At 43.8% G+C, this 576,716-nt stretch overlaps 6 protein-coding genes and 4 long non-coding RNA genes across 26 annotated transcripts; 5 read left to right on the forward strand and 5 right to left on the reverse strand.

Moving 5' to 3' along the window:
- Positions 1-379: 379 nt before the first annotated feature.
- Positions 380-72,296, reverse strand: RALGPS2 (Ral GEF with PH domain and SH3 binding motif 2). Of its 2 annotated transcripts, XM_079981439.1 has the most exons (19): positions 72,165-72,296; positions 71,670-71,777; positions 70,262-70,312; positions 65,314-65,397; positions 58,131-58,220; positions 57,424-57,516; positions 54,771-54,897; positions 29,987-30,124; positions 28,906-28,996; positions 28,295-28,362; positions 26,044-26,179; positions 24,658-24,809; positions 21,277-21,331; positions 15,470-15,547; positions 14,003-14,108; positions 12,289-12,381; positions 11,118-11,223; positions 9,717-9,808; positions 380-6,584 (listed from the first exon to the last, which is right to left on the reverse strand). In XM_079981439.1, the coding sequence occupies exons 1-19, from the start codon at positions 72,219-72,221 to the stop codon at positions 6,555-6,557; spliced, it is 1,755 nt and encodes a 584-aa protein (XP_079837565.1). In that variant the 5' UTR covers positions 72,222-72,296; the 3' UTR covers positions 380-6,554. The 2 variants fall into 2 exon arrangements, with proteins under 2 accessions (XP_079837565.1, XP_079837566.1); XM_079981440.1 differs by lacking the exon at positions 15,470-15,547.
- Positions 33,081-50,617, forward strand: ANGPTL1 (angiopoietin like 1). Its single transcript, XM_079981540.1, has 5 exons — positions 33,081-33,433; positions 39,165-39,998; positions 44,576-44,769; positions 46,913-47,183; positions 49,799-50,617. The coding sequence occupies exons 1-5, from the start codon at positions 33,403-33,405 to the stop codon at positions 49,984-49,986; spliced, it is 1,518 nt and encodes a 505-aa protein (XP_079837666.1). The 5' UTR covers positions 33,081-33,402; the 3' UTR covers positions 49,987-50,617.
- Positions 72,297-89,551: 17,255 nt separating the features above from the next.
- On the forward strand, positions 89,552-90,436 carry LOC307219023. Its single transcript, XR_013840268.1, has 2 exons — positions 89,552-89,681; positions 90,047-90,436. It is a non-coding gene; the product is annotated as an uncharacterized lncRNA (long non-coding RNA).
- Positions 90,437-104,486: 14,050 nt separating this feature from the next.
- Positions 104,487-125,514, forward strand: LOC307218868 (uncharacterized protein). 3 transcript variants are annotated; one of them, XM_079981813.1, is made up of 5 exons: positions 104,487-104,753; positions 117,706-117,834; positions 121,670-121,855; positions 123,078-123,163; positions 125,234-125,514. In XM_079981813.1, exons 2-5 carry the CDS (start codon positions 117,756-117,758, stop codon positions 125,306-125,308), a joined length of 426 nt encoding a protein of 141 aa, XP_079837939.1. In that variant the 5' UTR covers positions 104,487-104,753; positions 117,706-117,755; the 3' UTR covers positions 125,309-125,514. The 3 variants fall into 3 exon arrangements, with proteins under 3 accessions (XP_079837939.1, XP_079837941.1, XP_079837940.1); XM_079981815.1 differs by lacking the exons at positions 104,487-104,753; positions 117,706-117,834 and adding an exon at positions 118,433-119,757; XM_079981814.1 differs by lacking the exons at positions 104,487-104,753; positions 117,706-117,834 and adding an exon at positions 119,777-119,980.
- Positions 125,515-128,376: 2,862 nt separating this feature from the next.
- Positions 128,377-368,141, reverse strand: RASAL2 (RAS protein activator like 2). Of its 13 annotated transcripts, XR_013840015.1 has the most exons (19): positions 291,822-292,736; positions 265,985-266,112; positions 253,131-253,257; positions 207,651-207,757; positions 194,050-194,159; positions 166,227-166,380; positions 161,522-161,620; positions 159,974-160,525; positions 157,386-157,530; positions 152,072-152,216; positions 149,452-149,688; positions 147,155-147,356; positions 143,946-144,139; positions 141,357-142,194; positions 136,817-136,951; positions 135,429-135,631; positions 134,785-134,872; positions 131,788-132,496; positions 129,871-131,566 (listed from the first exon to the last, which is right to left on the reverse strand). XR_013840015.1 is itself a non-coding variant. In XM_079981082.1 (18 exons), exons 1-18 carry the CDS (start codon positions 368,124-368,126, stop codon positions 129,669-129,671), a joined length of 3,759 nt encoding a protein of 1,252 aa, XP_079837208.1. In that variant the 5' UTR covers positions 368,127-368,141; the 3' UTR covers positions 128,377-129,668. The 13 variants fall into 13 exon arrangements, 12 of the variants coding, with proteins under 12 accessions (XP_079837208.1, XP_079837207.1, XP_079837203.1 ...); XM_079981082.1 differs by lacking the exons at positions 129,871-131,566; positions 131,788-132,496; positions 291,822-292,736 and adding exons at positions 128,377-129,833; positions 367,976-368,141 and having other exon boundaries at positions 143,946-144,118; XM_079981081.1 differs by lacking the exons at positions 129,871-131,566; positions 131,788-132,496; positions 291,822-292,736 and adding exons at positions 128,377-129,833; positions 367,976-368,141.
- LOC307218928 lies at positions 281,880-285,784 on the reverse strand. The gene is made up of 3 exons (XR_013840149.1): positions 285,738-285,784; positions 282,921-284,477; positions 281,880-282,544 (listed from the first exon to the last, which is right to left on the reverse strand). It is a non-coding gene; the product is annotated as an uncharacterized lncRNA (long non-coding RNA).
- Positions 368,142-387,591: 19,450 nt separating the features above from the next.
- On the forward strand, positions 387,592-406,231 carry LOC307219184 (quinone oxidoreductase-like protein 2; the record flags this gene model as incomplete). Its single annotated transcript, XM_079982188.1, has 7 exons — positions 387,592-387,717; positions 397,353-397,449; positions 399,749-399,807; positions 400,382-400,428; positions 404,643-404,741; positions 405,394-405,437; positions 405,987-406,231. The coding sequence occupies 7 exons, from the start codon at positions 387,592-387,594 to the stop codon at positions 406,127-406,129; spliced, it is 615 nt and encodes a 204-aa protein (XP_079838314.1). The 3' UTR covers positions 406,130-406,231.
- Positions 400,680-402,470, reverse strand: LOC307218930. Its single transcript, XR_013840151.1, has 2 exons — positions 401,937-402,470; positions 400,680-401,054 (listed from the first exon to the last, which is right to left on the reverse strand). It is a non-coding gene; the product is annotated as an uncharacterized lncRNA (long non-coding RNA).
- Positions 406,232-415,114: 8,883 nt separating the features above from the next.
- On the forward strand, positions 415,115-466,165 carry SEC16B (SEC16 homolog B, endoplasmic reticulum export factor). 2 transcript variants are annotated; one of them, XM_079981221.1, is made up of 27 exons: positions 415,125-415,200; positions 417,219-417,482; positions 418,373-418,729; positions 420,201-420,292; positions 422,217-422,337; positions 422,826-422,976; positions 423,183-423,330; positions 425,084-425,241; positions 426,521-426,582; positions 427,560-427,695; positions 428,790-429,020; positions 431,839-431,936; positions 432,320-432,401; positions 434,766-434,883; positions 435,955-436,066; positions 445,329-445,434; positions 448,305-448,445; positions 451,790-451,903; positions 452,947-453,016; positions 455,839-456,093; positions 456,901-456,968; positions 459,318-459,464; positions 460,040-460,138; positions 463,231-463,354; positions 463,962-464,026; positions 464,621-464,695; positions 465,727-466,165. In XM_079981221.1, the coding sequence occupies exons 3-27, from the start codon at positions 418,434-418,436 to the stop codon at positions 465,796-465,798; spliced, it is 3,141 nt and encodes a 1,046-aa protein (XP_079837347.1). In that variant the 5' UTR covers positions 415,125-415,200; positions 417,219-417,482; positions 418,373-418,433; the 3' UTR covers positions 465,799-466,165. The 2 variants fall into 2 exon arrangements, with proteins under 2 accessions (XP_079837348.1, XP_079837347.1); XM_079981222.1 differs by lacking the exon at positions 417,219-417,482 and having other exon boundaries at positions 415,115-415,200.
- A 15,247-nt stretch (positions 466,166-481,412) lies between these two features.
- LOC307218990 lies at positions 481,413-482,418 on the reverse strand. The gene is made up of 2 exons (XR_013840230.1): positions 482,174-482,418; positions 481,413-481,739 (listed from the first exon to the last, which is right to left on the reverse strand). It is a non-coding gene; the product is annotated as an uncharacterized lncRNA (long non-coding RNA).
- Positions 482,419-576,716: the final 94,298 nt, after the last annotated feature.

The following is a 576,716-nucleotide window of genomic DNA, read 5'->3' on the forward strand; positions in this document are numbered from 1 at the left end:
GAGGGATCGCTGTGCACTGAAAGCAGCAATCCCTCTTGCTGTTCTGGCTTCTGGGATAGCTGCGCAGCCTGCATTCGCTCCATAAGATGCACACACATTTCCCCTTACTTTTTAGGAGGGAAAAAGTGAGTCTTATAGAGCAAAAAATACGGTAGATGCTACATGCTTTTCTGCTATGCTGTTTAACACCCCAACCAATTTGCTCATTTTAGTTATTGGCAATAGTATATTGCCATTTTGCCTCAACTCTTCTGAAAGCCAGCTTGTTACTGCCAAATTTCAGTTGATCCAAAGTGTCACTCCATTTAGAGAAAGCTGGCTCCACACTCAAGACTTGCTGCAATAGACGTGTGAGTATGTAAAACGACAATACACGTGGTTGAAATTTTAAGTTATTTATTTCAGTAGGAAAATTCTATTTTTAAGTCCATACTTGTAGCCATGTTGAAATAGCTAATGCAAACACGCAGTTCAAAATGCACGCACGCACACACACACACGTATTAAAAATCGGGAGGAAAAGGACAAGGAACAGCGAAACTGCACATCACTCATTGAGATCATAGTGCATTCAACCTCAATCAAAATGGTGCTTCAGGTCAACAGGGAAGAATATTCATTAAAAATGGCTTGTGTTTTGCATAATGTGGACTTTGCATCTCTTTCTTTCTCCCCCTCCCATAAATTAACTTGTAGTAGGTTATGAGCAGCATAAGCAATAAATTAATTTGTAATTCAGGATTCCAGGAATAGTAGTAGTTATTGAATTTGGACATTGCTGAACAATCCAGAAGGAAAGCATATTTCTCCTTATTTCTACATTGCACAAAAGAAATATTTTTGGCTTCTTGGTTGTTCAACAAGGCCAAGATTCAAGAACTATCCCAATATGGACAGTAGCTTCCTTCATCTATACACAACCTTTCACAATGAGTCTCTTATGATATTGCAATATCCATTTCTAGATGTGAACATTTACTTTTCACAACCTGCAGCTGTCAACCGCTTGCACTATCATATCTGAGGTTTAGACTTAAAAATATATTCGGTTATGATTCACATGAGTGTGGGGGGAATATAGCAGTTTCCTCAATATCTGAAGAAATAACAATTGTTTCATGAACATAGCCTTCAGATTTATTTATTAAGTTAATTTTACTCAAGTTTAATTTTGTTTCTCAAAACCCCAGCTTAAAGACAAATGTGTTACGTTACTTACCAAGTTTTGCATAGGATTTTTTCCTGATGACTTCCATACATTGATATACTTTTTAAAAAGGAAACATGCTTTCTGTATGAGTGAGTTCAAATAATAAACCAAATGGGGGGGGGGCATGTTCCAATTTCTTTATGAGTGCCAATAGGTGACTGAAAAAACCCAATGAAAATATTGAAATGCTTTAGAGATTATTTATATTTAGGTAGCAGGAGTTCAGATGTGACCTGGTCTACCTTAAAACCTTAGGTTGCTAGTATGACAGAGACATTTCAAACACACAGCCTCATGGAGTGCTCAGTTCGTAATTAGGTTGAACTAGCTTTAAAAGTCCATATTGTGTGATATCCAGAGCTGCTCTTTTAAATGACTCAAGGGCTCACTCACTCCAATGGTGCTGATGAGAGTTGGGTTGGGCCTGGGTGCCCTGAAGTGCCCAGCTTACCATAGGACCTTACCCCCAGCAAAGGTCTGAATTGTCATCCAAATCAGCTCTATACTATTGTTCAAAAAACTTGAGAATGGAATGAATCAAAACCACCGGGTCCACTACTATACTAATACCGAACTTCAAAGCAAAAGGAAGGCAAGAACAACTGAATTATTATACTGACTATTCAAAGCTTCAAGGAGGCTTACATGGGGCTCCTTCAAGAAACAAAACACAATTTGCATGAATGGGGCAATGCATAGGAATAGTGATGGTTGGCTAGCCCAGTTGGTCTTCAAACAGGTAATTAAGGCACTGGCAAACATCTTATGCAGATACGTTGTGCCCATCATGCAATGATGGGCAGGAAATGGCATTCTGCTTTGAAGGGACATTTTGTATTTGCTTATCGTTTTAATTGCAGCGTTTAACCTTAGACACAAGCCATTTTTAATGGAAGAAAGGGAGCAACTTGCAAACAGCAAACTATTAAAAAGGGTAATTTTTCAGGGAAAGGAAAACTGGCTATTTAGTACCAGTTTTAGTGTTTTTCATAGCGGCCAGCATACCAAGTGAGAAAAGTAGATCAGGATTAATAACACTTAGGAATGAAAGAGAAATATGTACAAAATAATGAGAAAAAAAGATGCAACTGGAAAGATCACCTCATGACTGAGCTTCATTTGAAACAGATTTGTGTATCCCTGACTATTACACAGGGTTATAGGAATGTGTTTCAAAATTAGCAAGTAAACTATGAGTTTTGCTTCACAATATTCTTTACACCAGTCTTTATAACTGGTGGTGGTGTGTCTCTAATAGCAACATTCGCAACAGGCATTTACAGTTCAGGTGTAACCCGCAAACTATTTATGCAAGCAATTTCAGGGTCATTTTTCTTACAATCTCCATGTAGGGAAAAAATGTGTGAATCAAGATGCAGGTACAGTGCTTGCATCAATTTCCCCTTAAGCCACAGATTTTCCCATGTACATTGACGTAATTTCCATGAAGGAAAAAATCATGTGTGAAGTTGTCCTCACCTGTGGTTTCATTACATGGAATTTATTTTGCTGAAATATGCCAGGAAAGGAATCTGATGACATTAAACAACTTACATACTGCTGCCCAATTGCAAATGAGCAGGACAAGAACAAAATTATCCGGGATGGTAGAATGAGTGAAAAACTAAGTGAAACACCCTGTGAAACAACTGATCCCTAAAGTTTATTGCATGGAAAGTGAAGAAATCTGATATATTTGAAGTTAAGCTTGATAAATTCATTTAAGGAGTGCTATAGAGATTCTCTAATCAAGGTGTTGATAACAGCAGTGTGAAAAACAGGCAAGTAGGAGGAAGGTATTCTGTATTTGCTGTATGTTTTCAACCTTAATAAGGGTGGTTTTTTAGATTTTAACAGGAGAATTTTACTCTTTTGAATTAAACATTCCTTGTAGGAAACTTCAAAACATCTTATTAAACATCTTACCAAATTGTAAACTAAATTACTGTAGCACAATCAATTTCATTTTTACAAAGTGCTCACAGAAATCGGCACATAACTCAGAGAGTGTGAACTATAGTGTGAATCGTTTTGTTAAAATCAAAACATCACTTATTCAAGATGCTAAGACTACTTGACTGGTTTAAGGTGTAATAATAAAAACATAGAAATATATATATATATTTAGCAACCAGTATCTGAGGTCATAGGAAAAACCTGAAGTGTTTTCAATTTATCACTGTCAAATAAATTTGACAAAGAATTCCTGCTACTGTTAAAATTCACACAGGTAGCATAACATTTTAAAAGTTACTTGTGATAACAAGCGATTAAAATGCCTCATTCAGACACAGATTGGTTTAATATTTTTTGGATGCCTTGTTTTAAAAGCCATTTGTTTCAAAGTAAATAAATTTAATGGAATTCATAGCACTGTGGTGTGAAATTTTACATCACAGGATTTAACACAATGCCTTTTGAATCATACTATAGTAATTAAATAGTTCTTTTTACTGATATTATATTTAAGACTATTCATTTACAAAAGAAACTATAAAAGAAATATTATAAATCAAGCCTCCTTTTACCTCAAATTTTTGGTAAACGGGGGGAGGGGTGTAGTAACATGTGGCTATATGTAAAAAGATGTAAAAAGCTTATTTTTGACAATCTAACCACCTCATAAAACTGGAATGGCTCAGTAGTTGTGCGTAATATTAAGACAATCTAAGTTCATGTAATGTATCAATTGTGTTAGTTGAAACCTATGAAATTGTCACAACTCTCTCTGCTAATTCTCATAAACCAGAGAAAGCAGTTTCATTTTCAATCAAAGCTTTCTGATAAATATATTATATTTGAAGCTGGATAAAAGCATTGGCAAAAGGTAGTCAGGACTGTTTGCCAGCTTTTAATACTGTCTTTCCTATCCCGGTTTGGTTTTGAGTCAGTCAATTTGGGGGATCATTGTGTGTGTGCTGCAGTCACAAAAACAATAATGTCCATTTAATGTAGATTTTGATGTGATGAATTGGTCTCATGAATACTACAAAAGGTTGTCTAGATTGTAGCTAACCATATCCTTAAAAGACTTCAAAACTAATTGAAAAGGGATGTACTGTGCTATAGACAGAATATTGAAAAATTTCACAAAGACCCATTTAGTGTGCCAAAAACCTAATGAAGTACCACGGGGGGGGGGGGGAATGTAATGTGAATTGGCCCTCTGCTTTTTGCAAACCTGCATCATATAAAGGGGTTCCCAGTTGCATCTCTCTACTCATAAAAACATGAAGAACAATATGGTTAGCCTGCAATGTATCTACACAATTGTTTTCTCTCTTTCTCTTAAAAAAATAAAAATTCCACAGGATTACCTTCCATAATACTAAGTACATACATTTATAGTGTTGTGTTGAAGTTGTTTTCCATTTTTTTTTTTAAAAAAGCTTATTCTGAAAAGAAACATGTAGTAATTTTAAAAAGGAAAGTTGTGCAAATTCTGTACAGTAATACTGCTGGCTATGAAGATGTCTCTCTCTCTCTTTTTTTTAATGAAACACCCAACATGGGTTATTGTGGGAGACATGTAAACTAAGTGACACAGAACAAGCAAGTGACATAACACCACTACAAGGTCAGAACTGAACATTCATTCCTCATGGGGCAAATATTCAAAACCTGTTAATGTTATTATGGGAAGAAAAAAGGAGCAGATTCAAACGTCAATCACTTAGAAATATGAACTTATATTTGCAGCTTCAGACCATCTTTCATGTCGTTATTATTCTTTTCCTTTGCAGACGGCTGCCACTCTCTGCCCTATTCTAACTAATTGGGGGGAAGCTCTTTGGAAAATTTGGGCTCTGGAAGTATGAGCCAGCAAAATTCTACTCTGAAGCAGATAAAAATTAAAAGATTGTTACTCATCTGTGAATAAACTTAAGAGCTAACGCATGATAATCTGCAGAATGACTACAATCTTTTCTCTTATTAACTAGGACTGCAGTGCTGTGGTATATTCCTACTTGCCTTGTTTTCATTTGATTACCATCATCGGAAGGTTCTGAAGAAGCCTCAAAGCATTTCAGAAAAGAACCACATGCAAAAAAGAAGAGAAGAGAAGAGACGCATCTTTGAAATGCAATTATTTTCCACAAATGTGGTCAAAAAGTGTAGTTACACATTTAATTTTCATGCAGGAAATAATCCACTCTTTAAATTTTTATTCTATCAAGGCTTTCTCTCATGTCAAGTTCTTACTTTTCTTGGTTATGCTGAGAGTTGCATTTTGTGAGCTTTTGCTACGGAGATCTGATTTCTATATCTGATAGAGAAGAGTTCAGTGTAACTCAGAATTCCAAACTACAAATACAGGCATTGTGCGTCTCAATCTGCAAGAAGAGATGTGAAGTAAGACTGTCACTTGTAAAATGTTATCAATGCAACAAAAGATGGGGCTTTAAACGGTAAACAGGCCTGTTGAAAAGCTGTACAATGCATTGTTGGGGAAATAAAAGAGTGTCACCCATTTGAAAATACACTGAGGAATAAAGGCTCAGTTCTGACCTGATGATATTTCCCAGAGCTTGCTTTACCAAATCCTGCAGACTATTTCTATCAGGAAATTTACAACCAAGAACTCTGAAAAAGGAGGGTGTGGTGTTTTAATGTTCAGCTGTTGTGCCACTTGTTGGAAAGAAAATCCCCATATACAGTACTAGATTCCACAAAGACAGTGCTTTGAGAAAAGAGAATAAACTTGCATATATTACATTTATCACATTCTAAGCATAAACAAATAAAACAGTGATGCCAATTATCTGAGCCCCCAAAGAACTGATATGGAGGGATACAAGCATAGTAACTGCACATTCTTCAAGAACACACAAGCTGTGGCCTTGCAAACCTGCCCATTAACACAACCCTTAAGCAGTACGAGGTTTCCTTTTACAAAGAAACAAAGGTGGACTTTTAAATTCAAAGATAACAAAGTTAACACAAATGCGAATGAGCTACATCTGATTTAACCTAAGCACGGCACCGCCAGAGGTTTCTTTCTATCTTACACACACACACACACACACACACACACACACACAGAGTATTTGGTGTTTCATGTTGGGTTTCCTGTCATTCTTTAAGGCAGTGGTTTCCACAGGTCGGTTCAGAAAATATTAAGCAGCAACATGGTCCATGGCAGTTCCTCTTGCACTTCCATCCCCTGAATTCTTAGTACGTTTTTTTGTTCAGTACTTCAGAGATTTGAAACTCTGTTTACCATCTTTGTTCTGGCACAGAAGTATAACTGGGCATGTTTCCGCCAGAACCTCCATCCTCAAACTGGGAGACAGGCAGACAGCATTCAAAAGTGTCATCTTCGTTCATGTTTTGAAGAAGTTTGTCACTCAAAAGTCATCAAGTTGGCAGGAACCTAAAAACATATGCAATGGTTTTGTAAGGAAAATTAGATTTCTAGATTATAGCTCAGCTCTGGTGCAAAAAGCAAACAATGGCTTCCTGTGAGGAATGGCGAAATCTGTCAATCTTGGTTTTGCTCCGTTTCTCATCTTTTAAAATCTTAATTCAGTTTCTCATATTTTCATATCAGTATGTGGTGTTTAGTTTTAAAAGCTCTCATTAAAATGCATCAGCATTTTTAGTGTGTATTTCTTCTATTTTCGGCTAATATAATTTCTGTAAATTATTTTCACTAATAGATGCCTTTCAATCTATATTTTCCCCAATATATATATATTTAAAAACACATTTTTGTTAGATAACTGCATCACAAAATTCAGAGAAGTACAAATTTCAAACTCCATGTATTGTTTTGGGAAAAGCAAATTAGGTAGGTTTGCATTAAAATGTGAATCAGGCCCGTCTCCATGCCTACTTCCTGATGTGAAAATAAACCTTAAAGTATCTTATATTTTGGGTATCATCTCCAAAGGCATGTGAGCTGGAGATTGCCCACTACTGTACAAGTTGGCTTGATTGTGAGGAAAAACATAAACAAATGTCTATTTTGTTTTCTTGCTTGCTAGTAGAATTTGTGGCCTGAATTAGGCAGAATATAATGGGGCAGTCTCTCCCCTTGCTCAATCTGGAGTTGGAGTCAATCTATGACTATCCCTGAAGAGCACCTATGACTCTTGATAAGATAGCAACAATAAATATTATTGGACTGGGTGTTGTTGTTTTGCAGTTAAATAGTGATCTTATTCAGAAGGCAATTTATTAGCCTTGCTGAGAATATCACTCAGCCATTCACCACACCACGAAAAAAGAAAGGATGCGCCTCTTCATATTCCGAACTATAATGTACTATAAGAGCATATATTCAATGATAGACCGTCCTGGACAAAGGAAGAAATAACAGATGTTCTCTAGGCAATCAAAAAGTTGTTTTCTTTACCACTGGAGAGCTACACATTTCCATAAGGTCAAAACAGAAGTGACTGTAGGAATCCATTATTAGATTGCTCTTCCTAGTGAGATCCAAAGTTGAGGCGCAACCAGTTGCAACCTTCCTAATTTCTTTGAATTCGAATAATTTTTCCTTCTACAGAGAGTTTGAAGGCTGGTCAGAAGTTATAACAAGCCTCTGGCGCACCCAGAGCCAATCAGCTGACTGGTACTGAATGCATGACTTCAAGGAGATTGCAGTAAATCAGTTGATTGGCAGTTATAGCAACCTCCTTTAAGCTTTGACATATGTCAATCATTTAACATCACTATGATAGCAGATGATTCATGTGGGTGGCCCCACCTACCAGTCAAAGTTGGCCTGAGGGGGAAGGGGGTTTAGGAATCTGGCCCACTGATTGGATGTAGTTCCCCACTCACAATGTAATCTAATGCCTAATATTTGTGTAGGTCTGTTTATTTTTTAAAAGTTTGTTTCTAAATTGAGCAAAGCCACTTCTTATGTATTTTATACAGATATTGGGAAAAGATATAATAAAATAATAATAATAATAATAATAATAATAATAATAATAATAATAATTTTTATTTATACCCCGCCCTCCCCAGCCAAGGCCGGGCTCAGGGCGGCTTACAAGCAATAATAAAAACAAGTTGAATGATTACAACTTAAAAACAAAATTAAAACACAACATTAAAATATTGAAACATTAAAATATTAAAATGTAGCCTCATCGCAGGAGGAGAAAGGAAAAGAAAAAAGAAAGAGAGGGAGGGAGGGAATCAAATTGGCTCCAAGCCAAAGGCCAGGCGGAACAACTCTTGTCTTACAGGCCCTGCGGAAAGAAATCAGATCCTGCAGGGCCCTGGTCTCATGAGGCAGAGCGTTCCACCAGGCCGGAGCCAGAGTTGAAAATTTAACATGGCATAGTAACTTTTAAATTTCACAATAGGGGCAGAAGGGTAAAGGTTATCCGCTCTGGCTGTCTTGGCCTTGGTTTACATCTCATTCCTATGAATGCTGGAGAGGTATGTAGTAAGGAGTGACGTCTGCTAGCAAAAAATATTGATATTGTGCTCATGGAAAATAACTATACTACTACATTTTTCAGCCGTACTAAGTCTAGAGATATGTTTGTCTGCAAGTGGAATAGACTTGTGCAAATGCAATGGGACCCCTTCCTCATTTCCTCCTCCCTGCAGCCTCAAAATCTGAAACAAGTGGGTTGGGGGTCCCAGGGTATAGTATGAAAGCACATGAGGCCAGTACCTTGCTGAAACTGAACAGGTCTGGGAATGGTTAGGGCTTGTATGGGGGACTGCCTTGGAGTCAAAAGTTTGCTGCTTTGGTTACATGGTGGAAGAAAGGCACCATATAAATGTAAGAAAACTAAAATTAAATAACCATGTAAGTGGAGCACATTTTGACAACATAAACATATATAAAGCAAAGCATGATTTCTAGAATTGTATGCTACAGAACGGAATCAGGATTCAATAGCAAAATAGTTATACAATGGTGAGCTTTAAAAGATAAATCATGGAGGGCATTAAGAGTGGGTAAGAAGGGAGAGTTTCACAGGGCATAAAATCTGAAAAAAGTTGAATATAATAATCTGACAATTATGAACGATATATATTTATATACCTATCCATTCCTATGAATTACTTCTTAATTTTCCTTGGAAAATGGCGATTCATGTAAATCTTTAACTTTGTTTTCATAATCTTGCTCAAGGCCCTCAAAGCAGACTTTATTTTTATTTTTATTTTTTAAAAAACTCCTCTAATGCAATCAATGGGAGCCATTTATTTCTTGGACTGTATGAGGAAATGTGACACATTGCCCTAATGCTGCATTTTTGATTGCTTGTGTATTTAAATGTGTCCCATGGGAAATAAATGCAGACCAGGAACTCATTTTTACATGCACTTAACATGCACTCATTGTTTTAAGCTGCTAATTAGAGATATATGAAGCTACCTATCTTCAGTAACACCAGGAGCTATTTGAAGAGACCTTTGTGAGAACTGAACAATGGTTATTCAGAGCAAGACTGAAGACTGACTTTTGTACAGAATTGTTTAATATTTAGCACTCACTGCTAGTTGCCAAAGCAGGCCGTAATTCCCTCACCTGTTGTCTGTTGCTTTGGCAGGCAGCACTCAGATGCTTAAACCACAGCATTGCATTCATTCTGTTACCAGCTTGAAACTTGTATGAGTTCCCTAAATTACAAAAAGAGGGAGAATTTTCTATCATGAATAACAGACTTCAAGTTAAACTCTTAAAAATGAATAAAAGAATGGAAGAAATGGGAAATAGAAAAATGGGTATTAATGTATAATCGTAATCTGAAAGATACCACATATTTTAAAAGAATCCCACCAAACACGGCCCTGAGTGGTATATGGTACTTGAAAGGCAGGACAGAAATTTTTATTTAAATTGATATGATCACAAAAATGAAAATATCTACCTGCCAAGTAAGGGGTGCTGTAATCACGTCTAATATTTCACTTCATGCAATAGAACCCTTGAAAATGTTAGATCTCTGCTCAAAAGAGGAGGGGAAAGCTATCCACTGAGCAGTCAAGGCTCAGGCAAGGAGGGGAAAGCTATCCACTGAGGCTCAAATTCCTGGCATACAAACCAGGAGTTCTTGAGCTGATTAGGTAATTCCCGTCCAGTCTAGCTTTCCACATCCTGGATTCTGACAATATGGGGTTGAGAGCTTAATGGGCAAAGCAGTACCTGTTACATCTGCCCTGACTTATCCTACACGGTGTAGAACTCAAACTCATAACCCCAGTTCTGTCCAAGGCTTTAATGCGTAAATCACATTGGTATATAAGGCAAGTTAAAGGTTGCAGGATTCAGCACTGAAACCACTAGTATGGAAGGCTCAGGAACTCTAGCTTTTGGATCATTTGCAGTCAGAATTTCCCCTGCTACTTCTCAAAAGCAAGGGGAATAGATTTTTTCCCCCCTTCAAATAAGGTAATTCCTTGAGACATTCCTTGAGGAGATAAGAGAGCCATCAATCGTTTTAGTAATTAGAATTTAAATTCTTTTCAGCTACAATGCTATCCTGAAGAAATACTTCATATAAAGTTTAACTTTAAAAATAGCAATGCCAACAGGCCCTGGAAAGCAGACTGGAAAAGTCACACAAATATTTGGGAACAGTTCTGAGCTAATTTATTTAATGTGGTTGTTTCTGTTTCTATAATATTTTTCCTGAATCGTTTAACTATATGCAAGCCACCCTAAAATCCAATCTTGGACTGTAACATTAGATATTACATTTTAAAATATGAAAAAATTCCCTCAAAACATTTCAAAGTGTCCAAACAGACAATAAAATATTCCTATAGTACACATTTTCTTTTGCTGACCAGTGTTTATATGCATTTTATTCTCCTGAGGTTCATTTGCTTCCATAATTAGTGACAAAAAGGCAATAATCCCATTGTCCCAAAATCACCCAGTGTCCACAATCATACGGGAATCTACCTAGGATATTCAGTCACTGACCTTTCTCAGAATCTGTGAGCAGGAAGAGATCTGGATGTTCTGGGTCATCAGCCATCATCACCATCCATCCCACAACAGATACAGTCTTACTTGGTGTAGATTTGAACTGGAGGAAAGCAGGAAGCAACGAACAAAACCACGTTAATGGAAAGAGGAAAAAACAAACAAACCACAAGATATGCATTAAATGCTGCAACACAGAACAAACAGCACTGGCTTTTTACATCATTAATGCAAAATAGATGTTAAAAGCTGAACAGAGATGTTACATGTTACATTTAAAAAGTTTGCCTCTCCAATCCAAACATAATGTAGAATTCTGATTTTGCATGAGTGAAAAACAGATGACAGAAAGGATGTATACAGCTACTACCAGAATTGGCAATAGGAATTGGCTTTTCGATTTGTCTGAAATCAATTGAAGACTTCTTTCTTACAATGCTCTGCTTCAAATAAAAGTTATTGGCCATTTGAAATCAGAGACGAACAGGACTCAATTTAAGGAAATCAGTTTGTGTAAACATTTTGGGATGAGTGTGACTTTAGTACCCATGCTTTAGAGACCTGAAGAATTTAAATGCCAAGGAAATGTACCACTGCAGAATCATCAGACTGGAGATTATCACAATGGCTGTTTTACATTGTTTAATAGCTACAGTATACATTGTGCATGGTATGCAAGCTTTGTATACTAAGAGAGATCCAGCTGAACTCAGAAGGCTGCTTCCAGAGCATTTCAAGTAGGAAGATTTACAGAGTTTGGAATTGTTTTTCAAGACTGCTGTTGAGCTGAGTTGGCAGCAGAAAATCAAGATGGAGAGGCTAAGAGAGGGAACTAATGGAGAAAAGCAGGCAGAGCAGCAAGTATCCAGACAGCAGTAATGGGTAACCAGAAAGCAGCAGTGAAAACGTTTGCAGTTGCAATGTTCCCAATGAAAGGAGAGAAGAAAAAATGTTAATCCTGCTGTCGGGGAAAAAAAGACAAAATACTGTCCTGGAAAAAGCAAGGTAGCTAAACTATCATCTTTAGCAGTGAATAAAGAGCAGGAAAAGGTAATTAAGAGAATGCATGTTGCCCATTAAATATCTATAATATCTGTTTGATTCTATCTATCCCTCTGGATGAAGATCACATATATCAATGGGAGATGTAGTACAATGCATTGCATACATGTTTTCTTTCTGTCGCCTTCAAGGACTTTGCGGCATAGTAGAAAAGCTGAGTTCCAGACAGCGCTGCCCAGTATTTTGTCCAAGATGCTACCTGCAAAAGCAAAGTGTCATCAGATTAATACCTTTAAGAGACTAAGGCAGTTTCATTTTCATTTTATTTCTTCAGATTTTTTCGCCCCAGGCCATTTCAAAGGGGTCTTGAGCAGGGCAACACTTTCAAAACAAAGACATTCCAAGAAATAAAACAAAATACAACAATATCTTATAGATTGAAATGACGTTCAAGTTTTTAGCCTAGATCACTAAAGCCTAGATCACTAAAGAAATGGGTCTGGCAACTGTTGCAAAAACAAATGCTTCGTATAAATTGATCTCTTCTGAACTGTGCTGCAGTGAGCCTCCTCGAGGGCAACTCAGCATAGCAGGACAGACCCCTTGGTAAGTAACCTGCATTTTGTGGTAATCCACATTTCTTCTCAGTCTAGGAACGAGAAAACTATGAGGAAAATAGGGAGAGCACTGTGATGTGGGGCAAACACATAAAGAAGAGAACTTCCTTTCTAAAAGCTGGGTTTCCACACGAATGCCCGGCAGAAGCACCAAGATTTATGGAGGGAAACACAAGCCACCATGCTCTTTTTCAGCAAGTCCCCTCATGCTTCCTTTTTATCCTTACTGTCACGTACAATCCATACAATGTTCTAATCAAGTGAAACTGGCCTGGAGGCAAAATGTACTTATGCATTTCCTTAAAAAATTGTTACTTAATTTGAGAAGCACAGATGCAACCAAATACTGACCGCCCAAATAGCACCACCATGCTAGTAAAAAGACAAAAGGGAAAAAAAGGTAAAGGTATGCAAGAATCATTAAGCACAAAAGAAACCTATTCTTTATCTAAATTGAGAGCAAGTATAGATATAAATGTTTTGGTGATTTCAAAGGTTGTCACAGTAGCCTCCATGGTAACATGTTTGAAATTCTAAGAATTTTGCTTTTGCACTCCTATTTAAAAAGACTAAAACAGTTATATTTATTATTGCCAGCTTTGGTTTTCAGTAATGAGAGCTGATTCAATAAATGTGGAGATGTTTTTCTCCATAGTAGCGGCTTCTCCTAAGACCTGTAACATGCAACAACCGGACCTGATGGAATGGGGGGTCCCTAGGGTGGTGGTAACTGCTACTACAACAGGGGCGGGCATCCCTCAGCCTAATATCAAAAGCTCTCCCCTCTGCAAGTGAACAGCTCAGGAGTCTTGCAAGAGGGACCCTCCCTCTTAAGGCAGGGAGAAAGAGCAAGAGAATAAGAGAGGAAAAAAGAAAGAAGAGATAACATAACCTCACCCAGTTTTGACTTTGGCCATGTCCACATGTGATCCCTGACAGATTACCTCTAAATGAATGCAGCCCAAAGCAAGAAAATGGGGTAAAGAGACCCTGTTCTGTGCTCAGTAACTCCTTGCCTAGACAAAGGATGTGTGCAAATGAGTTCATAACTGCTCATTATGGGTTGTCTAGCCCTGCGCTACTTCAAGATTGCAGCAGTGGCAAGGGCAAGGCAACATCTACAGGGGCGATCCAGGAATCATTTGACTTGGCTGTCAGTTGCGATGCCACAATTTTATTTGATTTATTTCTATCCTGTCTTTCAACCAACTGACTGCTGAAAGGACCTGAGAAACATTTTAAACAATTCATTCAATGTCTTACTGTAGGTTTTTTGCCTTCTTTCAACAAAGTCTTCCTTCTGAGAACGCCTTGAATAGTAACAGCTCCTGGATACAAATGAACAGCTAAATCCTCAGACTCTGCAGAACTATAAAGAAGAATGAGTAAAAGATGGGAATACACAAAATATCCCAATAGCAGTTCTCCAAGCATGATTTAACTTGAAATTAACATCTGCGTTAATGTTGCCATTGTCATTTATTGGATTTCACTGTGGAAAAAGTCATTGGCTATGACTTTTGGCTGCTTCAATGGATGTTTCTCCCAGAAGCACAAGTAACATGCCCTCCAGTTCAGCAAACTAATCTTAAATAAAAATAACTTTCAACATTACAGATAGACATAATACAACTATAATAAATCCTAAACAGCAACATGTTCAGATTCAATTTCATTTAAAAAAACCAAACCCCACTCATCTCAAACGTGTGATTTTTAATTATTCAGACCTGGTAGAAAGACGATTTGTTAAGATTTCGAGTTGCAGAAACTGAAAAAAGCAAGAGCTAAATACATGCACAATACCACATCAATGTGTTTGAAACCAGTGACAGAAGAAGCATGGAAGCAGAAAGCTTGACCCAGAGCAGTTAATTTAATCTGTTTCTACATGGCTTGTAGTGAACAGCTGACCAGCTTTCAAGAGGACAAATGTGACTGATGCAACTGTGTGTGTCTCAGTGCATGCCAAGCAGCTTATGTGGGCACAGCCATCCGCTCTCTAGAGGCAGTCTGAGAATTTCTCAAGCATCTTGGAAAAATTCTTCCATTCACTCTTCATCTGTTTGTCAAGTGTAAACTTGACAGATCTAACAACCTGAACCTGTCAAGAGTCCACCAGTTTTGGCAAGGCATCCAGTGCGTATCTTAACTCCAAGTGAAGCTGGATTTTTATGGTTGTTTGAACTAGGTTTCTTGGACGGCCACAGTGTTACAGAGAATGAAGTTTAATTAGGAATGTAAAACAGCTGGACGTGTATGGAAGCTTCCAAGCAGTTTTGCATAAAATGCCATTCAGAATGGGTTTAAGCCAATAACTGATGTTCCTGCAATTTATTAAAATATATGACTCAGATGGGGGAAGGGCACCAATGCAAAAAATTTAAGAAAGTATTTGGAATATTAAGGCGCTCAGGTACCAACATCATTCTTGCCACCCCAATTACTTTCAACATAATACTTTAATAAGCACATTTAGGCTTTTCCAGATAACAGTGCAATACTTTTAAGAAATGAAATTTGCAGATCAGAACAAGCCAGCCACATTCGATAAAGATATGATTAAGACACAAAAGAGGGAAGACCTATTTTTAAAGGGAAAGTTCATTGACATGATTTGCCAAAGGAAGCCAGAAAGATCAGGAGTGTCAGATTGCACCCACTTCAATATCAACCAAGTCACCAACACCAGAGGAAAAAGTCTGACCCCTGAACACAAGGGGCTGGTACCTGCTGCCCTTCATGGGGCCTCGATAGCCATTTCGTGCCATTCTTGTCACCGGACCAAGAGAATGGTATAATCTGTTCCTGTTGAATTCCATTATAAATTGTATGTATTACACATTTTTAAATTCACAGTCATTATCATTTGTCAGAACACTGCAAACAGGCTTCCTTTCTGCCACATTGCTACTACATCTCAGCATACTTCATTGAGAAAAAAATAACTTTCTTATTTGGACATGTGTTCTTAATATGAGCACCCACTGTATTTTGGCATTTTTCCTGGCATCCCCATGAACGGTTTGAGAATCAGAAAAGCTGCTTTAAAACTTATCTTTTTAAAAAGGCAGAACAGAACTCTACATTGCTAAACACTTAAAACATATTATGAGAAGCCATTACTACACTTTTGCAGAAAAATAACAGAATAATACCTCAAGTTTTGCCTAGTTCTGGCAAGGAAAGTATGTGCTAACTGAGGGTTTGTGCAGGGAAACCTCAGGGGCAAACACACACACACACACACACACACACACACTCAGACACAGAGCTTTTAAGCATGGCAAGTGTGGATAAATTAGCGTTATTTTTATGTGTAATTATTAGTTTATTTCCTAAATGTTTATACTTATTTACATAATTGCTTGTATCACAAGATGCAGTATTTTCAATGAGTATCAAAGGCAAGGCTGCGCTTACATCGTTTCAAGTAATGAAAGAACTTTTACTTTTAAACAACTTCAGAGCTTAAAAAGAAAAGCACAATTCCCAAGAGCAATACAGCTGATTAAAATGATAAAAATACAACCAGATCCATAAATTTCATTTGGATACAACTTCAATACTTGCTATCTTAAATATTCACTAATTATTTTACAACCTTTGGTTAAGAAACAGTATTTATCAACGACTGAAATTGTTGACGATTTAACACCACATCCATTTCTGTAATGTATAAATCGCTTAATATTCAAGTTTCCAGGTGGTGTACAATTGGGATACGGCATAAAATCATTTAAAAATAAGAAAAACTCACTTGAAATGCCTGCTTAAATGAATAAATAAAAAGTATTCACGAAGTGTGAAGAGTTCAGCAGGGAGGGGGCCTGAGTAATCTGAGTGGGAGAGATTTCCACAGAATTGGACCGACAATTCTGAATGCCTGGTTCCTGATTGATATGAGCTATGCATCTATCTGAGCCATTTGGGAACTACTAATAGGGACTCCCCCAAATACTTCAATGACTGGGCAAGCGTATTAGGAGTCAAGTGGACTCAAGTTGCTAAGGGTCTTGTAAATTAATACAAGAGTCTAGAGATGGTAGCATAAGGCAGCATATTTTATTAATAATATTTATATACCACTAGATCATAAAAACATCAAAGCAGTTTACAATAAAAACTATGGATAATAAAAACACATAAAAATAAAATAAAACTGGAGACCATCTACTAACAATTATGGAAAGATGTATTCTTAATTGCCTATGTAAGGATGCTAGAATAGAAAGGTTTTCAGCAGTCATTTAAAGGTTGAAACAGAAGGCACCTGCTCAATCTCTACCAATGGAGTATTCCACAGGATTGGGCTGATGACACTGAAAGCTCTATTTTTGTAAACCACTTTGAGGTTTGTTTGTTTTTTTACAATCAAGTGGTGTATACATTTTATGAAATAAAATAAATAAATATTCCAAATTATGCCAGCAGTTTTTGTAATAGCACTTTGCAAAGAAATATGAGCAGAATTGAATATACAAATTAGGGAGAAATTTTATTTAATAAGAAGAGATGAGAGTATTCTGAGAGAAATTTTGTAACCCACAGAGAGAGGCTGCAGAGAGGATGCTAAATCCTCAGAAGTTAAAATGAAGTGATTACATTTGGAAAACTGGTGAGTAAAGTTCCTAACACTGAAACAATTTATTTACTGTTTTGGCTAAATATATATATATACTGTTTCACACATTTCAGAAGCCAGAGTGAATTGTTTACCCCCCCCCCCCGACAAAAATAAATCTACCTTCAAGAACTCTTCCAATCTTGGAACACTGAAAACAAATGGGTCTATTCTGAGTAATATTTAATACCTTAGCTAGCACAACTGCAACACCTCTTCATTTAGACATTTAGACATTCCCACAGCAGCATAATATGATCCAAATATGCAACAAGCATATTCAAAAGGACCCACTTTTAACTCAGAATGATGGTCTGATCTACTTTGCTTAGAATGGGATGTTCCTGTAATAGTTTCTTTATCAAAACATCTGGGTTATTATTGTCCATTGTAGTGGAAAAGGAAGAAACATAAAAATTACTAATTATCAAAATAAAATTTAGTAAAATTAAATAAAAATGCACATACACTTTCACAACCACACCATGATATGGCCTGCCTGTTGGTTACTCTCAAAGCATTCAAATTTTAATTCAAATTATTTATTTTAATTAAAACTGGGGGGGGGGGAGAGGATGGGATGGGACGGGACGGGACGTCAATAATAGTTTTGACACAGATATACTGTACTTCCAATGTCCTCCACAAAGCAAAGAACCACACACAGTCTCACCCTTTAAGCAAAGAGCTACTATTGTGTGGTTCTTTAGTTCTTGCTAGATCTGTACACCAATACCAATACTCCAAGACTTTGGCTACCTCATGAGAAGAGAAGACTCCCTGGAAAAGACCCTGATGTTGGGAAAGATTGAGGGCACAAGGAGAAGGGGACGACAGGGGACGAGATGGTGGGACAGTGTTATAGAAGCTGCTAACATGAGTTTGACCAAACTGCGGGAGGCAGTGGAAAACAGAAGTGCCTGGCGTGCTCTCGTTCAGGGGGTCATGAAGAGTCGGACATGACTAAACGACTAAACAACAACAAAGATCTGTAGTACTGTATTTTTCGCCCGATAGGGCGCACTGGCCCATAGGGCGCACCTAATTTTTTTTTGGGGGGGGGAAATAAAGACCCCCCCCCCAGGTGCGGGGCTGGGGCAGGGGAAGCCCGAGCTTCCCCTGACCCCAAGCTTCTGGGTGCAGGCAAGCTCTCTGCAAGCCATGGGAGAGCTGCTCCCACGGCTAGCGGAGAGCTGCGTGAAGCCCGAAGCCTGGGGCGTGCTGAGCTCCCACGGATTGCGGATAGCTTCCTGAAGCCTGGAGAGCGAGAGGGGTCGGTGCGCACCGATCCCCCTCGCTCTCCAGGCTTCAGCGAAAGCCTGCATTCGCCCCATAGGACGCACACACATTTTCCCTTCATTTTTGGAGTGGAAAATGTGGGTCCTATAGAGCGAAAAATACGATATTTTACAGGCTCTGCCCTTGAGCTTGTGCCTCTGGCAAGGTACCTGCTTTATATATACCTGGGTGTGGCAGAGCACAAGGCAAACTTCACACTTTTGCACATTTTAAAATATATGTTGAGTGCAAGGGAATGTCACTAAAATAAAGCAATGTGCCTTAGTCACACTGCAATTTCACAAATAATAACTGTTATGTGCTGTGTTTCAAATATTTTTAATTTCAATTATTCAATTCTAAATTTCAAATATTTTGTACTGCTTTCCAACAAAAAATCTTCCAAGTGTTTCATGTGTTTCACTAGTTTCATGTGCACTTTCCCATGGGTCTCATAGGTCTCATAAAGCAGGTGTTCTCAATGACTCCTAGCTTTCAGAAGAGATGTTGATGACCAGTGATATAAGAAGTCCATTCCTCGAACCTTTTTTTGTTTTGCCAGGCTCTCAGTGGCTTCAGGGGGAAAGCCATCCTGGCCTAAGTATGTTACACGAAGCATCAGTCACAGTGTCAAAAAAGAGGAAATGGCCTCTTTTCACCTTGGTAGATGCTATCAATTGCTCCTGTCTAAGATGTCACTTGGTGGGACTGCAACACCATGATATAAATACTGTATCATTTCCATAGGCAAGGTAGAATTGTGCAAATAGAGCATAACATTTTGGAAAGATCACATTGACAAGACTTGCAGATACCTTTGAAGCACTTCCAACTTAGAAGCAGCTTTTGATAATAAAGGACTTAATACAGGCCAATTCTTCAGTGCAACGTTCAGAAATGGTCAGAAAGTCCCTTAGCTGCAAGAATGGCCAGGCAACAGATAGATACGTAGGGTATTACTTGGGCAAAAATGTTTCCCATGAAATAGGGAGTTTATTTCAATATGAGAAATGTGAAGGGCACAAAGCATCGTGATCTTATAGGATCATAGAGCTGGGTCATCTAGTCCAAATCTCAACTAGACCATACATAACAGATGGCCATCCAACCTCTGCTTAAAAACCTCCAAGGAAGGAGACATCACCACCTCTTGTGGGAGTCTGTTGCACTGTCAAATAGCTCTTACTGACAGAATGTTTTTCCTGATGTTTAGATGGGATTTCATAAATCAACTGCTGGCAGTAAGTAACCATGCAGAAATATTAACTATCAAGGTTGGTGGCCTGAATGCAATTATGTGGTTCAGAGGAGAAAGGCAGTCTATGAACAGGCCAGTTTTTTGGGGCCAGAAGTTATTGATTGGCTGCTTGTGAATAGCACTACCACCTCCCGGACATCCACAATAGCAGTATTGCAGTACAGCTAAGACTAGTAAGAGCAGTTCCCTTAGGAGCTGCCACAGTGGCACATAGAATGAAAGCCTCCAAGATTCTGGTGCCTGTTGGACCTTGTATTTTCCAACTTACTAGCTTCCTGACCATGCTTGCACCACCCTCTCTGAACTCCCAAGTCTAAGTTATGTTGAAGCTATGCAATAAAATGTGAAGAGTTACAGAAGGTTCTTGTAGAAGAGGACAATGTACATCCAAGGGGCAGACAACACTCAACATGTGATATTGGGCTTGAAATCCCATTTGCCATTCCAGGAAGCACTGCAGGGCTGCTAGCGCTCTAGGGGACGACTCTAGGCTTCAGGCTATGAAGGAATTGGGAGCTGTCTCTCCTCAGTTCTGGATGTTGTTTTTGGCATGAACCAGCAATGATCTAGACACAGGATTGGAGGCTGCAGGGGCACCAGATGGGGAGCTGGGTCTGGGTGAGTGTTTAGAGCTGACTGCAGAAGATAGGAAGAGCACTTCATCTGAGGTATTGGCCAAGAACTCATAGAGGAACCTCTCAGACCACCAGAGCCATTAGGACCAGAGTCAGGATCTCAGCTGAGACCCTTCCCTGAGCCAGAAGAACCAGATACCTCATACTGCACACCACCAATCTGGCAGCATAAAAAGAAGGCTATGGAACAAAGAAGGAATGCCCACTTTCATGCCAGAGGGCTGGCCTTTTAAGGTTTTCTCAAAGGGGGGGGGACACCTGGAGGTGGCAGTCTGCAGATAAGAGACATAAAAGGTCTTGGATAGGTTGCTCACTTGGAGCTGTCTGTGGTCCAGTAGCCTTCAACTAGCTTGCCTTGCCTCCAGCCTTGCTGTTTTACCCATGGGTTCCAGCACTGAACCATAACACAATAGATGTTAACAGTTTTCCAACTGGGAATGGTAGCTAGCCTGACCAGGCACAGACGTTAGACAGAATTCCCTTGAAGCAAAAGTCCAGTGACAACATACCACTGAAATATATTGTCGTGTGATATAGTTAGGATTGCTTCACATGCTATTCTGTTCTATTTCACGTAGGAAAAGCATGGAACCTCAAAAGAGCTCCCTGACTAAAAAACAACTACTTAGGGATGAGCACACATTCCATGCATATTTTGCACATATTCTTCTACATGGAAACGCAGAAGAACTGTGATCTGTGAAGCATTTGAACAAAACAGAGATATAGTGGCTTCTCTTACCTTTCAAATGCTGGCCATGAAGTCTCTTCACTCAGCTCAGAACCATCACTGCTACCTAAAATCAGAACAACAGTTTAAACTAAATAATCCTCTCATTCTATGATTTATTTGCCAATCATAATGGAATTGTCCATAATGAAGTGCTATTAAATATATATATATATTATTTGAGTCGATTTGTGTGTTAGAAGATAAAGATAAATAGTATAAAGCAGCTTTTATAAGAGGAAATGGAAGATGCAGGTTCATAACACTTGGGAAAAGGAGTACAGTTGTGTATTCTTGCTGCTGCTCTTCTAATATAGTTCATTTTTACAAAATGCTGCTGTCAATGTTGTTAGAAATCGAAGCACTAAAGGCAAAATAAAGTGAGTGCCCCTTGCTGGATTATTCTGATTATGCTTTATTAAAATAAAACCTACCCAGTCTTTTATTTCAAAATCAGCAATGGGGGGGGGGGGACATCACTTATGGCTAAAGCTTCTTGCCCCTTCCAGAGGAAAAAATTGGATGCTCGGCAGAGCAAATGATATAATGGTTGTTATGTTATGGTATTATACAATTGTTAAAATTTGAAAATCAATAAAATTATATTTGAAAAAGAGAGGAAAAATTTGGATTCTTTTAATTCTTGTACAAAGGGGGGAAGAGATAGTAGTAAAAAGAATTAAATGGATTACTTTCAGGTACATGCATATTGAAAATGCATGCCCTATGGTTCCAATGCCAGGTGAATACCACAAAAGTTCAATTAATGAATTTTAATATGATTTTTAAACCAAGCCAAATTTCTATTGCACAGAAAGGAAAACATGTGTGTGTGTGTTTTAATAAATGTGTATCTTGCACTTTCACCACTCAGAACCCCACTAAGGGCTTTGAAGCCATGTTCAAATATATAAAAGGATGTCACATAGAGGAGGGAGAAAGGTTGTTTTCTGCTGCTCCAGAGAAGCGGACACGGAGCAATGGTTCCAAACTACAAGAAAGAAGATTCCACCTAAACATTAGGAAGAAATCTGTCTGAATCATTCAGCTTGCACTCAAAACAACTCGTATCTTCCAGCCCAGACAGAACCTGCATTTTTCATGCAATTTCTAACACATCTCAGGGATTTGTGCATTCAAAAACTATAAATGAAGTCTTTGTTACAAAGGGGTAAAAATGGTGATACATGCAGATTCTTACTCATGACGCTTCTAAAAAGCTTCAAGTTAGAGAGAACAAAAAAAATCAGATTATTTTTCTAAAAACATTGTGACCAGTAGAGTACATATGAGTGCAGATTGTGGTTTGGCCGTCAAATGGTCTGGGCAAGGTTACAACAGAAATAGAAATGCGTGCGATGACAGGGAGGATGTGAACAAAGGGTGAAATGGTTATGATAAATGATGGTTAACCCCCAATTAATTTAAGGCAACATACATATTGTTTATGAATGTTTACAAGTACCACATTTATTTAGTGCCAAACAACGTATGATTTCTGATAATAGAAAAAATGGTGAAATAATTATATCCAAAGCAATTAAACATAAAATATTTCTGTGATATGTTCATGACGCCAAAAGGAGCTACACTGTAGTGGAGCCTGAATTGCAAAGTTAAAATAAAAAGAAGGCCTACTTAGGTTACAACTGTGCTTTTCTCAAAGAGATATTACATAGAGGACTTCTTCTGCAACAGATAAGCAAGGGCTTGCCCACACTTCTGTTTGTTCCGTGCCTAGAAAGCATGAGTCCGAGTGGTCTTCTGTTTGACCTGTGTTTTCTAGGCACAGTTCCAAGTGGTTTTACCCTTGCCCTGCTCCTTTCTCAGGAAAAACCCAAATTACTATTTGCTCCAATTGAGCGCTAAAGAGCAGCTTTTCATGGGGGGAAGTAGCAGGACGAAAGGGAGTGTGAATAAGCCCCCAGTTGTATTTTCCTTTGAAAACATAAAAAATAGTAACTAGCTATTAGTGTCATTAGCAACCTGGAGCAGAATTCTGAAACAGCTGCCACATATTCTCTAAAACCAGAAGAGGGAAGGTCCTTGGCAGAACAACAGGTACTGGCTGGGTAGGGAGGCATTCAGGAGACGAGAAAGTTTTAAGTCTCTTATTCTATACTCTTCTTCAGTTCAGCAAGGAAGGATGAAGGCAACCATTTAGATCTTATTTTCTTTGGTTGGAACCTTATGTCCAGGGTCTTTCCTGATACTAATGGAACCCTGAGAACAGCATGGAACACCACAGACACCGTCAAACTTATCAGTACAGAGGTAAAAGGTAAGGGACTCCTGGACAGTTAAGTCCAGTCAAAAGCAACTATGGGGTTGCGACGCTCATCTTGCTTTCAGGCCGAGGGAGCCGGCGTTTGTCCAGTGTTTTCTGGGTCATGTAGCCAGCATGACTAAACCGCTACTGGTGCACGAAGGACCGCGACGAGTGCCAGAGCGCATGGAAATGCCGTTTACCTTCCCGCTGCAGCGGTACCTATTTATCTACTTACACTGGGATGCTTTCGAATTGCTAGGTTGGCAGGAGCTGGGACAGAGCAATGGGAGCTCACCCCATCACGGGGATTCAAATCACCGAAGTTCCAACTGGGAAGCTCAAGAGGCTCAGTGGTTTAAACCACAGCGCCAGCAGCAGTATCAATGCTTCGTACTGAATTTGGCGCTGAGGATAGATCAACTGACACACACAGCAATGTTATGACTATTATAGAGCCAGCTGTTATTAATTACATGGACAGAACTGAAGAGATGCAAATTTGCAAAGCCTGTGACAGCAACCATGGGGACCTCTGACTCATATGCAAAATCAAGCCCAACAGGGGTGTGAATTGGGCCCACAATGCAGTTTTTCCCAAACTATGACCAGTGGCTCCACAACTGACATCATATGTAACATCACATATGGGACAGGTAACAATTGGCTGCAAAGTAAAATTGGGGGTGCATTCATCAAGGGTCATCAAGCATGCCATCTACCCATAAGAGGGGCAGTCTAGAGAAGACCAAGACCAAACAGGATGCATGCATGGCCAGAGCTGCTGCCTTGTGAGCAAAGCAAAATTCAGAAATCTCTCAGGAGCACTTTCACTTGGGTATTTCCACCTTTGGGCAGGAGGGAGTTGGTCACTACACCAGATATTGGCGAGTCAGTTGGTGGGGGTTTGCGGAGAGCCATGAACTCAGACTCCAGATTATAAAATTTATTAGTAAGAAACACATTATTAACATTTTATATTGAAGTTTTTTCAGAGTTTATCCTTTTCTTAGGGTAAAAAAAGCCTTATGTGGAACTGTTCCAGGACCATAAAAAATGATCCCTCTAATACTTTTGGATACAAGCCTAGAAATACCTTTCACTGCTCAGTAGGCTTAACATCTTACCTATTGAAATTCCACTAGAAAGAGTGGAGCTCTCTGCCTGTCCCCTGGATGGGGCATGTGGTTCCATGACACTGTCATCTAACAGATGCCTTGGTCCTGCATTGGGGAATGTTGCACTTTTGAACTCTGCTGTGTTTGTTTTATGAATAAAACTATAAAAGGAACGAAGGAGATAAAAACAAAACATACAACTACTTTAGGACATAATATGTTTTACGTATCAAGGTAATACATTTTCTAGTACTCAAGTTTATATTTTCTCCATGATAAGAAGAAGAGGAGGAGGAGTTTGGATTTGATATCCCGCTTTATCACTACCCTAAGGAGTCTCAAAGCGGCCAACAATCTCCTTTCCCTTCCTCCCCCACAACAACGACTCTGTGAGGTGAGTGGGGCTGAGAGACTTCAGCGAAGTGTGACTGGCCCAAGGTCACCCAGCAGCTGCATGTGGAGGAGCAGGGAATCGAACCCGGTTCACCAGATTACAAGTCTACCACTCTTAACCACTTCACCACACAGCATGGCAAGCATATAAACAAAAAAGTACGCCAAGTGTGTACGACAGGGATCTATTGCAGAGAGGATTCACGCATTTTGAACATGGGCACAAAAAGTATGAATGTTTAAGTGGCAAAATAACCACACAGTGATTACCACACCTTCTTTTTTAAATGACTGCATTTTCCCTGCAACAACACTAGCAATAAAGGATTGGCTCCCTGGTACATACACCATTCACAATTCATGGTGCTATGTGTAGATTTTGCCATTAACACTAGAAAATTTGGGAGCAGTTTCAAAAGTAAATGTAAAGAAACCCTCCCTGTGTTTTAAACTTTCTAATGGTGTCTTCATGAGTTTTTGAGGTGATTAATAAATAAGTGCTAATTTGCATTAGATCAGCTCAGGAGGCACAAAGGGATATTTCAAATGGCAGCAGGATTCCTACAGAGAACATGCACAAACTGTGGTCCAACTGGCCAAGCACAGCCACCAGTTATGTACTGTGGCTGCCAGGAATCTGATACGACACCAGGCTTCTGCAGGCCCACACAGGTTGCAAAAGCGGGAGACTTCATGAATCCCTGGTAGCCTTCCATATGTGGCTGGTGGCGAGCTAGCTCCACCTTAATGAACCTAAAACAGGCCTGTGAAAATAATTCAACTGCACACTGCTCATTCATGGTGTCCTGGCTTATTTTACACCATGGCTTTAATGATACATGCAAAGCAGGCCACTAGATGCTAAAACAAAACGGCAAAAGGTACCAAGACAAATTATTCTTTAAGTAATAAGATTGGGGGTCATGGGATAAAAGGGCTAACATATGGGGATTATGTCAACAACACACAGCATCTAAGCTGAATTTCAAATCAAATGCTAACTTGTATCCTAAACTGTGACATTTTCTATGCCCGTGTGGCATCAGATTCCTTGGGGATGGAGGAGTCGGTGGTAGCAATGCTCCTTCAGCTGCAGCATTTTTTCGAACACTTTGCGGCGAAACTCCCACTTCAGGACCTGGAAAAAAAGAGAGAGCAAATTTTAGGTGAACACGACAAATACTTATCACACTTATGACTCCCCAATTTCAAACTAGAGTTGATAATTTAAAAAATACATGAATGGATTCTTATATAACAAGTATTTATTTAAAAAACGTCCAGTAGCACCTTAGAGACCAACTAAGTTTGTTCTTGGTATGAGCTTTCGTGTGCATGCACACTTCTTCAGATACACTGAAACAGAAGTCACCAGACCCTTATATATAGTGGGAGGGTGGGGTGGGGTTTTTCTCAGGAGGGTGGTAGGAGATGGGTGATTGATTTAATGGGCATAGTAAACCTGTGGGCGACTGTTAACGACTGCAATTAGTCCTACAGGAAACTACAGTCCTACAGATGACCAAAAATAGCTTTAGCATATGTAATGAGACAAGAATCCAATATCTCTATTAAGATCAGGTCTCTCCATGGTTTTCAGTTTAGTGATAAGTTGTAATTCAGCAACTTCTCTTTCGAGTCTGTTTCTGAGATTCTTTTGTAATAAGACAGCTGCTTTGAGATCCTGAACTGAATGTCCTGGGAGATTAAAGTGTTCTCCTACTGGCTCCTACTGGTATTCATTTATTTATTTTAAAAACACACTAAATGTTGTTGAAATATCAAAACAGACTTTTGGCCCTGGCATGAACATAGTAAGACTTTGGTAACTAGAATCCTCAAACTGAAGTCAGACAAGGAAATAGGTTTGTGAAAACGAGAGAACTAACGCATGTGAAAATTGGCATGCTTAACACATTCTTTCAGCTGATACTATGGAGATGTAAGAGATATTTCAGTAATTGGCCAATGTCATTTGTCTGTATGGTATGTGGACATCCTTAATAGTAATATTGGGAGATATTCCTGCAATCTGAAGATTCTCCAAATATGGAGAATGTCTCCTGAAATGTACTAAATGCCTTATTCTCCAGACACAGAAAATGCACACACTATTAGGTATAGATATTTTATGTTATTACTGACTCACTTCTAGAGAAAGAATATTCAAATGGAGGGATTTGTAAAAAGTTGGAAATGAATTCCTAGAAAAATTCTCTCCTAAGCTCTAGAAACAGCAGCTCTCTATCCCTAAATCTGTTTCCTGACTACCTCAACTCCATTTTTTAAAAAGAACACAGCAAGAGCTCCTTAGAATGCTCATCGCTTTTTACCAAATAATGGAAGTCCACAAGAACATCCTTCTCAAAATACACACAAATGTAAAGCAGCCACTGATGTCACCTTTAATATAGCAGCGTTCAAGTAATTTGTCGGCATTTGTTAAATGTTGAAAACATGTTTTTAGTGTTTGGTTAGTATGTAGTTTTTAATCACAGTTCATAGTATACACGGGTGGCACTGTGGTCTAAACCACTGAGCCTTGGGCTTGCTGATTGGAAGGTCGGTGGTTCGAATCGCTGTGACAGGGTGAGCTCGTTGTTGCTCGGTTCCAGCTCCTGCCAACCTAGCAGTTCGAAAGCACGTCAAGTGCAAGTAGATAAATAGGTACCACTATGGCGGGAAGGTAAACAGCGTTTCTGTGCGCTGCTCTGGTTCGCCAGAAGCAGCTTAGTCATGCTGGCCACATGACCCGGAAGCTGTACGCCCGCTCTCTCGGCCAGTAAAGCGAGATGAGCGCCGCAACCCCAGAGTCGTCCGCGACTGGACCTAACGGTCAGGGGTCCCTTTTCCTTTTACCATAGTATTATAGAGCTGGAAGGGACCATGATGGTCATCTAGTCCAACTCCCTGCAATGCAGGAACATTTTACCCAACATGGGGCTCAAACCCACAACCTTGAGATTAAGAGTCTCATGCTCTACCAACTGAGCTATCCCAGATAAGTTTCAATTTTAAGTTTTATTCTTATTAAGAAACAAGAAGTACCTCCAGTGTTTAAGTTATCACTGAACAGCTGAAACCGGCTACTACTGTATAATAGTTGCAAGACTTTAAAAGCACTGGGCCAGTGTATATTCTTCAGGACATCTTTGATACTGACTCTCTGTTTTTACACCTTTAACAGACAAGTTTAGAAACAAAGAAATGTTAAAAAATATTTAAACTTTATTGTTGTCTGATAAACATTTACCTACTAAATCTTCACGAGATGCAGCAGAACGTGGGGTACTTGTTCCGGGTTCTATCTTTAATGACAGCCTGCATTTAGAAACAACCAAAAAAAGGTTTGCTTATAACGCAATATAGGTGGGAACTGGTAGGCAATGCTTTTTTATGTATTCATATGCTATACATCACCCTGGAGTCTATTTAGAGGGGAAATGGGTTAGAAATACTTTTATTAAACAACTGAAACCTGTAAGTTAGTCAGGACTAAATTAAGTCATTTTCCCATGGATAATTATTTGAAGACTTTGGTTGCTACCTATGGCTTATCTTTAAATTACAATCAAGGGAGATGCAAGGCAGACAACAATTTAAGGAGCTCCCAAAAATTCCAAATGGTTCTTTATGAAATAGCAAAAGCGGCTTAGTCATGCTGCCCACATGACCTGGGAAAACTGTCTGCGGACAAACGCCAGCTCCCTCGGCCAGTAAAGCGAGATGAGCGCCGCAACCCCAGAGTCGTCTGCGACTGGACTTACCGGTAACTGTCAGGGGTCCTTTACCTTTACGAAATATTACTTAGCTTTAAAAGCAAAAACAATTGTTATATTCTAATTTACTCGATTTTATACTTACTTATAATTGTCATCTTCCACAAACTTCTGAAGTTCTTCTATATACTGAACAGAATTCAAGTATTTTTGAACATGAGGCAACACAGGAATATCTAGACAGCAAGCAAAATGTAATCAGCATTTTGGTATCCTTCACCAAGAGCTGACTTTTGCACATGTATTTTTTTTTTTAATTGCTTATCCCATCCCATAGATGCACTACATCTTATTACTTCCTTAAAATACGCAATTAACACCTCATGCTTCTCACACCCCATTAATTTCTGGGTGACAAAATACGTTATGCCATCCTTCAAAAAGATAAAACAAATGCAAACAAAAGCAGGGAACTGTTGATTAACCGCACAAATGTATGGAAAAACACACTATAATGGACAATGGATGTTATTCTGTTGTGGTACTAACTCCTAGAGGGGTAGCCAGATTAGTCTACTGCAGCAAAACAAAGGGTGGAATTCAAACATTCTGTCCCAAAGGTCCGCATAAACAGATTTTCAAACATCACTTAAGTATATAATATACTTGATAAACTACTATTACTAAGGAAGCATGCCTAACACCTGATCTGTGATCTAGGTGTCCTTTCACCTGCTTCTACTTTTCTCCACTACCATGGAAGCCCCTGCTCCACCCACAGAAGGCTCAGGTTACTTTGGAGATTCTGTGCCACCAGCAGTAAAGAAGTGCAAGGCTTTGAAATGGGACATTGTGAGGGTGAGGTGGAGTGAGGTCAGCCAAGGATCCATTGGACAAGTGAGGGTCCTGATCCGGGTCCTTCTCTTGCACCACCCTAGAACTGCCATGGGAAAGGGGGAAAAAAGACTATTCCTCTCTCCACATTCTGCTGTAATTAACCAGAGCCAGTAGGGCTTTGGAAGAGGTGTTGGCTCTGCCACTCCAAATGTCCCCAGAGTTGGGTAAAACTTGCCTTATGAGTGTTATACTCCGTTAGGAGGGAACTCTTGCATTTGATGGGTAGCTGTCCCCAGAACACAGGTGATTAGAATTAATGGATTTTATATTCAGAGAATCTTATTCAGTGATTAATTACAATGCTGTAGTATGAATGCATAGCAACTTACCATATTCACATGACTGCTGTAAATCTGAAATTATTCTGAGTATGTTATTCATTAAGTTTGATCTTTGCTCATTTTCCAAAATACTCCCTGTCGATGGGTATGCCGAGTCAATGTATGTCAAATCTGAGAGATAAATACCTGGACAACATAAGATCACACAGAAAAAAAGATTTTTTTGGTCTTGGTCAACAAAATCCAAAACATTTAGCATTGTATCCAATGCTGCTGTTTCAGAGGCACAGCTGATTTTCCGTTGCACAACAGAACTTTCCTCTTCTCCACCGCTTGTGCTGGAGGACCCTCCAGAGCAGATTTTAAGGGTGTGCAAGGAAAAGAGAGGGAAAGTCCCATTGCGTAAACACAACTCTGTGTGTCCAGTGTTGGGCAGAATCCATAATCAGAAACATATCCTTTCAGTTGTGCTTTAAGCTGGAGAAAAGTGACAAGGCACTGAAGATATGAGGAAGATGTAGCTTTGCCATATCTGAAAACTGAATGCTGTTACAAGGTTATAAGGTTTCACATACTTAAAAGCATGTTTACAAATCAACAGGTTAAAAGTATTTGGTTAATGGGCATTTCTTTTCCCTTCAACCTTATTTTTAAATCAATAGTATTTGCTACATCCAGGTTTTGTTTTTTTTAACTTTCTAGATAAACCACAGTCACGTTTTTAGGTCTTGTTATGTAGTCATGGAGTAAAAATTTAAGTTGTCATATTTAGAGGAAGCTGAGTTCTTACAAATAATAGCACATGGTCAAGAAATCACAGAACTGAGTAAAATACTTTATATCTTAGTCTATAATAACATTCTGAAATGTTTTATAATATTCTGAAATTGCCACGAGCAATTGTACATGGACTTTAAAAATCCTATGTAAGACGTTTTTGAAGGACAATTTGGCAAAAACAGCCCTACTGTAGCACAGAGTTAATTCAATGAATTAGATAATGTTAGAGTCATACCTCGGGCTGAAGTAGCTCCAAGTTAAGTATTTTCGGGTTGCGCTCCGCGGCGACCCACAAATAACAGAGTGAGTTACTTCCTGGTTTTGCCGCTTGCGCATGTGCAGACGCTCAAAATGATGTCACGTGCATGCATGGAAGCGGCGAAACGCGACCTGCACACGCGCAGACGCGTCTTACGTTTACTTCAGGATGCGAACGGGGCTCTGGAATGGATCCCATTCGTATCCAGAGGTACCACTGTATTAAGTTTGTCTCTAAGTGATGCCAGAGAGAGAGGAAAGAATGTCACATACTTAACCCCAACCTACAAGGGATGTCAGTAATACTCTGAATTTCAGAGAATGAGCTGAATATTTACTCCTTCCATGATTATCAAGTAGTAAAGAACTGGGTTTGATGTAGTTCGGTTTGCATTTTAAAGCAAAGCTATCTAATTTGCACTTCTCTGAATTTTACAATGAAGTTCTCAAACAAACAAAAATGTGATTAGGGGAAAGTGTAAATAAAATGCAAATTTTAGTGAAAATAACAAAAAATGCATATTAGAAAAAATGTCTATAAAACTATGTATTATTAGGCAAAACTGCAAACAAATATGTGCATATTAGGATAATTGTGCACTATATGCTTGAGAGGTTTTGTGAATACTTTAAAAAAAATCACAAAGTGATGCAGAAATGTAATGAACTGATTGGAAAAATGAGAAAGGGAAAGATCCAAAACTGACAGATTTGAACGCAGCTTGATCTTGCCAGAAGTGATCCTCTTGAACTGACCCTTTGCCCTGAAATATTCTTCCAAGGCTTCAATGTTACAATAAGGTTCTTCCAAAGCGCTAACCTTATATCAAAAGGTCTCCTAGGGAAATTTCAAACTAGATTGGTTGGATAAACAAAGCATCACCAGTCCTCACTGCCTGACTGACTACAATGCTGCAATTGTATACTGCCAGTCCAACATGAAGTCAGGCTTTAGTTTTACTCTCTGAATTAAAGTAATTATTCTTAGAAATGCATCTATGGTGACTTGGCGAGTTTGCTTACATCTAAGTTAACTTGGGGAACTAAAGTACTTAAAAATAAGGTTTGCTCTGCTCTTCTACATTCTGAGAGTTATTATATGCCATACTGTAAAAATAAATGCTTGCTACAGAAAATGAAAAACTGCTCTGATTTGCATTGATTCTAAATAACCACGATCTTCATAAATTGTACTTGCAGAACTTTAAGCTTTTGAAGTATTCAAGTACTGTAGTTAAACAGAAAACGATGTAGAAGGTGGGCACCTTTGAGACATGGTGGGGTGCCTTGAATTTGTTCATTATCTCTGTCTGGTTGTTGAGTTTAAAGATTTGGCAGAATGATGGCAGCCAATTTAGGTAAGCTCAATGGTAAAATTAATTTAAATTACAAGTAAGATTTGCAGGTTTCTAGCATGAAGTTCATGCAATTGTTTGCCTTGCCTACATAGATATTTATAATAAAACACTAAAATAGTTGCTATTAACCAAAATTAAGACTTACCGGTAAGTGTTTTATTTTCCTCTCAAAATACTGTAAAACTGTTAACTTATAGTACTAATGAAAAGTCCAACTCTCTCCCTTCCAACATATTTCTCCATGTATGCAACACTCACAAAAAGAATTAACATCATCTTCTATTTTATTGATTTATTGATTACTGCTGCAGTGAAGAACTGATTAAATAAACTTAAAGAATTGAAGATGACATTCTGGTCTGCATTCTTCAGGACTATAACTGCTTCATTTTACTGTTAAATTCACTCAGCCTATTTCTTTCATTTCTGGGAACACAAAAGTGAGTTTACTAGCCTGACAATCTCCAGTCATAACTAAGCCTACTACTGCAACAACTCGACAGGCATCCTTAGGCTGCAGAGCGAAATATTTTGCAATCGCCTAAACTTTTCTTATTGTTTCTCCATCTGCTGCCCTCCCTTTAAACTAGCAGACAATCTCTCCTTGTTCATACTGTGGTTCTCCCCCTCCCTCTCCCCCTCCTCCCCCCCTGCCAGTTTTCTCCTTTTTCCAAAGGTTGTGGGTAGGAAATCCTTCGGAGTCTTCCCCCGCCTCCTCTTCTCCAGTGACATCATACATGGGCTGACTGCTTTAAGTCTAGGCATGCATTTGTTTAAGAAACACACCCAAGTGTGCAGTATATGGAAGCAAGGTCTACTGTTGCTGGCTAGGGCATTTCAGCATGCAAAGGCAAGGCAAAGCAGCTTCAAAATATCTCCATCTTTCCTGGAGCAGAAGAAAATGACTTTGATATGTGGTTCTCTTATTAAACCAAATGGGGTGATACGTACTCGGATGTAATATATGGCAAGAGAAAGCAGCCGTTCTCCCTAGAACGACGCAGATTGCCAGACAATTGTTCTGGCACCAGGAGGAGAATCTACGCAAAAGGGGGTCTGTGGATTTTTATGCTCCTTCAGAAGAAAAAGCCATTACAAGGTTGGTGTCTATACATTTTGTTTGTTGTCAAACGGCACACAACTTTTCTGTAGTTGTTTCAGATTGTAGATTACATATGGATGCTGCTACATTTTATGTGCCACCAAAATTCATACATGCTAATGCACACAGTTTAGTTTTTTCTTTTATTGAATCCAATAAATTTTGAGGGTGCTCCATTACAAGTATAAGGTGTAATATCCTTGACTGTATTGTTTCATGTTTATACAAGAGGGAAGAAAATCCCCCACCCACCAACTTTCAGAAAAGTTGGCTGATGGTGACCATGAAAAACAATTGTACTGCTTGATCTGCACAACAAAAAGGATTTTCTTAGCATTCCTTACTAAAACATTGACAGTCCTCCTAAAAGAAAATGAAACTAATCAAGAAGTACCCCTGAAATAGTGTCACAGGCTTCTCCCCAAATATATTACTAGGAGAATCTACAATTAAAGCCTTAACTTGCACTTTTCCTATTGATAAATCACTATTCCTGCTGTACACCCAAATGGACATTTTGATCAGGGGCTTTCATTAAAACTTGGATTTTCCATTGCCATTTAACACTTTCTTATTCATGGAATAGCATTATGGCAGTGTTAACCTGAAGGAATTTACTGCTTGAAAAACTAAAAAATTGCATGACCAGTCCTGAATGGGAAGAAGTAAACCCAGCGTAAGTTGTTAGTGATGCAGCTACAAGTATTAATTTTGAAAGCGTATAGCTGAAGATTACCCAAAAGCTGTAATCTACACTGAACATCACAAAGAGCAACAGCTGACTATGAACCCTGGATTCACAGTAACAGTGATGTTCCATGTTACAGTGGGGTAGATTAATAACACGATTTGCACATGAAAGTAGCAGCCTGGCTTCAATAACTAGCTCTTAAAATGATTGCATTTTAGAATCTATCATAGTACATAAAACTAATACATGTAGTAGACAGTAGCTCAAATTATTATCAAATGTTTATTCAGACAAATGCAGCATAGTTCCTAAATTCATTAGGACACCTAGCTGGGGAACAAGGTTGTCTCAGGGTCTAGGGTCACCAATTTTCACACAGTCAGCACTGATGGTAATAAATGGACAACAGTTTACTTCTACATTTCGTATATGAAAAGCAATTTCGGAGCCTTAAGCAACTACTAATGACTCCAAGAATTACTATGAAGTCATTTCAGGAGTTTTTTATTAGCCATACTTTAAAATGTGGGTTCCTGTGTTATTTAAACTCCATAACATTTAAGTACTTTAATAGTGGTTTTAAAGGTGATTTAAAAGAATATATTATTTAAAATATGCTGATTAAGTCTGGAATATGCTAATACAAGAGCACACATTTTTGCTGTTAGTAAAAATGAGCTTTCAACATTAGTTTCCTTGAAGCTACTGCTATTTAGTTGCAGTAGATGCTCATTCCAACTTTGACACTGGCTGTGATTCAGGGACTTTCCTCACTGTAATCTTTGAAAGATAAAGAAATCCAAGTACTGGCTATTTCATAGCTGACAATGGGAAACCTATGTTTGTACTTGCGGTAACTCATTTGTTGGATAGCTGCCATCATGTGGAAAGAAGCCCAGTTCATTTCAGCAGAATGTACTTTCGCATAACCAACACAAAACAACAAAACAAATAATCAATGTAGGACATAGACTGGGTCTTCCCAAACATTTCCTCTTGAACATGAAACTGCACCTAGCTATGAACAGCTTTCCTAAACTCCACCTGATAGTGTAGGATTAAGAACAGCAGTTGCTGGAAAAGGAATGCAAGAAGAAAATGCATGTGTCCATGGATTGCAGCCTATGAATTTTAGGATCAATTTAGTTCCAGTACTCTGAAAGTGAGATGAACCATTTCTGCCCAAGAAGACTTAGAAATCAACACTCTTAACCAAACTTTGATGTCAACACACATGTGATTAACACAATTTAACATGGCACTACTGAGATTAGGATTCTGTACTTCAATGTCTGCAATTGACAGTTTATTTTGGACTACAATATTCTGGCAGGGATTGGGATGTTCAACATATTCAAAATGTTTGCCAGATTCAGTGGTGCACAAAGATATGAGAAATTGAAATGGTTCTGTGTATAGCAGACCGAATAAGAAACATACATTGCAACTTAGGGTCCACACCTAAGATTTTTGTATGTTAATATGAAAACCACCATTCAAGTAACAAATGACCTTTTTGTACACATGTCAAAATATGCTAAAATAACATTCCCTTGCAACCCATTTATGAAAGGTCCAGTTTCAACAATACAGTACTGTGAAAATTAATCAATCTTGAGCAGATGCCTTTGTTCCACTATGTCAATTCAGCTAGGCTGGCTTTGCTTTAAAAAGAAAACTTTACTTGTTACTAATTAATGTATAGAAAGTTCAGTGAGAAAAAGCAAGTTTCCTCAATTGCCTTTAAAGAAGTAGTTATGTTGCTTTAAGTAAAGTGTTGCTCACAATACCCATCTGAACTCATCTAGAAAATTGAGAAAGTAATAAATATAAATACACTGGCTTCTTTTGTTTCCATAATAACACAATGTGTTACTGAACAATTCACATTCGGTAGGTTAACTTCAGGACATAAAGACTCAGTTGCCTTGGTAGGTGGTGGAGGTTTTTAAGCAAAGGCTGGGTGGTGCAGCAGAGGTTTTTTTCTATATTGGAGCAGAGAACCTTTGGAGGTCACACAATGATAACATACAGTGGTGCCCCGCAAGACGAACGCCTCGCAAGACGGAAAACCCGCTAGACGAAAGGGTTTCCCGTTTTGGAGGCGCTTCGCAAAACGAATTTCCCTATGGGCTTGCTTTGCAAGACGAAAATGTCTTGTGAGTTCCTAGGGTTTTTCCCCCCCTTTTCCCCCCCCTTTTCCTAAGCCGCTAAGCCGCTTATCAGCTGATCCGCTGATAAGCCGCTTAACAGCTGATCGCTAAAAGCCGCTAATCCGCTAAGCTGTCAATGGGCTTGCTTTGCAAGACAAAAAAACCGCTAGACGAAGAGAATCGTGGAACGGATTCTTTTCATCTTGCGAGGCACCACTGTACATTATACACTAATAAATTAAGCACATGGTAGAAAACAGGGTTACAGAATGGATTTCCTCACACTGACAAGGCACTTGAGGAATGAAGCCACACAGCAGCACTGTGTCCATTATATAAGCACTAAGAGCAATCTTAATTCTTTGAGTACCAGTTGAACCAAAATGGTGCCAGTCATACGGAGGCATGGGGGAACCCCCAAAGTTTATAAAAGAATAAAAAATATGGTGGGGGAAATCCCACAGGACTCCCCCCTGCAACCAACTTTCCAATGAGGACTGATCATCTTATATTGGCCACAGAATACTGATTGACTGTTGGAAGGGAGACAAAAAAATCTGTCAGGAGGGGAAATGGAACCGAGCATTCTGAACAGGAGCACTTCAACATTTTGATGCAGGTTCCACTTATCTGAGAACAGAGAAGGGAAATAAACGTAAGGAAAATTTCAGAGATTTTATGTGGGGGAAATGAGGGAGTTCTCTTACGATGGAATGTTTAGGGGTTCATAAGCAATAGCTTCCTTGAAGTCACCAATGCCTAAAGCCATGAAAAACACTATGCATTGTCCCCATGGGTTCTTATTTGATGCATACATCAAAGTACTTTCATGTCTGAATACAGTATGTATAATGTACACCCATGGGCAAATAGATCTGTCCAATAGCTGCTACTGTAAGTAATAGGTTGTAGCCAAAACTGGTTTTTGCTTGACCCAGACCCTTAGTCTTCGAAAAGTCTAGAAATTATCTTCCAAGTACCCAGAAGGGAACATCTTAACAAATACCTATGGTAGTAGTATCTCATAAACCCATTAAGTATTGAAGACAGCCTCAGCTGGAAGCAAACTAGATATGTTTGTTGAAACACTCAAAAAACTCTAAGAATGCTTGCAGAAGCTATGCTGGTTCTGCTTTAGCAAGACTTCTTATTCTATTATATGCTTGGTCATTCTATCTTTAACAGTACTTTCCACTTTTCCCAGAATAGATGTTAAGTTAACCAGCCTGTAATTACCAGGAAACTCCATGGATCTCTTTTTAAAAACTGGTGTTACACTGGCCACTTTGCAAACCTCAGGTATGGAGGCTGGTCTGAGGTACTATTTATATATTTTTACTGGAAGACCAGCAATTCTACATTTAAGTTGCTTAAGGACTCTCAGGTGGATGTCATCTGGACCCAGTGAATTTGTCATTTTTAAAAGGTGTAATAAGGCCTAGAACTTTGTCTCTTGTCAGCACTATCTGTCTCAGTTCCTCAGGCTCTCTTCTGTGATAATTAGTTCCAGCACAGGGATCTGTTGTTAGCAATGTGCTCCTCAAATTCATTTTTTAGCATCCATTATGGTCCACCTATATTTATTTGCCAAAGTTTGTGTTCAGTTTTGTTCTTCTCATTTCGACAAGACTTTCATTTTTAAAGGAAACTGGTCTTTAATAGCTTCTTTTGACTCTGCTTGTTAATCATGCAATCATACTCTTGGCAAGGTGGTACATTCTTGATCCGTGGTATACATTCTTGCTGAGCTACTATTGTGGCTCTAAATAACTCCCAATTATTCTACATTTTGACCCTCTTGCCCTCCTTCCCAATCTCATCATTTGGGGGAAGACTGTGAAAATTGAATTTGATAGCATTATAGCTATGGTTCCATGGCCAACTGCCCTTACACACACACACACACACACACACACACACACCCTCTGCCATTACAATTAAAAAAGCCTAATTAAACAAGAAATAGTAGAAGAGAAAAAGAGCTATCAGAATACTGAGTCCTCTCTCATAGATATATCCTAACTTTTTATCCCATACATAGAAGGCTGAACCCTCCCATCTCTCACCTGGCAGCATTTGCCTCTTCCTCCAAGCCTCTCATCCTGGGAGATCTCTGCTTCCCTGCCTGGAAGTGGCTAGTCATGCTGGGCTTGCAAACAGGTCCCCCAAAGTGATTAACCCACAAACAATTTACTATACTCTCCTGCCCATCTACACATACCTATGTTAGCCAGAACTACTTCAGTGCATTGACATCACATACTGCAAATATGAAGCAAAATGGTTGGAAGCAATTGCCTTCGTCTATCCCACAGAAGTGCCTCAAGATCATGCTACTTGCCTGTTTGGCCCTGAAGTGCTAGATTATTTGATGCTGAAGCAACTCCAATGCAACACTGCCAAATACAGTAGTGATGCAAATGGTCTTAGTGCTTTGAATAATGGGGGAAATCTACAGAGCCACCATATAGCAACCATTAGACTGAAGGAGAGGCTGCTGAATCCAGGAAGGAATTACTGCAAGGTCGCCTTTAGATTCACCTTCATAGAATCCTAGAAGCCTATTGCTAGTATTATCTCTAAATAGTTGTCAATCTATTAGAATTCTCCTGCATTTTAAAGCCTTTCCAAGTCACGTTTTATAGCATTACTACTGCCCAATAGCTCATATTTTAGTTGACTGATCTATTTGTGGTGCAAATATATTAACATGATTTCCTTCCCCCCTTATTTTCTTTTACTGGGAATACAGTATGACCCAGTTTGGAGGGGTAACACCCTACAGAAATCTTAGTTCTCTATCCTTGGTGACTGATGGATTTGATAGTATTTTTAACAAAAGGACCTTAACAATAATTTTTTAATTTTGTTTTTTTCCATTTAGCTTACTTGAAAATGAAGGCATTCTCATGGACTTTGAGTTTGCTGTTACTTCTGTTACTACCAAATGGACACTACACAAAACAGCTGAAACTCAAAAGCACTCTCAGACGAAACCCACGTTCTGCAGAAGGGGGAGAGGAAGGGAAAAAGTGTGGCTATACATTTATTGTCCCTGAACAAAAAATAACCGGACCAATTTGTGTCAATACCAAAGGGCCAGGGCCAGAGAGCAGAAAAGATGAAATTACTAGAATGGACATCGAGAATCTGAAGGATGTATTATCCAAACAAAAGAGAGAGATTGATCTCTTGCAGCTAGTGGTGGATGTGGATGGGAATATAGTAAATGAAGTAAAACTGTTGAGAAAAGAGAGCCGCAACATGAATTCCAGGGTTACTCAGCTGTACATGCAACTTCTGCATGAGATAATCCGCAAACGGGACAATTCACTTGAGCTTTCCCAGCTGGAAAACAAAATCCTCAATGTCACAACTGAAATGCTGAAGATGACTACAAGGTACAGAGAACTGGAAGTGAAATATGCAACACTAACTGATCTTGTAAATAATCAATCAGTGGTCATCTCACTGCTGGAAGAGCAATGTCTGCGGATATTCTCTCGCCAGGACACACATGGCTCTCCTCCTTTAGTTCAAGTGGTGCCTCACCACATTCCTAACAGTCAACAATACACTCCTGGGCTCCTGGGAAGTAATGAAATTCAAAGAGATCCAGGCTATCCTAGAGACAGAGATGTAAGGCCACCCCCTGATCCTGCTACTTCTCCTACAAAAAGCCCTTTCAGGATCCCACCGTTAACTTTAATCAATGAAGGTAAGACATTTACTGCTATTTCTAGAACTATTATCTATGAACCTTTGGGATGGGGGCTTCTCAGACAATCTGAAGACTTCTGGTTGGTGACTGTGAAGAAAACACAAACCAAAGCCAAAAATCACTGCAGAATGCTCTTACACTCAGATGGCCCGTTTTCACCCAAAAGCCTTTGTCCCACAAACCTGCTTCTTTCAGCTAGGAATGACCAAATGAAACCTTTTCAAAAGGGTGCCGACCAACTTATGGAACTGTATGAAGAGTGTTCTGATCTAAGAGACTGTAGTTTTGTCATGCTCTTTGTTAAAGAAAGTAGCATGGGCCATTTTCTCGCCCCCTTCACCTACTTCATATTTTCTAGCAGCTTTAAGCAGTTACATTCCAGCAACACACTGTAGGCAATGTAGGTCTCTGTCCAGTGTCTGAGACCATTTACTCACAGCAAAAGGTTTGTTTGTATAACATCTTTATGTATACAGGCAATGACTGCAAGTTTCTACCCTGGTAAAATCTACAAAATATTGTTGAGGGTGTGCTATGTAATCAAGCTTTCAAGTTATTTTTTTCTAAAAACAAAAGGCTAAATTATTTCAGTGGTGACAAATTATTCAGACAATTGTAAGCTACAGGACTAAAACTATCATCCATTTGTAGAGGCCTGACATTTCTGCAACTGATATAGATTATATGGACAACAAAGTTAGAAACTGAAACAGAGATCAATATTACTGTCCTCTAAAGGTAACTAGCTGCTATAATGTTTTAAGGAGTAATGGAAGATTATGGTTCAATATTTTTTAATATAATGACACCTGTTGTTACTGATAAGGTAAAGGTAAAGGTACCCCTGCCCGTACGGGCCAGTCTTGCCAGACTCTGGGGTTGGTGCGCCCATCTCACTCAAGAGGCCGGGGGCCAGCGCTGTCCGGAGACACTTCCGGGTCACGTGGCCAGCGTGACATCGCTGCTCTGGCCAGAGCCAGAGCCAGAGCCGCACACGGAAACGCCGTTTACCTTCCCGCTAGTAAGCGGTCCCTATTTATCTACTTGCACCCAGGGGTGCTTTCGAACTGCTAGGTTGGCAGGCGCTGGGACCGAACGACGGGAGCGCACCCCGCCGCAGGGATTCGAACCGCCGACCTTTCGATCGGCAAGCCCTAGGTGCTGAGGCTTTTACCCACAGCGCCACCTGCGTCCCTGTTGTTACTGATATATATATATATATATATATATATATATATATATATATATATACTATTTATTTCTGGAAGGGTAGAAGAAGAGAATATTGTAGCTAACAATCTGCTTCATTCAGCACATTCTTGATGATAATTTACTAGCAAACTGTGAAAAATAACCTGGGGATTACAAGAGCTGTAGAAAGTATCCATGAATGATATGATTTATGATACATCTGGAAGAAATTTCATTTCTGCAACAGCCAGGGTTCTAAACTCTACATTTTAAAATCTCCCATTCTTCTATCTGTGAAATCATTCCTTCTTGCATATTATATTCTTCCACAGAGAAATGCCTAGCTTTGTCTTCTGTCACAGCTGGCCATTTTGACCAGCATTCAAAGAAAAACCACATACTGAATGAAATATTGAATGAACAGCTGCTGATACAAAGAGGGATACAGTGCAAATGAAATACTAGATGTAAATAGTACTTAATTATTTGCATAATATGTAACACATTGGGAACAGAGCTAATTATTAATCAAGGTATAAGGTTGCCTAATCATACAGCAACAAAGCAACACTTTTGCCATGTGCCCCCATAGTGCTGGAGGACACTTGCCCTTTCACATTTTAACATGGCAAACATCTTAGAATCTGGCTGCTGCATAAGTGTGAATAAATGAAATTGGGTACAAAAAGGCAGATCTCAAAAACGAATCTGTGCACAGTGTCTTGTAAATAAGGCCCACTAAATTATACATCGCTTACTTGCAGGTTGGTGTGGGCTGAACTGTAACCAAAGTAACACAACTACCTATTTCTCTGGCATTATTGGGAAAGGAAATCTAACAAACAATACCATTTTGGGTCCCCTAAAATGAAAAGAGAGGGTAGAAATGGGACTCAGTGCAGGAATACCAAACATTTACTATATATACTTCTGTAAATATATTTACTGAATATTCATTATAATAAATATTGTTAGAAAAGTGTTCATTATAATGAATATTGTTAGAAAAGTGTGCCAGTGGTGCATGTGTATATCCATTTGCCCATTAGCGAAACTTGTTAGCACTCAGTATTTCCCTCAGAAAGGCAACCTTTGAGGCCTAAGCTGGCAAGAAGAGCCTATTTCAGCTGACATACAGCACTGCTGGTGGGGTTCAGCATTAGGGCTAATTTAGGGTCAAAAACTATGCCTGGAACCTCACCATCCTGAGAAAAAATTCCTAAAGAGTTAAAGCTTAAGATAGATCTTTACTTCTATCTGGAACCAGAAAAATGGAATGAGGAAAACACAGGAACGAGACCAGTGTGACCACCGTAAATGATATATGTCACAATGAATTTGGCAAAGGCATTTATTTAAGGATAGAAGGATATATTTACAAGCTATGAATAGCTTTTGCAAAACTATTTATAATTTACTTCTCCATAAATTGATCAATAAAAAAAATCCTTCAACAAGAGATGAATTTCCATACTCTCAGAGTTTTACCCATATAGAAAATTTACAATGAGGTGGAAGACATTTGTGCAGAGCTGTTCACCCCATTGTTTTATGAAGTTCTTATTCTGAAATGCAAAAAACTGGCTACAAAATAATCTGACATGGGCTCATAAGAACTGAAAAGAAGTTAAGTCTGACTTCCTTGTTTCTTTGTTTTCATTGCTTGAATCTGTTAATATAATAGTCTGCAATTGAAATAATATATAGAATTATATTCATAAGATCTGGAAACGTCCTTCAAATGAATTGAGAGCTTAACAGACAGGAGGCAACACGAAACTATTTTAGACATTGCTTAGCTTTCCCCCCTCTCATATTTCCCAGTGGAAAGGCATGTGCAACAGGAGAGGGGAAATTTGAGGCTTGAAACCACTAGTGAAACAATCTTCTTGTGCATTCGTTTGAGACATTCTCTTCCCTGGACTTTGAAAGATGGAAAATGTTCTACCTAAGCTGGGAAACATTGGGGAAGTAGGGGGGAAACTTGTCTATAGCTCAGTGGCAGGAGCACATGCTTTACTTTTCTTTATTAACTCCCAGGGTGGTTTCCAATAAAATTATGAAACTATAATAGAACATATCAAGATACACATAGGATAAAACCCAATGTAAAATTATTACAAAGGAAGAGCAGTAAATCTGGAGACCCTAACACCAGATTGAAATCAAACAACTCAAATCACTCATAGACCTAAAAGAAGAGGTATGCGTCCATCAAACATCAGAAGCTCATTAATGTTGTTGCAGCACAATAGAGAAGGTCCTGCTCCATGTCATTGCATAGTGAGCCTTGTTCAACAGTGGGACATTAAATAGACTTTCCTTCTAATCGCAGGCCCAGGCCACTCAGTAAAGGGAAAGGAAGAATAAGAGGTACCTTGGTCCTGGGTCATTCCGACTTTACAAATCAAACCATACTTTGGGCCTAGTAATATATAGGTAGCCAATGAAGATCCTTGGATCATCCAGTTCAGTACAACAGCATCTGACATATATAGGATGTAGCGACAGAGATGGGTGTCATTTGTATATTGGTGACACCAAGCCCCACCGCAATGAGCACCTCCAACGGCTTCATAATCATCATTGGGAGCAGAATTGAACCTTGAGGAATCCCACAGCACAAGTGCTAAGGGATTAAGCAGGAGCTTCCCAATATCATTCTCTGTAGCTTGTGTGGCAGGAAGCAGCAGAATCATTGCATCACTGTGCCTCCAACTCCCAACCCACTTCAGCAGTACGCCACGGGCAATGGTATCAAAAAGTCACAATGAAATCTAAGAAACTCAAAAGGGTTGCACTCCCCCTGTCTCCCTCCAATTAAAGGTCATCAACCAAAGTGATCACCTCTGGGCCTGAAGCCAGACTGAAATAGTTCAAGAATTTGCATGCAGAAATTGCAGGTTCAACACCTGGCAACACAAGCTGAAAAAGGAATCAAGTGTCAGGACTGAGAAAGGCCGCTATTCTAGAACATGGAAACAATTACTAGTCAAAGTAGACACCACTGAACTCCCATGTGTTTAAACAATGATTTTCCACACCTGCAAGCCACTATGCTATAGCAACTTTTAGTATATCCTTCCTCTCTACCTCTCTACCCTAGGCATGTGAAATAAATGATACCTTCTGATTAGGAAAATCTGTAATGATTTAGAACAGTTTGCAAGTTTGGTCCTGCAACTGTTAGTTTTAGGCAAATGAGCATTAAGAAAAATAAGTCGTAGTTACTGTCGTCAAAGTGAAAGCATAACAATATCTTATGCTGGATCGTTTTATGCATGTCAGCTTAATAGCTTGAACGAAATATTTTACTATCAATGTAAGTAAGCACCATTACAGAACTCTGACGTATTTGTAAACTCTCAAATTGTTTTCAAAAGGTCCATTCAAAGATTGTCAAGAAGCAAAACAAGCTGGCTACTCCAGCAGTGGGATTTATATGATCAAGCCTGAAAACAGCCATGGACCTGTGCAATTATGGTGTGAGAACAGCCTTGATCCTGGGGGCTGGACAGTTATACAAAAAAGAACAGATGGTTCTGTGAACTTCTTCACAAACTGGGACAATTACAAGGTAATCTTTTTTAAAAAAGACTCAGTTATGGTGCACTGTAAAACAGAAATTATATGTTCCTTCCTCAGAATTACTTAAAGCATGTGTGCATTGGAGGTATCTCTGTACCTGCTTCAGAATTCTTATGTCAAAGCTGTTAACAATGGCCCCCTCTATGTGCAATGTTAAGCCACACCATGGGCTTAGTGCAAATGAACAAGCATTTGGGCTCCCAAAGGAGAGACTGTGGCCACTTTGCTCTGCCCTGGTAGTTTTGCTGTTGCGCTGAGCAAAGTCTTGGTTTAGCTTAGCATGTCATCCAAACCCAGGGAGGCTTGTGGCTGAGCTCTCTCCAGACAAACTACAAGCTTTAACTAAGCTTTGTCCTGTGATTTACAGCTCATGGTCTGCCCAGGAGAGCTGAACTACAAGGTTTGGACATCAGGCTAAGCCAAACCATGGCTTAAAAGGTAAAGGTAAAGGGACCCCTGACCGTTAGGTCCAGTCGTGGTAGACTCTGGGGTTGCGGCACTCATCTCGCTTTACTGGCCGAGGGAGCCGACGTACAGCTTCCGGGTCATATGGCCAGCATGACTAAGCCGCTTCTGGCGAACCAGAGCAGCGCATGGAAACGCCATTTACCTTCCCGCCAGAGCGGTACCTATTTATCTACTTGCACTTTGAGTGCTTTCAAACTGCTAGGTTGGCAGGAGCTGGGACTGAAAAACGGGAGCTCACCATACCGTGGGGATTCAAACCGCCGACCTCCTGATTGGCAAGTCCTAGGCTCTGTGGTTTAACCCACAGCACCACCCGCATCCCTCTAAACCATGGCTTAGCACAGTGCAATAGAAAAGTGACCAGCAAAGAGTCTGCCTTTAGTGCAATCCTCTACATGTGTACTCATAATTAAGCCTCACTGAGTTCAGTGGGACATACTCTGAGATAACCATGTATAGGTTTGCAGCCATAATCTCACTTTATGTCCATCCCTTTCCTTTCCATTTTGTCCTGTCAATATTTAAGATTATGATATTTTAATTCCTTATTAAGCATTTAATGTTATACAAATATGAGAGTCATCCAATTAAAAAACTCTTAGTCTGCAATCCTAGACATACTAAGAAGTTCCACTGAACAAACTTATTTCTAAATAAGTAAGCATAGAATTGTGCTGTTAGTTAGCTGCTAGTCTTAGTTCATTAAAAAATTAAATCTATGTATTAGCAAAAAGCAGAAATACTGAATCAAAACATGAATTTTTAGATGATAAAGGAGGTATTTCACCCCTTAGTCTCTAAAAAAGTAAGAAGTGACTCTTCTAAGATGGAATTTGCTATCTGCAGTTTTTAAAAACGCATGGATTCAAATAAATTGTTTAAAAGCTGCTTCCTGATTAACTGGAGTGCCATTTAAATTGATTAATAATAATGTATTAACCAAACTGCAGCCATAAATATTGCAGCCATATGAATAAGTAACAATCTTTACCATCACAAAAAAATAACTGAAAGCAGATAAGCAGTCTGAGAATGAAGATGCAGGGGGGCAAACCTGTACCCATATGACACCCTGGCTGGTTCAGAAGGAGTATCTTATATGGGTTCTGTTTTCATCCCTGCATAGGGAAGGAACCATTATGAACTCAGCCTAGAATCATGTGTGGTGTTCAGGAATTGGATGTAGTGAATAAGCATAGCCAAAATCTATGGAGGTGGGTAGAATTCTGTGGCAGGTCTGCTCTAATGGCAGAACAAAGACCACCCTCTTCTGAAAATGGCAGTCCATGTTGAGCCACCTCTCCCCATAGTATTTTGTACAATATAATGAATGTTGTGAGTTGAGCCATCTCTCCCCATAGTATTTGGTACAACATAATGTATGTTGTGAGCATCTTACCAGCCAAAGATGCTGGAGGTGGTACAAGGAAACATACAGCAAGACATGAGGCGAATTGTGCTAGATACTACAAAGCAAAAGGGAAGAAGATGAACAATACACATCTTTCTTTGAACTCTCCCATCGATTAGGGTTCAGTATTGATTGGAAATTTCTCCCAGTGTTTAAAGACACCACTTATAGTTATGTGATATATTAACTGTAAATAAGTAACTTTCTAATTGAACTACAAGGCAATCTAATCAGAATTGTTTTGTTTTAACAGAAAGGATTTGGAAATGTTGCTGGAGAATACTGGCTGGGACTGGAAAATATTTACTTACTTTCCAATCAGGACAATTACAGACTTCTGATTGAGTTAGAAGACTGGAGTAATAAGAAAGTCTATGCAGAATACAGCAGTTTCCGACTGGAACCAGAAAATGAATTCTATCGATTGCGTCTAGGCACTTATCAAGGGAATGCTGGTGACTCCATGATATGGCACAATGGGAAACAATTTACAACACTGGACCGAGACAGAGATATGTACACAGGTAGGAAATACAACAGTGTATAACTCTACTGTTTCTTATTACAAGAAAGAATTGAGGAAATAATTCTGATCAAGTGAAGCAAAATTTAGAAAACAAACAAAACTATCCTCTAATGTTCAAGCTCATACACAAAGTATCTTCATGTAAGATGACTCAAACATGCACAACTGGCACATTACTTTTGGCAATGGTAAAACCACGTTAATTTCACACAGCAAATGTTCAAACGCACCTTCATATCCTGAGAACTACTATTTACCATGCCAGAATAAATATGGGGCCAGCAAACCTTGCTCTGCCATCAGAAATTACCCATTCACACTATGTAAGGGCACATTCAAAGCTAGAAATACATAAAACTACATGCATTCAACATGTAGGGACTTGCCTTTGTCCAAATCTAGTGAAAGATTTGGGGCTTAAAGAAGACCGCAAAGTACAGGTTCATAGTAACTTCTAAAGAATGAATAGTGACAAGACACAGAATATAAGGAAGGTACTGTATTATATTCAATGTATCCAAAACAAATTACACCAAATCAGACACTGGGTTTTGACAGCTTATTCTTTTTCACTTCAGTCAATTTTTCCTTGGAAGGAGTGGTAACAGCCAAGCTCCATCCTTTTGTTGGTCACAAAAGGATAAGAAGAACTAAGGTAGCAAAAAACAAAGGATAAAGTAAAGATAGGAAGGAGGAGTTCCCCAAGACTCAAACTAAAAAAAAAAAGAAGAAGAAGAAAAAAAAAAGGTAAAGGACCCCTGACAGTTAAGTCCAGTCACAGACGACTGTGGGGTTGCGGCGCTTATCTCGCTTTACTGGTCGAGGGAGCCGGTGTTTGTCCACAGACAGTTTTTCTGGGTCATGTGGCCAGCATGACTAAACTGCTTCGCTTATGGCGAACCAGAGCAGTACATGGAAACGTCGTTTACCTTCCCGCACTTTTGGGTGTGCTTTCGAATTGCTAGGTTGGCAGGAGCTGGGACCAAGCAACAGGAGCTCAACCTGTCGCAGGGATTTGAACTGCCGACCTTCTGATTGGCAAGCCCAAGTGGCTCAGTGGTTTAGACCACATAGCCACCCGCATCCCTTAAGACTCAAACTAGAGCTAAAACTCAGAGGGACAAAAAGGGGTGAATGAAACCTAACCCCTCCGTATCTTATCCTTTAAGCAGGAAAGCATGGCAATGGTTAAGGCAGGATTCTATCCTTCTTACTGTTGCCCACCTAGCAGTTTGAAAGCACGTCAAAGTGCAAGTAGATAAATAGGTACCACTCCGGAGGGAAGGTAAATGGCATTTCCGTGTGCTGCTCTGGTTCGCCAGAAGCGGCTTAGTCATGCTGGCCACATGACCCAGAAAAACTGTCTGCGGACAAACGTCGGCTCCCTCGGCCAGTAAAGCGAGATGAGCGCCGCATCCCTGAGTTGTCCGTAACTGGACCTAACGGTCAGGGGTCCCTTTACCTTTACCTTTACAGGATCAAAGAAACCTGTTGCAAGTGACTTTATGAAATTTCCACTGAAGCAAAGGGTATAAAGGTAGAAAGGTATTCTCAAGACAAGAGTAGTTTCAGAGTGAGATATAATTCCTTCTAGAGTAAGGACCAATAGGGAAGTACAACACATCCCCATACTTAATATGCTTTTGGGCAAAAGCACAAATATTGTGACAGGGTTCTTAGTTCTGAAACACTCATAAATAATTGTAAGTAGGAAAAGCTCTATGAACACTAGACATATTAGCAAGTACATACAGATCCTCACTTACTCCCCACAAAGAAGGAGCACACACATCATTGAGCTCTATTAGGGAAGCTTGTACACAACAGTACTATTCTCTTAGAAACTGAAGTGAGAATATTGAGGTAGGAATGCGTCTCCTAGGTCTTAAGAATGACTGCCAGAACAGTCAATTGTCTCTTGAAGGTGTTAGGACAATGACCTTGTTCTAGAAGATCAACATGCAAAAAGGCACAATTTCCTTAACAGAGACCCTTACATTCCTTAGCAAGACCCTTACATTTTATTTGCATGGTGAAAGCCCTTTCAAGCAACCTCATAGACCTGATTTGGGACACCTAGAAGTCTACAGCTTCTTCAGAATGCCAAGACCTTAGGAAGGAGCACCACTCAACCACTATGTGGGCACAAAGAACCATTGTAGGTTTGGCTAACACAGGACTCTATATCAGCAATTCCTGTTCTGCTGTAAGTTGCAAAGTGAGAGGTATGGGCAGTGCCACCAGGTCTAGAGACTTTGCAGCTAAGGAAACCACACAAAATATCTCCACTTTCTCTTATCTTACTTTAGAGAGTGAGAGGAGTGGGAGGGAAAGCGCAAAGTTAACCAATGAAGACAGAACCATTTCTTCACCAAAAGACATGGGACCATTTTTAAAATTAGCCCTGACTCTGATTTCCAATGGGAGAAGAAGCTACTTGCTCAGTGATGCTCTACTAAATTGGGGTTGAGGTCGGGGGAATGTTGCAAGATCACAGCTAGGAGAGAAATATGCTTGCAAGCTTAAGCTTGCTATTGGTTCAAAATACAAAGACTATTAAAGTAAGTTATTTCTGCTGTGAAATTTCACTTAACGTTTCATTTCTTCACACAGGAAACTGTGCCCATTTTCACAAAGGTGGCTGGTGGTACAATGCCTGTGCTCATTCTAACCTCAATGGCGTATGGTACAGAGGAGGACATTATAGAAGCAAGCACCAGGATGGGATTTTTTGGGCTGAGTACAGAGGCGGATCATACTCGCTAAAAGCCGTTCAGATGATGATCAGACCCATTGATTGAGATGCTCAAAAACATTTCCAAAATCTTCTCTTGAACTTCAAACTGATGTTACATTTTGAGTTGTTTGCAAGCCCTACAAAGTATTATTTTAAACATTTCTTACTGTGATATTGTATATGATAATTATGCAAGTTCTAATTGCTCACAAAGGAAGCAGGATTCTGCATTTAAAATAAATTTATGTTAATACAAGGTGTATGGGATTTAGTGGCAGTAATTAAACCTAACAATTTTGCAGGCTACAAGAAAACATCACGGATGCAGAATAGTTGAACTTTGAAACTGAAGGACAAGATGCTGCTGCTGTGTGAAGCATGCAACTCAATTCATTTTCATAGATTTAACTCTATTTAAGTTTTATTTCAAGGATTACTTCCAGTAGAAATCTAATTTTGAGATGTGGGCACACAAGTCACAAAACAGACAATGAACTAGAGAGCAACTCTGGTTTTGCAGGCGCATTTTGCATCAATAAAAGTATTCTTATTTTAAAACAGTAATGGTAACTATCATTAAGTATAGCTTTTACAGGACATGTGAACTTTGCTGCCCTTCGGATAGGAGGGCATCATGCCTAAACCTTAATCCTAAATATGAATAAAATAATAATAAAACAAGTATTTATATAGCATTTCCCCTAAGTGTTCAATATCCTTCACGTAGGTTCTGAGTAACCCATTCATGATACTGTGAGACAAGCTAATATTAGGCCTGTGTTGCAGATTGGGATTCAGTCCAAAAGATAAGGCCATGCACTGAGTTTAAGGCTAAAACGACTGAGGGACTTTCCAAATATCAGTAATTTGTTCATGTTATTAACGCTATAGAGTGTACCAAACATGTGACTTGGGAATAACTTGGTGGTCCAGCAGTACTTCTAACTGAGTAATGCATTTAGCACAGAGGTCGTCAAACTAAGGCCCGCGAGCCAGATATGGCCCACCGGGCTCGTTAATCTGGCCCGCAAACCTTGCAGACCCTGCCGCCTGCTCAGTCAGTCCCTATGCTAAACAGGCGCAGTGCAGAGGCCTCGCTGCACAGAGAATGACTTCCGTGACACGGCACGGCTTCTGATTGGCTGCAGGAAGCTCCTGCAGCCAATCAGAAGCCACGGATGCTTCTGGGCGCTGCCCCTTCCTTCCCGCTGAGGTGGCCGAGCAGGAGGAAGCGGCTAAGCGGGAAGGAAGTGGCAGTGGTGCGGAGGCTGCCTCCGCCGCCCAGGCCAGTGGCATGGGCTCTGTGCCCTGCTGAGACAGAGGACGCCGGTGCTGCCGAAGACGAGGCAGCATCGGTGGCTGCGGTGCCTTTTGGGAGGGAGGGTGCTTTCGGGAGGCGGTGGGTCCGGCCCCCCACAAGATCTGAGGGGCAGTGGACCCGCCCCCTCCTGAAAAAAGTTTGCTGACCCCTGATTTAGCATCTTGGCATAACTTCTAGAACTGACTGGGAAGTGTGAGGAAGGAAGGGAAAGGGAAGCTATTGTGTGTTTCTTGGTGTAACACTGGATCTCACCCAGTGAAATTCATGGAGTAGCAACTGTTTTATTTGTCCGGTTTCTTAAAATTCTGACATTTACCCAATTTAAACATCCTACTCTGTTTAAGCTATAACTGGTAACTGGACAGGCTACAGTGGGGAACCTTCCTTCCTATAATCTCTTAATAAATGCTCTGTCTGCCATAAAATAATTAGATAGTACTGGATTTGGTACTTTAGGGTTGCCAAAATGGCAGGGAAGTGGTTCTTATTCATTTAATTCCTTCGTGTTAGGGAAACACTTGCAACAGCTGCTTTCCCCCTCCACAACAGAGAGTAGACAAGAAGGCGCTGGACTGGAGAGAGGTCTGGAGATCACAGCCTATTAATCTGAATTTTTGAAGCTTGAACAGTTACAGGTTACTGAAAAGGCCAAAATGTATCTGAACTACATTTTTAACACTTGGGTGTTCTCCCCTCATTAAACCTTACTTCCAGCAATCAGGAGCAGCAGAAAAGTATTTCAAGCAGCCAGATGAATGTGGATTTTGTTTTTGCATTATTTTGACAGTGCCACATACCATTCTGAGTTTTTAGAAACTAGTTTTAAAAACAGCAGCTGGGTTGTCAAGAGCACAGTGTGAAATACCCTCAGTAATTTCCGCTTGGTTCAACTCTGAAAACCTCATTCTTTTTTAAAAACTTAAATCTCTTTTTAGAATACATTACTATTAAACATTTGGCTAAAAGTTATTCCAATAAGCTCATGTGAGTGGTTGACAGATACTGCTCACATTCCTAAAACTGTATCTACAAGCATGCAAAACGACTGTATATTATGATTTTTTAAGAACTGTTTTAATGAAGCAGCGCAAGACCCTAGCTATATTCAACTTCAAAACTTTTGGTTCACGTCTTCGAATTAAAGAAGAAGGAACGTACCCAAATGGCTTATTGAATGGGACTTTTCAACCATAGTACTCTCACCTCAGTTCCATAAAATAACTTGTTTGCTTACCAGAAATAAGAACCCCTGGCCTTCTGATATGACTAGCACAAACAGTTCAGCACTACAAAGAGAAATATAGTTCTCCACGGATAATTTGGGGGGAGGCAAAAAGGGGTGGTTTTTGTGTTTGTGCAAGGATATGAGCAAAAGATACTCATCCAAGGAACGGTCAGTGCTTATCAAAGACCTTGACAGCCTAACAAGTGAAACCAATATTGGTGGGCCAAGACCCCAGTAGCATCTCAGGTTGCATTCCATAAAGCATAATGGGCTGCCACAAGAAGGAGAAAGCCAGCATGAAAACATGCACACTGCATGCACAGAGTAACTGTCCACATGCAGACGGTCCCCCTCTTTAGATATTGACCAATGCAAGAAATATGAAAGTTGCCAGATTACTACAAAATTAACTTTCAGTGGGCGACTACACAGCAAGAAGATGTAAAAGTATGTAGGTAAAGGTAAAGGTACCCCTGCCCGTACGGGCCAGTCGTGACCGACTCTGGGCTTGCGCACCCATCTCGCTTAAGAGGCCGGGGGCCAGCGCTGTCCGGAAACACTTCCGGGTCATGTGGCCAGCGTGATGAAGCTGCTCTGGTGAGCCTGCACCAGCACAGCACACGGAAATACTATAAAGCGGTCCCTATTTATCTACTGTGCTTTCGAACTGCTAGGTGGGCAGGAGCTGGGACCGAACGACGAGAGCTCACCCCGCCGCGGGGATTCGAACCACCGACCATACGATCGGCAAGTCCTAGGCGCTGAGGTTTTACCCACAGCACCATCCGCGTCCCAAAAAAAGTATGTAGGACTTTCATATAAAAATAATATTTGCCCCAGGAAAAAACATACATATTAAGCACTAAATAAAAATGCAGCATTTTAGAAGTGAAATTATTTTTCTTCGTTATATCAGCGTCTTGATTTTCAGCTGTGCTGCCTTATGGTTTATGAGCAAAACAGGGTGAGAAAGCAACACATGGAGTGATTTTTGTTGGGTTCTAAATCAATGTTGTATTTTTCTCTGTTCTAAAGGATACGCATATGGAACAAAGCATATGGTGATAAAAAAATGGGTGCAATCCAATAATGACGACCTGTTCATGCATTTGAGTTCTCTTCCCTTTCCTCCCCTGCAGTTACTTATGCGCCCCCACAATCTGGGGATTGGGGACCTTCTCTGCACACAAAGCTGCAGGGAAGGGAAGGAAAGAAATCTTGTCCCATTGTGTGACGCTGCATCTTACACAGTATCAGTAAGACTGGACAAACTTCCTGTATGCTGGAGCTTTGTAAGAGCATCTCATGCCACACTGAGGTAACTGTCAATGAATTTAAACATTAAAAACTCCCCTCCTGCTCTGTTCTATGCTCTTAACAAACAGGAAGCCACAAATGTGGCTGCCAAGGTAAACTGGATGCAGTTCCAACAAAATGAGGCACAGCCCCCAATCCAAAGAAATAATTGTATTCTGCATGGTTGTTGTTTTTTAAAAAAGGAAGAGCCAGCATTTTCCCCATTCAGTAACATAGCAATGTGGACAGACAAGCCTCTGCTAGATCAATAATGCTGCCACAACCACAAATCTTTAAGATGAGAAGAGACTTTAAAATCCCTCAGTCATATTCACATCCCTCTCACATCTGTATATGCCTTCCTTGACAGCTGCATTTAGCCCCTCCACTGTGACCTCTCTCTTCTCCTGGCTGTGCTCTTTGAAACAGAGTATACTTGAAAAGCCATTAAAAATGCTGCCTCCATCATTTCCCCCCACCCCTTTCCCTATGGTCGGTGGAAGGAAGGAAGGAAGGAAGGAGTTGCCCCAATGTAGGGTCCACACAGGCAGGGGCGTCTGAAGTGGGGGGCGGGCTGCCCAGGGTGCAACTCGGGGGGGAGTGACAAGATGGCCCCTGCCTCCCCCCCAGCTGTAGAGCGGCTGAAGGCACGTGCAGTCAGTATGGATGCCATGCATGCGCACTCTGTACAGGATGCCGCACATGCGCAGTCTGTACAGGATGCTGCTTGCGCAGCAGCCCATATGGACACCATGCGAGTGGCAACCCGTAAGGACTGCGCACGTGCGGCATCCCGTACGGACTGCGCACGTGCGGCACCCCGTATGGAGTGCGCACACGCAGCAGCCCATACGGTCGCAGCACATGCACAGTCCGTACAGACGTAGCGCGTGCATCACTGGGCGGTTCGTCCCGCCCCAGGTGCTGGAGAGGGTTCCTTCTCCACTGCAAACAGGTACTAATATTTTTATGATACCAGTAAACAAAGTTAAAACGTTCATCTTACCTAAATAAGGAATGCAAGGAGTCATCTTCAAGCTGTTTATATAGTTTCTAAGTCTCTTATAATTTTCTTCTTTACTCATTACATATTCCAGCTTCTCAAAAGTAGTTTTGTCCTTTCGGCTCAGTAGCTTTAGGGAGAGGGGAAGAACCAAAATATAGTTATTAGGAAACCAATGGCTCCCCCCCCCCAACAAGTTAACAATTATTTTGTACTATGCATAAGGAAATACTGTACAGAAAAGTTACAACTGTTTTATCATATACAATTTGAAAGCATTTTAACTGTGAAAAGCTCTGAGCCGTGCTATATTGTATAGTACTATAGTAGTTTGATGACGCAGGATTAGTACTTTGACAATACAGGGTTTCTTTTAAGTCTAAATAGTAGCCAGAGGTGGGGGAAAGAATGTTTTGTGCCTTCAGCTAATTGAATTAATTAAAGGATTAATTATCAAGCCTCAATATGAATTGCTCTAAGCAGCTAACAATACAGTCAAAGCAGTGTGAGTTATTAAGAAAAAATAATCAGAAAATAGATGCACTGGTAAATTGATATATTGTTGAGCTATCATAGTGGAACTTCATAGATGGCTAGTAAAAGCTAACACTACCAAATCCAGTCACAATTTGTGGGCCTATGGTACAAAAATAATTTTTGGAACAACTATGCGGTTCCATTTAAAGAGTGGTATTAATGTCTGAGATTAGAAGGGAAACGGTCAGCAAGGAAGGAAAAAGTATTTGACAACCCCCCCTCCCTCTGACAGCACTCATTCTCCAGAGGCTTGGGGGAACCCACCAGAGCAGATTTAGGAAGACATGGACCATGGGTAGGCAAACTAAGGCCCGGGGGCCAGATCCGGCCCAATCACCTTCTAAATCTGGCCCCCAGATGGTCTGGGAATCAGCATGCTTTTACATGAGTAGAATGTGTCCTTTTATTTAAAATGCATCTCTGGGTTATTTGTGGGGCATAGGAATTCATTCATCCCCCCCAAAAAAATATAGTCTGGCCCCCCACAAGGTCTGAGGGAGAGTGGACCGGCCCCTTGCTGAAAAAGTTTGCTGACCCTTGACATGGACGATGCTGAAAAGTGGAGATGGAAGATTGTCAGAAATGCTTTCCCTCTCCTGTCAGTAGGCAGTACCACTGGGCGTCACCCAATAATATTACCGTTTCAAACTATCCTGAAAGCACAAACTGCTGTAGCAAGGGGTAGACTCCATGAGAGTGAAAGAGTAACACACACACACACCTCAAAAAGAATTCTTATGTCGTACACACAGCCACTGAGTCAGTTATAGTTCTCACCTGGGATGATAAATTAATGTTTACAGAAGGATGCCAAATTACAGAACGGTTGAATGAATATTAACAGAAGGGGCACTGAATCACTCGCTAGGAGTCTATTTAACAGAGAACCAAAACAGACAAACACGAAGGAAGGGCGTTGATAATATAAGCTTTCTGAGAGAGCAGAAGATCTGTGCTTTCTGATCAGACTGTCAGGAATAAGTGAAGATGAACGGTCACTCATAAGCATAGACTTCAAAGGGAACTGAAGGGATTTAGGTAAGTTTATATTATGTGCAACACCAGGGCGCCAACTTGAATAAAATATTGTGGGGGCCCAGGTAAGCCTCACCCCACATAATCGACCATATGATGCCGTGCGCGCGCACACACACACCATTTGAATGGGAATGCCCACCAACTTTGTGGAGGCCCAGCCCCCTCAAATATTTTATTGTGGGGGTGGCCGAAGTCCCCATGGCCCCTAGGAGTTGGCTCCTATGGTGAAACAAGTACCCTATGTGAAATCAACTATAGGCAGGCCCCATTTATGCGGGGTTTACATTCCAAGGCCCCGGACATGTGTCTGTATAATTGAAACCCCCTTAAAAAGCTACAGACACCCCATCCTGCTCTTTTAGTGACATTTCAGTGACGTCTTTATGACGTTTTCAGGTCCCTTCCAGATTCGGTGCCATGCCCGTATACACAGTTGCACACATACTGGACACCTGTAAATGGGGAGCTGCCTGTAAACAGCCTCTCCTGGTATGCCCCACGGAGGACCTTACGGTCTGCAAATAACAACATCCTAAAGATTCTGGGCCCCAGAGAGATCAGACTGGCCTCGACCAGAGCCAGGGCCTTTTCAGCCGTGGCCCCGGCCTGGTGGAACACTCTCTCACAAGAGACTAGGACCCTGCAGGATTTGACATCTTTCCGTAGGGCCTGCAAGACGGAGCTGTTCCGCCAGGCCTTTGGTCTGAGTTCAGTCTGACTCATTTTCTCCTTGTATAACAACAAGCACAAAGGAGGTTCCCAGCCCGCTCACAGGTGCTTATACTATCAGTGGAAACAGTTGGTAACTGCCTTCAATTTTAACCTGAAGATTGCCACTTGTCCAGTTTTAATTTTAATTTGTTTGAATTAATTGTGGGGTGTATCTTAATTTATTGATCACTTGTTTTTATGCATTGTCTTACTTGTATGATGTTTGTCGCTCTGAAGCCGGCTTTGGCCGAGGAGGGTGGGATATAAATAAATTATTATTATTATTATTATTATTATTATTATTATTATTAATCATTCCGCTTCCACTGCACAAAACCCTAACTCAGTGTTAACACCCAAGTTCACTCACCGCCCAAGTTTTGGTCAACCTGAAGATGGGGGCACTTTGTAATCCAGACACCACAGCCATAAGCGCATGTAGATTATTCAACTCATAGAGTTTCTGAGAACAGAACAAAACAGAAGTTTAATGTCTAGTACTTTAATGTATTGAGTTTGCCACAACTTAAATTATCAGCCTATTTTACAAAACAGCATCATGAACAAAAAACTGAAAAATGGAGGAAAATTATACCTCTTCAAACAATTATGATAAAGGTGTAATTGAAAAGCATACCTTCATGACTACGACCTAATAGATAAGCTTTGTGTGTGACCTTGGTCTAAAATAGACTAAACACTGGCCAATAAACCATAGTTAAGTCACCAATCCAAACATCCATGGGCCACTGCGGCATTCCTGACTTAGTCATATACTAGCCACTGGATGGAAAATAATCATTTATCTGCATCGTGTCCCAGAAAGTCTTCTTGCCACACCATACCCCAAACAAATGAATTAGCAATATTAACACCTTTTGATTGCTCTTTCAAAGTATAATCAGGAATCATCATCATTGAATATTGTTCAACTATTCCAGGTTAGAGTTCATATAACTAACAAGGCCACACATTTCCTCTAGTCATATGTTAATGGAGCCAAATATTTACTGAGCGTACTTGTAAACCTAGGTCTCTATCAACCCTGATAAAGGCTCCAGAACAAAAGATTCTTACCTTAGCTGTTTTAATATAGTGGCTCAGAACTTCAGCTCGTATTTTTAATGTCTGTGCATGAAGAATCTCTCTAACTACCCAAAAACTTACCTAAAAAAAAAGAAGAAGTAATAATACATATAAAAACAGAAAATAAAAAGTGATATTGTTAGACTGGGGATTTTGGCATTCTCATGTGTTTTCACATTATGAAAATTGATTTTCGTTAGCAGCCTAATTAGTTACCAGAAACATGCAAATTCATTCACTACTATGAGCATTTCTAAAGTTTTGCTGTTTAATCTAATTATATTAACAGGCTATATTTAACAAGAATTGCATAGTGAACCTACTAAGAAGATAAAATGTGTAACATGTATACATAGTACCAACACTTAAAAATATTAAATACTATAACTAATTCAAACTTACTACTACCACGCCATGAAATTGATATTGATATCAATTTCAACCCCAATACAAATTTAAGTTTCAATAAATTCCTCCCCAAATGCCTGTCATCAACAATGGGAGGAAAGCTGCTCTTTGCATTCTGAAATAGCAGCTGTGTTGGGTGTGCCCGATTCTGCACAGGACTGCGGCTCGATCAAAGGGCTAACCCTACTCTGCTGTGCTAACTACAACGAACAGATGGCCTATCCTTATTCACAATACATAACCTATCTACATATAACAGATTAAATAAAGTAGTAAGTATTATTAATCAGCAGCCTGTATTATATAATCTGTAGGCTGACAAGGCTACACGGAATGTACAGGTAATATACCTCCATAAACTGAAAATGATCCTAACCTGTGAATGCTAATCCATTCTTCCCCCCTTTCCCTTGTTTTGTTTTACTTTTCTTTTTATTGTTAGCTATATAAACACAACACCCCCAATTCAATAAAGCAGTGCTTTTCCAGGGGGGCAGGGGTACGCATATCCCTAAACATTTTGTGAATCTCTTTGGTCTCATTGAGGGGCAGTATTTCAATATGAGTACCCCTAAACATTTTTTTTTAGAAAAAAGCACTGCAACAAAGTATTGCTATTAATAATAAAAATGGCACAAAGGCAAACTATATGGTGAGCATCACATCTAATTTGGCATTGACTTTTAGCCTTTACTGCAGGCACTGTGAATTTAAGGGAGAGAGAGGAATCAAGAACCTAGGAGGTTCTAAAACTCACATGCTGATTTGAGCAACAGGGAATTATTTGGACATGTATTTCAGGTACACAGCATGTGGTGAGAAATAGTCTCAACATTGAAGTCTGCATCTTTTAGAGAATTGTAAAGTTTAGTTTCCAAAAAAAGTAGGAATGTGTTTCTTGAGAAATTTAGCTGGATTTGTCACTCCAATCAAGTGTTTACCTAGTTTATCTCATAATGAAGTTGTAGAGCCTCACATTTGTTTATATATAATACAGTCATGGAATTCACCTCTCTTTAGTTCTGCATTGCTGTTGATGCCACAGAGACTCTGGAATTCCAAACCAAAACCCAAAGATTATCACTAGAATAATCTAAAGCTGGAAAGCTTTTCCAAAGCGTAAAAATTTATATAAGGGAGGCGTTTGTGCTTTAATGTACTCTTGGAAAGGAAAAAATGACAAGAGAGAAATGTGTCTCTTATAGCTTTGGAACAGCAGTGAGACTCCAGTGACTAATGTAACAAAGACACATGCACAATGGGACTCTGAACTTGCAATCATGCAATAACTGCTGCCTCCTTGCACCCCTATCACCTCAAGTGATTTGAAGGGCCTTTCTGAATAAATTGGTGATGTGTCATTGTTCTGAGTGGGTGGGAGTCATCCTGGGTGTGCACAGGCTCTTGAGAATGCCTAGAGGAAATCTCAATGTCCAGGCCAGTACAGTGGCAGTAGTAAGCAGGGCTGATAAGTCCTTCTGAGCACTGGAATCCCTGAACAAATAGACACTCCTGCTCACACATATTTTCTCAGCAGATATGTTCTATGTATTCTACAATTTTGATTTTGGATTTAATATAAAGAGTCAAGAATTTCAGAATTCTGCATTAATTCCTAAAAAAAATGAGATTCAGGGTGTTGTGAGAAGTCAGGCAATGGTACTTACATACGGAGCAACCCTGCTCAATTTCTGTCAGCAGAATCATAGGGGGCAACACAGCCCACCCTAAACAGTCCACACTTTTCTAATTAGTAAAAGAATTGCATCTCCCTGCTACTCAAGCAGAAATATGGTCTGCACTTGGGACACTCTGCCCTGATTAGGTATTGACCATCACCTTTCCCCCATAGGACTGTCCAATCAGTCTGTGACAGGAAACTTGTATTTTTTTTAATGTGCAGTGACAACCACACATAAAACTATTATTTTGGAGTACTCCTTCCATCCAGCCTAATCTTCAGTCCAATCACCTTTCATCTCGGGTATCCCCTACCCTGGAAACCAAATATTTAATTATCTTCCACCATGAAACAACACTGTTCTGCCTTCCTCAAGCCAGCTGTTCTATGGTTCCATCTGTTCCACCCAGCCAGCCAATAGTTCAGCCTGCTGCTAGACCTCCATGGGATACTTCAAGACAGGCTGCACAGGCTGTTCCACCTTTAAATAGACTGTTTCCATGCTTTCTTCCCCTTGTGTCTTTCCTGTGTTTGTTATTTTCCACAGCTGGAATTAGGAATCTTGAGGGAATACAATCCCTTAAGAAAAATTCTCTATTCCAGCAACATATGAGTTGAGTTCTATGGAACCCAGGTTACTTGTTTGGGAACCACACAGAATTGACCTCAATTGTGACAAATGAAGCTTGGTGGGCCTTTGGGGCTCCCACTACATTGCTGGGCTATCTATGAATATCCTGGAAAACATTTTGTTATCTAGAACACCAGATCCCCCTGGAACCGCCCCTTAAATCTGCTGATTCCAGATTCCTAATATCACTCCCCTGGAATAACACCCACCAGCCCTGTAATGCTCCGACTCATTAAGTATAAGCAAACAAGTTAAGTATATGCCATTGGTCCAGGAAACATATGTAGCCTGTGCAAATGAGCTAACTCACTGCATTGGACAATTTTACACTGCAAAGCCATTTTACTCGTCGACTGCCATTTTGACTTTGTACCTAAATGGACCATTTTAGTTGACACCAAAATTGGGATTTGGTAGCTCTTGCTATTTACCTCATTAGTTAAGTACAGTGCAATATCCTCCATAGCATGCTATCACCCTAGAGCAAAGATTTTTTTAAAAAAATATCATGCCCCTATACGTTTTATGCATCCTACATTGATTTGAAAACTTAACTGTGCAATGTGGCATGAAAACTGAGAGGAACCAAATAAATGCTGCTGCCCATGATGCCAAATAGTAGTTATACGACAGAATTCAAATTGTATACAAAAATCAAACAGCACCTAGCACAGCTGCTATAAGCAAGACCTGCTGCCTCCCTCCCTTGGAAACAACTTGCTTGCCTTGTTATATGTTAGTCCCCACTAATACGTATTACTTATTATCATTATCATTTATTAAATTTGTATACCACCCTTCATCCACAGATCTCAATTCGCAACATAAAAATTCAAGATAAAAAACACAAAATACAGAATAATAACAAGAACGAAAGCAAACCAATTACCCCCACACCCCGTCAAAACTTCCTCTGTGTGCACCTGATTTTCAGAGGTAAGGTATACTCTGCTTCAGTGCCTGTATATCATGAAAACATTCTGTAATAAAAAAGTTTAATCTGTTCGTCTCTGAAACTTCCTCATATAGTCACTGCATGCAGCCCCTCAGGAGCCATCCAGGAAGGCAGGAGCCCCCTCTTGAGGGTCCAGGTGGACAGATCTCCAGAACACTAGTCCATCTCTCCAAAGTTTTAAAACAATGTCTATGTGGCCACAGAATCCAACCATAGCTGTTAAGTAAGCAGCCTGTTCTTTCTGTAAAAAGGTGTGAATTCCACTTGAATATACAGCAATTGCTAATGCGTAAAATCATTTATTTTCTACTTTTTGTTCACTTTTTTCTACTGGAATCACTCTCCTTCAAGACTATTTCTGAATATAAACAGTACAATGAATAGCATCTTCCAATTTTCTTCCACTCTTCCGAAAAGTGTAACAGTATTCACATTTGGCAAGGATGGTAGTAGTAAATGGCTTACAGATGGCTTTTAGTAAGAGCATTCTGAATTTTAAAACTAGCAGGGGTATTGTGCAGTAGACTGTAGTATGTCAAGAGGGTTCTAGTATTTCCATGGCTAATTAGTTAACTGCTTTCACATCTGTAGAAGCTGTGCTAAAGTGCATGAGTAACCTCTAAACTCAGATTTTGAAGTAGGGGAAGTAGGTGATGCAAAGTGCAGTTTCTACATATATTGCACCTTTCACCTCCAGTTTGTGAAGAAAAGCCCCATTGTCTGGAATTAACTATGTTGTGTGAGAACTGCTGCTACACTGGTGTCAATTATTTGTCTGAAAATCTATGTCTCATGGAATGTGCATATTCCAGTACCCGACCTTGACTGTCTTTGCAGTGAGATGTAACTATGAGAAGCTGTTCATACCATTTTATTTTTAATAGATATTAAAAATAGAATGCATTTAGAATGAAGGCACTAATTCATCAGCTCTAATAGACATAAAAAAGTCAGACCACTCTTGCAATAGATATGTTAACAATGAGCAACACAGAATATCTCTGAATGGCTTTAATTAATGAACACACACACACACACACACACACACACACACACACACACACCCAGAGCTTCTGCGGCAGATATTTTTCTAATTCGGTATTGTCTGCTAAAGTCAGCATCTTAATTGTAATATTTTATTGTAATTCAGTAAAATTAGGAGCACTTCTGGCTCCTAATCCTCTCTCTACCTCTTTCAAGTTGCTTCCTCCTGTCACTTCCATCCCAGAACAGTCACTGCTGCCATTGTTCACAACCCCTGCTCCTGTTCTTAAAAGACAAACCACCTGAAATAAGGTTGTAGGCCACTATTAGGGAACCCTTATTAAGTAATGGCCCTCTGAGCCCTCCGTGCAAGGAGGAGAATGTAGTTCCTTATGGGACTGGCTACAGAGGGATACAGTCCTTGCTTCTCTGGCTATACCTTGTGAAGAGGCCCTGTCCACAAGGCCCCCTTTGATGTAGTCGTCATAGTATATGCTGCCAATAGTTCCTTGACTGGGTTTGAAACCACAGCAATTTTAGCAAAGATCCCGGCCCTGCCTCGAGCTGTAGAGGGAAACTTTGTATGAAGTACCATATATTTTCTGCAAAATGTCTTGTGTTTGTAGTCACCATGGTACATCTTGGTGAGTCCAGCATCACTAGCATGACGTCCATAGCATACACTAGTATGAAGGTGTGGCTGTGTGCAACAAAAACATGTGCCATGCAAACTGTCACTGAAGATGTAGTTAGCACATGGAGCGTTTATATTCTAGATAGTGTTGTGCTGTAATTGGATGCTGAGACTTGCTATATCCCAGAGACTCCTGTGCCACCAAAGCATGGCCAGTGAAGCACGGGATAAACCAAACTGTGGATGAGCCCTTTGTTAGTTACGGTACCATATTTTTCGCTCTTTAAGACGCACCAGACCACAAGATGCACCTAGTTTTTGGAGGAGGAAAACAAGAAAAAAAATATTCTGAATCTCAGAAGCCAGGACAGCAAGAGGGATCGCTGCATAGTGAAAGCAGCAATCCCTCTTGCTGTTCTGGCTTCTGGGATAGCTGCGCAGCCTGCATTCACGCCATAAGACGCAGACACATTTCCCCTTACTTTTTAGGAGGGAAAAAGTGAGTCTTATAGAGCAAAAAAATACGGTAATTAAAACATCAGCCTAGAGTAATAAAGGCACCATGTGCTAGTAGCTAAATCCTGTAATGACTTATAGATCAGGTGCTAAAACCTAGGGGTGGTAAACTTGTAGAACTTCATTCTCAGCTCTACCTAATAGGGAAGCTTGAGAGGCCATGGTAAATGAAAAAACTAGACTATACTCCAACTTTGGGAAAGTGTTAAAAATAAAAGCCCACTATTCTACCCCAGGAAGGTAACCCCCAGTTAACTCACCATCCTTTGCCCACTTCCCATTTAATCAACACCCTGGGTGTATAATGGGCATGCAGACCAAATGGTGAATTGCTTGCCTGGTGCAAAGGTTGCAGGTGTCACCTGTCATCTAGATAGCCTAGCAGAAGGGTCAGTGGTCATGATGCACGTTGACATGAATGACATGGGGAAATGTTGGTCTTGGAAATGAAACTTAGGTTGCTAGGTAGGATGCTGAAAGCAAAGACCTTCAATGTAGCTTTCTCCAAAATGCTACCAATTCCATGCACAAGGCCAGCTTGACAGGCAAAGCTGTGTAGTCTCAATGCATGGATGAGACAGCGGAGCAGGGAGGAGGGGTTTGGCACTGCAGAACATTTTGGAACAACCTGGGCTTATAGTAAAGGGACAGAACCAGACTGGAACCAGACTGTTGGCACTGAAAATTAAAAAAGGTAGCAGAGCAGCTTCTAAACTAATTTTAAGGATAGGGACACAGGAGCTGAAGAAGGTCTGTTTTGGAACAAACCTACCACTGGAGATGAAGATGAAAAAATAATAATGATAATTTAAATGGGTGGGGGAAAGAACCTCGCAATGGGAGTGCAGGGATACAGGACAGTATTTTGGAGAGCTCAAAACATAGTAGGCTGAAAAGCTATGGCGCTCCATGAACCATACAGTAGGGTGACCTGCATATACAAGTCCATACCTACACCCGAGTCTACTGTTCAGGAATCCTAACAGTCTAGTTTATAGAAATGAAATGAAAAGGTCTTCATGTTTCTGGTATTGTCAAACAGTTAGGAGTCAGAAATTCTTGCTGATCTAATATAAAATGCTAGATCCCAATGCATCTTCTGCCCATTCCTTCAGCACACTCTCCAAACACAGTCAATTCAGGGATGAAAATAACAAGCTAGCTTAATAAGAATAAAGTTTCAAAACAGTTTTAAAACAGCTAATTATCATACATGCAGCCAGAGAGGAAATCCAAAACACTATTTAGTCAAACACACACAGCAACATTTAACAAAAGAAGTAAGTTGCGTCTTTTTAAAGCTTCATGTAAATGGAATGATTTGACGTACACAGCAAAGGTGCCACATGTAAACTGAAAACTTACATGGTTGAATCTTCTTGTAAAGGCAACTGCATTTGGTGCGGAACTGTATTTTTCTTTTTTATTCCAACCGCAGCTTGACAGTTCCTGGGTTAACAGTGAGAAATAGTTTAAGGCTGATGTAACTGTTTACCCACATTTTGAAACAAGGTAGGAATTTCTTATTTTATCATCAGTGCAGTTAACACAGTGCATCGAATAAAACACAGAACAACACTTTCCCTAACGGTTGCCAATAAGACTACAATTCTGATATATAAATGTGAGTTCTTTCCTCTTAATTCTATGAGCTCCAACTGAACTTTTTAATAAGTTACAACGGCAGTATAAGACCCTTCAAGCTTGCAAGGTAAAATAACATGGAGCATGATTTGGCTTGACACTTGCTCCTACAATTTTTTAATGGGCTATTTAATGGGGAAGTGCACCATTAAGTACAGAACTGACCACCTGGGACAGGAATAGCTACTGAGCTGTCACCTGGTCATGAATATTTAAATTTGCCCAACTGTGTCCTTTAGCACTGCCCACTGATTTTTCCAGCTGTGAAATGCCAGAATTGATAACTGCATCTATTATGTCCAGTTGATGCATAACAGGAAAACAGTATTGTCAACAGCTTGATTCATACAAAACGGTGAAGTTTAGTTTGTGCTGAAACCTCAGAATCACACAACCCTCCCCCTTCCTGATTTGATCAAACAATACTTTTCAGTTGCATCTACTGTAGATTGTGCTAACTATGGTCTTTGCAAGCTGTCTACAGGCCATAACTAGAAACCCACTTCAAACAAGTAAATGAAGGAGAGGATCCAAGCATGCAAAAGTGGGAGGAGGAGGAGGAGGAGAAGAAGAAGAAGAAGAGGAAGAAGAGGAAGAAGAGTTTGGATTTGATATCCCGCCTTTCACTCCCTTTAAGGAGTCTCAAAGCGGCTCACATTCCCCTTTCCCTTCCTCCCCCGCAACAAACACTCTGTGAGGTCAGTGGGGCTGAGAGACTTCAGAGAAGTGTGACTGGCCCAAGGTCACCCAGCAGCTGCATGTGGAGGAGCGGAGACACGAACCCGGTTCCCCAGATTACGAGACTACTGCTCTTAACTACTACACCACACTGGCTCTCTGGAGGTATACAAGCCCAAAGCTTCGGTAGAAGTGGCCAAAGTATGGGGAGCTATTATATGTGAATTGAGCCACTGAGCTACAACCTATGGACTACCAAGACAGGACACTTGATCACAATGGCATCATTTATACTTCCTTGCTATCTATCCCCCCCCCGAAGAGATGTGTGTTTCAAAAAAAAAGGGGGGGAGGGAGGAGAAAAAAATATTCTATAACGCAAAGTGTGTCTAAAACACTACAAGAAAAGCCAAGAAAACTGATCACAATATCTCTACATCTCTGCCTTCCAGGTTGTGAAATGATCTAAAGAACACTGTGAAGATGGATCTAGCACACAACAAGACTTAGTGACCAGCACTGTGAATAATCACGCCCACTTTTACTCTCAACTGCATATTCCATATTTGTTATCCACAGCAGGGTATCAAACCAGTCAAACTGACTGGTCAAATATTGTTAAATAATTAAGCATTTCAATAATTAAAAAAGCTAATGCTAATCACCGAAATGTTTATTATGAAACAAAACATTTAAATTACAAATAAGGTTTTTCTTTTAGTTTTTCACAGGGATGGTCAACTGGGAGTCTGTGGAAGTCCTGGACAGTTGTAGGAGAGCTTGTCGTCCTTGCTATGGCATTAAATCAAGCCTGCGTTTCTGTTTCCCTCCAGCACCATACTCAGTTTTAAAAACCAGCAAGAAATTAATTGCAAATTACTTTAGAACAACACCCAGACATTGCTTTTTCAGCAGTGAACAGAATATGGCTGAAGTCCCTTCAGTCGAAAGATCCAATCAATTTAATAAAGGATGCCCCATGAATTTATTAATGCTTAGCATGGTTGGGAATGAATGTTACATTAACAGAAGCTGAAATATGGCTGCTGATTCTTGGTATTTGTTGGTACTTGACAATACTTTCTTAATGTGTCAGATTTTCAACAAATGGGCAGCTAACCCAAAACACAAAAAGTGCTTAAAAGAAAATTGTCATATGGGCCATGTTTTCAATCACAAGTAAAATAAAACTTGCCTAAAAAGGTAAAGGTACCCCTGCCCGTACGGGCCAGTCTTGACAGACTCTGGGGTTGTGCGCCCATCTCACTCAAGAGGCCAGGGGCCAGCGCTGTCCGGAGACACTTCCGGGTCACGTGGCCAGCGTGACAAAGCTGCATCTGGCGAGCCAGAGCCGCACACGGAAACGCCGTTTACCTTCCCGCTGGTCCTAGGCGCTGAGGCTTTAACCCACAGCGCCACCTGCGTCCCAAAACTTGCCTAGACCTACCCAATTCATTGATGTTGTAAACCCAAAGCTACCTATCAGACTGGATATTGGCATGCACTGTTACTGTGAAACTGATTGAATTATATTCCATCCCAAGATATTAATGGGGACATGAAGTGCTTGCACATTAAGTTAATAATCTCTTTCATATCTTACACTTCTAACATTTATTTTTAAAAATCCTTCTAAGCTTTGAATGTGATTCAAAATCAGCATCAAGTTAATAATTTTCAACATGCTAGCTTTAGCAGGCTTAAATTCCTTCAACACCTTATGGCTTACAAGTCAAAGATGCAACATGTCCCCACAGAATAGAGGGTGTGGACTTCACCTGTAAAGACATTTCAAGAGTATAGGCTTGGTCTGACTCAGGAGCTCCTAAGTATCAAAAAAATACTTGCTAGGGAAGCGAAGCACTCTCCTTACCACTGGACTAGCCCAGGCATAGGCAACCTTCGGCCCTCCAGATGTTTTGGACTACAATTCCCATCATCCCTGACCACTGGTCCTGTTAGCTAGGGATCATGGGAGTTGTAGGCCAAAACATCTGGAGGGCCAAAGGCTGCCTATGCCTGGTCTAGCCACTGCAAGTTCTGCGCCAAGATCTAATTGCTGGCACTACCTGCAAGGAATCTACCAGCTTGGGGAGTGGGGGTTCTATGTGGAAGCTCCCTTGGGACAGCAGCCAAGATGTACAGACAAGATAAAAGCAGTCACTCACACACTTTTTCTGGTTACTGCAAGTGCATTCTGCTTCCCTCCAGGTCCTACCTGCTGTTCCACATTTCCTGCTCTATATCCCTACAACTGCTTTTTAACACTATCCATTATCTGGTCATTTTTTGTGTCTGCAATGCCAGACTGAACACAGGATTACAGCACCTCACAGATTGTCCAATGCTAACTGTAAGATAATGTTAATGCATATGTATTTCAAGTTTATTTCTCAAAAGCAGATTTTATTAGTAAAAATGCTTTGGATGCCAAATTCTGCTGATTTGATAGGTATGTTCTAAAATAAGGAAGTGATTAAGTATTTAGACAGTGCAACAATAATTCCAAGATAAACAATTTTGCTCAGAACTAATTTTGTTCTTAGTGTTCATTAATTTCAATGATAAAACATTAACAATTATTTTAAACCACCTCTATGATGTATTTTATATCTGCCAGGCTGTTACAATAACCCTTCTGTAATCTAGTGTGAAAGCAGTATTTACCAAACTGAGGTACAGTGTTAGCTCCTATAAGAAACTCCTTTTGGATGATGTTAATTTGATTTGGAGTGTGCTTAAAAAGGTACACACAATTAAGTATACCACAAATATTGCAAATCCTTAAAGTAAGGCAAGTTAAGGACATATTCAGGGAAAACAAAACAGCCTAGGCTGGATTTGTTATGTTAAGCAACTGCTCATTTCACAGCAGCTTGAAGGCCATCATTAAAGGATGCTTACGAAAGAACTGCATTTTCATCTTTAAACAGAATAGTTATTCATGCAGGACTAGCTTTATCAAATTGGACACCCCAAAACAAACATATTTATTTAACCCACTTGTGCATGATTTCATTTGAGAAAGAGAGCAGAAGTCATTTTAAAATAAAACATGCATGCTAGTGAATGCAGTTTTATTTTTAAAAAAATAGTTTATAATTTTAGGAAATGCAACAAAATGGTTTAGAAATTCTTGCAAGACGACTGTACTTTGCTCTGATTCACAAGTATTTCTCATTTAGAAACAACTACCTTCATGTCAGTGCTATTTTGCAGTCAGGACAGAAAATGTGCCTGTAAAAACAGTCCACAGAAAATGGAAGATGAAACTTGAGCGGAGTTCCACAAAGTGAATATATGGCTTTTTTCTCAATGAAAATGTGTGTGATTGTGGGTCTGACCATACCTACATTTGTTTGAGCACCACCTGCTAATGGAGTGTGGCCGCTGAGAAGTTTTCCACCAGGATAATTCAGCCATCAGCCCAAAAAAGCTCCCCACTCCATCATAATCAAAAGTTCGGCCAAATATCCAATACTTTCCTACCCTGCTCCAAGCTTTCTTGCAGGCAGAGATGACTTGGGGGAGCATAATAATTAGTGGTCACCACAAATGATGGCTGGCTAATAACTTCAGTGTCCTTGTATCTGTAATCTTCCACGTTGTTATCACGGAATGTTTGGAACATGAATTAAATATTTCCTCAACATTCAAACTCACTCAGGAAAACTACAAAAACTAAAAAAAAAAATTCTACCTGTCTCCGTAGAGGTTCAGTTCTATACAATCTATAAGAAGAATAACTGAATAGCAAAAGTATACTTCAATGTATCATTTTCTTCCTTTGCCTACCAACCACTGGTCAACCAAATTACTTCAAATGACACCAATAGGTACCATTTAAAAATTATGTAACATGAAACACAAATTATTTGTACATGCATACACACACTGGCACACATATTTAGTTCCAGAATACATGCATGGGTTGACATCTGGCTTGGATTTACAGTATTTAAAATCAAAAGGTTGTATAAGGAAAACTTACCTCGGGCTGAATAGCTTTAAATACAGGAATATCCATTAGTGTTATCTGGCCCTTTGAAAAAAAGTGATAAGGAAAGTAAGTGTTGTGTCCTTTTGAAATGAATGTTTCAAGATTGGGCCAGCTTTTTATTATTAAATACTAGAAAAATGGCCATCATAAAATGGTGTGCCCTCCCATTGTTCCTCGACCCTACAATGAGCCATCTCTGCTTCCTGTAAAAGAGAAAATCTACAGTGGCAGAGGCTTAGATCATGGGTAGGCAAACTAAGGCCCTGGGGCTGGATCAGGCCCAACTGCCTTCTAAATCTGTAGTCCCAAAACATCTGGAGGGCCAAGTTTGCCCAGGCCTGATCTAGGAGCAGGTACAGTGGTGCCTCGCAAGACGAAAAGAATCCGTTCCGCGATTCTCTTCGTCTAGCGGTTTTTTTCGTCTTGCGAAGCAAGCCCATTGACGGCTTAGTGGATTAGCGCTATTAGCGGCTTAGCGGCTTTTAGTGGCTTATCGGCTTATCGGATCAGCTGATAAGCAGCTTAGCGGCTTAGAAAAAGGGGGGGAGGAAGAAAAACCACAGGAACTCGCAAGACATTTTCGTCTTGCGAAGCAAGCCCATAGGGAAATTCGTTTTGCGAAGCGCCTCCAAAACGGAAAACCCTTTCATCTAGCGGGTTTTCCGTCTTGCCGGGCGTTCGTCTTGCGGGGCACCACTGTATCATCCCTATCAGGCGTGTCCTCCAGCAGAATCTGGCAAATAATGTGATCATGCTATTTATCAAGAAAAGAGGTGCCGGAACTGAGTTCAGGTAGGTAAAGGTAAAGGTAAAGGTACCCCTGCCCGTACGGGCCAGTCTTGACAGACTCTGGGGTTGTGCGCCCATCTCACTTAAGAGGCCAGGGGCCAGCGCTGTCCGGAGACACTTCCGGGTCACGTGGCCAGCGTGACATCGCTGCTCTGGCCAGAGCCAGAGCCAGAGCCGCACACGGAAACGCCGTTTACCTTCCCGCTGGTAAGCGGTCCCTATTTATCTACTTGCACCCGGAGGTGCTTTCGAACTGCTAGGTTGGCAGGCGCTGGGACCGAGCAGCGGGAGCGCACCCCGCCGCAGGGATTCGAACCGCCGACCTTTCGATCGGCAAGCCCTAGGCGCTGAGGCTTTAACCCACAGCGCCACCTGCGTCCCTACGAGTTCAGGTAAGTTCCAGCTAAAAAAAAAGCCCTGTATTTAATAAACATTAGGAGAGGAGAAGGTAGGTGTAGACAGGCGGAGAGAAAATTAAATAAGGCTGGACTCTTCTACAGTTACCTGGGAGTGACTCCTACTAAGCTTAATGGGGCTTCTGAGGAAACATTTAAAGGACTGGACTGCAAGACTATTAAACTAGCAAAACATTTACTTATTAATTACTTACCGCATATTCCTCGGGTGTAACCTTCAGAACATCAAATACCACTGCATCAAAACTTTTCTTCAGTTCAGCAGAACCTTTGTCACTTAATGACTCCGAGCTGCTACTCTTCTGAGAAAACAAAAATACAAAATTGAAAATGTGAATGCATACCTGCTCAAAAGCCGAAAGAGAGGCCGTGGTAAATAAAAACACCTCAGCCTGGTGACTAAAGACTGACAGTGATGGCGCCAAGCATTTTTTTCCTGGGGAGAGCATTCCACAAAGGGGGAGCACCACTAAAACATCCCATTTACCTAGACTGTACCAAATTTCAGAGGCACCCTTTCCAAGTTTAAAAAAAACAGTTTTAAAAGTTTCATGGTCCCTGCTTAAAATACTCCAGCAAAGAACAAGAACTGATTGCCTATCAAAATACATTCTTCTTTCAAACTACACTGTTATGTACATGTATTATGCTCCTGCATTTTTTTGAGTTGACTGTTGCTGACTCCTTACCTCTGAAGCAGTAGCTGCAATATTAACATTGCTGGGCTGCCCATTCATTAGGTCCATACTGTCCACACCATTGATTTACTGCCCTACATTTGCAGCGATGTCTTTACTGATTCATCTTCAGAGTCATTACTCCTGAAAGAAAATTTAAAAAGCAGCTTATGGTTCCATAAATAAGTCAGACAGATCATCCAAAGTGTAACATGGGACAGGAATGTTTGGCCAACTATGGGACTACAGAAGACTTCAATCAAGTAAATATACCATATTATGCAACTGATATTGTGATTCCCTTGCAATCCAGTTGACCCTTCAGAAGATTGTGGCAAGATACAGTGGTGCCCCGCAAGACGAATGCCTCGCAAGACGAAAAACCCGCTAGACGAAAGGGTTTTCCGTTTTTCGAGGCGCTTCGCAAGACGAATTTCCCTATGGGCTTGCTTCGCAAGACGAAAACGTCTTGCGAGCCTTGCGATTTTTTTCGCTTTTTTCTCCCTTTTTCTAAGCCGCTAAGAGCCGCTTAGCCGCTAATAGCCGCTAATAGCGCTAATCCGCTAATAGGGTTGCTTCGCAAGACGAAAAAACCGCAAGATGAAGAGACTCACGGAACGGATTCTTTTCGTCTTGCGAGGCACCACTATATATGGATGATACACAACAGCAAATTGGTTATTTCATGAGACAAAGTTCAATTCTGAGTGCACTATCAAATAGTGAAGTATTTGTGCCAAAATAGTCGAGGACCTGAATTCCATCTGTATAAATACTACATGTGCTTTTTTAATTTAAGACAGAAAATCTTAAAAGTCTCTGATGGTTCAGAAGAATTGCTACAGAGAAAGGGATAAGGGGGTAAGCTCTTGTTCCTGCTTCTTGGTCTTTCTGCTCCCCTTCCTGCCTCATCCATGGAAAAGAGAGATTCTCTGCTCAATGATAGCATGCAGCTGCCAGAGGGTTGGCCAAGAGGGAATGCAGCCTTTAGGCCTAAAAAAGGTTCCTCACCCCTGAATTAAATTAAACAAAACCTGAAGGTTCAATAACATATACATGCTTATAAAATTGGTTTGATAAAAGTTGTCATTCTTAAATTGCTTTGGGATGTTTTATGGAAAGAGATTCAAAAATAATTCTTGCAACTCTAATGTCATTCCAACTGTGAACGAATGGTTACCCTGTGGACTGGTTCGCTTTTGTCTTATTTTTCCAGTTTTATATTAAATGCATATAGTCTCCAGTTTACATTCTGAAAAATAGGGGTTGTGAACCAGTGGAGATGGCCAATCCTCGGTGGATCACTTTGATAGGTGGACAGAGCCAGCCACCTAACAGTCATGATACTAGGTGACTGCAATTTCAAAGAAAAAAAAATCAGGAGCCAGCTGCACTCCAGATTCTTCCTTTGACGTTTCAAAAATTATTCCATTGCAGCACCAGCTTTAATTTGGAAGCAGTACTACACCAAATCCAAACAGTGACAAATTTAACTTGTGGCTGCAAAAACCAACAACATCCCTTTGCAACTATAGCTTGAATCTGGCACTTGAAGCCACAATTATACTTATCCCATATGCCTGATGTCGTACGACATTAGGTGTTGAACAAGTAGGTGTGTTTTCCACCAAATAGTCTTGTGGCCAAATGGAGAGGCCTGGCATGCCTAACTAGCTATGGTGGTCACAGGTTTCCCACCGCTGTTGAAAATAATCGTTTTAATGCACACACAATCAGCATTCTCCCATGATACAGCTCTTGCTAGACTACCGTTTTAGTCTGAAGATGTGGGAACATCTGAGTGCTCCCCATATAACAAAATTTCTGATGAGGAACACCATCATCCAAGGGGAGGCCTTATTTTATTATTTAACAAAATTTATATACTGCTTCATTTATATACTGCTTCACCTCTAACAGACTGTGGTTAATTTTAACTATGGTTTGTTTGAAATAAGAAAACTTGGAGCCCACAGGTGTTCATAAGATTCTATCTTAAATTATGTATGTTTTGTTGCTGCTTGAAACAGTGTATCTTAGACTGCAATGCTACAATTATGGCATGGCCCTTCCCAAAAAATGGCTGCCAAACTTCTTCTGTTCTCAAATGGGGAAATTAGTAAAATAAATAAATAAATCATATATTCCGACAGACATTTGGCAGCTGCTGACTCTCATTTTATGTGCACAATTAAACTGTATTTAAGCACATGTATGATATATTATGTTGTAGTCTCATTACAATGCTGGTTGTTGCTTTGAATAGGATTTTCTTTGGCAGGAAAGCAGTTTGTGATGTAAATAAATAGCTTTAAAGAGATTGAAATAAAGGAATACATTAGCTTGATTATCACCAATTGCTTAGCTAATCGGAGACTATTAATGCATTAAGCTGTTTATTTTAAGAGTGCTGCTTGTTTTCATCAGTTTACCGAATGCATATTCATGCTGCTGTTTAGCCAGCATCATTTTAAAATGAGAATGTGAGCCTTTGATAACTGCAGATTTACAAAAATATTTGGTCTGCCTTCTACTTGATGCATTGCTGCCACCTTGTGCTGAGAACAAATCCCAACAAACTTATATTGGTCCTATTTCATAGAGATTTTCTGTGTAATTATTTTTAATCAGATATTGGTCACATTCATATTATTAAATTTGATCTCATTATGCTGAGATTTGTATGCAGCCCTTTGTTTCTTCCTTCATGGAATGAAGCAATCAAAGCAAGTAATCTCTAATTAAACAGCTTCCCATTTCATTCAAACAAGGAAACTATGGCTGCCACATTCAGAACAAGCTAGGATATTTAACTACCTTCAGACTCTATGGTTTAATATACTGACTTGTTGCAAAACCAATAAGCAAAGTTTCCTTGTTTAGAGGAAATGGGGGGGATGCCTCAATCTAAGCATGTTTAAGGAGATTCACATTAGGGCGGACAAACAAAACTCACTTCACTTATATTGGTGGGGTCTGAACTGACAATGGCAGTGACAGACCAAGAAGGAGATCCTGTGGACACTGTTCTCCAAACCCTCTGGAGCAGATTTTGAGGCTGTGCGGGGGGTTGCAGGGAGCAGGGGGGACGGTTACGCTGTGCAAGGGCAAGACTCTTGGGCACACAGAACAGCAGCATTCTGGGCCAGAGGAGCTAGGACAGCAGTCGCCAACCTCAGAAGACACCAAGGTGGCTGTGAAAGGTACAGTGCACAGAATGATTCCTGCCACTCCCCAGAGGAGAAAGAGATGGACTTGGAGGAGTCTTCTCCCGTTCTCGACCTAACCCCTTCAAGATCCAAGGCCTGAATAAGTATGCTGATAACCCACTTGCTACCTTCCATGGAGATGATATCAGAGAAAGGGAATGCACTCTGGAGAAGGCAAGCTGAAAGGAAGGAGTAGGAACTATTCAAGCCATAAGTTTCCTGCCTTTGTAACCTATCCCAACAATATCCAGATAGGCTCCAATACGCAAGGGGGAGATTCCAAGAGGATTTGGAAAGGACAGTGGATAGAAAGATTCCTGCCACTCCCCAGAGGAAGAGGCATGTGGTGGTTAAGTAGGTGACTCTCTGCTGAATGGGACAGAAGCAGTAGTTCAACAGCAGCAAGAATACTTATTGCAAAGTACTGGAAGACACAAGATCTACCCACCGGGGAAGAATGGCAGATGAAGGTGATGGACTATATGGAACTGGCGGAAATGACTGGCAGAATCCGAGACCAGGGAGAAGAGTCGGTGGAGGAAGATTGGAGGAAATTTAAACACTATTTACAGAAACACTGTAAAATTAATATCTGTTAGAAGGATGTTGGAATAATATTATATGATTTGAGCAGGAATGATATAAAGGATTTGGGAATAACTGACTGTTAATTGGTGAAAGGAGGAAAAGTAAAATTACATTATATTAAGACAATTTACAGGACAAAAATTTTAAAAGAGGGAAAGGATTTGCTGAAATAGACAATCGACCTAGAACACAAAAAAGGGAGGTGTGAGGAGGTCAAGGAAACAAGCTAATGAAAGAATAGAAAGGAGATCTGATGCTTTTTCTTTTTTCCAATTTTGTTTTTGTTTAATGGGTTTTATTTTTCTGTGTGTTTTTTTTCTTCTTTTTTATATTGTGGTATGTTGCTTGGTTTTTGTTTAACGTGGTATGTTAATTTTTTTTTTGTAATTGTTGAAACTTTAATAAATATCATTTAAAAAAAGAAGAAGAAGCAGTAGTGAGCAGAGGAAACAGAATGTCCTGGGTGGTGTACTGTCTTTTCCCATATTATACTATATTATACACTACACAGAAATGTTTAAATGTTTCTTTGATTGTCCTTGAATCTCCCCACCGCACTTGCTATCCTCTCCTGTCACATCAGTGTGGTGTGCCATGCCCTTTGAGAACCTCTGATCTAGAGTGGGGTGTCCTACTTTCACAACTTCCTGAAAGCAGGCTATCCAACACACATGTGCCCAAGTGGTGATATTCCTTCCTGAATGCCTCATTTGTGATGTGCTTGAATAAAAACAAAAAACAAGATTTCCCTCTTAGGGTGGATCTACACAGAGGAAAACCCCCGCTATAAATAAGTCAGAAATTAAATTGTTGTAACAAAAGAAAGCTTGCTTCACTAGGATAATGACAACTCCTCCTGATTCATCAATGTACCATTTGCTGTATAGTGCTTCCTGTATTGGGGATGTTTAACTACCTTTCATCTGATTTTTTACGACATGCCAACTGCAAAATAATTAAAAATAGTCTTACTTGATTTAATTCTCTGAAATCCTACACAACTGGACATCAAAAACCCTCAACATTTGCAAAGATGAGAACTCTGTGACCCTCCAGGTGCTGCTGGATGCCAACTCCTGTGAGTCCTAGCCAGTATGGCCAATAGTGAGGGATAATCTTAATAAACTAGGAATAGTTAATACAATAACTAAAAGGGTTAAATGAACCAAGGATCATGCAACCATCCAAACTAACTATAATTAAGGACAATACCATATATTACACTTTAGCCCACAATGTTTCTAGCCTAAAAGTTTGCTTTGCACTTTCAGTCATAAAGGTAAAGGTAAAGGTACCCCTGCCCGTACGGGCCAGTCTTGACAGACTCTGGGGTTGTGCGCCCATCTCACTTAAGAGGCCAGGGGCCAGCGCTGTCCGGAGACACTTCCGGGTCACATGGCCAGCGTGACATCGCTGCTCTGGTGAGCCAGAGCCGCACACAGAAACGCCGTTTACCTTCCCGCTGGTAAGCGGTCCCTATTTATCTACTTGCACCCGGAGGTGCTTTCGAACTGCTAGGTTGGCAGGCGCTGGGACCGAGCAGCGGGAGCGCACCCCGCCGCAGGGATTCGAACCGCCGACCTTTCGATCGGCAAGTCCTAGGCGCTGAGGCTTTAACCCACAGCGCCACCTGCGTCCCCTTACTTTCAGTCATAGTACTTCTCAAACTTAAAATTTATAAACACTGTATTCGCAAAGCCTTTCAAGTTATACATATAGATTCACTTTACCCCATTTCATATTGCACTTTCAGTCACACTGTAATCTGGGGGAAGGTAGTTGCACAAGTATTTTCTCCAAGGGCTCTCATATCATTTAAACCAGGTACAGGTGGCAGTTTAACCCTTCTACTCTTAATTATTGGCTCCGTCTAAATCTAAATCCTCCCGGTCTACTGCCCTTAGTGACACAAGACCCCCATAAAAGTGTGTGGTCCAAAATTGTGCACCAAAAATTCCTCTCCTGCGGACTCCACCCACATCAGCTTCTCACGATGGGCTTTATTAAAGCAAAAAGGCTAATTGGACAGTGTCTGAAGGACTTAGAGCAACAGAACAATCTGGCCATTATAAAGAAACTCTGTCCTTGGTATGCCTTTTTTTCCTCCTCTCAAGTTTGATTCCCTGGCACCATATTTGTATAAATTAACTATCCCAAAATACAGATGTGCCTTCACACTGGCCAGATTGGATGTAACGCCCTCCGCCGTACTTGAGGGCAAGTACCAAAAGATTCCAACTGAGAAACGACTCTGCCCCTGTGGAGATGGCAATCTGGAAACAGTGGCTCATGTTCTCCTGTCCTGTCCCCTTTATAAAGATCTGAGGAATGAGATCATCACCCCAGTCCTACTTACCATCCCAGGCCGCCCTTCTGAGGCCACATTGTTCTTTCTGTTATCAGGTCAAAGTGATCAGACAACAGCAAAGGTTGCTAGGTTTATCGAGGGTGCAATGAGATTAAGGGCCGGTATCTGAACGATAAACTTGATCATCTGATTGTCCTTTTTACCCATTGTTGTCTTTTTAATTGCATATATTGCTTGTTTTATGTTGCTATGGCCATTGGCTAATGCAAATAAAGTTTATCTATCTATCTTCTGCTCTGAGCCATTTGTTCAATAAAAAAAAGCTGTCAGTACCTTCTCTCAAATGTATTTTTGTTTACCTAAAATTCAGTATTTTGTCACTCTTAACCCCCTTTCCTTCCACTTTGTAACTTTGATGACCACAGGTCAATGATCAACAAGACATGACATCAGTCACTGCAAGATCTTAAAATGGAGGGGAACCACCACAAATCTCCCTTCAGAACAAAAGAAGCGATAGGACAGCTCATGTTGTTGTTAGCAGCTAAGCTCAAATACCTGCATCAGAAACCAGATTTTCACACCAGCCTCCAAACATGTTTAAACAGCACCAAACCTAAGTTAGTATTTTCAAAAACATTCTGCAGGGTCAGTCATTCTTCAGAGATTACATGATTCAGAAACTCTGTAGCAGGGCAGTTTACAATAAGTAACTCAAAACCTCAGGTTCAACACCAATGAGAACTCTGGAACCCTTCACAATACTAATCACCATTTGCTTACTCTATAAATACATGCACCAGACTTGCACAGTTTGAATTGTTCAACATGATTGTTTTTGTGCTCAGCAGCCAAAAGTTCTCTAACATTTAAATAATGCAAGCAAAGTATCAACTGGCCAGTGATGCTCAGCACTATGTACACAAATGTGGCTATATACTGGATAATGAACAATCTACAAATCCAAAATTTATGCCTAAATAAACTGTGGCACTTCAAGTACAAACACTTGCACCGTCCCTTAATGTGTAGGTGGGTTTTGTCTAGAAGTCTCTTGGATTTGATCATCAAAAATTTGAGGCTTCTTCACAAAACAACACACCCGATATTTTTCAAGTACTGCTGGCAGTGAAAAAGTGAAAAAGTCTGTCATCTAACACAGGAACAAAAAACCCCTATGATAATTCATATAGAATGCCAATGGTTGCCAACTAAATCATGAACATGTCTAGCAGAAAGAGGGGTCAGAGTGGTGAACCCATAAGTCAAAGGACAGCACTCTCTATAGAAAAACGCCTGGTTTCTTACTCCCAGATCCTATATTCCCATCATCAAATTGTACAACATAAATGAAGCAAGCAAATTTACACCACGGGTAAAAAGTTAAACAGCATGCCTAGAAAATATCTGAAATTTTTAAATGCCCAAGCACATGTTAAGTTGGTGACTTTACAGGGCTTGACTGGTAATATTCTGCAGGTGAAGAAATGTACATTTCACCAGCTGCGGGTCCCACCGGGTCACCTCAAATTCATCTATCGAGTAGCGGCCCCATCACACATCCATCATTGTGTGCATCCATCACACATCCTCATTGTCTGCAGGGACCCCCAGAACAGCCCACACAAAGGTGGCCAGACTGCATAGTGGGCATCCAGAACACAGGCTGACCAAAATCAGTAGGCTCCCCTATGCCATGCCAAACCCTGGGATAGCTGCATCCAATAAAGTTAGCACCATTTCCAACCCAGACCTGGACTGTTTCATTTCAAGGGGGGGCTCCTGAACAGCATCCCAGGAGGCAAGTGGGCAACATACCCATTCTCTTCAGTCCTTTGAGACTGGGAGAGAGCATAAGAGAATGCTAACTGGGCTGTCACAGTTTTGACACCCTTAATATGACCAGCTTCTCCATTATTTCTAGTAGGAAAAGTAATTAAATATCTCATTTCACACAGAAACTCATGCTTCCAAAACAGCCAAATTAAGCTGTGCTGTAACTTATTTCCAAGACAAACTGAACACTTTGTTTCAGAGGTGCATGTATTTCTAGATTTCTCCTACGTTAGAAAAAAAGTTGTTATAAATTACACTCTCAAAAATAGCAAAGAACCTGTGATTAAGCTATTTTGAGTGGGGGCGGCTCCAATAGGTGTCAAGAACCAGAAGTGGAGTAATACCACTAAGAAAGCATAAAGCAGTTTACGGTGTGAGAAATGAGACTGACTTAATCTTGGATGTAAAATAGCCAGTACTTTATGTTTATATACTGTATAAACATAAAATTATGTTGGTGTTTCAAAATGAATGTCACATTACGCTTGAGTAACAAAACACCTAGTAAAATAAATAAAACCACAAAGAGAGAAAAATTGTGATGGTCTAGCAGAGAAGCTTTCACAGTTCTGAAATAGAGACAGCAATCCATCAAGGAAGCATAAGTACTGCAAAAGCCAATAGGGTGGATCCAATCTATTTCCTAATGTGAGTGGTTCAATTTAATATCCACATCCCAGTTTGGCAGAGAAACCTCAGTTCTGGAAGATGAAAACCACATACAGTGGTGCCTCGCAAGACGAAATTAATCCGTTCCGTGAGGCTCTTCGTATAGCGGTTTTTTCGTCTTGCGAAGCAAGCCCATTGACAGCTTAGCGGATTAGCGCTATTAGCGGTTTAGCGGCTTTTAGCGATCAGCTGTTAAGCGGCTTATCAGCGGATCAGCTGATAAGCGGCTTAGGGCTTAGGAAAAGGGGGGGGAGGGGGAAAAACCCGCAGGAACTCGCAAGACATTTTCGTCTTGCGAAGCAAGCCCATAGGGAAATTCGTTTTGCGAAGCGCCTCCAAAACGGAAAACCCTTTCGTCTAGCGGGTTTTCCGTCTTGCGAGGCGTTCGTCTTGCAGGGCACCACTGTACAATTGTTATCTTTAGCAAAGATAACAAATACCAACTCATAAATAACAAATCCAAAACAGAAATCTGAAATCAAATTGCGTGTTTGCACAATGTTGCACAATGTTGTACAAAAATGTTGTACGTTTAAAAACACAATACAAAGAGATTTCTCAAGTTCTATGAATATATTTTCTGGTTAAAATCCAGAAAAGCCGATGAGTGTACACACTGAGGTGTGCTATCCCCTTGCACTTCATAAAATGCTGTTCCAGAAGACATTTGTGGGGCAGCATCCAGAAGAGGAAACCATGAAGTGTCCCAATATGCATGCAGAACATCATGCATAACACCGTTGGGACTTTCCTCCGACCACATCCTTCATCAGCCTTACATCACGTTTTTCTTGGGGGTGGGTGTGAGAAGGGAACTCTGATAAGGACTCTAGTTGGCATGGATGGGGGTTAAAGAGGAGTGCAATTGGGGGTAGAAGTCAAGCCTACTATACAAAAGTAAAATTTATATTGACTACGCCTACCGCTTTGACTCTGGCCCTGCCCACCACTGGCGTGCGGCCCCTGGAAGGTTGCCTATGTGACCACGAGGCTGGAAAAGGTTCTTGACTTTTTTTACAACCAAAGTCTGAACCAGACACAACAAAATTTAACATAGTTTCAACCCTGCACAGCAGAAGCTGAACAAACTGAAAATCTGGTATACTGTATATTTAAATGCAAGAGGAAGGCTATGAAAATATTTTATGCTAAGGCCATGTTAAATAATTTGTTTGCTAACAGCAGCCTAAAATCAGCCAAAATTCATTACAATTGGTGAATTTAATGCTTCTTGCAAGAGACTTTAGGTGTATTTCTTTGATAAGGCAGAGAACAGGCAGGAACTGTTCCAGCTTAGAGAAGAAAAGATGAATTTTACAGTCAAGCATGTTTAAAAACAAAAACCAAAAGGCAATAACACTACCTCAACATACAATTTTATACTGATTTTTTTCTTTTTAGCAGTTGATTGAGCCCCAACGGTACTGAGATTTCATAATTTCATGCACTGTACTTAAAACTTTTATTTGAGTAATGAGGGACGTGGGTGGTGGTGTGGGTTAAACCACAGAGCCTAGGACTTGCTGATCAGAAGGTCGGCGGTTCGAATCCCCGCGACGGGGTGAGCTCCCGTTGCTCGGTCCCTGCTCCTGCCAACCTAGCAATTTGAAAGCATGTCAAAGTGCAAGTAGATAAATAGGTACCGCTCAGGCGGGAAGGTAAACGGCGTTTCCGTGCGCTGCTCTGGTTCGCCTGAAGCGGCTTAGTCATGCTGGCCACATGACCCGGAAGCTGTACGCCGCAACCCCAGAGTCGGCCACGACTGGACCTAATGGTCAGGGGTCCCTTTACCTTTTACATATGATTGAGCATCCTCGTTCCTGAGTTTCCTGCATCCCCCTGCTATGTGTTCAGGACAGGTGTTTGTGTTTTTTTGAGAGGGGGATGAGGGAGAAGTACATAGGGAGGCAAAATTCTGTTGCACAAGTGGAGCTTGTTTTGCCTGTGTAATGTCTTCACTGAATACAACCCACCGAATTATATTTATTTTATATTATCTTGATCAAGTTAATATGGCTACTCATATATTGTAGGCTAAGAGATATGCCCCTGGGACTTTATTACTAAACACGTGTATCTGTGAGTAGGCATGTGTAGTATTACACTGTTAGGCAGCAATCCAATACTTAATTATCTGGGAGCAAGTCCCACTCAATGAGACATATAAAGGAGACATGCAAAGGATTGCAGTGAATTATGTATTTTCTCAAGTCATTCTACCTTACCAGACAGACGTGCAAGGATATCACTTCCTGATAACTGACAATCTACCTCAAGTAAGAAACTTTTGTTGTTGTTCAGAAATGTAGCCAGATGTTTTGATTGGGCTTTTCAATTCTTATACAGTGGTACCTCGGGTTACATACGCTTCAGGTTACAAATTCCGCTAGCCCAGAAATATTACCTTGGGTTAAGAACTTTGCTTTAGGATGAGAACAGAAATTGTGCAGCAGTGGCGCAGCGGCAGCGGGAGGCCCCATTAGCTAAACTGGTCTTCAGGTTAAGAACAGTTTCAGGTTGAGAACAGAACTCCAGAACGAATTAAGTTCTTAACCTGAGGTACCACAGTATAAAAAGCAGGATGGTAAGGTCATTGGGGTTGCAATTCTAACGCTACTTACGTGCGAGTAAGCCCCACTGAATTCAATAGGACTTACTTCTGGTTCTGCTGTATGATACTTGCCAGTAGATTTTCCTCCATTAACAGGATTGTGATTTTCCTTAGAAACAATGTTAATAAACTGTATAATACTCTTACCTAGCATAATGCATCTTTTCCTCTCACTGGATACAGTGGTACCTCTGTTTGAGGATGGAATCTGCTTCTGCGCATGTGCGCGGAGCAAAACCCGGAAAAATACTTCCAGGTTCATTGCGTTTGCATCCTGAAGGATGCACAGTCAGAGGTGTGCATATCCAGAGGTACCACTGTATACACTTTCTCCAGAGGTTGTATTCAACTGAGCGTAACCAATTACTGTCATATTTTTAGTTTTCTACACAATAAACAATGTAGGTTTAGATATATCATAGAAACGTAGAATTAGAGGGTCATCTAGTCCAGGGGTTGTCAACCTGGTTCCTACCGCCCACTAGTGGGCATTTCAGGATTCTAGGTGGGCGGTAGAGGGTTCTACAGCACAAGCCGACTCCTCCTTCCATCGAGCACTGGTGGGCGGTAAGGAAATTTTACCATCAAGAAAGATACATTAGTGGGCGGTAGGTATAAAAAGGTTGACTACCCATGATCTAGTCCAGCCCCCTGCAAGAATCTCAACAATTTGAGCAAACTCAAGCATGTCCGCCTCCCTCCTCTGTGTTCCAGTTCCCTCCCCAGCTGTCAGTTTTTAGGCAAACCCTGGTTTGCATTTGTTCTCCCAATCAAAATTGATAACCCTAGTTTGAACAGGGTTTAAATTGAACCAGCAAAACACTACCATAAACAAATGCTGTCAGCTCTTTTTCTTACTGATGTCTTTTTATCCGTATGTTTGAGAGGTTGAATAGTTCGTAAATACGCCTAAAGAAACAGGCCTACAGTCTCCAAAGAAAACATAGGTCCAACATAATAAAAATGTAAATACACGGGAAAGCTGGCATTTTTAACATTTCAAACCTACTAAAAAATCCCAGGTTGGGGTACAGTAAAACCCATAAAAACACATCATAGTTTCATCAAGACCAAATTCACAGGGCAAGCACAGACAAACCACCCTGAACAGATAAAACCGTAATTAAAACAGAATCAAACAATAGCCACCTAACTGACAAATGCCTAAGCAAACAAATATATTTTGAGCTGGCAATGAAAACTCAGAGGGAAGGGAATTCTACAACCAGGGCACGAACCAAGAGAAAACCCTTTCCCTAGTGGCTATGTAGCAGATCTCATTCAATTGCAGTAAGCTCAACAGGACTTCCCTCTAAGATCTTAACTCAAGGGCAGGTTGACAGTTTTAAACTGATATTCATCAGAGAGGTTCAGTCATCTGTTTATCCATCTCCTATAGCGCAAACAGTGCTTTTAGTTGCACTAGGAACTGCAAAAAAAAAAAAAGGTTCCTTAGTTTGATCAACTTAGATTTTATAGTAAATTTCTGCTTTTTATTTAGCACAGCTCCCAGTGTTGATGAAACTCCTTCTTATACATACACGACACAAAACATGGGTGTATATACACGCAGGTCCTGCTTAAATTTGTTAGGTGAGTGTTTGCATAACGACGCCACAATTTCCACTGTTTCCTATGGAAACATTTCTACTGTAGGATTGTCTGCTTTCTTTCACCCTTCTCTCGATGGTTTCTTCCTGAAATTGTTGCAGCCAATCAGCAAAAGAGAGGCAAAGGGGAGTGGGGGCTGAAAAGCTAAAGTTTCTGCCTGGAAGGGAAACTAGGGCCTCTAAATGCTTGTTCTGACATTACATTTAAGGAGGGAAAGAAGTGAAAGGAATTTGCAACTCCTTTTCCATCTCTCCACCACAGAGGTCACCATAAGAAAGATCCAAGAGCCCCCTTTTCACAAGGATTCTCATACTTTTGCTTTTCCCAATTCTGTGTAAGTATGAGTTGGCCCTTTGAACTTAATAACTTGAATACCAAAGAAATACAACTTCCTAATGCCAGCATCTGATGTTGTTGAAAGAGATCTTTTCACTGAACTTTCAAAGCATATGAATTGCTACTGGGGAAGTTAGAGAATTTGATTCACTGGAGTTTTTATCCTGTGCTATGCTGTTATTTTATTGCTTTATTATACAATTATTATTTCCCCCCTCTTTCATAAACAATTCTCGGAATGCCAAAGACAAATATTAACTACCCCATCCCCAAAGGTTACAGTAACGAAACAAGGCATAATCAGCACATTTAAAATGCTGTGTGATTCTGTACAAAAAGAGACAGTGACATTTTAAAAAAACAATGCAACAGAAAATCAATCTAAAACAAGTACAGGGTTGAGGAACCTCAGCAAAACTATCCTAGAGTGTTTTTGCCTTGCTGGAATGTGTCCTTGAACTTTGATCATGCATTTTGCTTGCCTGGATGGAGGATAGATAGATAGTGAGTGAGTGTGTCGGTGCAGAAACTAGCTTACTGTGCAAAGAAAAATGTACAGTCATAATAACAATAACAACCATCTGTCTGGTTTTCCCCAGCCACTCTGGGCAGCTTACAACATATCCAAAAACATAATAAAAACATCAAGCCTTAAAAACCTCCTGATACTCTGTCCTCTTTTGTCTCCAGCCCACAAAGGCTGAAAAGGGTTCCCCATCCCTGGTCTAGTATAAAGAAAACCTAGCTCTGGACTATTTCCTAACTCAGAGTCATAACTAAATATGGAGCATTAATATGAAGCAGAGAAGCAAAATGCCTCCCAAAGAAAATGTTCAAAATATTAATAAAATTAAAGTAACTAGATAGTTGGTAAAGTTCTTACCAAGGCGAATGAAAATAGAATTTTGCAACATCAGACTATAGCAGTGGCGTAGCATGGGGGGTTCAGAGGGGGCCGGCCGCACCGGGTGCAACATCTGGGTGGGGGGGCGCGTTCGCACTCGCAGCTCTCTGCCCTCTGCTAAAATCCACGGGTTAGGGGGCACAAATTACTTGCCTTGCCCCGGGTGCTGACAACCCACGCTACGCCACTGGACTATAGCAATCACTCTGCTGGGCAAGCTGAAATGCTTGTGGATGAGCAACCCCCCGTCTCTTCCCCGCTCATGCTACTCTTGAGTTCTCCACCCCAAGCCAATTTAATGGGGTGTTGTGGCTGTGGGGAGTAAAAAAGCCCTGTTCAATAAGCAGAAGTCCTTCTGCACAGCAGATGGGTCGCTTTAGGTCAGAGGTGTCCAAACTTTTTTCAAAGAGGGCCAGATTTGATGAAGTGAAGGGCCACATTACCCCGGGAAATAAACTGCCACAGGTGCCAGATTAAACCGACCAGCAGGCCGGATTAGGCCCCCAAAACGGACTTTGGACATGGCTGCTTTAGATTAATTCTGCTCTGGTTGAACTTAGACCAGTCATCTTTTAGCCTAACCCACTTCACAATATTGTTTATGAGGATAAAATGGGTAGGGAGCATGCATACCATCTTCAGCTTCTTGGAGGAAATGCTGGATATAAATGTAATAATAAAGATGGAAATAGACGTGGGCTATAGCTCCAATGGCACTGTGGTCTAAACCAGTGAGCCTTGGGCTCGCCAATCAGAAGGTCGGCAGTTCGAATCCCCACGACGGGGTGAGCTCCGTTGCTCGGTCCCTGCTCCTGCCAACCTAGCAGTTCGAAAGCACGTCAAGTCCTTGCTGTACCCACTCCCAATCTGATCCAGAGTCCCTGGACCTAAGGTGGTATTTAACACCCAGATTAATCCAAATATACCCAGGTGATGGTGTAGGAGAGGCATAAACACAAGAGGAGATACTGCACATATTCTGGGGACTGTGTGAAAAATCAAAGAGGTACTGGGAAGTAATTTTAGAGTATTAGAGAAATGACAGGAAACAGTGGCATCTGGAACAATAGTTGTGCGATTTGGCAATATAATACATGAGATGCTGAAGGATGATTATCCATCTACAAGCAACAGCTAAAATGCCAATTAGCTACTAAACAGAGACAGAGTTTCATCATGGAGGTTTAGATGTTTAGGGTGTGGGACTGGTACTGTACCTGGGAGACCAGAGTTTGAATCCACACACAGCAAGGAAGCTCACTGGGTCACTTGAACCAGTCACTGCCTCACAGCCTAACCTTGCGGCGATTAAATGAAGAGGGGGATAACTGTATGACACCATGAGTTCCTTGGAGAAAAGTTAGGATATAAATGCAATAAATAAATAATCTGCAATGAGGTGCATATACTTAAGCTTATAGATATTGCTAAGAAAAGAGAGAGCAGATGGAGTAATAAAAGCTTTATTGCATAATAGTATATGTTCATTATATACTGGAATGATAAAGAACAGAATCACGCTCAGCCCTACAGTTTATTAGTTTTGTAAAATTAAGAACACTGCCTATATTCTTATTTTTCTCAAGCAATGTACTATATCAAATGATATTTATTGTTTTATTTGCTTAATGGATTATTTGAGGATCATTTTTCTGTGGATCAATTCATCCTTTTCCATAACAATAAAAAAATTCTGAGAAATGAACTAATCCTCAACATCTTTGGAGATCCACCTCACTTTTGTTTTTCTGTCTAGAACTGTCACTGCACCCTGGTGAGTCAAAGAAGATGACGCGTTGACAGATCAGGTGGAGCAAAATACTTCTTACAGAGCCAATAATCCATTCCAACTTGAATCAAGATGTATATACAAAGCAAACACTAACTCCCACCTGGATACAAATTAATGGTGAATTTGCACATGCACTTGGACTGCCTCAACTGCGTTTGAAGAGAAGTGCATAAACACATACAACAACATACATTGCTGGATAAAAATAGCAAGCCACCAGAACACAGGGTGATTTCTGATGCCATGTTGTCACGCAACAATATGCAGTTATGTTGGGATAGCATTCTTGGACTCCATCTTCATTTTCTCTTTAAACATTACCCATTTAGACCAGTAATTTACTTCTCAATTAGAAGTAAATTACTGGTCTAAATCTTTGCTTTAGGGGTATACCAGGGTATTGGGACAGCTTCAGATCCAAGCTGCTTCCAGGTCATCCCCGGGATGCTCTTTTTGGCTTGTGATGTCAGAGCTCAGGTGTCAGGTCAGGGCTTCAGGGGTTTCTGTGACAGTGGAGATCCCTTAGGCATTCCATATATATATATATATATATATATATATATATATATATATATCCTGTTGTTTGTTTGTTGAGCTGGTTCAGGATACAGTGGTGCCTCGCAAGACGAAAAGAATCCGTTCCGCGATTCTCTTCGTCTAGCGGTTTTTTCGTCTTGCGAAGCAAGCCCATTGACAGCTTAGCGGATTAGCGCTATTAGCGGTCTAGCGGCTTTTAGCAATCAGCTGTTAAGCAGCTTATCAGCGGAACAGCTGATAAGCGGCTTAGCGGCTTAGGAAAGGGGGGAGCGGGAAAAAACCGTGGGAACTCGCAAGATTTTTTCATCTTGCGAAGCAACCCCATAGAGAAATTCGTTTAGCGAAGTGCCTCCAAAACGGAAAACCCTTTCGTCTAGCGGGTTTTCCGTCTTGCGAGGCGTTCGTCTTGCGGGGCACCACTGTAGTTACAGCTAGACCTAGATACTGGCTACTTGATTCAGGGCAAAAATAGGACAGTTCCCCCTTTAGGTCAGCAAGGCTAGAATCTTAGATCTAATGAGTACTTCTATAATCTCTCGATTCTTATGAGGCACTAACAAATTCTAATTAATTTCCTGCACAATCATGATATAGAAGTCATTACTTTCATAAAGTCTGTGGAAAACCAATGCTTCCCAATGAGGTGAAGAACTAAGAAAACAAATAAGAACTAAGAAAACAAATACTCCAAAGAAATAAAGATTATACAAACCACACTGGACAAGGCAGAACAGGAAAAGATGTGACCATTCAAACACATATTGCCTTTTCTATGTCAGGAAATGCATTGTGGTAACAAAGACTAGGTTGCAAAGGGGACCTACTACATTCCGTCTTACAACCAGCAATAAATTAAAAGGTTAATGGGGAAGAAGAAAAAATCCTCCCTCTGCCTCTGAAAACTATGGAGGCAGTTGAAATCTTATAGTCTGCACTGGTATCCATGAAAACAAATATTAGCTTATGTACTGTCTCCATCTTTCATAATTATACCTTTGGCATCACAGAAATGTCTCCTTCCAAAAAGTACACATACATGAATACTCATCTCCTCAGAGTCTCTCCAATTTTTTTCTGGATTTGTTGTTTTGGAAGTGAAACAATAAAAAGCAGTCAATGACATTATAGGTAAAGGTAAAGGGACCCCTGACCATTAGGTCCAGTCGAGACCAACTCTGGGGTTGCGGCGCTCATCTCGCTTTATTGGCCGAGGGAGCTGGCGTACAGCTTCCGGGTCATGTGGCCAGCATGACTAAGCCGCTTCTGGCGAACCAGAGCAGCGCACGCAAATGCCGTTTACCTTCCCGCCGGAGCAGTACCTATTTATCTACTTGCACTTTGATGTGCTTTCGAACTGCTAGGTGGGCAGGAGCAGGGACCGAGCAACAGGAGCTCACTCTGTCGTGGGGATTCGAACCGCCGACCTTCTGATCAGCAAGTCCTAGGCTCTGTGCTTTAACCCACAGCGCCACCCGCGTCCAATGACATTATAGGAAGTTATTAATTTCAATTACAGTATCACAGCTCAGTGAGCACTCAAGGCTTGACATACTTTTCCTTAGAAAATCAACTTACTCTCTCAGACCAATAAGAAGTGTTTAGAAAGTGAAAGTACACATTACAAAAAGCTCCTCCATGGGAACATTGCCCTACAGCAACTTATCAGCTATTAAATTAACACAGCATTTATTTCTTATGGTCTGGATATTTGTTAACCCTGACTTTGTACTTTCACTTTAAGTGGAAATTAAATCCCCTGATATTCTGATTAGAATGGGCTAAATCAAGGACATTGTCTGTTCAAATGTACCTCCTATCTCCCAAAAGCAAACCTTATTTACACGTAGAATGGCAATTTTAAACATTAAAGAGCAAAGGTTGTATCCAAGTGTCAATCACCACTTTGTCCTAGAAAGCAGTGCCCCCCAGAGGTAAATGTTTATCATCATTTAGCCCTATTAGGTTTCTGCAGATTGTAAACCTCTTCGCTTCCTGTCCAATTCAATGTGCCGTGTGCTGGCTGAGGCTTATGGAAGTTCTAGTCCAAAACATCTGAATGGCACCAGGTCGACTCATGCCATAAAATACTGTTTAAATTTGGGGTATAAATAACCTTTTTTCCAACATTGCTAACACCTTAAATTGTCAGGCTAGCTTACACTGACAATTTATATTTGATGGAGTAACCATACAAACCAATTACCGTATTTTTTGCTCTATAAGACTCTCTTTTTCCCTCCTTAAAAAGTAAGGGGAAATGTGTGTGCGTCTTATGGAGCGAATGCAGGCTGCGCAGCTATCCCAGAAGCCAGAACAGCAAGAGGGATTGCTGCTTTCACTGTGCAGTGATCCCTCTTGCTGTTCTGGCTTCTGAGATTCAGAATATTTTTTTTCTTGTTTTCCTCCTCCAAAAACTAGGCGCATCTTGTGGTCTGGTGTGTCTTATAGAGCGAAAAATACGGTATATATTTTGAACCATAATCCTACTTTAGGGCAGGAGTGGGAAACCTGTGGCTCTCAATATGTTGCGGGTCTCCCAACTCCCATCATCTCTGACCCAGATTGGCTTGGGATGATGGGAGTCCAGTGCTTTAGGAGGCCATGCCTCTTGATAATCCATTCTTGTGTTGACACAACTTTATACAGTCACATACACACATACTCACAGAGCTCATCCCTTCTGTACAAACTTTTCAGAGCTACGTTAAGAACAATGTAAATCCTATAGATCCCTTTCCAACGGTGGTTGGTTATTGCAACCAAACTAGAATACTCTACTATTATGGTGTAGCATCAATCAGTTTCATACTGTACAGTCCTCTTTCAACATCATATTCTCCAAATAGTCACATCTTATTTATACCTCCCAATTTGAACCATGAAACCCACTTCAGAATCAAGGGTGAAGTTCTGTGAAATGGTTTTTTTAAAGCTGCTAATAGGAGAATGGGGAGAAACTCATTTCCGTATTTATTATATTAGAACTGGAACTGCAGATTTAGTACCAAAATGTTAAGAATTCAAATACCCCAGTTCAGCTTAATATTTACACACACTCCACCACCCTGCTAGTTCTTAAAATGCACCATTCTCAGCCTCCTGTGATCTGTGGGGTTTGCAAGACTGGCTGGTTGTGCTGGTGTAGACAGACTAAGAGTTAGGAGACAACAGGAAGACTGAACCAAAACAAAAGGGGAATGTAGACCAAGAGGCCATGGAAGAGAGCATGGGAGGAGAGTTTTGAAGCAGTAGTGATCATGGGAAGCTCTGGTGCAATGATGCCATTACATAGCATTGTCAGTGAAGACAATTCAACATGATGCCCTTTGCAGAAGAATGCCTTTCCTGAGACAGCAGCAATGAATGGCAGATTTGGGGGTCATGCCCAAAGGCACTACTCCAATGAATGTTTCTTTGCCCACTATGCAAGCTGTTTGCTGCTTCTAGTGGAAACACAGTGATCCAAATTCCCCAGTAGTAGCCTTCAAAGTAGCCTTTCCCCCTTTTGATGATGCACAGGCATTTATTTGCACAACTTCAATTCTCTCAAACCTGGCTGACCTCTGCTTTTCAAAAGCGCTAGGTAACAGCTCCTCAGCATCTTTTCCTAGTCCCAGCATGGGAAGGGGTGGATGATGACACTGAAACTGGTGCCGAGCTCCAGTTTCCATTCTCATTCATGCTTTTATCTTTGCTGTCAGAACTATAACCCCGGTGCACCTGCTTCATGACCCAGAAAGCTGTCTGCAGACAAATGCCGGCTCCCTTGGTCCAAAAGTGAGATGAGCACCGCAACCCCATAGCCGCCTTTGACAGGACTTAACAGTCCAGGGGTCCTTTACCTTACCAGTCTGAACAGAAAGAGAAGGTTCTGTTGTCTACCTTTGCCAATATGTAGGTGGGTGGCAATTCCTGGTGCCTTTCCCACAGAGGGAGGGAGCTGCACCAGCTTCTCAAATAAGGATACTTTAATCCAAACCCAGATATATTTTGCATGTACCTCATGATCCAGTCACAAAAGCACAAGCCCCAATAATCCCACACAAAGATGCAAGTTCCACTGATGCAAGTTTCAATTGATGCAGTTTTCCCTATAGTGATATGTTCAAACCTGTTCATTTACCTCAGGCACCCAATACATACATATAAACATCATTGAAAGCACACATCACCAGTTCTCATCCATGCTGAATTTTGCTTTCTATCCTGTAAGTACAGTAATGGATTTCTCACTCTATACTGGGAGAAGGAGTTCTGTTAAAAACACTTCCACTGCTGTGGGTAGAATTTTTACATCCTTGCCGCTATTCACACACAATAACACAATCGCCAAGTGAGAAAGAAGAAAATATAAACAGCACCTAAACAGAACCACATTCCATTATTCTGTATTATTTAATATGGAATAACTATTATTTTATGGTTCTGTATTCAATCACTAAAAGTAATGTCACTCTGGGAATATTTTACTGAAAGCAGTACAGCATACAGTGGTGCCCCGCAAGACAAATGCCTCGCAAGACGAAAAACCCGCTAGACGAAAGGGTTTTCCGTTTTTTGAGGCGCTTCGCAAGACGAATTTCCCTTGCGAGTCTTGCGATTTTTTTTGCTTTTTTCTCCCTTTTTCTAAGCTGCTAAGCCGCTAATAGCCACTTAGCCACTAATAGCACTAATCCGCTAATAGGGTTGCTTCGCAAGACGAAAAAACCGCTAGGCGAAGAGAATCGCGGAACGGATTCTTTTCGTTTTGCGAGGCACCACTGTATTTTTTAAAAAATGACACATGCACTGAAATTCAGGAAATTCATGCTTATCACTCTGGTGCATTAAAGAGCACATGCTTGAGGAGAAGCCACTGCCCTCCCATACTTCACACATCCTGCTTATTGTGTGAAAGATAGAGGTCTAGAGGGCTAATCTTCAGCCTCCAGAACAACTACTGCTAATGTCTCAAGAGCCTCCATTATCTCCATTGCTCCCTGTAGCTGCTCAGCTCCACTACATTTCATTTATTAGACTTATTAGTTCCTTGTCACCCAGAGGTCTCCAAGCATCTGACAGAAAAAGAAAAAATATATATACAATACCAGGGGAGGGGGGAATCATATAATACATTAATATTTCATATAAATTCCATTAAAAAATACCAAAATAATAAAGCAATACTCATGGGAACTGGGTGTGCAAAAACCCACTAATAGTTAGTTGCCCTGTATTTTGAGAGTGCTCATTTTCATGCTGTGCTGCCTGTATAACCAACCAGACAACCCACACACCAAAAGTGCAGAACCAAACATGGCTTCTGTTCCAACAGGCCCTCTTGCTCTTTTACTGTGCAGTTATGCAGAGAAAAAACAAAATGGTGATACTTTTGGTGGCGAAGCAAGGTGTTCTATGAGGTATTTTGGGGTCTCTCCAGTACCAGTTAAGGACAACTGACCTAAAAAGCTGTTTGGTAGCCAGAGTGAAAAAGGCTCCACCAGGTAATCTACTTGGCAAAACGAGGTGAATCAAAATTAAGTGGAGGCAATTTCTTCAGGATAGGTATGTGCCAAATCAAGTGCAACATATTGTTTTCACCTGGTGTTTTGTGTCCTACACTTCAAAAGCGGGGTGTCAAGGCACCAAATCAAGGTCATAGGAAGCTCCTGTGGGAAATTCGTTTAGAATTCCCTATTGCAAAACATAACTCCAAAACGTATTAAACAATCAGAAGCTAGTTCAAAAAATATATAATTGTTATAATATAATTGCACCGAATATACTACATTTTTATATTATATATAAAAAATATATAATTGTTATTATATAATTGCACCGAATATACTACAAGTGCACTTTGACAAGACAGCAACTGAGCAGGGATTGACCATTCGCCACTTCTTATTCAAAATTATCCTCTAGTAAAAATAGCTACCGCACAGCAAATAGCTTAGAGAAATTGGAATGGCTTCTAAATCCCACTAGTTCCTCTGCCTTTGAAAGGCATGGCAATACTCTTTTGGTCAATTTTTCCATGGCAGGTTGGGATGGAGGCTGCACTCCTATCATGACATATCCAAACCCCTCACCTCCTACATAGTTAACACGGATGATAGAGTTGTGACTCACCTCAAGCTCAGGAATAGGAATGACAATGTCTCATGGTAAGGAGAGGGGAGGACTAGCAAGCCTGCTAGTCCATGCAGAATAGAGAAAGCTCCAGGCATGCACATGTATGCTTTAATTAAACACAAATTAAGGGAAGGCAAGTTCCAACCCTGCTCCAAAACAGAGCAAGGAAAACAGCAACACAGTATGGGTAAGAGATTCCTCTGGCATCTTAAAGGCGAATCAATTCATTCTGGCCTAAGATTTCATAGGCCAGAGTCCAGTTTAACAGATGCATGACAAGGCACCTAAGCGAGTGGGTGGGTGAGTAGGTAGAATGCACAAGTGTGTTTATTTTATACATGCATCCTCAGTACATAGAAAAGAAGAATGTTGGTTGTGTTAGGTTTTTGGCCAAACTCAGCATGGCCAACAACCCACCCAACGTGACGGTACATAGAGTAGAAAAGCACACAGAACTGAACCAAGAATTTGTCAGTATAACCCTAAATTGGAGTTTGGCGAGTCCCAAGCCCTACTAGGCAGTGACCATTTTAGCTTTGATCAGGCTTCACACAGGCGTGCAAGGTAAGCGACTCAACACTCGCTCCGGACTCGTATCTGTGCACCTTGGCTCCCCTTTGCAGCTGATGGGAGAGAGAGAGAGCTGGAATAAACTTGGCAATGTGGTCAAGTCGGGGAAGAAACACAAGATCCCAAGCAAGGCGGGGAAAGTTCCTCAAAGAGCCCCCCCAACCACCCTCTTCTTCGCCGCCCCCCCCGCCCCCCGAGGCGTTGCAAGAAGAGCATGCGCTCGCTGGGCAAATAATGGGTGGGTGGGGGACAGTGAGGCGCTCAATGGAGCCGGAGGGAGGGGGGCGCGACGCAGGAAAGGGAGTTGAATGGAGCCCAATGGAGGAGGAGTTCAATGGAGGCTTCCCGGGCTGGGCGGGAAGGAGACCCCCGCCCGGCAGGGAGGCGAAAGGGGACGGAGAGGAGGAGGAGGAGGAGGGCGTCGGCAGCAGCAGCAGCCGCCTGGCCATCCCTGCGGGCCTGGGCGAGCCGGCTGAGGGAAGGCGCTGCTCGCTCGCTCGCCCACACGCCGCCGGTGCCCCGGCAGCCGCCTCCGCCGCCGCCCTCGACTCACCTGGTGAGGAGACGCCAGAACGCGGCGAGGAAGCCGAGCTGCCCCGGCCCGCCGCCGCCGCCGCCGCCGCCTCCCTCCTTTCCTCGCCCGCCTCAGCCCGCTCGCTTCAGCCGCTCTCATTCAGCACCGGCGGCCGCTTATCCTCTGAGGGGAGGGAGGGAGGGGGAGGAGGAGGAGGCGTCTCCCGGCGCACGCGCGCACGCGCGCACGCACGCGCACGCTCCCCCCCCCCCCCCCGCGGAAAAGGGAGAGAGAGAGGGACGCATGCGCGCGCGTCTTTCCCTCCTGGAATTCTGCGGGATGGGAAAGAGGGAGGGAGGAAGGGAAGGAAGCGCGCAGGCGCGATCCGCCCGGCCCGTGTTGTTAAGGCCCCTTTAAGAGGCTTGTGTAACGGCGGCGTTAGGGGAAAGCGGGCTCCGATTGGTCGCTCCCGCGAGAGAGCTCCCGCCCACCGCGAGGAGTTAACGGTCACAATGGCGGCCGCCAACGGCCCCGGAGAGAGAGAGAGAGAGAAGCAGCGGAGGCCGGGCGGGCGCTCGCTTCTCCCGGAGGAGGATGGAGAAAGGTAGGTGAGATGGGGGCGGAGGAGGAGGCCCCCAATGTGTCCGGGTTTATAAACTCCCTTTGTGTAAAAGACAAGTACCGTGGTACCTCGGGTTAAGTACTTAATTCGTTCCGGAGGTCCGTTCTTAACCTGAAACTGTTCTTAACCTGAAGCGCCACTTTAGCTAATGGGGCCTCCTGCTTTTGCCGGGCCGCTGGGGGACAATTTCTGAAGCAAAGTTCTTAACCTGAAGCACTATTTCTGGGTTAGCGGAGTCTGTAACCTGAAGCGTATGTAACCCGAGGTACCGCTGTACTTCTGACAAGACAGAAGTACTGTTTTTGGGGGACAGGAGGCGGGCAGGTGTGGAGGATTCCCTGGTCCTGAATGGGGTAACTGTGCCCCTGAAGGACCAGGTGCGCAGCCTGGGAGTCATTTTGGACTCACAGCTGTCCATGGAGGCGCAGGTCAAATCTGTATCCAGGGCAGCTGTCTACCAACTCCACCTGGTACGCAGGATGAGACCCTACCTGCCCGCAGAGTGTCTCGCCAGAGTGGTGCATGCTCTAGTTATCTCCCGCTTGGACTACTGCAATGCGCTCTACGTGGGGCTACCTTTGAAGGTGACCCGGAAACTGCAATTAATCCAGAATGCGGCAGCTAGACTGGTGACTGGGAGCGGCCGCCAGGACCACATAACACCGGTCTTGAAAGACCTACATTGGCTCTCAGTACGTTTCCGAGCACAATTCAAAGTGCTGGTGCTGACCTTTAAAGCCCTAAACGGCCTCGGACCCAGTATGCCTGAAGGAGCGTCTCCTCCGCCATCGTTCTGCCCGGACACTGAGGTCCAGCTCCGAGGGCCTCCTGGCGGTTCCCTCATTGCGAGAAGCAAAGCTACAGGGAACCAGGCAGAGGGCCTTCTCGGTAGTGGCGCCCGCCCTGTGGAACGCCCTTCCAGCAGATGTCAAAGAGATAAACAACTACCAGACTTTTAGAAGACATCTAAAGGCAGCCCTGTTTAGGGAAGTTTTTAATGTTTAATAGGTTATTGTATTTTAGTGTTTTGTTGGAAGCCACCCAGAGTGGCTGGGGAAACCCAGCCAGATGCGTGGGGTATAAATAAATTATTATTATTATTATTATTATTATTATTATAGTATAAAAACCGTTTATTTTAATTTTTGTGTGTGTTCCAGACCTTGTTGGGGTCTTTCTCAGCTAAGCTGCGAGCTCGCCCTTCGCCTTGTTTCTTACATCTTTCTTTGAAACTGAGCTTCACTTTTCTCCCTGCAGATGTTGGGCTCGCATTTAAGGAAGCTGCGGAGAGAAACAGGAGGAGGAGGCCCCGAGTTCCGTCTTGTGGGAAGGATGCTAAGCGAGCCTTGACCTGGATGGATGGACCTTGTCTTCCCTTTACTGGGCGTGGGCTGATGGGGTACCTTGGCTCTGCCAGTGCTCTGAAGAATGTGCACTAAAGCACAGGCCATCTCCTCTTTGTTCTGGACACTGATGACTGGCTCCAGAACAGAGCATAACATTGTGTAGTTGTTGGTCACAAACTCTGCAAACTCTTTGTATTGCTCCATGGGGACGATGGTTATAGTCTGGTAACGGCATTTTATCCGTATGGATGGGCCTGTTTTCCCTTTATTGGGCGTGGGAGTACTGATGGGGTACCACTTCTCCACGAATTGCCGACCAGTCACAGCAGCTATGGGGATGTTGACCAGACCCACATAGTTGTTCTTGTCCTTTTTCTTCTTCTTTTCAACATCTTTATAGATGTGGACGGTGATGCTATGGGCAGGTGGAAGGCCAAAGAATTCAAAGTGCTCTCCCTAGAAGATGTTGCCGTTTTTCATTTTGCTGGTTGTGTGGGCAAATGAGGTATCGTCCATGCACAACAGCCCCGGGTGTCATCGCTGAGAGGGGTGACCTTTGGCGCGCCACCTGCCCGCGGCTCCCATGCCTCCCCGAGCTGTCAAAATGAAGGGGAAAGGCTGCCAGCAAAGCAGCGCTGGCAGTGTGGCACCACACTGCCGGCGCTGCTTTGCCGGCGGCCTTCCTCTTTCGTTTTGACAGCTCGGGGGAGGCTTGGGAGTCGCGGGCAGGTGGCGCACCCAGGGGTGACATTCTTTGGAAGGCTGGCCCTGGCCTTCCAGAAGGCAGTACCTGGCTTGCAGCGCCCAGAGTGGCGCTCCACTTCTCCCAACGTTCCCAGAGGGCTATGGAGGATGATGACTGGAGAATGGTAGGTTAGATGGGAGTGGGGCAAGTGAGGAAGTGTTGGTGACAGGGAGGGGGCGGGAGGCGGAGATGTGGGATGGTGGGTAGGGGTGCCCTGAATGTGTCTGGGTTTTTGTAACCTGGAGTATGGCAACCCTAAACTGCATTTACTTCGCATTACCCTCAAGATAACAAGTTGTTTTAAATTGTGCCTCATGATTCACTGCTCCCCTTGTGAAGTGCTAATAAAATTAGCAGGCTCAGCTTACATCGTATTTTGTGTGTGTTTGTGTGTGTTTTTGTGTGTGTGTGTGTACAGTCCATAAATAGTGTTTTCCTAGGACCTTTAATAAAGCTTAAAAATAATGAGGCTAAAATACAGAACTATATACTTTTCTTGTTTTTAAGATTTAGAAATCACAATAGTGTATGATGAGACTGAAACACTTTCCTTGTTTTAATGAAATGTCTTAGTAGATTCTACTTATTAAAAAATGACAGACATTTTGGACAGACGTTAGCAGTAATTATATCCATGGCATGCTATTAGGAAAATATACTGCCCCACCAGTGTTTTGGCTTTTAAAAAAATTACAGGATATTGCCATAATCAGTCTTTTTAAAAATATATTGAGGTGAGGGATAATTGTAACAATTCAAAACAGGTTTATTTAGAAGTGGTCTATGTTTACTTTCATTTAGATTTAGTCTGCCTTTTAGCCCAAGAAGGCTGAGTACCCTACACAGATCAGAATGCTAAAATTTGATCTCATGTTGCCCCTCTTTAATTTTAAAATACCCTTTTTTGAGTCTCTCCTTGTATTACCATATGTTTTGTATGTCTTGTGACATTTAAACACTTAATAAAAGCAATGCAGGGATGCGGGTGGCACTGTGGGTTAAACCACAGAGCCTAGGACTTGCCGATCAGAAGGTCGGCAGTTCGAATCCCCGCGACGGGGTGAGCTCCCATTGCTCGGTCCCTGCTCCTGCCAACCTAGCAGTTCAAAAGCACGTCAAAGTGCAAGTAGAAAAATAGGTACTGCTCTGGTGGGAAGGTAAACAGCATATCCGTGCGCTGCTCTGGTTCACCAGAAGCAGCTTAGTCGTGCTGGCCACATGACCCGGAAGCTGTACGCCGACTCCCTTGGCCAATAAAGCGAGATGAGCGCCACAACCCCAGAGTCGGTCACGACTGGATCTAATGGTCAGGGGTCCCTTTACCTTTACTAAAAGCAATGCAATAGTATATATAAATGGATGGAAATTTTCTCAACGCCTGGTAAAAAAGACTTTGGAAACTACAAAGATTGGTCAAATAAAAATTGGCCATTCTGTGTCAAAAATATGTACATAGCCCTTTCAAATGTAGATGTATTTTCACTGAGGTGGGGAAATTGTAATTAAGCATCTCATTTTGGGCACATTTTGTCCAATTTTCAGCCTGGCCTGTCTCCTGCTGAAATCAGTGTTTCATTTTGCTTGGAAGTAAATCCTGCTGATTCTTCCCAACATATGGACACAATGTTTCCCCAGATTAGCATCTCAGCTCTGAGCTCTTTCAATTGCTCATCCAATAGTTGCCAGATTATACCAACAATCAGTGAGGTGTTCAACAGCGTCCTTTTCATATTGGGTTCTTTTTGTCTCCCCCTTAACACTGCCTTGAAAACTTGTGTCTGTCTCTTTAAACAGTGCATTCTGTTCTCACACCAATGGATTCAGTTTCACTTTTCTAACTAGCACCACACAGATAGACAGTTAAAAGTAATATAAGATGAAGGTATTTGACAAACCAGAGCATCCTTATCCATTTGTAAACTTTCTTAATCACCAGTAATTAAGCTAAGCTTTTTGCTTTGTTTTTCAGCCTGTTAATTAATGCTGCTTATTATGCCAGCAGCCAAATTGCCTTCTGGGTAATAATTAATTGGCAGATAGATCACCCAAGTTGTAATTGCTTCCCATCTCAAAAACAGTTAAAATAAGGAAGGTTTTTTGCTGATCTGATGCCCTGAAGGCTAACACTGAGAACTATTGTGTTGTGTCTGGGTACAATGGGGGTTCCTCTAAGACCCTCCTCCGCATCTGAAAACTTATTGTCTCAGGTGTGAGAATGGCTTCCATCAGGTCATGTAAGGTTATCCCTTATCTCCCTATCTTCAAAGAGGGAGTGGGACACCAAGATCTTCATCTTGGCTATCATAATTTTTTCTGCTCACAGAAAAAAAAAGCGCTGACCGCCAAAAACTAGTCAGCCATCTCTGCTCCCCAAAAGTCAACTCCATACTCCTAATATATGTGTAATATTTGCACACTTTTTGTTTGAGAACTGCACTGCAAAATCTGGAGAATACAGAGAAAAGTTGTGTTTAGTTTCCCATATGGTTTGGGGGAATGCAAATTAGGCTTGAATTAAAAGGTGGGCTGAGTCAGATTTCTCCCCCATCTTTAGCTGCAACTGATGAATACACATGCATGAATCAGCTATCAGCTCAGTAATGAGTTCACTGCCATCAAGTGTATGTCTAATCAACATATTTTCACATGACACCCATGAGGGCTGTTTGTGCCCAGAATGTATAACAAATTGGCCTTGTGTTATTTTTGTGAATAATGCCCCACAGAAAAATAGTTGTCAAACAAACTTGCAGAGAGAGGCATCTCTGAAGGCATACGCTGTATACATAATGGACTAACGGAATTATGTAAAATAGGATTTATGAACTATCTGTAAAGGCAAGATTCCAAAGACAACTGTTCTTGCCAATTGTACATAGCAATGGATCGCCATTTTAAGTAAACAAAGTAAAGATTGTGTCTGCCACAAGAATTCTAGAGATTTATCCTCCAAGCTCTTCAATATAAATGCATCTGTCCTTTTGCTTAAATCCTTACCATCTGTTCTCCTATACTGTTACAGTCTCAAGCAGTGATTAACCAGCTACTGTGGAAAAACACCTGTTCCTTTAATTCATGGTCATGGCTAGTTATTAATTTAAAGTAAGCTATGACTTGCTTAGAATTTTGAAAATCAGTATGAAAACCCAATTTATATAATACATCAGACAACAGAACTGCAGGTTATACAGGTTGCAGAACTGCGGTTGAGTGGTATAATTAATTCGAGACAGACAGTCTCTGGCAAGAACTTTCACCCTTCGCTCTTCAATGTGTGTGGCATAGTATTATCATTTGGGTCCATGATATCAACTCCATTCCACTTTTTCAGAGCTCTTCCTTTCCACTCTCCCACTGTGTTTTTGCTTAATTTCCTCCCTCCCTTCCTGAAATCATTCAGTTGATTCAGCTGCAATGAAACCAAGTGCTTGTAACTTGATTTGGACTTGGGACGTAGCATTGTAATTGTCACAGCTGTCTCCTACAATCAATTGTATGGACCCCAAATAGGAAAATAATCAACTGTTATAAGAATCCAGTTCTCTTAGCTTCCATTCCCTAAAGTTAGACAACGTACTTTGCACACAAGCTGATGAAAGGTTGTGATCTAATGCTCTGATCAGAGGTGCCAACTTGAATAAAATATGGGGGGGGGGCAGGCAGTTTGCTTTTTTCAGGGGGTACTCATGGGTATGCATTACCGGCACCTCTTTTTTGTTGTCAAAAGTGTGGCACTTACTGTAACAACTTAATAAAGAGGACTGGCAACTATTTTTCTATTTAAAGAAGTACTGGGGGCAAGTAATGCCCCGCCCTTCATAATCGATCACAAGATGTGGCACATGCACACCGTTTGAATGGCAATGTCCATCAGCTTTGTGGAGGGGCAGCCCCCTCGAATATTTCATTGGGGTGGGGCGAAGGGACCTGATAATAGTAATAGTAATAGTAATAGTAATAATAATAATTTATTATTTCTACTCCGCCCATCTGGCTGGGTTTCCCCAGCCACTCTGGGCGGCTTTCAGCAGAACATTAAAAGCAGAATAAAACTTCAAACATTAAAAACTTCCCTAAACAGGGTTGCCTTCAGATGCCTTCTAAAAGTCAGATAGTTGTTTATTTCCTTGATATTTGATGGGAGGGTATTCCACAGGGCGGGCGCCACTACCAAGAAGGCCCTCTGCCTGATTCCCTATAACCTCACTTTTTGCAGTGAGGGAACTGCCAGAAGCTGGACCTCAGTGTCCAGGCTGAATGATGGGGGTGGAGGTAGGTATCCGTGATGGTCTGCCGTATCTGAAGAAGTGTGCATGCACTCGAAAGCTCATACCAATAACAAACTTAAAGGTAAAGGTACCCCTGCCCGTACGGGCCAGTCGTGACCGACTCTAGGGTTGTGCACTCATCTCACTTAAGAGGCCGGGAGCCGGCGCCGTCCGAAGACACTTCTGGGTCACGTGGCCAGCGTGACGAAGCTGCACTGGTGAGCCAGCACCAGTGCCACACACGGAAACGCCGTTTACCTTCCTGCTATAAAGCGGTACCTATTTATCTACTTGCACTTAGGGGTGCTTTCAAACTGCTAGGTTGGCAGGTGCTGGGACCGAACGACGGGAGCTCACCCCGCCGCGGGGATTCGAACCGCCGACCATACGATCAGCAAGTCCTAGGCACTGAGGTTTTACCCACAGCGCCACCTGCATCCCTATATAACAAACGTAGTTGGTCTTTAAGGTGCTACTGGAAGGAGTTTTTTTATTTTGTCTCGGTGGGGGTGGAGACGCTCCTTCAGGTATACTGGGCCAAGGCTGTTTGGGATCTTGGCCTCTAGGAATGGCTCCTATGACTCTGGTAGTCTCCCATCTCCTTGTCACTGTCACTCGGGTTTCTTCCTCCTCTAGTCTCCCAAACGTGTTACGCCCACTTTCTGGGCTATGTGCAACTCTTGTGATTGGCTGCTCAGAGTGACCTGTCAATCAGTGCCCACCCAGGTCAAGAGCCCTTAAAAACAGAATGTTGCCAACAACCCTTTATCTTTAATCCCTTGTTGTGCAACCAATGCCAGAGACTACAGGGTCAGAAGTGACCTTAAGAGGAAGTTTTGCTGTTATATTTTCTAGCATAGGGTGACACTGACTAATATTCTGGGTTAGTTGTTTACTACTCATTAATACTACTCCACTTAAATAAACTGCTTAATTAGGCTTCTCAGGCTGGACTGATTTCTGAACGTGCTTAAGGGCCGTTTGTCCTCTCCTGTTGGTTGAACTGCACTGGTTTAAAGTGCCCTGGAGGTCAAAAAGGGGTGATGGGTGGAAGCTGCCAGGCAGGAGGCATGGAGTTTGGCTGGTTGTCCCCCTACTCCCAAGTAGAACACCGTAAAGCAGTGGGAATCCTGCACACCTTGCCCTAGGTGACAGAGGGTAGATAGCAAGAAGAGAGAGTAGGACGCATCATCCGCTGCTAGTGAACTACTCTGCTGGGTTGGCATTGGAGTGGAGGGACACCATCCATAACAGCATTCAAATCAAAGACTGCCCAAAGACTTCAGTCATTCAGCTGTGATGTTATACTAGCTCTTATGAACCAAAGGCTGGAATCCAGGGAGTGTGTGTACCCCAACTGGAGAGTGATAGCAAGGTGAACATTATAAGAGCTTTTGAAAGTAGCAAATGTGATATATTCAAGGGCATGAGCATGGTTGCACAAGGAAAGAAAAAATCCACAGGGGGAAAAAAACATTTTTCTGCATTATAGAGAAAAACTTTTCTTACTTTCTGCATCCATTCCCCTATTTGGAATGCCAGGATCCAAAACAGTCATAAACTGCATTTAAGGCTTAATCATGAGCATGACTGGAGCTATTGTTGTTGTTATGCCTGCTTTTTTAAAATTCCATGCTATGATTCTTCATTTACTGCCCCAGTTTTGCTCTGTAGCATCAAAGATTTAAGAGCTTCGGGGAAAGGCAGATTCTGCAATAAAAACACTTTTTAAGTGTACCATTAGCATTCATACAGTCATGCTTCCACAGAGTCTTCTTAAATGGCTTAGATGCAAACAAAAGGCTTCTCTGTTTTCTTTTATAGCCCCAGCATCTTCTGATCCATTCATTTTTAGCGCAATTGGATTCCAGCAGACATTATCCTTCAAGACGTCTTCATTCTGAATGACGCTTGCTCTTCCAGCAACTCCCCTCCCCACCCAGCTCTATGAGGCAACTGGCTACTCATGATTTAAAGCAATGCTGCCCAAAGAGGCGGAGAGGCCTGTGACAAGGAAGCAGGTTAGACAGATGCTCTAGAGACCAGAGCCTTTGATGAGCTGGCATCCATTAAATGATTCAGTGTGGCGAAGCGACGCAGTTGTTATCTGTCAACAGCAGCAGACTGCAACCTGAACCCAGGAAAACATGTGCTCAAATGCGCCACTGACCCACAACAATGCAGATACGTACAAATGCCAACATAGAATACAGTGAAACAGTCCCAGCAGGGATATTAGGAAAACTTCCGTCTCTTCCCTCTATTGTCTTCTTGGTAGAGGAAAAAAAATGAAAATCTCATCATCCAAAGAGGCAGGGGCAAGAAATTGTCAGGTCATGGGGAAGGAATTTGCATAAAACCTGCTGACACTCTCAGAGCTGATGAGGCAAGGTGAGGTGGCTGCCTCAGGCATGTGATTTGGGGCGGGGGGGGGGGCATTAAGGACAGCAGATTGGGAGGCAGCCTGATCTGGCCCTTAGTTCTGCATAAGTCTCATGGAAATGGACAGGCATCGCACAAGGCTTCGTATCCACTATGCAGCTCCGTTCCAGGAATAAAAGGAGCAGTGGCGTAGCGTGGGTTGTCAGCACCCAGGGCAAGGCAAGTAATTTGCGCCCCCTAACCCGTGGATTTGCGCCCCCTAACCCTAACCCCCAGATGTTGCGCCCGGTGCGGCCGGCCCCCCCTGCACCCCCCCACGCTACGCCACTGAAAAGGAGATTTGTTCAGGCTGTCACATATAGCTGCTGGTTATGAACTGCATATGAAGTAATAGTGCTTGCTGCCTTTTAAAGAGCAGAGACCCATCTGAGCCCTGTGGGACTGCCGAGCTGTGATTGGAGCTCAATCTGTGCCTGCTCCTGCAGGAAGAACTTCAGATCATCTGCCGTCATATGACACCACGTGATGGACCCTGTACATCTGTCAACAAAGGCCATCACACCAGGTCTACTTCCTCACCCTAGACCTAGGCAGCGTGAACCATCCTGGGATATAGTTTAATGAATGGTGGTATAGAAATGCGTTAAATGCATTCCTGTGGGGCACTATTGGGCTTCACCATGGAGAATTGGGCTTCAAGAGAGAAGATCGGCAATGGTGGGGAATCTGTTTGGCACTAATGGCCTTATCATTTAATAACTCCTGTAAGCTTTAAAAGAATCTAGGACTTTCTGACCAGAAAGCAGTTTAAAAACCAATAGTGTAACACATAGAGGTATTGCCCTAATATGGATTTTGGAATTTTTCTTATGGGCCAACAAAACTGCCTTTAATATTTGGTCAATATATAAAACAACATTTTTAAAATCTAACAGCATCTGATATACAGTGTGCAGTGGGAAAGTCACCCTAAATTTTGAATATTTACGGATATTTTGTTTGTCTCTAATAAAATAGATATTTCTTGGGGGTTTTTCTCAGTAGGCTCTAAGGAAAGTTGAAAAACATTTACAGTGAAATTCACATTTAATTAATTTATTGCAGTGTTCAAGTCTAAATTACATTGATAAGAGGGAGTTGCAAGATGTCTAAGCTATATTCTTACCCTTCAAAAGTAGCAGTAATGGAAATTGGTTCTTACTGACAAAACAATTTGCTTGGAACATGATGAAGTTAAAATTCCACTAGTTAATTTATTGTGGTTTCAAGAACAAGCACAAACAAAGTGTTCTTTGGGGATAAAAATCAGTAGAACACTTGATGTTTGGCACAGACTAAAAACCAGATGATCCCAGGTGTGCCACCACTTTCTTGCAGTTCCTTTTTGCAATAATTCATTTCCCTTACCTGATCTTTTAGAAGAGGTTTCCTTATGGCAGGTGTGGGAAAGGAAGTCCCATTACATGTGCACACATAAGTTCTACTTACTGCTACGTGTACACAGAAGTTAAGAGCCTTAATAAAGTGCAATCCCTTAGCAAAAGTTGGCCCAACACACTATTAAATGTTCTCATTAAAACAAAAAACTACTGCAATTTGTTCAGATCTACAAGTTCACATACATTTCCCCCCTTTTCTGTTGTGACTGTTTGTTCCCATTCCATCCACATACTGTATAATTTCCCCCAGTTTGCAAATAATCCTCTGCTCTGCACTTTATGGAAGCAGTAGTTATTTCATACAGCACCTCTCAACAAAGAATAAAGGAATGAGGATGCAGGAATTACAGGTTCTTAAAGAACTGCCTCATTGATTGAATGAAAATCCCATCTAGTACAGCATTCTGTTTGCAACACCAGCCAGAGAGATGCCTTTAGGAAGCTCATAAAAAGGTAAGAATGTCTCTTGCTTATTGTCTCTCTCCAGCATCTGGTTACAGATATACAGTATACTGCCTCTGTATAAAGAGGTTCCATTTCGCTGTTAATAATTGATAAGCTAATAATAATTGATAAGCATGATTATCAGTTCATGAATAGTTTTACTCCATTAATTTATCCAATATTTTAAAACAGCCATCTGAGCCAAGAACTGGAGGGCTGAATCTTCCAGCGACAAATTAGGTGCCAAACGTATCGCTGTGGAAGTGCGACCGCTTCAGTGACAAAGTGCTGTTGCAACCACAGAGGGCAAATCTAATTTAAAGTTGTTGTTTAAAAGGAAAGCAACTTGATTTGCAAGTTCGTGGGTTTGCAAGTTCTGCCCATTCTTGAATACAGATTCCTACATCAACCGGAGAATTTGGGCAGCTGTACTTGAGGCTTAAAGACTGGCAAGCCACATGCTAAAACTAGAAACTAAGAGTTACATGCTGACAGAGGCCTGAAGGGCCGTATTCAATGTCGACACCTGTTTTCCCTCCCCTGCCACAAGGGAGAACAATAATAATCTCACTTAAGGACTAAGTAGAGAGCTAAGACCATGCGGCAGCTTCTTGGTCTGAGGGTCTGAAGTCAACAACAGAAGCCCTGTCCTCCTTTGCATCTGGACCCTTGACCTCTCACAGAAGCTAGACTTCTGTCTCAACACACCTGGGAGATTAATAAACTGAAGAGTAGCCATGCAGGAGAAATCCATTCAGCTGCCACTTGAAGCCTTATCTATCAAATCTGCACTTCCCCAAACAATACAGTGGTGCCTCGCAAGACGAAAAGAATCCGTTCCGCGAGTCTCTTCGTCTAGCGTTTTTTCATCTTGCGAAGCAAGCCCATTGGCGGCTTAGCGGATTAGCGCTATTAGCGGTCTAGCGGCTTTTAGCGGCTTATCGGCTTAGCGGATAAGCGGCTTAGCGGCTTAGAAAAAGGCTTAGAACCCGCAGGAACTCGCAAGACATTTTCGTCTTGCGAAACAAGCCCATAGGAAATTCGTTTTGCGAAGCACCTCCAAAACGGAAAACTCTTTCGTCTAGCGGGTTTTCTGTCTTGCGAGGCGTTCGTCTTGCGGGGCACCACTGTACACCGACTGGCTGGCTAAAGCAGGTGAGAGTAGCCTGTGGGTCTCAAACCCCTCGGTAAGTTAGGGAATTCCCCTGTGTGTAAAGACAAGCTCCAGCAAACTGAATTCACACTAAATTCTGATGAATTTTCACTGCAGAAATGCAGAGAACTGTAGTAGTAGTAGTAGTAGTAGTAATAATAATAATTTTTTATTTATACCCCGCCCTTCCCAATTCAAAAACCAGGCTCAAGGTGGCTAGCAACAAATTTAAAACACTTAATTGTAAAAGCAGCATAAAATACAGTATAAAAACATGAATAACAATAAAATTCAAAGTTCAGAAATCAGTTTAGGGGAAATCCATCTAATAAGCATTAGATAATCACCAGGGCTAGCTGGCTGAATTAGTCCTACTTGGGCCAGTGAGGAGGCCAGGGGAGAATTAGCGGTGGGGTCTCAGAGCAGGTAATCTTCATAAAAGGGGAGGGGGAGGGAAGAGAAGGGAAAGGAAAGGAAATAAAAGATCAGGCTGAAATCAAATTAAAGGCCCGGTGGAATAGCTCTGTCTTACAGGCCCGACGGAAGGAGGTTAAATCCTGCAGGGCCTTGGTCTCCTGGGACAGAGCATTCCACCAGGTCGGAGCCATCACTGAGAAGGCCCTGGCCCTGGTGGAGGATAGTCTGACTTCCTTAGGGCCTGGGACCTCTAAACTATGATTATTCATGGACCTTAAGGTCCTCTCCGGGGCATACCAGGAGAGGCGGTCCCGTAAATGAGGATTGGAAAATGACAAGAGGAGTGAACCCCAAGGGACAGGTCCTTCCATCCTTACTGAAGAGAAATATATAGCTGAGCTCCTCTTTGGTTAGCAGCTTTTGGCACGGTAATGTAAGAATTATCCACCTATTCCTAGTTGTGTCTTGTGCAAAAGTGCAAGTAATATGTCTGCTAAAGACATGTGAAATTAATAGAGCTGTGTGTGTCCCAAGAGGCAGTGTGTAAATCCTGATGTTAATTACTTGTCCCAGACTAGCTGGGGCCACAAATGCACCAAACTAAGGCCTGAATGTGTTTGCCAAATAATAAACTTAATCTTCTAGAGGTTCCTGTGGATACAGACACAATCCATGAACACTGCAGCATCTTATAAACACAAGAAAGCTCTTATTACGTGCCATCATGTTGCTGCTTGCCTGATGCTCACTGCCATGGAAGGCTTAGAGGACACATCAGAACTGTCATTGTCTCTCAAACAAAACAGAAGAGTTACAGGAAATTCTTGATTAATAATAATAATAATAATTTATTTGTACCCCACCCATCTGGCTGGGTTTCCCCAGCCACTCTGGGCGGCTTCCAACAAAGATGAAAGATACACTAAAATGTCACATATTAAAAACTTCCCTGAACAGGGCTGCCTTCAGATGTCTTCTGAATGTCAGGTAGATGTTTATTGCTTTGACATCTGATGGGAGGGCGTTCCACAGGGAGGGCGCCACCACCGAGAAGGCCCTCTGCCTGGTTCCCTGTAACTTGGCCTCTTGCAGTGAGGGAACCGCCAGGAGGCCCTCGGAGCTGGACCTCAGTGTCCGGGCAGAACGATGGCGGAGGAGACGCTCCTTCAGATATACTGGACCGAGGCCGTTTAGGGCTTTAAAGGTCAGCACCAACACTTTGAATTGTGCTCGGAAACGAACTGGGAGCCAATGTAGGTCTTTCAAGACCGGTGTTATATGGTCTCGGCGGCCGCTCCCAGTCACCAGTCTAGCTGCCGCATTCTGGATTAGTTGTAGTTTCCGGGTCACCTTCAAAGGTAGCCCCACGTAGAGCGCATTGCAGTAGTCCAAGCGGGAGATAACCAGAGCATGCACCACTCTGGCGAGACAGTCCGTGGGCAGGTAGGGTCTCAGCCTGTGTACCAGGTGGAGTTGGTAGACAGCTGCCCTGGACACAGAATGGACCTGCGCCTCCATGGACAGCTGTGAGTCCAAAATGACTCCCAGGCTGCGCACCTGGTCCTTCAGGGGCACAGTTACCCCATTCAGGACCAGGGAATCCCATGCACACGTCTAGTGCCATCTAGGAACTTTGAGTCTGTCATGACACAAGCCACATACTTTCAGCCTGGAGAGCTTTTGCTCACTTCCTAAATGACATTTTGGTTGGTCTTTATAAAGATTTTGCCTGGCTATGGTATGGATGGTACGGTTTTTTCTTATGGCCCAACATAATGTTTGTGAGTCTTAGAGAATACTGTAGGTTAACTTCTTCAAACATGAAAATCAGGGATATCTTTCTTCCCAATCTGATGACAGCAGTCCTTTCAGTTTCCTGGTACAAGTCCAACCTCTGCAACATGCAATTGCACTCACTTTCCTCACTTTGCCCAGGCTACACTTTTCAGAGAATTTGCTCTACTGTATTGTGGCCCCATGCCATATGTAGGCGTAATATATTTTGTAGTTGCTCAGAGACATCTGACATCTTTGCATCCCCCCCAACATGACATGCCTCAGAAATGATAATGAAGTAGTTCTTCACATATGGCGTAAATTGAATGCTCTTGTGAAAAACAGCTCAATTGTCGTGAAGGGTTTTTGCATGCAAGAAAAATATTGTATCAAACATCTGTGCACGGGCATCTTTTTTGTGTCCAACATTTCTTAAAATCGCAGTTGTATGATGGCTCAAACCTCCTGGCAAATAGAAGGGGGAGAAATGGAGGGGAGAGATTTTACTTTCTTGGGTTCCATGATCACTGCAGATGGGGACAGCAGTCACAAAATTAAAAGACGCCTGCTTCTTGGGAGAAAAGCAATGACAAACCTAGACAGCATCTTAAAAAGCAGAGACATCACCTTACCAACAAAGGTCTGTATAGTTAAAGCCATGGTTTTCCCAGTAGTGATGTATAGAAGTGAGAGCTGGACCATAAAGAAGGCTGATCGCCGAAGAATTGATGCTTTTGAATTCTGGTGCTGGAGTTGACTCTTGAGAGTCCCATGGACTGCAAGAAGATCAAACCTCTCCATTCTGAAGGAACAGTTACAGATAGGTAGCCTGTTGGTCTGCCATAGTCAAAACAAAATAAAAAAATTCCTTCCAGTAGCACCTTAAAGACCAACTAAGTTAGTTCTTGGTATGGGCTTTCGTGTGCATGCACACTTCTTCAGATACACTGAAACAGAAGTCACCAGACCCTTCTATATAGTGAGAAGGTGGGGAGGGGTATTACTCAGAAGGGTGGTGGGACTGGGTGATTGGCAGATAGCTGTGATGAGCCTGTTGACGACTCTTAACGACTGCAATAGGTCTTACAGGAAAAAGCAAGGGGTGAGAAGGTGAAAAATGGCTTTGTCATGTATAATGAGATAAGAATCCAATGTCTTTGTTCAGACCAGGTCTCTCCATGGTTTTAAGTTTGGTAATAATTCTGAAGGAAATCAGCCCTGAGTGCTCACTGGAAGGACAGATCGTGAAGCTGAGGCTCCAATACTTTGGCCACCTCATGAGAAGAGAAGACTCCCTGGAAAAGACCCTGATGTTGGGAAAGACGGAGGGCACAAGGAGAAGGGGCCGACAGAGGCATAGTGGTCAACTTTTCCCTTTTCTTGCAGGAATCCTATTTGGAATAAGGGAATTTCCCTTTAAAAAAGGGAAACATTGACAGCTATGGACAGAGGACGAGATGGCTGGACAGTGTTCTCGAAGCTACTGACATGAGTTTGAATAAAGTAAAGGAGGCAGTGGAAGACAGGAGTGCCTGGAGTGCTCTGGTTCATGGCGTCACAGAGAGTCAGACACGACTAAACGACTAAACAACAACGACTTTATGAACCACATTCATTTCATTTTGAGTCATGTATGAGCCCTGCCATGCTGTTAAAAACACTGCAATGTCATGTCACAATATATTTAAATGGTCCTTATGTATTCATCCACATATAGTAAATTTAGTGTTTTCATTTATGACAAAGTACCTAATTGTGAAGGGACGCGGGTGGGACGCGGGTGGGACGCGGGTAGTGCTGTGGGTTAAACCACAGAACCTAAGACTTGCCGATCAGAAGGTCGGCAGTTCGAATCGCCGTGACGGGGTGAGCTCCCGTTGCTCGGTCCCTGCTCCTGCCAACCTAGCAGTTCAAAAGCACGTCAAAGTGCAAGTAGATAAATAGGCACCGCTCTGGCAGGAAGGTAAATGGCGTTTCTGGGTGCTGCTCTGGTTCTCCAGAAGTGGCTTAGTCGTGCTGGCCACATGACCCGGAAGCTGTACGCCGGCTCCCTCGGCCAATAAAGCGAGATGAGCGCTGCAACCCCAGAGTGGTCCGCAATTGAACCTAATGGTCAGGGGTCCTTTACCTTTACCTTACCTAATTGTGAGAAATTCTATACCAATGCTCTAAAACCAGACAGTGACAAAACTGACGTAGGAGTTCTTTCATCAGAGCAACAAAACCCAGTCCAATAAACCCTGCATCTTTGGTACTTAATTTTGCCATGGCTCAGGTCCTCCTGGAAGCCAATTCTCAGGCTCTTAAGCATTTTGCTTTCCTCCCAGGCACATGAAGGTCAGCAGGGCTCATGCTCAAGCTCTTTACTGTTTTGCATATCCAGAGGCAGAACCCTAGGATTCATAGCTAGTCTACAAAGTGCAAGGGTCTGTTAGCAGGCTGAGAGAGCCGCTAAATGAAACATTGCACCTAAAAGTTGGTTAACAACTGTTTGGATAAAGTCAAGCACTTAGTCACATCACTGCAGTTTGCTGCACTGTCAAACAACAGTTTTTGGCTCGCATTTAGAACTGTGAACTCCAAGCGGCAGGGCCGGGGCTATTTTTAGCAGAGCACTTAGTTTAATGAAGTTGAACTTGCCTCAAGAGGTTTCCATGAAAAGTCAAAATGCTTTCAGAAGTCTGGAATCCGGAGCTTTTGATTTCGTGTGTTTGCTCAGAGCAAACTTTGTTTCCCTTCACTCTGCAGTTTCATAAAGCTTTGACAATATTCAAAATCATCTGCCTAGACCACAATGAGACCTATGTCAAATTATATTTTTAAAGTAGGTTCCTGTTTAATTACGGGCCGGGCCGCTGATCTACAGTACTTGTAAGATGTATATGCTCATTATCTTTCCTTATGGAACATGGAACATGTACTATTGTACGGGAAGGTCAGGAGGAAAATAGTGCGGTAGAAGAAAGGGTTAAGAACTGGTAGCCACTGGTAGCTACTGGTAGCCTTCTGACCCCTGGCTTTGCCTACTCCTTTTTTAAAACCATCCAAGTTGGAAATGGGAATTACAACCACAAATTACAGTACACATATGCGAACACAGAGGTGACCTGTGGGTTTATGATGGTTTCTGAGGAGAAGCCTTGGCAAAATAACCAAATCTATGGTTCGCTTCCGTCCGATCTGCCACTATAAGCTGCAATGTGACGATAGCTTTTGGGAACGCCATGTGAAAAACTGCAAATTCAGGGATATCTATTTTAATTCTAATGGACCCAAATTTTACGTGGACCCTGAAGAAATGCAAAGAACCTCTCTTCCCCACTCCGTTTTCTTCCTTTCTGCTGGTGTGTGTGTGTGTGTGGAGAAACAGCCGGAGCCTGTGGCGTCCGCACGGCCACCCAGATTCCAAAAAGTTGAGCAAGACCTTGAGAACAACCACTTGCCACACAACCACAGCTTTCAGCATTCAGAAACCATGGCAGGAATAGCGTTCAGGTGGGCTGCAAGTTCACTGGATGGAAAACAAGTTTTTCCTATGATGAAATTGTGCTTGAATGCTGGGGAAATTAATATTCCAACCAAAGCACTCACCACTCACTCCAGGAAGGAAATGGATTTGTACAACAAATGAGTAACAACTGACTGGGCAACAACAGCAGCAAAAAAATCAATATGTTTGAAATAAATACATCTGAAATCAATATACCATCTCAAAAATCACCTTCCCTTTTCCTACACTGCCTTGGTCACATCTTGATTTTCCTGGCGCTCAGACCTGCTTTTTGCCTAACTGGCTTCTGCTGGGTCTGCCCACCTTCAGGACCACCCCCCCCATCTTGGGTGGCGCCCACAGCCCGTCCCAGAGGGCGCCCCCCTCCCCTGTGCACCAAGGAGGCAGCGGAGGCAAGTGAGCCGGCACAGGCAGGCAGCCACACAGGCAAGTGAGCCGGCACAGGCAAGCAGCAACACGGGCAAGTGAGCCGGCACAGGCAGGCGGCCACACAGGCAAGTGAGGCGGCACAGGCAAGCAGCAACACAGGCAAGTGAGCCAGCACAGGCAGGCAGCCACACAGGTAAGTGAGCCGGCACAGGCAAGCAGCAACACGGGCAAGTGAGGCGGCACAGGCAGGCAGCCACATAGGCAAGTGAGGCGGCACAGGCAAGCAGCAACACAGGCAAGTGAGCCAGCACAGGCAGGCAGCCACACAGGCAAGTGAGCCGGCACAGGCAAGCAGCAACACGGGCAAGTGAGCCGGTACAGGCAGGCAGCCACACAAGCAAGTGAGTTGGCACAGGCAGGCGGCCACACAGGCAAGTGAGCCGGCACAGGCAGGCAGCGACACAGGCAAGTGAGCCGGCACAGGCAAGCAGCCACACAAGCAAGTGAGCCAGCACAGGCAGGCAGCCACACAGGCAAGTGAGCCGGCACAGGCAGGCAGCCACACAAGCAAGTGAGCCGGCACAGGCAGGCAGCCACACAGGCAAGTGAGGCGGCACAGGCAGGCAGCCACACAAGCAAGTGAGCCGGCACAGGCAGGCAGCCACACAGGCAAGTGAGCCGGCACAGGCAGGCAGCCACACAAGCAAGTGAGTTGGCACAGGCAGGCAGCCACACAGGCAAGTGAGCCGGCACAGGCAGGCAGCCACACAGGCAAGTGAGCCGGCACAGGCAGGCAGCCACACAGGCAAGTAAGCCGGCACAGGCAGGCAGCCACACAGGCAAGTGAGCCAGCACAGGCAGGCAGCCACACCCTCACGCGGGAGGAAGTCTCTTGGCACTTACTCAGGCTTACTTCTGAGTAGGAGGCCGAGTTCTTGGCTGTGTCTCGTCGCTTCTCCCTTTATTCACCTCGGGGGCTGTTGTGACGCCCATCGACCCACCCACAATGTGCTATTCCCCCTGCCCTGAGAATGTACTCAGAGCAAATATAGCACTGATAGCAAGGTGATGCAGACGGCTGGAACACATTCTTGTTTGGTAGTCACTAAAATGAAGTTTAGTCTGTAGCAGCAAGTGAGCAAGACCCCCAAGGGAAGCAAGCAGAGCACATGCATTTCCCCGGCTTCTGCCGTCAGAGGGTTTTCCGGGTCTGTGACAAAGGCTCCCTTCATAAGTTACTTTATTACTGTTATTTTTTATTTACACGAACTTGATCTGAAATACAAATGTGTGGCCCTGGTTCAACGGAAAGTGAGAAGAGTGAACAACCAGCATTGGTAGGGAACCACGAAGGGTCTCAACTAATGAGCAAAACAGATTGGGGGAAAGTGTGGTGCGAAAGAGCTGTAACAAGAAAAAAAGAAATGTTGAACAGAGCAGTAAGAAATGCTCTGGCTCCATCTGGTGGGAGGAGCGAGGAAATGTCATGCTACCATCTGCACCCCATCCCATTTTCTTTTGAGAAGTTGCAGATCATTGGAACATCTCTGAACTCTAGTAAGCTCAAGGACCTCGAAGAAGCTCAAAGCTACAAATGTTTAAAAGCTACCAAGGTACAGCCTGTGAAATCAAACTGCCATGATCCGAAGGGTGTTGTTTGTTCCTCTGTCGTGTCAACCAGTAGTTTTGAGCATCTTATGCTTCTGAAGTAGACCTTGGTTCTGCCAACTTGGGTGAGATGGTTTGCCTGTGCTGAGCTGTAAATATCCAAACAAGCACAGGCTGACAAAAGGGAACTCAAAATCCCAGTGTGCTGTTTCCAGTCCCTTTCCACTCCATATAAAGAGAATACTCACCATTGATAGAGCTAAGTACTTTGAAAGCATAAGATGCTACCTCCAGGTCTTTCACCCTGGCAGAAACAACCTGCTGCTCTCAGGCTGTTGGGCTCCACTGCCCTATCGGCATCAAAATTAATTTCAGTGTTCCATATTTCACACTAGAGCATGATCGGAGCAATATTGACCCCAATCAGTTTTCTAGCAAATCAGCAAAGTTTGCCACTAAGAGTAAGCCTCCAGGCTGGCCCATTTATCTAATTTGTTTTTAAACAGAGCAGATGGAGTTTCTTTGCTTAGCGTTGCCTCTCCTGCCTTGGAGCTGTGTACCCAAGTCCAGATCTGGGGCCATGCCAACGGAAGCAAACAACTTGCTTTGAATACCTTTCTTGTTCAAAGCTGCAGATGTTCTCCCTTGGGCCACTGGGCCTCACAAGCCATGGACATTCTAGAGGTGTTCCCTTTCTGCTGTCTGCAAAGCTATGTTTGCAGATGCAAACTGCAGCTGAAGAGGCTGTGTTTGGCTTTTGCTTGGCTCATGGCATCCTCTGGTTATTTTCCCTATTTGAAAAAACAACAACATGTTCCACAAACATTTCCACCCATGAGAGAGCAAGGGTTTAGAACAGGAGTCAGTTTTCCATAACAAATGCAGGAAGTCTTTTTCATCCACAGGTGAGGATGGGTGGACATCCTCTATCTGGTTTCTTTAAAAAAAAAGTAGAGAAAAAAGCAACACTGTGGTATATTTTAGCTTCCACTAGTGTAAAAGGTAAAGGTACCCCTGACCATTAGGTCCAGTCACGGACGACTCTGGGGTTGCGCGCTCATCTCACTCTATAGGCCAAGGGAGCCGGCGTTTGTCCGCAGACAGCTTCCATGTCATATGGCCAGCATGATTAAGCTGCTTCTGGTGAAGCCAGAGCAGCGCATGGAAATGCCGTTTACCTTTCTGCCGGAGCGGTACCTATTTATCTACTTGCACTGGTGTGCTTTAGGTGGGCAGGAGCTGGGACCGAGCAACAGGAGCTCACCCCGCTGCGAGGATTCGAGCCACTGACCTTCTGATTGGCAAGCCCTAGCTCAGTGGTTTAGACCACAGCGCCACACGTGTCCACTAGTGTAGGAAACTGCTTAAAAGATGGGGTTTCTAGGACAAACTTATAATACTGGCTGGATATACCAGAAGACACGGCAAAAAAGGAGCATCTGGTAAGGGCATGAGCTGTGCTTGCTTTCAATCCTTCTTCGTAACTAAGCCCATGGTAGGCTGGTTGGTCAGGAAAACAGCCACTTTAAACAATTAAAACAATTCTCCTATTTTGAAATTAACATTTTTAAAAGCAACCCTAACCAACTATAACCTCTCAGAAGCTTTGGATACACTAAGCCATGCTATACTAATGGAGTGGCTGTCCGAGATGCAGGTGGACCTAGTCCTGCTTGGATGGCTGCTCCCAGAGGGTGATGCTTTGAGAGTGCTCCTCAGCCCCATGAGGCATTCAGTGACACAGGGTTTGATTTTAGCCTCCATGCTGATGAACACCTACATGAAACCGCTAAGTGGGGTCATCCAGAGGTTTGGAGTACGCTGTCAGCAATATGCAGATGACACTCAGCTCTACTTCTCCTTCACATCTGCAGGTGAGGCAGTGGAAGTGCTGGACCAGTGTTTTGCCTTGGTAAAGGACTGGATGAGAGCCAACAAACTGAAGCTAAGTGCAGAACAGACTACTAGACCAGATGGGTGGGAAATTGCCTCTGAAGGAGCAGGTACGTAGCTTTGGGTTACTTCCGAATCCTTTGCTGTCACGAGGTTCAGGGGGCTTCAGTGGTGCAGAATGAAATAGATAAAATATAGCCGACACAAGATACTGGTTTGCAACTAAACTTTTTAAGGCTGAGATAATGCAAAATGCATGGTTCTCTACATAAGCAAGGATAGAACACTCTGTCACTTATCCACTCTCCACCTTAGAGCAGATTTATGCCACAAGGTGCCATAGGAAGGCACTGGACATAGTAAAAGATCCATCGCATCCTGGTCACTGTCTCTTCGAGCTCCTGCCGTCAGGACGGAGATACAGGACGATGAAGACAAGAACGAGCCGTCTCAAGAACAGCTTCTTCTCCAGAGCGATCTCGGCCCTGAATGGGAAACCTGGACTTTGAAAGTCATCTAATCTCCCTTGCTGTATTATACTGTATTGTTTTAATTAGTGTTTTTATAGCTGTTCTGATTTTGTGTGGAGTGCCCTACCTGGGTGGATGGAGCAGCCAAGTAATTTTCGTTGTCCCCGAGAGGGGGCAATGACAATAAATATATTATTATTATTATTATTATTATTATTATTATTATTATTATTATGTGTCCAGAACTTCCCATTAACAAGGGCCGACAATTTCTCAATAAGAGGAAAAGTAAACAACAAGGCTGTGTTAGATTAGCAGAGTTATAAATATTCATGACTGAAGAGTATAGACTGTGGGAGGGAATAAATAGGAGCCAAATACCAGCCGTATAGGAGCCTAGGGAACTGCCTTCTATTGAGTCAATCAAGCAGTCCATTTACCTCAGTACTGTTTGCACTGACTGGCAGTGGCTGTCCAGGGGTTCAGGCAGGGGGCCTTCCAAGCTGCTCCTTGAGATCCAGAGGGTTCAACTAGAGACCTTCTGCAAGCAAAGCGGATGCTATGACCCTTCCCTGATACAATCTTGTAGTGAGATAAAAGGATGGTTTCTAGTGACTATGATTACTTGCTAGATGCTGGCTCCAAGTGGCAGCCCTAAATAATACATATCAGAGTTCATACAGCACCTAACATATGCTAGGCACTATATGGAGAATTAGTAATGTACGGAAGTGAGAGCTGGACCATAAAGAAGGCTGATCGCCAAAGAATTGATGCTTTTGAATTTTGGTGCTGGAGGAGACTCTTGAGAGTCCCATGGACTGCAAGAAGATCAAACCTCTCCATTCTTAAGGAAATCAGCCCTGAGTGCTCACTGGAAGGACAGATCCTGAAACTGAGGCTCCAAGACTTTGGCCACCTCATGAGAAGAGAAGACTCCCTGGAAAAGACCCTGATGTTGGGAAAGATGGAGGGCACAAGGAGAAGGGGGCGACAGAGGACGAGATGGTTGGACAGTGTTCTGGAAGTTACCAGCATGAGTTTGACCAAACTGTGGGAGGCAGTGGAAGACAGGAGTGCCTGGCGTGCTCTGGTCCAGGGGGTCACGAAGAGTTGGACACGACTAAACAACTAAACAACAACAACAATACAGAGAATTAAAAACAAGACAGTCTCTGCCCTCACAGTCTAGTGGACAAAAGCAAAAAGATGGGAAGGGATGTTGTGCAGTTGTCATTGCTTTCCTCTTTTCGATGCTGCTCCCAGAGAGACGGAACCGAGTGCCCAGAAGGGAACTAACTGCCCATATACATTTCTGAGTGGGGAGAAGGGAACAAGTTATCAGACTCCAAACCTATGAGTCAGACTTTGGGAGAGTCGTCTTGGAACAGCCCACCCACTACCCCAAGCTGTTCGCCATCCTTCAAGGAAGCAGCAATCACCGTTTAAAGCATTCAGCGATGCTGCACTGCGTGGCTCCTTCAAGCCACAATGCCCCTCCTTGAAATGCTTGTTTAAAGCATTGCCAACCACCAGCCTTGCTTGAGGAACAGGACAGCTCAGGTGAGTTGTGGAGGAGATGCAAAGAATGGGCTGGTGGTGGTGGCACTTGCCAGGGAGAGCCCCGGGCAGTCGTCTGTTGGCATGGCTCCAGTAGTCAAATCACACACGTTCTATTTAATGCATCTACCCAGCCTTCCTGTCTCCTGTCTTTCCCTCTGACTGAACTGGGAGATGGACATGATGAGGTTTTGGGAGCTGCTGGTCATCTTGCTGTTTCTGGCAGGTACAATTGTTTAGTGGGAACAAGTTCTGGGACTGGAATGGGACCGAGTTTGAAGCTGCATCTTAAGCAGGATACATCATTGATTATGCCTAGGGTAGGAGACATCCCTGCCTCCCCCCCCCCTTTTTTTAATGTCCATACTTTGGCCAATAGATTTAGATGTTTGCTTAGAAAAGTCCAGGCTCAAGGTTTTGCAGGTTCTCTCATTACTCCTTCGGTATTCTAAAAGGGGCTGAAAATGCATTTGTTACATTTCTCTGATACCTGAAGTTTGCACAGGTAATACAAAAAAAAGTCTACCTGCAAGATCAGAATATTATCAGCACCAAGCACTAATATTTCCCCCAGAAATTGAATTTGTGGGGGTGGGATGTTTGAATTTTCAGGGGGCCACAGGCTCAGACCCTTTCTCTTTGGCAAGTTTGGTCTCAGAGTGGATAGCATCACAGTAGAAGAATTTAAACTGTTTTAGAATCATGACCACTTCATTAGATTTAACCTAAATTCTAACTAAAACTAGCTACAATTCCTTGTTTTCTGTTGTAATTTTGCACAACTCTTAAGTGATTGAATGCAATGTGTTCATTTGCAGCCACCTCATTCATTCAGTAGTTTTAGTCCTTCAGTTGATGCTTTATATAACCACAAAGAACACAACTTTTTTCAAAGTATAAATTCTGTTCAGGGATAAGAAAACACACTGCACAGTGTTCAAGCTGTTGTATTTGAAAGTAGATAGCAATTTCTACTTCATTAATTCCAGGAAAACAAGAGTGGGTGGAAATAATATCCTCCCCCCCCTAGTTAGAAAACAGCAGCGTCTGACAAGTGGATCCCTGGTGGCGTGTGTTCAGAGACCTCAAGAATATGTGTCCATAGAGATTTCCCTGTCTCACTCCTTGCTTTATAAAATTCCCCATGAGCATTTCAGAGGGTGGCAGCAGTTAATGTCCTGGCATCCATCTTTTTTTGGTGACAAGTAAACCCTTCCTCTTCCCCAGATGTTGGATGGAATATGATGAGCCAGTTGCTGTCTTCAGTTGACTCACACGCTGGCGACACTTTTGAGTTCCCTTTTGAGAATGGTGCTGTTTTTTATACTGTTATGTTCAACTATTGATGGTTGATAGGTTTTCCATTTTGTGTATGTTTTTAACTGTTGTGCTGTGAAAGGCAATTAAGAAGCTGAACAAATCATTGTCCTTTGCACAATCAAAAGCAGCAGGGATGACAAGAGCTTCCCAAGATACTGTAACTGGCTTAGAACATGAGCTCCGAGGGTCTCATCCTGCGCTTGTCCTGGGCCTACAAGACATGCGTCAAAGCTCTCTAGGCATGAGTCTGGGCGCTTTTTTGTTCGTCCCTCCTCTTTGCCCAGGAAAACCCACTCTTTAGCACTGAATCAAAGCAAATGTTAATCTCCAGAAAACCCAACAGACATTTCCTCCAGTTCAGTGGTCAAGACTGGGTTTCCCCATGGAAAGCGGCAGGACTTTCAGGAGTCTGGATGAGCCCTAACAATGGGCAGCCAAATACTTTTGAGAAGCTTCCAAAAACACTCTGAGCACTCAGGATAGTACCTTGTGTGTGGGTGTGCATGCATGCACAAAGTATGTTTCTTTTCGTCAACACCTAAAACCATGCGGCAAGTTACCTTGGTTCCATTTGCTCAATGTCTTTCTGGGCCAGGTGCTGGAAGAGGAATGAGACGCATCCCTGGCAGTGAGGCCGGATCCAAAAGCAGAGCCAGCTTTGCCGATAGCATTGGAGGCGCAGCAAGTGGGATGGGCTCTGTCATTGGTGGCTTTTTTGGAGGCAGTTCTGGGAATTCTGCACAGCCTGAGGGGGATTCTGGGACCACCAACTCCCAGCCAGGTACCATATTTTTCCATGTATAAGATGACCCCTATTTTTTTTAACCCCAAATTAAGAAATTAAGTTGTTTAGCTTTTTTTTGGGTGGGGGGAGGTCACTTCTGCCAATTTCTCACCTGCCTGCCCACCACTGCCGATCGCTTGCCACAGCCACTGCCGATCGCGCACCTCGCCGCAGTTGCCAATTACCGTATTTTCCGCTCCATAAGACGCACCTGACCATAAGACGCACCTAGTTTTTAGAGGGGGAATGCAAGAAAAGAAATATTCTTTAAAGGGAGCGCTGAGCAGAGCCTGTATGCATCCCAGGCTCTGCTCAGCGCTCCCTTTCATGAGATGCGTGGAGCGTGTGTGCGGCGCTTGCAGGCTTTTCCCCGAGGAGGGAGAAGGACAGCCCATCACTGACAGGCTGCCCTTCTCCCTCCTCAGCGAAAAGCCCCCAAGAACCACACACACACCCCGCGCGGCTCTTTAAAGGGAGCGCGGCTCTTGGGGGCTTTTGTGGGAGGTGGGGAAAGGGACAGAGTGCACGGCTCTGTCCCTTCCCCCACCTCCCGCAAAGGCCGGGGATAGCCCCGCGAAGCCTTTGCAAGGCACTGGGATGAAGGCTCCCCGTGCCCTATGGAGGCTTCCCACGGCTAAGCCAGAAGCTAGAACAGCAAGAAGGAGCACTGTGCAGCGCTCCCTCTAGCTGTTCTGGCTTCTGGGATAGCCGCGCAGCCTGCATTCGCTCCATAAGATGCACACACATTTCCCCTTACTTTTTAGGAGGGAAAAAGTGTGTCTTATAGAGCGAAAAATATGGTATCTGCCCACTCGCCGCCACCAACAGCCCATCCACCCACTTGCTGCAGCCGCCAATCGCCTGCCCAATTGCCGCAGCCAATCGCCAGCAGGCCTTGCTGCAGCCACCAATCACCCGCCCAATCGCCGCTGCCAATCTCCAGTTTGCTGCTGCCATTAATCGCATGTGTCCCCCCCCCCGCATTCACTATCCGTGTATAAGACTACGCCCAATTTTTGCCTCACTTTTTTTAAAGCAAAGAGCATCGTCTTATACATGGAAAAATACGGTATTTGGGACGGCTTTCTTTATTCAAATAACCCCACATTAAAGAATCTCAGGGGTGTATGAACAACATACACCTAGCTTTATGAAAGCTGGTGAAAGTCATCCCATTTGGCAACTAATCTCCATTTTCTTGCTGATGCTCTCCATACAGATGCCATGTACCTTATTGTGAAAGTGGACGTGGTTTCATCGGGCCCAGTAAACATTTCTACTCTGAATCAGCCACTTCTGAAGGAGGTGAGGCGCGAGAGAAACCGCTGGTAGTAATTGATCACAAATTTTGCTTTATGAAAGCATCCTTCTCCCATGCCAATAATCGGCCAGGTATGTAATAATGAAGAACTGGGTGCTATATAGCCCATAAGGAGGTTTCCGCCACCCCAATTTATACCATATTCTGAAAAAAATCAAGAATGTCTGTGCCCCCTGGGATGGCATTAAGACCTATTAAATATGGTGTCTCCACGCCAGTGCAGTAAGATAGCTCATCTATTTAATATATATATAAGTGAATAAAGTAAAAACTAAGTTTTGGATCACCTCAAAGGAAAGCCCCTCACTCCCTGAACAGTGTCCTCTTTAAAATGCTCAAGCATCATATCCAGTTAGGGCAGACAACCTAGACCCTTACTCATTTCTATAAAAGCTGGTCTGAGCCCAGCCCAGGAAAATACACAAAACACTCTATTGTGCCAAAATGAAGTTTGGGGCTGTGACGGAAAAGTTTGTTTTTGCTGTGCAGGTTGGGTCAACAAGTGTTTTCTTTTTCTTTTTCCCTGCCGGCAAACGGTTAACGAACGGCAGCATCTGATTGGCCGGGGTTCCAGGAGAGGGGTTTGAAAAAGAGAGGATTTGGAGAGACAGTTCTGTAGGTTGGGAGAGGAGAGAGAGATGGTTCTGGGTAGAAACATCCCCTCACAAGCTAGAGAAAGGAGTCTCTGAGCTTAGTGTGAAGGACAGTGTGTGGTGTCTGACTCCTGTAAGAGTACAGTGGTGCCCCGCAAGACAAACGCCTCGCAAGACGGAAAACCCGCTAGACGAAAGGGTTTTCCGTTTTGGAGGCGCTTCGCAAAACGAATTTCCTATGGGCTTGCTTCGCAAGACGAAAATGTCTTGCGAGTTCCTGCGGGGTTTTTCTCCTTTCCCCCCCCCTTTTCCTAAGCCGCTGAGCCGGTTATCAGCTGATTCGCTGATAAGCCGCTTATCAGCTGATCCGCTAAAAGCCGCTAATAGCGCTAATCCGCTAAGCTGTCAATGGGCTTGCTTCGCAAGACGAAAAAACCGCTAGACGAAGAGCCTCACGGAACGGATTAATTTCGTCTTGCGAGGCACCACTGTAATAGGCCAGGAATTAGCTGGGAGGCTGAGGCTGAGCCAGGAGAAGGAGAAGCTGTGAGAATACAGTCTACTTAGGTCTCATTCCAGTCAGGAGGAGAAGAGATTCTGCTCCAAAAAGAGGAGAATAATAATAATAATAATAATTCATACCCCACCCATCTGGCTGGGTTTCCCCAGCCACTCTGGGCGGCTTCCCAACAAAACACTAAAGTACAATAAGAAGACTCCCAATCCAGTTAAGAGGGGCTTGGAGACCCCTTGGGTCTGTTACTTGGAGGACCTCAGGAGCAGGGTTGTCCAAGGGGTGTGTAACTGGCAGAAAATACCACTTTGTTTAAGAACCAAAGTATTAAGCGGCAAGCAACAACTGAGACAGAACTGAAGTGAAACAGCATTATATTCTGAAGTATCCTATGATTTACCCACTTGTGTCATAAACTTCCTTTGCTTAATAAAATCTTTCTTGTTTATTTGATCAAATCCTGCCTGAGAATCCAAATTATTAAGTTTTCCCTCACACAAGTCCCCCACAAGATAATCTGGGGTAGTTTGTAGGAATTCGTGGAACTGGTGTTCTGTGAGGGGGGTGCACTATATTTAAGCGAGGGCAGACCCAATGGCGCCAGGGGGGAAAGTGCCGTTGCGCCGTCGCAGGGGCTAGACAGTATGCTCTGATGGAGAGGTGGACTATAAATTGTGGTGGCCCAAATCTCCATTTCCTTATCAATTTCTGCACAGACTGGCAATTGTTGACATACCTTGTCTATCAAAACTATCTTTACTGGAATTTGAGGTGGGGGGAACCTTCTATTACACATAAAAGGATGGGCTAATTAGCGAGGACATTTCCTTTGCGATAGCTTTGTATACTGGAAAAGCATAAACAACTATGTGAATTTCTCACAGAAAAGTTCACTTTAGGTTAAACTCCATTCTTGGAATACTTCACCTTCTTTTTTAATGTGCCAGGTGCAACAGATGTTGGCAGGTTTTCTCAAAGGCACCTTCCACTTGACATGGGTCACCTATAAAGAGAACAAGTAGACCTAGGAAAGGCCTTTGCTCAGATGTCACCTGGACCCAGAGGAGAGAAAGTGCATTGTCATTTTGAACCATGGACTGATGCATTTCCAGATCACTGGGACAGAGATCAAGAGGGCGTTAGCAATCAGAATTATTTACCTGCTTTAACCTGACTATCCTACTTTCTTGTACTGGTGAAACTTGTTATTATTACCATATCCTCTCGAGATCTTTAACTTTTATATTCTGTTTTATTTTCCTTATACACAACAAAATGATTTTGTAAGCGACTTTGTATATTTTGGATTAATAGAAAGCCATTGCAAATTTAATTCAAAATAGGGGGAGGGGAAGAAATGAGCAACAAGCACATGCCATGCCAAATAATTAACCTGTAAGAAAGGTTGCAAAGCCAAACTCTAACCCAACCTCATTTATGTCCAAGACGTTCCAGACATGGGCTTGTCATCATCAAAACTGTATTTCAGAAAGTATACCAACAGTTCTCTATTGTTAAATCTGTAAAATAACTTAAAATGTAATAAAATGGTAAGAGAAATAAAATGCTAAGACTTTAAAGACAAATCAGTTTTTATTAGAAGTGGGATCCATGGACCAATTCATATCACAATTTGAGCATGTTCATCTTATATGTTGTGGCCAATTCAAACTTTTCAATATCCCTTCTTGGAAAGAAAGCACTTACAAGTGTAGAAATTGTGATGTAACACACAACACAAGAGCAGATTGCGTGAATGTTGCTGTATGGGCACAAGGTATAGAATGGATGGCAAATCTGTGGCTCTCCAGGTCTTGTCAGGCTGCAACTCCCACCATCCCTGGCCACGGGCTTGCTAGTCAGGGTTGTAAAGCTCTATACAATATACCCCTTTTTTCATTTTTTAAAATTTTAATAATTTTTAAAATGAAAAAAAGTGAGGAAATCAAAGTGCATTTCATCTAGATTGCCACAAGGTGTCACCACATCTTTTTAGACCCTGGAGCTGTGCAATTTCAGGCAACCTCAAAGCCAGGGGTCAGCAACCTTTTTCACTGTCCCTCAGACCATGTGGTGGGCCGGACAATATTTTTTGGGGAAAAATGAACCAATTCCTATGCATTTTAAATAAAAGGACACATTCTAGTCATGTAAAAACATGCTGATTCCTGGACCGTCCATGGGCCAGATCGAGAAGGCGATTGGGCCGCATTCGGCTCATGGGCCTTTGGTTGCCTTACCCCTAGGATGAAAAATAAAGGACAAAACTAGGCATGGTATAGCTGCATCAGTGCCCGTTCTCCATCTCTTTCTTTTCTTTTTCCAAACAGGCATGGGGGGGCCCAATCACAACCAGGATATTGAAGGGAAAGAAGGGGGGGGGGGTCCTACTCTGAGTAAAGCTCCTGATAAAATTCCTCCCCTACCAGTTGCTTAAAGGGAGAGTGTGCAACCCTGTTCAAAACAGGCTGCATACCTCGTCCCGGACCAGTTGACACCCCCCCCGACCAACACTATGACCTTTCAGCATGGCCAGGCCTTTTCATGCTGTATTTTTAATTGTGACATTCTCAGGGTTGTGGGTTTGAGCTCCACACTGGGCAAAAGATTCCTGCACTGCAGGGGGTTGGACTAGATGACCCTCGGGGTCCCTTCCAACGTTGTAATTCTGATTTTATGTTTTGTCTTGTGCTGGATGTTGTGAACATGCCCAGTCATTCCGATCAGTCTCGGAGGCCCTGCTCAGTGTCCCCTGTCTACTGAAGGAAGGCAGATGGAGACTGGAAATAGGGCTCTCTCTTCATTGAATACCTTTCCTGACGCTAGCATTTTGACAGAACCAGCTGATCTTCTTTCTTGCCCAGGGCTTCCCATTGTATGCTTTTCCTATGCTGAGTTTTAACAACTCCTTAGATCTTGAGGTCTTGTACTCTGCTTTTACTGGCAGCTATTTATTATACTGGGGACGCAGGTGGCGCTGTGGGTTAAAGCCTCAGCGCCTAGGACTTGCCGATCGAAAGGTCGGCGGTTCGAATCCCTGCGGCGGGGTGCGCTCCCGCTGCTCGGTCCCAGCGCCTGCCAACCTAGCAGTTCGAAAGCACCTCCGGGTGCAAGTAGATAAATACGGACCGCTTACCAGCGGGAAGGTAAACGGCAGCGATGTCACGCTGGCCATGTGACCCAGAAGTGTCTCCGGACAGCGCTGGCCCCAGGCCTCTTAAGTGAGATGGGCGCACAACCCCAGAGTCTGTCAAGACTGGCCCGTACGGGCAGGGGTACCTTTACCTTTACCTTTATTTATTATACTGGTTTTATGCAAACCACTCTTGCAGCCATAACAAAATATTAAATATGGTCACCCACATTCTTTCCACTTACACAGTGGTTCGTATCATCCATAGGCTCCCTGGGTCCTAATGAAAAGGGAGACAGCCTACATGTAATGTGACTAAGCCCACATTTCCAAGTAACCACACCCAGTGTGGTTTAATGTACATATTAAAACAGTATGGGAGACAAAGTGGATCATTTTGGCGCCTCATAAGCGAGAATCACCTAAATAAATCCAGCCCCATACTAGCAATGCATTGCAGGACACCATGAATAGCTGAAGGATGCTGAGAGGGTCCAAGGCCTGTCCATCTTTCAACATAAGTTGCCAAGGTGACTTGAGACTGAAACCACGTGGGAAGCTGAACTGAACCTCCTCCAGGAAAACATGGAACTGCTTTGCCATAAACTGCCATGAATCTATCTTGAGCAGGGCTGAGCCAAGATATTTTGGCACCCAAGGCAAACCCCCTCATGGCAGGGTCTAACAGAATTTGAGCTGTGCACCAGCTCCATTGAAAACTCAGATCTGCTGCTTCGGATGATGCACCAAACCTGCCACTTTCTCTCATGGGCCCTGTAATCCTGAGGTCATAAAAGTGCAAGGCTTCATCAGTGGTTTGTTCGACAACTCAGCATTTCAATTTCTAGACTGGATGAGCAGCTAAAGTTTCCTTCTGAGATTTCTTAGGACATTTCCATTCACCCCAACTTACATGGCTCCATCTTTCATCAGTGCAGACACAGGCTGAGTCCAAAGTGTTTAAAGTTAAAGTTTATTTTGTAATTCTTTGTAGGAATATCAATAAAAGACCTCAAATGTATCTATATCTGTACATATACAAGAAACTGTTCAAAAATATTCACAGAACAAAAATAAATCTTCTTTAGAACAAACCCAGACAATGAAATGCAGAAGTGGTCCAGCATTACTGGCATAAAAATACAGGCTTAGAGAGGGGAACGGGGAAACAAGGTATTGTGTTAAGGGGGAAACCATATCAAAATAAATTATTCAAAGCTAACATTGCAAACAAAACGAAACAAAACGAAACAAAGGAAAGGGGAGGAAACAGTCCTTTAAGATGACCTTCTTGTTAAGGCCCAGGAGGCAGCAGAAAGATTGTGAAAGGACTTGTGGAAGAAGGTCACACCAAAACATGCTGTCTCCTCTCTTTCCTCCCAGCTCTTTGGGGATCTAAGTTATTGGAAGAATAGAGATTTCTCTGTACCAAGATCAGAATGGTTTGGGGAAGGGGCTTGACCAAGATCAGCACAAAGCTGCCTCAATGGTCCCCAAGCCTGCCTGCCTGCCACTGGCGGACGAAGGTGGGGGCGGGGGGCCGCCCTGGGTGCCATCCCGGGGATGCGTGACATCATGGCCGTCCCTGCCCCTGGGGCGCTCATCGCTCGCTGTGCACCCCAAGATGCTTGGCGCTCGCCGGCCATACCGCCGCTTGCCGTGCACCCCCCTGACGCGGGCAGGGTGCCACGCCCCCTGGGACGCACACCAGTCACACCCCCGGATGTACGCCGTTCCTGGTGTCGCCACTGCTGCCTGCCTCAGAGAAGAGGTGGGATCGGCTGTGCAGCTTCCTTTGATGGGGGGAGGGAGGGAGGCAGGATGGCAATCCTACCTCCCCCCTCCCCCCATCAAAGGGAACGGTCAGCCAATGCAGATCCCGCCTTCCCCCTCCATCCCCCCCCATCAAAGGGAGCCACAGGCAGCGCAGTTGGTGATGGCTGCCCTTAGGGGCTCCGTGCTGCCGTGGCTCCCGCCATCTTGCCTCGCCGAAAGACATTCTGATCTTGGTACAGAGAAATCTCTCTTCTTCATCCCCAAAGAGAAGGCAGAAGAGAAGAGCAGGGAGGAAAGAGAGGAGAGAGCCTGTTTTGGTGTGACCTTCTTCCACAAGCTCAAGTTGTGCAGTATTTCTGCTGCCTCCTGGGCAGGCAGGCAGTCTGGGGGAACATTGAGGCTGTGGTGTGGACAGGCTTGGAGTGGGTGGGAGAAATGAGGAGCTGGCAACTGGTAGGTGGGAGAAGTTGCAGTTAGCAGCTGCTGTTTTTAAATTCACCGTTCTCCGTGATGGAAAGCCTGGTGGGGTTGGTGGGGGAGATGCCGTTCCGAGCCTGCATGCTGTAGTGTTCCTTCACTTGCGTTAGGGCACTCATGAGCCGCGTGTTGGCGGAGTCCAGAGACAGAATTCTTTTTTCCTGCAACAAAACACACTGATTCAGATCAGAGCTGCCTGGCTTCACTGCAGCAAGGCCTTAATGACTTCACAACCTGCAACATCTGGGTCTCAAGGTGAGCAGCAGTTCTCTAAAGGAGGGCTGTTGCTTTTTCGCCATGGGCTGATCCAGCCTGGCCAGGGCTCTGCAGCAGAACAGAACGAGCCTGCCTCTTTCTGCTGCCCAGTATCTGTCCTGTGGAAGCTGCCAATTAGCCATGTTTAAAAGCAGATTTAGTGGTGGATCATGTAAGATCACAGAGGCAGAAGTCAGCAGGGAGATTCCTGGAGATTTAATGGGTTAGTTTTTGAACAGAGGAAAACAGAAAAAAGGCAGCAGGAGGATATGAGAAAGAGGATTCTAGAGTGGAGGTGGAGTATGGATTGGGACCCCTCAGAGACGCCCTCCTACTGAGAGAGGGCTTGCAATACACCCCAGGGACACTGAAAATTATAAATGCAGATAGATTCCAGCAGTGTGAGGGTGCAGCAGCAAGACAGGGGCAGCAGGGGGCGGGACGGGGGGCGGGACAGAAAGCAGCCCAAAGCTGGAGGGAAGGAAGTATGCATGACAGGAAGGAGAAGGAGAAGGGGGAAGTTTGTGCGAAGGGTGGCAGTGATGAGAGGGTGATGGGGAAGATGGCACTGATAAGACACAAAAACCAAACAGGGCGCCTGGCTTCTTAGACCCATTCCAGCTCAGTTACTCCAGGACTCTGCAGAATCAAAAAGCCCTTTCTGGTTTTGATTCAGAAACGAGGGGCTTTGCTTTAAAGAGACAAGAGAAGGCCGGGCACGTGATTGGCGGACATGTAAATCTCTGGTACTATGTGGCAGGGGAGAACCAAATCAAAGAGGCACAAGGATTTGCTTTGGTTTAACCTTAACTTCCAACAAAAACTGGAAAAACCACGAGATGTGCTTGGGCATTCCTGTTTCAGCAGGAACTGATGCAACATGCAAGGGCTCTGTAGGGCTGAACACAAATGAGGGAAGGTAGAACAATGTACAGAGGGCACAAACATGAAGGAATGAACACGTCACTTCCCTCTGGAGACAAAAGGCAGGAGACACACTGAGTGCTGCAGTTGCTGCACAAACTCTGCTGGTGGGTGGGGCACAAGCCCTATGGCAATGGAGAGAGGGGACACAGCAGGAGTGGCAAGGTCACTTCCAAAAGCACTACCTTAGCCAAAGGGGTAGGTTTTCCAGCACTTCCTCCCAGATGGGGCTGCTCTGTGTAATCTGAGGCCTGAAATTCTGAGAAAAGTAGCCTGCGCTGGAGGACAAAGGGTTCGATATGCAAGTCTGCTGCTGATGTCTGCTTCTGGGCTTCAGGAGAAGCAACTCACAGTTACAAATATTCATGCGAGAGCTTCCACATTTCTTGCTAAATTCAGAACCCTTCGTGGGCTGGGTAGTTTGGGCTGCTGGGAGCCTTTCACTCATTTACTTCCCCATGTCCAAAACAGCTCTCAGTCATGGGAAAGCACTGCGATCCATAAGGAGTATGTGCAGCACACATAAGTGATGCATTTGCGAAGACACTATCCCACTTTTTAAGGCACTACTGCACAGGGGTAATACTTTTAGAGGGAGCAATCTGTCTATACATCGAGGAAGCCTGTCTAAGATCAGCTCTCTTCCTGACTGAGGTCCTTCTCCCTGCCAAAATCTATCAGTTCATTCTCGATAAAAGGAATAATTCCAAAATATCTACCACAAAACAGTACAGTGGTACCTCGGGTTACATACGCTTCAGGTTACAGACTCCGCTAACCCAGAAATATTACCTCGGGTTAAGAACTTTGCTTCAGGATGAGAACAGAAATTGTGCTCCGGTGGCGCGGCAGCAGCTCTATTAGCTAAAGTGGTGCTTCAGGTTAAGAACAGTTTCAGGTTAAGAACGGACCACCGGAATGAATTAAGTACTTAACCCAAGGTACCACTGTACTTTGAAAGGTGCCAAGCCAAAGACTCTGACACCAAATGAGAATGCCCAACACTAGAGATGCTAGAATTTCAGAATCCGGGTTCCACCAACTGGATTTGGGGGGGGGGGGTTTCTGATTATCTTAAGCCACATTTTAGTGTCTGGCTCAAAAAGCCCTAAACGTGTGTGCAAAGGGGAATCAATCTGGGGAAAACAACTTCCAGTTGCCTCATGACCATCCTTATAATTAATCTAGTTCATTTTTCTGAATCAGTTTTAAATTATATTAAGAGGAGCTCCCTACATACACCATACTTGACTCAGAAAGAATGACTGCAAAGTTGCAGATGAAAAGCTCTCACTGCTGCTGAAATAATCCAGCAAGATCTCTTATTTAAGGTTGACCCTGCTTCCGCTGGCATATGAACATGGGTGCATTTGTCCCTTCTGTGGCGATTCAAATTCAAAAACAAAGGCGTGAGCTTGGGAGTTGAAGGGGAGGGGGCGCTGACGACACCCCCTCCGTCCGTCCAAAAGCAAGCATGGGGCAAGCCAAGCTTATTCCAAACTGTCTCTGGATGAGGCGCAGGGAGTGGCAGGAGCTGGAATGTGTAGGGGGAGGTGAGTGTGCCAGGCCAGGGCAGGGGGGTGCTCAGCTAGAGAACTGATTGGGTGTACTTGCCTGCTTGAATTATCTCATCCCCATTTAAGACCTGTAATTTAACACAGCAGTGATGTCACTTGCAATCACAAATGGAAGCTCAGTGCACAGTGAAGCTCTGTGAGTTCATGGAGGTGCGGGGGGTGGGGGTGGGTAAAGAAGTGACATCCAGGGTCCCCCTTCTCCGTCCAGCAAAAAGAGATTGACTAAAGAAACAAGAACTGCCGGGGGGGGTGAAATTTGGGGCAAATCATCCTAAAAGCTGATGCTACGAGGATGAGGGCTCCTTGCTTCAGAGCACATGGGAGGGAGGGTAAACCAATGGCCACATGCACTTCAGCAAACCAGCAGCGACCTAGTTCAGGGCTTTTGCTTCCTACCACTCTCACAATGGCCTCTCATACAGTCATGGTGGCTTCAGCCAGGTTCTTGGTTGGTGTGGGAAACTGAGGCAGCTCTGATGCATTCCTATACCCCTTAGCCATCTTCTGGAGAATAACCCATGAAATGATTAAGTACTGGGGAGTTGCGTCCAGAGCTTTAACCAATAGCATGTTTCTGTCACAAATCATTTGGGAGTGGTGCCCTCCACATAGAAACAGACCTCATTCAGCCCAAAACACTCTGTTTGATTCCTCAAGTTAGACAAGCGGCTCTGATCGAGCTGCTGTGTAATTAACTCAGTCTTGCAACGAAGTACTTAGAAAGTACTAGCCCTTCTGCCTGTACAGATTGTGGCCCAAGAGCAAAAACAAAAAAACCCCCTTGTTTCTGGAAAAGTTTCCTGCAGAAGATTTACACTCATGACAGGAGATCAGGCAATACAGTCATACCTCGGGTTGAATACGCTTTGAGTTGAGCGCATTCGAGTTGTGCTCCTCGGCAACCCGGAAGTAATGGAGCGCATTACTTCCGGGTTTCGCTGCTTGCGCATGCGCAGACGCTCAAAATGACGTCACGCGCGTGTGCAGAAGCGGCGAAAAGCGACGCGTGCGTGCACAGATGTGCCGTCGCTACTTACGTTTACTTCTACATGTGAACGGGGCTCCGAAACAGATCCCGTTCGTATCTAGAGGTACCACTGTAACTTGTTCAAAAGCATAAGTTATAGCAAGGCATTTCTGCTTAGATCTGAACTGAGAAATCATCATGGAACAGCTGGGAAAAGTAGCCAATAGGCAAGCTGCATACTCGAGGGCAGGTGTAAAGGGGGCTGGTTAGCCCTTCGCAATAAATCCCTCGGCTTGACCAGAGTTTGTATTTGTAAACTTTTATTTGTAAACTATTTACAAAGTACAGCGTCCGAATCGTCTGTAACAGATCCCAGGCAATCCCAGACGTCGGCGCTGTTCTCTACGCTTTAACCCTCTCCTGTCCTGGGTGGATAGAACTGGTTCCCCCTCTCCCTCTGTGCCGGAGCTGGTGGAGTGGTGCTGGGGCCCTCTAACCTCAGGAAGCTGTGCCTCCACCTCCCCTTGCTCTCTGCCTCTTCTACTGGCCCCTCTCTCTCCTCTTCCTCCTCCAACTCCAGAGCTGTCCCAGCTGGCTCCGTGACAGAAGGGGTGGGGAACCTTAGTCCTGGGGGGCCAAATGTGGCCTTTGGACTCTCTCTAAACCACACCCTTCTCCAGGCCACCAACATCTACCTTGAATGCTTCTGCGCACTATGACCTTTTCATGCTGGGTAAAGCAGAGGTCTATGGCTGATGATGAAAGACACAAAGACAAAGATTATCCAGCAATGATAAATACTATATGGGGAAATAACTTTGTGCTCCGAGGGCAAGGGGGATTCCACACAAGCACAGCACACAAGAAGAGATCAAAGTGATTTCTTTTCCTGTGTGGCTTAATCCTCTTTTCTCTTTGCTGAGCAGAGAGCCAACAGAAGCCCAGGAAAAACTCCCAAACTCACTCCAGGAAAAGCAAGACGGGCGAAAATACATGCGCTCACATGCAGCTCCATTTCTCCCAACGCCAACCAAGGCAGGTGCCAAAGGAGGATGTTTCTCAACAGGTACCATTCCAAGCTGCAGTCACCCAAGGTCACAAGCCAAAGCTTTGTCTGCATCTCCAACAGCACTCAAGAGCAGTCGCTCGGCCCTTGGCTGTGACCTAATGATGCTTTGAGTGTCAGGGGGGTACATGCTTTGACCCTACATAATCCAGGGAGCCTAAAGCAACAGCAAGCCTGTTCTGTACAAGGGAATAGTCCTTGCCTGCCCCACGGAGATGCTGCCATAGGCATTTTCCAGAAGTTGCTTCAGTGCATCAGTCACTGGTCACAGGAAGTGGAATAGTGGGAGCAATGTCTGTAAGCAAGGATACTTCGAGACTTACCTGTGCATCAATTATTTTCTGCTTAGTGTCAATAACCGCCTGCATCTCGGCATGGTCTTTCTTCAATTCCTCCTCAACAGCCATCAACCTACGGTAGAGGCAAATGATATAAGAAAGGGATCTGGCTGTGCCTTTGGGGCATCACAGAAAAACAACTCTCAACCCAGCAACTGACTTAAAAGACAAAAAACCCAACACATTGTGTTCCTCAGCCAACAAGCTTCAAGTCTTTCGATGAGCTATTTGAAGGAAAGAGGAAGGTCTGAACTCAAAGGCAACACCCTCACACATGTGAGAAGATGAGCTGGCATTTGAACTCAGGTCCCCCTGTCTGCTTTATGCAGTGGGCTCTAGCTAAAGAACACAGTAGATAATGGAGAACTGACTTCCTGGCTCACCCCCCCCCCAATCTGCTGCAGGTTCTTTGCACGATCCTTAGCTGAGTGATTCATCTCCCTTATGTCTCTGGTTCCTATGTGCCAAATAAAGGTAATTTCCTCTTCTGCAAGCTGCTGTTACATTTCACAAGGGAGCTGCCCACATGTGAAGATGGAAAGCTCAGATTGCAATTCAGAGAAGTCTTTTTGCTCCTTCCTTCAAACTTTCCAGCCTCTTCCACTCATGACAAGACCGTTTCACCTTACCTGCTAATAATGCTCTTCATTTGACTATCCTTCTCCTCCTGCTGCCTTCGCAACCTCTCCTCACTGTCTTCCAACCTGGCCTTATATTCCATCAGCAACTTTTGCATTTGCTGCTCCTGCACCAGGAGCCGCTGCTCGTACTCCTCCAAGCGCTGGCTCGACACCTTCAGGCGATCTTTGAGTTTGGTTATCTCCTGTTCATACTGCAGGTTGGGGGCAAGGATCGACATTGTTTAGTTAAAGCATTTATTAGCTCCCTTTCCAGTATTCAAGGTGGTGTTCAATTAAAGTAAAGTAAAAACAGCCAGAAATCTGCAAAAAAGACCAAAAACAAAACCCACAGCAACCCCCAAATAAACGCCAGAAGAGACCAGCTATAGAGCTGAGTCAAAGGCCAAACGGAAGAGATATATTTTGCAGGGCTGACAGAGGGCAAATGTTGGACACCAGGGGGAATTTCTTCCCAGAGCTCCTGTGACATTTCTCACTCTGCATGGGTGTTGGTACTTGAAGCAGGGCCTGAGAAGATGATGCGGGAGATGACATAAGGAGATGCTCTTTGAGATAAAATAGGACCCAGGCTGTTTGCATACAGGCAAACCACAGTGCCCTGAACTGGACTGCACTGGAAACATCTTGACAGCCAGTGCAGGTGCAACAAAACCAGCTGGATGCATCTGCAATGCCTCATATCATAAGGAGATGTATAGCAATATACTGCACTAGCTGAAACTTCCAAGTTGACTTCAAGGGCAGCCCTATGCAGAGCATGATACAGTAGTCAAGCCCGGAGGTTCCAAAAGCATGGATTTTCATTGCCAGGCTCTCTGTGCTCAAGAAGGGATGAGCCTGAAAAGCATGTGAAACCAATAACTTGTTAGCAAGAAAGCAGGGCTGGATCAAAAACAACTGCCAGATTCTGAAGCTGTCCAGCTGAGGGAAATTATAATTCTGTAAATAGTGGCATTGCTAGGTATTTGAAGGTCTGAGAGAACATGTTCATGTCCAATTTGCGTATGTATGGATGGGAATTAAGGGATGGTTTCAGTGCACACTGTAAAAAAAAACCCCCACCAGTAACTGAAAAACAGAGGAAGGAGCCCTTAAGTCCCCAGGGCAATTCCCCCAATAATGCCCTTGCTCTGCCCAAGACTTGAAGAGACCCTGTTCACCTGTCTGGATTCAGCCTCTATTGGCTACCCCACATCTGCCTGACTTCAGCTTCCAGACACTGATACTATATAACAACAACAGTATCCAGTTGTTTAATAACTGAAATACAGAGCTGGGTGTCGTCAGCACCTTGATGACACCTCACTTGGGAATTTCAGGTGTTTCCCTCTTCTTGCAGACCCGTTTGGGACCCAGAGCTGGCACGCAGCCACTACCTTTTCTGCGTGCTTTGCTTCATCTTGGTTTTGATCGGCATCTTCCTCCTCTTCTTCATACTGCCCATTGTTGAGGACCCAAGCAGCAGTCCTTTCCACAGGCGACATTGTGGCAGAGTCTACAGGTGAATGAATCTGCAAGCAGAGCATGGGAGTGTGAGAGACTCCCTATCTCGCTGTTTGCCAGAAGGAGAGCTATCCTAGCCACAGGTTACACTCAACGACACCTGGAGCCAAGACACACACTTTGGCAGTGGCACGAGAGAGCCTGTTCTCCAGAGTGTGCTTGTGCCCCACTCCACTAATGTCCATGAAGGAATCACATGGAGCCCATTCTAATGTCCATGAAGGAATCACAGAGCCCATTCTGTTTCTCCTCCCATGTGAAGGGAGTAAAGGAAAGTATTTTTATTAATTCCATGGACAGATGCATGCAACATTATCAGTTAATAATGTTTTTGCTATAATCTGAAATGCAACACTGTGGGGTGGGTTTTGTAGTGCTGCTTCCATTTTAATGTATCACAATGTGGAGGAGTTCAACCCTACGTTTCAACATCTGTTCAGGCTGGACCTGGCCAGGCTTGGGGCATCTTGCTCAAGGTCTCTAGTTTTCATTGGACTTTACTTCACTTAAAGCTGGTTTGCAGTGACAGTCTCCTGGCCTCTCCTTCAATCCAGGCAAATCACAATTTATAGCAATTCTAGCTTACTAGAAGAGAAGAGTTTTGGACTGCCTGATTGCCGGAAGACAGACTGTGGTATAAATAGGATCCACATATTCCATCACAGTGAAGCACCCTGCTCAGAGGACGCTTTGGGGTCTCTCAGCTGCTGACAAGACATATCACACTCTGCTTCAGGAAAGCATGGAACAGGAGCACAATACAAAGCAATCAAGAAAAGACAGTCATTTTTCTGTGAAAGACAAGATGCAGATGGCAAAAAGCTCTTTCTTAACACCACAGCTGACTGCTTTAACTGCAACCCTATACACCAAGCAGGCGCTACTGTTTGAGACTGTGCTCCACTGTCCCGCAGGGAGCATTGTACAAGGAAGAGAGGCTGTGCAGCATGAGTTCCCTTGCTGCCCAGGAAAAAGAATGACTGCTGCAGTTAATATGCCTTGTGTAGAAAAGCTGCCAGGAATTTTTTTAAGTTAGTTCTTGGTATGAGCTTTCGTGTGCATGCACACTTCTTCAGATACACTGCACACGAAAAGCTCATACCAAGAACTAACTTAGTTGGTCTTTAAGGTGCTACTGGAAGGAATTTTTTTTGTTTTGACTATGGCAGACCAACACGGCTACCTATCTGTAACAGGAATTTTTTTATCATGGAAGATCATTGGCCATTCTTCCAAGGAAGATGAGAGTGCAGAAGGGAACAGATTAGACTGCATTAGTTATGCAACCGCAGCCATCCCATTTATGATTAAGACAACAGCTGTGGCACTCTTCCCACCTTTGGTATGAATCTACTTTCCCCCTTTCTTAGATGAGCTCTGGAAAACCAGTTCAGAATTTCCCCCCAATGTGGCTGTTTGCAGAAAGGAAAAGCTGGCGGTAGAGGATGTCAGTTGGCTAGCGAGTGTGACACCAACCTCCCTCCATGCATTCTGCAATCTCTGAAGCAGTCAGTTGTGCATGGTTTTGAAAATTGTTTACACCTTTCAAAAAATAATCTGAAACCTGAACGTTTAAAATAAATGTACGTGTGCTGATTTAACATGGCCGGGCAATCTACTTTAAGACACTTTTATGAAGGCAGAGGGAGGAGCTACACTACAATGAAGGGCTGATCAAGTATTAAATACTATTTGATTTTCTGATATTGTTTCATTTGTAATAAAAACAGTTATGTGAAAGAAACCGCTGAGATTATTCTTAAAATAGCATGCCTGTCTCCACGTTAACTTTCAAGTTTCAGAATACAACATTGCAAAGGGACCAAGAAGCAGCAGCAAACAGATGAAACAGGTCCACTCCATCAGCAGAAACCTAATTCCATGAAGTTGCCCAATTCACTTACTTCATCATGAGAACCCATCCTAATAAGAGTAACTATAGCATTATAAAACATCTATTTTTCATATGTATGTTTTATATAAACTCATTTAAAGTGCATAGGCTGCATGCAAGCCAGTCCTCATGTTAAATGATGAAACGTGTGGGTGGGTGGGGGGGAGAAAGTTTACTAAAACCCCCATTCCTCACATAAAATTAATCGCTTTCTTTGCTACTATAAGGGTTATAATGCTTCTCTCTACTTCTGCTCTCTGCCTTTCAAGGGACCCATGAGTTCCAATTAGTGCAAGAGGTAGATTTGAATAATTGCTGGCTTTTGTATTTTAAAAGAAACAGCAGCCATTGCGTCTTTGTTCTAGTATGCTTTCATGATTCAGTGCTGACCTGTGATCTGCTTGCATTGGTTACATCAAAACAATTAAGTTAATCTGCAAAGAGCTTCCTCAACCTCATCTCCAGGCTTTTGCATAGTGCAGACAGGGCTTCCACCCTTGCCAGCGATGTTATTTTCTCCCTGCCCCCTTTTTTTTGCTTAACGTCCAGCCCGAAAGCGTTTTGTGAAACTCAAAGGCTCACTACTCTGCTAGGACTCTTGCTTTGTCCTAATGAAGGCATTTTGCTCTGCTGCTTGTTTGCATTTGTTCCCCACCTACTCACTCAAGAGAACACACAGGGGACTCTTCAAGTCCAACAAAGGGCTCCCTTCTCTTGTTGGGAACAAACAACCATTAATAAGAAAAGGGGAATCAGACAATCAAACTTGCCCACAAAGAGACTGGCCACATTTGGGGGAGAATTCCATGGCATAAACTACCAATATCTGCTGGCATTAAACGATCTCCCCTTCCGCCTAGAGATACTCATTACTTCTGCAGGCACTGAACAAACTACAAATGGATTAAAATCTACAAGACTTAAAGTGGAAAAGGGAGAAACAAGAAGTGGAAATGTGAGCAGGCATTTGCAAGGTCAGGCTAATGCTACAGGCTGTAGCGAAAGTGATGTCACGAAAGGGAAAGGGGTCTCAGGACCACTCTCAACACCATTTTCTAAGCAAGCATCACTCACTTAGACTGTGTACACACCATACATTTAAAGGACATGGCTCTCTCCCCAAGAATCCTGGGAACTGTAGTTTACCCCTCACAGAGCTACAATTCCCAGCACCCTTCACAAACTACAGTTTTCAGGATTTCTTTTGCTGGGGGTGGGGGGTGGGGGTCATGTACTCAAAACACATGGTGTCTACAGAGCCCAGGAAGTCAAAAGCAAATCCTGAAACATACATGCGCCTGGGGAGCAGTAGAAGGAGTAAGACTAGGAAAAGTTTGTTTTAAATGCTCTGGGCTTATGTGCTTTCCATATGTAAGCCATCCTATGACAGCATGACATCATATGCATGATAGAAGCATCACTGACAGTAAGACATTGCTCCTGAAAAACCCAACAAGCATATTTTCCTCCTCCCTCTTCTGTCTTCAAGTAAGTGCTTGTTTATTTTCCAGCTATTTCCAGTAACTTACCCCCCAAGGAGACAAACGCACCTCTGGAGGGTGTTATGGCAAGGTAGGGCTTTTCCCAGCAAGAACTGCATTGGTGTGTGAACAAAAACACACATTCATGACGATCCCTTTAAGATCCATGAATTGGGCAAGCGATTGCTGGATTTTCAAATGGGAAATTCTTATTTTGTGGCTCTACACACCACTCACCTGCACTTTCTTGGCCAAAATCAACCAACTGTATCCTAATGACTAACTAAGAGTCAGACGTAAGTCAAAACGGCTGCACAAGCAATGCTTGGATTTTTTTAATTGTATAAACAAGAATGCCTAGAAAATCTGACCTTGACAAAAGATATCAGTCAGTACTTTACATTTATATATTGCACTGGAACATTCAAAATATATTTTCATCAGTAATCCTTACAACAACCTTGTATCAGAGCAATTATCACGCCCCACAAACCCAATTTCTGAGGGGTTTGTTTGTTTAGGAAAAGATTTTCTCTCAGTGGCTTGCATTTCCTTCTCTTTATAGATATTTCACACATGCACTTTAAATAACTGTGTGCCCATTTTTATTTAAAGTGTTAGTAGTGTTTTAAGTTGTTTACTTCTATGCACTGCAAATCGCATCCCCTGCTCTCTATCACTGGGAGCCGACCTTTTTGTTAATCATTCCACAAGCCAGGACCAAAAACGAGGCAGTGCCCATCTTATGAGGACCACGGCACAGAGGCGTCCCCACCCACATACCTTGGAGTCACTTTCTTGCAGTCTAGCAGCTTGGCACTGAAGAAGCAGGCCAGCCTATGTCCTCCCTAGGACTGCAGGCCAGCCTGTTCCTCTCCAGGTGTGCCACAAACTACTGCTCCTGAGCCTTTCATGGTCCCCGAGTTGTAGGCTGCCCACTTATGCAAACTGATCCCTGTTCCTTCTATCATGCACAACACACACACACACATGAACTAGCCTCAAATTCAGAGGTACCAGCACAGATTATGGTCCTACCTGCTGCGTTTGCTGCCTCTGGATGGCCCGCACTTTGGGAACTGGGCTCTCCCGGGAGGACGAGGATTGTTGCCGGGACCGGTTGCCGTTCTGAAGAGGCTCCGCTGCCATTGTGGCAGATGTTACAGACACGCTCCCGGTGCTTCGCAGAGAAGCGCTGTGCGGAAGGGACTGGGGCGCCTTGGCTCTGGCACCCAGTCCCGCTTGGTCCACTTTGCGGATCTGGGCCTGCCCAGTGCTGTTCTGGCGAGGTAACACCATGGGCACGTGCTTGTCCAGTGCTGTGCCCCGCCGGGGAAAGTCCTCGCTCTGTGTGCTGCGTTTGGTGAAGTCCTCCATGCTGCTGTTGCTCGGCCCGCTGAGTTTAAGGTCTTCGCTATTCTGGCTCCGGGAACTGGTGACACTCAGATTCTCCAAGCTGGAGTCCATGGACACCTTTGGCATGGCCTGGGCGGGGTTGTTCATATGGTAAACAGGGTTCTGGAAGGAAAGGGCCTGCAGAGGGCCCGGCTGGCTGAGTGGTGTGTGCAGAGGCCTCCTGACCTGAGGGGTGCTCTGCGGTGTGCTGTGGAGCTGCTTGATGTTCGCCACCTGGATGACAGAAAGCTGGCTGCCGGATAAACGTACAGGAGCATCGTGCATCACGGACCCGGAATCACACTGCACAACATTGGGATCTTGGAGATCCATCAGCGATATGCTTCGGACATTGGGCATGTTAGTCTCGTCACTCTTGTCGGAGTAAGTCACACTTCGTGACGATGACTGTTGAATCAGCAACAACTTGCTTTTGAAGTACCCTTCATTTTCCTGGGGTGGCGACTTCAATTTGACCTCACTGTGAAGTTGAACAGAAACAGTACCAATGTCTGGTGAGAACAGAAGCTGTGCCCCACAAAAATGCAGCTCTTTTCTTAAAAACAACAACAAACGAAACAAAACCCACACATTCACTGGAACAGTATCGCCTAGGCCAGGCTCAGAAAACCACCTAAGCCATTGTTTAGGTTATCATAAATGAGTTGCTGCAAGCCTCTGGGCTCATATGCTCCCCACTCTCCTGCTCCTTTGTACATGGGAAGAGAACATGGAACGCCCTCGATTTCAGTTTTGAATAAAGAACAGTTTTGCATTACTTGTGGCTTGTTCTAACTAAAGTTAGCTTATACAAATCAGGCTCAAACTGTGGAACTGGAAGCCTCCACTGCCCTCCTTTCCTGTATAGTAGGCAGGGAGGGAAAGGGAATTCACAAGCCTGAGACTTGTTTTGATCCCCTAAACCTAAAGACCTGAGCTGGCCCTAAAACACACTGAGCTCCTGTTTGCTAGCTAACAGCTTAAGTTTTAAGTGAAACTGATAGAACGTTTACATGAGGTTTCACTTTCCCAAATACCCTCTCCTTTCAGCTACAAAGAGATTGTTTTGACTGTATTTATCTCATAACTTGATAATGAATCCAATTTCGGATTCCAGAGCTAAAGCTCTACCCTCATACTGCGAGCTAAGCCCAGGAAATATCCTTGACATTCCTAGGGTGACTTGCCACCAGAATGGAAACCTTGGGCACCCACATTGTTAGACTCCACTCTTTTGCGCTTCGTTCCTGCCTACTCAGAATACCATTGCCCACAATCATGTATTAAACAGTGATGGTGGGAGAAAAGCTTTCTAACCTTACTGGTGACATAGAGAAAAGGGTAAAGTTTGTTAAGGAATAATAAACAAACCCTTGCAAATAAATCATGCCTATCCATACATATCTGACTCATTTGAGGCCTAAAAAGCATGATAAACAGAACTCTCTGGCACAACTTGCCTGCTTGTTTGCTGGAAGACAGGTCTTATCTGCCACAGGCAATTGGCTATTTACAACTATGCATTAAAACGAGTTTGAGAAAATGTGGAAACGCACCGTTTACTCATTGCTATGGCACAGGAACTATTATAGAACGAGAGCTAATGTAGCACGGTGACTTTCACATCTGGGTGGGGATGATCAGACTGGCTTACCTTACAGGGCTGTAGTCAGCACCGCTGAGATAATAACGGTGAGCACTGTTCAGCAGTATATGCGTGCTAAGTGTTAATATAATATGGGAAACCCAGTCCTTGAGATACCAGCTTGACCAAGGTCTACTCTGGGTCAAACAGTTTGGTCACAAGCTGCAGCTCAGTGGTAGAGTGCGTCCTTCCAGCATCCATTGCTGCCGCCTTCACTTAGAAAGGATATCAGATAGCAGGGCTGGGAATGTTTGATTTGGAGATGTGCTGCTGGTCACAGTAGAACACAACAGGCTACATGGACCAGGGGTTTAGCATAAGGCTTCTCAGTCTATGCAATGATCACTTTAAGCCAGGGATGGGGAACCTATGGCTTTCCAGATGTTTCTGCATTATGGCTTCCATCATCCCTATCTGTGAGCCATGCTGGCTAGGGAAAATGGGAACTGGAGTTCAACAATTGGAGGTCTACAGGCTCCCTCATTCCAGGTATAAGCACAGCCAAGACCTCCCCCCTATTTCCCTGGGCAATGCCATATTCCTTCCTGACAGCCATATAACCCCAGGGATAGCTCGGTGCTGCGTACCTGTCAATAGGGTCCTCAAAGATTTTTTGCAGCCCTGAGGAGAGGCTGACGTTGGGGCTTGAGTTGTGATCTGCCAGGCGTCTCAATTGTTGCTGGATCGGCGTGGGGTTTGTTGTGGCCTTCGCAATATCTGCGAGGATGCGTGGCAAAGGTCCCAATTTTTCTACCGTTGCCTGTAGGAAGGAATTTTCACCCTGATTCGACAATAAGCACCGTGGCACCCGCCATTTGAGTATTTGTTTTGTTTTGAATGTGGTTTTTTTTTTAATAAAAAAAATAAAACAATGATGAACATGGGTGGAAGAGTGGAAGTTGGAAGGAAAGAAGGTGGCATTTGTGTGTGGGTGTGGGCAGGACCACAATGCATTGTTATGGAGCAGCGGAACCACGGCGACCAGACGGATGGAGGAGACGAAACAGGGTGCGGCAGACATTGAGGAAAGAAAAGGAAATAGAAATTAAAAACTGACCCCCCAAAATAAAAAGGTCATGCTCAACAGAACAAAACTAATTGCCATTCCAACACAAAACTGTCATGCAAAGCAAACTGCATTCAAAGGGAAGGGTAGTAGAAACGGGACTGGGGGGGACAACTGCAATTGCTATCAACTGAAACGGGATTTAGAAAACTAGAGAATAATTCAACTGCAAAGAAGTTTCCAGCCCCCCCACCCCCAAAAGTGTCCTGTGGTCAGGGAAATGCATGCTGACATACAGGGAGATTTGCATTCAGGAGGTTTGCAAGAGCACTAAAAGAATATGTGCGGAAGTACAGTATTCGTGTTTAAAGATATCCATTTAATTAGTCTTTGCCTTTAACCTCTTTATGAATTTGCTGTTTGTAATCATTAATAGGTAGAATTCACCTGTTCTGATGTTTAGTTTAACTGGAATAGACCAGGTTAATTTTATGCACGCTCCATGAGCTCTATACCATTTATTGTTAAAAAAATGGGATGTTGTGTACAAGCGTGAGGGTGAGGGCTCCATGTGGGTTCTGTCCTGTCTATAACAGGTAGGGCATTTTTGCTACCTGGCTATCATGGTGGAGGCAACTGGAAGGTGTGGATGGCCTGATCCTGGGCAAGGTAAAACCTGCTGGGAAGCTGCTGTGTTGTGCAATGGATTCAGAACCTCTCTGCACACAGGAACTATACTTCCAATGATGACAAGTAACTCATCAGTGTGCAATAATATCTATAGCCTAAGAGCAAGCTGCATCTTTGTGCCAGAGCTTAGAGGCCTCTGAGTGGACTCTGGTTTGGATATAAATTCATTTCTGTCCACAGCAGAGTCCAGGAAGTCCCATCTGAAATCCATATAGAACAGTAATTCCGAAACGGCAATCTAGGGCACACCACTGTGCCAGGAGACAACTGCCAGTGTGTCATGAGAAGCCAGTCAAGGTTCTGATGAATCTCAAGCTCCAACTCACAGAGGAGGTTGCTGCTGTGCCTCTGTGTGAGTTCCTGCTCTGAGCATGCCTCTTTCCAATTAGCTGGCCCTGGGAGCATGCTGTGGTTACCTCTTCTACTACAGCAGTTAATTAACATAAGATAATTGCATTATTGCAAATGGCAGCTGTTGTGAACGGCCATTGTGCTTATCTTTAAATTTAAAAACCAACAACTAGACTGAAAGAAATATAATTAAACACTTCCTTTATTGAATCCCAAGTGGTCCCCAACTTTATGGCCTTATCCTCTTGCCTGATCATCACTACTTATGGTGAAGAAATAAAGCAAAAAGCCATTTAAGCTGGACTACCATCCCATTATAGGGACGCAGGTGGCGCTGTGGGTTAAAGCCTCAGCGCCTAGGGCTTGCCGATCGAAAGGTCGGCGGTTCGAATCCCTGCGGCGGGGTGCGCTCCCGCTGCTCGGTCCCAGCGCCTGCCAACCTAGCAGTTCGAAAGCACCTCCGGGTGCAAGTAGATAAATAGGGACCGCTTACCAGCGGGAAGGTAAACGGCGTTTCCGTGTGTGGCTCTGGCTCACCAGATGCAGCTTTGTCACGCTGGCCACGTGACCCGGAGAGTGTCTCCGGACAGCGCTGGCCCTCGGCCTCTTAAGTGAGATGGGCGCACAACCCCAGAGTCTGTCAAGACTGGCCCGTACGGGCAGGGGTACCTTTACCTTTACCTTTACCATCCCATTAGTCCATAGTATCACTGTACTGGAAAGGAAGAGCACACCTGTCTCTAATGTTAGGCTTTGGATAATTTGTATTTGCCTCCTTTTTCATTAACAACTGAGACAAATGCTTTGCTTTTAAGGGTCCTCATACCCCTTAATATTATGTTAAGACATGAAGTCATTCCAGTGGCCTGGGAGGAATAACCTACCTAAGGAAAATTTGTCCAGAAATATGTGGGTTTCATGAATGCAAAATATGGATGTGTGGAAGAATGGAGAAAGGAAAAGAGGCAGGGAACTCCACAATTGGACAAAAACACAAGATGCAGACGTAATGTACAGGAGTACAAAATACTTGTGCACAGTGCCAACAGGAAATTCAATTAACAGTAATTTTTCAGTTCTTCAAAGAGTAATAACCCACCATCACCACCGAAACAATTCCCTGACAATCTGTTCCTTCAAAGGAAAAGTCTAGCTGGAGTAGTTTAATTATATAGAATTATGGACAGCAAAAACTTGCAAGAGTGATGGGCAGTAGCTACTGAACACAGCTAAACCATGTACCAATGTGAACAGCATCTCTTTGCTGTGTTTTTGGTCCAGGGCAATCATGACTGGTGCACTCCCTTCCCCACCTGCCATCCTCTTTATGTTCTCCCCACCCCTGGCTTTCCCTTTTCAACATTACGCATGGTGTGTTGCATCGTCTAAGGTGAAACCCCATGATTATGTTTGTGAGAGGCCAAATTTGTTTTAAAATGTAAAGGCCAAACAAAGAACAGCTTAAGCTGTTCAACTGGAATTAGTGGAGGATTTTAAAAAAAACGTAAACAGCTTAATAAAACGACACTTGAGGCTCTACAAAATTCATGCAGTTGACTCAAGCTCCTTATTGACTGTTCTCACCATCTCAAACCTTTAGTCATGTGTGGAATAAAGGCTGGTCAATTACTTTTCTTTATTTTAAAGTTAACTTCTCATGAAGTATTGGCTCCTATAGAGTAAGAATTATTGTAACCAGGAGACGATCACGGATCCGGCCAGCCCTCCCCAACCTCCAGCCTAGATTACCTTGTCCAGCTGACATACAACTTCCCACAGCAAGGAATGCAAGACAGCGATCTCCCGTCCCAAATCTATGAAGCCTTCAAATCCTGGAGTGCCGGAGATGGTGTCCGCATTAGAAATTTCTATCAGGAAGCGTTTCATGCCGCCCCACTCATGCTCGAGAAAGTCATTCATAAATGTAATATATTCTTCTTTGTTCCCAAATCTCAATTTTCATAAGGAGGAAAGAGAAAAAGAAATAGAGAGAGAATTAACCTTTTTTCTGGGGATGAATGGGAACAGTTTCAAGGGAATCTGTGATTTGCTTAACTTATTAAAGGACTGTAATTACTACTTTTTCTCTGACCAAACCACAGGTTCCATATCAATACTCCTTTTAGTTATGGCTGCTGACAATAATTCATTTTAGAAAAAGTTGAAGATAGCACGAGAAAGTCAGTGTTACCTGTGCTAACTCTGGTTTCTTTTCAGATCGTCCCTGCGGTATGTATGCTTCTTTATTTGTGTTCTGCTATTATCTCTGGCCAAGCAGGCTTTATAGGCTTCAAAAAATGATCAGAGATTACCGTATTTTTTGCACCATAACACTCACTTTTTTCCTCCTAGAAAGTAAGGGGAAATGTCTGTGCGTGTTATGGAGGAAATGCCTACGGGTGGCATGCCTACGGATTTTCCTCTTCTAAAAACTACGTGCGTGTTATGGTCGGGTGCGTGTTATAGAGCGAAAAATACGGTATATCTGGAGAAACTACATAATGAACAGGCAAGCAACCTTCAGCCGCCCAGAGTGGCTGGGGAAACCCAGCCAGATGGGCAGGGTGTAAATAATTTGTTGTTGTTGTTGTTATTGTCAAACTCTCTACAAGTTACTGCATCTTAGTACTTTTGCTCCATTTCAATCTGTATGCGTGGAAATTCAGAGCCAAAGCTTTGACATTAACTTGAAGAGTTGTTTGTTTAATGCAGATGGCATCAGGTGAAGGAAGGCTGAAAATGGGATCAAAGCAAGCAAGGAAAGCCCTCTTTGGAGTTAATGGGAGATTCCCCCACAATGCAAATACTTTTATTTATTTATATACTGCTTGACTGTGAAAAAACCCTCAAAGAGGTTTGCAAAATATCATCTTCAGATGGGGCCTATGGGGTGATCTCCATTGCTGCTCTGAATGTATTAATAATCAGAACAGCCCCAGGGAATGCAATTTGCATTTAAAACAAGAACAAAAGGGGGGGAAACATCTGAAATGCAGAGACGCATTTAACATCAGATGTAGCTGTGGGCTTTCAGAAAGAAGGATCTGCATGTTCAAAAACCACCTCAGAACTCAATGAAGCTGAAATAGGTGGGTTTTAATTATCTTCTCACTGATGTCGGAGAAACCAAAGTAGTATCTTGTTTATCGGTTAATTGATACAAAATGTGGTAGTTTGATACTCCCGAAAAACTTCATAGAAGCGGATTAAGGTGTAGATTCTCACGTCCATTTCTGCTACATAAGGAAGTTGCTTCCTAGAAAACTATGTCCTGTGTGGGACTCTGACTCTTCCTTGCCCAGCCCCATAGGGCTACTAGCACCAGTGCGTGGGACCATCAAACCATACTGGAAAACAGGAAACTCCAATGCCTGAGGCAGTTCAGTGTGCTTTCCCCTTTGCAGAATTTATGTCTGCTGAGTTGTGTTAAGATTGCCCTTTTAAAACAAGCTAAATATCAGTTATAACAATGTGTGGGGTGCATGCAGCAAGGGCGGCATTGAAGTTAGCCCTACGGTGATGTTTTGTGTACTACAATGGGACGCACTGCACATCTCTGCAGGGACCTGTCAGTGGTGCCAGACAAATCAATGTGTGTGTTGCCCTTAGGGGAGCGCCATCTCCAATTACTGGGGGGGGGGGGGGGAGTAAAGCAGTCAAGGGCACATTGGGGTAGGAGCTGGATTAGTTTTGTGACACCAACATCTAGGACAAGACTGGGGATGAGTCATCTGTAAACCGTAACCCAGAATGCAACCAAACTATTTTGCCATCGCAAAAGTAACAGGGCTAGTGAGATTCTTCTATCTGTAGAGCCGAATCCTAGGTCCCATGTCCACTTTTTCGTAGCACAGTGAGCTGAAATTGGTGTGTCCTTCAAGCCAGTACAATTTCAAGCATGTTATTTCGATATGAAAACAGATTCCAATATACTTTGATAGAGCCAAGGCAAGTCAGCAGCTGTCGCCATCGGAGCATTCATAAGTAATGACACAACCCACAATGATGTGCCCTAGTTGCTCTTTTTTTGCTCTAATATCACTTACCTTGTGAAATTTGCCAGATTTTGAATAACCTTTGCAATTAGCGTGAGCGTCCGAGAGGTGCGGTCATCAGGGTACTCTTGCATGAGGTTGAAGAGACTCGGAGACATGATGGCTGGGCAGAGGAAACGGAGGAAAAGCGAGGCACTGATCAAGCGTTCACTGATATCTTGTTTCCCCCTGTTGAGGCACTGCTGCTTCCATGATGCAAACACCTCCTTCAGCTCCCGGGGAAAGACACTGGAAATGAATGAAACCGCACAAGGACATTAAGTATGCAAGCTGAACAGCAAAGCCCTAGGTGCCACTGGGCTTGGTACAGGGTCATTCAGTAAGAGGAAGGAGAGGGGCGCTGGCAGAAATGAAGACATTTGCCTATGTAATTTCATCATTCAGTGCTCTCCCATCATTTAGTAAGAAGGGCGACGCAAACCAGCCAGCTCCCACCTTGCGAGACGATGTGTGTATGCCATGCTAATTTGCATGATCTACAAACGTACTTACGGTATGACATACTTATTGGGAGAGATCCTGTCCTAGAGTGTACAATTCTGACAAATGAAGGCAGGGATTGCGCCACCAGCCCTTGTGACATTATGGGCTGGTATTCCACATGCAGGAAATGCCGCTAAGTTTTTAAGCTATAGCTTTCACATTGTTCATTGTAATTAAAGCACAAATTTAGGCTGGATCTCTCCTTAGGAGGTTCTTCCCAGCTTACAGCCCATTTCTGAGCATGATTTGATTCCACAAATAGGAAGCTGCCTTATATCTGTGCATGGCACAGTCAGGCAAGCTATGGAGCATGTGGGCTCCCAGAGGTGGACATGTAGTCACTTTGCTCTTCCCTGTACTTGTCCATTTCTTTCAATGGGCCTACTCTGAGTATAACTAGTGCTGGCTATTTCCCCAAATCTCAGATCCACAAAGCTTCTTCTCTTCCACAACGATTCTAGGAGATTCAGAATTTCATTCAATATTAGCTTGAATGTCTGGGGCTAAAAGTGAGTCTCTTCTACTTCCACTTATCCTGGTTCCAGCAGGAAACAGTGTTTTAGAAGAATCGTGTGGATAATTTCCTTGGTGAATTCAGCAAGGCTATCTGTTTCTGACTTGTCCAGTGATGAAACCAGGACATTTAAAATTTTAAAACTTATTTTTTTGGTAATACCCTTAAGTAGCATCTATAAATTGAAGAAAAAACAAAACTAAATAACAGAAAACAGATGCTTTATGTTCTAAATAGAGGAACAAAGAGAAACTAAAGATACAGTTTATCTATCAAGAAGAAATATTTCCCCTTCTAACTTGCATAAGCACAGGACACTGATTTTCTATTATTCAGAGCAAAAAACAACAACAAAGATTGTTTTTCTGGTTATGAATGGTTTGGTTTTGTATTTGGGGAGATTCAGATACCATTTTCCTTGTATTGGGGAGGCTTAAAAGATATTTGACTGAAGCTGACCTCAACTATGTCCCCAGCAGTCTTTATTTTATCTTTTAGAAACTGCCATTCACACTAAGAGAAGGTAAAGATGTGTCCTCGGGGAAACTGTTGGGGTGGGGGGTAAATGCACCCCATGGACCTTAGGCCTGTTTCTTGCAGTATTCTTGCCAGTTCATGTCTATTTAGCCTCTCAATAAGTCCTGTGAAACAAATACTGCCTAGAACTATGGGCAGTGCTGGGGGGGTGGCGGGGGGGGACACAACCCCCCTCCCAATAGGGAGCTCACTCCTCACTTGCCCCCTCACATTTCACATTGCTGGACTCCTGTCCTTAACATATACTGCTATTTTTCTTTCAGATATCTTAACATGTGGGTCACAGGTTGCTCACCTAGAAATATAGTTTGCCCCTTTTGTGCCCCCCACAGATTATTATTTTTTTGGTCTGGTGTTGTTTGGCTAAAACCATATATTGATCTGCATAGCTCTGCCTTAGTTTTTGTTTGTTTGGTTTTTATTGTTACTGAGTGTGACAAAGATAAGGTTACCAGATTTTTTTCAATGAATCCAGGGACACTTCTCAACTTCAATGGATTTTGTATGGGGACTGATACGTAAATCCGGGGACTGTCTCCGGGAAACGGGGACGTCTGGTAACCTTAGACAAAGACAGATATGGCCTCTGTATGTATTTGATTGGCTAGCCTTATTAGAACCTTAATGGAACAGTAGCTGCTGAGTTATCCTTTTCAGTGTATTAGTGTATTTGTATTCTTCCTTTGAACTGCCAAAGACCCCTAGCAGTCAGCTCAGCTTTAAGGAAGCTCACTTTACCCATCACAAACCTATCAAAAATCCAGCTGCATAGTCACAGTTCCACTTGACCTCTAAAGCTAATTCATCTCAATTAAGCTGCCTTGTGCGGATAAATGGGACCAGGAAGAACCCACTGAAGCCCACTCCTGGTAAGCTCAATTCGCTTCAGTGGGACATGCAGTTCCTGGTTGACCGTGTCTGCGGAGTCCTTTTTGCTTACTTGGCTCACAGAATGCAATCCCTGGTGAAATCATTCCTGTCGATCTTTAAAGGAGGAGAGCAGGCTGTGTTTACTTTCCTTAAGGTGAACCACCCCAATAAGCAAATCCCCATGGGAGAAGCGCCCCCTGAACTCACCAGTAGGAGTTGATGATCTTGCAGAAGGCTAGCTCACAACACATTTTAAGATTGGCCTGGTGATCGGCTAGCTCGCTCGGTGAACTTTTGCTGGGATCCACTTCACAGTTCTCGTCCGACTCATACAATGCCTTGATAAATTCACCTAGGAGTCGGGTGGCAAGACACAGCAAATCAGGAAACCGTCTTATTGAAATGTTACCTACAAAATTTCTGCTGATAGTTCCACAGATGATGACACCACACACTCCCCCACCCTGATTTGAAGCGTAAGGTTGGCCAAAGTGTGTCAAATCACTGATGTTTGGCCAAATTCCGCAAAGGATGCAGAAACTTCATTCCTCTTCCCTGATTCATAATGAAGCCAACATTCTCCCTGAAGGTGGGGTACAGAAACCTCTTTGTCCCTTCCAGCAATCAGCTTATCTTCTAAAGAATGATATTAAACTAACCTTATGTCATATGACCTAGACACAGATTAGTAGTGATCGGAAGATTATTTATCCCCTTTGGAATTAAAACCATGCCACTTATGTCTCTCAACTGCTTTGGCTTATGGGTTTTGCCAAAAAACCTAAACATTCCTTTGCTGCCCTTTAATTTCAGAGGCACATAATTTGATTCTCTCATTACAGAAAAGGATAAACAATGATTAAGTCAGCGTTCACCTTGCCCTTCATGTATAATAACTTCACTTATTTAAACTAGGTCAAACAGCTTGGGCCACTCTGCCCTCACTATATCTGTGTCTGTGATTTTTGCAACTAGCCCATTAGTTTTAAGGATGAATAATGAACATGAAAGTCAATACTTTCAGGAATGAAGTTAGCAGAAGCAAGAAGGCAAGGCCAGTAGTTTCTTCTTATGACTCAGTGACAACTGTAATGTTGTAGGACTTTGTTAGTGTGCAAGGTTAGCTCTGGGCACTGATTATCCTACCAAAATTGGGAATCACTCTCTTTATCGCATTCTGTTCTCTGCTGCTCATTGGAGCATGGCAGTAACTGTGCAGATCCAATGGGACTTGTGGCAGCACAGTCTCTCTGCTCTGTCAGTAAGTGGTAGTACAAAAATCTTCTGGGAGTCCCAAAAACATAAGCAAGTTTCTGGACCTCACTGTTGCACAGAAAATAGGAGTAAGTCTTGCAGTTTCTACTGAACAGAAGGGCATACATGGAGATTTTGGTAACAAGAAAATGGCTTTTTCTCTCCTTACAGGTTATCTCAACTGCCTTTAATCACACGCTGATTCTCTATTTTATTTAAAATCCAAGGCTACTGCGAACTGAAAATTGCACATTCTGCAGAACACACAAATTACGGTTTGAGCGAAGTAACCATTTGAATATATTATCTGAAGGATGTATATTTCAGATTTTTAGTGAATTCTAAATTCTTTGCTTTGAGAGTTCAAAAGAAAAGGGAGGCTACTGCTACAACAGATGCATCTGAGCCCCAGGCAATAATCCTTAATTCCTTAAAGGTAAAGGTAAAGGGACCCCTGACTGTTAAGTCCAGTCGCGGACGACTCTGGGGTTGCGATGTTCATCTCGCTTTACTGGCCAAGGGAGCCGGCATTTGTCTGCAGACAGCTTCTGGGTCATGTGGCCAGCATGACTGAGCCGCTTCTGGTGAACCAGAGCAGCACACGGAAACGCCGTTTACCTTCCCGCCAGAGCGGTACCTATTTATCTACTTGCACTTTGACGTGCTTTTGAACTGCTAGGTTGGCAGGAGCTGGGACCAAGCAATGGGAGCTCACTCCGTCACGGGGATTCGAACCGCCGACCTTCTGATCGGCAAGCCCTAGGCTCTGTGGCGCCACAGCACCACCTGTGTCCCTAATTCCTTACTGGACCCCTTTTATTTTGACCTTTCCCAACTTTCTATCTGGACCCAGTCCCATCTCTGTAAACTGAACCCACCCATTACGTTATTTTAGAGAGGCTAAGACTTCTTCAAGGTGGTTTTTCTGAGAGGTGATAGCAGCACTGGAAACCAGAAACATTGCAGCAGCTACTGAAAAACACCCCCATGGGCCCAATGTTGTTTTCATCTGCAATTCTCTACACAGGTATTCTTGAACTGGGTAAAAACAACAACCCCGAACTATTTTTTGAAACGCAAGCAAACACATTTTGAGCAGCCAAGAGAAATGAACGTTTATGTGTTCAACAGAGCACATTGCCACCAGCAGCTGAAATTGGGTAACTAAAGAAACAGGGGGACATTCTGAGAGCATGAAATAGAGCAATTGGGAGCATTGCTGGAATAACTACTAACAGAAAGATCCAGTTAACGTTCAAAAGAAGCATTCAAGGAAAACACAGGTGATTCAACACAGCAGATAATGAACTATGGTATAGGAGAAATGGGAAAAAGACACATGGCACAATAGGTTCCCCCCCTCTCCCCAAGCCTCAATATGCTGCAGTACTTATTCAATTTGTTAACAGGCTGACATGCCCCGTATGTGAGGTCTCTGCTTGGAAGTGCCATGTGGAAAGCTTCAGAGTAGTGGGTATATTTGCATACCATAGCATCTATGGAGTGCACATTTTGGGATTAAATAGAGAATGTTATAGTCAGGTGTTTTGTGAGGGTACTGGGATATTTTGTCAGGTGTTTTGTGAGAGGTGTTGGAGACGAGACAAGGAAACAGGCCTGTTTGCAGAAGAAGAGGAAAATGGGGAACGTGGCCTGGGAAGCGCCTGACAGTGGCAAGATTTACCACCAGTCACTTCTCTGAAGCAAGGGTGCCAACTTTAATAAAATATTGGGGGGGGGGGGCCAGGTAGGCCCCACCCCACATAACTGATCACATGATGTGGCACACGAACACCATTTGAATGGCAATGTCTATAAACTTTGGGGGGCCTTGCTCTCTCAAATATTTTATTGGGGGGCAAAGGGACCTTGGCCCCTAAGAGTTGACTCCTAAGCTCTAAAGATTCAGCTCTACACCAGCCTGTGTTCTGTGTGTTTGGCCAGTCTTGCCAATACATTTCTCTGTGACAATGAGGGATGTAAACTGTGTATGTGTGTGTTTATGGAGGAAACAAAATATTCTCAGGACTCGAGAGTCCGCATTAGATAAGCCTATCTTCCGTAGAACGATTACTGTCAATCTGTTTCCAAGAGCTCCTTTCAGACTGGACTAACCTCAAGGAACCTGTCAGCCCGACGCAGGATATCATTGATGCTATTATGCCACCAGCAATGTGACTTTAATACTTTGACTTTAATACCTCACTTTCTTTAATGGCCTTATAATAGGCTTGTTAAAAAAGGCCATGAATGCAAACATGCTTTACCCCCTGTGAAAATATAGTGAACCACATAACAGTTTATAGTGTAAAAACGCCTAAAACTAACATAGTGCTATCCTATATATGTTTATTCAAAAATAACTCCCATCACATGTCAGTGAAAACAGGATGTATTATTCTGCCTGCAAGATGGCGTCGTTAGAGGAAGGCAGCCTTAAAGATTTATTTTCAATAGTCAAGATAAATTAGGTGCTCTTAAAACACACACTAATCAAATTGTTATTATACTGTGAGATCTAAGTGAAAAGGACTCTAGAAAGAATTACAATGGAAGCAGTCTTGGCTTTTGGAAAAGAAAAGCTGCAGAATCCTAATTAGCATTTCTGATCGCTGATGTCTATGATTTAAAATCTTATCTCTCCCAGTGGTATCTTGAATCACATATTAAAAACTGTTAATTTTAAAATAACTTCATATAATTACTAGACATTAAAGGCTTATAGCCAAAGGATGCAATCCAGAAGGAATCTATTTTACGCAATCTCCATTTGAATGAATGGGAGCTGGATGAGAGCACTATATGCTCTTCCAGAGTCGCCAATCCCGCACTACCAAGCTGTTGTGCAAATCCCATTTATTTCAGTGGGTTTGGTCAGGAGAGACTCCCATCAGATTGTGCCTCTAAAACCTGGATTGAAATGAATTACAGATTTTTAATTTGCTTGGAAATTCATTATTACCACAATGAGAAACGTACACAGTAAGTACAGTTGGTAACTGGAAAATGAGGAAAAGACTTAAAAAATGTGTACGTAGGGGAAAACAGGGATGCACTTACTTGAAATTTTGTTTAATGAATAGTTTTCTGTGCAGTTTCATACTGGGGAACTTTACATATGTAGTTGCCCAATGTGGAACTGCGCAGGAACAATGAAGTATAATTGTTTGCCTAATTTCAGCATATGTCCCATATGTCTGGATCCTTAAAAGTTTGATCTGGACCCAAGAGTTGTAATTCCCACCTACCCCAAATTCACTCTGAAGAGTACGAAATATTCCCCAGGTCAGGCCTTCTGGATTGCTTCTAAGGTGTGGTTTTAACAACTTGGGAGTTATTTCACTGCGTGTCTTCCCACGCTGTTTTGGTAGTATCAGCTACCTCATGCCACATGGGTGGAGCTGTTGTCCTGGTTTTGTAAGAAGGCAACTGTGGGAAGGGAACCACGCTGTGGGTGGGCTCCATTCACTAGAGGAGTCTGATGTTACTGAAGCAGTACTGTGAGAACATTGGCACCCCCATGCCACTTAATCAACATCAGAAAGTTTCCTTATATAAGTACACCAAAGGAGATGATAACCAGATGCATGTATGCGCGCACACACACAGTCAACACCGACAACCAAATTTGAATCAAATACAGTGGTACCTCTGGTTACGAACTTAATTTGTTCTGGAGGTCCGTTCTTAACCTGAAACCATTCTTAACCTGAGGTAAAGGTAAAGGGACCCCTGACCATTAGGTCCACTCATGGCCGACTCTGGGGTTGCGGTGCTCATCTCGCTTTATTGGCCGAGGGAGCCGACGTACAGCTTCTGGGTCATGTGGCCAGCATGACTAAGCTGCTTCTGGCGAACCACAGCAGCGCATGGAAACGCCGCTTACCTTCCTGCTGGAGCAGCACCTATTTATCTACTTGCACTTTGATGTGCTTTCAAACTGCTAGGTTGGCAGGAGCAGGGACTGAGCAATGGGAGCTCACCCTGTCGCGGGGATTTGAACCGCCGACCTTCTGATCGGCAAGTCCTAGGCTCTGTAGTTTAACCCACAGCGCCACCTGCATCCCTGAGGTACCACTTTCGCTAATGGGGGATCCCACGGCTGCCACTGGCGATTTCTGTTCTCATCCTGGGGCAAAGTTCTTAACCCGAGGTACTACTTCCAGGTTAGTGGAGTCTGTAACCCGAAGTGTTTGTAACCTGAGGTGTTTGTAACCTGAGGTACCACTGTAGAAACATTTTAACCCACAGAATGTTTTTCCTTTACCGAGAGCATCTTGCAGATACTTCTGTCCCACTAGCTTGAGGTATTCTTCAATGGCTTTAGTGGCAAGTGTATTCTCCCTGAAGATCAACACATCATGCTCCCCACAACGATCAACCTCGGACATCACCAAGTCAGTCAAGAAATCCTGAAGGAGAAGCGGTTGGACAACAGAAAGGTGTTTTAACCCAAGGTAAAATGTGCAGCAGGGGTGGGTAGGATGGACTAGATAAGAAGGATAAGAGAATTGCTAAATTCAGTGGGGAGAGAAAGAGAAGTGGGGGCTGATTAGGCCAATAGGTTGGAGGTTCCCCACCACAGGTTCATAAAATGCCAGTGTGTTGAGCCTGCAAGCTTGTCAGAAACGTAAGTACCACTGAGGAATACGGAGGAGGAGCAATTCCTCCCACCCTGTGCCTTCTGTAAACGGTTACCCAGGGCCACACTGGAAAATGGTTGCCAGGTTCAGATCTCAGAGAAAGGGCTGCAGCCAGGTGAAAAGCCAAGGCAATGGGTGAGAGAGTATTCCAAGGTTTCTAAAGCCTGAGCGAGAAGGCCAGAGCACAACCCTGACATGCCATTCGCTGCTCCCCAAAGGCCAGAGGAATACTCAGATATTGTTTTATCAAGCTCTCTCTCCCCCCCCCCTCCTTATTTAAATGCATATCCTGCGTTTAATTCATCTTGGAATACAAGGCTTTGCATATGGAATACTCGGGCAGTCTCCCATCCAGGCCCTGGCCCGGTTCAAACGTCACAATAAACCAGAGTTAAACACCAATTAGGAGACTGTGAGCGTGCAGCGTACAAAACTACTTTAAGGCCCCCAGTTGTTCCTTTCACTCCCCTCCTCCTCATGCCATGCCTGTCTGGCATGCTGTGATATGTGAACACAAGCACATGGTTTGCTGCTTCTATGCAAACAAACCACAAGCCGTATTATTTTCATTAAAATAACTTATCTACTGCCTTTCATTTCAAGAGGAAATGGTCAGTTTCTAGACAAACAAACCACAAGCCTGGGTTCAGACATCACAACAAGCAATACTTTGGCTTGTATCCTGGTAGTACAGTAGGAGGAGGATTAGGGGAGGAATAGAGCAAGAACTGTTCAGCAGTGTGCACCAGCAACAACTACAGGTTTTAGTTTAAACCATAAAAAATATGGTTTAACGTGACATGCAAACCAGGCCATTAACTGGTCTCAGACCTGCTTTGCTTCAGCAAGGTTGAAACATCATGCATCTTCAAGACCATGTCCTGGGGAATGGGAATCATCATTGATTATGTTGTAAAAGTCTTGACTTTTCTGGGAGCTTAACATGCCAGTTATCTCAAAGAAAGCATTGATTAGCCTTCAGGATTAGATCTATACATCTCCCTGGGTCTGGGGAGACATATCTGCTTATAACATCTTGTCAGAGCCCAACAATAATGCAATGGAGGCCTCTTAAACATTCAGTAAAAACGAGTCACCTCTGACTTTGAGGGGATGCTGCAGTTTGGCCTAAGATTTAATGCAAAGCATATTTTCAATTGCTAAATATATTCAAGGATGTCACTTTATACTATGGAGCTTAATATAATTTTTGGTAACTTTAGTAATATGAACAAAAATTTACTTTGCTTTATCCAAGTTATTAACAATTATTGGTGCTCAGTGGAATGCAAAGAGAGGAAGAGCACAGTTAACAATTAAATCATAAAATCCGCACATGTTCTTTCTCTTCTTAAACCTGAGTCTTTAAAATCTGAATTCTAATCATTCTGTAGTGTAACAATGTTAAGAAGGCAGAGCAACAATATGCTGATATACCCAGTGTACAGTTTGTACCAAAGAAATCTGAGGTCACTTTTCTTCATCACTTCGGGGGAATATTATGGAAGCAATGATAGCTATGAATCATGGTGGTTCAGCAAATAGTTCCTGTAACTCTCACACTAATTGGTCAGACGGAAGAAAAATGAGTTTGATTGATAGAATGCTCAAATAGTAAAGACTGGATATACAGGAGGAATTCAATGCTTCACTATGTTGAATGTTCAGACGTCCTTGTGCAAAGCTTTTATTGACAGGGTGCATTAGGTGATTCCTGCGCTATGTTTCTGGTGCCTGGTATGAAAAAGTATGTAAAACAGCAACTTCACTGTAGTGCCTGAATGGGGCAGACCCACACATTTCATCTTAAGTCCCATGCAGGAAGGAGGGATATAAAGTGCAAAACACACATTTTTAATGTCAGTGTGTTTATTTTTAAAGCAGATGTCTTTGTATATAGACCTTTTCTTCTTAAAATAATACTTTTGCTGCACAATCCAATATGTGTCTAGAAGTCAGACTTCTTGAGTTCAATAGGCTTTATTCCCAGGAAAGTATGTATAGGACAACAGCCTTAATTATTCTTTAAAACACTGACCACTGTCTTTGCGTTATGCTCCGTTTCAAGACAACTATAGGTAGAGACAAATTTTGCTTTCAGGATCATAACAACAAAGAATCAGTTTAATTACTTGGCAGAACCCAATCTGCCACCATCTTTCAATAGCACTAAAAATGACACAGAGGGGGCAAGAGCTTTGCATGTTCTTACCTTGGCTCTGCCAGTGCTCTGAAGAATGTGCACTAAAGCACAGGCCATCTCCTCTTTGTTCCGGACACTGATGACTGGCTCCAGAACAGAGCATAACATTGTGTAGTTGTTGGTCACAAACTCTGCAAACTCTTTGTATTGCTCCATGGGGAGGATGGTAATTGTCTGGTAACGGCATTTTATCCGTATGGATGGGCCTGTTTTCCCTTTATTGGGCGTGGGAGTGCTGATGGGGTACCACTTCTCCACGAATTGCCGACCAGTCACAGCAGCTATGGGGATGTTGACCAGACCCACATAGTTGTTCTTGTCCTTTTTCTTCTTCTTTTCAACATCTTTATAGATGTGGATGGTGATGCTATGGGCAGGTGGAAGGCCAGAGAACTCAAAGTGCTCTCCCCAGAAGATATTATCATTTTTCATTTTGCTGGTTGTGCGGGCAAATAAGGTATCGTCCACGCACAACTCACAAAAGTACCTCTTCTTGGGGGCCAGGTCTTTTGCCTCGATGATCCAAAGGCGGAGCACGTTTTCGGCTCGTCGGCAGTTGTCCTGGAGAGAAAAAGGCTTATTTAGTTTTCCCGAGGCCAACCTCATTGCAAGGGTCAAATACCTAACGTGTGGATGACTTCTTGTTCTATGCTGCTCTTAACTTTTATTATCACTGGTTTTATATTTAAATGCTGCGAAGTTTAGAAACTGTTCTCAAGTTTGCATAAAACACTAAAGACATATAAGATAAAACAATTAATCAACCATGCTCTGGGCTACAATGGCGATGGCAAGCATGGCGAAAGGTCAGGGTGTTTGTAGCCTTTATCACTCTAGGAAGGGTACAGTACTAAAAACACCTGCAAAAAAAAAAAAAAAAAATAGCCCTCCAGAAGAACCCACTATGAATAATTTTATGGGAGAGGATGCTTTTTTTCTACAGTGTTCTGGACTCAAGCTGTTTGGGACTTAATAAAGCATAATTGGGAGCTTGAACTTATATCCAAGAGAAACTGGCAGCACTGCAGCTCAAGAAGAAATTTGACAGAAACAAATAAGGCCGTTTATCTCACAAGCCCTAGCTGGAAGCCAGATTTAAATGGATCTCTATAGTGGATAGTACCATTATTCATCTTGTAAAAGAGGGATTGGAAAGAAGGACCAGCAATCTAGCAGCCGATGACAGATTCTGTCAGTGGATACATTCTATTTTTAATGCAAACACCAAAATTCAAAATTCTTAGCCTGTGTCTCACTTTGCTAAAGAAAGAGCTCACAGGCATTTTTTCAATAAGACAAACCGTGACAAGTCTCCTGGAAAACAGAAGCATTAATGAGGGTGATAGAAGACCATGTGTATCTATTAGACATTTGTGCAAAGTGGAATCGAGTATCATTTTGTGTTATTGAAGAGTTTTCCTCTGGGACATTGATGGCATTGCTGCCATCAACTTAATTAAATGGGTGTGCTTGTTTGGGGAAGAATGGGAGAGATATATCACTTGGCCCAGAAAGAAATTACCCCGGGTGCATTAAACCACTGGATTTCCCTTATACCTTGTTTGGTTGGATTGCCCTCCGCAGGTTTTCCATCCACTTGTCTCTTTCTCCCGCTGAGGAACAGCTGAAACATTTACTGCCACAGGAATAAGTGACCTAAAACATTTTTTTTTTAAAAAAAAAATTAAAATCAGCTAAGCTCATAATTGCAGCTTATGTAAAATAAGGAAGGGCATGAAAATCTTGAATACCCTACAACAAACAATTCTAGAATACTTGCCAATACTAAATTAAGAAAGCAGAGGAAGCGTGCACATGTATAAACACGCATATATGCACATACAGAAATGTACTCATTATTTAATTCGCCTTCACATATAAAGCTTTCAGGAAAAAATGGATTTGAAATGTAGGGGGATCAAAGGAGTGCATGGAGATCAGGAGGGAGCAGGGTTCACACCTGAAATATGGTAAACTGGGTGCAGTCTCCCGCCCCCCCCCCACATCCAGTTCACAAGACAAGGTCCCTCTAAACTTATCTCCAAAAGAGAAACAACTAGAAACATGATTTCAAAAAACAAACAAACACAGAATGCTGATATTCCCAGGTTGCCAAGTTTCGCACTAGACATCTGATTGGATTATTAAATGACAAGGAAGCAACTAAATGATAGAAATTAAAAGTTAAAATAGGGTTAAAACAACACAAGGAAAACAACAGGAAAGAAAACAAACAAATTGGGAAGGGAAACAGAAAAGCTCAGGGTTGGATTACCTGTTCTGCTCAAATATATTACACAAAACTGCAAGATGGTTACTTGAGTACTGTTCCCGCCATGGTGTAGGTTCTTTTTTTGTTGTAATTTCAAGAATTTGTTTTTATGCATTGGGTGCTATTTTACTACACCAGCTGCCAATATCACTTTGTGTAAAAAGCTGCTAAATGAAATAAATAAAATAAAAAGTAAAAATGGCCAAATAATTATTTTGGACCATGACGGTTTCCTTATCGTGTAATAGGGGAGCAACTTTTATGATCCTAGTTGCTCTGAAATTAGTTTGAAGTATTGTACCATATTAAAGGAGGAAAGCAAAGTGCCCATGCTAACTGAACTGCTATACAAGTCGAGACGTCAGCAGGACTGCTTGCTCTTTCTGCAAGAATTACTTCACTCAGCAGACAAACCCAGGTTTCTCATAGGTATTTACATTAAATCAAAGCCTGAAGCAAACTAAAACATGTTCCCCTCTAATGAGATACCAATGCAAAGTATGTTGTAATAATTCTTGAGAGTTTCCGCCAACAAAACAAAGTTGCCAGGACAACCAGAAAGAGAAGCAAGAACAGACCAACGTTTGTGCACAAGTTTTTACATTACATTATCTTAATTTATGTCTATGGGACTGCACATGCACACACTTGCACACAGAAGGCTAACAATATGCCAGTATATAATGTACTGAATCATTTTGCCTGACAAAAGATTATCATTATGTTCCAACATTTGCACAGATTGTTAGCAGATGACGTTATGCCAGGTTAATACAGCACTTCTAAATCCATTCATTGCAACTCAGAGAAACACAACACTATGGACTTCTCAATAGCTTATGGGTGCTTGAAATAATGCTGTCTCTTTAAAGGTAACATACATTATGTGCTGGAATAGTAACAGACAGTAATTTACAGAATTACTGAATCACAAAAGGATCAAGCAGGAACAAGGGTGCGGGGGGGAAAGCCAAATTCCCTAGCTTTTCGATGCTAGAGAGGCCCACCTACCAGATTTTTCATAGTCCTCCTTCCAGCGTTATCAATTTTTACCTTTACTGCCTTTTAAGATTATCATTCTAAGGCAGTCTTCCTGCAGGAACTTTCTCCCTAAGTAGCTAGACTGGTGACTGGGAGCAGCCGCTGAGACCATATAACACCGGTCTTGAAAGACCTACACTGACTCCCAGTACTTTCTGAGCACAATTCAAAGTGTTGGCGCTGACCTTGAAAGCCCTAAACGGCCTCGGTCCAGTATACCTGAAGGAGCGTCTCCACCCCCATCGTTCTGCCCAGATACTGAGGTCCAGCGCCGAGGGCCTTGTGGCAGTTCCCTCGCCAGGAGAAGCCAAGTTACAGGGAACCAGGCAGAGGGCCTTCTTGGTAGTGGCACCCACCCTGTGGAACGCCCTCCCACCAGATGTCAAAGAGAAAAATAACTTTTTAGAAGACATCTGAAGGCAGCCCTGTTTAGGGAAGCTTTTAATGTTTAATAGGTTATTATATTTTAGTGTTTTGTTGGAAGCCGCCCTGAGTGGCTGGGGAAACCCAGCCAGATGAGTGGGGTATAAATAATAAATTATTATTATTATTATTCCTATGTGAGACATGGACTTTTTGTAGGAGTTGCACAATGGTGGAATGGACTATGGAGACTGGCCGGCTGCTGCTTTAGGAACACTTTGGAAGCTAAATACGTTCAAGTCAATTTGTATTAGTTCAGACTGCTGCTGTTTTAGTTATATATTCTGATTAACTGGTTTTTACAAATTTCCACCAAATCTTTGGTTTATGTGATTTGTAAGTACGCAGGTGCTGTTTGGATCTGAAAGGTATGGCATAGGTATGGCATGTCTCTCAGTCTAACCTACCTCAAGGGGTTGTTGTGAGGCTATAATGGGAAGTGGGGAACAACCTTGTAACATCCCCCTGATCTCCTTGGAGGGCAGGTGGGATAGAAATGTGATCAATGTAATATTATAAACATATATTATCAAATAGATGAAATGTGCCTGCAGAAGACATCCGTGCAGTTACCAAAATATTCAGATTTGAGTAGGCAAATTGTAACAATTGATGGAGTATAAATTGGGTGGAAATTGGAATATAAATAGGGTTGCCATCTTTTGGAAATGACCTTCCCGGACAGACCTACCCTTGAGGTGGAAGCCAAACGGAAGTTTTTTCTCCCGTTGTTGCCCCACTCCTTTCCAGCGCCTGCTCTGGCCTGCGCCTAGGATCGGGCCCAGACAGGGAGGCTCGTTAATCTGTGCCTCTCCAGTCCAGCCTGGGCCTTCCCATCCATCGCAGCTTGAGCAGCTGTTGGGGGCCGCCGCTGCTGCTGGGGAAGGCTCAGACAGGACCGGAGAGGTCATGGAGCCACCGGCGCAGCTGCTGCTGCCGCCTGCATCCCCTCCAACGCGGCTTGAGCAGCCATATGGCTGGATTTTCCCAGATATTCCACTGATTTCCACCTGGACACTGGTTCTGACAGCCGGATCCCAGCAACGTCTGGGATATTCTGGTCATATGGCAGGCATAGGCAAAATTGGCCCTCCAGATGTTTTGGGACTACAACTCCCATCATCCCTAGTTAACAGGACCAGTGGTCAGGGATGATGGGAGTTGTAGTCCCAAAACATCTGGAGGGCTGAGTTTGCCTATGCCTGACGTATGGCAACCTTAAATATAAAACTACGCCAGTTCAAAATATCTCACTACAGGACAAAGGCCGAATCACTGTAAATTTGGTCCTGGGCTTCTGTGCTGCCTGTCAGAAGCTGTCTCTTCACCCTCCTTCCCTTCTTCCAAACTAAGTACTGGTGGAAAAGGTGGAGTTGTGCCAGGGGCCGCGTCTCTCCTCCCTTCTTTTTAGTTTCTAGAGTGTATCTGGGATGTTGCTGTTGCAACCTTCTGGGTGCCAGAAAGAGAAGGGGAGAAAGTGACACACAGGAGGGGGTGGAGAAGGAAGGAAGTGGCACTGCCGGAATTGCCCTGTCTCTAAGTAAGTTTGAGTTAAGAAAAGGGGGACAGTGGCTAGCAAAGGCTGCTTGTTATCAGCTGCTCTGATCTACTGCGCCACACATACTGTACATGCCTCCCATTTCTCAGGACACTCACCAGGAAATATTGCAAAAAAGCAAGTGGAAAGCGGGACTACCCCAAGCACAATTTGCCCCTTACTAATAATGGGACGCAGGTGGCGCTGTGGGTTAAACCACAGAGCCTAGGACTTGCCGATCAGAAGGTTGGCGGTTCGAATCCCCGTGACGGGGAGAGCTCCCGTTGCTCGGTCCCTGCTCCTGCCAACCTAGCAGTTCGAAAGCACATCAAAGTGCAAGTAGATTAATAGGTACCGCTCCGGTGGGAAGGTAAACGGCGTTTCCGTGCGCTGCTCTGGTTCTCCAGAAGCAGCGTAGTCATGCTGGCCACATGACCCGGAAGCTGTACGCCGACTCCCTCGGTCAATAAAGCGAGATGAGAGCCACAACCCCATTGTCGGTCATGACTGGACCTAATGGTCAGGGGTCCCTCTACCTTTAACCATGACCCATACAGTCAAAACATGCAAAATAGTTCCTGATCTGGAACGATAATGCTAATTCAGTCCTCGCAGGTGAAAAGACTGCTCAACTGTGGGGCAATGCTACATATGTCAGCTCAAAATGGCCCAGGAAGTGGTAACGCCTTTCTAAGTCCCCACTCTTACACAGCCCAGCAACTGAAAGTATTTCTTTCTGTTGAAGGATTGAAGGCAGTAGCTCCAAGAACTTGAGAGTCATCTGATGATTAGATAGTCCACGCCCTTCCCACGGTAAATCCCAAGCAGACACCAATTTCCTCATCCAGTTATGAAATTACAAGGAGTGAGATAAGCAACCAAACCAAGTCAGTTAAACAATCAAATGTTCCTTCCCCCTTTCTTACTCTTAGTTCTCTCCCCCCCCCCGAAACAAAGGAATACATTTGCTTTTTACTTTTCTTTTTTACCTCAAAGCAGAAGTCGTGTCCCAGTATACTGCTATGAAGTGGCTTGACGAAGACTCTCTCTTCTGCCCCAAGATCTAATGTCTCCACAGCACTGCCTGGACTCAGCAAAGATTCATGAGAACGAGATTCTTTCAGCTTTGGTAAACCACGAGACCTGTGCAAAGACCAAAAGGGGGTGGAAATAAGACACCACACAAAAAAAGAAGGCGGTTCATAAAACAAAGTTTTCTTTAAAGCGGCTTTTAAGGTACCTCACTCCAATTGTTGGTTTTAGAAATAAGATACCCCTGACAAATGCCAGACAAGATTTGGCAGATCTAGAAACTCAGAAATATTTGGCCTGTTGGCAAAATAAAACTAGACAACTAAACACAACCATAACATGTACACACCCCACTTTCTCCAGCTACTGGCTAAGTACTCGGGACCTACAAGTGGATTTATAATGCTAACAAAAATAAATAATATATACTAGCATCTCAAACAAACATTGCTTATTTTTACAGGACCCAGAGAATTCTGCTAGTAACAATGCTGTTGATATGATTTAGCATATCTCCCTGGGAACTGCATATATTTCAGCTATAATGTGAAAATGATACATCTTAAACTGCCCCCAATTCATTTATACATCCTATAAAGCAGGGATGGCCAACTCCCAAGAGATCTGTGATCTACCCCCTTTTGGGGGGGTTCAGGTCAAAGTTGTTGAGCTTATTTTAGGAAGGAGGAAATTTTTGGGTGAGCTTTTTTTAGGGGAGCCAGTGATCTACCAGTGATCTACCACAGACACCCAGTGATCTACCGGTAGATCACGATCTACCTGTTGGACGTGCCTGCTATAAAGGAATGAAAAACGCTGCTTTGGGACCCCCCCCCCCCCCGCTAAGAGTGCAGGGCAATAACGCCCTGTCCCCCCCTTCATCCTTTCTTGGGGTTGCACACCAGCCTGGTAGAAAGGAGCGGATGTTCATGACTGGCTGAACATGACTTAGCAAAACAGCAGACATTTGAACCTAGAGCTCTCTGGGTAGTCGAACACTATTGCCTTAACTACACCATCATTCTGGCTCCTCCCTTTCCAAGGGCAAATTTAACACATTTTGTTTCCATCTTGGCTGTGAGTCCTGCAAGACCTGCTCCCTGGCTGAAGGGCTTTTCCACCTGGGCTGGGAGGGCGGGGCCCTGACTGACTCCAGCTACAAAAACTGAGGCTGTTGGGGAAGGGTTGTTGTTGTTTTTTTCCGGGGGGGGGGGGGTTGTTGCTGTTATTGTTTTGTATCTTTATTTTAGATTTTATTGTGTTTTATGTGGAAACTGTTCAGTTAATTTGTGGATTATTTAATGTTTTATTTATTTGTTTGTAACTACATTTGTTATAGTGTTATTATGTATTTTTTCATGTTGTAAGCAGCCTTGAGCATGCCTTGAACCGTGGAAAGGCAGCATAGAAATAAAATTACGCACATATGTTTTCTTTAACTACAAAATTGTTAAACTACTGAAATATATAACCAAAGTCAAATCTAAAACCATTTCATGACCAGAGAAAACAGGGCCTCAATCTATTGGGTTATGTCTCTTTCAGTTAAAAAGCAATAGCAAGTTCATTTGGACTGAGAGCAGAAGCCAGCCTTAAGAGGTTTTCTGCAATTGCTTCTGATGGGCTGGCAGCTTTGTAGTTTGTGACAGGGTCCTGGATCTCGTGTCTCTTTTAGACTAACTTCCTTCATCCGGGTAAGCAATCCAGATTTTCACTACCACCCACTCTTGTCTGTTCCTTGGTTATCATCACCATAGTTTATACCGTATTTTTCGCCCTATAGGACGCACTTTCCCCCCTCCAAAAATTAAGGGGAAATGTGTGTGCGTCCTATGGGGCGAATGCAGGCTTTCGGTGAAGCCTGGAGAGCGAGAGCGGTCGGTGCACACCGACCCCTCTCGCTCTCCAGGCTTCGCGGACCTCTCCGCAAACGCGGGAGCGCTCCCGCTGCTTGCGGAGAGTTGCCTGCGTGCTGAAGCCTGCGCGTGCTGAGCTCAGTGCGTCCAGGCTTCGCGGACCTCTCCGCAAGCAGTGGGAGCCAGCACTGGGCTCCCACAGCTTGCAGGGGCTGGGGTCGGGGGAAGCTCGGGCGGGCCTCCCCCGCCCCAGCCCCGCGCCTGGGGGGGGGGAAAATATTTTTTTCCCTTTATTTCCCCCCCAAAAAACTAGGTGCGCCTTATGGGACGGTGCATCCTATAGGGCAAAAAATACGGTATATATGTATACCAGCAGGGAGTGCCTGGCACTGCCTAGTAATTTTTAGAAACAAAAAATATTGTGGTTTTTAACTGGATAGTGTAATTTGTGATTTTGGAACTGTCACACCAAAAATCGGATGAAGTCAAGCCAAAGGAACGCTTTGGTCCACTAACTCGATTCAAAATGGTGCACAGCATCCAAATGGTGATGAAGTCTACACCCTCCACAAACATACCTTGGGAGTCCTCGTGCCAAGTTTGGCAATGATAGCCCAAGAGGCAGACAAACTTATGCAAAAAAAACAACAACAATAAAAACACAGGAGATTCAGTTCACCATATTGAATCAAAATGGTGCCTGGAATCCAAAAAAATGTTGAAGATTGCTGCCCTCGTCTCAGAAACCCTCATTCCTAGTTTGGTGACGGTATCTCAAGAGGGGTCTGAATTTAAAGAGAACCAACCAACAAACCATTTCCCAAAATATGTAAGGTATGTGTATGTATTCAAATACAGTGCTACCTCAGGTTACAGACGCTTCAGGTTACAGACTACGCTAACCCAAAAATAGTACAGTGGTACCTTGCAAGACGAATGCCTCGTAAGACGAAAAACTCACAAAACGAAAGAGTTTTTCGTTTTTTGAGTTGCTTCGCAAGATGGATTTCCCTATGGGCTTGCTTCGCAAGACGAAAACGTCTTGCAAGTTTGTTTCCTTTGTCTTGCAAGTTTGTTTCCTTTCTCTTAAAAACCGTGCATTCACTTCGAGGAGCAACTCATAGCACGCGGTGTGGTAGCCTTTTTTGAGGTTTTTGAAGACTTTGGTGATTTTTGAAGCTTTTCCAAAGTCCGTGCTTCGCAAGACGAAAAAATCGCAAGACAAAAAAACTCGCAGAACGAATTAATTTCGTCTTGCAAGGCACCATTGTACCTTGGGTTAAGAACTTTGCTTCAGGATGAGAACAGAAATCGCGTGGTGGTGGTGGGAGGCCCCATTAGCTAAAGTGGTACTTCAGGTTAAGAACGGACCTCCAGAACGAATTAAGTTCTTAACCTGAGATACCACTGTACAACAGAACACATTGATAAGTAATAAAACCAATGCACAGTAAAATGCATGACAATCAGAACAAGAAACACTCTAAACAAACTAAAAACAACCAGCAACCTTTACTCACCTATCCATGCATCCCATTTCCAAACCCAGGTGTTCACAAATGACAGAAAGAACATATATGTAAAGCTGGGTGGGTCTCAACCTAAGTAGTGTCCTGCAGGACTCTTTCCTAATCCCTACTACATCTGATGTAAGATATAGTCCTACTCATCTGAGCAGCAAACACCTTAATTATATAGAAGCTTACTATTTCTCTCTGGCCAATACTTTGCTTGGCTCTCCCCCCCCCCCCCCGCATTTGGTATTAGTCATGGTTAAGTGTTAAAGCAGCATTGATGTTAATTATGGTTCAAGCTGAGGGTTTCCTCCTAACCAGGTTTAACTCACTGCCGTGGAGTGGTACAAATAACTCAGTCAGCCATGAAGCAAACTAGGTGATCTTGGGGCAACTTTCTCTCACTCCTCAGGGACGGCTTTACCATTGGGCATAGTGGCGCAGCGAGCCAGGGCGCCAAGGAGTGGAGGGCGCCAGGTGGAGAGTCTGGGGAGGGGAGAGTGGGCAGGTAAGCGAGGCGGAGCTGGGACTTGGTGCCTGCGCACCTCCAGCGTCCGTCAGAGGCAGGAAGGCTCCGGGTACTTTCCCGCAGTCCAGAGCTCTCTCCGCTGGCTCTGCGACACACCACCTCCTCGGCCGCATGGCGTGTGCTTGCATCCCAAGCTCTGCGCATAATACACGTGACTCTACCACCGCTCCCCCAACCACCCCTGTGGCATAGCGTGGGTTGTCAGCACCCGGGGCAAGGCAAGTAATTTGCGCCCCCTAACCCGTGGATTTGCGTCCCCTAACCCTAACCCCCAGATGTTGCGCCCGATGCGGCCGGCCCCCCTGCACCCCCACGCTACGCCACTGATCCATCCTACCTCGAAAGATCCCTGCGCTCGAGGCTACATGCTGCAACTGCTGCCCCCAGTGCCCCTCCCTCCTTCCCCTGCTTCTCCACTGCCTTGCACAGAGCCTGCCTCCTCCTGCTGCCCCCACCACCCCTGCACTCCTTCACACGAACCGCGTTTCCTTCCCCTGCCCGATCCCCTCCCAGTCACGCTCTCTCCTCCCCCCTTCCTCCCCAAGCAAGGACGGTGGAACTGCGCTGAGTGAGCGCGCTTCTCTGCTGCGGCGACACAGACGGCCCAGCTCGCTTTGCCTGTCCCTGCCTGGACGAGACCCCCGCCTGCCTCCCATGCCGCCCCCATTGCGCCCAGCTGCCCAGCCCCACACCATGATCCCGATGTTGGAGCCCCCCCCCTTAAAAAACATCGACAACTCTGGGAAATGGGGGGGGGGCGACTTTGCACCACAGCACCAGATATGCTTAAGACGGCCCTGCTCAGCCTAAAGGGATGATGCAAGGTTTAGCATTTGGGCAGAGGGAAAGGGGTAACCCTGAACTCCTTGGGGAAATGGTGGGGTACAAATGTAGTAAATAAAGAGAAATAGTGCTAGCAGTGGGAATCTGCTATCCAGGAAAGGGGAAGGGCAGCCAAGGAGGAATCCTGCAGCTCTCTCTTCATTGCTAAGCCAAAGTTGACATGTTCACAGACCCTGTGTAAAACATTTCACACACACACACACACACACACACAAAACACACCCCTGCATAAAATGAAAAGCATGGAAATCTTCATTCGGACTTGATGAGTATCATAAACATTAACTATTAGAAAATAACATAAATTTGGTGCATATGGAAAAATGTATTTAATCTAATAACAGTTAAAAACAGACAATATGCACCTACATATTTCAGAAGCAAAACCAAATATCAACAATGTGAACTAGTTATGACTCAGTAAGTGTAACAGAACCTAAAAAGTGTTTCAACCTTGGTCTTCCTCAATGTTCTCTGTACTATGTACATAAAACTTTTCAGCATCAAAGCAATTTTTATATATACAAATCAAAAAGCAACACCATCGACTGGGGTTTACATTTATCTAGCCTTTGAGTGTCATACATGAATGTAAGAAGGCATTGTTCAGCTAAAGTGGGCTCTCAAAGCCCTTTCAAATGGAGCAAGTATTGCCAATTAGTTCAGCTAATGTGCCATCAAACATTATGGTACATCCTTGGTCTCTTCTGTCTGGCTTGATAAGTATTATTACTAATCCTAATTGGTGGTATTATTTTGGATTTGTATACTCTATAGCAAATTTGTTTTATTGTTTCTAAAGTCACATTTGTTTTGATGCCAAACAGGTTTTATTATAGGGACGTTGTGGATATTTTGTCAGAACAAACTCTTTCTATTTCAGTTCTTTTGTAGGTCTGTTTTCAATTGTCATTAGATTTTATATCAAATTGGTTCGTAGACCAAATTTATTCATAGTAGCTTGTAATAGCTAATTTTTTGGGGGGGATCCCAATCAACTTTCAACGCATCTTTTAGTTTGTTGGGATGCAGTTTCTTCTTTGTACAACTTTTATTAGCACAACAGGCCTCATCTTATGCAAAGACTATTCCACATCTCATCTCTGTGCATTAACACCCGACTCCATCAATTTCCTTCCCATCCCATGTAAAATGAAGCAAGCAAGATACAAAAAGCTTTGCTCAAAGCAGCAGATTCCATTATGAATGAGGAATCCTAGCTGGCTGGCTTGGCAGAGCACATAATCTGCATGCAGAAGGACTCAAGGGTCAACCGCAGGACCTTCTTTTCAAAAGGATTAGGCAGTAGGTGAAGGGGAAGACCCCAGGACCCTGGGGAGCTGCTGTCTGTCAGGGTAAGACAAAGAGTTGTACAAATAGGGCTAGATGGCCATAAAGTCCCATTTGATAGAAGACCGCTTCCTAGAAAGAAAGAAATCTTATCAGAGATGGCACTTTGTAAATATTCAGAAGCCTATGCAAATGTCCTAGGAGCACAACTGGTTCTGTTGCTTTATCCTCTGTATGCGCTTGGAAAACAGAAGTAAAGGCAGCCTTATGAAAATGATATACAGGTGGTACATGACACCAGTCAAGCTTGCAAAAATATATCACTTGCCCAACAGTAAGTGTTGGAAATGTAAAGAAAATGAAGGTACATTCTTTCACCTTTGGTGGACGTGCCCAAGGATTAAGGCTTTCTGGGAAATGATATATAATGAAATGAAAAAGGTATTTAAGTATACCTTCCTGAAGAAACCAGAGGCCTTTCTCCTGGGCATGGTCGGCCAATTGGTGCCAAAAAAGGATAGAACTTTCTTTATGTACGCCACAACAGCAGCAAGAATACTCATCGCAAAGTATTGGAAGACACAAGATCTACCCACCGTGGAAGAATGGCAGATGAAAGTAATGGACTACATGGAATTGGCGGAAATGACTGGCAGAATCCGAGACCAGGGAGAAGAGTCGTGGAAGAAGATTGGAAAGAATTCAAAGACTACTTGCAGAAATATTGTAAAATTAACGAGAGTTAAAATGATGTTGGATTGAAACGAACTGGTTTTAGCAACGAGGTTAGAATGAATTCGCAAAAATAGACTGATAAATAGATGAAAATATATAGTTACAGTGTGTTAAGATATTGGATTAAGAATAAAACAAAGAGGGAAAGGATTTGCTGAACTAAACATGTGAATTGGAATACAGAAAAGGGAGGTGTGAAGGGGTCAGGGAATTTAGTAAATGAAGTTTAAGCTATGAAAAAAAGAAAAAAAAGAAGTAAAGGCAGCCTGGCCTGCGGTGACTTGACAAGGATGCTGAAGAGCATCCCCAGTGAAGCTGAGATGTGCCTAATTTGGGAGGGGAGGGCATGCACAGAAAATAAAATGCATGCTATTCTGGTTTCATTTAAGGGAAGGATTTTGACATTTCCCCGCAGAATTTCAATGTTTTCCTTCTCTATAATAAAAATAAGAATATCCTTTGGAGGATTTGTAGTACTGCATCCCAATCCTGGATTTGCATTAGGTCAAGGTGTGTGTGTGGGGGGGGGGGGAGCTAAAGAGGAGGCAGGTTGCGCAGCAGCAGTGGCCGTGGCATGGGAGCGAGAGGACAGGGACACGGAGAGGCAGAAAGCGGTGGTTTAAAACATCGGCAGATGCAGAGGGGCACACAAAAGGAGGGGAAGGAGGTATAGACATGGGGTGAAGATGGAAACGGGTGCCACGTGGCTTCAGAAGTGGCTTCAGAAAGGTGAAAGGGGAGTTTAGTACAGTGGTACCTCAGGTTACAGACGCTTCAGGTTACAGACTCCGCTAACCCAGAAATAGTACCTCGGTTAAGAACTTTGCTTCAGGATGAGAACAGAAATCGTGCAGCGGCAGCAGGAGGCCCCATTTGCTAAAGTGGTGCTTCAGGTTAAGAACAGTTTCAGGTTAAGAACAGACCTCCGGAACGAATTAAGTACTTAACCCGAGGTACTACTGTAGTTCTTTGTTGGGGAGGGGAAGGTCTAGGTGGTTAATTTGGGGAAATGGCAAGAGGGTTGGTGTGCAGAGAGAGAGCTAGGGCAGAGCCCCCATTGAAAAAATATTTTTCATTTCTGGTAAATTGCCCATAGCAAGAGAAGGGCATGGTATTAGTTATCTTTAAGACAACAACAAATAGAATGGAGAGTGCCATTTCACACCTTGGGTAGTATACTCTGTTTCTGACTGCTCCCTTACATAAAAATTCCAAAGTTTTTAGGGTGCCACAAGCCTCCTTGTTCCGGATAGTTATCACTCCAGCAAACCTAAAGCTCCCACTTACAAATAAATCGCATTTCAACTGTCCTCATGCTCTCATCTGACATTTAAACAGAAGCAGAATAGTTTCTTGATGATTTCCCCTTTACTCTGAGATTAAAAATTATTCTCTGGGATTAATTCTCTGCATTTGAGATTTGTTGCGTAACAGCTGTAGTTTTTAACTTCTATTGTCTCTTACTTAAACAATGTCCTTTTGTAGGGATCCTGTAAATTATATCTGTCAATTTTAAATTCTTAAACACATATTTAGTTTTTATTGGAGGAAAAATACAAATAAAGAAATTGTTTGAAACCCACCGTTCCTACCTTGCAGGTTTGGCAATTCTTACTGGCACTGCTCCTATGACTTTGAACGGCAATTCCTATTATTATTATTATTATTATTATTATTATTATTATTATTATTATTATTATTATTATTATTATTATTTTTCCTTCCAGGTAAAATTACTTGCTTAATTTCCAAGTGTCAAGCACTCAGAAGGCACAGGAGCAAGATCAGTTAAAAAAAAGCAGGGGGGGGGATGAGAGCAGCATTTCCCCCCCCCCAAGGCTTGAATGTTACACGGTTGCTGCCCAAGTCGTGTTTAAGAAAAAGCCCACAAGCAGCTGGGAGAATTTGCTTTGCTTCATTCCTGCCTGGGATAGAGAACTCTGATTTAGAAATCCTTAAAAAGAAAAAATGCTGACATTTCAAGTTACACAAAATATAGTAACGATAAACGCTGGGGTGCAGGGCAACGGGGGGGGGGGGGAGGGATTCAGCCTGAGGTGTCTTTGCAAGGAAATAACAAAAGGTTTTTAGATGCAAGATGACAACTTGCTTCATTCTCGTAACCACAGGTACCAATGAAACCTAAAACATCAACCATGTAGATTTCATCACCAGCTGCGAACAGGCAAAGTGCATCAAAAATATTAAATTTAAAAATCAAATCTAACAAAATCCTCTCAGTTGACCATCTCCAGCCTGCCAAGGCAGCCCTTTTCTGCCCAATCGCCAGACTCCCTGCTCTGCACCCCACAAAGGATAGCAAAGAGTTGAGACGGAAGGCCAAGGATCACATCTATTCCAAACTCAGGTTTACACCAGAGGGATATACTGGGGAATAGCCAAAGCAATAAGAAATAGAGTACATATTTCTATAACCGTTAGCTGCATTGCTAAATTCCCACATACAGATAACTCACTAGTTCTGACAAATCCAGCACACCTACATGAAGCAATTGTATAGCCATCTGACGGTGCAGCCCCAAATCATAGCGGTGCCATGTGCCTTGGTACCCCCACACCTCCTCCTCCTCCTCTTTGACTACACCGCAGAAGAGGAATTCCTCCTTGCAAAGGCAGCAATGGCTCAATCCAGAAGCGGGCAAGCTGCCGATGGCTCTGTTCTAAAGTTTCACAGGTGCGCCTCTGAGAAGAGCCAGGAGGAAAACCAGTCTGCCCACACAGGCTAAGGCATCCCTCTTCTTCTCTTCATCTTTCGCACTCCACATCCTGTCCCTCAGGTGACACAAACAAGGTTCCTGGTATGTGCCCAGCTCACTCAGCCCTGGGCCTGTTGCCATGGTGCTGCATCTAGAAGGAGATTAGAGGCGGAAGACAGCAGGGAGAAGCAGCAGTCAGCAGAGCTCAGGGAGCACTCTCTGCAAACACAGCAAAGGTGACCTTTCAGGGGAGAGGAGGAGTCCCTGCCCTCCCTTTCGGCAAGTTAACCAGACACCGACATCCAGGGAGGAATCATCACGTCAGCATTTGAGTGGCAAAAAAACGGCACATCAGAAAAGCCCTATCCATCTTGCCTCACATATGATTCCTTCTCCCATGGGGGGGGGCATTTATCATATTCCCCCCCATGCAGGCTGAATCCTCCACTAAAATCTGCTCAGCTTCCTAGGCAAACACCACTATTTCTGAATATTGTTTTCTAAGGTTTCAGACCCACTACGATGTGAACAGGTTCATCTGGTCAAGACGGAAGCGGAGTCTTGCATGATAAATGCTTTAAATCTAAACCACGAATATTTTAAATGGATGCATTCTCCACTCATGAGCTACATAGTCATATTACAATGGACACTAAGAGCTGTCTCACAATTAATGGCTTCCTTTACAAATCAGCCGTCGCTGCAAAGGATTGTCTCCACATCATCACAAACACATTCCAATGACAGTTTGACATGGAGCAGAGAATGCCACAAGGCGGTGGCCAGCCTATTTGTTTCAGTCCACCACGTGAACCAGCAGCTCCCATGTGATGGATCTCATGGGTGAAACGGACCCAGTTAACATAAAATAAAAACTTTGTATTGAACGACATTTTCCCATATGACTAATTTTAAGTAGGACCACATAAAGGCTAAGCATAGCCTAGTTCTCCCTACGTCATTGATTGTAAGTGGGTCTTACAGGACTGAATACTTCTCTATACATAAACATTTCCTGCATAGTAAAGAAGCTAGGTGTTATGGTAAGTTTCCAGCCTATGCTTTCTGCTTGACATGCTAGTTTTCTTATTGCAGGAAATGTGTGTACATGGAGAAGGATTCAGTTACGTGAACCTCAACCTGCAGTCTGAAGTGGAAAAAGCCTGACTGAAGCTTATGTTTGCTATAATAAATATTTTAAATTACTTTAGATTTACGGCTGTCTATCAGATGCTTGAGGAAAGCCCTTACAATACAGTGGAGGGAGGGAAGTTGAGGCATCTGGCTTAAGATGGCAAGATGAGAGCTGCAGGCAAAAGACAGAATCCAATGAATGCAGATCAAATGGGTGGGAAGGAAAACAGGATGGATGAGATCAGAGATGATGATGAGAAGCTTATAGGGCCCAGATGATGAGAGACAGTAAAGAGGGAGAATGAGAAGGCACATCCATTAAATGGCTTGTTGCACAGACATGGAAGCCACAGCAGGGGCGGAAGAAGGGGGTGCGGTCCGCCCCGGGTGTCACAACTGAGGGGGGTGACAAAATGCCAGGCTGCACTCACCGCGGGGCCTGGGAGAGACACGGTGGCTTGGGCATGCGAAGGCTTCGTGCTGCCCACACGGTCCGCCCACTGCCTCCCCCTCAGCTGTAGGGTGGCTGAGTGGGAAGAGGCAGGCGGACTCCAGAGGCCCTGCGGTGCGCCCCGCCCCTATAGGCGGCTCACCCCACCCCTGGGCACACCGCCCCAGGTGCCCGAGCAATTTCCTCCACCGCTGAGCCACAGGAAGGGGAAGCTGAAATGGGTGCTATGACCATCGTAAAGATGTGGAGAGCTACTTGAGTCAAGGAGGCTGGGTGAGCCCAACACAGCAGCAGTGGCTCCTCCACACAAGGTCAGCGACAGAATCTATATCTGTCTGCTTCCTACTATTATCCCCATCTTGTAGGTTCAACAGTGTCATTTTTGCCTTATTGTATTAAAAACCCTCTCCTTCATGGATCATTGCCTTGCCATGGCGAAGGGGCTTGAATAACTCAGAGAATAACTCAGAGAAGCTATAAGCTATGCCGTGCAGGGCCACCCAAGATGGACAGGTCATAGTGGAGAGTTTTTGACCAAACGTGATCCACCTGGAGCAGGAACTGGCAAGCCACTCCAGTATCCCTGCCAAGAAAACTCCAGATGGAGGACGAGATGGGTGGACAGTGTTCTCGAAGCTACAAACATGAGTCTGACCAAACTGCGGGAGGCAGTGGAAGACAAGAGTGCCTGGCGTGCTCTGGTCCATGGGGTCACGAAGAGTCGGACACGACTAAATGACTAAACAACAACAACAATTAAAAACCCATCACTCATGCCCATTTTACAGATGGGACACAACTGCATCTTCCAATTCTAGCACACCTTGGCAGTGAATGTAAGCTCCTGCTGGAAATAGCAGGGATTGATGGCATAGCCTAGCCACCACCACTTCCACAACTCTGCTACTCATGCCAGCTGGGGTGGAGAAGAAAAAGTGTTTGCTATGCCAGTTCCCAGGCAGGTTCAGTGAAGAGGCCCAGATCCGGCTCAATGGGACTGCATACGGCAGGAAAACTCCTGACAAGCCCTGGTTTTCGGGTGTAAAAATGGCATGGGGGGAATTTTGCAGAATTGGCAAAAATGCCAGGGAAAACCCAGATGTATGGCAAGGCGGTGGAAAAAGTAGCGGAAACAGCTCAAAAAGTTTAAAATAACTATTTTGGGGGGTTAGAAGGTAAAGGGACCCCTGACCATTAGGTCCAGTCGTGGCCGACTCTGGGGTTGCGGCGCTCATCTCGCTTTATTGGCCGAGGGAGGCGGTGTACAGCTTCCAGGTCATGTGGCCAGCATGACTAAGCCGCTTCTGGAGAACCAGAGCAGCGCACGGAAATGCCGTTTACCTTCCCGCCGGAGCGGTACCTACTTATCTACTTGCACTTTGACGTGTTTTCGAACTGCTAGGTTGGCAGAAGCAGGGACTGAGCAATGGGAGCTCACCCCGTTGAGGGGATTCAAACCACTGAATTTCTGATCAGCAAGTCCTAGGCTCTGTGGTTTAACCCACAGCACCAACCGCGTTTGGGGTTAGGTTTCCCCAAAAAGGCTCAAGAAGCTCAACAAAAAGCTCCACTCTTTCCTGCTGACCGCTGCCCCAGTTGTAGTTTCCACCTGCTTGGATGGATGCATTTTGCTGGTGGGGCTCCCTTGGAGTTGTAGAGCGCCCCCAACAGTGGGGGCTGGCATAGCAACACTCCCATCCCATCCAAACCCCTTCCAGCACAGTGGATCATGGTTGGATTGCTCTATCCAATATTAATAGACCACAGAGATGGAAAAGCAGCAGCTGCTTTCATATTTGTTTAGTCTACAAATAGTTCTAGTTCACAATGCAATGGACTATATGTAAAGAGTTATCTTTCTAGAAAATAACAATAATTTGATCCTACCACAAAACAGAAATCTCTTCTAACATCCCAGTGCTGCAATTAACAAGAGGCAATTTGCCCAGCCCTCTTGCTTTGGAGCACAGAGATAATAACTCAAAGCCACTCCACTTGTTTTCTAATGACCAGTGATGATGGTAGATTAAAAGAACCTTTCCCGTATTAGGGCGGGGAGGTATTGGAAAAATGAGTGGCGCTTAGTCTCTCAGCAAAGATGGCAGTTAATCACGGGCAAGCAGGATTACTGTAAACAGGAAGATCATGCAGGCATATAGGGTGGCAAGGAGGCTGGGGGGGGGGGATGTTTGCACAAATCTGTTTCTTCTCAACAGCTCCATTAACCATCCAAATCCCTATTTCAATTACACTTAGCTAGGATAATTAACCTTTTATAAGCTGTCCAAGTGCAGCATAAACCGGACAGAAGGGGATATCTGATTATCAAAACCTACCAACACAGGATAGTAAGTAATGTGAAGTTGGTCCCATACAGGTAAATATGTTCGTTTTCACAGTACCAGCACTTTGTTCCATAGGCAGGGGCGGGGGAAGAGGTGGGCGGGGGAAGCGCACCGCCCCTGGTGGGGTGCCATTGCTGCTGCCCTGGGAACCACGCCCCCGCAGGCGGTGCGCCACACCCCCAGGACACCTGCCACGCCCCTGTAGGCAGCACACCACGCCCCCGGGACGCGTGCCAGCCCTGCCCCGCCTGCTCTCCGCCCCCCGATGCTAGAGCATGTCCTCTTTTCCAGTTTTTTTTATACAATTGTTTATAAAAGTTTATGAATCCTCTTCTGATTTCTTTCGGGTTTTCTACTTCTTTTCCATCCAATATTATTTTATTTATTGTACTTTGGGCTTTTCTTTTTTTGATTTGCCATGCCAATCATTTACTTGATTTGTTAGCATGTTCAAAATTCATCTGTCTCATTCTCTTTATGTTCCATTCCACGTCTTGGTTAATTATCATTGCAAATTGGCTTTGTAACATCTTTATATTTTGGTTAATTTTTGAGTCTTTCAGATTTCCCCCCCCCTTCCGTTTTCCATTATCTGATTTAAAATCTCTTTTTCCCCTTTCTCTCTAAATTTTTTCTTGATACTAATTTGTTGTATAAAGAAGCCTCTCGTAAACTCTCCAGAGGATTTCTAATTCTGGCCAGTCCCAGCCAAACAGGGCCAATAGTCAGAGTTGCAGTCCAGCACCAGCACCATCTGGAGGGCCACAGTTTTCTCATCCCTGCTTTCAAGCATTCCTTTCAATCTAGTAAAGGAAAATACTTTAACATCCCTTTGCTGCTCCACAGCTGCACTCACAAAACAGGTTGCAAATCCACAACTCCCCGAGCAGCCAGCTCAGGAGAAGGAGTCACTGCCAGCCAGTAGCAGTTGGGGGAAAAGACTGCTGGCCACAGCAGCAATGGTAAGGAAACACCCCTGTGCATTAGGGAACAAAGATGGAGGGTGCTGTAGCCAAGTGTGGGGCAAGTGCACAGTTGCTGAATGGATGCTTGATCCACTGTAAAGGTAAAGGTAAAGGTACCCCTGCCCGTACGGGCCAGTCTTGACAGACTCTGGGGTTGTGCGCCCATCTCACTTAAGAGGCCAAGGGCCAGCGCTGTCTGGAGACACTTCCGGGTCACGTGGCCAGCGTGACATCGCTGCTCTGGCGAGCCAGAGCCGCACACGGAAACGCCGTTTACCTTCCCGCTGGTAAGCGGTCCCTATTTATCTACTTGCACCCGGAGGTGCTTTCGAACTGCTAGGTTGGCAGGCGCTGGGACCGAGCAGCGGGAGCGCACCCCGCCGCAGGGATTCGAACCGCCGACCTTTCGATCGGCAAGTCCTAGGCGCTGAGGCTTTAACCCACAGCGCCACCAGCTCTCTCATTCCAGAATGGATGATTTCAGCCACACACACAACCAAACATCCCTTCTCTGTTCCAGTCAGTCTCCATTCGGAGTGGAGAACTGAGTGGAGCCCCTCAGGGAATCCAATACTTGCCTGACCAGCCTGGTCTAGCATTCAAGCATAGGGGGAAAAGAAGGGTTAAAAATCAAATTGTCCTCTGCTTATGAAGTCCTCCCGCTGCTTTTGACCTATTTAAAAGCCAGACTCCAAAGTACATGTTTCAATTACTGTGATTACTATGGGATGTGGGGGTTTGCTCTGAAAAATAATTAATAAGGATTGGAAATCTCTCAGAAGCAAATATGACATAGGTGCTAGCACTTAAACAACAAAATGCACAATTTAATTCATCCACCATCTTATTATAGGGAAGAATCAAAGGACGTTAATGATAGGGTGCATTAGTTCACACAGTTAGGTTCCTCTCAGACTTCATATATCTGATTAAAAATGCCACATACTGTTTTCTCAGCTGCCCTTTTATTAGAGAGATGCTTACACTCCCATGCCCTAACGCAGCTTGATTTGTCTCAGGTCAGACCAAAGGCAGCCCATATTCAAATCTCAGTTCAGTTTATGGACTCACTGCTTAGCCCTGAGCAACTTCCTTCCTCAGCCTCAGCTTACTTGTCTGCAAAATGGGAATTAAAAAGCATGGTGAGAATAAGACTGGGAAAGCAGGTTGCACTATTGATTTTTAGTGGGGTTCAATCTTCAGTTAAAAAGCTGGCAATCCCTGGTGGGGAATATTAATGGGGAAAACCCTGCTTTCTGCTCTATTGTGCATTGTTGTGCCTGTTTGTAACCCTTTGCTAGGTGATGACATCACTAATGGCAAACGAAGGCTTTCCATTTCCCTGGATCGCTCAGGTGCTCCGGCTGACACTCCCTGCTTCATTGGGCTCTAAGAGCGACCAAACAAGCCTTTCAACCATGATCAGCCCCAGTTGTGCGTAGTTACTAGTTGGAACAGAATGCAGATGCACATTCCTAGGTGAATCAGTCATAGCCTTTCAAAAGAAGGTGCAAAAAGCTGCTGGAACAAGATGGCACACCTCTGGGAGAGAAAACATACCTTTGTTTTAATACAAAGCTGATGGGGATATACTGGATATTTCTGTTCTTAAGTGCCATAAATTTTGGGGCTGCTGAGATGAACCCTCAAAGGCCTCGTTTTTTAAACCAAAGGCACAAACTATGTTTTCAGCGCCAGCTTCGATTTTACAGACATTATAACCTGCTTGATCGTCTAAATATCAAATGGTCAGGCGTCCCCTTCTGCCTAGCAAATATTCCTCGGCCCACTGCAATTAACGAACAAAGTCTTGACTAAGTTAATGTGCCTAAGTCAAGCAGCTGAATACCACCCTAGAGATTTAACTACTTATGTACACAAAAATTGAAATGAGAGATCCGCCTGGATTATATTATTTAATAACCTCTGGGTTTGCATGAAAGGCACAGTTCTCATTTAAAAACCAATATATAGCCAAAGATCCTAAACTCAGTTTGGTATGTTTGGTTGCATACACCTTCCTGAAACATTCTCAATATATATTGCAGCTCATTTAAACTGATATATTGTGTGGGACTGCTCAGGATTACAGGCATAGCTTCTCTCTACTAACAATTCCATTTTACCGAACAGATATATTGCACCAACAGCTATTTATGGAAGGGTACTCCATAGGGTGGAATCCCCATTCTGCCTGCCTGGAAACAATGTGCTACATGTTATTGAGAAGCATTTTGTTACACTGCTGCCGGATCTAACTGAGCTGAAAACAAGGACAGAGCAGTTCCTAACAGAAAAAAAAACCTGTGTGGAAGGAGGGACATGACTTCCTCCCCCACCCTTCAGAAGAAAACAGTTACTGAAACCTTCATGCAGAATTACTTGTATTCCTTTTCAAAGACAAAACCAAAGGAAGAACTGCAATATTTGCATCTACCTTGAAGCACCCACAAACTCCAGAGTGGAGTTTTACAATTTAGACATTCTCTCGGAAACATATGCACATACTACAATTGCCTCTTATATCAAAGATGCAGAAAAATGTAGCGTCAGAACTATGTAAACCCAGCAAGACTTTGTTTCAAAGACTGACAGAGTCCTATAACACTGTACCACAACCCTCTGTATGCAACTGCATGCACATATTAATACACCGCAAGTGGAGAACTACGACAACCTTCCCTGTGCGCATGTGCAGGCACATACACAAACACAATGTGCTCAGAAATAGCATCTGCTGAATGTGAGGCAAGTCATCAGCACATTCCTCTCCTTTCAGCTCAAACAGGATCAAATCGACCCGCACCAATATTCTGTAAACTAGGATTAGAATCCCAACAAACAACAGGGGGACAACAGCCTGCAATATCTGTTTCTTAGGTTGACTTGCCATTATTCTCTGTATTACAAGCATGACATTCTAAATGAAGGAACCCACCCATAGAAGAAAGCAGCGGTGTGGGCACAGCGGTAACGCTTCACGACAAATCCCAAAGCCATGTCTACTTGGTGTGCTGGAGCCCAGGAAAGGCCATTCTCAGAAACCAGGGAGAGACTTCTCTGACGAGCTACAGCTGTCTGATAATGCCATAAAATGACTTTTACTAAATCAGGAGGATTCCCACGTGGCAGTAAATCCCAGGACGGCAAAACCCTCCCAGCTGTCCACAGAGCTTTAACTATATCCACTGACAGCATATGCAACCTGTCTCAACCATCATTCTCTCCCCGCTCATCCCCCCCCCTTCCCGCCCATGATAAACAAAACTAAGGTCAAGGATTAGGGGGCCAGTTAGAAAAGCCTGCAGTCCCTGATCCCAAACTGGCAGTATCAGCTGACCCCCTCCCTACATACTAAATATGTTTTTACAGAATCGTCCCCTGTTGTTTGTCGATTATTCTTCACTTTTAAAACTCAAGAGATAGTTTTAATATTTTGGCACTCTTAACAGCGTGCATAAGATGTATATAGGAGCCCTGGAGGGCTAACAATAATGCAACGGACAACAAGCAGCAAAGGGCAAATATTGTGACTGATTCGGTAAAACGATTATATGCATCTCAAAAGAATCCTTCACTGAGTAGAAGACCGTTCAAAATATGCCCAAGGCACAAGCTGGAGCATGTCAGCCAGCATCAGACTTCACGGCGTATTATTGGGAGGATAATTTGCTGAGAGGGACTTGGAATAGCAGGGGGATTTCTAAGACACTAGAAACTGCATACGAAAGTGTTTGTGATACACAAATAGCTGGGAACAGCTGTTCGGTAGAAGTCAAAAACAAAGCTTGCAAAAAGGACTCCTCTCAGCCTGCAAGCTTATTTCAGACCTGAACCGTACACATTTGGACACCTGCTCCCTCTTGATGACTGCAGCCCGAGGTCTAGAGCATAGATGACCAACATGCAGCCAAGGGCACCACAAACTGCAGCATCTGGGGGCTGCGACGCTCTCTGAGAAAAGGCATAGTCCACATAGCTGCCTCTGCGGCACAGACAGACACCCTTACCTGCTGCTTGCGTCGCTCTCTGGCCCTGAACTCAGAGGATCAAAGGCAGTCATATGCAGGGATCACAAAGCAAGAATACTTGTACAGACTATCTTAACCAGGGGTCAGCAAACGTTTTTCAGCAGGGGGCCGGTCCACTGTCCCTCAAACCTTGGGGGGGGGGGAGACTATATTTTGAAAAAATATATAAACAAATCCCTATGCCCCACAAATAACCCAGAGATACATTTTAAATAAAAACACACATTTTACTCATGTAAAAACACGCTGATTCCTGGACCATCCGTAGGCCAGATTTAGAAGGCGATTAGGCTGGATCTGGCCCCCGGGCCTTAGGTTGCCTACCCATGATCTTAACAGCTAAGGCACAACTAATCTGGTTCTGAGTGAACCTTAGTATGTGCCCCTGCCAGGACTGCCAGCTTGCCCTACGACCATGGGTGCCCAGGGCTGTGGGTGCCATGCACCGTGCATGGCCCTGGCACCAAAATTTGTGGGTGCCTAGCCCCTTCATGGGGAATTTTGTGGGTGCTCGGGCACCCAGGGCCCCTGGGAGTTGGCACCTATGCTCCCTGCTTAAGAACAGAACCAATATCCACCTAGGTTATCAGTCTTCATAAGAATCGCAGCTGCAGGACTTGACCTAGTCATCCTGGCTACCCCTCAATGTAGTATATGCCAGCAGTGGCACCATCTAATTACATGGGACACTTGTTGAAAAGGTTGAAGACTATTACTGCAATGGCAGCCTTTTCGTTTCCAGATTCAATTTAAAGTGCTGGTTTTAGCCATTACAGTCTGGGGACAATTTGGGGATTGCCTTAGTAACTCTGCATGTGCCTGCCAGCCAGTTAAGATTGATCTCAGAGGTTTATGGTTCTGGGTCTCACGCTTGCATTAGATCAGATGGCCAGGAGTGTAAGACAGTGGCACCAAGACACTGGAACATTCTTCCTGGGGACACCCACCAGCCCTCTTTCCTCTTAGTTTTCAAATATTCATTAAGACTGTTATTTCATAGGACTTTTAATATATTATTTTAGTCTATTAGCAGCCTGCCTTTAAATTCTGCTGCCATTTAAAAGATCTGCTTTTACTGTTACTTTTGTTATCATGTTAGTATTGCCTAGCTTACTAATTTTAATGTGGGTTTTAACTTCTGTAAGCTGCTTTGCATAGCATGTGAGATTCTTTCTTTTTTTTACAACAGTAGAGTAAAACTACAAGAACAACTAACACTAACGTCTCAACAAATGAAACTGATCTGTAGAAAATGTAACTTGAAAAAGGGACATTGCACATACTTTTGTAAACCAAGATATCTTTAATAAAAATACGTTAAAAAAAGAACAACAAACAACTATTCATGCCTACAGGATTATCCTTGAACCTGGAACATAATATGTGACAGCAACTTCATATACTCTAAAATAGGTCCAGGTTTAGTACAGCTTCTTTCTATTTTGTGATATGGTTACATATCTGAATTTCCTCCATTTATAGCCTGCTAAAATACTTTTAAAATAACTTTGCCCCCAGCTCTCCGACTTGCTTGCACAGTATAAATCTGGGGGTGGGGAGTGTGCATGTAGATGCTTCACATTTTACAAGTTTATCATAAACTTGTACCCACTGTAATACATGGTGTGGGTCTGCGCCTTTGAAGACCCAATTCCCTTTTGCACCACAGGCAAGAAGGCAGGGTTTGCACTTTGGTCTTCTGATAAATTAAAGTCAAAAAGCTTTGTATTAAGCAAGTCTAGTTTCTCCAGTCAGGAAACCCAAATTCCATGGGTTGTAGTCAACTAAATCCTACTAAGAGGGGACCTACTGAAATTAAGGAACCTAAGTTAGTCATGTTTATTAACTAGCACAGAATCCCACCTTATGGATACATGTGAGTAATTTGTAGAATATGGATTTTTGCTTGATTGATTGGAAGTGGTCCTTTAAAACAAACACATGCAATGCCAGTGAAAATGGTCTCTAAGTAGAAGAGCCAGTGGCTACAAACTGGTCATTAACTAATATAGACAGAAAATTGAAAGAACATTTTTCAACTATTAGAGGTGTAGATTTATGCAACAGCTGTGGAAGCAAAGGCCCTCAGTGGGTTCAGGAAAATGTTTAAGAAGAATATTGGAATTTCCAGTTGTGGCTTGTAGGATGGAAGAGTTCCTTCCATAGGAAAAAAGAAAAAAAAAATGGTAGGTGTCTTGTGCATAAGCATATGTGGTTCTTGGCAATAAGATCGTTTATTTCTGGGGAGCCTAAATTTGGCAACGAATGATGGAACATATGAAGAGGTAATATAACATGTAGGGACTGGGTGGGAAGGGAATTCTGTTCAGTTTGAATTTTCACATGAACCTACCTAATTCGCACTTTCCGAAACAATATGCAGTCTGAAACAAACTTTCCTTTAAAAGTCATACCTCTGAATCTTTTGATGCAGCTCACCACCATCAACAAAATGTAAAAAAAGCATGTATTAGGGGAAAGCGTGCATAAACACGAATATATTTGTGATAATACGCAAAAATGCATTATATTAAGGAAAACTGCTTGCAAAAGTGTATTTATTAGGCAAAATTGCATCCAAAAATGTGCATATTGCAAGAAACACACGCTAAAATGCTGACAATTTTTTGGTAAGGACTTAAAAGAAACTTTACAAACTGACGTGGACATGTGGCAAACTGATCTTAAGATTGGGTAAACGAGAGAAACTTCTATTTTCTGGGGATGTCACAGCAACAGGCTGCTGAATACAATACAAAGGGTGAGTGAGTTCTGTTTTGCTGCCAGACACTGAGAAACAAAGGAAAAGTTGCATTTCAACAGCTATAGACAAAGCTGGGGTAGCCAAGGAGTTGGCCTGATAGGCAGGTGCATTAAAGGGAGGTCAGACCACAAATGCAGGAAAAACATCCAGCCTCTTCAGCCAGAGGTTCTTCCTGGGCTGGGCGTCATTTCAACATATGCCCATCAATTTCTTCCCAAAGAGGAGCCATTTGTGCAGGCAACTAGCACAGCACTTTTGGAATGGATTGACGGGCTGCATGCTGTCAAGAGAAACTGCTGCAGACCTCAGATGGGTGGTAACGCAGGCATAGTGTTAAGAAGGCTACTTTACTGGTAACCAGTGGCGTAGCGTGGGTTATCAGCACCCGGGGCAAGGCAAGTAATTTGCGCCCCCTAACCCATGGATTTGCGCCCCCTAACCCGTGGGTTGCGCCCCCTAACCCGTGGATTTCCCTAACCCCCAGATGTTGCGCCCGGTGCGGCCGGCCCCCCCTGCACCCCCCACGCTACGCCACTGCTGGTAACAGTACAGAAGCTGAAGTAATTTCCCCCACTGTCAGATGAGAGTTTTACGTCCCAACACAAATCCCCACTCACTATCCAAAAAGGATTCTTCTGCTGTCAATAATCAATCTTATCAGTCTTCTTCACTGTTCAGTTTCTACAGAAGCGTTCTGTAGCTTAATGCTACAGTTTATAAACGGCTATCTTTGTCTTGACATTTACAAATGTATTTCAGGTTCTATAGACTGTAGGGAGTAGATTTGAGCCCAAACTCCACTATGGAGTCAAAGGACTCTGCTTATAGGAAGATGTGGCAAAGCCCTGTTTAGCTGATAGTTGCTTCTGTGCACAACTCGCCTACCACAGACTGTGTAAAACTCACAGCATGCCCTTTTAAAACACAGGCGAAACAGGGAAATCACTATTTTAAAAAATAAGCTGTTTTTTATTTGGATCAAGATGCTGATTGGCTTTCCATCCGACCACACCCCCTTATAAACAATACACTATGTCCTACTGTATTATTTCCCATATATGTTGGCTGAAGAGCTGAAAGCAGCAACCTATTATTTTCGCAGGGGCCGGGGCTTCCCTGACACCCCCCCCCAAGGATAGGATTCGCGGCTCTGCTCCTCCCTTGATCTATTTTGTGCTTTGCTTTCTATTCCCCAACTCCTGTTCAGAATAAGAGAAAATGCTGAGGCAATTTTGCTTTGTTATAAAACGACATTTGTGGAGCCTCAGACAATGATAGTCTTGAGCTAGGGATGCCCACTGGTGACAGCATTTGAATAAAGATTAACCATACCAAACCCCAGCAAAGCTTGTGGGGAAATAATTATAGAAAAATGTCTTTCATCCTTTAGCAACAGTGCAAACTGATCAGATTAAAAAAAAAAAGTATAAAAGTTACAAAAATACTGAAAGGAAAGAAACTATTTTCAGCATTTAAAATGGAGATTTACAAGGAATCACAGATGCACATTTTAATATTAAACAAGATAAAAGCATTAAGCTTAAACAAGATGTTCCAGGAAGGAACGTGAGCTCCCTACGCTACTCAAAACTCCAACCCTAATGACTTTCACAAATGATGCCATCTATCAGGTTACTCATAACTACAAGCTAAAGCCCTCATGCTAGAAGCTAGGAGAAAAGCTCAGCATGCTCAGCCGCCAGCTGTTATCTGACAATAAACGAAATTAAATAGCCAGATTGTCTCCTAGGATGAAACTATTTGTAGTAATACCCTCCCCACTACTATACCCTTGCAGCCTTCAAGGATTTGTATTTTTTCAAAAACAGCCACTTTTACGAAGTTCCAGCAACAGTGAAAACTGAACACGGCATAAAAGGTTGTTCAACTTCTTAAATCCCAACTGTGAGCACTTCTTTCTGGATTGTGTCTAAAGTGGTCACTTTTCTGCTTTTTAAAATTGGAAGACTAAATTCCAACACTAACAGTGCCGCGGTCTTATCTGGATTGAGTTTCAGTTTGTTGGTTCTCATCCAGTCCATTACTGAGGCAAGGTAACAGTCCAGCACTTTCGCCGCCTCACCTGCAGATGTAAAGGAGGAGTGGAGCTGAGTGTCATCAGCATCTTGCGGACTCCAAACCTCCAGAAAACTTCACTTAGTGGTTTCATGTACATGTTGAACAGCAGAGGGGATAGGATCAAACCCTGTGTAAACTCACATTGAAGGCTCCAAGGGGCTGAAAAGCAAAACCCTCCGGGAATGACAATTCAAGTAGGGCTGGAACCACTGGAAAACAAGGCAGCTGCTGCAAAAGGATACCATGGTTGATGGTAATGAAAGCCGCTGAGAGGTTGAGGTCATCATATTGGGCCACCAAAGCAGTTTCTGTGCCAAAACCAGGTCCAAACCCCAACTGAAATGGATCTAGAAAACCAGAGTCCTCCGAGAGCAGCTGGATCTGGTCTGTGACCATTCGTTCCAGAACCTTGCTCAGTACAGCCGATCTGTCCCGTAACTAAAGCTACCTATCTTTCCCTCCTACATTCTAGTTTGGTTTTCCGCAATACAACTATTTCTGCATCTTCTCTTTCCTACAGCCTTCACCCCCCTAAAATCCTCAATATTGTGAAAATTCATTATCACTGTTATAATAATTCAGGAAAACTAAGATGCTTAATGTAAATCAACCCTGCATATTTACATTGCATTAGGCACAGAAATATATGACCTGCTCAAATAGGACTTCTCTGTTGAGATTCTGTGCGAAGAGAGCTCAATAGCAGGCTGTGGACTTGCATGTTCCCTCCCCTGCTTCCCTCACTGTGGGTAATAAATAGAGTAATAAACCATTTAAAAGAATTGCCAGGGCCCCTTGTTGTATTAGAGATGGAATGAGGGGAGCAGTAGTGAGGGGGAGGGAGCATCAGGATTTGAGACCCAGTCCTGACCTTAACTCAGTAGGCTAAGCAAATTCTGAAACAGGCGAAGAGTATCTCTGAAACACAATTATTTATTTGGACCAAAGCAAGTGCTATGTACTGCTAACAGGTTGTAGCAATGAGCTGTGTCAGTAGCTGGAGACTAGGAACCTGAAAGATGTAGGAATGTGCCAGCAGGGAGGGTAAGGGCGCTTGTCATTTCTCATATTACGTCCTCTCTGGGATTTAGGTAACTCAATTCTTCGAACAAGCTCAGACTGCAATATGGACAAAAGTGTCTGCTCAAGATTTCCTCTTTTCTATTGTCCTAAAGGGCTTTTGAGCCAAGCGGGTTATCAGCTTTTAAATGCAATGGCTTTTAAAAACAAAACAAAACACTGACCTGAAGGTCTAAGCCTGAAAAAAATGTACAGTGTTCTCCTTGTCACTCGGAAAGGGGAGAAAGCTCACAGGCGTTAGTTTGTTGTTGTTTTTTGGATGAGAGTACACTCTAGACTTAAGATGCCGTATATCCGCTGTATTTTTTGGCACATGTGGCCAAATTTGAAGGGAGCAACCAAGGAGAGGGTATCGACTGACTGAGGAGACCACTAACCCTTGCAGAAAAACAGCAGGGGATTTAAGTCTTCAAACTATCCTCCAAGCTCCATAAAATAGTTACCGTATTTTTCGCTCTATAACACGCACCCAACCATAACACGCACGTAGTTTTTAGAGGAGGAAAATCCGTAGGCATGCCACCCGTAGGCATTCCCTCCATAACACACACAGACATTTCCCCTTACTTTTTAGGAGGAAAATTGTGAGTGTTATGGTGCAAAAAATACGGTATTTGGTCTACACCAGGCTTCCTCAACCTCAACCCTCCAGATGTTTTTGGCCTGCAACTCCCATGATCCCTAGCTAGCAGGACCAGTGGTCAGGGATGATGGGAATTGTAGTCTCAAATCATCTGGAGGGCCGAGGTTGAGGAAGCCTGGTCTACACAGTCTTGCTTCCCACTTCTGGTCATTGTGCCTCTGAAGTAAAAAGGTAAAGGTAAAGGGACCCTGACAATTAAATCCAGTTGCGAAGTTGGATGGGCAGGAGGCAGCGATGCTCTGAGAGGGTCAGAGAGCTGTGCCCTCCCTCAGTGTGAGAGGAAGGGATGGTGGTGCTGGGGAGGGAGGCAGGTGAGCAACGTAGGGAAGTCCTGGGTAATAATAATAATAATAATAATAATAATAATAATGGTAAAGGTAAATGAACCCCTGACAGTTAATTCCAGTCGCAAACGACTCTGGGGTTGCGGCGCTCATCTCACTTTAAAGGCCGAGGGAGCCAGCGTTTGTCCGCTTCCACAGACAGGTTTTCCAGGTCATGTGGCCAGCATGACTAAGCCGCTTCTGGTGAAACCAGAGCAGCGCACGGAAACGCTATTTACCTTCCCGCCAGAGCAGTACCTATTTATCTACTTGCACTGCGTTGAACTGTTAGGTTGGCAGGAGCTGGGACTGAACAACGGGAGTTCACCAGTTGCGGGGATTCAAACTGCTGACCTTTCGATCAGCAAGCCCAAGCGGCACAGTAGTTTAACCCACACCTCTGAAGTAATGAGAGGGAAAGAAAGAACTGGGATTTTCAGAGGCAAACTTCTGTTTGTTTCCAAGCCAACTGTTATGGGGAGAGGGTGGGTTTAGAGAAGCCTCTGCGTTTGCCCAACGCAGCTGGGGAAACAAATCATTTAAAACTTTTGTCTTCCCTCAGCCCAGCTCTGCCATCAATCGTTACAGGTTCCCTCTTGTATGTGTTTATTGTTGCATATGGACATTAAGCCTGTGGGGACAGACAAGCAACCATGCAGGCAGTGCTAATCTATAAACTGGCATCAGTTCCTAAAACACACATTGTTTTTCTTGAGCTCCTCCCAAATCATGGCTCTTTCTTTGAAGATACAGTGGTGCCCCGCAAGACGAATGCCTCGCAAGACGAAAAACCCGCTAGACGAAAGGGTTTTCCATTTTGGAGGCGCTTCGCAAAATGAATTTCCTATGGGCTTGCTTCGCAAGATGAAATGTCTTGCGAGTTTTTCCGACTTTTTTTTTCCTTTCCCCCCCTTTTTCTAAGCCGCTATGCCGCTTATCTGCTTATCCGATAAGCTGATAAGCTGCTAAAAGCCGCTAAGCCGCTAGTAGCGCTAATCCGCTAAGCCGCTAATGGGCTTGCTTCGCAAGACGAAAAAACCGCTAGACGAAGAGAATCGCGGAACGGATTCTTTTCGTCTTGCGAGGCACCACTGTACCTACAAAATCTGAACTCTCTCTCCCCCCGAGCTGGTTGTCCCCCACAAAGTGATTGAGTCTCTCACTATCTAGGACCCAACACAGCAGAGCCCACCTAATGGATCATGTGCAATCCATCTTTATAGTCCAAAACAAGGGGGTCAGGAGAAACTATAGTTGCTATGATTATTACAGTGATTAAAGAATAAATGCTATCCACTGAAAGTCATATCCGGAAGAAAGGCTTTCCACAAATCATAGAATTAACAAGGCAGTTAGATGTCTGTAAAGCTTTTCTGTCACCATGATTTTATTTTGCTGCTCTCTAAGCAAAGAAGATAATGATATCGATTGAGGCAGCACACTATGACCACTGCAAATAGCAACACTGGCCCCGATGAGAAAATGAAAACAAGCATGCCACAATATTGTTACTTATGTGACAATATTTTCAGCCCAAATGGTCTTGGGAAGTGAGGAGAATAAACCCATAGGATTGAAAGTCCTTTACCATTCTCTTCTCGCCATGGGAAGAGGTGAGGTGGAAGATACCGCAGTTATCTGAACAAGGGATCTTCCCAGTTCTTAGAAGATTAAACCCTCTTTAAAGAAGGTTTAACTACCCAGGATTCAAATAACTACGGGATCTATCACTTCATCATTCGATAGTCCATGATCCACTGGTTTCCTCAAGTGAAAGTGAAATAAACAAGTTAGCAATGCCATTTGGACCACTGCTATAGATGTGAATGGGAGGAAATATAGCCAGACTCAGCCCAGTCTCCTCAGAGGAGGAGGACACTCTGAAAACATTCCAAGCAATACTGCAGCAGTTGAAAGGAACTGAAACATGGAAACATGGAGCCACACCCATTGAGCATGTGCACCAGTCAGGCTTCCCGCCAAAGCTCTGTTCAGCTCTGGGATGTTATAAATCATGGGTAGGCAAACTAAGGCCCGGGGGCTGGATCTAGCCCAATTGCTTTCTAAATCCAGCCCACAGTCAGTCTGGGAATCAGCGTGTTTTTACACGAGTAGAATGTGTCCTTTTATTTAAAATGCACCTCTGGGTTATTTGTGGGGCATAGGAATTCATTCATTTTTCTTCTTTTTTTCAAAAAGTTTGCTGAACCCTGTTATAAATGAAGCTTTGCACAGGCTCAGAAACCAGTTGCAGAGAGACTACAAAGAAGAACATGGATTTTTAAATGGGGCTATAAGTAGTGTAAGTAGGTTGTGAATTGCAACCTATGCCAACTATTTTGAAAAAAACAACAACATATGTAACATTTGTTCTAAGTGTGACTTCCTGGTTTCATACGCAATATGAGCATATCCACAGATTAATGCAATTTGCCAAATGTCTGGAAGGGAAGAGGAGGGACCCTCCATGACGGTTCTTACCTGTCCTCAGTGGGTCGAAGGGATGGAAGACGGAAGCTGGTATTCCTATCCAATTTTGATTGGCTCTTTGTTCTTTTGATTGACCCTTTAAGCCGTTTACTGAAGAAGCCCTAAAAGAAAAAAGGCACAGAAGTGAATCAATTCAAATTATGATTTCTTTGTAAAGGAAACCTGTTGTTGAGTAATGATCAACTTGGTAATCGTGAAAGGAATTATTTGTCAGAAAATATTCCACTATGAAGGCCACAGGGAGGTTCCTCAACTCACAGTCTAAATTCATCCCAACATAACTAAGACAAATGGCAATCAGACAGACAGGCCTCACCTTGTGCTCCAGGCACAAATTCAGAGAGTCCAATGGAAAAGGTAGAAAGCACACTGTGCTTTAAAGTCACTAAGGAGGAACCCCAGGGAATCAAGTGCTTCCTGTCAACAACAAGGCCACAGCAAACACCTAAAATAATTGATGCGGTAATGCGTGCTTTTTAATTAAACACGAGTAAACTATAAGTGTATGCAGAAACACTCTGGGTGGCATAAACTCCAAGTGATGCTAACTGGAAGTCTGATGGAATAGGAAGCAAGTCTGTGATTCTGCCCCAATTTATCGATTATATTTAAATTAATGTATGTCTCATCAAACCTCAGCACAGATACCTTTTTGAAATATTGAAGTAAACGTAAGAGCACTTACAATTTAACATGTTATTGTAAACTATCAGAAGGCCATATTTAATATTTCCGTTTTTGCTACCTACCATAGTCACACACACAAACAAAGCAGTTTCACACAAGAAAGCTTTCACATGAATAAATTTGCCCAGAAAGCTTCCGGAGAATATTTTAAATAAATAAATCACCATGGCTTAATGTACCCTTAATGTACCCAGACCAAGACAAACCATGAGCTGTAACCAAGGTTTTTTCTTCGCTTACAGCTCATGGTTTGCCTGGAGGAGACAAACCATGATTCCAGGTTTGGATGACATGCTAAGCAAATCATGGCATGGCTCACAGCAGTGCAGCAGCAGCAGAACAGGAGCAGCAGCAAAGCACATTCATGTTTGGCTTCATGCTTTTCCAGCTGCATTGGCTCCCGGTGGAGTACAGGGTCAGATTTAAGGTGCTGGTTTTGACTTTTAAAGCCCTTCATGGCCTAGGATCCTCATACCTACAGGACCGCCTCTCCTGGAGGACCTCAAGGTCCATATATAGCACTACCCTAGAGGTACCAGGCCCTAAGGAAGTTAGATTAGCCTCAACCAGAGCCAGGGTCTTCTCAGTGATGGCTCCAACCTGTTGGAACGCTCTGTCTCTTGAGACCAGGGCCCTGCAGGATCTGATCTCTTTCCGCAGGGCCTGTCAGACAGAGTTGTTTCACCTGGCCTTTGGCTCAGAATCAGTTTGATTCCCTCCCCCTCTTTCTTTTTCCTTTCTCCTCCTATGAAGAGATTGCTCCCTAATCTTTTAATTGTATTTTAATCAACTTGTTTTTATTATCGGTTGTTAGCCGCCCTGAGCCCAGTCTTGGCTGGGGAGGGCGGGGTATAAATAAATTATTATTATTATTATTATTATTATTATTATTATTATTATTATTACAGGCAAACTGAGCCTATGTGTGTGAAACGCTGATGCAAAGAGGCTATGCGCCACCATCAGCTCCTGTTTCCTTCAAAGAATTTCATTTAAGATTCATAATAAACAGACATCTCTTTCTAGATCACTTCAGGTGGCCTTGGGAGCGCTGAGCACCTTCTATCAGCTTTGGCTGATAGCCTAACTTCTGTCGTCTGTGCTTTGGTGATCTCTAGATTGGAGCACTGCAATGCATTATAAGTGGGGCTGCCTCTGGAGATGGTTCAGAAGCTTCAACTGGTGCGGAATTCAGCAGCCAGGGTGCTCGACAGGGCAAGAGGGTTCAAGCACATCACACCAATCCTGCCCTGACAGGACTAGATGCCAGTTAGTTTCCAGACCCCATTCAAAGTGCTGGCTTTGACCTATAAAGCCTTAAACGGCTCAGGACCGCAATTTCCTCCTATGAACCGACCCAGATCCTGTGATCATCATCTAAGACCCTTCTTTGGGTGCCCCTTCCATGGGAGGCCCAGAGAGTGGCAACACGGGAATGGGCCTGTTTGTGGAGTGGCTCATCTGGAGCCATCATTATATATCTTTAGGTGCCAGGCAAAAACTTCTCTTTATAACTTTTCTTTATAAACTACCCTGTGATCAGCAGATGAAAGATGACATAGAAATTTTATTATTATTAAATAAACAACTAGCCAACTTTTAGAAGACATCTGAAGGCAGCCCTGTTTAAGGAAGTTTTTAATGCCTGATGTTTTATTGTGCTTTTAATTCTGTTGGGAGCCACCCAGAGGGGCTGCGGAAACCCAGCCAGATGGGCGGGGTATATATTATTATTATTATTATTATTATTATTATTATTATTATTTTAAGCATGTGCTTACTCTCCTGATCTCAGTAAAAAAACTCGTGCATCAGACAAGAAGACGTTACAAACTGGGGTTTTTATCTTGTGAACCGCCCTGAAAACTTTGGATGAAGGCTGGTATCATCATCATCATCATAGAGAAAGGAAAGCTGCTTTGAGCTTTTGCTTTGTTTTCACCATCAAGCACTATATAAATTTTATGAGAGAAATAAAAATCTTGCCATCAGTGTTTACTTGTACACCTTGCACTAGGTTGGAAAAACAATAAGCTTCATAGACTCAGTAATGATATCTGAATGAAATTGTCTTTACTTTTTATGTAGAAAGATTAGTATAGCAAGGAGGATTTGACTAATTTAATTATTTGTTGCCTATTAGCAGGGCTTCTGTTTACAGATTGCGAGCTTCAACACTACTAAAAGCTAATTCCACTAGATGCCTATTGGCTATCAAGTGAAGAAAACAGAAACCTTACCTTCAAATCATGATAAATTAAAACTTTAAAGTTTTCAATGGATGCCCCAGATAGTTCTGTTTGCTTTAAGCATTTTAAATTATTTTGCTTTAATTAATATAGTTTCAAAAGCATGTTGTTACTGTAACTCATCCTGAGGAAACTGTACGTAGGAAAATGGGGTAAAATGAAGAAACGAGTAATAAAAAATTCAGCTCATTTGAGAACAGAGAGCTGTTGATCTCTTGTCAAAAATGCTGGTGGAAAGAACAATAATGCTAAAGTAGGGTTCCCTAAAAATGAAATGGCAGCTTTGTTAAGAGCAGTGTTTATGTAGCTGTGCATAGCATAAAAAACCAACCCAGTTCACTGGACATTTTAGTGCAGACTTTGAAAAGTGCCATTAAAAAGCGGATAATCAATACATGCTTTAGGCTCTCTCTTGAGCACAGTGTTGCAAGCAGACTAGAATAACAAAGGCATCTATACAAGGTCAAGGTACACATGAGGCTATATGAACAAGGTGACAGCAAGGAATATTATTTTTCTTATGATTATTTGGTGATGGTAGGCTTAGTTTTAATATTGTACTTTAGAGCAGCCTTCACTAACTTGGTTTTCCCCAGACGTTCAGCTCCCATCAAGCCTCAGCCATTATGGGCAAAGGTCAGGGATAGGAGCTGTAATACAAAACACCTGGAAGGCTTGGCAAAGGCTGCTTTGGAGTGTTCAAAATGTCTCCCATCTATTCCTTTGTAAGCCTTGTAAGAACTTTAAGCTAGGTCAGCATTATTCCACATGACAGTAGGGTGGGGTCTGAGGCCAAGAAAGAGGGGCTTTCCTAAAACTACCCAGCACATGTATAACAGAAGATCCCAACCTCAATTTTAGCCACTATACTAATTTGGATTCAAATGCATAAGCTTTACATAACCTTGAACATGCCTAATCAAGATACTTGAAGCATGGAAATTGAAAACCGACTTTCTCTTGTGGTATGACTCTGTAAATTTGCTCCTCAGCAATAAAAATACATCCTGTCTTCCACACTAACAAAATGTGTTAGCAGGTGCACTAAAAACTAACTAAGGCTGCAATAATTGTGTATATGCTTACCTGGGACCAATTTCTATGGGTACAATTTACCTAAGTACGATTGAACTCAACAAAGCTTACTTCCTGGTGGAAATGCATTGGATTGAACTGTAATCGGCTTGCAATTGTCTATGGACAGGGGCATCCCAAACCCAGATGAAACAGGTCGTATACACCAGCAAGAACTCTCAGTAAAACTCCCATGAGATGGGCTACATCTCCACAAAGCTAATGCTCCTTAAATCCCTGGGCTGGTGACGGCAGTAACATTACCCCCCCCCCCATTTTAACAAAATTAATATATTTCTACCCTGCCTCATTAAATATAATTTTTATGTGTCTTCTTCAAACTATAAGACATCAGTAAACCAAATAATAAACCAAGAAACAATGACAGGATGCCAGAATAACCAAAGCCACTACAACGTAGAAAATTATTTTGTCTCAGAGCATGCATGCTGGAGAAGGAGAACTCTTTTTTCAGAAGATGCCACTGAGAGGTGAACACTATAGAATAGGGCGGGGGGAGAGAGTAACTAGTTTGCAAGGAAATGAACCCAGGGACCAGAAATAAGAAGGTACAGAGATATGCCCTGCCTTAATAGAGGTAAAGGTGAAGGACCCCTGGATGGTTCAGTCCAGTCAAAGGCGACTATGGGGTTGCGGCGCTCGTCTCGTTTCAGGCCGAGGGAGCCGGCGTTTGTCTGCAGACAGCTTTCCGGGTCACGTGGCCAGCAAGACTAAACTGCTTCTGGCGCAACGGGACACCGTGACGGAAAGCAGAGCGCACGGAAATGCCGTTTACCTTCCCGCTGCACTGATAACTATTTATCTACTTGCACTGGTGTGCTTTCGAACTGCTAGGTTGGCAGGAGCTGGGACAGAGCAACTTTGAACTGCTGACCTTCTGATCAGCAAGCCCAAGAGCCTCAGTGGTTTAGACCACAGCGCCACCCGCTACCGCTTTAATAGAAGGACAAATTGCAAGGTAAATAAATCCACTCAGTGGCAACTTTCTTGGGTTCTACAAAACTAAAGGGGGAAAACAGGAGGCATCTAGCAAAACTAGATGATCAGGCAAATTGAAGCAGATGGAACTCACCAGGTATACCTGTATGGTAGCATATTTAGACGAAAGGATAAGAATTATGGACATATACTGATATGCAACAACTTAACTCGAAGTTTATAAAAAGGTAACTAGAAAGCGGTTATGAGAAAGCAATGTAAGCATCTCTTTGGAACATGCCTGTTTAATGCACAGAGGCAAAGAAGAAAGGGAGGTTGTATAAATTTCAGAAGGGCAGGATAGAAACAGCAAAGAAAAACACTACAGTTATATTTCATTCTCTCTTTCATTTTCATCTAATAGAAAAGGGAGAGGGGGATGTATCTGTGCACAAAGGAAGAGTAAAACAAATTAAAATGCAGCTTAGGAATAGAAGTAACAGCTGAGCCCCACTTCACCCTGTTTCATAATACATAAGCCAAAGGAAAACATGATGTTACTATTCTTCTACAGCGCAGGAGGGTCACTGCATAACAAGAATAGAATTTTCATTGTCATGTAGCACATAATCATCCTCTAAAATGCAGGTAAGGTATCTGAGACACAAATGTTTCATTATAAAAAAGATTACACGTTATTTAAATTGGAATAATAATTTCAGTAGCTTTAACCAGGTTTAAAAATACGTAAGTATAAGTTTATTGTGAGGAAGGATCAGGTCAGAATGCAACATTGTTTGCATCTAGGTAAATTTTAAGCAGATATTATTGGGCCCAGAATACTAACAGGTTAACCCCAGCTATAGTTGCACTACCAGGTAAGTGCTTAAGACGCAGCGCCAAAAAAAGCTCATGGCTTCCATTAATTTCCTCCAAAGTCTGTTCCCCAATATTAAATACGTGGGAACTAGCTACTGTGCCGTAGGGCATTCTGCACATGCTTAGAGGCATTTTGGCAACCTATCGAGGAGTCCAGAGGTGGAAAATACTTGCTAAGATGCAAATGGAAGATTGGCTCTTTGGCACTGAAATCGGGTTCCGGGGTGAAAACTGGTTTCAGTTTCAAAACCTATTTTTGGTTACACACTATACTGGGGTTGTCAACCTTTCTGGACACATGGGCCCATTCAGAAACCAGGGAAACTGCCATAGGCACTACACACTCACACTACAACCAGCCACACACCGCAACCTATTCTGTTGGCTACAATAAAAAAACTTATTTCAAGCCTAATTTCAGGGGGGAGATGTGACCCCCATGGATACCAAGGAAGGCCTCTGTGGGGCCATGCAAACCCACAGGTGTCGCACTGGTGACTCCTGCATTATGGTATCATCGCAGAAAGAGGTTTAAGAGACAGGCAAAATGTGTCAGCTTAACACTGCATTCCTGTATGACTTTTACGCCTCAAGGTATTTAAAAAATGCAGTGATGTTAAGCTCCTTCTGGTATGGCTATTCAATAACTTTATTTTAAAAACTGTACTTGCCTTACCAGGCAATCAGAGAAGTGATCGCTGGTTCTCTTCATAACTTGACACCCCAAAAACTCAGCATAAACTGCAGACTTTAGTGGTAAAACATTTAAAGGCCATTAACAAAAACCATTAGCTCTGTTCTCAAAAGAAGCAGAGACTTTTAAGAATCTGAAGGGTTGCAACAAATAGGATTTATTAAAGGAACTCAGCTACCCGCACCCCTACCCAGTGCTATTTTACACAGGTAGGAAAAGTTTTACAGCAAAGAAAATTATGAAAAAATGCACAGAAGAGAGAAAAAACAATGTTGGGTTCGGTGAGCAAGGCAGCAACCGTCAGCATCAACATGCAAAATTAAGGTACACATGCACTGTTTGCTCATCCATTGAAAGGTATGTCACCAAGAAGGTGGAAAGTTTTTGCTGATCTATGAGACAATAACAAGATTTCATGTTCAGCAGCCCCCCTGCAGCACAGAACTTCAAGGTCACTGAGCTGGAGTAAATTCAGGGAAGGGCTTCACAAATAATTCAAAAGCTAGAAAGTTTCATTTGAGAAGGTTGCTTTCTGCTTTGTAAAACTATGCCTTGACATGAATCTGAAAAGCATGAAATCAAAGCAAGAGGAAGATGCTAAGCTGAAACAAATGAGTAGCTCTGGCCTGACAAAAGAAAATTGAGGCTTCATGTCAGGAAATATTTCCCAATGTTATGGTCCATTAGATTGTGGCAGTTCCGATCAAAAGAAACAGAGAAAACTGCTTATTATCTGAATATTTTGTGGTGAATTTACAGCAGAGAACAAAATTGTAGGAACAAGAAAGTAAATAACATGTCTTCGGTTCTTCTGACTTCTTGCATACATGGCAGCGCAGCATATCTGAAGACATACTGCAAAATACAAACTGACCAACAGGTTTTTATTCAGATGCTACTCATGATGGCACAAGACCAAAAGGTGGGGAGTGCTCAAAGTTCACAACCAACCACTAGTGGAATTCCTTTGCCCTGCCTTTGTCAATCTGGCGGCAGATGGGAGACAGAATTTGGCAAAAGTCAGCAGGAAACTACTAGCATCCTTTTCTATCAACATCCAGCACATCTTTGAAAATTGTCAAATTCTGTGCCATTTTGTTTCCTGTGGGAAGGAGTTCCATAGCTCAGCTTCCCTTGTGCTATTTGCTTTGTGGGGTATTGTGTCTTAACGCACCATTCATGTAGAATTTTCTGGTCTAAAAGATCCAAGTAGAAAATGATTTTCATTTCACACTTTCCCCTTTCCAATCCCGCCTGTAAAAGTATCTTGATCCATCTCCTGTTGATTCTTATCCTATTCTTTCAAACTTTCAAACTTAACTCTACACATACAGTGGTGCCTCGCAAGACGAAAAGAATCCATTCCGCGATTCTCTTCGTCTAGCGGTTTTTTCGTCTTGCGAAGCAAGCCCATTGACGGCTTAGCGGATTAGCACTATTAGCGGTTTAGCGGCTTTTAGCGGCTTATCGGCTTATCGGATAAGCGGCTTATCGGCTTAGAAAAAGGGGGGGGGAGGAAAAAACCCCCGCAGGAACTCGCAAGACATTTTCGTCTTGCGAAGCAAGCCCATAGGAAATTCGTTTTGCAAAGCACCTCCAAAACGGAAAACTCTTTCGTCTAGCAAGTTTTCCGTCTTGCGAGGCATTCGTCTTGCGGGGCACCACTGTACATACCCCATACGCGCGCCCCCACCCAACATCCTGTCAGTTTTTCATGCTGCTTCCTTGGCCATTCTATATTCACTTCATCCTCCTTAAACAGCTTTTCTCACTTATCCCTTCCTTTCTATTTCCAGTGCATCATTACAGTGGTACCTCTTACATTACAGTGGATACGAATGGGATCTGTTGCGGAGCCCCGTTTGCATCCTGAAGCAAACACAACCCACGTCTGCACTTCTGTGCATGCCCAGATCGCGATTCGCCGCTTCTGCGCATGCGCGTGACGTCATTTTTTACTGTCTGCGCATGCGCAAGCGGCGAAACCTGAAAACGCTCAAACTGAAGCAGCTTCAACCTGAGGTATGACTATATTATATTTTTTAAATACAGTGGTACCTCGGTTTAAGAACAGTCCTGTTTACGAACTATTTGGTAAATGAACTTTGCAAAACCGGAAGCAGTGTTACGGTTAGCGAATTTTACCTCAATCTACGAACGGAAGCTGAAAGGTGCAAGGACACTGGCAGCGGGAGGCCTCATTAGGGAAAGAGGGCCTTGGTTTAAGAACGGCTTTGGTTTAAGAACGGACTTCTGGAACAGATTAAGTTCGTAAACCGAGGTACCACTGTATCAGCCTTTAATCTCTTTTTAAAATATCCTTCAGCACCTCCCCTGGCCCTTCTCCTTCAAAAGGGGGGTGTGTGTGTGGTTGCTTGCAGCATTCCTGGACTTTTTGTCTCCTGGCATCAAGGAGATGCTGTTGTTGGCATCAGTGCAACCCAAAGGTTATGGCATGGCTGGGGGGGGCACAACTGGCAAGTCATGAGGCAATAGGCAGGCTCTGGCACTGAGGTTCTTAAAAAATGATTAGAAAAACTCCTGGAGCAGAATGCTATCAATGGCTACTAGCTCTGCCTCCCTCCATGGTCAGAGGAAGTCTGCTTCTGAATGAGAGTTGCCAGAAACACAGGAGGGGAGAGTGCTGTTCTGCTCAGGTGGGCATCTGGGCATCGCAGTGAGAGCAGGATGCTGATTAGATGGGCCACTGGCATGATCCAGCAGGCTCTTATGCTCTTATGAGGTCAGGATCTGACTCTTGAGTCATGCCTTGTAAGCGTAAACTGCCAAGTGTAAGCCGATCAGTGGATATTCATCATGCAGTAAGTTGGTAAAAAATAGTAACCTCAAATATTTAAATGGAAGGGCAAAGTTGAATTTTAACCGTCAGCCTCTAAATGGGCAGTTCCAAACACTCAACAGCCAGAGAGCTCTTTGAAGAGTTCCTTCCAAAAAGAATAAGGAAAAAAGCATTTCACTTGCAGTACATTATGTAACTGTAAATCAAAATTCCAAGCGCTGGACAAAGGCCTATTAACAGTTGTACAGTTGAGTCGCCTTCTCTGTATGGACGCCACTGTTTGGCTCCTACACGGACAACTACGGAAAATGTACTGGATGTGAATGTTCTATTCAGAAGTGAATTTTTAAAATAGCCTGGTTGCATTTTTAAAAGACACACACACAGGCACACCCTGAACGCAACATATCTCTAAAGCCTTTATTTTGAAACCGCCAATCTGTTTCTGAGCATTATGTCATGCTTTACCCAGGAAGTGAGGGCACGAAGAGGTTGAAGTTCAGCTTGTTACATTTTTATCCCATCCCACCCAGGGGCAAATTTCTGCAGGTTAATTTCATTTTATCCTCACAACAGCTCTCTAAAAAAACTTTGGCAGCGACAGAGAACTCACCAAAGACTCCTCTATAAACCTCAGACCTGAGCTACAATGTGAACCCAGATCTTGCTAGCTGACAAGCCAAACCAAGCCCATTACACATCTCTGCCTGGAAAATCCAGTGTTCACCACATTTTTAAATGAGAGAATGTAAACGAATCTGAAAGTCTGAATACGCTTTGCATGCAAGCGCTCCTCCTCCTTGAGGATAACTTTACTATAAGCGGGCTCTACTCCATGGAGCCAATAGTTTAAAAGTTGAGCCAATCCTATACCAAATACTTGAGTAAAGAGTTAAAAATCATTTGCCTGTCCCCATGTCTCTGTTGCCTAGAAGTGCAAACTTGACAAAATATGAAACCCAATTGCAACAACAACTGAAACACCTATGGAAGCTTCTTCTTTTTTATTTTTTTGCAGTCTTCTGCTATAAGTCCTAGAACACTGGCAGGCACTGGACTTCTTTGCAATGTGAATGTAAGAAATCCTTTTCTTTTTTACATCAAAGCTGTTCAAACGATAGGAAAATATGTTTTCCTTTTGGCACAAACTGAATTTGTAGAGTAGCATGAAAGTTGTGGGTGACCCTGCTTGACAAACAGAAATGTTACCATAGAACACACAAGAGCACATGCCTATCTTTCATACAACGCTTAATTTTACAGATAATCATTGGAATAGCAGCAAGCAAACCATCCCATCAAACCAGAAGGGCCAAGTTCTTGCAGGCAACTTCTGTGAATGGAAATCAAGTCATTTGAACGGGCCCTCAAGTGTCAAACATTGTTTGTATTTGATAATAAACATTTGGAAATACATGCTAAAACAAATTTCCCTGGGTGAAGAGATTAGGAAATGCAGCTGATTCCATGCCTCAATAAATTATTGTTGTGTTAACTGTACAATATTGATCCCAGAATATACAAATGATTATGGCAGGGTTGCTCAAAGGTTAAATAGGAGAAAGAGTAGGACCCATTACTGCAGTGTGAACTCACTCTCTCTCTTCACTCTGACAATGCATATAACATGGATCACCTAAATGCTGACATAGGTAAAAGGTAAAGGTACCCCTGCCCGTACGGGCCAGTCTTGACAGACTCTGGGGTTGTGCGCCCATATCACTCAAGAGGCCAGGGGCCAGCGCTGTCCGGAGACACTTCCGGGTCACGTGGCCAGCGTGACAAAGCTGCATCTGGCGAGCCAGAGCCGCACACGGAAACGCCGTTTACCTTCCCGCTGGTAAAGGTAAAGGTAAAGGTACCCCTGCCCGTACGGGCCAGTCTTGACAGACTCTGGGGTTGTGCGCCCATCTCACTTAAGAGGCCAGGGGCCAGCGCTGTCCGGAGACACTTCCGGGTCACGTGGCCAGCGTGACATCGCTGCTCTGGCGAGCCAGAGCCGCACACGGAAACGCCGTTTACCTTCCCGCTGGTAAGCGGTTCCTATTTATCTACTTGCACCCGGAGGTGCTTTCGAACTGCTAGGTTGACAGGCGCTGGGACCGAGCAGCGGGAGCGCACCCCGCCGCAGGGATTCGAACCGCCGACCTTTCGATCGGCAAGTCCTAGGCGCTGAGGCTTTAACCCACAGCGCCACCTGCGTCCCCTTCCCGCTGGTAAGCAGTCCCTATTTATCTATTTGCACCCGGAGGTGCTTTCGAACTGCTAGGTTGGCAGGCGCTGGGACCGAGCAGCGGGAGCGCACCCCGCCGCAGGGATTCGAACCGCCGACCTTTCGATCGGCAAGTCCTAGGCGCTGAGGCTTTAACCCACAGCGCCACCTGCGTCCCTAAATGCTGACATAGCAGTGTTTAATCTGTTTGGGATAGATCTGTCATTCATTTAATACTTTTAAAAAAAGTAAAAGGGAAATGCTCAAACATACAGTTTATGCCAGGTTTGGAATGATTATATAACTAAAGCTCATTAAACGCTGATCCACTTCAATGAAAGCAAAACTCAAAATAGTCTCTTCCTAAAAACAATCCATGATGGCTTTGTATAATAGTTTAAAAGTGCCTAATGTTAAGAACATAAATAGAACTGAAACCATTGTCAGCTGAAAATTTCTATTCTCAATAATTGGAATGGAGATAGGAGGGAGAGGAAAAAGAGGTTGGGAAATTAAGACAAGCTGGGGGATTAAGTGAACAAAAGGACCCTTCGCCTATTTCTTGCAGACCAGTAAGTGGATCATAAAACTACTGCCCAGAATATTGTGGCTGACTACATTTTTCTTTTTTTAAAAGGTATACTTTTTAAAAAGCATGTCAGCTTTAACTTGATTTGTGCAGTAACCGAGTCACCTTTTCTAGTAGTAGTAATCATCATCATCATCATCATTAAAAGCTACATAAATATTATAGCAGTTGTGCTACAATTTTGATTCATCAATTGTTAACAAATTATGGGAAGAAATTCCCGGCTTTTGGGATTAATTGTTACAAAACCCAAGTAATTTATAACCAAATATTAGGGCTCATTGTGCAAACTGAAGGCCAATACGCAAGCCTGAAATGATAAGTTCCTCTGCCTTTGAAATCCACATTGCTTTTTTGCTCACTTTGAATAGATTTCCCCCCTTACTGCTGTTGTGAAAGTAAGGCCCTTTTGCCCAGTTGGGCAAATGAAGGGTCTCATTTCTCATTGAGTCTGAGTTTTCACACAGATACTAGCCATGAGATGCACCCAAAATGCAAATATATTTTGCAATTGAAGGGTTACATTTTGCAAACCTGATTTTTAAAGTTTATAGCATCTATGAGAGTGGCCAGCACAAATCAGGATATCCTCATTTATTGATTTGATTTGATTTGATTTGCGTACTACTCATTCAACCAACCTCTTCAGGCAGTTTACACAGAATAAAATACAAAATACAATTCATAATAAAACCACTAAAGCCAAAATAAAATAAATCACATCAGAAACTCCAGCTAAAAGCAGTGTAACACACAGCAGCTAAAACAAATAAAATAATTAAAACCAGCATAAAACTCAGTAAGGGAGGGAATAGGAGCAAAAAACTGAAGAACCCAACGAATTGTAATGGAAAGGCCTGAGGGAACAGATGGGTTGTTGCATCTAAAATACCATAGTGCAGGTACCAGGCAAGCCTGTCTGAGAAGAGCATTTCATAAGCAGAAAGCAACCCCCCAAAATGTCCTCTCCATAGAGGTCACCCACATCACTTCATTAGCTGGGGTGACCTGGAGAAGACCCTCTGATGAAGTATGGAAAGGTATGTATGGGTCTCACGATCGTCCTTTTCGCATCGCCTTATGGTGAAAAACAGACATCTTTCTAAAGTGTGTAACCTGGGCCAACTACACGTTTTTTATTTGGAAAAGAGCTTCGCTATCTACTATACAGTCAATACAGTGGTATCAGAAATATTTCAGTATAACAGAGATCCATCCACATGCAGCCTTATCATATAGTTTAAGACATTTATGACTTTGGGTCAAGGATTAAAAAAAAGGCAGGGATAAGTTTTGGGTCTATCAGGAGATAAATATTAATCAGACAACTTGTGACAATATGTCTGCCTTTTGGCTGCCTACTGAATTCTTAACCCCAAATTGATAAGGAATGCTGTTTGTTCACAGGCCATTTTAGTCACCCTGACCTTCAGCTGGGACCCCTCCCCTTCCAAGGAAAGGAAACTTACCGGCACTTTGAATGGTGATGTATTTGACGGGTCCATGGGGTTGGTTTTGTCGGATGTGCTTGTCCCTGAGATACTCCGTCTGCGAGGAGACCTCTCTGCTGGGACCTCTGGAGAGGGGAAGGGGAAAAGGTGAGAAAAATGAAAGACCACTTCCCGCAGGCAGACACATTTCTCACTATTTACAGGTTATGGAAACTTTACTCTCGTTTGCAAAGCGAACATCGCAAGCAATTCAAAAGACTCTGCTCTGTTCAGTACTTCCTTGGCAAAGTTACAGCACACATATTATCTGCAACTGAAAAGTACTCAGTAAGGAAATGCTCCTGATATAAACTGCACTGAACATAATTTGTTAAAGGTTGAGGTTCGATATCATAGGGATGGTCATAATTCATAGTTCAGACAGTAACAGCCCTAACCTATGCACGTTTACCCATAAGTAAGTCTAGAGTTAAATAGCACTTACTCTAAAGTATGCATGAACAAGACTGTAACCTAAGGCCACCAAAAGATTCACAAACTTGATGGTGCATAATATGAAAACCGCTGCAGATAAGAAAAAATAGGTCACTTTCTCCTTGTTCTGACAGCATGACCTAAGCTATGACTTTGTGATCACAACATCTGCCTAAACAAAGACGACAGGATCAATATGTACATTTTTCCACAGAGAAAACCATAGATAAGATACCTTTATCACAACTGCTACCCATTTCCAGTTCACAAACCTAAGCTTAAAGGAATGCAGCTTAACTGACAGACACTCAGCACAGAATAGAGAAAACCACATCCTAAGAAAAAGTCCATTGTTATCTTCGGGATTGAAAAGGAAGGGAGTAAACTATGACGCCGACGGCTGGCATTTTTTATTCCCGCTGTTCTCCTTTCGGGAGACAGATGCAGCTTAAAGTTCCATTTCTGGCCTCCTGGCCCTTGGGATCCGTGCTACTTCCACTTAAGAGAAAGCCGGTTTTTCCCCACTCTTCCCCCTCCCCTCTCTACAGCTTGCAGAGAGCAAGGAGGAAATGCACGAGAAGACTGCAGCTATTCAATCAATCGGTCTGAAGGCACATCCTCCTCATCAGTTACTTTCAAGCTATTAACAGACACTCAGCAGCCAGCTCTCCTCAGTTTCAGATTATTTCCCTATCCATCCTCATCCCCGGAGTCAAAGGAGAGGCGCAACCAGCCGAGTTCCAGAAAAGGAGGTTTTCTTCACCAAAAAATAACCACGACAAGATTCCCACCAACAAATCCTTCTGTGATGCTTTTGCATAACAGTCTGATTTTACCAGTTCTACGGCACGGTGCATCCATGAAGACTTAAAGGGGAGGAAATCTGACATGATGAGAGATGGCATTAGAAAACTGGATCCTGACAAACTGTGAAGAGCTTCACACCAGAGGATACGTCTCTTCTTGTTTAAATGTGAATTACAATGTCAACTCTGTATCCAGCAACTTGCAAAAAAATGGGTAAAAGGCAGCATTTGGGAGATATTCCAAAGTCAACCACGCCATAAGTTTAAAACTGAAGAGGTAGATTTCTCCATGCAGGATGGGAATTGTAGTCTGCAACAAAGATCCTTCACTTGTAACTCTCCTTCAGCATAAACTGGTGATAAAAACAGGGTAGTATCTCTCGCCACAACCCATGGACTGTCTGCTCCTTCTTTCAGGATTACTATGTTTTTAAGTCTCTCAAAATCCTTTGCAGAGATTGCTGGTTTTATTCCAAAATGATGCCTTCTTTTCCGCAAAAGGTAAAAAAAGAAGCCAATATCTTTGCAGGCAGTACGCTGGATAAGATCACAAACGGCATTTGTTCTTCAGAAAAACAAATACAAAAAAGGCAAAAAAACAAAGAAAGATAGAGCATATTTGGAAAAGAAGGAACTAAAAGATGTGCTTTTACTCCAGTTCCGGCACAGTCAAGGATTGCAGTGAGGCTTGGCTAGTCCTGCTATATGCTCACTCAGGAAAATTGCTCCTCCTTATCAAAGCATCTGTAGTAATTTAACACAGTCTGTTGGATTTTGCAGAGTCATACATGAAGAAGCATAAGTCTGGATCCGCCTGTCAAAAACAGACTGCTGTATTTTTTTGGGGGGGTGGGGTGGAGGAGGTCTTGTTTTAAAGGAGGGAAGAGGAAAATCCACACTTGTCCACGCAACTTCCACCTACCAGAAATAAGTGACCTAGAGATCAGCCAGTTTGCAAGCTTCTGATTTCAGAAAGGCCAGAAACTTTATTAAAGAGAGTAAGAAGATAAATCCAGAGAGATGAGATCAACTTTGCAATTGATGGACCAGGCATAGCAAAATAAGAAGGCTGCTGTTAGCCATCACAGGTACTTCTAACTGTGCATCAACTTGCTGAAAATAGTGCAGCTGCTGTTTCTGTGCCCTTAAAATGGCTTTTCTGCTGAGTTGGCTGGAAAATCTATACTACTGCCACCAGGCCAAAATTAGATTGTTGCCCTCCTCTCCCAATGCATGTAACATAGTGCTTCTGCACTATTTTCACCTGCTGCAAAAATCAATGCACCTCTTCATCTTAAAATATTAAATTACCACAATTCACTGCATGACTCATTCACTAGGGCACAGATCATACTGTCTCTGAGAATCAACAGGAGCCTCAAACCTTTAGTCCATTCTCTCTATACAGCTGAAATGTGAATGACATCCTTCTTCACCAGTACACTAAGATGTGTGTGAAAATGCATGCACACAAACACACACTCATATTGTGGAAATCTATTACGTGGCAAATATTAGTATTTGCAAATGTTTTGATTAGCTGTTAAATAACATTTGTAGATTGAAACAAGCTCAAGAAATTATTCATGAAATGGCAAAGGCCTTCAGAGACAAATTACAGAGCAGCCCTTTCTTTTTAGCATATATATTAGGGCAAAAAACCCACAGGATTTATAAAGAACTTTTTGAGTATTCATGGCCCTTCATATGTCTTCTCAGAAATTCTTACAATATCCCTGCAAGGTAGGTCAGTTTTACTATCCCCATGTTGCAGATGGGGATGAAGTAAAGGCTCAGAGCTTGTCTAAAAGTACCTGGGGAGTTCATGGCTGAGATAAGACTTGAACCAGTGGCACACTCATTCAATAATTCTTCAAGAACAAGTCAGGAGGAAAGAGGCTTCCTTCAAATCAAAGTGTTACAACCTTACAGTTAATGAGTTTCCGGAAAGGCAGTGATAAAACATGAAAATCACATTTAGCCGTTAGAGTCTAGCCCTTAGAGCATAAAGTGATACACTACAAGTCTTCATCAATCAAACATCCAGCTAACAGGCCAGTGGATTTCCTGTAAGCTGGTGGTCTGGTTTAGGAACCTTTAGTCCTTTTGCTTGACTTTAATGGCATTGCAGGACACAGCTGCCCTGACAGAGTAACTACCTTGCCCTGATATAACACCCACCCACACCCATTATTCTGGCCCATTCTTTGGTTTCCAACCTTGATTCAGGAGCTCCCTTATCAGCTAAAATGCTAAATCACAATTAAAGGAGACAGAAGATATTAGAGAGAGGGAGAGAGCACACAATCACTTTTGTCCACTCCCAAATATAGTTACTTCTGGGGCAGTTTTACATCTGTACTGGACATAATACAGTACTTTTTATTGAAACAGGAGAGGAAAGGGGCTTTCACTTCCCAGAGTCATTTTGAATCATAGAATTGTAGAGTTGGAATTGTAGAGTTGTAGATGATCCCCAAGGTTCATCTAGTTCACCTCCCTGCAATGCAGGAATATGCAGCTGTCCCATATGGGGATCAAACCTGCAACCTTGATGTTATCAGCACCACACTCTAACCAACTGACATGCTTTCTTTTACTTGGGAATACAGGGTGGTAGGAGGAAGATGAAAGGTCCCAGGTAGGTATGAGAAACCTGTGGCCCTTCAGTTGTTGCTTGACTACAGCTCCATCATCCCTGACCATTGGCCATGGTGGCCACGGCTAATGGGAGTCGGAGTCCAACAGCTTCTGGAGGGCCAAATGGTCTAAGGCCTTACAGAGAGGAGGTCGGGAAATACCAAACAGTGTTCAAAGGATCGCCACAGCAGGAGGAAGAAATCGGCTGAGAAATCTGATATAGGAGCAGCTGAAGTAAAACATGAGGCGGGTGAACAGGAACTGCCCTTTTGTAATCCAGTCCAAAACCAAGGATCTTCATAGCTTTAGACTAGAGGAAGCGACCTAGAGACACCAGCCGTGGATTGGTATGGTGTTAGAATGGGCAAATGTCTTCGTCAGGGCCCTGCAAACTGGAGGAGCAAGCAGGATGGCTCAGAAGTTCTAACATTTGGCACAGAGGCAAGCGAGAATGAACCTTTCAATCTTCCCTTGAGTACATAAATATATAAGGCAGGATCTAGACACATCAAAAAAGCGTTTGGCTTGCAGGGCCAAACCCACTCAAGTCAGGTCAGCCTAATCTAATTTTAGGGCTGCTTAAGAGGAATTTAAAAACGTGGAAACATCCACGTATGCTATCATGAGCTCCTTGGAAAAAACACTGGATAGGATAAACAAGTAAAAAATGGCTAAAAGGTTAACTTCTATAGAAACATGACATGAAAACAACTGCCAAATACAATTTTTCAAGAGACCAAAATTTTGGAAGTTCAACCAACAATTGTGGCACATCAAACTTGCTGACCTACAGAAATGTATCATTTAAGTACCCATCATGTTTGTGCTCCAAACCAATATCATGCAATTGTGATATGGCCTAGAGCTGGGTAAACAATTGTGGATGCTGAGACTTCTGCATGGCCCATGGGTATTTGCTCCTGTTAATCTCTTTTAAACAAATTTCAACATTTTGGTAAAAAAAACATGAGCAAGATAGCAAACTACCCGAGAGTTAAGGATTTAGCATATAAACGAAACAATCCCAGCATTTATTGTATTGTTACAGCTCTTAATTTTTATAGGGTGATGGGACTGCTCCTGGTAACACACTCTAGAACCATATGGATATACTCCAAATGACTTTATAGGTGCATTTAACATGAACAAGTGGTATGTATTTCTGCAAGCAACTAATATGGGTGACAATCCCACCATCACTGCAAGCAACACTATGAACAACTTCTATTAAACATTGTCACATGCATAATTTGCAAGGTTTCTTGAAAGTTCAACTCAAAACTGTAATAAAACTCAAAAGCCATGTTCTACATACACCAAGGAGCCAAAATGTAAAATAACAAAAGGAAGTTTTGATGGCTTTGGGTTAGACAAAGGAATAGAGAATAGACTCTCCCATAGCTTATTAGTCATTACAGTTCAATGGAAGGTAGCAGCCAGCATCCCTCTGCCCTCCTGGTGAGGACCCAGAAACATCTGGCTGGACATTGTGAGAAAGAGCTACATAGTTGGACAACACTTCCTAAGCTCTACAGCACAAAATGTAAAGTGAACAACTTTCTGCTTTATATTAACTTCTCGCTAACCAGCTTAAACAGTTTTTTATGTTGCTTCAATGCTTAGTGAAGGGAAGGAAACCAACAAGCAAAACTTCAAAAGGTCACAAACCATTTTATCTGCTACTTTACTGATTTATTTTGCATCTGAGTCGAATTTCAGAATTAAGTCATACTGGAGAAGTAGAATGGTTGGCATTCTAATGGGATCTCCAGGGTTTTCATGATATACTATAGAAACCATCCAATGTACATGGTGCTTTGCAAAGAAAAGTTTAGAGAGAAACCTGTGATAGGTACCTTGTGTGATACATTGCTAAAAATAGTTCCTCTTAGGTTAGTGAGTTCTAGTTAGTCAGATTCCAGTAGGCCAAGTGATCTATAAACTTGCAGACTAAACAGAACAATCAAATATTTTTAGAAAGTGTAATTGTATTAGCAATTACTGTGATACACACAAATTACTCCAGCTTTTATCTGTTTAACTTGCGGCAAACTTTAGAACTCACGCCTCATCACAGAGTGCAACTAAATGCATTCCTCTGACAATTCCAGGATGAAAAACCAAACCCATCTAAGAAGTCTATGTCAATTCAATGTTTGAAAAAAGTAGTATTCCAAGCCTACCGTACCAAGAAATGACAGGAGGCTTCGCTCATCTTCTGTGCTGCTATCCAGCCACTCGGCCGCATCTCCAGGAGAAAGGAAACTCATTCTCCAGGCAGAAAACTTCTCCATACAGAAGACAATGGCCAAACGAATCAAGGGAGGGAGGGTGGGAAAATGCAGATGATCCTGGGAGTCCAGTACTTAAGTTATTGACTGGTCTGAACAAAGTGAAATGGAAAAAAGGATGGCGGGCTTGGCTCTACTCCCAACTTCCTAGCTGACAGACCTTTCTGATGAAGGAGACATGAGGAGGAGCAGGAAAGAAAACTGGGTGCCAGTTTCTCACCTCAAGCAGGAAGAACAAAAACAATGTGATGGGGAAGTGGCCTATAGCCTGAGATGAGAAAATAGCATTTGAGAAGATAAAGGGGGGAAACAAAAGAAACCGGTCCCAATGCAGGAAAGATCAACAAGCCACCCAGCATAATAAAGTCTAATATATGAATGTCTTCCTTTGAGGTAAGGGTGAGTAAGATAAAAAAAATCAGTATCTTTGTTTTTCCAAAAAAAGCTTAAAGATCATTAAAAACCCTGTTAACAACCAGAGATAGCTGCATCGCCACCAGTCCCCTTTCCTGCCCCAGCTATTATTACAATAGCATCCTAGCCTCTCTTACAACGCATTTGCTCATGCAATGGCAGGTTGATCAATCTGTGAATAGGAAGAGCCCCTCCCCTCCTCCCTCACCCCCCTCCACCCCTCCCTCCCTCCCTCCCGCATGGCGGCTGCATTGATCAACAATAATGGAATCTGTTTCCAACTGCCAACAGCAGCATTAAGGATATTAGAACAGCTCCTCTTCATCAGAATGAGAAGCAGCCAACGCGAGCCCAGCTCAACTTCGCCCTCCTCGGTTAATGGGGCTTTCCCCCACCCTTTCGGGAGAACAAAGAAGAGGGGTCAGGAGAAAGGAGTCCTGTTAGGAGGAATCAAAAGAGCCCTAGCTACGGAAAGAGAGTCCGTTTAATTGACAAAAGAAGAGAGCATCACAAGACTGCCCTATCTAGGGAGCGTGTGCTGGTCCTGCAGCTGTGCAACGGGTGCTTGCTAGGTCCCCTTGCAACCCGGAATCGGGGGGAGGGGCGGATTTAGAAGATATTTTTTATCTGACCTAAAGGGTCACTTCACAGGTTTGTACAAATGCAAGCAAGGACGAGCCCTGACAAATGAGGGGCCTCACAAATCAAAAACGCCTTTGTCCTCCGGGACCAGGCTGACACTCCGAGAAAAAAAACGGCTTTCTTTAAAGGAGCAGGATCCCCTTTTACTCCTTTTTAAGCAAACCAACATCAAATGCAAAATAAACCTATTTTGCTAAACGATACGCCCAATTACAGCAGCCCAATTACAGATTGCTTCTCGTCCTTATTTTGCTGCCAAACGTTTAGTGGCAAGGAATTAAGAAATCAACAAGCGAGGAACGGCGAAGCAAAGAAATTACATCCAAGCTAGCCAAACTCCAGTGGTGGTGGCATCCAGCAGATAACATGCAAAGTTCACGGTTAATGAGGGGATGAGAGAAAGCACAGTGTTGAATTAAGAGGAAATGCCAATGCAGAACTGAAGCTCAGATAGTGTCCCTCTTCTGACAGTGGATGATATATTATTATTATTATTATTATTATTATTATTATTATTATTATTATTATTATTTCTTGACTTTATATACCACCCTATACCCACAGGTATATAAGTAATCAGTAATATTTTCCTACCATAAGTTCCCCAAGAACCCAGAACAGGGCTATCCTAATATACTTCTCCCTCTGCAGCAGAGACAGGCTTTCTTCAAACTTGTCTCAGTTTCAGTCAGGAAGCAATTTTAAAAACTTGGTTTAATTGGACAATATGGTAACTTAAAAACTCTAAGGATCAAGTTAAAAAGCTAATGGGCTAGCAGAGGCACCAAGTTGGGGGGGGCAGGCTTGTGTTGCATGTGCATGACATCACACACGTGACACAACCTCCCCCCCCACAACCAGGCCAGGCTGACTTGGCCCACCATCCCTCACCGACCCACCCCTAGCTGCCTTACCTTGGGTAAATGGACATGGCTGGGTCAGAGGTCCTGTGGAACTGAGGGGAGTGGCAGGGCAGGTTCTGAGTGTTCGTATCAGACCTGAACAATATACAGTGGTACCTTGCAAGACGAATGCCTCGTAAGACGAAAAACTCGCAAGACGAAAGAGTTTTTCGTTTTTTGAGTTGCTTCGCAAGACGAATTTCCCTATGGGTTTGCTTCGCAAGACGAAAACGTCTTGCAAGTTTGTTTCCTTTGTCTTGCAAGCTTGTTTCCTTTTTCTTAAAACCGTGCATTCAGGGGGTGCAGTTGCGACTTGACTTCGAGGAGCAACTCATAGCACGCGGTGTGGTAGCCTTTTTTGAGGTTTTTGAAGACTTTGGTGATTTTTGAAGCTTTTCCAAAATCCGTGCTTCGCAAGACGAAAAAAACGCAAGACGAAAAATCTCGCAGAACGAATTAATTTCGTCTTGCGAGGTACCACTGTAGAGACCTCTTATTTGCCTGCCAGCCACAGTAGTCAATTCTTTCTCTGGCGAAGGAGGGCTACTTGCCAGTTCATATATAGTTCTAAGTATCTCAATAGACTAGATCCCAACTCAGTGTTGGGAGAAACAGATGCAATGCAGGAGCAAATGCACCTGTTGGGTCCTTAACAGAACCAGAGAATATGCCCATAGGGCAAATTAGCACATGCAAATCACAATTTTCATATATGCAACTTTCAGAAAGTTAAAAACAAACTTCAGCTCTTGCTGCCAGGGCTTCCGAAATCAAACATTTCTGTCTCTAACCCCAAACCACTCAAAGATAGCCTCAGATTAGAATCTTATTGCCCAATCTCACTGATAAATCAAGACCACAAGATATTCACATCAATCTTGGCTAACTGCTTAAAAAAAAACCTCCTACACAAACTAATACTCCAGATCAGGCTGGCTTTGCCTGTGGTTGCAACATAACAGACCCCATTAGGAAACTACTGAATCTGATAATCATAGCAAAATAGCCAAAAAACCACTGATGATCATGTCCATAAGATATCCTTAAAGCCTTCAATTGCTTAGAACGGAAATTCCTACTATCAGTATTACCCAGCATAACCTTTGGTCCCAACTTCCTACAAACCCTCAAACAAATCTAATGCCAAGCCTGAACTAAATGCAAAATTAACAATATGGACACCAACGCTATAGCAATCCAAAGAGGCACAAACAGGGAAGCCTGCTGCCTCCCTTCCTATTCATCCTGGCCCTGTGGCCCTAGAACCTCTAGCAATCCAACTCCGGGCAAGGGAGTGGAAATAAAAGATAAAACATATAAACTAGGGCTCTTTGCAGGCCTAATGGTCACGACACCATACCCTATTAATACAGCAATTACCTAGCCAAAGAACTCAACACTTTTGCAGTGGTGTCAGGGCAACAAGTGAAGTTTGCTAAATCTGAGGCAATGCGTTTCAACACTCTCTCATATCCAAAAATATATAAAATACAGTGGTGCCCCGCAAGACGAACGCCTCGCAAGACGGAAAACCCGCTAGACGAAAGGGTTTTCCGTTTTGGAGGCGCTTCGCAAAACGAATTTCTTGCTTCGCAAGACAAAAATGTCTTGTGAGTTCCTGCGGGTTTTTTTCCCTTTCCCCCCCTTTTCCTAAGCCGCTAAGCTGCTTATCAGCTGATCCGCTGATAAGCCGCTTAACAGCTAATCGCTAAAAGCCGCTAAACCGCTAATAGCGCTAATCCGCTAAGCTGTCAATGGGCTTGCTTCGCAAGACGAAAAAACCGCTATATGAAGAGCCTCACGGAACGGATTAATTTCGTCTTGCGAGGCACCACTGTAAAGATAAAACTCTGTTGTACCAAATTCAGATACCTAGGGGTTCAAATATCCAGAAACCTCAACAAATTATACCTCCATAATTAAAAATCCCCGTGGCGACAAATTAACAAAGACCTGAGGTGATGGAACAATACTAACTTCACTCTCTCAGATAAAATAGCTACGATCAAAATGATCACCCTTCCAAAATTAACCTACCCATTCTCAACCCTTCCATTCCACCATCTACCAAACCATCTTAGTATGTGGCCGAACAAATTGCAACCACTCATTTTATCGTACAAAACTTAAAGAACAGGTCTCAAGTACTTGCTCTTCTCGACCTCAGACTGAGGATGGGGAATTCACAACGCGCATCATAACATACATTCTAGGAGACAGCTGGATCAGTTGGAGTTAGATCCAATTGAAAACACCCCTGCTGAATATCCCTTCCTCCAAAACAAGCTGGAAAAAACCGCCTCACAACACTAAATAGGTTCACACTATCCATTTTAAGGCATGGAAAGAAAAAGTAGACATATTGTCCCCAACCCCACTAATCTCCTTGGTTTATCACCCATTATTCCATCACATCATGCACCACAAAGGCTAAATCACCTAGCAGACATTTACAAGAATAATAAACTCTTATTGACACAGGAAATACAGGAAAAGCTAGGGGACACCCAAATACCCTCTTGATCAGCTGGTCCATAGCAAAGAGAGGAGGCTAAGCTTGTAAACTGGTGCAGAAATGTCTCTAGAAAACTCCTTTTTAAATGAACTCATGTTTTTTTGAGCAGCGGTATACAAATATTTTTAATAAATAAATACATATGGGGGCAGCCATTTCCCCCATACAGTTTATTGTGAGTGAAGGTAAATCACATGCCAATGTCCTGTGCCATTTCCTGCTATGACTGTTTCATCTTCAGATCACATGACAGTAATGAGCAGCTGAGCTGCCAAAACGTGTTAATGAAAACTTTGACAGGCCTGCCTTCTGTGTAGAAGTCAGTGTCTGTCATTAACCTGCACTTAAGAGGAACAGCCCAGGCCAGGGTGGTCCAACGAAGTGTGTTAATACTACTTGCCAGTTTGCCTGCAGGAAGGAAGGTTTTATATCTAGGTAAGAAGGTATGGAACTTTTTGTAAATGCAATAAGAATGGATTCTCTCCTCAATTCCCTGGTAGATGATGCGCCATGAAATGACCGATATTCATAAGAAGGTTGGGCCAGTAATTATTTTGTGGGCTACTAACTTTGGAAGACTGCCTTATGCACACATAAATGAATTGTGCTTGATCTGTGCCAATTCAGGAAGAAGGAAGAAGGAGAAAGAAACAGCTTAACGAACTACCACCCTCCCAGGAGTCTCTGGTTTTCCCTTCCTCGCAACTGCAACCATAAGAACATCGCCCTGAGAGGAGGGAAGAATTAGTAGACACACTTTCTTCAAGCCAAAGTGGTGTTTGCTTTCTGTTTATTTTGTATTCAATTCTAATTGTTTTAATAATTTAACAAACACTGTTTTCTGAGGTTCGCCTTAAAAATGGTATACAGTGGTGCCCCGCAAGACGAATGCCTCGCAAGACGAAAAACCCGCTAGACGAAAGGGTTTTCCGTTTTTCGAGGCGCTTCGCAAGATGAATTTCCCTATGGGCTTGCTTCGCAAGACAACAACGACTTGCGAGTCTTGCGATTTTTTTCGCTCCCCCCCCTTTTCTAAGCCGCTAAGCCGCTAATAGCCGCTTAGCCACTAAGCCGCTAATAGCGCTAAGCCGCTAATAGGGTTGCTTCACAAGATGAAAAAAACCGCAAGACGAAGAGACTCGCGGAACGGATTCTTTTCGTCTTGCGAGGCACCACTGTACACCACTTTAAATAAATAAATACATCTTTTCTCCCTGTTATGTGTATTATTGGCAGAAGCTTGACAAACCAGGCTTTAATTTACAGGATCTTACCCTTCTAACACTGTGCTGGGTATATAGGACTTAATAATCTTCCAACTTTCAATTCTTCAAATTACTACTCTGTTTTCACTCTTGCGAAATGTTAGATGTATATATGAACTTGATTTTTTTAAAAAAATGTACAGCAGTAAATTTATATTAGAAAAACAAAAGATATTTCTCTCACCTTAAAACTTGTGAGAAGAAACATTATTTATGACTTAGAAAAAGAATTGCCTTTTCGAAGTCATAAAGGGTTGTGAAAGCAAACTAGCCAAAGCAGCTTTATGTCTCTTTGAAAGGAAGCACTTAATAGTTCACAGAATCATGGAAATAATTTGAAAAGGGAAAGTAAATTTACAATTTCTCCTTTACTCGCCCAATTATGGTGTTTCCTTGCTAATTCTAAAGCTTTCAGATAAAGAAAAACCAAATGATAACCAACTTTCCCAGAATAATCTAGGCTAAATATTTGAAATAAATATGGACATCTTATTCCAAAATATGAATGCACAACTTATTACATTTATGGGTCTGCTTTTATCTCAATTGTCAAATGTGTCACCTCATAAAATTACAGGACAGCAACAACCTATGAAGGTAAACAGCCTTGGCTACCCTATAGTCGAATTCCTGATAAGCAAAGCTTCGCAGAAGTTTGGGTCTGAGTGTTTTAGAAAGTATTCTGGCAAAATTATCATTCATAATGTATGCAAACACTGGAGCCCTAAGAGGCATGGAAAGAGACGCTACGTGTGCACAAAAACCAGGAGTCCTAATACTAAAATCAAAGAGCATTAGCATTCGAAGCATTAAAGACCCACAAGACGCAGAGACATGCCTTTGATTGACCACCCTTGCTGTAGTCAATGGCTTCTTTCACGCCAATATGCATAATCAATATAGGAACACCACTGGAAGTCATTCTTATTATAATTCCTGAAGCTAATTAAGTGTTGGAAGAAAGTGGTGTGTTTAGTGCACTGGAGATCCTTTCTCCCACCATCCAGTAACAAGATGGACAGTTAGAACTAAAATGCCTCATGTTGTCTTCTTACATGTAGACTATCCTATAGGAGGTCTAGAACAGGGGTTGGCAAGGTTTACCTTGCCTGGGCTGGTTCACTCCAGTGGAGATCCCTCCGTGGGCCGGATCAACCCCGCGCCCACAATTTCCGGCGTCTGCATCTGTGCAGGTGCGATTTCTGGCGTCTGCAGAAGCGAGTCCCCATGCCGCGCTGGTTTAGTGCAGCACGCGGGGACTCCCCAATTGGGTGGCTCGGTCAATAAAGCATTCCTCTGTGTAAAATATATTGAGGAGCTGGTGGGTAATAATAGGACCTGAAGTTGGTTAACATGCCCATAACAAGTCAAACTAGCTTGCTTGCTCTGCATGAGCCAGGCAGATTTCTCAAAGTTGAGGGTGGAATACGTTATGTCAGTCATCAGTCCTGCTCCACCCCTCTTGTCCTTGCCTGATCCTTTCAGATACTAAGGAAATCAGAGGATTGCTGGAATCAGCTGAGTGCGAAGCTCCTCCTCTGCTCTGCTGCAATTGGCCCAGCTGCAGAGATCGGTAAGGCACAGCCTGCGTCATTAATTCCCTAAAGCAGAGCAGCTCCCTGAAAAAGAAAATTAAGAGCAAATGCCATCCGTGTATGTCTTAACGCCATCAGTCGTAATGTCTTCACTAGCTATGAGGCAGCACCACAGCACAGGGACTAAGAAAGAATTCGCTTTTTGCAATGGTTGCTGGTAACATTACTACCAAATTAAACCACTTCCATATCATAATCAACAAAATGCTGGTGAGTTTGCAGTTTCCACAGTTGTGCTCCAGTGTGTACACCTTCCTGAGCCAGGTGCATGAGGATAGTGCATTTGGCAAAAATACTCAAGGCAGTGTGTGTGTGTGTGTGTGTGTGTGTCAATAACTTGAAAGACAGGAAACAATTACTTCAAATTCCAACACAGTCTCACTGTGTTAAGAGGTGTGGATAATTCTCTTTTGTGTGGCTCTGTTTGTTTTAATTCTTTAATATGTCTGTCAATGGGGAATTTTTTCAATGGTTTTTGATGGGTGAATGGCTCCATGGGCTCACTATATATCCTTAGGCAAGACGTCTTCCCTCAACTTCCCTTTTCCCATGTAGAAAACAATATAGTGACTGGTGTATTTAGGGTTACACATGACACATGATGTGTTAAGGGAACACATAATAATGAATGGAGAGAACAACCTTTTACTCAGGGGAATAACATCTGATTTGCAAGAAGGTCCCAAGGTCTCTCGGAAGGGCTGGGAAAGAACACCTTCTGAATCCTGAAGAGCTGCTGTCAGTCAGCACCAACGATACCAAGCCAGATGGGCTGACTGTCAGATTTGGTTCCTGTTGCACGAGCGACTTCAGAGTCATAACTGGCTGACAAGCACAGCATAGGTAAAGGTAAAGGTACCCCTGCCCGTACGGGCCAGTCTTGACAGACTCTGGGGTTGTGCGCCCATCTCACTTAAGAGGCCAGGGGCCAGCGCTGTCCGGAGACACTTCCGGGTCACGTGGCCAGCGTGACATCGCTGCTCTGGCGAGCCAGAGCCGCACACGGAAACGCCGTTTACCTTCCCGCTGGTAAGCGGTCCCTATTTATCTACTTGCACCCGGAGGTGCTTTCGAACTGCTAGGTTGGCAGGCGCTGGGACCGAGCAGCGGGAGCGCACCCCGCCGCAGGGATTCGAACTGCCGACCTTTCGATCGGCAAGTCCTAGGCGCTGAGGCTTTAACCCACAGCGCCACCTGCGTCCCTCCAAGCACAGCATACAGGCGCATTAATCAGGGAGCCAGGGTTGGCTCAGGGCACCCTTCGTAGCACTTCCAGGTTTGCCTCAAGTTTAGCATATGAAATTTGAGCTTTACAAGCCACTGGGCCCAGTTATGCATTTTGATAAAGTCAGTCAAATTAGGCATGCTTCCTCAAAGACTCCTCTGGGAAAAGGACTGTCAAGGGGAGCATTTGTACTGATGAGCTTATTTGCATTTACTGACTTAGAAGCATTTTTACAAGTAATGATTATGGGTCAAGTTGAGTGGGGCAGCTGGTCTGGAGTACCTTCAGCTATTGAGGGGCACCAGACAGCCTCTTCATGCAAAGGTCATTTTAATTGTTTGGAAACTCACCACTGAAACTCACCATTGCTTTTGAGAATTTTCAAGGGCCGCTTCATTAACTTTATGTTACCTGCCCGAGTTAGTTCCACTTCTTTTTGAATAGGTGCCCACATAACAAAAATGACTATCAAGCAGCCTGTTTAGCAAGAAGCAAGTTCAAGAGAAGGCAGGAAAGAAAAGGAGTGGCCTTATGTCGTAACAGACGCTTCCTTGGCTAATGAAGGGTCAGCATTGTTAAAATAATCCCCACCCATACGTTGTTCAAAACAACAGAGGTTGCCATTATGTCCCCTGGAGAGGGAGCTTTTAAAGGTGGCACTGGAATTGTATGTCCCAAAGTAGACAGTACTTGCCAAGAAGCCACATGACTAAGTTGAAAAATGTCTGGCAGGAGGAATATGCTGTCAGCCAAGGTAGGAAAAAAGTCACCCCACACATTTCAATGCACATTATATGCAAATGAGACCTGCAACATAATGTTGCAGTGCTGACTGTTTCTGTTCAGTATTCTAGCCAGCGATGCATTCTTTCAGGATGAACCATTCTGTCTCCTCCCTGGTTTTCCATTCCCTTCCTTCACTCAAGTGTTGAAACAGATATTTAGTGTTCTGTGGCTATTGAGTATGCTCAGACCTTGGGGTCAGGAGGGCTAGCTCTAATTTTCTTTTTTGGTACTTCAATAAATCTTGGGGTTCCCCTGAGCCTGCTGACACCTCTCTGTTGTTTATCAATAGCACCATTTTGACTGCATAGCCATCATAACTCTGGACCTAAGTTCAATATATTAGAGGTGTTTTAAGGAAGAATACAAAATTTAAGATGACACGTTGAAATTGCCAATACGCAAACTTTACACATAAGGTGACCAGAAGCAAAGGGGATGGAGCCTCAGGGTGCAGAAAAGTGAATTTCATCTGCTGCTGAAAATCCACGCAACTACAACTGTGCTCTTCTCTTTTGTATTCTATATACATGCACAACGTGTTACAAGGTTTGGTTACTATCATTCTTAGTTCTACCTATTGCTGCTTTCGATCAGGATGGAGAACCAGTGGCTCACGTTCCTAATGAGGCCCATTGAGCTGTTTCAGTCGAGCCAGGCACACCAGCCCTCTATGCCACCAGGTGTGCGGGGCTTGAAGGCACTTCCCAAGCACCGATTAGCCAAATGTTAGTCCTTGGACAGAGTAGTGCAGAGTTTGTGTGTGCGTGGATAAGGATCTGGTTTCTCCTAAAATCCAGAGCCATAGATATGCAATCAATAGCATACAGAATGGATAGTTGAGAAAGTGAAAGTTCTCACAACGGCCACTTTTTTATCATTCTCCCTGTAGCTAGGTTTGTGCCTTGTTTATTTTACAAATTTGCATAGGGATTGTATCGTACTTCTCCACTTGCTCTTATAATTAACCTGAGAGGCAAACTAAATAATCCAACATTAAAAAGCCAAAATAAATCACATGGAACTGATGTTGTATAGTGGCTAATCTATCAGCTGCAACGTCATTGGTTCAAAACCCACCTCACACACTAACCAACTGAACAGTCTTAGGAAAGCAACAACTACTAACCTATTGCATGGAGCTACAGTGGTGCCTCGCAAGATGAAAAGAATCCGTTCCGCGATTCTCTTCGTCTGGCGGTTTTTTGGTCTTGCGAAGCAAGACCATTGACAGCTTAGCGGATTAGCGCTATTAGCGGTCTAGCGGCTTTTAGCGATCAGCTGTTAAGTGGCTTATCAGCGGAACAGCTGATAAGCGGCTTAGCGGCTTAGGAAGGGGGGGGGAGCGGAAAAAAACCGTGGGAACTCGCAAGATTTTTTCGTCTTGCGAAGCAACCCCATAGAGAAATTCGTTTAGCGAAGTGCCTCCAAAACGGAAAACCCTTTCGTCTAGCGGGTTTTCCGTCTTGCGAGGCATTCGTCTTGCGGGGCACCACTGTACTGAACGGATTATTGAGATAAAAGCCTCAGGGGCAGCTGTGGGCAGGATTCCTGTGTTGCTGGGGGTTGGACTAGATGACTCCTCCTGCCCCTTCCAACCCTACAATTCTGTGAAATCTATTAAAACTCACTGCAACTGTATCTAAGAACATGTAACTGAAATAATAACATACTGTTGCCCTGTTCAACCCTAACTCTCTTGTGTTTATTTCTAGATCTTAAGACCCCACGGCTAAAGTCCTGTCCTATCATTCTATACCCAGCCTTTGCTGCAGACCACACGGGATTCTGTGCTCCAGTAAGGTTCTTCCAAGGCAGAAGACAGATACATTGTACTGCCCCTTCTCAGCCAGTAGCACTAATGGGGTGCTGTACCCACCCAACATCATGGCTTACTGCGCTAGGTGCATTTTCCAGATGACCCTCCTTGTTCTCCTCATAGAAAGCCACTGACCACAGTCCTTCTCGCGCCACAAGAGAAGCGAACTCTGCCTTAGCTGCTCCCCTCCTGCAGCAATCAGGTTTTTCCTAAACATAGGGAGGCTCACCGCACTGGAGAACTCCTGGCCTATGGCACAGAAGCAAGTGATGGTGTCTGCCCTCTTTTCCAACTTGCCAGCAACAACTTTGCAGCCAGAAAGGCTATTAAAGGAAAACGAAGGGCTTACGTTTGAAGGCGTCAACTGTTGCCTCCATGACCACATTCAGCCATGCTGACATGTAGCATGTGTCTTTTGCTTCTGCTTTTAATAGCTACACAGGAGGGACCTGCTTGGCAGGCCATAATTCTGCCAGAAGGATGGGAGAGATATTTTTAGATTCCTGTGTTTTGGCCATGTTTGCTTTAGCTTTTGTGAGCAGCCTTGAGTCATGGTTCTTGGAGGAAGGGGGGGGCATAAATAAATACATCAACAACAACAACAACAACAACAACGTGTCTTACAACAACAACAACAACAACAACAACAACAACAACAACGTGTCTTCCAATCAGTTACTGGGCTAAGTTCAATTAGTTGGTCCTGATATGCAAAGCCCTATACAACTTGGGACCAGGATAGCCAAAAGATTGTCTCACTCCATCTATAGCCAACTGACCACTGTGCTTTGTAGGAGAGGACCTCTTGCAGACAAGCATCCTCATCAGGAGGTCCACTGCATATGATCTTGCTACAGGGCCTTTGTGTGGTGGCAGCTACCCTTTGGAACTCCCTCCTGTTGCATTACAGGCACCACATTTTTCCAAATGAGCATTTTAAATGGAGGTTTTAGAAGGGGAAGAAATGGAGGCAGTGAGAGATTTTACTTTCTTGAGATCCATGATCACTGCAGATGGTGACAGCAGTCACGAAATTAAAAGACGCCTGCTTCTTGGGAGAAAAGCAATGACAAACCTAGACAGCATCTTAAAAAGCAGAGACATCACCTTGCCAACAAAGGTCCGTATAGTTAAAGCTCTGGTTTTCCCAGTAGTGATGTATGGAAGTGAGAGCTGGACCATAAGGAAGGCTGATTGCCGAAGAATTGATGCTTTTGAATTATGGTGCTGGAGGAGACTCTTTGAGAGTCCCATGGACTGCAAAAAGATCAAACCTATCCATTCTGAAGGAAATCAGCCCTGAGTGCTCACTGGAATGACAAATCCTGAAGTTGAGGCTCCAATACTTTGGCCACCTCATGAGAAGAGAAGACTCCCTAGAAAAGACCCTGATGTTGGGAAAGACTGAGGGCACAAGGAGAAGGGGACGACAGAGGATGAGATGGTTGGACAGTGTTCTCGAAGCTACAGTGGTACCTCCGGTTACGTTCTTAACCTGAAACTGTTCTTAACCTGAAGCACCACTTTAGCTAATGGGGCCTCCTGCTGCTGCTGTGCTGCCGCTGCCCAATTTCTGTTCTTATCCTGAAGCAAAGTTCTTAACCCGAGGTACTATTTCTGGGTTAGCGGAGTCTGTAATCTGAAGCATATGTAATCCGAGGTACCACTGTACTAACATGCGTTTGACCAAACTGCGGGAGGCAGTGGAAGACAGGAGTGCCTGGCGTGCTCTGGTCCATGGGGGTCACGAAGAGTTGGAGACGACTAAACGCCTAAACAACAATGACAATACTTTTATTTGGATCTAACATTGTTTTCACATACATTTTTATTGTCAAATCACTTTGAGATGTTTTGTAGAAAGTGACTCATACGTGAAATTAAATGAATGCATGTTTTTATTGTTGTTGTTCATATAGTATGCTCCATGATGCTTTAAAAACACAAGTCAGGTAGGTCCCTGCCCTGTAATCTAAAATGGGAGTGGGGATTTCTTCAGGGATATCTTGGGGCCGTATATTGGCAGTGGTTAGGGATGGAGACAAAAGCGAGTGGGTGGGGTCACACTTTCTTCTCTCGTCTGCCCCATTGACATCCATATGAAATTAGAGCAAAGATCGCATGCTGTCCTAGGGCCACAGGCTATTCACCTGTGATTTAAAATTTGCTGAGAGAGAGGCTAATGGGGGTTGGGGAGGAAGATAGGAATGAGGATAAGGAAGGGAAGGGAAGAATGTGTGTTCAGTTGCGTGTACTAGGGCTTCTTTTCAGTAGGGGATGAGGACTAGGGAGATTACATTGGAAATATATGTTTTAGGGAGGAATTTGATGGAAAGAAAAAAGCATCAGCATCTGGGTGTTCTGGGAGGCAATTCTAAGCAAAGGGGGCATTTGGAGAGAAAGGGCAGAGCTGGAAATCCGATGGCTGAGCCAGGGAGCAAAGGTCACCACCAGGCATGTACTGGAAAACTAGAGCTGAAAGATAAGTGGGGGTTTTTGATACAGGGATGACCTTGTGTCAGGTGACCATCTCCCCCTTAACATTCCTTGCTCTCCAACTATTAGGAAGAGGATCTCACTTTCAGCAAGCTCTACATTTATTTTTCACCCATAAAAATATATGAGCTTGATTCAGAAAATAGCAGCAATTTCAACACATAGCATGGGCAGCCATTTTGCCATTACCTTCAAAAACACCTTGACTAACTCTACAATCTAGCATAAGTTGAATTAACTTTCTAGCGCAAAATGCACAGAAAAATAAATTCTGATCTATCTGACAGGGATCATCCAGGGTGTATTTTAGAATATCACAGTGCTTAACAGGAGACTTCATAACATGAACACAAACTATGAACAACTTGTTAAGTTTCCGGAACAGCTTTTATTTTTCCACTTTCACAGAAAAGCAGGAAGCTTTGCCTGGTACAATTTGACACTGATTACATGTTAATCATGCCAGCTGTGGGCTGCATATTTTAAACACAACTGCAAGTATTTTATATGTAAAAATAGTGATTTATTTTTTTTTACCCTTATATACCAGCCTCTATGAAGCTTTAGGCCAATAACTCTATTTTAAAAGGCCTGGAATAAGTAAACACACTATTTAATTACAGCAACTTCTTTCTGGAAACTCTCATGTGTTGTTAATGACGTATTGAAAGGAGAAGAATAAAAGTTGTTTTCATACTGAACCAGCACTGTACCTGTTGTAGCTCGCTCATTCAACTTCCATATTTAGCAAATGTATAACATAGTTAAGGCCACAATCCTATAAACACCTAAATGTAAGTCCTACAGAACTCTTGCTGATCTATTTGTGTGCAGATATGCATAGGATTGTGCTGCTGGTGCCACTTGTAAAACCAAGAGTAGGCTTTGGAAAGCGATATCAAAACACTTTCAGATTTCAAAAGGAAGCAGAAAGGGAGCAATGGGTCTTTTCTCTTAACTTTTCACTTAGGATATGAAAGTCACTGATAAAAGGGTTAGGGTTTGATACAAGGCAGAGGGTATAGGAAAGCACCTATTTTTATGAAAGAAAAATGCAACATTCCCCGCCCCTCAACAGGCTTTCTGGTATGCCCCTAAAGTTTTTGCTGATGGGAACCTTACCTGAAACCTGCATGCTGTGACCTTGCCAGTGCCTCAGTCATGGTCCTGCCGGCATGCCAGCCCCCGTCTAACAGACCACTTTCGGCAGTCACACTCCTTGTCTGCCCTCTGCCTTGGACAGTGTGGAATGCAGAAAGGCCAGGACGAAAACCGAGGCCAAGCTTCTCTATCCAGTTCCCTGGCTCCGGGCAGTCGAACAATAGCTACCCTTTCTCTCTCGCTCGTTCTCTCCCACGGCAGAGGAGAGTGCCGGAATCCCGTGTGTGTGTGTGCGTGAACCAAGGCAAACTAACAGGGACGGACTTTTCATTTTCCTCTCCCCAAAGGGGTGTGCGCATGTAAGAGAAGGCGGCGTCCGGCAGCCAAAACATGAGCTCATGAAAGAGCAGCTCCCTTTAAACTGCCGCTCAACTACGGAGAAACTGCAGTCCATGTAACACGATGCCATCTAATCCAATCTGAACGGAGTGGATACCAAAATGAGGAGCGCCAGACTTCTGACAGGAAGGCAAACTCAATGACAAAAAGTTTTACGTGACACTGAGGCAAGAGGAGGACTATTCCCACCCGGCACTTTCCCCGCAACTCAGGGAAGCAAACAACTCTCGACAAGTAAGTGAAACACAGGCACCCACTCTGCTTCTTGTCAGGAGTTGAACGGGAGCTTTTAAAAAGCATGGGGAAGAAGTCAAGGAACAGGAGGGTGTTCTACTATCTTGTTGCTGCACATATGGGACAAAAATGTCCTTTTTTTTAATATGCTGGGGGGGGGGGATAAGTGCCTCTACACTCCAGTCTTTTGCTACTAATGCACTTCATTAAAGACATGACAACACCACTGCAGAGAACAAAACATCAAGTCTGAACCATTTAAAAGAACCCCACAACAATTCCCACCTGCCTATCCAGAGTTGCAGAGAGATACTGCGTAGAGGAAAGATCCCTTTGCCTGGCGCTGTAATTTAATCATGGGCTGAAGACAAGCTGAGCACACGCTTCCCACTGTCCTACTGGCAGCTCCTCCTGCACGTCCTCAAAACTAGGATATTCCTATTTTCTTCCTTCCGATTCAGCGGATACACGATCTCTCCTTCCTTGTGGTGCATGTCTCCACCCCACAGCGTAATGTAGATTTGTGATAAGCCTCTGTTCTTTTCCTACTTATGCAACAGCCCTTGTGCCCTCAGACTCCCCCCCTCCCCTCTGCCAGAAGTCGGAACAGCAGCTTTGACGAGCCCACCCTCTGCTACTGCTCACAAGGAAAATCCCAGGGAAAAAGCCTCCGGACAAGTTTTGGGATGCAGAATGCATGCTGCTATGAAGCTAACCAAGCTGGAAGTTACCTCCACCCCCTTCTCAAACGCTCATCAAAGCAAAACCAACCTGAAGCTTAATTATGGGCTCAGAGTGATTTCTGAATTCTAAAACCATCATTAGGACTGCAGAAGCAGAAGTACATCTGCAGAGGCTGCTATACTGTGGAGATGGGACTGAACTTATACAACAGAGTATTGATGGGTGAATTCCTGTCGCCTCAATTTGGAATTGGGTTCAGTTAATACAAACTAGTTTTTTATTGTTTGTTTGTTTGTTTGTTGTGGATTTCCCTCCAAGCTCTTCAAATTTCAGAAACTCCAGTATGGTTCTGATGTCATCAGTGGGAGCATGATGAAACATAAATCAGGGGCAAAACTTGGCTTTTTTCCACCCAGGTCAAAGACTCAGTTTGGCACCTCCACCACCCCCAAACACTTGCATACACACACAAGCACAGGACTATGCAAGCTTTGAGTGACTCATTCTACTTGAAGCAGAAATCAGTGCTACTCAATTGTACATATTCATTTTTTAATATTCATTTTGGCCCTTGACTATGCAGTAAAATGTTTGTTGTTAGCATACTCTTCAACCAACAGAAATATGTCCAATGGAAAGTAACATTTTCTTCACCTTGTGCTTCCCGTTCTGGGACCGAGCAATGCGACTTGATGGTTCTTTCTCTTTCCTTTCATCACTTCCACAATGTGGCATTGAATATATCAACTATTCTCTGAGCATCTCAGAAAACTTATAGTTCTGTTGCGAATGGCACATTTTCACAGAAAGAATGTCCATTTACAAGATCTCTCTCGACACATTCGGCAGTCATTCCTATTTACGCTAAAGCATTAAATCTAACATTGTACAATTGAGAAATATTCTGCTTTTATGATGGAATACAAAATGGGATCCACATCCCATGGTTTCATTACTAAGGCTTTCCCAAAATGATGTTGCTGCCCACAATTAGGAATGAGTTAAACTCCAGCTTCATTTGTGTTTTCAGTGTTAATGGAACATATTTCTAGTAATCTGAGAGGCTCTAAACTTGTTTAACCTGCAAAGAACAGAAAGATTCCTGAAATACCACAGGAGATTCCCAAAGTGATCCACCTCAGCAAATGGCTTTCCACAAACCTAGTGATGACAGAAAACTGGGGTGGGTGAGAGACAAAGGCTTCACAGCTTCATTCCAGATATTGCAAAGCAAACAAGCTGATTTGGACAGGTTGGAAAAAATGTAGACTGCTGGTGAAATATTCAGTTCCCCCTGAAAACAAAAACAAAACCCTGTTCTAAATAGTTAAATATAAAAGCTCCCTTGCAAACATATCATCTTTAATTTAAATAAAAATCTGTCACAGCAGCAACTGTGCAAAGCACCAAAGAGACTGTTATTTACAGATGATTTCAGAAAGAGCAAAGGAGGAATAACATAGCGACAGGAGACATGTGACTAGTTTATGAGAGAAGGGAAACACAGGTTCAGAGAGGACGGCGGCCTGCTTCCCACGAACCACTGTAGCTGAGACTAGAACTGATGGCAGTATCACCAAGATGTACTGCGCCTGGAAAGGAAACTCACCAAAGACACCAGCGACAGCATCTGCAGCCAAAGAATTGGCTGGTTGGCTCAGATCAATAAATGAAACTCAGCCCAAACTGCCATCTACTGCTTTATGAACCTCATTCTCCCTTAGAATTGTGAGGCTGAAATACCTTAGTGAAAGCAGAAGCCACAGTGTGCAGAATCCTCTCCTTGGCTTCCTCCCTCTCCTGACAATAGTGCACAACCCCTCTAGTCTCTGGCTTTTATGAACTATTTTGGGGCTCCTCTCCTTTCTCCTCCTTTCTTCAGATTAATTTCTCCACCCAAGGCCCTCAATGCGCTTCCTCAAGATCCTGCTTTTCAGACCACTGGCTATTCTGTCCCACTTTACTATCCTGCAGCCAAACCACACCTCAAAACATTCTGCTCACTTTCTGCTGTTCAGCATCTCCTGAACATGAATGCTCAGGCCTTACGTTTCTTCAGAGCACCATCTATGACTAACCTTTGCTGCAGTTCCCTATCTCCGTTCCCTCAAGCCTTGCTCTCCAACAGGTCTTTTCCCCGGGTTCCTCTTTATTAGTTCATTACACCCTTCTTTTGGCTTCCATTCCTCTGGACCAGGGGTAGGCAACCTAAGGCCCAGGGGTCGGATGTGGCCCAATTGCCTTCTCCATCCGGCCCACGGATAGTCCGGGAATCAGCATGAGTCGAATGTGTCCTTTTATTCAAAATGCATCTCTGGGTTATTTGTGGGACCTGCCTCGTGTTTTTACATGAGTAGAATGTGTCCTTTTATTCAAAACACATCTCTGGGTTATTTGTGGGGCATAGGAATTCGTTTTTTGTTTTTTGTTTTCCTTTTTCCAAAATATAGTCCAACCCCCCCACAAGGTCTGAGGGACAGTGGACCGGCCCATGGCTGAAAAAGGTTGCTGACTCCTGCTCTAGCCTGCATGTCCCTGCACCTCTTCCCAGTCCTTGGCTGCGCCCAATGTGATGTTTTGATCCCAGCCAAAAATTCCCTTCCTCTAGAGAGTTGGGAGTGCACATTATGCTGCTCCCTAAAACTACAGAATATTCTGAGCTACCACATATTAGCTCAAGCAATCACAGCCAGAGGCTTTGCTGCTGCAAGCTCCGCTTAATTAGGCATTTCCCATAATTCCTAAATATTCCAACTGATCATATGGGGCATATATTAATAATTTGCAGTCTGCAAATTCCTCCAAGGCACTCCAGAGAATGTTTTATCCTTACACACACACACACACACACACACACACACACCGGTTAGGTAGATTAGAATAGGAAAGGCTGACCTGCCTAAAGTTACCCAGTGACCCTTGTGGCAGATATCATGGGCATCATATGTAATTGTCCCTTAGGAGGAAGAGAATGTTCGACCTCAATTCACACAATTTCCAAGTCATGCTAGGAAGGCAAAACTTGGCACCATTAAGGTGTACTGAGTGAACTTGACAGATTGACTGGGCCTTGGTTCCCGCATCACTCCAGGCGCTGCTATCTGTCACCAAGCCTAATTGGCTGTGCCTGGCATTTAAACAGCATTCCAACAGCTAATGGCCAGCTACAAATGCCAGTAATTGCTCCTGCTATCTCAGGGATGGAGATCATCAAACCTGGTGTGTTCATGTTACATATTCCAGAGAAGAGGCTGTCACTCATGTTGGAGCATATCAAAGGCTCCAGCACTGCTGCTCAAAAATATCAGCCCTTCTAAATGCATAGAAACTTAGAAAACTGTCTTACACCAAGTCAGACTGTTGGCCCATCTGGTTCAGTACCGTTAACCCTAATTGGCACCAGCTCTCTTGGGTTTCAGGAAAAAGTCTTTCCCAGCCTTAACTGGAGATACTGGCGATCAAACCTGAGACCTTTTGCATGCAAAGCATGCACACTACCACTTGAGCTGCAGCTTCCCCCCGTGTCTTGATATTTTACAGAAAACATTTATTCAGTGTGTGCAGAGGAGGACAACTAAGATGATCAAGGGTCTACAAGCCAAGCCATATGGGCAGCTGTTGAACAAGCTGGGTATGTTTAACCCAGTGATGGCCAAACTTGGCCCTCCAGCTGTTTTGGGACTACAGCTCCCATCATCCCTGACCACTGGTCCTGTTAGCTAGGGATGATGGGAGTTGTAGTCCCAAAACAGCTGGAAGGCCAAGTTTGGCCTTCACTTGTTTAGCCTAAAAAAGAGGAGACTGGGAGCAGATATGATAGTCATCTTCATATATTTCAAGGGCTGTCACATGGAAGAGGGAACAAGCTTGTTTTCTCCTGCTCTGAATGGCTTCATCTGACTAAACATCTGGAAGAACTTTTGACAGTGAAACGGTCTCCCTTGGGAGATGGTGGGCTCTCCTTCCTTGGAGGTTTTTAAGCAGAAGTTGGATGGCCATCTGTCATTGATGCTTTAGTTGAGATTCCTGCATCGCAAATGGTTGGACTACATGACCCTTGGGATCCCTTCAATCTCTACATTTCTATGATTCAAAGATTCCTCTTTGAAGAAGAACTCATCCTGACCCAAAGAACATAATTGGAATTCTGCTTCTCAAAATCTGTATTCTCTTTTTCAGGGCTGGTTCTGGTTTGATGGGGCCCTGGGCAAAGTGCCCTCTGGTGGGCACCCTCCTTTGTTGGTGGGTCCTCTTAGGCAATGGAACAGGCAGCAACAGCGCCACCATTTTTATATGTCCACCATTTTTATTTTCCCAGAATGCTCTACAGTGGCACTATTCTGGGGGCATTTTAGACCCAGATGGTACTTGTAATGCCAGACTTGGGTGGGTGGATTAAAAAGAGCCCATGTACTGGCAGCTGCCCAAGGACACCTGCCCTGCTTTCCCCCTCTACTGCAGTGGTAAATTCTTTCAATAACATATTTCAGGCTATAATTGGGAAAGCAGCAAACCAAATTATGTTCCAAGACTTTTCGAAGCACTTGCAATGTGTGGGCAAATGCAACGCCATGAAAGCATTTTGGCTTACTCTGAGCTTCTTGGCCTGCTGTGCCAATTAGAAGACCACTGGGATAATGTATGTGAAGTAATTTGAATATTCAGAAAGTGCACTATAAAAATCCTCAGTGTTATTAGGAGCAACACAGAGATCCTCTGAAGGAGTTTACAGTTATGATTTATCTTCCTCATCACAAGATCTCCAGATATTTACTTCCGTGTAAGCTCTGGACAGTTATCCTTCAGCCAGCATTTCTGTGGAGAGGATGCAACATTTTCCCTGCAAGTGCAGGGCTTTGTCACTAAAAAAACCCCCAACATTACCTGCTGACATCAGCAGTTGGAGAAGTGTGGAATATTATTACCATAATTGCATCCTGTCATTTCTCCAAAGAGCTCAGTTATGCTACTGTGACCCCACAACAATCCTATGAAGGAAGTTAAAACTGCTGAAGAGAACAACTATCCCATTCAGGCACAGAAGTACTTATGCAGCTCAAAATGGTGGTAGGCTGCCTTTGCTCACGGTTGGTTTTTTTAAGGTCTTTGTGCTCTCTCTCATTCAAGTTCACTTCTCCCCTGTTTTGTTTTTAATCCAATTCATAAAGCTTTCGACAAGACTTGCAGCTGCTGGCACTGCAGCTTCCCAGACTAGAATAAAATGTGCATTTTAAAACATTTTATGAAATGTCCATCTATCCCAATCTCTTTGCAGCATCCGTGATATAGCTATAAAAGGTGAGCCTTAAGGACATAATCAAAGGTTATATATTACATTGGTTTGATGAAAGGAACCTATTTGCAGTTTTCTCTGCATATCCTACAGGCAGGGAAAGGTATAAACTTCCTTTGCTCTCTCTTGCTTGAAATACAGGGTACTTTGAAATGTGCCTTATTAAAAGTATGGCGGGCTACAGCGCATACAATGGTTCAAGAGTGCGAGATGGCTTTCCCAAGGCCTTGTTCTGAGATTCACAGCTTTTTGTTAAGGTATCCCCATCATTCCCATTTCCAATACATCCTGACCCCAAAGCCAACCTTGCAAGTAAGTCTGCAGAAGTTTTGAGACCATGGATGACTGGCAGAATCCGGGACCAAGGAGAAGAGTCGGTGGAAGAAGATTGGAAAAAATTCAAAGTTTATCTTCAAAAATATTGTAAAATTAAGGATTGTTAGAAAGATGTTGGAAAAAGAAAATTATGTGGTTTTGGCAGAAATGACATAAAGGATTAAGTAAAAATGAATGGGTGAAAGAGAGAACGTTAAATTAAAGTATATTAAGACAAATTATTAAGATAAAAACAAGGTTGGAAGGATTTGCTGCAATAACAATTTGAATTAGAGTACAAAAATGGGAGGTGTGAGGAGGTCAAGGAAATAAGTAAAGGAAAGAAAGCTATGTAAAGGTTCGATTTGTTCTTTTTTTTGTATTGATTGTATTTTTTCTGTTTTGTTTTTTTTCTTTTCCTTTTTTCTCTTTTTTCTTTTTGTAATCTTTAAAATTTGAATAAATATTATTTTAAAAAAAACAAACAGAAGTTTTGAGACCATGAAATATTTTACTAGCCACTTGACTGCCAGTCATGGCTGGTGAAGTGGCATGCTGAGAGTTCTAGGGCAGGAGGAAGAGGCCACTGCTGGGGTGGACGGGATGAGGGGGACACAATCCCCTTAGTTGATGGCACGGGTGGCAAAGGGATGCTGCTGCCTGGCTAAGAGCACCTTGAGCCTTCTGCAGGTAAGGGGATTCTTCTCCCAACAGCTACCAGCAGCACTGGCACCAGTTTCCCTCCACGTGACGGCACTGGGACCCTCTACCCCTGTCTGGAGGCAATTTTTGCTCAGCACAGTCAACCAAGCAAGAGCCTGTTTCCAACTGCGTCCTAAAGGTAAAGGTAAAGGTACCCCTGCCCGTACGGGCCAGTCTTGACAGACTCTGGGGTTGTGCGCCCATCTCACTTAAGAGGCCAGGGGCCAGCGCTGTCCGGAGACACTTCCGGGTCACGTGGCCAGCGTGACATCGCTGCTCTGGCCAGAGCCAGAGCCGCACACGGAAACGCCGTTTACCTTCCCGCTGGTAAGCGGTCCCTATTTATCTACTTGCACCCGGAGGTGCTTTCGAACTGCTAGGTTGGCAGGCGCTGGGACCGAGCAGCGGGAGCGCACCCCGCCGCAGGGATTCGAACCGCCGACCTTTCGATCGGCAAGCCCTAGGCGCTGAGGCTTTAACCCACAGCGCCACCTGCATCCCCTAAGCTGTGCCAAACAACAACACCTCTATCAATAATATAACTATTTCACACACCCCAACAGCATTTGCCTCAATTTTTGGCTCAATTTAACTTTAAACATAAATTACTACCTTCATTTTGAAGCCCCTTCCCACGTTCATTACTATACCAATACTTTATATTGTTTTATTGGTACCATAAGAGGAAAAGTTATCATTATTATTATTCATAAATAATCTAAGTACAACCACAATGGCTGCTGATTAGATGTTTAGCTACGCCATGTTGAATGTTATCTGCTAACTCTGTTCTGTCCTGTTTCCCCTTTGTTTTTCTTTAAACCAATTCATGAACCAAGAACTTAAACATTTATGTTTTTTTTCAGGAAGTGATGTCCCAAGTGAGCTGCTGATATAATCTATAGCAATCCATATTCCTGTACACATTCCAAATATAAAAAGAGTAATTGTCAAGGTAAAGGTATTGGTATTTTTTAAAAATAAAAACTATCCTCTAATCATGGTGGAAGAAGTTTCCAGCTCATGTTTAAGCTGTTTCATAATTAAGGACATGCTTGAGCTTTTATGTTTCCAAAGCATGTTAACCAAATCCTTAGGGCTGCAGCAGGATCTCAAAATCCAATAAAAACCACCTTGCTTCAGTAACTTTTTAAAACGTCTAATGCTTAGAGGCGCTACAAAGATTAATTAGTGTGTGTCAGGATATCACTCAAGCCACTGAGTAGGATTACCAAATATATGAACATACGAAACTGCTTTCCGCTGAGTGAACACCATGGGTCTAACTCTAACTAGCAGGGTTTTACATGCTCTCAGGTAGAGGCCTTTCTCAACACTGCTACCTGAAACTGATTTAACTGGGAATGCTAATGGATGATCCTGGTACCTTCTGAATATGTGCCCTACCACTGAACTATGACCCAACTCCATAAATAAAGATGGTTTAAAGCTGTAACTCCACTCACAACTGACTGTGAATGAATCTAACCGGTGTCTGTAGGACTTAAAGGTAAAGGTAAAGGTACCCCTGCCGGTATGGGCCAGTCTTGACAGACTCTGGGGTTGTGCGCCCATCTCACTTAAGAGGCCAGGGGCCAGCGCTGTCCAGAGACACTTCCGGGTCACGTGGCCAGCGTGACATCGCTGCTCTGGCCAGAGCCAGAGCCAGAGCCGCACACGGAAACGCCGTTTACCTTCCCGCTGGTAAGCGGTCCCTATTTATCTACTTGCACCCGGAGGTGCTTTCGAACTGCTAGGTTGGCAGGCGCTGGGACCGAGCAGCGGGAGCGCACCCCGCCGCAGGGATTCGAACCGCTGACCTTTCGATCGGCAAGTCCTAGGCGCTGAGGCTTTAACCCACAGCGCCACCTGTTGGACTTACATCTGAGTAAAACTATGAAACCTATGCTGACGCCATGCTGAGTCAATTCATTACCACTGGGCAACAAAGGGTCTTCCACAAAAATCAATTGGTTGAGTTCAGGACAGCTCATTAGAAGTCTGCAGACCACAATAGGGTCACGGTTTGGTTTTGCAACCCCTAATCAGCTAAAGGTGATCTTTACTTGCCACTGCACAGTGGCAATTTACAAGCCTGTTACATGGGTTTGTTTCCTAATATGAAGATAGCTAACATGTTCTGCCTTGCCTTCTCCAACTCAGGACTCAAATTGTTCGTCAAATTGTTTTAATTTTAGGCCGATTTAATCCACCTTATTTAAACCAGTGGCAGTTTAAACCACCTGAAAGTTCATAGGCAGTCATATCTACCAGCTGGATCCATTCCCCTGCCTCATCCACTCTTTCCTAACATCCATCAATCAAAGGACTGTTTTGATTAGTCCCATTTGCCATTGGATCTTTTGGCTAAATCAATTAGATTTAATAAATGTACATATTGCCAAGGCTGGGAAATGGATTCCTGTTTGAGGCACTGAAATATCAGGTAATTTACAGGTAAAGGTACTACTCATTGTTATAAGGTCATCTTTAACATTTTCTTATTCACTTCATGCTACATACAATTGCCAAAAGACTCTTTAAAATACAAGTGCACGATTGACTCTTGACCCATCAATTAAAATTTGCCCCTGATGTAATCAACTAGAACATCAGTTGATCAACCAATCAATTAAAATATTTAACCTTAGTTAAACTCAATTTAGTTAAACAGTGCACTTGGCTAATATGAAGATTTAAGAAGAAAATCTGAAAAACAAGGTCATCTGCATGAGACAGGATCTATTTTAGCAACAAGTATCTATTAAAATAAATCAGATGTAGGGCACTGCCTACTTTCATCAGCAAGGCATCAACTCGTTCTATCCCCGAATCTATGGGTAGGTAAATTAGGAGGGGTCACTCTCTGGAAATGGGGTGTTAATCATTTTGTCCTGCATTTACTTATGAGAAAAGGAACAAGCCACCTGTTCAAATAACAAAAACTTAAAAACCTTTCTAAAGAGATTTATTTCGTGTGGGATGGTAAATGCTTTTCTAAGAATAAAAATGTAGGGATTATGGACCCAGTGTACTGGGTCCATAGTCCAGTTAATCCTTGCTCTACAGGGATTTACGTTTTAAACAGATAAATTTGTTCTAGGGCCAAACTTGGCATTAGGTGCACAGGACCTGTAGTCGTGATTCTTAATTTCAACTGCACAGATTTTTAAAGGAAGAAAGTTATCCATCTCTATGTAATATAATATGGGGGTGGCAAGGACCTCGGAAGTTATACACCGTTACAGATGCAAATACTGCTTGGAATAACCTGATCCCCATATGAAAAATCCTTGCTCAGTTCCTCCTCGCACTATTACTCAATGCTGTAATCTCTACTATACCTGTTGCATTTTGCAAGAGCCTCCCCTTCACGGATTTAAAAGTCAATGAAGTTTTGTACTTTTGTTTAAAGATAAATGAAAAACTGTAACTGTTCTACAATACAGTATCATCAGTTTAAAAAGTAACTCAGTATATGAAACAGCATACATATGACAGGTCAGAGCTACTGCTGGCGTCTGGAAACAAGACCATTTACCTAGATGTTAAATTATAGTTTTAGAATTTCAATATCTCATTTCAGATATTTGTGACTCAAGGCAAATTCACACAATACATTTAAAGCACATTCAGCACACATTTAAAGCATGTGATTTTCCACAAAGAATGCTGGGAACTGTAGTTTGTTTAAAGAGCTATGAATTGTAGCTCTGTTAGGGAAAAGCAATAGTTCCCGGGATTCTTTCGAGGAAGACATGTGCTTTAAATGTATGATGTGTTCCATAGGCCACAACATTCTCAGCTTGTGGCACAGATCTAAACCGAATACTTGAAAATGATCAATCAATCTCCCCCAGTAACTCTGAGAATTACAGTTTTTGGATAAAGTAAGGATTCTCAGGATCATCCTTCAATAGTTAACAAAAGCTAGAAGTTTTGTCTCTCCATGCTAACAAGAAATCAGAAAAGTAACATAGAAAAAACTAACTCGAATCGTCTGACTTATCAGGCACCTTAACCTACAGCTCCTACTGTACCTATCTTCCAAATAGACTCCCAATGTGAAATATTGAGATAATTAGATAACTCCATCTGTTTCACTGGAACTGCTTCAAAAGTTTTCCCTTCTCCCATCCAAAATAGATGTATTCTGCTGACTTAACCCAATTGGTGCATTGCAGATTCTTTGAATAACCGAGGTTCACAGCTGATATCTCATCAGATAAAGGGGGCTCAATCCTGCTCAAGGAGAAGTCTGAGCCCTCTAGCAGTCAATCATTTTAAGACTTAACTGCACTACACAACTAAAGAGGTCATTATCCTAGTGCACCAACACGTAAAATCTATTATTCATCCATAGCATTAATAAGCATTAAGTATTTATTATTAATCTCTCCTGGAATGAAAAAGTAGAATAACTGAGTTTCAACTGTTCCAGGTACACAGCACTTTGAATTTCAGAAATATTACTAGGCATCTTTTAGGTTACTGTTCTCTCGTCTAGTTTTTACCTGGAGATGCTGTTGGCTTCATTCGTGCAATCATCTCTCCAGCCAGGAGAGCTCAGCAGCAGCTTGCAGAAAGTGATTTTGGGCATACATTCCAAGACACAGGTACCGGAGTATTACTTAATCAGTCATTTTTTGTTGCTGTCTCTTCTTCCAAGAACTGAAAAGATTCTCGCCCTTAGCAGCCAGGCAGAATTTCTATATAGCTGACTGGTCACCTGATAGCAAAGCAAAGCAGTATGGATCTAGCAGCTCAGAAAGACAATGACTCAGTTTTATCCTCTCTCCCTTGGACAGCAAAATTCACAGAAATTGGATTTACATTCAGTGTTCAAAGACAGAAAGCAGCAGCCAAGTTTTTTAGGTTGTAAGAGAAATGATCCATTAAACATCCTGAAAACAGAATGTGCCTCAATGTATAGGTTTAAAATACTACATATCATGCTTCCCCCTTTTTAAATGTGAGAGATCATGCCCATGTTCATGGATCATGTCTAGTTGTGTCCTCAAAGCGGTACAGCAACTCCTGAAGTTGGGATCTTTGTGACACATGTTTCTTTAAGCCCTTGTTCAAACTCATCTGATATTGACAAGCTGGAACATGTGCAGAGGAGAGCAACCAAGATGATCAAGGTTCTGGAAACCAAGCTTTATGAGGAGCGGTTGAGGGAGTTGGATATGTTTAGCCTGGTAAAGAGGAGACCGAGAAGAGATATGACAGCCACCTTCAAATATCTAAAGGGCTATCACATGGGTAGGACCCAAACCAATGGCTTCAAATTACAAGAAATGAGACTCCAGCTAACCAGGAAGACCTTTCGGACAGTAAGAGCCGTTCAGCAGTGGAACAGACTCAAACAAGAGGTGATGGATTCTCCTTCCTTGGAGGTTTTAAGCAGAGGTTGGATAGCTGTCTGTCATGGATGATCTAGCTGAGATTCCTGCATTATAATTCCATGATTCTTCAACTGCAGTCTTAATTGCCTTGGTTTTTAATAAAATTGAATATGGATTTAATTGTGATTGCTAATAATTAATCATTAACACAAGCTTGGTCTTATCAGTACTGGCCCTAGAAGCAGTTTCCAAAGCTGAAAATGGGCCTCTGTTGTTGAGAATGTCCACTGCCAACATGATGTTGTTGTTGTTGTTGTTGTTTAGTCGTTTAGTCGTGTCCGACTCTTCGTGACCCCATGGACCAGAGAACGCCAGGCACTCCTGTCCTCCACTGCCCCCCGCAGCTTGGTCAGACTCATGCTGGTAACCTCGAAAACACTATCCAACCATCTCGTCCTCTGTCGCCCCCTTCTCCTTGTGCCCTCCATCTTTCCCAACATCAGGGTCTTCTCCAGGGAGTCTTCTCTTCTCATGAGGTGGCCAAAGTACTGGAGCCTCAGCTTCACAATCTGTCCTTCCAGTGAGCACTCAGTGCTGATTTCCTTCAGAATGGAGAGGTTTGATCTTCTTGCAGTCCATGGGACTCTCAAGAGTCTCCTCCAGCACCATAATTCAAAAGCATCAATTCTTCGGCGATCAGCCTTCTTTATGGTCCAGCTCTCACTTCCATACATCACTACTGGGAAAACCATAGCTTTAACTATACGGACCTTTGTTGGCAAGGTGATGTCTCTACTTCTCAAGATGCTGTCTAGGCCTGTCATTGCCCTTCTCCCAAGAAGCAGGCGTCTTTTAATTTCGTGGCTGCTGTCACCATCTGCAGTGATCATGGAACCCAAGAAAGTAAAATCTCTCACTGCCTCCATTTCTTCCCCTTCTATTTGCCAGGAGGTGATGGGACCAGTAGCCATGATCTTCGTTTTTTTGATGTTGAGCTTCAGACCATATTTTGCACTCTCCTCTTTCACCCTCAATAAAAGGTTCTTTAATTCCTCCTCACTTTCTGCCATCAAGGTTGTGTCATCTGCATATCTGAGGTTGTTGATATTTCTTCCGGCAATCTTAATTCCGGCTAGGGATTCATCCAGCCCAGCCTTTCGCATGATGAATTCTGCATATAAGTTAAATAAGCAGGGAGACAAAATGCAGCCTTGTCGTACTCCTTTCCCAATTTTGAACCAGTCAGTTGTTCCATATCCAGTTCTAACTGTAGCTTCTTGTCCCACATAGAGATTTCTCAGGAGACAGATGAGGTGATCAGGCACTCCCATTTCTTTAAGAACTTGCCATAGTTTGCCATGGTCAACACAGTCAAAGGCTTTTGCATAGTCAATGAAGCAGAAGTAAATGTCTTTCTGGAACTCTCTAGCTTTCTCCATAATCCAGCGCATGTTTGCAATTTGGTCCCTGGTTCCTCTGCCTCTTCTAAATCCAGCTTGCACTTCTGGGAGTTCTCGGTCCACATACTGCTTGAGCCTTCCTTGTAGAATTTTAAGCATAACCTTGCTAGCGTGAGAAATTAGTGCAATTGTGCGATAGTTGGAGCATTCTTTGGCACTGCCCTTCTTTGGGATTGGGATGTAGACTGATCTTCTCCAATCTTCTGGCCACTGCTAAGTTTTCCAAACTTGCTGGCATATTGAGTGTAGCACCTTAACAGCATCATCTTTTAAAATTTTAAATAGTTCAGCTGGAATACCATCACTTCCACTGGCCTTGTTATTTGCAGTGCTTTCTAAGGCCCATTTGACTTCACTCTCCAGGATGTCTGGCTCAAGGTCAGCAACCACACTACCTGGGGTATATGAGACATCCGTTTCTTTCTGGTATAATTCCTCTGTGTATTCTTGCCACCTCTTCTTGATGTCTTCTGCTTCTGTTAGGTCCTTTCCACTTTTGTCCTTTATTATGGAAATCTTTGTACGAAATGTTCCTTTCATATCTCCAATTTTCTTGAACAGATCTCTGGTTCAACATGATACCCACAGACAAACATATGCCTGCAGAAGCCTTCCCTTATCTCTATTGAATTTAAACTAGAATTAAGCATTTTTTTTCTACAGCCTCTGTTTTATACTGCATTCATCTAGGGAAGCTTCAATACCAAGCACTATTCATAGGATGCTTTGCCACTTCCTCTCCTTCTGTAAATTTTTTTTAAAATGTGCACAACAGCTAATACCTCTATTCCAACAAGAAAGGTCTAGTACTGTGATGATCTTGACAGGAAGAAACACATTAAGTGCTAATATCTCATCTCCCACTCACCAAGCTTCCAATTTACTACCAAGTACTAGCTTCATAACTTGTTTGCAATTCATTAGGATGAAATCACTTTAAGTCCAGGAAAGATAGACCATGGGGGGGGTTTTGGGGGGGGGAGAAGTGGCAAGCCCAATGTCTCCCCCTCATTACTCACTGCAGAATCCACCTCCTCAGGAAGATACATGACTTATGCCAGCAGATCTGTACATTAAGAACATCCAGATAAGTCCCAAACTTCAAGCATACTCACATCAACATGAGGGACAACTGCTCCCTTATTCCAAGGGCATCCTTCTATAAAAAGGAAGTGACTTTTCAATTCTATGCTTGTGGGATGAGGGAGAAACGGCTTGTTCAATCAGCTTCCGTGATTACATCCTCAAATTTGAGGGGTTCTCTTACAGTCAGGGCCAAAACAGGACATTTTGCCACTTGAGGCAAGACAGACCAGCCACTATCACCTCTATAATAATAATAATAATAATTTATTATTTGTACCCCGCCCATCTGGCTGGGTTTCCCCAGCCACTCTGGGCGGCTTCCAACAGAGATGAAAAATACACTAAAATGTCACATATTAAAAACTTCCCTGAACAGGGCTGGCTTCAGATGTTTTCTGAATGTTAGGTAGTTGTCCATCGCCTTGACATCCGATGGGAGGGCATTCCACAGGGTGGGCGCCACCACCGAGAAGGCCCTCTGCCTGGTTCCCTGTAACTTGGCCTCTCGCAGTGAGGGAACCGCCAGAAGGCCCTCGGCGCTGGACCTCAGTGTCCGGGCAGACCGATGGGGGAGGAGACGCTCCTTCAGATATACTGGACCGAGGCCATTTAGGGCTTTAAAGGTCAGCACCAACACTTTGAATTGTGCTCGGAAACGTACTGGGAGCCAATGTAGGTCTTTCAAGACCGGTGTTATATGGTCTCGGCGGCCGCTCCCTCTCTGCACACCAGCTCCATTTCACTCTGAAGAAGAAAGGGATCTTCCTCAGAGTGAAGAATTATGGGCAGTCTTTGGGAGTGCCTAGGAACTGACACCTTTGCAGTGACAAATATTGGTCAGTTTTGCTATAATAAACTATGGAGCTCTCCCATGGCATCAACAATGCGAGGAAGGACCCTTCGCTCTTGCTATGGCAGACAGGTGGCAGCAACACTTCTAGAAGCCTAGCAACCTGTTGCTGCTTGGCGTGTAGCAGTGGAAGAGGCAGAAGGCAGCCCATCAGCTAGGTAGCCAGCTGGTCAAACAGAAGCAGGCTGGTCCTCAGGCAGGAGGAAATGGCATGGAAGGTGATCCACCACTGTTTTCCATCCATCGGCTAGGCAAGGTGTTCCCTTTGTCTAATGGGTGGGCCCATTCTGTTCATAGTCAGGTGGGGAATCATCATGACTGCCTCTAGGGTCCTTAAAGGTAAAGGTAACCTAACAAATAGGTAAGTCGCGGACGACTCTGGGGTTGCGGAGCTCATCTCGCTATATTGGCCGAGGGAGCCGGCGTATAGCTTCCGAGTCATGTGGCCAGCATGACTAAGCCGCTTCTGGCAAACCAGAGCAGTGCACGGAAACGCCGTTTATCTTCCCGCCGGAGCGGTACCAATTTATCTACTTGCACTTTGATGTGGTTTCGAACTGCTAGGTTGGCAGGAGCAGGGACCGAACAATGGGAGCTCACCCTGTCGCAGGGATTCGAACCGCCGACCTTCTGATCGGCAAGTCCTGGGTCCTTAGGTAAGCGCAAATCAACAAGAAATCACATGCACATAATCACTCCTGATACCTTAACTGGAGCAACTGAGAAACGGGAGGGAAGGAAGCAGAGTGTGAATACTTTGTTTCTCCGAATGAAATCCCTCTCTGTCTCTGTTAGATGTTAAGGGCTCTTGAACAGCCAACTTATAACAGAGATGTGGATGCAAGGGCAAAACAATAGTGGTACCTTGGTTCTCAAACCTAATCCGTTCTGAAAGTCTGTTCCAAAACCAAAGCGTTCCAAAACCAAGGCACGCTTTCCCATAGAAAGTAATGCAAAACGGATCAATCCGTTCCAGACTTTTAAAAACAACCCCTAAAACAGCAATTTAACATGAATTTTACTATCTAACAAGACCACTGAACCATAAAATGAAAGCAATAATTGATGTACAGTAATATAAAATAAATAAAACAGTATTGTAGATGATAAAAATTAAAGTAATTTTTTCTTCTTCCCTGCACTGATGATAGTCATTGTTTGGATAGGGGGCTTTTATCCATTTCCGCAGTCACACAATCAATCAATCAATCAATCAGTAGCTGAACTGGGATCCACACAGTCACAAAAACAAAAAACGCAAAGTAACAAAAACAAAAGCACCAAATATAAACTCCAAATATCACCTCAGAACACTGCAATCGTAAACGGAACGCTTGAATTACAATGGGGGGAACGACGCAAAATAGCAGCGCAACAGGAAACAAGGGGACGCAAAACGGAGCACATTCGGCTTCTGAAAAAAAGTTCGAAAACCGGAACACCTACTTCTGGTTTTGCAGCATTCGGGTTACAAGTTGTTTGTGGACTAAGCTGTTCGAAAACCGAGGTACCACTGTACTTTCTCAGGCAAAAGAAGCTATTCAACCTTATGGCAGGGAAGCAAACAACAAGGCATCACTGAAGACATAAAGATATGTTAAAATAGGACTCTTCTTCACAATGATGCTTCCCCTCTTGGTCTGGGAGCCAACTTCATTTAGAGCTCTCTAGCCAGACAGAAATTCTTCAGCAAGTCACAAGTACATATTTTACCATCAGAAGGGGTGGCCCAGGACTCAGGCATCCAAACAGCATTATCAATCTACTAGAAATACCTCCTGTGTAAGCCTAATTGAAATAAATGAGAGCCTTGCAGCTGTATACTGGATACAACCATGGATATTCGATTCATTAGCTAAACTCCCATCATCCATAGCGAACAGGACCAGTGGTCAGGGATAGTGGGAATTGTAGTCCCAAAACAGCTGGAGGGCCAGGTTTGGCCATGTCTGAGCTAAAGGGTTACTTTGGGTGGGGGGAAATCACCATTTTGGATTAAGAACAGCATCATTATCAATAAGAAACAAGTAAAAAACCATCTCTAACCAAAGAAAAGATCTCTATATGGAGTGTGAGAATCTAGTATTCATTCATTTTGAAGGGTATTCAGCCGTGGTGCCAGTTGGGTTAACAAATCTTAAGGCACTTAGAAGATTCCCAGTGCCTGTTCTTGCTCCTCTTGCCTTTTGCTAGAGCTGATAGTGAACAAACACTAAAATCGGGCATATGCAAAGATGCAGAAAAAGTAAACTTCTCAACAGGTCATGGTCATTAATTTCTCTTCCCAAGGACTCATTTCAGGCCTGACTTTCCCTCATTTGCAACAATTACAGCTTTCCAAAACACAAGGGAATCCCCCAAACCATGTTTTGCCTTCTTTCCAATTAGAGAGAGAAGCAACAACAGGCTTTGTTGTTACTAATTACAGCTTCAGCACCGCACAGTATTTCTTTCCTGGTAACCAAAGCCATTATTAGGGAGATATTTCCCCTAAGCTGCACTTTCAATAGATTCATAGAATCATAGAATCATAGATTCTGGGGGATAACTACACCACCCAGAAACCCTATAGATTTTCAAAAACAGAATACTCAGAATATGAAGGCCTTGTAAATGATGCACTAAAAAGACTAGTTCAAAAAGGCTATTAATTTACTATGGAAATTAGTGGATTAGGAAGTATCCTTTTTTAAAAAAAGTTATGTCCCACACTTTTTTCTCTCAAGACACACACACACAAGGAGCCCCCAGTGGCACAATGGGTTGGGGTGGCTGGCTGTTAAAACCAGAAAGTTTTTCGTTTGAGGCCATCCGGGGACGGCTGTGAGCAGGATTCTTGCACTGCAGGGGGCTTGGACTAGATGACCCTTGGGTCCCTTTCGACAATTCTATGATTCTAAGGTGGTTTGAAACAAATGCTGAACAAGTTCCTCATAATGTACAAAAGGATTAAAAACCAAAACCTTTCCACATGGAGAACAAGTTCAACAAGTTTAACAAGATTCCCACCCCCCCAAAAGAGGACCAGAGAACTATATTGATTACCAGAATATCAGAATGTACCAGATCCTTGTCCCTTGAAGTTAGAAATGTAATTAAAATAATGAGGGACAGCTGCAAGGGTGGTGAACACAGAGGCCCCAGTCGTAACTATGATGTGCAATAATTACCTACAAACGAAGCAAACGCAAACTATTTGCAATTTGGTAATTTTCCCGATTATGGTCATGGATTAAATATAGGCGTCCGAGTGTGCATTTGCTGCATAGGTTTATATATTGTGATCAGTTATTGAGATGGATCAATGGAAAGCATACTCTTTGATTAGTTTCATATTTATGTCTGGTCTCTAATTCAGGCCATGGAAAGGGTTCTAGCTTAGCCTTTCTGCTTCCTTTTCTTTCTAGGTTCAGAGACATTTTGTTCATTCTGGTAGAGCATTCTAACATGCAACCCATTCACCCCATATGCTGACTGAAGTGTTACAGTCTCACAAAGGCCATATCGGGGCTTTTATGAACTGCCACACTCACGTCTAAACAGGGGTTTTGAATCCAGGGCTCCAAATGAAACAGCTTGGCCACTGAACTACATTCGGGATAATGTATATAATAAATCTAGCTCAAGATCCCTAAGCAGTAAGTTCAGCCACCACCCTTCATAAAATATAATAAGACAATTATATAGATTGCATGTGCACACATACGGAGGTGGCGCTGGAAATTCTGCATTACAGTTTCTATCCTAGCAATTTTGTCTATCCTCTTGTGCTTTCAGCATTTGGTGTCCATTCCAAAGCTATTTTGGGTGCAGCTGTTGCTGTTAGCATATGCTGCTGGCTGCCATCTGTCTCTCCTTTTCGCTTCAGTCACATCCAGCTCCAACGCTCTCCTTCCCCGGGATCAGCTCTCATTGTCATCTTTAAGGGGGACACTTAAGTATTCAGCTCACTGTGAAGCATGCCCTTCAAACAAGGAGATTCTCCCAAAAAAGCAATCCTAAACTAACTAAACTATCGGAAAAACAGTGAGCATAATTCAAAGCTATGTATTTCGGCCATCGTACACGATCTTTTATTTTCCAGAGATGTGTTTTGTTCTTCCCATCCTTGCACTGTCGCAGTGCTGCCTACAAAATCTAGTCCCTGTAAAATATCTGATATACAGTGATACCTCTGTTTAAGAACAGTCCTGCTTACGAACTCTGCAAAACCCGAAGCAGTGTCCCGGTTTGCAAACTTTACCTTGGTCTAAGAACGGAATCCGAATGGTGGAAGGGCACTGGCGGCGGGAGGCCTCATTAGGGAAAGCACGCCTCGGTTTAAGAACAGATTCGGTTTAAGAATGGACTTCAGGAACGGATTAAGTTTGTAAACCAAGGTACCACTGTATTAGTTGCCCTGCAATGCATTGTACTATGGGAGGAGGGCAGAAAATAGGGCTAGTGGTAGGGCTAAAAGGAAAGCACAGAAGGGGGAATAGGAAAGGGAGAAGCCAGAGCCATAGCAGAACTGGGTGCCTTTCATTTTCTTGGGCAATATTTGCATTCTTTGAAATGGAATTACAGTTTGCGGTAGAAAAATATGGATTAAAAGAGTGTTTTGTGCTCAGATTCCCACATCCACCTTATACTCAAGTTATTGTGCAAGTTACTTGTTCTTTTTCATTAAGCCATGATTCCATGGTGGCCATTTTGTGGTGGTGTCCACAACAGGTTCCCCCCTCCAAATTTCTAAGAAAGTTGGTGAGCCCCAATATAGTCCATATGAAATATGCTGCAGAAAATATGGACTATCCCATCATGCCAGTGGGCTTTTTCCCACTTTGGTTGCACACGTTAATAAAATGGGCAAGGAGGTTAAATTTCTTAGCCTCATTCAGCATCCAGGCAGGTTACATTGCCCTTGGAATCCATGGGCTATAGAAATATAAATGTCTCCTGGTATGCTTTGGGTACAATTCACTGAGAACAATGGCTGCCCACCCTCCATTTCAATCAACTAATTTGTGAGGTAGAAGAGGTAGAATCAAATGCCCTTGAATCCTAATTTCATTTGTCAGTTTAGCAATGTGTCTCGCTTGTTAATTGTTGTACCTCTTGTCATTTCCCATCTCCTTTAAAAGCCAAGACAGCATTTCTTTCTCCTAACAATACCTACTTAAAGGTAAAGGTAAAGGGACCCATGACCATTAGGTCCAGTCGTGACTGATTCTGTGGTTGCGGCGCTCATCTCACTTTACTGGCTGAGGGAGCCGGTGTACAGCTTCCGGGTCATGTGGCCAGCATGACTAAGCCACTTCTGGCAAACCAGAGCAGCGCACGGAAACACCGTTTACCTTCCCGCCGGAGTGGTACCTATTTATCTTCTTGCACTTTGACGTGCTTTCGAACTGCTAGGTTGGCAGGAGCTGGGACCAAGCAATGGGAGCTCATCCCATCGCGGGGATTCGAACCACCGACCTTCTGATTGGCAAGCCCTAGGCTCTGTGGTTTAACCCACAGCGCCACCTGCATCCCTAACAATACCTACTTACGTCTCTGCTAATGCTCCGAGATTAGCACCTTGTCGAGAAACACAAGGCAGGTGCTTCAGAAATAGTGTCATCATGACTGTAACTGCAAAATGCTAATCACTAAGCCACAAGTACAGTTTGTTAGCCACTGATTAAAGATAGAAGAGCAAAACTGACAAACAACCTCTGATGCATTCTTCCCGTCAACAGGAAGTCACTAATATGTATGCTGCTGCCAAAAGATCAGTGTCCTTTAAATATATATATTTGAGCTCTTTTCAAGCGAGTCACTCAGTGATCTCATTTCAGCAAAGTAGACTCAGAAAGAGCAACAAAGTGTCCTCATGTGAGAAGCCAGAGGCAGGCCATACAGGTATGGCATATATACAACTGTCTCTGTCAGCTAACAGGTGAGAGGCCTCCCTTAGGTGACCAGCCTCCAAGGGCCAAACAAGACAAAATGGACGATGCCTTTGTCCCTGCTTTGTTGACACAGCCAGTGGTGGCACCTGATATTTAAACTCAAAAAGTGTGCCCTCCTCTGCCATTATATTCGGGTACTTCTCATGCCAGCCCAGCTTATATCTTGCTTTGGACAAGTGTATCACTGAGGAGAAAAGTACACAAAGCAATAGAGGGTGGCAAGGTAAGGCACAGCAGGTTAGGTTTGTTGCTTTATTTATTTAACAACTGACTACCTTGTCTTTGGTGTGTCTGTGGTTAAACCACAGAGCCTAGGACTTGCCAATCAGAAGGTCGGAGGTTCGAATCCCCGTGACGGGGTGAGTTCCCGTTGCTCGGTCCCTGCTCCTGCCAACCTAGCAGTTCGAAAGCACGTCAAAGTGCAAGTAGATAAATGGGTACCGCTCCAGCGGGAAGGTAAATGGTGTTTCCGTGTGCTGCTCTGGTTCACCAGAAGCAGCTTAGTCATGCTGGCCACATGACCTGGAAGCTGTACGCCGGCTCCCTCAGCCAATAAAGCGAGATGAGCGTCGCAACCCCAGAGTCGGCCACGACTGGACCTAATGGTCAGGGGTCCCTTTACCTTTACCTTGTCTTTCAGGGCATGCTTCTGGGATAGATCTCCCCTCACCCAGGCACAAAACGTGCTGCTAAAAAACAGAGGTCTGCTCACTCTGTACATAAATGGGGCAAACATGGGAACAAACAAATGCAACTGCCGCCCCCCCCCAACCACTGTGTTCCATTCGGCCCTTGTCTGTAGGCAATGAATGAACACAGGAATGAGAATGAACAAGCCAGCCATGACCGCTTCCATCATGTCAAGTTTGGCTCGCCAATGATAAAACAGGGTTTATCGTATTTATGGGGCCGCCTCTCCTGGTATGCCCCGGAGAGGACCTTAAGGTCCATGAATAATCATAGTTTAGAGGTCCCGGGCCCTAAGGAAGTCAGACTATCCTCCACCAGAGCCAGAGCCTTCTCAGTGATGGCTCCGACCTGGTGGAATGCTCTGTCCCATGAGACCAGGGCCCTGCAGGTTTTAACCTCCTTCCGTCGGGCCTGTAAGACAGAGCTATTCTGCCTGGCCTTTAATTTGAACTTAGCCTGATCTTTTATTCTCCTTCCTTCCCTCCCCGTCCCCTTTTTATGAAGATTACCCGCTCTTGGATCCCACAGCTAATTCTCCCCTGGTCTCCTCGCTGGCCCAAATAGGACTAATTTAGCCAGCTAGCCCTGGTGATCATCTAATGTTTATTGGATGGATTTCCCCCCTAAATTGACTTTTGAATTCTGAATTTATTGTTATTCAAGTTTTATACTGTATTTTATGCTGTTTTTTGTTGCATCAATTAAGTGTTTTAAATTTGTTGTTAGCTGCCCTGAGCCTGGTATTCTGAATGGGGAAGGGCAGGATATAAATAAAAAAATATTGTTTATTATTATTATTATTATTATTATTATTATTATTATTATTATATATGGTGCTTGAAGGCAGAGCTCTGGTACTTAAGACACCAACTCCCAAGCCAAAGACAGAGAGAATGAGATTCTTGCGACAAGCCTTGGGGAATTCTGGCTACACTAAGCTTTTGCTTCTTAGCTCTCCCCATTCCCTTCACCGCTTCTCAAGGGGGACAGTCCCTCGCCCCACACACAGAAAAAGTATGATTTTTCATAAACTGGTTTCCAATAGACTCTTATTAAAACTTTTTATGTTAAACTGAGTGAGGGTGCTATGACAAAACAGTGAAAATCTCTGAACAAAGCACAGGTTTCGGTTTATTACTTGCAAGCGCCAAGGGCTCAAATAAAAATGAAAACAAAACTAGGCAGCTCACACAAGTAGTTGGAGTCACTTTAAACCGCCCATGGAAGATACCATGCTATTGGGATAAACAGTTTTAAATTCCAGGATTCTTCAGCAGCTTCAGGAGCAAACAGTTGTGTCGGCGCTGGATAACGTAAGAGAAACTACGTGGATTCAGATAAATACGAACACTTTGGAATTATTGAGCTGCCCAACATTAACTGACAGTGTCATTGCTATATGGTCTTCACTGGAACACTCCTCCAGTGCTGTCTGTTCAAACAGGAAGATTATAGTACTCTGCAATGGAATGCAGTTTCTCATGGAAATTTAGCTTCGAAAGCTACATTGCGTGTTCTACTCATATAGCTTACCAAGCTTAGTAGCTCCCTCTGGCGGATAGTCAGGAAATTGACCCTCCGAAGGAACACTCACGGTGCGCCGCAGGCAACGCCCTTTGGAAGGCTCCGATGCCTGTTCCTGCCCTCCTTCCACAGCCATCTGCACATGAAAAAGACACAGGCAGGTTATAAATTTCTTTTTTTCAACATAAATTGCTGGAAGCAATCAAGAATTTTTCCTGCCCAGAATTAATGCCTCGATTCCATAGCACTGGTCGGCAAAACTGGGGGCTATTTAGATGATATCTGGACACATCTGCAATCTAGTTTTTATTTGAAACCGTGCACGGCAAAAGGAAGCAAGCATCACAGTTCCACAGACAATGCAGTTTAAAGGTCCAAAGAAATCCTGTGTTTCTCTGTTGCAGCAAAAACAAAAAGGGAATTGGGGCAGCATAAAGACTAATACATTTTATCACAGCACAAACTTTCGTGGAGCAAAGTTCGCTTTGTCAGATGTGCAATGCATCAAGTTATCGTTTCCAACTGTGTCTTGAAAAACTCTCCCAACTTTCTCCAATGCCCCCAGGGTTCCCTGCGCTCCCACTACGAAACTGAATATATTAGAAAATGAAATAGGCAGGTGTAAGCCACTCTGTGGGTAAAAGCATCCCAGTGCCAGGGATGAAATCTGGGACCTTGTCTCTCTGACCAAGGGGTGGTCTCTTTTGTGACAGAGTTATAAATTGCCCCAAGTGTACTTTCTGCTAACAAAGAGCTAGAGTGAAAGCAGAGAAAGACACTGCAACAGGCATATCGTAATTTTGGATGGGTGGGAAATGGGGACACACAACCACCACCAATATGTTGACATATATGGATTTAGTATGTTACATGTTCTCTCACATTAGTTGCAATTTTCCAGACTGAAATTCACACTTTCAGCTCAGCTTTCTGCCCAGCTCCCCTGATTGTTCTTCAGTTCCTTAGTCATGGAGTCCTACATGCATATTTATGTGTCTATGGACTCAGCTGGGGGGGGGGAATAAAAAATACAGTATTTTTTGCTCTATAAGATGCACCAGACCACAATATGCACCTAGATTTTGAAGGAGGAAAACAAGAAAAAAAATATTTTGAATCTCAGAAGGCAGAAGAGCAAGAGGGATCGCTGCGCAGTGAAAGCAGCAATCCCTCTTGCTGTTCTGGCTTCTGGGATAGCTGCACAGCCTGCATTTGCTCCATAAGACGCACACACATTTCCCTTACTTTTTAGGAGGGAAAAAGTGAGTCTTATAGGGCAAAAAATATGGTATGTCCACTCTTCCTCCTTTAGGCATTGGAACAAATCATGTACTCAATGCACTAAGAAAGATTTGGACAGCAAATTTCATTGGGCCAAGTATTTGTAAAACCAAGATCTGCAAGGTCATAAACCAGGAGTGGCATGCCTAAATTATGCAGTATCGCTGTTTGCTCCTCTTCCTTCTCATCAATCCTCTATTGTCAGCACAAGCATGCCTTGCTCTTAAGTTTCTGTTTTCAAGAAGGGAGACTTCACCCTCCAAGAAGCTCCAAGCCAGCTGATGGAGCAGTTCTGGTTGCCTAGCGCAGAAATTCCACTTGGACCTGTCAATTATTCATCCCCTGCACTTGGAGTTTTTGCTGATATTTCCTTTCCAGCTGAACACTCTCATGACCGTGTCTGCAATTACCTTTTAAGATATGGCTAGAACTCAGCATACTATCTCTCTGTCCAGACACATCTAGAGATACATATAAAGTTTCTCATATTCGTGTATGTTCTCAATATTTTTGAAAGTTATTGGCTAGATTCCTTTTTCATTTGTAAAGTTTCTTTTTAAGCATTACACGGACGAGGCATCCACCTCTTTATGCCCAGTGTGGGAAACCTTTCTCAGCCCAAGAGAACATTCAAGGGGCAACCAGCCAGTGGTGGGTGGAGCCCGAGCCAAACATGGGCGTCATAGCTGTCAACTTACAGATTTGAAAATAAGGGTCCAGCAGCCTCGAAAATAAGGGATCCGCAGCCAAAATAAGGGATTTTGTGAGCACAGGTATGTTCAACTTCTGAGCCCCTCCGAGCCAAAGGCCGTAAACCCAGCCAGCAGCCAAATGAAGCCTCAAGCGCTTGTTCCCACAGCACAGCAACCCAGCAATGGGGATGCAGCAAGGGAAACCACCATCACCTCTCTGCTGGGAAGCGCTGAGCAAAGGCGAGTCCCCAGGCAACACAGCCGATTTGATCGGCACAAGGCATGCAAGCTCCACCCCCGAGTCGTTCTTAGGCTCCTTATTGGGTGAGCAACGCAGCCAAGCAACACAGTTGGAACCTCCCTCTTCCCTGGCTGGCAGGGAGGGAGGGAGAGAGAGGAGATGCTTCCTTTGAAACCCGGGAAATTTAAGGGACATCATCAATAAGGGACAGCAGCAGGACACAGAGCTGGGATAAGGGACTTTCCCACCAAGTAAGGGATGGTTGACATCTATGATGGGCGTGGCCAGAGGAAAAGTAGGTGGAGCAAAGGATGCAAAACCCTTGCCTTTCCACAGGAGACCACGTTCCAGCAGACAAAAATGGTCCACACCCACAAACACCCACCTACCCCTGACATTATCACACTTTTTAAGGACAGAGCCAAGCCAGGCAAAAGCACTCAAGGAGGGTATGGAGCAGGGCTGGTGGAAGTTGGGGCTTGGCCAGAGCCTGCTTTATGCTCCTTCTGGAAAATTTAATGCAGAAGTCCATTGTCCTCTTATATATCTGAATAGTAACTGGATGTCCAGTGAACCCCGTATGGCTTATAGCTTACCAATAACCCCCCTTACCTATTCCTCTCTAGTGACCTAAGTTTTTTACTGCCAACCTTCTCTTTTTTTAAAAAAATATATTTATTTATTTTTCCAAAAACAAAAAGATGCATCAAAGCGTCATAAAACAACAAAAACAATACATCCAATAAGAAAGAAAAAAGACATAAGAAAATAAAAATTTAAAAACAAAAACTCCAGTTTTCAGACTCATGTTTCCAAAACTTCGTTTCTTGACCTCCTCCCGCCTCCCTTTTTTGTATTCCCCTTTAACCAATTAGGTACAGCAACTCCTTACCCTTCTTCAAAACTTATTTCTTGTTATTGCAATCACTTCTATTATGTCTCCAATCTTTCCTCCTTATAATTAAACACCTTTACCATATTAATTGCTTTGACATAATATAACCTTGTTTTTTCACCCTTTTTCTGTTGCTTTTTTTTACATATTTTTTAACACTGTACCACTGATGCCGTGTTGTTTCATATCCGACATCATTTTAACATTCATACACTTTACAGTGTTTCTGCAGATAATTCTTAAACTTCTTCCAATCCTCTTCCACCACTTCTTCTCCCAGGTCACGGACTCTGCCGGTCATTTCTGCCAATTCCATGTAGTCTATTACTTGCATCTGCCATTCTTCCAGAGTGGGCAAATCTTGTGTCTTCCAATACTTTGCGATGAGTATTCTTGCTGCTGTTGTCACATACATAAAAAACGTTCTGTCTTTCTTTAACACCATTTGGCCGACTATGCCCAAGAGAAAGGCCTCTGGTTTCTTAGGGAAGGGATATTTAAATACCTTTTTCAGTTCATTATATATCATCTCCCAGAAAGCCTTAATCCTCGGGCACGTCCACCAAAGGTGAAAGAATGTACCCTCAGTTTCTTTACATTTCCAACATTTATTGTCAGGCAGGTGATAAATTTTTGCAAGCTTGACTGGGGTCATGTACCACCTATAAATCATTTTCATAATATTTTCTCTTAAGGCATTACATGCCGTAAACTTCATGCCGGTGGTCCACAACTTTTCCCAGTCAGCAAACATAATGTTATGACCAATGTCCTGTGCCCATTTAATCATAGCTGATTTAACTGTTTCATCCTGAGTATTCCATTTCAACAGCAAGTTATACATTCTTGAAATAATCTTAGTTTTAGGTTCTAGCAATTCTATTTCCAGTTTCGATTTTTCCACCTGGAAGCCCAATTTTTTATCCAGATTGTAGGCCTCTCTTATTTGATAATAATGAAGCCAATCTCGCACTTTATCTTTGATTTTCTCAAAACTCTGCAATTTCATTTTGTCTCCTTCCTGTTCTAGTATCTCCCAATATTTTGGCCATTTGGCCTCCATATTAAGTTTTTTCAAAGCCTTTGCCTCCATGGGTGACAACCACCTTGGGGTCTTATTTTCCAATAAATCTTTGTACCCTGTCCAGACATTAAATAATGCTTTCCTACTGCCAACCTTCTCGAAGCTGCTGAAAGAAGAGTGGTCGAGCCTTTTTGTAACATGCTGATGGGAGACAAAGAGGGATAACTTGGCTGGAAAGGGGAGTAACTTGGCCATAGAACAGCCACACGTGTTTTGAGAAGACAACTGGCCTTCCTGCTATTCTGATCTACAAGTAAGTTTGCTTTGGCTATATGTGCCAGAAGTAATACCCCAAGTGAGAAATCCTCAGCAAATGGTTTAGATAAAGCATAGAATTGTAGAGTTAAAAGGGACCCTGAGGATCATCTGGTCCCATCCCCTGAAATGCATGAATATGCAGTTGTCCCATAGGGGATTAAAACTGCAACCTTGACATTATCAGCACCATATATCGACTCCTTTTCAGGATTCCCTGGTTCGTAAGTGGTATGCTCTTTCTAGGTGGCAGAAATATTCAGATCTTACCTTCAGAACTACACTTTGTGCTAGTTTTATTGCCAGTATAATGTGCCAGAGTGCAGGGATGAGATATGGCAGATAGGAGATTCAAGATCCTGCTCTGGAACTTCAGGGCAAGTTAGTCTCCAAGCCAAACCTATCTCATAGTGACATGAGTTTAATTCCTGCTCTGAGCTTCTTGTAGAAAGGGCAGAATGCTGACATAACAAACAGACTGATCTATTTTTTAAAATTGATTTTTATTGAAATTTTCAAATATACATTTCCATCACTGAATATCCACCATTATAATTGTACATCCATCAACTTCCCTCCTTCCCCTTCCATGGTTCTTTGAATTTCCCCATAATTTCTGCATATTCTAACAAAAAATCCATTTAATTTAGTTTCCCCATTATATCTCTTTTTTATATGTTATACAGTGGTACCTCGGGTTATGATACCTTCGGATAACGTAATTTCGGGTTGCGAACGCAGCAAACCTGGAAGTGTATACTTGCGGCTTTTGCCGCGCATGCAAGCGCAGAAGTGCTTTGTGTGTGTACAGAAGTGCTCTAACACACCGTGCACATGCGAAGAAGCGGTGCCTCTGAATATGGACTTTTCGGGCTAAGTACGGACCCCCGGGATGAATTAAGTTCATATCCAGAAGGTCCACTCTATTGTTGAATTTACCTTAATCCTGCTAGTGTTTTCACTTGCTTACAATTATTTTCCAAATATTCCACACAAAAATCCCACTCCTCTTTATATACTTGATCTTCTTGCTCTCTTAATCTGTTAGGCCTGCATATTCTATCATTTTAAGCTGCCATTCTTTCTTCTTAGGAAGCTCTCTCACCTTCCACTTTGGGCTAACAAAATCTGAGCTGCTGTAAAGGTAAAGGTAAAGGTACCCCTGCCCGTACGGGCCAGTCTTGACAGACTCTGGGGTTGTGCGCCCATCTCACTTAAGAGGCCAGGGGCCAGCGCTGTCCGGAGACACTTCCGGGTCACGTGGCCAGCGTGACATCGCTGCTCTGGCCAGAGCCAGAGCCAGAGCCAGAGCCGCACACGGAAACGCCGTTTACCTTCGCGCTGGTAAGCGGTCCCTATTTATCTACTTGCACCCAGAGGTGCTTTCGAACTGCTAGGTTGGCAGGCGCTGGGACCGAGCAGCGGGAGCGCACCCCGCCGCAGGGATTCGAACCGCCGACCTTTCGATCGGCAAGCCCTAGGCGCTGAGGCTTTAACCCACAGCGCCACCTGCGTCCGCAGCTGCTGTAGTTTGCGTCCGCAGCTGCTGTAGTTGCGTACATAAATAAAAAACAAACAGACTGATCTGGTGCCAAGCAGAAAATTGAAGAGGAACATACAGTCCCCAGTCTCTAAATATGGTAAGTTAAAGAACAGAATTAGTAATTTTTTTCTTAAAGGATTCCAAATGGGAGGGATGTAAAGAGGAGGGAGGAGAACAACAACTTGTAATAACAGTGATGTAATGGACACTATCCAATAGGCTCCAGTCACACCCATTACTCAATGCAAGTACCAGGTTGATCGTGATCTACTGGTTGATCCTGGGACCAACTTTGGCTCCCGAAAAAAAGCTCTGGTCAATCCTCCAGTGACAATGGGTAGATATTTTTATACTGTGAGTAGATCGCAGTCTCTTGGGAGTTGGACGTGCCTGCTGTACAGCAACAACTAGCTATGAACAGAGTGTTGGTAGAAAGGGCATTTTCCTAACAATAAGTCATTGTCGTCTGAGTGCTGGGATAATGCAATGCCCTGGCAACAGAAGGGCCACCTTGCAAAAAGAGGCATTCAGATCTCATGCAACTATTGGGTAACATTTGCACAAAAATTAAAGCCTGTTTTCAGGAAAGGCCCATAAACCTCGGTTCTTATCGGAAGAATTTATCATACAATAGCAAAATCTTCAGCTGATAATTACCTATCACATTCTAGCACTTCCAACAAAAGGACTGATACTATTCACATCTTTCTGGCACAGCTGCTGAAACAAACACCCAGTTATATCACTCAAGTTTTAAAGAAACTTCCCGATAATTGTTTTTAATGTAATTATACTCACAATTCTGCCCACGTAAAAATATACTTTCCCCCTCTCCTGCATGTAGGAAGGATGAGCATCTCTGTGGTTAGCAACTTTCTCAGATTATTTTTCGGTATATAGATCACAAGACATCACACTGAACATAATCATATCTCATCTCTACTATGTTATGAGAGAAGATGATTTTGTTGTATTTAAGCATTTGCACGTTCAAAATGTGATGTGAGAAATCACTGTGAACAACTGTAAACTGTGTGGGTGGGTTCAAAATGTGCGTGCTTATGCCAGCCCATCACATTTACCTATGCCTGGAAGGTAGACCGAAAAATATTCAGTAATGGCAAATCAGTGCCTTAACATTTATATGCTACTTCTGAATACTCAAAGCGGTTTACACATTTATCACATTATAGAGCGAGTGGGTCTGAGGGAGAGTTAGCTTGTCTAAGGCAGCCCAGGGAGTCCACAGCTCTTGAGCTTAGACCAGGCTTCCTCATCCTCGGCCCTCCAGATGTTTTTGGCCTACAACTCCCATGATCCCTATCTAGCAGGACCAGTGGTCAGGAATGATGGGAGTTGTAGTCCCCAAACATCTGGAGGGCCGAGGCTGAGGAAGCCTAGCTTAGACTCAGCCATTGTGCTACGCAAGTCCTGTGGTTATCTTCCAGAATGAGACTGTGTAATTAAAAATTATGAGTCTCTCAACTCACCTGCAGTCCTGTATGGTAAATACTAGATTGACCAACTGACCTAAAAATCCAGGCTAAGTTTGGGAGGCGGAGGGGGGAGGGGGTTGCTTGCATTTTTAGGTGAATTGCCAAGAAAGCAAGGGCAACACAGCATTTTCTTCAGTTGAATACTTTAGGTCAGGGGTGTGGAAGCTTTCTGGCTCCATGGGCGAGATCCTTATCAGGATGTGCCACATTTTGCATGTGTCTGGTCTTGCTTGGGAACTATAGCACAAGGTGGTTGTTGAAGTGCCAAGCATATGGTTAGCAAGGCGCTTGTTTGCCTCTCCCCTGGGTGTGTGTTAAAAACAGGCTTATTCTTGGGGCTGAGGATGCATGTTCCTGGCTGGGTTCAACCTTCATTCTTGTCAAATAGGAGTTAAATCCTGCTGCACTGGCAATGCACGCCTGTTTCCAGCAGGGGACAGGCATGCACAACCGAAGTAAGTACACCCTTTCCTCACAAGTATCAGATGGGGGAGAAGAGCAGCCTCTGCTTTCAATTGCCTAGACAACATCTGGGGGCTGCTTCCTTTGGTGGTGTGTGCCTATTCTCAGTAGGAAACAGGTGTGCACAGACAAACTGAGCAGGATTTAACTCCAATCCATAAACTGTCAAGCTGAGAACAGGTACCTGCTGTTGATAAAGCAAAGGGACATCAGTTGATTGACAGGTAACATGGCTTGGGAGATATGGCCTCCTGCGGCAACTGAGCCCCTGGCTGGCCAAGATTGGCTGCAGGCTAGACGTTTCCCAGCATTGCTGCAAACCCTTTGGCTTTCTAGATGTTGCTGAACAACTCCTCCCATCAGCCCCAGCTGCCACAGCCAATGGCCAAGGATGATGGGAAATGGGAAAGCCAAGAAACATCTGGAAAGCCAAGAAGATCTGGAAAGCAAAGATCAAACCTATCCATTCTGAAGGAAATCAGCCCTGAGTGCTCACTGGAAGGACCGATCCTGAAGCTGAGGCTCCAATACCTTGGCCACCTCATGAGAAGAGAAGACTCCCTGGAAGACCCTGATGTTGGGAAAGATGAAGGGCACAAGGAGAAGGGGATAGAATCATAGAATCATAGAATCATAGAGTTGGAAGAGACCACAAGGGCCATCGAGTCCAACCCCCTGCCAAGCAGGAAACACCATCAGAGCACTCCTGACATATGGTTGTCAAGCCTCTGCTTAAAGACCTCCAAAGAAGGAGACTCCACCACACTCCTTGGCAGCAAATTCCACTGTCGAACAGCTCTTACTGTCAGGAAGTTCTTCCTAATGTTTAGGTGGAATCTTCTTTCTTGTAGTTTCTGGTAGTCCGCTTCTCTGGAGCAGCAGAAAACAACCTTTCTCCCTCCTCTATGTGACATCCTTTTATATATATGAACATGGCTATCATATCACCCCTTAACCTCCTCTTCTCCAGGCTAAACATGCCCAGCTCCCTTAGCCGTTCCTCATAAGGCATCGTTTCCAGGCCTTTGACCATTTTGGTTGCCCTCCTCTGGACACGTTCCAGTTTGTCAGTGTCCTTCTTGAACTGTGGTGCCCAGAACTGGACACAGTACTCCAGGTGAGGTCTGACCAGAGCAGAATACAGTGGCAGAATACACCCACTACAGAGGACGAGATGGTTGGACACTGTTCTTGAAGAGACTAACATGAGTTTGACCAAACTGTGGGAGGCAGTGTAAGACAGGAGTGCCTGAAGTGCTCTGGTCCATGGGGTCACGAAGAGTCGGACACGACTAAACGATAACATCTGGAGGGGCAATGGTTCCTCATCCTTCCATAAAAGCTAGGTCATGGTTTGACTGAGTATGTCATCTGTATCTGGGCTTGTGATTTAGCTCTGCCCAGACAATTCACAAGCAAGGTTTGCCCTATGGTTTATAGTTTGTGGTTTGTCTGGAAAGAGCTAAATCAGGAGCCTGGGTTCAGACGACACACTAAGCCAAACTATGGCTTAGCTCAGCCCAACAGAAAAACAACTGGAGATGGAACTAACTGGCCACAATCTCCTCTCTGGAAGTCCACACTTTTGCTTGTTTGCACTAAGTTGTGGTTAGTTTAGCATTACATGCAATGTGGGATTTTGTTGTTTTTTGCTGCAATGGATGGAGAAGGCCAATGCTCCTCTGAAAGAATGTAACACCCAGAAATCATGACGATGTTAAAATGCTACAAGCACTTGCTTAGATGTTGGTTCTTTAACACCTATGAATAATGCACCCAGTGAATCCCTGCGGATCAAATCGCCATAATACTGTCTTCTCCCTTTCCTTCCTGCACATACAATAGATTTATAATTTAGAGTAACAGCATTTGCAACCGCTCTGAGCAATCTGTGTCAGTTAACACCTCATCACAACTGTAGAATTAGCAAACAGCTGTCACAAAGGATATAGTTAACCTCTACAGAGGACCCCAAAGAGGACTACAAACAGATCTGGAAGCACTGCTCCATCTAACAACATGCGAAAACATTCAGCCATCAAGCTCAGCTACTTTTCATCTGCTGAAATACACTGGAGCCATTCAGCTCGCCTTTATTCATAAATATTGATAAGACGTGAAAAAATCCATTTTGATACTGCTGTACAGATTTTTCAAACACCCATAAATGCAAGGAAACAGCAATGTGCACAGGACAATCACTGGACATTAGAGGCAAAACTTACATGAAAGGGAATGTGAATGGAGGCCATTTTACACAGCTATAAAAACATGCACATTGCCTGTAGCTTTGAGAGCAAAAGAGGAGGAACAGAATTCTGGTGAAACAAAAGAATGGATTTAAATAAAAGTTTCTCCATGTTTAACTGCTTCATACTACAGTAGGAATCATCATCTCTGCCTGCTCCCATCCATCTCAACTCCGTCTTTGAAAGGCTCGTGCTTCATAATATCAACATGGTTTTGGGGTGATGTCCAGCTTACGCTGCCTGGTCATTTGATTTATATCCCCCTCTTCTTTCCCCCAAAGGAGCCCAAGGATATGCCATTGGCTGAAACCACCTGTACCCCAGGGAACCCACTTTGCTCAACTTAGCCCCGCCTGATGGTCAACTTGATTCCAAGGGTTGGTTGCCATGATCCTGTCACCGGTTGGGATGCAGAAACCCAGTGAACCCCAATAACAAGGAAAATTTATTGCTGGACAAAACTAAAAAACTGGAAGCAGGTGTTTCAAATTGGCTTTGAACTACATTTGATAAAATGTACTGTTTTCATTTGGGGGATGCGGGTGGCGCTGTGGGTAAAACCTCAGTGCCTAGGACTTGCCGATCGCATGGTCGGCGGTTCGAATCCCCGCGGCGGGGTGAGCTCCCATCTTTCGGTCCCAGCTCCTGCCCACCTAGCAGTTCGAAAGCACCCCTAAGTGCAAGTAGATAAATAGGTACCGCTTTATAGTGGGAAGGTAAACGGCGTTTCCGTGTGCTGCGCAGGTGCTGGTTTGCCAGAGCAGCTTCGTCATGCTAGCCACGTGACCCAGAAGTGTCTTCGGACAGCGCTGGCTCCCAGCCTCTTAAGTGAGATGAGCGCACAACCCTAGAGTCGGACACGACTGGCCCGTACGGGCAGGGGTACCTTTACCTTTACTGTTTTCATTCAGTGATGCATCTCCTTGAATTGCTTAGACATTAAAGGACATACACCTTCCATGTTTTAATACAATACTGTGATTTCCCCCCCTGTATTTGGAACCAGGGTGGAATCTACACGCATATAAAAAAATGTTCTGAACATGTTTTTTTTAAAAAAGCGTTTTTTAAAATGCATTGAATTTTCCATAAGGCTCACCATCACCATATAGAGTCACATTATATATTGCACTTTAAACACACTTAAAATGTTTTATTTACAGCTGTATAACTGAGTCCCAGGTCAAGCAGCTCATAGTGCTTTTTTTTTTTTAAAGGAAACCAGACATGACATAAACTTATTCTTTCTGAAGGAAGTTCAAAATGTTTTTCAAGTTGAATCTTTTCTCTGATTCACTTAAGGCAACAACTCTTGTGGTCATTTTTTTCTTGGGGCATTTTAATGTAATATTCTTTTTGAAAAGCAGCCATGCCCCTGTAAATGGGAGTCATAAAGAAACCTCCACAATCTCTTTCTTTTCTTTCTTTCTTTCTTTCTTTCTTTCTTTCTTTCTTTCTTTCTTTCTTTCTTCTGGATTTTGCCAGACTTTCTATTCTTACTTTGCATCTGTGTCAATGATAATATGATGCAACTCAAGATTCTTATTTTGCTGTTTAAACTTCTGACTTTTAAAAAAAGAGATTCGTTTGTGATAGCTGATCAACTGACAAACCAGTTCTGAAGGCTATGGTTCCCAGACAACATGGACAGCCATTCAAATATTTCCCATCTAATTCTACATTATCCTCTAGTTTAAAACTTGGGGCCTTTTAAGTACCACAAACAACTCAGCTAAGCCACAGCTAAGAATTTCAAAATTATTTTCTGAAGAACATTGTGGTTTCTTGATAAGAATATTCTATAATATCAGATAATTTCCTCTGAAAGGGGTTTGTACATGATTACCCATCTACCCCTGCAAACTGAAACACTGGAAGGGAGACACAGGGAACATTTTAGGTACCAACAATTCATGAATGACAGTAGTGAAGTCCAACAGATGTCCACTGTTACGCCAAATGCAGCCAAGAACATGACCCAAAATTATCTTCTGAACACTCAGTGTGCAAAGAATTCTTAAAGCAAACGAAGAGGGAAAAGTGCTTAATTAGACCAGAACATAATACAGGATCAAATACAGATGGTTCTGTTTAGCAGTCTCTGAGCCCGCTAAAAAACCCCCATCTTTTTACTTCTTGAACTGCAATGTTTAGTCCTTAAATTTGAGATTTTCTAAATGAGGGGCAATCCTCAGGATGAATCAGGGAAACAGGGAGAGTGTAATGTTACAGGGAACTGCAGGTGCAGCCATCCAAACCATTATGCTAAATACAGACACTGCAGAGAGGCAGAAACCATATGGACACTTTTCTCCTTCTGCCCAGTCCAAATATCCTTGCACAGCAGTACTGCTTACCCAAGGATTCGGTATCCTTGTGTTGCCTGCTGAGAGAGTGATACTGCTGGTGATCAAGGAACTCTACTCAGGAGGCAAGTTTAGAAGGGGCCAGAGTTCAAAAAGTTTGAGCAACCCTGCATGAAGTTATAGGAAAAAGGGAAAGTTTCAAAAGCTCTTTACAAAGCCTCCTGAAGGCTGATTATTTCCATTCATGAGAATAAAAGGTTTTTCCCACTACACATGCAAGACAAACAGAAGCCATTCAAGTGCCATTGTGGTCCAAAACTGCTAAGACAAAGGGAGTTCTTGCATAGTTTTTCTCTCACCTCCTTCTCTTTGTTCAGCAGCACAAGTTGGCTGTCCGTCAGAATGGAGTACTTGGTCTCCCATATTATCGTTTCCGAATCAGGGGACTGGCCACAAGACAGCCTGTGGGTTGGTGGTCCTTTCACGTCTGGGGGGGAAAAAGGAGCAATATTAAAACATCACTTTGTTCATTGTGGTGGAAATTACTCAGCTGAGTTATGTTAAAAGAGTTTAGTTATCAGATTAACAGCAATCTTAGGCATGTTTAATCAGAAATACATTCCACTAAGTCCAACGGAGTTTAGGATTGCATCCCTCCCCCCCCCAAAAAAAATGATGCTATGGAGCAATTTCACTGCCACATTAAAAAATAAAAAATAAAAAATTAGCAGTTTGAAAACTATTTCCAATGGACAGAATGCTAAACTATTTAGTCCCACTTCCACGGAATCCCAAACTTCTTGTTTTGTATGAATCAGAGATCTGTCCTGCTCTGTGACAAGATTTTTGGGCAGGTTCAGGCTGAATGCAAAGAGATAGCAAAGCTTCAACAGACAAATAAACAGAGAATGAGCCCTGTAATAGCAGCAGCTGTATCCCAACTGCTAGCCCTGCCTGCAGTGGAAAATGCCTTTTCAGTTAAATGGACCCAACGCAATGCAAGTATTTTATTTCAATGGAGCAGCGTTGGTGGGTGGGTGTGGCAGCACTCTCGTCTCATTGGGGCTTTGGCAATTGAACCCTCTGCATGTCATTCCCCACCCCCCACCCCAGGAGGAATCTGACTCCGGGGTCAAGACATATCATGACTTTATCACAAACTTTGGTGAGTTGAACAAGTACTCTTTTTTTACCCATGGTGTGAAGCTGGCTTGTTTTGAATCTAACCAGGATGCGCATACAAACCAGAAACTGTGGTTTATCACAAAAGCAAACCAAGGTTCAGTGAAACAGGAGAACTGTTCCTCCTGGCTACACACGAGGACAGAGGAAGCAGGGTAGCCAAGCATTAAGTTTCTCACTGGTTGATTCCAATTACAGTGGTTCCTCTGGTTACGAACTGAATCCGTTCTGGAGGTTTGTTCGTAGCCGGAAACCGTTCTTATCCTGAGGAGCGCTTTCGCTAATGGCGTTCCCATACTCTGGTCTCTTATCTCATCATTTGGGGTAAAGGCATAGGCACCACAGACAGGGTTTAGCGCATGTACCTGCAATATTCCCCCTCCCTTCCCCACAGGTGGGCAGGGTTTGTGGCACAAAGTGGGGCTCACCAGGGCAGGTGCCACCCACCTGCTTGGGCCAGCCTTTGACCCGCCCTCAGCTAGGGAGGGCAATGGACGGCCGGCCGGGGGTGGGCCTAAGGCCAAAAGAAAAGAGGCTGACTCCATTGTCCAAACCTCTTTTGCTTTGACGCATGATTTCCGCTTGCTTCCTGGAGCAAAGTTTGCAACCAGGAGCAGCTACTTCTGGGTTAGTGGAGCTTGTAACCCGAAACGTGCGTAACCAGAAGCGTTCGTAACCAGAGGTACCACTGTAGTAGACATAGTACTAAACCACCCATCAGTCACCAGCTTATTGAGAAGCTGAAAACCACAGCAATGGCAATACAGTATCCACAGCAGTATCTAAACAAGCTGCATTCAAATTGATCAGTAGGTATAAAGCCTTTATAGCAGTTAATTCAACAGAGCAGGGTTGGGATGTGTGTATACAGTGGTGCCTCGCAAGACGAAATTAATCCGTTCCGTGAGGCTCTTCGTATAGCGGTTTTTTCGTCTTGCAAAGCAAACCCATTGACAGTTTAGCGGATTAGCGCTATTAGCGTTTTAGCGGCTTTTAGCGGATCAGCTGATAAGCGGCTTAGCGGCTTAGGAAAAGGGGGGGAAAGGGGGGGAAACCCGCAGGAACTCGCAAGACATTTCGTCTTGCGAAGCAAGCCCATAGGGAAATTCATTTTGCGAAGTGCCTCCAAAACTGTATTTTTGGTTTTTATGTAAGCCGCCCAGAGTGGCTGGGGAGGCCCAGCCAGATGGGCGGGGTATAAATAATAAATTATTATTATTAAATTATTATAAAACGGAAAACCCTTTCGTCTAGCGGGTTTTCCGTCTTGCGAGGCATTCGTCTTGCGGGGCACCACTGTACTTGTATACCTGAAGGAGCGTCTCCACCACCATCGTTCAGCCCGGACACTGAGGTCCAGCTCCGAGGGCCTTCTGGTGGTTCCCTCACTGCAAGAAGTGAGGTTACAGGGAACCAGGCAGAGGGCCTTTCGGTAGTCGTGCCCACCCTGTGAAATGCCCTTCCCAGCAGATGTCAAACAGATAAATAGCTATGTGGTTTTTAAAAGACATCTGAAGGCAACCCTGTTTATGGAAGTTTTTAGTGCTTGATGTGTTTTTACTATTTTTTGTTGGGAGCCACCCAGATTGGCTGGGGCAACCCAGTCAGACAGGAATAATAATAATGACGATAATTAATTTCCCCATAAACAGGAAACAGCTGCTCTTTTCTTAGTTGGAAATATAAAGGTGTGTGGTGGCCGTGTGGCTCAGTTCTCACCTACTTCTGTACCAAAGTTACAATCTTGCTATGGGATCTCTTTACTGTATAACATTAACCAAGAATCACTGAAGGCACTGACTCTGTTGAGATGTAATGGGGAACCTCCCCTACAAGAATGAGCCAAAGCAAGCTTCAGATTTGCATGCTTCTCCTCACTCTTGTTCCTTTTTCTGTGAAGGCACTTAAACTCCTTCCCACTGCAATGCTTTTATTTAAAAACTAACCACAGTTCTCACTGATGTCTGAACTCAGGAAACGGTGGTTTGCTTATGGTCTGAGAATAAGCCATGATCTGATCTAAAAAAAGGAGAAGGGAGAATATGAGCTCGAGGGCCCACCACAGCTTGTTCCAGCCATCATCTACAATCACAAAATGGGGGTTATAAAACCTAAAAAGAAAAAAAGGTAGGCTATTTATTGAGACTGAAGGAACTATAAGACAGACACGGTGGTTGGCTGCCACTGAAAAATAAAACAGAACAAAATGAATGTATCTTAGTTTTCAAAGCATCTTTACAAACTATTCCAAAAGGTCAGAGCTATGATTCGTTTCTACAGAAGAGTTTCGCAAAAAGCAGCATTGTGACATTTAAGCAAACCTTCACCACTAGGTGGTGGTGAATCCACACCCACAGCAACTCCGGTTTCTAGGAAGTACGTACAGGAAAAATACAGAAATAAACATTACCGGGTGACCCTGAAAACAATGTTAAGTAATTCAAAAGCATCGAGAGCCACGCTCCTCTTATTTTGGGCCTTCTACTTCCTGCTATATTGCCAGCTGGTAGTGTTTAAACCCCTTCCCACTGCAATGCTTTTGTTTCCCAGTGCTTTAAGTCCCTGCACAAGCCTTCAAAGTTCTGGTCCTTACTTCTAAAATTGACTTACCTATCCCATTACTCTTAATTGCACAACTTACTTTCATTCCCCCCCCCCGCCCCTTTCTGAGCCTTTATGCCATGTCTCTATTTCCTAAAAAAAAAAAAAAAACACCAAACCCTTTTAAAACATGGCTTTCCCTGACCCACTGCAGACTCAATGCTTGTCCTTCCACTGGCATGACACCAGCATTATTGGCACCACCAGTGCTTTCAGGACTAGGTTCCTCCGATGGGATAAACTGCAGGTTATGGAGCATAATGAAGGGCAAGAGAGCTATATAAATGAACCCAGCAGCTAGACAGGAGGAAAGAGAAAGAGGACGAGCTCCAAGGAAGGAGAACTAACAGGACCCAAGAAATATGAAGCGGGTGCGGAGGAAGATTGCATTAGTGTATGAGGCCAGCGTGCAAGTCCTGAGTGGGCCAACCCTACTTTTTGCAGAGGAAATAATTGGTACTAGCTCCCTTCACTTTAATGGGAGGAAGCTGGGAGCTTAACCCCTTAGCTCCCAACAGTCTGATTGGAAGAGGCAGGAGTGCTGATCTCAGAACCCCATTTGAGACAGATGGTCACCCCCCCCCCCGTAATATACAGGAAGTGCCCCTAATTTCAGTGCAGAACCTGAGGTCAGACCAGGGGGACAGGGGTGTCTCATCGAAGCTCCAAGGGAAGACAAGGCAGGCTCAGTATGCCTGTTCCAGAGAATCCCTTTATCAGGAGTGCATGCAGGAGCCTGGCCCTGGGACTGGTAGGGCTTCGCAGGACTGGGGCTTTCCTAAGAGGCAAGGCCCACTGCACAGGTGAGGCTGATTGGTAACTCACAGCACCTGGTGGCAAAAGCCGGAAAGGAATATAAGGTCAGCATTTCCCTTTGCCTCCTTGCCACAGCTACACGCTTCCTGCCTTGGGTTTTTTGGCTCCTTGCTTCCTGATCCTTGGACCCTTGGCTCCTGACCCTTGGCTCCTTGGCTCCTGACCCTCGGCTTCCAGACTCCCATTCCTGCTCCCACCCCGCCGTCTTGCCCCCAGTCCCAATGTCCTCAGCTGGGACTTTGACTACCCGTAAACCGGACTGTGACACCCTTCTTACTTTAGGGGATACCTTTCAGCCTACCCACCTGGACCCAGTGCCCATCTCCCCCGTCTTCAACTTAAGCCTCAGACATCAAGTTCCTGAGTGAGAACCACTGGAGCAGACCAGTAAAAATCGAGAGAAGCAAATTAGAAACCTTAAAGGAAGAACTAAGCTGGCTCCGATTCCAAAGCCATGGAAGGTATAGCGCCCTACTCTCCTGAAGTACTGATTCACTAGCTGCTGTATGTGAAGCAACATATGGTAAATCATTGCCAATCCATTTATTACAGAATATCTGGTGCTGTTAATTGATCAAGGGCCTTAAAAAGGGGTAGTGCATGGGACCTATGGACCAAGACAGGTTTGAGGTGTCCCTCCCCTGGACCACTCCACACATACCCTTCCCTTTTCCTTACTAGTGCCTTCGACATCTCTGATAGCCTTGAGTCTCTAAAGCAGACCGCAGAATAATCTTCTGCATTGCTGGCACCACCCTGGGCCCCTACGTAATTGTCCAATGCATTGCTAGTCATTTAGAAGGCCTAGAGAAATGCTGCTACCAGCTATATGCCGACTAATTTTTTTATTCCTGGGGATTATTTGTACCCTATTCCAGAAATTGGTTTGATTGGATTTGGGTGGGTGGGTGTGCTTGGCTTATGGAAGTTTTGTCTCTAAAGACTGTCCCAACTGCTGTACCTGCCATTTTCTGCTTCCTTTCTTTTCTGCATGTTTTATTGACACAGGAACTGGGTTCTTCCTGGGATGCGTGGGGAGGTTTCGCTTATATTATTCTCCCAAAGTGACTTTTAGAAATGACAGAAGGGTTCCAAACAGACTTATTTACAAATATGTTAGCTTTCCCCTGAATCCTTCAACCATGCTCTTAGCAAGAGGTTATATGAATTGCTTTTTGAAGTAGTAAATGGAGATGGGTGAACAAGCTTGCATGGACCCTTTACATGAGAAACAAAGGCTGTTCCCAAAGCTTTGTGGAATTGTGGTTGCTTCTTTTTCCAACAGTTCTATTTACACACCAGCCCCACTGCACTGTGGTTCCCGTTGTCATGTCTAGTGGGTTGATAGGCATCAGAGGAGAGAATGGTTTGTTCTCGTTTGAGGTTTTTCACAAAACAGTTTCTCATCTTATTGGCATGGCTCAGTGGGAACTTGTCTCAAATCCACCAAAGTTTCATTTTAAAATAGGTTTTCCTTAGAATTTGTTTTTTAAACAAAAGCAGTCTGCCTTAACTTTCTTCTAAAAATCTATTAATGAATGAGATGAATGGACAAGGTACTACTCCCAATGCATTTTAAAAAGCGACCATCAACCCCAAAGTTGTAATTTTCAAAAAATTATTGAAAAAGAAAAGGTAACAGAAATGGCATATGCGCATCTGAATTTTAAATAATTTTAAATAACAAGTGAGTTATGAGCACTAAACTGTTCTATCAGAGTATGAGAAGACACTAAAAAGGGTTGAGATACTTATAGTTTTAGAGCACTAGAAAAAGCAAGTGTAACTGGGAAACTTGCACATTACTGCTGTTTATTTTTTAAAGAAACTTAACGTTCCAAATAAGTTCAGTATTAGATGCCACAAGCAAATGGAAGAGAAAATTTCCAACAGGTTAAAATGTGTTTATTGCCTTACTTTATCTTAATCACACCTTGTAAAGCCTTCCTTCTCTGGGGAAATAGCCTGAACAGTGACAACTTGAGTTGATTTATCAAATAAAACATCCACCTTATTTAAATGCACACATTGGACCAATTATTTACACGATGCAGTGAGAAAGACAGACAGAGAATACCTAAAAACATGATACATTAAATTCTGTATAGTGCTAAAGGTAAAGGTAAAGGTACCCCTGCCCGTACGGGCAGTCTTGACAGACTCTGGGGTTGTGCGCCCATCTCACTTAAGAGGCCAGGGGCCAGCGCTGTCCGGAGACACTTCCGGGTCACGTGGCCAGCGTGACATCGCTGCTCTGGCGAGCCAGAGCCGCACACGGAAATGCCGTTTACCTTCCCGCTGGTAAGCGGTCCCTATTTATCTACTTGCACCCGGAGGTGCTTTCGAACTGCTAGGTTGGCAGGCGCTGGGGACCGAGCAGCGGGAGTGCACCCCACCGCAGGGATTCGAACCGCCGACCTTTCGATCGGCAAGCCCTAGGCGCTGAGGCTTTAACCCACAGCGCCACCTGCGTCCCGATGTATAGTGCTAGAAGCATCTAATAGATAAGTTCTTGTATGGATCAATTTAAAAGAATATTTGCAATACAGTGGTACCTTGGGTTACAGATGCTCCAGGTTACAGACTCCGTTAAACCAGAAATAGTACCTCGGGTTAAGAATTTTGCTTCAGGATGAGAACAGAAATCGTGCTCTGGTGGCGCAGTGGCCCCATTAGCTAAAGTGGTCTTCAGGTTAAGAACAGTTTCAGGTTAAGAACAGACCTCCAGAACGAATTAAGTTCTTAACCCGAGGTACCACTGTACTGTACAACTGAAAAATCTTTGATAATCAACTTTCTCAAAATCTGAAAAAATATAGAGAAGTAGTGCATCCAATTAAATCTCCAATTGCTGCAGTGATTTGTTCTTTGTATTTTAATCCCAACAGTAATTGAATTTTTTTGAGTTGTGGAAAGAACATAATTTATGTGCATATAAAGATCTACTACGTCAAACTCAAACCAGAAAATAATATGTAAAATGAATAGTGAATAATTAGTTGCTGCCATGATTCTTGTTTCTATAAATTCAATTTATTTATTTTTTTAGAAGAACACTAAACAAGGGTTACCAGTTAAGAAATCTAAACACATTTGAGGAAGCTGGAGTTTTGATAAGGTACATTCAGAGTTCTTCTAAGATTCTAGAATTCTTCTAAGATCAATATACATTTTCATTGTGAAGTGGACCATTACGAACTACATAAATTAGCTGAGGGCAAGATCTTGGAAGACATATTAAATTTTCTATCTGGAATGACAAAGGGAGATGCAGTAATAGTTTTTCACTATAGTAATTTGAGAGAATTGCTTTATGTTACTGGCCAGCCAATATAGGAAATCAAAAATGACAAGAGATAATGGGGTACATACAATCCTCTCTGCTGGAAGCACCAGAGAGAATGGAATCTTTTTCATTAATATAGTGTTACCTTGCCATCTAATAACCCCGAAGTTATCTTCTACATGATTATGATAGTAAAAATAACATACACAAAATATTGAAGGGATTAGTGACTGGCAACCAAGTGAGGACGCATTTGAACCAAAATCCACCTTTTGAAGTCCAACTGTTCACTTGTTCTGACTCAATATACAGTGGTACCTCAGTTTATGAACTTAATCCATTCCGGAAGTCCGTTCTTAAACTGAAACCATTCTTAAACTGAGGCGCGCTTTCCCTAATGAGGCCTCCCGCCGCCAGTGCCTCTCCACCGTTTGGCTTCCGTTCTTAGACCAAGGTAAAGTTCGCACACCGGGACACTACTTCTGGTTTTGTGGAGTTCATAAACTGAATAGTTCGTAAACAGGGCTGTTCTTAAACCGAGGTACCACTGTACCATCAAGTCAAAACTGTCAGGCTATGTTACAGTGAAAGGAAGTAAAAACAAGGTCATAACAACTTTACGCAGAAATAGATTTCATTTTTAAGTACAGTCATACCTCGGGAGAAATACGCTTCAGGATAAGTATTTTCGGGTTGCGCTCTGCAGCGACCCAGAAGTAATGGAGTGCATTACTTCCGGGTTTCGCCGCTCGCGCATGCGCAGACGCTCAAAATGACGTCACGCGCATGCGCGGAAGCGGCAAAACGAGACCCACGCACACGTGTCTTACGTTCTGTTCAGGATGCGAACGGTACCACTCTACTGACAAAATAAGCCACATAAATCTACAACAAATATGACCTGCGGATATGATCCACAAAAGGAACAGATGCCATTCAAAGGAGAACCAGCCTAAAATAAAAAATATGGCAGAACAGCTTTTAAACTGATCCCTGGAAAAACCCCAACAGGGGCTGGGATGAAGGTGAAAATGGACCAAATGAAGACTAAGGGAAACCAGGCAACGCAAGTCAAGAGGGACTTGACAGCCATTCATGGAAGTCAAAGAAACATACATGCCAATGACACCTAGGGAGAGAATGGTTACCGGTGCCATTTCTAGAAGCCTCTGGAGCAAAATGGGCAAGGTGGAGTGCTTGGTTTTAAAAGCAAAACAGAGGTAGCAGATATTGCAGGCATACCTGGAACTTGGTAGAATGGCAAACAGCCAGCAGCAAACAGTCATCTCTGGATACAAACTATGGGCAACAATTTCCAGCCCCCAAAGTAATTTTGCACTGTGTTGCCAGTCCTTCTCCACCCCCACCAAAATGCTAAGTGTGGCGGAAACAAGTAAATGAAAGATAAGTTATTGAAAGTATTTGATGTTGTCAGGGACTCAGCGGGAGCGCAGGGAGGAGAGGAGATGGAGAGTGAGGGGGAGCAATCCGAGGGCAGCGTAGGAGAGGATGACAGCAGCCCAATAGATTCCGTGAGTGAATCGGAAGATTCACAGAAGGGGGCGCCGATGGGCAGGGCAAGGGGGGACCCAAGGGGGACACCCCAGAAGCAAGGGGCCAGCGGGGACTCCCAGAGCAGCAGTTGGAAATCAGGACCAGCTTCCCCACCAGAGCGTAGTGGGGGGGAGGAGTCCCAGGTATCAGAGCCCACATATTCACCACCAGCGAGAGAAGATGAGTCAGGGTTGGCCACGCCTCCATCGGAGAGCGAGGGAACGGTCAAGAGGAAAGTTGCAGGCTGGGCGCGCGCGCCAAGTTCAAATGTACAGGCGAGCGGCACAGAAGGTAGCCCGGATAGGGAACCAGGTCCTAAAGCCCGCCGGAGGGAGGGGGAAGAATCATCAGGGTCAGCGTCAGAGGAGTCCAGAAAGGATGAAACCCTAGCGGGCAGGAGGGCCCAGAGGAGAAAGGAACTTAGGAAGAGGTGGAGCAAAGCGAGAGTGTTAAACTGGTGTGGAAGGGGCGGAGACTCAGACAGGACTTCGCCGGTCTAGGGTTGAGACGTAGAGCTGCGCGCTGCGGTTTTAAAATGGAAACTGAACCTCAATAAAGACTTTTGTACATAACTACAGCCTAGCGTTGGTCCTCTGTGAGCTGGGACCTGGAGGCAGCTCTGACAGATGTGTTTTAAATTGTGTTTGTTTTGTTAGTGTAATGTAGTGGGGTTTTTTTGTATTGCATTGTATTGTATGTTTTTTTTTCTGTAGTGTCTAAATTGTTGGAAAAGGTAATAAATATTATTTAAAAAAAAAATGCTAAGTGTGATCTTGAGGTGGAAACTGCAAAAGAAGCATCAAAAGGAGCAAATGTTGTAGAAATGGGTGACTTCAACTACCCTCACATGGACCTGGGTACATGTGTGCACCACTATCAGCTAAGAGGTGAACTTTCCAGATAGGCATAGGCAAACTCGGCTCTCCAGATGTTTTGGGACTACAACTCCCATCATCCCTAGCTAACAGGACCAGTGGTCAGGGATGGTGGGAGCTGTAGTCCCAAAACATCTGGAGGGCCGGGCTTGCCTATGCCTGGTCTAAATGACTACACGCTAGAATAACTGGTTCATGTTGTATTTGAAGGTGGCACAAAAAGGCTGAAGGTAAAAAGAGGACCTCTTACCACTTAAACTGCTTCCCCCCCACATCTGTGACCTGCCCACTGGGCTGCATACAAGGGGCGAGAGGGTTCACTCAGCCTGAGTTCCAATACAAATTCATTGTGCTATTTTTAATATCATTGATCAAGAGGTTACCAAAAAGCACGCATAGCTAAACTACCTTCATACCGCTTCCTGAACAAGGCTGCTACAGGATGTGAACAAAGAGAAAAAAGAAAAATGAAAAAGTAATTAGCCTCACCTCATCTTCTTCGACCATCTGCAAGCCAGCTGAGAGGCAGTTGCTTAGTTGCTCTGCTTTATAAAATATGTTTTAAATTGGCACTCGTTTTTTAAAAAAAATAATTACAAGTGTTTGATTAAAGGTAAAAGGTAAAGGTACCCCTGCCCGTACGGGCCAGTCTTGGCAGACTCTGGGGTTGTGCGCCCATCTCACTTAAGAGGCCAGGGGCCAGCGCTGTCCGGAGACACTTCCGGGTCACGTGGCCAGCGTGACATCGCTGCTCTGGCGAGCCAGAGCCGCACACGGAAACGCCGTTTACCTTCCCGCTGGTAAGTGGTCCCTATTTATCTACTTGCACCCGGAGGTGCTTTCGAACTGCTAGGTTGGCAGGCGCTGGGACCGAGCAGCGGGAGCGCACCCCGCCGCAGGGATTCGAACCGCCGACCTTTCGATCGGCAAGTCCTAGGCGCTGAGGCTTTAACCCACAGCGCCACCTGCGTCCCTAAGTGTTTGATTAAGGATCCCCTTTATGCCCAAAAACTATAGAAGAAATTATTTGGCAAACTATTTAGCTTAGGGATATGTCAAAGATGCAGAAGCCAAGGGCCTTAGGAATTAAAAAGAAGCAAAGGGAAGAAGATAAGTGATGTGATGGAGAGATTAGTGAACTGACCGTATATTTTGGCTGCTACCAAGAGTAGTCTACATTTGTGAGCCCAAGTGGAGACACAAATTATCTTCTCCAATTAATATGCAGTTACCCAAACTTTTCAGAATGCTTCTTCCTAGAACACTTAGTGGACACCTCCCACTTAGGCCAATCCATCATTTCTGAGAGAAGGAATTATGTCACCTAGTATTGTGCTGATTCCCTGAAATTTATGAACTGGCCTTGAGAAACCGCTTCCATGCAATGTTCACCCCCATTTTGATTTGTTACAGGACATGGTAACTGACTGCAACCTTGCCTACTCACGCCCGTTTCTCAAGAACACATAATGACTAAAAGAGACAAAAAGTCACAACAGGGAGGTTAATCCAGCTCAAAAATGGCCACATGGATTGGCCCTTACTTAGCCATTATTCAGCACAGGCGGCAAAGATTTTGCTCTTCTCTCATCTGTTAAATGGCCTCGTCTGTCAACTTGTGAAATGCCAGGGATTCTCAAAGCAAGGATGAGTATTAAACTCACGAAAGGCTTAAAAGATTATCTGGCCCAGTTACCCAGAAGCCAAGCTCAAAGGAGCTCATTGAGCATCACTTCTGGCTCGGCTGAGTCAAGGAAAGCAGCCTTCATCTAGGGCTTAAAGGACAGGTGTAATATGCCTCCTTTGGGGGAAAGTTTAGAACTGCTGTTTTCTCTACTCACTCTTCCTTTTTAATTGTCCAGCCACACAGTCTCATTGCAGAAGTGTTGTTGTGTACATTAAAATTCACTTCCCTACTGTTATTATACTATATCATACTTGTTGATTGTATTGTATCATATAATTGTTTTAATAGTATATTATCTTGTGAATAGCCCTGAGATCTTCTGATGAGGCATATTTTATGCAATCAAGTTGTATTTAAAACACAACCTATACATGAATTGTCAAGGACAGCTTGACATTTTGTTCTACTGCCTCTAATGAAAAAAATAGCCCCCCCCCCCATTATCAATACAGTGGTACCTTGGTTCTCAAACACCTTGGTTCTCAAATGCCAAAAACCCGGAAGTAAGTGCTCCGGATTTTGAATGTTTTTCGGAAGCCGAACATCCGATGCGACTGTCAGCAATTGTTTCCAGGGCACCTGCACCAATCAGAAGCTGCGCCTTGGTTTTCAAACATTTTGGAAGTCAAACGGACTTCCAGAACAGATTAAGCTTGGCGCTTTTGTTTTTGCTTTTTATTTTGCATTTTTGTTTTTGAGGCTTTTTTGGTTATTTTGTTTTTGCGACGGTGTAGAACCCAGTTCAGCTACTGATTGTGTGACTGCGGAAATGGATAAAAGTGCCCTACCCAAACAGTGACTATCATCAGTGCAGGGCAGAAAAAAAATTAACTTTAATTTTTATCATCTACAATACTGTCTTATTTATTTTATAGTACATTGATTATTGCTTTCATTTTATGGATCAATTGTCTCCTTAAGATAGTAAAATTCATGTTAAATTGCTGTTTTAGGGGTTGTTTTTAAAAGTCTGGAATGGATTATCTGTTTTGCATTACTTTCTATGGGAAAGCACACCTTGGTTTTGGAACACTTTGGTTTTGGAACAGACTTCCGGAACAGATTAAGTTTGAGAAGCAAGGTACCACTGTATACAAACAGACATTTCAGAGGCACCTCTTGAATTTTGTTTCCACAGCAACCATAATAATACTGTAATTATGCATCTCATAATGCAATAAGATTTATATGGTATTTACTGATGCAGGCACAGCAAATCTTTAGTCTGTCTTCAAAAGCCATTTTAGTTAGTGCAAGCAAATTCAGAACTTTTCATATTTGCTATGATTCTGGTCTTCTTAACTGGGATCACTGAAGAAGTTTCTGAAAACTTCGTTCATTGAACTGCAATAAAACATCTGCTCTTCTGGTGATTAATTTATGGGCAATGTTTCATAATGCACAGTTTTCTCCAGTAATCCACCAAGTAATAAGAGAAACTGAAGGGGACAAGGCTGTACAAACAGAAAGCTACAAAGAAAATTCCACAGTGAAGTGGAATTATCAAAGTTAGAATAAGGAAAGATATATTCTTAGCAGAAATAAGGGAAGAGGAGCTCACTGCCCCTTCATGATTCTGCACTCTGGCCTTGCCTCCTTCCAACTGAACTCTGGGAATGGGGAATCCTTTTTGCATTAAGTATGATGGAGATACAGCTGAATGATCTACCTTCAGAGGTGGCCTGGTGTGTCTACAAGAGTTTCTGCTCTTAATTCCTCCTAATCAAAGGGCAACTAACTATTGTAACTCCTGTAGAAACGTAGGGAGCATACACTTCTGAGGGATGGGCGTTCAAGCACTTACTCTCAAGGCAAGCCTTTCTGGATGGAAGAGTGATGCATGTCCTTTTACTTTAATTCAGAAAATAAGTGTCTCACTGTTCTAGGGGTTAGGAAAAGGGCATTTTCCTCTGAAACTAGCACTCCTGGGACTTCTGCAAGGATGACTTTAGTGCACCGGTTCCATTTGTCACTTCTAAGACGATTCACACACTTCAAAACTGATATATATCCAGAAGCTTTGTAAATTACTTTCACCTGCAGGGGTGTGTGTACTCGCTTTCTGTATCTGAGAAGGCAAGGGGGTCACTCTAAGCACCTTTTAGCAATGGGCTTCTGTAGCCACATGTAATCTACTCCTCCCAAACTTTCCGCCTTTCAAAGTACAAGAGGTTATTCCTAACTGCTAAATGCCACAAGGTTGAAAGAAGAATGAAACACCTCCTTAGATTGCACAGTTATAATCACAGAACTAAAATTTAAAAGGCAGCAGGGGTGAGACAATTCAACTCATGTTTTAATGGCATGGACATTGTTCCTTAAATTTATAAAGCAGAACCTAGTTCTCCTGCAGGTTACAGGCAGGGCCAGGGAGCCAGAAACTTTCCCACAGAGGCGGACCATATCTTTGAACCTTACAAACTAAGACAGGAAAAGCTGTGTGCAGAGTTGTGGTTTTTTGACTTGTCCTCAGACAATCTACAGCCAGCCATACAAATTTACTTACTTATACAAAGATATGCCCCACTATTTCCGTCCAAAAAGGTGATGCTTGAAGCAGCTTGCAAAATATAAAAAGGAGGCATAAAACAATAACGTTCTATGATTCAAACACAATTCCTTAAAAAAAATTTTTAAGGAGAATCAAAATATACACACAAACAGAAAATAAACTTATAGACATACATTTTTCGATCATGTGCTTTTACATTCATATTTAATTGCAAAAAGGAAAAACAGTAGCTACTTCATTAAATGTGCGTGCTGAGGAGGTGCCATTTCCAAACTAAATGCAGAATCAAAGAGCAAGAGGAAAAACTAACTGTACAATAAATTAAATAAGGCAACCTCACAATCCAAAAAGCCATGGTTTTCCCAGTAGTGATGTATGGAAGTGAGAGCTGGACCATCAAGAAGGCTGATCGCCGAAGAATTGATGCGTTTGAATTCTGGTGCTGGAGGAGACTCCTGAGAGTCCCATGGACTGCAAAAAGATCAAAGCTATCCATTCTGAAGGAAATCAGCCCTGAGTGCTCCCTGGAAGGACAGATCCTGAAGCTGAGGCTCCAATACTTTGGCCACCTCATGAGAAGAGAAGACTCCCTGGAAAAGACTCTGATGTTGGGAAAGATGGAGGGCACAAGGAGAAGGGGACGACAGAGGACGAGATGGTTGGATAGTGTTCTCCAAGCTACCAGCATGAGTTTGACCAAACTGCGGGAGGCAGTGGAAGACAGGAGTGCCTGGTGTGCTCTGGTCCATGGGGTCACGAAGAGTCGGACATGACTAAACAACAACAACAACAACAACACACAATCCAAAGTTTGCTTAAATTCAGTAGTAGAATCCTGGTTATGGGATAGTCTTTCCAGGCAGCCTTGCCTGGTGCCATCTTTGTGGTCTTTTTGGTACTAGAGCTCTCTGTTCATGCCAGTCTTTTAAATCTTAAGCAAACTGGTCCTCTGGTTTTAAACCTTTTTAATGTGGGAAATGTGACATGTTTAGCTTTTATGTAGTCTCCTCTCACTTTTTTAAAGAATGGATTTATGTTTTACTTTGTCTTTCATTTGCTTCTGTTCATTGTAAGCCGCCCCCCCCCCAAAGTTATCTTATAGGGACAGCATGCGAATGTAACTGAATGAATGAATGAGTATTCATTTGCCATTGGGCACAAATAGAGAGGAAGATAATACAAGAACCTACCCGGGAGAAACCCTGTCACATGTTGCAACAAGCTGCACCTCAGAAAGCAATGGTACATGCAAGAGAGGCACAAAAGATGATACAATATGATGGAGAGATTAGCACAGGATGAGACCATCCTTCAAGTAACTAGGTCCCAAGCTATTTAGGACTTTAAAGGTAATAACCAAAACTTCCATTTTTGCCAGGCTTCCCTGGTCAGGAAGAACATGGACAAAATTCAGTTTCCTTATGAATTCTTTGTTGCTGTATCAAAATGCTTCTCCCCTTTGATGACAAACTTCAACACAAGGGAGAGGACAAGGAGAGTAAGTGAGTGAGTGAATGAGTTGAGTCTGCAAAGCGTCAATACAAGGAAACTTCAACTGAATGTACAGCCAGAGTAGCCTCATCATGAAGTAATCACGCATGAAACTATGAAGAACAGCAGATCTAAGAGAGGCAGCTTTCATCTCTCAGTTGACTATCACTTGTTGTTTGGCATTAAATACAAAAAAAAGGTCTAAGCCAATACCTACAAACATCTGGTCCAAAATACAGTCAAGTATGCATTGATTTTAAACCTAAATAGACTTTATTGTCTTGTAGATATTTATGTACAGCTTTTCAAGCAGACCTCACATAGCAGTTTACATTGAAATTCTAAAATAATTAAAGCCATACAATAAACCAGCCATGACAAGCTGCAAGGGGGGGGGGTGGCAGACCTTTTGAAAAACTAGAGCTCTCCTCAGGGTCCTCAGAGAGACCAGCGATGGCAGTTGGAGAAGGGAGAGGGCACCTTAGTCAGAAGTCTGGAGCTAGATGGTCACATCTCTCTGTCTTCTTTTTCCTCCCCCGCTTAAGAACACAAATGTACATCTTCACAAAGTCATAAAATCAGCCCAACTTTGAAAAATACCACAGCATTCAAAAGCTTTTCTGATATAGATAGAATGGAGTCTACTCCCCCTCGCCAGAGAAAAAAAAGAATCACAAATATAATTCCAGCAAAGGGATAACAAGTGTGGGCGGATCTTTTGACATTTCTCAATATACCTCTGATTATTTTTAGTATCGGTAATTGCTAGTTATTTCACTGCCGTTCTTTTCAGTAAAAGCATTAAGTGTGTTAATACTAGCTGCCCACTCCTGCCATGTAATCATTGAGTGCTAAAATGGATCTGGGCAAGTAGTTGGAGTTCCTCAGAGCAAAACATCCTAAACCACCCAGAGCCTAAAGGTAAAGGTAAAGGTACCCCTGCCCGTACGGGCCAGTCTTGCCAGACTCTGGGGTTGTGCGCCCATCTCACTCAAGAGGCCAGGGGCCAGCGCTGTCTGAAGACACTTCCGGGTCACATGGCCAGTGTGACATCGCTGCTCTGGCAAGCCAGAGCTGCACACGGAAACGCCGTTTACCTTCCCGCTAGAAAGCGGTCCCTATTTATCTACTTGCACCTGAGGGTGCTTTCGAACTGCTAGGTTGGCAGGCGCTGGGACCGAGCAACGGGAGCGCACCCCGCCGCGGGGATTCGAACCGCCGACCTTTTGATCGGCAAGCCCTAGGCGCTGAGGCTTTTACCCACAGCGCCACCCGCGTCCCTACCCAGAGCCTAGAAGGGCTTAATTGAAAAGTAATTTCAAAAAGTGTTCCATCCTTAATAATTCTCAGCATAGTGCCTAGGCAATCACACTCCTCTTCTAAGCTATAGTGAAGTGTTAAAATTAGTTTTAATTTCATTTGTAATGAATTTCCATAAGTAAATGCGAGTAAGTAAATCCACGATCAACAAACTAGATTCCAGTATGCTTGAGTGCAGGAATACACTGGTCAGTAAATGTGTTTAGTTCAGCAGGAGAGATAGCCAGCCCAATTTCTAAGCATAATATAATTAGACATAGAGTTCTCTCTCCCTCTCTATGTCTGTCTATCATCTCCTTACCTGTCCAACCTACTATGGGTACCTCTACTTTAGCTCTGACCTGGCCACCTCCAATTGGGTTCAGGTATGCCTATACAAAATCTAATGGCTCTGGATAGGTATACATGCTTTCACCCACAATGCAAAACAAGATAGAGAGCCTATTCAATTAGATTCAAATAAGCACCATAGTATGAATCTGCATCATTATGCATGTATAATCCTGTTTCCCAAAGAAAGGGTCTTCTTTGCTGGATCAGGCAATCTGTGTTCATATTCACAACTATTTTATGGACAGCTCAGTCAGAGCTGTTTTAATTTATCCAAGACCAAGCAAGGAGTCTGTGGTAGAAATGGCAACATATCTACACGTCCAACCACCAGACAGCAACTGTTCATCCACTAGACAGCCTAATTTCTCTCCTCTTGACATTTGAGTTCATGGTGGTCAGTTCTATGGCTCATCCCAAGTGTTAAGAGGAAACTGAAACTTCCTTAATAAAGCCATTTTAGTTAAAAGGAAAGCTTTGAATATACATGGAAAGTCTTGGTTCTTATGCATACAGTATTCTAGTAAGGGTTGCAAAAGGGTTTCTCTGAGCAGAGAAAGGGGTTCCAGTTACAACCAGATATAGTAACTACAATTTACACAGCAGCATTTTACATCTTTCTGAGTTACAAAACAAAATATTGAGTGTGGAGTACAAACAAAGCAGCTTAAAAGCATCAAAACTACAAGGTAAAATTTGTATAATAGCCTCTTTTGACTACAAACATACAAAAATCTAAAATAACGCAAGTGTACAATGATGTCACAAAGTGAGTCTGAAGATTCCCCACTGAAATATACCCAGGTGGTGACAAGCTGAGAGTACAGTTGCCAGATTGCCTTAAAAATAGTATGTTGGCTTTATAGAAATCTGTAAATAGAACTCCAGGAAAGCAAGACTGCCTGCCACAGCAACCCTCTGTCCAGCTAAGGTCAAGCGAGACAGCATACACTGATTAAATGGCCTAGCTGACTTTGAATGATTTTAAAGTGTTCATAATTTTGTTTTTGCTTTGTCCTGAGGAAGCAGCAGGAGGAAAACATTCTCCAGGAAATGCCATCATCACATTACTGATAGAGAAATTGCCTTGTTGTAGCCAAGAGGAATCGGTGTATGATATAACCTTATTTGTTTCCAGTTTCCCATGATCCTGGCAGGATTAAAATATTAATTCTGTTGAAAGAGTTGAAAACATTACCTGGAATTTAAAAGAGAATGAAATAACGATTTTTAAATTTTTTTTAAATAGCATGCATTTTGGAACTTTTTCTGGTTTCAATGGCATTCTTAAAAAAACCAAAAGAGAGATCAGAGTGGAAAGTTCCAATGGGGCAGACGGAGGAACAGATCCCAAGCTGTCCCTGCTTGTCTCGTTCCTCATCCTGTTTCTATTGAGGCAACCACTACAGCTTCTTATAGGGGCTTGTGGTTTCAGAACATGTTTACTGAAACAAGCTCTTTCAAAAGTACTTCAAAATGTTCTCTCCCTTTACGAACTGAGGATCAGTTAGTTCCTGAGTTGCCTTACAGCTTTACACGTTCTGTCACCATTTCTGTCTAGATCTTGTTGAGGAGGCAATCGGATACCTGTATCTGGGCTGTATCACTTCGGACTGCAGGTAGGACTAACATGATGGAACACTCCTACAGGATGTGGGAAGGAACTTTCCAGGAATGTCACTCATTTCTATAGAGTCTCAATGAGAATGCAGCCCCTTTGAAGTACATCCCCTCTGTAGCCACTGCAAACAAAACAGGAAATCTTCCATTAATTACAGTTTCCTGATTCATCCAAAACAGGAAACTATGGCTAACGGCTCCAGAACCAGCCAGGATATTAATCCATGGTTTCATATAATTGCCACCGGCGTGCTAGCTGTCTGGCCTTAGTTGCCTGGTGCACCAAAGTTCAGAATAGGCTCCATGATGCCAGAGATGACACTCAGGGGCAATGATGTCCAGAGCTGTTCACACAGCATGGCAATGCCTTCAACAGAGTCATCTGCTTTGTCTACTGAAAATTCCTCCAGGGCATTCAGAATTCACTGGATTCCATTATTCTCTGGGGGCACATCATCTTAATCTGCCCACCACCCCTGCAGAAGAGGATCAGAGCTGTAAGGCAAAACTTCACAAGGAAGTGATCCGACCATGACAAGAGGGTGACACCCACTCGCTGATCTCCAGGCCACCCCCTCCTCCAATGGAAGCAAAATAAGTGTTGCAGTGGATTGAACTAGATGACCCTTGGGGTCCCTTCCGACTCTACCATTCTATGATTCTAACAGATGGGTTAACAAAATAGAATCATAGAATGGTAGAGGTGGAAGGGACCCGAGGGTCATCTAGTCCAACCCCCAACAATGCAGGAATCTTTTGTCCAGCATGGGGCTTGAACACATGACCCTGAAATGAAGAGTCTCATGCTCTACCAACCAAGCTATAATATAAAATGTACCTGTGTAAATGAACCTGCTTGCTGAATGCTATCCCATTTCTTTTACAGCTTTTAGATTAGATAGGACCTTGACAAAGCAATGATGGGATAACACTATTATATATATCTAAACATGTGATGATATAGAATGTATTTCTCAGCAATTCCCAGCATTCCAAAACAGGTTGAATCCCAATATTCCCTTTTTGAATCTGGAAGCTGTATTTCCTAAGACCACATAAAACCAATTTATGGTAGTTTTAGCAGCTGTGCATCATTGTTCAACCACACCCCCTCTGAAGAGTGGGTGGGTGGCTGCCACCTTACACAAGGCAAAACTACACAATGTTTTGCACCACTTCCATATCAGAGGAGCACATACATACAAGAAATGCTGCCTCCATCCGTTATTACACATTCTCTGTGCAAACCATCAAAGCAGCTTTGGTGGATCCACCAAAGGATCCATGTAGCCCAGCAATGCATTGCCAACAGCAGTTGATAAAATGTCTCCAGGACAGTGGTCCCCAACTGGTGCCCCTCCACACAAATAAACAACACCCACCCAGTGGGGTTAAAAGCCCCATTCCGATTTAAACAGTAATTTTTTAATGGGATGGCCCATGCCCTCACTCCAGCCCCCAAATGCTACCCCCCCAAGGGGACAGCTCCCTTTAGTGTCTTTCCTTCGGTGAAAGGGCAGGCATGAATGGGCAGGCACCCAGGGCAGGCAGGCTTTATAGCGCTGCCCTAGCAACTGGTGCCTGCCTAACTGGGGCAGTAGGTGTTTTCAATGCTGCCTGCCCAACTTGCACAGCTGCAGGCAGGTCCTAGTGTAGAGATCCAGTAGAGGACACAAACTACTGTAGAGATATAAAAAAATTGAAGAGGGTCCATGGCTTGGCTTTTGAAAAAGAGGGGGTCTGCTAATTGGGAACCACTGTTGCAGGAGATCCACAAATGCAATAGCCCTCCTTTCTCCTTCATATCCTTGTTGCTCAGCACTTAGGTTTCAGTGTCCCTGCTATCACATTTTTGTTTTTAAACCTTTTAGAGCTCGACATCTGAATTCTGCAGTTTGTCAAATACTGATTGTCAACTCAGGATCCACTGGAAACTCCTCACATTATACTGAAATACTGTGTAGACAGCTGTCATGAACTGGCTTGCTGCAGAGGACTGGTGGGAGGCAACAGCTGAGGGAACCCCATCTTCTCCCCAGGGGAAGATGGCTCAGAGCCAGGGGACTGGTGGTGGGACAATGAAGAGTGTGGTCAGAGGGAGAATAGGGGGCAGAGTGGGAGGAGGAAGTGTCAGATAGTGAACAGGCAACAGGGTATAACAGGCAGGAAGAGGCTGCAACAGAGAGCAGGAGGGCCAGGAGACAGATGAAGAAGGCTACTGAGAAATCCAAGGAGTCTCCCCCTCCTGCTGCAACCAGCTCCCCTCTCCCCCTGGAAGAGGGCAGAGCAACAAGAGACAAGCCATGTTCAAATATATAAAAGGATGTCACATAGAGGAGGGAGAAAGGTTGTTTTCTGCTGCTCTAGAGAAGCGGACACGGAGCAATGGCTCCAAACTACAAGAAAGAAGATTCCACCTAAACATTAGGAAGAACTTCCTGACATTAAGAGCTGTTCGACAGTGGAATTTGCTGCCAAGGCATGTGGTGGAGTCTCCTTCTTTGGAGGTCTTTAAGCAGAGGCTTGACAACCATATGTCAGGAGTGCTCTGATGGTGTTTCCTGCTTGGCAGGGGGTTGGACTCGATGGCCCTTGTGGTCTCTTCCAACTCTATGATTCTATGATTCTAAGATGACGGAGCCTTAGACTGCTAGGCAAGGAACCAGGGGAGGAGCCTTAGAGAGCGGTGGGGAGGTGGGGACTTGAGTCCTCTCAACTGCCTCATTGGGGCAAGACCTAAGACCTATTGAGAAGAGTTGGTGGAATCACTAGGCCTGCTCTGTTTTGGTTTCTTTGAATAAAGAGTTTAGTTTACTGGTGGTTTTTTTTTTTTATTATTTCTGATTTACTCCTGACTCCAGCTCCTAACAACAGCCTACTTTGGCAGCTGTGTTCAATGGACAAGGTTCTTCAGTGCAAATGATGTGGAGCTCCCCTATAAATGCCTCTTTGGGGGCCAGAAGTCTGCACTTCACCGCCTTTGGTTTCTGAATAGAACTGAATTTTACAGATGTTCACATACTGTCATATGGGGCCTGTCAGATGGTCACTGGGAGGTCTCATGACAGCCAAGGCCTTCAAGGCTTCATGACAGCCAAGAAGAGGCTTGGTCTGCAACCTCCTTCCCTCTATATATCAACGTGCAGAGGATAAGATAGCAATATTTATCTCTGAGTGAACAACTTGTTGCAAATAGTGAATCAATTCTTAAAAACCTGGTTGCCTTATACAAAAGCTTTTGCCTGACAGCAAATGGCACTGTACACATATATTTATCTCCTATCATACAGGTATGTTTGATTTCTACTGTGCCCTTCAACAGGTTCCCGGGACAGATTACAAAAAAGTTTAAACAAATTACAACAAAATCAACATCAGTTAATGATACCTTGGCAATCCATCACACTCCTTTTGCCAGCATTCTCCCCTCCCCCATGGTTTTGCTATTAAATCTTGCTTGTTTTATTCTAAAAGTTTTAATTTAAAAAACCCCTTCTGCACTCAGAATTCAGAAAATTATTTTGCAAGTTCTAGCAATATTTATAATTATAATAATAATTTATTATTTCTACCACGCCCATCTGGCTGGGTTTCCCCGGCCACTCTGGGCAGCTTCCAACAAAAGATTAAAAATACATTAAAACATCAGTCAGGGCTGCCTCCAGATGTCTTCTAAATGTCATATAGTTGTTTATTTCTTTGACATCTGATGGGAGGGTGTTATGATGTTTTGCAGAGAACAAATAGCCAAAAAGAAGCACTTTCAAGTGCAGCTTAAGTGTCTAGTTTTGATGGTTACTGTTTTATTTCTAGTAATTGTAGGGTTACCCAATACAAGAGCACACTAGACTGTGATTAAGAGGTTTTAAATGCCCATGTCAGCATAACTGCTCATAATAATCAGAGGACTTTTGATTGCAGAGGACCAGTCCAGCAATGGACTCAATGGTTTCCAGATGTTTCCAACAATTTAATGAGATAATCAAAAGTATTCAGGGATTTTTAAATGGAAGACCTTACAGCCATTTTTCACAGTTAAATCAGTAACAGTTCAAATTAGATTGATTCTCTTTTTAAGGAACCTTTTTAAAATTACCAGTGGAGAAGATTTATCTGAAATCCAGAGTTGGGCATTAGAATGTTTGCTGACCGCAATCCCAACTGGCCAAACCTTTACAACTTTCCTCTGCTTGGCATCTTAGCATGCATCAGTTTAGCTGACTGATTACAAAGCCATAAATCTCACATGATGAACTGGTTCAGTTTCAGCGCCTAGTGTGCAATTTAAAGACAGCATTATTTTCCTCTGTGCCTTTGGCTTCCCAGTAGCAAGCTTTAAATGTCATCATGTCATTACAAATGCCAGGCATCTGCTCTCCTTTAGCACACTGTGCTCTAATACTCTTGTGCAGATAGCTATCACACTCAACTATGATTCCTGTTTTTTCATTTTTTAACGGTCTGAGATAAGCATACACATCAACTCCAAACAATACCATGTCGTTCTATAAAAGCAAAATTAAGTGAGATATGTGGAAAGAATAGTAATTGAAAATATTGTGAAAAATTAAATATCCCGCCACTTTTGTTGTTGTTGTTTAGTTGTTTAGTCATGTCTGACTCTTCGTGACCCCACGGACCAGAGCACGCCAGGCACTCCTATCTTCCACTGCCTCCCGCAGTTTGGTCAGACTCATGTTTGTGGCTTCAAGAACACTTTCCAACCATCTCGTCCTCTGTCGTCCCCTTCTCCTTGTGCCCTCCATCTTTCCCAACATCAGGGTCTTTTCCAGGGAGTCTTCTCTTCTCATGAGGTGGCCAAAGTCTTGGAGCCTCAGCTTCACGATCTGTCCTTCCAGTGAGCACTCAGGGCTGATTTCCTTCAGAATGGAGAGGTTTGATCTTCTTGCAGTCCATGGGACTCTCAAGAGTCTCTTCCAACACCAGAATTCAAAACTTTAAGCAAGTGCTATAAGCTGCTGCACCCACTAGCTCCTTATTTTGTTGTGTATCACCTGGTTGGTTATTGTGCTTTACAAACTGAGAGCAGCATGTTTACTGGGCCATGGACCTAGACCAGCCATGATCTAAGGGCTACTGGCTGTTCCTGATGGTGCAAGACCTCAATGAAAACAGGGAGAAACGCTTAAGAATTGTTTCTTTGCAGTTTGAATGAGACGGCTTTCTTCTCAACTGAACATTTTAAGCTGAAATGTATCTTGCCTCCTTTGCAGCCCAAGTAGCTACAGGATAGCAGAAAGCTCAACAAAATCTTTAACTGTACATATATATGGCTCTCCCTAAGCTGGGCCTGTAGTTTTGCTGAATCATGGCAGAAACCTTTCCATCAGTGTTGCCCCCATAGTGGCAGTAGCAAAATGTGACAGAAAACACTAAAACATAGCTGTCAACTTACAGATTTGCTTTGGCTGCCACTGACTGTGTTTTGCAGGGGGTTGGACTAGATGATCCTAAGGGTCTACAACTCCGACCAAAGAAGAGGGGCAGACAAAACTGATGAACGACGTTGAGAGCTTACAGGCAGAATTAGAAACCAGGAAGAGGACCTCCTTAATAAAGAATGGGGAAAGTTTATAATTTATTTGAACAGCTATTGTAAAGAGTTACATACGTTGGTAGGATTGACAGAAAACTTGTTGTAAAAATCTGAACTATGAATGGACAAATGATTTATAAAAATAGAGTTCTGAAAGGGATGCAGAGGAGCAAATCACTACATTAAGATGCTGCACTGGTTGGAGGGTATGCTAAGCAGCACGTCGGGGCTGCCGTCATCCTGGCGTGAGGAGTTCCATTGGCCCTTCCCCGCCCGAGAGGGAGGGAAACTCTTGCCCACGCCGCCCGCGAGCCTGGCATGAGGCGGTTGCGCGACCACTGAAGTGCCGCCCTTCTGCGTCCCTCCCCATCCCCTCCTCTTCCTCCTCAGCCACCGCCGCCACCGCCTCCAGCTTCCCCTGGCAGCGCGGCATAAGTCTCGCAAGAGAGTAGCTGCCTGCCCGTCCGCCGCCACCTGTCTCCTCATGATACACCCCTGAGGGGGAAAAGGGAGAGACAGAGACGCGGCAGCTCGTGTGCGCACTCTCTCAAGGCAGAGGACCCTGAGCTGCTGCTTCCCTCCCGAGCTGGGCGAGCATGGAACCTGGGAAATTTAAGGGACATCATCAATCCGGGACAGCAGCGGGAAATGGCGCTGGGATAAGGGAGTTTCCCGCCAAATAAGGGACGGTTGACAGCTATGCACTAAAAAGGTTGAAGAACTCCTGACAAGCATTTGAACCAATCACCTTTGCTGTAACAGCTTAACACCCAGGTAAAAATCCCTCAATCTAAACAACCATGTTTATGCTGATTAATAACAAACTGGGATACTTACAAACTCACCTTCTTACTACACAACTAGGTGGTATGACTCCATTAAATTGTATTACTTTGTTTATTCAGTATATACTGTACATGCAACCCTTGGTTTGGGTGGGGGTGGGGTTCCAGGTTATTGTGTGTGATGGCAGAGTACGTAGAAGCACGTTAACATCCCCACCCCCTTTTCCTGCCACATCTGGGTTTGTGGCAATGTATGCACGCACAGTCATGCATGCTTTGAATCTGTGCACTGTGCAAAAGGGTTATTGCCTGTGCTACACAAACAAGTCAATACTAAACAGCTTTGATAAGCTAATATATTGGGAGAGGAAAGGCTAGCTGCCCCCCCCCCAATCAGAGAACACAAGTCAGTTTCTTCATACTACCGGTATTTATTTTTACAAAATGACCAATGGAAATGCAGAAAACCCTTGGCTATTTGGGGGGGGGGGGGACAGGACACTGCACACTAAAACAGTCCCTATGAAACAAGTAATTCACTCACCCTTATAGAACATTAGGGAAAGTAGAAAAACAATACCTTCAGTCAAATCAATCTGACTACTCTCCACTCCATTTGTCACGGCAGCATTCTGCTCTCCCTTCCGATTCAGCACCTTAGAAAAGCTACTGGAGATTGTAGAAAAGAAGCCACGGACAAAATAACTGTCCTGCTCCTCACACTCTGGTTGCAGAAGTGGCTTTGTGTTCCTTTCTTTCCAGTGCGGGGAAGGTTCAGATAAAGATCTGCAGAAAGGAACCCGAAATGGCCTTGTTGCTGGCATGACAGCCTTCTCTTCTGGGTCTTCTTGGTGACTGTCAGCGATTAACGTGGACACTATCAAAGGCTCTTCGGCAGTCCTTGCTGCATCTGGCCTCTTGGCCACTTTCCACGGAAGTCTGGGATGAGTCTGCCATCGGTAAGTTCCAAGCAGCTTCCCTAAATCCGAATCTGCTTCTTCCAAAGTCCTCTTGCTTTTCACTTGATAGCACCAATGGTAGTCCTTCAAACTAGCTCTCACTTTTGTAGAATCACCATCCTGCACCGACACAGATCTCTGGAAAAGTGCAGGGGGACTAGGGCGCTTTTTAAACACATTCATTTTCCACCTTTCACGTTCAGCTACCTCGCCTTACACTTAATTCGGTGCACATGCTCCTACTTGTTAAGATTACCATCCCAGCAACTTCCTTCCAGCGGTGGCAAACGTTCTTCTTGAACAGGTACCATTCAGACTCAATTCTACATCATCTTACATCAACTCTGTGTTTATAGTGAAGCACAGTTGGCATTCAGATACAGATCCTTCTCTCTTGTGATTAAGAGACAGCTTGTGGTGCTAATTTTCAGTTCCTGGGTTTCAGATCTCAGCTGCAGACTTTCAGGAAGTGACAAAAAGAAGAAAAAACAGCAAAAAAATCCCACCAGTTAAGTGCCGGGCAAATTGTACTTCTGCCTCTCATGTTGTAACCATGAATTAAAAATAGACCGTGAAAGTACCTTTAGTTTCCACATAAGATCAAGTAGAACTAAACTGACACCCACAAGAGTCTTGATTATAAAAATAGGATGCATCAAGATGAGGGCTTCAAAGCAACAGGGACTGGATATAGTTCAGTCCTTGAACAATTTAATCTATAGTTGTTGTTACCATCCCTATCTTCAGATCCAGAATAGTACTTAGAAGTAATGCCAAATCCATGAGGACTCAATGCAGCAATTCTTCCAGTGATGCATATGAATTGAATGAAGGAAAGGAAAGGAAAGAGCAGCTGAAACGAAGAACCCTGCAAATACACTAAAGGAAAATATGCACAAAGGAGGAGTTAAGCGAGGGGAGGTAGGTGGTGTTTAGTCAATCACTGACCAAAGTAAAGAAGCAGACCACTCTTGAGGCCAGATCTTGTGGCAAGCGAAACATGGGAATGTGCATATTTTTAAAGTGAGCAGGGTTTTTGTTTTCATAAATCTAATTGGAGTCAGTAGACTGGAAAGTAATACCCCTATCTAGTTAAGTAAAAGAAAAACGGCCACCTCAACAAGTTAAGGAACAGCTTACCATATTAAATTTGCTAAGAAAACATATCTGCTAATAGGCACAAGCCAAGTTTCAGACCAGATTGAAACAATGTGCTCACAAACCCCAGAAAATATGGGGTTTCAAATGGAAAGGCTGACAGGCCCTTGGCAAACCTTGCAGAATAATAATAAAAAAAGAGTTTGGTTATTTGAAAGAATGATGCAGTTTGGCAGACTAATAAAAACAGACCAATCCATCACAGATTCTTAAGCTATCGCTTTTTTTATCAGTTGCATAGTGATGCTGTTGAAGCCTCCAAGATACTCTCTTCAAGCAAGGCCACACATTATATTTGGTTTCCCTCTCCCACCAGAAAATGGGCACAGAAAACAGCCTTGCTGGAAGAAATATCTGAGATCCCACTGAATGTGGGGCCTTCTGCTTGCAGAACGCTGAGAGGGCGGGCTAGGCAGTGCCATAGCCTACTCTGAAAAAGAACAGGATAAATCAGCATTGCCAATGATATTGTAGCAATCCTTACTAGTTCATTTGTGCGTGCGAGTGTACATTATTGAATTTTGTATCCTAAAAGGGGGTTCACTTGGTTCTTTCCACCAGCAATCAACTCAGGGCTATTTACAAGATAACGACAAATGTCACAGTCCTACTAGTACTAAATCAGATCCTCCGTGTCCCTATTTTCCAGAGAGAGTCACAGATTTACAGAAGGTGTCCCGGAATGTCCCGCTTTTCCTTAGGACATCACCATTTTCGTCAGAGGAATGTCAGAAGGTATGGAGTTATGCTACTCCCAGAGCCAAGAAGGGCAGCCCTGTATAGGGAAGTTTTAAAATGTTTAATAAAGATTAAAGATTCTTTTCTAGTTTTTAAGAAAATATTTTTATTTGTTGGTTCTATTGGTTCTATGTTAAAGGAAAAGGAAAAGTTAGCACAAAAGTCAATTCAATTCATCAGAGTCAGTGAGAAAAAGAAAATCAAAAACGGAAGAGAAATAAAACTGGCATATTGCTGCTGGGAAATTTTTCTTCCAAGTATCCTAATAGTGATTCACTGCTGTCTCATCCATATTCGCTGCGGTTTAGTCTGGATTACTCAGCATCACACAATGATGCATGAAAATTGGTCCATATGACTTTGTTAAGCAAGCCTGGCGGCAAAGCCTTAGACAAGATTACATTTGCATTAATATTAATAGGTTTTCTTTTAAAAGCTACCTTATTAAATCAATCACTTAATTGATACAAGCTTATATCGAAATAAATTATGTATTCCCGTGTGTGCTTTGGTGTAACCGCTTTTAGAAGCAAGAATTTGTTGCCTTTCACAATCTTTTCAGGGCAACTAAATTTAATCTCTGAGTGGATGTAGACAGGCAACTGCTGCCACTACCATTGTACACTAAGAAATTATCAAAATAGTTTGTTTAATAGATTGTTCTAGACAAAACAGCTTCACTTGCGGAGGCAGCCACAACCCAAATGAGGGGTAATCTGAGAGTGGCTTAGGAGGCAATCAACTGTCTTGTGCCTGGTTTCAGAACTTGAGAAAAAACTTGGCAACAATCCAGGAACTACAAAATGCAAGCAATTTTGTGGCATGCAGGGAAGTCCTTTGATGAGACCCATTTCACGCTGTCACTATTTTCTAAAATAAAAATTGGCTGTAGGAGTAAGTCAAAAGGGAATATTTTTTCAACTCTCTTCATTTAAGTGAAATTGAAGATACATCAAACAAAGTCTGGGATAGTTGGGGGACAATTGTTTACAGTTTCCTATACTTTTTTCATCAAGGTGCTGTATGTTTTCTCTGGAAGTTTTCTCGAACCTGGTGCTGACCATAATTCGTTATTGACTTGTGACACAGAAAAGGGCTTTTACATTTTGGACACTAGAGTTCCAGAATGCCCTCCCAGCTGAATTACAAGAAGTCTCATCAATATTGGCACGCAACTAGTTCCTGAAGCCATAGCTGTTTAGCAAGCATTGCCTTGATCCTGAACTGATTTTATTGTTTTTAGCTGTATTTTAACTACATTTAGTTGTCATGCTTTTTGACTGGCTTCCTTTATTATGAATTTTAATTAAGGATGTTTTAATGCTCTGATGGAATTGTTATTCTATGTTATTTTAATGATGTATGGATTTTATAATTGATTTTATTTTATATCATTTATATTTTCTAACTGACTATATACTGCTTAGAAGCCATGTTGGCATATAAACAGTGTATAAAGTAATAAAAAATAAGGGGCGAGATTCAACAAAATAACTGTGCTAGTGGGAGACAGCACAATGAGGCTTTGCTCTCCCAGTGGCCCTTCCCCACAATTGAAGCTTGGCTTGGGTGTTGTTCTTTTCATCCAATGTTCTTTTCATCCAATGCTCCCAAATAACTGAGTTGTGTAAGGCCAAATGACACACTTATCTAGATCAGCATGACTCTGACATCTTAAAACCAGCTTCATTTAACATCCAGTATCTGCTGCTGGTTGTATGATTCCAGGCATAGGCAAACTTGGCCCTCCAGATGTTTTGGGACTACAACTCCCATCATCCCTAGCTAACAGGACCAGTGGTCAGGTTTCTCGTTTCTCATCTCCTAATCCAGCCTTCCTCAACCTGCTTCCCAACAGATATTTTGGATTATAACTCTATAGCAGGAGTAGCACCAGGTATGGGGAGGCTGGTCCTAATCTGATTTGAAGTTACTTGCACACACAATTTATCTAGTCTTACCCCTGCCACACAGAAAACCCCACATATATTTGTGTTTCATTCAGTCAAAAGACTCATTTACAAATTTTGCATATTGTTTACAAACTCCAGGTGTCCCTGGAGCCAGAATGATCAGGGATCATGCAAGTTGTAGTCCAACAACATCTAGAGAGCTTCATGTTGGCTACCCATGTACTAGCAGGTCTCTTGCATTTGGGAAATGGTTAAAAGGTTAGACTTTAAACTCTGGATCATAGATTTTAGCTGAAGGAGTGCTATTTTTAATGCAAATAAGTTTATAGGGAATTTTTAATTTCATCTACAGCGTCCGCCCCTTGGTGCTGATGTAGTATATGTTGCTGTTATTAATTCTGCTGTCTATTAATTCAAAATAAAGATTGATTGAGATCTTATGGACTTCAGTAATCCCCTCCACCAAAAAAGTAAGCACGCTTACATAAGATTTGGCTTTTGTTGCTTTCACCTACTGAGAATAGAACAGTAAGGAAAGACTTTGGCTTACTTTAACAGTGGCTGGGTTTCATACTACAGTACTTTCAGTTTATAGCCCCAACATGGCTTAGGAGTGTTTCAAAACAGGTAGCCAAAGTATTTATCATCACGGATGGAATCCGTCTCTGGTATCTTCAGTTCTCAAGGGAGTCTGCTGTCTGATGCATGGCTCATTGTTGATGTTTCTATCCAAGCATTTTATAATAATGGAAAGAAATACTTACTGCCAGTTTCCAGAAAAGAGAATGAAGTCATTATTTTTGTATGAGAACAGGGTCAATATAGATCCATGTCTTTGCTAACTCAGAAGAACTCTAAGTGGAACTGGAGGCAAGAGAGCAAGCAGGATTTGGTATTCACTGGAACAACCTGGAACCATGAATCCAGTCCGGACTGAAGCTTTCGGCAAGTCAAGATAAATCCCTTCTTTCTGTACAAGCTTTTGGTGACGATACCAAAAGGTGGTGCTGAGATTAGGGCAGCCAAACGATAGAGACACATATCTGCTGTCACATGGAGATGACTCATGCCAGTAGAGCAGCTGAGTGGAAATAATTAAGAGAGGTGGAAGCAAAGGTCACTTTTTCAGTTTCAATGTGTCCAGGATTGGAAAAAGTCAAAAAGCCACAACCATTTTGCCTTTTGATTAAATAATAACTTTCTCTATGGTTGTGAAGAAGAGTCCATAGTCCATGGCTCATGTTTACTAGCTGGCACAGAAGCACTTTCAAGATGGCGTTCTCTTGAGTCCCCCATTCCATTCCAGGTAAGCATTCACCAAGGCAATTAAACTATTTGCACATTCCTCTGCAACACACCTGCCTAAGCTGATTGCAGTGATGTTGCTAAAATCGTGGAGTGCCCAGGTCTAAGACTCCTAAAGGCTGTCATAGGTTAATGGAAAATTATTAGAGTCCAGTCCCTAAAGCACACCACTAGTAACTCAAAACCTGAGGAAAAGTCAAGAGATGGTCCCTTAAATTGTCTGACACTTCTTCTTGTAGCTTCTTCTTCTCCCTCACTGCAAAAAGCTTACAGGGAACCAGGCAGAGGGCCTTCTCGGTAGTGGCACCCGCCCTGTGGAACGCCCTCCTTTCAGATGTCAAAGAGATAAAGAATTACACAACTTTTAGAAGACATCTGAAGACAGTCCTGTATCAGAAGGATTTTAACGCTTGATGTTTTTATTATGTTTTTAGATATGCTGTAAACCGCCCAGAGTGATTGAGGAAACCCAGTCAAATGGGTGGGGTATCAATAATATCATTATTTTTATTGTTATTATTGTTATTATTAAAAAATCAGACCTGACAAGCTACATAAGAACAAATAAGGTCAAAAGGAGTGTTGCCTTTTAAAACATTTATTTTGCTAGTATCATCATTAAAAGGTCTTTTGAGTGAGAACTGACCAGATTTAGGAGCTGGAATGTAAGGGAAGAGAGTCTTGGATGAGTGTTGTACACAGAACAAAGTTTCCAAGAGTGATTCTGACATTTATCTCTTGGAAACCACATTCACAGACTGGATCAATTTGTAAGCAGTCACAGATGCAACTCAACATTTCTGCACAAATCAGGAAGCTAAGCTGATTTTCAGGAAGACAAACACAGAGAACAGTTAAGTATTTTAATGAGACAGATGGGAGGATAAGCCTAGTTCAGTCTTCAATCATGATTTTTATTATTTTGTTCTCTGATCTCTCATAATCATAGATTCTCTGTCTTTCACTTTGACTTCCGTTAAATATGGTGATATATGAACAATATAATGGTTAGGTGAAATAGGGAAGGATACTGGATATTCATTTCCAAGCCTCAATTTTTTTTTTAATTTTTTTGCCTTTTGATGCAAAAGTTTTTATTACCTTTCTTAATATGACACATGAGTGTCATATTACATTTCAAAATGAAGGCAATGTTATGCACTAGGATGATTGAAGTGGAAGGGACGCTTTTCACATTTCGGGTTACAGCATCAAAAAGCACACATAGCTCTACCTCATAGTTTTTCAGAGGTTACTCCAGAAGAGAGCAAATGTTTTTGTTTACTGAGAGCAAGGGCAATGATGATCCAGGAGCTTTGTTTACTGCCTCTCACTGCCATCATCACTAGCCAAATCTGCCTGCTACGTGGAACTGCAGAATCTTCATGGTCCATGCATGGCTCACCAAACGGCTGACATGGGGGGAAAATGGCACCAACAGTACTGAAGCAACAGCAGGAAATAGCAGCAGTAAACAGAAAATAAAAAGAGTTGCAAGTCACATAATTTAAGCTTTTTTCTGGAATCATTTCAGAGAGAGAGAGAGACTGAAAATACCATTGTTTGCCCAATTATTGAAACATGTGAATATTTACCACAGCTCTAGCTTACATCAATATGATTTGAAAATTGACATGGGAAGGAAGGGAAGGAAGGAGGGCACAAAAAGTACATGCAAATTCATTTGCATACACATATAGCTTAGGGTCAGTTTCTTATACCACTGTTTCACCAGTCTAATTAGAACTTGAACTGTACAGTTTGCACTTCCCTTTTAAGATTTAGCTAATGGTAGAACATCCGGTACCAATCCGTGGTCCTGGCTTATGCAACACAAACATTACCAGGAAGCAATTTTATTACCTTTTTGTACCTGAGTACACAGTGATGCTGGTTTCCTTTTTTCTGAAAGCATGCACTGATCATTCACCTTATTTTCAGAAAAGGAACACTACTGGAAAACCTAAAAGGGCTATAAACAAGGACTGTTACGAGATCTTCTAGGTGAATAGGAGAGGGTTGACTTATCTATAATACTTATAAATCATTTTTATACACTATGCTCTGGTCTCAAAAGCTTGGGGCAGAAATTACTAACCTGCTGGGCACTGACTGATGAGGAATGAGGAGCTACATTGAACCATTAAACCCTTAAGAGAAACTTTGTGTGTAATGAAACAAGTGAATGAAAGCTAAGATTGAAAATATTGGAAGTGTTTTTAATTGTTTTTGTTTTGTTTTGTTAATTCAATGTTTTACGTAGTGTTTTTGTTTTTGTCTTTGTATTGTATTGTATTATATTGATTTGTTTTAATTTTCTTTCTTTCTTTTTGTAATCTTTAAATTCTTAATAAATATTATTTAAAAATAAAGAGAAACTTTGTGTGTGCAATTAAAAAAAAACTAATCAAAAATCAGATTTTATTCTTTAAAAATCTACTCTGCTTTCCCCTTAGTTGGATTCAGTCTAGAAGTTAAACAATGCAGAAGACAAGATTCATCCCAGTGGTAGCCTATGCAAACTATCATCCATGGGGCAGAGTTGATATCTTCCAGAAGTATTTTCTCAGACCTACCCTCAAGCTGCACACTGTATCCCTGCCCTACACCAGCAAAGCAGTTCTGAAAGGGCACCATGGTTCATTACAGCTGGTAGCACTGAGAGCTCTATCACAAAACAAAAGGGTGACACTCCACATCTTTCTCCTGGCACAGGTCATCACTATAGCATCTAAGGAAGTTTCAGTCCCAAAATCAAGTTGCAAGTCATAATGAAATGAATCAACATCTGCCACACTCAAGAACCTTGTTAAAAAAATCAAAAATTAGCAAAGTTGTTTAATTTAACCCTTCAGCAAGGCATTAATTACCTGCCTTAGAGGTGAGCCCTTCTTCCCCAGCTGCCCTAAAAATAGCAGGGAAGGGCAAGTGTGGAGCGCAAGTGTGTCAGTCTCATGTCTCCAAAAATCCTGTACACAGTCTCAGGCTGTGCAAATTGAACGCTATCCAGAGAAACCTGATAAGGGAGAGGCAGAAAAACAGTCAGTGCTGGTCCTGTGCAAAAGGAATCCAAATAGGAATTGCTAAGTTTTATCACATTTGCTATCCAAGAGAGTATGGAAAATGAAGAAATGAAATTAGTGTGAGTTCAACTGTTCCCACTGCATTTATTTATTTGGCCCATTTTTCTGTTGTGCTTAACTTTCATTATAACCAGGGCTTTCTTTCTGTTGGTACACATCGGTACCAACAGCTTCGGCCCAGTATACCTGAAGGAGCGCCTCCACCCACATTCAGGACACCGAGGTCCAGCGCCGAGGGCCTTCTGGCAGTTCCCTCACTGCAAGAAGTGAGGTTACAGGGAACCAGGCAGAGGGCCTTCTCGGTGGTGGCGCCCGCCCTGTGGAACGCCCTTCCCTAAGATGTCAAGGAAATAAATCTGACTTTTAGAAGACATCTGAAGGCGGCCCTGTTTAGGGAAGTTTTTAATGTTTGAAGTTTTAATGTATTTTTAATTTTTGTTGGAAGCAGCCCAGAGTGGCGGGGTATAAATAATAAATTATTGTTATTATTATTATTATTATTACTACTACTACTACTACTACTACTACTACTACGGCGTACTGCCACCATCTTGCTACCGCCTCTTGCTCCCACTCGCTCGCTCCCCCTCCTCACCTCCTAGAGGTGCTTGGATGCAAGCCTTACGATCGTCAAATCCGCAAATACGCACAAAGAGTCGTGCCAAAGCGCCTCTGCTCTGGCGCAACTTTTATGATTGTCAGGCACCTTCCTGGAAGGAGCTTTGGCAATCATAAGGGTTGCACCAAAGCACCTCCAGGAGGCTGTGCCCTCCGCAGGAAGCAGCGGTGATGGAGGAGGAGGAAGAGGCAAAGTGGGGGGGGGGGGGGAGTGAGTGGCGGGGGTGTTGGTTGGTGTGTGGTGCATACCGGCACCTATTTTTCCTCAAACCCCCCCCCCCCACTGATTGTAACAACAGAGCAACTTATAATTAACATATGCAGAGAGCATACGATAAAAACTGGAATAAATGTATATGTGGGACGCAGGTGGCACTGTGGGTTTAAGCCTCAGCGCCTAGGACTTGCCGATCGAAAGGTCGGCGGTTCGAATCCCTGCGGCGGGGTGCACTCCCGCTGCTCGGTCCCAGCTCCTGCCAACCTAGCAGTTCGAAAGCACCTCCGGGTGCAAGTAGATAAATAGGGACCGCTTACCAGCGGGAAGGTAAACGGCGTTTCCGTGTGCGGCTCTGGCTCGCCAGAGCAGCGATGTCACGCTGGCCACGTGACCCGGAAGTGTCTCCGGACAGCGCTGGCCCCTGGCCTCTTAAGTGAGATGGGCGCACAACCCCAGAGTCTGTCAAGACTGGCCCGTACGGGCAGGGGTACCTTTACCTTTAAATGTATATGTAAATTAAATAGCTGTTCTGAGTAATCTTTCACCAAAATAAAGTTGTTTAAGCAGTCTTTAAAAACAAAAGCCGCCTCTTCCTTCTTTTTCTTTGCAATTATTATTCAAACAAGGAAAACTGAATGAGACATTAAAACTTCCATTTCTCCAGCAGTTCAAAATTCTGTTCACTTTGAACAAGCTAAAGGTAAAAGGACCCCTGACCATTGGGCCGACTCTGGGGTTGTGGCGCACATCTCGCTTTATTGGCCGAGGGAGCCGGCGTACAGCTTCCGGGTCATGTGGCCAGCATGAGTAAGCTGTGTCAGGATGTTTTTCCCTCGCATGGATGTCGAAAAGGCATGTACCCTATCATCTGGGAAGGTACTGAATACACCCATTTTGCCACATGCAGGATACACATTGAAAATCTAAGACAACTGTGACTTTCCATGACATCTTGACCTATTCTGAAACAGAATATCTGCTAGAATTGGACACCTTGAACAGTCAAAAGAGGATTAGGGTCAAACGACCAGTAAAACGAAGAACAGCTATTTTTAAATAATTGATGTAACTTGCAATAAATAAATAATATTAGCACGAAGCAATATATCTGATACTTACAATAGCTACAACAGCAAATGAGTTAATAATGTCACTTAAAAAAAAAGTTAAATGAATTTGTGTAACATAACAAGGTTGGATCAGTGACATGCTACATCAGGCATCCCCAAACTTGGCCCTCCAGATGTTTTGGGACTACAACTCCCATCATCCCTAGCTAACAGGACCAGTGGTCATGGATGATGGGAATTGTAGTCCCAAAACAGCTGGAGGGCTGAGTTTGGGGATGCCTGTGCTACATTCACAGTGGCTTTCGTGGCTTCACTGTGAATCTAACAATATTTGATTGGTCAACTGGCTGTCACAACAGTCCGAAATAATGTTTATTTCCCACCTCCCAGCCCCTACCAGTATGCATCCAGGTAAGAGAAATGTCATACGTGAAGCACGCCTTAGTGTTAAGGAAAGGGTTTTGTCTTGCTCAAATAAAAATTAAAAACAGACCGCTTCTCATCCGAGCTCCTTTCCTCATTTCATAAAGTCGTGACAAGCCACATCCTCCACATAGAGCCTATCAAACGTAAGAAGCCTGCCAATGCAAGCAGACTCCATATCAAACATATGCTATTAAAAGCGAAGCACAGCAGGCCAGCAGGACATTGTACAGCTGACTTCAAACACACCCTCGACGGCAAGTAGGAAGGGGAAGGGGAAGGCCAAACTTCCTGGCCATAAGCAACATCTGCACAATAATCTCTGTCTATATATAGAAAGTGAGGAAGCTATAACACTGTCACCAAATGATATTTAGCTGCCATGTACACTCAGATCTTTCCCCTCTTGAATCCAATAAAATTGCCATGCCCCAAATATATGGTTGATAGCCAAAGGCCCTATTGAAATAAATTGTGTCATGTGTTCAAAAGTGTTCAACCAACAAAATTACGGTAAGTGACATGCCGTGGCCAACAGGATGTCAAAATTCAAAAAGTACAGTTAATACTGGTCTATAATTCAGCTTATTACAGCTTAAAATGGAAACTTTTCAGTCATCTGAATGAATAATTATGGTGTGCGTAAATATCAAAAGTCTTCCTTGAAAAATCCTCTTTCGGACCTCATGTTCAGCTTCTGATTCTGTACTATTGGGCAGGTGACGTCCTGGATGCCATTATTATATCCATGTATAAACTATCACACATTAATATAGACAGGATATCTAAAAACTGCAGCCCTGGGATTATAGAAAACACAGAATGGAGCACTCAGTTCTGAATATCTCTGAGTATCCGCCTCATAGAACCTTGAGCAAGATGGATGTCTGGGAAGAAGTATGAGTGGGGAAAGGATTAACCCCCCCCCCAAAAAAAAATCAGCAATCATAATATTTGTGAAAGCTACTGAGTTTTGTAACCCTCCATCTTAATCATAGAATCATAGAATCATATAGAATCATAGAATCATAGAAGAGTTGGAAGAGACCACAAGGGCCATTGAGTCCAACCCCCTGCCAAGCAGGAAACACCATCAGAGCACTCCTGACATATGGTTGTCAAGCCTCTGCTTAAAGACCTCCAAAGAAGGAGACTCCACCACACTCCTTGGCAGCAAATTCCACTGTCGAACAGCTCTTACTGTCAGGAAGTTCTTCCTAATGTTTAGGTGGAATCTTCTTTCTTGTAGTATGGAGCCATTGCTCCGTGTCCGCTTCTCTGGAGCAGCAGAAAACAACCTTTCTCCCTCCTCTATGTGACATCCTTTTATATATTTGAACATGGCTATCATATCACCCCTTAATCATGTGACAAAGAACCACAATTTCCTCCTAAAAGTATTTCTAAATATTTCTGAGGTGTTATCATTACTGTATTTTACTGTACTTGAATATTTTGTTGGAAGCCGCCCAGAGTGGCTGGGGAAACCCAGCCAGATGGGTGGGGTATAAATCATCATCATCATCATCACCATCATAGCAAATTGGCACAACTGATAATTTACACCCATTTACATAATTTATTGTAATTGCAGAATTTGTTGAACATAAAGTTTCACTTCTGACATGTTCCAATTTCAGGTGCCATCTGTGGCATTGCCCCTGGAATTTTCACTCCACTTTTGATCTCTTGAGTATTGCATATAGAATTCAAAACAAGTCAGTTTTACTCTCCCCTTCCTCAATTGCTTATGGATGCCTATTCCTCCTTCCACGCCATGTGTATTTTGTATTCTGCTCAATACTACTAGGTCCCCAAACTCAAATCTGATGATAGTTGTGACCTTATTAACAGCATAAAACAGATGCCTCGAGGCAAGAGGTTAGCTGCGGCAGTGAAATCTGCTCATTAAAAATTGTGCAGGACCTTTACAGTATTCTGCATTCTCGGGAGGCCGCTGCCTGAGCAACCTTTTAAGACGGCTGGCTTTTTTTTTTCCCTTTGCAAAGGTAAACAAGGAGACACTCCAGTTAGTAGATGAAAGACAGCGTTCAGACACATAGCGACAAGAAGAGGGCATTTGATAATGTTGAATGGGATGGGCCAGCACATACACACCCAGGTGGGGTGCATTACCCACTGGGTACTCTTGCGTGCTTCAGTATCTCTTGTCCAGGAAGAAGCATGCTAGGAAACATCATAAGCAAGATTTCTATGGCAGATTCCAGCCACATACATGAAATGATCGCATGTTCTTCTAAGCCAGGCATAGGCAAACCTGGCCCTCCAGATGTTTTGGGACTACAACTCCCATCATCTCTAGCTAACAAGAGCAGTGGGCAGGGATGATGGGAGTTGTAGTCCCAAAACATCTGGAGGGCCAGGTTTGTTCTAAGCCTTCATGTTCCTCTCCTTCCGGCACTGTTTCTGCTCATGGTAATAATCTACAGAAATGGCAAGTAGCCATAGAAAACTGGAGAATGGCAGGAGAGGACACTGAAAAAGATGGTGGGTTTAGTTGGGAGGACAGAAGATTAGTCAAGGTAGGTTAATGGCTTTTTGTATCATAGTGAGGTAATTTGAAGAGTGTAAACATGCATTGGAAAAGTGGGGTAAAATTTATTATTATTATTATTATTATTATTATTATTATTATTATTAAATTTATCTAGCACCTTTTATCCAAAGATCCCAGGGTGAGGTACAACATTAAAAGCATAATTTACACAACATAATAATAATAAAACAACCACATAAAAAATCATAACAACAGTCTTCCCGCATTTAGTATAAACTTTCACCATCTCTACTAATTACTCTGAGAACAGCAGCAGGGAACAGTAGTTAACATTTGGAGAACGTGTTGTTTACAAGCACATCAGCGTATTAGAGAAATAATTAGGATGATGCTAGACATTAGTGTGGAGAAGGTGGGAAGATATAAAACAACATCCACTGTCACTTTTAACACCTATTAGTTGGCACATGACAAAAAGTGAAGGTAAATTTAAAATGGGAAAATGAGATCAAGCATGCACCTTCACTGTACTCTTTTTGGGGCCTGCTAAAACCATTCTCGTTTAGACAAGCCTACCCAGATGCTTAGAAAGCCGAGGTAATTTTAATCTGTTTTGGTATTTAATTTGCCTAAGTTTTAATGTATAGCTGCGAGTTTTTCTCCATTTTACTGTTTGATCTTCTGTAATCCACATTGTGGTTTGTTTGCTTGTTTTTACAAAATGTGGCGTATAAATCTTATGAAGAAAAATAAATAAATAGGCAAATAGATAGATAAATAAAACTTACAAAATTTATAGATTCAAGACATGGATTACTCTTTCTACATTGGGTTGGCAAACATTTTTTGGCTTGAGGGCCCTCACTGATGGTCAGCCACGTATCTGATGGTCACATGTAAGCAGGGTCCTATTTATTATTAAGGGTACACACAGGTGAACCCTCATTCTGTGAACAGGACAGCATTTCCATTTTGCCTGCTGTTTAGAGAGAGATTAAGAGCAGACACAGTGATTTCTTTAAAAAACAGTATCTCCAAGACTTAATGCTGAGTCCGACAGTGTTGAGCTCAAGCAACGCTGCCTGTACTTCAGAGAGCCATCCCTAGAGAAGGCAATGTTCTTTCTCTCCTAACTCAGTGTTGAGAGCAGGAGACACAGCAACAGAGGCCAGGCCATATCCTGTGGCTTGCAAGGCACACCCTGCCGATGGTCTGCCCACCCAACAGGGCCCTACATGGGATTTTTTAAAGGCTGCTGTTTCCATGTGTTTTAAAGAAGCAAGGAAGACATGGGTGAGGAGGCAGCAACAACTATGCCACACTTCTGTGCGTACCTGCCAAAGACCCCATTGACAGTGAACAAGGTCAGGCCGGAGAGCACTTGTCTCCGTTTGACATGGAGGGATAAGACAGAAATGCCCCAAAGAAGAGTGGCAGGTGAAGATGGTGGACTTTGTGGAATTGGCAAAGCTGACCAGAAAAATCCAAAACCAACGTGATCTAGCTTTTCAAAAAGACTGGAGTAAACAACTAACAACACTAGCAGGCTTGTAAGAAGGCGTATACAGTAGTACCTCTGGTTGCGAATGGGATCCGTTCCGGAGGCCCGTTCGCAACATGAAAAGTCTGAAACCTGAAGCGCCGTATCTGCGCAGGTGCGTGGTGCAATTTGGTGCTTGTGTGCATGCGCAAAGCACGATTTAGCGCTTCTGCGCATGCACAAGCAGCGAAACCCAGAAGTAACCCTTTCCAGTACAGTCAGACCTCGGAATAAATACGCTTCAGGATAAGTATTTTCCGGTTGCGCTCCGTTGCAACCGGGAAGTAACGGAGCGCGTTACTTCCAGGTTTTGCCATTCACGCATGCACAGATGGTCAAAATGATGTCATGCGCGGAAGCGGCAAAACGCGACCCACACACACCCAGACATGTCTTACATTCTTTTTCAGGATGCGAATGGGGCTCTGGAATGGATCCCGTTCGCATCCCGAAGTACCACTGTACTTCCGTGTCGCTGCGGGACACAAACTGAAAAAACGTAACATGAAGCAAACGTAACATGAGGTATGACTGTAATGATAATTGTTCTTACCGTTTCATATTTATTTAAAAATTTTGATATTCTAAATGAGTGAAACCTAAATTGGAAAATGTATAAATGCCATGCCATAAAGATGAACTTTGAAAACCAAGAGGAGGGGGTGGGGGAGAGAAGGAAGTCGTTAAGCTCTTAAGAGCAAAAGAAGTAAAGTGGATAATGTGGATGTGTTTAAATTTTATAAAATGAAAATTTAATTAAAATTATTTTTTTAAAAAACAGGATTGCCCCAAGGATGGTGTGGGCTTGATCGGGAATCAAAAAAGAGGGTGGGAAGAGCATTCTGCTCCGCTTGCAGAGCAAGCCGGTTAGGGGAACAGAACGAAGAGGACGGTGTCTACTAAAGCAGCGTTCAAAGAAAGGAAACCGGGGGGAAATGGATTCGAAGACCTGTATGTGGGGTAATTTGTAAAGCTGGGGGGGGGGGGTTACAGGCTTGGAGTCATTCTGGGACAAAGAGTCCAAGTGGCAAGCCTATAAATGATGTTGTGGAAGCTCATAAGGAAAATAGCGGAAGGAAGCAGAATCAAGGAAAAGGCCAGAGTAGGAAGCCAGTGATGAGAAAAATGCTGGAGCGGCTGAACAGTATATGGCGGTATGAGGATCCTCAAAGCGGAGCCACGTGGTATGACTTTAACAACTAGATTTGTACACAAGTGCAGCCTTTGCAATTGAGGCTCTTTGTTTTGTATCAGACACAGAGAGACAGACAGCAATGCAAAAATATAGCACAAACCCCTGGTCTCACTCACTATAAAACTGATTTTCCTTCTACAGAGGGGCTACTTATGACAACGTAAAAAAATTGCATAGCAAGAACACTCTAATCACCAGAAAGAGCAGCAAAATAGAATTTTGTCAGAAGTGGTATTTAAGTTAGGCTTTAAATACACATCATAGAACAACACTTGAAAATGCACATCAATAGTCAGAAGGAAGTATTTTGGTGCTGGTAGCAGAGACAAGGCAGAAAAGAACACTGTGGACCTTACATGGCAACGCAGTGGGAAGGGGACACAGCATTTCTTGGGGTTGCCCTGGCAAGTTTATCCGTCATTCCAAATGAATGTGCTGCCGAGTTCAAAACCATAATGTTGAAAGAACCGTGTGGAACAATAGCCTCTGGCCTTGCCTGTGACATCATGCGTCATTGCCATCCCAGACATTTTATTGCTAGATGTTCCACGTTGTTGTGTTAATGGAAAATGAAGTCATAACGGAAAATTATGTTATAGAGGACAAATCCACTGGGAGCACCAGTGAGACTTAAAAGCAGGAAAGTTTCCAGATGCTGTTACAACAAAAGCCCAACTTTGATCGGGAACCAAACTGGGGAAGTTAGTCATCCCCAAAAGTCTGCTTCTAACTTAAAACTGCACAAATTTGCACCACAGATTCCCTAGACACAACAGGCAACCACACCATTCTAGTTGTCTTTTATCAGGCATAATGTAATAAGCATTGCAAAGAACTGAACTTGGCAGTTCTGTGTCTTGCCTTAATCAACAGTAGACCAATGCTCAGTCAGATCAACAAATATTCTGACCTGCTATGTCAGCTTCCTATGTGTTACCAAAAAGAGACCAATAAACAACATGGCTTCAATGTCTGCAAAACACAGAAATATAAGAAAGAACTGGAGTTATAACTGTAGTCTGAAGGGGGTGGGGGACAGAAGTAATTTGTGCTGGGGAAATTTTTTGTTCAGCCCTCCAATCTCTCTCTTATTAATAAATTGCATCAATATTGACAGTTAAAAAATTTAGAAGGGCATTCTTCCACTTTGCTGGTAAGTTATTATAATGAAAGGGAAAGAAATGTATTTATTTAACTGCAGCAAGGGAGGAGGCCAGAGATAGGAAAGCGGGGTGTATATTTTTGTGGGTGGAGGGAAGAGGATTGTGGGCTAACTCCTCATTCTGAAACATCTGCTCCTGAGTGTTAAACACCTGAAGATTGCAACTGTGAGGTAACAGCACTCTGCACATGCTCAAAGGTACTTTTTGTTCCATGGAATCAGTACTGAAGATGCTCCTGGAGCAAAACCTATTGAAGTCAGGACAGAAATCAGGAGGGTGTGTGTGGTAAAAGTGAATAGGCAAAGACAGTTCGACTGTCAGAAGGAATGGGGTAAAAGAAAGTGTGGAGTAAAAATAAAATTTTTGCTTGGAGGGGGCAGAACACTTGTGAACTCTGGTTGTGGTTTGCTGTGTGGTTGGGACACAGGGGAGAGGTAGACCATAAAATGGTAGAGTTAGAAGGGACTCTGAGGGTCATCTACTCCACCCCCCGGAAATACAAACTTGTAAGCCCTGCTACTTAATTCTAAATGTGTAGAGTGACAGAGGCAACAGTAGGCTAGAGGAAGCCTCATATTTTAAAGAATTCCATGCAATGATTCCAGTGCTTGATCTTGTTGGGAAGAGAGCTCTGGAAGAGAGCTCTTACTGTCCAGTAGAAGAGTTAAGCCCAATAGCAATTGTGCCAAGCACATTAAAACTTGGTTAGATCTTCATTTGCCCTCATTTACCTTTAAACAAATCGTTCCCCCCCCCCAAAAAAATGCTTAGGCTAGAATAAATCACAGACACTTAGCTTTGCAAATAATTGAATGCTTTACTCAGAGTTTCCAGAAGTTGCATCAAACAAGTCTCCATTCACTGGCAGTAAAATAAGGATGGGAAAAGGTTTCCTTGGTTTCCTTACAAAAAAGGATCGTGCAAAGATGCAGGCGTTAAATCTCCCTTTTTGGAAAGATTCTGGTCATTTGGTTTTCCTTGCAGCCGGGAGCCATTGGCTGCATGGCTCCTTGCTTGTCCCAGGAAGCACTAAGTAAAAAGACAGAGGGAGAGCAGAAGCTGCTAAGAGCCTGCTAAGCCACACCCACTTACAACCTGAGCTCTGGGTTCAGGTTAATCATTTCACGTATACACGTGTGAATCGGTAATTGTATATTACAACAGATCTTTCTATGTCTGTTATTCCTATGTCCCTGTGTTCATCTGCTGTTAAAAGGGATCAATATCCCCCAAATGAAATAAAGGCAATGCAGGGCATACATGCATCTTTTATGTACTGATTTGTTGTATAGACTGTAGTTGTCTCAGTGCTTGTGTCAACTGGAGCACTTTTTGGGTGTACGGCAGTTCTCGTTCCCACTTCCTACTTGTGGCACATCTGAGTGTGGATTGTTTTGGCTTCTCCACTGTCTGCTATGTCAGGCTGCTGAGCTAAAAGACTCCATCCCTTGTCCAACTCAGTCTGGTACAGAGCGTCCCTATTTTCCATTTGTGAAATGTTAACAGAATATACAAAACTGACTGGTAGATTTTAAGATAGATTGAGGGGGAAATCATTAATTTTTTTCTTTTAAATGAATATATTCATTAGATATTAGGTTATATTGTTCAGTTTATTGATCTATTTTCTGTTAAAATCTAAATACTGTTGTAAATATATGTAACAAAAAGTTGACATTACGGTACTGAATTATACTCTTGGGTACAGATACAGTTACAGATGTAGTCCAGATCAATATTATGGATTGATATAGTTACAGATATACTTCAGATATAAAACAGGCTCAGATTTAACAACAGATGAAAACTGGGGTCTTCATTAACATTTTCCATTTTGGCAATAAGAAATGTGGTTGAAACAGAAATGAACACATTGCAGTGGCTGCGGCCCCATCTAAATTATGCACAAAACCTTGCTACCAAGTCTAAAAAGAAAACTTCAGAAAAGATTACAGAGGTTTCTTTTTCAGCAAGCTCTAGGGTTCCTATATGGATTGTTAACTCTAGTTAGTGTGCAGCAGTTTCCAGCTTCTCCTTTCGTGGCAGCTTTCACACTCCTGCCAGAGTGACGCAGGCCACAGGAATCCTAGCTAACCTGAAAATGCAGTGCAATGCCTTGGACCTGGAGGCTGCCAATGTGCTTGGAAGCATTTCAAACTATGCATCAGTCCTTGGGTATGTATGCATTGGTAATTCCCACAGAGAGGCTGAAGAACTGACCAAAGGCAGAAACGAACCACCAAAAAACCTGACTCAACTTCTGAAAACAAGAATATCACCGAGGCCGCAATAGAACTGCCAGTAGCATGAGATTTCTTGCGGCAAAACAGGAAGCTGGACAGAGAAGGGAGAATAGCACACTAGCTTTAATCAGGAATCTCAGCAAAATAATGATACCATTCCGTTAAAAGTGTACAAGAGTGCAATAATTATTGTAGCTCTTAACCTTACTAATATATTATCAAAAGCCTATGCCAGAACATTTTCTACAAGTGAAATTAGAAATGGCTTCCCAATTAGCCAAAATATAAAACAGGCCATAATCAATCTCAGAATTGCCAAAAGGATTTTCTGTGCCTAGAACACTGTATGTGGATTGGGTTTTCAGATGTTAAAAGCCACCACAGGAAAAGATGCATCCTGGTTGCTATGAAATAAGGAAGGACAAACTACAGAGATTTCAGGAACTAGAAAATGAGACAGAAGCAGGGAAGAAAAGTAAGCTAAAGGGGTTGGGAAAATAGCAGCTCTTCTGGACCCCTGGAATTTCCATACTGTAGCCTGGTGTCCCAACACCTGCATTTGCCATAGGGACGCGGGTGGCGCTGTGGGTTAAACCACAGAGCCTAGGGCTTGCCGATCAGAAGGTTGGCAGTTCGAATCCCTGTGACGGGGTGAGCTCGTTGTTGCTCGGTCCCAGCTCCTGCCAACCTAGCAGTTCAAGAGCATGTCAAGTGCAAGTAGATAAATAGGTACTGCTTTGGCGGGAACGTAAACGACGTTTCCGTATAGATAGTATAGAAAATAGGTAGTAGCCAGTCATGTGGCTATTGTCTCTAATGTTAGCCCCAGCCCAAATCCAGTCCACTACTGGCAGTCTCAGAAGCAAAGGGGCTAGGTGTTAATTAATCTCCTCAGGACACAATCCCAAAGGAAAGATGGGTGCAGCATCATGCTACATGCAGGACAACTGTGAACGGATCCATACGTTTTGCATGCTACTCCAAGCTCTTTGGAGAAAGGGTTGAATATTTAAGGAAATCAACCTCCATATGAGTGGGCTCTAAGCCACACAACTGGTAGGCCCTACATTTTGGGAGTGTTGCGGATAGAAAAATTATCTTTTTAGCCTGTGGGTGGCAAAATACAGAGCAACTATAAGTTAGAAATCCTCGAATCAGAGGTCTAAGGATTGACTCAGTACCTTATACTTGTAAAATGCATTTTCCACCATTGAACTGTGCTCTATCCGTTTTCCATTTCCTGAAGTAATTCTGTGTTATTTTGTATCAGGCACGTTCTTAAAACGAAAGAGTTCTCAAAACACCAATAATGTGACTGTCTAGAGCACAAAAGTAATGAATCAAGCTTTGTGTCTTATATTCTTTCAATAACGTGTTACAGTCGTACATCATTCTGGAATTAATTGCAAAGTGGCTGGGGAGGAAAAACTGCAACTTGAAAGCCTCCAACTGGTATACATGCCAGCTGCAGAATATCCTTCAATTAAAAATGAATAAATCCCCCTAATGTAATCCTTAACCAATAATCTTAAGAGTTTAACAAGATTTCTCCCTAGAGTATTAATGTTATAAAGCTGATTTCAGAACCCTAATCTTAGTTTCTTTCTATACAAGTCTGTATATTCCTACATTTGACTGCCAAATACTGTAACATTAACGGTGTTTTAAAACACTGGATTGCTAACCTCCAATTAAGCCCCCCAAAATGAGAATTTTAAGCTTTCTTACCTCACATAAAGCTTAAGGAACAGCTTCCTTCTGGCAATAAAACAGCAAGACCACAGGTCCACAAATGCTAGGTTTAGGTTAGATTCCCCACCCCCCGATGTATACATTTCTTACCACTTAAAAAGTCCCAAAGCAATTTACAGCCGAAATAAAAAATACAATAATAAAATTGCAAACATATGAAAAACAGATTTAACAGTGCAATGAAATATAATTGGTGCTGCCCAAATATGTTCACTATCATTGCTATCCCCACCCCAACATAGCCCTTCCCTCACCTGAGATGTTACACTGTGCTTCACAAAGACACTTTTAACCTCCAAAGCACAATAGAAATCAGGGGTTGGATGGAACTCTGGAAAGAGATGGAGGTAAACTTAACTTATTCTTATTCTTCTGGGACTTCCGGGTCGGCGCCATCGCCGAATGGCGGACTCCCTCCGAGCTCCGGAGGGAGTCTGCAGGGTAGGGGTTGGGTCCTGCCGCGCCGGCGACGCGGGGACCCTCAAAAACCATGGGCGGAAATGCCCATGGACTTGGTGACTCGGCGGGCACCGTTTACGCCCCCCCGACCCGCGAAGGAGCCTTTTTAAAGGCTGCGGAGCGGGTGACGGGGGGTGGTGCTATGAGTCCACTGCTTCCCCTGCCTAGCGAAGCCGCATGCCATTCGGCGGAGAGCAACGACTTCTTCTTTGGAAATTTTGGATTTGGACTAAAAAGAATAACCTGTGAGTAAATTTATTGGACCTAAAAGGGAAATTTGATCTACAAATTTGGAGCGAGCGGGGGGGTGCAAAAAGGAAATCCGCCCCCCCCTGTTGTAGATGGCTTAACGCAAGGAGTTGACAACTAAGATCGAGAGATGAATTTGCTTATTTGAAAAAAATTTTTAACTTCACGAAGGGAAATTACAATAATTGTCCTGGAGGAGAAGATTGGTTTGCGGGAACTAAAGTGCAACCCCCCCGGGAACCGGGAACGATCCGCTATGAGAGACTGGCGAAGAGATACAGAAACTTTGACAGCTGTCAAAGTAGCTGTCAAAGCAGGAAAATAAAAGAGAACTTTGTTACGATGGCTTTGCCGGTTAGATTTGTTACAATTTGGACATAAATTACTGGAAATAAAGGCAATAAGTTATTTGACTTTTGGGTCTGATTTGGAAAGAAATTAAGTTACCATATTCCCTCTAGAGGGAGACTGGGACATTGCAACAGTAACAGCAAGTGGAAAAATACTATGGATTTGAGCAGGACTTGTTATCTCTTGGGAAAGCTGCAAAAACGAAGCATTATTTTGTCTACAGAGGTTTCTATACTAAAGGAAACAATGGATTTATCTATTGAAGAAAGGAAGGGACTGGACGCAAGTTTATGTTCCTGAATAACAAAAGCCTCTGTGGAGAACAAGAAGTTTCTGAATTAGAAGGTTTCTGCGGCAGAACAGGAAAAAGCAAAGAGCTGGACTAAATTCGAAGTTGGAGCATTTGGAACATCCAGACTTTAAAAGGATCAAGAAACAGAATTTGAGTTAGACTCTTAAACACAGAGGTCTGGATGGAAGAAGAATGATCTTTTTTGAGAGTTTCTCCGAGATTGGACTTTTTGAAATTAAAAGCTATCAAAAGACGGCAAAGTGGAGCTGAGATATAGACGTGGGTGCACCAGGCTGGCAGTAGACAATGGATTAATTTTGGGGATCGGAACCGGGGAATGGGGGGGGGGAGATTTGGAACCCAAAGGCTGTAAAATTACATATTTTTTCTCTCTTTTCTTTTCTTTTTTTTCTTGTCTGTTGTTTGAAAATAGGGGAATTCGTGGAAGGGAAATGGGGTCGATCTTAGGGAATTATATAAAATATAAGGAGAAATGGTTAATTAAGATAAATAAGATAAATTAATTTGGAATAAATGGGTTAGTTAAAATTATAATAAGGTTTTAAAATTTGGGGTAAGAATTTGTGGAATCAATTTAAGGGAATGGAATACAAGAGGGGGAGGGGAGGGGGAAGTCCGGGAAAGATGTTATTGAAATTAAGTGTAAATTATGTTTGTCCTTTCTTTCTATCTTTCCTTTTTATTCTGGAAAATTTTAATAATTTTTTTTTTAAAAAAAAAACTTAACTTATTCTTATTCTTCTGAAGACAAACCAAAATTTCAAGATTGTTATATACAAGTGTTTGAAAACTCTTGTCATAAGTATTGTCAGCTGCTCTTTAGTCTTTTATACATCACCAACTGTTGCCTACAGAGATGGAAATACAGAACTGGCTACCCCATTGGCCATGTGGCTTTATACCTCCTAAAGCCTGTGAAAATCTATTATAATCTGATATGACACCAGAGAAGGTAAGCCAATGATGATTGGAGGTCATGACACCTAGACACCTTAGACTATGACAACAGTGTGACATTAGAGGGACTGAAGTAACTGATCATATGGCTTTTGAAGCTGGGGATGGATAAGTAGAAAGGTGAGAAAAATTGGAGCTTAAAGGAGGGAATGTGAGCTCCTGGGTGTTCTCTTTGCCAGAAAACTAGGTGCACCCTGACTGCACACATCTGGGGAAATCCATTTCTAAATTTTAACCCAAATCCATAATTTCAATTTATTGGCTTTTTGTTCTGACACCCGGGAATATGAGCAATTCTGTCCTCCTTCAGACATGCCACTGAAACTGGGTAAATATATCTAGCTCTGCAAACCTTTTCTAATGGAAGCTGCCTGTTAAACTCTTTATCATCCTGCTGCGGCTCTTCTGAGTCATAGCCAGTATCTTCCTTGAATTGTGATGGCCACTGCGCTGACCTGCTGCACAGATGGAGAAAATCATTACAAAGAGTCAACCCTGCCAATGTCAAAATTTCCCAAATGATTCTCCAATAATGAAAGCTTTTAAGGTGATGATTTGTCAGAGACAGCAGTTTTATGAACCTGTTCTACCAAAATATATTTCCTGGAACTGTCAACGCTTATCTAGTCTAGCACTTACAAATGAGTCAGGAGAAGAAATCTACCCCAGGGAAACAAACTTCACTTCCTTTATACCATTGCCTACTGTTCTGTCACTACTTTGACATGTTTTTCCAGTTGTATTTGACACACAAAATTTAACCAGCTGCATTTAAGGTACTTTTTTTTTTTTTTTTTGCAAGAATGCTACAGCAAACATGAAGCCAGGTGCAATGTTGGAAACTCAGGTAGACAAGCGAGGCACCACATGGCCCCTGAAAACTAGGTTACAGTTGAAATAACAAAAGCATCCAGTCACAATCCGCCCCCCCAATTCAGACACACCTCCTATTTATTTTTTCAAAACGCTTGAACTAATATGCAAATCCCATCAGCGACACACTGTGAACACCACATTTTTAATAGTGATTGTTAATAGGGCACCACAAACATAAATGGGTCTCGGCCCCTGCAATAGTGGCCAAAACCATAAGTCATTTGAATAATTAATATTTACACATACCAGTATGTATATACAGTGGTACCTCAGGTTAAGCACTTAATTCGTTCTGGAGGTCCGTTCTTAACCTGAAACTGTTCTTAACCTGAAGTACCACTTTAGCTAATGGGGCCTCCCGCTGCCGCTGCGCTGCCACTGGAGCACGATTTCTGTTCTCATCCTGAAGCAAAGTTCTTAACCCAAGTTAACCTGGGTTAGTGAAGTCTGTAACCTGAAGCATCTGTAACCCAAGGTACCACTGTATACATATACGGTATAATAATAACTTTAAAATTGCTACTGGCACAGAACCCAAAGATGGTTTGTCAAGAATGTATAACTTGCTGTTGAAATGGAATACTCAGGATGAAACGGTGAAATCTGCTATGATTAAATGGGCACAAGATGTTGGACATAACATTATGATGGCTGACTGGGAACAGTAATGGACCACAGGTATGAAGTTTACGGCATGTAATGCCTTAAGAGAGAATATAATGAAAATGATCTACAGGTGGTACATGACGCCAGTCAAGCTTGCAAAAATTTATCATTTGCCCGATAATAAATGTTGGAAGTGTAAAGAGATTGAAGGTACATTCTTTCACCTTTCGTGGACATGCCCAAGGATTAAGACATTCTGGGAGATGATTTATAATGAAATGAAAAAGGTATTTAAATATACCTTTCAGAAGAAACCAGAGGCCTTTCTCCTGGGCATGGTCGGCCAATTGGTGTCAAAGAAGGATAGAACTTTCTTTATGTATGCCACAACAGCAGCAAGAATACTTATTGCAAAGTACTGGAAGACACAAGATTTACCCACCCGGGAAGAATGGCAGATGAAAGTGATGGACTATATGGAACTGGCGGAAATGACTGGCAGAATCCGAGACCAAGGAGAAAAGTCGATGGAAGAAGATTGGAAGAAATTTAAAGTTTATCTACAGAAACATTGTAAAATTAAGGAATGTTAGAAGGATGTTGGAATGAAGTAATGTGGTTTTAGCAGAAATGATATAAAGAATTAAGTAAAAACGGATTGTTAATTGGCGAAAGAACAGAACGTTAAATTATAGTATGTTAAGATAAATCATTAGGATAGAAATAAGGATGGAAAGGATTTGCTGAAATATCTAATTGAACTAGAATACAAAAAAGGGAGGTGTGAGGAGGTCAAGGAAATAAGCAAAGGAAAGAAAGCTATGTAAAGGATTGATTTTTTTTAATTATCTGCGTCTTTTTTTCTGTTTTTTTGTGTTGTTTTTTCCCCCCTTTGTTTTTTCCCTGTTTAAATATGTTCCTTATTTTTTCTTTTTGTAACTTATAAAATCTTAATAAAAATCTATTGGGGGGAAAAACAGAACCCAAAGATGGTATGTCACAGCTTCAGCAAGTACTGCAGTCACTGTTAAGTATGCCTATTATATCAAAATTCTTGGAAGAACAGATCTCTATGGCTGCAGCATATGCAGCATCAGTCAGCAGACTGGGGGGGGGGAGTGGACAAACACGGGGGGGGGGTACCACAGGGGGGAAAGCCAATAATTACTTAGTTCTGTTCAGACGTTACTTTCTCAACCAGTGATGTGGGATGTCCAGGGGAAAATAACTGGAGTAATTTCCATAGGGTAGTTTTCACTGGGGCGGGGGGGGGGGGGAGTCCAACTGCATTAAAAATGTTCTGATGCCCTAACTTAAGAGTTTATTTTAAAAAGCTAAAGGTAAAGGACCCCTGACAGTTAAGTCCAGTCGCAGACGACTCTGGGGTTGTGGTGCTCATCTCGCTTTACTGGCCGAGGGAGCTGACGTTTTCCCACCGTTTTTCCAGGTCATGTGGCCAGCATGACTAAGCTGCTTCTGGTGAAACCAGAGCAGCGCACGGAAACACTGTTTACCTTCCCGCCAGAGCGGTACCTATTTATCTACTTGCACTTTGATGTTCTTTCGAACTGCTAGGTTGGCAGGAGCTGGGACCAAACAACAGGAGCTCACCCTGTCGCGGGGATTTGAACCGCCGACCTTCCGATCAGCAAGCCCTAGGCTCAGTGGTTTACACCACAGCGCCACCAGCAAAGTTAATTTTAAAGGTAAAGGTAAAGGTACCCCTGCCCGTACGGGCCAGTCTTGACAGACTCTGGGGTTGTGCGCCCATCTCACTTAAGAGGCCAAGGGCCAGCGCTGTCCGGAGACACTTCCGGGTCACGTGGCCAGCGTGACATCGCTGCTCTGGCGAGCCAGAGCCGCACACGGAAACGCCGTTTACCTTCCCGCTGGTAAGCGGTCCCTATTTATCTACTTGCACCCGGAGGTGCTTTCGAACTGCTAGGTTGGCAGGCGCTGGGACCGAGCAGCGGGAGCGCACCCCGCCGCAGGGATTCGAACCGCCGACCTTTCGATCGGCAAGTCCTAGGCGCTGAGGCTTTAACCCACAGCGCCACCTGCGTCCCACAAGTTAATTTTACTTGTATTTAATAAACTGCTAGGCTTACCTATTAATTTATTTGCAATTGACTTCCATTCAGTGTTACTAATGAACTTATGAAATGGGGGAAAAATTCTGTGGAAACATAAAGCACTTAAAAACCTACTGTCCCACATAATTTATCTCAACCTGACAAACATCTGTCAAGCATATTTGCCTCTAGCTGCAGGAAGAAGTAAATACTGGATTAAGGGATGTGCCCCAACAATTTGAACATAGTCTATCCCTGATGCAGTGATGACTGAAACCTAGTCAAACACAGATGTGGTTGGTGTGTGTGTGTGTGTGAGAGAGAGAGAGAGAGAGGGAGAGAGAGGGAGAGAGAGGGAGAGAAACTGCATTCAAATGGAGATAACCACAGTAATGGAGGATAAACTGAAGGTTAACTCTGTCCTCAAATTTATCTATCTTAGGAATGTATATCATGCCTTCAAGAAACTTTCCATGGCAGCATAAACACAGCATAAAATAAATGTAAGACATAGAAATTAAAAACACATTAAAACAAACTAAAAGCAAAAGTATATGCTAAGAACTGGAAAGAAAGATGAAACCCTACAAAAGAACAACGGCTGCATAAACCAACAGCATTTGCAGAACTAGCAAACATGGCAGCCAAAATAAGGAACCACAAGGGGCGAGTGGGAATGCTTTGAGGAGTATTGAAAAAGATATTATATCAAAAGCAACTTTCAAGTCGGGGTAACCTTCTGGTAAAAAGGACAGCAGCTAACTACAACGAAGGAATTAAAGAGGAAAAATTGTGTGATGGCCTGGGATTCCGATTCAGAGGCGGAACCAGAGGAATCCCAGCCTGCACAGGAGTCCCCGCCTCCAGGGCCGGCTGAACTGGGGCAAGGCCTAGATTCTGAGGAGCCTGCACCTGTGTCAGATCCTCAAGAGCAGGCACCAGGTGAAACCCTTCTGGCCCCAGAGGTGCTTGAGGACTCAGTGGCTACAGGTGAGCCTCCTCCGGGGCCCAGTAACCCTTCGGCCTCTCCTGAACTACAGAGGCTTAGGGCAGAGAGGCGAAGGGAACTGGTTGCTCCCAGGAGGAGTGCTCGCCTTAAGGCCAGAGGAGGCAGGGCTCCTGGGGGCCGGGACCGCCCCTGGCCTTAGAAGAAGATAAAGGTCAGTCAGCCTGGTCCCAGGTTGCGGGAGCAACGTCGTTGTTGGCTTCAGACCTTCCAGTGTTCCTGTTCCCTGCTCGGCCTCCTGTTCCTGACCTTCCAGCGTTCCTGTTCCCGCCCGGCTCCCAGCTTCTGACCTTCCAGCGTTCCTGTTCCCTGCCCAGCCTTCTGCTTCTGACCTCCCAGCGTTCCTGTTCCCCGCCCGGCTCCCTGTTTCGGACCTCGCCTTTCATCTCGTGAACTCTGACTACGATCACAGTACCTTTCCCCCGGGACCAGCACAAATTGGGTGGATAAAGTATCTAATATGCAGCAAAAACAAGGTACAGTGGTGCCTCTCAAGATGAAATTAATTTGTTCCGCGAGTCTCTTCGTCTTGCGGTTTTTTCGTCTTGCAAAGCACGGCCATTAGCGGCTTAGCGGATTAGCGCTATTAGCGGCTTAGCGGTTTAGCGGCTTAGAAAAAGGGGGGGAAAGGGAAAAAACTCGCAAGAACTCGCAAGACGTTTTCGTCTTGCGAAGCACCTCGAAAACGGAAAACCCTTTCATCTAGCGAGTTTTTCGTCTTGCGAGGCATTCGTCTTGCGGGGCACCACTGTATATCTAGTATGCCTCTGAGTGGTAAGTTGGGAAGTCTGTATAGAAACAAGGTGCAGTAGGAAAACATGATGTGTAATCAGAAAACTGGAAAAACATTAAAAAATAATAGTAAAAAAATAATAATAGTAAAATCACTAGGGGCAGCAAAAAACAACTCCATAACGCCTGTCTAGCCCCCCACAAAATTGTTCCTGGTTGTAAAAACACGCTCAATTAAACACAGCCAACATCTTCAAAACTAAGAAACAGGCAAAGGCTCTCTGACTTTTCCTGCAGTTTGAACAGCAAGAAATCTTTTGGCAGAGTTGCTTCACCACCCTGGCAAGGTAATGTTACTGGTTACTCTCAGAAAGACTTAAAGAACCATTGGATTGAGAATCAGGTAAAAAAATGACACAACATATAAAAGTTACTTGCTGACCAGTGTTGTAAAAAATTAGGGTGCACTCATGCAATTGACAGAACCCTCCCTGAGGAACGCCCTCTCATCAGATGTCCAGGAAATAAAGAACTACATAACTTTTAGAAGACATCTGAAGCCAGGACTGTATTGGAAAGTTTTTAATGTTTGATGTTTTACTATGTTTTAATGTGTACAGTACTGTAAGCCGCCCAGAGTGGCTAAGTAAACCCAGTCAGATGGGAGGACTATTAATAATAATAATAATAATAATAATAATAATAATAATAATAATATAAAATAAAATGGCAATAGGATTTGCTGCGTTTCTAAGATCAAAGTCAGAGAAAAAAGGAAAACAGTTGTATGTCATTACATGAAATCAAATTCCTCGCAACCCATGAGAAAGGTAAGGTGGAAAAATAAAGAATGAGGTAACGAGCAAGAATGATGACTACCAATGAGATAAGATGAAAAACATTAGGTCATTGGGAAAAGAGGAGACATAACTTAAGCCGCTTTAAAGCCAATAATTACAAAGATATTTACAACTCCTGGTGAGGGAATGAGCAATGAAAGGGAGGGCTGGTCCCCTTTAAAAGATAATGATAAAACTGGAGGTACTGAAAAGCTTGTAATGTGTCTAGATTGAGTAATGTCTTTGACTATACCACACTGCTAGTGTGATGGAGTTTGGTTTCTAAGAATCTGTATCTCCCACCCCACCCCAAAAAAGCCTGGTTCAAGAATGCTAAACATGCCATTACTATATTGTTAAGAATTGTGTATATTAGCGTTGCCATATTCCCCAAAGTGAAAATCCGGACAGAGTTGTTGAGGTTTCCTCCCCCCGCCAGAGTTGTTGAAAACATCTCCCTCAAAAACATTTGTTTTGGGGCTATTCTTAGATATATATTTTTTTGAATTCTTAAAAATGAATATACCGGGTTCAGCAAAAATCTGCCCAGACGCCATTTTTCTGGACGTAAGGCAGTCCTAGTTTGTATATATCTGTATTAGTGAGAGAACAAAGTGTTGCTATGGTCAATGTGTGGTTGAGCACTGAATGTTTTGTGCTCAATCCAGACATGTAAAATTAACTTTGCATCACGTAAATAACATTAGTCCTAAAGCAATTTAAAATACCGTATTTTTCACTCTATAGTACGCACCGGACCATAGGACGCACCGGACCATAGGAGGGGGAGAACAGGGGGGGGGTTCTTGTTCTCCCCCTCTAAAACAAGGTGCGTTCAAGGTGCGTTCACCCAAAGCCTCCGGAGCGCAGCAGGAGTTCCCGCTGCGCTCTGGAGGCTTCAGGCGGCTACCATCCCCAAGCTAGAACAACGAGACCGTCTCGCTGTTCTGGCTTCGGGGACAGCCTTTGTAGCCCCCGCAGAGCAGCTAACCCCAAGCTAGAACAGCGAGACGGAGCGCTGCGCAGTGCTCCTTCTCCCTGTTCTGGCTTTGGGCTTAGCCGCACAGCCTGCATTCGCTCTATAGGACGCACACACATTTCCCCTTAATTTTTGGAGGGGAAAATGTGCGTCCTATAGAGCGAAAAATACGGTAACTGTGAATAACCCATACTGATGAGACCAAACAATCCTGGGGGGGCCCATCTGGTCCTCTGTAAGCTTGGTTGTATCCAACAGCCTGCCAAATGTTCAGGAGGGTTCCCTTTGTTACAGATGTATTAGAAAAGCAGGGTGTAGAATGGGTCAGCAAACTATTTCAGCAGGGGGCCGGTCCACTGTCCCTCAGATCTTGTGGACTATATTTTTTTTTGGGGGGGGGGGGATGAAATAATTCTTATGTCCTACAAATAACCCAGAGATGCATTTTAAATAAAAGGACACATTCTACTCATGTAAAAACACGCTGATTCCAGGACCATCCGACGGCCAGATTTAGAAGGCGATTGGGCCGGATACGGTCCCCAGGCCTCAGTTTGCCTACCCATGGCCCAGACACATACTTTCCGGCATAAGAACCATGCATCAAAGTTTAAAGCCCAAAATGCAAGGAGAGTCTAATGGGCATAATGCAAATACACTGTGCGGGAATATAAGCTTTCATATTGCATTGGGAGAGGGAGCACTCTGGGGAAAGTTAAAGAACAACAACATATTTTAAGGGGGGGGTGTGTGCATGCAATAAGGGCAATGAACCAGCACCTCCATGTAACTTCTGTTATTTCTACAGGAGCAGCAGCAAGGGAAAATTTCAGCAGCAGTAGCACAAAAGTAATAACATTTGCATCTAACTAGTTTCATGCCGGAAAAACAAGTGGCACTTCTCTATGAACATGCTCCAGCTGTGAGCCAAGCAGTGCCTTGTGCTCCCCAGCAGATAGCACAGAAGCCACAATTGTGATGCTGCCTAATTATTTCAGATGCTCAGCAGAAATCAAGTTTGAAAACTACACATCAATTGTTCTTGTCTAAACCCATGCTTTCTTAATAGCTCTCAGTACATGGTTACTGCTATAAATTAATATTAATTCATTATTTTTAATAGCATGTAGGGAGCATTCAAAACATTACTGTATTTTTCAGTGTATAAGACGACCCCTATTTTTTTGAAGCCAGAATTAAGAAATCAATATTTTAAACATCAAACAGAACAATTTTGATATTTTATTAAATATTCAAAGCACCGGGAACTGGTGTAGCAACTCCTCCCGGCGCCTGAGGCGGTGGCGGGCAGCAGTGGAGCGTGCCCCACCAACACCCAAGATCACCCAAAGTTGTTGAGCTTTTGGGGGGAGATCGCCCAAAGTTGTTGTCCTGTCCTCCCAATGTTGGTTAAGAGGAAGTGTGGATGTAACAAAAACACTTGGGTAAATGGAGAAAAAGCCTGGTGATCCCTCCCTCAAATTGCCCCTCTCCTTGTTCCTGACCAAAGCAATACCCCAGGCTTTGGGACACGGGTGGCGCTGTGGTCTAAACCAAGGTGGCCAACTCCCAAGAGATTGCAGTCTACTCACAGAGCTAAAAACTGGCAGTGATCTACCCCATTTTTTGGGTTCAGGTCAGAGTTGTTGAGCTTTTTGGGGGGAGCCAAAGTTGTTGAGCTTCTTTGGGGAGAGCAGCTGATCTAACATTGATCTACCACAGACCAATCGGCCCCAGGGTGTAAATGTATTTAGCTAAATAATCATTGAATTTCTTCCATTCTTCCTGATACTCCTCCTCATTCTGATCGTGGACTCTGAAAAAACTGTTGAAATATACATTTATAAAGAAACCAGAGGCCTTTCTTCTTGGAATAACAGGTTTGGAATTGCCCAAGAAAGGTGTTAAATTATTTTTGTATGCCACAACTGCTGCTAGAGTATTACTAGGTAAGAAGTGGAAAACGCAAGAACTACCAACTGTGGAAAAATGGCAGATGAAGATGATGGACTTTTCGGAGCTAGCCGACCTGACCAGAAGCGTCCGCGATCAGAATGAGGAGGAGTATCAGGAAGAATGGAAGAAATTCAATGATTATTCAGCTAAATACATTAAGTTAAATTAATTGGAAAAAAGCTTGCAATTACCAGTTAGGCCTAGGATTTAAATAAGTAATGCGAGGAATTATTATGTTTAATGCTGAATTGGGAAGAATGACTGATGTTAAGCGATTAAGCTAAGGTTTTAAGAACTTTGATTTGGAAAACCGTTAAAATGATATTCATTAAAATCCAACTAGGGGGATACGAGTAAGTCACTTAACAATGTTAAAAAGATTAGTTTTAATAAGGTTATGATTTATGTTTGTCTTTTTAATTGTTAGTGTGGTGTTTTTTTTTTTTTAATTTTGTGAAAACCCAATAAATCTTTTTGAAAAAACAAAAACAAAATGCGCAACATGAAGCGCCTGTAACCCGAGGTATGACTGCACAAGACCCTGGTTGTAGGAATGAAACAGTACATATTCTTATTCAGCTATAAATGAATGTGTTTTAATAACCAAATTTGCATCATTATGTAGGAAATATATAAAGAAATTTCATTTAAATCAATCCACTCTGCCTTAAGGAAAGTCTTGTGCAAAGAAAAAGAGCCAACACAGGAACTCAGTGGGACTGACTGGTTTGGGGATCCATGCCAGCCCAACAGAAAGCACTTCATAGAAACATAAACTTATGGAATTCATACAATATAGTTTATTTTTCTCCTTTCAAGAACCACTCTTCACACAGTGGAAGCACAAGATATAATATTCAGTACAAGATATTTTTTAAAATTAGATAGTTATTTAAAAAAATAATTACATAATAGAGCTATAAATGATCCTTAGTCTATGTTTAACAAAGCCTTAAACTATATGTTTTAAAAAGTACTATGGGATAGTCATCATCTCCATGCCCTGGCTGCTGGACTGGTGTTTGGTCTCAACAAGCAAAACAATATTTTTAAGCTTCAGTGGGAAAAGTGAGATCAGCAGATTTTCATAGACTGGTTCCTGCAAGTCTGTATTTCTGTCGTCAGGATCCATTTTTCTTTTTAAAAAAACTGTAGTCAGTAATGCTTACAGTTTGCCGTGATGCATAATACAGAATACACTGGTATTATACAGACCATATTAGCTTGCCACTGATAAATAGATGCATATGGGATTATTTAAAAAACCAAAACTGATCTGTCTGACTGTATTTGATCAGAACTGCTCATTTGTAGGGGGTGATGCTTGCTGCTGTGTCCCCCCACCCAATGTAAGATTTTTTTAAAAAATCAGAAGACATCATTTTAAGACACCGTTTAATTGCATTCTTGAAGGAATGCATGACACAATTAAAGCAGCAGTAATGAAATGCACACTGCAAAACTCATGGAAGCGCTTGCCAACTTGGATCGTTCCAAGTGTTTGCATCATAAATATATAATGTGGGGCTGCAGCTGCTTTGCATGTTTCACTTACATATAATTAACAATATGCGCATTGTGGTCATTGAGACACTTGGCAGATATATCCACATACTGCACAAAGTTCTTATTGTGAAGTTATTTTCTAGCAGGAAAAAACCTTGAGTCAATCTAGGAAAATCTTTAAGAACAGATACCATACTAGTTGCAGTTTATAAGAAATTTGCTTTGATTTGCTTCCTTGGGGATTCCCCCCCCCCAACCCATTCCTACAGCAGCATCTACAGTAAAAACTCGTTTCTTTAAATGGAAGCCTAAATTCTCAACATTCTGGAAAGACATTGTGGGTTGCATAAAAGTGTCTCAGAGAGTGTTAAAACAAATGGCATAAGGTAGGAAACGGCAGAAAGACAAAAGCATTCTTCTTGTGCCATCTGATCAAGGTAGTCCAATATTGGGAGTCTCCTGAGAAACATCCCAATTATTGCCCTTCAAAAGCAGACATTATCATTCAACATAGCCATATTTAAATGGTCAATGCAACGTTCGGCAAAACACAACCATATTTTTTTACTAACGCTTAAAAGTGGAGAAAACACGGTGTTTTTAAACTAAAATCTGTGTCTTGCCTTCAGAATTAAAACATTTTAACTGCAAGATAGGTTTCCCCCATAAGCATGCAAAAGAAGAAACAGAAAGCTGAGGGCAGTATTCTTCAAACCTCAGCCACAGCAGACTAAACTTAGAAATGGGGAAACAGCCTTAGAAAGAGCTCAGGGGGGAGAAAAGAAAGGAGAACACTACACAAATTAATCTTTTTACCGAGATGCTGAAAAGAATCTGCAGCTGGCACAGGGCATTGTGTGCCAACTGCACATTCTCCAACCTCAGGCTGCAAGGACTCTGCTAATTACCTCTATTAAATGTTAGGAGAGCAAATCAAAGACAAGGCAAACAGGAAACCTATTGGAGGCCAACCAAAAGCTACAAGCTTGCCTTTTTCCATTAAAATGGACAATGAGAAGGCCTTTTAAATGATACAATTTGTTCCATAAGAGCACACAAAGAAGCAAGAGAGCGGGTGAACAGGTCTCACATCTGAAAGGGAAGCAAACAAAACTGTTCTCAGATGGAACAGAGCCTGAAGAGTTACTATCAAGCCTTTGGACTCCTCACCTAAAGTTCTCCCCTCCCAAGATGTCTATATCTTTACAAATTCTGAAAATATAAGGTAGTAACAAGATTTCATTGCTCAGCCAGTAAGAAGATGCCTTCATGCAACAGGGAATTTTCCCACTAGTCATATAATGTAATTCTGTAAGACGGACTCTAATAGTTCAAGTTCAATTTAGAATAGACGCATGGCATTTCCTATTACAGTGGTACCTCGGGTTAAGTATTTAATTCGTTCTGGAGGTCCGTACTTAACCTGAAACTGTTCTTAACCTGAAGTACCACTTTAGCTAATGGAGCCTCCCACTGCTGCTACACCGCCGGAGCACGATTTCTGTTCTCATCCTGAAGCAAAGTTCTTAACCTGAAGCACTATTTCTGGGTTAGCAGAGTCTGTAACCTGAAGCGTAAGTAACCCGAGGTACCACTGTATATTCAATAAGTAATCAAGAGTCAGGGCCAAGAAGAAGAAAAAACTGGGGGAAAGGAGAGGGACTTTTAATTTTTTGATATATTTTTTTAATGGAAGGATTATGAGGGGGGGATTAGAATGCTGACCAAAATGTTGAAGAGAAGGTATTCCTATACACAGCCCCCCAAAATTATTTCTAAAACTGTGTAACAGGAAGTCTTTTATGTAAGACTGTGTACAGTACAGTATCAGATCATTACAATACCTGCACATCAAGGACAGGCAAGATGCATTTCTAACTCTATTGTCACACAAAAAAGGAAGAAGGAAGCCCCCTTTGCTTCCTCTCGCTTGCATAGTTGGTGGATCTGATTCTGCCGCCTTGACTAGGCCTCAAAGGACTTTGAGATGAGAGAGGGAGAAAGCACAAAAGAACGTAACTTTATGGCCATCCGATTCATGCTGCTGCAAATCTGTTGGATCCAAAATTCAAAGGCAGAAATGTAAGTGATGACAGCACAGCTTTCGCATTTGACTGGATTGCAAAGGGGAAAAGCAGCATGCTTCAGGGTGGATGCTAGAAAGGGACTTTCAAATGCTGCAGAGTGCAGAACATTTTCAGATATTTGGCCAAGGAGTGCAGTCTGGGACTCTTGTCAAACACATCCCTCCTGCAACATGGTGGCAAGGCCTTTGCACAACACAGCCCCACACAACTCCTCCTGCTTCTTACCAACGTCAGATTCCTCCATCTTTTATAACATGTGAAAGAAACTGGTCTATGTTTCAAAATACACCAAATCAAGAAATAAGCTCATACGTGAAAGGGTACAAGCTTGTTTCAATCTGGGCAAACCTTCAGATTCTAGATCTCCATGATGAATATGATGACAGATACGTAGAAACAAAAATTGACAGTGATAACTTAGAAAAAAAGAGACAGATTAAATTTCATGTGGTGTTCACCAAGTTTTGTTTCCCCTCAACTCTTTTTATGTTGTAAATTAGTGCTTTATGACCGCCTGACACTGTGTAGGTCTAGAAAATACATAATTATTATTTACTCTGAAAAGCATTGTATTGCTATAATATTGATGGTTTCTGGGGGTATTTTGGGGCTTCATAAACCCGCAAAACCAGAGATGCTATATTCCTTACAGTTTAGCAGCTTGTATCTCCATTTGTAACAAGAAACATTCAAGAATTAATTCAGTTTGTAATTTTCTGAATAAACTCTAGTTTAATATATTATTTTAATATATTAGACATGATAATTGTATGGTAAACGAAGTTATAGATAATGCATTTTATTTTTCCAAAGTAGTGCAATGACTTTTGATATATAATGAATGAGGGTAAAGTACTGAGTGTTTTTTGGGGTTTTGTTTTTCATTTTTAAAAAAATCCTTAGTCTCCTTTCCCACAAAAAACATTGCTTGAAAATTCCCATAAATTTTACATCTCTAGAGCCAAGCTCAAATACTTGTTTTGGCCATGTGGTTCATTGAGCTACCCAGACTGATCACCATCTCGCAGCCTAACCAACCTCACAAAGCTATTGAGAGGATGAAATGAGGAACCATATGAGGGGCACCCCATGTTTCTTGATGGAAGCAGTGGATAAAAAAGAAGCACAGATTATTTGAACACAGAAATTAATCTTGTTCAATATGTGTTTGGACTCATAATTCAAAGTAAGTAAAGAAAACAGTAACTGCAGCAATATATTTGTAAAACTGCTCAGTGTAATTGCCATCCTGGGCTCCTTTGGGAGGAAATGCATTTAATTAATAAATAAATACAATGAAAACATTCTTTAAAGTATTTATAAACTACCTTTCACTCAAGGTTCCCAAGGCAGAAATATGTGAACCTCAAAATCACACTAACAACCAAACTAAAGGAGGTATTCTCAAAGATATTTGAGACATAAGTGGTTTAGGGCCGCCTTAAATGTCATCATAAGCACCTTAAATCTGGACTGGGGGAGTAAACCAGTAAACCAGGACAAGTGTTTCAGAATTGCTGTTTTAGATGAACACCCAAGGGTACCCAATAGCACCTTGGCTACTGCATTTTACTCCAGCTGCAACTACTACTGAATTCACAATGGCAATGAAAGCCTATTTTAGCGGACCTTTAAGCACACAGGGTCTGTGCAGATGTAATGACTAATCATGTTTTGTTTTTCTTTACCAGAGTTGAGTGGTACTACATCACACTCAGGTGTGAAATCGTGGTTTGAAGCAATTTTGAAAAATATAGTCTGCTCTCATCCCGGTTCAGCACTGCGTTTGCATCGAGCAAGCCATGGTTAGGAGATTTTCTTGCCTTGCCTCTTTCAAGTTTACCCTCCTCAGGTGCTATGAAAACACGTGAGAAGGGGCAGCAGGGACGAGCACAGTAGCTTTGCCCCCCCCCCTTTAATTTTCATTGTCTTCTGTGAGTTGGGGAGCCTCTTATATCTGTGGAGGCTCCCTATATATTTTGGAACAGCTACAGTCTGCAGAATGGTTTAACCATTGCTCCTCCTTTCCGGGGAACTTTGGGAATGGTAGCTCTGTGAGGGAAACAGGGGTCTCCTTACTGAACCAATATCTTGTTTTGGTAATGGTCTGGATGAGAGCCAACAAACTGAAGCTCAATCTAGATAAGAATGAGGCACAGTTAGTGGGCAGTTCCTCAGACCAGATGGCTGGGAGGCTGCCTGCTCTTGATGGGGTTACACTTCCTCTGAAGGAGCAGGTACAGTGGTGCCTCGCTAGACGAAATTAATCCGTTCCGTGAGGCTCTTCGTATAGCGGTTTTTTCGTCTTGCAAAGCAAGCCCATTGACAGCTTAGCAGATTAGCGCTATTAGCGGTTTAGCGATCAGCTGTTAAGCGGCTTATCAGCAGATCAGCTGATAAGTGGCTTAGCGGCTTAGGAAAAGGGGGGGGGGGAAACCCCGCAGGAACTCGCAAGACATTTTCGTCTTGCGAAGCAAGCCCATAGGGAAATTCGTTTTGCGAAGCGCCTCCAAAACGGAAAACCCTTTCATCTAGCAGGTTTTCCGTCTTGCGAGGCGTTCGTCTTGCGGGGCACCACTGTACGTAGCTTGGGGCTACTCCTGGATCTTCTGTTGTTGCTTGAGGCTCAGGTGGCCTCCGTAGCTCAGAGTATCTTCCAGCAGCTTCAGCTGGTGGCCCATCTACACCCCTATGTGGACAGGGATAGTCTAACTTCTATTGTCTACGCTCTGGTAACATCTGGGTTAATTACTCCAGCATGTTGTATGTGGGGCTGCCTCTGAAGACTGTTCAGGAGCTTCAGCTGGTGCAGAATTTGGTGGCCAGGTGGCTCACTGCCTCTGGGTCCAATTCAAAGTGCTGGTTTTGACCTGCAGAATCTGAAATAGCTCAGGACAATACCTGAAGGACCTCCTCTCCTCATAGAAACCATCCCAGACTCTACATTCATCATCTGAGACCTTTCTTCGTGTGCCTCCTACACATGAGGTCTGGAGGGTGGCAACACGAGAAAGGGCCTTCTCTATAGTGGCTCCCTGTTTGCAGAATGCTCTCCCCAAGGGGGGTTCGCTTGGCACCTTCATTATATATTTTTAGGCACCAGGCGAAAACATTCCTCTTCAACCAGGCCTTTGGCTGATTAATATTCTACAGCCTTTTAAATGTGTCTGTGGGAAGGCGGGGGGTATTGTTTTGCTGTTTTGTTTTACTTCTTTACTTGCTTTTATCCTGGATTTTATTCTGTGAACCGCCCCGAAATCTTACGATGAAGGACAGTATATAAGTCTAATAGATAAAATAAATAAATAATAGTGAACTCATGGCAGAGTTGAGAGTCAAACCTAGAAGCTGTGGAATCATTGTTCTGTCTTGTGTGTGAAATCTATCAATCATGGTTCACAGTGGGTGGCGCTGTGGGTAAAACCTCAGTGCCTAGGACTTGCTGATCGTATGGTCGGCGGTTCGAATCCCCGCGGCGGGGTGAGCTCCCATCGTTCGGTCCCAGCTCCTGCCAACCTAGCAGTTCGAAAGCACCCCTAAGTGCAAGTAGATAAATAGGTACCGCTTTATAGCGGGAAGGTAAACGGCATTTCCGTGTGCTGCGCTGGTGCAGGCTTGCCAGATGCAGCTTGTTACGCTGGCCACGTGACCCGGAAGTGTCTTCGGATGGCACCGGCTCCCGGCCTCTTGAGCAAGATGAGTGCGCAACCCTAAAGTTGGTCACGGCTGGCCCGTACGGGCAGGGGTACCTTTACCTTTACCTTACACTTAAAAACCAACCATGCAAAAAGGCCAACCCAGCAGACTGCCACAAGTGACAAAAAACAGTAAAAGCAAATGTTCAGGGCTCAGTTGGCTGCATAATGCAGTTCTCCACCAGAGTTTCCTAATTGCATGGATTAACTACTCCATTAACACAGCAGCTACGCAAAGCTTTAGGGCTACTATTGAATCGGTGGTATTTAATGTTCATACTGCTAGGGCAGGGCACAGGCCCACCATATGGCAAGGACTAATGAGAAGCTATCTGTTTTTGGCAGGGATCATCTCAAATGGGAGGTGCTTTCATACAGCCTAAGATGTACTATTTTGAATCAATGTATTTACAGAATTCAGTAATTAAAAAAGAAAAATTCAGTTATCTCTGATTTGAAAGTTCCCACTTTTTATTGTCCCATCACCACATCATAAAAAGCCCATTAAAAATCATTATGTTTTATGCTTATGATAATATTTTATTCTCTTGTTAATTGTGCTGTTTTAAATGTGCACTTTATATTTGACTTCCTTTAGCAATGTTTCCTTTTCGGATGTTTAAGGGTTTTTTGTTAACTTTGCTGCGTTAAATGTGCATTCTGCTATTGATTTCCTTTGTAACATTTTATTTTGAAATCTTTAATATTTAGTTTCCTGTTAGCTAACATTGCTTTGAATGTATACTTTATATTTAACTTGTGGAGCAAGTAATGCTTTACTCTGTGTTGTTTTATTTGCTGTAAACCGCTTTAAGTTTTTCTCTTAAAAACATAAAGCAGCATAGAAAAGAAATGAATAATAATAATATTTCACTATTTTATTTAAAAGCTGCTTTACTTTGACCTTTAGCCAAAAAGGCTTCCAGAGTGGCGTACAAGGATCAGTAGCAGGGCCGTCTCTGCCTTCAGGCTTATGATCTAAAAGGAATTACACACAAGGGAAAAAGCAAGCTTAGGAATGAGTTCTTTAAGTTATACGTTGGGTAGCCTAGATGATAGCTGAGGGAAGGCCAGAAACTGGTCTCTCTCTCTCAGCAGAGGCAATGGAATAACGCAGATTCCACTCTCTCCTCTGCAGAGGCTGATCAGGTCTCAACGGTTATGGTCTAAAATGTGAATGTGGTTACTGCCAAAAATCTGTGGCAAATGCAAAGATGCGCTGAACCCACACAGCACCCATCTCCTTAAAAATATCTCCATCTGACCTCAGCAACTTCTCCATTCTGTCTCCTGGCACATACCAAGTATTACACCTTTAAACTGATTCAAATGCCTTCCCCACTTCCTGCACAGAGCCAGTAACTAAGAAGAAAACTCTCAGATTAATACTTAGCAGCTCAGATAATAGCCAACATTCCGCTGTATACCTGACAAACTTCATGTGTCTTATAGTAGTGTTGTTGGCATTCATCTGTCTCGGGACATGATGGGAGAGTGCTCCTCAGGAGTAAAGTCAAACTACTGGAGAGTTACAGTCCTGCTGCGGCTGTAGAGAGACATGTTTTATTGCAGGTGGGCCAGATGAAGGAATCTGTTTTTGCTGTTATGGGTGCACCATACTGTATTTTGATATTTTGCTGGAGTGTCTGGGGAAACCCAGCCAGATGGGTGGGGTATAAATAAATTCATCATCATCATCATCATCATCATGGTGCTTCTTCTTTCTTTGCTCCTCCCAGTGGCCATTCCTCCTCTAGTCACTTAAGGATTTAAGAAAATCCAGTCAAGGAGAGCTTGTCTCACCTGGTTGAAGGCGTCTTCTTCAATCAATGCCCCACATCTCAGGGTTAAAATGAAATTTTGTTCCCTACAATTTTGTAGGAAACATGTTTGAACGTGTGCTTGCCATTGCAGAATTCATGGGTGATCCATGGGCCTTTTGTATATACAAGTCTGGAACTTCACTTTGGGACTGTGTTATATGTAGTTTTGTTCTGATCTCACACTTCCCTGATGCTAAACCTTAATTTTAAAAAGCTATTTAAATTAGAATCTTGAGCTCGTGTGCTTTGACAACTCAAGGTTTATCCCTTATATCCCAGATCACTAATTTTTCTACACTACATGTTTTGATTTAAAGCAAGGGTGGATAACCTCATAGCCAAGTGCCTCATCCAGTTCCCAAAGCATTTTTGTACCCCACCCCCAACCCCAAGACACTACTGATTTTGGCAATGGCAGTAAAAGAGGGCGGAAATTAAAGAAGAGACAGTACTGGGGTAGGTGGAAAAGTTTAAAACTTCCTGTCAATGTCCTGATGGGCAGGAAAATTACACACACACCCTGACGATCACATTTTTCATTTGATAAGCAGAGAGAGCAATAACCACCCCTTAGCAGATCTGCATGGATCAGCTGAGCAGGGGAGCTGTGTGATGTGCTTCAAGCGAAAGGACTTCTAGACTCCACCCATGATGTTCCAATGAAAAAGTTCTGCGTGACAGTGAAATTAATCCCTCCCTGCAAGTTAGATCAGCGTGTTCCTCTACTGCTCTAGACTCATTTGCAGCTTGGAGGAGCATGGGCCTGGCATGGTGAAATAAAGGCTTTGTTGCTTCTAGGCTACAAAATCGCACAGGGTCATTAGAGTAGATCTCTTCTCTTGGCAATATTCCCAGAGTAGTTGCTGTTGAAATAGCCACATTAAGCTTCCAATATGAATTTCCCTGTTCGGGTACAGATTACGCATCCCCTAACCCAATGTTAATTCCACTCTTATTTTGATGTGAAGCTTTCACTAGAGAGATGTGAAATACGGGGCCGTAAGTGCTGTGTACAGATGCTAGTCCTTGCCAAGCACTGGTACTTCTGGAGGTAAAACGGACTGCCTGGCTATCTCCGTGGCCCCACAATTTATTTTTCAATCATCCCTAAACTGTGTTTCCCACTCCAAACTTGGAATCTAAATTATTTGTTATTATGCTATCAAAAGGATATTTACCTTATCCTGTTTTGCTTCCTGTCCACAGTCCACTCATAATTTTTATCATTCAAAGGGGTTTCTAATAAGGGTAGAATCCACAGGGAACTTCTGCACAAGGCAAAGAATAATGAATGATTTTGTACTGAACCTCTTTCATTTAAGTAGAGAAAATCGCCCACTGATTGTGCCCAAGCATTTGTATTTGTTTGTTTACAAACTGTATATACTGATTTTTCCTAAAAGCATGCACATTGGTTTGCAATACTAATGCATATGAGGCACCTGTCTCCAAAACAGATTTCTAGCTTCCCCTACTTTTAGAACATCTCTGCTTCCAATAATTCTTCTCGGCCCCTTTATCAACTGGAATAAAGCAAAAGAAACCAGCAACCAAAAGCTTATAAAGATGTGATCTTAATAATAATAACAATAACAACAATAACAAATTATTTATTGTACCTTGCCAATCTGACTGAGTTGCCCCAGCCACTCTGGGCAACTTCCAACATAATAGGGATGTAATAAGCAAGGACTGAAAAGGGAGCATGGCCTTTTTTTTTTTTAAGACATCCACACTGTCTTTCTTATCTGCTGTGGTTTTCGGCTTATACAGTGGTACCTCGGGTTACATACGCTTTAGGTTACAGACTGCTAACCCAGAAATAGTGCTTCAGGTTAAGAGCTTTGCTTCAGGATAAGAACAGAAATTGTGCTCCGGCAGCGCGGGGGCAGAAGGAGGCCCCATTAGCTAAAGTGGTGCTTCAGGTTAGGAACAGTTTCAGGTTAAGAACGGACCTCCGGAACAAATTAAGTACTTAACCCGAGGTACTGTTATCACAAAACAACTCCACTCTGTAGAAATGAAACAGTAACAATAGCTGAAATAAAATTAATTTTAAAAAAAACAAGAAGTGAGAATCAAGAAGTGAAAATAATAGGAGCAACAAGATAAACCCGCTAAGATATATTTTTAGCTTATTCTAGGAAAAATAGCTTTGGTGGGAATAAACAACTGCTGTAGGCAAGAATATGCTTGACAGCATTATGTGGAAGTTTTTTTTAAAAAAATGTCCTAAGGGCATTTAAAAAAATAGTAACCAAAAAACAACCCTGCCTTCCAGCAGATTTCTAACTTGCAGCAAAAGTGAACTTAGTTCCTTTTTGTGCAGTGATGAACTGTGTTATCATAGGTAAACTGCATCTTGTTTATTTGCTGGCCTTTGTGTGACTGTATGTGCTTTGAAAATTATGCTGCAGAATATTATGCAACATTAAAATGGATGCAAATTTCAGTTTATGCAATGCATCTAGGCTGCAAAATATATTGGGCCAGCCCTTATGCGCCTCTGCCACAAAGCCCCCAAACGAGCCTGTGTAACTTAGCATGCATGTGTAGAATCAAACATACATGGATAAGCCTCTCTCATAATTAATGAGGGGAAATGAATTATCCAAGATCTGTGTGCTGCATTTTAAGGCTGTAATTACATACACACTTATCTGAGAGTATCCCGCTGAATCCAGTGAAGTCTACTTCTGAGTAGATGTGTACAGGGTTGCACTGTTAACTTTTAATGACAAGTTCTGTATCTTGTCAAAGACTCAATTTCATCTACAAAACCATTCAGTTACTAAGTGAGAGAGGAAGCAGATTCATTTAAGAGAAATTCCGTTAGCAGGTCAGGAAGAACTGTATTCCCAGTTGGCTATTTAAGGAGTATCCATTGTTTAGGGACAAAGTTCACTGAAGGGCGTGGGGACAGAACATTTGACATGGAACAATATGCTTTGGCTGTAGATCGTGGTATGGAAAACTATTGGATATATTGGAATGCTTCTGAGAAATTACTGTAGGAGAAATCAAACTAGCGATGTCGAGATTTGGCATGGAGGAAGAGTCAGAAGTGAGTCCCCTTAGTTTGAAACACAAAGCTTATTTAAAAGCAGAGCCAAAATTCCTATTGATCACTTTAACTGTGCTGTTCTACACCTTCCTGTTGATATAGACAATACAGGCTTCAGTACTGCGCTCTAGGATTTCTCCTCCCAGAAGTAAAATCTTGGACATCACAACAAGAGGAGAAGAGGTTTTGTTTGTTTGTTTGGGTTTTTTCCCCTTAAGCTATCCTTTCCAAATATCACGGCACATAGATACGATCTTCTCCCTAAGGACAATGCAAGGCTTGCTAACAGCTCCCAGCCTTCCCCCCCTTTTTTCTTTTAAAGTGATCTTTGAAAGACAGATGGGCAGACTATTATTGCACATTGAGCTAAATTTATGCTGCACGAGGGGTGGGGGAGAAAAGAGACCAGCACTTTATTTACAAAGGGAGTGCACGTATTGCAAAGGAGCTTCTTATTGTTACAGCTAACAACTTAACAAGGCTTGCCAGTGCTTAGAAACTGTGATTTTTTTTAAAAAAAAAAGTCCATCAAGTTCACAGCTAGCAGAGCAACTGGAGAGTTACCACCACAGCACAGGCTAGGAGTTCCCCAAATTAGCAGACTGCCCACAAATGCTTTCCTACAAACACTGGGAATGTAAATTAACAATTTGAATCAAAAGCATGAAGTATGGTAAAAATTAGGCCACTAGCTAAAATTATAATTGTCTAAATTAGTTCATAATCATTCAAACATACCGTATTTTGCGCCCCATAGGACACACCGGCCCATAGGATGCACCTAGTTTTTTGGGGGGGAAATAAAGAAATTTTTTTTTATTTCCCCCCCAGGTGCGGGGCTGGAAGAACCAGGTCGGGGAACAGCGGGAAGGCGCGCTCCGCCTCCCCGCTGTCCCCCGAGCTTGTGGGGCTGGCGATGGGGAGAAGTGTGCTGAGCCCAGGACTGCAGGCAGCTCTGTGCAGCCACCAGGAGCCGGGCGGGACTTCGCGCCCCGCTCCCGATGGCCGTGCCGAGCTGCGCTGAGCCCGGGACTGCAGGCAGCTCTGCGCAACCTTCGGAGCCGGTCTCCTGAGGGTTGCGCAGAGCTTCCTGAAGCCTGGAGAGCGAGAGGGGTCGGTGCGCACCGACCCCTCTTGCTCTCCAGGCTTCAGCGAAAGCCTGCATTCGCCCCATAGGACGCACACACATTTCCCCTTCATTTTTGGAGGGGAAAATGTGCGTCCTATAGGGCAAAAAATACGGTACTTAAATTGCATTTTTAGCCCACCCGTTCTCCAATTGGGTGTGCAAACTGTGCTCCACATTTTACTCTCACAACAACCTAATGGAGGAGCTGAGAGAGTGCAACTAGCCTAAGGTTCATGTTCTCTCTCTCTCTCTCATACACCCACACCCACACACACCACACGTGCTTTGATGCCATCACAATAGCTCCATGTAATGAGACATCAATACACCTGTGTTGTCCTGCTGCGTGAGTCTCCACACTTTCCCAACTCTCTTCAACAATCCCATTCCAGATTCTAGTTACTGTTAATTATTTTCTCTCTACTCCCTATTCATCAGGGGTGCCATCTAGGCGGGGGGCCCCTTATGTTCAAAGTGGTGGCCAGACCCTCTCAATACAGTGGTACCTCTGGATGCGAACGGGATCCGTTCCGGAGCCCCGTTCTCATCCTGAAGCGAACGCAACCCGCGTCCGTGCGTCTGTGCGTGTCGCAATTTGCCGCTTCCGTGCATGCGCGTGACGTCATTTTGAGCATCTGCTCGAGCGGCAAAACCCAGAAGTAACGCGCTCCATTACTTCCGGGTCGCCGCAGAGCGCAACCCGAAGCTACTTCAACCCGAGGTATGACTGTATTCCACAGCGACGTGTGCACACCGAGCACGCATGCCATGCGACATGCTCACATCACTAGCGCCTGCCATGAGCACATTGTGCAGCACTGGCCCCTCAGTCGCAGGGGCAAGCTGGCACGCCTGCCATTCATTAACTTCAAACACTTTTGTTTAAATATTTGGTGGTACAAGCTAGATGAGGATGCTGAAGGTCCTCAAGAACTAAAGGCTGTTCCTAGCAACTGCATTTGCTGCGTTCTTGGAAACTAGAGACTGATTGTTGTTTACTGACAAAGTAAAAGCAGAGTCAAATGAAAACAACAGGTTGCGGAGGGTGCTAAATAGGATGGGCAACAGAGAACATGTTGGCACAAGAATTTTCACTTGCACAATGTTATTCATACAATTATGTTTGGGCTTTATTTAAGAAAGTCAACACTGATGTTGATGAAAGAGCAAACTTACTGCATGTCCAGGGACAAGTCAGAGGTGCCAAATTGAAGGAAATGTTTGCAGGGCCTAAACAAGGTTGGTGATATGGGATGGAGGGTGTGAGGAGAGGAGGAGGAAGGGACAGCAGAAAAGAAACTTGAAAGTAAATGGTGAAGCTCTGGACAATGTCCCCCCTCCCCCAGCTCTTGCAGGGTGTCTTACGTGGTTGAAACTGCGAGTCTGGGATGAATTTAACTGAGAGGAGCCAGCAGCTGGGACTGTCAATGGGGGCTTCTCTTGCTGCTGAAAGTACGTGTGGCAGACAGGCAGACAGGCAAACGCAAACACACACACACACACACACACACTTTACAGAAGTAGCCAGAGAATGCAAATCTCAGTTTCCTCTTCTCGTTTGGAAGTTCAGGTGCGAGGATTTCCTCGGCTCCCCCCCCCCCCCAGCACATATCCCTTCTGGATTCAATCACAAGGGCCGCAAGAAACGATCTTGGAGGTTTTTGCCCAATCGCAGTTCCCTTGCCATCCAGAAACCCTTTTACAAGTTCCTTTACACGGCTTGTTGGGAAATGAAGTCCAAGTGTGTGTGGGGGGGGAGAAAGGCAGCAATGCCAATTAACGGGGGGGGGGGGGAATTCAAATATTTTATGGGGCGGTAAAGGGACCTGGGCCGCTAGGAAGTGCTGCCTATGGCACATGTTATGGTCTGTTGCTTCTCAAGTTCTTAAAAAGATTTTTAGATATTTTATTATGTGTTTGTATATGCTGGAAGCTGCCCAGAGTGGCTGGGGGAACCCAGGGCATGGTATTATCATTATTATTATTATTATTATTATTATTATTATTATTATTATTCTACACTGACTAATGTGGGGGAGGGAGACAGTGCTCCTGAAGGTAGGAGTCTATCAATTGATGAAGATGATCATCCAAATGTCATAGACCAAATGGAGCAAACAGCATGCAGACCTAGTGGTGGGAGGAAAAAATCCTTAAATAAGAGACACGGGGGAATGATTAATGGACTTCAATGTCTGTACACTAATGCGCAAAGCATGGGAAATAAACAAGATGAGCTTGAGCTCTTGGTACAGCAAACTAAATATGACATAATAGGCATCACTGAAACCTGGTGGGATAAGAGAAAAAGACCAGACAAGAAAGGAGGAGAAGTGGCGTTATATGTCAGGGATGTGTATACCTGTGAAGAGATCCAAGATTTAGAACCTCAAAGCCAAAGTGAGAGCATTTGGGTCAAAATTAAGGGAGAGAAGAATAACAATGATCTCATTGTGGGAGTTTACCATAGATCCCCAAGCCAAACGGAGGACATAAATGATGCCTTCCTGGAACAGATGGCCAAGCATGCAAAAGGAAGGGAGATAGTAGTAATGGGGGACTTCAATTACCCGGATATTTGCTGGATGTCAAACTCAGCCAAGAGCATAAGGTCAAACAGATTCCTCACTGGTCTTGCAGACAACTTCATTGTCCAGAAAGTGGGAGAAGCAAGAAGAGGAACAGCCATTTTAGATCTGGTTCTAACCAATGTTGATGACCTGGTTAGTGGGGTAGAAGTGGAAGGATCATTAGGCGCGAGTGATCATGCTCTTCTGAAGTTTACTATACAGCGGAAAGGAGCAGCCAAGCATACTAGGACTCAATTTCTTGACTTTAAGAAAGCCGACTTCATAAAACTTAGGGAAGTGCTGGGTGAGATCCCATGGACAATAATACTAAAAGGAAAGGGAGTTCATGATGGCTGGGAGTTTGTTAAGAGGGAGATAGTAAAAGCACAACTTCAGGCAATACCAATGAGACGGAAACATGGAAGGTGCCTAAAGAAGCCAGGGTGGCTATCTAAAGAACTTTTAACTGAGTTAAGATTAAAAAAGGATGTGTACAAAAAATGGAAAAGGGGGGAAACCACCAAAGAGGAATTCAAACAAATAGCCAGCATGTGTAGACACAAAGTCAGAAAAGCTAAAGCACAGAATGAACTCAGGCTTGCTAGAGAGGTTAAAAGCAACAAAAAAGGCTTTTATGGGTATGTTCGTAGCAAAAGGAAGAACAAAGAAACAGTGGGGTCACTCAGTGGAGAAGATGGTGAAATGCAAACAGGGGACACAGAAAGGGCTGAGCTCCTCAATGCCTTCTTTGCCTCAGACTTCTCTGATAAAGAAAACAATGCCCGACCTGAAGAATTTGGAGCAAATGATTCAGCAGAGGAAACACAGCCCAGAATAACTAAGGAGATAGTACAAGAATACTAGGCTAGTTTAGATGTATTCAAGTCTCCAGGGCCAGATGAACTGCATCCAAGAGTATTAAAAGAACTGGCAGATGTGATCTCAGAACCACTGGCAGTCATCTTTGAGAATTCCTGGAGAACAGGTGAAGTCCTGGCAGACTGGAGGAGGGCAAATGTTGTCCCTATTTTCAAAAAGGAGAAAAGAGAGGACCCAAATAATTACCGCCCAGTCAGTCTGACATCAATACCAGGGAAGATTCTGGAGCAGATCATTAAGCAAACAGTCTGTGAGCACCTAGAAAGGAATGCTGTGATCACCAATAGTCAGCATGGATTTCTGAAAAATAAGTCATGTCAGACTAACCTGATCTCGTTTTTTGACAGAATTACAAGCCTGGTAGATGAAGGGAACGCAGTGGATGTAGCCTACCTTGATTTCAGCAAGGCATTTGACAAGGTGCCCCATGATAGTCTTCTAAAGAAGCTGGTAAAATGCGGTCTTGACTATGCTACCACTCAGTGGATTTGTAACTGGCTGACTGACCAAACCCAAAGGGTGCTCATCAATGGTTCCTCTTCATCCTGGAGAAGAGTGACTAGTGGGGTGCCACAGGGTTCTGTCTTGGGCCCGGTCTTATTCAACATCTTTATCAACGACTTGGATGATGGACTCAAGGGCATCCTGATCAAATTTGCAGATGACACCAAACTGGGAGGGGTGGCTAACACCCCAGAGGACAGGATCACACTTCAAAACGACCTTGACAGATTAGAGAACTGGGCCAAAACAAACAAGATGAATTTTAACAGGGAGAAATGTAAAGTATTGCACTTGGGCAAAAAAAATGAGAGGCACAAATACAAGATGGGTGACACCTGGCTTGAGAGCAGTACATGTGAAAAGGATCTAGGAGTCTTGGTTGGCCACAAACTTGACATGAGCCAACAGTGTGACGCGGCAGCTAAAAAAGCCAATGCAATTCTGGGCTGCATCAATAGGAGTATAGCATCTAGATCAAGGGAAGTAATAGTGCCACTGTATTCTGCTCTGGTCAGACCTCACCTGGAGTACTGTGTCCAGTTCTGGGCACCACAGTTCAAGAAGGACACTGACAAACTGGAACGTGTCCAGAGGAGGGCAACCAAAATGGTCAAAGGCCTGGAAACGATGCCTTATGAGGAACGGAGCTGGGCATGTTTAGCCTGGAGAAGAGGAGGTTAAGGGGTGATATGATAGCCATGTTCAAATATATAAAAGGATGTCACATAGAGGAGGGAGAAAGGTTGTTTTCTGCTGCTCCAGAGAAGCGGACACGGAGCAATGGATCCAAACTACAAGAAAGAAGATTCCACCTAAACATTAGGAAGACCTTCCTGACAGTAAGAGCTGTTTGACAGTGGAATTTGCTGCCAAGGAGTGTGGTGGAGTCTCCTTCTTTGGAGGTCTTTAAGCAGAGGCTTGACAACCATATGTCAGGAGTGCTCTGATGGTGTTTCCTGCATGGCAGGGGGTTGGACTCGATGGCCCTTGTGGACTCTTCCAACTCTATGATTCTATGATTCTATTCAGAACTTTCCTTCTAAGGCTAGAAGAAAATGGATTGCCCTCAACCTTAAAAATCTGAAGTTTTTCTTGGAAGTAACAAAAGAATTTTAGGCAGCAGCCTAGCTGTGCATTACTATACATTTCTACTCATAGGTTCTACAGAGCTCAGTAGGATTTGCTCCCAGATAAGAGTGCAAGCTCTCCAAAGCAGCCATTCACTCTCTTGCAGGCCTTGGCTCCCCCCGTACTTTCAATGTACACTCCTGAAACTTTTTCTATGCAGCCAAACCTGCCATCAGTTTCTTACGTATAGGCTGCACAGGGTATTATAGAAGCAAATGGTAAAGTATAGGCTTGGCCTGATTAATCCTCCAGCTGTTGGCATGACTAAGAAAGGCAAATGCCACTGGCTGAATAAAAGAGAGGAGCTGCAGAGGGACTCACTAGCAAATAGCATATGCCACTTTCAAACTGCGGGTGAGGATAAATTTTAAAACATTGCTTTATAAAAGGCTTAAACAATAATTTCAGACTCTAAGGCATCAGCACTGCATTTTTAGGAGTGCAGACAACCAGGCACCTTGGGGTTTACTAGCACTAGATACACATTTGTTTTTAAAAGTAGTAGCTTCTACTGTTAAAACTGCAAGAACCAATTACTTTTGTTGGTTATGGTATACAAGCTCAGTATAGACTAATACTTTGATTTATAGAGCCAACGTTTTGTGAAAGGCTACAAAAGTTATAAAAGCAGACCGTCCAAGTGCCTCTGTTTTCCAGGTATAGTCCCAGATTTATAGAAGCTGACCCAGTTTTTGATCTGATCCTGGAATGTCCCATCTTTCCTTAGGACATCCCTATTTTCATCAGAGAGATGTTGGAGTGTATGGAGTTACCCCCCCTTCATGGATCACTGCCTTGCCGTGGCAAAGGGGCTTGAATAACTCAGAGAAGCTATGAGCTATGCCGTGCAGGGCCACCCAAGATGGACAGGTCATAGTGGAGAGTTTTGACCAAACGTGATCCACCTGGAGGAGGAACCGGCAAGCCACTCCAGTATCCCTGCCAAGAAAACTCCATGGACAAAGACAACAGGCATATAAAAGTTATGACGCTGGAAGATGAGCCCCTCAGGTCGGAAGGCGTCCAACATGCTACTGAGGAAGAGCGGAGGACAAGTACAAGTAGATTCAGAGCTGATGAAGCGGCTCAGCCAAAGCTGAAAGGACGCTCAGTTGCGGATATGCCTGGAAGCGAAAGGAAAGTCCAATGCTGTAAATAAAAATATTGCATATGAACCTGGAATATAAGAACCATAAACCTTGGTAAGTTGGATGTGGTCAAAAATGAGATGGCAAGAATATTGACATCCTGGGCATCAGTGAACTAAAATGGACGGGAATGGGCGAATTCAGTTTGGATGACCATCACATCTACTACTGTGGGCAAGAATCCCGTAAAAGAAATGGAGTGGCCCTCACAGTCAACAAAAGAGTGGCAAAAGCTGTACTGGGATGCAATCTCAAAAATGATAGAATGATCTCGATACGAATCCAAGGCAGACCTTTTAACATCACAGTAATCCAAGTTTATGCACCAACCACTGGTGCTGAAGAAACTGAAATTGACCAATTCTATAAAGACTTACAACACCTTATAGAAATGACACCAAAGAAGGATGTTCTTCTCATTATAGGGGATTGGAATGCTAAAGTAGGGAGTCAAGAGATAAAAGGAACAACTGGCAAGTTTGGCCTTGGAGTTCAAAACGAAGCAGGGCAAAGGCTAATAGAGTTCTGCCAAGAGAACAAGCCGGTTATCACAAACACTCTTTTCCAACAACACAAGAGACGACTCTACACATGGACATCACCAGATGGGCAGCATCGAAATATTCTCTGCAGCCAAAGATGGAGAAGCTCTATACAGTCAGCAAAAACAAGACCTGGAGCTCACTGTGGCTCAGATCATCAGCTTCTTATAGCAAAATTCAAGCTTAAACTGAAGAAAGTAGGAAAAACCACTGGGCCGTTAAGATACCATCTAAGTCAAATCCCTTATGAATACACAGGGGAAGTGAGGAACAGGTTTAAGGATTTAGATTTGGTGGACAGAGTGCCTGAAGAACTATGGATGGAGGCTCGTAACATTATACAGGAGGCAGCAACGAAAACCATCCCAATGAAAAGGAAATGCAAGAAAGCAAAGTGGCTGTCCAATGATGCCTTACAAATAGCGGGGGAGAAGCAAGAATCCTTATTGCCAAGTATTGGAAGACACCAGATCTACCCACTCTGGAAGAATGGCAGATGAAAATGACAGACTATATGGGACTGGCAGAGATGACGGGCAGAATCCGGGACCAGGAGAAGGAGACAGTGGAAGAAGATTGGAAGAAATTTAAAGACTACCTTAATAAATACTATAAGATTAGTGAATGTTAGATTGACAGGGGTTTAAAAATAATGTGGTTTTCAGAGACCTTGATTAAGAAAAGGAATGGAATTAGTAAAAAACTTTTGGGAAACAAGGGAATGGATTTGCTGATTGGATAATGAAATTAGAATACAAAACGGGGAGGTATGAGGAAGTCGGGGAAAATAGGTTGAGAAAATTAAGGTTTGAAATTATACTTGTTGTTTTTTTTGTTTGTTTTGTTTTTATTCTTGCTGTTTGTACTTGTATGTTCTTATTGGAAATGTTAATAAATATTATTTTTTTTAAAAAATACAAATAGCGGGGGAGAGAAGGCAAGCAAAATGCGAGGGAGATAGTGAAAGATACAGGAAATTGAATGAAGATTTCCAAAAAATAGCATGGAGAGACAAAAAGGCCTTTCTAATCGAGCAATGCAAAGAAATAGAGGAAAACAATAGAATGGGAAAAACCAGAGATCTGCTCAAGAAAATTGGAGATATGAAAGGAACATTTCGTACAAAGATTTCCATAATAAAAGACAAAAGTGGAAAGGACCTAACAGAAGCAGAAAACATTAAGAAGAGGTGGCAAGAATACACAGAGGAACTATACCAGAAAGAAATGGATGTCTCGTATACCCCAGGTAGTGTGGTTGCTGACCTTGAGCCAGACATCCTGGAGAGTGAAGTCAAATGGGCCTTAGAAAGCACTGCTAATAACAAGGCCAGTGGAAGTGATGGTATTCCAGCTGAACTATTTAAAATTTTAAAAGATGATGCTGTTAAGGTGCTACACTCAATATGCCAGCAAGTTTGGAAAACTCAGCAGTGGCCAGAAGATTGGAGAAGATCAGTCTACATCCCAATCCCAAAGAAGGGCAGTGCCAAAGAATGCTCCAAGTACCGCACAATTGCACTCATTTCACACGCTAGCAAGGTTATGCTTAAAATTCTACAAGGCAGGCTTAAGCAGTATGTGGACCGAGAACTCCCAGAAGTGCAAGCTGGATTTCGAAGGGGCAGAGGAACCAGAGACCAAATTGCAAACATGCGCTGGATTATGGAGAAAGCTAGAGAGTTCCAGAAAGACATTTACTTCTGCTTCATTGACTATGCAAAAGCCTTTGACTGTGTCGACCACTGCAAACTATGGCAAGTTCTTAAAGAAATGGGAGTGTCTGATCACCTCATCTGTCTCCTGATAAATCTCTATGTGGGACAAGAAGCTACAGTTAGAACTGGATATGGAACAACTGATTGGTTCAAAAGTGGGAAAGGAGTACGGCAAGGCTGTATATTGTCTCCCTGGTTATTTAAAACTTATATGCAGAATTCATCATGCGAAAGGCTGGGCTGGATGAATCCCTAGCCGGAATTAAGATCGCCGGAAGAAATATCAACAACCTCAGATATGCAGATGACACAACCTTGATGGCAGAAAGTGAAGAGGAATTAAAGAACCTTTTAATGAGGGTGAAAGAGGAGAGCGCAAAATATGGTCTGAAGCTCAACATCAAAAAAAAGAAGATCATGGCCACTGGTCCCATCGCCTCCTGGCAAATAGAAGGGGAAGAAATGGAAGCAGTGACAGATTTTACTTTCTTGGGCTCCATGACCACTGCAGTTGGTAACAGCAGTCACGAAATTAAAAGACGCCTGCTCCTTGGGAGAAAGGCGATGGCAAACCTAGACAGCATCTTAAAAAGCAGAGACATCACCTTACCAACAAAGATCCGTATAGTTAAAGCTATGGTTTTCCCAGTAGTGATGTATGGAGGTGAGAGCTGGACCATAAAGAAGGCCGATCGCCGAAGAATTGATGCTTTTGAATTATGGTGCTGGAGGAGACTCTTGAGAGTCCCATGGACTGCAAGAAGATCAAACCTCTCCATTCTGAAGGAAATCAGCCCTGAGTGCTCACTGGAAGGACAGATCCTGAAGCTGAGGCTCCAATACTTTGGCCACCTCATGAGAAGAGAAGACTCCCTGGAAAAGACCCTGATGTTGGGAAAGATTGAGGGCACAAGGAGAAGGGGACGACAGAGGACGAGATGGTTGGACAGTGTTCTCGAAGCTACAAACATGAGTCTGACCAAACTGTGGGAGGCAGTGGAAGACAGGAGTGCCTGGCGTGCTCTGGTCCAGGGGGTCACAAAGAGTCGGACACGACTAAACAACAACAACAACAACATGAAGTTATCCAACCGCCGAGCCATCTGAACGCAGCTCTGTTTAGGGAATTTTTAAATGTTTAATGTTTTATTATATTTTTATATATGTTGGAAGCCACCCAGAGTGGCTGGGGCAACCCAGTCGGATGGGCAGGATGTAATAGTAAAATTATTATTATGGAATAGGACGTTCCTATTTTCATTGGAGAAATGTTTGCGGGTATGTAAAAGCAATTAACAGGTAGGAATCTTGAGAATTAGAATTTATGTTTTCTGCTTTGTATTTCAATATACCAAATTGTGAAGCACATTTAACATCCATTTATTCATTGACAATATCAGGAGAGGGACAATCTTCAGTCATAGCAGGTGTGAGAAAGAATTCCTCAAACCACCAGGGCAATATACTGAATCATAGAATCATAGAATCATAGAGTTGGAAGAGACCACAAGGGCCATCGAGTCCAACCCCCTGCCAAGCAGGAAACACCATCAGAGCACTCCTGACATATGGTTGTCAAGCCTCTGCTTAAAGACCTCCAAAGAAGGAGACTCCACCACACTCCTTGGCAGCAAATTCCACTGTCAAACAGCTCTTACTGTCAGGAAGTTCTTCCTAATGTTTAGGTGGAATCTTCTTTCTTGTAGTTTGGAGCCATTGCTCCGTGTCCGCTTCTCTGGAGCAGCAGAAAACAACCTTTCTCCCTCCTCTATGTGACATCCTTTTATATATTTGAACATGGCTATCATATCACCCCTTAACCTCCTCTTCTCCAGGCTAAACATGCCCAGCTCCCTTAGCCGTTCCTCATAAGGCATCGTTTCCAGGCCTTTGACCATTTTGATTGCCCTCCTCTGGACACATTCCAGTTTGTCAGTCTCCTTCTTGAACTGTGGTGCCCAGAACTGGACACAGTACTCCAGGTGAGGTCTGACCAGAGCAGAATACAGTGGCACTATTACTTCCCTTGATCTAGATGCTATACTCCTATTGATGCAGCCCAGAATTGCATTGGCTTTTTTAGCTGCCGCGTCACACTGTTGGCTCATGTCAAGTTTGTGGCCAACCAAGACTCCTAGATCCTTTTCACATGTACTGCTCTCAAGCCAGGTGTCACCCATCTTGTATTTGTGCCTCTCATTTTTTTTGCCCAAGTGCAATACTTTACATTTCTCCCTGTTAAAATTCATCTTGTTTGTTCTGGCCCAGTTCTCTAATCTGTCAAGGTCGTTTTGAAGTGTGATCCTGTCCTCTGGGGTGTTAGCCACCCCTCCCAGTTTGGTGTCATCTGCAAATTTGATCAGGATGCCCTTGAGTCCATCATCCTGACTAAACTCTAAACTTTCACGGCAACTACAATTAAACATTTCCTCCGTGTGTTGGTTGTACTCTAAATTTACTCATCTTAACAAACTGGAAAAGCCACTTCGTAGCTAATAATGTGAATAATGTGCTTATTTTGGAGGCCACAACTCCACTAAAAAGTAGCCTTTCAGCTAACAAAATTCCCGCAGTGTCTAGACTGTCTCCAGACCTCCAAGACAGCATTTAGATTACAAGCACATTCTAGCCAATTGTTGTATATAAAGACTTCTTGCATTTGTTCCCAAATCACTTGCAAGAGCATCCCTTCTGCTTGCCACTATTCTCTCCTGATAAAGACACTGAAAAGCACAAGGACTTTTGGTCTCAGACAAAAGAGCTTAACAGCCTGAAAGCCCCCATACAGACGTGCACACAATTCACATTATGCTTTGACATCCACAGACCAAAGCTGCTTTCCTAAAAACTCCAAATAAGGAGGGTGGGAACAGTAACACTTGACGAAAGGCCACAGAGCAGACCTAGACTGGCCAGGCTGTATTAGCACAGATGCAGGCAAAAAGCTATTGAAGTCATTTACTGCAACTACTGTGTGCAGCTGTTGTCTCCTCATTTCAAATTTAACTTCAAGCTATTAACCACAAATTTACAGCAAATTTTCAAATCTCTTTGAAAGCAGCTAGTTAGGTAGTTCTAATTCTGACATTTAGTCCGTACGTATTTCAAACAACCAGATTCTAAAAAGCAAGCACAAGCTAACTGATATCTGGAAAAAGGTAAAAAACAACAAGTCGTTCATTTGGGGGTTTGAGAACTTTCTCTTGTATATCTAGTTTTTGAATCTAACTCATTTGATGACTGGCCCAACATTGGAAGTCATCTTTTGTAAATATGCATTTATCTATCTGAAAAAGCACTTTTCTATCTTGCAAGCAGCTTTAATATTTTGGATTTAAAGCTTTTTAAAAAGGTGCCAGCAAACAGCAACAATAACAATCTGGATTTTTTGATATTTCGATAGACTAGATATTGTATGAAGAGATAGTTGGCCATTACAACATGGGCCAATATATTGCTTTATGGATGTTTGGCGTGTTGAAGACTATGCAGTTATGTTCCCACTTGAGAGAACTAAAAATAGGTCCACGAGCAAGTACTGCCTGCTCTCTTAAAAAAGTGTCACATTTCCTAATACTCCAGTTAAAAGCATAAGTAGCTTACACCATGAAATGTAAATGTGAAGTTTAGACACCTTATTACCCATGTTATCTATCTTTTAATCTGAAAAGCGTTACCTCTGGAATGGGCCACAGGTTCCCACATCTGGTTCAGAATTAAACTTATGAAATCAAGGCACCCCAGGAAACTCGGTTATATTAACAGTATACAAATGAAATAAATAATATTTCAAAGATAAAAGCAATGATGAGGAGAAAAATTAAATACATATTTTAAAAGGTGGCATCTAATGAGAGCTAGGAATTTAAGTCCGCATTCTTCAGTCAAGGACACCCTGTTCACACCGAGTGGCTTACCCCAAGCAACGGATCTGCCACTTGGACTCAAGAGTGAACATATCCACTCAGAGGCACCTGACAACTCATTTTGAGAGCAGCAGAGAAGTGTTCTTCTGACTGCTCCACAGCAACAGTGAACATTAGCTTCCCTCCGTACCCTTGGCAACAAACCTTAAGCAAGTGTTTTCCACTGCTATTATAAGACATGGTTCAGTCTTCCTTTGGGGGGCAGGGATCAGCGGACTTCTAAAAGCCACTTACCATACCAGGTTAACGTGTGATCACTTGCACAAAGCAGCCTCGCACCAGACAACAAATGTCTACATCACTAGCATACCCAAGAAATCATGAAATCAAAATAAATGGATGAAAGCATGCAGTTCTTAAGCATTCGGAACAAATGCTGAGTGTTCACACCCAGGACAGAGGGGACTCTCCACAAACTCACAAGATTATGACTCAGTTTTCAGCAGAGTCACTACAGAAAACTTAGTGGGAGAATAAAGGAAGGGCCTTTTAATGACCTTTCTTCCAGGCAGGCTATTGGCAGCAGCAAAAGCCATGACAGATCAAAGAGATTGGCAAACTTTCTCAGTTCATGACAACTACATATAAAGTCCCTCATTTCCCAATCTCCTTGCTGTTACCTTCAGATCAATGCCAGTTATTCTGAATAAAGATTACCCATATACTAAAATTTCAATACCCAGAATTAAAACCCTAAAATCTGGTTGTTGTTTTTTTTAAGAAAAAAAATCACATCAACAACAAAAGGGGTAATGAGATGCAACACAGGACAGGGTTTCTATGCCTTTTAGAGTTGTATAGAAGATTTCAGCAGGTTCTAGATTGTTTTCCACACCATATATAATGTAAATCTTAACAAAGGGGGAATGTGATTACCGTAGTTTCTTGGGCTCATCAAAGAAAAGTTCCCAATACTTTGCTTGTAGATAAGAAGGACTGTGACCTTGGGGAAATGGTTATGGGCACCGGTTTAGGGGACAGGCTCTTGAGCTAGAAGAACCTTTGGCCTGATCAAGCAGGGTTTGGTATTTGTGCATGTGTGTTTAAAGGAGGCTCTGTGTATTTACCATACATTTAAAGCACATTTCCCCCCTTCCTCAAAGAAGCCTGAGAACTGTACCTTTTCCCTCACAGATCTATAGTTCCTAGCACCCATAACAAACAACAATTCCCAGGATTCTTTAAATGTTTGGTGTGCATCACTGTTGTATCTCAAGTTGAGGATCTCTTGGGCAGAGTAGAGAACCTAGTGTTATTGCAAAGTTGTATTGTGCAAATCGGTGTCTGGCAGTCTGACATTTCAACTAACTGACACAAATTTAATAAACATGGTTAATTTATAGATCCACATTTGCTTTCTTTCAGGAGACCCTTTAGGGACACTTAGAAATGAATTCTATGATTCTATAAATGAGAGAGTAATGGGAGAAGGATGTCTTTACATTCTGCTTGCATTAAGTTTCCAAAAGTATCTGGCTTACTACTACTGGAAACAGGATACCAGACTAGATAAACTCTTGCCTCTGCTACTATGTTCTTCCATAGAAGATTCCAAAGTTGTTTGTATAAAGAAAGTAAACCTGAATGAAGTCTGAGCAACAGCATGACTGTTGTACTTAACCAGCCATCCAGAGCACTGTGAGAACACTTCATTTCTACAGGTAGGTTCCATCACCACTAGCTTCCTCCTTACAAACTACAAAGGAGAGAATACAGTGGTGCCTCGCAAGACGAAATTAATCCGTTCCGTGAGGCTCTTCGTATAGCGTTTTTTTCGTCTTGCGAAGCAAGCCAATTGACAGCTTAGCGGATTAGCGCTATTAGCGGTTTAGCGGCTTTTAGCGGATCAGCTGATAAGCGGCTTATCAGCGGATCAGCTGATAAGCGGCTTAGGGCTTAGGAAAAGGGGGGGGAAAAGGGAAAAACCCCGCAGGAACTCGCAAGACATTTTCGTCTTGCGAAGCAAGCCCATAGGGAAATTCGTTTTGCGAAGCGCCTCCAAAACGGAAAACCCTTTCGTCTAGCGGGTTTTCCATCTTGCGAGGCGTTCGTCTTGCGGGGCACCACTGTAATCTATATGGAGAATAAATACTTTATTGTATCACATTGGCATTTACAGTGCGATTCTGTATAGCACTCCTCAGGAGTCCAAATGAACGGAATGTGGCTTAATCCAAGGTAATTCTGTACAGGACTGCAGCCTCAGTCTTTATTCCTGATTTGTTCTAGTTTTTCCAAAACCTGGGAGCCATTGAAGATTTCAATTATTCAGTTCTATTATTCAGTTCTATTTTCCTACATTTCCTGGGACTCTTTCTGAAAGAGGACCTACAATGGCATACAAAAGTTACATTTTAAAAACAATAAAAAGCAGCAATAAAAAAACTTAAAAAGCAAAAACAAAAAACAGAGCCATCATACACGATAGACAAATATTAAAGAAAAAGCCCATTTGAACACGATGGCCCTCAGCAACATGCAAAAAAGTGGCCTATATAGGAGCTCCTAAAACTGTTTTAAGCCTGGGTGCAGCAACCAAGTCAGCCTCAAACTTCTGAGTTGTCTTGTTAACATTTGCAGGCTGAACAAGCAGGAACATACCCACAGATCCAGGACAAACTATGACTTTAAAACACTTACAGACTCCACTATCAACCTGAAGACTGAATCAGAACAGATGTGAGCAATTTCATCTGCCCAGTGTTTTGCAAACTGGTGACAGCATGCATACAAAGAGCACCTCCTCACCCCCATAAGAGTCAGGACACCACAAGCCCCTCGCCATCTGGAATAATTAAAGGGTGATGATACACACTGCAAATGCAATGGTAGCAGCCAAGTAAGATATTTCCCCCACCATTACTACCACAGAGCAGGCCCCCAGATGTCAGTGTTCCATCAGACTCGTAATGAAGCTTTCTATTTGCCATGGGCTCCATGATCACTGCAGATGGTGACAGCAGTCACGAAAATAAAAGAAGCCTGATTCTTGGGAGAAAAGCGATGATAAACCTAGACAGCATCTCAAAAGGTAGAGACACTGCCTTGCCGACAAAGGTCCGTATAGTTAAAGCTATGGATTTCCCAGTAGTGATGTATGGAAGTGAGAGCTGGACCATAAGGAAGGCTGATAGCCAAAGAATTGATGCTTTTGAATTCTGGTGCTGGAGGAGACTCTTGAGAGTCCCATGGACTGCAAGAAAATCAAACCTATCCATTCTGAAGGAAATCAGCCCTGAGTGCTCACTGGAAGGACAGATCCTGAAGCTGAGGCTCCAATACTTTGGCCACCTCATGAGAAGAGAAGACTCCCTGGAAAAGACCCTGATGTTGGGAAAGATTAAGGGCACAAGGAGAAGGGGACGACAGAGGACGAGATGGTTGGACAGTGTTCTCGAAGCTACCAACATGAGTTTGACCAAACTGTGGGAGGCAGTAGAAGTCATGAGTGCCTGGCATGCTCTGGTCCATGGGGTTACAAAGAGTCGGACACAACTAAACGACTAAACAACAACACCTGTCATTTCTGCTGTATCCAGAGTCAAAGCCTAAAATGCTTCCCCTACAATCCTTCTTTACATTCTTAGCAACCAGGTTCTATGCATCGTTCGCCCCAATTGGGCTGGTATAGACTCAACTTATTGGAGCAGGGGGTAGAGGGGGCTTGGTCGCCTTACATTTTATGACAGCTTCCTAAGCTGCTGTGGACAAAGGCTACAGGGCAGAGCCAATTCAACCAAGAACCCACCACCTTGATCCCCATAATCTGAACACAGATTGTTATTGTGTCACACATATTCCATCAGCCTCTGGGGGGAAAGTGATATCAAGAGTTCACAAACTGTGCTATAATGAATATACTTAGGTGAACTTCCACCAAGCACAAAGCAACAACAGAGCTGTTCTTCCTTCTAATCCAAAGGGAGGCAAATCAAAGGCAAATGTAGACAGCACATTCCCAGACAGTGCTTTCTACCTCCAGAGAGAAACATACAAGAGGAGAAAAAATCCTCATAGATTCGTTATTGCAAATCTGTCTCTACCAGTGCTGAAGCCTGCAAGTACAAAGGCTCTCAAAATGGCAGGTGGGCAGGGAAGAATAATTTCACAGGTCACCAAGGATTTTCCAAAGTCAACCTAAGCTCTATCAGAATACATTAATCCCAGATGGGAGGTATATTGTGTTAAACAAAATCCACAATAGCAGGTACATGGAATTCATTTGAATAATTACAATAAGTCAATATGCCACCCTCCTGTATTAAATACAGTCCCAGACCTGTAGATATATGTTAGTATATATTTGGGAAAATGCTAACATAGTACAATAACTCTAGTAATGGGGCATTTCATAAATATAAGTGTGTTTGAGCAGTATACTGTAATTCAACAAGGGATATATTTATGCTTCAAAGGTTACCTCTTCATTAAGATAAATGTGCACATAAGAGACTATGTTTCTATGGAAATGACAGCTGCAGACTTGGACATAAAGGCTGCACGCATATGAAGCCCTAAAGCACTGCTTACCACTACGTAAATGAGCCACAATGAGCCTTGAGCTTGCACACGACTCCGGCCCGCATCCTCCCCCTGCACAGCCAGGAGAATGGCTTCAGTAGCAGTTACTTCCAGTTTCCTTTAAAGCCAGCTTGCCATTTTGCTCAAACTGGGGATTACTAACTATGGTTAGTTCAATCAAGCCAGTTTCATAACCCATGGTATGAAGTTGCATTATGTGAAAGGGACTATAGATAACAATGAACCACGATGAACCATGAACCAGGCACAAGGTCAAACTGAGTTTAAACAAGAACACACACACACACACACACACACACACACACACCCCTCTTAAGTTCCCTTCCTAAGCACACAGGAGGAAATACAAGGGTGCATAAATCCAAAGCTCACTGTAGCTCATTCACATCATGCTAAACCATGGTTTATGGATGCAACCACATTGCAAACAACCCCAAATTTATACACAGATTGTAGTGACTCTTCAATTACTGCAGTATTTGCAAAATGCATAGACAACAAATCCATAGGTTACCTCTTCTGTTTGTATAGAAAACCATGCAAGCAACTAACTCAGGGATGGGGAACTATAGCTCTCCAGATGTTGTTGGGCCCCAGGTTCCTCATCTGTAATCCAGCCATATTCAGAACACAAAAAAAGCTTGTAGTATTTGTGAGAAGTAGAATTAAGCTGCCCAGGAAAAAAAGACTACTATGTGTAAAACTTTTTAATCCAATGCCCATTTCTCACCATCATCCTGTCCTGATTTGGTGGCAAGTTGCTAGGCAGCATGAGGACATTGCCGCCTTCTGTCTAATATTTCACAAAAGAACCCACCAAGTATTTGCTGATTGCCAAGCAAACATGGTGAGAAGGAAACATATTTGCCATTCCCAGATGCATTTCTTTGAGCAAATCCTTCTACAAGAAGCTTAATATTTACTGGTTGTCTAATGTGCATCTACTCTGAAGGGTTTCATCTTCTTCAAATGATGAAAGAAACCCAAGAAACATGGTAACTTCACCAGCTTTGCGCAGAACTACAGCTGGTCTGAGAAATCTACCACTCGTTGAACCTTCAGTTCCCTTTTCACCAGTTTTCATTTTTCTTGTTCTGTCCTGACGCATTAAAGGACATTACACAGGATGCCAACAAATGCGGAAAACTGCTGCTAGTCAACCCTTCCAACAAGCTGAATACAATCTGAATGTGGTACCCACTGGCAGCAGATCTCAACTGCTGATGAAGAGATGCCAGGGATGCAGGAAGCACCTCTCTCTCAGAATAATCTCTGCCCAAGGGTGCTTCCGTTTCACTCTCTGATGTTCAACAGAGGGAAATATAATAAATGAATCTCCAATGTACCAAAGATACAAAAATGCATCCAACTTTAAATATAAGCAGAGTACTAACTCATTAATCAATCATTACCAGTGTATTATCTGGAGGGGATGAAAGAAAAATGGATTAGCTTCACAGCATGCTCTGTTGGGGGGAAACTTGACTTCAAAAGCCCATCAGAAGAGCCAAACAAGGTAAGATATAAAACACAGCACCTCTTTCGCTGTTTTCTTCTTTTTAAATATCTGTGCAGGAAGGAAGGGTTCATCTGGTTCTTGAATATGTCAGGTGGAAAGATGATTAACTGCCTTCCCCATTCTGTTTTCCCACCAGAAATCCCACATACAGAAGCTGCTACTTGCCTCCAAAGGGAACATTGCCATAAAATGGCACTACAGGAGCAGGGCAGGGGGGAGTCATAAGATATTTACTGTTAACTGTTACAAAAATGCAGCTTTGGATATAGGCATAATCAAATATTACAGGATTCCAACACCTAACTGTGTGATCTTTCTCAGTTGCTAAATTTATTTAAACTCTACTTCCTCAAATAGGAATAATACTACCTCATTTCACACAGAGGAATGTGCTATTTAAGAAATAATCACATAGTAAAAGAGTTTGATATATATATAGTGCCTTTTATTTCCCCAAAGAAAAAGTCCAGTTACTAATTCTGACCAATACAGAGGTCATTTGGAATGACTCAGATGGCTTCACATGGATAGATCCAAATTGCTCAACTCTTGATAAACCATCCTAGTTGTTTCAGCATGCAGTCAATGAATTATTCCTTTCCAAATGTAGGGCGTTTCCTCCCTTTTGGTCAAAGCATGCACAGTGGTGGTAGCTTGCTGTGTTGAAACATGCAAGTGCCCTGACCCCATAGAAAAGAGAGAGGTGGAAGTTAAAATTAGCAGCAGAAGGGGTGCATGGTGAGGTCTGCTGAACCCTGAGCACGCCTGCTATTTTTCTCTCTCTCCAGCTCTTCTGCAAGTGCTTTTCAACCAGCTGAGCATGCTTTTCACTTCAGGACTTTGTTAAGGAGAAGAGAAGCAGGAGGCAGGGGTTCTTACTCCCACACACCTCATTTGCTGTTAAAATCAGATCCCCATCCCTTCTTTCTACATAACTGGGAAGTTCTGCATTCAAAAGTATAAAACTGCAACCATCCCATCTAATTTGGCCCTTCCGGAGCTGTGGCAACAGTACTCATCACCAAATCTGCCTGATGTACTGAAGAATGAACTAGTCACATATAGCTAAAAGCCAAATAAGGCTTTGAGTGAGTGGTTAGAATTGTACACAGATAGTTTCAATTCTCAAATGTATTGCAGCATGGAGGAACAGGAATCAAAGAAACATTAAGCTATCAAGTCAATCCTGTGGCTCCTCTAAAATATCAGTGACAAAAGGAAAATTTACAACTTGAGGATATTTTAAAAGGAAGTAGATCATGGTCAGATGCTTCACACCACATCATTTGGAAACTTTCTCCAGTGAAAGAAAATCAAAGAAAAGAAATTAAAACCAGGCTTCCAGGATTACTACGCTTTTTATAACTTACAACATGCATAAATTGTGCCATGCACATGTTTATTACCATCACAAAGGAAAAGCTTCTGTAAGAAAAGTTACAGCAGGGTGCATATGGCTCACATGGCCTCACAATAAAAACAGTCAAGAGCTAGTGTATATTGAACAGGAGGAGTCTTAGTTGGGAAGTTCCCCATTCAAATCCCACCTCTGGTTTTAGGCAAGTCACTATTCTCTCAGCCTTTGCTGCCCACAAATATGTGGGATCATGTTGACCGGCCTGTTGCAGGGATTACTGAGATAATGCCTGTGAAATGATCTGAATACTCTAAAAGTACACTATAAATCCATAAAGTCACTTTGGGTCACTTTTGTGAGGAAAGTGACTAACAAATATTAATATATAAATGCAAAACTCACTGTAAGTACTGAATGGCAAGCTATGTGTTCTTTCTCCTCTTGCATATACAGTGGTGCCTCGCAAGACGAAATTAATCCGTTCCGTGAGGCTCTTCGTCTAGCGGTTTTTTCGTCTTGCGAAGCAAGCCCATTGACAGCTTAGCGGATTAGCGCTATTAGCGGTTTAGCGGCTTTTAGCAGATCAGCTGATAAGCGGCTTAGGGCTTAGGAAAAGGGGGGGGGGAACCTCGCAGGAACTCGCAAGACATTTCGTCTTGCGAAGCAAGCCCATAGGGAAATTCGTTTTGCGAAGCGCCTCCAAAACGGAAAACCCTTTCGTCTAGCGGGTTTTCCGTCTTGCGAGGCATTCGTCTTGCAGGGCACCACTGTATCACAACCCTAATATATCAGGCATAGTGGCAAAAGGAAGAGAGAAAAGCAGCACAGGCAAGAAGAAAATCTCCAATTTGTGGGTGGGACCCCTACTGGGACACGTGGCGATGGCTGGGGCTTCTTTTCCTCTTCTTTTTAAAGCACAGTTTGGTTGTCAACCGCAAGTAGTGATGGCTCTGCTATCAACAACCAGCCATGTTCACCCTACATGGCATTATTATTATTATTATTATTATTATTGCTCCAGTGATGCGTCTCTAGAATGATGCTACAGCATTATGTGGCATTATTCCAAAAAAGATATTGCGGTGGAACATAATGATGGGCCAGACCACCGATAACAGGGCCATCAGCCACAACACCACTTTTAAAAAAGAACGGGGGGGGGGGGGGCAGCCACTGCCACGAATCATAGTAAGCCCATGACTCTGAAAATTGATCCTGCCCTTCCACAAATAAATCCCACCCACCCCCGGAAAAAATGGGGCCTATGAAAGCCTGGTAACATATTCAGCTCAGCACTATTCCTTACCAATATGGGTTGGGCTCTTAACCTGAGGTACCACTTTAGCTAATGGGGTCTCCCGCTGCCGCCGGCGCACAATTTCTGTTCTCATCCTGAGTAAAGTTCTTAACCCGAAGTACTACTTCCGGGTTAGAGGAGTCTGTAACCCGAGGTGCTTGTAACCCGAGGTACCACTGTATAGTGATAATCTCAACAGCCTTGTGATCTACTAACACTGGTTCACAAAAGACAACAACGAAAGCTGAGTTAATTCATGCTGAATTTAGAATTATACCATTTGAATGGCAACCATGACATGAAATTGTATGACTAGGTTATGGTCCCATTTATTTTTTCTTCCAGTGGTTTAAACATAGCAAATAACATTTAAAAAGAGGTAAAAAGTTTGTTTCACTGAAACATTAAGAAGGCGATCATACTAAATGCAGACCAACATACTGGTGGCCTTTCAGTATGCTAAGCAGAGAGACAAGAAAAAAATTCTGCTTTAAAGATGAACTCTAACACTTGTATGTCTTATAAGGATTAAGCTTAAAGTTGCTTGAATGTTCTCTGTGGTTCATCCTCTTAAAGACACAAGACTAATTACTTCTATACTTAGAGGCATAAACGAAGAACCGTAATAAAAGGGAACCAAGCAGATCCAGCCATGAAGGATAACATATCATGCCAGAGTTTTCAGTACACAAGGAAAATTAGGTAGCAAACTGAAGAGTTTTCCTAGATTTCAGACAAAAAACCCTGGCAAAACCCTATTCTTGAAGCATCATAGCCCAATAAACCAATCTAGCTAGGAAGAATTGTCCAGTAAATGAGCATGGCTAGAAGAACATCCATTAACCACATATTTATATTCTACAGCCCTATTTGTGAGCTTTGATAAACACTACTTCAGCCTAGATATGGACCCATAAACTATATAGTTAACTTTTTTCTAAAACATTTACTTGAAAATTAATCTCCCCTCTTCTGCTTCAAAGGATGTGATTCTGAACATAACTTGTGACACATATAAGCAACTGCTCCTCGCCAGCCATGTATGTTTATTTTGATTTGTGTTAACCCAGTGCTTACTGTCTGGCTACAAGACAGTCAAGATGCATGTGTGAAATATATAAAAAACATTATTTTTAGTCTGGTGCTTCAATCATGACTCATTAGGGCATAAAACTGTTAGGATATAGTCCCGTTCCACCTTAAAACGAACAGGCTGTTGTGTGTCACATGCCTGTTTACTTCCAGCTCTCACTGGGAACTTCCGTTTTGTATATAGCTTTTTTGCTGCTGCTGTTTTGCTGGACACGAAGGCAAGCAGACATGTTTTCCTTTGCTCCTGAGCTATGCTGAATAAAATGCTGTACATTTTGCTTGCACATCTCTCTGTCCGCCTCTTCTGCTGTGAGGTGTTTTACACACTCTGCTGACAGAGCGTGCACGGGTCTCTAAACGTATCTGAGGCTCGTGTCGCTGACTGACTGATGCTGTTCCACGGGAGACCGGTGATCGTCCGGAGCTAGCTGGGGGCCTGCCTGATGCCCCCGACTCCCCGGCAGTATCCCAACAACAGGGTTATGGGCCCAGCACGCTTCCACTCCACTTAATTTTAGAAATCAGAAATTGTCAAAATTGGAAGCAAATTGGATTTTTTTTTTTTTTAGGTTGCATGGATAGTTTTGAGCTAATGGGCTCACTCAGCCAATCCTTAAATTGGCAAGGGAGGTTCTTTCTCACATATGCCCATCTGAGCCAACTGTACTACTTTACCAAGGTATTGTCTATGACTGAAGAGGCAGTGTTACTTCTAGATCATCTCTTTATAATTATGGAAGTCTAAGAATATTTAAGGGACGCGGGTGGCGCTGTGGGTAAAACCTCAGTGCCTAGGACTTGCCGATTGTATGGTCGGCGGTTCGAATCCCCGCGGCGGGGTGAGCTCCCGTCCTTCGGTCCTAGCTCCTGCCCACCTAGCAGTTCGAAAGCACCCCTAAGTGCAAGTAGATAAATAGGTACTGCTTTATAGCGGGAAGGTAAACGGCGTTTCCGTGTGCTGCGCTGGTGCTGGCTCGCCAGAGCAGCTTCGTCACGCTGGCCACGTGACCCGGAAGTGTCTCCGGACAGCGCTGGCCCCCGGCCTCTTAAGTGAGATGGGCGCACAACCCTAGAGTCGGACACGACTGGCCCGTACGGGCAGGGGTACCTTTACCTTACCTTACTAAGAATATTTGTCTTTATGTTCAGTTACTATATCATTGATTTATTGTCTGCTATATAAAACATTCTTTGATAATATAATTGAATTTTTTAAAATATTTTTGCATATTCTCCTTCCCTTAAATGCCAATAGAACTCCCAAGAAGTTGCATTATATGTTGGTTTTGTAATACAAACATAAAAACAATACTGAATCCAAAAAATACAGAGTAAAATTTGCCAAAATATCTCCACAAACTTTACATCAATTGGTGGGAGCATGAATAGTGAACTTTTCAGGTCTGCGTGTGATTCAAACGTTTTGGAGAGTAGGGTTCAGGAATTACTTCCCTGTTATGGGTATTCTCCTTGCATTGTTGCAATCTGGATAAGGCTTATGTGCATGAATGCTTCTGAAAGAGACTTGGGTTGTGTGGAAAATCCAGGAGCTGCTTCTTAACGATCACAAATATAAACTTTTTTGTAAATCCTTTCTGCGCTTGGTTTGTAGCTACATAATTTGTGTTAAAATGTAATTTCTATTAGATAGTGATAGCTATGTTTTAGCATTAAGCATCTAGTTGCAGACTAGAAATACATCCATTCAATTGATGTGAAGCTTGTGAAGATATTCTGGCAAATTTTATTCTGTGTTTTTTTCAAACAGTTATCTAGAATTTCCTCTTTCCTGTGACATCTCAACAGATTTTTCCAAACCTTGGAAAAAAGCAGTAGATTTTTAAGTATTCAAAATCATACTCATCAGCCAGTCATTTGTGTATTCAATCACTGGCAGCAATCATGCAAAGTTCAGAAAAAATAAAAGAGCGACTGGTGAAATGGGAAAATATGTTTAGTTGATTTAGGGCTCCCACTGAAGAGAGAGCAGGCAAAGACCTTGGAGTCACATTGATAGCACATCCCATAGTCAAGCCCTTCCTTTGCACACACACCACGGTCACACGGCCAGCCTATCACCGCAGCTGGTTATTATGATGCATTATTTGCAAATCCGTTTCCCAGTGCCTACAAATACAAGCTGTATAGCCTCTATAACTGGAGGAGTCCCTGAATGAGCTCCCTGGACAGATGCAAGCCAAAAAGCACACAGTACCTAGCACATATACAAGATTAATCAGCTCTGAGAAGTGGCCAACAATTTCATCTCAAATTAAGTAACTGCTTCTTCTAACCAAGCTATTTTTGAACAAAGTACCTTTCAATTGCAACAATTGGAAAATCCACTCTCTGTATCTGTAAGGACACATGGGGAAAACTGAACCATGGGTGGCTATTATATTAATAGCTCCCCTGACTTCAATGTTAGAAGAGTGATGCTTAGCATTTCTTACACAAGACAGGCTTCCCCTCCAGAGTCATTCATGGCACAGAGTGGTGTTAGCCATTCCCAATATTTACTGGGAAATACAGATCGCAAAGGTCAGACTTAGAGCCCATGTCCCTTTGCTCAGTGGGCATACTTACTAACTACAAAAAGCTCCACAGTTCTATAAATATCTACATACTAAAAACTACATTTAGTTGTACACCAGCATGGAATTGTTTTGATTTGATTACTAATGCACAGAAACATATCCAGGTCACTCTATGCAAGGCAAGAACAGGATTAAAATGATCTGAATATATATATTTACTTCAACCTAATTTAAATAAAACAGGATACTGTGGAAAGGAAAGGAAGCATATACTTTATTTTCCCCTAAACAACTGAACTTGCCATTTCTGTAGTTCATTTTGATATTAACCAGAAGTAATTACTTGTTGCCTTTGGGTTACAGAATCACTTCTTAGCCCAATCATGCTTGAAAAATCATTGTATTTTTTCATAGTTTTAAAAGTTGAAATGTTTTTGTATCTATGCAGCTTACATCAGCAACCTTTATCTTCTGGTTAGCTAATTGCAGTCCATCGCTGAACAAAAAACCTATGACTTCATCAACATTTTACATGTAGCTAACTGGAATATTCATCACTCCCTATGTGGATTCTCAGTGTTGCACCTTAAAACAGACATATTTGTAAATGCCTCCATTTTATTTACTATATATGTACATATTAGCCTAGGCGTGTGTGCACATACAAACTCATCAAACAAACAGATTCTCATTTCTGTTTAACATACTGTATTAGGAAGCAGGAAGGAATCAGACTTTACAGTAAGCCCCCCCCCCCCAGCAAAGAAACAACAATTAAAGCTTCCTCAAGAAAAACTAGGGGCAGGGGTACCTTTACCTTTTAAGAAAAACTAGGACATTGCCTGACAACCCACATTCTTGCTCATAACAAAGGAACATATAGCCAAAGCACAAAGGAAAATAGAGGAAACTGAGCCTATGTAAACCTACAGCATGCTACTAAGGCCCTAGGGAGAGAGAATCCCAGTGATAATTAACAGAAGGAACAGGAAACCCTCTACACTAGACGCTCGGGTTGCGAACGTGATCCGTGCGGGATGCACGTTCGCAACCTGCAGAGTCTGCAACCCTTAGCGGCGTGTCTGCGCATGTTGCGATTCGGCGCATCTGTGCATGCGCAAAGCGAGATTTAGTGCTTCTGCGCATGTGCAACCGCCGAAACCCGGAAGTAACCCGTTCTGGTACTTCCAGGTTTCGGCGGTCCGCAACCCGAAAAAATGCAACTTGAAGTGTCTGTAGCCCTAAGTATGACTGTAATCTGAGCACGGGTGAGGAGGTATGAGAAGATACATTCTGCGTTCAGACCCACATGGTAATAGAAAAAATAATAAGGAAGAACTTGTGCCCTTTCTGGCAAATATGCAAACCTTAGTGTGAAGGGTTTCACTTGAGAACATTTATTCTACACAAGAGACGCTCCAGGCTGTTTCTTCTTATGCCATGCTCCCATAGGAACTGCACTGGACTTTTGGTGTAGGGGGCTGTCTTCAAAGGATACACACATCGCCAGAGGAAACACCAAACATAACAATGAACCTGAAACGGAGACAATGAACTTCTGGGCAAGTAAACACCCTGCTGGTGCACGGACTCCTCAGGGCTCATCTCCATATTCTTCTTTCAGAGAAGTAGTCAGTGGAACCAACCAACCTCTTGCAAGACAATGAAGGCAAAGGTAGTAATTGCATGTCTTGAGTAGAAGACAGCTTTTGTCCCACATACTCTGCACTTTTAATAACAGTACCCCTACTTTGTAGGGGATGCAGGTGGCACTGTGGTCTAAACCACCGAGTCTACGGCTTGCATTGCAGTGGATGACCTAGGTAACCCTCAGGGTCTCTTCTAATTCTACAGTTCTACGATTCTATGGGGACGTGGGTGGTGCTTTGGGTTAAACCACAGAACCTAGGACCTGGCAATCAGAAGGTCAGCGGTTCGAATCCCCGCGACGGGGTGAGCTCCCGTTGCTCGGTCGCTGCTCCTGCCAACCTAGCAGTTCGAAAGCACATCAAAGTGCAAGTAGATAAATAGGTACCGCTCCGGCGGGAAGGTAAACGGTATTTCAGTGCACTGCTCTGGTTTCTCCAGAAGTGGCTTAGTCATGCTGGCCACATGATCCAGAAAAAACTGTCTGCGGACAAACGTCGGCTCCCTTGGCCTGTAAAGCGAGATAAGCGCCGCAACCCCAGAGTTGTTTGTGACTGGACTTGACTGTCAGGGGTCTTTTACCTTTTTACCTCTACTTTGCTACTAACATGAGTTTGACCAAACTGCAGGAGGCAGTGGAAGACAGGAGTGCCTGGCATGCTCTGGTCCATGGGGTCCATGGGATCACAAAGAGTCGGACATGACTAAACAACATCATCTCTACTTTTCTCCATGTATGTAAATGGGAGCCAATCTTTTAAAAAAGAGGAAGGTGCTATGATGCCCAACACTGTGAAGCTGAAACCTCAACCCTGACACAAGTGACCTCAACATCAGGTCTTCCCCTAAGTTAATGCCAATCACTTACTGCAGCACCTTAACTTTCCTCTACAGAAGTCAACAATGGCCATGCACTTTTATGTAATAAAGTAAACTTTGTCTGCTATAGTGATGGGCATTTTACAGATTTATTAGGAGGCAGTTTGTCTAGCAGCCTATATCATTCAAGCACACTGTCTAGCAACATTTATCATATTAGCACACAGTCTCTCATAGTAACAGAAGCCAGTCCAATAAAAATTATCAGCTTACCCATTTCATCTTCCTCATTGTCTACGGCCAACTTGGCAACAACTGTCCACAAAATTTGCCTAGAAGCCCAGCAACATTTAAGCGCTCAGCAAAAGATCTTTATTAGCAAACTATTTAATTGACAAGGAAATCAATAGTTCACTCAGAAGCAAAATACTACCCAGTAAATTAATACTTTAGAACAAAGTATGAGGGTACAGAATAACAAAAAAAACCCACCCCAACCCCTGATTGCTGTCTTGTTTTAAGACTGAGTCACAATATATTTCTATAATAGAGCGAACAGTATGGCTAAAAAAAGCTGAGTCTGGGAATAGGCAAGGCGTACTGATACAGATTTATTTTGGGAGGTTACATACCAAGGAGGATTTGAAAAAGAAATAGGAAATAACACTGTGTCTTGTACATCAGCCAGATCACTAAAGAATTTAACATCCTTTTTCCAGGCTCTCATCAACCTTTTCTATAAATAAGGATGCCAGTTGAATGCAAGTCAGTAAGTACAAAACCACAAGATGAACAATGTCAGTATCTTCTAGCAACTCATTAATAGTCATCCAAAATCCAGCTGGAAAGGGAAGAAAATAAGGCTTTACTCACACTGCTTCTCTTCTTGATTTCTTGCAAGCACAAAAGACTTAAATACCGATTACAAAATGATAGCATTCCACATCTAGATCCTGGGGTGCTTTCAACTGAGCGTCCTGTACTTGACTTATTCAAAGCTAGTACAAAGGGCAGTTTGCTAATAATTATCAGCTTCTTAACATTTTAGAATACATTGAATAATCACAGGGGAGTGTTTCCTGTCATATAATCACAGAATTGTTGAGTTGGAAGGGGTCCTGAGAGCCATCTAGTCCCAACCCCCTGCAATGCAGAAATGTTTTGCCCAAGGTCTGCCTGCACATGTGTTCAAGTTACAGGCTTGGTTGTTTAAAGCCTATGAATTTAAAAACAAATAAGCCACTATGTAGGCTGCAGTCATGTAGTATGCACACTTACCCAGAAGTAAACACAACTGAACTTAATGAGCTTATTTCCGAGTAGATATCCAACTTTAAAACTGATATTAGTTATGTGTTCAACCATAAACAATTCAATTGTGGTTGCAATTTCCCCAAGTTCAGAGTGACATGAACATGAGATATTTTTTGCTCATTTATCAGTATTTCAACATGCTGCTGGGTCTGTTGGAATAAATACCCAGAGATCTGACAATGGGACTGTATGCAACAGCACATTCTGCAACCTAATCTGTTCTCCTGCAAACATGATTTCTGAAATTAACTGGTTGGCTCTTTCTAAATGGGTGGGGAGGAGGCTAGAAAGAAGCAGCCAGGAGGTGGTTATCTCTCTCACACACACTCATAAGAAGTTACTTTGTTTTATATTTTTATTTCCATAAAAAGCAGCTTCCACTAAGGAATTCTCTTAACCCTTTGGTTGGTGATCAGTCCATGTTGAGGCAGTAATATGCAGCCAAGCCAGTACCTGTCCAGAGGAAAATTTTCATGGATGCAAAGAAAGGGGTACATCCGTAATAATCAAAATGCTTATCAAAGACATTATTGGATATTGTCACAAGGAAGGTAGAGAAGCAGGCTTCATACAACAAGGTTAGAAGTACAGAAGTTCCACACAAAATTTTGCCATAAGCAACCATGGGAAGATACTTAATATGAAGGTCACTAATCAGTCCAGAAGTAGGATACAAAATAAAAGAAGCATCACTATTATTAACTAATCAACATTTGTCTTAAGCAGCCTTGGGGCAACCTTGGGGCAGATACAAAAAGGAGCTGTCTGAAAATGGAAAAGAAAAACATTGGAAAGACTGTGCTGGGAAAGAGGGTGGGGACCATGAGGCAAGTGTTTCCAAACCAGTGGGCTGAAACCTGAAGGCGAAATCGCCCTCCATAGTGTTAAGAAAAGTGGCTTTCATAGAATATTTATTCAAGTTTTCAAAAAAAATAATACAATGTAAAATAAAAAGAAAAAATAACAAAAAAAGAAAGAAAAGAAAAGTGGCTTTCAAGTCCAGGAAGAAGACTCACATATTGCCCTAAAGCAAAGGCACATCATGCTGAAGGTGAACGCACAACAACTCTTTTGTGCTTATGAGAGGGAGAAGATACGATTGGGGTAATTGGGGGGGGTAGGGGGGTTATCAATGCAAAAAAGAAAGGTCCAGGGCGTGTGATGGATTTGGTCAGCGGCACCCTGGAGTTGCACCTTGAAACACACCTGAGATAACAGACGGGGGGGGGTGCGGGTGCGTCTCCAGGTAGATCGGCGCTGGAGTACCATACTCTTCCATCTTTGAAACGAAGCGGGGGGGGGCGGGGGCGGCTGTATATACTTACCTGACGGCGCTCCACAATACGGGGCTATGAATGGGGTGCGAGATGTGGATTGGGGGGGGGGTGGAGAGAGAAAATATAGTATCTCCCACCTCAGATCCAGATCCGTGAGTCGGGGGGCGGGGGGGGGAGAGGAAGGGGAAAACCCACCTTTTAGGCGGGAGGAGGTGATGTTGCTGAGGGAGGTATTGGGGGGGTGGGGTGGAGGGGGGGGACGCGTCCAGGGGGAGCCGAAGGGGGCGTGTGAGGGCGTCTCTCTCCCCCCCCCCCCGCTCCTTACCGTAGACGCGGAGCCAGCCCTGCAGCTGGCACACCGACTCCCTCAGGATCCTCTCCAGCGTGCTGGCCGCCCCGGCCAGGTCGGCGGGCCCCGGCAGGGAATTCCTGAGGCGCTCCAGGCAGCCTTCCGACGAGGGCGCGCCGGGCTCCATCCTGCCGCCGAGCGCCCGGGACGCCCCGCTCCTCGGTCACTGCACGCTGCCGCCCCGCGCCGGCTCCATCCCGCGCCCGGCGCCGCCGCCGCCGCCTCCCCGCTGCCCCCAACGCCGCCCGGGCTCCTTCGCCGCCGCTTCTCCCTCAGACCCGGCGGCATCGGCGGGCGGCATTCCCAGGGAGGGAGGCGCGAGCAATGGATCGCCGAGCCGGCCGGCCGGCCGGGCTCCCCGCCTGAGGCAACAGCGTGGACGGGCGCGAAGGCGGGGGGGGGGAGGGAGCTCGGCCAGGCGCACTCAATCGCCCATCGACGCGCACCTTAGTGGCTCGGACGCGCCCCTCCCCAGCCTTCTCTCGGTAGAGGCTGCTCATTGGTTGTATGCAAATGAAGGAGGGCGCCCCGAGGGGGTGGATTGGCTGTATGCAAATGAGGGAGGGCGCCCGGGGACTCGTAGTTGGTTCGCCGCAGTTGGCGGCGGCGGCGGCGGCTGTTGCTTAGCTTTATATTTATATATGTTGCTCTATATATATATATATATATATATATATATATACACACACACACATACATACATACATATATATATATATATTTATTTATTTATACATACATACGTACATATATTTATTTATTTATACATACATACATATATATATTTATTTATTTATACATACATACATACATATATATATTTATTTATTTATACATACATACATATATATATTTATTTATTTATACATACATATATATATTTATTTATTTATACATACATATATATATTTATTTATTTATACATACATACATACATACGCCGCTTGGTTGTTAGAAAGACGGTTTACTTGACAGAAAGACGAGGCAGTAAACGCAGAGGGAACTTCACAGCCCTCCTTTAAAACACACACACACACACACACACACACACCAAGGGAAGTAATAGTGCCACTGTATTCTGCTCTGGTCAGACCTCACCTGGAGTAGTGTGTCCAGTTCTGGGCACCACAGTTCAAGAAGGACACTGACAAACTGGAACGTGTCCAGAGGAGGGCAACCAAAATGGTCAAAGGCCTGGAAACGATGCCTTATGAGGAACGGCTAAGGGAGCTGGGCATGTTTAGCCTGGAGAAGAGGAGGTTAAGGGGTGATATGATAGCCATGTTCAAATATATAAAAGGATGTCACATAGAGGAGGGAGAAAGGTTGTTTTCTGCTGCTCCAGAGAAGCGGACACGGAGCAATGGCTCCAAACTACAAGAAAGAAGATTCCACCTAAACATTAGGAAGAACTTCCTGACAGTAAGAGCTGTTTGACAGTGGAATTTGCTGCCAAGGAGTGTGGTGGAGTCTCCTTCTTTGGAGGTCTTTAAGCAGAGGCTTGACAACCATATGTCAGGAGTGCTCTGATGGTGTTTCCTGCTTGGCAGGGGGTTGGACTCGATGGCCCTTGTGGTCTCTTCCAACTCTAGGATTCTATGAAATGCTGCTGCACGAGATTAGCTAAAGTGGTGCTTCAGGTTAAGAACAGTTTCAGGTTAAGAACGGACCTCCAGAACGAATTAAGTACTTAACCTGAGGTACAACTGTACTCTATTCCAAACTTAAAAATGGAAAGCGTAATGCTGGTGGTCAACAAAAGAGGTTTAAAGACTCTATCAAGGCAAATCTTTAAAAAAATGTAGTATAAACACCGACAATTGGGAAACACTTGCCTGCGAGTGCTCCAGTTGGAGAACAGCCTTTGCCAAAGATGTCATGGGCTTTGAAGTCACTCGAACTCAGGATGCAAGGGAGAAACGTGCTAAGAAGAAGGCACACTTGGCAAACCCTCATCGTGATCAACTTCCACCTGGAAACCTATGTCGCCACTGTGGAAGTACGTGTGGATCCAGAATTGGCCTCCACAGTCCCTTATGGACTCACTGTTAAAATCGTGTTCGCGGAAGACATTCTTACTCGGCTACGAGGGATTGCCAAAGAAGAAGAAGAATGTGATTGATCTGCGCATCTATAAAATCTTAGCCAGCCATGGAGGGGCTCATGGCATCAACACCCCAAAAGGCTCTTCTTTATCCCACAGCCTTTGATTTGGATTGAAATTGAGCATTGTGCTCGAACACTCTCTCTGGCTTGCTGCTTTTCCTCTAGTTCACATCACAGCCCCTCAATTTTGCTTCACCCGCTGTGTCTTTCTAGGATTTCTTAAATTGAGGGAGGGGCCACACCCATTTGTCATCTCGCACAGAGCCCCCATTCCTTTGTTCTCTTCATAGCCCAGCACCCAGGGGATCAACACAGGAAGCTTATATTTTAACACTTGCTGGGGTCCATGGGTTAGAGGAGTCTCAACTCCCACACCCCAAACTCATAGCAAAACCAAAACAGATTATAATTACCTCAGATTTCTGAGCATCTGAATAGGCTTGCCTGTACAAGAACTTTTTTTAGAAGGCACAGTGCTTTTCACTACCTGGGTCTTGAAGCAGATTACAATTATTAAAAAGTTTTGATTTAAAACATCAATCTCAAAAATTTAGAACCTCGGAAATTTAAAATTAAATAGATTACACAATACCCCCAAGAGAATTTAAAACAGAGAAAGATTAATAAAGCAAAGACCTGAAAAAACATGGTTTTAACTAAGTGCCAAAAACTCAGCAGTCTCTTTCAGTTGATACATGTTCAGGGTTCAGCAAGGACAAAAACGGAATATCTGGGGGGTTTCTTTTATAATTATTTACAGCTCATTTTATTTCTTCGGGTGGATAACAAACTTCTTTATATGTCCTGTACCTATTGTTACTTACAAACCTGTATTTTACTAATCAACCAAAGTGGACCAGATTGCATTGCCTCAGAAGCAGACACAAAGCTTCAGTTGTGCAATTAATGTCTCTCTTGTGGCAAGTAACATGCATAGTTATTGACCCTTTGTCGCAGTAGCAACTTGAAATTTGTTTAGCATCAAGCCAAGGGTTATCTAATTAAGGATACACAACTCTTCCCACACTTCATCTTAAGTGTGTTGGAAAAGCTTGCTCTTGCATTTGTGACATTTGGGTTGTTTCTACTGTGGCTTTGGGGATTTCTGGCTTGCTGAAATCAATGCCCTCTTTGACATACAGAGCAACACCCTTTCTGTTATATCCTTCCCCGCCCTTCCTATAGAGTTTTATAACTAGAGATAACTCTGTCCCACTGTTTCTCTTCATTCCATCAAGTTTCCATTACGCTCACTGTATCAATGCCATCATATAAGACCAAGCACTCCAGTTTTCCTATCTTGGCTTGGAGTCTTCTACCTTACTAAAAAGTGGGATTTTGGACTGGGAGGTGTTTGCTTATGTGGCAGTCTCAATTAGCTCACTTCATAATTTTGCAGAGTTCCTTTCTGTGATTACACCCATAACCCACCCACCCAGATGGTGGAACCTCAGTGGCTGGACTGAATATAGACCCTCCAACATTTCCCAAATGAAAATAGGAACATCTTAAGGAAAAGCGGGACATTCCAGGATCAAATCCACGACTGTCCCTGGAAAATAGGGACACTTGGAAGGTCTGTGGTAAGGGGTATTTATTTAATGTGGTTAGTAGTTTTAATCTTTGTGTGATTTCCCCCCTCTGTGATCTATAAAAGCTAAGACTTCAAGCAGCATTAGAATACAGTGGTACCTCGGGTTACATACACTTCAGGTTACATAACATTCAAGTTACAGACTCTGCTAACCCAGAAATAGTTCCTCAGGTTAAGAACTTTGCTTCAGGATGAGAACAGAAATCGTGCTCTGGTGGCGAGGCAGCAGCAAGAGGCCCCATTAGCTAAAGTGGGGCTTCAGATTAAGAACAGTTTCGGGTTAAGAACGGACCTCCGGAACGAATTCAGTACTTAACCCAAGGTACCACTGTATAGTCTTGGTAGTGGCCACCCCAATCTCTGCCTAGCATTGCACAAGATTCCAAGGAGCCTTGGCACTCAACCAGGGAAAACGAGACACAGTGGAGTCTGCAGTGCCTTTGAAATATGATTTATTTACACATATTTACACTTGAAGCTTTCAATGGAGAGAGAACTCACAGCATTCATATCTCAGGAGGAGCTCGTTCTTCACAGCAGCCCAGGATTGGATTCTGATAAAGCTCTGTGCCTCTTACCCAGCCTGCCTTAAGCCAGTTCACCAAGATGGTTCTGGCCTTCACAGCAGCTTATGGAGCTCTCCCGCTTCACCCCCCAACTCTAAAGTTCAAAAGGACACATTTTTCCTGTGTGACATCATGCCCTCCCCACCACTGTCACACTGATGGGTTAATTACTTGCTTTATGTTTTTATGTTTGCTTTATTTTTTTAAAAAAATTCTTAAAAGGACTTCTATGACAGGTGGGGTCCTAGTCTGGAAAAGAAGTTTAGCCTGTATTTTCCACTGGCCTGACATTTTCACTTCAGTAATCCACATATGATCTACATTCTACCATTTATTAATTTCGAACATTCACTAACTCTAGAAGTTATGGGTGCCCCTGCACCCTGAGTCTGTTACCCCAGATCTAGAGTTTGGTACATGTTTGACTGTCTTGCCTATAGTGGCACTAGGGGTGGAATAGTATCAGTACCTAAATAGGTTGACATATGCTGAACATCAAATGTTAAATATCATTGGCTGCCAAATTCCCTTCCATTAGTGATCTCACCACACTTAAGGGAGACAACACATTTTTGTGTGTTCTACATCTTCCTTGACTCCTTTCATAATGGAAGCAAGGGTCAAGCGATGCTTTGAACTTTCAACTCAGAATGGGGTCCTGAATGTGCACATATTAATCTTCATTCCAAAACCAACAAGGCAAGTATAACTTTACAATATATTTTGCTTCCCCTACTCCTTTGAAAACAAGTGGGAATTGACCTGGCATTTGAACTTGGAATGTGTCCTGCATTGTGTGTCTCAAATTTTACGTTGATATTTTGATCTTTGAAGCACAAGATGGAATACTGAACAGGTGAGCTAAACTCAGTCAGAAAAGTTGACATGGTGTTACAACAACATTATCGCAGCTTTGCAGGCAGATATGTTGGCACACATAGCTAGAGCTGGAGTGGCTCTCTTCTTGGTCAGCTGCTTCTCTCAGGAGCAGCTGTGTGGAACAGCTTAGAGGTGGCTTCAGGGGGACACCCTGGACTTGCTGCAGGCAATAGTTGAAGGAAGGACATTGCCAATGTTGAGCTGCTCTCAAAAGAGCATGAGCTCAGTTTTGAAAAGCCTCTTATTTCTGCCACTGAGCCCTGGGCCCTTGCCAGGACACCAATTATGTAAGATTAGATTTGAAAACTGCCCTGCCTTGCCAAATCAGCACAGTTGGACACTGTGGAGCTGATAAACCAAATTTGTTTAAAAACTCTGAATTATGATACATATCAGGGAACATCTTTCTCCTTTACATCTGCAGGTGAGGCAGTGGAAGTGCTGGACCAGCGTCTTGCCTCGGTAATGGGCTGGATGAGAGCCAACAAACTGAAACACGGTCCAGATAAGTCTGAGGCACAGTTAGTGGGTAGTTCCTCAGACCAGATGGCTGCTCTTGATGGGGCTACACTGAAGGAGCAGGTACGTAGCTTGGGGGTACTCCTGGATCCATTGCTGTCACATGAGGCTCAGATGGCCCCAGTGGCTCGGAGTGCCTTCCATCAGCTTCAGCTGGTGGCCCAGCTACACCCCTATCTGGACAGGGATAGCCTAACTACTCTTGTCTATGCTCTGGTAACCTCTGGCTTAGATGACCGCAACACACTATATACATGGAACAACCTCTGAAGGCGTTTCCTCTTCTTTTCAAGGAGTAGGGAATTGCTTTTATCAGCCTCATGTTACATAGTAATTTCCTAACACAGCAGTGGGGAAACTGAGGCCCTCCAAATGTTGGGCTGCAGCTTTTGTCAGCCATGGCTGCCATGCAGTGGTGGAAGATGTCCAGTGGACCTGGCAGGGCTGTCAGTCATGGGGTGTGGCCAGTGAAGTTACAGGGGCATGGGTAGTCCCTTTTTTTCTCCCCATCCTCATCACTTGCCAGGACTGCCATTGTTCAAGTACTAAACACTTAACTTACCATTTGTTGTTGTTTAGTCGTTTAGTCGTGTCCGACTCTTCGTGACCCCATGGACCAGAGCACACCAGGCACTTCTGTCTTCCACTGCCTCCCGCAGTTTGGTCAGACTCATGTTTGTAGCTTCGAGAACACTGTCCAACCATCTCGTCCTCTGTCGTCCCCTTCTCCTTGTGCCCTCCATCTTTCCCAACATCAGGGTCTTTTCCATGGAGTTTTCTCTTCTCATGAGGTGGCCCAAGTATTGGAGCCTCAGCTTCACGATCTGTCCTTCCAGCGAGCACTCAGGGCTGATTTCCTTCAGAATGGATAGGTTTGATCTTCTTGCAGTCCATGGGACTCTCAAGAGTCTCCTCCAGCACCATAATTCAAAAGCATCAATTCTTCGGTGATCAGCCTTCTTTATGGTCCAGCTCTCACTTCCATACATCACTACTGGGAAAACCATAGCTTTTACTATACGGACCTTTGTTGGCAAGGTGATGTTTCTACTTTTTAAGATGCTGTCTAGGTTGGTCATTGCTTTCCTCCCAAGAAGCAGGCGTCTCTTAATTTCGTGGCTGCTGTCACCATCTGCAGTGATCATGGAGCCCAAGAAAGTAAAATCTCTCACTGCCTCCATTTCTTCCCCTTCTATTTGTCAGGAGGTGATGGGACCAGTGGCCATGATCTTCGTTTTTTTGATGTTGAGCTTCAGACCATATTTTGCGCTCTCCTCTTTCACCCTCAATAAAAGGTTCTTTAATTCCTCCTCACTTTCTGCCATCAAGGTTGTGTCATCTGCATATCTGAGGTTGTTGATATTTCTTCCAGCAATCTTAATTCCGGCTAGGGATTCATCCAGCCCAGCCTTTCGCATGATGAATTCTGCATATAAGTTAAATAAGGCTTACTTTCCTGCATCCATTGCGTCCTCAATAAATCAGCCAGCAGAGCTCTTCAGGGTTCTTCGTAAGCTGTTGATGCCTATATTGGTGGATATCCGGGACACCTCAAATACCCTCTGTGAGTTGCTTGCTAGGCATTTTGAGGACAATCTCTGTAGCGAGCTAGATGTCATGACCAATGTGATCCCAAGTGAGGTTTCCAGTGCTCCATCAAGCCCTGTGTTGTGCGATCAGTTTCAGTTTTTGCAGCCTGATGACGCTGACAGGGTGCTTCTGGGCATGCATCCAGTGACATGCCCTTTGAACCCTCGCCCTTCACAGCTAATTAAAGTGAGCAAGGGAGGGTATTGGAAATATGCTCTCCTAAGAAAAGGACTTGTGTAAGACAAGACAACGCAAGACATGAAATGGCTCTTCAACCAGAAATGCAAGACAGGGATAGGAGAGGCTGTCTGTCTCCAGCCCACCATCCACCTTGCCTGGGGGTCGCCTCCTCCCCCCTTGCTTCAATTCCACACTTTGCTTTCTGTACCTGCGGACGGATTGTGTTTCTATTCCACTCCTTCCATCCAAGCCGGATTTTGTTTGCATTAAGAATAAAGATAAAAGCTACACTGGGGAAGCATGGGAGTGCCACAGAACGATGATTGTATTGTGTGGAGTCCCTGTTAATTATGAATTAATTATAAATTACCAGGCACAGCATTTCACTGCGAAACTAAATACTTCATCTGGAAGTGGCCCCTCATAGGGATGTTGCCGTTAACCTGCATTTATTCAAATTGGTCGTGTCTTCCAGCAAGATAACCATAGCCTTGTTGTTTTGCTTGCTGTCATACCCGCTCTCACTTTGTGGGCTGAAATTGTTGTGTTGGATAATAAAGAGCTATCATGGCTTACTGTCCTGTTTTCCACCTCTGTATTTAATAATTGTGGTAATTATTATTTTAGATAACCCAATATTATAGAATGCTTTATGTTGTAGTGACACAGGAATGGCTCGACTATCCATAGTTTGTTGCAGCCCATTAGATATATAAAATGCCTCTGATTTATTTATATTTTGTTGTTGTTGACATTTTTTCCTCCTTTGTTTTGGGAAGCAGTTGGAACTGGACCCCTCCAGTCAAATCTGGTGCTTTATAACCCAATATAAACCTCAATGTAAAAGAATACAGTACTAAACTTTACTCGATTAGCATAACCCTAGTGAGTAGTATCTCCATTTGTTTTAAATTGTTAGGTTGCGTTTTCCTCTCCATATTTTATTTTTGGTTTGAACAAAAAACTTATTTTGTTGTTGCTTCGAACACCTGTGCTTCATACATCTGTTAATATACAGATTCGTTGATCATATAAGCGTTGTAATTTGCAACTTTTAAAGAATCAAATTAAATTTGCACAAAAAATGGTAGGTGCCCAGTCCCTTCATGGGTGCTGGAGCACCCAGGGCATATGCTAACCTCAGACTAAGCCCCCTTGAACTCAGTGTGACTTTCTTCTGAACAGACATGGTTAGGCTTGTGCTGTTGTGTGCATTACTTTCAGCGAGTCTACTCTGAGTAAAACTTACTTGAATACCAAACCTGCACCTATTAAAGCTCTATTAAAGGACTCCATTCTGTGCTCAGTTATATCCCATTAAACATCACCATTTTGAAATTAGTAAGCATGGTAATTGTTGGCAGATTCAAAAATCAAGTGCTTATTTGGCTCATAAGTTCTGGGGAAGAACCAAACTCAGGACTCATCTCACTATGGCTGAAATCCTATACCTAGGTGGGATGCATGTATCTGAACCAGTTGGACCTACCTCTGAGTAAATGTTCATTGGACTACATGTCTGCTCCCTTAAAATGACGATTCCACATACAATTAAATTCTGGGCCATATACTTGACCTGGATTTGGTTCCTCCCATGCTTTGCCAGAATGCTACCAGTCCAGACTGACAAAGGCAGTATTTTCAGAGGAAGATTGTAAAGCATATCATTGTGCTATAAATCAAGGTATGATGCTTATAAATCAAGGTATGATGTTTTATTTTCATGAAACTGCTCTATATACTGCTGCTACAATTGCGACAGTAATAATTATTGTGATTTTGAGAAAGATATAAACAAAGGCAAGTATGTTGAAAGGCTGACCTTGCGGCTGTGAGGGACACAATAGCATGTTTATCTAGTGAAAGGATGGTTTAGAAATTGGAGAGGCTATGGCTTCATTATTCTGTGCTCAACTGTCCTTCTGCCCTGGAGGTCCACCACGCTGCTTCCGCACGAAGTGGGGAGGTTCAGGCAACTCCCATTTACGTATAGCCAAGCAAGCGACATGCCTGAGATTCTTTGAATGTAAGAAGCAAAAACTGTCCTGTTCACATATCCAACATTTTAACCAACCAAATCCACAAGCAGTTATTGCGCTTAGAATGTGGACCATCCACTGTGAGGACTATGTTGTGTTTCTTCTTATTACTTATAAGTGTTTGACTATAGTGTGGTGCTCTGCAGAGTAATATCAGGGTGAGGGGGGAGTATTTTCTACAAAGCAATTTCAGCTTCAACAGTTGGATATGTCAGACATGGTTCATTTCAAGTAGCAAGTAGGAAACTAAGGTGGTTTGGGAAAGGCAAAGGTTCAAAGTGAAGCAGAAGTAAGAAGAACACAGTTATTACTATTTTAAAAAATGCAACAAACAATCAAATCCCTGCATGTCTGCTTCCATATGCTTCTATTTCTTGAACACCAGCCAGCCAGGCAACATGACAAACCTCTTCTGAATCTGAGGAAACTTCCCCAAGAAGTTTGTGATGTGACATAGTCAAGGTCAGAAATCCCACTGGGCAGGCTCAAACCCTTAGGCACACTAAATTTGCTCTTTGGAGGCAGGCTGCAAAAACGTGTAAGTCAGTTTTGGTAAGGAACTGTTGGAGGTCTGTTGCTATATATTGTGAAGGTGATTAAAGCAGTTCTTAAGTTTCCTAAGCTGCTTGTTCTTTCTAGCTACTTTCCATCCCATTATCTGTGGCAGAAGTTATTTTTGCAGTGAATGTAGTTTAAAGGAATGGATCTTGCAGGAACTAGGGTCTAGAGCAGGGCTGGCCAATGGGCCTTCCACTTGCTTTAGGACTCTTAACTCCCATCAGCCCTAGCCAATGGGAGCCCCAGGAGTCAGGAAGAGTGGGCGTTGCAGTCCAGCAAAATCCAGGCGGCACCATGTTGGTTAAAGGTAAAAGGTAAAGGTACCCCTGCCCGTACGGGCCAGTCTTGACAGACTCTGGGGTTGTGCGCCCATCTCACTTAAGAAGCCAGGGGCCAGCGCTGTCCGGAGACACTTCCGGGTCACGTGGCCAGCGTGACATTGCTGCTCTGGCGAGCCAGAGCCGCACACGGAAACGCCGTTTACCTTCCCGCTGGTAAGCGGTCCCTATTTATCTACTTGCACCCGGAGGTGCTTTCGAACTGCTAGGTTGGCAGGCGCTGGGACCGAGCAGCGGGAGCGCACCCCGCCGCAGGGATTCGAACCGCCGACCTTTCGATCGGCAAGTCCTAGGCGCTGAGGCTTTAACCCACAGCGCCACCTGCATCCCACCATGTTGGTTACCACTGGTTTAAAGTAATGGATATTGAAGACTTTTCTAGGTGATGCCATTTTAAGGAAGTCAGCAAAAATATGAAGGCATTGGGGACTGTGCCCCTGCTTGCTTCGCTCATCAACGCCACTTACTTCCACCGCCACCAATTCCCCATCACCAACCCCCTCCCTTTCCACCTTTACACTTATTTATTTCATAAAGTTTATGCACTGCTTGATTGTAAAAAAACCCCCAAAAACCCTCAAAACTGTTTTCAGAATGATAAAACAATAAAATTGAGGGAAAACTCACAACCATGTTTTAAAACATACAAAGGTTAAAATACTAAAACAGATTAAAATTACCTAAATTTTCTAAGTATCTGGGTAAGGTAAAGGTAAAGGGACCCCTGACCATTAGGTCCAGTCGTGACTGACTCTGGGGTTGCGGCGCTCATCTTGCTTTATTGGCTGAGGGAGCCAGCGTACAGCTTCCGGGTCATGTGGCCAACAGGACTAAGCCGCTTTTGGCAAACCAGAGCAGAGCATGGAAACGCTGTTTACCTTCCTGCCGGAGCGGTACCTATTTATCTACTTGCACTTTGACGTGCTTTCGAACTGCTAGGTTGGCAGGAGTAGGGACCGAGCAACGGGAGCTCACCCTGTTGTGGGGATTCGAACTGCCAATCTTCTGATCGGCAAGTCCTAGGCTCTGTGGTTTAACCCACAGCGCCACCTGCATCCCTAAGTATCTGGGTAAAGGTAAAGGTAAAGGTACCCCTGCCTGTACGGGCCAGTCTTGACAGACTCTGGGGTTGTGCGCCCATCTCACTTAAGAGGCCAGGGGCCAGCGCTGTCCGGAGACACTTCCGGGTCACGTGGCCAGCGTGACATTGCTGCTCTGGCGAGCCAGAGCCGCACACGGAAACGCCGTTTACCTTCCCGCTGGTAAGCGGTCCCTATTTATCTACTTGCACCCGGAGGTGCTTTCGAACTGCTAGGTTGGCAGGCGCTGGGACCGAGCAGCGGGAGCGCACCCCGCCGCAGGGATTCGAACCGCCGACCTTTCGATCGGCAAGCCCTAGGCGCTGAGGCTTTAACCCACAGCGCCACCTGCGTCCCATAAGTATCTGGGTAGGCTTGTCTAAACAAGAACATTTTTAGCAGACGTCAAAAAGGGTACAGTGAAGGCGCCTGCTTGATCTCAAGAGGCAGGGAGTTCCAAAGTACAGATGCTGCCACGCTAAACGATCTAGTTCTTACCAATGCAGAATGGGCATTGTGTGGCACCTGCAGGAGTGCCAATACAAATGACAATCATGTAAAAAAAAAAAAAAAAAGGAATATGAAAAATTAAAACCAGTGGATACAGCAATAGCTGCTAGTAAGCATACTGAAATGTCTTCACCCCAGGCAAACCTCCCAGGGCACCACGACTGAGCTGTCTCTTCCTCTGGCTACCAACTGGCTACATCCCAAAAGCTGGATACTGATTGATGCCTCAGATAGTGAACGTAACACCTGGACAGGTCTAAGTGAAACAGTCGACAGAATGTGAAGGATCAGTGGCCTCTCCCCACCGCGTATGACAGTAATATGCAGAAATACATATTTTTACCACTTTTCATTCTTATGCAACCAGTGTGACATATGATTAGGATCCCATCAGGATCCCTTTGACTGAAGACTGTAGGCACAAATAGACCTTGAATGCTATTTGATGGTAGCAGCTCACAGCATCCATACTTTTTTGCAGCAGGGCATATATCTTTACACCTTCAGCCTTTGGGGTTTGCTCTTCAGTGGCTCCTTCTCGCCTGCTAGAGACCCACAAAGCACTGCAGCTGCCAAATTACCACCATGCTTGTGTTTAAGCAACCGGTCATTAGGCTACTGTTGTGCTTGCTTACTATTTCAGAAACATCTCAAGAGTGTTCCCTAGAGAAAGATCAGTGACGAGCAGAGCTGTTTCTGGAACCTTTTGACTCATGAGTTTCTTGGGAAGTCAGTCACAGATATTAGTCATTCCATGAGGCATCTGCAGACAAGAGCGTGACTTGAAGACCAGGATACCAAGGTTTGCTATCTCCAAGGGGAGATGAATAGCTTCTTTGATGAGGGATGGAGGCTGATGTGCAGTCCCGCTGGTGGCAGAGAGGGTTAAATATTTAAAAGCCAAGTCACTGTCATCGCTGCTGCTCTGCCCCTTCATCTCTTGCCAGCTGTCTGCAGGATATATTCTCTGACATTCAATTTCTACCTCTCAAAAGAGGCTGCCGTGTGGCTTTGAAACTTATCGCTGTTTTCTCTTTCCAGCTTCCTCTCCAAATGCGGGGGGGGGGGGCAGGAAGAGGAGCCGCATGTGTATTTCTTGACAAAGTGGCCTCTGAAAGTTTATGGCACAATATAGCGGTGAGTTTTCGAGGCACTGCCCACTGGGCTCTGCTGTTTTTACTACAACAGACGAACATGGCTGCTCTGATTAAATGTACACTTCATGACATAATGTTTCTTCCACTGGCCAAATGATGGTTAGAAGTGACACCCAACATTTTGTCTCTTCTGGGACATAGATCACCGAGTGTGCCATTAACTATAGTGCGGGTTGTGATAGCAGCAGGAGTGGAAATGCTGTGACCCACAATATGTTCCACGCAGAAGCAGAATCAATTGCAGGCCAAAGTCTAAACCTGCCCTTCCTTCTCTCTAGGTAGCACCTGAATGTTGGCTGGCCCCAATGAACTAATACTTCTCCTTCTGAAGTGGTCCTATGAAGTCTGTCCATTTTCCCCAAAAATGGAAAGAAGAAGAACAGATACAAAAACTTATGGAATATTCAGAAACTGCGAAACTTACCGGAAAAATAAGAATTCAAGATAACAAACTTTTTATAAAAGAATGGAAATGGTTTCTTGAATATTTTCAAACAAACGGTAAACAGATAAGGACATTGGCAGGACTATTGTAATAGCCTGTAGTTTTATAACAGTATATATTTGAAGTAGATGAATAAATGAGTAAATTAAATTAATTTGGAATATGTAGAAAATATAAAAAACGAATTGAAGGAACCGCAGAAAGAGGGGGAAGGAAGCAGAGTTTTGAAATGTTAAACTGATTGCAAAGTGATTGAAATGTATAAAGCTGAAAATCATACTGAAAATCAAAGTCTGTCCAAAGCGAGGCTAGAAGCAGTACAGCAGGCAGCAAGCAATAGAGCAAGCAAGCGAATTGGGACGCTGGGAGATTGGGAGAGCAGTGTGCAAGGAGGACGAGAGAAGCAGATAATTCAGAAATAGCCAAAGCAAGGCTAAGCAGCCCAGCAAACAAGGCAAAGGTTTGACTGCTGCTCATGCTTGGCCTGAAAGCATTTATATCCTGAGTTGGTCAAGAAGAATCAGTGGGTTTTCAGGGCTGTGGTAGATCCATGCTGCTGCCCCTTCTTCAATCATATAGATAAGTCACCAGAAAGGCTCCCATTTTGAGTCCTGGCTGAGTCTGAGCCAGGACACACAAGAAACATGGTTTGGAAATGCCGTGTCTGTCTAGGTCGGCTGCACTTAACATTATGTTATTTTATTATTTATATACCACCTTATACCCAGAGGTCTCAGAGCGGTTCACAGAAAAACATTCTTATCAAGAGGATGCTTTATCTCAAACTGATAGAAGAATTGGCTCCTTTGAGGAAGAATCAGCATGGCTTCTGCAAAGGCAAGTCTTGCCTTGCCAGTCCTAACAGCATTGGACGGTACCACACTGGGTGTCCTTGCTTGAGTGTGTCAGCAACTATAGTCTTATTTCTTCAGGAGAGTAAAGGTAAAGGGACCCCTAACCATTAGGTCCAGTCGTGGACGCCTCTGGGGTTGCGGAGCTCATCTCACTTTATTGGCCGAGGGAGCCGGCGTACAGCTTCCGGCAGGACTAAGCCGCTTCGGGCGAACCAGAGCAGTGCACGGAAACACAGTTTATCTTCCCGCCGGAGTGGTACCTATTTATCTACTTGCACTTTGACCTGCTTTCGAACTGCTAGGTTGGCAGGAGCAGGGACCGAGCAACGGGAAAGGGGCCCTAAGCTATAGCTTGTTCAGCTTATACGTAAATCCGGCCCTGCTTGGCACCCACATTTGCAAGGCTGGGGAGGCGGTGTCCCGGGGCGGGGGGGGGGAGAGGGAGAAAGGAGCACCTCTTGCTCTCCAGGAGACCTTTCCTCCTCTCCCCGTCGGGGAAAGGGAGGCTTCTGGTGCGGAAGGAGAGCAAGGCTCCGTCCGATCCGCTGGATTCAGGAAGAGGAGAAGGAGGAGCGAAGCAGCGCCGGGAATCCGCCCGCCAACTTGCTCCGCAGCGCGACCATGGCGAGGGGAAGCGGGTCCCCAGGGCTGCGCCGCTTTGGGAGAGCCGGGCTTTCCTTGGCCGCTGGATTGCGCAGCTTGCGCGCGGAGTTTGCGCTTTCCTTCCCGGCTGGGAGAGGAAGATCCTCGGCGCCCCGGCATCCAAGCCGGATGGATGCGCCCCCCTCCTTAGCATCAGCCCTGCTCCCCCCGTGAGCGCCCCTCTGAATCCCTTCCAAGGAGCTCAAGGGGGCACACAGGACTCTCTCTTCCTCCTCCCCATTCCAGCCTCACAACAACCCTGTGAGGGAGGTGCATCTACAGTGGAGGTCCGTTCTTAACCTGAAACTGTTCTTAACCTGAAGCCCCACTTTAGCTAATGGGGCCTCCTGCTGCTGCCGCGCCGCCGGAGCACGGTTTCTGTTCTCATCCTGAAGCAAAGTTCTTAACCTGAAGCACTATTTCTGGGTTAGCGGAATCTATAACCTGAAGCATATATGTAACCTGAAGCATATGTAACCTGAAGTGTATGTAACCCGAGGTACCACTGACTGGCCCAAGGTCACCCAGGGAGCTTCATGGCTGAGTGGAGAATCGAACCCTGCTTTCCCAGATCCTGGTCCAACACGTCTGACACTCTATTTTACACACACACAATTTTTATTTATTTTCCATTTTATAATATACTGTATGTTCACATCATAACACTCCACTTTATGTCCCTGGTTCTTTAGAGCCTGTCAACTTCCTTCCTTCCAACTCAAAATTTTAAATAAATATAGAAGGGTAGAAAATTTCTCATTACAAATCTTCAGACGACCCCACTAGTGATGTTAATTGCTTACAATAATCTTTCAGATATCGTATAAATTTACTCCAGTCCTTTCGGAATGCTTGATCTTGCTGCTTTCGGATTTTTCCTCTCAGCTTCGCCAGTTCTGCAAAGTCCATCATCTTCATCTGCCACCAGTGGCGTAGCGTGGGGGGTGCAGGGGGGGCCGTCCGCACCGGGCGCAACATCGGGGGGGGGGGCGCGCTCGCCGCCTCTGGAGTCGCTGAAGAACCTCGGGCGCAGGCTGTAGCAGAGCCCCATGTCTCGCGGAACCGACGAGCTGTGCGCGCGTCCAGGTTGAAGGCGTCCGGCAGGCAGCGGCTCTCAGCGCTCGCCGCGGTCCCCGCGCGTCAAGGCCATGGAGGGCGCGCCAGGCAGCCCCTCCTCACAGCCCCGCCACCGACGCTGCTGCTGCAGCTGCTGGGCCATGTTGCATTTTCCTCACCTCTCTGCCCTCCTCCTCCTCCGGGCAAGCGGCGTCGTTTGGGCGGCAGCACCAGCGGCAACTCGCCTCAGATCACCTGACACGGACCCGCCGCCGCCGCCGTGGCTACCTTACTGTAAATACCTCAGCCCAGGCAGCAGCAAGAAGAAGCTGGCAGCGGCGGCAGGTTAGGGGTTAGGGGCACAAATTACTTGCCTTGCCCCGGGTTAGGGGGCGCAAATTACTTGCCTTGCCCCGGGTGCTGACAACCCACGCTACGCCGCTGTCTGCCACTCTTCTTTCACTGGTACTTCTTCTTGTTTCCATTTTTGAACTAGACATGTCTGACACTCTAAACCACTAGACCGCCCTGGCTCTCCACAAGTAAGTCCCACTAGCGGAAACCCATGCAACCCGTTGTGGCCCAACAAGGCTCCGCTCCCTGCTTTCCATGTGTGTCCCCAGGTTGGCTTGGGGGCTTTGTGGTCATCATTATTTGGAGGCCTTGCTACTTGCTTCTCTTCCCATTTATTTGGTGTATGCACGATGCAACGGAAAAGAGTCAGCTCCACTACAACTAAGGGCCCTCCCATCTCTCTTCGGAATGCAGTCAGGCAGTCAGCTGCTCAAAAAGCGCTCAGTAGGCACTTAATTTCAGGGCCCCACATTGGGCAAAAGGTTCTTGCATTGAAGTGGGTTGGGCTAGATGACCCCCGTGGTCCCTTCCAACTGTACAATTCCGTGATTCTGTAATAGTAGGCAATTTTGTTGTAGAACTTGACCACCTAGTGCAGGGGTCTGCAACCTTTAAGACAAAAAGAGCCACTTGGACCCGTTTCCGAAGAAAAAAAAACTGGGAGCCGCAAAACTCGTCATTATAAAAATAACTTTTTTGTCATTTTTTAATTATTTCTTTTTTGACCCCTCAGAATTACTCCTCCTCATAGAAATAAATGTTAAATTAACAAGTTACCTTTTTGTGTGTGTGTGTTCTTCACTCCCCTTCAAAACCCCTTCATGACCAGTGTACATGCCCCCTTTCAATGCAGTGACCAGCGTACATGCCCCTTACAATGTAGCAGGCGGGCGGGCGGGAAGGTGACATCGGGACGGTGCGTGACTAACGCACGCACCGTCCCCATGCAACGTCACAGCCAGTACAGCGCCCGCCACAGTGGGGAGTGTCGGGGCGCACAATGCGCCTCCTCCCCTTGCTAGTATCCGCCCCAGAGCCGCGGCAAAGGTGTAAAAGAGCCACATGCGGCTCCGGAGCCGCGGGTTGCTGACCCCTGACCTAGTGGAATGGCCAAAGAGAATAGAGAAGATGTTAGCGACTGACGCTTGTAGAAGCCATACAGGCCAGAGGGGGAAGCCGTGTTAGTTTATTGCACCAGTTTTCCAGGCAATGTATTTGCTGGTGTGTAGAGGACAAGGCTTTGTGCAGCGATATGTATTTCCTGATAGCTGGAAGGAGGGTGTGGAGATCACACAGGGTCCCCGGACATGATCCTTGTGGCATCACTGTGCTCGCTTCCCTGCTGCCACCAACCAGTTACTCTCTGGTAAAACACTGAGTCCAGTCAGTTGTTAAAAGTGAACAACCCCCCCCCCCAACAAGTTTATTTTACTGACATTAACAAGTTTATGGTTTCTCCGATAATATTCCTGTCAGTATCTTAACTTTAGTTTCTTTACCGACCTATACCTTCCTAATACCTTCTGACTGATTATCTCAACTGTTTGACTGACTCCTCTTAACAAATTCTCTCCCTCTCTCACACCAGACTAGCCCAACCCACAGACTTCTCTTCTCTGTCTCTTCTAACTCCAGACTGACTTCTCAACAACTCTAACTAAAAAACCCTCTGTGCTTAAACCTTATACACAGTTAACTCTCCCCCTGGGTTCCCATTGGTTAGACATTTTACAATTAGTTAATTCTTTCCCTATGAACCCAGTATGATGTCACACACATAGGAGGGCAAACGCCACAGAGGCTGAATATTTTCCAAACTAAGAGTAAGACAAGTTGTGCAAAAGAAAGATCTACGATAAGATTTTCTCATAGATCAGAGGCCAGTGATTCCATCTAGCTATGCCAAGAGGGGGCACTAATTATTTACTACTACTACTACTACTACTGTTACTTTTATTACAATTTATTATCCACCCTTCATACTAAGGTCCCCTAGGTGGGTTACAACAATTAAGACACAACATTTGGGTAGTGCCTTAGTAATGTTCTGCTCCCAAATAATCAGGTATCTTTTTGTGATGCAAAACTTTGGAAGTTTTTGAGTTGTTTCTGGAACTTATGATTGAAGCCTGATATAGGGACGTCACTGGACCATGCTCTGCACTATGCGAACGCTGAGAGTCATTGCGGTGTAGGGGTTAAAGTGCTGGACTAGGATATGCGATATGCGAGAGCCGGGTTCAAACCGCTGCCTTGCCATGGAGCCCACTGGGTGACCTTGGCTTGTGGGGAGAAGGAGAACTGTCTTTGCTGCCCTGAGCTCCTAGGGGGAAAGGTGACATATAACAACAGCAACGTTTGTACAAATTACTAGAGATTTAAACCTGACCAGGAGATCCTGTGCCATGGACTTTCTTGCGTCCTTGCCTAGCTGTGCAGAAGCTCCCTACCCTTTCCGAGATGAGCTTTAACTGTGCAGTGTCTTCACTGCTATGGTTGTCTTTTAAATCAGGGTTAGAAACTGGTTTGCAAACCCTGGTTCAAGCTAACTCTGGCTAGTATCAATTCATGTGCGACATCGTACCATAGTTAACCCTAACCAGGGAAAGGAACGAGGAGGATTCTGCAGAGATTGAGGAAGGAACTCCCCTTACCACAGTTTAGAGATACAGTGGTACCTTAGGTTACATACACTTCAGGTTACATACGTTTCAGGTTACAGACTCCACTAACCCAGAAATAGTGCTTCAGGTTAAGAACTTTGCTTCAGGATGAGAACAGAAATCGTGCTCCAGTGGCGCAGCAGCAGCAGCAGCAGCAGCAGGAGGAGGCCCCATTAGCTAAAGTGGTGCTTCAGGTTAAGAACAGTTTCAGGTTAAGAACGGACCTCCGGAACAAATTCAGTACTTAACCCGAGGTACCACTGTAGTGACCGTTGCATCTGTGTTAGGCCTTGACATTTGCCAAACTTGAAATTGGGAATGTTTACGTGCCAACAAATGTTGGATCCATTAATGATGTTTATATTTAAAATTGTGAATGCGGAGTGATCATGGTGGCATGTGGGATGACATTGTGACCTTGGTATCCATTCTCGTGTTGCAGGAGGAAAGCTTTTGGCCGAGAATGGCTGGATCCTGTCTGAGCAGCCTTGTCCCTCGGCAGCCCCAGCGGACCTACCAAGAAGCGCTTTGCGCTGAGCTAAAAAAGGTTGTCAGGGACATCCTGTCTTCTTCACCGCAACCACATGAGGTAAAGGAGCGGCAAGGCTTGAAGCATTTAGAGGATTTTCTTACAGGTACTTTGGCAGGTTGTTCAGGTGAAGAGGGCTCTGAGATATCAAAGGGTGTTCCAGCTTGTGTAGATTTAGGGTTATTATCTTGAACCTCCGCTTACAGGGCAAAAGGCGTCTGCCCTATTTAAACAGGATATTGATCTCTGTTCAAAGCCATTCTCTGCTTTCTCAGGCAACTCTGCTTCCCACCTACCCCTGCTTATAGTCTCGGGTTCTGTTCATTTTCAGCTTTCCTCAAGCCTCTTATCAGATGTCGAAACGAGAAACAGATTTGTTATCCCACCATCACTGACTGCCATAAGCATGTTCTCTGGGCGAAAAAATGTGATAGAGTTGTGTAAGTTTCCCAGCTGGCCTCCCTGGGGGTGGCAATCCTACAATAGATGAGAGTGCATTTGCGTCATAGGAAGTGCTTTCACAGCAGCCTTGAAAACAGGCCAAAGAATTTGCTAGCCCGCACAAATAGATACTAGCCCACCCATGGTGTGGTGCAGGGATAGCCTGAACAAGGGAGCTGGGTGTGGAAGAGTCTTTTCTTCTTGGGCGTGGAAAGATTCGCTTGCCTAGTTGCTTTGACGTTATTAGTTCTCAGCCCAGGTGAGCAGGCATTTGTTGATTTATTATGTGTAAATAGTAGTGTGAACTGTCTCTTGAAGGTACAAAGAGAAGGACAAAACCCACATATGATATCATATGTGGTGGTCATGTGAGGTACTTGGAAAATTTTGGGAATCCATCTATAATGAATTTTAAAAAATTCTTAAATATACCTTCAGTAAAAAACCTGAAGCCTTCCTGCTGGGGATAATCGGAGAGGAAATTAAAAAGGAGGATAAAACACTTTTTCAATATGCAACGGTGGCTGCCAGAACCCTCATAGCACAGTATTGGAAAACACCAAAAATCCCAACTATAAATGAGTGGCAATCTAAACTATTTGGCTATCTAGAATTGGCAAAAATGACACAGAAAATAAGAAACCAAAAAAGTACAAAATTTAATAATGAGTGGGATAAATTCAGGGTATACATGGAAATAGAGACAAAGGAAAATTAAAAACAAGAACAATAATAATAAAAAATATGTAAAAATCACAGTAGGTATGAGACAACGCTTGTGACGTAAAAAGTTTTTTTTAAGGAAAAGAAACCGCAGATAGGAAAATAATATAATACTTTCCGAAATCGAGATGAAGGGAAGTCAATCAATGTCATGTGAGTTAATGTAAGTTGACGTGTTTATGCTTTATGTACTTTTATGTTTTTTTTCTTTTCTTTTTCTTTCTTTTCTTTGTCCTCGGTTGTGTACCTTGTATGTTTGTTGGAATGTATGTTGTTTTTGTCTGTTATAACTTAATAAAAAGCAATATATATATAAAAAAGAGAAGGGCAAAACCCTTTTATTTCAGATGAGTCTCTAATTAAATAAATAACATACCCTGGTCTAATCCCAGAGCCGGAATCCCTGTGGACATTATTGGGTTAGGTGTATAGTGTGCAGGGCTTGCTCTGAAGCGAGATTACAATCTCTGGTGTCACTGCAGGCACATAGGTAAGAAGGGGCACAATCAATTGTATATGCCAGGGGTGGGCAGACTTCAGTCTTCTGAGATCCACTTCGTTTGTTTTCTTACTACAACCTTGACATCCACCAAGCTGAGCCTGATGCAAAGGACAAGATAATTCAGTATTATTTCGCTCTGAGTACTCTTCTGCCAATCTAGCAGTTCGAAAGCACCTCAAAGTGCAAGTAGATCAATAGGTACCACTCTGGCAGGAAGGTAAACAGCGTTTCCATGCGCTGCTCTGGTTCGCCAGAAGCGGCTTAGTCATGCTGGCCACATGACCTGGAAGCTGTACGGCGGCTCCCTCGGCCTATAGAGCGAGATGAGCGCCACAACCCCAGAGTCGTCCGCGACTGGACTTAACTGTCAGGGGTCCCTTTACCTTTACCTAGCTCTGAGTACTAGAACTGACTGAGGCTGATAGTTCTTCCTCATGAAAATCCACTCCTGGTACCTCCCCTTCTTCATTTCAGCAGCATAACTGGGAGGGATATTGTTTTGTTGGTATTGTTAGGTCAGAGTCTGAAATATTTGCTGATTTACTTTAAATCTCCCAGAGACTGACCACTGCACCCACCCTCCCACCATCCACCACAACCATCTCCCCGACCTTCAGCTACCTTCTGCCCATAATACACTCATTATTTCCACACTTCGATCTTTGCAGAAACATCTTACAAAAGTGCCCCTGTAGCTGGGAAGCATGTGGTGCAAATCTACCAAACTCAGATCGTCACTCTTGACAAGGATAAACCAAAATTGGCTGCCGTGTGAAGCACCGCTGAATACTAGTTTGCATCCCACAAAATGAAAAAGTATCTTGCTGCTGAAAAGATCAGACAGTGGTTTTTCTTGCAGTTCAAAATAAACAAGTGTGTATGTTGGTTACATGTTCTAAGTTTACCATTCGTTGGGCTTTGTGTGAGCTAAAAATCCAGACTGTTTTACATGGTTTTAAAAATTGGACTGCAAATTGGGCTCTTACTGCAGAAATAGCATTTTCACTGCCAACACACTATGAGATTATTCTGCATGGTTTTCTAAAACATGCATATCCCTGGGTATTCAGGGAAAGTGCTGGACTTCCAGTTTGCAACTCACAGACCTTACACGTTTGAGGGGGTGAATTGTGAGGGTCTGGTACATGTTTTTTTTTTTTTTTAAATAATATTTATTACTTTTTTCCAACAATTTAAACACTACAAAAAAGAAAAACAATACAACACAACACCAACACACTAAACCAACAAAACAAAACAAACACAACTCAAAACACATCAAATAATTTCAATATCTTATCTTTCATTAACTTATTTCCGCGACCTCCTCACACCTCCCTTTTTGTATTCCACTTCTGTTAATTTTTTCAGCAATTCCTTTCCATCTTCCTCTGTTTTCAATCCTATAATTATCTTAACACATTCTAACCTTATTTTTCCTTTAATACTCTATTAATCTATTTATCCTTAATTCCTTATAACATTTCTACTAAAGCCATATAACTTCATTCCAACATTTTTCTAGCATTCATTAATTTTACAATATTTCCGTAAATAATCTTTGAACTTTTTCCAGTCTTCTTCCACCGACTCTTCTCCCTGGTCTTGGATTCTGCCAGTCATTTCCGCCAGTTCCATATAGTCCATCAACTTCATCTGCCATTCTTCCCGGGTGGGTAAATCTTGTGTATTCCAATACTTCACGATAAGTATTCTTGCTGCTGTTGTTGCATACATAAAAAAAGTTCTATCCTTCTTTGGCACCAATTGGCCGACCATGCCCAGGAGAAATGGCTCTGGTTTCTTCAGGAAGGTATATTTGAATACCTTTTTCATTTCATTATAAATCATCTCCCAGAATGTCTTAATCCTTGGGCATGTCCACCAAAGGTGAAAGAATGTACCTTCAATCTCTTTGCATTTCCAACATTTATTGTCGGGCAAATAGTAAATTTTTGCAAGCTTGACTGGTGTCATGTACCACCTATAAATCATTTTCATTAAATTTTCTCTTAGGGCATTACATGCCGTAAATTTCATACCTGTGGTCCATAACTGTTCCCAGTCAGCCATCATTATGTTATGTCCAACATCTTGTGGCAGGAAGTGACAAGACGTGATACATGTTTTGATTCCAGTGGTCAGTATAGGCCTGTGGGATATGGGTCCAGATCTTCTTTCAGGGATCACTGAGTAGAATTATGCAAGTCTCTGTTCATCCCTTTGTAAAATGGGGGGGGGGGACTTTTTGGGAGGAGGCGTTGATGTTTCCCAGTGGGCTTCTAAACCTTGCTAAGATGAATAAAGTTTTATAAGTATTGCATCTGTAGAAATTTTCCTGAGCTGCTGAGTTTCTCCGGCTGAGGCCTGATCCTCACCTAGCCTTGTCAGCACCTGAGCTACGACCCATAAAAGTATTGGCATAGTTTCCTAAGGGTTAGCACTGGTTTGGGTGGGGAGATGCTACAGTGGAGGCGCCTCTTTTTTTTTTTTAAATGATATTTATTAAACTTTCCAATAAAAACATACAAATACAAAACAACTACAATAAAAACAAACACAAACAAACAAAAAGAAAACAACAGGTATAATTTTAAAACTTATTTTCATAACCTAATTTCCCCGACTTCCTCATACCTCACCATCTTGTATTCTAGTTTCATTATCCCATCAGCAACTCCATTCCCTTATTTCCCCAATTTTTTTATAAATTCCATTCCTTTTCTTACCCTAATGTCTCTGAAAACCACAATAATTTTAAATCCATGTCAATCTAACATTCTTTAATCTTATAATATTTGTTAAGATAGTCCTTGAATTTCTTCCAATCTTCTTCCACTGTCTCTTTCTCCTGGTCTCGGATTCTGCCCGTCATCTCTGCCAGTCCCATGTAGTCTGCCATCTTCATCTGCCATTCTTCCAGCGTGGGTAGATCTGATGTATTCCAATACTTTGCAATAAGGATCCTTGCTGCTGTTGTTGCATATAAAAACAAAGTTCTATCTTTCTTTAACACCACATGGCTGACCATACCCAGGAGAAAGGCCTCTGGTTTCTTCAGGAAAGTGTATTTAAACATCTTTTTCATTTCATTATATATTATTTCCCAGAAAGCCTTTATCCTTGGGCACGTCCACCAGAGGTGAAAGAATGAGACAACGCTTGGGCACGTCCACCAGAGGTGAAAGAATGAGACAACGCTCATTTCAGCAGCAAGTTATACATTTTTGATAAATTCTTAGTATTGGGTTCTAACAATTCTGTTTCCAATTTAGATTTCTCCACCTGGAAGCCAATTTTCTTATCCATCTTATAGACCTCCATTATTTGGTAATAGTGAAGCCAATCTCTCACTTTATCCTTTAATTTCTCAAAGCTCTGCAACTTAAAATTACTACCCTCCTGTTCTAAAAGTTCCCAATATTTCGGCCATATACGTTCCATATTAAGTTTTTTCACAGCTTTTGCCTCCATTGGTGAGAGCCACCTTGGAGTTTTATTCTCCAAACGTTGTACAATGCTTTCCTGACAATATGATTTTTAAAGCCTTTATGAACCTTAACTTTGTCATACCACAGATATGCATGCCACCCAAAAAAGTTATTAAAACCTTCTAAATCTAGAATGTCTGTGTTCTTAAGGAGCAGCCAATCCTTCAACCAGCAAAAAGCTGCTGATTCATAGTAAAGTTTCAAGTCTGGCAGGGCAAATCCCCCTCTTTCCTTTGCATCAGTTAAAATCTTATATTTTATTCTGGGTTTTTTGCCCTGCCAGATAAATTTAGAAATATCTCGCTGCCATCCCTTAAAACACTCCATCTTGTCAACAATTTGTAATGTTTGAAATAAAAATAACATTCTGGGCAATACATTCATCTTAATAGCTGCTATTCGACCAGACAAAGAAAGCTTCAAGTTTGACCAAATTTCTAAGTCTTTTTTCACTTGGTTCCAACATTTCTCATAATTGTCTTTAAATAAGTTCAAATTTTTAGCTGTCATATTAATCCCCAAATATTTTACACTCTTAACCACAGTTAAACCTGTTTCATCCTGAAACCTCTCTTTCTCTCTTACTGTTAGATTTTTCTCTAATACCTTAGTCTTTAATTTATTTAGTTTAAATCCTGCCACTTGACCAAACTCTTGAATTAATTCCAAAACCCTTTTCGTCCTGGATTCTGGCTCTTGCAATGTAAGTACCAAATCATCTGCAAATGCTCTCAATTTATAATGTCTCGCTCCGACCTGAACCCCTTTAACCAGCTGGTCTTTTCTTATCATGTTCAGCAACACCTCCAGGACCGAAATAAACAGTAATGGGGAAATTGGGCACCCCTGACGTGTCCCTTTTTCTATCCTAAGTTCTTCTGTAATAACATTATTTACAATTAGCTTTGCTTTTTGTTCAGAATAAATTGCGCCTATACCGTTTTCAAAACCTTGGCCTACCCCCATCCCATGAAGATTCTTCTTCATAAAGGTCCAGTGGAGGCTCCTCTCGTGTGGTCCAGGGCTTTTCGTATCATGGAAAAGATAGTCGTTGCCATGGTTTCCTCACTCCTGCAATAACAGGAGTACCTTCACCCTGTGGTTGTGAGTTCTCTACCTGTGGAACTCTGATTACAAACTGTCCAAAGGTCACTAATAGTGCTTTGAACCTTGAACAGCTGAAACAGCACCAGGGTTGTGAGTTAGTGTTGTAATATTAGCCCTGTGGAAAGATAACATTTCACTAATGCCTGGCTGAAAATCAATATAGCATGACATGAGTGAATATTAAATAGTATGTTTGTGCATGTCTGAGGGACTGGTTGTGTCCTCAAGCCAGGGTAAGCCAAACCACGGCAGTGCAAATTCGTGAACGTGCTGGTTCCTGAGGAGGAGATTGGAGCTGCATTGCTGCCCCAACCCTGGCTTTTTTGGTTTGGTCTAGCATATTGTCCAAGCCTGGGATCATAGTTAGGGTTTCTCCTCCATGGCCACAATGCGTAGCCAAGGTTTCCCTTATAGTTACAGGTCTTGGTTAAGGAGTCGTGATGGCAAGCTGTACTCCAGTTCACCGTGATGTGCAAACCAGGCCAGTGAGGGAGCAGATGTGGAAATGAGTAAACAACAACAACCACCACAAACCAACGGATTTTAAAGCAACATTTTCTACAAGAATTTTAATTCAATGTTTCCTTTTCTCCCAGAAAAACACATACTTTCTAGGTCATTATGTACCTCCAGGGGCAACTGCCTGCAGCTTAGGATAGGGCATGAAATAATCAAGTCAGAAGAAGAAACACAGGAGAGGAGGTTTAGGTTACACACAGAGTATAAGAAACATCCTAACAGCATCCTAAGAGAGTGCACTCACTAGTCAGATAAGAATTTTAGACCAATGCAACTATGAAGTAGGACTGCCAGCTAACCAGAAACAAAGAAAGACTGCCCTTTCTTGTGGCTCCCATTGATTCTTGATTCATAGGAATCATTCAGTGTTTTTTCACAGCATGGAGATGAGTGCTATCTCCTGCTAAAAAAGCCGGCTGATTAAGCTGGTATGAGAGCAGAGGAGGGTAATAAATAAATACAGTAAATAATAAAAGGTCACTGAGGCTGCAGTCCCATGCACACAAGTAAGCCCTATTGAACTTGAAGTGACTTATTTCTTAGTCAGCATCCACAGGAAGAACAGACTCCATGAGAGTGAGTATCTGCCTTTGCAACAGTGGTGGCAAAGATCTGTACTTATTTCTTGAACACAAATGCTGTTTGTTTGCACTGGGGATGCAGTATGACGTTGCTGTCCCAGTCTTGTGATTGCTGCTCACCCAATTTTAGCGCTTTATCTGCTTACATATTTAGTCAGAATGGAACAATGATAACTTCAAGCAGTACAACATGCTCCCTATGGGAGCTGTGAAATCTTTTTTTAGGGCTTGCTGGAATGTTTGGACAGACCTTAGTCAGCGTTTCTTCAGCTGCAGAAACTCCAGTCCTGAATATGTTATACAGTGGTACTTTGGTTTAAGAACAGCTTAGTTTATGAACAACTTGGATTAAGAACGCTGCAAACCCAGAAGTAGGTGTTTTGGTTTGTGAACTTTGTCTTGGAAGCAGAACACGTTTCGCTTCCTGTTTAGTGTGTTCCATTTGTAAATTGAGTCCCCCGCTGCTATGGGAAAGCACGCCTTGGTTTAAGAGTGCTTTGGTTTAAGAACGGACTTCCGAATGAATTAAGTTCGTAAACCAAGGTACCACTGTATTGCTTAAAAAAAGTCAGTCTTGCAAGTAAGATGACAAAAGTTACTAGCCAACAATACTCCTTTTTATGAGACCAACAACTTCTATGAATCATTTGTGGTACATAAGTAACCTAAAAAGATTTAAAGAACCACCTCATTTTTGGGTTAGAAATGTTTGCTGGCCAGGCCTCTTGGCAAAACTGCTCAAAGATCTGCACTGACCGTTGATTTGTTACTGGGTGAAATTAAAGGTTCTAATATGGGTATTATGTATGAAAGGGACGCGGGTGGCACTGTGGGTTAAACCCCAGAGACTAGGACTTGCTGATTGGAAGATCGGCGGTTCGAATCCCCGCGACGGGGTGAGCTCCCGTTGCTCGGTCTCTGCTTCTGCCAACCTAGCAGTTCGAAAGCACGTCAAAGTGCAAGTAGATAGATCGGTACCACTCCAGCAGGAAGGTAAACGGTGTTTCCGTGCGCTGCTCTGGTTCGCCCGAAGTGGCTTAGTCATGCTGGCCACATGACCCAGAAGCTGGACGCCGGCTCCCTCGGCCAATAAAGCGAGATGAGCGCCACAACCCCAGAGTCGGTCACGACTGGACCTAACGGCCAGGGGTCCCTTTACCTTTAGTATGAGTATATAAAGCCCTTAACAGCCTGGGACCAGTTTCATTTAAGGGATTGCCATGCCCCGTACATGATGATTTGATCGCTCCAATCTGCCTAACTTGCACTTTTACAATTGCCACATAATGTCCGTTGCTGAGCAGTTGTACCTTTAAAGTGTCAGCACTTCTGCTGTAAAACTCTTTGCCAATTGACATTGCAGGTGCCCTTGCTATGTTGCTTTTGATGCCTGCTAAAAATGCTATTTCCCCCCAGTCTACACAGGTTTTAATAGTTTTTTAAATGTTACCTTTGTTTATAATGATTATATTTTTATGTCTATTCCACTGGTTATGGATTTTAGCTGGTTTCGTTAATTTACAAAGTTATTACTACACTGCTTGCAGAGCTCTGTAATTATTTCCTAAATAAATAAATGATTCTAACTCATCTGTGATCACCAGTGATTGGGAAAGTGTACAAGAATATTTTAGGCAGCCCAACTAGACTCAGGATTGCAACCAGGGCATCCTCGTTTAAGAAAAGCACTTACCCAAACCTTGAGATAATCATCTAAGGCCCTTCTTCATGTGGCTCCTCCACAAGAGGTCCAGAGGGTGGCAACACGAGAACGGGGCCTTCTCTGCCGTGGCTCCTCCTCTGTGGGAAGCTCACCTGGTGCTTTCATTACACACTTTTATGTCTTTGGCTTATTGACATCCAATGCTCTTTTAAATGTGTTGTGTGTGGGGGCGGGGTGGGGAATTATTGGTTTGTTGTTGTTCTTATTTTAATTATGTATTTTGGTTTTTTTTTTTATATTGCATTTTTATGTTGTGAACTGCCCTGAGATGAAGGGCAATATATAAATTTAATGAATAAAAACACAAATAAAACAGGGGGCAGGACCAGTTGCAGGGCTGCTCCCTTCCATCTCTCTACTTCTTCCATTGCAGTAAATGACAGCTTGGGTTAGGGGGATGTTTCTCAAGAAAATGGCAAGGGGGGAAGGTTAATGCCTCTCCCTTCACACTGCGGCCTCAGACCAGATCAGGCCCCCTATAGCTGCTATTTTAAAGTCTGAGAAGGAGCCAGACACCCACAAGAGTCAATGGTGTGTTTAACATCAGATCCCATACAGCTTCTTTGTCTAAGGCTGACTTGTATAAAGAGCTGTGGTTCTGCTTGCAGGTCAGAATTCGTGTCCGTTGCTGTGGAGTGAATTTTGCTGACATACTGGCTTGCCAGGGTCTTTGCCAAGAAAAGCCTTCCCTTCCATTCACTCCAGGTGAGCAGGTCTTTTTCAGTCCAGCTCACTTTGTTATAGTCCACTTCTCCCCCCCCCCCCAACAAACAACACAAGCCTTTACTTTTATCGGAAGGGTGGCCAACTCCCAAGAGCATTAGATCTATTTCCAGAACTAAAATCTGGCAGTAATCTACCTCCGGTTTTTTAGGGGTTCAGCTCAAAGTTGTTGAACTTTTTTGGGAGGAGGACAAAGTGGGGGGGGGGTTAAGGTGCAGGATTTTTGGGGAGGGGAGTTCCATTTTTTCGGGGGGAGGAGGGCAAGGGAACTAGGGGTTAAGTCGCTCACACAAACATCGCTATGGGTGAAAACAACCACACAGAAGGGGCTCCGTCTTCCCTTCCACAGTTCAAACAACAATGGATGGCAGGACGAGGGGGCGGGGCAAAAGTGAGATTTATCAACGCAGAGGATAGGGAACCAGAGATCGACCGCGATCTACCAAAACATTGCGGGGATCTACCAGTAGATCGCGATCGACCTGTTGGACATCCCTGTTTTATAGGATTAGCAGGAAACCAAGGCTAAACTGAGCATATTGCAGTCTTCACTCTTCCATTTGAGGCAGAGGCCACACTTAGCCCATGAGGTGGTTTAGGTGTCAGGAACTGGGCAGAGGAGGAATGGTGGAAACTGCCTCCCCCTAGCTTGACCGTTCCAGGGAGGAGGAAGAGGAAGACAGTATAGATTTACCCTACACGGCCTCGGTCCTGTATACCTGAAGGAGCATCTCCACCCCCATCGTTCTGCCTGGACACTGAGGTCCAGCGCCGAGGGCCTTCTGGCGGTTCCCTCACTGCGAGAAGCCAGGTTACAGGGAACCAGGCAGAGGGCCTTCTCGGTGGTGGCGCCGCCCTGTGGAACACCCTCCCACCAGATGTCAAAGAGAAAAACAACTACCAGACTTTTAGAAGACATCTGAAGGCAGCCCTGTTTAGGGAAGCTTTTAATATTTAATGCTGTATTGTTTTTAACACTCGATTGGGAGCCAGAGTGGCTGGGGAAACTCAGCCAGATGGGCAGGGTATAAATAATAAATTATTATTATAATTATTATTATTATTATTATTATTACCACAGGGGTTTGAGAGGTCGCAGTTCAGAGGCAGATGAGGGGCAAAGTTAGGTAATAATGGGAGAGATAGAACAACACTCAGCTGATAGGTTGTCATTAGAAAGCATTCTAGACTTTCCATCTCCCAGAAGGCTCCAGGTGAGCCTTAAAAGTAGGAGAGCAAAGAGCTGAAAGACAGAGGGCACAAAGCAGCACCTGTAGGAGAGATGATGAGAATGGCGAATGAGGAAGTGGGAGAGACGAGGTGGGGTGGAGATTCACTCGGGACAAGGCCATTATCCAAGAGGCTGGGTGCTATAGCCTCTCTCTGTAAAGACTGAAATAAAAAAGGATGCTAAGAAACTTTTCCTTGTCTTTATACTTTCCTGGGGAACCAGCCGGGAGCTGCTGACAGCATCCTGACATTAGGTGACAATATTGGAGGGAATGAAAATGGAGGGAGAAACCAAATATATGGCCCCTGACCTCTAAGGGACACCATTTTTCTTCCAGAGAGGGGCTGCAACAGCTGCATGCCTTATCTCAACAACCCTTAGGAAAGCTCTGTAAAGTAACGCACCATTTTCGCCCTCCAAATTGCGGGGGGGGGGGGGGGAGTTGGGGGGGGAGTGCTGAGATAATGGTGGCTTGCCTGTGGCCATCTTGTGAGGTCAATGGCTGAGGTGAAACTTGAACCGGGAATTTTCTGCCCCTTGCTCTTAGGGCAGAAAAAACAACTATTATCAGTGAAGGCAAGCCATGGCTATGTATCACATTTTTATGTTGTTATACAGCAGAGAGCGGTGGAAGGATGTTTTTCCCTTCTGCACATTACTTGACTTGTTTCCTTGTGCTTCAGCCCCCGCCAAGCTCTGCTCTGGGAGGAGTGGGGATTATAATAATAATAATTCAACCTTTCTGTCCATTTTTGAAAAACTTTGTTCAACGTTCTCTTTATTGTGCTTGTAGTGACACCTTCTGGTCATCCCTCAGCACTGATTTCTATTAAAGTTGTGTCTTTTGTGATATGCCCAAGCATGTCCTGTGTGTGCTATAGTTTGCAGTACTGGCAGGCAGGAAAATGCAGTCAGGGATTATTTCACCGTTGTTATTCATTGGTAGCATCTGTATTCTGTATGTTCGGTCCATTGAATGAAGCTCGCAGTGGGTGCAGAAGCAACAGATAATATATGCAGCCAACACTATTCCTGATGTTCTCTTTTTAGGAATGGAGTTTTCTGGGGATGTGATGGTGACTGGTGAGGCTGTCAACAGCCTAAAGGAGGCAAGAGGAATTCATTGGGGCTGGAGGTGTCAAGAGAATTCTGGCAGAAATGACTAATGTTTCCTTTTTTGTCCCATGTTTGGAACGGAAATCAGTTCACCAGACTGAATCACATTTTAATCTATTTTTCCCCCCAAAGGAAAGTTTATTGAATGCTGTTCTTTAAAATTGTTTTTAGGGAACCGGCTTAACGAGTTTCATTACATTAAGCAATATTAGCCTTATATTAAATAAGTAATATTTGTGCAACAGTTTCAGTTAGGGCGGACTTCGCTCTGTCGCACTTAAGGAGGCCAGAAGCAGAGGCATGGAGTCGTGCAAGGCAAAGGTATCAAATAGTTCAGGGGCTGCCCTGGGTGGTGCTGCTTGCACAGATCCTGTTAGCTGCCATATCCCAGTTCGCCATTTGGATTAGAGCCAGGGGGATTGGCAAAATGATTGCAAAGCTGCTGCTGTCAGGTCAAGAGCGCTGCTTTCAACATGTCTGGATGTTTTACTGTTTTGCGGGGAGAAATGGTAGGGCATCGCTTTATCTCGTGTGTTGATAGCTTTCCATTGATGGCTTTTGGACTAGGGGGGTCGTGTAATTGGTGTGGCCAATACCAAAGCTCTGGCAGAGGAGTACCGTATTTTTCGCTCTATAGGACGCACCTGACCATAGGACACACCATGTTTTAGAGGGGGAGCACAAGAAAAAAAAAATCTCCCCCTCTCTGCTCAGTGCCCCTTCAGCAAAGCGGCAGGAGAAACGGAGCCCCTTCCATAAATATAGATTGGAAATGACGGTGTATAGTGAATACTTATCTACTTTTAAAATTGTGAATATTGTTTTGTAGAGGTGCAAATAATTGTAAATATGAGAAGAGGTAAAATGTTTTCTAATTTTCTATTGGTTACATGTATTTTCCTTTTTTTGTATATTTGTATTTTTTTCTAATTTGTACTCGATAAAATGAATAATAAATAAATAAAGCTCATCACGCGTCCATCTCTTCGTCCCACTTGGCGGCGTCAGGCAACTTCAAGTTTTGTCACATGAAATCAAGGAACATGGAGGCCTGCAGTAACCGGCCCAGCCTCTGGAAGTGCCGTGTATGGTAGGAGAGACTCCACAGCTGATTTGATCCCTTCATATTGCAAGAGGCTCTCTGGCGTCTCATGCTTGAGGAGGGTTTCCACCACTACCTGAGCCTCGAGGTAGTTCCGTGAGTTTGTGTTCCACGTGATGGAAAACTTCAACACAGCCTCTGGAAGAAGGAGTTTGGGGAAGACACGTCAGGAAGGAGTGCAAGTTGCAGGCAGCGTGGCCACCTTGAACCAACACACCTCTCTTGCGAAGCATGGCCAGGTCTGGGCACACATCTGACCTTCACCTTTCTTCAAGGCAGGGAAGCAGATCCAACACCCCTCACCACCTACTAGAAACAATTAATGATGGGAGGGGTGACTGAGTTTATTCCAGACTACATGGTTTGCAGGAATGGGTTTTATAATATTTATAAAAGTACAACAACAATATGCATTATAATCTTTGCTCTAGTATTACAGAACTGATGGAGCTAATTTGAGGCTGTGTACACACCATACATTAAAAGCATTATCGCTTCTCTCCTGTAAGAATCCTGGGAACTATAGATTACCCTTCTACCGCATAGCTACAATTTGTAGCACCCTTTACAAACTGCAATTCCCAGGATTCTTTGGGAGAAATGTGCTTTTAATGCCTGTTTTTCCTGCAGCAGGCATGCTCAGATACCCCTCTGGAAGCTCAATCCCACAGAAAGCTGTGACGGCCACCAACTTGGATGCTTTTATGCAGGAAAGGCTATCAATGGCCACTAGGCACAATGGCTATGCTCTACCTCCACAGTCAGTGGCAGTAACGTTTGTGAATAGTAGTTGCTGGAAGATGCAGGAAGGGAATACAGAATGCTCTTGTTTCCACAGCCCTCTGGTTGGCCACTGTGAGAACAGGATGCTGGACTAGACAGGCCAATGTGGCCTCATCCAGCAGGCACTTCTTATGTCCTTACGTGGTTCAAGGGTAGAGATTGTGAGAAGGCATCTTCCAAAGCAATCCCACCCTGCAAATAGCTTTGGAGCCTTCTTGCCTCTAGCCTAGCCCTCACCCCTTTTCCTGTTCCCGCTGGAGTCTTCTTTTGCTTGCCACGCCTGCGGGCTCTCTTCCGGCCAACGCTGCCAATGACAGATCTTAAAAACTTGGGGTCGGTGAGATTCGGCAATCGCAGCCCCTTGCGCCTGCTGGACCTCCTGAGCGGAGCGGGTTGTGTCTTGCTCCTCGTGAAGTAGGGTGAAATGTGAGGAGTGTTGCAAGCCGGTGCAGAGGCAGAAGGTCTGGCCGAGATGGTAGAGCACGGCTTCTCTGTCAGGGGCTTCTTCCTAACCCAGTGGAACACCAGTATCATACGCCTCTTAGATGGGTTTGACATGCTGAAGAAGGTGCTGGAGGCCCAAAGACCAGGGTGACTTCAAAGCGGAGGACGCAGCAGGCAGTTCCCTATCAATGGTGCCAATTCCAAGCAAATGTTAGCTCCAGTCCTGTTAAATCGATCCAGCAATTATGAACGTTAAATAAGGGATTAATTCCTCAGGCAGCATGAAAAGACTTTCTGTGGCTTTTGAGTAGATGGGAGCCCCCAACTACTGCCACTGTATGGGTTATGTCACAATGGTTCCTTCATCAGGTGTTTGTGAGCATGAAAATGCTGTTGGGAGTTTCAGCAATGAAGGCTCAGGCATAACATACTGTTTGAAAGTCTGAACATTTCCTCTTTTTTATTTAACAAAATTTATATACCACTTTTATAATTTATATACAAATTATTAGGAGAGTAAGTTAAAAATATACTGTAGTTTATTCACTTATAGGCTAGTTTACATACTTTATTCCTTCTTATACTTCTATCCCACCTTTCCTCCACAGAGCATACACACTTCAGCCTCCACCTTCTCCATTTTTATCCTGACAGCAATATTATGAGCTAGGGCCATAGCTCAGTGGTAGAACAACTGCTTAGCATGCAGAAGGCATCAGGTTCTGTTATGTAGTGAAGTTTCACCCTGGGCCAGCAGGGGGATACTGTAGATAGTTTTCACTCAGGTCTGTAGATAGTTTTCACTCAGGTCCACGTCAGTTATTTTAGGCGGGAAACTCTGGGTTGTTGTTGCTACAATGTTGACAGCCGGCTGCCTATAAAAGCAGGCCGGCTGAGCTGTTTGCTAGTCAGTTCTATTCCAGCTTACAAAATAAAGAGCTGCTTTGGAGAAATCGCTGTGTCGTCTGCTATGTCAACCCACAACTTAACAGGTTCAGTCCCCAGCATCTCCTGGTGGGACTGAGAGCGCTCCCTCTGCACTTCGGAGGCTTCGCGTTGCTATCGCTGAAGCCAAGGAGCCTGCATTCGTTCCACAGGACGCACACACATTTCCCCTTAATTTTTGGAGGGGAGAAAGTGCATCCTATAGAGCAAAAAATACGATACATTGCAGATCAAAAGATAATTGAAAACAAGCCCCCAAAGTATCATTCTTTAGGGTTGCAGCATGTAGACGTGTAATCCATCAAAATATTGGCCGAAGCTACCTCACTTCTCCAGATGTGTTAAGAGGGGGTTGCCTGTGAAACTTTGGGTTGGCATTTTTGGGAATTTTCATCATGACATTTTGGGCAGCACTGAGCTGTGTTGTATCCCGAATCTAGCAAGTGAGGTTAGTTAATCTAATGAAAAAAGTGGCAACATATTTATGTGTTTGGCCATATCTGTTACCACTTGGGCCCATCTGCTGTGTGTGTTCCTCTCATGCGCATGTATTGGAAGACAGCCAGGACTGCTTCAACTGCAGTGAAATTACCATATTTTTCCATGTATAAGACTAGGTTCCCCCCCCCCTAATAAATTATGTCAAAAATTAGGGGGCATCTTATACACAGATAGTGCTGAGGCCATTTTCTTAAATACGAGTCCCCCAAAATAAGGGGCGACTTATACATGGGGGTGTTTTATAGACGGAAAAAATTGGTACTCTGTAACCTCTGCTACAGTGCCTTATGAACAAGGGTGTGGCTGCAATACCCTCGACCTCTTTGTTGCTGAAGACCAGAGTGACATACCGTAGACAGCAACCTTGGACTTCTGCTTATCTATTTAGAAAGTCCTAACCTAGAGCAAAATAAACAAATGAATGAATTTTATTATTTCGGTCACAGACCAGTTCCAGCCCACATACAATATCAAGGAAGTCATAAAACTCGATAGGGATACATTTGAATTTGCAATTAGGTAGAACAGGGACAATACAGATATAGCAACAGTTAAAAAATAAATAAATTAAAACTTAGTCACTAACATATAACCTAGAATTATCATTTAAAACCTCAATCATTATGATAGCACAGCTTGTTCTCTAAGTTTTATGACAATCACACAGAATTTGGCTGCCCTTAACGTGATCTCAGGATCCTTGTCCTCTACCAGGGATTTTAGACATTGAAGTTTGGATTCATTTGGAGATTTTTGTATAGCAGGGGTAATAAATATCCCCGTAGAAACGGCAACGTAACAAGGCATGAGAGACAGTTTCTACCTCCATCGAGCCGCTGGGGCAGACTCGTTCCGCGTATGGTTTACCCTCGAATCTGCCTTGCAATAAGGCAAATGGCAGCACGTTGAACCTAGCGAGGGTAAATGACCGTCTGAGCAAAATAAACATTCAAAACAAAAAACCAGAGGGGTGGGAAAGGCCTTTGGAAAGAAAGACCTTTTTTCTGGAAGTTTGGTATTTGTGTTTGTCTCTTTTGTGGAGCTCCCCTGGAGGATCCCACCTGGAGTGGCTTATGAAGATGCTGCCACTCTGCCCGTCTCCTATGGCACAGCCATTCTGGCCCTTGAACCGAGAGCAAAGACGCAGTCAGGGTGAGTGGAGGAGGCACACAGATCAGCGCGATTAAACCTTATTATGACTGGCCAACAAAATTCAGTTTCCTGTTGCAGTTTCTGGCTGCCTTGAGACATTCTTTGGTGTATGGTGAGGGGATTAACCAGATCAGAGCAGCATTTTGAGTAAAGTTCAGGGTTGTTGCTCTATATTTCGGATCCTTTGCCGATATAGATGTTACACAAAATGATATAAATAATGTAGAAATGTTTTGATTTTGTTGGTGGCTATAATATAAAATGGCTGCTTTTTCAGGCAGGGAGTCGGTACTGTGTTACTATGGGAACAATAAAGTTAGCAAAATGCTGGCTAAATAAGAAATCAATCAGGGAGATAGACTATTGTAAACAAGTGGGGCAGGCAAGCAGGAGAAAGAGGCAAGAAGAAATGAGAAGGAAGAATCAAGTAGCCGTGTGTAAGATGGAATCTACACACATATAAAAAATGCTGCAAAAATGCTTTTTTAAAAAACCATCTGAAAAATACATTGGATTTTGCATAGCTCACTGTCGCCACCTGGGGCCGATGTGGTCATTGACACCGTTGGTGGGGACATCTTCAAGGAGACATTTCACAGGTGGCCTGGGGCCTGAATCCTCTTCACGTGAAAAGCTTTCCTACATGCCATAGGATGACCTACAAGGGCCCTTCCATCTTGGAGGGTTTACCTGGATGTGAGCTCTAAACCATCTCCAAAGATCCCCCCCTCCCCAAATTGGCCAATTATATTTTGGGATACCTATGTGGGAACCAGCACAATGTAGTCCAAAACGTCTGGAGGGCACCAGGTTGGGGAAGTGCTATCTGAGGGGGTTTGTTTCTGACCTTCTATAATTCTGGCTTCTTCGTGGCCGATATCTGAAGAAGTCCAAGCGCTGTGCCACCTGGTTAGTATATATTTCATATATTTATTAATTTATATACTGCTCTTAATAATAAAAGATGACATAGCCAAATGCATGACAGGACAAAATAAAACCACAAAACCATCTTAAACAGACAGAAGCAAGGCAAGGCCATTTCAGTGACAGATGTCCCAGGAACAATGTGGTAGCCTTTGGCTTTTAGCATAAAGCCAAAAGGAACTGGCCACGATTAAGGATTGTACTTGGCTGGCCTAAGAAGCTGCTTAGCAGCCTCAAAGGGGCCTGATCTTCTAGCACTTTGAGTGCATGTTTGTAAATATGACCTGCTTTCTTCATTTGTTGTGCACAATGCTTGAGTGTTGCTGCAGAGATATGTGTTCACTGGCATCTTTGCAAAACTTCTTGTGCCTTTGTGTTTGAATTCTTTTCAGGTAAATGAAGCCTTTGCACACGTGACACAGCGTAAGTCTACAGGAAAGGTGGTCATCTCCGTTAGTTAAGCCTGTCTTTTTTTGGAGGAAACCACCTTAGGCTCCATCGTGTTGAAGAGGAAGGAGACTGCCATCATCAAAGCCAAATGATTCACTTAAGCCACTAAGGCAGTTTTGGATTATGGGAGGGGACAGGATACTGTGCAGGCCCATCCACTGAATGCATGGTATCCGTATAGCTTCTACCTGTCAGAACCCAACAGTGTTGTATTTATATCCTTGCCTGCTCTTCGCCCAGCTTTCTTGCCATCTTCAAAAAATATTGGAGCAGCAGCAGCAGCAGTGCCGGAATGCGCACAAGCCCCAGACTACACTCCTAGAGTATTCAAGCCTAGAGAATGAGACATTTCTGGCCGTCTAAGTTGCCTGCAAGGGAGACTGCCTGCTTAGGAACCACTCTGAGTTCTTTGGAGGAAGAACAGTACAGAAGGGAGCAGAGTAGAGCAGTGTTTCCCAACCTTGGGCCTCCAGCTGTTTTTGGACTACAACTCCCATCATCCCTAGCTAGCAAGACCAGTGGTCAGGGATGATGGGAATTGTAGTTCAAAAACAGCTGGAGGCCCAAGGTTGGGAAACACTGGAGTAGAGCTGTCTCTAGTGGCATGCTCAGCACCTATCTTTGCTGCTGCTAGACCAGGCATAGGCAAACTCGGCCCTCCAGATGTTTTGGGACTACAACTCCCATCATCCCTAGCTAACAGGACCAGTGGTCAGGGATGATGGGAGTTGTAGTCCCCAAACATCTGGAGGGCTGAGTTTGCCTATGCCTATGCTAGACTAAGAAGAAAGGAGGGGGAGAAGACAAAGGCTCAACCATCTGCCAAAGTGACTTGCTGGCAAAACCCTTTACCTCCACTGCTGCTGCTGCTGCCCTGTTTTGTATGCATCTCAAGGTTGGCAAATGAGAAGCCAGGTGTACTGCAGGATGGAGAAGGCACCAGGTCTACTGATGTTGTAAACTTCAGTAATCCTCATTTCCTCCTCCACTCCTGCTCTGCCAAGCTAATTCTCACCTGTGAGTGAGTAGCATCCGCCTGCTTCAGGAGACAACAGGAGAGTGTGCCTTGGGGGACGGCGGGTGTGACTTTAACATATGAGAGTGCTGGAGGTGAAATAGTTAAACAAGTTACCCAATCAGAACCCAGTGGGGTGGAGTCAGAGGGACTATAAAACCAGCTCTGGGAGGGGTGAAGGGTGGAGTTTGTTGGGAGTTGGTTGGAGTGGGACAGAGTCTGTGGGGAGGTTGAGTTAGTGTAGCGAAATAAGCTACATCAGGAACAGTTAGGAGCTAGGAAGACAAGTAAATACAGTGGTGCCCCGCAAGACGAACGCCTCGCAAGACGGAAAAACTGCTAGACGAAAGGGTTTTCCGTTTTGGAGGCGCTTCGCAAAACGAATTCCCCTATGGGCTTGCTTTGCAAGACGAAAACATCTTGCGAGTTCCTGCGGGTTTTCCCCCCTTCCCCCCCTTTTCCTAAGCCGCTGAGCCGCTTATCAGCTGATCCGCTGATAAGCCGCTTAACAGCTGATCGCTAAAAGCCGCTAAACCGCTAATAGCGCTAATCCGCTAAGCTGTCAATGGGCTTGCTTCGCAAGACGAAAAAACCGCTATACGAAGAGCCTCACGGAATGGATTAATTTCGTCTTGCGAGGCACCACTGTATCTGAGAGGTGGTTTAGTGAGTGAGAGCAGGTAGTGGAAGTTATAGGTCTGGATAGGCACCCCATGATTGTAATCGACCGATACCTTTTATGAAACCACACGCTTGTTAAACTGCAATAAATAAACAGAAGTTTATGTTCCAATTTAACCCTGACTGGACTCAGTATTGTACCAGCTAGGGCCTGGGTGGTGGCAGCGAGAAATAAAGTGGTGGCACAGGGATCAATAGACGGTGAAATGTCCATTGACCCTGTGTGATCGCCACAGTGGGAAGTCAAATCATTGGAGTTACAGCACCTGCTGCGACTATGTCAATGGAAGGCAGGTGCCACGGAGTGAGAGCCGAACAAGGCATTGCCCGAAGTTCTGTATTACTGCTCTCCACATGGTTTTGTTGTTTTTAAGCCAGAAGACACATTGGCCAGCTCAAGCATCACCCATTCAAGGCGAGTTTCAGTACCTCTTGTTCTAGAAAAATAGAACTGTGTCTAATTATAAAAACTGTACAATAATAAAAACATATAAAAACATTCCACGCAAAACAGAATCAGTAGCCTGGTTTCTACACAAACATACAAACACCTCCACCAGAGTCAGGGAGACAAGGTGAAAACACTCCCAAGGGGGCTGCAAGGCCAAGCCAGAAGGGGAGGTGGCTGGGAAGGGGCCTTGGCCTGTGCAGAGTCATGAGAGCCAGACGGAGAGGCTTGGGGGCCACCTTTGGGTTCCCCATCCCTGCCTTACAGCAGTATGACCTAGCATGGGTGCAAGCGCTTCAGCGTACACATCACATCAGTCCAGCACATGGCAATCTGGAACCCGTCCCTGGTCATCTGGTCACAAGGAAGTTTTCTCTTTTGCATGAGCAACGTGCCCCGTGAGATTAAGCAAAAGCCTGTATGCGACAACAGCAGCAAGGATACTTATCGCAAAATATTGGAAGACACAAGATCTACCCACTTTGGAAGAATGGCAGATGAAGATGATGGACTATATGGGACTGGGAGAAATGACCGGCAGAATCCGAGACCAGGGAAAAGAGTCGGCGGAAGAAGATTGGAAGAAGTTTAAAAACTATTTGCAGAAATATTGTAAAATTAATGAATGTTAGAATGATGTTGGACAGAAATTAAGTGGTTTCCAGCAGTAATGCTTAAGAGATATGAAAAATAAGGTTTAGAAATAAGTAAAAACTAATGGTGAGGATTTGCTGAACTAACAATTTCAATTGGAATACAAGAAAGGGAGGTATGAGGAGGTCTGGAAAATAAGTTAAAAGAAAATAAGTAATGGAAACTCTATGTGGTTTTTTTTTTTTGGTTGTTTTGTATTTTTCTTTTTTCTTTTTGGTTTTCCATTGTATTATTTTTGAAAACTTTAATAAATATTCTATATATAAAAAAAGAGATTAAGCAAAAGCCTGCAGTAGTTTTACATCAACTGAAAACGTTTTGCTGGGTTTTTGTAGCACCCTGCTTGTGGTTAACGCTTAGCTGGAATGAAATATTCAATGCAGCAATAGAGAAATTAAAATAATAATTTATTTGTCAGACAAATAAATATGAGGCACAGTGGTATATGGTTACCAAGCTCTGGCCTGGCCTCCTGCCGTTATGGCCAGCACTTATATTTCCTTAATCCAGCCCCCTTGCTCCTCCTGTGGCTGCCTCTGTCCAATCAGCCTGGTTGAAATTCCTATTGGCTGTTTGCTAGAACCAATCACAAAAGATACACCCATTTCCTCTTGCCCTTTTATGGGAAACAAAAAGCTATATATTCTTCCATCTATAAATGACAAATAAGTAGTAATATATCTTACATGTGTCTCAACAAGGAACCTTAATTACCAGCTCACCTCGCCCTATTGCCCTCCAAAACAAATGGTTTAATCTTAAATTTTTATCTTAAACAGATGTCAAGGATCTTGAGTTCACATCATCATTGAAAGATCTCCTTCTCTTGAAGGTCTTTAAACAGATAACCATATGTGTGCTCTAATGATGTTTCCTGCTTGGCAGGGGGGCTGGGCTGGTGGCTGATGGCCCCTGTGATCTCTTCCAACTATATGAAATAAGAATCTAGAATAAGGCTTTAACATTTCTTAGCTTCTAATTCCTTTGCATAATTACATTTAAGCCAATATATTTAATACATAACATAGATAGCTTTTTAGAAGAATAAACCTTTTCAAAGTAAAAAAGGAAGGAAGAGTTTCCAGCCTCAAAATAAGATAGAAAGAAAACCTCTTCTCCAGCCAAGCCAGTTGCCTTTTTCACTGCTCTTGACCTTTCAACCTTAGGAAAATATGGCTCAAGTTTAATGGGAGGCACATGGTTTTATTTTACTATTTATCAACTCTTAATTATGTTTATCTCTGCTTTTTTATCTTCTGTAATATGTAGGGTCAGTGTAACCTTGGCTGTCAGCCTATAATTCCCTTTTTATGACTTTGAGAATTGTTTTCTGCTATAAATCAGGGAGCCCCCTTGTCCAGGAGAATAAACATCTTGCCAAGGTTCTTAGGCAGCTGGTCTTCTGCCTGGCATGAACATTTGAAAATCTTTAAGCTCATTTTAAAATACAGGCCCTGATCAAGCCTTTATAAAAATGCAGGCTATGATTAGATGCCTCATTTTCTCCACATCACCCCCTGCTCTGCCAAGTCCTCCTCTGGTTCCTAAGCCGTCTTCAGAATCTATTCTCAGCCATCCTGAGATCTAGGCAGGTGCTTAGTTTTAGGATGCCAATTTCTGTATGTTTTTATATGTGTGTATGTTAGATGTGCAGCAGTGGTGTTACACAGAGAAAGACAGAACCTCCCCCCCCCCAAAAAAAATCCATAAGCTACCAAGAATCTAGAGTTTTGGTCTTTAAACAACCACCACCAAGCTGCACATAAACTGCGTGTGGAGTGTTTTATTCTCATTTTAAACCAATCTTAAAATTTAAAGTAATCCAATAAATAATGCATCCTCTTGAATTATGGATATTCCTGTGCCATTGTCTCTTGGCTATACTATATAGCCCAGAGGAACATTTTTAATTACAGAGCCATGGCAGAGTGGATAGGAAATATTTTGTTTTCTGCTCCATCAATTAACAGACGTGTGCCTTTCCACTAATGATTCAGACGAAAAGTCGTGCACAGAGGCTGAGTGCTCAGCCGGTGTGAAATCGCTGGAGCTCCTCCACTTCACATGCGGGCGAATGAGTTGGTGGAATATAGAGGTGACAGAGCTGACTTTAGGTGGAACTGTAGCCTTTTTAGCCTCGGGTGAGAAGAGCTTTGCGCCCAATGAAGGAGGTGAGGACAGGTGATCCCACCTAGGACCAAAGTCACCCCCCCCCCAAGCAGGCTCAAAGCAGGCTCAAAGCTTTTCAAAACCATTTTCTCAGCAGCTAAAAGGCATTAGCTAAGCATCAGAAGCATTTCGCTCTGCTGTAACCAAGGTCGCTTCTCAGGCTAGCTGACCTTGCCAAAAGGTACATTCAACTTGCCACTTTTCTTTCCGGGAACTGTGCCAATAGAGCGAGAGAAAAGAAACATATCTTGGACACGATGGAACGCAAGGCTTCTCATCCCTCTTTCCTGGGAAGAGTCCAAAAGAGTCCCAAGACAGGAGCTTTCTGTTCATGCTCAGGAAACACACCATGGGGCAGGACTCTTGAAGAGGAGGAGAAAGGGGAGGGAACTGGAAGGGGAATATATGCTCTGTGCAAATGGCTGTGAACTCGTGCTTGTTTGTGAGTTATCACACTTGCTCCTTCTACCAGCCGGATGGTAGAAATAAAGCTTTTTCTCTGAAACTATTCCTTGAGTGTCTGTTGACTCCCATTTCCCCGTCCCGGGCGCAAAGCTCTTCTCACCCGAGGCTAAAAAGGCTACAGTAAGGGCACAGAGTCCACTCGTATTGCCCCTTTGTAAGGTTCCATGTGCTGGGTGTATAATTCGAAAGGATATTTTGCTCGGTAAAGGTACATTTGGCCTCAGCGATGGGAGTCCAGCAATGAATCATTTAGCCAGTGCAATGGAGGAGGAAGAGGTTGAAAATGCGAGACTTACTGGCACCTGTAGCAGCAGCAGCAGCAGCAGCTGGAGCGTGGCCTGCAGTGCCACCTGGTGGCTGACCTTGGAATGTCCATGCCCACCCCAGATTTAAAGCTTTAGGCATGTGTTTTACACACACACACACACACACACACACACAACACACAGACACACACACACAACAATAATTCACAAGCAGGAAATATCCCAAACAGCTCTTCCCCTGAAATATACTGGGAGTCGAGAGTGGATTTCATGCTCTATATTCAGCTCATAGTAGCGAGGAATGAAAGTTCCCCCACAATATCTGCTTTATATACATTATTTACACAATGGGCTGCATGTGATTGGCTAATTCTGGGATTCTCCTGTAGGCCAATCAGGTTGTGGATTCACTTCCACCTGGAGCTGGATTGGGTGGCTCCTGCGGACCAATCAGACTGCTGCATTGTTCTAGGACCAATCAGACTGTTGCATTTTGGATCCTATTCAACTCAGTAACATAACATCCCCACAAGGTAAAGAAAGGTAAAGGTACCCCTGCCCGTACGGGCCAGTCTTGACAGACTCTGGGGTTGTGCGCCCATCTCACTTAAGAGGCCAGGGGCCAGCGCTGTCCGGAGACACTTCCGGGTCACGTGGCCAGCGTGACATCGCTGCTCTGGCGAGCCAGAGCCGCACACGGAAACGCCGTTTACCTTCCCGCTGGTAAGCGGTCCCTATTTATCTACTTGCACCCGGAGGTGCTTTCGAACTGCTAGGTTGGCAGGCGCTGGGACCGAGCAGCGGGAGCGCACCCCGCCGCAGGGATTCGAACCACCGACCTTTCGATCGGCAAGTCCTAGGCGCTGAGGCTTTAACCCACAGCGCCACCTGCGTCCCCAACATCCCCACAAACCACCCCCAAATTTCCCAACATAGGAATAGTGTGAGTGGAGGCTGGGTGCACCACATTGGAGACCCCAGGCGGAGTAGTAGGGGAATCTCATCCTTTACTTCCACAGGAAAGGGGGATGAGAAGCCTTGCGTTCCATCGTGTCCAAGATATGTTTCTTTTCTCTTGCTCTATTGGCACAGTTCCCGGAAAGAAAAGTGGCAAGTTGAATGTACCTTTTGGCAAGGTCAGCTAGCCTGAGAAGCGACCTTGGTTACAGCAGAGCGAAATGCTTCTGATGCTTAGCTAATGCCTTTTAGCTGCTGAGAAAATGGTTTTGAAAAGCTTTGAGCCTGCTTTTTTTTTGGGGGGGGTGTGTGACTTCAGGCCTAGGTGGGGTCACCTGTCCTCACCTCCTTCAGAACGACTGCTCCATCATGTAATAAAACAATTAAAGGTGTTGTGTATTGAGTCAAAGGATTTTATATCTGTATTATTATTGTCTGTAAATGCATTAGGGTAAAGTAACTGCCTTTTGGTTCCAGAGGGTACAGCTACTATTGGTTCATTTAAGCTGCTGTATTTGGATCCTCTGTTTTATTGGTTTCCTCCAAAAGGCAGGACTGTGATTGCCTGTTATTGTTCCCTCCAAAATGTATCCCTTCTAGCTAGTTCCCTGTCCCTATAAATGTAGCTCTCCCCTCCCCAGGTCTCAGTTTTGTTGCTTTAATAAAGAAGTGTTACTAGAGAACTGTCTCCAGCATATTATGTCAAGAGAGCTGAAATCACAAACCCCACGTCACAACAAAAGGTAAAGGTAAAGGTACCCCTGCCCGTACGGGCCAGACTTGCCAGACTCTAGGGTTGTGCGCTCATCTCACTCTATAGGCCGGGGGCCAGCGCTGTCCGCAGACACTTCCGGGTCACGTGGCCAGCGTGACAAGCTGCATCTGGAGAGCCAGCGCAGCACACGGAACGCTGTTTACCTTCCCGCTGGTAAGCGGTCCCTATTTATCTACTTGCACTTTGACGTGCTTTCAAACTGCTAGGTTGGCAGGTGCTGGGACCGAACGACGGGAGCACACCCCGCCACGGGGATTCGAACCGCCGACCATGCGATCGGCAAGTCCTAGGCGCTGAGCTTTTACCCACAGCGCCACCTGCGTCCCAATAAAACAATTACCTGCAAGTAAAAAGCTAGCTCATCAGGGGGAAAGGGTCTCTCCAGCCTCCTCCTCCCTACGCTAGTTTTTAATTTGGCTGGGAGTGTTTTCATTTATCACAAAAGTGTCCATTTACCTGCAGGCTGATCCAGGACATTCCTGTCTTCCACACCAGGATTACATGCTTAAAGGGCATGCAAATATTTCTGTTCTGAGACACTTCCTGCTGCAGCATTTTGTTGCACGGTCCCACATGCTAATAACAGCCTTATGCGTGCAGCCAAAATGGCACTTTCCATGCAGAGGATGCTCTCAGCAGGCTTGGTGTTGCAGAACTACAAAAACGTTGCAAACGAACAGCCCAAGGAAGACTGATAACACACAGCGCCTGGAAAGGGAGGTGCGGAGAGGGGGGAAGAGAGTGGCTCAGATCCTGAAAAGGCAGCACTCTGCACTGCAACTGTTATGTACTGAGTCGAATAGGATCCAAACTGCAGCAGTCTGATTGGTCCTAGAACAATAGGATCCAAAAGGCAGCAGTCTGATTGGTCCTAGAACAATGCAGCAGTATGATTGGTTGGCAGGAACCACCCAATCATGCTCCAGATTGAAGTGAATCCACAACCTGATTGGCTTACAGTAGAATTCCGGAATTAGCCAATCATGTGCAGCCCATTGTGTAAATAATGTATATAAAGCAGATACTTTGAGGGGACTTTCATTCATTCCTCCTCACCACTATGAGCTGAATAAAGAGCATGAAATCACTTTGCGACTCTGAGTATATTTCACAACGTTTTGTTGCAGGTTCTTCTTGTTCTCATGTGTTTGCAGACAAGAGTGCAAAATCCATAGCTCCTACAGCGCCCGGAGATCTTCGGATCAAGGGCGGCATGCAAATTTAATCAATAAATAACAATAACATGGCAAACAACCCTCCATGGGGAAAAACTTCTTTTTAAAAAAAAATGCATCTGGTGCAGTTGTCTCAAGACATAGCTGACATATGTACAGCTGCTTTGATGCTTGGAGCGATTAGGGGCATTAAAACGCTTTGCAGGCGCCCGATGAATTCATTCCTCTGTCCAGTAGCGAAGTGACCTTCTCTATATGGCGGTGCCAATGCGGCCGCCTACCGTTTCCCTTATTTCTAGTGCGCGTAACTAACGTTCCGGCGGCAAGCAAGGATCCCAGCTGGAAGGTTCCGACTCGCTGACGTGGCGGGGAATGCCTGTGGGCGTGGCTATGCTAATAAGCCAGACAGAAGCACAGCTTGTTGTCATGCTGGGATGCAGAGCCCTAAGCAAAGACTTTGTTTTAGTGATAGGTGGTGTAAGTAAACCTTTTTTTTTTTTTTTAAAGCATTAGCAATAAATAAAGGAAGTCATTTCAAAGAAGAAGGCAAGCAAGGGAGGGGGGAGGATTTTCAAAATTTGTAAAGACGGGAAAAAGCAAAATGCATGAAATGCAACTTGTTAACGTCTTTAGGAAACTTGATCACTCTCTGGAGGTGGGCGGGTAGCCTTTGATTCTAATAATCCTTCTTTTGTACGTTCAAGTCACTTGCAGGCTGGTTTGTGTTTTGTTTCAGCTGCATCCCAAGAAATTAAGCCTGGCAGGAATTGTGTAAAACTTTGCTCTAAAATGCTTAAATCAAGTGGGAATGTTGACTGGTAGATTTTTAAGCACAGAAAGTCTAGCTGGGGGCAGGGTGTGCGCACCAGTTGTTTAAATAATTACATTAGTGAAGATGGGGGGTGGGGGGTGGGAAGGATGGAAACTTTTTATGTGAACCGCCCTGAGACCTTTGGATATACAGTGGTACCTCGGGTTACATAGATACCTGATTAATGTCTTATTTCATAAGAGGAGAAATGGATCACTGTATGACTCTGACAGCTTAGCCAAACTTAAGAACCATCAATAAGTGCCAGAACTAAGACGCATATCCCCCAAAATCTGAGGGATTTGAATTGCGTTTGACATAGAGGGAGCTTATTGTGTATAGTTTACTTAATTGAAGTAAAATTGGTTTTATAGGGGTGTTTTAACTTGGAACTGTTTAAATTGTATTGTTTATGGATAAATTTTGATGTATTGTTTTTAGATATGGGCCAATGGCCGTAATAAACCAATCAATCAAAAGTGGTACCTCGGGTTACATAGGCTTTAGGTTACAGACTGCTAACCCAGAAATAGTGCTTCAGGTTAAGCACTTTGCATCAGGATGAGAACAGAAATTGTGCTCCGGCAGCACGGCAGCAGCGGGAGGCCCCATTAGCTAACGTGGTGCTTCAGGTTAAGAACAGTTTCAGGTTAAGAACGGACCTCCGGAACGAATTCAGTACTTAACCTGAGGTAACACTGTAGAGTGGTATATAAATTCAATTAATAATACAAAAAAACAAACAAACTGCAAAATACAATGTGGACTACTGTCGAAAATATGTCAAGGGATGACACGCCAAGTCTGGTAGGGCTTACTTCCTCTGAATGGGCCACGCATGGTTCAGAGTGTGCAGTTAGTCCTGCAGCATACAATGCTTTTTCACCAGTGGCTGCTGCACATTGCTTTGGAACAGTTTCTTTCAGGGAAGGCAATCCTCTGTACACCTCCTTTTCGGAGCAGCTTACTTTTCAGTACCAAAAAAGAAGTAGTAGTTTTGGGCCTTTATGCCTGCAGGAGGATGTTTGAAGATGTGAGGCAAAAGACTGTGGTGGAAAGAAAGAAAGATAGATAGATAGATAGATAGATAGATAGATAGATAGATGCTGGCTAAAAAGTGGAAAACGCAAGAATTACCGACGGTGGAAGAATGGCAGATGAAAATGATGGAGTTTTCGGACCTAGCTGACCTAACCGGAAGAGTCCGCGACCAGAAGGAGGAGGAGTATCAGGAAGAATGGACAAAATTTAATGATTATTTAGTTAAATATGTTAAGTTAATTGGAAACAGCTTGCAGATACTTGATTGGCTTAGGATTTTATATAAGTTAAGTGATGAATTAATACGTTCAGTCTCAAAATGAAAAGATTTAAGGATGTTACTGTTCAAGTTAAATTTGTAAGAACTATGATTTGGAAAACCTTTAAAAGGATATGTATTGAAATTCAACCAAGGGGAAGCAAGGAAGTCACTTAACAATGTTAATAAGTGTATTTTTAATAAGGTTATAATTTATGTTTGTTTATTTGTTTATAGTTTTGTGAAAACCAATAAATTTTTTTGAAAAAAAGAAAATAAATGCTGAACATTAATGCCATCCCTTTCCTGGGTTTTCAAATTCTCCTGGTCCCTGGTATTTTTACAAATGGAAAACTCTCTTGCCTTTTTTGTTTGTTTGTTAAGGATCCCCTCTGCCGTTTACAAACAGCCACAGGTATCTTTGTCTCTGAGCAAGCAGGCCAGGCGCCCTTTGCCCGGCTTAATCAGTGCTATGGAACTGGCTGGGACTTTGGCACAGGAAGAAGCAGGGAGCGTTGACCCAGCGCAGGCTCAGAGTTAGTGAGCCATCAAGTGATGTGGCAGGCGGACTTTGACAGCTGCCTTTGGGGACGAGAAGGACTGAGGCCGGCATTTAGAGCTGTAGCTGGTGGTCTCACTTTTAAACAGGTGTGGTGTGTCTGTGTGTTTGTGTGTGTAAACAAGCTCACGTGTTGGTGGGAATATTGTTGCTCACCCCAGAATTTATCCTGGAGCACCCCATTGCAACTCAGTTTGCTCTGCTAGGATGTGGGTGTGAAACAAAAGCAAAAACAAATTGAGTCAGTACCATTTGTGTAGGGTTAGATGTTAGGACTTGCCGCAGATGGGTTGACAAAGATGAGTAGTGCAAAATATAAGGGCATGGGTTACTTAAAAAATGGGCCAGCAGGGGAAGAAATACCTTTTGCTCTTGCGGAACTTGGCATTTAAGATTTCTTCGCAGGTGTGTTTTGAATACAGGAATGTACTAGTTGAGATAGCAAATAAGTGTTCAATTCAGTTTTCACTTCAGTTATGAGTTTATTAGTTGGTCATATGCCAGCCACAGTTTTACAGGACTGCTGTAAGATGCCGAAATAGTGTATGTGAAGTTCTCTGAGGACTTAGAAAAAGTGCTTTGTAATTCTTGTTGTTAAATGTTGAGATCAGTCATGTTGAATGCTGTCCATTCAGTGTTCCTAGCTTGTCAGAACTCTGTGCCTAAAATGCTCTGAACAAACTCAGTGTTCAAAATAAAGCAAAGTAAATTACAACGTGTTTACACAGACCCATCTTTTGCACCAAGTCATACAATTTTAGTGCATTTATTTAGACAACGGGTATTGAACCTGTGACCTGCCCTGCCACTGAGCTTGTCAAAGGGATTCCTTGCTTTTTACAGGCTACTGCCCATGTGCTCCAATGCATGTCCACAGAGGACCATGAGGCATGGAAACCTTGGGATTTTGTGTATCTCATTTTAAAGACGGGCTGTTTTTGTTGTGTCACCTCTCTTACAATTATGCTTATCTTTGCAGGAAGCCGAAGCAGGTTTGGTAAGGAAATCTGAACGAAAGCAGGCCCTGCAGAGAGTTCAATATGGACCCATGGGTCCCACCACAGCAGCCCCAGCCACAAGGGAGACATGTTCCCCACATGGAAGGCTACGAGAGGGGCCCATGGAGGGCAGTTTCCCATGGCATTCCACCGCCTCAATCCAGGCACAGCAGTGAGTGGCTGTACCACCATGAACCCTGGGCTAGGCCTCAGCCTTGGCCAGATGCTCGAGTAGAATACCACCATGCTGCCCATCACCCAAGACTCCAGGACTATAGGAGGCCAAACTCCAGAGCAGAGTATTATGAAATTGGCTATCCCAACCGGTCATATTCAAGGTAAGACCTCTAAAGCCCTAAACGGCCTCGGGCCAGTATACCCAAAGGAGCGTCTCCACCCCCATTGTTCTGCCCGGACACAGGTCCAGCGCTGAGGGCCTTCTGGCGGTTCCCTCCCTGCGAGAAGAGCAGTTACAGGGAACCAGGCAGAGGGCCTTCTCGGTAGTGGCACCCGCCCTGTGGAACGCCCTCCCACCAGATGTGGGACCACCTGACTTTTAGAAGACATCTGAAGGCAGCCCTGTTCAGGGAAGTTTTTAATTTGTGATATTTTAATGTATTTTTAATCTTTGTTGGAAGCTGCCCAGAGTGGCTGGGGAAAACCAGCCAGATGGGTGGGGTACAAATAAATTATTATTATTATTATTATTTATTAAGACTTGAGAAAGATAACACTCAGAAGGATTGGGGGACTTTGCCGAGAGATCAGCATAGCCTCTTCTTCCATATAGTCTCCTAGCCCTCTGTTTCATACAGAGGGCCTCAAACATTCATTTATTACTTCAATTCCAATGTTTTTTGTTTTTTGTTTCTATATTAATGCAGCTGTGTGGAACTCCAAATCAGAGCATTTAATCAAAATAGTTCCAAAGGAGGAGGAGAGGGATAACTAATTTATTGTTGTTGTTGTTATTATTATTATTATTATTATTATTATTACATGGGGCCCTACAGAAGTTGCTGAACTGCAGCCCCCATCATCCCTAATCACAGGCCATGCTGGGGGGGGGGGGCTGATAGAAGTTGGAGTCCAACAAGATCTAGAGAGCACCATGTTGGCTAACCCTGATTTAAACTATTGTTCCAGAAAACAAACAGGTCCTGAAATCACAGTTTGCTCCCAACTAGTTCTCACTAAACATAGTCTAAAACAAACCACAGTTCCCTTAATTTGGATGCTATGGGGAACCGTGGTTAGTTCAGAACTGAAACTGAAAGCTTGTGAAAGAAGAGGAGTATACAAACATTATGCTTGCTGCAGCTTGTTTACATAGCAGAAACCATGATTTCCTGCTTTTTTTCTGATTTGGGCCTATGTATCTCCTATATCACATCTACTGTTGTAGTCACACTGTTTCTTTATCCTGTAACTTTTTCCTGCTCTCATTCCTGATCTCATTTGCCTTGTCTCCTCTCACAATTCACCCTGGTGAATTATAGACAGGCTAGCTATTCATTGCATCAGTGAGGTAAAGTAAGTAGAACATCAAGGGATTTATTTGTGGTCTGTATTCATATTTTTCAATGATCAAATACAGAGCTGGAAATGGGAGAGAAGGTCATTTCAATTACCGAGTGGTCATTATAGCCCATTTATTACCTTCCATAGCAGTTTTTGGAACTGTTTCTGACAGCATTTCCCTCCTGATTTTTTTTTATCCTCACAAATAACGAGGAATTTAGACAGTTACCCAAAGCAGCTTCCTCCATCTCCCTTTCTGCTCTCTCTCTCCTTTGGGCCACGCTTCAGGCAAGGTTATGAAGACCACCACCGGACCTTTGTGGAAGATTATGCGCATGGCGACTACCAGAGGTACCCCCAAACCTGGCAGAGTGAGAGAGGTACTGCATTCTCCACAGAAACAAAACTGGTTTAAAAATACTGGATGGAACTGGGTTGAAGAGGAATTCTGGAATTCATTCTGGTGGTTTGTGCATGTGTACATATTCAAAGCCTTCCTTACGCCATGCTTGTTCTCTGCCTCTGTCTATCCTTCATGGCTCTGTGTTGTAAAAGGCCATCAGCTTCGTACAAACCACACACTGAAACCACATTGAATCCCCATTATTTTCCCCACCCCAGAAAATAAATTGTGTGAACCGTGGTTTACCCCTATTAACAAACTACTCTTCCTAGGATTCTTTGGAGGAACAAATGTATTTTAGACGTGCTTTAAATGTACACAGCCCAACAATTCTCTGTGGTTAGATTTACCATTGTCTCATTTGCTATGTTCAATGACCCCCCTTTTTTTTTGATAAATTCTGGATTTTTTTTTAAAAAAGAAAAGAAGTCCATCTCAGCAAGAATGTGATTTTTTTGTCTCACAGGCTCAAAATTCTCAGTACTTTTTCAGAACTAGTTCTGAGCCTAAATGCCACCCCATTTCATGGGACCCATTTACAGGCCCTGAAAGTCCCAGATTTATTTATTTACTAATACATTTATACCTTGAGTTATGCAGGAATTTTAAGAAACCAAAAAATCAGTGCAGTTTTGAAATCGGTGGATAGAATCTAGAAGTTTTGAAAGGTTCAGCCCATTATCTTGATTTAAAATGATGTCCAACACTCTCCAAACATAGGCAAATATTCACTCCTTAATCTGAGGAACCATCATGCACAATTTGGATACAATATAGTAAGACAAGGGTTGCCAACCTTTTTGGATTAGTGGGCACATTTCAAATTTTGAGAGAGTGCTGGGGGTGCCAGTCACAAAATGGCTGCTATGTAGTGGGCATGGCATAACACAAAATGGCTGCCACCGGGAGCATGGCATTACATAGAGTTAGAGAGACAGCTGCTCCTGGAAACCTTATACTTACCATGGGAAATCAGCTATGTTCTGCTGGTCCTGATTATGGAGATCTCTCTCTCAGAAAAAATAAATGTGGTAGCAACACCACTCTCATTTCACAGAAATTGCTTAGAAAGTACCGGCACATTTTGCTGTATAACTTTCTTTCTAGGAGAGCTAGAGATTGGCCACATGCAAGTGGGAGGCAGAACCAGAGGATAAAGTGGGCGGGGCACGAGTGTGAATTTTACCTTTACACAGTAGCTTAGTTTCCACCCACACCCACCCTTCTCCATTCAGACAGGCAAGCAAAAGCATGATCAGAGTCCAAGGACATATTTCAGTTTGGCAAAAAACACTCAAGGCGGGCGCATATCAGGGGTGGTGAGGGGAGAGAGGGCATGGCTTAGGTGTGAACTTGGCCCAGATGGAGAGGGGAAGGCCATTTTGCCCCTGCCAGGTTTCAATCTTACATAGACCTTTCTTAATCTGAAGGTAGATTTTGAGTGAGCCTTTGACTGAGCCTAACAAATTATAAATGTTCCTCCGAGCATTTGTGAGTTGATAATCCTGACGCCTGGGGTGTAGCTGCCTGTTCTACTGTGGATTCTGGCACTTTTTCATATGGTTTTATTGGAATTGTTTTGTATTATAGTGAACAGACCTTGTATCGTTGATGAGGGGCAATATAGAAATTTTAAGAATGAACAAACATTTGTAAGTTCCGGTGTGTAAGTATGTGCACACATGTTGCCTATGTTTGTGCACTCACATGTGTAAAAAACCCTCTAGTGTACATGACTTTTAATGGCCTCCTGTAATCAGATGTACTTTGTTTCTAAGCATAGCCCCTTTGACAACAAAAGGAAATCGTATCTGGTGTCTCCAAGGTAGCTTTATCAGTTTTTAAATGTTGCAGATGCCTGGAAGTAGAGCTGCTCCTTTTTATTTTCTCTGAGTATGTAGATCCAAGACAGAGAGATACCTGGGGTGAAGGTACAAATTACTGGGACCAGAACTATTACAGAGATCAACATCGGGTAGAAAGCAGCGGCTTTGCAGAGCATCCCAATGGGAGTCCAGTTCGGTAAGGAAATCCTATGAGCTGACCCACCCAACTGGGAAATGACTAAGATCTCCTTAATCCGGTGTCTGTGAAGGACACTCGGTGACTCTCTGCTCTTGCAGTGTGCCTCAGGGAAGCACATTTCCCCACAGGAGGCTGCTGAGACATTTGCCAGGTGAGTATAGTCCCAGAATGCCCAGGCTTCTGTGTAGGTCCTGGAGAACTAGATATGTTACCCTGTTGTTTGCAGCAAACCTGAAATCCAACCACTGCAAACATTTCAATAAAGCAAAGTTAGGAGGTCATCTTTAATAGATCCGTTTTTGTTTTTCACTCAGAGTAAGACCCTGGAACCCAAACAGCCTCAAAATATGCGCAAATGTGCCCTTAATGCATAACCATGTTCTCCTGTGGGGAGATGCATGAGCTTTCTGTGAAAGTGCAGCCAACAGATTTGTAAACAAAATCTCTCTCTCTCCCCCCCCCTTTGGCTACCCTTCTTCAATAAGGTCTAAGAGGCATGAGTCCTACGAAGACAATTACGTTTCAAAGAAAGATGGCGCCTATGATGTAAATTACAGTTATCCTTTGCAACAAGGACAGATTCAGGATGAATTCCAGTGGAAGTTCCAGGAGAACACTAGTGTTCCTGCTCATGAGGTGCGAGCTTTGGGGCTTGTCCAGGGTATCCTTTCTTCTTCCCTCATCCCAGCTGGTGCTACCTGGATAGGCCTGAGAGCCTTAGAAAGCAAATGCCAGCTTTAAAGTTCTTTGTAAAGGGTGTTGCAGTTCATTTTTCCTTTGCTTTCGTCAAGACCACCGTTCCTTCTATTCCGCCTCTTCCCCGCTCCTTTTCTCCATTGTAGGTTCCATTGCCTGAGGAACCAAGCATGCTCCAAAAGTATAAGGAATCGGGCCTCAGCTCGAGTAGCTATGAGCTTAGCCAGTACATGTACGATCCCTCCAGCCACTACGAAGCAGCTCCCTCCAAGGACTGGAGCCCCATTCAGGCAGGTAAGGTATTCCAACACCAGGAACATCTGGTGTACAGGTGACCAAGGCATTTGCCAACACCTTGAGGCTAGCATCAGGGCCACCACTGTGCATTCTTTCTTTGCGTGGATTTTTTTCATCCCTCCAATCTGACCCCCTATATAGGTTTTTAATCTGGTATTGTTATTGTGCATGTTCGGCCCTTTTCAACATTTGCACTGTAAGATACCTTGTGAGTGTTGGGATGTGTTGGGAACGGGTGCAATTGGCAGACCCCCAGCTGGCTCCAGCCCACCGGCCGGCAGCCAATCAAACTCCAGTCCTCGCTTCTTCATCAAAAGGTGCGACTCAGAGCTTCAGAAGCCTTTCAGAAGCTGAGCATGCAAGCCAGCAGAGATAACAAACTCTTTGCGACGGAAGGGCGGACAGAGGCATATGTAAAGCATATTTACAAGCAGTTTATTCAGCATACATCAAGACAAAGAAAACATATCTGCTCTCCTTCATGTCTAAGAGCAAGAAGCATAATGCAAAAGCTATACACAAACGGAAGTTCCCAGCAAGCTGTGCTGGAATGTAAACAGACATGTGACATACAACAGCTCCACACATCTGTTTAGGTGAAATGGAACATCAGTATCCTAACATCCTCCCCCTTTCTGTGTAACCTGTATTACCTGTGGTTTAACCCAATTGCAAACGCTGTACATTAAGTACTTAAGTTGTTCTCTGTTAACAACCTTAGACAACAGATCCGCAGGAATTTTGTTTCCATGCATGTAGGACACTTGAACAAGTCCTTTCTGAATACGTAAAAATAAATGATGCTATTTGTGTGTGTCTAAACATGGGAGTGTTCCCATCACCTAAAAGAGGGGTGAGGTTTGAGTTTAAAAGCGGAAGGATGGTGCAGGAGCAGATTTGCACAGAACCCTCCATTTGCCTGTGAATTACCTCCAAGTTCTTTTCTAACTGGTGTCAGAGCTCAGCTGAAGACAAAAACTATGATGGAGAAAAGCTGTGGGAAGGTTTGGCAGGAGTAGTGATCTGTACTTCTCATCCATGTACCCTTTTTGCTTGTGAAATCACATCCTCCGGTGAGACCAAGTCAGTTCTTTGTTTAGACACATTGAACAACAGGCATCCTTATAGTCTGGGGCTCAGAGTCTGGCAGGAGGCATGTCAAACAAACTTCAGCCAGTTACTGGATGGCCGCTGTCTTTGTGTGGTGGGGGTCCTGGCTGTGCATCTTCCCCCTTTCCCGTGGATCTAAAACAAGGAAGGTATAACCTATAGCCATCCAGATGTGGTTGAAGCACAACTCACAACATCACTGATCATTGGACGCACTGGCTTGGCATGGATGGAAGTTGTAGGACTCCAACAAGAGTGCCATATTCCACAGCCCTGATCTACAATAATGTGTGATGCAGGGGCCACACTTGCCTGTAAACACAAAAGCTCCCACCCTCCCAAATCAAAGTCTGCAGCTGCCCAACATGTGTCTGAACTTGGCCAAACTCTTCTTGTGTTACCCCATCAGCTTCCTCTACGTCTTTCCTGCTTTCTATTGTTGAGTTGAGTTGAGTTCTTTTCCCTTCACTGTCACCCCCTATGACAAGGCAGTTATTCTCCCTGCCTGCTTTCAGATTTACAGTTCACTGAGCAGCTTATTTGATGTGCGTTTTAGCTGGCTTGCTTTCTTGTCAGTCTGGGATCAGCCTCTGGCCTAAGCCAATGCCAAGTCACTAACGGTCCCGGTCTTGTCATTTAGCAGAAGACTTGCCAGTTCCTCTTCACCCTGTGGCACCTCTGAAGTTTCGAGTCCCCCATGTACCCGTGTGCTTTGGAGCTGGGGGGCAGCTGGTCCGAGGATGTCCTCATTACCCACCAGATGGGCAGCCTGCTCTTGTCGAAATGCACAGCTTGGAGGTAAACATTAACTTGCCCCTTGGAAGTGAGACGGATTGTTGCAAATCTGCCCTCCGTTGCTTTGACAGTTCTTTCTCCTGAGTCTTCAGTCTTTCATTCTTGCCTCACCTCTCTCGTTGTTTTATTTTGCTGTCAGTCAGCTGTGAGCCTTGTTTTAACAACTCCTTTATCTGTGTACTTGGGAATGTCTTCTTTGTGCTGGCACCTCCCAACATCAGCCTGTCCTAGACACCCTCTGATTTCCAGCTGTTTGGCAGAAACACCCAACATCCATTTCAAGGTTCATCACAATCAGTAGAAACATTCTTTTTAAAAAGAAGGAAGCAGAGATTCTGCAGGCAGCTGGAAAAAATTATATTGCAGACCCTATTCTGTGATCCCTTAGCCATGGGGATTCCTATGAAATAGCTACTCTAGTTATTAAGGGGTCACAAATATCATTGTTCAAATCTCTCCACCATAAATTTACTAGGTTGCCTCAGATAAGCCATTATTTTTCAGCTTCGGCTGATTTACTGTGCAGGCATCATAATATTCTTAGGGCTTGTCTACAGAGACATTTTCTATGTGTTTGTAACTGTTTTTATTTGCATAGCCCACATCCCTCGATGACACCAGTCCCATGCTTTGCGCCTGTATATTTGGGTTTACCTGATATGGGGATAATTTGGTAAATTGGGGGAAACTGGGCTCCAAACAACTCCCCTCGGGATTGCGGATTATTTGTTTTGGTGTTTTGGGGCAGGTGGATCAGTTGTCACTTTCTGGTACTCCTCTTTTCAGGCCTACTACTTCTTTTTTTCATTTCTTATAATAATAATAATTTATTATTTATACCCCGCCCATTTGGCTGGGTTTCCCCAGCCACTCTGGGCGGCTTCCAACAAAGTATTAAAATACAGGCTGTGCTTGTAATTATTTCCTGTGTGCTTCTGAATGGAAGAATATATATTTTCCCTTTTGATCCCTTAGATTAGCACGAACCCAGAAAACTGCACAAGCCAATGGCAGCTCACACACACACACACACACACACACACACACACACTTCTGATCCCCCAGGTATGCATAAAACCAGAAAGCTGCACAAACAAATTTGCAGTTGCCTGATTGTGTGCCCCAGGAAGAGAGACAAGGGCAGGAAGATGTTCAAAGAGCTTACGCAACCCTAGATGACTAAAACAAGCACAACATAGCATGCTTTCTACAACCACTTTAGCTACAGTGAGTGCAGGCAATCATCCGAATCCCACTCACTAACTCTTTCCTTGTTTTCCAGGTGATCCTACATGATACATTGGAGCAGGAAGAATTAAGAGTCTTCCCAGGACCTCTAATCAGGTACATGACCTCTGAAAAGGTACAACTTAAGTTTTCATTCTCCACCGTAGCCCTGAGGCAGCCCTACTCTGAAGCAAGCTGAGACGTCCCAGGCAACAGGCTCTGGATGTTATTGATGGGCAGCATAGTGGGAGTCAGGGGATCTGACTCATGGGGCACAGTGTGCCAGGGTGTTCAGCTGTGCAAGCCCCACTGAAATGAATAGGGGTACACAACTCTTCCTTTGCGGCTCTTCTTTGTTTTCTTGTGACAGAAAAACTGCCCAGTGAATTGTGTTCTTTGTCAATCAGAGGAAGGGTGCTGGTTGGATTTTCTGTTTCAGGCACTAGAGTAGCCTGAAGAAAGTGTTTCATTTCTGCCATTTGGGCTGCAGGAGGCTATTTTAACATGTTGTACAGGTCACAGTGCTCTAATTATATGGGATTAAAATAAAAAGTTGAGGGTGAGGGAAGGTGGAAATAAAAGTTCTCCCCCTCCCCCAAGCAGTTATCATGGTGAATGCTCTCTTAAACTGTCATTATTATTTGATTCTCCGCACACCCGCACCTGGGCAAAAGCCAGAGGGTTTGCTTATGCATTCAAATTATTGCATTGATTGCTGAGTTGTCGAGAAGGGTGCTCAGTCACTGATTTCAGGAAGGATTCAGTCATGTAGCTACACATTCAGGTTGCACAGTTATAGTTGATTGGGAGGTCTTGCGCAATACACAAACTTACCTGCAGAACTGAACTTTTTGCAGTAAGGAAAGTGACGGGGGAAAGGCCCCGGAGAGTTGTGGGAGGACACTTGCTTCAGCAAGAGTGTGTGAGTGCGTTCAGTTTGGAGGGGTCACATCAAAGCCTTTGGAAATGTTATATAGCAGGGAGGGGGAATCTTGCCCCCCCGGCAGCCCGCCAAACCTCCAAATCTATCCAGTCCTCGAGATCTGGGCCACCTATGGATCTGAAAGTCCTTGCTCCCCTTTCTGCTCTCCCAGGGAGGATCTGCACAAGGTGGATGTGATGACGTTTTGCCAGCGCAGAGCAGCTGTGGCCTGTGACCTGGACTCCAGCCGAAGCAGAGATTCTGCCTTGCTTTGGAAACTCCTCCTTCTCCTTTGCCGGCAGAACGGGGTGTGTATCTCCTATGGGGCAAATCTTTGCAGAGATAAGTTAGAGAGCCTGGCTAGCATACCCCCTTGTGGTGCAAGATTTCACCGACTTCCTCTGCTTAGACTTCACCTTTATCCCTCCCCAATCACTTTTGCAACTGATATCTGATGTCTTCCTTGGTTTGGAGTCTGTATGTGCAGTGTGGACCCAGACCTCTGGGAAGTGAGTGCTGGTTTCCATTGATTTTGGGAAGATTTCTCAATGTCTGGTGTCCTTAAAAAGGTAAAGGTACCCCTGCCCGTACGGGCCAGTCTTGACAGACTCTGGGGTTGTGCGCCCATCTCACTTAAGAGGCCAGGGGCCAGCGCTGTCCGGAGACACTTCCGGGTCACGTGGCCAGCGTGACATCGCTGCTCTGGCGAGCCAGAGCCGCACACGGAAACGCTGTTTACCTTCCCGCTGGTAAGCGGTCCCTATTTATCTACTTGCACCCGGAGGTGCTTTCGAACTGCTAGGTTGGCAGGCGCTGGGACTGAGCAGCGGGAGCGCACCCCGCCGCAGGGATTCGAACCGCCGACCTTTCGATCGGCAAGCCTTACGTTACCCTTATTTCCCCAAAAACCCTAGAAGAAAGGGCATGGTATTTGTTCTTCCTTCTCAAGTGTTCATCTTTGACGTCTGGGTATAATAGCAGGCAGACCCTTTGGCCTTTTCTGGTAAAACCTGAAATAAATTTGAATCATGTGCAGCATGAACTTGAAACTGTCGATCCTATGTTTTATATTCAAAATGTCAGAAGTGTTAAAATGTCACCTTTATTTCCATTTTTTAAGGAGAGGGTTTGACGTAATTGGCACCATGCAATATGCATGTCTATTTAACAATCTATCCTGCTTTTCACGGGTCAAGACCCATAAAACGTTATGCAAATAAATAAAGATGCAAGCTGTTAAGAAAAGAACGCATAGCAATTTGAGAATTTGTGTCGTGTCAGTACGCAAGTTTCAGGAGTCTGAGCTGTTTGTTGTCCAACTAGGTAAATTTGCAAAATTTGCAATGTTTGCAATTACGTCTGAATCCTGTAGCCGCTGTGCTTTGTCCTCGTCTCTTTGCAGTCCATGGTGGGCTCAGACACAGCTGAGCTGCTGATGCAGGACAGCCGGCGCCGGGAAAGGTACAGAAGGCAAGAGCCAGCGGCCAACTTGATCAACCTGACAGATGAGGAGTGGCCGGTGCAAGGCTGTGGGACTCCAGATCTTCTCACGGGGGAGATTGTCCCAAGTGCCGCCACACCAGAGCAAAGAGTGGAGAAGTTCACCAAACTCCTCTTTTACGGCAGGAAAAAAGTAAGCTGAAAGCTTATGTCTTCTGTGGCAAGTTTTGTGGGTTTATTTTATTTTTTTAAAAAAAATAATATTTATTAAAGTTTCAACAATTACAGAAAGAAAAAATAAACATACCACATTAAACAAAAACAAAACAACACACCACAATATAAAAAAGAGGGGGAAAAAGAAAGAAAAAAACAGAGAAATAAAACCCATTAAACAAAAAGAAAATGCATCAGATCTCCTCATTACTAATCTTTCATTAGCTTATTTCCTTGACCTCCTCACACCTCCCTTTTTTGTATTCTAGGTCTATTATCTATTTCAGCAAATCCTTTCCCTCTTTTAAAATTTTTGTCCTATAAATTGTCTTAATATAATGTAGCTTTACTTTTCCTCCTTTCACCAGTTAATAGTCAGTTATTCCCAAATCCTTTATATCCTTCCTGCTAAAATCATATAATATTGTTCCAACATCCTTCTAACAGATATTAATTTTACAGTGTTTCTGTAAATAGTCTTTAAATTTCCTCCAATCTTCCTCCACCGACTCTTCTCCCTGGTCTCGGATTCTGCCAGTCATTTCCGCCAGTTCCATATAGTCCATCACCTTCATCTGCTATTCTTCCCGGGTGGGTAGATCTTGTGTCTTCCAGTACTTTGCAGTAAGTATTCTTGCTGCTGTTGTAGCATACATAAAGAAAGTTCTGTCCTTTTTTAGCACCAGTTGGCCGGCCATGCCCAGGAGAAAGGCCTCTGGTTTCTTCAAAGTTTTGTGGGTTTAATGCACAGAAAATGGCCTGGATTGCACACATACAGTGGTGCCTCGCAAGACGAAATTAATTCGTTCCGCAAGTTTTTTCTTCTTGCGAGTTTTTCGTCTTGCGAAGCACAGTTTCCCATAGGAATGCATTGAAAATCAATCAATGCGTTCCTATGGAAACCGCCTTCAGACCAGGTCCGGGGACAGTCTGTCCCCCGACCTCTTCTGAAGGCTGGGGGGGGGGACAAGGGCTTTTCTTCCCACCGCCAGTCTTCAGAAGGCTGTTCTGAAGGCTGGCGGTGGGAAGAAAAGCCCTTCTCCCCACCTCTCGCCCCGCAAGCTCCGGGGACAGGAGGGATTTGCTGCCGACCGCCAGCATTTTAAAAGCCCCCGGGACAGCGGAGACTTCTCTGCTGTCCCGGGGCGATCTTAAAATGCTGGCGGGCGGCAGCGAAGCTTTCGCTGCCGACCCCCAGCATTTTAAAAGCCCCCGGGACAGCGGAGGTCTTCTGAAGGCCGGCGGTGGGCGAAAGTCTTTGTTCCCGACGGCCAGCACTTAAAAGAGGTCCCCGGAGATTTCCCTATGGGCTTTCTTCTTGCGAAGCAAGCCCATAGGGAAATTCGTCTTGCGGAACGACTCAAAAACGGAAAACTCTTTCGTCTTGTGAGTTTTTCGTTTTGCGAGGCGTTCATCTTGCGAGGCACCACTGTACACATATCCCAGCTGCATCAAATGATTTCTCCTGTGTCTGTCTGAGCCATCACAAATTAATCACTGCAGCACAGAAGCCACTTCTGCTACAGCAACATTAACACCAGCAAAAATCAGTGCATGCCCGTTACTTTGAGTGGTGGCTTCCCTTACAGCGTTGCTTGTAAGTAGCATCGAAAAGCAAAGCACTATGTAAAAACTGTTAACTTTGGTTTTGCTTTGTGTACAGAATGCCCCAGGTTCTCTTCTTGGCACCTTGTACAAAGGATTTGAGGCAGCAGAGCTTGGAAAGACCATTGCTTGTGACCTTGGTAGCCGCTGGCAGTCAAGGCAGACAATCCAATGGTCTGATGCTCAATGGCAACTTCATGATTTGTTAGTTTGTTTTGTAAATAACTCTTTTGTTAAATTTTAAGAAGCACTTATGTTTTCACATCTGTAAAAGAGCACCTGTTTAAAATTGTGCAATACAGAAATAATAAAGCAAAATGTTATTAAATACAGAAAAACCCCCCAAAGGGCACTGGTGAAAGCACATTGTACAGTTCTTACAAAGAGAAGATTAAAGCATTGTATGTTGAATAGACATATTGGTGTACATAGGAAATAGAAATAAAGAGGGGAGGGGCAGATACAGGATTGTCAAATATATTTTATAGAATCATCCATAGTCTTTTGGGTGCTGGATGTGGATTTAAGTTGTGTGAATCATTTTTAACATACGTTATAAAATTGTACCACATCACAAATAATTTCTGTTTTGCTTTGCCCTCTTGCCACTCTTAATTGGTGTAGAAGATTTTCCAGTAAGGCTGTCTCCCACACTTTGTTGAAGCATGATAAAAGGTTAGGCCCAACTAAGTCTTTCCAGTGTCTGGTGATAACAGGCCTGGCTGCTTTTAGCAGATGTGACACTAGCTCTCTACAATGAGAAGGTACATCTCCATTTTCAAATAAATTTATAAGTGCCATCTGGAGAGAAAGGGTAAATGTATACCTGTCCCTTGAAAAATTTAAATCCAGAATGGTTGTATTTTGGCAAAGGGCCACCACAAATGCATGTGGGTCCCTGTTCATTGGCATTCACGTTAGCATCTTGGCAATGTACCGTATGCCAGCTTCATAATTTCATATGAAGGAGTGGACATAGAGCATCCCAGTCTTTTCCTAGTGCTTCTCTTGGACTTTCTGTCGACCAATGTCTTATCTGTGGAACTCAATGGTGGCCTCTGACCACTAAGCCAGCCCTTCTCTGCACAGTCCCTTCTACTGGCTTCTGTTTCTTAGCAATGCTGGAGTGTGGCAGAATACAGGGGAGTCTGACGGAATGTCGAGAGCTGGCTGTTTATTGGTTCTTGCAGGAAGCTCTGGATTGGGCCATGAGGAACCATCTGTGGGGCCACGCTCTTTTTCTATCAAGCAAGATGGACCCGAGGACCTATAGCTGGGTCGTGAGTGGGTATGTAGCACCCACTACCACAAAATCTCTCAGTGCACTTTTCTCAGGATTTCAGCAGGGCCGGCCCTAACATTAGGCAGAATGAGGCAGCAAATGCTGGTGTGTGCAGAAAACTGTTGGGTCACGTTGGAGGACAGAGCTTTGTGTGCAATGAGGCCTGCACTCTGCATCTTGTAAGCTAGCTGTTGTCCTCGGGTGTGGTGGAAAAGCAATGCAAAAGTTCAACTGTCAGTCAACTTCTCTCTCTGTGTGTGTGCGCATGTGCATGTATGAATGAGGGCACCACCTTGTCCGTCAATTTAGGCAACAGAATGTCTTAGACCAGCCAAGCATTTCATCGCCTGCCAAGTCTATTAAAAATGCTTTCTTCCATCTCGTTGCAGGTTCACTAACACTCTGGCCTTCAATGACCCCCTACAAACGCTTTTCCAGCTCATGTCTGGAAGGATACCTCAGGCATCCCTGGTACTGATGTCAGCCGCCTTTTCTGCCTAAGTTTCTTGTCTGCATCTAGGATCAACCATCTGAACCTGTCTGGGCTGGTGGTCCAGGATACACAACCCCAGGGCAGTTTAGACTAAGGAGCCAAGCCCCAGACAGCAGCTTGATAGGACCAGGTGGAAACCTCTTTGGCCCCTTGTCACCTGGCAGACACCAGGACAGCAGTTCTGGGTGGCTTCCAAGGTGCTGTGTGTTGCTTGTTCCTGTTTGCTAGGGTCACTGCTTTGAGACCCCTCCTGCACTCTTCAGAGCCCAGTGTCAGCTCTGGGTGAAGACCCGCTCCATCCCTAAGGAGGTTTATTCCAGAGAAATTATTGGCCAGGTTTCCCCCCCCCCCTCCCGTGTGCTCCTCTGCTTTGCCCCTCCTGCTGCCTCTCAAAAGCAAAGGCCTGAAGATGCTTTAATTCCATAGTTAGGCGCTGTTATTGTTTCCCTCATGCCATTCAGTTAAGTGTCCACAAGACTCTGCTGCGCAAAAGGCTGCTCTTATAGCGTATGAACACCAACCTCCCACCATTCACCCTTAGGAAACCTGCATTTTAGCTGTTTGGATAGATGGAATCTAGCTAATTTCCTAGATTCCATCCATCCATCCAAACAGTTAACATGCAGGTGTCCTAAGGGTGAATGGTGGTGAGTCTGAATGTGATGTTCTGTTATGCTGTGAAGAGAAGAGGAAGGGCATGGAAGAGCTCAACGGGCAAATTTAATTCACCTCATGTGCCAAAACCTGGCATTCATACAAGGGGGATTGTTTGCTTATTGTTTATAGTTTGCGTCCTGGCCAAAGCTCTTTGAGCATTTAAGAATATCATTTATGCAAAACCAGATGCTGTTCTGTAGATCAGCCAATCAACAGCATCGAGGCGGAGCTACGGCCACTATTTCCCAGCTTCTTCCAGCCCAGGTTAGGAATCAGGTTGGCATTTTCCAGGGACGCGGGTGGTGCTGTGGGTTAAACCACAGAGCCTAGGACTTGCTGATCAGAAGGTCGGTGGTTTGAATCCCCACGACTGGGTGAGCTCCCATTGCTCGGTCCCTGCTCCTGCCAACCTAGCAGTTTGAAAGCACGTCAAAGTGCAAGTAGATCAATAGGTACCGCTCCAGCGGGAAGGTAAATGGCATTTCTGTGTGCTGCTCTGGTTCGCCAGAAGCGGCTTAGTCATGCTGGCCACATGACCTGGAAGCTGTACGCTGGCTCCCTCGGCCAATAAAGCGAGATGAGCGCCGCAACCCCAGAGTCGGTCACGACTGGACCTAATGGTCAGGGGTCCCTTTACCTTTACCTTCCCTACATTCTGATGCTGCACTTGCAGCCCCCTTCTGTGCCTGAGGAGGGGTTCCACGCCTGCATGCACACAGTCTCATGGCCCAGCCCCAGAAGTTGCCAGTCCAAGCTCCAACATTCGTGGCAGGGCGACCTGATCCAGATACGTCCGGTGCAGCATTCTGCCTGTAGACACCGCCATCTTTCTTTCCGCTGGAACCAGTGGAAAGGAAAGCACAGCACAGTGTTGGCTGGGTTTTGCCGCCTCTCCCATGACAGGGCATGGTTCCACAAAAGCCCTGGTGGTTGAGATAGGGACAAACCGGGCAGGTAGGCCGAAGAGCCTTATCCTAAGAGCCAGGGTGCCCTGTCCCAAGGTGAAACCCTGATTCAACTTTCTGTAGCTGCCACTTGATTGCTAGGCACGGAGAGCAGCACAGCGTAATGTGAGGGACGACATTTTGCCATCCCTTCCTGGTTCTCTTGCTTAGGCATAGGCCTATGTGGAATAGGCAGTGGGGGCAAGTGGTTGGCTTTTGCTGCTCCCGGGGTGGTGGTGGCGCTGTCATGCACCGGCTCCACTGCTCGATTTGCCTTTGCTCCAGAGTCTAAGGGGAAGCTGTTCTTGACAGCAAGTTTCCTGGCAGCGTTCTGAAGCTTCTGCCCTAGAAAGGTTCTCCCACCTGTCTCATGGCAGGTCCTGTCCTGCAAAGGAAAGTTCCACAGGGGCACAAGTTGCTGACGGCATTGCGCAAAGTCCTTCATCTGTTGGATGCTACTAGCATGGAGGCAGTAGCGTTGGCATATATGTTTATAGCTACAATATTCTCCCAAGGACAAAAGCCTTGGATTTGCTCCAGGACTCAAGCATTTCCTTTCTTTTCCATTCTCTGCTGAACTTGTGAACCGAAGCGAGGCAAATCTCCTGAAAGGCAATCTCATGTGGAAACATCTCTTCTGTTTCTTAAACGTTGAGCAAAGTTTAATGCATTTTAATGTTTCATGTATTTTGCGTCCTGATTCTTCCCTCCCTTTTCCCTCCCTCCCCTCTTCGAATGCAGTGCTGCGCCGATGAGAAATGGGGAGACTGGAGGCCACATCTGGCTGCTATCCTGTCCAACCGAGTGGGAGAGGCAGAACTGAACTCCAGAGCCATTGTCACCATGGGAGAGACGCTGGGTGAGGAGGGCCCACAATTCCAGCTCCTGTTCTTAAGCCACGAGAGCAGCATGGCTGCTTCCCACACCACTCCAGCTTCATAGGAACGGAGGAATCATGAGGAAGGGGTGGGGCCCACTAGGGAAGAACCACATGGACAGGGCCCAGGCCTAACTTTGGATACTAGCACTGTTCTTCCCATGGGATCCCACCTACCCAATGTTCTCCCTCCATTTCTCCCTCTATTGTTCATTAATATAAAATTTGGTACCTTTGGAGGGTTGGTGTGGCAATTAGCGTTGTTGGAGAAACTAATGCAGCAAAACAGGCTACGCAGGCTCAATGATGAAAACCGACAACACTCGCTAGGAGGGTTATACCAGGAGACCACTGGTCTCTCAGCTCCATTATTGGACTGATTGGAGACACTGACTCAGGACCGCTAAGGTCACCTTGGGCAATATTTAGCGATAGCCACATTGGGTCCTGCTTCCCACTGTGGATTTTGATGCTGACGTTCACTATGGAGTTTGCGAACTGGGTGTTTTGCTTGTGTTTTATCAGTGTTAGAGATGTAAGGGAGGGAAAACCCTTTTCAAAAACAAAACCCCGTATTTCCTGTATTACAGCAGGGGTAGGCTGCAGCACTTATGATATAATGCATATCGTAATGTCTTCTTAGGGGACGTGGCTGGCGCTGTGGATTAAACCACAGAGCCTAGGTCTTGCCGATCAGAAGGTCGGCGGTTCGAATCCCCGCGACGGGGTGAGCTCCCGTTGCTCGGTCCCTGCTCCTGCCAACCTAGCAGTTTGAAAGCACACCAAGTGCAAGTAGATAAATAGGTACTGCTCTGGCGGGAAGGTAAACGGCGTGTCCGTGCGCTGCTCTGGTTTGCCAGAAGCGGCTTAGTCATGCTGGCCACATGACCCGGAAGCTGTACGCCGGCTCCCTCGGCCAGTAAAGCGAGATGAGCGCCGCTACCCCAGAGTCGTCCGCGACTGGACCTAATGGTCAGGGGTCCCTTTACCTTTAACTTTTAATCTCTTCTTATCCTTCCATGATGCAATATGCTCCTCTTTTTACCTGTCCAGCTGGAAAAGGATTAACAGAAGCTGCTCACCTCTGTTACCTGGTGGCAGATGTCCCCTTTGGCCACTACGGAGTCAAAACAGACCGCATGGTGTTGCTGGGCAGTAGCCAGAGGTGAGTGAGAACGGAAAGGTCCAACTTAATTAGCAGCGCTTGGCATTTTTGTAGCTCACTTCAAGCATTCAAAATGGCACATTAGCTCAGCATTACAATGCTGCTCTGAAGCCAGCCAAGTTTCCTTCTCTGTTGCAGGCCAGGGGTTCAAAAACGGGAGAGCAGGTGTGTCCTTAAGCCCTTCCAGCGAGGGCATGGCTGTGAGATGAGACTGGCTTAGGGCAAGGGGTGCAGACTGGCGAGGCAGAAGGACTTTGCTTGGCCTGCTCTTGCGCCTTTGCCTTGTGCCCCTTGATGTGCAATGTCATGTTGGGTACTGTATATGGCAAACTGCTGCTTGAGGAGGCATTATCCGCTATGCTCTTTTGCCAGGCTAACTGATTTTTACTGCATGGTGGCAACTGATATGATAATACAGTGGTACCTCTGGTTGCGAACGGGATCTGTTCCAGAGGCCCGCTCGCAACATGAAAAGCCCGCAACCTGAAGCGCCGTATCTGCGCAGGTTCGTGGTGCGATTTGGCGCTTGTGCACATGTACAAAGCATGATTTAGTGCCTTTGCGTGAGCGGTGAAACCCAGAAGTAATGCTTTCCGGTACTTCCGGATCGCCGCGGGACGCAACCTGAAAAAACATATCATGAAGCAAATGTAACATGAGGTATGACTGTAGAAGGGATGTAGGAACTGGCTCTAGCAATCTTTTTTTTATAAAAAGAAAAGAAATCTTTGTGATAGGGTTGCGCGGGAGGGCTAGGGTTATGCATGTATAATTACAACACTATGCCTGTGCAAAGCTACACCTATTCATTATTTTCCAAGTTCCTACCCCAAGGCCTAATGTGACATTTCCATCGATAGCCAGATATATGGGCTTGACACATATTGTGGAAATACCAGCTGTGGGCGTGGAGTGTAATGCCACAACCTGGCCACACGAGTTCACTGTAGCTCTAAACTAATCTTACGTTACACTATGAACTAAAGCTTACTTTGCCCGCTGTGCAGTATTTAGGAGTCTTGGATGGGAAACTAGATTTACAGCATTTAGCTTCTTCCAAAGCTGAGAGATGGCACTTCAGTAGCCAACCAGAAAATCTTGAGATGCCTGTGGTCTCCTTGCCATCAACATTCCACAGCCGGACCAAAGTTACTCTCGCTGGAATCAGAGTAGAACCAAAACGAAATTTTGTTGTTGTTGTTTAGTCGTTTAGTTGTGTCCGCCTCTTTGTGACCCCCGGGACCAGAGCACGCCAGGCACTCCTGTCTTCCACTGCCTCCCGCAGTTTGGTCAAACTCATGCTGGTAGCTTCGAGAACACTGTCCAACCATCTCGTCCTCTGTCGTCCACTTCTCCTTGTGCCCTCTGTCTTTCCCAACATCAGGGTCTTTTCCAGGGAGTCTTCTCTTCTCATGAGGTGGCCAAAGTACTGGAGCCTCAGCTTCAGGATCTGTCCTACCAGTGAGCACTCGGGGCTGATTTCCTTCAGAATGGAGAGGTTTGATCTTCTTGCAGTCCATGGGACTCTCAAGAGTCTCCTCCAGCACAATAATTCAAAAGCATCAATTCTTTGGCGATCAGCTTTCTTTATGGTCCAGCTTTCACTTCCATACATCACTACTGGGAAAACCATAGCTTTTACTATACGGACCTTTGTTGGCAAGTTGATGTCTCTGCTTTTTAAGATGCTGTCTAGGTTTGTCATTGCTTTTCTCCCAAGAAGCAGGTGTCTTTTAATTTCGTGGCTGCTGTTACCATCTGCAGTGATCATGGAGCCCAAGAAAGTAAAATCTCTTACCGTCTTCACTTCTTCCCCTTCTATTTGCCACGAGGTGATGGGCCCAGTGGCCATGATCTTCGTTTTTTTGATGTTGAGCTTCAGACCATATTTTGCGCTCTCCTCTTTCACCCTCAATAAAAGGTTCTTTAATTCCTCCTCACTTTCTGCCATCAAGGTTGTGTCATCTGCATATCTGAGGTTGTTGATATTTCTTCCGGCAATCTTAATTCCGGCTAGGGATTCATCCAGCCCAGCCTTTCGCATGATGAATTCTGCATATAAGTTTAATAAGCAGGGAGACAAAATGCAGCCTTGCCGTACTCCTTTCCCACTTTTGAACAATCAGTTGTTCCATATCCAGTTCTAACTGTAGCTTCTTGTCCCACGTAGAGATTTCTCAGGAGACAGATGAGGTGATCAGGCACTCCCATTTCTTTAAGAACTTGCCATAGTTTGCTGTGGCTCAAGGTCAGCAACCACACTACCTGGGGTGTACGAGCCATCCCTATCTTTCTGGTATAATTCCTACAATATGCTTAAATTCAGTACCACCCCCTCCCTGAATCTGAACTCAACATTTGGCAATTTAACCTTCATTGTTATTGTGTGCCCTGTTTCTGATATTGTGAAACTGGTGTATGCACGATAGCGCTGACATTATTGCACGTCACCTGTCAAATCTTGTATTTGTTGAGTGAGACACATAAGTCACAGTCCAGTACTGGCTTCTGCCACATGCCAGCTGCCACTCTGCAATCCTATGATTCTCTGTACATGTGCTTCCACGACCAGTGAGACAGACAGAGGTTTGGGTTTTCTGTATCTTCTAAAGTGCCCCAAGAAGTCAGCTTCTTGTAAGGTGAGACATGCTGGTTGCAAACGATTTAGTCATTCACCTTAAGAGGCTCCGCTAAGGTTAAAAATCCAATTTAAAGAGCCAACAGTTCCACTTATGCTAATGGTGCTCTGGCTAGATAAAAAGGAAAGGATTTTAACGATTCATTTCACCTTTAAACCATTCGCTCCTTATTAGAATTACAGGTCTAAACAAGCCTTGCGTCTTCAAGCAACACATGTAACTGACAACTGTGGTGCTGTTGAATGTAGCTCCTTTGGAATCAGGGCTTTTGGTGGTGATGGGGGGACACAACAGTTCTCTAAAAGGAAATCTAATTGGACTTTCTGCCACCTCAAAGCTGAGCCTCAACTTCTGTTGCCAGAGGGGATCCAGCAGCCGCCCAGATGTTGTGGCACTCCCCACGTCCCATGCTGTGTTTTGTACTGGGATTACCGTATTTTTTGCTCTATAACACGCACCAGACCATAACACGCACGTAGTTTTTAGAGGAGGAAAACAAGAAAAAAAATATTCTAAACGAAATACTGGATATATGATTTTTGTGGTTCATGCTGTGGCCACAGACATGTGATCTGACAGTGAGTTTGGAGTAGCCCAATGCAAAAATCCTGAGGATCCATGTAGATGCATGCTTTGTAACCACGGAGGAGGGAAGGAAGGGGAACCATGGATCCTCTGCTCACGACTGCAGCAGATCCCCACTACCACCCACAGGCATTCGCTCCATAACACGCACAGACATTTTCCCTTACTTTCTAGGAGGAAAAAAGTGAGTGTTATGGTGCAAAAAATACGGTAACTGGTTCAGCTACCTATGGCAATACTTGGCTTGTAGGTTAGCTGCTTAGCATGGGAAATACATAACTTGGATGGAAAAGTTTCTAGTTGTAGTTTAACTAACTAGTCTGGAGCAGAACAAGGCAGCCGCACTTGCTTGGGGTATAAATAATAAATTATTATTTTTGCATTCTCTCAGAGAGTAGCTCCAAACTGACCTCTCAGCTCAAGGTCTGAGAGAGAAGTATGAGGAGAGAAATAATCTTGGTGTATATTTCAAACCCACACAAACAAACATCAGTTAGCGCCACCACATTTGAAGTAGAAATATATATATATAAAATAAAAAAATTGTCCAGTAGCACCTTAGAGACCAACTAAGTTTGTTCTTGGTATGAGTTTTCGTGTGCATGCACACGTCTTCAGATACACTGAAAGTGTGCAAGAACAAACTTAGTTGGTCTCTAACTTGATGGCAGAAAGTGAGGAGGAATTAAAGAACCTTTTAATGAGGGTGAAAGAGGAGAGCACAAAATATGGTCTGAAGCTCAACATCAAAAAAACGAAGATCATGCCACTGGTCCCATCACCACCTGGCAAATAGAAGGGGAAGAAATGGAGGCAGTGAGAGATTTTACTTTCTTGGGCTCCATGATCACTGCAGATGGTGACAGCAGCCACAAAATTAAAAGACGCCTGCTTCTTGGGAGAAAAGCAGTGACAAACCTAGACAGCATCTTAAAAAGTAGAGACATCAACTTGCCAACAAATGTCCATATAGTTAAAGCTATGGTTTTCCCAGTAGTGATGTATGGAAGTGAGAGCTGGACCATAAAGAAGGCTGATCGCCAAAGAATTGATGCTTTTGAATTATGGTGCTGGAGGAGACTCTTGAGAGTCCCATGGACTGCAAGAAGATCAAACCTCTCCATTCTGAAGGAAATCAGCCCTGAGTGCTCTCTGGAAGGACAGATTGTGAAGCTGAGGCTCCAATACTTTGGCCACCTCATGAGAAGATAAGACTCCCTGGAAAAGACCCTGATGTTGGGAAAGATGGATGGCACAAGGAGAAGGGGACGACAGAGGAGGAGATGGTTGGATAGTGTTCTCGAAGCTACCAGCATGAATTTGACCAGACTGCGGGAGGCAGTGGAAGACAGGAGTGCTTGGTGTGCTCTGGTCCATGGGGTCACGAAGAGTCAGACACGACTAAACGACTAAACGACAACAACAAAGTGTCACTGGACAATTTATTTATTTATTTTTATATATTTCTACTGCGTCAGACCAGAGCCTGGCGTTCTCTGGTCCATGGGGTCACGATGAGTTGGACACGACTAAACAACAACAACAACTGCGTCAGACCAACACGGCTACCTACCTGAATCTAGAACATTTGAATTGGAACCGTGGAGACTGTTGAAGAAATGTCTCATAGTTCTGGGAAAGCTGTAAAAAGTTTGTAAAAAGTTTGTTGAATGGGGCCTCTATGACTGCTGTGCAGTCAATGTGTTCTTAGTTGGAAGGGTTGGGGTACAGCTCAGCTTGTATTAAGGCGAATGAAGTTTGTAGAGAGGCGGGAGTGTAGAGAGGGGACCTCCAGAAGTCCTAGACTGCCGTGTTGAGCTTCCTTCTGGTGTTAAACTGACACCATGCAGAGTTGCTGCTCTCCTTCCCTGTTCTTCCTCCTTTCTTATTTGACCCACCCTGGGAGAGGAGGCATTTTGTGTGTCTCCGCTGAGATCAGCGAGCCTTCCTTGCCTTTCCAACATAGTTAAATAAAACTAGGAGCTCTTTACCATCAAACACATATTTGCTATGATAAACTTAGCTTTCTTATTTTCCATACTAAAGGCCTCTGTGTAATTGCTTCCAAGGTAAGTGTGTTCCTCCAAGGGATTTCAGTGCAAAGTTCAGACTTTCGCCGACGCATATAAACTCTGAATGCTATCAGTGATAGGGAGCTCAAAGGGAGAAAACAAGGTTCTTTATTATCCCAGCCTTCCCTCTCCCTTGGTCTTCATTCCTTTTTTTCTCCAAGCAAGCTCTATTGTAGCAGAGAAGCCAAGTCTGGCTTGGTTCAGCAGGCACTGAAGGAAGGGAGGAAGGAAGGAAGGAAGGAAGGAAGGAAGGATTTAACCAGCATAGCACTGGAGATTTTGAATTATGGTGATGGAGGAGACTCTTGAGAGTCCCATGGACTGCAAGAAGATCAAACTGATCCATTCTTAAGGAAATCAGCCCTGAGTGCTCCCTGCAAGGACAGACCCTGAATCTGAGGCTCCAATACTTTGGCCACATCATGAGAAGAGAAGACACCCTGGAAAAGACCCTGATGTTGGGAAAGATGGATGGCACAAGGAGAAGGGGACGACAGAGGACGAGATGGTTGGACAGTGTTCTCGAAGCTACCAGCATGAGTTTGACCAAACTGCGGGAGGCAGTGGAAGACAGGAGTGCCTGGCATGCTTTGGTCCATGGGGTCACGAAGAGTCGGACACGACTAAATGACTAAACAACAACAACAAGCACTAGAGAAGGGAAAGCCAATGTTTAATTTATTGAAAGCATTCAGATACTGCCCTAAATTATCTCTGACTCCAGGATGGCTTACACAGTTCAAAATTTGAAAGAATACGCCTCTAGTTGCAACACATCTTCTTTAGCTGAGTGAGGAAGAATAAAACAAACCGGAACAGGTTCAGCAACAAAACTGCCAGGACATTTGCAAAGCTAAACATGCTCTGGGTTCAAACTGGATGAGGGACTGCATCGTGTTGAGATTCTTGCATTGCAGGGGATGGACTAGATAACCCTCGGGATCCCTTATAATTATACAGTTCTACGATTCTATGGGGATGCGGGTGGTGCTGTGAGTTAAACCACAGAGCCTAGGACTTGCCAATTAGAAGGTCGGCAGTTCGAATCCCCGCGACGGGGTGAGTTCCTGTTGCTCGGTCCCTGCTCCTGCCAACCTAGCAGTTCGAAAGCACATCAAAGTGCAAGTAGATAAATAGGTACCACTCCGGCGGGAAGGTAAACAGTGTTTCTGTGTGCTGCTCTGGTTCGCCAGAAGCAGCTTAATCATGCTGGCCACTGGCTCCCTCGGCCAATAAAGCGAGATGAGTGCCGCAACCCCAGAGTCGTCCGCAACGGGACCTAATGGTCAGGGGTCCCTTTACCTTTACCTTATGATTCTATGATACCATGAGGAGCGGGAGACTTCCTTCCAAGCATCTGACTTGAAGCATTAAACCACAACCACCCCCACCCTGCTTGGTCTTTTGCACAACAACAGAAAGAAGCAGCCAGTTTTAGCTGAGTGGTGTGGTGCCTTAAGACAGTGAAACCTCTTAGCTTAGAATTAGAAAAAGGAAATGCCCGTCTGCTTAAAGAAGGAAGAAAGTGGCAAGGACTCTGGTCCCTGCTAACTCTGCATTTACTAGGGCTAGGTGGTTTTTAAAATTGCTTTAATTAATAGATTTGTCAACCAGTGCTTTAGTTGATGGACTGATGATGAGGTTCTCAAATTGTTGTTGTTGTTGCTGTTATAATATTTTATTTATTTATTTTTTATAATATTTCTTAAATTTTAGTTTAACAATAAAATACATAGATAATAACACAATCTTTTCCAATATCCACATTTCATATTCATCTTTGGACTTCCTCACAACCCTTGTTCCTGCCTTCTAAACTCATAAATTTTACCAGCAAATTATTAACTTGGTTTAATTCATATAATATAATTTTCCAATATTAATATCTCAAATTTTTGGATTTAACATACTCTTATTGAAACTTAATCATAAAATGTTACTTATCCAAAATTTATCTTTTCGTCTTCCAATTAAATTTAAATTTATATTCTTTATACCTAGTTTGTTGAAGCCATGTTTTTGCTAATCTTACATCTTTCTTAACATTCATACAATTTACAATGTTTTTGTAGATAGTCCTTAAATTTCTTCCAGTCTTCCTCCACCAGTTCTTCTCCCAGGTCTCGGCTGTTATAATATTTTATTACTTCTACCCCACCCATCTGGCTTGGCCTCCCCAGGCATTCTGGGAGGCTCCCAACAAAATATTAAAAACACAATAAACCGTGAAACATTAAAAACTTCCCTAAACAGGGCTGCCTTCAGATGTTTCCTAAAAGTCAGGTAGTTGTTCATTTCCTTGACATCTGATGGGAGGGCGTTCCACAGGGTGGGGGCCACCACCGAGAAGGCCCTCTGCCTGGAATGTGCTTGTGGACTCTTATTTCATACAACAAATCCTAACACGGATAAAATAAACAAAATAGTAAGCAAAAATAAAGAGTGAATAATTTAAGCGAGAGATGAAAAGTCTATGTAGATCCAGCAGGTAAGAATGACTGATGTATTTTATAGGCTGTCGTGCAAAATATTGCAACTAATGCTGTAATCTCTGGTTTTCAATCTTCTAGAAGCAAACTGGACAATTCCAAACTAGAACATCTGCGCATTCTTCTAAGCAAGGGGGCAATAATCGTTATACAAGCATCTTGGTAGTAGGGGCAGCATAAAAGGACATGGTCTGTGGTCTATAGGAGAAGCTGTACCTTCTGCTTCTTCTGCTTCTGAACCAGGGAACAGAAAAGTAAACACACATTCTCTGAGTTAGTTGTGCAGACAAACTCCAATTAGCAAGGGCAAACTGGTGCGACTATAAGCCACAGAAACGTTTGTTTATTTTAAAGGCATTTTTTTTAATAAAGCTATTTTGGTTCTTGCGTCTTACTTTAGTAAGGAATGTAATGGAGGGTGGGTGGGAATTAAAAATGGTATTTCATTCTAGCAATGGCAACTAGCTTTGGTTTATTAAGTGTAGGTTGTGTGACATTTCCTTTCACTTATCCGAAGGGCTGATCTACTGAAGTTTCTGTAATTTGCAGATTTGTTTAAGCCTAACTGATTAACCAGTTAATGGGTGGGTGAGTAATGAACTGAAATGAATTCAGTGGCTTCTGCCAGCTCCAGGCGTTGGAAGAAAGGCTTGCAGCGCAGCCCTTTCAATGTGCAGTCAGAAACGAATCCTGTTGGATTCAGTGTGTTAGGGATGGGGGCATGTGATGAAAAACTCCGCTGGACCAGAGGTTGGGTGATGCAGTGCCTCGGAAATCCACCAGAGTGCTCAGCTTTAGCCTCCTTCTGATTGGCTGCAGGTATCACTAGCCAGAAAGGGATGCGGGTGGCGCTGTGGGTTAAACCACTGAGCCTAGGGCTTGCCGATCAGAAGGTCAGCAGTTCGAGTCCCCACGACAGGGTGAGCTCCCGTTGCTCGGTCCCTGTTCCCTTGTTTTAACTTCCCTAAGTCTCCAAGTACTACAGTCCTCCCCTCCCCTGTTAAATAACCAACAGTTTAGCCAGTAGTTAATCAGAAATGAATCCTGTTGGATTCAATGAGTTAGGGATGGGTGGAGAAATCCATTTTGGTTCTTGTTTAAAGACAAAATCTGCCTAGATTTGCACTTTTCAAAACTGAAACACAGCCATCCTTTGAAATTTGTGGTTTTCTGAATTTTGCAGTGCAGCTCTCCAGCCAAGTAACGTGTACAAAATGCGTATGCTAGGGTAAGCTTTCCATAAAAAATGTGTATATTAGTGAAAACAACATACAAAATGGGGGAAATTACTTTGCCAAAATGGGTGCGTTAAGAGAAATGCCCATTAAAATACTGGTGAATTTTCACGAGGGCTTCTTTTAAAAACTACCACCACCACAAAGTGACGTGGAAATGTGGAGACCGGAATTTAAGAGGCTGCTTTAGAGAATGCTGTTCACTTTCCATCCCTGACTCTCTGTCTGCGTCTTCCTTTCAGCCAGACCTTTGCCCAGTTTGCCAGGACAGAGGGCATCCACAGGACGGAGATATTTGAGTACTGCCAGTTGCTGAGGAGCCCCCAGGCTTTCATTCCCTCTTTCCAGGTAACAGATCCTCTCTGAGTCCAACCAGTCATTTAAGAACATCCGGAGCTCACTGAAGTTTAATGGATCGTCTCTGTAAAATGCTTTTTAAACAAGAGCTCTCGGGTCTTGAGCCTTGTCAGGGTTAACAAAGCTTCCTCTAGGGGATGCCCTATAGGGGCCACCTGCACCCCATGTTTAAAGCTCCTGGTTCAGTCCCCAACAACTTCCATTTGGAGGGACCTGAAGCATCCTGAAGCAAAGTTCTTAACCTGAGGTACTATTTCTGAGTTAGCGGAGTCTGTAACCTGAAGCGTCTGTAACCTGAAGCGTCTTCAACCTGAGGTACCACTATAAAATGGAATTAGGTAAAGGTACCCCTGCCCGTACGGGCCAGTCTTGGGTTGTGCGCTCATCTCACTCTATAGGCCGGGGGCCAGCGCTGTCCGCAGACACTTCCGGGTCACGTGGCCAGCGTGACAAGCTGCATCTGGCGAGCCAGCACAGCACACGGAACGCCGTTTACCTTCCCGCTGGTAAGCGGTCCCTATTTATCTACTTGCACCCGGAGGTGCTTTCGAACTGCTAGGTTGGCAGGCGCTGGGACCGAACGACGGGACCGCACCCCGCCGCGGGGATTCGAACCGCCGACCATGCGATTGGCAAGTCCTAGGCGCTGAGGTTTTACCCACAGCGCCACCCGCGTCCCTAAAATGGAATTACTGTGTCGCAAAATGATTCATGTCTTAAAAAGTGTGTCGCCAACATGAGAAGTTTGGAAAGCTCTGCTCTAACCTGACGTAAGGCCAGTTTAGGATATTGATCTGTACTTGGCCAAAGTTGCACTTTGAGACTTCTCACACCTTTGAGCTTTTCCTGTGCTATCAGTGTGCGATGTGGAATGTGAAGCAGGGGAGAGGCGTTTGTTATGTGAATGAGCATCCTGTACAATAGCCATTGCAATCTGAATCAAGCAAATTCCATTTAGCACACTTAGCAGGTGCTATGCTCCTACCTTTCTCCCCACCCCTTATTATCTGGGTTAGCTGTTACGGGGTGGGGTCAATGTTAATCCCCATCCCTGCCTCCCATAACTGGCAGGGTTTGGGGGAGTAACGCTGAAGAACAGAGCTAAGTTGCTTTGTAGCAGGGCTGGCCCTGGTCTGCAACCTGATTCAGCTTGTAGGATGAGTGCAATACATCATTACTAGGCCGAAGCCTCATTTGTGGAAGTGCCCTTTAAAAAGCATGATTAAAATAGTAAAATAGTCCTGTCTATCGCAAGGGCAGGAGAAATCAAGCCTCTTTGCCTGGCCTTTGGCAGGATTTTAAAGGACCCAAGGATGCTTGATGCTCAATCACATATAATTTCCCCCTGACATTTTCGGCAGATCAAAAGCCGCTGTGGAAGCTGCAATCTTGAGCGGAGGATGAGTGATTGGGGTCGGGAATGGGGAGAGAGGGGCTGCTTATTCTTCACCTCTGGCCATTTTATCTGCTCCATATCACACTCACACCCCCCGGCAGCTGCCTTCTGTGGTAGCTGAATCAAACAAACCAAATCCATAAAGTGAATTTGCCTTGGCAAATTTTGCTGAGTTACTAAGAGCTAGTAAATAAGGGTTTATAGACCAGACTTCACCCAGGCTGAAGCCCCTTCCTCTAGCTTAGTGTGACGTGCAAAACAGGTTTTTAAGAGGGATCTTCCATTCTATTGTTGCCTAGTCTCCAAGCCCTGCAAGATTCCAGGGGTTCCAGGCGCTTACTCAGGATTCAGTTCCCTTGCAGTAAGGCACAGGAGAGACTGTGGTGTCTTTATGATACAGTGGTGCCCCGCAAGACGAACGCCTCGCAAGACGGAAAACCCGCTAGACGAAAGGGTTTTCTGTTTTGGAGGCGCTTCGCAAAACGAATTTCCCTATGGGCTTGCTTTGCAAGCCGAAAATGTCTTGCGAGTTTCTGCAGGGTTTTCCCCCTTCCCCCCCTTTTCCTAAGCCCTAAGCTGCTTATCAGCTGATCCGCTAAAAGCCGCTAAACCGCTAATAGCGCCAATCCGCTAAGCTGTCAATGGGCTTGCTTCGCAAGAAGAAAAACCCGCTATATGAAGAGCCTCACGGAACGTATTAATTTCGTCTTGCGAGGCACCACTGTATATGGTTTCTTTACACATATAAGCAACCAGTGAAGGGGCTCACAGCATTAGCATCCCAAGTGGATCTTCTCCCATCGCTGCAGCCTTGGATTCCAACAGAATCCAAAGCATAGGTCTGTCTCCCAACCTGCAGCCTGCCAGCTTCCAACTTATAGCTCACATAACTCAACTCTCAACTCTGGCTTTTGGCTTTCTAACTCCCAGTGAGTTGAGGGAGGAAGGCCTAACCATCTGATATCTGGCACAGAGCCACTTCCTTTGTTACCTTAATGGCCCATACTTAGAGGGCCATTACCTCACCAGGAAGCTAGACTGGCTATTCCAGGAATTGAATTCATGCCAAATCCATGAATTAGAAGTGGGCCCAAGCCTCTGCTCCCCACCCTGAACTCATAACACTATCTTCAGGTTAAGAGAGAAGAGTTTTCTTGTTCCACAGCTGTCTCCTAGCCAGTACGCTACAGCTAACTTAACTGTAAACGCTTTAAAAGAACTTAACACCATGTTAGCCGGCCTTCAGGTGCATGAGCTGTTTTGATGAGGTCTGCCCCAAATATCAATTCTGCCACTTTTGCGGGACTGCTGCTCTCCTGCAAAAGTGGAAAGAGGGTTATCTGATTACTTTTCAGTGGCTCAGCTCCCCACAAGCAACCTGAACAGAGTGCCCCCAAATGCATCTCATTCCTCCTCCTCCCCCTGCAATCTGTATAAGTCCCCCCCCCTCCATTGTCTTTTGCAGGTTTACAAGCTGATCTATGCCTCTCGCCTGGTGGACTGCGGCCTCCCTTCCCAGGCCTTGCATTACTGCGAAGCGGCAGCGACAGCGCTTCTTGCTCAGAAGCAGAACACGTACCCTGTCCTCCTGGAGCAAGTGATCAAGGTGGGCTTTGGGTTATGAGGAAAAGCCATGCACTTCATGTCACAAGAGACTCGCATGGGGAGGCAAACTAAGGCCCAGGGGCCGGATCTAGCCCAACTGCCTTCTCAATCCGGCCCGTGGATGGTCCAGGAATCAGAAGAATGTGCCCTCTATTTAAAATGCATCTCTAGGTTATTTGTGGGGCATAGGAATTCATTCTTCGTCTTTTTTTCAACATATAGTCCGGCCACCCACAAGGTCTGAGGGACAGTGGACTTGGCCCCCTGCTGAAAAAGTTTGCTGACCCCTGCAAGAGAGCTCGATCCTTATTCCAAACTGGTGATGAACTGGCAAGATGAATGCTCATATTCAAGAGGGACCAACTCTTTCCACAGCGAGCTATACATAAATAAATAAATATTTTTTATTTATACCCCGCCCTTCCCGGTTCAGAAAACTGGGCTCAGGGCGGCTAACAACAATTTTAAAACACTTAATTGATGCTACAAAAAACAAACAAACAAACAAAACCAGCATAAAATATGGTATAAAGCGTAAATTACAATAAAATCAAGACATGCCCCATCCTTCAGGATCCCAAGTGTCATAGTGTTAGAATTGATTTATTCATGTATAAATTTACCTCCATAGTGGAGTTTTCCTTTGAAGTGTGACACAGCCTCCACTGGTTTCTGACCATTACTGTTTTTAAGGTACGATTTTGTGTCCAACTTCTCTTCCCTTCCCTTTTAAGCCATGTAAATGGCAGAAGACCATAGCAAAGGCTGCCTTTTGGATGAGTTTCGGCTTTATGCCAGCAGTTATTCCAGCCCCTAAATTAGTACAGTATTGGTTTTGAATAGAAACCTCCCCTGAATATAGACTGCACCCCTAAAATGAGATCATTTTGAAATGAAATTTTATGTATATAGTCAATCTCTGGCATCATCCAGTGCTACTTGTCTCAAAATAAATAAATCCCTGGACAACTGGAGCCATCTGTCTAGAAGAGTGGGCCATCCATTTACCAAAACTACCGAAGTATGTTGAAATTCCACCTGGCTCCCAAGGTCTCGTCTTGAAATTATGACCTGAAATTATGACCTGAAATTATGTCAGTCCGTAGCAAACAACCTCTGTTTGCCCTCCATAACGGATTCAGCTGTATAAATATTCAGAACAAATGGAAGGAAAGACGGCTAAATCAGAAACAGCACAAATTACAAATGCGGCACAGGGCTTAAGTAGCTCAGTTAGTTACAGGCTGAGCTGTTAATTCCTTTCTAATGTTTCATTTGATGATAATCGCATTTGCCTAATCTGTGTTTCGCACATACGTTAACACGAATGGCTGAAAGCCCCGGAATTTGAGAAGGGGCCTCGACATGTTCCAAGAAACACATTTCTCGTGAGGAGCAAATGACACGAATAACCTGCTAATAATTGCCGAATTTGGAGAGAGTTGTCACAGGTGGGATAAGCGCTGCAATTTAGAGAAGTAATTTAGCAAGCGTAGCTCTTGTGGAGACGAGTCTTGCTTCTCCGTGCCTGCTTTTGAGTCCTGCGGGGCAAAATTTGGGACAAAATGTGCCAAGTGGGACATTCTGAGATGTTAGGTAGTGGAGTCACCAGGTATAGGCAGGTGGCAGATCCAATTCCCATGTCAGATTTTGGGGGCTGTTGGATGATGTTCTCTGTGGGCCCAGCTTCTTGGCACTGCACAGGTGATGTTGCAGCTGTGACACACACTTTTTCTCTGGCCCAATCCACACAATTGCTGAGATTGGGGGTGGGGGGGTGGGGGGGAAGAGGCCAGTGGAGAAAGATCCTGCTGCACTCACATTTTTCTCCACAGCTTGAATGTTGTTGTTTTTTTTAATGATATTTATTAAGTTTCACAAAATATAACAAACTTCGAAACAACAAATAACAAACATCAGAGATACCAACAATATCAAAAAACATAAAAAACAAAAACATACAAAAACATACAAAAGATTCAACATAATAATAGCAGAAACATTAAAAGAAAACTCTGGTTCATTCTAATAGTCTTCAAAACCTTATTTTCCTTACTTCCTCCCGCCTCCCTTCTTGTATTCCACTTTAAAAGTTTTTTCAGCAAGCTCGTTCAAATTCGTTTTATCCTTTATCTTTCCCTTTATACTCTTCCTTATCCTAATCACTGGAACCCCATCCTTTCATTTACACTGCCCTTAGCACTCATAGATTTTACAATGATTTTGTAGATACACTTTGAACTTCTTCCAGTCTTCTTCCACCAACTCTTCTTCTTGATCTCGGATTCTGCCGGTCATTTCTGCCAATTCCATATAGTCTATTACTTGTATCTGCCATTCTTCCAAGGTGGGTAGATCTTGTGTCTTCCCACAGCTTGAATGTTTGGAGAAGGCAGGTGAACAGGCAGTAGAGCCTTCTGGAATGCAGTTAAGCACCATGTCAGTGTGTTATAAAAAAGCAATAGGTTAGGCTAAGTTAGATGGGCCAATGATTTGACTCACCAACATCCCATCTTCTGCTCCCAGTAACCACAACTGGCCGCCTAGAATGGCTCTGAGAGGATCAGGATTTCCCCCCTTGGTATTATCACAAAAGAAGAGTTTTTGTCCTAGAGATTTCTTGAAGGCAGAGTTAACAGCTCTTGCTTGGTTTTCTTCTCCCCCCACCTCTAAAAATCCTGTTTTGCCTTGTAAAAAAGCCTGAAGGTTTCTTGTTAGGGGTTGTAGGAAAAGACCTGCCAGGGAAATTAAAAAACATTTTCATGTATGCGACAACGGCGGCGAGAGTCTTAATAGCACAAGGATGGAAGAACGAGGAAATCCCGACTAAAGAACTGTGGCAAGAAAATTTGATGGATTATGCGGAATTGGCGAAATTGACACATAAACTAAGTGACAAGGATAACTGTGACTTTAAAGAAGAATGGGAACCTTTTACAAAGTATTTAAAGAAACAACAAAATGAACTGGACTCCTTGGCAGGTTTTGAATAAACACTCACAAATTCTTTATTGGTAACATACAGACAGATAAATTGAGGATCTTTACAATTTTATAACATGCAGAGAATAACATGTGCTGAGAAACCAGAGAGAGGAGCTGAGGGAGGTCTGGGGGTGTGTGGGGGGGTGAGAGGACGGGTTTTTCTTTTTTAGCGGGGGAGGGGGAAATGTGGATGATTTATTTTTGTTAAATTCTTATGTTAAAATCCCTAATATTTTTTTTTAAAAATAATAATCCTATTTTGCTACCTAACTTAAAGAGCCCTCTGCTGACTGTTTGGAGCAGTGACTCTGGATCCTCTGAACTGACTACTCCTCTCCTCGCTTCTTCCCAATTGCACAGCTGGCAGAGCGCCTGAAACTCTCTGACCCCTGCCTGCTGGAGAAGTCTGTGCAAGAGGCCATTTGGGAACCGGCTTGGCTTTCAGAGCTCCGAACTAGATGTCGGCAGTGGGAGGTAAGACTTCTTGGGTGGGGTGTCGATGGGCTGATTTGTGATCTAGCTCTTTCTGGCCACTTGGATTAAGCTGAAGAGAAGCAGCTGTTTCCCAACTTGAGGCACATGGCACCCAAAGCCTGCTTTACCATCTGAGGCAGAAAACAGGGACTTCCTGCTTCCTGCTCCACCTCCCACATGGTTGCCATCTCTGGGAAGTCCAGGGGGATGTGTGTCTGTTGCCAGGCAACGGTACTCCTCTGAATACCATTCCCCGTGACGGATGGGTGAGGCCATGCCTCCATTGTCACACTGATGGCAGAATCTGGCACTCGCCAGTGTCGCCTCTCCTCCGTTGGTTTCCCTCCCTCGGCTTCAGCAACATGGCTGCTTTCAGAAAACACTTGTTTTGGCTTTGCGTCGCTTTCTTGTGGTTTAATACCACATCGGATGCCATCCTGATGTTGGAGAGTGTGGCGTATACATTTTGCATTGATGAACAGAAGATTTATCTGCAGAGATCTGTGGAACTGCCGCCTAAAGGGCAGAAGATGGGTGATCCCCTGGATGTGCTACTCGGTTCAGGGGATGTAATTGGGGTTGCTATGTAGAGTTCTGACTATATATATGACATAGAGTTCTATGTAGAGCCAGTGTGGTGTAGTGGTTAAAAGCGGTGGACTCGTAATCTGGTGAACCGGGTTCGCTTCCCCGCTCCTCCACCTTGGGCCAGTCACACTTCTCTGAAGTCTCTCAGCCCCACTCACCTCACAGAGTGTTTGTTGTGGGGGAGGAAGGAAAAGGAAATTGTTAGCCACTTTGAGACTCCTTAGGGTAGTGATAAAGCAAGATATCAAATCCAAACTCTTCCACTCCCACCTCCTCCCAATGGTGAGTGATGAAGACTGTTCACGATGAGCCCTGGTGATTTGTCTGTGGCCTCTGTGACTTGTTCCTTGTTGGCGTTTCATCCGCCTTCTTGCCTGCTGCCCCAGAGCTGCCCCCACTTGGCTCCAAGCTTTGCTTAACCTGTTTTTCTTTTTCTCCTTCTCGTCTCATTTAAGGAGGATGGAAGTCTTTGCAATGCCAATTGCACCCAGCCGGAATTTCCCAGAACCAGTGGATCAACACCAGGTAAAGGAACGAAAGGATAAACAGTGGCAGGTGTTCACAGAAAGGAGCACACAGCTGCACTGGGGCCAGTTAAATGAACCCCTTTTACATTTATTCTGGTACATCTGAGATTGTTCCTTTCTGCTACTGGATTGGATTCAAAGACTTCCCTGGAAGTATGACTTGCAGAAGCCTATTGGTATCCTTAATCATCATCATCAAACCTTTTATTGGAATCACATACAAGCATCCATAGCAAATCAATACAGAATTCCCACCTTCCCAGTGAAACAAAACATTTGTCAAATGAAAGAGGCAAAGCAGTCTAACATTACATCTCTAGGTCTCCAGGGAGATCACACGTCTGCAACGCGTTTCGACGACAAAAAACCAGATAAAGATATTTAGCCACTAACTTGGTGAGCTCTTGATTATTCCCTAATAATAGAAAATGTATGACCTCTAACTCTGGTTTCCATTTGGGGATGCAGAGTTGATCTAGGAACTGCTGGCGGAGATCAACGTATAGTTTACATTGAAGAACCATATGTGTAAGAGTTTCCACCTGATGGTCTTCACATGGGCAAATTCTTCCTCCTTCCACCATTCCCGAGAACTTTCCCCACTGGAGATTTGAATTAAACCTGGCCAGCGAAAATGCCCTTCTTTCTTGAGGATTGAAAATTAAGAGGGGAACATGTTTTTTCCACTGGTACTGCTAGTTCCTGGTGTTCAATGTCCCACAACCTAGTTTTTATTACAGCCTTTGCAGATGGTGGGGGCCTCGATCGCAAAAATTCCACTGACAGCCCAAGTTGCTGTACCTTTATGTTAAACTGTTGTAGCCCTGGGGAAAGAAAGGGATCTAGCAAAACTTCACTAGGGAGAGGATCTTTATCTGTTGTGAGGCAGATGTTTAACCAGCGTGTAAGAAATCTCGCCCAGGCTATGGTCTCTACCTTGTGTTGACTTCCCTCTAGACACAAGGTTGCATAGGGTACACAACGTGGGACAGCAAAAATCTTAAAATGGAAAGCTGCCTGCACCCATTCTTCCAACTGGGTAAACCCTGGCAGCCAGATTGGAATTCCGTAGAGCAACTGAGCTATACCTTTGGCGTTGAAGACCTTGAGGGCAGAGGGGATATGCGAATTACCTCTTGTTATAAAGAAATGCATTATGGCCTGCATAGAGATCTTACTGGCATTTACTGTCGTTGCACGGTGCAAGGACCATAGAAGCCTATGATGGAATGTGATTCCCAGGTAGATGAATTTGAATACTTGCTGGATGGGTTTTCTGCCAAATACCCAGCTATAGCTTTTGCGTGAATTCCCAAAAACCATTATTTTGCTTTTTATCAAAGTTCATGCACAATTTCATTCTGGACAGATAGTCAATACAGGAATTTAACACACGTTTTAGGCCCATTCTCGTGCGTGAAAGCAAAATCATATCATCTGCTTACAGAAGGATGGGACTGCTTGATGGGTTGAGTTTTGGGCTGTGGGCATCCACCTGTTTTAGTAGAGAAGCGAGGTCATTAAGAAAAAGATTAAAAAGAGAGGGAGCGAATACACAGCCCTGCTTTACTCCTCTGTTTATAACGACAGGATCTGTCATTGCATTCCCTGGTGGTGTTCTTATGTGACAGGTGTTCTTTGCGTAAAGCTTTTTGATCAGGTAAAGTAATCTAGGTTCTAGGCCCATTGTCTCCAATTTGGACAGTGTGGATGCCCTGAAATTTGAACAACAGGTGGACCCTGTTGCTTAGGCAGTAAATGCATCGGAATAGGTTAAAAGGGGCTCGGCTTTGGCTGTTTCTGAGCGTCTCATTCTGTTCTTCCTGTCTCTAGCCTTCATTGGGCAAGGGATCTAAATTCTACAAGACCTTCAGAAGGCCTGTTTTCTTCCTGTATGCTTTTGAATAAAGCCCAGGAGACTTCAGTGGGTCTTATGGGGGGGATTGCAATGTTAGCTGGATAAGTGGTCTGTCAAGCTGGGTTTTCCATTACTGTCCAAATCTAAAGATTCTGAGGAGTTTTAACAGGATCAGCTACTAAAGTTTCCAGATATTCAGCCCCAGTCTCTGAAAGGTTTTGTTGTTGTTTTTTAAAGCTGAAAATATAACTGAAGAATATTTGTGGAATATAGGCTTTCTAACAGGTAGCTAAATGGAGCTTCCATGGTAAGACACAGTATACCTTTGAATACCAGATGCTGTGAGGGACGCAGGTGGCGCTGTGGGTTAAACCACAGAGCCTAGGACTTGCCGATCAGAAGGTTGGTGGTTCGAATCCCCGCGACGGGGTGAGCTCCCGTTGCTCAGTCCCTGCTCCTGCCAACCTAGCAGTTTTAAAGCACGTCAAAGTGCAAGTAGATAAATAGGTACCACTCCAGCAGGAAGGTAAACAGCGTTTCTGTGCGCTGCTCTGGTTTGCCAGAAGCAGCTTAGTCATGCTGGCCACATGATCCAGAAGCTGTATGCCAGCTCCCTCGGCCAATAAAGTGAGATGAGTGCCGCAACCCCAGAGTCGGCCATGACTGGACCTAATGGTCATGGGTCCCTTTACCTTTACCTTACCAGATGTTGTGAACAAATAAATGGAGAAGCCCCTCTCTTTCATGCTTCATCTGAACTCTAAGAGACTTGCTTCTGCTGGAAACAGTAAGTGGGAATAATAAGAGGGTTGGATTCAGCTGCTCAGCTCTTCTGAACTAATAGCTGTTGGCATTCCTGCTTAAAGTATCTCACTTGTAGCCTTGGAGTTTGAACAGGTGTGCAGGCAATCTATGAAATGGGGGATATACTGATCTAATCCATCAAACCTTACATTATCCAGATTTGGCTCCCCATTCTGAGTTTGCACAAAGCCAAGGCTGCTTGAAGGACCTGGAGTCTCATCCTTCGACTTACCTGCCACCAGTGGACTCAGCTCAGGACCAGCCAGATGTGGGACAGAGAAGGCCTTTCTATCCTGGACCTCCTGTAGATACAACTGATGCGGCTTTGGAGACTTGTCTTCCAGGAAGTGACCATGGTTATGTTTCCCCTCCTGGAGGACATCCAGCTGATCTCTCCTCACATCAGCCACCAGGTTAAGAGATGGTTCAAATGATTTGCGATGGTGTGTGCATGTACTAATTCCTTGGTCCCCATCTGGAAAACATATATTGCATTTTTAAAAATTTATTGATTTTGGTGGCCTTGGAAGATAAGGCAAGCCATGCCCTTTCCCACTGCCTCTGTCTCTGCTGGGGGGCACAGATATATTTAAGATGACCGAAACGGAGGGTGGACAAAAGAACCAGTGATAAATCAGGGTTCTGGAAAATGATTGTTACTCCTCTTTTGCAGGTGGAGGGGCTCCTAAGCATTTAACAGCTGCCTGACAGTCTGTATCAGGCATAGGCAAACTCAGCCCTCCAGATGTTTTGGACTACAAATCTCATCATCACTGACCACTGGTCCTGTTAGCTAGGGATCATGGGAGTTGTAGGCCAAAAACATCTGGAGGGCCGAGTTTGCCTGTGCCTGGTCTATATGATGGAGAATGCTTCACCCGTAAAATTCCAACTTCTCAGGTTGGTTTTTTTTAAAGGCATAGGAGCCCTGTTCCAACAAAGAACAAGGCACTATTGAAACCAGCAGGACTTTCTTCCCAGCAGACATGCTTAGGATTGGGCGGGGAGTGGGGAGAAAAGCAGGCCCCTGATTTGCGGAAAGGCATAAGAGTTTGCTTCTTGCTTCTGCCTTTGTTTGTTTGTACCTGCTTGTCTCCTGGACGCTTTGGCTGCAGAGGCCATTTCCAGGGAACTGAAATACCTCCTAACAGCTCTTGCCATTTTGAACTCCAGATCTTGGCTGGTGAGTACAATAAAACTTGTTCTGGTGTAATCTGCAGGGGGCACCGCGGACTCCTGTGGCCCGTACCACTTCCTGGGTGATCAGGAGAGCATTCCGGAGCATCAGGTGAGAGGTTTTTTTTGGTGTTTTTTTTTTTTGGGGGGGGGGGTAGCTGAACTGTGGAACTCACTGCCACAAGATATGGTGATAAATTGGATGGCTTTAAAGTGGGATTAGGCAAATCCACAGAGGATAAGGTTTACAGTGGCTGTTAGGATCTCTCCATTTCTCATTTTAATCCAATCTTAAATTTAGTTTCCCCACCTTTCTGAAGCAATTTGTGGATTTCCTTTTAATAGATGCTCACGAGCATCCTTCGACATTTTTGTGCAAATTGCTCCTAATAAGCACCACTTCATATGCATTGTTGACCTGTTTTTTAAATGCTGTTTTCACAAACATGTTAGGTTTTTATGCACACTTTCACCTAATATACTGTATTTTTCGCCCCATAGGACGCACCGCCCTATAGGACGCACCTAGGGTTTTTTTTTTGGGGGGGGGGAGAAATAAAGGAAAAAAAATATTTCCCCCCCAGCTACAGGGCTGGCGTGGGGGAAGCCTGAGCTTCCCCCGACCCCAGCCCCCAGAACAGCATGCTATCCGCAAGCCTAGGGAGCCGCGCTGGTCTCCCCAGGCTTGCGGAGAGCTGCGCGAAGCCCGGGTGTGCTCTTCAGTAAGCCCCAGGCTTCGGAATGCTTCCCGCCGGGCTCCCGAGGCTTGTGCAGAGCTGCGCGGAGCCCAGGAGGTCAGGCAGCTCTGCGCAACCCTCCGGAGCCCAGCTTGGCTTCGCGCTGGGCTCTCGAGGGTTGCGCAGAGAATCCTGAAGCCTGGAGAGCGAGAGGGGTCAGTGCGCACCGACCCCTCTCGCTCTCCAGGCTTCAGCGAAAGTCTGTATTCGCCCTATAGGACGCACACACATTTCCCCTTCATTTTTGGAGGGGAAAAAAGTGCGTCCTATAGGGCGAAAAATACGGTAATCACTTTTGTGAACTTTGGATGGCTGGAGAACTGCACCACAAAATCTGGATGAATTTCAAGTTTCGAAAGTATGAATTTCGAAGATCCGTTGTGTTTCAATTGTCATATTGTTTTGGAAGGTCCAAATTTGATAAACCTCTGCTTCCATTGTGAAATGAATTTAATTTCTGCTAGTCATGATGGCTAAAGCCACTGGGAAAAGGTGACTGCCTATATGTCCTGCTTGTGAGCTTCTCAGATGGGGAGATATGCCTTTGGTTTGACCCAGCAGGGCTCATCTTCTTATTGCTGTGTTGTTCTTGTTGACACATGCACCTACCCTTCTCAGCTGACGTGTCGCTGCCCTTGCCCTCCTGTGGCGCAATGGGTCAGTGTGTCTGTCTACTAACCAGAAGGTCGGTGGTTTGAGCCCACCAGGGACGGCTGTGGGCAGGATTCCTGCATTACCCTGGGGGCTGGACTAGATGACCCTCGGGGCCCCTTCCTATCTGATTCTTTTTGGTGCCTGCTGGAAAACATTCTTGTTTAGACAAGCCAACCTAAATGCTTAGAAAACTGAGGGAAATTTAATCTGTTTCAGTATTTTAACTTTTGTATGTTTTAAAGTAGGGTTGTGAATTTTTCTCAATTGTACTGTATCGCTTTTAATCTTTTTGTAAACCGCTTTGAGGTTGTTGGTTTTTTTAAAATAATAAATAATAATAATAATAAATAAATTTTGTTTATAGCCTGCCCTTCCCAGTCAAGACTGGGCTCAGGGCTGCTAACACCAAATATAAAACAATTGATTAAGATACAACTTAAAAACAAGATTAAAATACAGTATTAAAATTCAGCCTCATCAAAACTTTTTGGGGATGAAAACGTCAAATCTTCACCAAGGCCAACTATCCAGACTGATCCTACGTGGGCCAGGAAAAAAGCCAAGTAAGTCCCCAAATAGGAGTTCCATCACACAGAAGGAGAAAGGTTAAAGAAAAGAGGGGGAGGGGATCAAGTTGATTCCAAGCCAAAGGCCAAGCAGAACAATCAAGCATTATTTTATTAAATAAACAAACAAACGCTGAGCCGTGTGGTCTAGAGGAATGCCAGGGGGAGAGCTGTTGCTTTAATGGTTATATGACATTTTAATTTTTCTTTAAACTATACAGCAATTTCAAAAAGTAAGTGGGTTCAGGAAACTTGGCCTCACGTCCCAACTCTGCCATAGCAGGACTTCCTTTGTGACTTTTCCGAGGCTGCCATGTTCCAGCCTCATTTGGTCCTTTCCGCTCCCACAGGAGTAATACTGATCTGTCTCTCAGGACTCTTGTGATGGTGAGTGATGTCAGGAGAGGCCCTTAGAGGATAAGGTTACAGTATAAACCGGTAAGATGAAGCCACGAAGTTTTTTCAGTGAAGAGAACCTGCTCCATGTTTTCTTCTTGGTGCCAGAACACTTTAAATGCCCGGACCAGGACCATTTCTGAGAGTTCCACAATATCCATGGTCGAGGATGCCCCACAGCTCCCAGAAGCATCAGGGGAAGAAGCCACCTCAGAGAAGCTACCACAGGATGAAACAGAACAAAAAGAAGCAAAGGTGAGGCATCTGACTGAGAAGGGCACCTGCGGTGTCTGAAAAATATGCCCAGGCCCACAGGATTTCATTTCTGCTTTGCAGCAGATTAGGAAGGACAGAATCATGTCCTCTTGGATTTAGAGCCACGATCAAGTCTAATTCACCTTTCAGGTGGCTGGGAGTATTGCAATTCATTCATTCATATAGAACTTCACACAGCCTTTAAGTACAGCCCAGTTCTATACATGTTTCCTCAGAAGTGACTCCTGCTGTGTTTAGCTTGTGGCCAGGTAAGTGTGCATAGGGTTTGTAGTCTTAATGTATGGGGTTCTTTGTCTTGAACATACCAGTAGCAGACGGTGTGGTGGGGCGTGGGGCAGAAGCACATACCTGACCTCCCGGCAGCTGAGTCACTGCCGCTTACTGGAGTGGGAGGGGAGAGATGGTGGGGAAGACAGGGCAGTGTGAATGCGCTGGCAGGAACGTCAGAGTGGCTCATTAGGGCATTTCCCTGAATGGCATCTGTTGGAAGCTGAGTAATAAGCAGGATGATTTGCAATAGCACAGTGTTGAACCCACCCTTTCTATTTTCCCAGGCCTCTGGGTCTGGCTGGTTCCGTTGGTTCCGATCTAAACCCTCTAAAGAAGCTGAACCCTCCAAAAAGGTACCATCTGCTGCTGCTCCAGATTCTCAGGTAATGCAGGATCTCTTTAAGAGGAATTTTCTGCTTGCTACAATAATCAGAAGGGGACGCGGGTGGCGCTGTGGGTAAAACCTCAGCGCCTAGGACTTGCTGATCGCATGGTCGGCAGTTCGAATCTCCACGGTGGGGTGAGCTCCTGCCATTCAGTCCCAGCTCCTGCCCACCTAGCAGTTCGAAAGCACCCTTAAGTGCAAGTAGATAAATAGGTACTGCTTTATAGCGGGAAGGTAAACGGCGTTTCTGTGTGCTGCGCTGGTGCTGGTTCGCCAGAGCAGCTTCGTCACGCTGGCCACGTGACCCGGAAGTGTCTACGGACAGCGCTGGCTCCCCGGCCTCTAGAGTGAGATGAGCGCACAACCCTAGAGTCTGTCAAGACTGGCCCGGACGGGCAGGGGTACCTTTACCTTTTTACAATAATCAGAAGAACCTGCACCCCACACCCAAAGTTCCTAACAACTACCGTTGTGGTCTGCACACTGATAAACATCCATGGGGCCTCAGAGTTCTCTGGTGCACAGCCACAGATCCATGCAAGAAGTGTAGTTCACAAGCGCCTGTTGTGTGTTGGTGTCATGAGACATTGGTGGGCTTAAAATTGTAGTATCAGAAATGAAGTGGAAAGGAAAGAAGGGAGTGAGGGCAAACGGGCAGAAGTGATGGATAGCAGCTCTTAATCCCAATGTCTACAATTACTTATTTTATTTCATAATTTATATACACCACTTCTGAATGCTGTTTTTTTTTTTCAAAAGCCCCCAAAGCGTTTACAACAAGAACAATAAAATGATCAGTGAAAACCCAGAATGATCAGTAAAAAACAACTTTTTAAAATCATTCAAAATATAAAATCATCAATAAGCTAAAAACAACTAGGATTATATGCTCTTGGAATGAAGCAAGGCCAGTCCTGTGCTTTAAAAAGTTAGGTGGAGGAAGAAATTTTGCACAGATTTTGTTTGTTTGATAATTCACATCACATTTAGAATTCTTTGACTGAAACAACAGACCCGGGCTTTAAAACTAACAAAATGAATTTCATTAGAGACAAATGTAAGGTTTTGCACTTAGGAAGGAAGAACCAGCTGCACAAGAATAAGATAGGGAACACCTGGCTTACTAGCAGTACATGTGAAAAGGATCTAGGGGTCTTGGTGGACCACAAGCTTAACACGAGTCAACAGTGTGATGCAGCAGCAAAAAAAGCTAATGCTATTCTAGGCTGCCTCAACAGAAGTATAGTGAAGTAATAGTACTACTCTATTCTGCCTTGGTTAGACCACAGCTGGAATAATGTATCTAGTTCTGAGTACTGCAAGTTAAGAAGGATGTTGACAAGCTGGAACGTGGGCAGAGGAGGGCATCCAAGATGATCAGGGGTCTGGAAGCCAAGCCTTATGAGGAATGATGGAAGGAGCTGGATATGTTTAGCCTGGAAAGAGGAGTGTGAGAGAAGATATGACAGCCATCTTCAAATATCTCAAGGGCTGTCACATGGAGAAGGGAGCAAGCTTGTTTTCTCCTGCTCTGGAGGGCAGGACTCGAACCAATGGCTTCAAGTTGCAAGAAAGGAGATTCCGGCTAAAAATCAGGAAGAACTTTCTGACAGCAAGGGCTGTTTGCCAGTGGAACAGTCTCCCTCAGGAAGTGATGGGCTCTCCTTCCTTTGAGGTTTTTAAGCAGAGGCTGGATGGCCATCAGCCATGGATGCTTTAGCTGAGATTCCTGCATCGCAGGGGGTTGGGCTAGATGACCTTTGGGATCCCTTCCAACTCTACAATTCTATGATTCTATGACAGAGAATAAAGGAGGAGGAAGGGGCACAGTTCAGGAATGCCAGAGGAGGAGCGAAGAGGAGCGATGGAAAAGGATTAGGGCATTGTTCAAGTTACTGAAGTTCATCTGCTGGAACTCTGACTTCTGAGTTTTATTAGTCCAGGGTTTCCCAAACTGTGGATTTGTGGTTGTAGACGGGAAATGGCGCGTCCATATGTTAAAATATTCACATTGATTTCCAATTGTACTTTTTTTTACCGCTTCTTGTATTTCCTCCGTTGTGTTTTATCGTATTACAATTTGAATTCTGTGGGATTAAAATTGTAGTAGAGCAAAATACAATATATGAAATAAAATAGGCAATAAAGAGGCAATTAAAAATCATATAGCATTATCACAGTGCATTACAATTGCTACAACATACAACAGGCTGAATAATCCTTTACTGGCCTGCCAATAACTTCAGCGACATCCAAGAATTCGGGGGGGGGGGGGGGCGAACCGCTTTATAGGACCTTGCTTCATATTTCCAGGGTTGCCTCCTCTGAAAGATGCCTCTCAAATCCTGTATTCTGTTCCCAATTCCCCATGTCATTATGGTGAGCCTGCAGCCATGTGGCCTGTCATAAGTTTTCTCGATGGTGGTCAAAAAATAATGACTCGCTCCTCTAATAGCAAGCTCAGTTGGCGAGTGCTAACAGGGTTGCGGGCAAATGAAGAAACCAGAGGGAGGTATCAGCATGTACTACAAGGTTTGTGAAAGTACAAATCAAATCAAAACAAAACAAGTTAGATAAACCACACTCCCGGAAGTCAAGTGCAGGATCTAGTACTGAGTGATCATTTTAAAAAATACATTAAAAAAAGAAGCGGTGGGGGAATCTGTTGGGATCCTAACAAAGGTAAAGGTAAAGGGACCCCTCGTGACCAACTCTGGGGTTGCGGCGCTCATCTCACTTTATTGGTCGAGGGAGCCGGCATACAGCTTCCGGGTCATGTGGCCAGCATGACTAAACCGCTTCTGGCGAACTAGAGCAGTGCACGGAAACGCCGTTTACCTTCCCGCCAGAGCAGTACCTATTTATCTACTTGCACTTTTGACGTGCTTTCGAACTGCTAGGTTGGCAGGAGCAGCGACCAAGCAACAGGAGCTCACCCCGTCGTGGGGATTCGAACCACCGACCTTCTGATCGGCAAGCCCTAGGCTCTGTGGTTTAACCCACAGCGCCACCTGCGCCCCTCCTAACAAAGGTAGACTGAGGGTAAATTCTACTTGGCTCCATCACTGATATATTATTTCCGTTCTGCAGCAGCAGGTGACTTCACAACCATCCCTTCCTCCTGTGGAGGAGAAAAGGCCTGCATTAGTTCCTCCTCCAGCTGTTCCTCACCTGCCGCCCACAGGTGGCAACCCTCTCCCAAAAAGCTCTCTTCGTAAGTATCTTCCTGTGTGCGTTGCAGAATGTCTTCTTGACGGGTGGTAATAAAGGATGTTTGTGTACGAACCTTGCTGTGGCCCATAAAAGGTAAAGGTAAAGGTACCCCTGCCCGTACGGGCCAGTCTTGACAGACTCTGGGGTTGTGCGCCCATCTCACTTAAGAGGCCAGGGGCCAGCGCTGTCCGGAGACACTTCCGGGTCACGTGGCCAGCGTGACATCGCTGCTCTGGCCAGAGCCAGAGCCGCACACGGAAACGCCGTTTACCTTCCCGCTGGTAAGCGGTCCCTATTTATCTACTTGCACCCGGAGGTGCTTTCGAACTGCTAGGTTGGCAGGCGCTGGGACCGAGCAGCGGGAGCGCACCCCGCCGCAGGGATTCGAACCGCCGACCTTTCGATCGGCAAGCCCTAGACGCTGAGGCTTTAACCCACAGCGCCACCTGCGTCCCTCGCTGTGGCCCATAGGACCCCGCAAATAACTCTGGAGGGATCCCCCAGTCTTTTGTAGAAGCTTTTGTGGGGAGTGGTAAGGCAAAGGGGCTGCGGCAGAAAAGCCCCCTTGTACAAACTGAAATAATCTCATTGCACTTTTTTCGTCACAGGTGCCCAAACTCCACTGGGCCATAGCAGCAGGGGAGGCTCCATGTTTCCAGATGCCGGAGGCCAGGTGAGAGAAAGTGGGGGCGGGAATAACATGTTCCTTGTGAGGAGAGGCCTCAACTTTGGAAAACTCCTCTGAATCCCTGTTGACAGAAGTGCAAATCCAGCTGCCTTGAGAGCATTTCTCCCAATATAGTAAAGGTAAAGGGACCGCTGACCATTAAGTCCAGTTGCAGACGACTCTGGGGTTGCGGCGCTCATTTCGCTTTATTGGCCGAGGGAGCCGGCGTACAGCTTCTGGGTCATGTGGCCAGCATGACTAAGCCGCTTCTGGCAAACCAGAGCAGCACACGGAAACGCCATTTACCTTCCCGCTGGAGCGGTACCTATTTATCTACTTGCACTGGTGTGCTTTTGAACTGCTAGGTTGGCAGGAGCTGGGACAGAGCAACAGGAGCTCACCTTGTCACGGGGATTCGAACTGCTGACCTTCTGATCAGCAAATCCTAGACTCTGTGGTTTAATCCACAGCACCACCCACTTATCTCCCAATATAATGTCCTGCATTTCTGGTGGTGGTTCCTCTGCCCCTGCCCCCCAGCAACGGATCCTGGCATCTTCGCTGGGTTTCACACTTTGGCTCTTCTGGTTCATGTTTCAGGCTACTTTCTCCATCCCTGATCATGGGCCTCCACCCCCAAGAGGAGGGGCAGTTCCACTTTACCGTCCTGCTCAGGTATGGTTTCTGTGCATGTGCATTCCCACAACATTGTATACAAATAAACTCTAGTAATGATGTCAACAACCGCAGCAGCAGCAGCAATGTAAGAATTGTTTTCTTGGGTGAGGCCAGGCATCCCTTCTTGTTCAGCCTTCTGCAACCTGGTGTCCTCCCCATGTTTTGGACCATGGGTAGGCAAACTGAAGCCTGGGGGCTAGATCCGGCCCAATCACCTTCTAAATCCAGCCCGCGGACGGTCCGGGAATCAGCGTGTTTACGTGAGTAGAATGTGTCCTTTTATTTAAAATGCATCTCTGGGTTATTTGTGGGGCATAGGAATTCGTTCATTCCCCCCCCCCCAAATATAGTCCGACCCCCCACAAGATCTGAGGGACAGTGGACCGGCCCCCTGCTGAAAAAGTTTGCTGACCCCTGTTTAGACTATCAAGTTCCTTGAGAGCCTGGCTCGTAACCAGGGCTGATAAGGGATTAAGTCCAACAGCAACTGGAGTAGCCAAGTTGGGGAAGCGTGTTCAAGTCCAGCTCTCTCGTTCAAACAGTAGCCTGTTGTTAGGGTATGGGGGGCGGGGGTCGCCTTTCCTGCTCTTTCTCCCTGGAGCTATAGGAGCTATACTGCTTATGCACGTGTAGGTTCCACTTGGATAAGAACAATGATACCTCTCCATTGTAGTTTTTATTATATATATATGGTGGTTTCATGGACAGTTACCATTTTGCAAAGGTCCTTTGTCAAAGCTCATGAAGCACGTCTGATGCAGGTGCTGGTTTGAGTGTGGAGCTGTGCTCACGGCTGGCCCTGCCATTGTGCCATCGTGTAGAGGGAGAGCTAAGACTATTTGAGAGGGTGCGTGTCTAAAATTCTGTTAAGCATCTCAAAATCCATGGCTATAAAATGCATGAAAATGGAGGCCTTGTATCCAAATGGGTTGCATGTGCAAATGTTTATTTAACTTCCGTTTGCTTCTGGGTTGCATTATTTTTGAAGGGTTTGCGTTAGAAATTGAACTTAATTCTTTCTTTAACAGGTTACCACGCCAGCAGCCTCAGGCACCGGCCCAAGGATTTTTCAGCGACGCTACCCAGCTCATCCACAATAATACATATGTGCGTGTGTGTATGTATTAACTACGAAGATGTTTCTGCCCTCTGGCAGATCAGAAACCATCCACTTGCCTGAAGAAAACCAGTCTGATCTGAGTTAGGCAGCTGGCTGCCCGTTCCTTCCCCTCATCCTCCGGTATTGCAGCTCTCTAGCCAAAGAGTATAAGCAAAAGTTTGAGGGGGTGAAGGTGTACCTTCCCCCCTTTTTGTTTGTTTAAAGTGTTGTTCAAGTGTTGTTAATCAGGTGCTATTCAGGTGCAAATCTTTTCATGTGCAACAAGAACAAAATGAAGGTATCTCAGGTCAGCCCTGGGGAGGCCAGAAGTTAATCAAAAGGGAAATAAAGGCAGGAAGAATCCCACTTGCTTTCATAGGAATAGAATGAATGGGACTTTCTCCCACTGAAGTGGGGTAAGGATTGCAGCCTTATTTTTCAAGGGGATGAGAAGCTCTGGGAAAATAAGGTGGTGTTGACTCTCTCCATTGCCAGTAGACACAGCTGCTCATGATCCAGTCATAAGGAAGAATAACTGCGGCTCCTTTTGGGGAATGGGGAACCTCTGGTCCTTTAGGATGGCTGCGGCCATACTTTCAGACCCACTTGACATCTATTCAGTGTGAATAAATCTTACAAGGCATGCAGCTGATCTCTGTGGATATTTACTTAGAAGTAAGTCCGATGAAGCTTGCTCCCATGAAAGTGTGGGTGCTGAGGCTGCAATCCTACATACACTTACTCGTGACAAAAGCCACTGAACAGATTAGGACTTACTTCCAAGTAAATATGCCTAGGGTCACACTTTGGGGTTGCAATCCTATGATCCTTTGCTTGGGTGCAAACCACTTAATTTTGAGCAAATGTGCCTAGGATTGGGCGCACTGCAGGAGGCTGAACCCCTGAAACAGCTTAATCATTTGGGAATAAGTCAACTTATGTGTGAATTGAGAGTACACGGACTCTTGTAAAACGATCAGGCTGCAAAAACTATATTTGGTTGGATGTTATTCCCACTGGTCAACAAATGACTGTGATCCTAATCCAACATGACTAACAAACAGAGTAATAGTAACAAGCCCGTGAACTGGGTGGAGGTGAAGATGAGATGGTGTGTCCTGAGTTGAGTCTCCTTTTTGCCCGGCTGAAGTGCTGCTGTCTGAGGACTTGCCGGTCTGTGAGAACTGCTATGAACATACACGTGGAGAGGGCTTTGTATTGTGGTGGCCTCCTCTTAGCCCTTCTCCAAAACCTCAATCACTGAGAAGCCTAGCCAACCTAGCATGCCTGAGAAAGGAAGACCTACATGGACCAACTCAGCAGTAAGTAGACAACAACGTTACTTGGAGTGGTTTCAGAAAACCTAAGAACAGCTCTGTTGGATCCGACCAAAGGCTCATCTACTCCAGCATCCTATTCTTGCAGCTGCCAAACATGTGCCGACGGAAGCCTGCAAGCAGGGAGCAAGCAGGAATCTTGCAGGGGAAAGTAGGGAAATTTGCACCGTTCATAGAGTTATTTGTAGGTTCCCAATAGCCCATGTGACGTATCTCTTTGTCATATCTGGACTTTAGGGAGTATATTAGACTACTGGGTTGCCCTTTAACCCTGTGTTATCACCCTTCTTTGTTTTTTCCAATACAAACAGTTGATGTTGCAAGTTTTTGTCCCTTTACATTTAAATAAAAAACAGTTTTGAAATTGAAATCCAGGCTTTGGTGTGTGTGTTGGTGTGTGCATGCAGAATTGCCTTGTGAACACTAATAGACCCCCAGGACCACAACCTTTTTTTCTGCCAGTGAAGAGGTGAGAGGGTTACATAAGAAAAGTAGCCCTCCCCTACAACTGATGGTTCTCAGATGGCACAGATTAAGCCATCCTTCCTATTGTTACACTTAATTTGCGGAGTAAATAAAGTACCCAATAGTTTGGTGTGCTGCTACTCCTTGAGAGTTAATAATAATAATAATAATAATAATAATAATTAATAATTAATAAATAATTTATTGTTTATACCCTGCCCATCTGGATGGGTTTCCACAGCCACCCTGGGCTGCTTCCAGCAAGATACAAAAAATAATAAAATGTTGGACATTAAAAACTTCCCTGAGCCTTCAGGTGTTTTCTAAAAGTTGTGTAAGCCTTGGGCTTTAGTTTACACATGAGAAGACTTGGTTTTTTATAGGCTACTGTAGTTTCCAAACATGAGTAATCATAAATTTGTTGAGGGTGAACTTCCTAGGCCATGCATGGCACCTCCAGGGACCTGTTCATCTGCTGCACCTAGCTATGCATGGCAAGGTGAAATTTTCACTCGGCCGTTTTCTGGCCAAGAGCAGAAACCTTGCCTATTTGGGTGAGACCAAGGCATATCCAACTAGGCACTCCATTCTGAGATGTAGCCAGCCAGGTACCCCTGTAAGCACACAAGCAAGGCATAGAGCGGAAGGCTTCCCCTTATTCCTTTGTTCACTCCTATTGTTTTGTGAGCAATTTATATGGAAATGGCATACAACATAGAAACCAGCCAAATTACAAACAAATAGATCCAGGGTTGTTGTTTTTTGTGCCAAGTACCTTTTATAGTTGTTTGTTTTTTGGGTGGGTGGACTAAGAGAGATTAGCATCTTTTTGGTTTTTTTGGGCATTTTTAAAATGAATCAATCAATACACTGTAGAGGTATCCCTAGAAAACTAACCTGCAGAATTTTGGGTTAGTTGCAGGAATCATGGGGTTAGGATAAATTGGGGAGTGGGGGACAGGTTCTGGGTTGCGTTCTGCTCAGCTGGCAAAAGATGACAAACGAAGGGGAAAGCTGGTTTGGCAGGAGTGGAAGAGTGGAAAAAAGGCCAAAAAATGGCAAGGAGGGGGAGGAGACACAGAGTTTGTACTTTGTTTTACTATTTGGCTATTTTAAAAGTTTACTTGCTCATTGATCCTCAGTTGTGTTGTTGGCCCTAATTGTTTTTTGTTTATTGCCCTGGTGTGCTGAAAAGCCTCACATGTCAGCAATAATTGCTCGAAGGGTTTGTGAAGCTTTCCTTCTTAACTTTTCCTTTAGAGAAAAATAATTCACTTTGGCTGTAGCTGCATGAATTAATGCTGTACTAGAAGAAGCAAACAGAATGATTATTGCAAAATGCATAAGAAAACGAGAAATGAAAACAAGCCATTTATTTAAAGAAAGCATTTCTATGGCAAAAGTACCATATTTTTCCGTGTATAAGACTAGGTTTCTTTACCAAAAAAATCAGTTTAAAATTGGGGCTTGTTTTATATATGGGTAGTGCTGAGGGGTGTTTTCTTAATTTGGAGTCCCCAAAAATAGGTGGTGTCTTATACACGTAAAAATACAGTACATACAATACATTCACATTTTTCAAAAAAACATCTTTGCGTTAACAAAAAATCTAGTTCTTATAAAGATGTTCTTATAAAGATTGCTCAGTTTAAGTAAGAAACATTAAAACATTAAACATTAAAACATACTTTCAGTGAAATTCACGTATCAAAAAATAATACAAAGTAACTGTCCTTAGAATTTCCAGCTTCTTTTCAATGGGAAAAAGTCTGCATTTTTTCTTATTCTGTATGAGAAATAAATGGAAAACATGAGCTGCATGATGAACTGAGGACAAGAGTTAAGAATACTAAATAAAACCAGCGTAATTTACAATGACCTTGGTTTTCTTTACGAAGCTGCTTTAGTACTATTAAGCACCACTATCCCACTAATCATGTCGTGCAGTTTGAGAGCTGTGTAGGTAGGAGACACGGTTAGAAAAATAACAATGCATGGCAATGCTTGCCGTCATCACCTCAGTAAAACAGAGTTCAAGGGACAGCACATTTCATCAGGCATGACAGCAGAACAAGTTGTGCAATTACAGTGGCCTGGTTCAAAGAGTTGCAAGTTTGGTTTGTTAACTTTTCACTGCTCCTGAAATCTGTACCACTAAATATTGCCAATACCACCAGGAAGCACGATGCCAATGCCACCAGGAAGTGTGTTATCATCCACCCACCTTTTCCAATAAGCAGAACTGGGCTGGAACCTCATCGAGTCATGTATGACCTGTGAATTTGGTTCATTTGGCTGCATCAGAAACTGGAATACAGTTGGCTACCAAGAATGGCTATTGGAAATTCACTTCTATGGATGTTGCTTGGCATACTTCATGAATGCCATCCAGTCGTGCGCGACTGGCGCATTTGGGTTATTTGGATAGCTTGATCATTGTGTTCCGGGGCTGTTTTTCTGGAAGACTCCTTGTGGCCCAAAATGGAAATCGGAACGTGGATTCTGTGGATGCTTTGAACAGAAGCTGCCGTTCCATTCTGTTCTGCATGTGAAGCTGTTAATAAAAGTATAATATTGAAATGAGTTGCATTTTATGACATTGTCCTAAAGTTTTTCTAATACTTTCGCTGTTCTTGGCATAGTTTATATCATGAAATGGCCATTCTTAACAGAAACTCTTCAGACACAATGGATAAATACTATTTTCTTTTATATTAGAATGGAAAATGTGACAGGGCCTAGGAGTCATTTATACAATATTATCACATTTTTAATGGGGATGCAACTGTTTGTGTCAAGTGAAGACATGATCATTTCTCTGGGTTTTGGAGACCTTGATTGCTGGCTTCCTCCTAGTTCCTGAGATTTGCGGGTCAAACCAATCAGTCAGGGTTGGAGAATAAAACCAGTGGAGTATGTGATTGGTTTAGGCAGAAGAAGGGGAACGGGTCTTTGAGGTTTTTTAAGTAGCTGGCAAGAATAAACTTGGAGAACATAAAACAACATTGTCAATGCTTCCCGTTTTCCTTTGCCTTGAATCCCACCCCCTACTGAGTACTCTGAGAAGCCGCCATCCTCCCCTGCCATATTTTGCTTTCAGATATTATTATTTAGTGTATTTATCCTGTCTTTCTCCCAAATTGGGATTTCCCCACCACATCTCTGGCTGGATCCTTAGCTGTTCCCTCAGGACAGTGATTGCAGTCAATAGGTCCATTGAAGCTATTGAGACTTGTAGATTTGGGAAGTTAATTAGGGGGAAGACACAATCTCCTGCATCGCGGAGGTATTCCTTTTTAACTAATTATCTGCTGAAGGGGAAATGGCTTTCAACACAGCTTGAAATTAACACCCATATTTATATGAAAAAGGATCAGGGTTGTGAATTAGGTTATGGCATTAGCAGACATTGTTTTCCCTAGTCTAACCACTGAAACTTTGTTCCTGCAAGTTTTCTCAATTGGGAATGCCAAAAACTTCCCAGCAGCCACATTGGCTACAGCCATGGCACATTAAAAAGCAATAAAAATAATTGCCCATGTTCTGCCCCATTTCCAGGAGGGCTGGGCTACCTAGTGTTCCTAATCATTCATCATGTTCTTCAAGGGCCCCTAATTGGAATAAATTGAAAGATATGAATACGTTTACTGAAAATAGATGTAAAAATTGCACCCCCATAGGATCTCCCGCCTTCTCTCCATGGAGGAGGTGCAACTCGGCTTGTTTATCAATATGCATTATTGAAATAGTATGGGGCAATCTATCTTGGATGTCATGAACCCCCAAGAGAGCGGAACACTTATTATGAGCTTTTCTCTGGCTGTCTTGGCAATATGAATTTTGTGAAACTTCTACCTTTGTATACAAGTTTTTTGAGAATACCGAAGAAGCTGTGGTGTGAGAAACGGCTTTGGAGGGTCTCTAGAAACCTGATGATCACCTGCGCTGGGAAGTCCCCATAGAGGTGGGGCAGGGCCAAGGCAGGAAACAGCAGTTGGAGGAATGCCTTGTCCTGGGGAGGGGTGGCTAACACCCCAGAGGACAGGACCACACTTCAAAACGACCTTGACAGATTAGAGAACTGGGCCAAAACAAAACAAGATGAATTTTAACAGGGAGAAATGTAAAGTATTGCACTTGGGCAAAAGAAATGAGAGGCACAAATACAAGATGGGTGACACCTGGCTTGAGAGCAGTACATGTGAAAAGGATCTAGGAGTCTTGGTTGACCACAAACTTGACATGAGCCAACAGTGTGACGCGGCAGCTAAAAAAGCCAATGCAATTCTGGGCTGCATCAATAGGAGTATAGCATCTAGATCAAGGGAAGTAATAGTGCCACTGTATTCTGCTCTGGTCAGACCTCACCTGGAGTACTGTGTCCAGTTCTGGGCACCACAGTTCAAGAAGGACACTGACAAACTGGAACGTGTCCAGAGGAGGGCAACCCAAATGGTCAAAGGCCTGGAAACGATGCCTTATGAGGAACGGCTAAGGGAGCTGGGCATGTTTAGCCTGGAGAAGAGGAGGTTAAGGGGTGATATGATAGCCATGTTCAAATATATAAAAGGATGTCACATAGAGGAGGGAGAAAGGTTGTTTTCTGCTGCTCCAGAGAAGCGGACACGGAGCAATGGCTCCAAACTACAAGAAAGAAGATTCCACCTAAACATTAGGAAGAACTTCCTGACAGTAAGAGCTGTTTGACAGTGGAATTTGCTGCCAAGGAGTGTGGTGGAGTCTCCTTCTTTGGAGGTCTTTAAGCAGAGGCTTGACAACCATATGTCAGGAGTGCTCTGATGGTGTTTCCTGCTTGGCAGGGGGTTGGACTCGATGGCCCTTGTGGTCTCTTCCAACTCTATGATTCTATGATTCTATGAATCGAAGTGCCTTGCAGCCAAACCGTGAGATACTGCCGGGGTCTTAATGGCCTGGTGCAAACCTCCTTCTCCAGTGCTTCTGTCAGATGCACATTTCATCCACAGTATTTCCTGTTAAAAGATCTGAAGTTGCAGCTAAGAAAAATCCCTGGCATCAGACCCCGAGCTGTCTCACTTCAGACTGCAGAGAAGGACTTGGTATCAAAGGCTTGCTCCTCTTTAAAAAGAGAGAAAGCACAATCCCACAACAGAAACCTAGATGTCAGAGATAATATTTTAGCCATTTCCCCTGACATAACAGCAGGTGAGTGTGTGGAAAGAAGTGTGCGGTTGTGTCCCTCCACCCCTCTCTCTCCTACTTGAGAACCCTTTTCTAATCTCCATTGCTACACTCCAGACATAGATATATTGCCTCCATAAGAACTAGGCTTCCAATGTCCCAGTGAGCTGCGTTTAAAACTTACAGTTAATTAAAGGTAAAAGGTAAAGGTACCCCTGCCCGTACGGGCCAGTCTTGACAGACTCTGGGGTTGTGCGCCCATCTCACTTAAGAGGCCAGGGGCCAGCGCTGTCCGGAGACACTTCCGGGTCACGTGGCCAGCGTGACATCGCTGCTCTGGCCAGAGCCAGAGCCGCACACGGAAACGCCGTTTACCTTCCCGCTGGTAAGCGGTCCCTATTTATCTACTTGCACCCGGAGGTGCTTTCGAACTGCTAGGTTGGCAGGCGCTGGGACCGAGCAGCGGGAGCGCACCCCGCCGCAGGGATTCGAACCGCCGACCTTTCGATCGGCAAGTCCTAGGCGCTGAGGCTTTAACCCACAGCGCCACCTGCGTCCCTTAATTAATTAACAGTTAATTAGGAACCCTGCTAAACAAGCAAGGTGGCTGGCCGGACGCTCTTAACATCCCTTAATCTATGTTGATAGTAGGAGGTTCTGCGGGGAGAAGCCTTTCACCTGGTAGCTAAGCAGCACTTGAATCCGGTGGATAAAAATTATGGATCACCAGGGCCTTCGCTGATGTAAGTAAGCACTCCATTGCATTATTGATGTGGTACAAATTGAAACTCCGCAGCTTGCAGAAATGCAACACAATGGGCATTTTGCAGCTGCAGGGGGAAGGGGAAAATGGAATTTAGTAGAGTGGGTCCTCTGTTCCACCAAATAAGGGGAGGGGAACAAGTCTTCTTTTCTTTTTAATCTTAGACTAGGAGCTATGTCCCTGTGTGCTTTGCTCTTCCCAACCTACCCCAGCTAATTCTTCTTGTTAAAACTTTTTTTATTTTAAAGCCTTCAGTGCTCCTCCTTTCCAGTCCAGCCAGACCTCTCCTGTTGTTGTAAGCCAACCCTTTCCCCCACAGCATTCCTCTCAAGGCACGGCCACTTGTATTATATAAGCTGTCTCCTCTTTTGCTCTCCTATCTTGCCTTGACTTCATGCAAATGATGCATCTCTACAGATCTTCCCATGGGTGCTGTGCGATGGCACTCTTACATTTTAATTCTATGCAAGGTACGTGTGAGGGAAAGAACACGTGGTTTCTACGCTTAAAACCACAAGTTCGAAAAATAGCACCTCTCGTTAAAGGCACCTATGACCTTTCTGATGCAGCCCCTGAAATGCTAGCTAGGTAATATAAGGAAGCTTCTTAAAAAAATCCCATTCAAATGACATGGTTTGAGTTTATTGAGCCTAATGCTCCCTTAAACACAATTAACTGTCTTTTATATTTATTTATGGAAAACGGGTTACTCAAATCTGCTTATTTACTCAGAAGTGCACTGAATTTAGTGGGACTTACACACAAGCAAGTGGTGTGCACAGGACTGCAGCTTTCATTCTAGTGTGTTGAAAAACAACTTAGGGCACTGACATATTGGCTGTTTCAAATTGAAAATAGGGGTGGGGAACCTCAGTCCTAGGGGCCAAATCCAGCCCTCCCTTTCTAGGCCTTGTGTCTCTGCAAGCCACATTTCTCACTGGGGCTGCTATGTGCCTTCCTTGAGTGCTTTTGCCTGGCTGGACTGGGTCCTTCAAGCGTTATTGAAACCTCTTGTTTGTCTTGATGGAGAGAAGAAGAAGAAGAGTTTGGATTTGATATCCCACTTTATCACTACCCTATAGAGTCTCAAAGCGGCTAACATTCTCCTTTCCCTTCTTCCCCCACAACAAGCACTCTGTAAGGTGAGTGGGGCTGAGAGACTTCAGAGAGGTGTCACTGGCCCAAGGTCACCCAGCAGCTGCATGTGGAGGAGTGGAGACACGAACCCAGTTCCCCAGATTACTAGTCCACCGCTCTTAACCACTACACCACACTGGCTCTTGAGAAAGGTGAGAGAGAAGCATAGCTGTCAACCGTCCCTTATTTGGGGGGAAAGTCCCTTATCCCAGCGCTGTGTCCCACTGCTGTCCCTTATTGATGAGGTCCCTTAAATTTCCTGGGTTTCAAAGGAAGCAGCTCCTCTCCCTCCCTCCTTCCCTGCCGGCCAGGGAGGAGGGAGGCTCCAACTGTGTTGCTTGGCTGCGTTGCTCACCCAATAAGGAGTCTAAGAATGACTGGGGAGGTGGAGCTTGCATGCCTTGTGCCGATCAAATCAGCCGCGTTGCCTGGGGACTCGCCTTTGCTCAGCGCTTCCCAGCGGAGAGGTGACGGTGGTTTTCCTTGCTGCATCCCCTTTGCCGGGTTGCTGCGCTGTGGGAACTACCACTTGAGGCTTCGTTTGGCTGCTAGCTGGGCTTTCTGCCTTTGGCTCGGGTGGGGCTCAGTAGTTGAACATACCTGTGCTTGGAAAATCCCTTATTTTGGCTGCGGATCCCTTATTTTCGAGGCTGCTGGTCCCTTATTTTCAAATAAGTTGACAGCTATGGAGAGAAGTGTGTGTAGAAATCTCCGACTTGCGTGTGGCTGGAATGTAGCCTACTGTTTAGAGGTAAAAGTCACACCTGCTACCCTGCCCACTTTTGCCTCTGACCATGTGCACCACTTGCATGTGGTCCCAGAGGAAGTGCAGCCCTCAGGCTAGAAAACAGGGTTCCTGGCGCAGTACATTCAAAGGGATGTGCCGCCCGTGGATGCTGTTGGGTTGGAGCTTCCCCGAGATTTGGCTTTCAATACTAAGGACTATCAAAAAGACTGGCAGAGGGGACATGAGAGAGACTTAAGAGCCTTGGATGTAAGATCTCTGGGCTAATGGCCTTTTGAGATTGATGGACTTATGTTGGGGACTGAAACCGGGAAGGGGGTATGGGTGGAATGGAAATTGGGAACTCAAAGGGTATACAATACAATTTGCTTTTTTGTTTTTTATGAGAGTTGGGAAATTCGTGGAAGGGAATCTTTTTCGACCTTAGAGAAACGTCTTAAGAATAAGTATTGATATATAGGTTTGGATGAGAGTTAAGATTGGATAAAGTAAAAGTGGTTTTTAAAATAAATTAAATTACTTAAATGAAAATAAGGTTGAAGGATTTGCAGAAATAACGATTTGAACTAGAATACAAAATTGGGAGGTGTGAGGAGGTCAAGGAACTAAGTAAAGGAAGAAAGTTATGCAAAGGTTTAATCTGTTCTTTTTTCTTTTTTTTCAAGCGACTGTATTTTCTTTTTTGCTGTATTTTTTTGTATTTTGTATTTTGTATTTTTCTTTTCTTTTCTTTCTGTAACTCTTAAACTTTGAATAAATACTATTTTTTAAAAAAAACAGCAACAAAGGGATGTGCCGCCCATAACCCTTTGCAAAGAGCTTGGCGGGGGCAAATATTCCAAGGGGGTGGGTGGAGGAGAAGGAGGGAGTTTGGAGGAAGGTGGTGGGGCTGGCAAGGGCAAGAGAGTGACAGTTCGGCAAAAGAGGCTGAAGGCATAAAACGGAATATGTCCATTACCTATTCATTATTTACTGTGTTCTTCAAACACCTACCTCCTCAGAGCATAATGGGGCAGCTGAAGCTGAGAGAGAAAAAGACCGCAGGGCTCCTGGAAAGCGTTACCCTTGCAAAAGGATTGATAGAGACTTGAAACTGTGAGGAGAAGAAAGCCTCACTGTAATAGCCCTTTCAAGGACCATTCAGACGAAACCCTGCCCATCTCTTCGTCCAACAGAAGATGTCTCTCTTTGCTTTAGAAGACAGCTCAGCTGCCCATTGGGAAACGTGGATAGGCCTAAGTGTTTGCAAAACAAAAACCAGAAGGTGATGTGACGTTGGCTCCCGGGGGCAAACAGCATACACCTCCCCAAAATGAAGAGCATAGAACAGGGGTCAGCAACCTTTTTCAGCCATGGGCTGGTCCACTGTCCCTCAGACCTTGTTGGGGCCTGGACTATATTTTGAAAAAATAATAATGAACAAATTCCTATGCCCTACAAATAACCCAGAGATGCATTTTAATTAAAAGCAGACATTCTACTCATGTGAAAACACCAGGCAGGCCCCACAAATAACCCAGAGATGCATTTTAAATAAAAGGACACATTCTACTCATGTAAAGACACACTGATTCCTGGACTGTCCGCGGGCCAGATTGAGAAGGAGAATGGGCTGCATCCGGCCCACGGGCCTTAGGTTGCCTACTCCTGGCATAGAACAATATTTAGACATCCTTCCCACCAAGAGGAAGGTTCAAATGTTTGCTGCTGGACTGTCTCACCGTCGGACAGAGAGCTGATGATCAGATGCCTCCCATCTTAACTGGAAAGTTACCACAGTGGTTTTGCGTGTGCATTTTCCTGGAATCCAAAGTCTCATGAGGACCAGTGTGAAGGTGGTCCTTGTTGCGCAAAAATGTTTATTGTGTGGGGCTCCATGTGACGGCATCACGTTTGACCAAGATCACTGAAGCGTCTGCGTATGCAGCATCAACACACTAGCATGGCGTGCTCCCAAGTCTAGGGTTCGAGGCACAGATTCTGGAATTGGATTCAAATGTTAAAGGTAAAGGTAAAGGGACCCCTGACCATTAGGTCCAGACTCTGGGGTTGTGGCGCTCATCTCGCTTTATTGGCCAAGGGAGCCGGGGTACAGCTTCCGGATCATGTGGCCAGCATGACCAAGCCGCTTCTGGCAAACCAGAGCAGTGCACGGAAATGCCGTTTACCTTCCCGCCGGAGCGGTACCTATTTATCTACTTGCACTTTGACGTGCTTTCAAACTGCTAGGTTGGCAGGAGCAGAGACCGAGCAACGAGAGCTCACCCCGTCATGGAGATTCGAACCGCCGACCTTCTGATTGGCAAGTCCTAGGCTTCAATCGATTCTATTATTATTTTCTTGCTTACCCCTGAACATTTTACACATTCTCTATTAATATTTCAATTCTGGAACCATATTTTTTCATGTATTTCTTCACTCCATCCCACTCTCTAATTACCTGGTGCCCTCCAGTTAGCAGGCTGGGGTTCATGGGAGTTGTGCTTTCGCACAGTTGTATCCTTTCTTCCTTGCCCTCCTAAACCTGCCCCCCGTGCATTAAATGAGATCAGTTGCCTGTAACAGCTGATCCATCTCTCTCCTGCACACTTCCATATCTTACCTGCTGCAATTTGCTGTTGACTTTTAGTAGGATATTCTTAATCTAAGAGGCTATAAAATTCTCCTGAAGAGATCATCACTGACAGTTATGATAAGCAAAGGCAGCCTCCCCAAAAACCGAATTGTTGTATAAAGTCAAGAGCTTGTGTGCAAATTTTAAATGAGCAAGACAGAAATCTGATATTCAAATCCCTAATCGGCCATGATGATCACTAGCTCTCAGCCTATCTTCCTTCCTCACAGGGTTATTCTGATGATAAAATGGGGAGGAAACATGCATGCCACCTTGAACTTTGGGTGCAAGTTGAGATACAAATGTGATAGTTAGAAGAAATCTTGTCTCCACAATCTTGAGTGAGGACAATAACAACATAAATCATAGCTTCGATGCCTGCTCATTATAGAGCAGGTAACATCGACACTGTGGCATTGAAAGAACTCTGATTCCACCTTAACAATCCTGGCTTCTACCTAATAATCCTGGGAACTGTAGTTCAGGGTGCTGAGAGTTGTTAGGGGAGCTGTGGCTCTCAGCATCCTCAAAAGACTACAGTTTCCAGAATTGGAAACCATGACTGTTAACATGGTATAGGAATGTGTTAATGTATGGTTTGGATGTGACCTCAGTTCACATTTGCAGTGTTGCTATGGTAACATCTCCCAACATCATTATTTGGGGAGAGGGAAGAATAGAGGTGGGGGTGAGCCGCGTGAAAATTAGCTTGATAATGCAAGATATTCCTGAGAGGGTAGAAGTGTTGCCTGTGTGTGCAGCTCATTGTCTTCAAGGAAACTTGGGTAGTTTCTTTCTATACTTTTGGTGAACTGTGGTGTGTGGGGAATTTAGAAATCAAATGTAATGGTTAGTCCATCCTTCATTCTAATACAGTCAGATTTGTCACATGAAACCTTAAAATGTAGATTATTAAAGGTCACCTCTACACTGTATCAGTAAAAACTAATAATTGCCCCAAACTAATAATTGCCCCAAACATTTCCCTTTTAAATCGATTTCCCCATAAACTGATATGCTATACACATGAATATATATATTTTTAAAAAAGAATGAGTACTGAGAAAGAAAAGTCAGATGTGACTTGCTAGTATTTAGTATGGGATTAACTGCAAGTATGGATTTTTCTGGGATGCTGGTGGCCTAGGATTTGCCGATCAGAAGGTTGACGGTCCGAATCCCTGCGACGGGGTGAGCTCCTCTTGCTCGGTCCCTGCTCCTGTCAACCTAGCAGTTCGAAAGCACGTCAAAGTGCAAGTAGATAAATAGGTACTGCTCTGGCAGGAAGGTAAACGGTGTTTCCGTGCGCTGCTCTGGTTCGCCCGAAGCGGCTTAGTCATGCTGGCCACATGACCCGGAAGCTGTATGCTGGCTCCCTCGGCCAATAAAGTGAGATGAGCGCCGCAACCCCAGAGTCGTCTGTGACTGGACCTAACGGTCAGGGGTCCCTTTACCTTATGGATCTTTCTAATTTCTTGTGGTGTGTTCCAACGGACATAGACTCGGGGAGGACTCATTGACATAGACTTAAATTCTCCCACCTTCTCTCTGCCCCACTGTGTACTGGCATTTTGGTTTGATCCCTACTGAAAACTCTTGCCCTGACTCACTGAAACTTGGTATTGTCAAGTGTCAGGGAAGTCTCATCTATCCACTTAATATTATTGCCTTGGGCTTGGGATGAGGCATTTTGTTCAATAAAGCAGACACCGTACTTTGATTTGTGGGAATTTTTGTATATCTCCCCCTTTTGATCACACACACCCTGATCCTCTCCTCTGTCATGCTTTTGGGATCTGCTGTTAAGATAAGGAGGGGCAGGCCGCACTCAGCCTGGAGTCACAGACTGTAAAAATATTCAGTTGACAAAAAACCTTTAGGGCTAAAGGTTTTCTGTGTAGCTCCAAAATGCAGGGAAATTACAGCTGTGCCCTCAACAGATGCATTATTTAGGCAATGACATACACACCAGAGTATTACTGCACGTGTGGATCACACAGATCTGATTTCTCTCTATGCACTTTTGTGCAAATTTGTCCACACGAGTGATTTAAATGGAAGTGTTTCCCTTCCACATAATGAGCAGGATTCAATTACTACTTCCCTACCCTCTCTGAATTCCGGAAACCTGAGGTCCACTGTGGGCATACACAAAGGTGTGTGCATGGCAAACTTGTTTTTATTTTTATTTTTGAGATATATGTTTTCCAGTATACCACACTTGCACAAAACAGTGGGTTAAAAAACTGAAACGTGCCCCCCCCACCGCAGCCCACCAAGATCTACCCTACTAATGGAAATAGGGGGTGCAGTGATAGATGGCACCTGGGTCTGCACCACAAATTTAAAGCACATGCAATGCACATTTGAAAGCACATGGCTTCCCTGGAAGAATCCCGGGAACTGTAGTTTGTTAAGGGTGCTGGAAATTGTAGCTTGGTGAGAGGGGAAAATATAGCCCGGTTTGAATCCCTGCAACGGGGTGAGCTCCTGTTGCTCGGTCCCTGCTCCTGCCAACCTAGCACCTTGAAAGCACGTCAAAGTGCAAGTAGATAAATAGGTACCACTCCTGCGGGAAGGTAAACAGCATTTCAATGCACTGCTCTGGTTCACCAGAAGCGGCTTAGTCATGCTGGCCACATGACCCGGAAGCTGTACGCTGGCTCCCTTGGCCAATAAAGCAAGATGAGCGCCGCAACCCCAGAGTCGGCCATGACTGGACCTAATGGTCAGGGGTCCCTTTACCTTTACTTTTAGGTCACTATGGGAAATGGGGCCCTGGACTAGATTCACCTTTGGTCTGATCTTGCAGGGCTCTTAGGTCCTTAGGCTGCCCTCCCCACTCTGGTGTCCTCCAGAGGTTCTGGACTGCAGTTCCCATAATCTCTGACCATTGGCCATGCTGGTTGGGGCTGATGGGAGTTGTAGCCCAAAACGTCTGGAGGGCACGAGGTTGAAGAAGGTTGTTCCCGTGTTGTGACAGCAGGAAATGCAACATGTTGCATTAGATGGACCTTGGTGTGATCTCGCCAGGCATTTCTCGCAGTCTTAAAACGACACTCGGTTCCCTTCGTTAGGACATGTCTTGAGACAAAGCCATGAGTTCTCAGCAACTTCCTCCTTTTTTCTGGTTCGTACTTGCCAAATTCCCCCTTGATCTGTGTGGAAGGATTCCAAAGCTTGTTGAAGTCAACGAGCAGCTGTCCTTTGTCAAGGCGCTCCTCCACTGTCGCCTCGCAGAATAATGTATGATTGGCTTCTGCTGTTTGGTACAATGCACATAATATCCCCGGGCCGAGGAGCTCTGCGATGCAAAAGGAGGGCCCTCCGCTCAGTAAAAAGCGCACGCTGCTCTCTCCGTGCCAGAGAATAATAGCCCTTTGCCACGGAAAGCTTGACACATAAAAGTTTATGCCTGCCAGTTGTCAAGGCCACTGAACTCCTTTCGGCTCGGCGGTGTGTGCTACACTTCAGCCAGATACGTGCAGAGCGGTCTGTTAGCGGGGCAAGAGGTTTGAAATGCGAGCGAGCATGGTGTGCTGTGCTGCAAGCCGAGGCCCGATCGTGACCCTTCTTTGGAGAGTGGACTCCGAGCTAATCACGCTGATTAGTAGCAAAACTTTCTCAAAAGCTCAGCTTGACGGGTTGCGATTCCCCATCAACAAGGAAGAAATTGCGGCGTATTGTTCAAACCGAGTCTCCGAAGCAAGAGCACGAAATCCTGAACAACGGAGAGGGAGGGGGTGTAAGAAAGAAGGCAAGAAAAACAACCTCGTTAAACAAGGGAGCCTGCAGGACAGCTGCTCTGGTGATGGGAGGTTTGGGTTCATTGTTGTTATGGAAATTACGGGGGGGGGGCACATCTTTAAAGTTGTTAAATGTTATGCCTGAATGCATCCTTTCAACTTGACAGCTCAGGGAAGTTACCTAGCTTTAAAAATAATATAAAATCAACTTCTTTGCCAGTTTCCTCCATTCTAAAGCTATTTTCCCCTTGAAAAAGGACTCCAGGAAGTTCCCAGAGGTGACAATTGCTGGCCAATGAAAGCCTAATCCCATCACCAGACTTGCCAAGGGGTCCAGACATGCAAAGGAAGTTCTATTGTACTTTGGGTGGTGGGACTTCAGAGGTGTTTGCCTATGCTAATCTTATACCTGGGTCTTGCCCTGCCATGTCTGCTTATGTTAATCTTGTACCAAGCTCTTGTCTGGACATGTTTGCCAAGGTTGAACTAGTGTAACCCCTGTCTACCCCTCCCCTTTTGTGACATGTCAGTGATGTAGCAATGATGTGTCAATGATGCTGTACGAACTGTATTCTGGGATATGGTGGGAAAGTTTTAAAAGTCATTGCCACCCCATCCTCAGGGTTCAAAATTCCTCTATGAACCTGTTGCGCAATAAACTTTGTTGTTGTTGTTTAGTCGTTTAGTCGTGTCCGACTCTTTGTGACCCCATGGACCAGAGCACGCCAGGCACTCCTGTCTTCCACTGCCTCCCGCAGTTTGGTCAGACTCATGTTTGTAGCTTCGAGAACACTGTCCAACCATCTTGTCCTCTGTCGTCCCCTTCTCCTTGTGCCCTCCATCTTTCCCAACATCAGGGTCTTTTCCAGGGAGTCTTCTCTTCTCATGAGGTGGCCAAAGTATTGAAGCCTCAGCTTCACGATCTGTCCTTCCAGTGAGCACTCAGGGCTGATTTCCTTAAGAATGGATACGTTTGATCTTCTTGCGGTCCATGGGACTCTCAAGAGTCTCCTCCAGCACCATAATTCAAAAGCATCAATTCTTCGGCGATCAGCCTTCTTGATGGTCCAGCTCTCACTTCCATACATCACTACTGGGAAAACCATGGCTTTAACTATACGGACCTTTGTTGGCAAGGTGATGTCTCTGCTTTTTAAGACGCTGTCTAGGTTTGCCATCGCCTTTCTCCCAAGGAGCAGGCGTCTTTTAATTTCGTGACTGCTGTCACCATCTGCAGTGATCATGGAGCCCAAGAAAGTAAAATCTCTCACTGCCTCCATTTCTTCCCCTTCTATTTGCCAGGAGGTGATGGGACCAGTGGCCATGATCTTCGTTTTTTGATGTTGAGCTTCAGACCATATTTTGCGCTCTCCTCTTTCACCCTCATTAAAAGGTTCTTTAATTCCTCCTCACTTTCTGCCATCAAGGTTGTGTCATCTGCATATCTGAGGTTGTTGATATTTCTTCCGGCAATCTTAATTCCGGCTTGGGATTCATCCAGCCCAGCCTTTCGCATGATGAATTCTGCATATAAGTTAAATAAGCAGGGAGACAAAATGCAGCCTTGCCGTACTCCTTTCCCAATTTTGAACCAGTCAGTTATTCCTGATACGGAAGGAGGGGGGGGACCTTTCCTCACCCCTCCTCCGTGTGACTACGGGGCCCGAGGCGATGACCTCGGTGGCACCCAGCTCTGCCGCGACTCCTGAACCCCCACACTGTTGCACAAGCACCACACTATACCCCCCCCCACTTTATAGATAATATCTTTTCCTTATATATCTTTCCTTCTATATACAGCCTCCGCTTGAGTCTTGTTTCCCCTATTTCTAATGAGTAGACCGTATCATACTGTTTCCCCATTGACCATAATGGCTGCGTTTTAGCCAATCAGGAACGTGCATTCCCCTGCAGGAGCTAGCTCAGGGAGCTCTTGCACGCCTCATTTAACCTCCTGACAAGTTGTTGACGGCCCCCCACTGCTACAACAATGGATCCGAAACTAGCGACCTCGTAAAACTGTCAAACTCCTGTTACATTGTATCCATTTGTTTCCGCTCTCAATTTACAATATACACTTGACCGGCAAGAAGCCGAAAACTTCGGAAAATAATATAAAATCAGCCAAAGCTTCGATCTTCTCCATTTTAATGTTATTCTACTCGATTCCCTCCGGACTCCATGATGCTACCCTCGACGCCATAATTCTCGAACCGACAGGTCACGTACTCAGGGAAACCTTAATCCTGTCGGATGGTCCAGCCAAGCCCTTCCTCCGGACAATACCAGATAATGGGCGATGCATGGCTATGCCATTGTCTTGCCATCACCTGTACTCAGGAAACGTTTATGCATATCTCTACCACTCCAGGCAATCCCTGCTCTGCCTACCTTATTATACTGCTGATCTCTGTTCTGCCTACCTTACCATACTGCTGATCCATACGATCTCTGCCCTGCCTACCTTATTGTACTGCTGATCTCTGCCCTGCCTACCTTATTGTACTGCTGATCTATGTAGCCCCCACCTTGATTTGTGTAAACCACCACCCAATTTCTTGTACTGCTGATCCGTGTAACCCCACCTCTTTATGATGTATATGTGACGTTTTCTGCACTGTATTCTGGGACCTGGAGGGAACCTTTAAAAGTTTATGTCGCCCCACTCTCGGGGTTCAATGCCATTTGTTGAACCTGTTGCGCAATAAACTTGGGATCTCCGTTCATTGCTCCTGTCTCCGGCTGAACTCATTTTTCCGCTAGGACCCGCGGACATTGTCCGACGAGCCGGGTGGCAAGGAAAACCAGCACCCGGAATTTTTCCGTAACATTTGGCGCCCAACGTGGGGCGGGTGGTTCTCCCGTGCTGCTGACCGGGGGCCCCGAAATCTTCAGCCGGCACCAGGCCATTTTGCCTGGGAAGATCCTTAGGACCCCCGGCCATCTTCCGGGCGGTAATCGAACGTCCCAGGGTTCAGCCCAGGAGCAAGGGGAATCCGGCCGGCATACTCATCGATCCCGGGATCAACGTTGAAGACGCGTGAGTATAGTAGAGAAACCCAGTGCACTGGTGGTAAGGGGGTGGAATCTCCTGGCAACTGAATTCTCTGCCCTCCTCTCTATCGATCCTTCTTACCTTTTCCCTTGGTCCGTCGCGAGAGAGAACGGGGACCACTGCTCAACCCAAAAGGGGGTTCTGAGCTCTATCTCTTTCTCCTCTCAAACCCTCCAGTCAGCTGCACCAATTGGGGGTCCGAAAATAAGACGGAGAGACCCGGCTTGAAAAGATAGCCGACTCCCCGCAACGGACTCTCTCAGTTGAAGCAAGGGTCTGGAATTCTTCTTCCGAACTTCCCGAGCGCCCTTACGGAGGGGGCAGGAAGGGGTCTGACTTTCTGTATCAATCCCAGCCGCACCGGTCGGGCCACGTAACACGTGAATCGTGCGTGAGCCCGCTTCCGAAAGCAAGGGGGATTTTCCGTTCAAAACTCTATCAAGGGACCACCCGATCTGGCACCGCACGGCGCGGGCGTTCAGTAGGGCCCCCTTTTCCTAAGTTTATGACGATAGGTAGGAGGTTGCCAGGAGGGATAGTCCAGGGAGGACTGGGTGGGACTTGGCAGAGTGGAAAGGAAACCCCAGGAAATTGAAGAAGAAGTAGGAAAGGAAGAGAATAGGAAATAAGTAGAAAGAGCTCTCAAACCCCGTTAGGAAACTGTTGATAATCCCCAAGACCCAAATAAACCCTAACGACCCCCTCTCCCTCTCTTTACCCAGACACGCGTGAATAAAATGGGTACCCAAGCTTCTAAACATGAGCGGGCTCACTCCGGGAAGAAGGCTTCAAGGAAGCCATCTGAATCCCAGAGGGACCCCGACTCCCCTCTTGAATTCGTCATCTCTTATTGGAAGTCTATCCCCGGGCACAACTTGCTGTCGAAGCAGAAATTAGAAGATCTATGTAAAGAAACCTGGCCGGCCGGGACTGCCTCTGCAAAGCCCGAGTTACGGTGGCCAACAGGGGGCTCCTTTAATGAAGACCGCCTGAGGCATCTAAGAAACTACTTGATGGAAGAAAAACCCCGTCAACTAGGGTATTTAGCCGCTTTTGAAGCCGTCCGAGGACTGCTCCACGTTGCAAAGGGAGGAGCGACCTACCAACTGCCTATCCTAAATCATGGGAGGTCTCCTCTGCCCCCCCCTTACGAAGGACACCCTATAGACGACTCCGTGGAACAAACGCTTATCCCCTTTTACTACAGACAAACTGTTCCACCCGCCCCAAGTGATGACCAGGATAATGATAACAGCGAAGAGGCAGAGGAACAAGGGGCATGGGGGGGGCGAGTCAAATCATAACTAGGCAACGAGCCAGAGGAATGCAAAATGCTACCTCGGAAAACCTTAGCTCCCTCCCACCGGCTAGAGAAGTTCAGGGTACGACCTCAGAGAACATCAGCCCTTTGACACGAGCAAGGGAGATACAGAATGCTATCACGGAAAACATCAACTCCTTAGCCAGGGAGGTACAAAATGCTACCCTAGGAACCTCACTCCCTTTAGAAAGACCCGAAGAGACCCCAGAGACGTCCAGGCAATTGGACTCTACGGCCGTCCAGATGCCCTTAAGGGCTCTGCCAATCCCACCGTTGCAGCCGGACGGAGCCCCCCGAATGATATATACCCACCAACCATTCTATACGGCAGACCTGGTAACTTGGTCGAACCAAATGCCATCATTGAGGGACGACCCAGATAAATGTCACCGTCAGGTCAGCGCAATATTTTCAACCCATAAGCCGACCTGGCCAGACGTTCACGTTCTCCTGAACGCACTTTTCAACGAGGCTGAGAAGGCAGATATTTTAGCCAAAGCCGGAGAAATGATTGAACTCCCGGATTATCAGACAGGACGCCCGGTAGGGTTAGCGGCGCTCACAGCCCAATGCTTGCGCACCGAACCGACATGGGATTATAATACCACAAATGGAATCTGGTGCTTAAATTTGTTTAAAAAGGCAATCTTAGACGGCATCAAGGCCGCCGGACAACGCACCGTTAACTGGACGAAAGTCCAGACTGTGCTACAAGGAGCAAATGAACACCCGTCCGACTATTATACGAGACTTGTATCCGCCATTAAGACCTGGGGAGGAATTGATCCAGAGAACTCTCAGCACGAAGTCATAGTGAAAGGCTTCTTTAAAGATCAAGCCTGTCCCGATATTAGAAAAGCCTTAAATTTGCAGATAGGATACGATGGGAAAAGTATCAGCGAAATCCTCTCCATCGCTAAATCAGTCTATAACTCACGAGATGAGAGGAAGAAAAGGGACCCCAAACCTGAAACCGAACAAGTCCTAGCCCTTAGTATGGAGTTAAACCCTAGTAGGGGCAGGGGCTTCAACCGAGGGAGGGGAATCCGAGGAGGAGGAAACCCCAATCCCCATAGGCCTTGGGGACCTACCACCACCGGATGCTTTTATTGTCAAGAAGAAGGACACATTAGGCGGTTTTGCCCCTACCTCAATAACACGATCTACGGGACACCACATCCAAACGCAACCTATGGATATGGAAACCCACCGCCCATCACTTACAACCCTCAGCCAGCCTCTGCCCCCCACAAACCACCGCCACCTCCAACTATACCTGCTCAAACCCAAAGACCCTTACCAGGACCAAAGGCTCAAATGCCCGCGATCACTCCATCCACCCGCCCGTGGGCCAACGCTACAGCACCTCCCTTACACCCCCCTAACCAACCCCCTCCGGACGATCAAGGGAGTTATTGACAATTAGAAGGGGATCCCAACCAAACCCAAACTATCTGCCCAATCTTAACGTTATCCTCCGAAGAACCATTCTGTACCATTGAGATAGACGGCCATCCATATCAATGTTTATTAGACACAGGAGCCACTTACTCCACCTTAACGGATAGCCACCTGGAACCAAGTCCAGAGACCAGAAAAGTCATGGGTCTGGATGGGATACCCCGCACTTGCCCGCTATCGCGTCCGACTAAAGTTACCCTCGGACCCCTACTAGCTGAACATACCTTCCTTTTAACCAACAGCCCGGTGAACCTCTTAGGAAGGGACCTACTTTGCAAATTAAATGCCACCATTAAATGTTCTGAGGAAGGCATCTACTTACATATGCCAGAGGAATCCATCCCCGCCTTCCAGGGAATAATTGAAGAGGCCAAAACAGACAGGCAGTTCCCGGAACTCCCTCCAGAACTTGAAAATGAATTGCCCTCTTCTCTATGGGGCACTGAGTCAACCTCAGTAGGTCTTTTGTTGTCGGCAGCCCCAGTCAAAATCGTCTATAGAACAGACTTACCCTTTCCGTGTACAAAGCAATATCCCCTACCTAAAGAAGCCATAGAGGGACTAACTCCTATGATAGAGGACTTCCTCGAGAAGGGCATCCTAATCCCTTGCGCATCCCCTTGTAATACCCCAGTACTCCCAGTAAAGAAACCATCGACAGAAGGGGCCCCAGTCCGGTACCGTTTTGTCCAGGATCTGAGACTGGTGAATCAATTTGTAATACCCCGCCATCCAGTAGTCGGCAATCCCAATTCCCTCTTGAACGCCATTCCAGCAGAAACCAAATGGTACACTGCCGCAGACTTGTGCTCCGCCTTCTTTAGTATCCCCCTGGACCCAGCCAGCCAATTTCTTTTCGCCTTTACCTGGGGACCCAGTCAATTAACCTGGACGAGGTTAGCCCAGGGATACGTGGAATCACCTGCAATATTTTCGGCCATCTTGCACCAAGATTTACAGGATGTCCAGCTCCCTGCAAACTCCGCCCTCTTGCTTTACGTGGATGACCTCCTTCTCTGTTCCACCAGTGAGGAAGCATGTAAGATAGACACCAAACATCTCCTTGCAGAACTAGCCAGAAAAGGACATAAGGTGTCACCAAAAAAGTTGCAATACTGCAAGCAAGAAGTAAAGTACCTCGGGCATATCCTAGGAGTAGGCACCCAAAGCTTAGCGACCGATAGAATAGAAGCAGTCACTAAGATTCCCCTTCCTAAAACTAAACGACAACTTCGGGGATTTTTAGGTATGGCTGGCTTCTGCAGAGCCTGGATCGCGGGATACAGCGAAATAACAAAACCCCTCTCCGCTATGACCCGCCAAGATCATCCAGACACCCTAGTTTGGGAGGAAGACGCATACAAATCTTTTGAACGTTTAAAGCGAGAACTAAGATCTGCCCCTGCGCTAGGCTTACCCGACTACAGGATCCCATTTAACCTGTTTATCCATGAGCAAATGGGAGTAGCTTCCGGGGTATTGACACAGTCTTTCCGAGACCAAGAGAGACCTATAGCATATTACAGTCTTCAATTAGACACCACCGCGAAAGGCGCAGTAAGCTGCCTAAGAGCCATAGCTGCCGCAGCGGTCCTCCTCGAAAAGGCTCAGGAAACGGTTCTGGGACATGAAATCATCATCCATGTGCCCCATTCCGTCTCCACCCTATTAACCCTCAGAGGCAGCCATCACTTTTCAAACTCTCGATTAAACAAGTATGAGGCCCTTCTATTGACCCCATCAAATGTCACTATAAAGAGGGTTAACTCCCTCAACCCAGCCACCCTTCTCCCTCTCCCTGATGATGGAACCCCACACCATGACTGCGCCACCATAGTCCGTCAAGCCGAGAAACCCAGAGAAGACCTAGACCACCTACCATTAGAAAACCCAGATTTAATACTTTATACAGACGGCAGTTCAAAGGTTGTGGACGGGGAAAGGAAAACAGGATATGCTGTAGTCACCGACTTCGAAGTAATAGAATCAAATCCGATAAACCCACAATATAGCGCCCAAGCTGCAGAACTAATAGCGCTCATACGGGCCTGCGAGATCAGCGAAGGCAAGCGAACTACAATCTACACCGACAGTAAGTACTGTTTCGGACTAGTCCATACAACTGGCCAGATTTGGTTACAAAGAGGCTTCTTAACCGCTGCAGGCTCCAAAATTTCACATTCCGCTTTAGTAGAGAGACTACTGACCGCTATCCATCTACCTACTGCAATCGCAGTAGTCCATTGTAAAGCGCATACCCGGGGTAGAGACCCCGTCTCAAGGGGTAACAGGCGAGCTGATAAGGCAGCCCAATCAGCCGCGCTCCGCCTCCCAAACAATGAATCGGAATTTCAAGCCTTGCAAATCCCACTTCATATTGATCCCACACAAATTTACAAAGAAGCCCCCGAGGAGGAAAAGACTCTCTGGCGTTCTGTGGGTGCGATCGAACAAAATGACGTTTGGACTCTCCCCGACGGAAGGACTGTCCTTCCAAAAGCTTGGGTTCCAAAATTGGTGAGGGTCCTCCATCAACGTACACACTGGGGAAAAGGGAGACTGATAGAGCACGTTAAAAGATCCTGGTACGCTCCTGGACTTGCGGTAGCGGCCACAGCAGCGTCAAAGAACTGTGTTACCTGTAGCTCCTTTAATCCCAAACGACAACCTAGGGCACCGCCAGGAGCCAGACTGTGGGCATTCGTTCCCTTTGAAAGTCTACAGCTGGATTTTATTGACTTGCCGCACTGTCAGGGTTTCAAACACGCTCTGATCATAATGGATAAACTCTCCTCCTGGGTAGAGGGATTCCCCTGTAGAAAACCTACCGCCTCTGTAGTGGCCAGAGCCCTCCTACACGACATTATTCCCCGATTTGGGGTTCCCCGTCGACTAGACAGTGACAGAGGAACTCATTTCACCGCTCAAATAGTACAATTAGTGGCCAAGGCCTTACAAATAAAATGGGACCTTCATACGCCCTATCACCCACAGTCTTCCGGCCAAGTAGAGCGCATGAACCAAGAAATCAAAACACAACTAGGAAAGCTCTGCAAACTCACTGGACTAAAATGGGTAAATGCCCTTCCACTAGTTCTCCATAACATACGAAGTGCCCCAACTGGACCATTGAAACTATCCCCATACGAACTCCTATTTGGGAGACCCCCTCCCATTTACAACACTCTGTTTCCCCTCTCAGAACTTGAACTGGGGGAAGCAGAACTCACTAATTATGTCATTCAGCTCCAGACACAGCTTCAACGTCTCCACCACTACGCGGCCATCGAAGGACAAAATCTACCCACCGACGTCCAGGCACACTCCTTCAAACCAGGCGATTGGATCCTTGTCAAAGTCTATCAGAGGGCACTCCTTCAGCCAGCGTGGGAAGGTCCCTACCAAATTCTCCTCACATCGCCAACCGCCGTGAAAATAGGTGAGAAGCACTCATGGTTACACCATACCAGGTGTAAGTCGACGCCCCCCCCTCCAGAGACGGAGGGAGACCTCGGCGAGGACTTCACTTTTTCGACCCCTCCTACTCCACCAACCTCATATATCGACGACAACGACGACCAACAGACCGGACCAGCAGATCGGGGCCAGAATCGGGCCCAACAGACCGGACCAGCAGATCGGGGCCAGAATCGGGCCCAACAGACCGGACCAGCAGATCGGGGCCAGAATCGGGCCCAACAGACCGGACCAGCAGATCGGGGCCAGAATCGGGCCCGACAGACCGGACCAGCAGACCGGGGCCAGAATCGGGCCCAACAGACCGGATCGAGCACAGATCCACCCATCTGGACGTCTGAGATCATCCCAGATCCCAGGGCCATCAAACTACGCTTAAAGCGCGCCTTTGACAACTCCTCTGACAGCTCCTTTGACAGCGCGCCTTTGACAGCGCGCCTTTGACAGCGCGCCTTTGACAGCGCGCCTTTGACAGCTCCTTTGACAGCGCACCTTTGACAGCGCGCCTTTGACAGCGCGCCTTTGACAGCGCGCCTTTGACAGCTCCTTTGACAGCTCCTCTGACAGCTGCTTTGACAGCACGCCTTTGACAGCGCGCCTTTGACAGCGCGCCTTGACAGCCAGCTTTGACAGCTCCTCTGACAGCTTCTTTGACAGCGCGCCTTTGACAGCTAGCTTTGACAGCTCCTTTGACAGCGCGCCTTTGACAACACGCCTCTGACAGCGCGCTTGACAGCTCGCTTTGACAGCGTCTTCGACAGTGTACCTTCGATAACCCTATTAACGGCACGCCTTGGACAGCTTCTTTGGCGGCGCGCCCTGACGACTCCGTGATTAGCACACTTTATAATTTCTTCTCTTCGATCATGCCTTGCTGTCCCCAGACTCTGGTCATGTATTTCTTCTTCCTCTTCCTTGATTACGGGACTTTGACTCAATCCTCAGTCACACCAACGGACCATTGCACCGGATTAACTACGGATTACCACCTTTTAGGCTACCATCGAGTCGAAACCGGCGGGAAGTCAAACCCGGACCGAATGGGGGACTTTGATTTCTGCCTCCCTGAGTCTCGGACATTGCTACGCCATTCCCTTGTGCCCCGATTAACTGGCAACGAGTACTGGGAACTTTTCATCAGAGATGGACGCCTACACCGGATTGGGTCGGCAGCAGTCACCCTTGACCGCTCCTACTACCGCCTTAGTTGTAAGAACGGGACCCATTTCCTTTATAGCAACGGAGAAGTCTCAAGGAACCCAAATTGGACTGAAGTCACAAAAGGGGGAGCCACATCGTCCTACACCGACACAACAGACCCCTCTGACAACCTAATTTTCGGGTTCCAATGTCTCTCCATGACTCCAGAACCCCAGAAACCCCAACTACAAGGACTTTGCTTGAGAGGGTTCTGTTGCCTCTGGAATCTTGGAGTTGTCCACGACTGGAGAGGGGCAGAATATTTAGAAGGATGGTATCATCCGGTACATCCCTCACGCTCTCCCACTTGGGATCACGTTGGACCTTTGAGATGCGGGGGCATAGCCAAGGATAGGCGACTCCTTAATACCACGGACCCTCTTCATCCACTCGGCACGGCACCCCGTCAGCTCGGCAACGATCCCTCCCTCCCAGGGGAAGACCTCCTCTCCTCTTGGGAACAGAACTCTTACATCAAACTCTTGGGCCAGGTGGCTAAAGAGGCACCCTATCCTGAATGCTGGATATGCGCACATGCACCCAGCCACCTCCAACAAAGTCTCCCCCTTGTTCTTGTACCCGTGACCACTGAACAGTTCCGATCCGGAGATGTCACCTCTTGGAATTTAACGGCCTTGAACTTGACCCACCAATACCTCTACCTCACTGGCTCTACAAAAGGGCCCCTTTGCCGCATTTTCACAGGAGAGGGAACTTTCATTGGGTCCAGTACCTGCCCCTCCAACTTGGAACTTTTGCCCACCGGTCACGTCACTCTTACCGATGTGACTGGGTCCCACACCTTCCAAAATCTCACCCTTGCTTGGGCCACTGTCATCGGACACCCACCTACCTGGCTACCTCAGCCCACCGACTCCATGTTGCTCCAAGCTTTTGCCTCCGGGAGGATGGAGTCTTACCTCAGCGGCCTATTTTGGGTATGTGGCCATCGCGCATATACCTGGGTAAGCCCTCATATGTCAGGATCTTGCTTCGTAGGATACATTCTCCCCGGCATTAGAGTAGTCCCACACCTACCCCCTGGGAGGCAGAGAAATAAAAGAGAACAAAAGGGACTGTCGGACTTATCCGATGTCGCCGCCAACGGAGAGACTGTCGGTCGAGCACTCTTCCCTGCCTATGGGGCCGGCTCTAATCATGTGGACATCCTCCGGCTTACCGACATCCTTCTGAAATTCATGCAAGAGGCAACCCAAATCACCGACTCTCTGATGTCGGAGCTGTCAGAGGTGAGACAACTTAGTTTGCAGACCAGGATTGCGACGGACTTTCTCCTGTCCAGTCAAGGAGGGACCTGTGCCCTAATAGGCACTGAGTGTTGTACATATGTGACTGATCAGACTTTGAATATTACCGGACATTTGAACAATATCCACGAGCTGGCAGGGAAACTAGATGAGATACGACATGAAGGTCTATCCGACATAGACTTGTGGGGATGGTTGCCCAAGCTCGGATGGCTCCGACAGTTACTCAAGGTGATCCTGCTTACTGCCCTTATTATTATCCTTTGTGCCTCAATGCTCTGCTGTACTGTACACTGTGTCTCTCCTTGTTGCTCTCTCCTCCGCTGTCCTACTCAATCCACCCCTCTTCCTATCCGAGCTTATTCCCGCTCCCACAGTGCCTCTATATTCCCTGAATATGTACAAATGAGACACCTAGGGGAAGGAGAGTACGAAATCACGGGGGTATAGGGTGCGGAGAAAGGATTTGCAAGTTCTTACAGAACTTTAATGCAAATCTATCTCCGAAAGGGGGACTGATACGGAAGGAGGGGGGGGGACCTTTCCTCACCCCTCCTCCGTGTGACTACGGGGCCCGAGGCGATGACCTCGGTGGCACCCAGCTCTGCCGCGACTCCTGAACCCCCACACTGTTGCACAAGCACCACACTATACCCCCCCACTTTATAGATAATATCTTTTCCTTATATATCTTTCCTTCTATATACAGCCTCCGCTTGAGTCTTGTTTCCCCTATTTCTAATGAGTAGACCGTATCATACTGTTTCCCCATTGACCATAATGGCTGCGTTTTAGCCAATCAGGAACGTGCATTCCCCTGCAGGAGCTAGCTCAGGGAGCTCTTGCACGCCTCATTTAACCTCCTGACAAGTTGTTGACGGCCCCCCACTGCTACAACAATGGATCCGAAACTAGCGACCTCGTAAAACTGTCAAACTCCTGTTACATTGTATCCATTTGTTTCCGCTCTCAATTTACAATATACACTTGACCGGCAAGAAGCCGAAAACTTCGGAAAATAATATAAAATCAGCCAAAGCTTCGATCTTCTCCATTTTAATGTTATTCTACTCGATTCCCTCCGGACTCCATGATGCTACCCTCGACGCCATAATTCTCGAACCGACAGGTCACGTACTCAGGGAAACCTTAATCCTGTCGGATGGTCCAGCCAAGCCCTTCCTCCGGACAATACCAGATAATGGGCGATGCATGGCTATGCCATTGTCTTGCCATCACCTGTACTCAGGAAACGTTTATGCATATCTCTACCACTCCAGGCAATCCCTGCTCTGCCTACCTTATTATACTGCTGATCTCTGTTCTGCCTACCTTACCATACTGCTGATCCATACGATCTCTGCCCTGCCTACCTTATTGTACTGCTGATCTCTGCCCTGCCTACCTTATTGTACTGCTGATCTATGTAGCCCCCACCTTGATTTGTGTAAACCACCACCCAATTTCTTGTACTGCTGATCCGTGTAACCCCACCTCTTTATGATGTATATGTGACGTTTTCTGCACTGTATTCTGGGACCTGGAGGGAACCTTTAAAAGTTTATGTCGCCCCACTCTCGGGGTTCAATGCCATTTGTTGAACCTGTTGCGCAATAAACTTGGGATCTCCGTTCATTGCTCCTGTCTCCGGCTGAACTCATTTTTCCGCTAGGACCCGCGGACATTGTCCGACGAGCCGGGTGGCAAGGAAAACCAGCACCCGGAATTTTTCCGTAACATTCCATATCCAGTTCTAACTGTAGCTTCTTGTCCCACATAGAGATTTCTCAGGAGACAGATGAGGTGATCAGGCACTCCCATTTCTTTAAGAACTTGCCATAGTTTGCTGTGGTCGACACAGTCAAAGGCTTTTGCATAGTCAATGAAGCAGAAGTAGATGTGTTTCTGGAACTCTCTAGCTTTCTCCATAATCCAGCGCATGTTTGCAATTTGGTCTCTGGTTCCTCTGCCCCTTCGAAATCCAGCTTGCACTTCTGGGAGTTCTCAGTCCACATACTGCTTAAGCCTGCCTTGTAGAATTTTAAGCATAACCTTGCTAGCGTGTGAAATGAGTGCAATTGTGCGGTAGTTGGAGCATTCTTTGGCACTGCCCTTCTTTGGGATTGGGATGTAGACTGATCTTCTCCAATCCTCTGGCCACTGCTGAGTTTTCCAAATTTGCTGGCATATTGAGTGTAGCACCTTAACAGCATCATCTTTTAAAATTTTAAATAGTTCAGCTGGAATATCATCACTTCCACTGGCCTTGTTATTTGCAGTGCTTTCTAAGGCCCATTTGACTTCACTCTCCAGGATGTCTGGCTCAAGGTCAGCAACCACACTACCTGGGGTGTACGAGCCATCCATATCTTTCTGGTATAATATAATAATTTCTGGTATAAAAATTCCTCTATGAACCTCTATGAACCTGTTGCGCAATAAACTTTGGTCTACAGCTATTTGCTCCGGCTGGTGGCTGGACTCCATCCTTTATTCTGCAGGGACCCGCGGGTTCTGCCCGACGAGCTGGGTGACTGAGCAGCCTCACACCTAGATTTTCCCGTAACCATTGTGTAGGGTGCCTTTTGCTTGTTTCCAGGCAGGCTTGCCTCCACACAAGGGCAGGATTCCAAGCTCAATCCGCAGTTCAGCAAAACAAAAAGCCATTATAGCGTTACTTCTTTAAGTCATAAGAGACCCAAGTCACTGCTTTGTGTGGGGCAAGCCTGGACTTCCAAACAAGCCTCCACCCTCCAGCAAAGCCATTCTCTTCCCCTATCCCTACTACAATGTTCTTATGTGGGTCCCTGCATGTGAGGGACTAGAAAATAGGAAAATAGGAAAAAGGCTCCTCATGTCTTTCCATTCTGCAAACAAACACAAACTCTCGATTTGCGAATGCAATCCCACAGATTGCATAGATGTTGCTGGTGCCACCCTAACTAAAATGAGGGCAAGCAGCAGCAGTGTACCTCATAGCCAGGCCTAAGCAGATCGTGTTTGCATTTTGCTTTGTTTTCAGATATTCCCAGGATTGGTAAAACCTGAATTCACTCTAGAAAAAAAGAGGGAAGGGTTGTGGTCAAGGGCAACATCATGTGAACAGTGCCCAGAAATCTTGGACACAGACAGCCTCAGACTAACAATAAAGCCCCGTGTGGGCAAGCCCTCTGTTCCACCACTGCCACTGCTCTCTTGTTAGCTGATCATCCTGCCTGATTTGAGTGAAAGGAAGCACTCTTCACTCAAAAGAAGAATCACCCAAGAGCAGTATGAACTCAGAAGTAGGCTGGACTCCATCTTGCAGCAGTTGGTAGTTGCAGTCTCATTCTCTTGCACTTTGGACAGAAAACCACCATTTTTATTTATTTATTTATTAAAGGTAAAGGGACCCCTGACAGTTAAGTCCAGTCGCGAACGACTCTGGGGTTGTGGTGCTCATCTTGCTTTACAGGCAGAGGGAGCCGGCGTTTGTCCGCTCTGCAGACAGTTTTTCCGGGTCATGTGGCCAGCATGACTAAGCTGCTTCTGGTGCAATGAAACACCGACACCAGAGCAGCGCACGGAAATGCCATTTACCTTCCTGCCGGAGCGGTACCTATTAATTTACTTGCACTTTGATGTGCTTTTGAACTGCTAGGTTGGCAGGAGCTGGGACCAAGCAACAGGAGCTCACCCTGTCGCAGGGATTTGAACCGCCAACCTTTTGATTGGCAAGCCCAAGGCCCAGTGGTTTAGACCACAGCGCCACCAGCATCCCCCATTTATTTATTAGATGATAATAAAGGTGACACCCTCTTGAACTCTCTTGGAGGTGGCACACAAAGAAGGGCCTCAGATGATGATCGCAGGGTTCGTGTCCGTTCCTATGGGGAGAGGCAGTCCTTGAGGTATTGCAGCATGTGTAGTAGAAAAGGCTGAGTCTGTGCAGAAAGCAACGGATGAGGAAAAATGCCAGCCCTTGGTTCCTGGCCTATCCCATCATGTCACTCGACTGCTGGAGCCACTGCATGAGAATGTTTCATTGAAGCTAAACTGTGCAATCTCTAGAAATTAAGATGTACTTAACTCAAGTCGATGGCACTAGCCCAACAGATGCTCTAGAAGTAAACAGTTTTGCCATGAACAGCTCTTGCGGAGGTAAAATACATGGAAAATAAGAATTTATAGCATTTTTGAGCGTCTGAAGCACTCTGCATACATTATTTCAATATTTATTATTATCATTTATTTACAATGCTTTTCTCTCAAGTCCCTATGCACTCAGGGCAGCTTTTAGTTGAAGATAACAACTGTGTCTTAAATCAAGTCTGTTAAGCAGGCCATTACTATTGACCCCTATTGACCCCATGGTCTGCAGTGTGGTGGGGACTGTGGCCAAGACAGCAGCTGGCCCACGGCCCCTTCATGGGCTTGTGGGTGAAGTGCAATGGGAAAATGTGGCTTCCTGACTCACAACTCACAGGATTCCTAATATTTCATTCATGACCTTTGTCTTCTGCCCTCCTACTAAGAAGCCCAGGGGGTGGGTGGGGAGTTATCCCCTTTATTTATAGTATTAATATTATTAGTGTTATTATCTTATTTTTAAATTTATGTCCTGCCCTTCCTCCCGAGAGAGCCCAGGTTGGCAAACACATAAGATAAAACAATAAAAACAGCCCAAAGCATCTTAAAACTCATGTGTGTTCATATACACACTGGTGAGAGGTTTAGGATCTTTTGCTGGAGAGTTATGACGTGCAGTTGGGACGTGGGTGGCGCTGTGGGTTAAACCACAAAGCCTAGGACTTGCCGATCAGAAGGTTGGTGGTTCGAATTCCCACAACGGGGTGAGCTCCTGTTGCTCGGTCACTGCTCCTGCCAACCTAGCAGTTCAAAAGCACCTCAAAGTGCAAGTAGATAAATAGGTACTGCTCCGGCGGGAAGGTAAACAGCGTTTCAATGCACTGCTCTGGTTTCGCCAGAAGTGGCTTAGTCATGCTGCCCACATGACCCGGAAGCTGTTATTGGCTCCCTCGGCCAATAAAGCGAGATGAGCGCCACGACCCCAGACTGGACCTAACGGTCAGGGGTCCCTTTACCTTACGACGTGCAATGGTTATGCATGTGTGTTAACCCTTATTCTTATGCCCACAAGAAGCTATCACACGAAGAAATAAAAAAGCTCGGTTTAATATATAGAATAGGAGTGACAGAATATATATAAATGCTGCTCTGGACAGGAAAGTTACAGTCTAAAGTAGGTAGCAAATCACTATGCATACACACCTTGATTAAAGGTTCCCTAACTATTCTAAAAGGCCTACAGAAGCATAAGCAGAAACTATAAGTGCAACGGAGGGGGGGGGAGGAAAGTATACCTGTCGTTAAAGCAAATGTGTGTTGAGTCCTGGGGAGTGCTGGGTAAGTGCTGCCCTGATGGAGCTCTGAGCTAACCAGCCTTTGAATCTATAATGGGATTTTATACCTTTTGGCCAAGGCATAGCAGTGGAGAGGGGAGCAGGCTGAGTGATTTCTACAATGTCCATAGGATAGTGAGAAATGGTTAAAACTGGCCATCCCGTTTGCTTAACAAAGACTTGTGATAGTGAACCATTACCTGAACCTAGGCATCTCTATCTGCTTTCAACTCTCCCTACCATTGTGTGAATGTATCCTACTGGAGAGTTGAATATCCTGTACTTACCAACTAAACTGGCATGCTTTAATCTAAAAGATTAGGCCAGGTGTGCATGAACTCAGGATATGCCCAAATGCAGGCACAGGCAAACTTGGCCCTCCAGATGTTTTGGGATTACAACTCCCATGATCCCTAGCTAACAGGACCAGTGGTGAGGGATGATGGGAATTGTAGTCCCAAAAACATCTGGAGGGCTGAGTTTGCCTATGCCTGCCCAAATGCCTTTCAGCAGGGGGCTGAAATCTGGCTTGATCCAGGGTCACCAAAGCTCATGTCACATTAGTTATGTCAATCTTATACGTATGCCATGATCTACAGATATAAACCATATCGTAAGTTCAGATTCACACCTCCTCACACAATGGCAGTATAGTTGCGGATAGGGAAATAATATTTTTTACTTAAAAGGCTTTTTGCAGAGGAAGGGCTTCACTAGACACCAAAAAGACAACAGAAATGGGGCCTGCCTAATATTCGAGGGGGAGGGAATTCCAAAGGCTAGTTGCCATGACACTAGGGGACTCATTCCTATATTGTGCAGAACAGACTTCCTGATAGGAGGCCTTCTGCAGAGTGCAGCAATTGATTGGGTACGGTATATATTTCACAAGGATGCTTCTAGACGTGGGTGAGCTAGCAGCACCCAGTTGTTGCTAATCTGCTTCAAACTCTGCTTCCCAAATGCTGGAACCCAAATTATATAGTCAAGTGATCAATTCCCCTTTCCCAGCCCCAAAAATCAGGGGAGGTGATTTATGTTGGGGCCTTTGGGGTGGGGGAAAGAGCAAGATGTGGCTTGTCTGATGGGGCTGGACCTCAATTCTAGCTTCCTAGTAGTGGGCTGACTGGGAGGGGTGAAGTTGTGGAGAATTCAGTGTCTTGTGGGTGCACTAACTTCCGCACAGCCTCCCTCTCTCCTCCTGGTAAGTGGCAGAGACCCTCCTGCCTGGAAGCTAGTGGAAAGGATTGAAAGTTCTGCCCCATTCACTGCAATATGAATTGTGACAGCAATTTGGGGTGTGGGACAGACTTAAGAGCAAATTATTTGGAAAGGGAAGAGTTAAAGGGATGGAGATAATTCCTGGAGTGGAGGGAAGGTTGTAGTCAGGGAAATCCAGCATCGCCTGAGCTCTGTGAGTGCGGCTTTCTCCCGAGTGAAGTGCAGAGTGTTTGAGGACAGGGACATTCGCAGGGAAACCAAAATGCTTGTTTACAAAGCTATTGTACTACCAACCTTACTATAAGCTTGTGAAACATGGACCACTTATGAACACCATCTCCAGCTCCTTGAAAGATTCCATCAAAGGTGTCTCCGAAAAAATTTACACATCCGAAAAAATGTACACATCACTTGGGAAGACAGGCGAACTAATATCAGTGGAAGAAGCAAAGATCACCAGTGTTGAAGCAATGATTCTTCAACATCAACTTCGTTGGACTGGTCATATTGTGTGGATGCCTGATGATCGTCTTCCAAAGCAACTACTCTATTCCGAACTTTAAAATGGAAAGCGTAATGCTGGTGGTCAACAAAAGAGGTTTAAAGACTGTCTCAAGGCAAATCTAAAAAAATGTAGTATAAACACTGACAACTGGGAAAGACTTGGCAAATCCACACCGTGATCAGCTCCCACCCGGAAACTAATGTCCCCACTGTGGAAGGACGTGTGGATCCAGAATTCGCCTCCACAGTCACTTACGGACTCGTTGTTAAAACCGTGTTTATGGAAGACAATCTTACTCGGCTACGAGTGATTGCCAAAGAAGAAGAAGAAAGCAGTCAAGGAAATGACTAGAGCAGGGGTAGGCAACCTAAGGCCCATGGGCCACAAGCGGTCCATGGTGGTCATTTAACTGGCCCACAAGCCGCCTGCTTGGCGAATCCCCATGTGCTGTGCTAAACCGGCACAGAAAAACCGGCATGGGGACTCACGTCTGCAGTGCCGGAAATCACGTCTGCACAGACACAGATGCCAGAAATCACATCTGTGCAGATGGCGCCGCCGGAAATTGCGTCTGCGCAGGTGCCAGAAATCGCATGCACGTGCGCTCATGCCCACACACAATGCCGCCCATGCAGGGATCTCCACTGGAGTGAACTGGCCCAGGTGAGGTAAACCTTGCTGACCCCTGAACTGGAGCAACCAATATAGGCCAGAATGGCTGAGAAAGGCATCAAACAGCTTCATGTTCATCTGTATCTGGAGAGATCTCATAGTTGTTCCATTGCATTAAAAAAGAGAAATGGCTGGATTTTCAGTTCTGCAGCAATTTGATTTTTTTAAAAAAATCCTCATGAATATTCTTCAGCATTTTATTGTGAATTTCTCTCAACTGACACATTTTTTGTCTGCAGCTGTGACTAATGTACACATTTTCTGCAAGCAACTTCTCCTGATATAATGCAGTTTTGTATGTTATTTTCATGAATATATTCGCATTTATACACATTTTCCTCTAATACAATTTCCCTTAACACAATTTTTGAAACATCATTTGGTTGAATAACTGCATTGAAAATCCAGAAAGTGTGAATTTTCGAAGGGGGGTTGTGTTTTCCGGTTCTCATATTTTTCCAGAAAGTGCAGATTTGATTCATTCAGCGTTAAGTGTGAAGTGAATCAAATTCTTCAACCATCCCTAGTCCCTCCCTCCCTCCAAACACTACACACCTGTAGACAGACAATGTGAAAATCTCTTCAGTTGTCTTGAAGCCAAAAAGACATTTCAGAGAGTGGAGGGGAAGTGCTGTTAGATTTGTTGTGTAAGAGGGAAAAGGAACACACACTAATTGGCATTAATTACATAGCAAAACAAATGAGTGCAAGTTCTAGATGGGAGTACATTGCATTTGGTATTCCCGGAGCGCGAGTCTTGAGCGCATCTCATTAGCTTAATACTCTGATGGAGATAATTCAATATCGAATGGGTAATTGATATGACATTGAAGCATGCAAGGGGATTAGGCTCCTTGCCCATGAAAGGAGACCAGAGGAGCTTCTCATGAAAATGCACAAACATTGTAGCTCTGTGAGACAAGATAGGCAGTTAATTAAAGCTCCTGGGAGCAACACTCTAGTCTACCAAGGACAATGGAGTCCCCTCCACTCCCAGCACCTGATTTCATTTCAGCCTTGTAAGAGAAACAGAACATCGCTTGGAAAATGTTCTTCCAGATGTGGGACCCATGGCCTTCCTGGCCATCGAGCATTCGGAGGGTGGACAAAACAGCTGCACATATCGTTACAATTCATGACAATCCCATCAAACTCACAACTTCTGGGCAGCATGTGGCAGGTCAGAAATGTACTCTGGCACCCCCTCCACCCCCTGGGTGTTTGATAATGTGGGATGTAAAACACAGGAGCAGTCAATGACAACATTCCTAGAGTGTACATGTTAGAACATGGGGAGGGATGTCTGCCCAGCAAGCAGGTAAACTTCCTGGGGACGGACTTCCTCCGCATGTGACCAGAGGTGGGTGTGGCCTCACCTGTGCAGGTAATGATAAAAGCACAGGGCAGGCAGCCATTCTCTCTCTTGCCTCTCTCTCTGCCATTTTCCTTCGATGAGGAAACATCTAAGGATGCTCTCTTGGCTCCCAGCCAAGAGAGGAGATAAGGACTATCTTGCTATAAGATAGATTCTAAGTGTATGTAACCTTTTTAAAGCTGTATGCCTTCTGGGATCATATTGTGAACAGAACGTGAGTAAACTCTTTTATACTTTTATGAAGACTGTGTCGTGTCTTGTATTTTAAGAGGGAACAAAAGGGGAAATTACCAGAGTAATTATTATAGAGGTTCTAGCGAACCTGTGCACACGTTACCGAACTTAAAGGGGAATGTCTATAAACTCTGCTGATATTTTGGGAACTTGTTAGCACAAGTTGGATTAGGATATAATCTCACAATATATCCTCTCCTGCATCCCTGAACATTCCCACAGATAAGCCCCTCTGTTTCTGCAGACTCACGTAAGCAGGATATCTGTCAGGAGGCTGGGAAGGGTTAGTATGCTGTTCACAGCCCGGGTGAGCTGTTATGACAAGACTGTAAAGCAAAGGCAGGCCAAGTTCAGCACTGTCAAAGTTTCCTTCTATACTGCCATTAATAAGTGAAGAGGAGTTGTGCTGTGCTGCTTTGTTTTCTGTCTCACTGTAAATGAGCTAAAGCCTTCAGCCTGTGGGGCAGTTCTTACATATATGCTGAGTCGCCTGGGAATTGTTCGTAGCCAAATAAGTAGGGCAGCAGGCGGATTGTGAGTGTGTGTGTTAGTAGCATTCTTTATCCATTAGTCAGATGTCCAGAGTAGAGGCACCAAGTTTAATTGGTACATTTATCAACTAATGCTTTCATCGATTAATCAGCGAGGAGCTGGTGGGGCACATGTGTTTAATTGGCGAGGCTATTTTGGATCTTCTACGTTTCTCTAATAAGGAATGAAAAATAAAATATTGGCAACAGCCTCTCTTTCTGACAGTGAGTGTCAGTCTTGTTCAACTTGTTCAATATCTCAAAGGCATCTGGACTGGAGTTCTGATAAAATGCAAAATTTTATTTACATGTATTGATTGGTTAAAAAGGAGATGATCTATCAGTTAAAACATCTGAAATGGTGGACAGCTCTGTTCTAAAGGGACATGTCAGAAGAGTTGTTATAACTCCATCGTATACACTAGATGCATGGCATGAAAGAGAGCAGAGAAGTTTACCTGTTAATGGAGCAATGAAAATGGCCTGGCTGTCTTGTCCTTGGCTGTCATTCGAGCTGCGGTCATTCATCTCCTTCACCTGGAGAGGTCCCTGCCAGATGGCTGAGGGGTCGCCTTCTGTTTCTTGGGCTTGGCAGGAGGAGAACTCTGTGTGATAATGACCCCAAGCGGTGCTGGACTCCAGGCTTCCCAAAGGTGAGAGGCCTGGGCAAGGACCTTGTGGTCTCAACATTAATAACGTTAATTATACTTGGCTTAGCAAAAGTGTCAGGCGATTTAGAGCCAAATAGAATTCATTAAGGCTCCCCCTCCTTCTCTGCATTAGCTCTTTGCCAAGGGCTTGGATGCTACCTCTTTGTCATGCCTTGTGTTTTCCTGAAGTCCCTTCTTTTAGCTGGGCTCTCAGCTTCTCATATGGCAGAAGAAGGACCAGATAGGTTGATGGCAAGTGATGATCTGCAGAAGCCCATTGCAAGCCCATGGCAGGAGTAGCTGATGTGCACAGAAAAGGATGCTGTGGAGGAAATGAGGGATACTTTTGAGTTCATCCTTGGGCCTCAGTCTCCAGCTGGGACCTTCTGTGGCTCACTTTTGTTTCTGACCTAGAGAACCAACCTTGCCTACAATGGGTTCTCCAGATTTGACTCTCTTTCTCAAGGGAATGCAGCTGCCAGAAGCCATCCTTTGTGTAGCCACACTTCACATTCATGGAGTGCTGTTCCAAGACTGGATCGAGACACAACAAAAACATGCAAACTTTGTATGAGAAATCGCGTTGGCAAAAAAATGAAACTCTACAGCACCACATCTGGTGTCACAGTGTTATAATGCATATAAAATTCATATAAATGCTTTTTCTTTACCCAATAAAAAATGGGGGAGGGTTGATGTGGAAGGCTGCTGAGGAGAGATAATGACTTGCTCTGGACCACTCAGTGAATTCATTTTATTTCCAATCCCCCCCCCCTTTTTATTCTACTTTGCAGCCCAGGCTTTCAAAGTGGCTAAAAAATTCAAAATCCAATATGCATATAAGATGCATTCCAATTTAAAATTGCTATAGTAAACACGGCAACTATACAATGCTAGCAAATGCTAAAGCAATCATCCAAGGAGCTGCCCTTCTAGTCATTATTCAATACATATTTCATTTCTGAGATGACGTTCGAGATGACGTTCTCTGCCATGCTCTGTCCTAACTTCTATGATGAACCAGGTTGGATCCTGTCCCCGTCCTCAAGGTATGTCTGTAGACTGACGTTCTAGTGGGTTGCTTCTATGGAACCTCACCCCCCCATGCACATATACATGGGGTGTTGTTGTTTTTTTAAAGCTTACCTCCTTGGGGTCTTGAAAGGTGTTTAATCTCAAGGTGAGGAATTGGAAGCCAGGGGTTAAAGCTGTTCCTTTTTAATGGTTCATTCATTTATTATTCATTGCATTAATACCCCCCCTTTCCTCCAAGGAGCTCAAGGTGACATAGAGCATACTTCTCCTCCTCCTCCCCATTTTATCCTCACAACACCCCTGTGAGGTAGGTTAAGCTGGAAGTGAGCGATTGGCCCAAGGTCATTCAGTGGATTTCAGTGCTGAAGTGGTATTTGAACCCTGCTCCCCCAGGACCCAGTCCAGCACTCTAACCACTGCATTGTGCTGGTTCTGGTTAAAGAGGCATTTGAAAACCATCGCTGTCCAGATAGGTGTTTATTGTGTGCTTGGTCTCCTCCTGTGTGCAAGATTCCTCCCCCACCCTCATGCTGTGATTGGCAGCCTGTACCACCCCTTTACCTTGTAAAATCTGTGCATGCTCTGGTTATCTCCCGCTTGGACTACTGCAATGCGCTCTACGCGGGGCTACCTTTGAAGGTGACCCGGAAACTACAACTAGTCCAGAATGCGGCAACTAGATTGGTGATGGGGGCGGCCGCCGAGACCACATAACTCCGGTCTTGAAAGACCTACATTGGCTCCTGGTATGCTTCCGAGCACAATTCAAAGTGTTGGCGCTGACCTTTAAAGCCCTAAACAGCCTCGGTCCTGTATACCTGAAGGAGCGTCTCCACCCCATCATTCTGCCCAGACACTGAGGTCCAGTGCCGAGGGCCTTCTGGCAGTTCCTCGCCAGGAGAAGCCAAGTTACAGGGAACCAGGCAGAGGGCCTTCTCGGTAGTGGCACCCACCCTGTGGAACGCCCTCCCAACAGATGTCAAAGAGAAAAATAACTTTTTAGAAGACATCTGAAGGCAGCTCTGTTTAGGGAAGCTTTTAATGTTTAATAGGTTATTGCATTTTTAATATTCTGTTGGAAGCCGCCCATAGTGGCTGGGGAAACCTAGCCAGATGGGCGGGGTATAAATAATAAATTATTATTATTATTAGTTGAAAAAAAACAGACAACCCTGTTTCTAGCAATCCATTTGCAATGTCTCAGTGACCTCTTTGCAGATTAAGCCCCTGTCTGGAAGCAGACAGGGAACTCTGTTGGTTAATGATATCAAACAGTTCAAACTGAATCTCCTTGGCCGGTAGCTGTAGTGTCTCAAGTGGCACTCAATGCACCAGGTGACATGCTAGTGCTCATGTGTGCATCTGCATAGAGTCAATGTGCCACAGCCTTCTGGAAGATTTAACTCCTAAAGACTTTGGGGCTGGGATTTCAAACTTGAAGCTAGTACACATGTATGCAAAGAGAGACAGCGCAGTGTTGTGTCAGACTAGGACCTGGGACACCAGGGTTCGAATCCCTACTCAGCCATGAAGCTCTCTACGTGACGTTGGGTCAGTCACTGCTTTTTGGCCTATCCTACCTCAGAGGGTTGTTGTGAGGATAAAATGAGGAGGGAGCAATGTATGTAAGCCACCGTGCGCTCCTTGGAGGAAAGGCGGGATAGAAATGCAATAAACAAATAATATTAGTTTAAAGGCATTTGCAAAAGAAGAATCGGGGGCAGTGATTTTCTAGGAACAGCATGCAGAAAATAGAGGCCAGCCCTTACGCTGCGAAAGGAGGCCTTGCGCAAGCCCTTGAAATGACAGGGGAATGCGGCTGAGGAGAAAACGGGTTGTTGGCGCTTCTGTTTTAAACGTTTACCCAGTTTAACCATTTGCCAATGTCTGGTGAGGGATGCGGGTGGTGCTGTGGGTTAAACCACAGAGCCTCAGAAGGTCAATGGTTCGAATCCCCGCGACGGGGTGAGCTCCCGTTGCTCGGTCCCTGCTCCTGCCAACCTAGCAGTTCGAAAGCACATCAAAGTGCAAGTAGATAAATAGGTACCGTTCTGGTAGGAAACTAAACGGTGTTTCTGTGCGCTGTTCTGGTTTGCCAGAAGCGGCTTAGTCATGCTGGCCACATGACCCGGAAGCTGTACGCCGGCTCCCTTGGCCAGTAAAGCGAGATGAGCGCTGCAACCCCAAAGTTGTCTGTGACTGGACCTAATGGTCAGGGGTCCCTTTACCTTTAATGTCTGGTGAGCCCTCCTCCTTTTTGACTCATGCAGCAACTCCTTTCTTCCCCACACAGTCCCCCCCCCCCCAGCTTCTGAGGGAAAGACTGGCCCCGGCTTTGTGAGATAACAAATCAAACTGTCAGCTGTCTCGGCACTGCAGCCAGAGGAGATAAATATTCCAGTAGTGCAGAGAGCAACCCCTTGCGCCCCAGCAGGAGCTGACCCCATGACAGATGAGCTTGAGAGCAACACTGACACAATGGGGGCAGCAGGATTTTCAGAGGGCAAATGCAAGGTCTCTCTCCCACCTTCACCCATCGCAGTTCCTGTTTAAACCTTCAGCAAGATCTCAGGTGGAAAAGCTTTTCTGGACTGGGGTGATGCAAATGGCAACCAGGATCCGGCATGTTCAACTGCTCTGTCAACGGAAACACTCCACCCCACCACCTCAAAAAGCACTGCACTTAGAAAACTCGCACACCAGGGAGTAAGATGTAATTTATTATTATTATTATTATTTTAAATAAATTTTATTAGTATTTTCCACACAACAACAACACGAAAGATATAAAATAATAATAATACACAACACACTAAAATCAACATTCGAAAACTAAAACAACAACAAAAAACAAAAAACAAAACCATATCTTACAAGTTAATATTATAAACACTAAAGCAACAACAAGGCATTGTCTTCCACCAATCCCATAGCACCTCCTTTATCTCTCATTGTGTCTTCCTGTTTTCCTGTTTTCTTTATCGTTTCTATTCTAACATCTAGATATAAATCCTCCTTTCATATCCTTTCACTTCACAAGGTTATTCCAAACTCAGCCAGATTTCTGCCCTCGAACCTTGACTTTTGATGTATTCATTTAGGCACTCCCATTCTTTTTTTTACTTCACTTTTTGGTTTTTGTCTTATTATGTCTGTCGATTTGGCTAATTCTAAGATGTAAGATGCAATCTAGTCATCTTGCCACTATACAATTTTTCTGTATGCGAGGGAATCACACCCCACTCCCTCACCCGCACAGCGAAGCCTTCAGAAATACAATTCCCCAATCGGCACCTCAAAGTGGTGCAGTCCAGGAAAACTACTAGGAATTGTTTCCACTGAAGTATAATCTGGCAGAAATGGCTTCTTCATAATTCCACCCGTGATTCCGTTGTTAGAAGATCTGGGGGCTGGAGGAAAGAGGATTACTTGTCATGCATTGGCAGTACGTATGATTGACAGGAGAAACCTCCTAGGAATTGAAGTGGGGAAGATAACCGACAGCGCATGGCTTCTATACTCATTTTGCATATACGTGTGTGTGTGTTTGCGTGTATGAGAATTTAGATGTGGAGGTGAAACTAAATAAAACCCTTGGCACCAAAAAAAAAAAAAAAAAGGAAGCAGATTTTAAAAATATATTTTCCCATTTAATGGACCCTTTTAAAAATCTGCAGAACTCTTCTGTTTCTTTTAGCAAAATGACAACTCAATAATGGTAGTAATCATAAACGTCTATTGTACTTTAACAGTGCTTTTCTTTTTCTTTCTTTGTTTTTAGAAAATCTTTATTGAGTTACATAACGTACAAAACAGAAAACACTACAAATGAATAGAAACAATAAAGTAAGAAAAGATAAAGAAACAGACATAAGCAAATACAATATATGACATTTACATGACAGATTAAAAAATATAACTTCCAATAATTCTCATTATACTGCTTATATTATGTGTATTCCTTGCACAGATTCATATTATTTTGTTATATATATATATATATTCCAATATTATATTTTATGTATTTCTTGCTTACCAGTATCACTCTATTTCTGCAAGTATTTTATTGTTCATACAGTATGATTTTAAATATTCTTTAAATATTTTCCATTCCCTATACACCTTCTGGTTTGATATGCAGAGTGCTTTTCAATTGACACACCAGCCCTTGATAGGGGGATTATTGCATCCATTTCCAGATAAGGAATTAAGCCCGAAAGTAGTGACTGGTGCAAACATTTTCAAGAAAATGCTTGGGGTCTAGGAGGAAGCACCCTCTGGGTACACACTACACCTTAATGTTGTTGGGAATTGTAAACCTCTGAGTGGTAAACTACAGTTCCCAGAATTATTTGAGCGAAAGAATGTTCTTTGACTGTACAGTGTATTAATAATAAGCACACACATCTCTTTTGTCTTGTCGTTTTCTCTAGTCAAACAGCACTGGTGGCAAGTGTTTTGAAAATACTACAGACCCTGGAAAAGCACACACACACACAACTGTATACCAGAAACATCAGTAGGCTGGCTACACCACTACAGACAACAGCAGTGCCTCTGTCACACTGCCTTCGCCTTCAGCACTTCGAAAAATTCCATCTTCTGGATTCAGATTTCCTGGAAACCAGAAACTCCATTCATAGCTGGGATTTGAATTAGGTGCAGCTACTGGTCCACTTTGGCTGTTGCTTCTGCTTCACAACTGTAGGCAGTGTGAGATTTACATATAAGCTAAAGAAACTACAGCTTAGGGCCCCACTCTCTTGGGGCCCTGCAAAAAAAATTAAAGGAAAAGAAACCCTGGATGTACACTTTCAAAATATAAGATAAAAAACAAATAAAATAAAACCTACATACAGCAACAGTGTTTTGTGTTGTGTAGGCTCCTATGATGTAAGTCATGGGTAGGCAAACCAAGGCCCGGGGGCCGGATCCGGCCCAATCACCTTCTAAATCTGGCCCGCGGACGGTCCAGGAATCAGCATGTTTTTAAAAGAGCAGAATGTGTCCTATTATTTAAAATGCATCTCTGGGTTATTTGTGGGGCATAGGAATTCGTTCATTCCCCCCGCCCAAAATACAGTCTGGCCCCCCACAAGGTCTGAGGGACAGTGGACTGGCCCCCTGCTGAAAAAGTTTACTGACCCCTGATGTAAGTCATGGGCCCCGCCTGCTAGCCTGCTCCCTAAAATATCACCGGTTTGCTCATTTCTATATATAGGGTGCCTACATTCTGCATGTGCAAATGGCTTTGGATATTAGGTCCTATTAGGTCCATAAATTACCATATAGCATATATTCAACACACAAAAAAGCGACAATTTGCTGTTGACAAAGGACAGCTGGACATATAAAGGGCCCCATTACCTTCACTTGCTTAGGGCCTCATCAAACCTAAATCTGGCCCTGACTGTAGGGAAGATGCAACCAAGCGAGACCTCAGCCATAATTGGTCCAGCTAGTCAAGCGCTTAGCAAAGTCCCCCCCCCCCCCAACCTGTGTGAGCTTAGCTAGCTTGCAAACATTTCCAGCTCAGATATTTTTTTGCCTAGACTTTTGCACATCTCTTTCCCTTTCCCTCACTCTCTCTTTCAGAGCTGAAAAGGCAAAGCAACACTGACCGGCTGCCTGTAGCAGCAGCAGCAGCAGCAGCTACCGGTAGCTGATGTAGGAAAGCAGGAATTGGGCTAAACAAGGGCTGATCTCCTGCTGCAGAACTAGACTCCCCCTGCCTTGTCCCATAAGAATCCCCTATTAGTGAGGCGCCCATGTGATTTTTCTTGGTCTAAACCACCTGTAGAAGCTGCTATTTTCACATCCTCCAAGCTCTAATGGCTTTTCACATTCCAGAAGTGCTGTTCTTCATATTTCTCCCAACCATCACCTCCCATTAAGGAAACATCTGTCATTCTGGTCTAATAGCAGGCAATTTCCCTAACAAAGGAAAATTGCCCCCTCGCTCTATGCCACTGGATGCATATAAAGCTATCGGTCCTTCTTGCTCGTCCTTCTTGCTCCGCAAGAGCTTCTCTGCCAGCAACGCTCCAGGGACTGGCAAGAATTCTTAACACTCCTGTTGCACTTTTTCAGAGGGACTGCAAAGTTCACGTCATGCACTTTATTGCAGTAATGGGCAGAAAGGCCTCCCCAAGGTTTCCCCAACCTTTGAGGTGAGGGAGACTCCTGGAACTCACTCTAATGCCCTTCCAACACCAGACAAAGACCTTTTTATTTCCCCAAAGTTTTTCATTTTTGCTTTATTTAGATTGTTTCCAAGGTGCTTTCATGGGATTGCTGCTTTTAGCTTAATTTTAATGTGTTATTGAGTGGTATTTATAATGCTTTATTGTAAGTGGCCTGATAATATATTTGAAGTGTGGGGTATAAAATCCAAATAGACAGCAACCTGGTAAAGGTGGCCAACTTTATTGCACACAGACCCCTCTAAATGCTGCAGAGGGGATGTGGCATCTAAGAGATACCGGCTTGCGCGAAGCAGAGCTGAACCAGGAGCTGCCTGGCTTTCTGAAGCACACCTTCCACTTTCCTCTCCTCTCGCAGCACCCGATCCACCTGCTCGCTGGTCGCTGGCCAAGGTATCAAGAGGACACACCACTTTGTCACGGGAAAGTGGCTGCTAAGAAGGCATTGCTTAAGGACTTGAATGGCCGGGAGACTTTTAACAAGATCAATACCACCTCTAGAAAAGATTACATGCTATGCTAGGCAGCAAATAAACCGTTGCTGCTGGATTTGGAAAACATTTATAAAGCCTATTAGGGATAATAAAGCAGACCAGCAAAGAATGAAAGAAAGCCCCTATCTACTCCCAGCAGGCTCCTGGCTTCCCTCCCCCCTCCATTGTATTAAGTTATTGAATTAAAAGCCAGATAAATCAAAAGATAGCAAGGCTTTGCTGTGATCATTGGTGGCAGCAGCGGCAATGTGGAAGTGGGGTCAGGCGGACTGTTCCAACAAGATTGCTTTATCCCTGCTTGGACTCACTAGCCAATTGCCCCCAGCCCCTGCTCCTGCAAGTCTAAGCCAAGATCCATGGCGCATTGTCTCTTGTTGACTTTGAAATCCTTCAGGGGCACATAACCCACCAGGAAGGGCCCCTGTGAAAACAAACCCCGCTGGAGTGAATGAGAACACGGCAGTAATTTTGCAAGACTCCTGTTCATTTCGGCGAAGCTAGCACAGGGGAGCTACCTGCGGATTATGCTCCAGATTAGCCATGGCCAGTAGGAGCTAATGGCATTACATGGCAGTGAGCGCCAGATGAATGCTCCCTTCCCAGCCAAGTGAAGCTAGATATTTGGGCCTGAACACTGTTAGAAAAAGAAAAGAAAGCCAATAAAGTCCCCATCTTTTCTCTGTATGCATGCTATATTGCCATAGTCAGTTTGGAAAGCGTAATGCTGGTGGTCAACAAAAGAGGTTTAAAGACTCTCTCAAGGCAAATCTTAAAAAATGTTGTATAAACACCGACAATTGGGAAACACTGGCCTGTGAGCGCTCCAGCTGGAGAACAGCCTTTACCAAAGGTGTCATGGGCTTTGAAGACACTCGAACTCAGGACGCAAGGGAGAAACATGCCAAGAGGAAGGCACGCTTGGCAAATCCACACCGTGATCAGCTCCTGCCTGGAAACCAATGTCCCCACTGTGGAAGGACGTGTGGATCCAGAATTGGCCTCCACAGTCACTTACGGATTCATTGTTAAAACTGTGTTTATGGAAGACAATCTTACTCGGCCACAATTGATCGCCAAAGAGGAATTTATATACCATATTTAGCACAAATATGTTGTACTCAAGGTGATTTATAAAAAGAAAGAGCGTTTGATACATTAATAGCACAATAGTCATAATTCAATGCCACTATGGTATAGACCGATTAAGTAACCATATATTCAATAAATATATTTATGCTTCAAGGTGCTATAAGAGCCTTTGCTGCAACAGCCATATTATCATGTCAGCCCTTCCCCACAATTTGGCTTTTATAGAGGCTCACTAATGACTTGATATGTCTCCTCCTTTTAATCCATGCTGGGGGCAGGGGCGGCATCCCTGAACAGACCTAATGATGACCTGATGCAAAAGAGGCCAAGGCTTCTGCGTCTTAGCATGTTTACTCAGAAGTAAGTCCCATTGTATTTAGTGGTGATGGGTATAAGAAGATTGATAGATTTTGATTTTTTTTTAAAAAAAATTAAACCATGCCTGCATCCAAAAATGGGTCCCAGGGAAGTATACATAGGATATGGTATGAAAACAGAACACATTAAGCCACAATGTAATAAAATTGAGAGGAGTAAAATCATTCGTTCAAATGAAAATATTATTTTTAAAGTAAAGATGTTTTAACCTGGTTCCAGAAAGAATAAAGTGTCTGTGCCAGGTCTCCCTCCCTTGGGAGAACATTCCAAAACCAGGGTGCCACCACAGAGAAGACTACCTGTTTGGGATATGCATACGGTACTTCTCCTATAGATGGAGTATGATATATTTGGGGCCCAAAGTGTTTAGGGCCTTTTGGTAAGCACAGAGCATTGAATTGGGTTTGATAGTGAAAATACAGGTACCGTAGTTCCTTCAGAATTAATGTAATATTCCCTATCTGAACCAACTGAAGCCAGTAAAAGCTGCCCCAGGCCACCTGAACTTTAAAGAACAATGCTGGATCAAGGAGCAAGCTGCGCACACCCTTCTTATGGACAGTGCCACCCCAGCCAGGACAGGTAATCATTTGGGAACTACCAGCCCTTGGAATCCACAGTACATCTGTCATATCAGGATTCATTGTTTTACTTTTGCAGCTCCCATCCAGCCCATGACTGAGTGTAGATAGTAGCCCAGTACCTCCACAACCTATACCTTCAAAGGCTCACAACAGGCCTTGGATAATTTTAGCTAGTCCAGAAGATGTAATGACCCCTTCATCACTTAGAAGAGTTCTGCTGGATGGGTACTGGAGGATGCAATGGAGCTCGAGCAACAAGACGAGGAATTTCAATAGATGAAGCAGCTCTATATGAAGTAGTAACTGCCAGAATTCCCCCTACTGCTTAATTATTAAAGGCCAAAAGGTCCTGGTACAGTTGTAAGCACTGCAGACCCCTAAACATTTTGTGAATCTAAGTTTGGCCTCATTGAGGGGCTGTATTTCAATATGTGTTGGGAAAGATGGAGGGCACAAGGAGAAGGGGGCGACAGAGGACGAGATGGTTGGATAGTGTTTTCGAGGTTACCAGCATGAGTCTGACCAAGCTGCGGGGGGCAGTGGAGGACAGGAATGCCTGGCGTTCTCTGGTCCATGGGGTCACGAAGAGTCGGACACGACTAAACGACTAAACAACAACAACAACAATTTCAATATGAGCAGGAGAATGAGAGTACCACTAAACATTTTTTTTTTAAAAGAAAGAAACACTGGTTATAAGTGCAGTGGTACCTCGGGTTAAGTACTTAGTTCGTTCCGGAGGTCCGTTCTTAACCTGAAACTGTTCTTAACCTGAAGCACCACTTTAGCTAATGGGGCCTCCTGCTGCCGCCAGAGCACGATTTCTGTTCTCATCCTGAAGCAAAGTTCTTAACCCGAGGTACTATTTCTGGGTTAGCGGAGTCTGTAACCTGAAGCGTATGTAACCTGAAGCATATGTAACCCGAGGTACCACTGTATATAACATTAGCATTGTTTTTCCATGCCGTCACACAGTTTGTATTCGTTATACACCTTTCGGCACCAGGTGAAAACATTCCTTTGGTTGATTAATACCCTTTAACATGCGTTGTGGGAAGGGGCTTATTGGTTTGTTTTTGTTTTTATTATGCATTTTGTGTTTTTTCATCTTTATCTTTATGTGGCGAACTTCCCTGAGATCTTGCTGTACTGAGGAGGAGCGAGGCGGTAGAATCCAGCGAGGAATAGAGTGAATCATAGAATCATAGAGTTGGAAGAGACCACAAGGGCCATCGAGTCCAACCCCCTGCCAAGCAGGAAACACCATCAGAACACTCCTGACATATGGTTGTCAAGCCTCTGCTTAAAGACCTCCAAAGAAGGAGACTCCACCACACTCCTTGACAGCAAATTCCACTGTCGAACAGCTCTTACTGTCAGGAAGTTCTTCCTAATGTTTAGGTGGAATCTTCTTTCTTGTAGTTTGGATCCATTGCTCCGTGTCCGCTTCTCTGGAGCAGCAGAAAACAACCTTTCTCCCTCCTCTATGTGACATCCTTTTATATATTTGAACATGGCTATCATATCACCCCTTAACCTCCTCTTCTCCAGGCTAAACATGCCCAGCTCCCTTAGCCGTTCCTCATAAGGCATCGTTTCCAGGCCTTTGACCATTTTGGTTGCCCTCCTCTGGACACGTTCCAGTTTGTCAGTGTCCTTCTTAAACTGTGGTGCCCAGAACTGGACACAGTACTCCAGGTGAGGTCTGACCAGAGCAGAATACAGTGGCACTATTACTTCCCTTGATCTAGATGCTAGACTCCTATTGATGCAGCCCAGAATTGCATTGGCTTTTTTTAGCTGCCGCGTCACACTGTTGGCTCATGTCAAGTTTGTGGTCAACCAAGACTCCTAGATCCTTTTCACATGTACTGCTCTCAAGCCAGGTGTCACCCATCTTGTATTTGTGCCTCTCATTTTTTGGCCGTGCTTCTATGTAAGAGAAGTTGTTGGTTGCTTGTGTGCACTCAGTCAGCTATGGGACTTAAGCCCAGGGAGAGGGTATGGTCCTACTGTTGCTCCAACTGTTCAGTTGGAGCCCAAGCCTGGACAGTTAATGCCAGCTTCATATCCACTGGAAGTTTGTGTGTGTGTGTGTGTGTGTGTGTGTGTGTGTGTGTGTGTGTTCTCTACACCACAGGAGCTGCTGTAAGGATGAACGTTTGTCACTAAAGGGTTAAACTAGTGGTCATTCGTCCTCCTTGGCTGGATGAGCTCAGGACATTAGTTACCTTCAGCAGAAGGTGAGCAAGGTTGCCATATTTTGAAGAGCAAAAAAGAGGACACATTTTCCAACTTCTACTTTTAACTATGGATCTCTAGGATGGCTCTACCCATGAAAAAGAGGACATGTCCTGGAAAAAGAGGACATATGGCAACCTTGTCACGGGCCCCTCTACTTCACAGCACCAGAAAGCTGCTTGTCTAAAACTTGAGAAACAAAAAGCCTGATGTAAGCTGATATATTAGCCTCTTAAATTTCATAGATAGATTCAGTTGGCCTGTGATCCTATTTTGCACATTGCCTTTGAGCACTCTTATTCATCCTCTGAGACATTTAAAAATTAGGCTGGACACAATGCAGCAGGATATACTGCGGGAAAATGTCCTGCATTGTCCCCTGGGGGTATGGACTGGGTGACTTAATGTGTTTAATCCCATCTCTAATTTATTACCTAAATTTATAATTCATAGAAGGCTACAGGTACAGGGATGGCACTTTCCCAACAGTTTCATATTGTTCAAAAATTGGAAAGCAAAAGGACACAAACCACTTAGAAGTTCTCCTGGGTGAGCGCCGTTAAAATGGAGGGGAGCTGCAAGAGAGGATGTTAAATGGCTGCAAAGACTGGGATGCTGTCCTGCACAAACCCCAGTGAAGCCAACAGGAGCTATGCAAGATCAGGAGCGAACGAAGGTGTCGTGACACCAGGGGTGGGGCGTCGCTATGTAGGGTGCATGTGCAGCGTCACTACGTAGAATGCATGCGCCTGTGCTGGTCCCGGGGGGGGGGGGGGGTTTACCGTGCGCCATGGTCCGTGTCCAGTCCGAGGCTGAAGCGGTGTCCAAGGAAGGGAGTCGGGTGTGGTCAGGAACTCTGGCAGAAAGCAGGACAGGGTGCCGGCAGGAACAGGTTACCAACAATGTTGCTCCCGCAACCTGGGACTGGGTGGGCTGGCCTTTATATCCTCTGAGGCATAGAGCAGCCCTGGTCCACAGGTGACTCGCCTTTCCTGGCCTGGAGGTCGAGCACTCCTCCTGCGAGAACTTAGTTCCTTCCACCTCTCTGCCCTGAGCCTCTGCAGCTCAGGAGAGGCTGGAGGGTTACTGGACCCAGAGGCAACCTCGCCTTCCCCTGACAGGGCTGGGAGAGGAGCACATGCAGGCAATGGGTCCTCAATCACCTCCGGAGCCAGAGCAGATTCAGCTGGAGTCTGCTCCTGAGGATCCGACACAGGTGAGGGCCCTTCAGGCTCAGGCCCCAGCCCCGGCTCAGCCGGGCCTGGAGGAGGGGACTCCTGTGCAGGCTGGGATTCCTCAGGTTCAGCCTCTGAATCAGATTTCCAGGCCATCACAGCGCCGTACATAGCGACGCCGCACATGCGCTGTACATAGCGGTTTGCCAGTGGCGCCACTCCAGCACCATATGGATGGTGCTGGGATGGTGCTGTGGCGTCGCGATGGCTGCTCGCTCCACAATGACGTGGTGAGCCCCCGTGGGGTGCCTTCTTGTCACCCCCCCAGACATGGCACCCGGGGCGACCCACCCCCTTGCCCCCGTTGCGACGCCACTGTGCACAGCAATGCTCTTCCACTCATGTCAATAGTGCTTTCATTAGAGTATTTCGCAATGGATTGTGGGGCCACATTGGGCAGATATGAGATCACAGAATCCTAGAATAGTAGAGTTGGGAGGGACATAGAGAGCCATCTAGTCCAGCCCTCTGCGATGCAGGAATCTCAGCACATGCCCCCCTATCCAACTTGAAGCAGGCAAGGGTGGCATGTACTGGTGACACTGTGTGTGTGAGAGAATGAATTATATCCATGGCTGCTCAAAAGGGGAATTTTTGTGCAATTTGACATTCTTTTGGTCATGTTGGCAAGGATTCTAGATCCCAAGGCAAGATGTCTTCAGGATCTAGAGCCTAAGCCCAGCATCTTGCTTGGAAGCATCCTTAGATCTGAAGGGATGTCCTCCTTGCCTAGGTTTCGATACTCCTGCTCCATCCCATACATTGATTCCTCTACCCTACGGTCTTATGATGCTTCTTTGTTCCATGAAACCTCATTTTCTATTGTGTGTTCTGCTGGTCTTTGGGGCAGGGATTTTGCAGTTGTGGTGCATGCTCAGCTTTAAGTCTCACCTTATTTCAGCATAAGACCAACATCATTAAAAGAGAGAGAGAGAGAGAGAGAGAGAGAGAGAGAGAGAGAGAGAGAGAAGCGCATTCCTAGCTGGATAATTTAAAAACATCACCAAACCGAACAGCGCTTTTTAAATTGATTTACAGTGGGTTGTGTTGGACTTTCTATCCTGTGTTTCATATCAGCTTTATGTGATATTGCAGTGGTTTTTATTTTGTGGTTTTTAATTTTCCTTGAACTGGCTTTTGATTTTTCTTTCTTTTTCACTTTGCAATGTAAGTCAATAAGATTATTTTTTTGCAGGGATTTATTGACCTTTGGGTTCTGAACCTGGGTCAAGAGGTGATTGGAGTTGTGGGGGTCTTTGGATCTGGAGGAGTCTTGAAACATGATTTGAGATATTGTATGGACCTTGGTTCTAGCTGTGGAGAGTTGGCTGGCCTGTCGAGAGGGAATGGGGGCATGGCTGGGTTGGGGCCTCCCTGAGACTTGCTCTTCAGCATTTTCAGCATCAAAGAATATGAAGAAGAATTGCAGAAGGGACTTGGAAAAGATTTAAGAGCCTCGGACAAAAGATCTCCAGGTTGATGAACTATATGGAATGGACGGAAATGATTGGCAGAATCCGAGACCAGGGAGAAGAGATGGTGGTAGAAGATTGGGAAAGTCTAAAGTTTGTACATAGAAATATTGTAAAATTAATGAGTGTTTGAAAATTGTTGGAATGAAACTTTATGGCTTTAGCAGAAATGCTATAAGGAGTTAAGTATAAATAAGTATTTTAGTATTAATGGGAAATAAGGTTAAAAATATGTTAAGACATTCATAATGATAAAGATAGAGAAAGATGGAAAGGATTTGCTGAAACAAGTAACAGAAGTGGAATACAAAAAGGGAGGTGAGAGGAAGCCGATGAAATAAGGGAATGAAAGATAGACTAATGAAATGGTATGCTATATGTTTTTTAAATTGTTGCTGTTTTGTTTTGTTTAATTTAGTGTTAAGGTTGTGTTTTGTATTGTTTGTTGGATTGTTTCTTCTTTTGTTCTTTTTTCTTGTCTGCCGTAAGTTTGAAAAGTAATAAAGATTATTTTTTAAAAAAAAGAAAAAAAAGATTTTTTTTAAAAAGAAAAGCAACCAATACTGTATACATAAATAAATGATTCATCCCCAACCTTGATTTGTTCAGGGTTAGGTGCAACCAGCCTTGATGAGACACTGTTGTGGTTCCAGCTGAGACATTTATCCCTGCACCGGACCACCTGCTCCTTCCCTTCCCATGAGCCACTTCTTCTTTTGCAGACTTGGCCTGTGGCACTCTCTGTTCCAGCCAGCACAGCAGCCCCTGGGCAGTTCCAGTTCTTCTTTCTCCACACTGTTCCCTCCCTCCCTCCATCTCTCTCTGAAAATCTGTCTGTTTGGAACTAGAACCATTCACAGGCATGTAAACCCTAAATACAGTGGTACCTCTAGTTATGAACTTAATTCGTTCCGGAGGTCCGTTCTTCTTCTTCTTCTTCTTAATATTTTTATTAAACAATTTCAACATAACAAATTATCAGTCCAAGTAATCAATTACATTATTTCCCCCCTCCCATCCCCCCCACCAAAGACTTCCCTCAGCTCCCCTCTCTGATTTCTTTGCACATATTGTTCTCTGCATGTTATAAAATTGTACGTAGCCTTGCCTTATCTATCATGTATTCAACTAATAAATTTGTGGATGTTTATTCAAAACCTGCCAAGGAGTCCAGTTCATTTTGTTGTCTTTTTAGGTAATGTATAAAAAGTTCCCATTCTTCCTTGAAGTCACAGTTGTCCCTTATCACGCAGTTTGTATGTCAATTTAGCCAATTCCGCATAGCTCGTCAGTTTTTCTTGCCACTGTTCTTTTGTTGGGATTCCTCATTCTTCCACCCTTCTGCTAACAAGACTTCTGCTAACAAGAACGGAAGTCTGTTCTTAACCTGAAACTGTTCTTAACTAGAGGCATGCTTTCACTAATGGGGCCTTTTGCTGCCGCTGAGCTGCCGGCGCACAATTTCCATTCTCATCCTGGGGCAAAGTTCTCAACTTAAGTTTGTAACCTGAAGCATTTGTAACCTGAGGTGTTTGTAACTCAAGGTACCACTGTACCACTTGCTGCCACTTGGACCCAATTGTGCTGAACCTCCTCCCAACATCTGGACCTGTGACGAGGATCGCTATGTTCCAACTTCCATACAGGGTTGCCAGCTTCCCATCTGGCAATTCTTGCTTTTACATGTAAATCTCCCACTGAGTAGAGAGTAGCTGCTGCTTTCCATGTCCATTCCGTCCCGATGTCCTGTTATCGCCATCCTCTTGCAGCAAGAGTGGCCCATTCAGCAAGTGAGAGTAGCCCAAAGGACCAGGGTGGTGGTGGATGGATGTGGGAATCAGATTAAGTATCAGATTTAAATGTAGAGCATTCATTTCCAGGGCCAGACTTCCAGCACAGATGTAGGCACTGATCCAGAAGCACAGGATCAGCACCAGCCTAGTAACACAATTGAGCCTGAGCTCAGGGAATCTTCCAAACTCAGTACCCATAAGGTAGGACCTCCACTGACCATGATCTTGGACCCCACCAACAGAGCAGTATCTTTAGCCCAAAGCTCTCATGTCCCAGTCTGTCTGCATATGAACACAGACAGAATTGCCCAATGAGCATTAATAGCAGCTGATGGACTGCTTGGCTTCAGGCCTGCCCCTTCCAGGGTCTGCATTGTCCCTGTCAGGACTTTTCACTTAACTTCCTCCACGCTTTCCAGGCATGGTCCATTCTTTAAAGCTCTGTGTCCAAACTCTCTCTCTCTCTTGCTCTGGAGCTTCCCCTGTGAAAGTCCACTCTTTACCGCTGAATCGGAGCAAACAGCAGTCCTTGAAAAACCTGAATTGCTGTTTGTTGCTCTTCAGCTTCAAAGAGCAGGTCAAATGCTGGATTCAGGGCTATGTGGGTAGTTCTCCTGCACAACGTGCAGAGCTGAGGGAGTGCAAAACTGAGAAAATCCATAACTGAGAAGATCCATTTGGGAGCACCAAATTGGGTGGCGCTGTGGGTTAAACCACAGAGCCGTGAAGGTCGGCGGTTTGAATCCTCGCGACGGGGTGACGTCCTGTTGTTCAGTCCCTGCTCCTGCCAACCTAGCAGTTCAAAAGCACGCCAAAAAGTGCAAGTAGATAAATAGGTACTGCTCCGGTGGGAAGGTAAACAACGTTTCCGTGCGCTGCTCTGGTTCGCCAGAAGTGGCTTAGTCATGCTGGCCACATGACCCGGAAGCTGTACGCCGGCTCCCTCGGCCAATAAAGCAAGATGAGCACCGCAACCCCAGAGTCGGCCACGACTTGAACTAATAGTCAGGGTTCCCTTTACCTTTACTACAGGGCAAAATATTATGAATGATTACCAAGGTCTGCCCTGAGCACGTTTTTGTATAGAAAGCTCTGGTGCAAAAACAACAACAATGGGTGTGTGTTTGTGTGCTTGGAAATGGAGTTTTATGACTGGCAGAATCCGGGACCAAGGAGAAGAGTTGGTGGAAGAAGATTGGAAAAAATTTAAAGTTTATCTTCAAAAATATTGTAAAATTAAGGATTGTTAGAAAGATGTTGGAAAAAGAAAATTATGTGGTTTTGGCAGAAATGGCATAAAGGATTAAGTAAAAATGATTGGGTGAAAGAGGGAACGTTAAATTATAGTATATTAAGACAAATTATTAAGATAAAAACAAGGTTGGAAGGATTTGCTGAAACAACAATTTGAATTAGAATACAAAAATGGGAGGTGTGAGGAAATAAGTAAAGGAAAGAAAGCTATGTAAAGGTTCGATTTGTTCTTTTTTTGTACTGATTGTATTTTTTTGTTTTTTTGATTCTCTTTTTTTTCTTTTTTCTTTTTGTAATTTTTAAAATTTGAATAAATATTATTAAAAAAAAAAGGAAATGGAGCTTTAAAGCCTTGAAAGATTAGACTAAAATTAGCACACAGAGCTTTTGTCAGAACAAGGTATCTCTTTTCCATGGGAACTGTCCAGGGTGCTATGATTTCTGATCTCCCTTGTTCCAGACTCCAGGCCTGTCGGTCCCCTTGCTCTTGCTACCTTTTCCAGACCAGTATGGGACAGCACATTCAGATTACAGCTTGATTACCCTACAAAAATAGGGCTGAGGTTTATACTTCTGAGAAGTGGCGTGTTTCTCTCACTGTGCAGGACTCTGATAGCTCTCTTGCCCCGGCATGCTAAGATAACTAGAAGCCTCTGCTTCCCTCCATCCGGGCAGAGAAAACGGCTTGCTTTCCTTGGGAACAGAGCTAATTTGTGTTGTGGGTGCAAAAACAGAACAAGGGGAAAACTCTGTGGTGTGTCCTGTTCGCTTAGCTTGGCTTTGTATTTAGCATTAAAGTTCCCCTTGCCTTTCCCAATCTTTGCTCGAGGGAAAGGGAAATGAGTTAAAACCATCTTCAGACACGTTTGTATTGATTCTGTCACTTTTTTTGCTGCTTGCTGACAGTTGATGGATGGCTCATAATACAGCCAGCACAGTACATTACGTTTCCCATCCAGGGACTCCTAAATCATTTCAAATTTTCAAATTCCACAATCAATATTTTAGCAGTAGCAGAAGAAAGCAGAGCGGGCCCATTTCTCTGGAGAAATGAGAGCAGTGTGTGTGTGTGTGTGTGTGTGTGTGTGTGTGTGTGTGTATGTATGTGTGCATGCTTGTAAGACAAGAGATATGTGAATATGTCTATTCAACAAAGTCCTGAATCTGCCGTAATTGTAATTCTGTGGTTGTGTCCAGAGTGCTGGTTTCTAATCTACGCTAACGTAATGGCTAGTCAAACCTCACCTAGAAACAAGAAACCAACTTCCAGTAGCCTCTCCACCTCCAGGCAAATTTGCTTTATTGTGTTATATGAAGAAATCATCTGCTGGGTCCTCCGCATCTTTCTCTCCTTTCATATCTATACCTAGAAAAAATATATAGATATGTCTCCCTATGGCCCTTTTTTTTTACCTTGAGGTTATTTGGTCCCATATGAACCACCTTTTTTTTTTTTGAGATATTCTTCAAAGGCATGGCTGGTGCCAATTGAGATTAGGGCCTTTTCTGTTGTGGCTCCCTGCTGATGGAACATGCTCTTTAGGAATGTATTTTGACATCAACTTGTCATACGTTAGGAGCCAGACCAAAGCTGTTTTAGTTTCCTGAACATTTAAGGGATGATTGCTTGTTGCTCTTTTATTGCTGCTGTTTATAATCTGGATTTTATGGTTGGCTTTTTATTTTATTTTTCTGAGGTGGAGGAGACAGTGTTATTTGATTTTGCTATTTATAGTTAATCATCTTTGATTGTCTAAAAAAATGAAAACAAAATGTGTGACAAAGTATTTCTGATGACTGCTTCTGAAGCCAATTCACATGATTACTCTGACATGTTGTGTCTTCCAAATGCTAACATATCTCTGACATTTAAGTGCGGAACTCTGTAGACATTTCCTGCAACTTGTTCTGATCGATTCTGGTCCCAGAAATATCTATATTTCATATTTCTTAGGGAAGGAAGCAGGTGGAATTAAAGCCCAGTTAGTGAGTGAGACAAAGAAGATTCCTGATATGATTTTTCTGTACACACACACACACACACACACACACACACACACACACCTGTTCCAGATATAGCAACTCTCTATCTATCAATTATATGCCCCAATGAGCACTTGAGAACAAGTGTCACACTGTGGTTGATCACATGAGTTGTGAGCCAGGAAGTTCATGATTCAAATCTTGCGTCAGCTTTAGTGTTCACAGTGTTTGCCTTAGGCAAACCCCTTCTGTCCTGGCTCTTAACGTGCAATATGAGGTTAGTAATACTGGCCTGACTCAGACCAATATTACTAACCTCATATTGGGCTATGGCTTGGTTTTCAGTGAGCATGTATCTGAAAAACATCAAATATGCTATATAAGTGCTAAGGATTATTATTTTTTCTAATTCCAGTTTGAAGGTCAGTCTTTCCCTCATCAGAGAAAGTGCCTTAAGTTTCTTATTTCCTCCTTCACCTATTAGCTCCAGTTCATCTGTGCATTTAAAGATACGGGCTCTGGCAGTTCTGCCTCCTACAGCACCATCTGGGCTGGGCCCGACCTGCTAGTTGCTGCCTGGTGGAAGCTGTACCTGTTGGATGTGAGTGCTACCAACAGTGGAAGGTTGGAGAAAGCATGATTGCCCTTGTGAGAAAATCTTTGGCAGGTGTGGATCCCCATGGAAGTGCCATTTCTGTACCTACCTGACTTTTACTTTTAAATAATAAGTTTATTGTCTCTGTCTATAAAGTTTTAACTTAGCCTGTACTGTGTATTCATGAAATTTATTTTCCCATTAATTAATGCTACACACACTTTGTAGCCTTCAGTATTTAGCATCCAAGATCCCAGTTTAGTCAATAAAAATACAATGGGATCAGAATCCTATAGAAAATGCATAACGTTATAAGTTGCCATTTTGAAACTGAAATTTCTGCTCTGTTTAGCATGCACACCGAGCACAAAAAGTACATGTTCTTGTTTTCACTGCTAACAGAGTGACTTATAAGTACCAGTTATATTTTTGAAAGATTATATTTTATCTTATCTAAATTCTTGACATGAATTTGTAGCAGTTCTCTCAAATTAGTGCAAAATGAAGATTCCCCCCCCCCCCCGGACTTGCATGTGTGTGTGTGTGCATGCAAGTACATAAGTATTTCTGAAGTTTGTATATATATGCATACAAGCAAACTTCAAAATCAGTATTCAGTCTGGCATCTTGTCCCTTTTCCCCAAGTATCTTTTAACTTGTTCCATCTCCCAGCAGAAGCTCAACAGATGTTTACTATTAATACTAGATGTCTACTATTATCCATTATTATGAGCTCAAATGTCGTCTGTTCTCTCAGGTACTTTTGTCTTGTGATTTTTAAAACAACAACAAAGCTTTAGGGTGCAATCCTATACCTATTGGTTTGCGGGCCACGGGGCACCAGGATGAGGTTGAAAACTTCCATAATGAAGACCATTGCCTCTTGCTGGAAAGGTGCCTCTGGAAATGCCTCCATGTGCTGTGCAAAGGATTGGTGCGCTAAGCTGCTGCACTGACAAAATCCCACCTGTGGGTCCCTGAAAACAGGGTGGAGTTGTGGTCAGGTGTGAGTGGCAGAGGTAGGGGGTGGGTGGGAGAGCTTCTTCTTCTTCTTCTTCTTCTTCTTCTTCTTCTTCTTCTTCTTCTTCTTCTTCTTTAGCTAGTCACACTTCTTTGAAATCTATCAGTCTCACTCACCTCACGGTAGACTTGTAATCTGGTGAACTGGGTTTGCGTCTCCGCTCCTCTACATGTAGCTGCTGGGTGACCTTGGGCCAGTCACACTTCTCTGAAGTCTCTCAGCCCCACTCACCTCACAGAGTGTTTGTTGTGGGGGAGGAAGGGAAAGGAGAATGTTGGCCGCTTTGAGACTCCTTAGGGTAGTGATAAAGCGGGATATCAAATCCAAACTCCTCCTCCTCCTCCTCCTCCTCCTCCTCCTCCTCCTCTTCTTCTTCTTCTTCTTGACTTCACCCCATGGATATGCCCCCAAACCTTCCAATGGGAGGGAACAAGATAGGAAGAAGATGGCATTTGCCCTCCAAAGCTTGGAAAGGTTTGGGTGTTGTAGAGTGTCCACTGGTTGACCTGGGGTGTAGCTCTGGGCTTGGCATTCACAACCCCAGGGTTGCTCAGACCATTAGTCAAGCCAGTACATTTTGGGGTTTCCTATTACTATAATTATATTCCACGGATTGATTCAATCTTCAAATTTTCTGGTTAATTTTAACTGATTTTATCCTTTTTATTTCTATCATGACTTCATGGTGCAAGGCATGGAAACTACAGTGTTAAGTGGTATGAATACATACATTTCCAGAGAACTATATACCTGTGCAGGTTATTGTTTTCCCAAAGGGTAAGGTCTCCAAGGTAGTCATTGCGATTGAAATAAAAACACCATAGGGCTTAGCTAGATTTAAGACAAAATTTGTTCTTATTTCGTTCTTGTTAGTATTAACATATTTAGAACTTCTTCTATACTTAGACCTGCAACTTAACCACAATAATGCTTGAAATTTAATCAAACAGAAATATTTTTCAACTTGGATACTTATTTTAGCAATTTAAACCCGTTTACCATCTTGTAATAGTATCTTATTTATTTTTCTTTTTTTCTTATTCCATACATGCTGAGTAATTCTCTTTTTTTTTTGACAGTTTCCTGTTGGATGTCTTCAATTTGAAATATAACATTTACAGTGCAGTCCAGTCCAGTCCAGTGTGAGAGAATTTTAAGTAGGAGTGGAGGGGATTGAATTAATTGCTGGGTGGCATGAGAGTGAATGTCAGGCACAGATGGTCAGTTGAAAAATGGCAGAGTGTGGCTGGCAGAGGATCAGAAAAGGAGAGGGTGGGATGGGGAGAGAAGGAGCAGAAAGAGGTATAAAAGTATATTATGTTAGTAAGCCCACTCTTGTAGCCCTATTGTTAAGTGTGAATCACCTGAATCACATTCCACTATTGTAATGATAGGGGGCAGGTGGCGCTGTGGTCTAAACCACAGAGCCTCTTGGGCTTGCCAATTGGAAGGCCGGCGGTTCGAATCCCCGCGACGGGGTGAGCTCCCCTTGCTCGGTCCCTGCTCCTGCCCACCTAGCAGTTCAAAAGCACGTCAAAGTGCAAGTAGATAAATAGGTACCGCTATGGTGGGAAAGTAAACGCCGTTTCCAAGCACTGCTCTGGTTTGCCAGAAGCGGCTTATGCTGGCCACATGACCCGGAAAAACTGTCTGCGGAAGTGGACAAACGCCAGCTCCCTCGGCCAGTAAAGTGAGATGAGCGCCGCAACCCCAGAGTTGTTCGCGACTGGACTTAACTGTCAGGGGTCCTTTACCTTTACCTTTATTGTAATGATAAATCAGAGGTTCAGTAGGTTCTATGGCTTACAGGTTGAAAATGTCAATACAGGAAAATAAATTTGATAAAGAACATCTTGAATTGGTGATAGAAACGATAATAAATGGCTCATTTTGAAAAGTTAAATGCTTGATGAGAAATTCTGGTATGTTGATAGGCATTCTGCGTTTTTTCTTCTGTAGAGTTTGCTGGGGTGTTTTGTCGGAAAGGTTTTTTTGGCATGTATTGCTAACTAGGTTGTTGACTTTGTTGTTGTTGTTGTTTAGTCGTTTAGTCGTTTCTGACTCTTCATGACCCCATGGACCAGAGCACGCCAGGCACTTCTGTCTTCCACTGCCTCCCGCAGTTTAGTCAAACTCATGCTGGTAGCTTCGAGAACACTATCCAACCATCTCGTCCTCTGTCGTCCCCTTCTCCTTGTGCCCTCCATTTTTCCCAACATCAGGGTCTTTTCCAGGGAGTCTTCTCTTCTCATGAGGTGGCCAAAGTATTGGAGCCTCAGCTTCAGGATCTGTCCTTCCAGTGAGCACTCGGGGCTGATTTCCTTCAGAATGGAGAGGTTGGATCTTCTTGCAGTCCATGGGACTCTCAAGAGTCTCCTCCAGCACCATAATTCAAAAGCATCAATTCTTTGGCGATCAGCCTTCTTTATGGTCCAGCTTTCACTTCCATACATCTTAGGTCCAGGGAATTGTCTAGGATAGGTAGCTGCCTGGTAGCTTCAGTTGCACAGGCTGCTTGTGTCTGTTCTAGTGAACAGACAAATTTGGGACTTAGATTCAGCACTCTGCTGAAAGCCAGCCAGCTCCAAGGTAGTGGTGAAGTTGGAACCAACCATTGGCTCAGATATAATTATCGCCTGAATGATGTGTCTTTTAAAAGTGTGGCCCTTAACAGCTGCAGTTTCCCAGAATTTTGGAGCTGGAGTGAAGATAGAAAACACATGTTAAAACAAAAGCATTGTTGCTACTCATATATAACAAAAAATGGAATTACTTTTGATGCCAGTTTTGTGTCCCTTTTAAGGTTGTGTCCATGGTAGGTACCCCAGTGCCCTGCTCTAGTTCAGAGGTAGTCAGTGTGTTGCCCCCCAGATGTTGCTGGACTGCAACTTCCATCTTCTCCTACCATTGGCCATGTTGGCTGGGACCGATGGGACTTTTTAGCCCAATAACGTATGGTTGATGGCGATCCCTGCTCTTGGTAGACCAGTGAAACAGTGGTGTTGGCAGGCTGAAGTTAAAATGTTGCACCTCAAACAAGACACTGCAAGGCACTGTACCTCAAGCATGTCCACTCTCAGGAAGCCACAAACCAACTCTTTTCCTTTCCATTGTAGAGCTGTATCTTTTGCAGCATTACCAAAATAAAGTAGAAAATCGATGCCAGTCAATTTCCTTCACAATAGCTAAGCTAGAGGGAAACTTCTCTTTATCAGGTTGTCCCTCAGGAGATATGAAGGAAGGAGGGTGCAGGGATGAGCAGGAGCTGGAGGCAATTTCTCCATTTTTATCAGATGCCTTCAAAACTCCCAGTCCCTAGCCACCTACGATGTTTGCCTCAGGCCAAAAATAACTTGCCGGAGCCAGCATGCCATAGCAACATTTCTAATTCAAAAGTTAATAACCGTTGAAATTGGATTTTAATCAACTCGTCTTTAGTTCTCAGCACTAGATCCCCGTTTGGGGAATCCAATAAACTCGACCGTATTTCTCTCTTGTCTTCTGTCTGCCTCTTTTGTAATGATATGGGGAAAGGAATAATGTATCTTCCTTTTTGGTTCCACTCTCCTATCTTTTTATTTAGGACTTCTTCCATCCCTGATTTTTAAATCTCAGTTGACAAACACAAATTATCCCAAGTCTAGGAAGCCCTGTTTTATGTGCATTGCTGAATATTTGTGGAGAAGGTGTTAAGGAAAGTACTTTTATAGTTACCTTGTATATACTTTGTATGTTTGTTACGTGTATAACTTTAATAAAAATGTACTTGCAAAAAAAAAAAGAAAAAGAAAAGAAAAGAAGTCTGCAAAAAGTTACTAGTCTGCATGTTTTACTAGCTTTCTGAATGAACATGCTGTGATATTTATTTGTGGCCTATACGAAAACAGAACCAATTTGCTAACATGTCCTTCCCTGGTCGCTTGGAGAAAAATCTTACTTGCCACAGGGGATCAGGCAGTGTGTGTTTGCAAGCTCCTACCTCATTTTACACCAGGCATTTTACAAAACCACTCAGAGAGTTTTTGAACATCAAGAGTAAGTTACCACGTGGGAGGCCAAGTAGAAGCATGCCAGCTTATCTGAGAATTCAGTGGATCTAAGCATATTATGGACTTAGTAATGGTGCAGCCAGTATAATGCACTCAAACCTATATAGTATACACAGGCTATAGTCCCCCTTGATAATGAAAGCCAACCCTAGTCTATTTGGCTTCATCATTGCCATAATAGTTGTTGGAAGACGAGCCGGCATTCTCATCAATAAAGGATTGCTGATAAGCTTCTAAAAAACGCCAGGATTCCTCAGAATTTGCTTTGAAAATGTGTGATCTGAAAATGACTTGTGCAAGAGGTGTTGGCTTTGATTTCTCTTACATGTCATAGACCTCAGTTGTTGCTGTTGTTGTTGTTGTTGTTGTTGTTGTTCTTCTTCTTCTTCTTCTTCTTCTTCTTCTTCTTCTTCTTCTTCTTCTTCTTCTTCTTCATCCCCAATCCTCCTTGGCTTTCTTTTGCATTCTGTCTGGAAAGAGAAAACAAAATTACAACCCCATCCAGAATATAAGGCACAGAGTGTATTTTACAGTTCATGGTTATGACAAGCTGGTCGATGCTGAAGTACAAGCCTGTCAACATTAACTGCTGCTCTTGTCTCCTGGAAAGCAGGTGAAATAACTTCTGGGCAGAAGGGTGCAGAGTACTAATGTATTAATGCTTCACTGGGACTGCTCTGCTGATGTATTACCAGAAGTGCAAATGGGGAATGATCTTCTGTAGGACTTGGCACATGTCCAGATTACACAAAAATATTAATTAGACACATAGGTTAAAGTAAAGGTAATATGCAGCTCATCTGATTTATTGCCTTGATGAAGACACAGATATTACTGTAGCTTATGGTAGTGAGCTTATCTGCAGTTTCTAGTATTCATGGGAATGCTATGGTCCACCTTTATCTGGTTTTTTTATTTTGCTCAGCCTGTTTCTTAGGACCATTGCATAGCAGGAATATTATTGGCCTGAACATAATTTTATCCTTTGGGTTAGTTGCCAAAAGTGGAGGACAGAAAGCCATGCGTGGGAAATCCACACAAACCTTTCTTCTCTTAATGCACATGCAGGCAGTAGCTGGTGGGCTTGGGTTTTTATAATCTTTGATTTGATATTGTTGTGTGCGCCCCAGTCTCTGAGCTGTAAGAGAGCCCAGGGGTTCCACCGCTTACTCAGGGGTCAGTTTCCTTGGAATGAAGGTCACTGAAGACTGTTACGTCATTCTGATATATGGCTTTATGAGAGCCAGTGTGGTGTAGTGGTTAAGAGCGGTAGTCTCCTAATCTGGGGAACCGGGTTCGCGTCTCCGCTCCTCCACATGCAGCTGCTGGGTGACCTTGAGCTAGTCACACTTCTTTGAAGTCTCTCAGCCCCACTCACCTCACAGTGTGTGTGTTGTGGGGAGGAAGGGAAAGGAGAATGTTAGCCGCTTTGAGACTCCTTAAAGGGAGTGAAAGGCGGGATATCAAATCCAAACTCTTCTTCTTCTTTATTTACACATGAAGACAACCTGAACATAGGATGGAAGATCTCACAGCATTTATTTATTTATTTATTTCATAAAAGTTTATACAGTGCTTGATTGTGGAAAAACCTCAAAGCAGCATACAAAGGATAAAACAGTAAAAACCAGAAGCATTAATGCTTCAACAGATCTTGCTTCTCCATTAAATTTCTAGGGAGGGTTTTCAGAACTTTGGCACCTGAGATGTGTGTTTTCAGGATCCACCCTTTTCTTACGACTGTAGTATATTTTAACTCTCGTTAATTCTGAATTTTAAACAGTTGTAACTTACTCTGGGACTGGCTGGTAAAGGGTAGCTAATAAGTACCGGTATATTTAACAATAATAATTCAGCACACAGAACAAGTCAAGCTTCTTTGTCTTTTAAGAGCACAGCTCCAGAGCAGCCTAGAACAAATGTTAGCTTTTGGGCTGTTGTTCTTCTGCCTGCACCCAGGTGATGGGGGCTGGGGTCTTTCTTTATCCTGAAAGATCATCACTTGCCAGTTGTCTCTATGGCAAAACTTCTGTGCTATTTAGACAGGTAGATGGATGCCTAAAAGACCCGGCCATTCCCCTTACCTTAACAAAGAGACTGGCCTGAGCAGTCCAGCAGTTCCTTCTGCTACAAACTCCCATCTCACAGATACCCAACCACAGGCTTAGAGGCAACCCTCAGGAAACCCCTGTCCCCAATCCCATTAAAATATATTAGGAAAGATGTAATTGTCTCATGATACGTTAGCATATTTCACTGCTCCAAATGAATCTCACCAGTTCTCTGGTAGAAAATGGCAGGTTGTATACTTCACATGGTGCCTTAAGTTTCACACACACATGGAACCTAGAGGTGAGATGTGTTTGTTTCCCACACAGAACGTCAGCTTCTAGAAAGCAAGGGAGTGGGTTTAAACTCCAGCAATGGGAATTTTAGTAAACATGTGCTGCGTACAAACAACATTAAAAAACACACGGATAAGACAGAGTTTTACCAGGGATGGATATCAGAAGACAGGGGATATAGTATCCTCCTTCTTTCACACAAGAGATGGGCACATGTCAGGCCTGGTTTTCCTTTGTTTTTATTTTTATTTTTCACTAGATCCCTGAGAACCACCAACTGCAGCCAATTATACAGAGCTTGGCAAGACAGACATTCACAAATTAAAGAAAGGGTAAAAGATACTTCTGAGCACATGCTCAGCCCAAGAATCTGTTTTCATCATCAGAACTGGGTTCTCATCCTTTTTGCACCAAACGAAAAACCACTCTTTTTAATTAATTTTTTAATTAGATTTTCCACAATGATAACACAAACCACAAAGCAAAATGATACACGAAAACAGAAAAAGAAAAAGAAAAAAAGAAGGGAACAATAAACAGATAAACAATAACAACAAACTTAATTCTTCACAAATCCAACCTTTTAAACATCTTGGTTGACTTCCTCAAATCCCTCCCTTCTGAGTTTCCTTGTAATTAAAAGTAACAGCTTTCCAATATCATTATTAAACTAAAACAATTTCTGATAATAGTCCATCTTATTCACTTTTCTTAACATTCTAAACCCATTTATTTAATTATAACTTAGCTTAATCCTAGTCCTATTTGTTTCTTTCAAGTAATTTCTAATATTTCAATATTTATTCAAATAGTCCTTAAATTTCCTCCAGTCCTCCCTCTTGCAACTCCTCTTCTTTCTGGTCACAGATTCTTCCAGTCAGGTCAGCTAGCTCCAAGAAGTCCACCATCTTCATCTGCCAATATTCCACTGTTGGTAGTTCTTGTGTTTTCCAATTTTTAGCAAGTAATATTTGGGCGGCCGTTGTGGCATACAAAAATAATTTAAAATCTTTCTTGGGCAATTCCAAACCTATTATTCCAAGAAGAAAGGCCTCTGGTTTCTTAATAAATGTATATTTCAACATTTTTTTTCAGTTCATTATAAATCTTCTCCCAGAAGTCTTTCACCTTGGGACAAGTCCACCACATATGGAAAAAAGTACCTTCTTTTTCTTTACATTTCCAACAAAGGTTATCACAATTGTGATAAATCTTTGCTAGTTTTACAGGGGTCAAGTACCATCTATACATCATCTTCATAATATTTTCCTTTAACATCGTACATGCAGTGAACTTAACCCCTTTCCTCCATAGCCTCTCCCAATCCTCCATCATTATATTATGTCCCACATCTCTTGCCTAATCAGTCATAACCGATTTAACTTGTTCATCCTTTGTATGCCACTCCAACAAAAAATTATACATTTTAGACATATTCTTATCCTTGGTATGAAACAAAAAACACTCTTAGTCCCTCCTGAGATTTTTTTTTATTTTTCACTTCAGGGAAGAACAGCAGGCAGGTGGAGGGAGTGTTTTCAATGCTGTGATTGTTAAACAGCGAAAAGTCAGGCAAACTTGCCCATTTGCTGCAAGTCACACTCCTTTTGCAACCCTGCTCTGCTTCTATTGTTCTGTCACTAATTGCCCTTTGTACTAACCACAGCCCTCTGAGCACTGGAAGCCACAGAAACACTTACAACTTTAACTTACAACTACTAAATGCCAAATCCCAGTCATAATGATGTGAAAAATGCTAAATTCATCGTTAGGCATCCACTAAAATCCTCTAAATTTTGTGATGCACAAGGCATTAGTCACACATTTAAAGCAGTGTCCAAAAAAGAAACACAGGGTAGTTTATGAAATATTATTTTTTGCTGGCAACAGGACAAGAAATAATTGGACATTAAATCAAGAAAATGGGAAGGATGGAACAGCAAATCAAGGCAAATGGGGGAAAATTAGGTCCTAGTGTAGAGAAATGTATCTACATTGATCCTTGACAGTTCCAGCATAGATAAACTAGCTATATATCTTTGCTTTTACCCATTTTAGCAGTGTGCAGGTCTGGAATAATTGGGTATTTACCGGGGTTCACAAGACTGGCAAAGGGCCTATTGCCCCAAGAGCGTTACCATTCCTACCTGATTGTGTAAAGCATTCAAGGTCAGAGGCAGTGCAAGAAAACCCTCTGATTTTGCATGCCAAATCTTCCACGCTAAGCACCCCACCCCCCAGTGCCTTGCCTAAGAATCTCTGAAATCCCAATTGACACGACAGGAGCATGTGACATGGTAGAGGAGCGTTCCTTCTGTCAAGAGACTTTCAGATAACCATAGTCTATTTTCATGCTACCCAGAACCAAAATCTACCAACAACATTGAGAAAAGCATACAGAACTGATACAGAACCACCCCCTGTATAGACATCCCAGTCTCTTTTAGATGTCTTGATCCCTGATCCAAAGGCAGTCCTGTAGCTATAGAGGTAGGAGGTGGGGGTGGGCTAGCCAGGTATTTTGCCCCGGGGGCATGTGGGAGGGGTGTGAAACTGGGTCTTTGACCTGTGTGAAATAAAGCCTAGTTTCACTGCTGCCAAAGGTAATAATCTTTAGGCCTATTTTCTTTTTTTTAAATCAGTTTTTATTGGTTTTCATACATATATCATACATTATTCAACTTAACCAAACAATCGTTTTATAAATTCCCCTCCCTCCATTTCCATTTCTGGTTTGTTAAACCACTTGTTGCATTCTGCTGCTTATATATAGAAGTATATTATCACATTGTTATCTTTCTTGTTCTCTCTAATTACATTATGTATGTTTATTTAAACCCGGCCAAAGAGTCCATACTTTTACATTGTTTCTGCAAATATGCTACAAAAGGTTCCCATTCTTTTCCAAAGTCACTATTATCTTTTTCACACAGTTTATCTGTCAATTTTGCTAATTCTGCATATTCCACCAACTTTTCATGCCATTGTTCTTTGGATGGTATTTCTCCCGTCTTCCAGTTTTGTGCTATTAAAATTCTTGCTGCTGTTGTTGCATACATAAATAGTGTCCTCAATTCTTTCTTCACATCTTGTCCTAAAATACCCAACAGAAAAGCTTCTGGTTCTTTAGGCCTATTTTCAGAGTCACCAAGCACAATCTACCAGGAAGTTCTCCTGCAAAGTGAAATAAATTGGAGCTTTGTGAGAGTTGATTGTAGAGACCTAGCCTCAGTTTATTTTAGCTTTTTGGTGAGAAAGAAAAATGTTTTCATTCTACTGGACATTCAGGTCAGTTTGATTCCCCCAGATGTTTCATTATGTTTCAATGGCTCAGCTTTAACCTGTCACATTCTGGTTTGATTCTTGATCCCTTAGAGCCTCCAGTACCATGGATAGCTCCCAGAGAGCCACTTGCTCCAATAAAGGTCCAGAGCAGATGGAGCCTTTTAAAGCTTCTGCCAGGTTACCTCTTCCAGGTTCCCTCCCCCTCCTCCTCATTGTTTCTAACTTTAAATTCTTAAAAGGACAACCCTCTGGCCCAAAGATGAGCATTCCATAGCTTCCCACCTGCTGCGTTCTCTGCACCATTGGACTGGTGAAGTCCTGTGGGAGGCATTTAGTTCCTCTGGAGAAGGTGTCCATGAAGGTCCAGACTCTGGGACTACAGGCATAGGAGATTCTTCTGAAGGCTCATGTCCACCAGGACTCAGTGGTCTCCTGATCTCCAGAGGCAGACTCAGAGCCCTGCACCTCAACTGGTTCCTTAGCTGGAGACTCTGCAGCCCCCAATTCCTCATCTTCATCGCTGCTGAGCATGGGGGTCATGACATAACTTGTCTGCTGGTTGCTTTTGCGTTAGTGGCTCTGATTTTAAAATGCTCTGTTTTTTTGTTTCTGTTTTACTATTTATTGTAGCTATATAAGTTGCCTTGGGAATGAACAATTTTATAAATGAATAAAGAAAGTTAAGCATTGAGGGTGTAAGGGCAAAGTGTGCCTCCAGTATTAATTCAGAAAAAGTGTGCCTCAGCTATTAGAAATCTGGGAAATGCTGCCCTGCAGTTTAGACAGCAAAATCTTCTCAGCAGCTCCATCATTCAATCTCCCACTAGGTTTAGACCTCATCAAACTGCCAGCGTTTGGGTGAAGAGCCACTCACACCCTCAGGGGTTTGACTTCCAAATGGATCTCAGGGAAAAAAGCATCTTGAAAAGTGTTTGGATGGTGCTTTTCTTTCCATTTTAACCTTTAGTTTGTCTCCACGTTGCTGTCAAACCTTCTGCTTGAATTCCATTCCTCAACTGTTATTGTGGCAGTAACTGAAAAGGCGAGTCGCAGAGGGTTAAGGAACAGCTGCAAGAAGATAATTAATGCTCTCTAACATTTTCGTGCAGCCTTTAGCACCTCGCCGTGACACAGCCTGCAACATCTGTGCTTCTCAGCAGCTAAGCCGTAAAAAATTAAATAAAAAAAAATGCCCCCCCCATTGCTCTTCACCAAGCAATTGTCACCCATCCAGGCACAATCAAGGCAACAACATTTAAAATAGCTTGGGAAAAAAGGATAAGGACTTTGAAGACGCAGATGCCGGATCCTCCAGAGTTGCAAAGTGGTGCTTGTTGAATCCTTTCCCACTTATATAACTGATTCTTAATGCCATGCAAGGCCCACAGAGGATCTTTTGGGATGCTTTGGCAGGGGAAAGAAGTTCCAGGCAGATCTCACATTCAGCTCCTGCTGAAACAGGCTTGGTTCTGATTCAGAACTTGGCTGCTCTACTCTCTCCCTGTAAAACAGAGTCACTGATGCAGCCAGCATCCCTCTGAACAGCTGGGCTGTGTGATCCTGCACATTTTTACTTGGACGGCAGCCCCACTGAGTTCAATGAGGGAATAAGCCCTTAATTTGCTTGAAGCTCTGCTTTGAATGGTCAAGAAAATAAGTGGCTGAGGGGAGTGAAAAGAACAGAGAAGGAGGCAAACTTACACTGTAAAGTATTGCACTTGGGCAAAAAAAATGAGAGGCACAAATACAAGATGGGTGACACCTGGCTTGAGAGCAGTACATGTGAAAAGGATCTAGGAGTCTTGGTTGACCACAAACTTGACATGAGCCAACAGTGTGACGCGGCAGCTAAAAAAGCCAACGCAATTCTGGGCTGCATCAATAGGAGTATAGCATCTAGATCAAGGGAAGTAATAGTGCCACTGTATTCTGCTCTGGTCAGACCTCACCTGGAGTACTGTGTCCAGTTCTGGGCACCACAGTTCAAGTAGGACACTGACAAACTGGAACGTGTCCAGAGGAGGGCAACCCAAATGGTCAAAGGCCTGGAAACGATGCCTTATGAGGAACGGCTAAGGGAGCTCGGCATGTTTAGCCTGGAGAAGAGGAGATTGAGGGGTGATATGATAGCCATGTTCAAATATATAAAAGGATGTCACATAGAGGAGGGAGAAAGGTTGTTTTCTGCTGCTCCAGAGAAGCGGACACGGAGCAATGGCTCCAAACTACAAGAAAGAAGATTCCACCTAAACATTAGGAAGAACTGCCTGACAGTAAGAGCTGTTTGACAGTGGAATTTGCTGCCAAGGAGTGTGGTGGAGTCTCCTTCTTTGGAGGTCTTTAAGCAGAGGCTTGACAACCATATGTCAGGAGTGCTCTGATGGTGTTTCCTGCTTGGCAGGGGGTTGGACTCGATGGCCCTTGTGGTCTCTTCCAACTCTATGATTCTATGACTGTTTTACCTTCAGGTGAGTGAGTGAGTAAGTCAAGTGAGCAACTTGCCTCTCAATGAAGGCCATTAATTTATTCCCCGATGCTTCTGGTGATATGATATATGCCTAACCTTGTAATAGCCTCCTCACTTTCTGTGGCACATTGAAACCTACTGAGGTGGTATCCAACTAAAGCCCACAGCATATGCAGAAATCGCCTTTTTGACTGCTGGACCCACCATTGATCTCATCCTCTCAATCTGCCAGAGCTTGTCTTTGCACGCAGGGGAAGTCCCTAACTCACTGAGGGTTTGAGACCCATCAGCTCTCCTCACCTGGTTTGGGGAAACAATTGTATAAATCCTGACTGGTCCTCCCCCCCCCCCCGGCAACATATTGGCTCCTATCTTAGTTAAGCATTTTTAAGCTCTCCCCCCTTCTCCTCCTTCTATACTCAGCTCTTTGCCTTATGCTATTTGACTACAGTGGTGCCCCGCAAGACGAATGCCTCGCAAGACGAAAAACTCGCTAGACGAAAGGGTTTTCCGTTTTTCGAGGTGCTTCGCAAGACGAATTTCCCTATGGGCTTGCTTCGCAAGATAAAAACGTCTTGCGGGTTTGCTTCCTTTTTCGTAAAACCGTTAATACCCAGGGAATCCGCTCTCCGCAAGACGAAAAAATCGCAAGACGAAGCAACTCGCGGAACGAATTAATTTCGTCTTGCGAGGCACCACTGTACTTGATCTAAGAACCTTCTGCTTTCTCCTCCTTTTCCTAGATTGGGTGGGTTGGAAGGTGGCTTTGGGGCCATTGGTATCATTGTTATCTGACTGCTTATATTAAAAATATTAACAAGGAAAAAACAACATATATTTTGAGAAGGTGGTTCAAAATTCTGGGCTAATTTAAAATAGCATTTCGTTTCCACGAGAAATTACATTTCAGTGTTGGCTCTAACAGCAGAATGGCTCTCCACCTTCCTGCTTTCTCTTTCACTGTGTCTTTCCCTCGCCCCTTTAACATGGTCACAAGGAGGCGATCGAAGGCTTTCTTTGTGCAACTCCTCATCCCCTCTCCTCTGCTGGCATGGCCACAAGGAGGAGATTACAAACTTTTCCTTCTGTTTTCAACTAGCTGCTGCGGTTGTGTCCAAATAAAGAAATGTAGTGTTAACTATGTTTTTTAGGGAAACAGTATTAAGTATATTTAAGGGAACTACAAACTAAAGTTGACTTGTTTTCCCTAAACCATAGTTAATGTTAACCACAATTTGTTCTGGTTTGGACACAACAAGAAGCTGTGGTTAACTGAAAATGTTTTTTTTTTTTTAAAATAGAATATTTATTAAATTTTTCAAAAATAATACAATGAAAAACCAGAAAGAAAAAACAACAAAAACACAAAAATACAAAAATAAAAACAACCAAAAAAGAAAAGAAAAAACACATAAAGTTTCCATTACTTATTTTCTTTTAACTTATTTTCCAGACCTCCTCATACCTCCCTTTCTTGTATTCCAATTGAAATTGTTAGTTCAGCAAATCCTCACCATTAGTTTTTACTTATTTCTAAACCTTATTTTTCATATCTCTTAAACATTACAGCTGGAAACCACTTAATTTCTGTCCAACATCATTCTAACATTCATTAATTTTACAATATTTCTGTAAGTAATCTTTAAATTTCTTCCAGTCTTCTTCCGCCGACTCTTTTCCCTGGTCTCGGATTCTGCCGGTCATTTCTGCCAGTCCCATATAGTCCATCACCTTCATCTGCCATTCTTCCAGAGTGGGTAGATCTTGTGTCTTCCAGTATTTTGCAATAAGTATTCTTGCTGCTGTTGTGGCATACATAAAAAAAGTTCTGTCCTTCTTTGGCACCAATTGGCCGACCATGCCCAGGAGGAAGGCCTCTGGTTTCTTCAGGAAGGTATATTTAAATACCTTTTTCATTTCATTATAGATCATTTCCCAGAAAGCCTTGATCCTTGGGCACATCCACCAAAGGTGAAAGAATGTTCCTTCAGTCTCTTTACATTTCCAACATCTGTTATCGGGCAAATGATAAATTTTTGCAAGCTTGACTGGGGTCATGTACCACCTATAAATCATTTTCATAATATTCTCTCTTAAGGCATTGCATGCCGTAAATTTCATACCTGTGGTCCATAACTGTTCCCAGTCAGCAAACATAATATTATGTCCAACATCCTGTGCCCATTTAATCATAACAGACTTCACCGTTTCATCCTGAGTATTCCATTTAAGCAGCAAGTTATACATCCTTGACAAAATCTTAGTTTTAGGTTCTAACAATTCTGTTTCTAGTTTTGATTTTTCCACCTGGAATCCAATTTTCTTGTCCAATTTGTATACCTCCATTATCTGATAATAATGAAGCCAATCTCGCACTTTGTTTTTTAGTTTCTCAAAGCTCTGCAATTTCAGTTTATCTCCCTCTTGTTCCAATGAAAATGGAAGCAAAAGTGTCTGATGGGTACACCAGAGCCAAAGGCTTGCTGCTGCTTGTGCACATAATACAATATTTGTGAATGCAGCCATTGACTTCATGGAACTTTTAGCACTGTGTGTCCTAGTGCAAGTCTGCAATGTATTTTCACATTACCTTTTCCAACTAAGGCTGCACCTGTGGCACTCAGTTTCCCTTCACATTTAAGTTTATACCATGCTGTGATGACATAGGACATTTAAGCTCAATCTTGGGAGGGGGGCACTGGAACCACCCATCACTCATGAATGACATAAGGCAACATCTAATTTAGTAGCTAGCAGCTTTTTACACTGCATTGTTTTGTCTAACAAGCTCAAGATTTGTGATTAGCTTGGTATTTATCTTGGAAGGGACAAAATAGATCTATGGTAGCAAATATCCTTGCTCTCTGTCTGGTAGAATTAGCAAACTTCTCAACCAGAATTCAAAACTCTCGCTCAGCCTTCCTCATCCTGGTGCCCTTCAGATGCTCTGCATGACAACCTCCAGCAGCCCTGGGCCAGAAGGACACGTGTTTGCCTTATAACAAAATTCCCAGTGTTGTGTACACTGATGACACTCATCTTCATCATTGCAATAATGACTGACAGCTGCTATAATAGACTAGCCAAGATCCTGCTCTCAAATCTCACCTCTGCCACGAACTTATTAGGTGGCTATCTGGCAACGTCAGCCAACCATCTGCAGAGCGAGTGTAACAATACTAACCTAATTTACAGAAATATTGTGGGATTCCACAAACTGTGTTTGTTAAGTGCTTTGGAGAATATTAAGCACCATTTAAAGGCTGAACATCATTATCCAAAGATGTTATTATCATGCATGGAAACAGGCAAGCTATTTTTCAAGTATATGCCAGTGTGCTTAAGAAAAGAGTGAGCACACATACATTTTGCTGCTACAAGAGGGGAATAGAATTACACAGATTTGCTGCTGTAAGGGGAACACAATCCCTTGAAAAAGGCTGAGCATGTAAAAAGGGTAATTAGCCAATATCCAGCTGTTTTGCATCTGTTATGCCATTGAGTGAAGTGATACACTGGCTCAAATCCTCTCTGAAGGGGCACATGGCAGATATTAAGCTATAGAGATGATTCCCTCCCCTCTTCCTGAAGTGCAGCTTTGCATCGTTGAATTTCTTTCCCCAAGGCCACGGTGCCCACTGGCCTGTTCCTCAAGTAGAAAAATCTTTAATTAGGAAGATTCATTGATCCAGAGAAGGGGCAGAAGATGCTGAACATCTTCTCCAAAGGGATATTTTCCCATTGTCCTTTTAAATTAGAATTGCTTTGGTATGGGGTAGATGGAAGAGCTCTTTTCTACTCTAAGGGCCCTGTGATATATGTATATTTTTTCCACTCAGCTTGGTAACTAATGGAGAAAAACTCAGATCCTTGGTACAATCTTGCTAAATTGCCTTGATGGTGAGGCTCAAGCTAAACATCAGGCTACAGAAATGCCGGATCTGGGATTTTTATTTCCACAACTTCTGTGCATGGGGGGTTCTTGTGCCCGCCCCCCAAGCAGTATGTACAAGTTACTATTGGCATCCACCTGTCTCAGGAGACAATGGAGGAATGTGCCTTTTTGGGTGAAGTCAAACTCTTGGAAGGTTGCAGCGCCTGCTGTGGCTGTAGAGACCGATATGGGAGAGACATGTTTTGTTGCAGCTTGGGAAGCTGAAGGCATCTGGCTGTGCTGCTGCAGATGCACCGTGGCGTTTCTTCTCTCTGCGCTCCTCTCAGTGGTCATTCCTCCCCTGTGTGGATACACAGCCTGATTGTCTGTCTCCATGTACTGCAGTCATCTGCAAGGGATTCCCACCAAATGGGGCTGATGTTGCCAGCTTTCATTTCACATTTCCAGACATCTTTATAATGACAAGTTGGTTTGCCAACCAGCCCGGTGCTTGGAGACAACTCCCCATAGAGCACCTCCTTGGGGATCCTGCTGTCTTCTATTCTGTGGATCTGACCAACCCAGCGCAAACGTCATGGAGACAGGAGTGTGAACATGCTGGATATGTGGGCAAGGGAAAGCACATCTTTGTTTGAGACTCTGTGATGCCCCAAATCTTCCTGATGCAGCACATGTGGAAGGCGTTGAGGCATTGTTCCTGGCAGGTGTAAGTTGCCCACATCTCCCTACTGTAAAGCAGCTTGCACTCAAGCCTGGTAGACTCTCATCTTGGTATTGGTTGTTAGCAACACATTCTCCCATACCTCTTTGGAGAGGCGAGCCATTGCCATAGCTGCCTTGCCAATGCGTTTGTCCAGCTTAGTATTGATGGAGACATTGCTGGTTATGGTGGAACCCAGGTAGACAAAATCTCAAGTGTGTGATCACCAATGCTCATGCATGGAGTGCTGGCCAGGTCTTGATCTGGAATGCTGGTCTTCGTCAGGCTGATGGTAAGGCCAAAGAAGGGGAAGGAGCAAGAAAGAGTGGTGACAGAGAAGGGGCTGCCCCACCCACATTTGGCTTCCCTCGCCTTCCCAGCACTGACATCAGCCCCTCTCGCTACCACCATGGTAAAGCAGTCCTCTGCAGAAAAAAAGATCCTACCTCTATAGTCCAAAGGGAAATGTTCAGTTATGTTCTTAAGCCTTGGGAGAAAGAAGCTGCTTGGCTCCAGAGTTAGACAAAGGAAGCTCAGAGAAGCCTTCTTAAAGTGAACCTTAAAACAGAAGCAAAGCCTATTATAGCTAAGACAGGCCCCACTGCATGTTTTATTAACTTCTTCAGCCCATAATATGTTTGCCGTCTGGTCTTTAGACCTGTAAAAATCCCCATGAGACCCCCCCCCCCTTTTGTGACCAGTAGTTGATGTCTAGGACTTTGGCATTAAACACATTTAACTAAAAGTGCCCTTTATCCTCCTCCCCTCTGTAATCTTCACCTGATCTATTCTAGCTGCCAGAAAAAAACAAATGAATAGCACCATTTGGAGCTCATTTATTACTCTGGCATCCACTTCATAACAAATGAGCTCCATTCCTTTCTGTTTTTCACTTGTTACAAAACAAATGTGCACCCTTTACATTGGACGCAAGGAAGATTTGGGATAATTGTGTGTGCTAGTGGAGCGGCAACATTCATGTCAGATCCGGCACAGTTCCTAGACATCCTTATGTGATGCTGCTCAGTGCCATTGAGATTACACACCCACATGAGAAACTGAAATCCCAGTTTCAATTACTGAATTCATTTTTTTTTTTAATAATAATTTTTATTAATTTTCCAACACAAATAAAAACAAACAACACACTCACATGCACAAACAAAAACATATAAACATGTATAATTTCATAATCCTGTATTCATACCCCTTGTTTCTCCGACTTCCCCATACCTCCCTTTTGCTGCATCCTTATTTTTAACATTTTTTTTAGCAATTCTCCAATAATTAATTATTTACTTCACTTTCATTACATTCCTTTTTCTTTGACTTATTAGTTACAGCTGCAATTCTCTATTTCTTATTAATTTTTAAGATATATCTTGAATTTTTTCCAATCTTCTTCCACTGTCTCTTTCCCTTGGTCACGAATTCTGCCGGTCATCTCTGCCAGTCCCATATATTCAATCACCTTCGTCTGCCATTCTTCCAGAGTAGGTAGTTCTTGTGTCTTCCAATACTTTGCGAGGAGAATTCTTGCTGCTGTAGTAGCGTACATAAAAAACGTCCTATCCTTCCTTGACACCAATTGGCCGACCATGCCCAGAAGAAAAGCCTCAGGTTTCTTAGGAAAAGTCCACTTTAGGACTTTCTTAATTTCATTATAGATCATTTCCCAAAAGGCCTTAATCCTCGGGCAGGTCCACCAAAGGTGATAGAAAGTACCTTCAGTCTCATTACACTTCCAGCAATTATTATTGGGCAAATGATAAATTTTTGCAAGCTTGACTGGGGTCATGTACCACCTATAAATCATTTTCATTAAATTTTCTTTTAAGGCATTACATGCCGTAAAATTAACACCGGTGGTCCATAACTGCTCCCAGTCTGCAAACATAATGCCATGACCAATGTCTTGTGCCCATTTAATCATAGCTGATTTCACCGTTTCATCCTGTGTATTCCATTTTAGCAGCAAATTATACATTCTTGACAAATTCTTAGTATTGGGTTCTAACAATTCTGTTTCTAGTTTAGACCTCTCCTTCTGGAAGCCTATTTTCCTGTCCTGTTTAAATGCCTCATATATCTGATGATAGTGTAACCAGTCTCGTACTTTAGGCTTTAGTTTCTCATAACTCTGTAATTTGACTTTTTCACCGTCTTGTTCTAGAAATTCTAGATCAATTACTGAATTCAAGTCCCACCTAGCAAAACCTAAACCTTCTGAAATTCCAGTTTCAAATATGAGATTTATAAGTTCAAGCCATTTCCAGATCTAATGCAGTGCAACTAATAAAACTTCAGCAGGTGGCATTCAGCAAGAGAGTTCAGTGGTGCTTCTGCTAATGGAATGCTCTCCCCAGAGAGACTCACCTGGTGCCGACATTAACATTGTTTCAGCACCAGGCCAAGACTTTGCTCTTCTCTTGGGCATTGCCTGCTGTTGTGCAATAGTGGTGAGGGAAACATTCACTGACTAATTTTAATGGTGATCATGCTTAGGTGAGTTCAATTATTTATGTGATTACTTGTAGTAATTTAGCTACAGTAATTATTGTTTTTAATAGGTAAATCATTCTATTTAGATTGTATTATTCTGTTTTTATTGTTGAGTAACCTTGAACAGTTCCTGCCAACCTAGCAGTTCGAAAGCACGTCAAAGTGCAAGTAGATAAATAGGTACCACTCCAGCGGGAAGGTAAACGCCGTTTCCGTGCGCTGCTCTGGTTTGTCAGAAGCGGCTTAGTCATGCTGGCAACATGACCCGGGAAAACTGTCTGCGGACAAACACCGGCTCCCTCGGCCTGTAAAGTGAGATGAGCGCCACAACCCCAGAGTCAGTCATGACTGGACCTAATGGTCAGGGGTCCCTTTACCCTTACTAACCTTGAACTCAGATGATGAATATGTTGAATGAATAAATAACAACCAAAATGTCAAGGGTACAGTAGTACCTCAGGTTACAGATGCTTCAGGTTACAGACTCCGCTAACCCAGAAATAGTACCTCGGGTTAAGAACTTTGTTTCAGGATGAGAACTGAAATTGCGTGGCAGTGGGAGGCCCCATTAGCTAAAGTGGTACCTCGGGTTAAGAACAGTTTCAGGTTAAGAACGGACCTCCAGAACGAATTAAGCTCTTAATCCGAGGTACCACTGTACATGGATTCTGCAATGGAAACTGGTAATAACTTGTTGACATGCATAGCCAATGCAGATTACAGCTCCCACCATCCCTGGCCGTTAGCCCTGCTGACTTTGGCTGATCAGATTCAGGAGTTCATGATATCTGGAAGGCTCTACACTGGCTACCCCCAAGGATGGGGAACTATGCACATTAAATGATGGGTTAAGAAGCGAACACAAAAATAAAATGCTGAACAACATATAGCTGAAGTTAGGCATTTCTAAGGGCTGGTGCAAATGTTCCCTGTGATACCCACTTAAGCACTGCTTCAACTAGGAAGCAGGTGGCACATGAATATTTGAGCTGTTGACCCCCCCCCCCCCAACCATACCCATGTGTGACTTCATACGTTACAATGTATGTTGGCCAATATTTCTCAAGTTGATTGATTACACTGGACTGGGAATTGAGTATATTGATCCCTGACCAGGGGCTGGTTCAGGGGTCAGCAAACTGTTTCAGCAGGAGGCTGGTCCACTGTCCCTCAGACCTTGGGAGAGGGGGGGCTGGACTATATTTTGAAGAAAGAAAAAATATGAACGAATTCCTATGCCCCACAAATAACCCAGAAGATGCATTTTAAATAAAAGGACACATTCTACTCATGTGAAAACACGCTGATTTCTGGACTGTCCGCGGGCGGCCAGATTTAAAAGGCGTTTGGGCCAGATCCGTCCCCCGGGCCTTAGTTTGCCTATCCATGGGCTAGTTCCATCCCAAAGACCTTGATCTCTGTCCACTTCAGAGCTGTGTTCTCCTGCCGTACATTTTTTCATTTACAAGAGCCTTTGCTCTCTATTTTGAGTAGGTAAGTGTTTTAGCTGGTGAACAGCTCCTCTGCAAGCTGAAGCAGCAGCAGTTGATGCTATCCTCACCATGACTCTAATGACCTTCCCACCTTTGTAGAAGATGACCACAGACTGCACCACCCACGTGTGGAAACAGTTAATGCTCAGTTGATTAAGGAGTGGGTGGTAAAACCTGGATGAAGCTTGTTATCCACACTGGTGGTAGCTGTACTCTTGATTTAACTGCCTGCCTTAGCAACACAAGATGAAAAGCTAGCTTGATTGGCCACTCAGCTCTTATCTATGTCACTAAGTCCTTGCTGGATGGCTGGCTGAATGCTAATGTCAACAGAGACATTTTCTGATCAGCCTTAGAAGGAGGGCTTCTTGGTAGACTGGTTTGATTTAAATCGATTGAATTGGAATCAATCACTCATTTCAATCAACTTTCTAATTTCGAAATTCATGTATTTCCTGACCATGCCTGTATAGTAACTGGTTGCCTTAACGATTAAAATACATTGGGTTGCAACTAAATCGAGCCTTTTGACAAATGAGGGGCATAACCCTAAAGTCTTGGCGATGCACCCTGCATGTCTTTTGGTAATGCAGAATTATGTCTGCTTAAAGACAAAAGACAGTCTGCCCTCTGAATTTCTGGGTACATGCAAGGATGCTAAGCAAGATCACTTACTTGAAGACCCAGGCAATCCTAGATGAATTCATTTGGGAATTAGTTTTTATTGAGCAGAGGAGGAACCCAGAAAATGCTTCAGGGCAGGGCAAACTATTTGTCTACCTAGTCCAGTACAGTGGTACCTCAGGTTAATAACTTACTGTATTTTTCGCTCTATAAGACGCACCAGACCACAAGACGCACCTAGTCTTTGGAGGAGGAAAACAAGAAAAAAAATATTCTGAATCTTAGAAGCCAGAACAGCAAGAGGTCCAGTACAGTGAAAGCAACAATCCCTCTTGCTGTTCTGGCTTCTGGGATAGCTGCGCAGCCTGCATTCGCTCCATAAGATGCACACACATTTCTCCTTACTTTTTAGGAGGGAAAAAGTGAGTCTTATAGAACAAAAAATACGGTAATTTGTTCTGGAGGCCATTCTTAACCTGAAACTGATCTTAACCTGAGTTACCACTTTAGCTAATGGGGCCTCCTGCTGCCGCTGCAGTGCAATTTCTGTTCTGATCCTGAAGCAAAGTTCGTAACCCAAGGTACTATTTCTGGGTTAGTGAAGTCTGTAACCTGAAGCATCTGTAACCTGAAGCGTCTGTAATCTGAGTTACCACTGTACTGTCTTAGAGAAGTGGCAGCAGCCTATAGGGTGTCCAGCAGAGAGAGGGCCCTTCGCCCACCACCTGTTACCAAGAAGTTAGTCTTGAGACATACTCAAAGTTCTAGTTGAACCTATGTGCTCATTTTGGCTTTGCTCTGGGGAGTATTACTGCAGAGAATCAAGGGATGTGATGGTAGTTCAAGCCAAGAATCAGGGGATGCCCTATTGGCTCCCAGAAAATATCCTCCTCATGGTAGTTGCTGGGCAGAGGAATTTCCTTGCTCTTGCCAGTATGCATAATGGACTTTGTAAGTGCAAGTTTAATTAGTCCCTGGAACTTCTTCCATATCCAATATGTGCAGGTGTCCTTACTTAGCATTAATTAACTATGGACAGTAATGGAGGCAGCCTCCAGCAAGCACCTTCCCCTGGTAATTGGATTAAGTCTCAATGTACATTTCCTGGGAAATAGCTCCACTTTTCCCTCTGAGGGAAATCTCAGTCACATAGCAGCAGGTTCTGACTGAGCAGAGGCTTCCTGTGACCTGGCCACTCTCTGGTGGCAAAAGCATATTGGGATAGACTGACAGCTGTGCCTGTTGTCTGTAAATGTCCCTTGCAGCCAGCCATGACCTTCCTAAGTCTGTGGCTTTCAGGAAGGCCTTTTCCTGAACTCGATGCCTCTTCGTTCCCACCTTTGTCAGCCATCTGCCCAGATTTCTGCACTAGCTCAGTCTTTCCCTACCAGGGCTATACCACTGTTGTTGTTGTTTAGTCATTTAGTCGTGTCCGACTGTTCATGACCCCATGGAACAGAGCACGCCAGGCACTCCTGTCTTCCACTGCCTCCCGCAATTTGGTCAAACTCATGCTGGTAGCTTCGAGAACACTGTCCAACCATCGCGTCCTCTGTCGTCCCCTTCTCCTTGTGCCCTCCATCTTTCCCAGCAACAGGGTCTTTTCCAGGGAGTCTTCTCTTCTCATGAGGTGGCCAAAGTACTGAAGCCTCAGCTTCACGATCTGTCCTTCCAGTGAGCACTCAGGGCTGATTTCCTTCAGAATCGATAGGTTTGATCTTCTTGCAGTCCATGGGACTCTCAAGAGTCTCCTCCAGCACCATAATTCAAAAGCATCAATTCTTTGGTGACCAGCCTTCTTTATGGTCCAGCTCTCACTTCCATACATCACTACTGGGATGTCACCATCTACAGTGATCATGGAGCCCAAGAAAGTGAAATCTCTCTCTGCCTCCATTTCTTCCCCAGGAGATGATGGGACCAGTGGCCATGATCTTCGTTTTTTTGATGTTGAGGGCTATACCACACTCTTCTCCAAAATAGTCTTTTGTCCAGGAGAGGCTCCTCTGTGTCCAGCTTTTTTGGAATCTCCCAGGAGGCTGTTCCATGTTGCTCTTTCCCATGCCTGCTTTGAGCCTGTGGATGCTCGCAGGAACCAACCTCCTTCAGCTTGACCTTGCCTCTTCTTCCTACCTGTTTTTCAGCTGTGTTATTGTTTTTCTTTCAAATTAGTCAAGGCTGCAGCAGCGAGCATGTCACCACTTCTCCCTGCCGCCTCTTCTTTGGTACAGCTAATTATTATTAGCAGCTTTTCCTGCCTCTCCATCTTCTTCCCTTAATCTTCCTTTAGTTCAAATTCCAGCAATTTTTGCTTCAGCCTCCACTGCCTGCTGCCTGGTTTCCTAGAGGCTGTGTCTCTGCCCCATATAGAGGCATTATATCCCACGCCTATCTCCGCCTCTGCAAAGGGACCAGTTTCATTTTATGGTCCACATAACATGGCTTCAGATAACGTGTGCATAATTTCTAAAAATGAGCCACTGTGCTATTTTATATTTCTGTACCAGTGCTTCAAGTTGCAAAGCTGTCTAGGGTGAATAAATATTTTAATTGTAGTAAATTGTGTGGTTCCTGCTAACCCCACCAGGCAGGCAAGGCAATACAGTATCGGCATCTTAAAGTAATTGGGTCCATTGCAATAAAATCTGTGTTGCACAATTGCCTCCTGTAAAGATCCCTGAAGTGGTACTTACATGAACAAGTGCATAAGACATGGGTTGAGGTGCATCAGTGCATAGAGTCTGTAAGACACCTGCTGCCCGATCCTTTTAACTAGGGATGCCAAAGACTGAACCTGTCTGCTACCAATGAGTGATGGTGCCTCCCCTCAATATTCCTGGCCTTGGGCCATAAGGAGGGGTGGAAGGATCTGTCAATTTCAGTTTTCCCAGTTTCTCATTTTCCCAATCCTAAATTAAGTTCTCCACTTTTCTCCAGCCATTTGATTTAGAGAGAGAGAGAGAGAGAGAGAGAGAGAGAAAAGCAAAGCAAATTCTTCAGCATGTTAGTGGAAATTTATCATATGAAGCACATTTTTGACTGATGTCTACTAGGAAAATTTCATGGCAAGAATGCTTGCTATTTTGTATATTATTTTCACCAATATATTCATTTTGATGCACATCTACCCCAATATTTCCATTTTTACAAAACAATGGGGAACTGCATCACAATATATGAATAAGTGCAAATTATAAAGGACGGCTGTGTTGTGCTTCTCATATTGCTTAGGAAGTGTGGCTTTGATAGATTAAGCTTTAAATGTAAACTGAATCAGATTTCCGTCGCACCCCTAGCTGGAAGAAGCATATAGAGCTTTCCAGGTTTAGGGAATGCTAGTTACCAGACACAATAGTAGTTTTCTCCATGAAACAGGGAGAAAATAAATTTCTATGCTATTTGGTAGGTAAAGTAATAAATATTCAGAATTTGAGAACATGACCCCATTCAGAGCTCCAGTCATCTGAAGGCTTAATGAAGAAATACAAGATGTTTCATATGAGCTCAGTGGCTGATCCTGGTGAGATATGGGATGGCAACTCCTGGATTTGAGAGCCTCTGGTGACTTGCTAGTCTCCAGATCCAGTAGGAAGCTGATAGTAATAAATTTGATGCCTGACTTGTGCCATTTAAAATGCTTAACTTCATATAATTTTTTCATGTGGTTCATTTGTCTACACAGAAAACCAGATTTTAACTCTGTTTCAAGAGCTATATATCCAGAGCCTAGGTGTGCTTACTCATAAGTAAGTGCCACTGAGTTTAATGAGGCTCCCTTCTTTGTAAATATTAATAAGATTTCAGCCTAAATGTAGGCTTCTGCATGCTTATTCGTATTAAATTTAGACTTCCTTTCAAACCAGGTTTTTTAAGGGTGCTTAATGAATATATATATATATTCATTATATTTTAAAAATATTATTTCACTTCATTTCATTTATTAGATTCTATGCTGTTTTCACTCACACAAGTCACAAAGTGGCTCACAAACAATAAATTACAATAACATAATAGAACGTCATAATTACAACATGCATCATATAGAATAAATAACAAATCAGTGAAACAACCATCTTCATTTTAATGCACACTTTCCCTTAATAAATGCATTTTTGTAAACGTTTGTTTGGAGAACTGCATTGCAAAATCCAGATAATGTGGATAATGCAAATTTCAAAGGAGATTTGTTTCAATTTGCATATTATTTTGGGAAGTGCAAATCTGATAGATACAACTTTAAATGCATACGGAACCATATTTCACTTCCCTCCCCAATCTCAAGATGGGGATTACTGTATTTTTCGCTCCATAAGACGCACTGGACCATAAGGCGCACCTAGTTTTTAGAGGGGAATTCAAGAAAAAAAAATTATTTAAAGGGAGCGCTGAGCAGAGCTTGTATACATCCTAGGCTCTGCTCAGCGCTCCCTTTCATGAGCCATGTGGAACGTGTGTGCGGTGATTGCAGGCTTTTCCCAGAGGAGGGAGAAGGGCAGCCCGTCACAGAATTCCAGATCTTGCACAAATTGATATTTTCATGTCCTGCACCATAAACAGGGCCTTCCCCCCCCCCCCCAGCCACAGCTCACTGGAGCTTAGCTCCAGCACCTCTCAAGTAGTCACCATTGTCATTCTAGAGAACAAGGGAGAAGTTCTATAGAAATAGCAGTGAACACGCATATGTATTGGTTTTTTTTTTTTAAAAAAAATATTACCTCTGCAAGGTACCGTATTTTTCACTCCATAAGACGCACTTTTCCCCCTCCTAAAAAGTATGGGGAAATGTGTGTGCGTCTTATGGAGCGAATGCAGGTGGGAGGCTCTGCTCGGCGCTCCCTTTAAAGAGCCGCGTGGATCGTGTGTGCAGCTCTTTGGGGCTTTTTTCTTGTTTAGCCGCGCGCAGCCTCCCCAGCCCGGGAGAGGCTGCGCTCGGCTACCCCATAAGCCAGAACAGCCAGCGGGATCACTGCGATCCCGCTGGCTGTCCTGGCTACTGGGGTAGCTGCATGAAACCTCCGCAGGGGAGTGGGGAGCCTTCATCCAGCTCCCCAGTACAGGCTTCGCGAGGCTATCTGTGGCTTTTGCGGGAGGTGGGGGAAGTGACAGAGCCGTGCGCTCTGTCACTTCCCCCACCTCCCGCAAAAGCCAGGGATAGCCGCGCTCCCTTTCACGAGCCATGCGGAGTGTGTGTGTGGCTCTTGGGGTTTTTTAAAAAAACCTTGTGTACATTCCCGGAACAGGGAAAGGGACAGAAAACACAGCAAAGAAACATTCTATCAATAATCAACTAATAAGTGGAGTCTGAAGATGGTAAACTTCACCCAATTGTGCACACAGAAAAAATGGATCTTAGTGACCTGTTTGTAACATAACACACCCCCCCCCCCGGAAGAACCCAAAGACAGCTTCACATGTGCATGATATTATGTAGGACTGAAGGAGATTTCCCCCCTTATATCCAAGCTTCCTTGAGCTTGCATCCACAGCTACATCCTGCAAGTAATATGGCTTGCTTTTATTGCAAAAATAGATCTTTGAGAGCCTTTCCTATTATTCTTCATACCGCTTCCTTGACAAAAAGTGACAGCATTTGCACCTGCCAATTATCTGTAGATATATAGCTGTTGCAAAGGCGGGGATTTCTGAATTATTTTGCATATTATCTCAAATCCTAGCTTTACTTCGTTTTGTTCCCTTTTAAAGGCACAAAGACCTGACTCAGTTGTGCATGGCTCTCAGCTGAAAGGCGTTGAGGCCATGTAGGTATTGTTCATCCCTTGTTCCAACTGAGGCTCGTTTTAATTCCCTGTCTGCTGATTGGCTTGTTACTGCACATCCTTCCTTGTTTTGTGCAATTAGGTTGATTGTGAAACACCTTGAAGAACCTTACAATAATCCAGGGAAGAGTCTGATGTCTTCTAAGATACCTGAAAAATTGTCTGAAATTCTGACTGAGTCTGACGCACAGGTGCAATCTAAGTATAAGGGTGCATAACTTCTAGTTCTGGAGGGTTCTTCATCAGACACCAGGGGAATGCCGCTGATTCTCTGCTGTGCCAAGATAAAAACTGGTTATGTATTTCCAGACACCATGAAATTGCATACCTTTATAAAGGTGAGCATACTTCATTGAACATCTCTTGTTTACAAATAGCTGCAATAGTAATTCTGCTTTCACCAACACCGTCAGGAACGACTCTTCCATTAATGATGTGTTTACTAACTGCCTACAATTCTAGAGCATTTTGAAGTGCTCATTATAGAGTCTTTGTTTTGCTGAATTGTACTGGTTGCCTGAACTTCTGCAGTGTTAAACAGGCTGGCAGATTTCAATCTGCATTAGTTTATTTCGGGCTGGGAAAAGCATAGTATCCCTGTTGGGGCTTTGACTTACTATATCGCACCACCCGATTCATATTTGTGCATGCAGCTATGAAACAGGAAAAAAGGCAATTCTCTGCCCAGAGCAGCTTCCAATCTACACTTCAAGGATGAGATGAACAGAGATAGGAAGGCAGGGGATAAAAGATGCAAGAACAAGGACTTCCGGAGGCGGCGCCATCGGTAATGGCGGACTCCCCCTGAACTGGAGGGAGAAGCTCCGCAGAAATCGGGTCCACCGCTACAGCGAAGCGGAGGACCCTTAAAAAACCCGCAGGCGGGAGAAGCCTGGGGCCGTGGGACTCAGTGGGCACGCTTTGCGCCCCCCCGAACTGTCAAAGAAGCTCTGTAAAAGAGCTTTGGAGCGGAGCGGGGGTTTGGCACTGTGCTGGAGTCGATCGCTACTTCTGCGGAGTGAAGCTGCACAGCAGTTACCGGAGAGCGCTGACCTTTTTCCTGTGAAACATCGAGTTGAAACATCTACCCGTGAGTAAGAATTGGGGAAATTGGAAAAGATCAAAGAATAAGACCCAATTTAAATGGACTTTGAACTTGACATTGGCACTTTGATCGGGGACTTTGATGTTGAATTTGAACCTGAAATCGGTAAAGTGTAAACAGGAAGTCCGCTTTGCCGATCTTGTAAAAAGTACGAAAGCAAAGGACAAGGGAACTTTGAACCAAAGAAACAGACTTTAATTTAAAGAGCTAAATTTCATTGCTGGACAGACGAACCCCCCCCCATAAGTTGGGAAGGGGGGGGAAACCCACCACTCATTCCTTGATATCGGACTGCTTTAAACAATTGAAGGGTCACTGTAAATGCACCACTTTGTAGATACTGAAACTTTTATTGTAGAGCTCTGCAAGAGAATGGCAACTTTTTAAGGGAACTTTAGAGTTTGCAACTGTTTTTAATTATGCAACATTGGGAAGTCTATGAAGCTACTGTTTAACAACCATCTCCGATGAAACACTTTGCTACTCTGCTCCCCTAGAGGAACTTTGTGTCATAGCTGGGGATTTTCCACTGCAGCTGTTATTTTTTGTACTGTCAGGAAATAAACCTGGGAGCTGTGTGAACTGTGTGAATGACCTTGATTCTCAGAGGCAAAGTAATGGATCAAGAAAAACAACCAGATAAGCCTCAGGAGAAGCCTCAGGATAAAGCAACAAGAGCTAAAACCAGACAACAGCAGCAATTGCTGGCACAGCAACAACAACTGCATAGACGCCCATCTGTAACAGGACTCCCTGCCCCACAAGTTTTAGAAAGAGAGGAACAAAAAGGAGCAGGACCGGACTCTACAACATTGGATAAGATTCTCTCAGCCATACAAAACTTGACAGTTAAGATTGACTTAAATACTTCAACTATTAACGATTTGGGGTTGAAAGTGAATGACGTGGGGCAGAAAGTGAACTCTAATACCCAGGCCATCGACAGGTTGCTGCAGGAATCCAAGGAGACAAAAAAGACAGCAGAGGAAGCGAAGGAGAGAGTAAAGGCGGTAGAGGAAAGGATACCGCCAATAAACAAAAAACTGGATGACTATAGGGCACAATTCTCTCTGATTGAACTTAAAGAGAAACAGACTAATTTGAGAATAAGGGCGGTCCCAGAAACAGAAGAAGGAGATTTAATTGAATTTTTGACATTGGAATTTGAGACTTTCTGGGACCTGGATCCAGGAAAAGAAGAATTCAAGATAGTGAGTGCCTTTCGATTGGGAAGGGTCAAAAGGAAAAACAAAGCGAGAGACTGTCTGATTTCGCTAAGGTCAAAAGAAGAAAGAGACAAAATACTGAGTCTTCATTACCAGAAAGCACTCGAGATTGAAAATGAGAGAATTGAAATTTTTAAAGACATCCCAAAATATCTTCTTGACCTCAGAGCAAGCTACGGAGACTTGGTAGGCCTCCTAAAAAGAAACAGCATTTTGTTCAGGTGGGAATTTCCGCAAGGACTCTCGTTTATATTTAAAGGAAAGAAAATAAAGATAAGATCAGTGGAAGACAAAGCGAGCTTCCTGAGAGATTTCGGTGAAGAAATACGAAGAGAGGCCAGAACAAAAGAACTGGAAACACCAGGATTGGGACCACTTGACTTAGGAAGACATCCCTTGGGACTGGACCAACTAGAGAAAGAGACACAGCCGTCTGAACAAGAGCAACTCCTAGGAGCGGTTGGAGGAACATCACAATAATCACAACATGTCTCTGCAGATGTTAACTTGGAATATAAGGGGTTTGAACTCCCCTAGCAAGAGGAAGAGGATTTTTCATATGCTGAAAAAGGAACAATTGGATTTGATTTGTTTACAAGAAACACATATAACAAGACTCCACAGGAAACTGCTGATTAACAAAAGATTAGGTCAAGAATTCATCTCATTGGACAAAGTAAAAAAAAGAGGAGTTGTGATATATGCAAAAGAGAAATTATCTCCAAAATTTCTCTTTAAAGATGAACATGGATGAATTGTAGCAATTGAAATACAACTTCAAGGAGAGAAATTATTAATAATTGGAGTCTATGCACCTAATGAGGGGAAATCTGAGTTTTATAAGAAACTGCATGAGATGTTGTTGGACTATATGGATCAAAACATCATTTTGATGGGAGATATGAACGGCGTTGTGTCAACAAACATGGATAAATCTGAAAGACAGGTAGTTACAAAAGATGGAAGACTACCAAAGACCTTTTTTGAAATGACAGACAATATGGACTTGATTGACATTTGGAGAACTAAAAACCCCCTAGGTAGATAGGGGACTTTCTTCTCTGAAGCCAACATGACTTGGACAAGAATTGACCAAATTTGGATCACAAAAGAGATGGCACCCAAGATTCGAAAGGTGGAAATCTGCCCTAAAATCTGCTCCGACCATAACCCTGTGAGAATGGACATGAGAGTAACACCGATTGGTTTCTTCCGATGGAGAATGAATGACACCTTGTTTAGAGATCCAGAAATCGCTAAGAAGGCCCAAAAAATTATGAAAGATTATTTTGAAATAAATTTGAAGACCACTGTGGATAAAAGAGTAATCTGGGACGCAAGTAAAGCTGTAATGAGAGGCTTTTTGATTCAACAAAATGCCATAAAGAGAAGACTTCAAGAGGAGAGAAAAGAAAGGATTTTAGAGAAAATTAGAGAAGGAGAGAAGAGATTAAGGACTAAACCTAAGTCACAGGAAATTTTGCGAGAAATTAAATTATATCAGGCACAATATTTGAAAATGGTCAATCAGGACATAGAATGGAAGATTAAACAAATGAGACAAAAAACTTTTGAATCGGCCAATAAGTGTGGAAAGCTGCTTGCTTGGCAGCTGAAGAAAAGACAAAAATTAAATACTGTGACTAACCTTGAAGTAAATGGTAGGAACATACAAAACCCACAGGAGATTAAAGACTGTTTCCAGAGATACTTCAAACAACTGTATGCACAAGGGCCACAGAATGAAACCAAGATTGAGAAATTTTTAGAGACAAACGGATTACAAAAAATAACTCAAGAGAATAAATTAATATTGAATGACAAAATCTCCGAACAGGAGGTTGAAGGTGCCATTAAGAATTTGCAATTAGGCAAGTCTCCAGGCCCGGATGGATTAACCTCCAAGTACTACAAAGTTATGAAAGACTATTTACTTCAACCGTTTATGGAGGTCTGTAACGAAATTATGGAGGGGAAAAGAGCGCCGGAGTCGTGGAAAGAAGCCTACATCACGCTTATACCGAAGAATGAGTCTGAAAAGACACAACTTAAGAGCTACCGCCCCATATCCCTACTTAATGTGGATTACAAAATTTTTGCTGATATTTTGGCTAAAAGATTGAAAAAAGGTCTATCAGGAATGATACATAAAGACCAAGCTGGCTTTCTCCCAGGTAGACATTTGTCAAACAATATGAGGAATCTAATTGACATTCTGGAAAAACTACAAGTTAATATTAACACAAAAGCTGTTTTGATATTTATTGATGTGGAGAAAGCCTTCTTGGAGTTTTATGAGGAAAAATCTGCAAGGGATGGGGGTTGGAGAAAGGTTTGGAAACGGTATAGGTGCGATTTACTCAGAACAAAAGGCAAAATTAATAGTGAACAATGCTGTTACAGAAGAAGTTAAGATAGAGAAAGGGACACGACAAGGCTGCCCAATTTCACCTCTACTTTTTATTTCAGTCCTGGAGGTCCTGCTGAACATGATTAGAAGGGACCAACAGATCCAGGGTATACAGGTCGGAGTTAAACATTACAAACTTAAAGCTTTTGCAGATGACCTAGTATTGACACTGCAGGAGCCAATCCCAAGTACTAAAAGAGCTTTGGAAATAATCCAAGAATTTGGTCAGATGGCAGGATTTAAATTGAATAAATCTAAAACTATGGTTTTAGAGAAGAATCTAACACCAATTGAGAAGGAAAGGTTTCAGGAAGAAACAGGCCTAACATTGGTGAAAAAAGTAAAATACCTAGGGGTGAATATGACTTCTAAGAATGTTAATCTATTTAAGGATAATTATGAGAAGTGTTGGTCAGAAGTGAAAAAAGATCTTGAGATTTGGACAAACTTGAAGCTTTCCTTACTGGGTAGAATTGCGGTTATTAAAATGAATGTATTGCCAAGAATGTTGTTTTTGTTTCAGACGTTACAAATTATTGACAAGATGGACTGTTTCAAGAAGTGGCAAAAAGAAATATCTAGATTTGTCTGGCAGGACAAAAAGCCCAGAATAAAATATAAAATTTTAACTGATGCAAAGAATAGAGGGGGGTTTGCCCTGCCGGACTTTAAGTTGTATTATGAAGCAGCAGCTTTCTGCTGGTTGAAGGATTGGCTACTTCTTGAAGACACGGACATTTTAGATTTGGAAGGATATGATAATGTTTTTGGGTGGCATGCATACCTGTGGTACGGTAAGGCTGAAATATATAAGGGATTTAAAAACCATATTATCAGGAAAGCACTGTTTAATGTCTGGATGAAGTATAAAGATTTGTTGGAGAACAAAACCCCAAGGTGGCTTTCACCTATGGAAGCAAAGGCCTTGAAAAAACTTAATATGGAATCTAATTGGCCAAAATATTGGGAAATTTTGGAGCAGGAGGGAGACAAATTGAAATTGCAGAGCTATGAGAAACTTAAAGATAAGGTGCGTGACTGGTTACACTATTTTCAAGTAAGAGAGGCCTACAATCTGGATAGGAAAAATGGTTTTCAGGTGGAAAAATCAAAGTTGGAAACAGAACTGTTAGAACCCAATGCTAAGATATTGTCGAGAATGTATAATCTGCTGTTGAAATGGAATACTGAGGATGAAACGGTAAAATCTGCTATGATAAAATGGGCACAAGATGTTGGTCATAATATTATGTTCGCTGACTGGGAACAGTTGTGGACCACCGGTATGAAATTTATGGCATGTAATGCCTTAAGAGAGAATATTATGAAAATGATATATAGGTGGTACATGACCCCAGTCAAGCTTGCAAAAATCTATCATTTGCCCGATAATAAATGTTGGAAATGTAAAGAGACTGAAGGTACATTCTTTCACCTTTGGTGGACGTGCCCAAGGATTAAGGCTTTTTGGGAAATGATGTATAATGAAATGAAAAAGGTGTTTAAGTACACATTCTTAAAGAAACTAGAGGCCTTTCTCCTGGGTATGGTCGGCCAATTGGTGTCAAAGGAGGATAGAACTTTTTTTATGTATGCCACAGCAGCAGCTAGAATACTTATTGCAAAGCACTGGAAGACCCAAGATTTACCCACTCTGGAAGATTGGCAGATGCAAGTAATAGACTATATGGAAGTGGCAGAAATGACTGGCAGAATCCGGGATCAAGGAGAAGAGCAGGTGGAAGACGATTGGAAGAAGTTTAAAGCCTATCTACAAAAACATTGTAAACTATATGAATGTTGAGGACATTGAAAATGAAACGAAGGGGTTCTAGTGATCAAGATGAATAAGAGTACAAGGGAGGGATAAAGGATGAAAATGAATAACGAATGAGCTTGCTGAATTAAATCTTTAAGTGGAATACAAGAAAGGGAGGCGGGGGGAAGTAAGGGAAATAAGGCTTTGAAGGTTATAAATTTGAAAGAGAGTTTTTTTTTTAATACTAAGTTTGCTTTTTTATGTGCTTTTTTCTTCTATTTTTTTGCTCTTTTGTTTTTGTGATATCTGTTGTTTTCTTGATGGTTTGTTAATTTTTCTCTTTTGTAAAACTTTGTAAAACCTAATAAAATATTATAAAAAAAAAGATGCAAGAACAAAGGTGTGTCTGAATGTGTAGAAAGGTTGTTAGGTGGCAAGGATTTATGGCCATGATTATTAACACTGTGCAAATCTGACATTACTGGCTTCCATGGGGAGGGGGGGAAGGGAACTCTCACACAACTCCATTGAGGTAGGCTGCTAGCAAAGCAAAATCAGTCTCACTGGGCATACTGTATCTTGCATTTCCTTTGTCTATCCTTATGTACAGCCTGTTGTATCTTTCCCTTCAGCAACAGCACACACACCGTGCTAGAGGTATCCACACATTGATTCTGTCTAACCTGCCTGTCCCTCCTAGAAGCTGTCATTTAAATTTCTCTAGTGCATGTTGGTTTCTGCTCTCTTCACTGTGCAGCGAAAGGCTTGTCACAAGACAATGTTTACATTCCACAGACAGCATTGCTGTTATGTTTCCCACGGGAAAGGAGACTGGATGTGACGTACACTGGTTTCCTGTTTTTCACTGTTCTCACTCACAGTGTGATTCTCTCTGAGCTTCAGAGGAGAGAGGATGCAGTTTTCTGCTCCGGCAGAGACAAGATGGTTTTCTGTAATCTACCAGCTTTGAAATGTAAATAAAGCAATATAGAGCATGTTGGCACGTATTCCTCATCATTCCGCTGTGCACTTGGATGCTACAAATGAACATTCTGGTTATGGCCCAGAAGACGCAGTCATTGGAATTCCGGAAAAAGGATCGGAATGCAGAGGGACGGATCGGACGGTATCTGCGCGTCAAGATGATTGATGAGGTATGTGCTACTGCTCCGGGCAGCCTGCCGGCTTCTATTTAATGGCTTTATGGCTGGACTTTGAACTTTTATGTCCGTTTGCCGGCTACAGGCAGCGGCTATGGCTATGCTGGCGAAATCGAAAGTAACTTTTACAAGGGCTGAAGCAGCTGTAGAAGTGACGCAGCATGATTTAGGCAGCAGAGAGAAAGCTGTTTTGAACTTGCCTTTGGAATGAGGCTTGAAGCAGCAGAGATGCAGCTTGTATAAAGCAGCTTGTTTAAAGCAGCAGAGATGATGCAGAAGGCTAATGCCAGAGTCATGATGGCCCTTCAGGATGCTTGTGGGATTCCCAAGCTCAATAAGAAAAATTATACGGACTGGGTTATCTATGCAGAGGCTATTCTGCGGAAAGAGGGTCTGTTTGAAGTTATTACAGACACCCCCCCAGCTCCAGTTACAGATGCATGGAAAGCTAAAGATTCCAAAGCAAGGGGAACTCTTACATTGATAGTATCCCCAGAAGAGCTCTGTCTGTTGCGTGATAAGACCTCAGCCAGAGAAATTTGGGACGCTTTGAGGGAGGCACACGTGAGGACAGAAGCTGAATCTACCATGTTTTATTTTAACAAGCTGCATAAGATGGCTAGCTGCAGAAGGCTGGCTGATGCAAGTGGGGAATCTGATGCCAATCAGCCACATGCTCAGCTCAGAGTAGCCTGTGATACTGCCATGATTCAGGTTGAAGCAGATTGCCAGGGTGATAGCTGCATGGGAAAGGGGGAGTCTTCACAGACGTCATCCCATAGTGCAGTGGAACCACCAGATGGCGCCAAAGCTTTGAAGGCAGTGAAATGCTACTCCTGTGGACGTCTAGGCCATATGAAGAGGGAATGCAGATATCCCAGGGCCAAGACAGAGCAGCGCAGCGAAAGCTCATCGCGTGGAAAAGGCCAGAGCAAAGGCAAAGGTCCGGTGTCCAGGACAACGCAGCACAAAGCAATGGTCTCACGCTTCACTCCAAAAGTTGCAGAGGTCCAGAAGACGTCTAGATCTTACTTCGTTGTTGATTCAGCGGCTACGCACCACATGTGCAACGATAAGCGACTGTTCGTGTCTTTTACACCGCAGGAAGGTGCGATTCACCAGGCGGATGACCACACAATTCCCAGTAAAGGCTACGGAACTGTTGTTCTTCACAGTTTGGACTTATCGATACAGAATGTACTTTATGTTCCAGATGCCAAACATAATCTGCTCAGCGTTGGACAGCTGAATGAGCGGAACATTGACGTTTCCTTTAAGAACAAAAGGTGCATCATCACAAAGAAAAATGATTATGTATTGTATGCTGAATATGTTGATCGTTTATATGTTTTGTATTATGATGATGTTGTGCAGGATGACACTTGTTGCATTGCAGGTTCTAACAAATGTTTGCATGCAGAATGTATTCATGATTTTCATCGAAAATTTGGTCATTTGGGTTTTGAGGCAGTATCTAAAATGCCTGCCTTGGTTGAAGGTATGACTATTAAACCCTGCAGGTACCACATGAAGTGCAAGGCATGCGCAGCAAACAAGGTGAAAATGGCTGCGAAAGGTAAGGTGTCTAGTAGGCAAGCTACAGAACCATACCCAATTGTTCATGCTGATTTGGTTGGACCACTAGCGCCCTCTTTGGGTGGAAATAGGTACTTCATGGTTCTCATTGATGCATTTTCCAGGTATATTTATGTGTACAATCTCAAGCAGAAATCAGAGGCTTTTCCTAGGTTCAAGGAATTCTGTGCTTGGTTGGAAAATGTGCATGGTAAGAAGGTAAAAATTCTTTTCACAGATCGCGGGGGGGAATTCACTTCTCAGCAGTTTGAAGCTTTTCTGTCTGAGAAAGGAATTCAACACGATTTGTCTAGTCCTCGCTCGCCATGGCAGAATGGACTTGCAGAACGGGCAAATCAAACATTGCTTCAAGGGTTAAAAACCTTGCTGCATGATGCAAATCTTCCAGAGAGTTATTGGGCCGAAGCTCTCTCATGTTTCACTTACAGTTATAATCGCAGGTTATCTTCAGCGATTGGTTGTACCCCCTATGAGAAGATGTTTGGCAAGAAGCCATACGTCAAACACATGAAAATTTTTGGTTCTGACATGTGGGTTCACTCACCACAAAACTCCAAGTTAGACAAGCGTGGTTTGCATGGTATCTTTCTAGGTTATGAGAAAGGTTCTTACAGAATAAGGATGACTGACTCTAAGACCATTAAGCTTACAAGAAGTGTTGAGTACAATGCCAAGTGGGGGGAGAATGTGGGAATTTTCCAATGTTACCCTGATGACAGTGATGAGACTGAGGATAGTCAAAAGCAACCACAACCACCCACACCCACTGATGAAAGTTCTGATTCTGAGTCTGAAGCTGAATCGGGTGATTCAGAGGATTTCAAGAGTGCGAAAGCCTCTATGCGACCCTCTGAAAGCTCTGATCAAGAATTGGAGGAACCATTGTTCACAATAGGTCGCTTTTCTCCTAAGAAGGAAGAGGAGAGTGTTGAAGACCTAAGGCTAATTCGCAGGTCACAAAGAGCCACAAAAGGTAGACCTCCAAAGAGATTTGCTGATGAGTTTGCCAAGATAGCAGTAACAGCTGTTAAAAGCTCCAAGAAGGTATTTGAACCTTCAAGTTTCCAAGAAATCCAGGATTTGGATTCAAAGGAAGCTGAGCCATGGTTAAATGCCATGAAGGCTGAGCTTGATTCCTTGGAAAGGAACAAAACATGGGAACTTGTTCCAGTAGTTCCAGGAATGAAATTGCTTGGAAGCAAATGGGTCTTCAAAGCGAAGACTGATCAAAATGGCAAGATAGTCAGACACAAAGCCAGATTGGTAGCCAGAGGTTTTGCACAGGTACCAGGTGAAGACTATCACGAGACCTACTCACCCACAGTGAGGTATGAGAGCATTAGGCTTATGCTCAAGCTAGCTGCAGAGGAGAATCTACACATTAGTCACCATGATGTGAATACAGCTTTTCTGTACGGATCTCTAAATGAATCACTTTATATGCTTCCACCTGATGGCGTACAGGTAAAACAGGGATTTGTTTGTGCTCTGAAGAAGTCCCTTTATGGTCTCAAACAAAGTGCACGGTGTTGGCACACAAAACTCACTGAAGTATTGTTTTCTCTAGGTTTTAAGCAAGGGAAAGCTGATCCATGTGTATTTGTCAAAGAGGAGGGGCAAAAGAAACTGTATTGTTTGTTTTATGTTGATGATTTATTATTCTTTTGGGATGATGTCACAATGTACAATAACGCCCTAGCTCAACTGAAAGAACACTTTGACATGAAAGATCTTGGTGAGGTAAACAACTACCTATCTCTGGAAATAGAGAGAGATCAAGATGGTAACATTCTAGTACACCAGTCACGGAAAATTGCTGATGTGTTAGGCAAACTAAACCTGATGGATGCTAACCCTGTAGACACACCGATGACAACAGGTTATCAGGTAGATGACACTGAAGAAGCATTTTCTGACACTACACTGTACAGAAGTGTGCTAGGCAAGCTAAACTTTATTGCCAGATGTTCAAGACCAGACATTGCTGTTAGCTGTAATTTGCTAAGCAGACAAGTCAACAATCCTACTGTTAAGGATTGGAAAGCTCTGAAACGCATAGCGCGGTATTTGAAAGGCACTATGCATTACAGGCTGAGATTTAACAATCAGAAGTCTGGTGGTCTTGAGATATTTGCAGATGCAAGTTTTGGAAGTGACACTACAGACAGGAAAAGCACGTCTGGAGTTTGCTACATGTACGATCAGGGTCTATTTGATTGGTCATGCAAGAAGCAAACAACAGTTAGCTTAAGTACTTGTGAAGCTGAACTGAATGCACTGTCTTATTCACTCAAAGATTGTGAATGGTTGTTACAATTGTGCAAAGACATGAAAATTCCCGTCAAATGTCCAATCCAGGTTTACCAGGACAACAAAGCATGTTTGGCTTTGCTGAATTCTGAAGGTTGTAAGCAAAGCACGAAGCACTTGCAATTGAAGTTGCAACATGCTAGGGAACGTATTCAGAAGGGACTCGTAACGGTGTCCTATATGCCAGGTAATGAAATTCCTGCTGATGTATTGTCCAAGATTGTATCAAGGGATCAACACTGTACCTATGTGCAGAAGTTGGGTTTGTACTGATATTGTACGAACACGCTGCCCAGTGGTGTTCACAGAAAGGGGGAGGATGTTGGTTTCTGCTCTCTTCACTGTGCAGCGAAAGGCTTGTCACAAGACAATGTTTACATTCCACAGACAGCATTGCTGTTATGTTTCCCACGGGAAAGGAGACTGGATGTGACGTACACTGGTTTCCTGTTTTTCACTGTTCTCACTCACAGTGTGATTCTCTCTGAGCTTCAGAGGAGAGAGGATGCAGTTTTCTGCTCCGGCAGAGACAAGATGGTTTTCTGTAATCTACCAGCTTTGAAATGTAAATAAAGCAATATAGAGCATGTTGGCACGTATTCCTCATCATTCCGCTGTGCACTTGGATGCTACAAATGAACAGTGCATGCCGTCATTCATGACTTGCCCAGGTCCAGTTTGCTCAGAAACTGGAAGGCACAGAGGTATGATCTTGCAACCATGGTGGGATGCTTAAAAGGAGGGAAGGAGGAGCTCTTTCTTCGGGGCTGGTTTAAGCATATGCGGCACCAGGGTGCAAAGATCTGCCCGGCACCCCCCCAGGTTGCCCAGTCCTGGGCATGCAGGAGGGCAGAGCCAGCTGGCTGCCTCAGCATCTCGCTGACTCGGCCGCCCCCAAATTTGTGCCGCAGAGCTGCCCGCAGAAGAGCCCACTGCGGTGCTCCGATGGGCAGGCTGTTCCCTGGACTCAACTCTGAGAGCCCAGCGCCTGGGTGCCCTGCACCCCTCGCACCTATGGGTAAAATGGCCCTGTGTTTATTCTCTTTCTCTCCTTCTGATGCCTGGGTGGTAAGGAACACATGACCTGACTGGAGCTGAGTCAAGTGCAGCCAAAAGCCATTGCACCAATGCATCTGTTGAACTTGGGGGGGGGGGAGTATTAACTTTCAGAACCATTTAACTCAAGCAATTATACCCGTAGGAACAGAAATTTGGAGAAATATTTTCTGTGTTCTGAATTTGCCACTGGTGTTGAACCCACTAAGTTTAAATGTTCTGTTGTACACCACGCTACTGAAAAACATTTTAAAAAATCTGATGCACCTCCAAATGTCTAGATGTTTGCAGGAAAACTATTAGTTATTAATATGAAGTACCTACTGTTAATGGCAGCCAGGAGAGCTATTAGTTATAAATGGAAGCAAAAAAAACCACCAAATCTCCTTTTAATGGACTGAGATAGGCCATATATGTTAATGTTCCTAAATATCAGTGTTAGGAAAATAATGCAGAGAACAATATAAATCTTATTAAAAGTGTTCATATGTGTCAGGGACTCAGCGGGAGCGCAGGGAGGAGAAGAGATGGAGAGCGAGGGGGAGCAATCCGAGGGCAGCGTAGGAGAATATGACAGCAGTTCGAGAGATTCCATGAGCCTCTCCAGCGAATCGGAAGATTCACAGAAGGGGGCGCCGATGGGCAGGGCAAGGGGCGAGCCAAGGGGGACACCCCAGAAGCAAGGGGCCAGCGGGGACTCCCAGAGCAGCAGTTGGAAATCAGGAACAGCTTCCCCACCAGAGCGCAGTGGGGGGGGAGGAGTTCCAGGTGTCAGAGCCCACATATGCGCCACCAGCGAGAGAAGATGAGTCAGGGTTGGCCACGCCTCCATCGGAGAGCGAGTTAACGGTCAAGAGGAAAGTTGCAGGCTGGGCGCGCACGCCAAGTTCAAAGGTACAGGCGAGCGGCACAGAAGGTAGCCCGGATAGGGAACCAGGTCCTAAAGCCCGCCGGAAGGAGGGGCAAGAATCGTCAGGGTCAGCGTCAGAGGAGTCCAGGAAAGATGAGACCCTAGCGGGCAGGAGGGCCCAGAGGAGAAAGGAACTTAGGAAGAGGTGGAGCAAGGCGAGGGTCTTAAACTGGTGTGGAAGGGGAGGAGACTCAGACGGGACTTCACCGATCTAAGGTCGAGACGTAGAGCTGCACGCTGCGGCTTTAAAATGGAAACTGAATCTCAATAAAGACTTTTGTACATAACTACAGCCTAGCGTTGGTCCTCTGTGAGCTGGGACCTGGAGGCAGCTCTGACAGTAAGTCCCGTCTCAAATTTCAAAGAACCTCGCAACGTGAGAGGACGCAGCGAGGGGCGAAGATTGGTGCTTCGCGAGCTCACAAAAGCAGCACAAGATGACTACAGAAGAACGACTGGCAGCTTTGCAAGATGCCGTGGTACAACTCAACGCAGAAATACGAGCGGCAAGGAGGAGAGAAGAGGAATCAGATGCTGTCTGCAAGGATCTGCAAAACAGGTTGGAAATGTTGACTAAACAGGGGCCACCGGGAGCCAAATCAGAAGGGATCGGGCTCGGGAAGAGAGGGGGGAGCCTGGTGTCGCATTTCGATGGGAGTCTGCAGCAATATCCTAACTTCAGAGCAGACGTAGTTTTTGCGCTAAAGTTGCTGGAGAAGGACTTTAGAGATGAGCAGGAGAAAGTAGGCTTCATACTAACGCATCTCCATGGAGAAGCTAAAGCGTGGTTGCGCAATCTGTGGAGAGATAATGATCCAGCCCTCCAAAACGCAAAAGCCTTCATTAAGGCGATGGACGATTGTTTTTTATCGGAGATAGATGTGGATGTCGCTAGAAAAGAGATTCACGGTCTGAAACAAGGCAGAGCCACTGTAAGGCAATATCATTCCCGCTTTTTTGCATTGGTCAACGCGCTGGGATGGGAAAAAGACTCAGCGTCCGTCAGGGACCTGTTCTGGGAGGGGCTCAATGGGGCTGTGAAAGACGAAATCGCAAGGGGGGAGAGGCCACGGAGCACTCAAGAAGTGGTCCAGAAGGCGCTGACGATTGGTGTACGGCTAGAAGAACGTCCCTGGAGCAAAGATGAAGGGCGTTGGGGACGCACGCCAGCAAGGGCACCTCCTTTCTTCCCCAGAGACTCAGCGCGCGCTCAATCCACGCCTCCACTGGGAGGGGGAGAGGAGCCGATGGAGATAGGTGGTGCCAAGGCTCAGTCAGCGACCAGAGCCCTCACACCAGGAGCAGCCAAGGTGAAGCCTCCTAGAGGGAACAGGAAGTGTTACATCTGCGAAAGTGCTCAGCATATGGCAAAAGAGTGCCCCCAGAGGCTCCGCAAGCACAATGCAGCCTCAGCAAAAGTAACAGAAGCAGTTCAGCAGAGAGAACCACAGCAGGGAAACGACGAAGTCTGGCTGGAAGCAGAGCCACTGGGGCCCAGCCAGACGAATCAGTGAAGCAGTCCCCAGGAATCTTACAGCCCACAGACCCCCTCCCGCCCAAACCAGTGGTGCAGCTCACCGCAACACTCCAGCTTCCCAATGGGCTCACCATGGAAGTGCCTATTACCATTGACTCTGGTAGCAATGCAGACTTTATAGGAGTGGATTTCATCAAGCAACATAGCATAGCGCTCCTGCCTGCCGCAATGCCCCTGAAAGTAGTGACAGTCGATGGAAGAGAATTGCTGGGGGGACAGGTGGTACAGCAAACGCCGCCAATGGTGATGCGCATTGGAAATCACCGCGAAGTCATCAGCTTCAACGTCACCCACCTGTCAGACACGCCCATAGTGTTGGGCATGAGCTGGTTGGACAGGCACAGCCCGGCATTGGCATGGTACCAGCGTAAATTGACCTTCTGCTCCTCCTACTGCGCAGAACATTGCATCATGACTAACCAGGAGGACGAGGGGCAAGAGGATGACCCACAGCTACAACTGGGCATGCTGCAAGCGGTACCCGACAAGTACAAGGCATTTTTGGAGGTCTTCTGCGAGAAGGAAGCGGACAAGCTGCCTCCCCACAGACCCTACGACTGCAAGATTGACCTCCTGCCGGGGGCAACGCTGCCGACCGGAAAACTGTACTCCATGTCTGAAGACGAACTGCAAGAGCTCAGGGAGTTCATAGATCACAATTTGAAGCGGGGATTCATCCGAGAATCCAAAGCAGTGGGGGGCAGTCCTGTGTTCTTTGTGAAGAAAAAAGACACGCCCCAAAAGAGGATGGTAGTTGATTTCAGAATTTTAAACTCGAAAACCAAGCCCACGGCTTTCCCGATGCCCAAGATCGACGACTTGCTCGCGACGGTGAGGAAGGGACGCATCTTCACCAAGCTGGATCTACGCGGGGCGTACAATCTTATACGCATGCGGGAGGGCGACGAGTGGAAGACGGCCATGTTCACGCCCTTGGGCACCTATGAGTATAGGGTTTTGCCTTTCGGTTTACAAAATGGCTCCCACTGCTTCCAAGCCTTCATGCATCACGTGTTAGCGGGGCTCCTCTACAAGAAGTGCGTCTGCTTCCTGGACGACATTCTGATCTTCTCGGAATCGCAGGAGGCTCACGAGAGAGATGTCAAGGAAGTCCTGCAAAGACTACGGGAGCACAGGCTTTACGCCAAACTGGAGAAATGCCAGTTCGACATGACGGAGGTGGATTTCCTGGGCTACAAGCTGTCCGACAAGGGAATCGCCATGGACAGCGCCAAGGTACGATCAGTACTGGACTGGAAGAGCCCGCGCAATCGGAAGGAGGTCCAGAGGTTTGTCGGCTTTGCTAACTTTTATCGCAAGTTCATCAAGGGTTTTGCTATGCAGAAGGCGGCCATCACGGACACCCTCAGCTCCAAGAAGAAGAAGTTCATCTGGACGGAGCAGGTGGAGCAGTCTTTTCAGAAACTCAAACATCTTTTCGCTTCCGAGGAACAACTGCTGCATGTGAACCCCAGCAAACCCATGAGGGTGGAGACGGATGCCTCCGACAGAGCCGTGGGGGCAGTCCTGTTGCAGCAAGACCCGCAAGGGGATTGGAGGCCGTGTGCTTTCTACTCCAGGAAACTCAGCAAGTCGGAGCAGAACTACACCATCTGGGACAGAGAGTTGCTGGCCATTCATGCAGCATTCAAGGCGTGGCGGCACTTCCTCATCGGAGCCAAACACACGGTGCAAGTTTGCACGGACCATAAGAACCTGGAGTACTGGCGCACGGCGCGGTTCCTGAACCAGAGACACATCCGCTGGGCGGAGTTCTTTGCGGATTTCGACTTCAGGATAGAATATATCCCCGGAGACAACAACATCATGGCTGATGCGCTATCCAGGAAGCCGCAGTATCTGGAGGAAGCAGCACCGGTAGCGGCCAAACACATTTTCGCACCCAAGGCGTGGGCATGCGCTTCAGCCACCGTAGACCTGGAAGCGATACGACGCGAGCTGCGAACAGATTCCTTTGCGCGATCCAAGATGGAGGAGGTGCGCAGCGGCACAGCGAAGGACGACGAGTTCCAGATACGCGACGGACTGCTCCTCCGCAAGGGGGCCATCTATGTACCGGGAGATGAACTCCGCGCGACAGTACTGCAACAGCTACACGACGCACCCAGCGCCAGACATTTCGGCAAGGAAAAGACAGTGGAATTAGTAGCCAGAGACTTTTGGTGGCCCAAGATGCGGGGAGAAGTCGCGGATTACGTCACGAGGTGCGACACATGCCAAAGGGCCAAACCAGTACACAGACCGCCGGCGGGACTGTTAGAACCGCTACAGACCCCGTCCGAACCGTGGGAGAGGGTGGCCTTGGACTTTGTCACTGACCTGCCCAGCTCGAGGGGCAAAACAGCAGTACTCGTGGTAGTCGACATGTTCACCAAGATGGCGCACTTCATTCCTTGCGCGAAGGTGGCCACAGCGGAACAGACAGCCAAGCTGTTCATAGACCACGTGTTCAAGGTGCACGGCCTGCCACGGTCTATCCTGTCCGACCGGGGGCGCCAGTTCATCTCGAGTTTCTGGCGGAAGCTGATGGGAATCCTGAATGTTAAGGTCAACCTAGCGTCGGCAAGACACCCGCAGACCAACGGACAAGCGGAGAGGGTCAACGCCATCATGCAGCAGTACCTGAGATGCTACGCTAACCAGCAGCCCTCGACCTGGGTGGACTACCTGCCCCTGGCCGAGTTTGCCTACAACAACACACAACACGTGTCCACGGGGGTGACACCGTTTTTCGCCAACAACGGGCGACATCCCAGGACCTTCCCGGGCTTAGAGAAAGAGGGGGAGGGGGAGCCGCAGGGAGCAGAGGCATTGGCAGAGGAGTTACAGGAGGTCCATGAACAGCTCCGTAGACAGTTAGACCTAGCAAAACACGCATACAAGGTGCAAGCAGACAAACACAGAAGAGTGGGGGAGGACATACGGGTAGGGGACTGGGTCTGGTTAGCGGCCCAGGCAGTGCCGGCCAGATCCTTAGCTAAGATGAAGCTAGGACACAAGCAGCTGGGCCCTTACCTAGTCGAGGCACAGATCAACCCAGTGGCTTTCCGTTTGACACTACCGGAGGGTTCCAGAATGCACCCGGTCTTTCATAGATCGGTGCTAACGCCCTACAAGGCACCTCACAGGTTTCAGGAGCCAGGGACGGCTCCCAGTCCGCTTAGTGACGCACCCAGGACAGGGGGGTCGCCGAGGGCGGGGCCACTCAACGAGGTGACGGAGATTTTGGACTCGAGATGGGGGGAAGAGGGGGTCGAATATCTCATCGCAAGGGAAGGTGCCCCGGCCAGCGCCAACAGCTGGGTGCCGTACTATGCGGTGGAGGAGCACTACCTCAAAGACGAGTTCCACGCACTCTTCCCCCACAGGCCCATGCCGGAGGATTATTTTGACGAATATCTTTTCACCCCCACACTCTCAGCCAGTACGTTTCAGGGGTTCTCCTCGGCTGAGGAGACGGTTCCAGAGACTACCTCGCCCGAGGGGTCGGTCTCAGACTTGGGTGCGGAACGTTCTTATTGGTGGGACACTCAACCCGAGGAGGAGTGGCGCAGGGGACTGCTCAGAGGGCCCTGGCACGCAGACTCCCCAGAGGAAATGGGGGAACAAGGGGGCATGGACGGGTTGGGGGAGGACCCTGGGTTCGAGCACGCCGGCAACGAGATGGAAGCGGAGGAGAGCGACGTCGATGTACTCGTCACGGACTGGCAGCATGCCAGGGGGAAAGACCGGTATCCGGCATGCACCCCCACAGCATTGGAGCACCCGGAACCCACGCCAGAAGAGAGGGAGGGGGGAAGGGGGGGCTTTGAGGGGGGGATGTCAGGGACTCAGCGGGAGCGCAGGGAGGAGAAGAGATGGAGAGCGAGGGGGAGCAATCCGAGGGCAGCGTAGGAGAATATGACAGCAGTTCGAGAGATTCCATGAGCCTCTCCAGCGAATCGGAAGATTCACAGAAGGGGGCGCCGATGGGCAGGGCAAGGGGCGAGCCAAGGGGGACACCCCAGAAGCAAGGGGCCAGCGGGGACTCCCAGAGCAGCAGTTGGAAATCAGGAACAGCTTCCCCACCAGAGCGCAGTGGGGGGGGGAGGAGTTCCAGGTGTCAGAGCCCACATATGCGCCACCAGCGAGAGAAGATGAGTCAGGGTTGGCCACGCCTCCATCGGAGAGCGAGTTAACGGTCAAGAGGAAAGTTGCAGGCTGGGCGCGCACGCCAAGTTCAAAGGTACAGGCGAGCGGCACAGAAGGTAGCCCGGATAGGGAACCAGGTCCTAAAGCCCGCCGGAAGGAGGGGCAAGAATCGTCAGGGTCAGCGTCAGAGGAGTCCAGGAAAGATGAGACCCTAGCGGGCAGGAGGGCCCAGAGGAGAAAGGAACTTAGGAAGAGGTGGAGCAAGGCGAGGGTCTTAAACTGGTGTGGAAGGGGAGGAGACTCAGACGGGACTTCGCCGATCTAAGGTCGAGACGTAGAGCTGCACGCTGCGGCTTTAAAATGGAAACTGAATCTCAATAAAGACTTTTGTACATAACTACAGCCTAGCGTTGGTCCTCTGTGAGCTGGGACCTGGAGGCAGCTCTGACAATATGGTTTTGGAGTAAGGTGCAACTTTAAAAAATATTCGGAAATCATTGAAAGATAATAGTGTAACCTGAAGTGTTTAAATGGGATTACTGCTATCTGCCATTCTGTGTTATAAGCTGTGATAGTATGATGTTTGATTGTCAGGTATGGACAGTGGGCAGCAGTCTGAAGTGAGCCAGGATCTGGGAGCAAGGAGCTGTGGGGCAAGCCAGTAACCCGCACCCAAGAGCAAGTCAGGAGCAGAGGCCAAGCCAGGGGTAGGACTGAGCAGCAAAGCAGAAATTGGAGCGATAAGAACAACTCTGCACTTAAGGGTGGAGCCACATGGAGACATTGGTCCTCGCCCCAGGTCCTGAGGGTCCTTTACTGAGAAGCTGCCGTCTGCAGTTCAGTGGCTTTGCACACAAGGACAGCTCCCATCCATTTGCAGCAGCTTCTGGCAATGCTTGAACTCGAATTTGCTGACCAAGGCAACTGAAATGATACTTCTGCTATATGCGTCTCCCTCTGTTAACAACCCACCGCTCCTCTTTCTGGTTTCCCCTAAATCCACAGCAGAGGAGTCACTTATGTTATGGTGCTCAGACAAGGCTTGCTCAGAGACTCTTCCCTCGTACGTGGAGGAATTTGGTCTGTAGCATTTGGTGTCATGATTTCCTCAGGGATTCTTAGAATAATGATTTCTGTAAATAAAGGCTGGAGTCAAGATCTGTCTTGTAATAGGATTGTGTTTGCCTAAAGGCTGGACCCATGATCCCTTGACTCTGCTGTGTAATAGGATTTTTGTCTGTCTAAAAAATGCTGCAAGAAGTAGGATAAAAATGCAATTTGGTCAGAGAGCTTGCTCCATAGTAATAGGGCCACAGATTTAGAAAGGCGTGTTTCTTACTAGTCAATGTTGATATATGCATCCTAACCCCGCCATCCAACTGGCTTACTATAGAATCATAGAATATAGTTGGAAAGGACCATGAGAATAATCTAGTCCAACCCCTGGAAATGGGGGAATATTTCATCCAATGTGGGACTCAAACCCACATTTGGAAAATCTGAGCAATTACTGGCCAGTTGCCTTCCTGGGCAAGGTTCTTGAATGGGTGGTCACAGACCAGATCTGGGTGCTCTGGGATGCAACTGATTTTTTAAAATCAATTTCAGTTGGAGTTTAGACCCAGATTTGGCACAGAAACTGTTTTGGCTGCCCTGAATAATGATCTCTGTGATGGTTCTAGGGGTTGCTCATGCGTAAATTGGTGCCACACCTGGCTGGGTTGCCTGAGTGAACCTTTTCTGTCCAGACAGCCACTCACCCGTGGCTGTCTCAATCGCTGGCAGAATCCGTCAGTGGGCGTTCCTTGAACTTCTTCCAGCAAAGAAGCTCTTTGACGCCTAGACTCCGCCTACTCTCCCTGCGCGGAAGCCTTCTGCGCAGGGAGGGTGTGGGCAGCGGAGGACCCGTGCTCTCCCCGCTGGTCTCCGGCGAGGAGTCATGGAGCCACCTCGCCAATTCCCCCATCTGCCCCCCTTCTCCACTGGTGCTACGCTGATTTCCTTCCCCAGAAGATGGGCTGCTTCTCCCCATCCCGGGACACTCTCCGGAATCCATCTTCAGCCCTCCCTCTCCCTCTGGCTCCGATGGCAGTTCCCTGACAATCTCCAATGGAAGAAACCTCTCAGTTGCATCAACCATGGTATCCTTCTGGAGTAGCTGTCTAAGTTAAGGGTGGGGGGCACCACTTTGCAGTGGTCCTGGTCCTACTTAGATGGTTGTATCCAGAGGGTGATGCTTGGAGAGCGCTCTTTGGTCTCTTGGAGCCTTCAGTGTAGGGTTCCTCAGGGTTTGATTTTATCCCCCATGTTTGGGGTCATCCGGAGTTTTGGAGCATTGCTATGTTTAGCCTGGAAAAGAAAAGAGATATGATAGTCATCTTCCAATATCTAAAGGGCTGTCACATGGAAGATGGAGCAAACCTGAGAGCCAGTGTGGTGTAGTGGTTAAGAGCGGTAGACTCGTAATCTGGTGAACCGGGTTCTATTCTCCACTCCTCCACATGCAGCTGCTGGGTGACCTTGGGCTAGTCACACTTCTTTGAAGTCTCTCAGCCCCACTCACCTCACAGAGTGTTTGTTGTGGGGGAGGAAGGGAAAGGAGAATGTTAGCCGCTTTGAGACTCCTTCAGGATACCAAATCCAAACTCTTCTTCTTCTTCACCTTCTCTGGAGAGTAGGGCTTGAACCAATGGGGTCGAGTTACAAGAATGGGGATTCTGAAGGGAAAACTTTCTGATGGCAAGACTGACAGTAGAACAGACTCCCTCAGAAGGTAGTGGACTCTCCTTCCTTGGAAATTTTTAAGCAGAGCTTGGATGGTCACCTGTCATGGATGCTATAGTTTAGATTCCTGCATGTCAGGGGGTTGGACTAGATGACCCTCGGGGTCCCTTCCAACTCCATGATTCTTTCATTCTATGAGGCAGTGTTACAGCTACAAGGACAATTACTGAAACTAAAAATATTTATGGTACGGGGCTTCACACACATGTTGAAAAGATGTGCCTGAGAATTACAACATGTAACCTTCTTAAACACAAATAGTTTGAACAGAGCTCTTAAGTCATTGCAGGAACATATCAATCCCTTCTGGGCAATGACTTGTCCTACACAGGGTGGCTGCCTGCAGCACTCTTCTGTAGTTTGTGTGTTGGGTTTGGGCAGAAGGCAGGGGGAACTCTTGTTCGAAACTTGGCTCAGCCGTGGCCTTAGGCTATCTCTCAGCTTCAGACTCTCATCTAGAATAATACTAGGGTCTGCGTCTCAATTTATTCCTTTAAAAATGCATATCCTGCTTTGTCACATTCATTTCAAAGAGGCTGGCAGGATTCATATTCAGAGGCAAAGAATGGTCTGAATTCAACTGCTGCGGCTGCTGCGGAGCAGGTGTGGGGCTTTGTGAACTGGTGGGATAGGCAGCTGGAAGCCATACGTATCTGATAAATATCAGAAGACAAACCAAAATTGCACAATAAAAGCATTACCTACCAGCAGTGGCGATGCATCCCAATTTGCTGCCTGAGGTGGAACGGAAAAGTGCTGTCCCTGCCAAAGGTGAGATCTCGTGAGAGCTCACCAGAAGATGCCACTGTTTCTCCTTACTTCACAGGTGGCAGCAGTGGTGGGCAGGGCACTTGTGGGGTATTCTGCCACCTGAGGTGGCTGACTCAATTCGCCCTGCCTATAAGACTTGGACAAGCAGCAAGAAATCACTAAGGCATGACAAAGCAGATTACTAGACAGTGACCTGAAGCCTGCAGTTCAAATCTTCCATTAAATTCACGTGATGGTGTAGATCAAATCACCATCTCTTAGCATAGTACACCACTCAGAATTGTTGTGGGAATAAAATAGGGTGGCCCCACTATCTTGAGTTCCTTGGGAGAAAGAGCAGAATAAAAATGCAACAGATAAATAAATAAAGCCAGGGTTGTTTTACCTATTCATTTCTACAATTTGTATACTGCTTAATTGTGGTGTACAAGCAATCCAAGACAATGGGACTAAAAATGAGTTAGGACTGTAAAATCAGAGTTCGATATAAAAGCCTGGTGCAATTAAAAAAAAGTATTCAGTAAGTGCCAGAAATTCAAAAAGGAGTGAGTCTGTCTGGCCTCTGATGGAAGGGAGTTCTACAAAACTGGGCCTTAAATATTGAACACATGGCTGCTTGGGGATACAAGCCATACAGCCAAGCCTTGGGGACCACTAACAGTGACTCGTCCAAAGACCACAGTGACTGTACTGGGATAAAAGCGATCAGGTGATCCAAGAGGTATCCTGGACCCAAGGTATAAATTGATACAAGAGCCTTGAACCTGGCCCAGGGGTGTAAGGGCAGCCAGTGCAAGCTTTGGAGCACCAGAGTTGCATACTGGGAATAGTCTGTCCCCATCAGCAGCTTGGCTGCAATGCTTTGCACCAGCTGGAGCTTTCAACCAGGACCAAGGGTAGCCCTCCATAAGGTATATTGCAGTAACTGAGTCTGCTAGCCCAGTGTTTCCCAACCTTGGGCCTCCAGCTGTTTTTGGACTACAACTCCCATCATCCCTAGCTAGCAAGACCAGTTGTCAGCGATGATGGGAATTGTAGTTCAAAAACAGCTGGAGGCCCAAGGTTGGGAAACACTGTGCTAGCCCAGCAAGAACAAGCAAGTGGCCAATATTCTGGGCATGGGTACTACCAACCCACAGGGTCTCCATCTCTCCTGGGTTCAAGCTCACCCCCCAACTCCCATTCTGCTTCCTCCTCAGTCTGAGTCTGCCAATCCGTGCATGTCCTAATGAACTCATGGCACTGCCTTAGCTTTCCCCATGACATGCTGGTTTTCTATATGAGGGATCTG

The sequence above is a fragment of the Podarcis cretensis genome, assembly GCF_951804945.1.
Source record: "Podarcis cretensis genome assembly, chromosome: 6".
Classification (NCBI taxonomy): Eukaryota; Metazoa; Chordata; class Lepidosauria; order Squamata; family Lacertidae; genus Podarcis; species Podarcis cretensis.

Excerpts from the sequence above, each read along its gene's own strand:
- ANGPTL1 (XM_079981540.1), top strand. The coding sequence starts at position 33,403 with ATGCTCCTTCAGAAGAAAAAGCCATTACAAG. Across the intron at positions 39,999-44,575 it reads GTTAACTTTAATCAATGAAG|GTCCATTCAAAGATTGTCAA; the intron begins GTAAGACATTTA and ends TGTTTTCAAAAG. Across the intron at positions 47,184-49,798 it reads AGACAGAGATATGTACACAG|GAAACTGTGCCCATTTTCAC; the intron begins GTAGGAAATACA and ends TTCTTCACACAG.
- RALGPS2 (XM_079981439.1), bottom strand. The coding sequence starts at position 72,221 with ATGGACCTAATGAATGGGCAGCCCAGCAATGTTAATATTGCAGCTACT. Across the intron at positions 70,313-71,669 it reads TTACACCCGAGGAATATGCG|GGCCAGATAACACTAATGGA; the intron begins GTAAGTAATTAA and ends TTTTTTTCAAAG. Across the intron at positions 28,997-29,986 it reads ACAGCAGTCATGTGAATATG|ATATTCCTGTGTTGCCTCAT; the intron begins GTAAGTTGCTAT and ends CTTGCTGTCTAG.
- LOC307218868 (XM_079981813.1), top strand. The coding sequence starts at position 117,756 with ATGAGAGCCAACAAACTGAAGCTAAGTGCAGAACAGACTACTAGACCA. Across the intron at positions 117,835-121,669 it reads AATTGCCTCTGAAGGAGCAG|GTGCTGGAAGAGGAATGAGA; the intron begins GTACGTAGCTTT and ends TTTCTGGGCCAG. Across the intron at positions 123,164-125,233 it reads ATCAGCCACTTCTGAAGGAG|GTGCAACAGATGTTGGCAGG; the intron begins GTGAGGCGCGAG and ends TTAATGTGCCAG.
- RASAL2 (XM_079981073.1), bottom strand. The coding sequence starts at position 292,383 with ATGAATGTGTTTAAAAAGCGCCCTAGTCCCCCTGCACTTTTCCAGAGA. Across the intron at positions 147,357-149,451 it reads AATCTGGCAAATTTCACAAG|ATTTGGGAACAAAGAAGAAT; the intron begins GTAAGTGATATT and ends ATGAAAATTGAG. Across the intron at positions 136,952-141,356 it reads AGAGGCAGCAAACGCAGCAG|ATTCATTCACCTGTAGACTC; the intron begins GTAGGACCATAA and ends CTCTGCTTGCAG.
- SEC16B (XM_079981222.1), top strand. The coding sequence starts at position 418,434 with ATGGACCCATGGGTCCCACCACAGCAGCCCCAGCCACAAGGGAGACAT. Across the intron at positions 426,583-427,559 it reads TTCCCAGGACCTCTAATCAG|GGAGGATCTGCACAAGGTGG; the intron begins GTACATGACCTC and ends CTGCTCTCCCAG. Across the intron at positions 436,067-445,328 it reads TTGCTGGGCAGTAGCCAGAG|CCAGACCTTTGCCCAGTTTG; the intron begins GTGAGTGAGAAC and ends TCTTCCTTTCAG.